The following is a 576,716-nucleotide window of genomic DNA, read 5'->3' as shown; positions in this document are numbered from 1 at the left end:
AAGAAAACATACCGCTCGTGTATCGTACATTATTTTGTGCGAAGATCGTTTATTACATACCTGAAAGAGGAATTTCTAATTAGTTGCAATGAAATCTCCATCTTGGTTTCTGTTCAATGACGGCAAATTTGCAAAACAAAAATATCTATCTTCAACATTGTAGCTTTAAAATGTTTATATACGTCTGTCTTTCCCCCCCCCCCAGTCTATAAATGCGAACTTAAAACAAACGGTAAGGTTATGTAATGATTTATTTTTCATTTTAATATTTTAACAATATTATTTATACTGTATAACATATTGCAGTAATAACATCGACAAGTTTAATTTTGTTTAGATTTCCACATCTCCTTCGTTCAAAGTAGCCGCCATGATGAGTCTGGAATCTTGTTGATTTTTTCACGGCTTCCTTAATGTTACTTGCATCACGAATGCAGTAACTTTAGTGGAGTTGTAGAGTTTACTTAATTTTTGCAAATATTTAAAAACAATAATTAACAGTGCAATTTAGGTGAAACTGCAGTGGTAAGTTTCCAATTTATAATTATTACTATATTGAATGTCTCTAAAAATAATATGTTAAAAGCCTAAAGCAGTAAAATCAATATGTCACTTAAGCGGTAAGAAGAGGGAAATTGTTATGTGTGTTAGGTTGGGAATACTGAATGTGGAATTTTAGACTTTCCGCGGATTGGTTTTGTGCGGAAACCAAGCAAATACGAACGGTCTCGCACAAATGTAATTTGAGATAAGGGTAAGTTGCAAACTGAAGTAGCGACTTACATTTTTTAATGCAGAACGTGAAGCTATCACCGCTAGATGGCAGAATTATCGATGTGCGCACAAGAGAAAGAAAGAAGCAGCACTTCCATAATAGCGGAATTTCTGCATGAGTGTACCAATGGCGACTTGATGCGAGCATTGATGCACGCTTTGTCTCGGGCTGGCAATTATGTCTCAAGACTCATAATCTGTGACTATCCGGCTTAGCATACCGTCCCTTAATCCGAGCAGACGTATGTCTAAGGTCTATCTATTCCTTAATTTGAATTGAATTAAATTTCGGGATGGGGCACTACGACCCAGCACTTTCAAGATCTATTCAACTAACCCTCAGATTAAGCGCATTCCCAAACCCACATCGGCTGACTACACTAAGGTTCGCTGCGTATATAGGTTTCCGACCGGCAACCCTACTCGTCCCTAGGCCAGCCCCCTCCGTGCGTCGCCAGCCGGTGTTCGGGAATGTTATGGAAAGATGACGACATGGAGAAATGTTGACAGAATGAAACTCCGAGAAAACCCCCAAAGAAAAAATCCTAGGCCTGACCGGGACCGCTGAAGGTCTGACCACTATTTTTTTAATTAGTTATTTTACGACACTTTATCAACTGCTGTGGATATCTAGCGTCTGAATGAGAGGAAGGTGATAATACCAGCGAAATGAGTCCGAGGTTCAGTGTCGAAAGTTATCCAGCATTTGCTTTTAATGGGTTGAGGGAAAACCCCGGAAGAAACTTCAACTAGGTAACTTGTCCCAGCAGGATTTGAATCCTTGCCCGCTCGTTTCACGGTCAGATATGCTAACTGTTAAGGCTGGTTCACAATAAACCGGGAACGAAAACGACGAGAACGAGAACGGAAATATTGTTAAAATAAATGTATTTACAGTAAAAGCGAGCATTCACAATTAACGAGAAACTTGTCGGAGGCCGGGAACGGGAATGTGAAAGTTAATAATTGTGAATGCTCCCATTTAAATACATTTATTTTAACAATATTTCCGTTTTCGTTCTCGTTGTCGTTTCCATTCCCGGTTTATCGTGGATCTGCCTTTATTCCACAGCGATGGATACGTAGTAGTTGTATCCATCCTTTATTTATTTATTTATTTATTTATTTATTTATTCATTCATTTATTTATTTATTTATTTATTTATTTATTCATTTATTTATTTATTTATTTATTTATTTATTTATTTATTTATTTATTTATTTATTTATTTATTTATTTATTTATTTTATTGTTAGTAAGTTTGAAATGAATACAAGTTAATAAATTACAATGTAAGATAAACTAGCCCACTCCTGAATGAGTAAGACTCGTGCTCAGGAGGGGATTCCAATACAGACAAAAATAAAATTAAAATTGAGAGTGACTACAGATTAAAAAGTGTTTAATATGTTTAAACCCAAACTATAAATCCAATACAATTTTTTTGTATTAATTTGGAGAGGATTCGTGGTTAAAATAATATTGGAATAAAATTTGCTTAATAATATGGGACCTTGACTCATGCTATGATAAAAAAGCTGCATTGCTTTTACATTTTGGTTCACACAAACGCAGAGAATTCATATTTTTAGTTTTATATTTATGTATATACCTTTCAAAGTTATTAAAATGTCTATGAAAATATTTCAATAAAATAAAATAATACATTTATTGAAAACTTTAAAGTGTTTAAACAACATTTCAGTTGGGTAATCTTTCTGCTCTTTTAAACAAATTTTTAATACTTTTTTCTGTAGTAAAATTAACGGATAAAGGTTGGATTTATAAGTTCCACCCAACCTATGATACCATACATAAATATAGACTGAAATAATGCTAAATAAATAATACGTAAACAGTTAATTGACAAAATATTGCTTAGAACAACAAAGTAACATAATGTTTTACGTAATTTATTACAAATATAATGAATATGATTATTCCATTTTAAATGATTATCAATAATTATACCTAAGTATTTAACCTCATTAACTTCATTAATAACTGAACAATTGCAATTTATATCGGAACAATCAGAATTATGCATTTTAATTTGTAGTATAGATGAAATTGGTTTATTACCTTTATTATTTAAAGAAAATGGGATAGCTATTGTTTTATCTTTATTAATTACAAGTGAATTTAAATCGAACCATATACTGGCTATATTTTCGTATGCAGCCAATTAAATTATAACATGATAAAAACACATAGCTTATATTATGGAAACCATGCTATTTAAAAAAAATGCTAGATTTTCTTAAAATATAACATTACCAAAGAAATAAAAAAAAATTCAGTACACATATTGCACTTTTATTAATACTTTTTAATTCTTTCATGGAACAAGTATTTCTCAGTTCTTTTTTTTTCAGGATCACACGATTCATTTCAAATCCCTGATGCACTAATTTCGCATTGACAGCATGACAACACTGTGCCTTTCTTCTCGTTTCTATTTTATCAGTTCGTCACTTGATTTGCTAATAGTCAGGAACACGTCGAACGAATTAGATTAATGAGCATTTTTGCGCCTTTCATTTGCGAACGCGCCCTGAAAAGTGGCGGGAAGGGTGCGTTCCGGAAATTATTTTGTTACAAAAATAGCTCTGCGTATGTTCATGTACCAAAGCGAGTTTTTTCAGTGGAAAAATCTTACAATTTCGTACGATTATCAGATTCGCACAGCAGCAGTTAATAGCCGAGTATTGTAATCCGTAATTTAGATATGAAATCGTGCCAACTGAGTGATGTTGCAATACCGTCCGATAACAGCTTGTCGAAGCAGGATTAAAAAACAAACTAAAAAACAACAATCAGGTACACTGACGTTCAAAGGTATCTGACAGTACTAATCGATAGTCATCGATAATTTGTTGGTGTAAGTGTGATTCTTTAGTTGGTTGGTTGGTTATTCCACTACGAGGTTATTTAGCGTCGATGAGATTGGTGATAGCGAGATGGTATTTGGCGAGATGAGACCGAATATTCGCCACAGATTACCTGGCATTCACCTTACGGTTGGGGAAAACCTCGGAAAAACCCCACCAGGTAATCAGCCCAAGCGGGGATCGAACCCGCGCCCGAGCGCAACTTCAGACCGGCACGCAAGCGCCTTAACCGACTGAGCCACGCCGGTGGCTGAGTTCTTTAGTAATTACTTTAATGACTAGATGGCGAAGATAATAGTTCAGTGTAGCCAATCGTACGTAAATATACTCACATTATAGAGTTCAATTTTTCCTATAACTCTATCGATTTAAAACAACATTGGGTTTAGCTGGAAACCGATAATATTGTAAATTATAAGAATAATTTATACTTACTTAATATACATAATAATTTTCCCTGACACTTTTTTAGCCGATCGAGTAATGATGCCATCTATTGAGAGCTAGCAGAACTCTTTCAAAGCGTCCACACCTGTGGAGTAACGGTCAGCGCGTCTGGCCGCGAAACCAGGTGGCCCAGGTTCGATTCCCGGTGGGGACAAGTTACCTGGTAGAGGGTTTTTCCCTCAACCCAATATGAGCAAATGCTGGGTAACTTTCGGTGCTGGACACCGGACTCATTTCACCGGCATTATCAAATTCAGACCCTAAATAACCTTAGATGTTGATAAAGCATCGTAAAATAACCTACTCGAAAACTCTTTTAAAGTTTATCAATTTTTTATATTTTGGTTCTGACTTATCCCATAATTGGAATGTTGGTTTACACGATCATAAAATCGTAGGTCAGATATATTTGACACTGACGTTCAAAGATATCTGATCCTAGTAATCGAAAGTGATCGATAAGTTGTTGGTGCAAGTATGGCTTCTTTAGTTATTACCTCTACGAATAGATGACGAAAATGTTACCAATCATACATAAACATAACCCGACATTATAGAATTCAGTTTTTCATACCATCTACTGATTGTAAAACAACGCTGGATTTAGATGGAAATCACTGATATTGTCAATTATGAAAATAATTTATGCTTAATCTACATAATCATTTTCCCCAACACTTTTAACCCCCCTCCCCAATAACGGTGTCACCTAGTGAGAACTAGCGGAACTCTTTCAAAGTTTGTCAATTTTTTATATATTTGGTTCTGACTTATCCCGTCGTTACAAAGTTCACTTACACCAAGGGTGAGAAACTCGTATTGTAAACAGAGCAGTCAGCGTGAGTATGTATCTACTAGAGATGAACAACGATCGAGAAAGCAAGACTAACAGCGCCCGCAAAGCCGACAACCCGCACGACAATGTTGTATTACGTCGAGTCCTTGACGTAAAACAAGGGTTGCCAAACACCACGAAATTGTGACGTAATAGAAATGCAACCCGCACACCACTATCGCAGGGAGAAGGGTGGAGTGGGTATCTCCTCAGGTAATGCAGTGAATAACAGTGCAGAGACGGACTGTGACCAAAAACCAAAAGCAATATAATATTCTTCTACTTATTAACTATACACACTTTTGAATAATTTCGAGGGAAAAATTGTTCCGGGGCCAGGTATCGAACCCGGGACCTTTGGTTTAACGTACCAACGCTCTACCAACTGAGCTACCCGGGAAATCTACCAGACGCCGATCTAATTCTTCCCTCTATATCCACAGACCTCAAAGTGGGCTGACAACCGTCAAGCAACCAACGTTGAGTGCACACTATCTCTGTGTGACTTAAATTGTGGTTTTCTGTTAACGAACAGTGACGTGTATTGTGCAAATCAAGCTTTCAGATATAACTCCCTGTTAAGTTGATTTGAATAATTTCGAGGGAAAAATTGTATACAAACTTTTTTCCATGTTAATTTTTTATCCTCCTATTCATTATTTTTGTATTATTAATAAAATAAAATGAATTTATTTTCTTATATACCATGAAAAGAACGTGTACTTTACATCAGCAGGCTGGTCATGAAGTTATAAATTACACTGCGTACTTCAAAAAAAGTTGAAGTATTTTACTCCGATTAAGACTCAGAAGCCGATACGTTTTATTGTTTATTTATTAATGAAATATTCAAATTACACTACATACGTTGGAAAAAACGTGGAAGTATTTTACACCGATTAACCCTATCCAGCCCAATGATTCCATATGGCATCATACACTTTACCTGCTCTGAGAATGCATGTAAAATGCCAAATGACTCCATATGTTATCATAGCCATATTCTTAGTTATTTTTAAGATAGCTGGCACCCCTGAAATCCCGAAACAAAACACTATCGGGCAGCGTTTCTCCTTCATGTCAAAATATTGTTTTTAATTTTCAATTTAATTTGGGCTGGAAAGGGTTAAGACATAGAGAAAAACGTCGAAGTATTTTACCCCGATTAAGACATAGAAGCCGATACTTTTTATTATTCGATTATTAATGAAATGTTCAACTTACAGGTAAGGGCGTGGTAGTCTTTATATCAAGAAGAATAATGACAACGTACATTGTTCTTTTATAGGTACTTCATTTAAAATTTTACAACAAATTAAGTATCTCATATTTTTGCCATCCGCACAAAATAAATACTTTTCCTCCCATGCTCCTTAAAATTAAGTTTTTACTTATTATCAGTGGAAAAGACATCGAAACATATTATCCTACACACTTGTAACATTACATGTGTACGTCCGCTGCTGATAAATGTCTTTACTTAGGGTACGGTCACACGTCGCTACTTTTGCAGCGCTGCATTACAAAAAACTGCGCAACTCTCGTATTGCGACGTGTGAACAACGGTGCAACCCGAAAAGTAGCGGCTGCCGAACCTGCTGCCCGCTTTTCCATGCTGCGCGCAGCTTAAAAGTAGCGACGTGTGAACAGGGTTCTCAGGGTTGCAGCCGCAGCATTTTTGATATCGGTTTTGTTGAAACTTTTGCTGCAGTTGCAACCAGTGTTACCACCCAAATGTGCCAATGATACTTTTATTGTTTGGATATATTTTAATGTTAAATGTGATGAAAATAAATTGTTTGTAACAGTTATTAAATACACAACACAGTCTGAGCATAAATGCTGACGATATAATTCATTTTTTAAATTTTCCGTAGCGTAGTTCCAAACAGGAGGGTTGCCAACATTGATTACGTGAATATACTGTTGGTTATTATTTAAGTATATAGGCGTTTTTAAAAGCTTTATAGTAAAAATAATGTCAATTTCTGAATACTAGATACGACAGAAAAGAAAATAATAGATAAGTAAGCTTTCGCATGAGTTTCTTAATAATGCGAACATAACCACAAAATGTATATTGAGAAGTCAACACGAAGATGGAAACCTGCAGCATGACTGCGGCTGCAAAAGTAGCGCCTTGTGTGTGAACAGACTCGCAACCTCCAGTTGCAACTTTTGCTGCACTCGGGTTGTGCAGCACGAAAAGTAGCGTGCAGCGCGCTACTTTTGGCTTACGTGTGAACACGACACGCAACTTTTGCAGCTGCAGTACAAAAGTTGCGCTGCAAAAGTAGCGATGTGTGACCGTACCTAAACCTTGACCAAAACTACTTCCGACTTGACAGCTTATAGAGAAGGGGGGAGCAATGTTGTCATGTTGCCCATCTTTCGTGTAAGCCAGCGCGCTGCCGATAGAGTGCAGTAATGAACGGCTGACATGAACACATACATTTCTAACCAATTTGTTGAACACTAGGCATTAAAATTTGTGTACATTATTATTTTTATTAGCCTATAATAATAATAATAATAATAATAATAATAATAATAATAATTAGTAGTAGTAGTAGTAGTACCGGTATTCTTCAATGTAAATACCGTTAGAAAAGCGTCGAAAGGACTGTAAACTGTAAAAACAGTTTTAATTTAATACAAAGCCTCTACTTTTATGAGTGTTGGTATTCTTCAATGTAATATTGTTAGAAAGGCGTTGAAAAAATTGTAAACTGTAAAAATATTTATAATTAAAAATCTGCACGGCCTTTTTCTTTTCAAATATTGGTAACAGTGCTCTTATTAATTTTAACACAAGCAACAGCTCTCATTACGACTTGCGCCAAAGGTAAAAGAGGCCCGCCATTATATTTTCTCCTGCCAAAATACTCTCTTACATAACACACCATCTCTCGCGCTTGACTCTTTAACAGGGCACCTTGTCCAATATTCTTTATTCTCCGCCTGCCTTTCCTTCCTTCCTTCCTTCCTTCCGACATTGCACAAGTCATCTATTTAAAAACTCTAGCAGAAACTAGAAAACACACACTCCACCAATGACAACGAAGATAATAGTGCAATATAATTTAAACACAATAATTATCGATACACTTAAACAATAATACAACTAAACAATATTTTAATTCGCACAAAGCACGCGCTAACCGGCCAACTCAGTCATTCCGGCCACTGTATTCACCACTAGGCCCTGGTATTCACGTGCAACTTGTAAACATAGACAAGGCAACACCGTTCCGTTACCATGGTTACGCGTCTCTTGTGATTGGTTGATTTGAATGGTTGCCATGGTAACATGCTAAAGGCGCCATTTGTCAGGTCGGAAGTTGTTTTGGACAGACCATATACATCGAAGTGATGGCTGTATTGTATTGTATTGTATTGTCTTGTATTGTATTGTATTGTATTGTATTGTATTGTATTGTATTTATTAACATTCCATGGTATTCATACATGCTTACAGCTAGAATATGGAACAAGTCAAAAAACTTAATACTATTATAAAATCTTAATTTATAGTCACAGTCTAGATGAAATATATACAGACGAGATTTACAATATAGTCTACTAGTACAACACATAGTTTTAGTATCAATTTCATGAAGTGTTATTGAATGTCATGAATTCACCTACAGAATAGAAGGCGTGAGAAATTAGGTACTTCTTTAATTTGGCCCTAAATAATTTTATGTTTTGAGTTTCATTTTTTATATCGATAGGGAGGCTATTAAAAATTTTTACTGCCATATAACGCACTCCTTTTTGATAGCACGATAGACTTGCCGATGGAGTATGAAAGTCATTTTTTTGACGTGTATTTATGCTATGAACTGTTGAATTAGTTACAAAGTTTTCACGATTACATGCGAGGAAGACTATTAATGAAAAGATATACTGACAAGCCATGGGCATTATTTGTAGTTTTTTGAAAATAGTTCTACACGATTCCCTAGATTTGGCACCTACTATTATTCTAATTACTCTTTTTTGTAATAGAAATATATTGTTACTATCTGTGGAATTTCCCCAGAATATTATTCCAAAACTTATTACCGAGTGGAAGTATGCAAAGTATATTGTTTTTAAGGTATTGATATTTACTATCTTTTGCATAGATCTAATAGCAAAACAAGCTGAATTTAGTTTGGGGGTAATTTCTTTAATATGATTTTTCCAATTTAACACATTATCGATTTTTAAGCCAAGAAATTTGGTTGTTGTTGTTTCTAATAGGGATCTATTGTTAATTATTGCGCTAGAAATTTGCGACGTTGAATTTGGACAGGATTTAAATTGAATTATGTTAGTTTTGTTACAATTTAATATTAATTTATTGACTGAGAACCAGTCACATATTTTGAAGAGAATTTCCTCTGTTGAAGATCGGAATGTGTAAACGGAGGGTGGGGGTATGATGCCATGGTTACGCTTGAGTGGAGGCAGGGGCATGTGTCGCGACACAGCTTTTGGCGATTACTGACGTAAAGACTGCTTGAATCGCCACAGTGCACAAGAAAGTCAAGCAATCATTGCAGGGACAATTTTGAAATTTAAGATACAACCCCAGAGATTCTGGATCTTAACAGTGATGTTTTTCCGTTGTTCGCAGGAGGAGATTACGAAGCCCTGGAGCCGATAAGCTGGAGAATTGTAAGACAGCCAGCAGATACAGCGGAAGCAATATGTTCCCGCTGTAACGGTGTCACCCACATCCCTGTTAAAATCGTCCACAACATTGATCGTACTACAAACAACCCGGGTCACGGCAAGACTTGTTAATGTGAGCTTTCCTTTCCTATCTTCCTTTTTAAGGAAAAAAATCATCTCCCTCAGTGAGTAAATATTTCTGAAGAGTTCTACTTTGGCTGGACGTAGAATATAACAAATCGTTATATTTACTCATACGTGAAGAAGTATAGATTATTTTCTTTTTGTATATGTCGATTATTTTGTAAATAAAGTCAAATATAATACCGCTTACAATTACATTTCCATCTTCTATCTTTTTCAGTATTATTGATAGACTATACAAAATAAATTCCTAATAAATAAATTATCGCTTAAATAGATACATTATACAGTACATATATTTCTAAGTGTGTGTTGTCATCGATTACGGAAATAAAGATTTTTTGCGTCGACGATACCATTGTTGTGTAACAGTTGTCTGGTTCCTGCACAAACCTGAAGAAAATAAAGTTCTCCCATTATCATTTTATGCAGCAGCATAAGGGTAATATTCATTCATTTGTAAGGAAATTACACAAAGGTGTGTTTACATTATCAAATATTTATTGATATGCAATGGATAATACATGTATTCGTCGTTTTGTTTAAGCGAATATTACTTTCCCGTTATCTAGAAAATATCTTGTGTTCTTTAACAAAATTTACCTACCTGTAATATATTTGATTTTTTAGACAAAATTTACTCTTAAATTCGAAATACAGTACGTATCCTGAACTGAATAGTTTATGTTTTATAACACAAAAGCACAGACAAAAATTTATTATCATTGGAAAAAGTAATTGTATTAATTAAAAACGTATCGAGCAAAATTTTCAAAAAAATTGTACGAGTATTTATACTTTCAGATTTTATTTCAATTACTTTATACTTTGTAAATCAATTGATTGATAGTGTAAACAAACCTTAAATATCAATAAATACAACGACCTTCCTGTCAGATTTACCTCTCAACTAAACTTATACCCGCACAAGAAACACGAAATAACTGCAAGAGATAAATCACACGCTGGAAGAAGATGGCCTCTAGCGCAAAACTTTCAACTGTTGGATTGAATGTCTTACATTTACAAATTTCCAAATCATAATTTGGAAGATACATCCCTCTTGTTGGAGGATATAGGCCTGTCTAATTTTCAGTATACTGTATTTCATTTTATCCCGCGTCATAGCTGCGTGATCCAAGTCGCCATTCCTTGGACAAATAATACGAAATGCGCGGTTATCCGAGTTGTCATGACGAAAGAAATTTTAACATTAAATTTCGGCCAGTGCATGACATCGATACGCCCCCCACCAACATCGTGAAGAATTTAGGGAGCTACAGTGAATAGTGAAATCCGGTTTTGTAAGCCAGCTACAATAGCTGGAAGAGATCATCGTGCTGACAACACGTGACCCACTATATCTATAAGAAAGATGTGGCGCACCCGTTCAGGTGAGATACATATAACCTCGCCAATTTCCTGCACTTTCAGTCGACGAACATTCAACGCCATATCGTGGATTTTTCTACGATTTCTTCACTTGTTGCTGTTACTGGACGTCCACTGCGCTTATCGTCTTCCACTCCCTCGACCATGTTTAAATAGTACCTCCAATTTTTTCACAATCGAGAAGGCTAGAGAGGTTTCCATAGTGCAGCATCCATGTCTGGTTTAATTTCTGTTGGACTCATTCCCTTTTTTACGAAATATTTAATGACAGCAAGAAGCTCGATATTTTCCATTTTTTTTTTAATCTGTTCGGCGTAACAACTTCAAAATTAAACTACACAAAATGTAGCCAACAGAAAATTATGATTTCTCGTGCTTGAACTAATGTAAAATGGTCACTAACAATGGCGGCATTGCTGACACGTTTTCAATACAACCTAATTGTCAGATCACGAACTTTTCAAACGCACCTCCTACATTGTAACTATACTAAACGTAACACATGTTTATACAAACTGCACATCAATCATAAAAATGAATTCATAGTAAATGCATGGCCTTCTTTTCATTTCCGTCCTTTTGAGAATAAATTCGAAGGTATTTACAGAAATCATGATACTGTGAAAGGATGATTTGCATTACACAGGGGAAAAAAAAATCTTCACAACACAAATTCCTATTGGCTGTATGTATGCATATTATAGCGATGTACAGAAGTACACATGATATTTTCATGCAGGGATTCTGCGTTATCATATGATAACGCAGAATCCCGGCATGAAAATATCATGTGTACTTAGGTACATCGCTATAATTTGATATGCGTATATAATCACTTGGTGATTTAAGACGGCGTTCATTCCGTCGGATCCCGGCCACTTAGTCGTAATGAGTGCACCTCTGCACATTAGTGTGTTGGACATTGTGCCACTGTCACACATCTGTGACAGTGCATGAGGGTTGGCCAGTAAAGCAGGGCTGGGCAGCAAGAGCGGATTCTACTCTCTCACGGGGAGCCATATGATTTCTCATCATCCCCTTTCTTCCCCGCCGAACACCGCGCAGCGTTGATACAGTTACGGATGAATATTAAGCGTCCCCGTTTAGAGTCTAGAAGGTGGAGCTTAAACTGAGAGGATTCAATCCAGCATCGGAATTGGAATCCGGTGTGGCTTAGTGGATAGAGCGTCACCACGTGGGGCTGAAAACTCGGGTTGTAATCCCGGTGCCGGAGAGAATTTCTCTCCGCTCCACCGATTCTTCATCATTTTCTTCATTATGGTCATGCATTAACTGCGATGGCAAAGGATCCTCCAAGTGGATTACCTCACCTTTTCTTTCCTGTTTATGGAGCTCGTATGTTACATTAACACCGATAGTAAAGGAGCCGACAGGTGTGTTTCCCTTTCCTGATTATGAAGCTCGTACATTAATTCAGATAGCAAAGGATCCTGTGTGTTTTCCTTATCTTGTCTGTTCTGATTGAGGAGTTAATACATTAACTCCGATAGTAAAAGAGCCTAAAAATGTATTTGGTTTCCTTGCCCTTCCTGATTGAGGAGCCCATACATTAACTCCGATATTAAAGAATTCTACAAATGAGTTTTCCTTTCCTTGTCTTTCCTGATTGAGAAGCCCAAACATTAACTCCGATATTAAAGAATTCTACAAATGAGTTTTCCTTTTGCTTGTCTTTCCCGATTGAGAAGCCCATACATTAACTCCGATATTAAAGAATTCTACAAATGAGTTTTCCTTTCCTTGTCTTTCCCGACTGAGGAGCCCATACATTATCTCTGATATTAAAGAATTCTACAAATGAGTTTTCCTTTCCCTGTCTTTCCCGATTGAGGAGCCCATACATTATCTCTAATATTAAAGAATTCTACAAATGAGTTTTCCTTTCCTTGTCTTTCCCGACTGAGGAGCCCATACGTTATCTCTGATATTAAAGAATTCTACAAATGAGTTTTCCTTTCCTTGTCTTTCCCGATTGAGGAGCCCATACATTATCTCCGATATTAAAGAATTCTACAAATGAGTTTTCCTTTCCTTGTCTTTCCCGATTGAGGAGCCCATACATTATCTCCGATATTAAAGAATTCTACAAATGAGTTTTCCTTTCCTTGTCTTTCCCGACTGAGGAGCCCATACATTATCTCTGATATTAAAGAATTCTACAAATGAGTTTTCCTTTCCTTGTCTTTCCCGATTGAGAAGCCCATTCATTAACTCCGATATTAAAGAATTCTACAAATGAGTTTTCCTTTCCTTGTCTTTCCTGATTGAGGAGCCCATAAATTAACTCCGATATTAAAGAATTCTACAAATGAGTTTTCCTTTCCTTGTCTTCCCGATTGAGAAGCCCATACATTAACTCCGATATTAAAGAATTCTGCAAATGAATTTTCCTTTCCTTGTCTTTCCCGATTGAGAAGCCCATACATTAACTCCGATATTAAAGAATTCTACAAATGAGTTTTCCTTTCCTTGTCTTTCCTGATTGAGGATCCCATACATTAACTCCGATATTAAAGAATTCTACAAATGAGTTTTCCTTTCCTTGTCTTTCCCGATTGAGAAGCCCATACATTAACTCCGATATTAAAGAATTCTACAAATGAGTTTTCCTTTCCTTGTCTTTCCCGATTGAGAAGCCCGTGCATTAACTCCGATATTAAAGAATTCTACAAATGAGTTTTCCTTTCCTTGTCTTTCCTGATTGAGAAGCCCATGCATTAACTCCGATATTAAAGAATTCTACAAATGAGTTTTCCTTTCCTTGTCTTTCCCGACTGAGAAATCCATACATTAACTCCGATATTAAAGAATTCTACAAATGAGTTTTCCTTTCCTTGTCTTTCCCGATTGAGAAGCCCATTCATTTACTCCGATATTAAAGAATTCTACAAATGAGTTTTCCTTTCCTTGTCTTTCCCGATTGAGAAGCCCATACATTAACTCCGATATTAAAGAATTCTACAAATGAGTTTTCCTTTCCTTGTCTTTCCTGATTGAGAAGCCCATACATTAACTCCGATATTAAAGAATTCTACAAATGAGTTTTCCTTTCCTTGTCTTTCCCGATTGAGAAGCCCATACATTAACTCCGATATTAAAGAATTCTACAAATGAGTTTTCCTTTCCTTGTCTTCCCGATTGAGAAGCCCATACATTAACTCCGATATTAAAGAATTCTGCAAATGAATTTTCCTTTCCTTGTCTTTCCCGATTGAGAAGCCCATACATTAACTCCGATATTAAAGAATTCTACAAATGAGTTTTCCTTTCCTTGTCTTTCCTGATTGAGGATCCCATACATTAACTCCGATATTAAAGAATTCTACAAATGAGTTTTCCTTTCCTTGTCTTTCCCGATTGAGAAGCCCATACATTAACTCCGATATTAAAGAATTCTACAAATGAGTTTTCCTTTCCTTGTCTTTCCCGATTGAGAAGCCCGTGCATTAACTCCGATATTAAAGAATTCTACAAATGAGTTTTCCTTTCCTTGTCTTTCCTGATTGAGAAGCCCATGCATTAACTCCGATATTAAAGAATTCTACAAATGAGTTTTCCTTTCCTTGTCTTTCCCGATTGAGAAATCCATACATTAACTCCGATATTAAAGAATTCTACAAATGAGTTTTCCTTTCCTTGTCTTTCCCGATTGAGAAGCCCATTCATTAACTCCGATATTAAAGAATTCTACAAATGAGTTTTCCTTTCCTTGTCTTTCCCGATTGAGAAGCCCATACATTAACTCCGATATTAAAGAATTCTACAAATGAGTTTTCCTTTCCTTGTCTTTCCTGATTGAGAAGCCCATACATTAACTCCGATATTAAAGAATTCTACAAATGAGTTTTCCTTTCCTTGTCTTTCCCGATTGAGAAGCCCATACATTAACTCCGATATTAAAGAATTCTACAAATGAGTTTTCCTTTCCTTGTCTTTCCCGATTGAGAAGCCCATACATTAACTCCGATATTAAAGAATTCTACAAATGAGTTTTCCTTTCCTTGTCTTTCCCGATTGAGGAGCCCATACATTAACTCCGATATTAAAGAATTCTACAAATGAGTTTTCCTTTCCTTGTCTTTCCTGATTGAGGATCCCATACATTAACTCCGATATTAAAGAATTCTACAAATGAGTTTTCCTTTCCTTGTCTTTCCCGATTGAGAAGCCCATACATTAACTCCGATATTAAAGAATTCTACAAATGAGTTTTCCTTTCCTTGTCTTTCCCGATTGAGAAGCCCATGCATTAACTCCGATATTAAAGAATTCTACAAATGAGTTTTCCTTTCCTTGTCTTTCCTGATTGAGAAGCCCATGCATTAACTCCGATATTAAAGAATTCTACAAATGAGTTTTCCTTTCCTTGTCTTTCCCGATTGAGAAATCCATACATTAACTCCGATATTAAAGAATTCTACAAATGAGTTTTCCTTTCCTTGTCTTTCCCGATTGAGAAGCCCATTCATTAACTCCGATATTAAAGAATTCTACAAATGAGTTTTCCTTTCCTTGTCTTTCCCGATTGAGAAGCCCATACATTAACTCCGATATTAAAGAATTCTACAAATGAGTTTTCCTTTCCTTGTCTTTCCTGATTGAGGAGCTCATACATTAACTCCGACAGGTAAGGATTCTACAAATAAATTTTTCTTTCCTTGTCTTTCCTGATTGAGGAGCTCATACATTAACTCCGATATTAAAGAATTCTACAAATGAGTTTTCCTTTCCTTGTCTTTCGTGTTTGAGGAGCTCATACTTTATCTCCGATATTAAAGAATTCTACAAATGAGTTTTCCTTTCCTTGTCTTTCCCGATTGAGAAGCCCATACATTAACTCCGATATTAAAGAATTCTACAAATGAGTTTTCCTTTCCTTGTCTTTCCCGATTGAGAAGCCCGTGCATTAACTCCGATATTAAAGAATTCTACAAATGAGTTTTCCTTTCCTTGTCTTTCCTGATTGAGAAGCCCATGCATTAACTCCGATATTAAAGAATTCTACAAATGAGTTTTCCTTTCCTTGTCTTTCCCGATTGAGAAATCCATACATTAACTCCGATATTAAAGAATTCTACAAATGAGTTTTCCTTTCCTTGTCTTTCCCGATTGAGAAGCCCATTCATTAACTCCGATATTAAAGAATTCTACAAATGAGTTTTCCTTTCCTTGTCTTTCCCGATTGAGAAGCCCATACATTAACTCCGATATTAAAGAATTCTACAAATGAGTTTTCCTTTCCTTGTCTTTCCTGATTGAGAAGCCCATACATTAACTCCGATATTAAAGAATTCTACAAATGAGTTTTCCTTTCCTTGTCTTTCCCGATTGAGAAGCCCATACATTAACTCCGATATTAAAGAATTCTACAAATGAGTTTTCCTTTCCTTGTCTTTCCCGATTGAGAAGCCCATACATTAACTCCGATATTAAAGAATTCTACAAATGAGTTTTCCTTTCCTTGTCTTTCCCGATTGAGGAGCCCATACATTAACTCCGATATTAAAGAATTCTACAAATGAGTTTTCCTTTCCTTGTCTTTCCTGATTGAGGATCCCATACATTAACTCCGATATTAAAGAATTCTACAAATGAGTTTTCCTTTCCTTGTCTTTCCCGATTGAGAAGCCCATACATTAACTCCGATATTAAAGAATTCTACAAATGAGTTTTCCTTTCCTTGTCTTTCCCGATTGAGAAGCCCGTGCATTAACTCCGATATTAAAGAATTCTACAAATGAGTTTTCCTTTCCTTGTCTTTCCTGATTGAGAAGCCCATGCATTAACTCCGATATTAAAGAATTCTACAAATGAGTTTTCCTTTCCTTGTCTTTCCCGATTGAGAAATCCATACATTAACTCCGATATTAAAGAATTCTACAAATGAGTTTTCCTTTCCTTGTCTTTCCCGATTGAGAAGCCCATTCATTAACTCCGATATTAAAGAATTCTACAAATGAGTTTTCCTTTCCTTGTCTTTCCCGATTGAGAAGCCCATACATTAACTCCGATATTAAAGAATTCTACAAATGAGTTTTCCTTTCCTTGTCTTTCCTGATTGAGGAGCTCATACATTAACTCCGACAGGTAAGGATTCTACAAATAAATTTTTCTTTCCTTGTCTTTCCTGATTGAGGAGCTCATACATTAACTCCGATATTAAAGAATTCTACAAATGAGTTTTCCTTTCCTTGTCTTTCGTGTTTGAGGAGCTCATACTTTATCTCCGATATTAAAGAATTCTACAAATGAGTTTTCCTTTCCTTGTCTTTCCTCATTGAGGAGCTCATACATTAACTCCGATAGGTAAGGATCCTACAACTAAATTTTTCTTTCCTTGTCTTTCCGGATTGAGGAGCTCATACTTTAACTCCGATAATAAAGAATTCCACAAATGAGTTTTCCTTTCCTTGTCTTTCCTGATTGAAGAGCTCATACATTAACTCCGAGAGGTAAGGATTCTACAAATAAATATTTCTTTCCTTGTCTTTCCCGTTTGAGGAGCTCATACATTAACTCGTCCACACCTGTGGAGTAACGGTCAGCGCGTCTGCCGCGAAACCAGGTGGCCCGGGTTCGATTCCCGGTTGGTACAAGTTACCTGGTTGAGGTTTTTTCCGGGGTTTTCCCTCAACCCAATATGAGCAAATGCTAGGTAACTTTCGGTGCTGGACCCCGAACTCATTTCACCGGCATTATCACCTTCATCTCATTCAGACGCTAAATAACCTAAGCTGTTGATAAAGCGTCGTAAAATAACCTACTAAAATAAAAAATACATTAACTGCGATAATAAAGAATTCTACAAATGAATTTTCCACTCCTTGTCTTTCCTGATTGAGGGGTCCACACATTAACTCCGAAGACAATATTTAACAAATCCCTTCTCCTTGTCTTGTCTACCCTGATGACAGAGCGAGTACATTAACTCCGATGGTAAGGAATCCAAAACTGGCCATCCTGCTCGAATGTAAAGAATTCAACATATGGGTTTCCGTTTTGTTGTCTGCACTTATAATGGAGCTTGTACGTTAACTACGATGGTAATAAATTCAAAACTGATCTTCCTTCGCTTGCTCCAATGGTAAAGAATCCAGCATATGGATATCCGTTTTATTGTGTACTCTGATGATGGAGCTAGTAGCCTAAGTTAACACCAATGGTAAGGCTTCGAGACTTCGGACCCGATAGAGCAATTCAGTGGGAACTCCGCATCGGCGTACAGATGCCTCAAACTAGGAAGCTGCCTGGAGAGGGGAAGTAGTAGAGCTAACGGAGGGGGCCCACCTAGGCTCCGATACCCAGGTATAGTCATATTATCTGAAAAGTTGACCTCTTGACAATGTATTCAAGATATACCCTCCCTATGCAGCCTTCTCAATTGTTATTAGAACTGAGCTGTACCGTTCTAGTCCACAGTGCACAGCAGTAGGCGGACAGTGGTAGGGGAGAAGTGCTCTATGCGCCTGCGCGAACGAGACAGCTTGCCAGTTTGAGGCATCTGTACTGAGTATAATGTTAAAGCGTACGGTGGGTGGAGGTATACTGTAGAAAGAATGCCAACAAGTACGCAAAGGAAAACGCTCTGGATTTGAAGGTTCTGACGAATAATTTGGTTTTCATACAAACCTATTTTCAAACTGTGTCTGAAACTATTACACGGTTAGAAAAGTCAGAGCAAGAGATGCCGGAAATTAGTTGAGGAAATGACACAGAGGATTAATGAGACACCAAGTACACCGCTTACTGAACGTGTAAAATAGAAATGGAAATCAATTTTATGTAAAAATAACTGATACGGATCACTGTGTAGTATAAACAGCAAATTAGTGGACATAGAGTCACCCGAGAATAAAGGACTGTCTCTTAGAGATTGCAATGATGTTAGGTTTTTTTTCATTTTGCTCCTATCACGTCAAGCGACGTAGAGCTTGAATTAAATAAATCGAAATATCTCCCTTATTATTGATTTTCGTGAAAAATGTTACATTACAAAAGTTTCTTTAAAAATGGTTTCCGATAAGTTCTATGCTATGCAAAATTCTGATAGGACTGATATTTAATGAGATAAATGAGTTTTAAAATATCAATGTGTTTCATTATCGCCACCTAACGGGCTGTAATGAAATTTAAAAAAAATATCTTCGTCTCAAGGGGCCTTGGACAACAAAAAACGGAAGCTATTAATATACAGAGAATGTTTCTGTGTTTCTATGAAGTAATCTCGGAAGCTAATTAACTGATTTATATTATTTCACCTTTGGAAAATGTAGTTTCTCTAAATGGACATAATGTTATAATGTTATTATAGTAACTTCTGAGTGAATCGAGGACAGGTAAGATTAAAATAGCTTATTATGCACAGAAAACTTGATAGGCTATTCTGTATATTCGTTTCCCGTATTTCTTAAAATAATGTTTATGTACCACGTACATCTCAGAGAATTAACGGACAACGAGAGTGTATTGATTTAGTATGCAGTAAGAGTACGTTAGCTTAGCATTCTATTATTTTATAATCCAAATCGTAACTATGCTCAATTGAATCGTGTTAAAATACATGTAAACTATGCAATAAATGCAATGCAAAAAAATTGGGTAATGAGTCAAGCAGATTATGTTACGCTGTTGTAAAAGTTGTTCCTCCTGAGACTCAAGAACCCCCGTAACAAATTAAAAACTTACTTATCGGAGTACATCCGTTGTCAACACACTTTTTAAATAATATAATATAAGAAAGTACATCTTATTTCCAGTGGCATCGTTTGGTGCAAAAGAAATATTTAAAGTTAATTCTACGCCATCATTTAAAGTTCAAGCATAGGCTTATCATTTAATTGGGAATCTTCTTCCAGCTGAGAGTAAGAGCCTTCAGTTCTTACAAGTATATTTCATTTCAGACATTGACCAATTGTCTATTAGGTCTAATATAGTATCAATTTTTTTCACATTTTAGTAGGTTATTTTACGACGCTGTATCAACATTTTAGGTTATTTAACGTCTGAATGAGATGAAGGTGATAATGCCGGAGAAATGATTCCGGGTTCCAGCACCGATAGTTACCCAGCATTTATACATATTGGGTTCAGGGAAAACCCCGGAAAAAAACCTCAACCAGGTAACGTGCCCCGACCGAGATAGTATCAGTCTTAAAAGTAGAGTTGACTGAGTAAGTCCAGGAAGTATTGCATGATAATAACAGTTAAATTCATAGTTTTAAATACAACTTTCAAAATAATTCAGGAGCAAACGACTTACAACATACAAAAAGCTATTATTCGCTATGTATTTACAAAACTTTATTTAGATTTGTCAATATTTAATTCTACGAAGTGCAGCGAAGCGCACGGGTATGGCTATATTAGTCTAGAATAAAAATAAATAAATTCACACACAACTTTTTTTACAATATCCGACTAATAAATTAATTTTCGAACCATAATTCAGTTATAATGATTATAGAGTTATAGGTATTTAAAACTGATGTCACTTTAGTTGCATGAACATAATTTTCGATGTATTGAAAACTTGTTTCAAAGTTACAGTATTCATTACAGCAATTAATGTATTTTCTTAATTAATTTTTAAATACATCTTCTTAAAATTGAGCTGTTGCTAAGTAACGTTAGTATGACATCAGAATCGTGTGTTGCAGTTCACCCTCCTTTCTGACTGTCTGGAATAAATATGTTTTGGTCTTTTATAAGATTACTTTCACTTCCAAAAAGTCATTACATCAGGACTTTTATGTCATGTTCTCATGTTTCCTCATCATCATCATCATCATCATCATCTTCCTAACAACTATTAGGCCAAGTGGCCTGTTACGGTCTCAAACTAGAATTTTCAGTCCATCTCTTCTTTGGACGGCCTAGAGATCTTTTGCCATATGGATGGTAATGAAACAGTGCTTTTGGAATTCTGCATCGATTCATTCGTTCGAGATGACCCTTCCACTGAAGTTGATATTTACTGATGAACTGTATAGTGGGTTCTATTTGAAGTTCTTGCATTATGTCTTCATTTTTTTATGATCCCAGCGAATATATCCAGCTGTTGCTCCCATGAACCTCATCTCACTTGCTGTTATTCTACTGACATCTTTATTCTTCACAGTCCACGCTTCGCTACCATAGCTTAATACTGGCTGTGCTAAGGTTTTATACAAGCCTATTCTTGTGTGTCTTTGTACTAGTGAAGGTTTCATGATTTTATTAATGATCCCCATTGTTTTATTATATTTATATATTTTTTCAGCAATGTCTACTTCATCATAAGATGATAGTGTATAGCCAAGGTATGTGAAGGTATTTACTCTTTCTATTATTTTATTACTCAAACAGATTTTACTTGGTACAGGGAATTTCCCACAAAATGACATGATTTTCGATTTTTCAATATTAATTTCCATGTTATATTTTTCACTGGCCATATTTAAATTGTGTACTGAATATTGTAAATCATCTTCAGTTGATGCCATGAGAACTAAATCATCAGCGAAAGGTAAAGCATCAAGCTGCAAATTTCGATTAAATGGAATAAATCCATGGCGTGTCTGTCGCCAATCTTGAATGATTCCATTTATATAAATATAATAAACAGAAGTGGTGAAAGGCCACAGCCTTGTCGTACTCCACTATAAATGTTTCCTATACTCGTAAAATAGTTCTTTATACATCCGCTGATTTTGAGGAATGCACACTGTTCAAGACTTTTTAAAATCATTGTGGAATCCTGGGAAACGAGAATGCGGATGCTTTAGCAAAAAAGGGCAGCAATGCTACTTACAGACCTGTTACTAAATCTACGTATTACTCTGTGAAGAGGTTTATTAAATCTACATACTTAGACTTAAACAAACAAAATTTGATAACTCAATCCCAAGGGAAAAAATGGAACTCTCTGCATCAAAATCCACAGCTAATTCCCGATTTACCACGAAAATCGTCTGTAGCTGCATTTAGATTGGCAACAGGCCATGATTGTTTGGCCAAACACCTGCATAGAATCGGAATATATCAGTCCCCTAACTGCCCATTGTGCAACTCAAACCAAGAAATGTATTCGGAACACCTCAAAATCTGTGCTTCAGTGGCTGACCATGATAATATGTTTGAAAAATATTGGAGTGCAAGAGGTCAAATGACTTTATTGTCAAACGCCTGGCATTAGAAAACAACAACAATAAAATCATTGTATGTAGTGTTTTCTTGACAGTCCGGGACAAGTACTTAAATACTGATACATTTCCTTCAATTTTTGAACCCATTAACGCAAAATATAAATGATTTGTTTTAGTTAACCGTGCATATTTAACACTGTATAGCTTCGGTCCAGAATAAATCTTGTTCTAAAGTCAACAGCGATGGATGCTCCAAAGCCAATACAATTTGAAGACATCGAGGAAGCCATCGAGGCAATCATCGAGGCAGTCGCCAAGGCTCTAGGAGATCCCACAGCCGTGGAGAGTCTACGAGCAGCCATCGAGAAACTACGAGAGCCCACAGATTGGCTCACAGTTGTCGAGGCCCTGATGTCGTACTTCAACACTGTTACCAGCCAGATGGAGCGGCTGATAGACCGAGAAGTGGGACATGATTCCATGAGAACCAACAGCTACCAGCCCGAGGATCTCGACATGTACATGAGGTCACACAGATGTAGCGGCTCTCGTCGTTTTGGACGCAGGCACAGGAGGGGAGGACGCCGATGGAGCTCTAGTTCCGGACCCAGAAGCAGAAGCGAAAGACGTCGACCTCGCACACCTCATCAAAGTCGCTCCAGAAGTCGCTCTCGCCCCGGGAGGGCTTGTCTGCCAGGAAATGAAAGAAGTGGGGGTCAGCAGCAGAAATGAGTCAGCCAGAGAACAAGTTGTGCTTGGTGTTGGTCTTTTGTGACTGTGCAATTATCACCTATCTCCTTTGTTGGTTTTGAAAAAAGTTAAACATGCTGTACAAAATTTAAGTTATCCAATAAAATCTGATTTTATTTCATCTATCATTTTATTTTATACTTAGTATATTAGATTTGTAGGCCAATATTAGTGAAATTTAAGAATATGAGAATTAAAGAAGTAATCCTGAGTAATTTAAGAAAAAACCAAGGTGACAGTAGAAATGTATATATGCCACATGAAATAGGATAGGATATAAACGCAAGTTACTAGTTCCATTCATAAATAGCCTACACGAAGAAATAAGGGTCATGTTACAAAAATATATATGAAGACAAACTGAAAGTAAATGGAAAGTATTACGTCCTGGAGTTTTGTAAAGATAATTCATTTCATTCACTCATTCATTTTATTCCATAGATCTTACATGAGCAATGAAGCTTTAAGATGTGGAACATGTCAACATTTTACAATATTACAATTACAATTTTTACAATTTTTTATAGTTTTACAATTTAGTAATTTTCTACAATTTTTACAATTTTGTACAATTTTTTTACATTTTGGCGAGATGTAGTGAGATAATGATAATCAGCTTGAATTTGGGATAAATAAAATCACGTCAGGACAACTAAACCTGTAGAGTAATGAACGCGAAAAAATAACGAGACAACAAATACAAGAATGACGGCAGAAAACCACAAACAGCTGGAAGAAAAGGCAGACGAGGAGAAGAAAATTGTGCGAAGTGATGCAAAGGTAAATCAAAGTGCAACGTCAGGAGAAATGAAGAGGATGATGAATAGAAGAGTGTAGGCTATTGCAGACATCTGCAAAACAAATGTTGGACAAAGATGGGACCAGATCAACAATACTTATGGCTTTTAGAGAACCCGAGGTTCATTGCCGCCCTCACATAAGCCCGCCATCAGTCCCTATCTTGAGCAAGATTAATCTAGTCTCTACCATTATATCCTACCTCCCTCAAATCCATTTTTGTATTATCCTTCCATGTAGGGGAGAGTCGGGTAGTATCGGAAATCGGGTAATATCGGACAGTGAGTTTCTTTCATCTACCACACGATGATAGTACCTGATTGACATGGTTACGTTTCTGTGAAGTCGCATAGAGAAACGTAACCATGTCATTCGGGTACTACCATATGGTGGTAGATGAAAGAAACGCACTCTCCGATACTACCCGATGTCCGATACTACCCGACTCTCCCCTAAGTCTCGGCCTCCTCAAAGGTTTTTTTTTTCCCCCCTCTGGCTTCCCAACTAACACTATATGCATTTCTGGATTCACCCATACGTGCTGCCCATCTCAAACGTCTGGATTTAAATTATCCTAATTGTGTGATGTGAATAAAATGCATGTAGTTCTGCGTTATGTAACTTTCTCCATTCTCCTGTTACTTCATCCCTCTTAGCCCCAAATATTTTTCTAAGCACCAACTCTGGTCCTCTCTCAAAGTGAGAGTCCAAGTTTCACAACCACACAGAAGAACCGATAATATAATTATTTTATAAATTCTAACTTTCAGATTTTTTGAGAGATTTCCAACTTTTATATTTCCATTTCGTATAATGTTCTCGTCACGAGACATAATCATATACTTTGTCTTTTCGGGATTTATTTCCTAACCTATGAGATTTCCAATTTTTATATTTCCATTTCGTATAATATTCTCGTCACGAGACATAATCATATACTTTGTCTTTTCGGGATTTATTTCCAAACCTATCTCTTTACTTGCTTCAAGTAAAATTTCCGTATTTTCCCTAATCGTTTGTGAATTTTCTCCTTACATATTCACGTCATCCGCATAGACAAGAAGCTGATGTAACCCGTTCAATTCCAAACCCTCTCTGTTATTCTGGGTTTTCCTAATGGCATACTCTAGAGCAAAGTTAAAAAGTAAAGGTGATGGTGCATCTCCTTGCTTTAGCCCACAGTGAATTGGAAACGCATCTGACAGAATCTGACCTATACGGAATAACTTAGTATCTATGACGTATTAATGAAATGATAAATTACTGATCTATCCAAAACTTATGTTTATTTTATTTTCAAAATTATTAACAAATTAGTCTCCAGGAACTCAAAACTAAAAAAATTACCCAACCAGGTAAAAAAATCAAAGGGGTGAAATGAAGTGATGCTGCCATATTCGTTTCAAGGTATAGAAATCTTTTATCAGAGATAACAAGATGCACTTACATTTTATAAAATATCTTTTATCAAAGAAACTTTTATAAAAGAAAACTCATTACACTATCATATATTTTATAATAAATATTTTATAAAAGATCTTTGTCAAAGAACTTTGATAGTGTAATAGCAGCCATAGCCGATCAGATAGTGGTGTCAAATTCTGTTGTGATATGACCATGGCGAATATAATGGAATAGAATTTCGGGAGGACATTATGACCCAGCACTGCGACCTTACACGATCTATTGCGCTAACCCTCAAGCTAGGCGCATTCCCAAACCCACCCCGGCTGACTACACTAAGGTTCGCTGCATATCTAGGTTTCGAGCTGGTTTCCAATGCTATGAAGTCATGACGAAATGGAGAAATGGTGACGGAATGATGACCGGGACTCGAACCTGGATCGCCTACGTGATAGGCTGGAGCTCTGACCACTCAGCCACTGCAGGACTGGACCATGGCGGATGGAAAATAGCTTGGTTGTTTCAAGATGTCATCGAAATTATGAGAGCTTATCGCTACTTTATCGAGAGATCTAGCTGAGGAGAAAAGAGGAAAACATTGAACAGATAAATTTATAACAAGATCATAAGGAGCAAATACTTTCCATAACCTTTCGTCTCGAGAGCTCATTTGAGGGACTTCTATGTGCCGATAAGTCGCAGGCACGTGAAGGAGTTCAATATTGCCCCGGAGCGAGTAAACATTGAAAGGGGTTTTATGAGATGTCGTACTGGGTTCATATCTCATCTCGAAGTTAAAATGCCGAGAGAGGGGGGGAGTTTATGGCACGAAATGAAACACGACTAACGCTTAAAAGATTTCAAGACGCTATTATTGGACACGGAAGTACATTGTGATCTTAGTAATTCAGTTCAGCTTTATAGACGGGATAAGTACGTGTAATAGTCGAAGTGACTTAACAACTTTAGATTTTCTCGTTGTTTCCTTATCAGTTAACGTTTTCGCTGTCTTCGTCCATTTGAAAGAAATCGTGCTATAGCAGTTTAGTCTGGATTATCTCTCCCTGTTTTATGTCCACTTATCTTGAAACATAATAGGAGTGAATATTTCTGCTTGCCAACATACCAACAGATGTAGAAAAAATAATGAAATGCTGTAAAAATAATGTCCAGAATTATGTGGAAATATCTATTTTCAATATTCTTAATACTGAAAAAGTTGTCTTGTCAGGTAATCTGTCTTTGTGCGAGATCGTGCATATTTGCTTGGTTTCCGCACAAAACCAATCCGCGGAAAGTCTAAAATTCCACATTCAGTATTCCCAACCTAACACACATAACAATTTCCCTCTACTTACCGCTTAAGCGTCATATTCATTTTACTGCTGTAGGCTTTTAACATATTATTTTTAGAGACGTTCAATATAGTAATAATTATAAATTGGAAACTTACCACTGCAATTTCACCTAAATTGCACTGTTAATTATTGTTTTTAAATATTTGCAAAAATTAAGTAAACTCTACAACTCCACTAAAGTTACTGCATTCGTGATGCAAGTAACATTAAGGAAGCCGTGAAAAAATCAACATGATTTCAGACTCATCATAGACTGGGGGTCTACACCTGTGGAGTAACGGTTAGCGCGTCTGCCCGCGAAACCAGGTGGCCCGGGTTCCATTCCCGGTCGGGACAAGTTACCTGGTTCAACTTTTTCCGGGGTTTTCCCTCAACCCAATATGAGCAAATGCTGGGTAACTTTCGGTGCTGGACCCCGGACTCATTTCACTGGCATTATCACCTTCATCTCATTCAGACGCTAAATAACCTAAGATGCTGATAAAGCGTCGTAAAATAACCTTTAAAATCCTTAAAATCCATAGACTGGGAGGGGGGAGAAGACAGACGTATATCACGGCCTGCTGGAGTATAGTAAACACAGAAAACATTTTAAAGCAACAATGTTGAAGATAGATATTTTTGTTTTGCAAATTTGCCGTCATTGAACAGAAACCAAGATGGAGATTTCATTGCAATTAATTAGAAATTCCTCTTTCAGGTATGTAATAAACGATCTTCGCTTTTTCAAACTTTTCCTCGAACATGAAAACTTCAACATACCGCTTTTGTAACGCAAATTTCTATATCCTTTAGTTGTGAGATTATATTTATATGTATTAATTATTTTTTTTAATTAATACTTCTATACTAGAATATATTGTCCTGTTTGTGATTATGTATTCAGTCTTTTTTTATTTTACATATGTATATATATATATATATATAATATTATTTTTTTAAGTTAATACTAATTGTGTATATATATTCAATCTCTTTTTCTTCACTTTATTATTTTTATTATTAATATTATTTTTAAGTTAATATTTGTATACCGGTATGTATTTTTCTGTATGTGATTTGATCCTGGTTGAATGGAAGAGAAGGCCTGATGACCTTAACTCTGCCAGGGAAGATAAAACCTATTATTATTATTTTTTTTTAAGTTAATACTGATTGTGTATATGTATTCAATCTCTCTTTTCTTACTTTATTATTTTTATTATTATTATTATTTTTAAGTTAATATTTGTATACCGGTATGTATTTTTCTGTATGTGATTTGATCCTGGTTGAGTGGAAGAGAAGGCCTGATGGCCTTAACTCTGCCGGGGAAGAAAAAACTAGTATTATTATTATTATTATTATTATTATTATTATTATTATTATTATTTTAAGTTAATACTGATTGTGTATATGTATTCAATCTCTCTTTTTTACTTTATTATTTTTATTATTAATATTATTTTTAAGTTAATATTTGTATACCGGTATGTATTTTTCTGTATGTGATTTGATCCTGGTTGAGTGGAAGTGAAGGCCTGATGGCCTTAACTCTGCCGGAGAAGATAAAAACTATTATTATTATTATTATTATTATTATTATTATTATTATTATTATTATTATTATTTTAAGTTAATACTGATTGTGTATATGTATTCAAACTCTCTTTTTTACTTTATTATTTTTATTATTAATATTATTTTTAAGTTAATATTTGTATACCGGTATGCATTTTTCTGTATGTGATTTGATCCTGGTTGAGTGGAAGAGAAGGCCTGATGGCCTTAACTCTGCCGGGGGAAGATAAAAACTGTTATTATTGTTGTTATTATTATTATTATTATTATTATTATTATTATTATTATTATTATTATTATTATCCGTTCTTACTCCATTCCTTTTTATCTGGTTCTCGTAAACTGTTGAACTGTTTTTATTCATAGCGTACATGTGTCAATATTCTCGGCACCGTAATTCTGGAAATATAATTTTTAAGAGAGCTTTTTATCATAGCATGAGACAAGGTCCCAGATTATTAAACAAATTTTATTCTAATATTATTTTAACCACGAATCCTCTTCAAATTAATAAAAAAATATAAAAAATTTGTATTGGATTTGTAGTTTGGGCTTAAACATATTAAACACTTTTTAATCTGTATTCACATCAATTTTAATTTTATTTTTGTCTGTATTGGAATCCCCTACTGAGCACGAGTCTTACTCATTCAGGAGTGGGTTAGTTTATCTTACATTGTATTAACTTGTATTCATTTCAAACTTACTAGCAATAAAATAAATAAATAAAAATAAAAACTATTCCTTTCTATTTATTTAAAATAACGAATAGGGGTCCTACTTTACGGTGAATACAAATTTTAATTTCGGTATAAAAACTAGCATAGTTTCTGTGTTATTTCACACAAAAAAAAAACACAAATTTGGTGTTTATCTCGAAAAAAAGATTTGGTGTTATATCACTTTTAAGAAATATAACTTTTTGGCTCTCGTCGTGCAGAATGTATTATTATATGAGGCGCTCAGCGCACAAATGGTCCAAATCACAAAATTATATTTCCACTTTACCACCTTGTAACAGTTCAAGACAGTTTTAGTATGTTAGTAAGTACTTAATTTCTTCTAATCTTTATATACGTTCTTGTAATCATGTAATAATTAAATTCCACTCTAGTTTTGATTTTCTCTAGATAAATCAAAACCTTTAGTGAGATTACTATAGACTATTACACTTTTACTACGTCATACTTCTTTTGACCAGTAAAACGAAAGGACGAAAGGACGTCTTTCAACCAATCATGGCTGCTTATCGCACAATTTAATCGTGTCCCTAGCATTTGTTTAATTTTATCGCTTCCCTAGCATTTGTTTGTTTTTATCACTACCCTAGCATTTATTTATTTGTTTGCCAACATTTCAAACTGCATTGGTCTGGACGGTCAAAAAACAGAAAATTACAAACCACCCCAGTCGATGCACAGCAGTTTCAAATATGACTCGCATTGATATTCAAGAACAAGAATTAATAAAGATCACTGGCCATAGCTGTGCATCTTCCCTGAAACCCTATTTACAAATAAATGAAGAGCACCATTCGGAAATCCTAAGTTGAGGAATAAACCATATACATCAACGAGTTCCACTTCTTTTATACATACGTCCAATAAAACATCAACTGAACCACCAACCACTAAAACATTCAAACTTTAAAATTGTACTTTCAATAATAATAAAATTGTTCCTTTTAAAATTATTCATGTTTATTTTTATTTCATCGTCCTTAATTAAAACTTTTCTTGTTTATTTCATCATCCCTAATTAAAACTTTTCTAACACTTCTTTATATTATTTAGGTTATGTTTCTTATAGCTTCTGCTATATGATATTATGGATAGTCACGTATCAGAGATTCTTTAATATTAAGATTTATTGAAAATCATCTGTCAAGTGACGTTGATTACTGGGACCCGGATAATTTAAGTGGAATGCAACTGTTTTAATAAAAATGAAACTGAATCAGCAAAGCCTTCTTGACTAATAACCGTCCACAGAGTTCAATGAAGACTCTATAGTTGGCACAACTGATAACAAGAAAACAGCTAATCATAACACACTACTGCCATGTAGCGTAATATTTGTAATGTTGAGATGGTACAATAATATATTTAAAGACAGTTGTATTTTCGTAAGTCAATTAATATTTTATTGTATTGGAGTACTTCGTTACTTCTAATCTTTATACACTTTCTTCTAATCGTGTAATAGTCAATTAAATCCCACTCGAGTTTTGATTTTCTCTAGATAAATCTAAACCTCTAATGAGATTACTGTAGACTATTACACTCTTACTACGTCATACTACTTTTGACCAATAAAACGGTACGAAAGGACGTATTTCAACCAATCATGGCTGCTTATCGCACAATTGTATCGCCTCCCTAGCATTTGTTTAATTTTATCGCGTCCCTAGCATTTGTTTCTTTGTTTGCCAACATTTGAAACTGCGCTGGTCTGGACGTCAAAATATATATATATATATATATATATATATATATATATATATATATATATATATATATATATATATATATATCATTACAAACCACTCCAGTCGATGCACAGCAGTTTCAAATATGACTCGCATTGGCATTCAAGAACAAGAATTAATAAAAATCACTGATCATACCTATGCATCTTCTGAAATCCTATTTACATATAAACGAAGAGCACCATTCGGAAATCCTGAATAAGTTGAATACACTATGTAGGCCTAAATCAACGAGTTCCACTTCTATTACGCACACGTCCAATATAACATCAATTGAACCACCAACCACATTCAAATTTGAAAATTGTACATTCAATAATTATTCCTTTTCAAATTATTCATGTTTATTTTTTATGTCATCGTCGTTAATTAAAACTTTTCTAACACTTGTGTATATTAGTTAGGTTGTGTTATAGCTTCTGCTATATGATATTATGGATAGTCACGTATCAGAGATTGTTTAATATTAAGATTTATTGAAAATCATCTGTCAAGTGACGTTGATTACTGGGATTCGGATAATTGAAGTGGAATGTTGCATTTTAATAAAAATGAAACTGAATCAACAAAGCCTTCTTGACTAGTAACATTGCCATCGTGTATAATAGATCGAGAACTTCTCGACGAGAAGGCATTGCTCACTACTGCCATCTAGCATGCATCTAGCGTAATATTTGTAATGTTGAGATGGTGCAATAATAAATTTGAAGACAGTTGTATTTTCGTAAGTCAATTAATATTTTATTGTATTGGAGTACTTCGTTACTTCTAATCTTTATATACTTTCTTCTAATCGTGTAATAGTCAATTAAATCCCACTCGAGTTTTGATTTTCTCTAGATAAATCAAAACGTCTAGTGAGATTACTGTTGATAAATCAAAACCTTTAGTGGGATTACTATAGACTATTACACTTTTACTACGTCATACTTCTTTTGACCAGCAAAACGGTACGAAAGGACGTCTTTCAACCAATCATGGCTGCTTATCGTACAATTTAATCGCGTCCCTAGTATTTGTTTAATTTTATCGCTTCCCTAGCATTTGTTTGTTTTTATCACTACCCTAGCATTTGTTTATTTGTTTGCCAACATTTCAAACTGCATTGGTCTGGACGTCAAAAAAAAAACAGAAAATTACAAACCACTCCAGTCGATGCACAGCAATTTCAAATATGACTCACATTGGCATTCAAGAAGAAGAATTAATAAAGATCACTGCCCATAGCTATGCATCTTCCCTGAAACCCTATTTACAAATAAATGAAGAGCACCATTCGGAAATCCTAAGTTGAGGAATAAACCATATACATCAACGAGTTCCACTACTTTTATACATACGTCCAATAAAACATCAACTGAACCACCAACCACTAAAACATTCAAATTTTAAAATTATAGCCTACTTTCAATAATAAAATTATTCCTTTTAAAGTTATTCATGTTTAATTTTTATTTCATCGTCCTTAATTAAAACTTTTCTTGTTTATTTCATGATCCATAATTAAAACTTTTCTAACACTTGTTTATATTATTTAGGTTATGTTATAGCTTCTGCTATATGATATTATGGATAGTCATGTATCAGAGATTGTTTAATACTAAAATTTATTGAAAATCATCTGTCAAGTGACGTTGATTACTGGGATCCAGATAATTGAAGTGGAATACAACTGTTTGAATAAAAATGAAACAATCAACAAAGCCTTCTTGACTAATAACCGTCCACAGAGCTCAATGAAGATTCCATAGTTGACACAACTGATAACAAGAAAACAGCTAATCATAACACACTACTGCCATCTAGCGTAATATTTGTGATGTTGAGATGGTACAATAATACATTAATTGAAGACAGTTGTATTTTCGTAAGTCAATTAATATTTTATTGTATTGGAGTACTTCGCTACTTCTAATCTTTATATACTTTCTTCTAATCGTGTAATAGTCAATTAAATCCCACTCGAGTTTTGAGTTTCTCTACATAAATCTAAACCTCTAATGAGATTACTGCAGATAAAATTCATGGACACGACGTAAAAATTCCTATAAACCAGTCATATGAATAGAATATTGCTTATAGTCACTTTCCTCGACGCTGGATATTTTTTATACCAATTAAAATAACTGTGCACGTTAATTCGCATAATACGTATAGCTAACCTGGTTCCAGTTGATATTCATAGTTTGTTAATTCCCCGACACGCGCGAGTGTCTCCCCCACTCTAATATTGCTCCTTCCTCACTTCTACACACACACACACACACACACCTCTGGTGTAGTACTTGATTTGAACACTTGAAACGTGATCCTTTCTGTCGTAGGGTAATACATGCTTCATATAACAGACACAGGCGTTATCTTTTCTTCTTATTAGTTTCGCGAAAAATATATAACTGGAAGAATTCAAATTAATTTTAAAGCAACTATTTACATTCATGCGTCTGACAGGGAACAAATCGAGCTTCGGCCGACAGTAAAAAGTGAGAAGTGTGTTATATGGGAGTATTTGTAGGGTAAGGTTGCCTAATTCCGTGACATATTTAATAAAGTCTGTATTTATACCAAAACTGTAATACAAATTTTCAAATAACACCTAAATGACGTTATTTGGACCTTTAGCTACAGTTTTTACAACATTCAGTGTCAACAGTTTCACAAGTTTGGTATATAATATATGATTCTTCATTGTTATACAGTACAGGGATCCAGATTCCGTGATAGTGGTTTCCTAATTCCATGAGTGATATCCTAATTCCGTGATACTAAAATAATCCTCATTAACTGCTCAGAAAACAAACGTGTATTTGGAAAAACACTTTAAAGTCATGGTATATTGTTTTAATATGGATTAAGCAAGAAATTACAACATAGAAAAAGGGCCAAAGTGACAAATTTCATAGAAAATACTTGTGTAACTACAGGAATACATATTACATATTAATATATTCAGGGGCGGACGCAGGATTTTTTTCGGGGAGGGATTTGAGGAGATAGTAAAAATGGAGTAATGAGAAATAAGTTTATATATATATATATATATATATATATATATATATATATATATACAAGTTGGCCTGAGTAGCGTAGTCGGTATAGCCTTCTGTGTTCGAAGTTGCGGGTTCTACCCCATCCCAGTTCGATGGCATTTAAGTGTGTTTAAATGCGTCAGGCCTCATATAAGTCGATTTACTGGCATGTAAAAGAAGTACTGAGGGAAAAAATTCCGGCACATCGGCGACGCTGATATAACCTCGGCAATTGCGAGCGTTGTTAAATAAACCTTAATTTTTTAATTCTAACACTTACAGTGACTGCAATACAAAAACATTGACAGAATGACATTTACATAAGAAGGCGACGAGGCTTCTTAGACATTTCATCCAGCAATTCATGAGCTTTTACTTCTACATTATTATGTATATACATCAAGGCCAGTCCATTTAATCTGTCTGCTCCCATCGTGCTCCTCAAGTAAGTCTTCAAACACCGCAATTTTGAGAACGACCGTTCTGGTGTTGCTGTAGTTATAGGCAACGTGCAGAAAAGTTTCAGCGCCTTGCGAGTGCAGGGAAAAATAATTTCATTGCACCTGTTCAAAGATGATATAAAAACAGTAGGTATTAGGCGAAGATTTTTCTGATCAAGGACATTTCTTCTCCACATCTTCAATTCATTGAAGAAAGACTCTGGTGATGCATCAACATCATTGGGCCACTGATTTACTATAGCCTCAACAGCAGTTTCTAAATCTTCATCTGATGCTCGCACTATGTTTTTAGGCAGAAAAGTTTGTATGGACTTTAGGATTCCCTTATGATTTAAAAACCTGTCCTTGAGCTGACTAATGAAATAGTCTAAGAAGAGAAGGAAAATTAAAAGCTTAAAATACTCTTCATGACTCTCTGTCTTGAAGTAAGAACGCTGTGTTTGTCTTCCTGCAGTTCTTGGAATTTAACATTTTAGCAAAGAGAATTTACGTGGAAAACTCTCTAATTTCTATGTACATTCACGAATTAAAATTAATATTATTTTTGTTTCTTGTTTCCTATTTTTCTCAAAATTTCGGGAGGGGATATATCCCCTTAATCCTCTCCCTTGCATCCGCCCCTGAATATATTACAAACAAAATAAACTGAAAGTTAAATTCAATACAAAATTAAATTTGAATAAATTGAATAATAACACAATTATTTACCATAATTTATATTCCTAACAACAGCAGTAATTAAGTTAAATATATGCCCTATTATTTTATTATAATTATAATTGATGTTTTCTATAACATATTTCTATTATTATTTCCACGAACTATTTTCTTCCATACACATTAATTTTCACAATTTAGGGTTGGCATCACTGGTCGAGTGAGCCAGGAAGGAGAAATATGAAAATAAATCCGAAAATGTGAAAGCTCCTGTAGGCGCTTATTCCGTCGGATCCCGGCCAACTAGTCACTCATATCGAGTGCACCTCAGCACATGTATGGACTTCGGTCCTGCGTTCATAGACATCTATGACGTAGTGCAGAGGGCGGCCACTAGAGGGAACCCAAGAGTTGGAGCTTAATCTGAGACGATTCTAACCGGCGTCGGAGTTGTATCCGGTGTGGCTTAGTGGATAAAGCATCAGCACGTAGAGCTGAAAACCCGGATTCAAGTCCCGGCGCCGGAGAGAATTTTTCTCCGTTCCATTACTCTTTCATCGCATGATGACGCACAATATCTGCATGGAAATATCATATGTACTTCGGTACATTAAAATAATATATATGATATGCGTAAATCACTTCGTGATTTAAGACGGCGCTTATTCCGTCGGATCCCGGCCAACTAGTCACTCATATCGAGTGCACCTCAGCACATGTATGGACTTCGGTCCTGCGTTCATAGACATCTATGACGTAATGCAGAGGGCGGCCACTAGAGGGAACCCAAGAGTTGGAGCTTAATCTGAGACGATTCTAACCGGCGTCGGAGTTGTATCCGGTGTGGCTTAGTGGATAAAGCATCAGCACTTAGAGCTGAAAACCCGGGTTCAAATCCCGGCGCCGGAGAGAATTTTTCTCCGTTCCATTACTCTTTCATCCTGTAGTATTGTTATTGTCTCATAATGTTTAAATAACCATACACGTTGATTCAGCTGACTTTAATCTACAGTAACATATCATTTTATAATGCTATATTAATTCTTACCTCAAATAAAAATGTTTCTTCAGGAGCGGTCACAAGAGAAAGAAAAACTTACTGGTCAACCACCTTTCACTGAACAAAAGCTTATGCAGTCGACTGCTTCTATTCAAAAGGCGGGTAGTCAATAGAATTGAAAAGAAGACATCTTTTGGCATCTGTTAAGTATTTCAAAAACTTAAAAGTCAGAGACCACAACTCCATGACAATCAATTGAAATTTTATCATGGGATTAGGTTTATCGCGGAATTAGGCATCTTTACCTACAATACACTGGCGTTCATTAGAAATCCCCTGAAATATTTATAACTTTTTCGAGGATTCCAGGAAACATGGCGGGTCATTATGAAAAATTATCCGAAATATGATTGTATTACATTCAAACTTCATTTTAATAATTACTTTATTTGATACTTATATTTTATTTCATAATACACAAAAATATGTTTGTAATTTTTATCATAGCGTCGATATTTTAACAATTATGTCAAAAAGAAAACACATCAACTAATAATAATAATAATAATAATAATAATAATAATAATAATAATAATAATAATAATAATAATAATAATAATAAAACCGAGCCAAGTGTCTTAAACGGTAGGTTTGAGGCTCGCATTCAGCAGGTCCCGGATTCAAATCCCGTCGCCGGCAAATCTGACTGGGGTTTTTCATGGTTTGCCTTAGTCACAAAGACAAATGCCGGATTGGAAATTTACGTTACCGCCTTAATCATCAATGTTAATGTTATGGTTTATTTAACGACGCTCGCAACTGCAGAGGTTATATCAGCGTCGCCAGTGTGCCGGAATTTTGTCCCGCAGGAGTTCTTTTACATGCCAGTAAATCTACTGACATGAGCCTGTCGCATTTAAGCACACTTAAATGCCATCGACCTGGCCCGGGGTCGAATCCTCAACCTTGGGCATAGAAGGCCAGCGCTATACCAACTCGCCTACAGGCCGACTTAATCATCAATATCATAAACATTAAAACAAAACACAAATAAGTTATATTACACAAGCCATCTATAACACACGAGGCCACCGGCGTAGCTCGGTCGGCTAAGGCGCTTGTCTGCCGATCCAGAGTTGCGCTCGGGCGCAGGTTCAATTCCAGCTTGGGCTGATTACCTGGTTGGGTTTTTTCCGAGGTTTTCCCTAACCGTAAGGCAAATGTCAGGTAATTTATGGCGAATCCTCGGCCTCATCTCGCCAAATATCATTTCACTATCACCAATTTCATCGACGCTATAAATAACCTCGTAGTTGATATAGCGCCGTTAGATAACCAAGTAAAAAAACAACACACGTCATCTCTAAGGATAGTGCTTGGATTCCCAGTTCCCTGTATGTGTCTGTGTGCGACTATTTTCTCTGGTTAGGATTCATTATTTTAAAATACTATTGTACTAATAAACGCGGCCTCTATGATGTGGAAGTTGAACTACAGTGTTGTAATTTTGCACCAGTTGAGTGTAGTAGGGAAATATAGCAAGAAGAATCGTTTGGTGCAAAGATGTCCCACATTGTTGTACAACATTGCACTACTTTACAAATTTTTTCTTAATAAATTTATTATTCCAAAGATCTGAATTTAGAATAAATGTTTAGGACTTAATCATAGTATTGACATATTTTTTTAAGAAACATAGAAACAATTTTTTGTCGAGTTATTCTAAGAAAACCTTAAAATGTGGTGCAAAGTTGTCCACTTTTACGGTATGTCATATCCAGTACGCATGTCTTTGCTACGTCATAACATTACATTTTGTAAATTTATAATAGTATTTTTTAAATATTTTAATGCTAGAATAGCATAAAACATTGTATGTAACACGTGAATAATCTTCATTATAAATACTCATGAAAATTAGCGCGCTCGCTAGTCAATTATGACTAAATGCTCAAGTATAGGCCTATTAAAACTAGTGGCTTGTAAAATGCTGCAAACTAAGTAAATTAGACGTTCAAATAAAAATTTTTCAGATTTATTTTCGATAAAGAATACCAGACATTTTGAAAGTTATTTTCTTCCATAATAATGAAAGATACTCCCTCTGAATGTTTTTTTATGCCAAATACTTTTTCTTGAACCTATCCACATTCAGGTTTTGAGTTTCAACGCGAAAACACAATTAACAATGTCAGAACGATCAGTGGGTTTTTCATGTGGGACTAAATAATAGCTAATTCAGGTCACTGTGAATTGTACGCGAAAGTTAAAAAAATGTCAGGTTTGCTATGCTTTCGAACAATAAACATAGCATCTTGGTATAGGCCTATCTACTGCATGGAGAGCTTGAAATGTAGAGGGTAAAATCATTTCATCCTGTTAAGATATCTTGCTGAAATGATCGGGAGACTACAAAATTTTCTAGGTCTCTTATTTTATCAGTAAGTAATACCTTTTGGTTTTTCCTGTAATTTTTGCGCTCTCTCGAGCCAATACTGAAGAGAATGACGCATATAAATATATACACCACACCGCCATTAAGTATATGAAAAAGACCCAACCCCACTTGATTAATAACTATAAAAATATTTCATTTTTAATAACAATATTATTATCTTACGCAAGTTTTGTAGTTATATACTACATAGTCGCCATTCAATAAATTATAGAACTGAAGATCTACTTTCATATATTCTCTACATCTACTTATATAACCCCAAAAGTTTCACTTTCATATCATCAATATAGCATTAATACGTATAATTAATGAAAAAAATAGTAGCATCATGGCATTAATTATAATAATATTTAATTTCTAATGGTAATAATGTCATCAAACCATCTCAAATTTTGTAGATTTTAATATCCAATACACAGCTGTACTCATAAAATTATACACCGAAGAATCAGACCTGTATATTATTTTTAGTAAGCCTTGAAGTTTTTAATAACCAATTGAATTTGAGCTCTAAATATGTCAGCAATCCTGCAGGTCATGGCCTTCGTGTAATTGCCTCTTGTTTATTGTAGGCTAGTGTGCGTTTTGTTTTATTCTGAAATGATGCAATTAGTTCTCAAAACTTACAAAAGATGGATTTTGGAAAATTAAAATTATGTTGGAAAACTAACGCTTCACTGAAAGTTACTACTTTTTTTTCTGAAAAACTTCGGGTTCTAAGCTTCAAAATGAGGGGTCATTTATTAAAATCCGTTCAGCCGTTTTCCCGTAATTTCCATTACCAGTTCAAATTATATATATATATATATATATATATATATATATATATATATATACTAGTGGCTTGTGCAGCAAATACTGCTGCAAACTAAGTTCATTAGACGTTCAAATAAAAATTTTTCAGATTTATTTTCAATGAAGAATACTTGTCTTTTTGATAGTTATTTGCTTCCATAATAATGAAACATACTCCCTCTGAATGGATTTTTTTAGGCAACGATAGCAGTAGCTATTTCAGGTCATTGTGGATTGTAGGCAGAAGTTAAAAAAATGTCAGGTTTGCTAAGCTTTCGAACAATAGCATTTTGGTATAGCTGCTGCATGTAGAACTTGAAATGTAGAGCGTAAAATCATTTTATCCTACTAAATGATCTTGCTGAAATGATCTGGAGACTACAAAATTTTCTAGGCCTCTTATTTTATCAGTAAGTAATACCTTTTTATCTTTCCTTAGGAACTGTAATTTCTGCGCTCTCTCGAGCCAATACTGAAGACAATGACACATATCAATATCTACACTACACCGCCATTAAGTATATGAAAAAGACCCAAACCCACTGGGTTAATAAGTATAAAAATATTTGATTTTTAATAACAATTTTATTATCTTACTTAAGTTTTGTAGTTATATATAACAGCCACTCGGTAAATTACAGAAATGAAGATCTAAATTAAGATATTCTCTACATTTACTTGCATAACCACAAAACGTTTCACTTTCATGCCATCAATATAGCATCAATATTATGTACAATTAATGAAAAATAGATGTATCATGATATTAACTATAATAATATTTAATTTCTAATGGTAATAATGTCATCAAACCACCTCAAGTTTCGTAGTTTTGAATATCCAATACACAGCTGTACTCAGAAAATTATACACTGCAGAATCAGTTTTTAATAACAAATTGAATTGTGCTCTAAATATGTCGGCAATCCTGCAGGTCATGGCCTTCGTGTAATAGTCTATTGTTTATTGTAGTGTGTGTTTTGTTCTGAAATTCAATCAAATCGGCCGTGATTCGATAAAATTAGTTCTCAAAACTGACAACACATGAATTTTGGAAAATAGGAAAATTATGTAGGAAAATTGACATTGCACTGAAAACTACTACTTTTCCGAAAAACTTTGGATGCCAGGCATGAAAATGAGGGGTCACTCATTAAAATCCGTTCAGCCGTTTTCCCGTAATTTCCATTACCAGTTCAAATTATGCATTTATATGAACAATAAAAACCGTGTCATCGTGTTCATAAAAGCTAGAAAAGCGTTTAATTTCACTTAAGTTAGTAAAAAGAGACGAGGATAAAAATAACACCATAGAAATCCGAGCCCAAATAATAAAATGGTTTACTGTTTAAAAAACATCATTGAGAAATATAAGAATTAGAATGACGAGGAAATGTGATGTTATGTTATTGTTGAAAGTACGATAAGAAACCCTAAAAGCCAATCAACAATAATACGAATAATTTTTTCCAAAGGTATCGAACATATTTTTTTACACGCCTAAATACACTTCAATAACATCGCTGGAGAAGTTCAATACTCTTTGAAAAGTAATCCACACAGCTATTAAAGGCTCCGGAATTGAAATATGAAAAGGGATACTGGATTATATTTTTAAATATGCCTCTTTATTTGACAAACTTAGTCGTATGGTTCACTGAAAAGAAAACAAAGAACACTCAAATATTCCACTAACAAGAAATTGTTATTCTTGTTCACTGGTCTGGAACACATGGACGCCACAGAACTGTATGGGTGGGAAGAATAAAAGGCGATCAAAAGAAACACTCGTCTCATTAAAGTAATGAGTCTGTGAGATCAATAACAAAGTAGGCGTATATTTCATTACAATGGTGATTCAGAATATCAGATATTTTATTACAATATTGATACGTACGGACAAAACCGGAAGAAAGCCATTCTGTCTATAGAACATTCAGGCAGGCCTATTATTCACACAACTCCAGAAGGTATTGGAAAACTCTACCGGTGGCTTTTTAACCGTCAACTATTAGTCTATGGCGAAGTGCATCAACATCGGTTAAAAACGCAGTAATCATAGATTACGAAACGACGGTTAAACAGTAACCGTGGTTAAAATGTAATTTCTGTGCACCATTCATAATCACCGATTACTTAAACATAGTTAGCTGACACTTCATTTAACCAGAGCAAAGTCTATGATGGTACACTGTTTCTACAAAATGACTAAAGGAAAGCATTCATACCACAGCAAAGATAATAGTCAACATCTAAAAACGACTGCGCTCACTCCGTTCTATATCGAAGTGAACATGTCCTACATTTTCGCGTTGCATTTGTTTGCCTTTGGGCTCTGTTATATTTGCGAGTTGCATTTCTTTGTTTTTCATTGCTGTTAGGTGAAAATCGTACAAAATAGAAAATTGAATGCAAAAATGATTATATCCCAATGTGAGGTTAAGTATCGATAGACTTACTTAATAGATTTAAATATATTATATAATAAAGAAGGAATATCCATAAAGGGAAAGGATGCAGAAGATTAGTAGAAATGTGTGTACGACCCAAGATCCCATTTACACCAGGTTACTGTTCATTATCCTAAGATCCATCCATAACCTCTCTTTGTTCAGCCAGTGACAGAGAAAGAGATATTCAAGTATTCCCTCTTAAAATACAGAAAATAACAGTTACATAGAATCTTAACATAAGGAGCTGATCAACAGAAGAAATATGACTGTTTTTGAGTTATTGCAAGTGAGCCATTTGTAGATTTTGATAAACAAAATCCCTCCTGAAATTTTCTGTCACCTAATTCCTCGTAAAGATTCTCTCTTTCCACTAAAGGAACTTCACGCTCACGCTCTATCCATATAATTCAAGTACTGTACAATAATAATCGTCTTCGAAGTAAACATCTGTGGCTCTGGCCGCCATTTTTATTTACTTGCTCTACTAATCACTGGTTATCTCCTTTAACCGCTCGAAAATGGCCGGTTATAGATTACTGTGGTTAACCTTCTATTTAAGTCGTAACCGAGGTCGATCCACTGTAAAAATGCTTAACCAGAGGTTAGATGACAATTTTAACTGGTGGTTACACTAACCGACGTTGATGCACGTGGGCATATACTGTTTTCGCTGTAAGAAAAATCGTAATGTAAACATAAGCACGTTGCTGTCATACCCGTGATTGGCTCCCAGTCGAAACACTCACATGACGCAGGAAAATATAGTTCGTATTGGGAAAACATAATTTTATATTATTTAAAAATAAAACATTGAATTCTAGTTATAACTTCACTAATATGTAAAACGCTATGTAAAAGAAAAGCTGCATTTATATTTTGTTATGTACTATGAACGCGGATGAATACCAACAGTATTACCGAGGTAGTCTGTTCTTGTAACAAGCTGGAGTCACTAGAGCTCGTAGTTGTTCACGTAAGCACGTGGTACTGTTCTGCGTCCTCGGTATGTGTGGTTATTAATCATAAGACTGGAAACCCTTTCAAAAGCCGAGAAAAACAAATTGTCTGAAATGTATATAATAAGTTAAGTGAGTTGAATCCAGCATTATCTATTCAGAGCAAGTCTGTCAGACCGCATGTTCCAGCTAGAAAGGATAACTGACGCTGTTGTGGACAGTCTCGACATAAATCCTGCCGACGATATTCTGAAGACTCCGATTTGGAAAGAATAACTCCTTTGTCCGCAGCGATTAGCCTTATACTTAAGTTTAAAATAATTTAATTACAGTAATTATAAAGTAAATGTTTTCTAAGCAAACGAATGCATACTAGTAGTAGTGAGGTTAGATCAAGAGGAGTAGAAATAGAGTTTTGTTTTTCCATTTTCAGCGCTATCAAATCATTACATATTTTATGCTCGACCATGCCGAAATGTAGTAATTATACACCTGGTAACCGACCTTTAATGCATGTCATTAAAGTACACCTACTCATTAAAGGTCAGGTCTTTCAGCCAATGACGACTCAGGTTACAACTGTTCAGCCAATGACAGGTCAGCTTTCTACCGTTATAAAACCGCAAGTATCGATTATTCTCGGATATGCAATCGAAAGAGAATTAGCGAAAAGTCACGGAGGCTGGAAATCCAATACTGTCGCAGAAGGTTATGTTCTGTTACTATAATAATTAGCGTTAATTGTAAATAATATTCAAATAAATTCAATTTGTCACCTCGTTTTTCAATGTCTAATTTAATTTCAGTGTTATCTCTATATGTTCTTATGGCCTAGCAAGGTTAATGTGAACATCTGTTCCTCGGAAAAAATCAATACTTTCGCGTCTGCGCACATCTCACAACATACGGGACATTGGCCAAGGTCAGATACAAAGAAAATTAATAATATCAAGTTAAAAATATGGTCGAGCATAAAAAGTCGTATGAAACTCGCCTATAATGGTAATTAAGAAGCTCGTATGAAAATTATGAAACTCGCTTGCGCTCGTTTCATAAATATCCATACTCGCTTCTTAATTATCTTCATTATAGGCTCGTTGCATAATGTACTATTAATTGTTGTTGGGGTCAACGTCTCAACTCTCATTATAAAGGAACTCTAGAGTCTAGCTAGACATTACAGTTAATGACGGATTTATTATTTTATGGATCCATTTTATTTTATTTGAGTACATAATGTACCTAGATGTATTAATTATATGTGTTATATTTCCGCTGTGTCGACAGCTAGCTGGTGTGATGTCAGCGCCAACTCTAGGGAGAAAGCAGAATCTCACACTTTAGCTGGCTTGAAGGTCATGGAAATCAGTCCGGCTGCATCAAAGGTACCGACGCGAAGTGTCCATTCTTTATAATCCCTATTCGCTGGCGTCATATTCAGAGATCCTACATTCACGTTTCCTCAAACATATTATGTTTTTCTTTCACGAAAACAAATTTAGCATTGAATTACGAAGTTAAGGAAAACAGTAAGACGTTTCTGCCTCTCTGTTAATGTAGTCATCAAAATGAGTGACATGTATATTGAAAACTAATTAAGCCTGTGTGCTTTAACAACAATTTCGGTTTGTACACAAATTATTTCCCAATACAGAGCACTTTCTTCCCGAAGATAGATGGTAGAAACATTAAATTAGCTTTAAGTTTGTGCTGTAAGAAATTTAAAATCGATTGATTTAAGTGTAGATATTGAATTTCATTAGGACAACATGTCAATTCCCACCGTCCATCTATCCTTCCTATTCCCTCCGTGGCTCAGACATCTATGTGTTTCGGCCTCCCTTGACATCTAGCCTACATCCATCTAATTCTCATTAATTCAACGTCTTCCTTACCAAACCTTTCACTTATTCAGAACCTGCTTTAGAAAAAGGAAATCTTTCACTCTGTAGCGCGCTGAAGTCTGTTTTCCTGTATTAATATATTTTCTGTCTTAAAATAAGCATTTTAAGTTAATTCCTAGCAATTCTAATTACAATTAGGCCATTCTACAGTATTGTATCGATTTTCTTTAATCTTCAATTGCTCAAAGAATTTTCTTTCTAAGTCTACATTCTCTAATACAAGAATCGGGCATTGTTGTTGTTGTGTTGCTTAGTCAACTGTCCGAAGACAGGTTCAAACCTCATAAGTAACACCAATAAGGCATCACTCATGAGGCAACTAGGTCAGGAGATAATGGAGGTAGGGTGACCAGTTCCTTTTCTCATTGCGGTTTTTGTCGTGGTCCTTACCGTGATCCTTGTTGTGGTACTTGTCGTGGTCCATGTAATGATTTTTATCATGGTCCTTATGGTAGTCCTTGTCGTGGTCCTTGTCTTTGTCATGGTCATACACTTGTCATTCCAAAATACTTTTGATTTCTCCATTTGGTAGGTGACTTGTGTGCTACACGGTATTACATTACAAGTATTTTCAGATGTGCGGAAATTTTGATTTAATGCATTTACATGTTTTAATAAACATAAAAACATATTACATTAATTTAAAAAAAAAGTATGCGTATTATTGAAAAAAAAGTAACGGTAGTCTTTAAAATTACGAAAAATCTGGGAACTTCTATGCATAATAAATACTTCTTGTAATGCTATGCATTTTTTTTATGGACACCAAATCAAATTTTCATTACTTAATAAAATGTCTTACTGCGAAAAAATAAAATTCATAATCTTCAAGATAAAATAATTACATTCACGTAAAATCTTACATATAAAATAATTTGAAAGCACATGAATAAACAAGAATGAAACCTATTATGTATGTATACAAAAAATAACGGATCAATAAAAAATAAAACTAAAACTAAGAAAAAATAAGTAAAAATCAAAGGGATTCGTTCATTTAACCAATTTATAAATCATAATACTCAATATGTCCTCTGATTGAGGTTCTGGCTGATATGTACATCTATTATCAGGCAGTACACCTAACTTGATGACATGTGTCAGAGGAAGAACAATTATTTGTATGCATCTGAAATCTGATTAGTGAACTATGTAGCTAATCGGCGATGTATGCATTGGAGGGGAAAAGGAACTGGTCACCCTACCTCCATTATCTCCTGGCCTAGTTGTCTCATGAGTGATGCTTTATTGGTGTCACATATGAGGTTCAAACCTGTCTTCGGACAGTTGGCTAAACAACAACTGCCAAGAGCAAAATACAGGATAATAATCTGTATAAATTTTCAGGTCTTTCAATCTTTAAATTAAGAATTTATAAGGTACGACAAATTAGTGATATTTTTGCGTCTAATTGCGAATTCTACAGGGACATCATTTTATTTTTACTTCAATTTTTATTGTACCTGAGTTTTTTAATGTACTTCACTCATAGTAAACAGTACGTTCCAAAAATATGTTCGCGTTTTCCAGTGACGAAAGAGCTTTCAATATTGAATCATTTTCGCACATGTACTGTCGTCCATTTGCCTACGTCGTATCCCGGTTTCCCCCACCTGCTTCTATTCGCCAGCTGGTGGCTGGGCTGACTTAGCTCTTTTCTGAGAACATTAATTTCTGATAGGAATTGGACGTCTACGCAGTATTATACAACTGTTTAAAATAACTTAAATAAAAGGGCCTCGTTAAGTAATTAACTGTCACGTGATTTCCTCCCTTTCTACGACCCTACGACATAACCACTTGGACGGACAGTAGATAGTATGTCTGAGTAATTTTATCTTTTCGGATCGGGCAGAAGTGAAGATTGAATTTACAGTACGTAAGGTACTCTTTTATAGAGTAGCTACAGAATTATTTCAACATGAGTTACTAGTACGAAGGACGAAACTGGTAATTGGGATTAGGTACAAATATTCTATAGTGCGATAATATGCACATTAGAACTGAAGCCTGTATCGAAATGAACGGCCACCATTTTCAAAAATGTGTTTAAATATCATATTATTATTATTATTTTTCAATTTAACTTCATTCTCTATATTTTAGGCTAATGTGCTGTAGACAGTATAATATACACTGCATAATGAATACATCCACATGGACAGCTCAGTTCGTGAGTAAAAACACTCATTGTTAATACCGTACTGTATTTTGATTAAACAAAATCCTAATGAAAATGATCAAACTCAAAAGCGCGATATTTCCTAGTTTATGTAAATGGATGAACTACTTTTCTTCCCTCCTATACCTAGTAAAGTGATTTCTTTGTATATTACGCCAATATCATCGAACTCCAGTCGTGGAAGGGGGTAGCAAACGGCGTTGATCCAGAGGTATAGCCAAATTAATATTATAAATGTTAGTAAAAATAAAATGATGTCCCTGTATTTACAGAGACTTTTACATAAATTCCAAAAATATGTGCAAGAAGCAAAAACAATAGCAATTCTCTGAGACAGACAAATTGCTAAACTGTCATTTAACGTTCCTACCGAATACAGTTACATGCTCCATGAAAATTTTTTCATGCGATTCAATTCGCGCGAAAAATTGAAATAACTTGCATGGATGACATCGCGAGCTGACGTGTTCATCGTTACTGCAAGGACTCACAACATGAGCAGAGCGTATCATTTAATTGGCCATTGCTTCCCGCTTTCCACTGGTAGGATAGCTCCGGTTTCAGAAGTATAAAATGTTCTATAATCTGTTTTCCTAATATTTGCACGTGCAAATTAAATATAAACAAATGTAATCCCATCGGAGTCGTTTGCAATTTCATTTTATGGTCTGCAATGAACAAGACACATTATGGAAACGTTCCAAGTAAACACATTATCAGGAAAATGCTTAACCTCGATTACGCGATGTTACAAGCAGTCATTTGTTTCTGTTTCTAATTATGTTTGATATCATTGATGACATTAGTACTCTCCACAATGTCGTGAACTCAAGTCAACAGTAGATACCATAAAGTTACGACAGATGTACAGAAACTCTTATTTCAGGGGTCGGAAAAATGTTTCGACTGATGCTTTAGAACTGAAGAATATTCCTACAGTGGCCGCTGTAAGAAAAATCCTAATATAAACAATAGCACATGACTGAAGTGAGGCTTCATTGGCCGCTGTCTGGCGCCATAGATTCTCAGTACATGTTCCTGCCTACTGTTGTACATTCTGCTTCATGTTAAACATTTCTCGTTATTCGTCAAGTAGGCCTAACCTCACTACTATGCATTCGTTTGCTTAGGAAACATTTACTTTATAATTACTGTAATTAAAACTCACATAACTTATTATATACATTTAAGACCATTTGTTTTTCTCCGCTTTTGAGAGGGTTTCTGTTCTTATGTTTAATAACCACACACACCGAGGATGCAGAAGCCATACGTGCTTACGTGAACAACTACGAGCTCAAGTGACGCCAGCTTGTTACAAAAACAGACTACTTCGGTATTACTGTTTGTATTCATCCGCGTTCATAGTATAGTACGTCCGCTCAAATAAGAGCCACTTGGAACGTGTGATTGGACACACTTACCGCAGGGAGCAAGTAGGCACGCGACTCCGAGCAGGTTCCATGTAAACAACGCTGCGTTGCCATCTCTCCCTTCTGAAGACTGAAGTAAACTTTCGTATGCGTCTTGTAAATACAGCAATAAAACACGAACACCTCCTAGTCAGAATCCGTTTAGTCACTATTTAAATCAATTACACAATATTCCAAGCCAGCCTCTAAGGAGCGATATTCACTTTCTTTTGACTTTACATGTTCGATATACTTCACCCAATGCTTTTTATTATTAATGTCATCCATCACATTAACTATTAAATCACGTACTTCTTCAACACATTTGTTTCCCAATTCATTTTCTGACCGGACATTTCTCTTCAGTTCCGACCAAACGAATTCTATGGCATTGAGACAACAATGGTATGGAGGGCAGTCGTAGTACAACATGGCCGTATTTTGATATTAGTTTGTCAATTACATATATCTTTTTCTATGATGGCTACGTTTTTTCTCTTGTAGCAGATGTGAATTTGTTGTTGGGACTGGCGTGAGCAAAGGGATTTATTTTCACGTATAAATGGCATCTATTGTTGATCTAGTGGTAAGTACAGGATTCACAATATGGGAATGTTATGGGGCATTATCCATAATGATGACAGACGTTTCTTCCAGTCGTTTTAGCAAACATTCCTCAAACCATTCTTCAAATATTTTAGAATTCATAGTCCCACGATAATCAGCCGGGACATCTCACATACTTTGGTGGATAACGAATAAAGCTCCTGGAATGAAACCATTTCTTCCCCCCCCCCCCGCATGTGAAATTACCATTCGTTGTCTTTTACCTGAAGAAAAATTGTCATCACAATAACTTGACCCATCTGACCAACGACACTTTACTCCGTCATGAGTATCATACCATGTTTCGTCTAAGTATACTTCTTCATAACCCAGTTGTCGATAATACTCTATATTCCGTAAATACGAAGAACGCCACATCCGTATTCGTAATGATTCCATTCCTGCTGGTTGAGATCCATGAATTTTATATTTCAAACCCATTGAATATAAGAGTTCCATTAAAGTAGTTCTTGATACAGAAACTCATATTGGGTGCCTTGTGTTTTATTACGAATTGCATTGAGAAGTTTATTTGACGTTGGAGCTATTTTATTTTTGATTTATATTATATGGAACACAAAAGCCACAATATACATTTACGATCTTCTGCCTTGTTCTGAGCTAATTGCATTATACTTGCGGACTCGTCTGAAAACGAATACTATATGAATTTGTTCTCGGAGCACCGACTTAGATATGTCAATAGCGCTGGCGTACCAATAACCAGCCGCCTGCTTCAAGACTGAAACACCTGACGCCTCCCGCTCAAGGTAGGTGCAAGTGGCTCTCATTTGAGCGGACGTACTGTACATAACAAAATATAAAAGTAGTTTTTCTTTTACATATCGTTTTACATATGAGTGAAGTTATATGTTTCATTGTATTTAACAACTAGAATTCAATTTTTTATTTTCAAATAATACAAGATGACAGTTTCCAAATACGGACTATATTTTCCTGTGTCGTGTGAGAGTTTCGACTGTGAGCCAATCACGGGTATGACAGCCAGGCGCTTGTGTTTACATAAGGATTTTTCTTACAGAGAAAACAGTATAGACCAGCGGTGACCAAAACTCGAATGGCAATGATTACACGCGAGAGACAGTCTGGGGGAGAGGTACTGTCCATGACATGAAAACTACAACCAGTAATTATTCGTGCACTAACATTGATTTCTTCATCAATCCCACGAATAAAAATAGCAAGCTTTGCTGTATCAGTAATGTCACTATTGTCATCAAGAACCAATAAAAAAAATATACAAAGAAATTTTCTTGCTTTTCTTTTAATATTTCTCAGTGAATACAATGAGAAACTTCCTGAATTCTCTTCTGGATATTTAATCTAGAAATGCGAAGTGTTTCAAAATTAACAACTTTCATTGGACAAATTATTTCAGCCATCTTGATCACTACGCTTTTATAAAACTCTCCTTCGTTGGAAGGCTTAAGAGAACAAGCTATTTCGTTCCCCACCAGATTGCTGGCTTCCTTACATTTATTTATGTCATCTTTCTCTTCATGACGATGATTGAAGGCTGATTTCAGTTCTTGGAGTTTAGTAGCTCACTTCATTACTACACTAGAACGTAATATTCAATCAGTTTCTCTACATTATTATTATTATTATTATTATTATTATTATTATTATTATTATTATTATTATTATTGTGTAAGACTGTTTAATATACACTCTTATTCTTATAATATAAATTGCGGAGTCCCGCAGGGATCTACTTTAGGACCTCTCCTATTTATTATATTCATAGATGATATATGCAAAAGAATAAGTTCTGACTGTTTATTATTTGCAGACGATTTAAAAATTTTTCGTACAATCAAAAGTAGTACTGACTGTCAATCACTTCAATGTGACATTAATTCAGTCGCTAAATGGTCGGAAGACAATGGTATGACAATTAACGTATCCAAAACTAATATAATAACCTTTTCTAGAAAAACTTCTTCACTGAAATTTAATTATTACCTAAATAATGTACTAATTAACAGAACGGATTGCGTAAAAGATTTGGGAATATTCTTTGACGGTAAATTGTATTTTCATAGTCACGTTGATTACATTTACAATCACGCAATCAGAATGCTAGGAATAATACGGTCAATAACTTATTCTTTTTCCACGCCCGATTCTCTTTTAATGCTATACTATACATTGGTGCGATCGAAACTCGAATATGCATCTGTAGTTTGGAACTCGATTACAACTACGGACTCGGTTAAATTAGAAAATATACAAAGAAAATTTATATCCTTATGTTCATTCAGATTTCTGCCCATTAATTCCGGGTATAGTTATGAGAGAAAATGTGAATATTTTAATTGTCAAAATCTATATGCTAGACGCCATGAGCTAGATTATCTGTTCTTATGTAAAGTTCTCAAAGGTGATATATCCTGTGACTCTTTCTTAAAAAATATTACCTTACGTATTCCAACAAAAGATATGAGAGCCCACAAACTTTTCTATATTAGAAATTCGAAATTTCTTTCACCAGTCTCCAGATGCATTAAAAATGCCAACATGCATGGCTGCGAATTCGATCCCTTCAATGTATAGACTTTGTTTGCTCTTGGCAACGATTTATCATTTATGTATTCTTTTAGGCATTATACTCAATTAACATTCTCTCATAGTATTCTTAGTTATCCATTCATCGTCATTATTGTAATTGTAATTATATTTATGTGTAATAATTATTTTTGTTTTATGTTTTTGTTATATTTGTGCTGAACTGTAATTGCCCACTGGCTGTTGTACAGCACATTAAATAAATAAATAAATAAATAAATAAAAATAAATAAAATTATTATTGTTGTTGTTACCACTATTGCTGCTACTGATAAAGGTATTATTATTATTATTATTATTATTATTATTAAATCAATAACTAATAAATAACTGAAATAGTCATCAAAAAATATATACAAATATACAAATAAATTTTCTTGTTTTTTTTTTTTAATATTTCTCAATGAACACAATCCGAAATTTCTTGAATTCTCTTCTGGATATTTAGTCGAGAAATGCGCAGTGTTTCAAAATTAATTAACAACTTTTATTGGACAAATTATTTGAGCCACCTTGATCATTACGCTTTTATAAAACTCTCCTTCGTTGGAAGGCTTAAGAGAACGAGCTATTTCGTTCCCCACCAGATTGCTGGCTTCCTTACATTTATTTATGTCATCTTTCTCTTCATGACGATGATTGAAGGCTGATTTCAGTTCTTGGAGTTTAGTAGCTCACTTCATTACTACGCTAGAACGTAATATTCAATCAGTTTCTCTATATCATTATTATTATTATTATTATTATTATTATTATTAAATCAATAACTAGTAAGTAACTGACAATAGTCATCAAAAAATATATACAAATATACAAAGAAATTTTCTTGCTTTTCTTATAATATTCCTCATGAATACAATCAGAAATTTCCTGAATTCTCTTCTGGATATTTAGTCGAGAAATGCGAAGTGTTTCAAAATTAATTAACAACTTTCATTGGACAAATTATTTCAGCCACCTTGATCATTACGCTTTTATAAAACTCTCCTTCGTTGGAAGGCTTAAGAGAACGAGCTAAATTTCGTTTGCCATTAGATATACCTGGCTTCCTTACATTTATTTATGTCATCTTTCTCTTCATGACGATGATTGAAGGCTGATTTCAGTTCTTCGAGTTTAGTAGCTCACTTCATTACTACACTAGAACGTAATATTCAATCAGTTTCTCTATATTACTATTATTATTATTATTATTATTATTATTATTATTATTATTATTATTCCTACTACTATTGTTACTACTGATAAAGGTATCAGTATTATTATTATTATTATTATTATTATTATTATTATTATTATTATTATTATTATTCCTACTACTATTGTTACTACTGATAAAGGTATCAGTATTATTATTATTATTATTATTATTATTATTATTATTATTATTATTATTATATCAATAACTAGTAAATAACCGATGTCATCAAAAAATTAAAAAAAAAGAAATTAAAATGGAGATATAGCGTAGTAATTATTTCAACATTCAAGCGAAGATGTACTGTAGGCCTATATATTGAGGCACGTAGCCTATATAAGAATTACTGTAACACTTCCTGATTATTAATAATAATAATAATAATAATAATAATAATAATAATAATACAGTAATAACAATACCTGTTATGTCTATGTATTCAGTGTAATGCCCTGTAACGTCGGTTCTATATCTACTACTAATTGAACCGTTGAGCAAAACAACATATTACATTTTCTCCGACAGAACAGCGATTAAATTCCTCTTCCCATTCTGTACGAAACCTTCTGTTCCTGCTCGTAGAGACAGAGGGTTTGTAGAGCGACATGGTACCGACACTGCTTACCTTCAGTACGTGAGCGAGACAGAGAGCAATGTACAGGAAACTCCCCTTACCAGTATGAATGTTTTTGATTACACGATGTAATCACGATACCCACCCAGTTTGGTCACCGCTGGTCTAGACCAAAGTTTCCCAATCTGGCCAGTATCGCTCCCAGAAAGCGTTTTTAGTACAAGGTGGAGCAAAATGTATGTATGGTACATTTACATAATACAACGCTATACAACAACGGCGGTTTTGGAATTGACGTGTTTTTTGTTTAATTAAATCCTATTTAAATTTAAATTATATAGTTATTTAGACTCGGAAGTTTTGAAATGAACGCTCTGTTTGTCTCGATGACACAGCTCATCTGCCCTGGAAGGAATGCGGAGTTGGTAGTAATGGATGGGGTGGATGGAAAGAGAGAAAGTTTGAAAATAGGAATGCAATGTAGCATGCGTTATAGAAACATTGACTGACCAATTCTGCGCCGCATTACAATGGAGTAGCTAATTCTGAATCACTTTCATCTTCATCTCCATCATCACCATCATCATCATCATCATCATCATCATCGCTGTTATCATCATTATGTCAAACCTGTGGAGTAACGGTTAGCGCGTCTGGCCGCGAAACCAGGTGGCCCGGGTTCGAATCCCGGTTGGGGCAGATTACCTGGTTGAGGTTTTTCCGGGTTTTCCCTCAACCCAATATAAGCAAATGCTGGGTGCTGGACTCCGACTCATTTCACCGGCATTATCATCTTCATCTCATTCAGACGCTAAATAACCTAAGATGTTGATACAGCGTCGTAAAATAACCTACTAAAATCATTATCATTATCACTATCGTTTCCGTTAGCCAAAGAAATAATCAGATTATCCACTACTACAGACACTGTATTATGTCAAAATCTATACTGGCTTTCCACTTTTAATGCATGTTGACAATAGTCCTCCCAGTCCTCTTTGGGGCGATCCCGGTTTCTTTCCAAATTTTCTTTTCTAATTTGTTTTATCGTAAATTCAGACAAACCATAGTAATATGTCGCGTGTTTAGTTGCCTGAGCAACTAAATGCGTAAGGCTTCATTATCACACTTTTCTACAGGGACATCATTTTATTTTTACTTCAATTTTTATTGTACCTGGGTTTTGAATGTACTTCACTCCCACCCCTTCTACTAGTAAACTTCCAACCGTTTACGACACAGAGCCGAGGGCGCGTAAGCAGTAAGCAGTAACTATAGTACGTTCCAGAAATATGTTCGCGTTTTCCAGTGACGAAAGAGCTTTCAATATTGAATCATATTTTCGCACAGGTACTGTCGTCCGTTTGCCTACGTCGCATCCCGATTTCCCCCACCTGCTTCTGTTCGCCCCTCTGTAAAGTCTAGTAGCTGGCCTATCTTAGCTCTTTTCTGAAAACATTAATTTCTGTTAGGAATTGGACGTCTACGTAATATTATACAAGTGTTTAAAATAACTGAAATAAAAGGGCCTCGTTAAGTAATTAATTGTCACGTGATCCCCCCCTTTCTACGACCCTGCGACAAAACCACTTGAACGGACAGTAGATAGCATGTCTGAGTAATTTTGTCTTTTCGGATCGGGCAGAAGTGAAGATTGAATTTACAGTACTTAAGGTACTCTTTTATAAAGTAGATACAGAATTACTTCAACATGAGTTACTCGTACGAAGGACGAAACTGGTAATTGGAATTAGGTACAATATTCTATAGTGTGATAATATGCACAAAAGAACTGAAGCCTGTATCGAAATGAACGGCCACCATTTTCAAAAATGTGTTTAAATATCCATATTATGATTATTTTTCAATTTAACTTCATTCTCTAAGCTAATATGCTGTAACAGTACAATATACATTGCATAATTAATACGTCCGAATGGATAGCTCAATTCGTGAGTGTTAATACAGTACTGTATTTTGATTAAACAAAAACCTAATGAAAATTATCAAACTCAAAATTGCGATATTTCCTAGTTTACATAAATGGATGAACTACTTTTCTTCCCTCCTATACCTAATAAAGTGATTTATATTTTACGCCAGTATCATCGAACTCCAGTCGTGGAAGGGGTAGCAAACGGTGTTTCCTGTTTCAATCGTTAATAGAAAGGTATAGCCAGATTAATATTTAAAATGTTAGTAAAAATAAAATGATGTCCCTGTATTACTTTTGCTATTATTTTACGTGCTTGGGAATGAATTGCTTTCTTTTTCTTAGAATGATTAGGCATGATTAGCTACACTTAAGTTAAGTTAATAAATTTAGTTGTTATATACAGATACGCTTACACGAAAGTTATATTGCTACGTCTTAGCGTTAAATATATATTTACTTCAGCAATTCTATTAACTACAGAAAGCAAACGTTCACCTCCATCTTTACGTATAAATGGAGAGAAATGTTTTTTTGAAGAAAATACAAAGGGGATTAAGCAGAGTGTATTCACACCAAAAGTACCGTTAACCAGCCGCTTGCTCCAAAGTTAGCCTCACACCTCTCTAAAGAACACCCCTAACTTCTCCAAGGTTGAGGGCAGATGATCTGTGTCACCGACAGTACAATATTTGTTTGTGTTCTTTTGTCCTGAATTTTGAGCCAATTTGTCCTGTTTATCACTCATTACCATTTTGTAACCCTAGACCCCTAGAACTTTATTATCTATTTATCATTAACATTAATATTACCATATTATAAATATCTCTTCGCTGTTTTGTATGTATGTATGTATCTATTTACACTGCAAGTGGGCAAGCACCCGGTGGCAGTGGTATACACAATATAAACAATACACAATAAAATGATAAACAATACGCAATAAAATTTACAATACACAATACAATGTTATACACAATACAATATGAATACACAATACAATTTAACACAATAATAATAAAACATAAATAAAATACCTAATTTTACAATGCAACCTACATAATTTATGTATAGGCCCTACATAAGTTTCAATAGTCTTTCACTTTACTCTCATCTCACTCACTGTAGTGACACTATGACGCATTTCACTGACACTTTAGGACACATTTCACTGACACTATAGAACACATTTCATTGACGATATAAATTATCACTGATCGGAACTGTTCACTGCACTGTAAAACCATAACTTCACTGATTCACCTCGCTTCACTGATACAACAGTTCAAATAAGTCAAATAATTACACCCTTATGCATACTTATAAACAGTACTACATTTAAATTAAAAATTTCTAGTCTAAGGCCCTCTTACACGCTATTTTTAAATAATTTACAATTCAAACCGAGGAAGTAACTCGTCAGACTAAATAAATACATGTCACCTTAAAAAATTAAATATTAAATGTCACCTTAATTTTAATTTTCACTTTATACACAACTTTTTAAGTTATTCTTGAATCTCCTTAAGGAAGGACAGCCCTCAAAGACCGCTGCAGGTAGGTCATTCCAATCATTTATAGTTCTATTTAAAAATGAGAATTTACCTACATCCGTTTTCTGTTTCCTACATTTGATTTTAAAATCATGATCGTTCCTACCATAGTACGTTGACTTTTCTAACTGAGCCGTTATGTCTACCCATGCTTTCTGACCTAGATGTGCTCTATACAATGATATTATTCTAGTTTTCCTACGTCTGTTTTTCAAAGTTTCCCATTTCAGTTCTTTTATCGTATCGTTTCCATCTTCTCTTTTACCTTTAACAAATTTAGCTGCCCTATACTGGATTCTTGCTAAGGAATTTATCTGATATATTCTACAGAGATCCCAATATGTAGTTCCGTATTCTATTAACGGTCGCACTAACGTTAGATATGCTATTTCCCTCGATTTGGGGCTAGCCTTTTTCAAGATTCTCATAATAAAGTGAAGTGCCCTCCATGCTTTACCCGTAACATTATCAACATGCTCTCCCCAAGAAAGTTATAAACTTGTTTTTAATTAAATGAATAACGAAACACAATGCTAGTTCAAACGTCCACTATAACTCGACGCAATGTTTTCCTATCGCTTTGAGCAACAAGGCTGAAAGTCATTGTGTAACAAACACGCGACGGGTCAGAGTACATGCGGACGTTCATATTTTGATCAAGCTGCGTTGCGACCCGTTTCTACTGGAATTCCATCTACTTACTACAGTGTCTCAAGCTCTGCGATAAACAAAAAGCGAACACAGCTGACTGCAGGCATTCAACAACGAACGGAATGGACACTAAAACACGCAAAAGGTCTCTGAGGAAGGAATTAAACTCTGCCATAAATGCTTTGTCGCACGATGAAGTTCAGAGGCAGTCCAGCATTCTCAAACAAGAGGTAAGAGGCAGCCAGGTGCACGAATACTAAGTCAAGGTCACAGGAAATATAATCGCATTGTGTAGATTTCCGCATCATGTTGCTGTACTGTACACTCTTACAATTTAAACAGAACATACACGCCATACAGTATGTAAAATCGAACAAGTGTGCATTATTAAAACTAAGTTATTGTTATCAGAGTAAACATTATGGCTAAGTGCTATGATTCCTGTGAAAAAAAATCAGTGTCATGTAGATTACATAATTTATCATGTACGTCATACGAGTTTCGCAACAATTTACGTTCCTAACAAATCACAAAATGTCCCCCGCCATGGAGTCGCGGTCTAAAGGCCCATTCACAATGAAAATTAAACATAACCGTAACATAAACATAGAAGTTTGCGCCCAGGCTACTAAATGGGATCATTCACAATGATTCGCATAAACACTGGCATTAACATTACCGTAAGACGTTAACATGAAAGTTTGCAAACTCCAAACTTTCATGCTTATGCTTACGTGATTTTCAAACAGAACACAATCGTGGAGCGCTGAAGTATACGACAGAATATGAGGAAATGGCGTCGTTGTTATGTTTCCATGGTTACCAAGTATGTTTGCTATTATGTTTATGTTCCCATCGTGAATGATGGTATGACTTCTTGATTTTACCGTAACCTTCACATTCTTAAGTTAACGCTTACGTTATGTTTAATTTTCATTGTGACATCCTGCCTAGGACTCGCGTTACGGAATGCGCGCTAGTTCGAGTCCTCATGGGGGAAGAAATTTTCTCATGAAATTTTGGCCAGTGTATGGGACCGGTGCCCACCCAGCATCGTGATGCACTTGGGGAGTACGATAGATAGCGAAATCCGGTTTCGCAAACCAGCTATAAGAGCTGGGGGAATCATCGTGCTAACCACACGATACCTCCATTCTGTTTGGATGATCGTCCACCTCTGCTCCGGCATGTGAACGTGAGGCCAGCAGCCGGATGGTCGGTCTTGGCCCTTCAGGGCTGTAGCGCCATGGATTCACTTTCTTTTTAACAAATCACAAATGATTCATTTTTACAATATAGTTCCTTGGAGTATTCGAGTGTATGGGACCGGTGTCCACCCAGCATCGTGATGAATTTGAGGAGGTACGGGAGGTAGCGAAATCCGGTACGAAAACAGAATAACGGGTGGGGGAGCATCACTATGCTGGTCACATGATCCCCCATTCTGGTTGGATGATCGTTCACCTCTGAGTCTTGTAGACGTGAGGCCAGCAGTCGGCTGGTCGACCATAGCCCTTCAGGGCTGTCGCGTCATGGATTATTATTATTATTATTATTATTATTATTATTATTATTATTATTATTATTATTATTATTATTATGACTATTATTATTATTATTATTATTATTATTATTATTATTATTATTATTATTATTATTATTATTATTATTCAAAAAATAAAATTAACAAATCATGTACTGTGCATCCAAAATAAGATTTTGTTTTCTGATTTGCACACAAAAATGCCGAAAAGTAACCTGTCACAATTTATACTGTTTAAGTAGATGCACATAATACATATTGTATACATTTAAATTGTCATTATACAAGGGGCGCACTCAGTTGAGTGACTTGGTGGCCGGGATTCCATAGTAATATGCACTGTTGCTCGAAGAATCTACGTAAAGATTAATTTTTTTGGCTCTCTAATAACAATTGTTACCATAACAGATATATTCTGTAGGACTAAAAAATTAATATTTATTTCATCTCAGTTTCATTTGATCCTGAAATAACACAAATCAGACGTCAAAGTTGTGTGTGGCAGGATACCTTAGTTTCAATAACCATTTTTTCCTTTTAATTCACAGGTTCTAAATCACCCTAAATACCTGCAAGCAAAATCAGTGTCTATTTATCTAAGTTTTGATAAAGAAATTCAAACTGGAGAAATCTTGGAAGACATATTCAGATCTGGTAAAATTTGCTTCATCCCCAGGTAATATATATAATTTTATACTATAGACTCACTTAAATATATATACAGGGACATCATTTTATTTTTGCTAATATTAACCTGGCTATACCTTTGGATCAACGATTAAGAACCGGAAACACCGTTTGCTAGTCCCTTCCACGACTGGAGTTCGATGATACTGACGTAATGTACAAAAAAATCACTTTACTAGGTATACGAGGGAAGACAAGTAGTTCATCCATTTACGTAAACTAGGAAATATCAAGCTTTTGATTTTGATAATTTTCATTAGGTTTTTGTTTAATCAAAATACAGTACAGTATTAACAATGAGTGTTTTTACAACTGAGCTGTCTATGCGGACGTATTCATTATGCAGTGTATATTAAACTATCTACAACACATTAGCGTACAATATAGAGAATGAAGTTAAATTGGAAAATAATCGTAATATGGATATTTAAACACATTTTTGAAAATAGTGGCCGTTCATTTCGATACAGGCTTCAGTTCTAATGTGCATATTATCGCACTATAGGCTATTGTACGTAATTCCAATTACCAGGTTCGAGTGGAAGAGAAGGCCTTACGGCCTTAACTCTGCCAGCTAAAGTAAATCATTATTATTATTATTATTATTATTATTATTATTATTATTATTATTATTATTATTATTATTATTACTTCGTATCAGTAACTCATGTTGAAATAATTCTGCACCTACTCTATAAAAGAGTATCTTACGTACTGTAAATTCAGTCTTCACTTCTGCCCGATCCGAAAACAAAATTACTCAGACATGCTATCTACTGTCCGTCCAAGTGGTTATGTCGCAGGGTCGTAGAAAGGGACGAAATCACGTGACAGTTAATTACTTAACGAGGCCCTTTTATTTAAGTTATTTTAAACAATTGTATGGGTATAATATTACGTAGACGTCCAATTCCTAACAGAAATTAATGTTCTCAGAAAAGAGTTAAGACAGCCCAGCCACTAGCCTTTGCAGAGAGGCGAATAGAAGCAGGTGGGGGAAACCGGGATGCGACGTAGGCAAAAGGACGACAGTACCTGTGCGAAAATGATTCAATATTGAAAGCTCTTTCGTCACTGGAAAACGCGAACATATTTTTGGAACGTAATGTTTACTATGACCCTAAGGCTACTATGACTGTATATACGGTCTTGGATCTGTGTGGAGGACGGTTCAACTTCATTAGTAGAAGGGGTGGGAGTGAAGTACATTCAAAAACTCAGGTACAATAAAAATTGAAGTAAAAATAAAATATGTCCCTGTATATATATATATATATATATATATATATATATATATATATATATATATATATATATATATAATTTTATACTATAGACTCATTTAAATATATATATATATATATATATATATATAGGCCTATATGGTGTAACAGAAATGCGTGGCAAAACTTCAGGAATAAATTTCTCATACGTAGAGATTTTACTTCAGATGGTTTTGGTTATGCGCTAAAAATGACCGATATTTCCATACTGCTACAGGTAAAACTACTTGCTCTATTTACAGCTTTTTCTCTATACACTTGGCGTAACTAATCTATCTGTACGGTCTCTGTCATAAAAGAAAGGTACAAAAAAATATAAAGTACGACACAGAGCTCTCACAGCAGCACTTACTTCGGTAGTTCACAGCGCGTTACTTGAAAATGTTTACTGCACATGGCTGATTCGACAATGGTATTTTAGTACCTTTACTATGAATGTAAGAAAGGTTGGTCTTATTGCATTCTGCTCAAATTGTTACAACACATAAGTTCACAAAAGGCTACTATTTTATTCAAAATTGTAACGAATCTTAAAGATAAATAAAATAGAGTAAAGGTTGGTAGTATTGAGATACGAGTAATATTGTGATAGTTATTTTTGAGAATTTATTACAATTTTTCTGAGCGAGAGAAGGACCGGTTTTGTGTAGAAACTTATCCACGAACATTCCCTTAATACGTTGACGCATAAAACCGATCTTCCTCTCGCTCAGTAAAATTGTAATACATTCTCAAAAGATCTGTCACAATATTACTCATATCCCAATTTACAAACCTTTACCCTAATATGTTTTGTCTTTAAAACGATAAATGCTATCAAGTCATTGTAAATGAGCAAAGTAACTTTTTCGTAAATAACTACTCAATTTCGTAAATAAATAGCGCTTTACAGCATGCGTTTGAGTATACAGAGCGACTCATATGTATATCCAACTTTTTATTGCACTGTAGTAGCGTAAGTATTGAGGTTAAGTGACCCATTCCACCGCTAAAATGTATAATGTTCCATATTATTTGAAGCACAAATGAAGCTTTAATCTCTATATATTTGAACTGGTAATGGAAATTATGGGAAAACGCCTGAACGGATTTTATTAAATGACCCCTCATTTTCAACCTTGTAACCCAAAGTTTTTCAGAAAAATAGCAGTTTTCAGTGAAATGCCAATTTTTCAAAATAATTTTCCTATTTTCTAAAATCCATCTGTCGTCACTAACTAATTGCATTTCAGAATAAAACAAAACACACACTACAGTAAACAATATTACACGAAGGTCATGATCTGCAAGAATGCTGACATATTTAGGGCTCAAATTAAATTGGTTATTAAAAACTTCAAGACTTAGTAAAAATAATTTACAGTTCTGATTCTGTGGTGTGTAATTTTCTGAGTACAGCTGTGTATTGGATATTAAAACCTACAAAACTTGAAGTGGTTTGATGACATTATTACCATTAGAAATGAAATATTATTATAGTTAATACCATGATGTGACTACTTTTCATTAATTATACATATTAATGCTATATTGGTGATATAAAAATGAAACGTTTTGGGGTTATATAAGTAGACGTAAAGAATATCTTAAATTAGATCTTGATTTCTATCATTTACTGAGTGGCGGCTATATAGTATATACAGTGTATGTTACTGAAAACTATATAACTTACGTAAGATAGTAATATTGTTCTTAAAAATCAAATAGTTTATAGTTATTAATCAAGTGGGGTTGGGTCTTTTTCGTATATTTAATGGCGGTGTGGTGTAGATATTTATATGCGTGATTCTCTTCAGTATTGGCTCGAGAAAGCGCAAAAATTAGGAGTTCCTAAGGAAAGTTCAAAGGTATTACTTACTGATAAATAAAAGGCTTACAAAATTTTGTAGTCTCCCGATCATTTCAGCAAGATCTCTTAGCAGGATAAAATGATTTTACCCTCTACATTTCAAGGTAGTTTACGAAACATGCAGCAGCTATACCAAGATGCCAAGTCTATTGTTCGAAAGCATAGCAAACTTGACACTTTTTTTTTCACTTTCACGTACAATCCGCAATAACCTGAATAGCTATTGATTTACTCCCACATGAAAAACTGACTGATCGTCCTGACATTGTTACTTGCGTTTTCGCGTTCGAACTAAAAAACTGAAGGTGTATAGGTTCAAGAAAAAGTATTCGGCATAAAAAGAAACATTCAGAGGGAGTATGTTTCATTATTATGGAAGCAAATAACTTTCAGAATGTCTTCATTGAAAATAAATCTGAAAAATGTTTATTTGAACGTCTAATGAACTTAGTTTGCAGCATTTGCTGCACAAGCCACTAGTTTTATTTTATTCTTGCGGTCCAAAACAAGTGCATTTAATCAGAAAATTTACTGGAAAATGTTATGTATAAAGAAATAAGAGTAACCATGGCGACAAGACTCTCTGTGTATAATTGTACCGAAGTCCTGCTCAAATGAAGGTGTGACAGTCCCAAATTCTAGTGCAGAGAGTAGTAGTAGTAATAGTAGTAGTAGTAGTAGTAGTAGTAGTAGTAGTAGTAGTAGTAGTAGTAGTAGTAGTAGTAGTAGTAGTAGTAGTAGTAGGGTTTAAGAAGGGCGCGTCAGCTACTATGGCTATTTGCGCCCTTATCTAAAAGTCTTAATATAACAAAGACATAAATAATGTAATAATCAGAGTGCTAAAAGACTAAAAAGCGTTATCACGATAAACCAGACACACAAATGCAGTGTACATAAGGTGATTTCTACAGAATCATAAAAGTGAGCAATTCTGCCACACTAGGTGGTATTCAAAACGAACAAATAAAACAATAATACTAAGGCCACCAGAGATAAATTGTGAATCATACTTTAAAACCATAAAATTTTATAAAATATTCGGATGTATAAAGTCCGAAATGTCAACAATGTAAAATCAAATATAAAACAACAAATGTAACCTCCGGATGTAAAGGATCCGGAGGATAAGTAAAACGGGTCAATAAAGAACTAAATCACCTTATCCAAACCTGTATTCGATAAAAATCTCAGAACTGCATTTGTACAATTAAAATCATTTCCAAGTAGTGCAGAGATGGTGGAGGATGGTGAAGGGAAGAAATGAAACGTTGAATTACAAAACCAATAAGAGACTTCACGCCAACATGATACACTGGTTCTGTTAATCAGAGAAAGGGTGCTTGGCGATCAACAACAGTTATCACAGAGAATGCCAAAGCTGCCGCTTCTGAGTCCTTCTAGAGAAGTCCTACGAAGTCCATTCGTCAGTACCAATGGGAATTTTTTATTGGGTTATTTTACGACGCTGTATCAACATCTAGGTTATTTAGCGTCTGAATGAAATGAAGGTGATAATGCCGGTGAAATGAGTCCGGGGTCCAGCACCGAAAGTTACCCAGCATTTGCTCATATTGGGTTGAGGGAAAACCCCGGGAAAAACCTCAACCAGGTAACTTGCCCCGACCGGGGTTCGAACCCGGGCCACTTGGTTTCGCGGCCAGACGCGCTGACCGTCAACGGGAATCTATGGGTCGCTGCTGCGGTTATCGAAGGAAATGAAATGGCTCTGTCATGTGAGGACTATGATGTGGGATCTTTTTTTCCGTGGGTATGCCTTACAGAAAAGGTGTACGCCAGGAAACTTCGGGGTGTGATTACTTTAGAAGCGGTAATTCTAAGAAAATGTACGGCAAATGCTGGTGCTTACGTTGAATTTTAAGTAATTCTAATGACTGTACTAACGTTTCATTCTTATTTGGTCCTCTCGTGTAATGTAATTTATGTGTAATAAATGGATGAAAAGTTGGATATAAATATGGATCACCCTGTATTTAAAGGACCAATTTCTCATTACATTGCAAAATATTTAGACAAGACGTCTAGATTAAGGGAATCTTATACTGAAATTCTTGCCAAACTGTCTTCTTCCTAGGTTTAGAGCGGGAAGCTCAGAAATGGAGATGATAAAATTATGTTCCTTGGATGATTATGCTAATCTTCCAGTAAACAAATGGAATATAAAACAGCCTCTCGATGATGAAGAAAGGGTCAGTGTATTTGACACAGGTAAGGAAAGACAAAATTGAACACATATATAGGCTACCGGCTCCAATCAATTTCATTCATTCATAGTCTTCTGCCCAAGGGCAGGACTTTCACTGCAAACTCAGCATTCTCCAATCTTTCTTCTTTTCTGCCTTACTCTTAGTTTCTGCATATGATTCACATATCCAAAAAAAATTAAGGAACTGTAATTACGAGGCGCATCCAGAAAGTAAGTTTCCCGATTTTTTTCCCCCTTGAAAGCAAACGTAATTAGCCGTGTCAATTGCGCATGCGTAACAGGTCTATGACGTATCAATCATATGCCAGCCGGACAGGTCCCGCCTGGTGCCAGTAGCGTGGCAGCAGTGGTCCGAAATGGAAGCTTTTATTCCTTCTCCCGCCGCCTGCGAGGTTCGGTCGGTGACAAAGTTCTTTAATGCACAAAGCATTGCGCCAATTGAAATTCATCGGCAGCTCTATCAGGTCTATGGGCCGAACCTACCTCTCTCTCTCTCCCTCCCCCCTCTCCTCCCCCCTCTCTCTCTCTCTCTCAAGAAATTCCTGTCCTCCGGTGAGCGTTTTGGCAACGACGAAGAGCTGAAGACGTCTGTCACACGCTGGTTCCATTCACAGGCGGCAGAGTTCTACGACAGAGGGATACAAAAGTTGATCCCACGATACGACAAGTGTCTCAATTCTGAAAATTCTGTCTGTTGAAAAATAGCTGAAACATTGCTGTACCTGTTGCCAATAAATGTTTTCCTGAAAGTGTGTGTTCTTTTTTTTTTAAATAGGGAAACTTACTTTCTGGATGCGCCTCGTATTTATTAGTTGGGAATTTTGTAAGCAAATAGGCCTACTACTATTAGTTACAAAAATAGTAGGCTACTAGTTAATAGTTTCTTAGGCTAGTTTCAGTTTACATGATATTTTAAGTTAGGTTTCCTCAAACTAGTTTCAGTTTTCGTATGTGATGCTTATTTAAAATTAGATTTGGTTTTCTAATGTTAGCTATGATATGCTTGAGTAAATTTTTTCTTCACGTTCAGTTTTCTAAGTCAGTTTTAATTTCTTTGTTAGTTTTATTTTGCGACTAAATCTATAAGCTACTGAGTTTATGTTTCCTTCGCCTCTGACCATGAACCAATCACACTTCACATCTCTAATTCCCCCGCTATGACGTCATTTACCGCTAGATTTAATCCGTATTACTTCAAGGAATTTCTTAATTTAGACTGCTGATTCGCAATGAAGCTAGCGTTTAAGCGACAATCTATTCTAGCGATAAGTTAATTTAAAATTCCATAATAGAATAATATGAAATTCGGCAAAATAGAGAGAGAGTGGAAGAAATAGTTCTCATACAGAGCCATCTGTTAAACAACAATTTTTTTTTATTTTTCCCGCATTATCACTGTATGAAAGCTGTCTCATTTTATTAGAATAGAAAAACAACGGCTCAAGTCGTTATCCAGATTTTAGATTTCTACCTTTAACACGTGGTTTTAACGTCATTCAAAATAGCCTAATCTCGATTTTTAAAGATTTGAAGTTACAACTTAAATTATACATGACAATTAAAAAATGATATTGGAAAAAGTATCGGCTAAAGTAGCGCTTAGTTTCTCGTACTCCGCTTACACACCTCCAAGTGTTAGAGCGCTCTCCTCAGTCATACCAACATAACTATGGTGACATTACGAAAGTTTCACGCTAGTGTACACTCACGCTATGTCTTGCGTATATGAATCTGGCGACGCATTATTTTGTGTAAGGAGAATGATGCGGACATACTGAACCTTCGAACACTTTGGAAACACATTCAGTGTAAAGTGGCTGTATGTCTGCTTATGACCGGAATTATATAGCGTGTATATCTGAGGCATTCATAGGGGATATCGGGACTTAGTGCCCACTCTGTATTTGGCGTCCGCCAGATAGAGTGATCGGAAACAACTGAATGTGTTCGAACTATGTTCCCGGCGTAGCAAGTCATGCTTGCTGGCAAACGATTTCATACGCAATTGAGTTGATGCTAGTTGTTTAGTCAACTGTCCGAAGACAGGTCTGAACCTCACAAATAATACCAACAAGGCACCACTTATGAGGCGACTAAAGCCAGAAGATAATGGTGTAAGATGGTCAGTTCCTTTCCCCCCTCCATTGCATACATCACCGATTAGCTATATTCGGTGCTAGTTTGACACGTTCATTCCTCTGTGCGTAGAAAAATTAAACAAAAATTAATGTCGACAATTTTGACGTTATTTTGCTTTTATTTTAAAAGACTCTGAAAAACGACGTGATATAGAAAATCTAAATGCAGATTCGAATTCAGGGCACTTCAATTAACTAAAAACAGTCATTTTTGCTCGTGAAGCAGAAAAGTTTTAAAATGTATATCAGTTTAAATGAAACTTAATATAAAGCAATTTAAGAATCATTTGATGCATATAGTAAACAATTTTCTTCACAGGTTTATATCTATGAAAATAAACTTTTCGTGGGCTGAATTCTATGAATTCTGCTTTTTAATTAATATTTTTTATTTATTATTTTTTGGCAAGCATTTGGGTGTACTTTTCTCAGTTACTGTTCGATCCACGACTAAATTTTTATATATAAACATTTCTGATAAATTTAAGCCTAAATTTCGATCAAGTAGCTTAGATACATATTAGTTCAATAAAAAAAAAGTAATAGGGATATCTTGTTCAGGAATCGTTAACTTTTTGTAATAAAAATAACAATTTAAAAATAAAAGACTAACACACATTCGTTTATAATTTTAGCTACATATTGTATAATTAATTCATTTAATGCACGTCAGTTACTGAGAAATGTACACAGAATTCAGCTTCTGAAAAAATATTTGTCCGTAAATAAACCTATGAAAAAATGTATTACTATCTTCCTGAGTTCTGAGACATTTGTTGTTTTAGTTTTGAAGTTCAATATAATTCTACACTTCAAACAAAAGTCACTGACATGAGGAAAAAAGCTGAAAAAAATTCTGCAGGTTAGTTAGGGCACAAATGCAGGTCTATTATACTATACTTCGGGTCTCTGCACATACATCTTATATCATGATTATGCATGAAATATGATATAGTATATTATACTTTTAGGAGGTTATATACATTAAATTATTCTTAAATTGCTTTATATTCTGGTAAAGTTTAATTTAATAATTTTAGTAGTATAATACAAAGATTTAGAGTATTCTAATTGCTTCTCAGTGCCCAAAGCAGTCCTCTAACTACCCAGTGTCTTTAAAGGAATGGTTAAGGAAAGGATTTTCAGATTACATAACATAGGCGGAGAGAGAACCGTTTCCTTGGAGGGGGGGGGGGGGGGCAAAGTAAAACCATAGAATGCCCATATAACGGGGTTATCATTTACCTCCTCCCCCCATTATAGCTTGACCATGGTTCAGTACAGTATATCGGAATATGATCATTTAATGAAGGTATTGGGGGGGGGGGGATGTTTTTTTACAGTGTTACATCCATATCCACGATGTTTCGGACCGAATTGTATAGGGCTTGAACTGTAGATCAACTATAACAATACATTATGCAACGAGCCTATAATGATAGTAATTAAGACGCAAGTATGTTTGTTTATGAAACGAGCGCGAGTTTCATAATTTTCATACGAGCGTCTTAATTACCATTATAGGCAAGTTTCATACGACTTTTTATGCTCGATCATATTTCTAACTTGAAATTATTCAGAAATATTCATTTTATTTGTATCTGACAGAAGAACGGAAGTGACCTTGTTCATAGCTCGAAATTGTGAGATGTGCGCAGACGCGAAAGTATTGATTTTTTCCGAGGAACAATAATGTCATTGACCTTGATGTAATGCAGAGAATGTATAACCTGGAAATTGATTTAGAATTGAAAAACGAGATGACAAATTGAATTTATTTTAATATTATTTACAATTAACGCTAATTATTACAGTAACAGAACATAACCTTCTGCGACAGTATTGGATTTCCAGCCTCCGTGACGTTTCACTCGTCTTTTGATTGCATATCCGAGAATAATCGAAAACCTGAACTTTAATGAATAGGTGTACTTTAATGACATGCATTAAAGGACTGCTACCAGGTGTATGATTACTACATTTCGGCATGGTCGGGCATAAATTTTATTATAATAGGGCATAAAATATCTCTCTCTCTCTTTTTTTTTTCTTTTTTACAGAAACACATATACATCAATAAAACTACATAACACTGCTACATTGCTAACAGAAACTTTTTTATATCAAGCTTTCCTGAATATATCATTTATGAATTGTAAACTCTAATTATTATTTTATTTAATCTCGTCTTTAAGTTTACACATTATACCGGGATCACTTTTCTTTTTTCTGCATTGTTATGCAGTATGTTAATCATATTTCTCCAAGTGGCGGCCTGAACACTTGCAGACTTCTAACACATGGGTACAGGCTGTTACAAAAGAAACATTACAGTGCTGCCATTCCTCAAATGAGGTATAGAAATTCTTATACATTCAAAAATTTAAAATAAATATTATAGTCCAGACACATGATCTCAAGATATTAATTCGTCAATTTAAGCACAGAAACTCAATCATAAACAAAAGCAAAAAAGATATTTTGAATTCAATATTTTCTAACGTTAATAAAAAAAAAATCAGAGTTCAGAGAAGTTTGGGGGACCAGTGCCCTCCCATGCCCCCCCCCCCCATAACTCCGCCTATGTTACACAAGTAATTTGCTTTTTATCTTACTTCAAAAATAATGTAGGCCTACAGAATAAACAATTATGATCCAACCAGCTCTATTCTCCACAGGAAGCCTGGATTTAGTTCTGACTCCCGGCCTGGGGTTCACAAAAGATGGTAAGAGACTTGGACGAGGAAAAGGCTACTACGATGGCTTTCTGGCGAAGTGCTCAAGAGAACTAAAGAAGCGTCCATTCACATTAGGCCTTGCCTTCAAGGAACAAATTGTACCTGATATTCCAACAACTGACACAGACATACATATTGATGAAGTTCTCTATGCAGACGGTTAAGACAAAGTTCTGCTTAAAAAGTATTCTCAGAATTCTGACACTGCAACACTGTGATCTCTCTTACAGAGATCATCAAGTGTAGATAATTCACACATGACTGATTTTAAACTGCATTTCCTTCATGGATAGGAAAACACTGTTCCACAAGTTATCTGTATCCTGTGGGGTGTTCTCTTGTGATCCACTGCAAATTTAAGAATATCATTAATATTTTAAAGTGTGTACTTTCTTCAACTGTATCCTTCTCACCAATTTCAATGCTGTTATTTTAAGATCAATATAGTCACTCATTATTTTGTTATTTCTAAATTGGTCGTAAGATTTTCAATACAAGCTTCTTAATATGCAACTTCAAATATGGCTCGAGATAGAAAAAAAAAGTTCTCATATCTCTGATTAACGTTTTAGATTTTTTAATAAAACAGTTTTTAGAAGCTTAGTAGATGTTAATTACTAAAGATATTTAGTTAAGTAAAAGCTGAAGTAGTTTAATGACTAGAACAGTAGTGGTTTTAAATTTACTAATAAAATTATTTAAAAAAATGTATGTCTTTACTGTTTACTAAAAAGTTTAGTGCCTCATAGTCCCTGGTTTGATCTCCCAGTCTCCCCGTGATGGAATTTATGGTTGACAAAGCAGACATTGCAGATGTTTTTTCTCAGGTTACTCCTTAATATTAATATTAGAGGAGGAAAATTCTCTCCGACACCAGGGATCGAACCCGGGTCCTTGGTTCTATGTACCAAGTGCTCTAACCATTGAGTTATGCCGAAGTTCAATCCATAGCACCGGATCGAATCCTCCTCCTCCACCTCTTCGTAGATTCTGTAGGACCAAATACAGTAAAACCTCCCTAAAACAAAACGCGATTGTTCCAGAATTTTTTTTCAGTTTTCACAGGTTTTCGTTTTACAATGGGTTGAGTTTTGGCAAAGCTAAAAACAGACTACTGCAATATGCTCATTGTAGGAAGAACACAATGAAGAAGTAATTTGAAATAAATATTACTACAGTACATTCAAAATGAATTTTATTTTCATAATTATTAACTTATGTAATTGCATATCTCTCTCTCCCCCTCCCCCTCCCTCCCCCCTCTCTCCCTCCCTCTCTCTCTCTCTCTCTGTCCTAGTTTCTTGGCCCCACATTTCTTTTAAAGTGTATTGCCGCGACTTTTTTTATAAATTCTTCAAAATATAGTTTCTTAAATTTTAATCGTTAAATAACATCTGAAATACTGAGAAGTATACTTAAAGGGCCTTTGTAGAAGAGCAATGTATTCATTTTACATGAAAATCAGTTTATTATAGTCGCGACGCTGTTATTTCCGGCGTGACTCCTCCTCTTTGCTTACGTCTTAGGAAGTCAAGGCTCTATAAAGTCTAGGTAGGTAGTATCGTTCGCCATTTTTTTACTTTCGTTGCCGAGCTACCAGACGAGGGATCTATTTGCCATACCGTTAAACATTATTATGTCGTAGCTCCTATGATAATAAATCAAACGCACTGTAATTCAGAAAATAATTGAGTGGCAAATAACGTCCTCGTGTGCTTTCTGCAAGTGCCAACAAAAGAGCCAAAATGGCGGGCGATTATATATTAAGTATTTATCCAGCCTTAGGAAATGCTTTATATCTTCATCAGCGAATCATAAGACGCACACGTTTAAATGTAGCTGACCTGCAACGTGATTGGCTGCCGGAAATTAGAGCGACAGGATTATAAAACCTGAAATAGAAGCAGGTATTCAAAGTAACACATAATATAGGAAATACAACTAAAAGTATCGTACTTAAAAATAATTCTTAAGAAAGCGCTCATAATTAAAACTCCAACGTTTTGAACTCAAAGTTTACAAAAATTGATTAATATGTAAATATTTCATTACAATTTTACCTCTCAATTTTTTTCCTTTTTAACTAATGGTAGGTACTTGATCATCTGTCATTCACCATATGAAGCCAGTTATGTAGACCAATTTACCGCAGAATCGTTGTCCAGGGTGCACCATAGGAGGCTGGTCTAAGCTACACTGCAGTGAATTACGATTGAAGATTTGTTGGGATGCCATAGGGGAACTGGAGCTTCTGGAGAAAACTGGTGATACCTGGACCACGAGCTTGTCCAAAAAGTCATAAATCAGGGGTATGCTGGGAATCGAACCCAGCTCCACAGGATTATGAGTCTAGCTCTCTAGCCACTGGACCACTGTGGCAGCTCTCTGTGAAAAATTACATAGGAGCTTTCATCATGTTAAAAGTTTCACTCATTAATTTCTCTTAAAACTTTTTCATAATCCATTTAACATTATATGTGGCAGTCTGGCTATGTTTTTCAACTCGATCTGCTGAAAGAAAAACTACTTTTTTTTTTTTTTTTTTAGTTTTAAGATGTTTTTATTAAAAGTACCAGGTCTTTTGGACCCTTGCCTTTCACAAAAATATGATTTTATAAATTGAAATGTAAATAGGTTTTGTTAAAGAAAATTGATTACTAAGGCCCGTAACACACTTGAAGAGTTTTTGCCAGCGAGAAATGTGTTGCGAGAAAATTAAAAAATTGATAACATGGGTTCAAATGCACGTCCACACACTGGAAGAGATTCTCGTTCGAGGCAAAAACCTTGCTCGAGTTTCTCGCTGGAATCGGTAGCTCAGCGAATTTTCTTGACACATTTATCAAAGATGTTTGACATTTATACTCTTTATGACGATTGAATGTAGAAAAAGATATCACAGGTGGCGATGAATTGTATTGTTTTTATTTGAAAATGAGGAAAGATGGCTGATAATAATTGCAGTCAGAAACTTATCGAACTTGTACGATGTCACCTGTAGGCCTATTTATATGATACACGGGATGAAAACTATAAAAACACGAAACTTGAAGAAGAAATTTGGAGACAAATATCAGATTATCTGAAAATAAATAGGGCTATATTTTATTCTGATGAGATTTAATAGTATTGATTAAACATTTGAAATAATGTATCTATATGTCTTAACAGTTTACGTAATTTTAATCAGAACATAGCAAAGAATCTTCTATCATATCATGAATGGCAAAAAAACTGTGGTCCATTGAACCTGAAATAACGCCTAAACGTATCATCATTCAAATCGAAACCAGTGTCCAAAACTCGCCCTTATTTTCGTAAGAAACAATGTGATTTTCAGATATTTCTGGCTGTAATTTTAGGCCTACTTTTTCTTTTCATTAACAAAATATGTTCATGTAACTCCATTTCCTCATCATCTGAATACCCAGATTCAACATAACGTTCGTACGTAATTTGTAAAGTACGACAATATACTTACAGGTTATATATTTAAGTACGACAATATACGTAAATACATAACCTATAATATTTCCCTCAACGAGTCATTACTATAATCAGATAAATGCTTTCTGCATGAAGGCAGTGCATAGATGATCATAGCGAGGTGTGATCTGCGATAGTGAGAACTCGACAAGTGTGTGGAGGAAGGCTCTTCGCCTCTTTCTCGCAACACATTTCTAGCTAGCGAAAACTCTTCAAGTGTGTTACGGGCCTTATACCGTCAAAGACAGAAGTATTCGTTTGAATTTATGTTATGTCTCTTAGTAAAGGGTTGGCATGATGAAGTAGCTTGTTCCTATATGTAGTCTGTAGATCTTGAATATAAGCAACCAGGAAGGGTATATGAAGTTCACTGTAGAGTTTGACATTGTTCGTGAGGTAGTGTGCACCAGTGATTGTTCTGCAGACAGCTCTTTGAATTCCTTCCAGACTCTTCAAGGGCGAGGATGAGCTTGGCCCCATATCTCACAGCAGTAGTGGATGTATGATCTGATGACTGATGTATACAGCAGGACTTTTGCTTTCCTTGAAGTCAGACTTTTGAAAAGTGGATAGAGTGCCATGTATCTTCGAATTGCTTTGTCTCTTATGTTTTGAATGTGATGCCTGTAAGATAAACGTTTGTCTAGAAGTACTCCAAGATATTTAACTGATGTGGTAAAAGGTATTATTTGATTTTGAATACTCAGTTGGTCTATAATCCTGGGAAAACGTTTAGTAAAGACCATCAATTGAGATTTTTCGCCGTTTACTTTTAACCTCCATTTGGTTGACCATTGTGTTAATATATTTAGGGCATTTTGCATGTTGACACAAGCAGCATGAATATCAAAATGTCTGGTAAATATGACAGTGTCATCAGCATAGAGACTATGTAGACAGTCCGGCATTGCAGGCATATCCTGGACATAAATGGAGTAAAGAACAGGTGCAAGAACAGATCCTTGAGGAATGCCTGCATCGATTTTTCTGGAGGTAGAAAGGGCTGCTCCTATTCGAACTTAAAATTTACGATTTTGAAGGTAGTCAGCTAGTAGAAAAACTACAAAACACTGTTCTGCCATTTGGCACATTTTATTTTCATGACTATGATTAGGTCACAATGAGATTGTTTTACATTTTATCACAGATAAGATGTAAGAAGAGCAGAAAATACAATGTCTTGACACACATATGACAAATTATAAATAAAAAATACCACTCTTAAGAAATATGGAATGTAGGCCTATAAATGTAGCCCATTTATATTGGCCTGTTTTGGTGCAGTACTATTAAATCCACTTGATCTGCTCTTCACTTCCACTGATAGACGCCTGTCCACTACGAACAGCTTCCAGTTCCAGGTGGGGTGTAATGGATGCGTACGGTCTGTGTGAGTGAATGGATGTAAGGCTTGGATAATACTGTCTATAGCAGAGATATGAGATGGAGAGCCCCAGCAATGATCCGCACACAACATCTACAACAAAGATTACTACTTGTCATCACTAGAGCCCGGATTTCCATGCACTATCAAATCTTAAAACATGCATGCATTCGTGCACTATCATAATATGACAAACATGCGCAATGAAGCTAAAAACTGTAAAAATATGCTCTATCAAAATTGAGTTCTACTTTATGTTACATATTTATTTTATTTTGTAACAACATACTGCAACTAATTTCTCAAAATTGTCTTCACTTAAGCTCATGTGTTATCTAACACATTCTTGAACACAGGAAATGATCTTTCTATGCCACAAGAAGTGACAAGTGCATACTTAAGCAAGAAATTAGGGACAAAGTGAGGTCGAATTGTAAGTCTCTTGATTTACGCATGACCACTTTATATTACTATTAAGATTTTTTTTTTTCGTTTGACATGTTTCATATTCTAGCTGTGAAGCAATGTACGAATACCATGGAATGTAAATAAATACAATATCATGACCCCATCGAGGATCGAATCCGCGACCTTCCGATTTTGCAGCAGTATGCCTTAATCATGACGCTATTGCACACCCAAAAATACACAAGTATACTTACGTCTTCATTACAACACTTTTCATTAAAATTACTATGAATGTCTTTGTAACAGCACTGAGTGAAAAAGAAATACTACTGTATACCACTTGTTCTCAAATAAAACCAGTAAATTAGTAACGATGATGACGACGACGACGATGATGATGATGATGATGATGATGATGATGATGATGATGATGATGATGATGATGATGATGATGATGATGATGATGATGATGATAGAGGCAATTGCTGCCTCACATTTCAGAATAAAATTCATAAAAATTGTCAGTATCTTTTCTTCATAAAAATTTCAATGGACAAAACATGCTGGCTAAAAAGAGAGACACTCAGAATGAAACAGATGAGGGAACCAACGCAACACAGTGCACAATAATTATTAAAACTTATGTAACTTGCCTTGGGAGTATAAGGGTACAGTACATCAGTTATCCATAGATTTCAAAAAGGCATATGACTCGGTTAAGAGAGAAGTTTTATATGATATTCTTATTGAATTTGGTATTCTGAAGAAACTAGTTCGATTAATTAAAATGTGTCTCAGTGAAACGTACAGCAGAATTCGTATAGGTCAGTTTCTGTCAGATGCTTTTCCAATTCACTGTGGGCTAAAGCAAGGAGATGCACTATCACCTTTACTTTTTAACTTTGCTCTAGAGTATGCCATTAGGAAAGTTCAGGATAACGGAGAGGGTTTGGAATTGAATGGGTTACATCAGCTGCTTGTCTATGCGGATGACGTGAATATGTTAGGAGAAAATCCACAAACGATTAGGGGAAAATACGGGAATTTTACTGGAAGCAAGTAAGAGATAGGTTTGGAAGTAAATCCCGAAAAGACAAAGTATATGATTATGTCTTGTGACCAGAATAGTGTACGAAATGGAAATATAAGAATTGGAAATTTATCTTTTGAAGAGGTGGAGAAGTTAAAATATCTTGGAGCAACAGTAACAAATATAAATGATACTCGGGAGGAAGTTAAACACAGAGTAAATATGGGAAATGCCTGTTATTATTCGGTTGAGAAGCTTTTGTCATCCAGCCTGCTATCAAAAAATCTGAAAGTTAGAATTTATAAAACAGTTATATTACCGGTTGTTCTTTATGGTTGTGAAACTGGGACTCTCACTTTGAGAGAGGAACATAGGCTAAGGGTGTTTGAGAATAAGGTGCTTAGGAAAATATTTGGGGCTAAGAGGGATGACGTTACAGAAGAATGGAGAAAGTTACACAACACAGAACTGCACACATTGTATTCTTCACCTGACATAATTAGGAACATTAAATCCAGACGTTTGAGATGGGCAGGGCATGTAACACGTATGGGCGAATCCAGAAATGCATATAGAGTATTAGTTGGGAGGCCGGAGGGAAAAAGACCTTTAGGGAGGCCGAGACGTAGATGGGAAGATAATATTAAAATGGATTTGAGGGAGGTGGGATACGATGATAGAGAATGGATTAATCTTGCTCAGGATAGGGACCAATGGTGGGCTTATGTGAGGGCAGCAATGAACCTCCGGGTTCCTTAAAAGCCAGTAGGTAAGTAAGTAATGTAACTTGCCTTGCCAGTGATGATGATAGTCACAAGTTCGACTCAGTGCTACAGCCAGTGCTACTGACAGAGGAAGAAGAAATGCACACAACCGCCATGATTTTCCTCTACCCACTGAGTTGAAAATGTGAAGTTTTCCAGCCAGGTAAAATGCTATGAAGCCCATACTCACAAATGAAACTGGAAAAATAAACACTGATTTAGGTAACATCTTGACTGGATATTGGAGAGATTTGTTTTTCTACTGTTCATTTTTTCTCCTCTTTCTCGTTATTTCTAGTGAGCCCATAAAAATAACTACAATAATTGAACCATACAGTTAGGAAAAAAATAGTATGTAAAAGGCGTTGTGACTTACACGACATTGTGCACATAACACGTTTCTTGAAGGTCATTATAACAGTTGTTATATCTGTGCTCAAACATCTTCTCAGATATCATTCTTGAAATAGGGACTACCTGTTTTTTTTTTCACCTCAACTGCAGTCTTGTTCATCAAATGGATATGAATGCAGTGCTATTCAAATGTAAGGCCTATGGTTTCTTTGGAAACAAGTGCTTATCCAATTCAAATATTTATGGTTTCTTTGGTAGCAAGTGTTTATGAGTACAATGAGAGATATGAACACAGTAATAATTCAAATATTTATGAAATAACAATTTATGAGACCAGGTTTAATTGTAAATTTAATGGATTTGAACTACATGTATAAATTATTTTAATGAACTTTTCCCAGTTAACGTTGTGAAAAAATCCAGAAATAAAAGCATGTGAGTAACTCAGGGAATTAAAATCTCATGTATTACAAAATAGAATCTATATTTAATGAATAGGAATGGTAACAATCCTCATATTCTGAACTATTACAAAAACTACGGTAAAACAAAGCAAAGAGGATAAATTTGAACACAAAAACAATCATATAATAAAATTAAAACCATTTGAGATATTATTAAAAATGAAACCGGTTGATATCCAAAAAATGAAAATATTTTCTTCTATTAAAATCTATGGTCCCATGCCATAACAACGTGCTACAAGGCATCATGCCTGGACTTGTGTTATGGAATGAGAACTGGTCCAATTCACATGGGAAAGATATTTTTAATGAAATTTCGGCCAGTGTATGGGACCAGTACCCATCTTCTTCTTCCTCCTGAGGCCGTATAGAACTACAGAAGCACTTAGGCACAAATGACCCATTGTGCGCCCCATAAACTAGAAATCAGAATAGGAGACTGCAGTGGATGCTGGCTTCACGATGTTGTTGGCTGGGACCAGTGTCTACCCAATATCATGATGAATTTTGGGAGCTACTGCAGGTAGTAAAACCATGTAACATCCCCGTAATGCTTGGATTGATTGTTAATATTTGCTGAGGCATGTGGATGTAAAGCCAGCAATCAATGATCGTGAAGCAGAGGATCCAAATTCTATTCCAAATTTCTTTAACAACTTTCATCAAAATCTCACTGACAACCTAATTTAAATATTCAAGATCATGGGAAAAAAATACCGAAATTTGTTATTTATCACATATAAGTTACATTTAAATAGAAAATTTTCAGGTCTCAAATTTATTTCGACTACAAAAGTAAAGATTAAGTTATAAAACATCCTCTGGATATGATGAAATACCAAATAAGTTTTCAAAGCCTATTCTGAAATATATTTTCTTCTTTAACCTATTTACGTATGTAGGCCAAATCTGTCAATGCAATATATGGTATTTTCCCAGAAAGGCTCAAATGCTCAATACTAAAACGAATATACAAAAAGGGAGATAAATCTACTGTTGCTAATTAGAGACTCATAACACTATTAACAATATTTTAAAGAAGTGTTTGAGAAAGTTATGTGCAATAAATTATAGAATTACTTAAAATCAGTTTTAGAGTACCAGTAGTCTGGCATTTAAAGAAAAAATATCCCAAAGAATGCAGCTTTTGGATTGGTGAATGAAGTATAATAGTACATTATGCAACAAGCCTACAATGATAGTAATTAAGAAGCGAGTATGGATGTTTAAGAAACGAGCGCAAGCGAGTTTCATAATTTTCATATGAGCTTCTTAATTACCATTATAGGCGAGTTTCATACGACTTTTTATGCTCGACCATATTTCTAACTTGAAATTATTCATTTTATTTGTCTCTAGCTGACCTTGAGCAATGCCTCGTAAATTGTGAGATGTGCGCTGACGCGAAAGTATTGATTTTTTCCGAAGAACAGATGTCCACATTGACCTTGATAGCCTATAATAACCTACAGAGTAAACTAAATATTAACTTTGATATAACATTGAAATTAAATTAGACATTGAAAAACGAGATGACAAATTGAATTTATTTTAATATTATTTACAATTAACGCTAATTATTATAGTAACAGAACATAACCTTCTGCGACAGTATTGGATTTCCAGCCTCCGTGACTTTTCGCTAATTCTCTTTCGATTGCATATCCGAGAATAATCGATACTTGCGGTTTTATAACGGTACAAAGCTGACTTGTCATTGGCTGAGGTTTTATAACGGTACAAAGCTGACTTGTCATTGGCTGAACACCTGTACTTTAATGACATGCATTAAAGGACTGCTACCAGGTGTATAATTACTACATTTCGGCATGGTCGAGCATAAAATTAAATTCGAAATTACATGATGGAGGAATATTTTGTGTTTTTTCTACAGTATTTGACTATGTAGATTATAATAATTATATTGACTATTCAACTTATGGGATAAATTTGCGATATTGGCCAATAACGTTACAGAACCACCTTAAAATCAACCAATCACAGTTGTGTTTCATGATAAGACGCTTTGTAAGGAAGCTTATCTGATGAGATGCCTTGTACAATACATCAATGTCAATCACAGAAAATCAAGAAATGCCAACAAAATTTAACTTTCAAAATTGCGGTTTTAATAATTGTAACTTCAAGTAATAAATAAATGTCTGTAAAAACCTTTAATGTTTTTATTCTGTTAATGTAACATTTCAGTTTATCTTACTTTTGAGGTTAAGTATTGTTGTTTAGTATTTCCGCTCTGAGTAGTTGGTAACAATATTTAGTATGCCGTGATAGATAGTAATTTGTTTTTGAACTTCATTACAAGGAAACATAATAATGTCTTATTTTTGTGTTTTATAATAATTATTTACATATCGGTAAGTAATTCGGTTTTGCAAATTATTAAATTTTATTCGGTGAATAATTTTATTAAATTGCACTCGTGGTTTCATCTTATTAGCATAATTTCACGAGCCCGACAGCACTCGTGCAATTTACTACAGATAAGCAAAGTAATGTTTCATAGTATTAAGGATGAGGTCTTAGGTTGGTTTATATCTTACTCAACAAACAAACAAAAAGTAGAAATAAATATATCAAATAGTCACAGAATTATCAGTACCGGTACTCACTCAAAATTTAGCAATATTAAACACGGAGTTTCCCTGGGGTCAATTTCATGTTCATTGGTCCATTATTGTTTCTAGCTTTTATTAATGATTTATTCTCAGTCATAAATAGGTCTAATTAATCTCAGATAATCTTAATCTTATTTGTAGATAATACAAGAGTACAATTATCTCAAGTAAACAACATGATCACTTTATAAACACTTATAATACAGTGTTAAATCTAATCTATAAATGGTTTATTGCAAATAAATTAGCACCAAAACCAGTGCAGCCAAATTTAGTATACATAATAGGGCCTACTGCTTAGTTTTCCTTCTTAGATTAAACTGAATGGTGTCAGAGAATGTATAAGCACAAGTTTCTTGGTTTAGAATTGGATAATCACTTGAAATGAAAATACACACAGAATATATTACTCCTAAATTGATCTCTGCCTGTTATGCATTAAGATCCTTATTCTCTGAGAGATAAATACTCTTAAAATGGCATACTCTGCTGACTTTCATTCTATAATCAAATATGACTTAATATTCTGGGCTAACTCATTTGAAGCGAAACATATATTTGTTTTACGAAAGAAAGACCAAAGATTAAAAGAACATCCTGTAAAAAGATTTTTCAGAATTTAGAACTCTTGACCTTACCTTCTGACTATATTCTTTCCCTGATGACATTTTATGTTAAAAATCAAGATTAATCAGAATATTCATAATTTTAATCTCCATCTACTTTCAGTTAGTCTCAGCTGTTATAAAAATGCAGCTCACTGTTTATGTATTACAATTTTCAATGCACTGCCTAATTATCTTAAAGCTTTGAAGGGCCAAGAGAAAAAAATATGGAACAGAATTAACAAAAATCTTCATACTCATACCTTCTACTCAATTGAAGAACTGTTTATGCTTGTAAATTTAATTGAACTGCTAACTTTGAATAGTATAATTAATAATTACATACCAGTATTATATATTTTTGTATAATTTTTTCTTGCCCCCCATCTTAAAGCTACAATCACAGTCTAGTACGTACAGTCGCGAAGCTCAATACGTAGTAAATATGCAAACATTAGATAGTTGCTCACCACTAAGATCGCTAATATCGCCTCATTACAGGCAATGCAAAATAGTACCGTCACAGTCTATTGTTTCTAGCACCCTCAAAACTTAAGCTTCGTGACTGTATATAGTAGATTGTGCTACAATGCTGATGTAAGATCTATGGAATACAATAAATTAAATAAAAATAAAAGTCTTCATTGTTGGATACACACTTTTACCACGGAACCTTCACTAGGCTTCCGACAATGAAGAATATCACTTCGAAACTAGTCACCCAGGTAATTTTCTAATGTTAACACAGTAAAGAAGTTATAAAGTTAATCAGTGAATATGAAAAGGTTTACAGATATGAACATGAATACAGTAGGTACCAATTCAAAATACCATTTGTGCGAGATCGTGCATATTTGCTTGCTTTCCGCACAAAACCAATACGCGGTAAGTGTGAAATACCACATTCAGTATTCCCAACGTAACACACATAACAATTTCCCTATTCTTACCGCTTAAGCGTCATATTCATTTTACTGCTTTAGGCTTTTAACATATTATTTTTAAAGACGTTCAATATAGTAATAATTATAAATTGAAAACTTACCACTGCAATTTCACCTAAATTGCGCTGTTAATTATTGTTTTTAAATATTTGCAAAAATTAAGTAAACTCTACAAAACCACAAAAGTTGCTGCATCTGTAATGCAAGTAACATTAAGGAAGTCGTGAAAAAATCAACAAGATTCCAGACTCATCATAGACTGGGGGGAAAAAAAAGACAGACGTATATCACGGCCTGCTGCAGTATAGTAAACACAGAAAACATTTTATAGGAACAATGTTGAAGATAGATATATTTGTTTTCCAAAGTTGCCGTTATTGAACAGAAACCAAGATGGAGATTTCATTGCAACTAATTAGAAATTCCTCTTTCAGGTATGTAATAAACGATCTTCGCACAAAATAATGTACGATACACGAGCGGTATGTTTGTTTTCATGTTCTCGGAAATTAAAAAAGCTCAACTATGTTTCGCTTTTTCAATCTTTTCCTCGAACATGAAAATGTCAACATACCGCTCTTGTAACACATATTACTAATACGGTTTCTTTGGTAACAAGGTGACGGGTATTTCATTTCACATATACCAAATTTTGGCAGCTTCAATTAAATTTTTCAACATCCTATGAATACATTTTTTTTATATCACTATTCCTGTCGTACATATCAAGTCTGATAGTTTCAATGACTATTCTCCAGCATCTTTTAGGGTAATGTAATCTTTAATAAAACTTATTTTCATTCAGAAGGTATGCCAACAAATCAATTCAGATTAATGGATTAACACAGGCACTTGTTAACCTTTGCATATAAACTGTCCACTTACAAGAAGAATGACCACTGGGAAAACTCTTGCGTCCGTCATTAATGATGGCCTCCTCTCCTGTGCATTTCAATTCTGGGTTTACTTTTCCATCAGGAAAACATCGCCAGAAGAAATCGGGCCTCGGCCGACCTAAGAAGAAAGAACAATTTACGAATGTTCCCTACAACAGAGAATTTCTATATTTACCTCCCAAAAAAATAAAACTACTCATATGCTGATAATTCCTACCATACAAATATTGACATTTTCCGAATTTTTTTTAAGAGAGTCCCCTTCTATGGTCGAATGGTTTCTCCTCTGTCCTTGCACTCAGTTACAGAAGAATCGGACCTAAGTTCATTATTATGTTGTGTTTGCTCTTTGCTATTTAAACACACGTCTTATAATATGTAAAATTAAGCTAAACTTTTTTAAAATTATACAATTATTACTAGAACCCAGATTTTATGTAACATGAAAGTGAAAAGTATGTACTGGTACATAAATAAAGTAAATCCGTGGCGCTACAGCCCACGAAGGGCCAAGACCGACCAGACAGCTGCTGGCCTCACGTCACGTCCACATGCCGAAGCAGAGGTGGACGATCATCCAACCAGAATGGAGGTATCGTGTGATTAGCACGATGATCCCTCCAGTCATTAAGGTTGGTTTTTCGAAACCGGATTTTCGCTACCTATTGTAGCTCCCCAAGTGCATCACAATGCTGGGTGGGCACCGGTCCCATACACTGGCCCAAATTTCATGAGAAAATTTCTCCCCCCATGAGGACTCGAACCAGCGCACATTCCGTAATGCGAGTCCTTGGCAGAATGCCTTAGACCACGATGTGACGGTGTACATAAATATGTAACCAAAATTCGAAAATATGTAGATAAATACATAATAAACAAAAGAATGTGTAATTTAAATATCTAAGCTTTAATGGATTTATTTTACACCGATTCTGAAGTAAGAAAAGAGAGCTTAAATCACTTGATTTTGTGAGACCTATTGATTTTCACATTTCATTCATTGTAATATTTATTGTATTGTTTCTATCTATCCTTACATTAGTGACAAATTCACAAGCATACAAGAAAAAGGAAACAAAACTCTATATCCACAAAATGAAACAAGAAATAAAATGAGCAGGATAAGAATGAATAATTCACTTCCATGAACATTTTATCAGGTAATTCAATATCATTGATTGATTCTTTGAAGGCATTGTTAATAATTAAATGCAATTAGTCGTAAGTAGCAATACAGTATTATTTTATTTTATGCTTTCTCAAATTTTGAGGTTGTCCATAGACAAAGCATACCAGATAATAATAAATTTATATAATGCATTAAATATAATGTTGAGTTAAATAAAATTCAAGTTTACAACGATGAAAAATCCTGAAAAGTTCAATAATTAAGGTAGGCAATAGCACTGTTTTTTTTTAATTTGTAGGGAACCCCTGATAGTGGCAATACCGTAGTTTATTTTAAAATAATGTGTATACAACAATATGACATAAAATACACTGCAATGTTAAATAAAATACATATTATATTTAGTACTATAATTCGAGTAAAGAAGTTTCATGCAGTCAATGGGATTTCGTTAAATTCCTCGTCAGTTTTTATTTTGTTTTATGAAACTAGAGTAAAACATCTTCATTTTGTACTACAAATAAAGTCTGAAAAGAAAACTTAAATATAATGTCTCTTACTCACCAACAATTAATTTCATGACATTAGTAAAAACGCCATTCAGTGAAAGTCCCAGAGAACAACCAAGAGTTGCTTGGCTGACATCTATCTTATCTTTTTGCAGTAGAAACACTAGTAGAATCACAACTGTTGGGGTTACAAATACAAGAGGCTGAAAAAAAGTACCACCATCAGAAAAAAACATGATACAACTTAAAGCACAAATGCACATTATGCCTAGCATGATAACACTAACTAATAGAGAGTTACAGATCAGTAAATAATATTTGGTGTTTCCAACAATGTGTTAAAGATGTAATATCGTCCCTATTTGGAACTGCCTACAGGGTCATATTACTAATAAATGAAAGGACCACCAATTCTTGAATTCTAATTGGCCTTGATGCTATTGAGTACTGACATATTAGAGACAATAAATATTGAACCCAAATTCTATTTCAAAACTTTACCTATCATCACCAAAATTTGAAATCTATTTCACAGAACATACTGTTCTTCAATCAGGAGATTAACCATAAAAGGAATGTGCTTACTATTGCATCATCTATTGGAGCGAAGTAGATTGATAATATTACCGTTATAACGTCAGTTTAAAAAACATGCGCTCTCCTGCATATGTTATTTCCTGTATGGAGGAATTAAAAGACCAGGAGATTAACCGTGATCTAATTTTGTAACTAGGGTAGTATCAATATGTGTATCAATGTTATCGTTTGTGCTTTGAGAGTTACCCAATGGAGATGCGTGTACCCACGTGTGTGACCTTATGACATCTTATGACATCAACATTCATTCACAGCATTACCCTGTTGCGTCTCATTCCCCTGAGACTTTCTCCTGGTTGGAGTACAATACGTATATTAGTTTGTGCTAGTTCACAACTATGAAGAAGTTCGTATTGACCTTTCCTATTGCTTATCGATAAGAATAGAATTTGATGATTTAGTTTTATAATGTGAAAATGTTGCTCCTTCAGTAATTGTGTTGTCAAGATCTGTAACAGACTGAATTTGTTAGGTTTTCTTTTCAACAGGTTGATGCATAAGTTGTTACTGTTGTTTGTGTTTAGTCAACTGTCCGAAGACAGGTTTGAACCTCAAAAGTGTCACGAATAAGGTATCACTTATGAGGCAACTAAGCCAGGAGATAATGGGGTAGGGTGACCCGTTCCTTTCCCCCTTCATTGCATGCATCGCCGACTAGATACATATTACTTTAATCAGACTTCAGATGTATACAAACAGACAATAAGGATTTTTTAAGAAATTTGTTTGGGATTCGTCATTTTAATGTCACAGTTTGTGTTACTGAATACATCCTGAATTTTTCAATTTCTAAGAATGTTAGTGTTAAAGAAAATGGAGTGTCTACTAGAAAAAACCAACATTTCCGACAAATCCTTCCAATTTCAATTGAAGAATAAAGATATCGGAGGCTGCTAGAACCATTTTCTCATTCATGGAGAGAACTCCATTAGGGAAGTATGGCACGAAAATTTTGTTTTTACTTGGTTATTTAACGACACTGTATCAACTACGAGGTTATTTAGCATCGATGGGATTGGTGATCGCGAGATGAGGCCGAGGATTCGCCATAGATTACCTGACATTTGCCTTATGGTTGGGGAAAACTTCAGAAAAAACCCACCAGGTTATAAGCCCAAGCGGGAATCAAACCCACGCCCGAATGCAACTCCGGATCGGTAGGCAAGCGCCTTAGCCGACAGAGCTACGCCGGTAGCGGCACGAAAATGGTTTCCTTGTTTCAAAGAGGGCAATTTTAACATAAATTGTTCTTCACGTTCAGGAAGACCATCCGACTTTAAGATCATTCAAATATTTTAAGTCATTATGATCCACGTCAATCAACTCGGGAATTAGTCAATGTGATAAATTGTGATCAATCCATCATGTTACATTTTCATTCCATTTGCACAGTTAAAAATTTGGATGTATGAGTACCAGTACTGTACATTTTGAGCAAAAACAACCAAAATCAGTATGTTACCATTTGTGCTTCTTTGCTTCTTTGACATCATTTAGCTCGTCAAAAACATCGGTCGTTTTCTACCAGATGATGCCTTTATCTCAACATCATGAACAGAAAGGAATAGCGGAGTACCAGTACTAAAAATAAAAAAACCAACTCCATATGCAAAAGTTGATGTCCATTCACGTAAGCTAATGTTGTGCATATGATTGCCATAGAAGGAGTCATATGCTACGAATTGCTCCCGAGGAATGTAACCATAGACACTGAGATTTGTTGCGAACTCAGTTTGTGGCCACAATTAAAGAAAAACGACCAGGAATACTGCATCAAGTCCACACCTGTGGAGTAACGGTCAGCGCGTTTGGCCGCGAAACTAGGTGGCCCCGGGTTCGATTCCTGGTCGGGGCAAGTTACCTGGTTGAGGTTTTTTTCCGGGGTTTTCCCTGAACCCAAGATGAGCAAATGCTGGGTAACTTTCGGTGCTGGACCCCGGACTCATTTCACCGGCATTATCACCTTCATCTCATTCAGACGCTAAATAACCTAAGCTGTTGACAAAGCGTCGTAAAATAACCTATTAAAATAAAAAAATAAATACTACATCAAGTGATTTTCTACAGCATAATGATCTCCATCTGCATACTGCTAACATTACAAAGGCTGGGAGAACTCACCATGGGATTACTGACATCAGTCTTATAGCTGGCAAAAACCTCGGAAAAGATATAGCCTATTAACTGGCCCAAGCGGGATTTGAATCCGTGTCTGAGCACAGTCATGAATCTCTAACTCCACTCATTAACCGAGACTATGCTGGTGATCTACATTCATCTTCAGATAAAAAAAAAAAAAAGAAAGAGAATGAACAGGAACCGTACTTGTTGAGGTCAATGAATTTAGCCATTTATAACAGCTCCATTATAAATCCTTTTCGTCTTCTCCCTTCTGCATTCCTTTTCATCTGAAGACCGAGATATGGTGACACATCTTCAACATGTGATGTTTTCTGTGTTTCATCACCAATGTAAAAAAGTAAAATATAATTTATTATACTTTTCTTGAATAAGCCATCATTGTATCTACTGCTCTTTAACACGATTTATTCACATTTGCCAATGGAGATACTGACAAAACTTTTGTTCTGCACTGTACATAATGGTCACTTGTCAATTTAATTTTGGCTTCATGCCTAGTAGCAAATCTAAATGTTCTCTCCTTACAAGATTTAAAATGAAAACATCACAGTATCCGTCAGTTTAGAGCAAAGTGCACAATAAGAATCAAAGAATAATAATGTTCGGTTATTTCTTGTCAAAAACACACAATATAAGCTAATGAATGTGTTAAAGCTAATGAATGATTGGTTTAGTACAAATAAACTAGAACTTTATGTTGATGAAACCAATGTAATAATAGTGCTCATTTTTCCTACGATATTAGATTAAATATAATTGATCTCAAAGAATTTATATGCACAAAGTTTCTTGGTTTGAAATTGGACAATCATTTATACTGGAAAACATTTAGAATATATTGCTTCTGTATTGTGTTTTGCCTATTGTGCATTAAGATTTTTATCTTCTATTGGCGATATAAACACCACCCTTAAAATGGTATACTTTACATAGTTTCATCCTAAAATGTAATATGGAACAGTGGCGGTTCCTCAGGGGAGGGAAGGGAGGAACGTCCTCCTCACATTTTTCTTCTTTTGAAAGTAAATACCAAATGAAATATATGCTTTGAAATTCGAGGAAGATCCGATAATTTTTAAGTTCACAGCTATGAGAAAACCTCGCTTGATTGACTTTTTAACGACACGCACTCATGTGCTACCAGAAAACTGTGAGAAGGATGCGAGATTGTTTGTGTGGAGGAAAGTCAATCCATTCCTCCTTTACTGCAGTTAACACACATAGACAACAGCGTGCTAGTGGCCAAAGAAAGAAGCAGAGTTTTAAAGCAAGTAAATGAACGGATAGGGAGGAGATCCTCCTCTGAATCAGCGCATGGGTGGGAAATAGAAACCGACTGGTCTTGCAGCAAGCTCGCTACCTCTGCCATCTAACGATCTTGCATTCAACCAGACTATAATACATCTAGGAGGAGAGACAATAAAAACAGCTTTAACGCAAAGCTATGAAAGACACCATATAATTTTTTTTTTATTATATATCAAAATATATTATTCATTGCACTTTATAAAAGCTACTATTTATGGTTTGAAACTTTCGAGGATATCTGAAAGCTGAAGTTGGATTTATATAAAACAAAGAGGAAGTAGTTCTACATTAGTATCGCAGACTTTTTGGCCCCTGAAATTCACTTCCATTCATTGTCTACTAAACAGGACAATAGCCAAGTTGTCAGTTTTGTACAAATATCTTTGAAATTGAAAGTACTGCAAACTACATTACTTTTAACATAAAAAAATTAATCAGCCACCGGCAGTTTTGAACAATAATGGTAGTATGACTTTACAAGAACTGACATTCTTCAAAAGCATGTGATACTGAACTTGTAAAATGTACATGTGACAACACAGACCACGTGGGTGGGTGCAGTTTTCTCGCTTTCCTAACAGATTATTTCTCATTCTCATTTCCGTAAAACGGTTCCGGTTACGTGTTAGTAGCTGGTCTCTTCCAACACGTGTGATGCTGTGGTGTGCTCGAAAAATGCTGCGAGGTTGTGAATTTCCTTGTAATTGTTAATTTGTGCAATTATTCAACAATGAATGGAAGTAAAAACATAATATATTTTGGACAATTTAGGAAACTCAGTTTATAAAAACAGATTATTGCTATACAAAAGGAAGGAAGGCCAACCCCACACTACCTGGTCTTACATGTATGCATGTAGGCTAATTTGTAGCATGTTTCTCTCAGGAAGGTGTCATTTTGCGCTGTTAACTTCTATCCTCCTCTTAAGAAATATGCAGGAGCCGCCACTGATATGGAATATTATTTTGGGGCAAAATTTCAGACTTTAACTAAAAAAAAAATCTAGGTATTTACACAATAGGCTATACAATATTATATTTTAATCTGACATTGACTTTTCAGTATAACTAAAATAAATTCTGTTAAGTAGATTTTCAGGGTACCCGGTAGTTGGTTTCTTGAAGGTCAGGGAAGGCTATAGTTGGCTACACAATTTGCATAACTGAGTCTGCCAGCTGTGGTAGAAATTTAAACCATCTGAATTTTCAATCTTAATAATTCTTACTAACTAACGAAGTCAGGTGTGCTGTATTTTCATTGGCGTAGCTTTCAGCGTTAGTTTTGTTTAGCAAACATAATAATTTTGTTTACTAAATAATTACCAAAACAGCATATACATAAGTAATATTTATTGTACGATGCCAACAACAACAGACATTGTTTACTTTTCTTAAAAGAAAGGACATATTGAGGAGTCAATGGAAACTGCATTCATTGCTTTAATAAAGAAAATTCTCAATTGGCTTTAAATTAAGGTTACCAGATTTTTTTTTTCTTTTTTCACAATTTCCAGGGACGGGCATCGAAATAAGAAACCACTACTTTTGACATTTCTCTTTGTTTGCTGTTCACTTAAATTGTTTTTACACACTACAAAGAATTAAAGTAGGCCTACCCATTCCACTTACACTAAAATATTCATTGTATTCTTTCTATTTAACTAGTACTTAAACTACTGGTACTTTTCAGAACTGTGAATTTTTTAAGCAGGTCTTCTCTGGATCCCAATTTTGCTCCTAACAGGTAATTCTGAAGTTTGTTAAGATAGCATTCATGACTCGAACAGTTTCTAAACTCGGATTTTTGGGATGTCCACATCATGTTCACTGAGGGGAAGAATCCTTACTTCCAGGAAGGCACAGATAGTTTACTCAACTTCTGAAGTTTGCACAGGGAATCATTTTTCCCAGAGAAAAATTAAAAAACTTCACTTGATTTTCAGCAATGTGTGGCATTTCCTTCATTCTACTTTGTTATTTTGTCTGAACTCACAAATTTCTTCGCAAGAAATTTCGTCAAATAAATCATACTCATCAGATCAAGTTCACCTAGATTTGAACGAATATAATGGACAGTCTCGTCAAATCTTTCTCTTTCTAGAGGAGATCTCAGCAATATGCATTCCATGGCTATCTTATCTTGTGAATGAATTCACCAGGCACTGAGATATTGAACAGCATCTTCATAAAAAATATAATAATCAACACTGAAAATCCAGAAATATTCGGGGACAAAACTTAAATCCAAGATCGACTTTTGTCCGGGACTAAAAGCAAAATTCAGGGACTGCCCCTGGGAAATGGGGACGTCTGGTAACCTTACTTCAAGTGAAAGAAATGTCCACTGCTGTGGAGTAATGGTCAGCAGGTCTGACTATGAAACGAGCAGGCCCGGGTTCAAATCCTGGTTGGGGTTTTTTCCAGGGTTTTTCCCTCAACTAATTGAAACAGAATTGGTGGGTAATTTTCGGCATTGGACTTCGAACTCATTTCGCCCTCATTAATTCACATATCATCATCATCCATACAATAGTCTCGGTTAAGTTCATAGTGCAGCGTGCTGTACTTGAACAAGAGCACAGCCGTTCGGCTACCCAATCATTCACAATAATAGGAGTGGTATGCGCAATAAGCCTCAGGCTGAAGTGTAAGCCTTTGGATCCCTCCTCCGTGCAAGAGAAAAAAAAGTGTAAGAGATATCTATGAACGATAATTTCATCTGTATTACCTTCATCTAGTGCTGCTAGTGGTGAGTCAATGAATAAAACTGGTGGAGGCAAAATCCAATATAAAAAATGATGGGAAATTAAATATGATTGGTTGTATTTCGATCGTACTCAGGGTAGTGCATTTTGTAAACTGTATGAAATGCATTTGCTTCAATAACCTTAGTAAAGCTGCTGGAAGATACATTCAGCTAATTTAATCGGTGAGTAATTATTACTTGTACTACATTTGGGCGATTTATGTAAAAAGGACATTTAACACTGGCTTTATGTGACAATCTTACACAGAAGGCTGTTCATATTCACCATGTTTTACACAAAATATTAACATTTTGAAGTTAATGCCTATATTAACATTTTTAGTGCCTATTTAAAACACATACAAAACAAATGAAACAAATAAACAAATGAAAGCTTTATTTCTTTAATTGATCTAATTTTTCTATGTTCCCTTTTACATAGACTGCCTCTGTTGTTGTTAGGTATGATATGAATTATTATTATTATTATTATTATTATTATTATTATTACACTCGCCTTGGGGGGCCCCTGGGGGAAAAGGTCTCAATTCAACACTGTTTATGGCACAAGTTATGCTGTCTTGACTTTGACATGGGCTGACTTAGACATGGTTTGGTCCATTGTGCGCCCTTATATGCATTGATTGGTCAAGTTCGACAGATGGCGTGGGTGGTATTCGTAAATCCGACGCCGACAGGTGAGCCATCCTGTCTCAGCCCCTGATAGAGCCAGGTCCCATCCGCATGCGAGTAGCCTGATGAGACCAGGACCCTGGAGCTCCAAGCCCCTTACTACATCAGCATCGAAAACCCGTTCTGTCTCTAGGACTTCACCCCAGCCTATTTTTACTATTGCGGATGATAGATGAAATGGGGGGGAGTTGAAGAGTGTTGGTAGAACGACAGAGGGAAATGGAAGTACCTCGAGAAAACCCTCTGTAACGTTTGATTTGTCCACCACAAATTCCGTCACGATCTGGCCAGGAATCGAACTCGGGCCGCCTGGACGGAAAGCCAGCGCTCTAGCACTGTAGCCAAAAAGTGCCGTCAGTTGACATGGTAATATGTTACAGCACTATAATGAAAACTGATTATAATGTTGGTGTAAAAATACATTATTATACGCACCCACAGAATGCTAGTAGGTACATAACTGTCACTTCTTGGATTCTTGTACAGCCAGAGTTCATCTGGCTGGATCTTACGTGTGAAAGGTGTGGCGCCTTCAAGTTCACTGCAACGTAAAATACGAAATACAGTAATACATTAACGGTACACAGTAAAAATATGGTTCTGCAGTGTCAAAAAGTAACACAATTTTCAAACAAATTAAAAATGAAATTCAGTACCAACTTACATGAAGATCAATGCTAGAAGAGCTCGCACTAAAATTTCCACCCATATGCTACCCTCAATGTCACGTACATTTGGCATTATTACTTAAATGAAGTTGACATTATTATGAAACTAGTTTCCGTGCAGGCGTACACAAATTATCTGCCATTAATTAATTCATATTTGTCGACGTAAGCCACTGTTAAAGAACGATAAATCTATGAAATGATTATGTTAAGTTAAAACTTGGCTTTTCTCATTTCGAAGATTAAACCTGTCAAAATGACATTTACACGTATTCTTTTACATCGCCCACATCACTGCAAGCATCGTGTCTTAGTTCTGCCACAAAAAGGTCCAATATGCAGTGTTACCAACGAGTACGTTTGTCACCAAATTCAGCTAGCCAAGTAGATTCACTAAATCAAAAAGCTGACGCAATCAACAATAGTGACAGCCTATTTTTCCAATAAAAGAAGGTGTACATATTTTTAAAACACTTCACTTCTCTCTTCCAGGCCTTATCAGATTTCATGCATAAAAGATCCAGTTGCATCCCTGATCACATTACGGAAAATCACACAAAATATGTGATCAGGGGTTGCATGTACCTGCATTCAGCATGACTGGCTATCAAATTTTGGGGTGACAATCCTTAGGCTCGCCGTCCACTGGAACCGAATTCGGCCGAATAACAACTCGGCCGTTTACGGTCGTACACGGCCGAATGATCCCACAAGAGAATGCATTGGCGCGCGTCCATTACACTCGCCCTATTCGGCCGTTTGCGGCCGAATGACGATTGGATCCAATTCAGATGGGATTTTCCGGTCTCATTCGGCCGAACAGAGCAACACGTGGTCACTGTTTCCATAAATTTCGCCATGAACGCCGAAAAAATAATTAGATCTTGTATATTTTTTTTTTCATTAAACAAGTGAACTAAAACTTTTAAGGCTTAACAAATTATTATTCATGTACTACTTACTTTACTATCACTGACAAACGTTTCTCCGGTAGTACAACTTCTCTGAAATTTGACCATTTTGAGATTGATGGAGGAATTACATTTAAAATATACAGTATTTAATGTATAAACATTCATCCGATAGTAATCGAAAAACATAGCACTATCTTCTAGAAGTTTATTGTGTAGGTGTAGACGATGAAACTTACCCATGGAGAGGCCGGAGGGAAAAAGATCTTTGGGGAGGTTCCTTAAAAGCCATTTGTATATATGTATGCACTTTTTTAGTTGGTTATTTAACGACGTTGTATCAACTACGAGGTTATTTAGCGTCGATGAGATTGGTGATAGCGAGATGATATTTGGCGAGATAAGCCGAGAATTCGCCATAGATTACCGGCATTCAACTTACGGTTGGGGAAAACCTCGGAAAAAGCCCGAACGTAATCAGCCCAAGCGAGGATCGAACCCGCGCTCGAGCGCAACTTCAGACCGGCAGGCAAGCGCCTTAACCGACTGAGCCACGCCGGTAGCTGTATGTATGTATGTATTAAGTATAAGCATGTAGCACGAGGACATAAACTGGTAATTGACGGCCGAAGTGTCGGCTCCAGTGGACGATCGATCGGCTCTTCTGTCGGTTGTCCGGCATTCGGCCGTATACGGCCTAACAAATATTCGGCCGTTCACGGTGCCAGTGGACGGCTAGGCTTAGTCAGAAGTTGAATCAGCGGTTCCAATACAGAATAAGTACACTGAATAACAAAATAACACTTTCGGTGGATATCTTGGTATCCAACAAGCGTTCTAAGACAACTGGAACATGCTGATTCCAAATATGCAAACCATTTGTCTTTATTACTCACCGTTCTTGAGATATACGACATCAACCATTATGTTTAAGAACTCACAGACAGGAATTTCAGTAGAGCATTTATTGCTACACAGAGTAATAATGAACATGGCTTTAGCTAAGAAAATGATGGAAATGTGCCACATGGCACATAATTATAATATTAACATAGTTGAAGGTATAATACACGTGTAAAATACATATGTACATATATATATATATATATATATATATATATATATATATATAATATACTTCATTTGTGCTGAGCATTTGTCATGTCACGCTCAAGCGTCCAGCAGTAGTCAGCCAACATCGCTGCACTCCCACCGACCCTGATAGCGTGACTCCATCACCGAGATGTCTTAATGAAAACGTTCATCATGTTCGTCGCTGATTAAATCTAGGTTCTCGGGGAAGAAATCAAGATGTGAGTCGAGGAGATGCATTTTGAGGGACGTGTTGCAACCTAGCTGTCTGTACGCACTGATGCACAACATTCGCATAGTCAGTCGATTTATTATTTGCAAGGAAATTGTCTACGACTAACTTCAATGCCACCCTTGCATCTCTTTACGTATCATCCAGTAAGTCTTGGAAGTGGCTGTCAGCAATGATCTTCCTTATTTGTGGACCTATGAACACACCTTCTTTCATTTTCTCGTAACTCAACTTCGGAAACTTGTTACACAGGTACCCAAAAGCATCTGAGTCATTGTCTAGTGCCTTCATGAAAGTCTTCGTGAGCTCCAGCTTTATATGAAGCTGTGGCATAATAACTTTGTCATGCTCAACCAACAGCACACGAAGGACGATTTTATTTCCTGTCTGCATTCTATCTCTGACTGGCCAATTTTTCTTTATATAGCGGTTGTTTCTGTCTCTGCTGTCCCACACGCAGATGAATTAGCTGTACTTGGTGTACCCTGTCTGCATTCCCATGAGAATTGTGATAACTTTTAAATCACCACAGATACGCCAATTGTACTTGCGATAGAGTATTTTTTTTAAGAAGTAGAGATATGGTTTCGTACGTCCCTTTCAGGTGCGTAGAATATGCAACCGGTACTGAAGCATTTCTGTTTCCGTTGTGTAATAATACTGCCTTCAAACTTGTCCCATATGAATCTATGAATAGTCGCCATGCTTCAATGCTGTGTTCCACCCAGAGACTTGACATAAAACCTTGAACGTCCGTGGAGTAGCAAATAGTGTCACTCATTGCAAAGAACTTCACAAGTTCTTTGTGTCTGTGCCGAAACTGTGAATTCGTTGTGCAAAGAAATTAAATAGTTTAAGACGTACCGAGCAGTTCAGCTTGACCTTTCGTTAGTGCCAGGTCCCGTATGAGATCGCATGATCCCGTATGAGTGTAACATTATTCATCAAATAAATATCTTCTCCAGGTTGGTAGTAATCAGAGTCTGAGTCGTTGGCAGGAGATGAAAGAGGACATTCTTCTTGCATTTCTTCAGTAACTGTGTGTTCTGCAGATGCTGTTGGTATTGGACAAGTGACGGGATCATATGGAATTGGTTCAGAAACTGAAGAAACATCAGGTTACTTTACAGATGCACGAGTTTTGGAGGAGAAGTGACGTTTGCCAAACAGAAATAACAGTCTGTGATGTGGTTGCTTCATTCACGCCATATCATAGGAACTCCAAATACCAGATGGTTCTTTTCCTTACTTAACCGACCGCGCAAGTTGCATACACAGGTCGAACAGATGAACTGTGGTGCCTACGACTTACTACTATCCACCTTCGAATCAAAGTATAGTTCATATGCTTTCTTCGCAAATGGCGTAAAAGTCTTCCGATGGGATTTGTCTATTACATAGCCGCACACATAGCAAAACACTTCTCGTGAATTTCTACAACCTCTGGATGCCGTAATATCCACCATCCACTGTCATTGTCAATGAAAATAAGTAAAAAAGATACAAATGAAAGTATATTAATGCAACAGAACACAAACGACGAAATTTTCAGCATTGCATTAAGAATAACGAAAAAGACAAAAAAATTCGACTGCGTTCCATGTAAAAATCAAATTTCGTCGGTAATTTCAAAACCTGACGTGATAGAGCAAAACGGGTTTCAGATTTGAAATCAGCATGAAAAACTACATTAGAAACAGTAAACATCACTTCAGATATCTACCACTTGTTTATCAGTGGTATTACTGATTCTGTGGTTCCGTTATATATTGGCGTAAATACGTTTCTGTTCTTAAGTTAATTTAAGGAGATAATATTTATCAAATACAGTCATATCAAGAATGGTGTCGACCTGGTTGGCGAGTTGGTATAACGCTGGCCTTCTATGCCTACGGTTGGGGGTTCGATCCCGGGCCAGGTCGATGGTATTTAAGTGTGCTTAAATGCGATAGGCTCATGTCAGTAGATTTACTGGCATGTAAAAGAACTCCTCCGGGACAAAATTCCGGCACATCCGGCGACGCTGATATAACCTCTGCAGTTGCGAGCGTCGTTAAATAAAATATAACATTTAACATCAAGAATGGTATCCCCCCCCCCCCCCCCACAGCGAAAGTACAGTACGATTATTTAGTCCTGACAGTCGCCGGCGATATGTGTCTGGGTCAGGAGAGTGCATTTAGTTACGCCAAGGGGTGTTTGGGTTATTCACTTGCTTGCCTTCAAAGTAATCGGATGTCATGCGTGCTGTAGAGCAGTATGGTCCCAGTACAATTAAGCTGTACTACATTCCTTTACCGACCGCTCGTCCTTATCTCTACTCCAGAACTCTTTCCACTCATCCTATTACTTCCCCTCTTTCGCGTCACTGAGCTGTCAGGACTAAATAATCAGTCTAATAATTGAGCCTCTTTTTTTTTTTTGTCCTCTCGCTTTGTGAGGAGGAGGGACCCGAAGGCTTACACTGCAGCCTGAGGCTTATTGTGCTTACCACTCTTATTCTTGTGAATGACTGGGTAGCCGAACGGCCGCGCTGCACTGTGAACTTAATCTGGGTTATTGTATGGATGATGATGATGATGATGATGATGATATGTGAATTAATGATGGCGAAATGAGTCCGAGGTCCAATGTCGAAAGTTACCCAGCAATTCTGCTTCAATAAGTTTATTACGTACAATATATTTAACTTTATTTCAATCGGTAATTATGTATGGAATTATAGGGTGGGGTAAGCTCATTTAAATCCAATTTTAATCCACTTCATTTATTACAGAAGAAAATAATTAAAATATGTCTTCATAAACCTATTGATTTTCCATCTCAAAATTTCTTTCTAGACTTTAATGTACTTAACGTAAGACAAATTTATTATATTGTATTAATAAAATTCATACATAAAAATCTAAATAATATTGAATTGTATTCTCATAGTTATGAAACAAAAGGTATGAATTCTCTAAGATTGTTTGAACCAAAATGCAACACTGTTAGTATTTAATCATAGTAGTAATTTAGGCCCAAAAATATATAACAAATTTATATTTAAATATCCTAATCTTGTCAATTCTAATAGTTCTAGTATTAAATTAAAAAAGTTATGTATGGATTTTATAAAAATTGAAAATTTAAATTTATATACTATAATTGCACTGTAGATATAAGACAAATTGTATTGTATAATTATTAATTTCAATTCAGGAATCCGCACCTGAGCACGAGTTCTACTCTTTCAGGGGCGAGCTAAAGTTTTTTTGTATATATTATATGTTACAATTATTAGCAAAATAATAAATAAATAAAAATAAATAAATAAAAATTGGTTGAGGGAAAACCCCGGAAAAAAACCTCCAACCACGATTTGATCCCAGACCTGCTCGTTTCATAGCCAGACGTGCTGATCATTACTCCACAGCGGTGGACTAATTGAGCCTCTTAAGTAAAATAAATTAATTAATAACTCGCCTCTTAGGGACGAACTTCACTCATGGTGACACATTTATTAAACACAGTAGGCCTACTACCAGTACCGGTAGTCTTTAGAGAGGAACTTTTGGGCACTCTGAGGAAGAAAAATCGTGAACTCTCTTCAAAATCAACCTCCGCCAAGATTTAATTTGCAATACTCAACTAATTTAAATTAGGTATTTATGAGTATTTGTGCTATACGAGCTTGGAAAGTGGATCTTCTTAAGATGGTCATAAACAATGTTAGAAAAATTCTCATAGCAATTTCCATGTTGGGGAATGCTGACGAAGTATTCTCATTTTTCTTATAATTGTATAGGTTAGTGAATATAAAGATCTTTATAATCTTGATTTCTTGATTATTTCCAGCATATTATTGCAAAGTTTCATACTCAATTTCTGATATGCAGCGAAGGGGTGACATTCAGATATCAGCTCTGCAGAAATAAAATCTGTTATAAAATTTGCAAGGTTTTCACAATACTTCGAAATTTCTGAACTATCCAACACATCTTTTTTTTCTCTCTCTTGTACAGAGAAGGGACCTGAAGGCTTGCACTGAAGCCTGAGGCTTATTGTGCTTACCACTCCTTTTCTGTGAATGACATAGCCGAACTGCCGTGCTCTTGTACAAGTACAGCATGCTTCACTTTGAACTGAACCCAGGCTATGGTATGGATATGTGAATTAATGATGGCAAAATGAGTCCGAGGTCCAACGCCGAAAGTTACCCAGCAATTCTGCTTCAATTGGTTGAGGGCAAATCCCGGAAAAAAAAAACTCCAACCAGGATTTAAATCTGGGCTCACTTGTTTCACAGACATACTGACCATTACTCCTCCAAAAAAATCCAAACCTTTCAGCTTTACTTCGGAATTCTAAGCTAGAAACCAAAGTATCTATTATTGGAAAAAGTGTATCTAGTCTTAGCTTCCCCCCCCCCCCCCCCAAGCTCTTCATTACTACATTTACTATATCTTTCTCGATAATAGCAGTGTCAAATTGAATGGTAGTCTGTATAGCTCAATTAATGAATTGTATATGCTGTAAATTGTATAGTAGTCTGTATAGCTCAACTGATGAATTGTTTGTGATTATAAATTGAATTAATCTACTTGATATTAATTGCACAAATTTGTATAGCTTAATGAAAGTATGCTTGTAAATTAAATTATTCTGCTTACTTTGTATTGTATATATTTGTATAGTTTTGGCCGATGAATTGTATATGCTTTAAATTGAATAGTAATCTGTATAGCTCTGTTGATAAATTGTTTGTGTTTGTAATTTGAAGTAGTTTGCATGATATATATTTTCAATTTCTGTATATCACAACTGGTTGAATTGTTTATGCCTTAAATTTAATTAACTTACTTGTTTTGTATTATACATATAGCTCAACTTATGAATGATCGTTTGCGTTTGTAAATTTAATAAACTGATTGGCTATGTATTGTATATTTTTAGTAGAGCCATCGATGTAGCTCAGTTGGCAGACTCGCTGGGCTGCTGATCCGGAACTGCGTTTGGGCTTGGGTTGGATCCCCCTTTGGTCTTTGGTTTCTTCCGAGGTTTTCCCCAGCTGTGGGATGAAGCCAATGGTCTATAGCGAGTCCTTGGCATCAACCCCTTTGATTTACCTGGTTGGGTTTTTCCGAGGTTTCCCCAACCAAAAGGCAAATGCCGGGTAACAATTTGGCGAATCCTCGGACCTCACCTCATCTCACTACATCTCGCCAAAATATTGTAAAAAACTGCACAAAATTGTAGAAAATTACTAAATTGTAAAACTGTAAAAATTGTAATTGTAATATTGTAAAATTTTGACTTGTTCCACATCTTAAAGCTTCATTGCTCATGTAAGATCTATGGAATAAAATAAATGAATGAATGAATCGATAATATAATTCTCGGAACTGTATTTATTATTATTATTATTATTATTATTATTATTATTGTCATCATTTTGAGGCTCCTGGCAGCTGCCAGATTCGCCTATGCATTAAAAGGCACTGCATGATACGGTACTATCTCTACATACGATGAAACACTCAGGCTATTTTTTGTTAACAAGCTACAAGCTGCACAATTAAATGCCTATAATCTCCAAACTATATTTGGGGCTAAGAGGGATGAAGTTACAGGAGAATGGAGAAAGTTACACAACACAGAGCTGCACGCATTGTATTCTTCACCTGACATAATTAGAAACATCAAATCCAGACGTTTGAGATGGGCAGGGCATGTAGCACGTATGGGCAAATCTAGAAATGCATATAGAGTGTTAGTTGGGAGGCCAGAGGGAAAAAGACCTTTGGGGAGGCCGAGACATAGATGGGAAGATAATATTAAAATGGATTTGAGCGAGGTGGGATATGATGATAGAGACTGGATTAATCTTGCTCAGGATAGGGACCTATGGTGGGCTTATGTGAGGGCGGCAATGAACCTCCGGGTTCCTTAAAAGCCAATAAGTAAGTAAGTAATCTCCAAACTGTGTCCCAACCTATACGCCAATATAATCTATGAACTAACCGTATCTCCATATGCCCTGGGTCAGAATACAGTCCCTAGTGATTGCATTCAACCTACAACCAGTGACCATACAAATGATAAGAAATGGCGAATGGACAAAATATGAAGTATCCTACAGAGCTCTCTAGTTCACACAGGGATCTTAGGATCTCGTGAACAAATCGACGATATTTATTAGATATAACCGACATTTTTTGTACTTAGTTAAGAAAGGTATAGTTTTCAGAGGGCATAAGGAAGGTTTATTTTTTCTTTGTGTATGTACAGGCGTGAATTTGTCTTTTTATTACATATGGGCATATTCGTATGCTTATTATAAGAACACACCAGTATTTATGAATTAACATATTGTTTCATCTTACTATGCCCCCTCTAAGGACTCATCCCCATCTATGATCATGCGATTTTTCAAAATGCTACTGCAAATTCTGCTAAGACACAAAACGTGATTCCTCATGTGACTGATAAATAGGGAGCGGATTTTAGCATACTTGCATGTTTTATGCCTTAGTTGCAAATCATATGCTGCCATTACATAAATGCATTTCAAGTTATATGTAACCAAAGGTCAAGATTTTAGTGAATATAAATACAGTAGAGCTTGGTTATAACGACATCCAAGGGACCTTGAAAATTATGTTGTTATAAACGAGTGTCGTAGTAACCGAGATTCACATTATCAATCTAGTGAGGTGGAAAATGAAAAATAACAAACTTAATTAGACTTATTTTAGATTTATGTATTGACTTTTAAGCCTACAATGAACATAATAAAATACACGTAGGCCTATAATTATAAATACAGTATTCTGTATTAAAACAGTCTGTTCAGTACTCACCAAACTACTTTACTTAGAAGTCAAGTAATCAGTCATTTTACTCTGTTGTCTTCTACTTGCCCAATACACACTTTCTAGGGCTAAATTAACGTTCTATGTTCATAATTTCAATTGCAATTTCACTGCTCCCTTCCCTAGCTTCATAGAACATGTTCATAATTCTAATGACTTCTAAAGCGTCACTCACTTCTTTTAGTGGCCATACTGCGTTAAAATGCGTGCACTTAGTGAAAACTTCCTGTCGAAACTGATCTAATACCACGATGAAACACATACATAACACACGAACATCAGCTACGCAAACTATCGTATATCCTATGACAATCCTCAATTAATGATTACTCTTAAAATATCTATTTTATCAATCATCATTATAAATTTTAAAATTTTAACATTATTGACAAATTTTAATCATAATTGTATATTTTATTTGTAACATGAGCTATATGTATAAAATATCCGTCCAATTCAATTTCAAAATCCAAAGATTATATCAATAATTATCCTGTATTATGTCATATTTTACATAAAGCTCATGAATCTCATGTATTGCATACATACATTGTTCTTTATTCTTTGTTATTTGCATAATTTATTATTATAGGTCCAGATTATATGTTTTTTGTTATATCTGAAGATGCCCCAAACGGCGAAAACATTCATATATTCTATTAAATAGCAAATAAACATTTGCAAGTTGATATGTCTTAAGATTGAAAATTTATTATATACTTATTTAATAATTCACCAAGCATACTGAAATATAAAAATGAATTGTAAATTGATCTAATACCGCATGAATTCGAGCAAGTTACAATGGGGTGGGGAATCCGCCTGCATTCCAGAAGTCTATGACAGAAGGAAACTGTAAAGAATTTGTCAGGGTCAGATTTCAACAAAATATTTCTTAAAATACTTTGGTTCTTAGAGAATCTTATTCCAAACTGAGGTTGAAAATGACGTTATATGCAAGGTAGACGCATATGCGTTTGTTGTATTAAGCAAGGTAGGAAAGCATATGTCTTATGGGGAATTAGTTGGACCACAGAATATTTGACGTTATAGGCGAGGTGTCGCACAAAACGAGGTCGCTATAACCAAGTTCTACCGTATATGCATATTTAAGGAGTTAATGCATATTTCAGCTTTTAGCACATATAAAAGCATATTTCGTTATTTTTTTAGCAATGCAGTGCTTAAATCAAGATTAAGAATACGGAAAATCGGAAAAATGGAATACAGAAGAAACTCAGACATTGAAACACATTACAGGAGTTATATTGTATTTATTGCAATTTGACAACATGCGGAAAGTCCAAGATAACAGAGGGGGTTTGGAATTGAACGGGTTACATCAGCTGCTTGTATATGCGGATGACGTGAATATGTTAGGAGAAAATCCACAAACGATTAGGGAAAACACGGAAATTTTACTTGAAGCAAGTAAAGCGATAGGTTTGGAAGTAAATCCCGAAAAGACAAAGTATATGATTATGTCTCGTGACGAGAATATTGTACGAAATGGAAATATAAAAATTGGAAATTTATCTTTTGAAGAAGTGGAGAAATTCAAATATCTGGGAGCAACAGTAACAAATATAAATGATACTCAGGAAGAAATTAAACACAGAATAAATATGGGAAATGCCTGTTATTATTCGGTTGAGAAACTTTTATCATCCAGTCTGCTGTCAAAAAATCTGAAAGTTAGAATTTATAAAACAGTTATATTACCGGTTGTTCTTTATGGTTGTGAAACTTGAACTCTCACTTTGAGAAAGGAACATAGGTTAAGGGTGTTTGAGAATAAGGTGCTTAGGAAAATATTTGGGGCTAAGAGGGATGAAGTTACACAACGCAGAACTGCATGCATTGTATTCTTCACCTGACATAATTAGGAACATTAAATCCAGACGTTTGAGATGGGCAGGGCATGTAGCACGTATGGGCGAATCCAGAAATGCATATAGAGTGTTAGTTGGGAGGTGGAGGGAAAAAAACCTTTAGGGAGGCCGAGACGTAGATGGGAAGATAATATTAAAATGGATTTGAGGGAGGTGAGATATGATGATAGAGACTGGATTAATCTTGCTCAGGATAGGGACCAGTGGCGGGCTTATGTGAGGGCGGCAATGAACCTCCGGGTTCCTTAAAAGCCAGTAAGTAAGGAATTTGACAACATACAGACAGTGCACTGTTGTCGGCAAATCATTTTGGCAATCAACAAAGCACTCAATTAAGTACATTGCCGACTCTGTGCAAATTTACAATACTGGGATGTTATGATGGATGAAAGTTGTGATTAAAAGAACAGTTAGGCTATTCAAAACCAGGGGCGTATTTTGCGGGCTACCGGCGGTAGCTCAAGGAAATTACAAAAGAAAATGTTTATAATATAACATAATGTAATAATTTTGTATTATTAGTTTTACCATAGTAATTAAAATTAATTGTTAGATATATTTTGTGTAATAATAGGGTCAGCGGTAGCCCAAACCCTTTAACCAGTATACGCCACTGTTCAAAACAAGAAGCCACCTTATTGTTTACTCCTGACTTGCATAAGATTTTGACACTAGAACACTGCAATATGATTGGAGTAGAAGTTACAGAAAGTGTTCATAGACTTCTTTGCACTCACTAAACTCGAATTTCGCCACCTGTCAACAATGTAGGCACGATAATGCATTTTTTTTTTTTTTACATACCAACATGGCAAATCAGAATATTTCACTTTATTATAGTAACGACTCACAGAAACTTCGACAGTGTGTAGAGTGCATTGTATTTTAGAACAGCTTAGCTGCAAGAAAATTATTAATTTTGAATTAGTTTTATAAACGATGCCTAATGAAAAATGTGCTAGAAGAGTATTGCTTAAGGTACGGTCACAAATCGCTACTTTTGCTGCGCAACTTTTATACTGCAGCTGCAAAAGTTGCATGTCGTGTTCACACGTTGCACCTACTTTTCGTGCTGCACAACCCGAGTGCAGCAAAAGTTGCAACTGGAGGTTGCGAGTCTGTTCACACACAAGGTGCTACTTTTGCAGCCGCAGTCATGCTGCAGGTTTCCATCTCCGTGTTGACTTCTCAATATACATTTTGTGGTTATGTTCGCATTATTAATAAACTCATGCGAAAGCTTCCTTATCTATTATTTGCTTTTCTGTCCTAACTAGTATTCAGAAATTGGCATTATTTTTACTATAAAGTTTTTAAAAACGCCTATATACTTAAATGATAAGCAACAGCATATTCACGTAATCAATGTTGGCAACCCTCCTGTTTGAAACAGAAAATTAAAAAAGTGAATTATATCATCAGCAAATATCCTCAGACTGTGTTGTGCATTTAATAACTGTTACAAATAATTTATTTTCATCACATCTAACATTAAAATATATCCAAACAATAAAAGTATCATTGGCACATTTGGATGGCAACACTGGTCGCAACCGCAGCAAAAGTTTCAACAAAACCGATATCAAAAATCCTGCGGCTGCAACCCTGAGAACCCTGTTCACACGTCGCTACTTTTAAGCTGCGCGCAGCATGGAAAAGTAGCGAGCAGCAGGTTCGGCAGCCGCTACTTTGGGTTGTACCGTTGTTCACACGTCGCAGTACGAGATTTGCGCAGTTTCTTGTACTGCATCGCTGCAAAAGTAGCGACGTGTGACCATACCTTTAAGCAGTGGGTTGAAGGACACGCAACTTTAGCAACTGATAGTGTCTCAATATTCTTATGTATAATACAAAAACCATCAATAGTAAATTGCTAATTTTTTTCTCAATTATAGGAGTGCGTATTTTATTATTTTTAGTCCATATGTCATGATTTATACATGCATGCATATTTTCCCTTTTTAGTGCATATGAATCCGCCCCTATTGATAAAATATAGGAAAAAAGAAATGGTGGATCACTCTGTGCACCACAGTTGTCTTACTTCCCATCTGAATGAAGCCATGCCAATAATTTTTATTCTGCCAGCTGGGTTTGAACTCGATGTTATCTGGGATGCAGAAATACAGCAACCACAAGATACTCAAGACAACTGAGGTGTGAATAAGGTCTTCAAATAAAACAAATAAAGAATATAAACATGTTTTATATAAAACTGATGTTACTACAATAAACTTAAGTTACACATATGAAATATTCCTTAGAAACTACTATAAGTCAACTAAAAAAATAGTATCTCAAAATGAATGCAATTCTACAATAATAATCATAACTAATCTCATTACAAACTGGAACATTGTTGATTATGCTGAAATAAGTATACGAAGTAAAAATAAATTGTACGAGATACAGTATTCGACTAGGTGACTGGACAAAACTGGATACTAGAATACTTTTTCAGCAAAATAATTTTGTTTTAAGTCGGAATGACAAAATTGTCATTTCCAAATGTAATTATGCTGGATATCTTAGTTTGTAATTACAAGAATCAAGTAAATTCTCCTTAAATAGAAATAGATACAGTGTATAATGGAATTTATTTTCTCGAATGCTTCAAAGGATTTTACTGACAATTCTTATATCAACATTTTCCTTTACTATCTCTGGCATTTCGGGAATGAATGATTAATGTGGGTAATGGTATCTCTTTCAGGTGCAAATACCGGTATGTTGTTACTCCTATTCATTGCAATTGTATTTAGTATGAGTCATTTATCTTCTACCAGTCTTCTCCAATATCTTTGAAAAAGTAATGTATAAAAGATTATAACAACATCTAGAAAGATAAGTCCCAGAACAGTTTGGATTTAGGTAAAATAAAGGCACGGAAAATGCAACATTTAGTTTAACTGACAAAATTCTGGAGGCAGTTAATAAAAAATTACAAGTTGGAGGGGTTTTCTGTGATTTATCCAAAGCATGTGACTGTATAAATCATAAAATGCTGCAAGACAAATTAGATTATTATGGAATTCGAGGCGTTGCACACCAATGGTTTCACTCACATCTCACAGATAGGAAATAGAAAGTCGAAATCAATACAACTATGAAATCTACCTCGACATGGGAAACTATTAATAATGGAATTCCTCAAGGATCAATATTAGGTTCCCTACTTTTTCTAGTGTTCATAAATGATGTTGCTCCCCTAATAAAAGATGTAGGTCATCCCATATTATTTGCAGGTGACACAAGTATAGTAATTACAGCCAATAACAATACAATACAATAATCATGTGGCGATTAGAGAGAAATAACTCTGGGAACACTACTGTTGTAACAGTATGGAGGAGTCATGGTGGGTCAGTTCACTGTTATGTTTATTTTTCCAATGGTGGAAGTTGATTGCAATTGAGGACATAAATTCTACTATATATCATTCTGATAAACTATGTAGAAAATAAACTTCACATTCTGTACAATTTGAGAAGTCCTCTAATGGGAAAGTGTGCAGACATGTCGATTCGTAATTTCAGTGGTTCAAAAGCAATGTATGCATTGTGTAGTCGTGACATCAATGTTGTGGTATGACGTACATAAAATAATAATTAATCTGAGACCAGGTAGGAAGATAACAATGACTTTGTTAAGTGCTCAGTGCTAGAAAGCAACAATCTAAGGTAAAGAACATGACAAACCAAATTTCGTGTCAGTCATGTATTTAGTGTAGAAGTTTTTTTTTGATTTTTATATGAATGTTATATCGTGTATTAAATGCCTGGGATGAAATAAATTATTATGGAATAAAGAAAAACAATTCTTAACTAAACATATACAGCAAAACTTGTGCAAGTACAATGTTACCAAATTCTCTAGTTCACAGGAGGAAAAATATGTCTTATTTATAACCATTAAGATAGAGAATTTTTATATTGCACCTTAATTTATCTCTATAAAGAAAAAGAGCAGAGCCTTGAACTTGTAACCTCTCATTTGCTACACAGCCACATTACCCTCGACTGTGGATTTGAGGTAACAGTATATTTGAAACAACGACAAATTACTGGAACTCCGCCGCTGCATAAGATATCCTTTCATGTGTAAACCTAAGCTCTCACGAAATCAACTGAAGTCTTCTGAAGTGGACTTAGCAACCTGTTATTTTTTTTTGTAAGGTGATACAGTGAAACTTCCCAACAGCGGACACCGCCGGGGAAAAATAAAATGTCTGTTATTGAGAAGTGTCCGCTATTTAGAAAATCGTTAGTATAGGCCTATATACAGTACATTAAAATTTCTCATACATATTCAACACTATATTTTACAGTACAGTACAGTAGACAGTGAGATTGTTTACAGTATTCATCCAGAGAGAAATCGTACCAGTAAATGTTTCGTAAATGAAATAAACATCACTAATCTGAGTTTTTCCCAAATTAAACTTTGTGGCCAGCTCACTAACACTTAATTTCTCCTTCTCACTATGCTTTACAATATCCACTTTCTCTTTTAGTGACGAAAGTTTACGTTTTTGACATTTTTAATGTGACTGTTCTTCCGAACACTCAACTTGACAAACTAAGATGTTCACGTACAGTATCACAAATAACAACTGTGCTGCTTACCTTCAATAAAGTACAAGAACGTTCAAATATATGATAATGATTGTTGCAAAGAATTCCGTTTAATTTACAAGCGTCTTTTTCTTCTTTTTTCTTTCACGCTGTCTGTTATTTAGAAGTTTTAATTGTTGTTCGAGATACATTTCAGTGTCTGCGTCCATTATTGAGAATGTCCGCTATTTGGAAGAATTTTATCACAAGGGCCAATATTATTTTGCAGGGGAATTTTAAAATGTCCGCTATTGGGAAGTGTCCGTTAAGGGAAGTTTCACTGTATATGCATATTCCAAAGAAAAGAAAAATTTCACATATACCTTCATGTTCATGAATGAAAATACAGTAGGAACTCGATTATCCGAACCTCAGTTATCCAGATGTGAAGAGCCCATCTCTTCTTTATTTTTTTTTACTACTGTACAGTGATTCAGAACACCTCAAAATCTGTGCTTCGTTGGCTGGTCATGATAATATCTTTGAAAAACATTGGAGTGCAAGAGGTCAAATGACTTTATTGTCAAACGCCTGGCATTAGAAAACAACAACTACCGTACAGTATGTCTGTGTGTTACGTAAGTAGAAAGGAGAGGGAGTGATAGTCGCTTGTTTACTTCTGTGGCAAGTGTCGGCCGGCCTGTACGTTCTCAGTTGTTCTGTTATCGTCTGTTAATGACAGTCACTTTGTTTAGTGTTCTGTGCGTGCGATGTCGAACTCAAAGTGGAGAAGAGTTGTGTTAACAATCAAAGACACATTGAAGATTTTCGATCGTTTAAAGAGAGGCGAATTGGGCCGTTCACTATCAGAAATTTATCCACTGCACATGTATTGCAATAAAGTTTCTGTAGCATTCTGAAATTCTTGGTTATATTGTTTTAAAATTTTGAATTCGATTATCCGGATTTTAGATTACCTGGATGACCCCTGGTTCCAATTAGTCTGGAAATCGAGTTTCTACTGTACATAATTTTACTGATATTTCGTCTCTTTTAGGAATATTAAAACAATGACATTTTATTTTATATTTAATGACAGAGTTTAATTAAGAAATTACTAATTATATACTGCAATAGCAGAGAATAAGACAATATCGTGATGTCTAATTACATTAATTTTTATTTCATATTGGCTCTAGTAATTAAACATACATTAGTCATGGTTGCTCATTTAAAAAAAAATATAGCGGATCTTTTATACTTCATAGTCATTGGTAATGGTATTGAGACTTTGAGAAAGAACACATTTTCAAGAATACAGTATCAGGTAATATAAAAATCTATTGCTTACAATAAATGTCTATGACTATTGTAAAATACAAACTCATTGTTAATTACTTTCGAAATGAACTCAGTTCAACAGCCTGAACATTAGGAAGGAGGTAGAAACTATTTTGAGTGTAACGGTGGGACAGTAGATATGCATCAGCTGTACAGAATAATCCAGTTCACATCTGAACAATACCATATTATGCAATGTTATTAGATAAAGAGAAATAAACTTTTAATTTTACTGTTTAATAAAATTTAGTACAAACGCAAATATGAAATCAATAAACAATTCAGAACTTTTTATATTTAACAGGAGAAAACTACGCCCATAGTCATTTTCACTTCTCTTATACAGTATTTGTTTTCTAAATAGCTATCACTTGTTCATTTGCAAAAAATATTACATAGATAAAATATAATTTAAAAACACTCTTTCTTCATAAGTGAAAAAAAAAAAAAAAATTATAAAGTAAAAATTGCTTACGTATAAAAATATTCACAATTCCTTTCCACTAGAAATCTAATTCAGACAAAATGAATTAGGTTTTGTAATATTTTATGGGAAGACACAGGGATGAATGGGGTACAAATATTAGTGAACAGTTTATTTCCTCAACAATTGAAAGAAAGAAAAATAAAAGCCAATCAATTCTGGGACTGCAAGGCTTTTCGAGGTGCTGATGTCTTCATTGGTTGTTGCCTCTTCTTATGTATTGTATCTTCTGACCGATACCTTTTCGTGCTGGCAACATTAGAGTTTTCTTTATCAACATCCTATATAACAGAGAAGATAATATTCCTTAAAATACTACATTCATCTTGTACTTTTAAACAAATTCTTGGATTGATTTTTTAAATGCACAATAAGAAGTCTGACACTGCCATAATTTCACCACACAAAATAAGTAACATACAACCACCATCACTACCCTATATTATTCTATATCAACATTTTAAAACCATAGAAAGAAATAAAGTAAAAAACTTGTATTTGTTAAACTTCACTAACCTCTTTTGACGATGCAGGCTCACTACGGACAGATATATTGAAGAAAGTTTCAGTTTCACTGGATATGTCTGTAGTAGACAATGATCTCGTAGGATTTTCATCATTATTATCCAGGATTCGTGAACTTCGGTCATTCCTCATGGAGTCAATCTGCAGAACAAATTATATGATGCACAAAAGCACTCAGACTTCAGTAAGATAAAAACAAGAAGCTGAATATATCTTGTTATGAACATTTGCACTTAACAAAATTATTATTCTATAACCCACTGCAGAACATGGTACAGTTAGCCAAACTAATTTGTTCTCGAGACATGAAACACCTTGCACTGATTTGGTTTTGAGATCTCTTAACAAAGTACTGAAATTAAAAGCCATACTATTTTCCAGAAGAACTCACTCCTGAAGACTTCAATTTGAGTCACATCATGTATGTATGTATGTATGTATGTAAAGCCAGGACGAGAAGTTATGGCACCAGCACAAGGGGCGCATTTTAGTTCGTTTACTTGGATTCACCCTCACACTCAACTGGAGGAGTGTTGGGTTAGTTTGTTACTAGCATTCCGAGTGTTCAGATCGTTCTGCTACTACCGCTATTGCTAATACTGAAAACATTGTCCTTCTGAGCACCCTCATTATGGCATTGTCTAAGGTGTGAAATCATAGAGTAGTTCAAAGTCAAGGACATGAAATAGCATAAATTGTATGGAAATTCATGTTAGAAGAGGCTGTAAATGGAATACCAACTCCATTGAAAAGCATGTGTGCAAGAGTACTGGCTGCCACTGGTATTTCAAAGCGACCTTGACAAGAATCAAGAAAGAAGGGAAAAATATTGAGACAGGAACAGCAGATTCTTTCTCCAGTCCAGAAAAATCACAGCTGAAAAAGAAGATTGGTTGCAGCTGTAGACAGTTCTGATGAGGAAGTCATAAGAAGACTCATCTATAATTTCTACGCTATGCATAAGCAGAGGCCGACTCTGCAATCGCTTCTTCCAAGAATGGATATCAGTGTATGATTATGTGAAGAAAGTAGAGAACAATTACATTGAAAGTGAGCACGTGATGGACAGTATTTTGGAGAACATTTCCATAATCTTAGGGACATCTGATTCCAGCACAGATCAGTCATCAGATTCGGACGGAGAATAAGAATATAAAGATGGAATAGCGGGCGTAATTTCATTAGGTACCTTCGGACTCTTGAGTAGGAAAGTGGTGATACTAAGATAAGACGAATGTTTTTAGAAAGAGATGAAACGGATATGCCTGCCGCTCTGAGCTTGAGAACCGTAACCCAAACAACCCCCACTCCTCTACCCTGCTGGCCGGAAATTTAAAACTTTGCGCTTGGTGCCATAACATCTCGTTTCAGCATTATGTATGTATAGGTTTTTCTATTTCTACTATTTGACGTAATGTGTGTAAGAAATATTGCAGAGCAAGAGAGTTAATTGCTTTATTTCCAAGAACTCAGCATTAGTTTAACAACAACAACCACATCATCATTATCATCATCATCTGACATTAAGGTCAATATGTAGCCCTTATTTCTTTGTTTACTTTACTTTTTCTTATTGCAAAACATGACTAACAAATTTTCAGGGTTCTCTGTTGTAATACATATGTCGTCTGTTATCTATGATGTTTTTGGATACTGAAAATGATCATTCAGCATCACATGAGATTACTGGATAAAATTTGAATGTACAAATCGTGAGTCTGTAAGATTCAGGTTCAAGCAAGTCACACTTTCTTGGCAAAATACATTTTTTACTTTGATCACAGTGCTGTATCAGAGTTTTTTGATAGCATCATGTCTAGTTGTATCTTAACAGCTTCACCAATAGATCTCGTGCATGAGAAATGTGTTCTGATAGGAATTCTACTTACTTACTTACTGGCTTTTAAGGAACCCGGACGTTCATTGCCGCCCTCACATAAGCCCGCCATTGGTCCCTATCCTGAGCAAGATTAATCCAGTCTCTACCATCATATCCCACCTCCCTCAAATCCATTTTAATATTATCTTCCCATCTACGTCTCGGCCTCCCCAAAGGTCTTTTTCCCTCCGGCCTCCCAACTAACACTCTATATGCATTTCTGGATTCGCCCATACGTGCTACATGCCCTGCCCATCTCAAGCGTCTGGATTTAATGTTCCTAATTATGTCAGGTGAAGGATACAATGCATGCAGCTCTGCGTTGTGTAACTTTCTCCATTCTCCTGTAACTTCATCCCTTTTAGCCCCAAATATTTTCCTAAGGAACTTATTCTCAAAAACCCTCAATCTCTGTTCCTCTCTCAAAGTGAGGGTCCAAGTTTCACAACCATACAGAACAACCGGTAATATAATTGTTTTATAAATTCTAACTTTCAGATTTTTTGACAGCAGACAAGATGACAAAAGCTTCTCAACCGAATAATAACAGGCATTCCCCATATTTATTCTGCATTTAATTTCCTCCCGAGTGTCATCTATATTTGTTACTGTTGCTCCAAGATATTTGAATTTTTCCACCTCTTCGAAGGATATATCTCCAACTTTTATAGTTCCATTTCGTACAATATTCTGATCACGAGACATAATCATATACTTAGTCTTTTCGGGATTTACGTCCAACCCTATCTCTTTACTTGCTTCAAGTAAATTCTAAGAATTCTACTACTTTCAATAATTAAGGACCTAACATTCTAAATGTGCTAAGTGTCAAAAACAACTTTCTGAGACATTGATGAAAAACACAGTGCGAAATGCATGTTGAGATACCTACAACACCATCTTTTGGCAAACGAATGAGTCACTTACTGCTGAGCTACGACAAAGACAATTTAGTATGATATTCTCATATGGATGTTTCTCCCTTAGATTGAATAAAATAAAATTTGAAAAAACTGGCACTTAGTACATTCAGAATGTTGTCTTCATTTGTGCAGTAGGCATCATGAACAAACACACAAAAACCGCATAAAATATACAACTAAATCACGCACTTGACACTTAAGACTGCTGGCATGCCAACTGAGAATTAGTGAAATAAAGAAACCGTGGGTAGGGATTGTTACAGTCAGGTAGGTAGGAATGTTTGGGAATGCTTCTTGTTGTTCAGTTCAACAGAACAAAAGCAAGGAGTGACTGTTTTGGTTTTTTCACAGCTGCTCTTCATATGCAAGGAATTTCCAGCCACTGAGTACAGTAGACCAAAAAATATTCCGTGCTGACGACCAAACAATCCAGAATCTTGTTTTCTTTTTTTTTTACAATACGTGCAAATTTAGAGAGATGAAGTTACAGGAAAATGGAGAAAGTTACAGAATGCACAGAAATAATAATGCTCCAGAAAAAAATGACGATTAGAGGAATTTCATAAATAGTCAATAATAATAATTAAAGTTTCACTCTACTGTTTTTTTTGTAAATACCGTAACATACAGGGCTTTATTTATTAACCTTGTCCGCTCACACAGTATTTAATGTCTCAGTTGTTAAACATGCTGGCTGCAGCACACTTACATTTCATCTGAATGATACCGTGAACAGATTCAACTGTAGAATCGGGGGAAACAAACAGCCACACCAAATCAGTGAACAACAAAGAAATACAGAAAAAGTAAACATTTGGTGTGGCTTGATGAAAGATCACGTGACTGGCCCTTTCAAGAAGTCACTGTGACTAGGTATAGTTATTTGCGTTACTTGATATTACTCTTTTTATTGAGCACCATTCTCGGACACCTCCTTTTAAGAATGATCCTTACAATTTCATTGTGGAGAGGAAGAGAAACAGAAGAAATGAGGATGGAGAAAAAAGATGGAGAGGTATGTGAGAGAGTGAGGAATGTATGGAGAGAGAGGGGGAAACAAAATTTTTACAAGATGGCTACATAGTTCTTAGATTATCTGTATATATGTGACCCATGCTCAATTTAATTAGATCAGGCTAAAATTAAATATACTAAGGAAAATGTTACAGATAATTTTAATTTGCAGATATTAACACTTTCTTGTAGTTATATTGTATTTCTGGTGGTGTGGAAGAGAAGGCCTGATGGCCTTAACTCCACCAGAATAAATAAATAACACCAGTGACAAAAATGCATTGTAGATAATTAAAAAAAAAAAAATTACACCAAATTTAAGACATGCCTGAAAAGTTACAAACCTTCCTTCATTAAGATATGTTAATTTCTGTTCTTACGGAAATACCAGACTTCAAATCTTTTTATACAGAAGCCACATTGCAATACAAGTATAATTAAAAGTAAGCAACATTTTTACTCACGAATTGCAAAGAGGCATTTTCTTTTAGTGCTAGACTATTTTTTAAGTTTTTAAGCATTATTAAATCAATGTTCTCTTCATTGCACAAATCACAACGTAATGGTCTTGAAACTGTTCATTCTTTACATTCAGCAACCATGCATTAAATAAAATAAAAATCTAGTTTTGTTCAGGAATAAATGACAAACACACAAACTTGAGGAAAAGTTCAGGCATTCACAAGCAGGAATATAATGAACACGAACATTTTTGTTATTACCATTTTAATATTCTCACACAAAATTCCTTCACAATTACAATCATCTTATCTACGCACATTTCAATAAAAGAATTCAGAGTTAATACAGAAAAATACACAAAGATGCCAAGGATCATTCAGGTACATGTACATTGCTACTATTTATTTCAGTATTAAAGAGGGGACTTCCCTTTGTAATGAAGTTGTAAACACACAAAAACAATATTACTGTATACAGTAGAAGCCCAATATAGAGTGGTTCGAACTAATACAGATTTCGATATAACACGTGAACAGTATTCCTCCAAAGGGGAGGGGGAGGGAGGAAAAACGTGATTGGGATTCATGATTCATAGAATTCCTTTAATTGTCTGGGGGGCAAGTTTTTGTACATTTTCAGGTCATTTCGTTTCTTTTGTACAGACTGTAAAATTTTTCCTTTGACAGAAGAGAGGCAATTGTTGATCCATAGGTTTGTAAAATGAGACTTTACTGAAGCAAAAGCACTGGATAGAGATATCACTTGAAGAGGTCTTGGTTGCAAATACATTGCCTGTTTTGCAATATTATAGACTTTCTCGTTTCCAGGTATACCACAATGACTAGGTATCCAATGAAATGTTATTTCCTTTTGGAGTTCTTTTAGTTTACTTAGTTGTTTCTGAATTGGAATAATTCTATGTGCGTATAGGTTTGATACATATTTAATTATATTAAATATAGCCCCCTTGGAGTCAGTAAGTATGCAAATAGATTTTTCAGAAATTTGAGTAACACACTGAAGAGCAGCATCAATAGCTAGCAATTCAGTGTCTAGACTGGAGGAGGATGAACATGGTATGAAATAACTTTCTTGATATTTTGGAATATAATACCCTGCTCCTGATGTCCCATTATTAGGATTTAGAGATCCATCTGTATAAATTTGAAGGTGATCCTTAAATGTGGGTACTCACCTTGTCGTGGTGAGGGGGCTTAAACTTGTTGTTTAAGCTAACAAGTAACAAAGAGGTACCCACATAAGCTGCATTTACACCAACGCAATCCCACTATTTTTTTCACTGCTTCTGATTCATGGAGTCCCTCAGTGTAAAATTCTCCAGAGGTAAAATAGTCCCTCAATCGGATCTCCGGGTAGGGACTGCACTGAGGGATGCCAAGAATCGTACTAAAGTACTTATTTGGAACACCAAAAGTCACACCGTCCTTTAATTGTGTGAAACATACTTAATGATTTGACCATCAAATCCATAATTGCCAGCATTGTGTCTCAACCGCCTTATTTGCATAAACAGTAAGCATAATGACACACATATTCAGATGTTAGATCTAAAGGAGGAAGATGATTTAGCTATTCTGGAAACAGCACATTTGCAATTGATATAGATGCAATACTTTATAGCTACTACATATTGCAATGCCTCTGATTGAGGTTCTGGCTGATATGTACGTCTATTATCAGGCAGTACATCTCACTTCAAGATATATGTCACAGGAAGAACAATAACTGTTTGTATGCATCTGAAGTCTGACTAGTGTAATATATAGCTAGTCAGCAATGTATGCAATGGAGAGGGAAAGGAACTGACCACCCTACCCCATAATCTCCTGGCCTAGTTGTCTCATAAGTGGTGCCTTGTTTGTATTACTTGTGAGGTTCAAACCTGTCTTCGGACAGTTGACTAAACAACAAACAACATATTGCAAAATTGTTTCTTGTTCCTTTTTGCGTTGTCTACACTCCCCCCCCCCTCCACTTTTCTTGACATGTTTTTGTTTTAATGCTTCACCATTTTATTTTCATCATCAAAGCCGTCCAGTGGTATAGTGGCTAGAACGCTGAACTTATAATTCTGTGAACCTGGGTTTGATCCCCGGAATACCTTTGATTTACAACTTGTGTTGGACAAGCCCGTGGTCCTGGCAACAGAGGTTTTCTTTGGAAGTTTTGGTTCCCCTTTGGCATCCCAACAAATCTCTATCATCATCTCATCTAATCGTGGGTTTAACATAGACCAGACTCCTAAGGCGCACCCTGGACAACGACTCTATCGGTAAATTGGTCTACAAAACCGGCTTCATATGGGTGAATGGCAAATAGTCAAATACCCGTAATTAGTGGGGAGGGGGGGGAAATCATTAGTTTTTTTTTTATTGTGATAAGCACTTTTTCACTTTCATAATAAAGTAATACCAAGTCTTGTAGAAGTTATAATTTTCAACCTTCACACATATAAAAAAATATAAAATTATCCTTTCACTTTCTAATTCTGAGTACCCAATCTTTCTTGTGTAAGTGCACTTACATAGCTAATACTTGTACAGCCAACTGCTATCAGCATATGAGTTAATAAATGAATGAAAAGAGAAAGAGAAATGGAGGAGAAACATATAGAAGATACGATCGGCCTGGGTGGTGCAAGTCAGTAGAGTGCTGGCCTTTTGTGCCCGAGGTTGCGGGTTCGATCCCGGCCCAGGTCGATGGCATTTACAGTGTTAGTAGATTTACTGGCATGCAAAAGAACTCCTGCGGAACAAAATTCCTGCACACCAGCAATACTGATATAACCTCGTCAGTTGCGTGTATCGTTAAATAAATCATAATTTAATTTTAATTTATAGAAGATAGCCTACTGAAAATACGTCCTTCCAAGGGAAACTGGGTATGAGAAAATGTGTCTAACCAAGCTGCAAGCCCATTGGTCACTTGTCTCATTTCTATTTTCCCCACTCCATTTGAAGGAACATTTGAGAATTTTGAAAGGGGAAAGCTGAAAATGAACGTAATCTGATACCACATCACGATGGATATTGAAAGCACGAAAGAATAGAGCAGGGCAGGGCAGGATCTCAGACGATGTTACAAGCCTGGGCAGTGAATGGGGAGAAGGGGGCACCATAGACCTTGCAAGAGAAGAGATTCGAAACCTTGTACTGTGTGAGTGACACTCAAGTAAGCTCTCCCTGAAGTACTCAAGGTGACGCGCGAAAACTAAGGCTCCAATTATCTGTAGGCTTTTCAATTTGGAAAATGCCAAAATTTATGATGTGGGTGTGTGTGTGTGTGTGTGTGTGTGTGTGTGTGGGGGGGGGGGGGTATGCAGCAATAAAAGTGATACTACTGCCCCCTACTATCTTACAAAAAGCATGCAGTTTGGAAACTACTATTTATCAGCTGATGCAATAACGAAAGCAATGGTGCTGTCCCTATAATCAATTTTAGGAACTTCCAGTTTACAAAAAGCATATGACTTAAGACGTTGAAAGTTCGTATTGTTTTAACCATCTCACTCTCGAGTATATATGTTTTACGTTAAAAGCACCATTATTAGTGAAATTCTTAATACTAATAACATGGATGAATATAATAGGATGTGAAGTTGCGGTCAGTGCCATCTGACCGAAGGGGGTTCAAATAAGATGATCAGCACCCAACATCATGGGTGGTGAATATTAGAACTACGTGTTGGATAGATTACCCAGAGTTCTCTATTTATCCGTTCGTTCAAGACGAACAGACGATGTTCGAGAAGACAAGATGGCAGCCAGAAACTTGCTAATGAGTGAACATAAAGTGATACTAAGTGTGTGTATAAGCAGTGTATGTTGAGCAGTGATGTTTATGGACGTTGTAAAAATAGTGTTGTTGAATGTATTGTGAAGTAATAGTAATATAATAAATTGAACTATCTAAGTAGTTTTTGCAGACTTTTCCATTGCGCTATACACTAAATACCCAAAGAATACAATCCCAATTATCTAACCTTTTGCTTTATTTTTGTCTCTGTTTGGTTATATTTTAATTGGGTAGTGTAAAATAAATCGTCTCTTTTATCCTCCTATTGGCTCCGATAAGAATTTTCAGTGGAAGATGGTGTGAGAAATAAAAATGTAAATGTTTTATTTTAAATTGAGTTGAGAATACCGATGAGAGTGGGGGAGGCAGGGAAGGAATAGTTTCTGCATAGTTTAACATTTTCGTCACCAGGTGCTCTGCTAAATGCATGGAGTAATTAGTTTTTGTTTTTGCTACTTTGTGTGCTCTCCTTCATCCAACAGATGGCAGCAAGATCAGTTTCTACATTAACGCCTCTATCATGTGTTACGGAAAACTCAGTAAGTTTCGCATCCTATTATATATTCATCCATGCTAATAATTCAGTAAATTAGTCGACATATAACAATTCTACAATACAATTGATTACTAACGTATCTCGAGTTCGGAAGCCACATGCCATTTCTAGTCACTTGTTACTTAATTCTGCAGGAGTGAATATTTGATTCTGAAGTACATGGAATTCTTAATGATTTAAAACCAGTTAAATACACAATAAAGAGTTGACTCTGTAGCAGAATCAATTTTGGCTATTTTCTCAGAAATCTATGATATAATGCTCTATTTTTAGGCTTGTATCTCTGACAACTAACAAACAACTGAAGACAACAACCCTCTTTCCATTGTCCACAGATATACTGACAGCCCAGTTCAAAAGAGAAACAAATCAAAATTTAATATTCTGGAAACCTGCATTTTAAAGTTTTATGTTTCTGTAAAAAAATCAAAGGATCGTTGAAATTATTCCAAATTCTGTTAATGACGTTTTATATATGCCGTAAGTTCCAAATTAGAGTGTTTTAATTGGACTTTTCACAGCAACATGAAGCTTTTAAATTCAGTTTCTCAAAACTTTAAATTTCGAGTTGTTTCCCTGGATTTTTCACAGCAACATGAAGCTTTTAAATTCAGTTTCTCAAAACTTTAAATTTCGAGTTGTTTCCCTTTTGAACTGGGCCATCGATATAGCCTTAATTGTACAGTATATTCGCGTAGTATTGAATGTTGAGTTCATTGTACCTGTGGTGTCTCAAGAAAGAAAAATATATTTTGTGCGAGATCGTGAGTAATTTGCTTGGTTTCCACACAAAACCAATCAGCGGTAAGTCTAAAATTCCACATTCAGTATTCCCAACCTAACACACATAACAATTTCCCTCTTCTTACTGCTTAAGTGACATATTGACTTTACTGCTTTAGGCTTTTAACATACTATTTTTAGAGACATTCAATATAGTAATAATTATAAATTGGAAACTTACCACTGCAATTTCACCTAAATTGCACTGTTAATTATTGTTTTTAAATATTTGCAAAAATTAAGTAAACTCTAAATCATTACATAACCTTACCATTTGTTTTAAGTTCGCATTTATAGACTGGGGGAAAAAAAAAGACAGACGTATATCACGGCCTGCTGGAGTATAGTAAACACAGAAAACATTTTAAAGCAACAATGTTGAATACAGATATTTTTGTTTTGCAAATTTGCCGTCATTGAACAGAAACCAAGATGGAGATTTCATTGCAACTAATTAGAAATTCCTCTTTCAGGCATGTAATAAACGATCTTCGCACAAAATAATGTACGATAAACGAGCGGTATGTTCTCTTTCAATTCTCGGAAATTAAAAAAGTTCAACTACATTTCGCCTTTTCAAACTTTTCCTCGAACATGAAAACTTCAACATACCGCTCTTGTAACGCATATTACTATAGCGAGTGATAAGCTCAAAATAATTACTGTGTAATGAATGGAAAGTTAAAGACAAGTTTGTCGTGACAGCATGGCATCCCAGAACAGTTACTGTACAGGGTGGATGAAAGAAGAACATAAACTGAGAAGTTTCGTCACTATACAGGTCACCTTCCGATTTGCATTTACCATTATTCAGCAAGAATATAGTGGTGAAGTATGTTCCCCCAACAACCACGTTATAATAGGCTTCTACTGTATTTTCAGTCAATTCCAGCTCTAACTTAAAGAACTTCAGTAATTGACTCGTAAATCACAAGGAGCAAAAACAAAAAAAATCTCCAAAAATAAAGAAAAAACTTTTAAAATGATTATGACACTGAGAAGTTTGTGTTCCACTTTAAAAATAATTATATTCACTGGATATAACGAAGAGTCAAAAAGCCATATTCAGCAGGTTTGAAAGAATGCTGTTCATAGTTTTCTCAAACTTCAAAATTATAATAAATTAAAAAATTGGCCCATAACATACACTCACTTCATTGGTTTGCAAAGGTGGTGACACGGCATCATTCATTTCTCGAAACCTTGCCAAGATTCGCTCATGTGGAGATGTTGCTGCTAAAATCCTGGGGTACGAAAACTCCCTTCGTTGAGGAGTATGCCCTGCAAGACAGTAAAGATTCATTACTAACTTGCATCCACAATTTTAATACACTAATAACAGAGACAATAACAGATTTATATACCAGCAATGCAAAATAGTACAGATACAACCTACAAAAGTAACATTACAAATGTTCATTGGTTTTCAAAGCTTCCAGACATGATCAACTATAACAGTTCTGAAATTCTGCTAGTTTGAAGAGTTAAATTCCATTTTTGAGGCTCGGACATGGATAAAACAAATTCCACTTCCTCCATTGTTATGATCAATGCAACTTGCAGTAAAATGGCAACACAACATGCCTGAAAAGATGACTGCACAAACCAAATTATAATTAGAGGCATGAAAATAATGCAATTCCAATAAGCACAATACAAATAAGCATGCTTAAAGTTCCTTCTTTTTTTTTACCAGTTTTCTTTACATTTCATCACAATTTCAACCCTTTGAAGCCAATTTCATTATTGCGAATTAATTATATAAATAGATATTACCAGGATAAATTGTATTTTCAGCAAAATACGAGCAATTTCTAAGAATGAGTGATCTTTTTTTAATTTCAATTTGAATAATTTTTTCTGATTTTGTATTGTTCTTCAGGGCACATCTGGGAATTTCGTTTTTGTGGAGTCTGGCACTGTGAACCGTGCATGCGCAATATTCTTTGCATTTGTCTGCTGGACCCGAAGGTATACTTATACTCTCAGCCACGAACATGAATATTGTTCTCGGACATGGTTGAAGGGAGTCATCAGCTGTTTATAATATTTCGAGTGCTGATTTTTTAATTAAAATAATTGCCGGCTGCCACTGAATTTAAAGACGAACGTTCCTTCAATAGCAAAATATGTCGTCAATATAATTGTGCATTTTTTTTTACAGACTGTTTCTGTTTATTTGGTTGTGTCCTTTTTTGCCAACATAATTGTAACTACAGTTACTTAAATGAACATTGTAACAATGATTAGTGCCCAGTTTCTGGTACACCTCAGTTAACTCTCAGTTACTTAACCGCTCTTATAAATTTAACTGCAATGATAACTTTCACGAGCTTCCGGAAAGTTAAATGTAGCTTTATCAGCACTTGTACTTAGCAGTTGAAGTAACTTGAAGTTCAGTATATGTATCTACTGTCGTCCATAGATGTTTCCACAAGTATTTTGTTAGTGATTTTTTTTTTAAGTTACTTTTATTTACAGAAGTCTTCAGTAGTAATATGGCTGATAGGTAAACAGTGAGCTTGTACTAATAGGCGCAAAGCTTTTTAATTAAAGACTGTGATAAACGATAGCCCAGATCACATATAGATTGCCTTGATGTCTCGATATAATCCACTTAATAACTTCAAAGTAGACTGCTGCCTTTATCTTGATGAAGTCTTCAACAAAAAAGATATAAATCCAGAAGTAGCAAAAGTCATTGCCCTACAAACAATTAATAGAAAATATCCACAAAAGGCCTTGTACATTTACACTGATGGATCTCTCGTGGATCAAAATGAAGGAGCTGGAGCAGGAGCTACTTGTCAATACTTTTCTCTTTATAAAAATATTGGTAAGTACACAACAAATTTTGATGGCGAAGTTGAAGCCATTTATACATCACTTCAAAATGTATTTGTTTGGCTAAACCAGTGCAAAAACATAGTAATCCTGTCTGATTCCAAAGCTGCAATCCAGTTCATCAGCTCAACTACATCCCCTAAAATGGAAAAAGTAAAAGAAATTCATTGCATGGTAAAACAAATTCAAATCCTAAATAAAAAAGTGGTCTTCCAATGGATCCCGGCCCACTGTGGACTGAACGGTAACAAGAAAGCAGATATGTTAGCAAAGAAAGGAACTAAAATCAACTTAAAAACAAATTTCAAGTACCCATATGAATCCATAAAACGAGTCATAATAAAAAGAATAAGTAACAGCGAACAGGCAAAACATCAAAATTCAAAATGGAAAGAATCACTCAAAGATCCAAAACTAATTCCTGATCTACCTCGAAAATCTGCCATGGCCATGTTTAGATTGATTACTAGTCATGACTGCCTCAGTAAACACCTCCATCGTATTGCTTACTGTGCACCAGAGAAGAGGACATGGAGATGGAGCACATGGTTAATTGTGAAACTCTTAGGACATTTGTGGACCTTCCATAAAAATATTGGGAAGCAAGAAGGGTGATGACTTCATTGTTAAATCCAGAGAGCGCACGCACGCACGCACACATACATACACTGCCCGTTCCTATGTTAAAATAGGTTGCACTTCAAAGAGAACAACTGCCAGGATCGCCACCTGTCTGCTGTAAACAAACACGAGATGGCAGTATAGTCGCTAATGCAATTCAAATGGGAGTTATGACGTGACTCCTTATGTAACAACTAAATGGCAGCATAGTAAACCTGACAAAAGTTGTTACTGTCAAAACCTATAATGCAGAGCAATCTGGGTATATATGATCTAGGACGATAGTGTACATGTACACTTCCATCTCAATCGTAATATGATTAAAAAATCAGTAATTGTTGGTATTTGCCACGATCGAGATAAATACTAAAGAGGGCTAGATGTAACTTCAGCTACAAAACTGCAACCGTAGTCAGCTGTGCTGGCTATGACAGCTATTTTTTAGTTGAACAAACGCAATGTACAATTAACATGACACTAAATCTCGAACTTCCATGACAGCACACCGACAGCACTACTGTCTTCACTGAAAATTTCTTGTGCATATTACCTGTAGAAATATCCTTTCGAAGATCTTCAATCAGAAACTTCTCCACATCCTGGTTGCGTTTCTGGAGTTCAGTAACAATGGTTTGACTCCAATCATTTACGTAGGAACATTGAGTTTCCAGATCATCTTGACGCTCACGAACAAATGTACCGAAGTCAGTTCGTTGGTGTTCCAACAGAGCTTCATGGGATTCTGCTGATTCCCTGAGACCACTCATGAGATTCTGAAATGTTACAGTAAGAGTGCAAATAAATTATCAAATCTAACACAGTCCATGAAGTTACAACAATTTCACAATGTCAGATTGATATCATACATTGTCACAGTAAAGGAGTCTTCTTCTTGTGAACCAGTGAACTTGAAATGTTTCTCTCATTTCGCCAATCACCAGTAGCAATGTTGTTAAAAGTCATAAAGAATGAGGAGTGACAGATAAACAATATTTATCTTTTGAAAATGAAATTGCACAAGGCAATACACAATGTGGTATTCTATAATGTATTGTTAGCTCAAAACTTCTCATGTGCGACTTTCATCTTCGCCATGTATCCATTCAAAGTGTATACAATGGACAACAGAGTACTACTTACACTGTTGACCCTATCTACTTAATTTTTACAACAGATTATTATTTCTGCAACATATATGGATCAATATCAAAGGGTTGTTTGGTTCTGAGAGAAGAGAAAAGCTTAACCATTACATTGGTTAAGTTAATCATTGGAATCTGATACATCGTTACAAATTCTTTTAAACATAAGTAATATTGCCTATAGTCTCTATTCCCGTTTTTTCCAGCAATTTACTGGTTTTATTTTATAATATTCTGTGGCATACTGAATACAATATACTAATAGGCTTTTCTTTACAACTTTAGTTTGTGAGAGTGCGAAATAAATACCAGGAAAAGTGTGTTTGAAAAATTATTTTGTTGCAAAAATAGCTCTATGTATACAGGGTGCAAACGATATAAACAAACAAACAAACAAATAAATAAATACATAAATAAATAAATAAATACATAAAATAAATAAAATAAATAAATAAAATAAATTAAATTAAATAAATTAAATAAATAAATCAATAAATAAATAAATCAATCAATAAATCAATAAATAAATCAATCAATAAATAAATCAATAAATAAATAAATAAATAAATCAATAAATAAATAAATAAAAACTGGTGGTAGAGCATAAATAACTGAAGAAAAGAGTCAAATGTTGTTTTTCTGTAAGTGTCATGGTTTTCCCAGGGAAAAAAATGTGTTTTGTGAGTGTAACATTTTTGGAAAAGACAATATACAGGCTACATTGCCCAGTATGTATGCTGAAGCAGTCTGTTACTCTGTTGTGTATTGGTATTGTTGGGTGCAAGGTCATTGGCAATAAACATTTACGTTCAGTCGAAATGTAAACAAATAATTAAACTACTATTAATCTTAAAAACATGGTATCTCCTCCTCCTCCTCCCCCTCCCCCTCCTTATTCAGGCTCTACAACTCTCAGATGAAAGTTTTGGCCTTCTCAACAACTTCCTTCCATTCCTTACGGCTTCCAACTATCTTTGTCCAATTTTCCACCTTCATCAATTTCAAATCATTCAGGACATCATCCTCCCATCTATTTTTTGGTCTACCCTGCTTTCTGTTAACTATTGGTTTCCATTTGTATATTTGTGTGACCAGTCTATTATTCTCCATTCTATTTATATGACCAAACCATCCTAATCTTAGCGATTTTACATGGTATTTTACAAATTAAAAATAAAATTTTAAGATGTACAGTGAACTCTGGATATAGTGAACATTTGGCTATAGTGAACCTAAATCGTTGGTCCCGACCCACATACATTATAAAGTACATTAATATTTCCGTTTATAGTGAACCCTCACTTCATTTATAGTGAACCTAAAACTAGAACTTCCAAGAAAATGTAATTTTAAAATGGCCAAAATGGTAATTTAGGAAACCCTTCCTGCTATAAACTACCAAGAACATGTTCAGAACAAAATCTCAAACCTTCTACTCCTTAAGTGCATTGAAATACAAAGGATTTGTTCAGCTTCCTGGACAGCTTGAAACATGTTAAAGAGAATAGCATACCTAGTGAGGGGTAAAGGAAGGATTAGTTCTGATCCCTTTAAAAGAGGTTATTAGAAGAATAGGAAGAAAAAGTGTTTTCTTTTGTAAAAGGGAGTAGAGTGATGACCAAAGGGTAAATATAAGAAGGATTACAGTATAATGGTCCTCAACCCTTCCACCCACATCTTTGTAAAAGTGAACCCGGGGAAATTCCAAGGCCGAGTACACAGTAGCATTCCTCTAGTGGGAAGAGGTGCGAAATCGATCAGTGCCTACTACCTACATGGCCAGATTAGATTAAAAGTTTCGAACTCTGAACATCAGGATGTCGAAGTGTAAAGTGTTTAAGTTGGAAGATAAAGAGAACATTAGTACTGATATTGAATGCAGTCTGACCCGAACGGGCATTAATATTGTATGTATATTAACGTCAGCAGTATAAAAACAGACACTTCGGTTTTAGTGAACCTCGGATATAGTGAACGAAATATGCTGGTCCGCAGAGGTTCACTATAACTGGAGTTGACTGTAATTAAATTTCACGAGATATTTTGTTCAGTAGACCGATATGTACAGCTTATATAATTTTGGCAATTTGTATCATTTACACCCTGTATATTTACGTATGTAAGGAATAAACTTACCAAAGCAAATACATGTCCACATCTTAAGCTAGAAGAATGTAAGATATTAGCTTGCATAAACAATAATACTGCATTTTTTTTTTATCCAATGCCACCAGGTTGTCTTTTCGACATTTCTGGTCTTCTCTCCTGGCTGTGGCTTAATTGTAACCCACTTCTGAGGTTGGGGCGCCTGGAAGGCGGAGTTACATAACCCCGATGATGTGATGATAATGTAGTGCCAGGGGAGGTCATAATACTGCATATTAAAATTTGGATATTCGTACCTGAGTTTGTTTAAGTTTCCTTTGAAGTTCTCTATTAACACTCTCTGAATACTTTCTTAATTCCTGTTCCGTCCAGCTGTAGTGGTTCCTCCATGCCTTCTCTCCATTTGACACTGCCAAACGGACATCAGTCTCTATTTCTTGTTCAAGTCGCTTTGCTCCAGTCATTAGTTGTTCAGACTGAAAAATAAATTAGGTTCATACAAAGAGATCCATCCCTTTATAATCTGAGAGCAGTTGCAAGATCAGCTCCTCAAATATCTTTCTGAAGGTCTTTTATGACAAAGATTTAATTATGAAAGTGTACAGTAACAGAAAGACGAGCAAATTTCTCACAGCGAAGAAGAAAGAACTTTAAGGCCCGATTTCATAATTCAAGCTTAAGCTAAACGCATGTTTCACAGTGTACAGTAAGAACAATAAACTCTGCATATCGTACTAAGTCCTGAGAGTATAGTGTACTATACCATACTTCATACATGATTATGATATAAGATGTATGTGCAGAGAACAGAAGTATACTATAATATACATGCATTTGTGCCCTAACTGTAACCTGCAGAATTATTTCAGCATTTTTCCTCATTTCAGTGACTTTTTTTTTTAAGTGTACAATTATTGAGGGTTTTTGAGAATAAGGTTCTTAGGAAAATATTTGGGACTAAGAGGGATGAAGTTACAGGAGAATGGAGAAAGTTACACAACACAGAACTGCATGCATTGTATTCTTCACCTGACATAATTAGGAACATTAAATCCAGACGTTTGAGATGGGCAGGGCATGTAGCACGTATGGGCGAATCCAGATATACATATAGAGTGTTAGTTGGGAGGCCAGAGGGGAAAAGACCTTTGGGGAGGCCGAGACGTAGATGGAAAGATAATATTAAAATGGATTTGAGGGAGGTGGGATATGATGATAGGGACTGGATTAATCTTGCTCAGGATACGGACCAATGGCGGGCTTATGTGAGGGCGGCAATGAACCTCCGGGTTCCTTAAAAGCCAGTAAGTAGAATTATACTGAGCTTTAAAAATAAACAACAAATGTCTCAGGACTAAGGAGGTAGATGACTCTTGGTTTAACCTGAGCAGGAGCAAGGTTTAAGTTAAGTTATCATTGTGTGACAAAATGTTTTCCGAAGAAGATATAAACAACGAAGAAAAACAATTTCTTCTACCCCAAATTCAATGAATAAGGAGACCCAAAACATTTAAAACACGTCCGAATCACGATTCTGAATTCTATCACAGTTTTAGGTCAGGCAAACAGTCAGCAAACACGATATTGGATTTGAGACAAAATGATACATGCAACACACAGGTAAGTGGTATCAGTAGCGTGTAAATCGTGTAATTATCACATTTTTAATAAATCATATTTCAAAATTTATAATGAAGCACCTTAGTTATTTTTCAGGAATAATGTCTTCTCAGCACAAATCATGCTTCTTCTGGCATACTGAATTCTTTAGCAATTCCTTCCCAAACCTGATTTTACTTTTGCCACAATATCTTGCCAGACTGCTTGCATTCAACATACCTGTATTTTTAACTGTCTCTAGTGTCCACTGCTGTGGAGTAACAGTTAGCCTGCCTGACGATGAAACAAGCGAGCGTAGGTTCAAATCCTGATTGAGTTTTTTTCCGAGGTTTTTCCTCAACCACTTGAAGCAGAATTGCTAGGTAACATTCGGTGTTGGACCTCGAACTCATTTCGCCTTCATTATCATTATTTCATTAATCATCTTCAATAGTTACAAGTTGACCAGGAGGACAAGGCACACATGGTTCCAGGATTCGCCTACAAGGTGGCATCTATCTGTGGGAGCTGCACATATCCCAGAATGCTGCAGAGGCTTCAATCAGCAGATTACTGATCATGGAATCAACTGCAGCATGTCCCCCTGGTTAAGGCTGCAGCAGATTCATGCACACCAACTGCGATCTGTGAGGCTGCAGAGGAACATCACAGGGAGATTGAGGGGTGTTTCTGTTCACGTGGACTCTGTCAGACTTGGATGCTGTACTGAATCGATAAGATGGCACTAAACTACAGCTGGCCAGTCTCCGGCTCTGACATTTCTCTTGGAAAGAGAAGAGAGAACGAGAGAGAAAGATAATGACCAGCATTGCCAACCTGTGGCGTTTTGAAGTTGTGAAAAGAACCTCGAAATTCCACTGTGAATGAAACTATTCTGCTAAATTTTAACCTTAAAACACTCTGGTTCGGTTTAAAGTAATGTTTTTAATTCTATTGTAATTTGCTGTTACAAGACTTGAGTTCTGATATGCGAAGATTAATTCAATCGCAGTTTGCAATGCTGGGAGAGAGGCGGGCACTAGAGGTTAAAGTTGTCTGCTACAACCAACCAGCTATGAGCGTGTGATGCATTTAGCGCGATGTTGCCACTTCTTTTTCTATGTGAAGCACGTGGCGAACGAGTCGTTAGCTCTTTGTGTTATAGTACAGGTGAAGTAGTTGTGTTGTTTTGTGCTTGAGCAATTTACAGTGCCTGTAAACTTTATTATTGATATAGTAATATGGCCAGTGGTTCGTCAGAATCGAAAAAGAAAAAAACGGCTCTTTTAAGAGCCAAAGTCATGAATTTATATATGCAGATTGCGTGAATATTTTGAGAAGGAGCGAGATAATGGAGAACCTCTTCTCCCTGTTACGAAAGTTGTAGATAACGTTTGAAGGTGGGAAAAACAACCGTTAAATGTGTGGCGTCTTTCCACTTGAGTATTAACAGATTCTAAGGAAAGCAGAGTCTTTCATTTGATACACTTTCATTATAATGGCAATGATATTCCCATAGTCATGTAGTGGTATACTGTAGGCCTATGTATAATTTACATATGTGTTCGTATTAGTTTTTATTCTGTTATAATTATTTAGCTGTGTATATTAACGAAAGATGCGATCTACGTTTGTGTTAAATGATTTACATACGCGTTCGCATTAGCTTTTTTTTTTTTTTATGACCTATGCTAGCTGTGTATATTAACGAAGGATGTGATCTAAGTTATATGTAAAATGATTTATAGGCATGCCTATGCGTTCGAATTAGTTTTTATTCCACGCCACAAAATCGGCCGGTATGCACGTGACAGTTTTCATTCTGTCTATACGTATCGGCAACACTGTCTCCCTCGGTCATGAGAAACGTCAGGGCCGGAGAACGAACGACCGTACTGTAGACAGTGAATCACGTGCTTGATAAGCTGTACTAAGGACTTCAAAATCATCCCAACAAAGGAGGTTGCACAGTCTAAGGCTGCAGTGCTTGCCTAGGGGCCCTCAAATTCTGCTGTCTCTTATAGCTAACTGTGAAACTCAAGAAGCTTAAGCTTAACTTGAAAGAAAGTTTAATAAAGCTATAGTTTAATTTTGAATTGTGAAACCAGGCCTATGTCCTTAAACATGGGAAGATATGAAGTGTTTTCTGTCACTTGCGACAGATAAGAAAATTAACTCACATCCAAACAGTAAATCATACGTACCGTTTCCTTGTACCTGTTGATTCTATCCAGCACCTCCTCTGCTTGTGATTCGTACACAGCTAGTTGCTGGGCTCCTCTCTTCAGTTGCAAGTCAGGAGTAGTTGACGCTTCAAGTGACAAGTGGTCACACTTCTCTCTCGCAAGTGTCAAGCCACTGTTTATCTTATTCTTCTTCTCATTACAATGGTTTCTAAAGTCGCTATGAATGCCCAAAACTCTATCTGCCAAGTTTTTCAACTGTTGCATCTCCGTTACTAGTGACTGCAACATAAAAAATATATGTGGGTGATATTTAAACAATAGGACTGATTACTTACTAAGCACTAAATTTTCCTGTAGAATCCTGCTTCATAAATGATAGACAAAGCTTTAAAATACCGAGGGGAAGACAGAAGGACAATTAGGTTATTCAGAGGTTTTTACTAATTCAATATAAATAATTTGAAATAACACAAATCCCGAACAGTGAATAATAGTTAGTTATGATACAAGTTCGTAAAATGTTCTCTTTTTGGCACGAGTGCAAAGTTTCTGAAACGAGATGAGGGCCAAAAAGATAGCTTTACGAATGTGTATCATACAATATCTTTTATACAACAACACAAATTTACATTAAATAGATATTTCAAGTTGGAGAGGTTATAAGAACAGGGGCATCTAAACTCAGAACCATTAAGAAATAAGTATCCATGAAATTACAATGTTTTTTATTCATGTCATGATTTCATGGAGTCTAAACCAGCCATATAATCAGCAAAACGATCAGAAGAAGTTGAATGCTATATCTTGTTGCAATGAGTAGGTACTACAGATGTAACTTCAGAATAATATGGGCTAAAATGTAAATATTAATGTTAATGCCTATTGTTTGATATATCATTAGAAAAGATAGTGCAGGAAGCAAAAATACAAACAGAGGTACCATCTTTTATAAGTCTGTCCAAATATTAGCCTTTGCGGATGATATTGACATAATAGCGAGGTCAGAAAGAGATCTAATAAAAACCTTCAGAAATCTAAGAGATGCAGCTGGAAATATGGGATTAAAAATTAATGGAAACAAAACAAAATACATGGTAGTCAATAACAAAAATAATAATAAAACTTCTAAATACATTGAGATTGATGATGCCAAATTTGAGACAGTCCAGAGCTTTGTATATCTTGGATCACTAGTTAATAGTAACAATGATATCTCAGAGGAAATAAGTAGAAGAATACAAAGCGCCAATAGGTGTTATTATGGGCTGCAAAAACAAGTTAGATCAAGATTGCTATCTCGTGGCACAAAATGTAGACTATATAAGACCCTATTAAAACCAGTGTTGATCTATGCATCAGAGACATGGCCTCTTAGTGAAAGGGATAAATTTAGATTGGCCGCATTTGAAAGGAAGATACTGCGAAGGATTTTTGGACCTGTAAGGGATGGTGAAACTTGGAGAATAAGATATAATAACGAATTATACCAGCTTTATGAGTCTCCCGATATAATAACATCCATTAAGATTGCTCGTCTGAGATGGGCAGGGCATGTTAAGAGAATGGATGAATGTGAAATACCTAGGAAGGTTATGGAATATGGGATTGCTGAAGGAAGAAGAGTTGGAAGGTCAAAGCTATGATGGATGGACTGTGTTATGGACGACATTAAGAGGCTTGGAGTGAAGAACTGGTGGACGGTGGCTAAAGATTGAGACCGATGGAGAAGAATTCTTAAGGAAGCCGAGGCCTGATCTGGGCTGTAGCGCTATGGATGATGATGATGAATGTTAAATTAGTTACTTATTTGTGTTAGGTGTAATATTTGTTACGAAAGATGGAGGTAATGCATTAATTTCTTATTGAAAAAGTTTGTACATTAAATATTGCATTCTCTTTGGCAGTGCGTAAAATTAATACCAGTGCATAAAGTGATACTTACCTTTTTATGCACTAGTGTTTTAAAGTGGTCATTTTATGCTCTGGTAACAGTGAGTAAAATGCAACTTTATGCACTATCATAGAAAAAAAAAAGTCATATTTTTAGGGTTGCAACTGTCATATTTGGAAGAATCTATTAACAACATAAAATGAAGTTTCGATTAAATGTGTAATATTATCAGAATTACTGAAAGCGTAAGTTGTAAAGATGCAAAGATTAAACTTTAGTTAATTATCGTAATAAAAACTGATTATATAACAGCAAGCTAAGAATGCTGAAAGAGAAACGAAATTAAAATTCAAACCATCCCATACAGCACAAACATGCAGCTTCCCATACAATGATACATGGATTATTATGACATACCAATGACAACTACAGTGCAGAACAGAACACTACAAAATATGTTGTTGTTGTTTTCTAATGCCAGGCGTTTGACAATAAAGTCATTTGACCTCTTGTATTCCAATATTTTTCAAAGATATTATCATGACTAGCCACTGAAGCACAGATTTACACTACAAAATGTATAGCACAAGATAGACACATTAATAAAGAAGGCCAAACAAACACATAACAAACCAATACAAAAACAACATGAGAATACGAGTAAATACGTACTGTAACATTAACATACCTCTTCGAAGTCACTCATAGATTTCTCCATGCCACGGGACGCAGCCTGAGAACTCTCCAATGCTTGCCGTTGCTGCTTCAGGTGCAGCAGGAAAGTGTCTTTCAGTTGTGACAGTGCATCAGACTGTGTGGTGAAACAAGTCTTCACAGAGTCAAGTATCTGCTGCACCTGTGAATAAGAAAAATAACGTCTTAAGTCAATCTATCAATCTAGCATAATCTTCTAAGGCTGGGGACAAAGCTTTTTTTTTGGGTGGGGAGGGGAGGGGCAAAAACGCTTTTTCTACTACTAAAAGCAATCGTGTTTATACTAAAGGCAATTTTTTGCTATGACTGAGGATACTACTGTATCAATCAATCTTCTTAATGTATCCAGCTGTTTGCTGACAATATAAAGTCCACTATAGTCCACTGTAGTCTATTCAGTTGTTGTTTTTCACGAGAAATGAGGGGTATTTTGATCAGTATTCATTATAGATGCCTGTTGCTAGTAGCTAGAGTTGGGGTGTAGTCAATATATCTTTGATGGGCGATCATAAGAGTACAAGTCAAAAAAAACTTATTTTACAGGAGCAAAAAAACTGTTTAACATCGTACATGATTTTGAAGATACTGTTATGTGTATCAGAGAATGCGGCGTTCTACAGCAGGTTTTGACTTGTACTCTTTTTACCAGACATAGATATCGAGCTGATGATGACAAAACTGTACACATCTCAATTTCGCCAAAAATTGACTTGTACTCTTATGATCGCCCATCAAAGATATACCGCAGGGCTGTGTCTTCTGCAACTGGTACTGATGATTTTAATTTACTTCTTTTGTGGTTTATGGATGGACAGTATAGAAGAATGTGTTCCAGATCTTCATCATGATTATTACACCACAGACAAGTAGGATTATCAGAAATGTGAAATCGGTGTAGGTACAATTGAGTGACAATGTGACCTGTTCTGGCTCTTGTTAAAAATGTTTGAACATGTCTGGGCAAGTTTTTGTACATTTCCAGGTCATTTGGTTTCTTTTGTACGGACTGTAAAATTCCAAAATATCAAGAAAGTTATTTCATACCATGATCATCCTCCTCCAGTCTAGACACTGAATTGCTAGCTATTGATGCTGCTCTTCAGTGTGTTTCTCAAATTTCTGAAAAATCTATTTGCATACTTACCGACTCCAAGGGGGCTATATTTAATATAATTAAACATGTACCAAACCTATACGCACATAGAATTATTCCAATTCAGAAACAACTAAGTAAACTAAAAGAACTCCAAAAGGAAATAACATTTCAATGGATACCTAGTCATTGTGGTATACCTGGAAACGAGAAAGTCGATAATATTGCAAAACAGGCAACGTATTTGCAACCAAGACCTCTTCAAGTGATATCTCTATCCAATGCTTTTGCTTCAGTAAAGTCTCATTTTACAAACCTATGGATCAACAATTGGCTCTCTTCTGACAAAGGATACTACTGTGATATTGTTTAAAAAAATCTTACACAGATGAATCCAAAAAGGTTTGCTTTTTGCATCAAGTTCTTAGGATTAATTTCACTAGTAAGAAAAGGGAAATACACTACAAAATTTTCTCTAGGAATTACAATGTGATGGAAAGAAATTTCGAAATTTCACAAGATTATCTTTAGATTTGCACCTGTGAAGCTGGGATCGAACAGATAACACTGCATCTGCTGAACCACTGAGAACTAATTCACTTAACATTACATTTGTGCCATTAATAAAAATTCATACTCATAAATTAAGTATATTATTTCCGCAGAATGATTAAGGCCAACACAAATACATTTTATACTTATTCTCAACTTACCTGTTCAGTAAGAACTAGACTCAGTGCCTGACTTTCAGCCTCCTGAAGCTGAAGCTGGCGATTCAAACTCTGCATTCGAACAAGGAATGTATCAGTAAGGAACATATCTCCGTTGTTCACTTCAGCATCTGACGCTGACCTCACAGTTGCAATGTACTGCTGAACCCATTTTTGGTCATTGAACACCTAAATCACGATTTTGAAACAGTCAGTGCACATTATTATCTCAAACACTTGGCATACGGGAAGGAAATTTTAGAATTAAATGCCTTAAAAAACAACAACAATTACTTTCTTGTTATTACCTGATTTGTTGTTAACTCCTCCAGACCTTGGATTAGCTGAGTTTGACTATCAAGCAATGAAGATATTTCACTGCTGAGTGATGCCAGCTCACCACTTCTTTTCTCTAGACGTTCACCTGTTTTAGAGTAAATGTTGTACAAAGGTAACTGTAATAAATTTTTAATCTAATCAAAGTTATGAAATGTAGCTCAGTTTATACCAGGCCTGCACAAACAGCGCTCAACGAGCACGCGCGCTCCTTTGGAGCGGGCGGGAGAGCGGTGTTTACCACTCGCCGAAACGGAGAGAAAGATACGTCAGAATAACATAGACTTGCTATGGGTAGAGGAGAGGGAAACGACCACTCAGTTATCTAGTGGAGTGCAGTGTGTAGGCCTATTCTCAGTAACTGTTTCACGTTGCTTACCTACTGCTACAGTACAGTATGGAGGAATCTAAAAGACGGAACATAACATTTAACATTTAATGATTTACAGCTCGAACTTATTGATCTTCAATGTGACCTAAGAGCTAAAGATCGTTTGAATAATACTACTAGCCTGGTTGAGTTTTACAAGACTAAACATTAGCAATAATGTCCACGACTACACAGGCTGGCTGTGAAAATGATTGCTATGTTTGGCTCAACATTTATATTTGAAGAGTCCACTGCAAGAATGATGGATGTCATTTGGAATACATTTTGCAGGAGAAGCAATTGAAAATTTGAAATGCTTAGTGCTCAAAGCTTAACTGTGTTTTTCCGATCATTACTGGACAAGGACTATCAGTGTTAATGCCATATAACTCTCTATGTACATTCTATATGTCTTAAGCTAAGAATCGACAGTCTTGGTTCATTTTCGACAAGAAAGTGACATCCATCATTCTTGCAGTGGACTTTTCATTTGTGAGCAACTGTTTTCTATAATCAACTTTAATAAAGGCAGACATCGAACATCTGTAACTGATGTTTCATTATGATCAGTAGGCTACTGTTTCTTTCAGCTGCCAACAGCATAAAACCTTGTTTTGATGTAGTGATAAATAAAAATATAACAAAATGATATTGTACATTTAAGTAGCTACAGAATTTCTATTACTTCTGTAAAATAAATATTTCTTTATTAATTAATAATAGTCCAAGATAGTTATGCAAACACTGAACGGGAATTCATTTCATAAGCACTCATAATAGTACTTCCTTTTGTGTATATTTTGTACGAGATGCACCCTTCTCCAGTCCGCCCTTGTACAGAGCGCAGCTAATATCTGCATTCCGCTCATGAGCTGTGAGCCGGCTCGGAAAGGGCAAACCTTGTGCAGGCCTGGCTTATACTATTACCACTATTCACTAAATCATAGATTCTACACCTGAGATTCTGAGAACACACAATTAGAAAAATAAAATAAATACATACAGTAAGACATCTATTATTCAGCATAATGAAGGTGAGGGGAGAAACGGTTAATCGAAAAAGACGGATAAATCCATTCCATCATTCTAATTCTCCGAAGTAAAACAATGTTCGGGAATGAAGTACCATCTTCTTACTCCAAAAACCTCATGACGGTCTTTGCTGATTTAAGTGCAGTTTATAGTGAAACATGAGATTCTGGTATACTCTCTTCTTCCCCTCCGCTATCGTCATTGTCACTTACATTTGTAGCTTCACATGCAGGGTCAGCAATGATGTCTTCATCACTTTTTACATCATGCCAGTGATTAATGTTTTCTTCATCCACATAAAAAAATAATCAATTTTCTCCACCAAATGTTTAATGTCTTCCATGTAGTCATTCTCTTCAAATATTTTAAATTCGTCTGCAAGTTTCTCATTGTCAAGATTATTCTCTATTCTTTAGAGTTATGTAGTAGCCTTGCACAGGTCTCTTACTAGACCTTTTATATTCAAGCATGCAAATCGAATTTTAGCTAGGTTTCCATATTAATTGGGGGGTGGGGGGGGGGAAGCAATAAGATCGAATAATCCAATGATCGGTAACTGACAGACCGATAATGGAGGTTCTACTGTACATAACTAAATAAATAAGTACATAAAATAAATAAACACTTGATCATAAAGAATGACTTCTTAACTGTGAAGATTTAAAAAAAAATTGTTAGAACCGTAGTATGTTAATTCACTCAATTTCAACAGAATTCCTTTCACTTTATTTCTTTACTTGTGTCTACCTGTTTCCTTAATGTAAACAGAATTTCCTGTATAACCAAGATTTGTTTCTAAAATCTAGTATAAGATTTAATATTCAAAATAACAATAAATATAAATAAAAACAAGAATTCTAAGTTACTTCTAACAGTCTTTACAGGGGATTTAACCCATCATTCTGATGTCAAAACATAGGTACCCTCTGATGGAGGTTTCAGCACCCACAAGGAATTAGTTGCACTTATTTGTCGACAGGGGCAGAGGGACCAGTGGTAAGCTCATTGCCTCAAACGCAACCTAGTGTACAACTAAGGTATTACTAAGTCGCGAGAGAGAAGAATTTGGTCTAGAGGTTCCATTTTAGGCTTGCAGGTCTTTAACGTAATGGAAAACTCCACAAGGGACACATGGCTTAAAGTCACTCCTAGTGGACTTGTGCTCCGGATTTTTACATCCTGAAATCAATCAACCCCAGCTGGACTTGAACCCGCAACCCTTGGGCCTAGAGGAGATAATTTTTCAGTTGGTGCTTATTTTGTTGTTGAAGTTATGTTACATATTAAATACCTTTTCATTAATCCCCAAAACTAACATTTTAATAAACTATTCTCTGATATTAAAAATATCAAAAGATGTACAAAATTTTGGAAACTACACTAACTACGTCATAATGTAAGCCGAAATTTTTACACAATCCGTTCATTAACAATTGAGTGATGCAATTGACTGGCCCAGAATTATAAATTTTTAATATCTAGAAAAACCACAATGATATTATGCTGTTGCACAAGTGACAGTAAAAAAAAATATATATATTTCCTACATTTTATGCAGAAAATTACATTTTGTCAAAATGTACACCATTTTAAAGTATCTCTTTAACATTTCCCTCATATAAAAAAGATAAGCAGGAAAGTAAAAACAAACAGCACACGAAGAAAAACAAAAGAAACGTGTTTCACAACTTACCTAAGTTTGATTGCAGGCCAGAGCAAAACTTTATTAGATCTTGTGTAAATCTGTTCAGACTGTCTTCCATATGAACCACATTCTGAACGAACCTTTGATGAAAGTCTCTGCTAACTTCTATATTAATATCTTCTACAGACCTATGAATATGAACAAATTCAAATAATAACTATAATCAAATTCATAATACAGAGATATCGAAGGGAGTAACCCAGACAAAAATTTATTTATCAATAATTTAAGATTATCAAGCAGTTCTCGCAAATCAGCACAAGAATACAGTATATTCATCTTTAACATCTGATGTACACTCATTATAACTCAATGACCAACAGATTAAAAGAAACAAATTCCGAATTCTCTTACAGGCAATGTTACGAAATAAATAAACTGCAGGAGAACTTCTAAATGGGTCACTGTGGTCCAAAAGGACTAGGAGTTCAATCCAATCTTTTTCCTGTTAATCACTTTTACCTCTAAGCAGCCTTCAATGAGGGCACTAACATTGTTAATTGATAAGAGTTCTATTCAATCAATACTTAACATAAAAACACAATAAAACATGTTATAACAACATTTAAATAGTTTAAAACAGGTTTTTAAACATGTTTAAATGATGTTATAACATGTTTTATTGTGTTTTTATGTTAAGTATTGACTGAATAGAACTCTTTTATCAATTAACATTGAACTTAACGGAACCAATATGCCTTTAAAATTACTAACATTGTTTCTTACCAACATTCCGCCACTGAATTTAGACTTCTGGATATGGAAAATTAATATGAGTGCTCTTGGTTTAAGTTATTAGTGCTGTTTTAAGGAAGACTTTTGAATTTTTTACACATTTGTTACAGAATTCATATTTGTCTGTGACACTGCAATGACTACACGTATTAAATGTGCATTGTTTTATCATTATGAATTTGTTTATTTTTTATTCTATTTGAATTTTGGTTATTAAGGATATGACTGAGGTTTTCTACTAACAAATTAAATCAATGTATTTTCAGTTCACACCCATGACATAGGCTTGTCCAGTGATGTATCTAATAGTGTCATGCTAAAAGTGTTAGATTTTCTCATCAATGTACCTTGAACAAAAATTGGAAAAATCAGCAGTGACTAGAACAATTAAAGTAATGGAAATTCGTGATAACATTATAGCTAAAATGGAGCATTTATCATCGAAACATGAAATTGTTGTTTATTGAATTTCTCAGATGGCCTTATCTCTACCAGGTTAAATAAATAAATAAATAAATAAATAAATAAATAAATAAATACTAAATAGTATACACTGGTACACTTAAAAAACTACAAGTTTTTCATAAATTGTCACTATAACATAAGTTTAAATGGTTCAATGATCGTATTTTTTATAACCATCACAGGTTTGTGGAATGAACGAACAACAGTATCTAAACTTGACTCTATTTTCAACAAAACAATGATATCTATGCAATTCTATTTCGGTAGTGAACATTGCAATAGCACAAAAATGTTGCACAATCTTAAAAATAACTTGAAAATATGACTGCTTCCTGAAACTTCTGGTTTCATTCTGATCATGGTACTTAGTATATATAAGATATTCCATAACTAACTGATCACTCGAAAAATTTGCAATTTTTTAAGATTTTTGACTGTGTTGTACATCTCTTCTAGTAAGAACCTTTCCCGATGCTGTACACAAGATTTGGTTACGTGTTTGCCTGCCAGAAGTCGATCTAGTCACAATGTGTCCACCAGAAAGTGCTATTTCTATTCCATGCATGTTTGCATTGGTATAACAAATTAGCAGCATCCACAGGATGTTCAAACCTTGCTTGATGTTTCCTAACAACTGAATCGGTTCCATAGATCAAATTGCTTGGCCGCCACGATCTCCAGGCTTAACTCTCCTGGATTTCTTTTTATGGAGATTTGTTAAAGATTCGTGTTTGCAGGTAAACCATACACAATCCCAAAATTGATGGAAAAGATTGTGCACATGATACAGATGGTTACAGCTAGAATGCTCTCGAGAGTGCACGAGGAGATGGTCCATCACTTGCATTTATGCAATCTTCAGAGCGGCAGACATGCTGACAACTGTGAGGCACAATTAGTGTAAGTGTAAATTCGTTGCAATTTATCGTAATTTGTGATTTTTTTGACACTAACCCTAAGTTTTAAATGCCAGAGTGGAGACTCCTGGTGGGCAAAGGCGTAACCAAATCAAGTGTATGGCATCGGGAAATGCCCTTACTAGCAAAAATGTACAACACAGCCAAAAATCGTAAAAATTAGTCAATTTTTCGAGTGATCAGTTACTTATGAAAGACTCTGTACTTCATATATTCTGTTAAAACTACCAAATAATGAATTAAGTCTGATCTTTACACAACTTGTTTGAAGTCCATTCTACCTTTTTCTATCAAGTTTGTCATGTAACTTGCTTGCATCAGATGAAGCCATGTCTGCTACTGCAAGAAGAGACTGAGCTTGAGTGTTGAGGGTCTGTTCCGTTACCATATGCTTTTCGATCAGGTGGTCTTTTTCAGTACAAATGTTTATTGTACGATGGAGCTTTACTGAAGTTTCATTCAATTTATCTTTTGTCACTTCAAGTTCATCTGTCGTACATGTCAATTTATGATTACATTCATCCAGTGAAATATTCAGCTGAAGACAAAGGTCCTAAAAAAAACAAAGAAACATTTAAAATAAAAGTGAAGCATTCATACAGATGACATTAAAGTGTAACTGGTACGGAGAGTTGTGTAAGTGTGTATAAAAGGACAAGAGTGGGCGTTAGTGTGTACCATAGGACAAGAGTGGGCGCAAGCATGTATCAAAGGACAAGAGTGCATGTTCAAAGGGCAAGAGTGGGCGCGAGCGTATATCAAAGGACAAGAGTGGGTGTTGCTGTGTATCAAAGGACAAGAGTGGGATGAGCATGTATCAAAGGACAAGAGTGGGCGCGAGCGTATATCAAAGGACAAGAGTGGGTGTTGCTGTGTATCAAAGGACAAGAGTGGGATGAGCATGTATCAAAGGACAAGAGTGGGCGCAAGCAGAACAAGAGTGGGACAGCGTGCATCAAAGGACAAGATTGAGCGCTAGTGTGTATCAAAGGATAAGAATGGGCGCAAGCGTGTATAAAAGGACAACAGTGGAGGCGAGCATGTATCGAAGGACAAGAGTAGACGCGTGCGTGTATCAAAAGACAAGAGTGAACGCAAGTTGAATCAAAGGACAAGAGTGGGCATGTGTGTATCAAAGGATACGAGTGAGCATCAGTGTGTACAAAGGACAAGAGTGAACGCAAGCGTATATCAAAGGACAAGAGTTGATACAAAGAACAAGGACATAAGTATGTATCGAAGAGTCGTGCGAGCGTATGTCAAAAGAGAACACAGGGCACGAGTATGTGTGTGTGTGTGTGTGTGTGTTTGTTTAATCGTGAGCGCAATTGTTTAGTGTTGTAATCGCGCGTGATTTGTGGTGAGCGTGTGAATAATCGAGAGTGAATGGAAGCACGTGCTTGGGGAATTATTGAGTGTGGGAGGAGATGAATACATACACACACCTAAAAAGACACGTGTGTAATTAAAATCTGTGTGTTTAAATATTTATACATGTTTGACAGAACTTTCATCTCAAAGTAATTTAAACAATTTCACCTTTCAAATTATCTATTACTTCAATACTATGTAGGCTACATCAAACACGTGTTTAGTTTCTAATAAAATTATGTGTCCAACGTCTTAGCAATCATTCAGCATTGGACTTGCTACATAATTTACTCAACACAAAACTCTCGGAAAAAATTAGTTACTAGATTAAACTTTAATACGGAGAAATGCGTACACTGTTTTCTTATTTCGTTCAGTTAAGGTAACACAAATGAAAGCAAAGAAGCAGTAAGAGAGGCGAAGTGAGGCGAGGAGGGCATAGAAAAGTCTGGAATATGATGAGGCAAAGCTTCTCACTCAAGGTAAGGCAAGATAAATTATTTAACATCTCTTTAAAATAATGCAAATTACACAATGAGGTAATATTATAATACAAGTCATAAAATGACATAAATATTAAATGAAGCACATTTAAAAAACATTCCCTCATACTCCTCTGTCCAACATAAATTTAAAAGAATCTGTTAGGAATCTAAAAATCCCAATCAGAGTTATGGGAGTAAAAAATTGGGCATGCTACGGATTGATAATGGCGCTAGTCTATACCGGCCATGCAAGCATGTCTGATGCGCCTAATTCTGGGCGGAAGACGAGTTGAATATTTATAATAGTGTTTTATCCACTTTGATTATGTAATGTGGACTTCCACATCACTAATAAAATGTTATAAACACATTCATTACGCAACTAGTTAGGTAATGATACTTCTATTACGCAACTAGTTAGGTAATGATACTATTACCTAACTGGTTGCGTAATGTGAGCCACACATTAAAGTAAGTAAAACGGAATTGATTTTATTCATTATAAACATTAACAATGTGTTTACAATTTGTTATATTAATTCCTGCAGTTGACTGTATAGGCCTATCTTACGCGGGATTTCGAAGATACTAAACATTCAATTGCAGAATTTTCAATATCTGAATCCTCGTTTCAACTCATTTTAACAATGATTGTTCATTTCTCCTAGTACTGCTGTTCTTCTGTTATAAACAAAAACCTGTTGTATTCAAAACTAATAAAACAAACAAACGAATCGCCTCTTGCAGGAAGAAATTATTAATAATAATAATAATAATAATAATAACAACAATAATAAGAAGATATCTTCAAAACTAATAAAAACAATATAATTACTTTTATTAAAAAATTAGGGTGCTATTCAGACATTTTGCAGCACGCGCTACGAGCGTGCTAAACTAGCCCCGGCTATCCACTGGTTACTTGTACAGAATTCAAATCATATCCTATCGCTAACACTGGTTTATGAATACGAAAAACGCTGATCATCCACCGGAAGCCCGCGCTAAGAATGTCTATGAATACGGCCCTTAATATTTTATCAAAGTGGATAAAACGTTGTACGATATACTTATCGTCCTGCACATTACAATACTCTACTGGTTATCAACGTTCCAATTTCGTATTGTAATATGAAACTTTACGATATTCATATCGTAAATGAAAATTATTTATCGACGTTTTTAATTGTAACGGTTGTTAGTGTCGAAATACAACGTGGACGAGAAATAGCAGACAAATTTTGCTGGAGTATTTTATCCACCTCAGTAACCTTGGACCCAATGGTCAGCAAGGTTAACAGCAAGAACACAGAGGACGACAGCAGAAGAGGAACATAATATGGAAACCAACATTGTAGTCACCAGTGAAAGTTCATGGGTACAAACCTCTTTCTTGTCCATCTCCTCTTTCAGAGCCTTCATGTGAGACAGCAACTGACTGATCTCCTGCTCTTGTTGTTCCAGCCGCATGATCATCTGCGTGTAATTCTCTTGAGCTATGTACACCCCATTCTTTTCGCGCGATGCTGCCAGGTCTTTGCGCAGCCGCTCGATTTCAGCAGTATATTCCTGAAACAGAAAGCACGGAGCTACAACAAATTCAAACAAGCTCCTATAATTCTTCTGGTATATGTTAGCACAGGCGGTTAGAAAAAGAAAACTTTTCTCACCAACGACCTGTTTCCACGCCTAATGAAGCACAATGCAAAACCCACATTAAGAGGACGCTTATGTGACTTTAAAACTCTTACAATTTTCACCCAAAATTAATTAATTTCAAACTACATAAACATACATACAATACTATCTATACAAAATTTGGTGCCATTAATGCTAATAGCTTTGAAATTATATTTTTTTTTTTAAATCCACAAACGATTAGGGAAAACACGGGAATTTTACTGGAAGCAAGTAAAGAGATAGGTTTGGAAGTAAATCCCGAAAAGACAAAGATATGATTATGTCTCGTGGCAAGAATATTGTACGAAATGGAAATATAAAAATTGGAAATTTATCTTTTGAAGAGGTGGAGAAGTTCAAATATCTTGGAGCAACAGTAACAAATATAACTGATATTCGAGAGGAAATTAAAAACAGAATAAATATGGGAAATGCCTGTTATTATTCGGCTGAGAAGCTTTTATCATCCAGTCTGTTGTCAAAAAATCTGGAAGTTAGAATTTATAAAACAGTTATATTACCGGTTGTTCTTTACTGTTGTGAAACTTGGACTCTCACTTTGAGAGAGGAACATAGGTTAAGGGTGTTTGAGAATAAGGTGCTTAGGAAAATATTTGGGGCTAAGAGGGATGAAGTTACAGGAGAATGAAGAAAGTTACACAACGCAGAACTGCACGCATTGTATTCTTCACCTGACATAATTAGGAACATTAAATCCAGACGTTTGAGATGGGCAGGGCATGTAGCACGTATGGGCGAATCCAGAAATGCATATAGAGTGTTAGTTGGGAGGCCGGAGGGAAAAAGACCTTTAGGGAGGCCGAGACGTAGATGGGAAGATAATATTAAAATAGATTTGAGGGAGGTGGGATATGATGATAGAGAATGGATTAATCTTGCTCAGGATACGGACCAATGGCGGGCTTATGTGAGGGTGGCAATGAACCTGCGGGTTCCTTAAAAGCCATTTGTAAGTAAGTATCATTTTCAAACCTTCTCTTGTCCAAAAACATACAATAATTAAAGCCCATAAAACACTGGGGTACGCCGCTGATGATAGTTGAGAACTTGAGAAAACATTTTGTAGTGGAATGTAATCAAGAAAGGTAAGATTACGTGCTAAAGAGTAATACGGATATGTATATTAAAATTTACAACTTGGATGATTTTACTGTCTAATTTGATAATTCTTAAATGCCCATTTTAATCAAAATAAACGCCTAAACTTCCGGGCTCTAACTATCACTAATAGCTAAGCACTCTTTCCAAATGCAAATAATTCATCGCACCAATGCATGTACGAAATGTTACAAAAATATGGGTCACGCCATATGCGTAAAAAAGACGTAGTGAAGTCCAGATATCAGTCAAGAAACCAGTGTACATGACGCCGTTGGCAAGCAGTTGTAACACTCCAAATTCTTGGGTGGTTTTACGCACGCATAGAATACCCGGGTGAGGCCGAGATGATAACAGTCATTATAGAATTCGGGCGAAGTTCTATTACATCATCAGGGTGAAGTTACTCTCTATTCATGAAAACCGAGGCCGGGCAAGTAGGGGGCAGGGAAATCACTCAATAGATCTTCCTTAATTCGTTTATTCAATTTTACCAAAGGCTATTCAAATTACACATTTAAAAGCAACGAAATAGAAGACGAAAAAACATCACATTCACTCACACCGAATCGTGTTTTTAAATTCTTCGATTACAGTGTTGCCACTCTTATAGCATGGCCGCTGAAACTGCAATATCACAATGATGAAATACGGATTATATTTACTTACATTGTTTTCTCGTATGTCAAGAGTCTCACTGCCATCAATATTCAATTTGCTATTGCTCTACTTCTATAATTAACATCAAATTTCAATATTTTATGCGTAATACAAAACTAATGAGATCTAAATTCTCACATTAAATACAGCAAAACCTCGTTAATCCGGACCAATTTGGGGGAATAAGTTGACCGGTTTAACGAAATAACCTAAAATAACAGTAGAAAGTGCATTAAAACTCTATTTATTGCAACAAAAAGCGTTTATTGTGGTGTATTTAAAGGGCATAGGCCTAAATACACTATACAGTAAAGTAAAATGTAAAGTAACACATGCACTACATATTTTAAATTTTTGTTTGTGTAATCGATAATAATGTTTGTATAGTTTAATTACTTTAATGCAAACTTCATAGATTTTCTTTATTTTTAATATTCTAGGTGTAATACTGTAATTACTGTAATTCCATAAAAGTAAGTCTTAAAACAAAGTTCGGTTCTTTAATTTTTCCAGACTCGTCGGTTTATTTTCGCCCGTCCGGATTAAGCGAAGTCCGGCTTATCGGAGTCCGGATTAACGAGGTTTTACTGTATGAGATTCTATTTGCTAACTGTCCATTGTTTCTGTTTCATCATTCCATTTTTGTGGAATATTGACCTGCTTTTTTCCACAACTATTTAAATTGAAGAAATGTCTCGGGCTCCGATTTAGTTTTAGTATAAACACTTCTACTCACGGTTGAAGGGCCACTTAATTTTCAATCATCCAGATTTCAATTTCGCAACGTGTCTGGTTTTGTCTTCGTTAACAGAGGTCCAAAGGTTAGCACCGTAGCCTCGAATAGGCTTAATGTGCTATACCAACCACTCCTTTATACAGCGTGTTGCAAAATTATGTGCGAATTTTCATAGGAGGTAGGGAATATTATTGCAAACATTTTTTTGTTAATGAGTGTATGTCCGCTGACATTGCCTTCCGGCGCAAGGGGCGTTTAAAAACAAATAGAAGCGACTGTGACCAGGTTTATTCACAGAAAGTGCTCAAAGTTGCCACCGTCAATAGCGCATGCACGACGACGTCGAAGCATTGACTTCCGTCAAAGATTTCTAGCAGTCACGGCATTTCTTGCGAAGAGGTCCTCATCAAAATCAATGGGAGTCTGATACATGAGGTTCTTCATATATCCCCACTTCATCCACATCCCTTCAAACACTTTTGACGCCGGAAGGAGATGTCAGCGGACATACATTCGATAACAAAAAATGTTTGCTTTGGTGTTCCTTACCTGCCATAAAAATTGTACAGAGTTTTGCAACACTCTGTATGTATAGTGACTCAGATATGTGATGTCAGATGTCGATTCCGGCATAAAGCCTTAAAAAATTAAATCCGTGGCGCGACAGCTCATAAAGGGCCAAAGCCGACAAGCTGGCTCATGCCCACATGCCTCAGCAGAGGTGAACGATCATCCAACCAGAACGGTGGTATCATGTGATAAGCACGATGATCCTCCTCCCCAGTTACCATAGCTGGTTTCCGCAATTGGATTTAGCTACCTAACATAGCTCCCAAAATTCAACACGATGCTGAATGGACACCGGTCCCATACACTGGCCAAAATTTCACGAGAAAATTTCTTCTGCGTGAGAACTCGAACCAGCGCGCATTTCGTTACGTGAGTCCTAGGCCTTAGTACACGACGCTACGGTACAGGACATGAAGGCTTAAGCTGAAGTTAAATCTCACAAAAGATGCCTTCAACTCCCCGGTTCCCCCCACCCGAAAACGTATTAAGGCGATGCGCTGCTGAAAATAGTCGAATTTTTACAAATTTTATCATTTTTGTATTTTCGCGCTAAAAATGTATGGTTTCATGTAAATTTTATCTCAATATCTTAATTATAACTATAATATTATACTGTATAATTTTGGTAAAAGTTGTGTTAATGTATCAGTTACGTGTAACCAAAACTTTAAATTTAATTATCTCAAAGAAGAAATTTCCTACGTTTTCACCGACAAGTAGGTAGGCCTATTCATTTTATTTCTTAGTGGTTAAAACTTTAATAATGAAACTTGAAACTTGTCATACTTATTCATTAATACCTCTGTTGTGAAATGGAGCATTTGATTGACGTATTCAGCATAGTTTTATTGCTAGAGAATTATACGTAAAGCCGTAATTTTTTTATTAATTTTTTAAAAAATGAAGAAATTATATATTTAAAAAAAAATAAACAAATTAGAGTAGTGGATTACTAATGCTTCATTGCACAATATGCAGTGTTACCTAAAAAAAATAGATTAAAAAATATAGCCCAAATATATTTTTTTAGAAATAGGATTTTCACTAAGAAAATTTAAAAAATAATATAATAATAATAATAATAATAATAATAATAATAATGTTCAATCTTCTATAAAGTGTTTATGAGAAAAGATTGAAATTTACAATGTGTGATTATGATATTGATACGCATATTCAGTAGTTTGAATGGAGGTTGCGACATGAGCTCATTTATAGTTCCTTCGCCAGGCGCCAAAACGCTCGTCAATCGTCAACCAATTTTTGACCCCGGTAAGTCTGGAAAGTAGCTCAAACAGCAACATTTCCCCGATCTGGCAACACAGTTCGAGTATCAGATTCTCTAGTTTTCATGGAAGAAAGACAATAAGAGTTGTCGAGTTTCATAACAAAAACATGCTTGCAATAAAGTGCATGTTTCACTGCCGGCCGGCGAAGCTACATCATCTGTATTTCTGGAGTGGGAAACTAGAATAATTTTAATGGTACGACAAATTCCAACCCGTTTAACTGTTACGACTATAAAATGCGTAGACAAATGCTTTTATAGCTTTACTCCATCTGGCGTTCATTAAAACCTCTTAGCGTGTTCCGAAAAAATTAATGGGCATACATCAATTGAAGAAGATATCGCAATTCAGTAGCTATTAAGATTTCTCCCTATGACATAACAATGGCCAAATCTTTGTCTGCAACAGTCCAGCCTGCGGGTCATTTGCTATATAACACGAGATATTTTTGTGGTTCGCCAGAAAATAATTATCACTGAATATAATCGAAAAAAAAAAAACAATAATGCAGACATGTTTCCTCTTTTAATAAATACCTATTATTAATTACATAATAATCATCATCATCATATCCTTCACGTATTATACCCTACAGGATCTCTTACGGTCTCATGCCAGCGCTTGCGTGGTCTTCCCAATTTCCTCTTTCCTCTTGGTACATAAGTAAGAATCTGTTTAGGCCATCGTGTGCGATCCATCCTTTCGACATGTTTTTTCCACTGAAGTCGATATTGTTGAACAAAATTAACTATAGGATCCATTTTGAGTTCCTGCAATATGTCCACATTTTTACGGTGTTCCAGCAAAGAGCATCCCGCTGTTCGTCGCATGAACCTCATTTCAGCTGTCGTCAGCCTTTGCTCATGAGCTTTTCTGATTGTCCATGCCTCGCTACCGTAAGTGAGGACCGGTCAAGCTAGTGTTTTATATACCTTTAGCCTTGTATGTTTCTGAACATGGGAGGATTTGAAGACGGCATTAATGACGCCAGTGATTTTTATAAATTTAGATATTTTGTTCGACATATCTTCATCAGTGATGTAAGAGAGGTTATAACCTAAACAGTTAAAGGAATTAACACGTTCAATTAAATTATTATTTATCATGATCTTACTTGGAATTGGGTTCTCTCCCGAAAATGCCATGACTTTCGTTTTCTCTTTCGAGATTTCCATATTGAAATCTGAGGCGATTATTTGCAAATTATAAATGGCTCTCTGTAAAGCATCCTCTGTTTGAGCGATAATAACCTGATCGTCGGCAAACATTAGTGTATCGAGAACTGTGTTTCTATTAATTTGAATTCCAGCATGATGACTTTGCCTCCAAATGTATAAAATATGGTTCATACATATAATAAACAACAGAGGGGAAAGACCGCACCCTTGTCTAACACCTTGGTTGATGAAGTTCAGCTAGTAGTTCCGCGTTCAGTTCTTATGGCAATTTCATTTTGTTGATATAAATTATAAATGGAGAGAATGATTTGGTTTGGCACATTATCATAGCGTAAAATCTCTAAAAGTTTATTTCTATCAACTCTATCAAAAGTTAATTACATAATCTAGGTAGAAAATAGTACGAAAGAACCAACAGCTATTAGTAGAAGTGCATAATAGTTATTTTCGATACAAGTGTTAAAAATGGCAATTTATTTTGTGAGCAGGAGGAGTGGAACAATCCTGCTCAGAAAATAAAATAATTTTTAACGTGTGTCGTACGCTATTTTTTGTACAGTCGTTCATCCGTGCTGGTAAGCCTATTTAAGACAATCCTCAGACATCTCCACTGCTGTATTTCTCCCTCATTTTAATAGTGAAACTTTATCACATTAAAAGCATGCGGTAGTATAGCTCAGTGGTAGGGCATTATACTGAAGATCGAGAGGTCACCGGTTCAAAACCGGGTGCCCCTTAATTTTTTATAATTACATTTAATTCTCAATTACTTCATATAATAGTTATTGAAGAAAGTTATTTAATTCGTGTATGTTTTTAAAACAAAAACAATTTTTAAAAGTAGGTCTGATATTGCTTGAAATACTTTACTGATAGTTCCCGATTGCTGCCATGCGATATTTGGCGGGAAACAATTGAAATTCAGTGCTTTCTTTTTTGCTTGGTTATTTAGCGACGCCGTATCAACTACTATGTTATTTAGCGTCGATAGGATTGGTGATAACGGGATGATATTTGGCGAGATGAGGCCGAGGTTTCGCCATAGATTACCTCACATCCGATGCCTGAACCAAGAGTTTATAGGGTGGAAGTAATATAACCGTGCAGATCTTACAGCTTGTTCTTTGGATAGACTACAACAAAAATTCTAATAGAATAGGCCTACCATATTAGTCTCAAATAAATAATTTCCTAAAAAAAAAAAAAAAAACACCAATGTTAATACTGTTTTACCGGCAAGTAGCTATTATCCGTACGATTCTGATTTCTACTCTGTCATTAGGAAAAATGATAAGAATACAACAATTTGATTTAGATAAAAGTTACGTGTATACAAGAGTTACTTATGAATTAAACTGTAAAATACTATGAACTATTATTTAAACAATGAAATACAAGAATGTTAATATATTACAAATAATGTTAGATAATAGAAAGAGATTATTTATGAGACAATTTTGAAAATACAGCGCTATCAGGATGCATGTCTAAAGAAAGAAGTTACCATAAGTCAGTGTCCGTTAAGTCAGTATAATTAGAGTGAATTGCTAAGAAGGTTATCCTTTAAGCTATTTTTAAAAAAGTTTATTGTCTTGCAGCCCCTTATACTTTGTGACAAGGAATTCCATTGTTGCGAGGTGGATACTGTAAAAGATAATGAATAACAAAATGTTCTACGAAGAGTTATACTTAGCGTGCCACAGATAAGTGATCTGGTATTTACGTCATAGTTAGAATATAGATAAGAGAAACGAAACGAAAGGTAATTTGGTGTTGAGGTGTGCAGAATTTGAAGACAAAGAGTGTAAAGTTCTACGTTCTTTCAGTCGGAGCCACGAAAGACTTGCGAAGGACGGTGATGTGATCATATCGTCGGATGTTGCACACGTATCTGACGCACATATTCTGGACTCGCTGTAACTTGACTGACAGTTCAGAACTTAGGTCACTTAACAGAACGTCACAATAATAGTGCGGCATTACATTCTCTGCAAAAATGTTGCACTGAAACATGCCTTAACTCCATATTTCATAATCTGGAGAAAGTGCAGTTTGATTCTAGGCGACTCAATTGTGGAATAACGAGGAAAAACGAGAAAACTTGATAAAACTTTCCATAGCTTTGGTTGTGACCACTTCAAATACAACTTCGGCACCGCCAAGATTTGAACTTGGGCCCGTGGTCATCTTAAGCCAGTGCTGTGCCAACTGAGCTACCAAGGCGGCGTGCCTCAACTAAACATATCCCACAGTAGATTCTCCTCTCAATATAATTTGTGTGTTGCCCTTTATGTCTATGATTATCCTTCACCGTTTCATTTCTCAGAAGTTTAATGTACCAAGTTTAAATGACCACATTATTATAATGATCCAGATTTTGATCACCTAAATTAAAAAAGAAAAAGAAGAGGAAAACATGTATATTGTACTGAACACCGTTAAAATTGCCTTAACTTCACAGAAGCTACATTAACTCCAGAAAAGATTCACAACAGTTATCTTATTTTCATATCAGTTTATCTCATCCTTAATGGAATTTTTCTGTATGAATATTAATTCCCGCAACTTTTGATCTAGTTTTGAATATCTTACTGTTCTGTAAGCATGTTTTGAAAACGTGTATTTATACTGTCGTGACTGGTTAATTTGAAAAAAAAAAATGTTTATTCTCCTTTAAATTCCTAATTTAACCAATTCTAAAAACTCACATCTAATATGAATACGAATTTTCGAAGCCAGAAATTTATTGCTTTAGCCTGGAATTATAAAGCCCGAAAGCTTTTCGTCGATATCTGTTACTATTCCAAGAATTCAAATTCAGTGATCGTCGGGTAATGAAACAGAAAAAAAGGCGGGCTGTCCAACGCTATTGTTTACAGGTGTACCTTATCCACCAGTCAATTTAACAAGAGAGTGAATTAGTGGAAATGTGCATTACTGTACAGATCCAGAAACAAAATTTCGGCCACCTGAATTTCGTTGTAGGTGGATGGATGGATGGACGGACGGACGGACGGACGGACGGACAGACAGACAGACAGACAGACAGACAGACAGACAGACAGACAGATAGATAGATAGATAGATAGATAGATAGATAGATAGATAGATAGATCGATGGATGGATGGATAGATATACAGATAGATAGATAGATAGATAGATAGATAGATAGATAGATAGATAGATAGATAGATAGATAGATGGATAGATAGATAGATAGATAGACAGACAGACGGAGGGACGGATGGATCGATAGATAGACGGAGGGACGGATGGATCGATAGATAGACGGAGGGACGGATAGATAGATAGATAGATAGATAGATAGATAGATAGATAGATAGATAGATAGATAGACGGAGGGACGGATGGATAGATAGATAGATAGATAGATAGATAGATAGATAGATAGATAGATAGATAGATAGATAGATAGATAGATAGATAGATAGATAGATAGATAGACAGCGCTATTAAATTGGTGCCACTTTCATCCGGTAGAGTAGTACAGAGCATCCTCTCTATTTGTTTTAATGCTGGAAGAATTAAGTACCAATATTACTGGTAACCAATGACTTGACTGGCCTAACCTTTGTCCTATATTTTTTTTCTATTTTGTCTTGACAGTGACATGGCGTCATTCTGCCTACATGACCAGTGAGTCCCCTTCCTTATGTTTACCCGTTCAAAATCCTCCTCCTATTAAGACAAAAGGGGCTAAACAAGTAATTACTGAGAAATAGAATAAAATCTATTATATTTAACAATTACTTTAAAGAAAAGGTTAAATATATCCAGGGTGTTTCAGAACAACTATTCCTAATTTTCCAATGTGATAGAGGGCATGTAATGAAACATATTTCCGTAAGTGCCCGGAAATGCTTCTGCATCGAGATAATATGACGATACGAAAAAACGATTTCAGAGAATCTCAACGTGAAAAGTAACTGACCACATCTCGAATATGCTATAGCATATGCACATCTGCTAATTCAACATTTGCAAACCGATGCATTTTTAACGATTGGAAATTTATGAACAGACCTAAGAGAATTTTTTCTTACATACAACGAAAACAAATCAAAATCAACTGTTTCCATGGTAACGGAAATAGCTGAAACTATTTATTTTTTAAGTAGGTTATTTTACAACGCTGTATCAACATCTTAGATTATTTAGCGTATGAATGAGATGGTAATAATGCCGGCATTTGCTCATATAGGGTTCAGGAAAAGCCACGGAAAAAACCTCAACCAGGTAACTTGCCCCGACCGGGATTCGAACCCGGGCCATCTGGTTTCGCGGCCAGACGTGCTAACCGTTACTCCACAGGTGTGGACTATAATTTATTGAAGACAGTCTTGGACGATAATAAGGTGAATGAAGAGTTCTGACATTTTATCGGCATGGAAGAATTTTCAGACACGATTAAGACAAAAATGTTTAATTACATGCCCTCTATCACATGTGAAAATTAGGAACAGTCATCTAAAACACCTCGTATAGACATCGTAAATGAAAAGAAAACAGAATTTTTCTGAAGTAAACCATGGATTTCTTAAAATTCTGGACTGAACAACATGTATTTGCGGTTCAGCTAATTACTCATTCTTTGAATGAAATAGCTTTCGTCCTCTCTCGCAGTTGTACTCGAATTATCATGCCATTAACACTCATCAATGGATCATACCGCCTTCTAGAGAATGAACCAGTCGGTACATCTTTTTAAGTAATTAGTTCTAAACTTAGTCCTTTTCAACATGAAGGCTAAACTGTAAACATCACAACAGGATTTACAATCTAGACGGCACGGAAATGAAAGCAGTGTCCTTAACGCTAATGCATTTTCAAGGGTATTCTTATTGTTTATGCATGACGCAAATGATGTCATATCGCCATTATTATTCAGTGAAGTCTGTTCAAGTATTAGGCTAATATCTATATAAGGGAATCTTACTTCCAAAATAGTTTACAAATGTTAAGTTAAATAATAATAATAATAATAATAATAATAATAATAATTATTATTATTATTATTATTACTATATTGTTGTAATTAGGAACTTAAAATCAAGACGTTTGAGATGGGCAGGGCATGTAGCACGTATGGGTGAATCCAGAAATGCATATAGAGTGTTAGTTGGGAGACCGGAGGGAAAAAGACCTTTAGGGAGGCCGAGATGTAGATGGGAGGATAATATTAAAATGGATTTGAGGGAGGTGGGATATGATGATAGAGACTGGATTAATCTTGCACAGGATAGGGACCGATGGCGGGCTTATGTGAGGGCGGCAATGAACCTTCGGGTTCCTTAAAAGCCATTTGTAAGTAAGTAAGTATGTATTATATTGTTGACAGTAGTAACAGTAAAAGCAGAGCATGAACACCATATTTTCTTCTTCTTCTTCTTCTTCCACATCTTACTGCACTCGGAGGCTCTAATTTAGTTCAAGCCATCCATCCCTTCGTCGAGTTTTCCCTTCAATTTGTTTGCGACTATCAAAGAAAGCTTCATATTCATACAATTTTGTGTATGGGGTTATTTCTTTATTATTATTATTATTATTATTATTACTAGCCGTATCCGTGCGCTCCGCTGCATCCGTTAGAAATAAATATAAAGTAATTACATAATTAAAATAGGACATTTGATCCAGGGAACATTCGTGTTTGATAGAAGGATAAATCGTTTAATATGTTACTTAATTTAAATTGCATCCAAATAATTAAAATGCGATCATTTTTGTCCAGAGACACTTATTTGGTGCAATGACAATTCCTTTAACATGTTTCTTAATTTTTATTACATGCAACCATAGCTTAATGAAGATTGCCATCATTTAGATTTAATGTGTATATTTTATTTTACTTGTTATAGGTTTCCATTGAATTATGGTAATAACTTAATTTTAATCCTTGTTTTCTACGTATTCAGTAAATGGCGCTTGGCCCACTATGGTTCTGAACCCTTCAAATAACTTAAATTATATAATATAATATTATATTATATTATATTATATTATATCAGAAGTTACTGTAATAACATTATAGCATTATGTCCATCTAGAGAAACTACACTTTCCAATGGTGAAATAATAATTAATTATACAAATCGGTTAATTTAGCTTCACTTCATACAAACACAGAAACATTCTCTGTAGGCTATCTTTCATAGCTTTCGATTGTTGCTGTCCAAGGCCCCTTATAGACGAAGTCATTTGCTTTTAATTCATTACACGGCCTTAGATGGCAGTTATTTTAATTTTAAAGCTCATTTATCTCATTAAATATCAGTCCTATCAACATTTTTCAAGGAATAAAACTTATCGCAAATTATTTTTAAAGAAACTTTTGTTATGTAACATTTTTCACAAAAATCAATAATAAGCGAGATATTTCGATTTATTTCATTCAGACCCCCTTATAACCCCCCTTTTAAATAAAGTATTTTGAATGCCATATAGCCTAAAATCTAAGTTACAACGAACTTAATTTATATTCCAATTTTCATCGAAATCCGTTCAGCCATTATCGCGTGAAAAGGTAACAAACATACAGACAGACAGACATACAAACAAAAATGTCAAAAAAAGCGATTTTCGGTTTCAGGGTGGTTAATTATATATGTTAGAACCAATTATTTTTGGAAAATCGAAAATTACCGGAAAAATTTCGGCTACAGATTTATTATTAGTACAGATTATTATTATTATTATTATTATTATTATTATTATTATTGACAGCACTAGCAGCAGCATGATCTTCATCTCTTACAAGGATAGCAAGGAGAACTAGGGGCTTCAAGGAGAACAAGACGAATTCAAGAACAAGGTGGAATGTAAGGATAACAAGGAGTAGACAAGAAGACCAAAGAGAATACAATGAGATCAAAAGGAATACAAGGATAAGAAGGGAAATGCAAGGAGAACAAGGAGAAGAAAAGAAGAATATAACGAATAGCCTACAAGGAGAACAAGGGGAGGTTTGTATTATTATGTAACGGTTAATTCCCAAGTTACTCCCGACACCTAATGAAAAGAAAAACATAGTCCTAGGTAAAAAAAAAATTGTAACAAATCCAGAGTATTTCAGAAAACAATTAGGTAAGGGTCATGAGTGAGTAAACTGTTAGATGAAAAGTTCTCTGGAAAGTTCAGTGACTCCTGCTAAACTAGCATAGGGAATTATGCATTTCAGCCAGATGTTAATGATCTAAGCCTTAATAAAACTACGAAGAGACATTATTACGCTACGTCTCGCGTAAACAAAAAATAAAAGCTCAAGTTCGTGCCGACAGTAAATAGGGGTGTCTGTAATCCTAACTTCTTCCGACAAATCAAGACGTGTCCTTGAAGTTGCGAGACAGAAGAGGAAGCCATTGCTGAACTTGCCGAGGAGTGTAGGTTGCCTTGACCTTTCCCCATACGGCAGTGGCCATTACGCCATACAGGCATGCCTCCAGACTGGACAACCCAGTGACCGACCCAGCTTCACAGAGGTACGGAAGAATGTGCCACCAGCTCATCGAATAGAGACGCTGCTTATTTTTTCCTCACACCAGAGCGGACTGCTAGCTGAAACACTAGTTAAATTCACTTTCTACTGTGGAAATTTCGCTTCTATTCTCTGTTCCCGACATGGAGTTTGTGGTGAAAGATGGCAATGTTCCGGCGTGTTATTTCGGATCCCCTCTTTCCTTTACAACAAACACACTATTCTCCCATCATTTAATGCCAATATAATGTAAGCAGAAAATACTGTATACTATTGTATTGTACTTACAGTACGAATGCTCATTATAAAGAATATATTTCCGTAAGGAGTGGACGGAAAAATACGTATTTTTGTAAGGAAAACGATGCCGATCGTAGCATACGTAATGGCTAAGTAGTTTCGAGATCCATGGGAGCTGCGGTCGTGAAATCGAGTCTCGCTTAGGGCAGGAATGATCGCTAGTAAAGTAATCATTTTGTTATTGATGAGTCCGTCAACGCGCTGACCTCATGTCACTGGACACCCACCTTGTGATTCGTCTATTACACTAACCAAGAAAGTTTCTGAATAAAAGAAATGGAGTTAGGCTTCCGAAGACATGTAGGGTGCTATTCGTAGACATTTCGCTAGCCCACGCTAGATTTAGATTTAGATTTATTTATTTATTTAACCTGGTAGAGATAAGGCCGTCAGGCCTTCTCTGCCCCTCTACCAGGGGATTACAACTATAACATGAACAATAAGATTACAATTAATATTAAATTTACAATTACAATTACAATAAAAATTAAAGTACGACAAGAATACCTGATTAATGAAAGCTAGACATTTTATCATAGAAGTTAAGAACAAAGCCAATGGCCACGCTACGAGCGTGCTAAACTAGCCCCGGCTATCGACTGGTTACTTGTACAGGATTCATATCATATCATATCATATCATATATCATATCATATCATAACATATCATATCATATCACATATCATATCATATATCATATCATATCATATATCGTTAACACTGGTTTATGAATACGAAAAACGTTAGTTCGCTGACCATCCAAAGGAAGCCCACGCTAGGAACGTCTATGAATACGGCCCGTTGAATACGGCCCGTAAGCACCAAATACTAAAATTAGTCATACTGTCACGAATAGTGCTAGGATTTTGACGAAGTTGTATCTTTTTTTCTGGTAAGGCAGAAACATAGCTGATTTACTCTTTACATATTTTATGATAAACGGGAGTGTTTTAAGACATATATGCTAGGACTTTATTTATTTTAATTTTTCCTCTTACGAGAATTTTTGCTCTATTCGGTCATTTTTGGAGTATTTTCGTTGAATTTTGTTCACAAATCCTTATTGAAGCCAGTACATTGCTTTTTATTTACTTTAATATTTTCACCACACACACTGTGGCCATTAATAGCCATTATTTTATACAACTTCTTATTCGGATCCCTCTCCCGGCTATACATGCTAGATTGGGACAAGAGATAACACAGCGTTTCTGGGCATATTGACAATGACATAAATGAAATGATGAAGAAAGTTTTAAACAAGAATATAAGATATGCAATGATATACTCCACATCAAAAATTCTGTCTTGTGAACAATTTTCATGGGACGCAAATGAGTAATTTAGTAACCAATAATATCGTGTATTTAAGCATACTCCTATTGTTTCAGCTGATGTACGGGTAAAAAAAGGCATTTTCTTCGTATGGCTCTATTAGCCAACTATCATCAGTATTTCAATTTTGAAAACCTACATACACAAGTTGTTTATTGTATATCTACTGCAAGTGAAAATACAAATTAACGAACACTAGTTAGTGGAAAATACATCGGGTAAAATATTTCATCCACAATTATTTAGGCAAGATTAATGCAAACTAAAATAAATAAATACAATAATATAGTATACTTCAATGTTAGACTAGTACTAGAGTCTAATATTATGACAATTATTAATTATTGGAGATCCTCAGAAAATTAAAGGTTCCTGATAAGACTCTTCAGACAATTGCATCAACCATTTTATAATCTTCACTGAACATCATCAATCATCATCTCTATTCATCTTTATAATATTCAATGTATATTATTTATTTTCAATAAATTTTTATCGTTTTGATAGCCACCACATCTTGTCGCAGAATATTCTTTTTAAAAATTTAATTATGTATTTTTGTAACATTAATTTACATTTTCTTTTTTGTTCATTTGAATTGATAAGGATGCCGATATTTTAAATCCAAGATTTGGACGGCTATCATTTCGATGATATTCTCTCTCTTAGACCAAATATTACACAGTGCAAAACATATTTTCCTAGTATGCCAAATTCACACTATATAAAGTCTACTTTAGGTCCCCTTTTTTTTTTTTTTTTTTTTTTTTTTTTTTTTTTTTTTTTTTTTTTTTTTAGATCATCAAAATCCTAGCCCTAGTCACAAAGAGCTGTTCTCTTAATAAATTCGAGCTTTGGAACAGCTAAGTATCCAAAATGCACGTGTATCAGTAATTTATTGTCGAACAACATCTCTTGTGTGATTTGTCATGGTGAGCACGCGGCCACAGCCAAAGATAAAACAGGAAAAACAAGACAAGGCATACACCCATTCTCTGTAAGAGGGAAAACGTGTTACATGAAATAAATAATACATTGAAGTAGCAAACTTGAATAAGCTTGCAATTATTACGTGAATACAATGGTGTGATTAACGGACCCGCGAACTCGAGTCGTCCTCCCAACGAAGACACTAGCGATGCTGAATTCACCATCTGATTGTGTTTACAGTTTTGAGGCGTGTAGGCTACAATCATACCTTTGTAATCAAACCGCTAGTGATGTCGAACAGCGGTATAACTGTTTATTAAAAAAAAAAACACGATAAATATCTACAACGAAAATAATCGCAATCTTCACAAACCGATAGGTGCCAAGAAATCAAAATTTACAGCATTTACAGATTAATTATAGGTTACAAGTGAAGCTTGTTTTAACAATAAAATATTACAACAAATAAGTATTTAAGGCTATAAACTTCTCACGAAGGAAAAGAATCCCAACAAAATATTCTATCCACTAGCTTACAAATTTAGCGTTGTTGTTAGACCGTGGGTAAATAAGTAGGCCTACATTCGATATTTCGATGCAAAATTTGAACTGTATTCGGGTATTTTTTCACCTGTCTCCATTCAAAAATACAAAATGGCCAGCTTTTATTTGTAATCGACTTGATTTCGTTATAAATCTTTCCTTTTTTTCCTTTCTCCACCTTAAATTACACTTTGCTAAGAGCACAGCACTATATTCTTTTTAATATTCCAAAGTTTTATTATAGCGATCGATGCAATTTGATATTCAATGGTACAAGTAAATGTTATTTTCTACAAAATTTTGAATAAACTTGTTAATTCGCAAAGTAATTGTAATTCATATTCAAAAGTGAACTAACACAGACGGCTACTACGAAAGTAATTGATCAAATCAACTAAGCTTTAATTACAACGTGCGCCAGATCTCATTCTTTTTTGTTCACCAATTTCTTTAATAAGCTATATTGGATTAGAAGGAAATCAGCTGTGCATCTGTCAATTTAGAGCGATCGTCGCCCTTAATTAAGTTCATTTTCGAGAATGTTTACTCACATGCGTATGTAGTACAGAACTCAACGCGCTTTGTGATTGTTTTGAATACAGAATTATTGCTCAAAAATGGCATTTTCCGAATGATATTGAGCTGAATTCCACCATTACACAGTGAATACAAACCCGCTGTACCTTATCATGTGAATGATCCGTGGTATTGAGGGAAGGGATGATTGACGTAATCCGGCTTGTGACGTATGCCACAATTGGGCTGTTTTGCATCCCTGGTCTAGGACATCATACCTTGGACTGGCCTTACGGAATGAGCGATGGTTCGGTCTTCATGGGGAAATAAATTTTCTCATGAAAACATTATGTTTTTTTCATAATTTTTCTCACAAATTTCATGACAAAATTTCGGCCCACCCAGCATCGCAATGAATTCGGGAAGGTTCTGTGAGTAGCGAAATCTGGTTTCGCTAACCAGCTATAACGGCTGGAGAACCATTGTTACCTCTACGGAGGCATGTGGACTAAGTTCGACAGTCTGTTGGTAGGTGATGGCCCTATACTGTATAGGCTGTCGCGTACGAGATTCTTGGACGTCTTCAAAGTGTTCTTGCTGTAGTTGAGTTGAAAGTGATACACCCTGTTCTTGGCGAAGGAGAATATAAAGAGAGAACTTCGTATTGGTTGAATGAAACACGTTTCTAGGAACTCCGTGGTAGGGATTAGTTATGGCATTCCTGGAGCAAAGGAAAGCAAGCCATTGACTTAACGAAGTCGACATGAAAGGTGAGACAGAATAGTAATATTAACCCTGTGAGTGAACTGGAACACAGTCTCGCAGTCTAACTAAATCAATTACTTATGTATGCCATGGAAACACTTATAATTGACCTGGTCCGTGACTCGTGACCGCTGCATCAGGCGGTACAAGTACAACCAGAGTCCTCCAGTGTACAGCACTCTAATTGGTATTATTTCAGTGCTTGTATAGATCATAACACGCTTCTCAAATGGACTTACGTTCAGAAACGCCTTCCACTTCACACAGAAGCCATTTACGAATGCCAGAACCCTTCAGAAATAACTGCAGTCCATTGTGCCACGCACAGAGATCGCATGTGGCCGAGTGGTTTACTTCTCTGCCTTTCATCGTGCCGACCTGGGTTCGATCCCCGTCTGGGTCATAAAGGGATTTGTGGTGGACAAAGCAGACGTGAGGGTTTTTCTCGGGGTTCTCCCGTTTCCTCTATCATCATTCCACCATCACCCTCATTCTGCGAGCTCCCGAAACAGGCCTCAACACAAAAAAGTGGCTGAAAGTTGTACACATTAGTATCTAATAAAAACTATTATTATTATAATTATTAGTGTTATTATTATTATTATTATTATTATTATTAGTATTATTAATGGATTTGAGGGAGGTGGGATATGATGATAGAGAATGGATTGATCTTGCTCAGGATAGGGACCTATGGCGGGCTTATGTAAGGCGGCAATGAACCTTCGGGTTCCTTAAAAGCCAGTAAGTATTATTATTATTACTATGCCACGCATTTCACTATATACTAAAAACTGCTGAACAAGTTTTTAATTCGTTCTAATTTCTATATTTAACAATAAAAGACGTCCTTGATACAGCATGAACTTCAAACTCTATATCCAATAATGAATTACTTCCGATGTAATTTACAAACTGTGGTCAACTATAGTGGTCTTCCGACAGAAGCAACCTTTTCTTCATTCCGTAACATCTGCAAATGTTAAAAATAGGCTGGGAGTAAAATCTTGGATGGGATATGGCTCTGTGGACTCAGGCAGGATGGCCCAGCTGCCAACGTTGGATTCACGAATGCAACCCAGGCCATCCTGTCGCATATATATGGCGCACGAAGGGCCAATGTTAGGATACGTACAAGATGAAGCCTGGTTGATTTCAGAGCTCGTCGATCGTAGCCTAGTTGGTCGCTGGGCAGAAAGTCAGGGTGATCAAAACGAAGCTTGTTTGTATCTGCCAGTCTCTGTAGCTGAACTCACTCCGCTTTTCAAAATTGTCTTTAAAAACAATAATAATGAGTAAAACTGCCAGGATGGACTGCATTGGTCTTCAGATTCTCCTAGATAAAACTTTTTTAAACATTTCTATTGTTCGCGTCATTACTTTATCATGTGGGAGAATTTAAGAAAAAAATGATCGATTGTAATTAAATCATTGTCTTGGTCTAAGTTATTCAAATAAAGATAAATTAATTGTATTAAAACTTGATACTCTCTACATGCATAATTTCCGAATGAAATATAAAAAGTCCTATCATTTAAAAAAAAACGTAGTAAACGCACTGACGGCGTGCCAGAAACCAATTAAGCTGTATTATGGATGTATTTTCGTGAAAGCATTTTAGAAACAATCTTTACAATATTAGCAAATAGGTTCCTTGTATTTGTGGTGTAAGACCATCGCATTTGCCGCAGACATTCACACAGGTTACAGCTGCAAGCATCAAAATTCTTTGACGCTTAGGAATCCATAATGGACTACGTCCACCTCATTTAAGTTGACCAGACCAATTCGATACGCTTTATGTGCTAGTCCTCTTTACGAGCACCCGCATCTTCCAATTAGCCCAAGGGCTTTCAGTTTGGCCTTGCCGCAGCATAGGCTAATTATCTACCTGGACGACTCTTATTAATTCTACGGGAGAAACAACACAGACAGAGCGATCAATTTCATTTAAAATCGATAGTGCCCCTACATTATATGACATCGTAAGAAATAATGATAATGGCTACGAGATTACAGAATAAAATTATAGTCCCATGAACACTTCGTAAGTAATATATGCAAGTGTCAATTCAATGAGAGCTCGAAATTTTACACTTCACACCGATGTTACGATTATCATGATTAGGAACCGGAAGTTCATGCCCTAAAAACTACCAAATATGCATGCAAATATGTCCTTAAAAAGTGCAAAATGTGTCAATAAATTTGCATTAATAAATGAAGAGAAATTATGTTTTCTGTAACGATACGATTGTTAATGATTATGATCGTGCATTACAATATTCCGTTCGTGGTTCCTTTATCTAAAATCCGAGCGTGGTTGAGGTTTTCAATTGAGAAACTGCGTTTATTGTCCCTGAAGATGCATCTTTCACGTCACACGAGACTACTGGAGCGTATTTAAATTATGTTAACTTCCGCAAAGAGATATATATATATATCTTTTGATGTGATGGAGGATTTTTCCTTCGAATATCGCTGAACTGTTTGTATCCAGGATTTTTTTCAATAAATGTTAGTTATGTTTCTTTGCAGTTTTCCCTACTCTGCCAGGAACAGAACTCGGATTAGATTAGTTTAAAAAGTGGCTAGTGACACATGTAAGAGAGTGTCAATACTTTTGGTAAACTGAAAAATTGAGCAGATATAAATGAATCAGACGGACCTAAAAGGAATTAAGTCACTTTTGACAACTTTTCAGGAGAAGCAAAAAATATCCCACTAATAACACAAATATTATATTTTTATGTTATAGAAGACAAAATAATATTTAAAAGTCTTAGTTCCTTCTTCCTCCGTTCGATGCGCATGACATCAGTTGTTCAAATTGTTGCATAACCCAAAACTTCATATTTTGACTTAATTCCTTTTAGCTCCAGCATTTTGGGATGACCAGGAATCGAACCGGTACCTCAGGGTTCATAGAATTTTGCAGAGAATTCTTCTCGAAGTACTCTCGTTTCACTCTTTCATTCTAATACATCTCCAACACCCCGCCTTCTTTTCATTTCATCCATCACCTGTAATACTGGGTGTTCATTTCAAAGTGTGTCATGACATCACTGTTGAGAGTCAGCGATTTGAAGCGAGTTTCAGCTTTTATGTCAGAGAAGTTGCCTATTAATCAAGGCGTTCAATCTGAACTTGAGAACGTGTACGGTATAACTTGAACGTCGTAGCAACAGATGGCGGTCTGTAAAGTCTGTGTACTACCATAACCTCTTTCGAACTGTGTTTTGCACGGGCAAGTCGTCGCACGGTATTTGTTATCATCGATTGCGTACTGCAACATTCTACAATACAAATCAAATGCTCCGTGTCCACGTTGACCGTCGAAGTTAATGTCAACAAATACGGAAGTATTCGTCTTAACCCTCTCCCCATATCCCGACAGTACGAAAAAAACTCACCTCAGTACGTGTTTCCAAACAGTTCACATTCCTGCCACTACCGACGTTACCGTATCGGTAAGTACTCTTCAGAATGAAGGAACGCCGTACTTGCTAGGCAACTTCTCTGGCATATAGGTAATACGACTCTCGGAAATGTAGGGAGATTGAATTTTCTAGGTTCATCGGCTAGACACATGACGGCATACAGCGAGCCATGACACATTTCGAACTGAACACCCAGTAGTTTAAACAGACTAGGGTGAAGTTTTGGGGTAGTACGGGATACCGATGCTGATATATGAAAGGGCTTGGGGCTCCGGGTCTGGGGCTTATCAGGTATTCGACTGAGGATGGAACCTCTCTCTATCAAGGCTGATACAGGATGGCCCACTTATCAGCATCGGAATGCCCCCAGACCACCTATTGAAACTGAACAATCTTCACATATATTGGACGCAGAATGGGTGCAAGGACCCGTCATGGGTCCGGTCTTCGGAAAGTCAAGCCAGATTCTTAGTCAAGCATACCAACCACTACACCAAGCAGGTCACATTCGACAGTATGTACACGTGAAAATATACTGACTGGACTTCGAAAAATAAACTAAAGAAGAAACTCAGCTGAAATTACATAAGACACAAGCTATACGCACTTGGTTCTATGAAAGTGAGTCTTGGTCAATCAAAGAGAGATGACAGACGATTAGAGGGGCCAGAAATGAGATCAATAAACATAAGAGAATGCAGAGTGACGTAATGAGAACTAAAGAAACATAACTAAAATCAGGGGGGAAAAACACCGAAACCATAGTTAAAAGAAGGAATACAAGAGAAAAATTATTTTCCTTTGCGTTATCATAAACATGTAGGCCTACCCATGTTCTCTCATCGGAATTGCATTTGCAGTGTTTCATCTAAACAACTTACTGGAAATTATCGCTATAGTTGCAAGGAACCTCTTTAAGTTGTCTTCGAAACGCAACGAACACCTACGAGTAAATTGAATCTGTTTTCATATCATAATTCAAGTTTTCTAGTTTGTTACATTATTGTGTCATTTCTTGGTTTCAATCATATCCTGTAATTGGTGTCTTTCCGTCTTATTTTGTCACATAATAAAATCGAAAGTATCAAAAGATAATCCTGTGAAATTTAAAAATGTATAACATCAAAATTTCTGGAGAAAATTGTGCAGTGTATTTTCCTTTCCCCTTCTCTCACTATTGAATTTTCCCAAGTCGTTTCTTCTCTGTATCTTCGTATATTTTCTTCAGAGCAGAGCCACAATAGCATTTTTGCATGAGCGTGTTTTTTCGTCGTTACAGCAAACGGCCACCACTATTTAAAGTTTATTTTACTGAATTCAGAGTTGCCAACCTAGATAAATATGTTGAAATATTCCAAATAACTGTTCTAGGGTTGTAATTAAAACTACTCCTGTCATCTACCGACACCTCTGACAAACTTCTTGCTGAGAATCAGCTGTTCATAGTCTAAGGTTCATAGGTACTGCATATTAATATTTTTAAAAATATTATTTTTAAAATATGCAAAAGATATTGTAGAATACATGAAGAGTCCACTGCAAGAATGATGGATGTCACTTTCTTGTCGAAAATGAACCAAGACTGTCAATGCATAGCTTAAGACATATAGAATGTACATAGAGAGTTACATGACATTAACACTGATAGTCTTTGTCCAGTAATGATCGGAAAATAACAGTTAAGCTTTGAGCGCTAAGCATTTCAAACTTTCAATCGCTTCTCCTGCAAAATGTATTCCAAATGACATCCATCATTCTTGCAGTGGACTCTTCACATGTTTGTGAATTGCACTACAAAATCTCGGAAATTGAAAAACTCGCTCTGCTCGTTTTTCAAACCTTTCCTCGATTTTGTAAAAAGCACTCCCTAACCTTGTATCGTAATACACTATTTCTCAGCAGGTACAACTGAGTGACTAAGAGCAGAAATGAGGCATTACAAATTGCTTCTGTTACAAGATTCTTTTAGAACTAAAACTTTCTTGTAACAAGTTACATTTTAATTGAGAAAACACACAAAAAATACAGATATGAAACACGTGTTGAGAGTGTCTCTGCAATAGAAGTACTCTCGACTATTTTAAGTGTATTTCTAACATTCAGCATCTCTCTTTCGTTTTAATCTTCGTTCATGTCTTGAAGGAATTTTATTTAGAAGAAGATTATAATGATCAGGAAAAGAACAAGAAAACTCGTTGCAATGTGTGGAAAGGATCGTGGTAACTTCGGAGACGTTAATATCTCTATGAAGTGCAGATGAACCATGTTGCATCTGCGATTAGTCTTAAAGGGACAGTAATAAAAAAAATTGGTAATATTCAATATTTCTTTCTTAGCAATGAATAATTCTCTAACATAGAAACTTCACATGCTCAACAAACACTACTTCTACAATGTTGTACATTCTTAGAAAAAGGTTTTGTCGCATGGATACTTTATAAGTCTCAGAAAGGACCCAGTGCGTATGATCAGACGAGCGACCTGGTTCACATAAGAACGACTAGTTGAGTTAATAAAATTAGTTTTGTTTCGTTATGTCTGATCATGCGCAATGGCTCATTTCTGGAACTTATAAAGTATCTATGTGACAAAACTTTTTTCTAAGACTGTACACTATTTTCACGATTTCTCTTGAATCTCAAACAGTCCTTTAAGATATCCAAGTGGAATTTTGCAGGCAACTATACAGAATTAACCGTAAGTAATGTCATTAATTTGAGGAAGTTATTCTTTGAGATATTTCAAACAAAAAATGTTAATACAATTTGCTAGCTTTTCCTTCATTTTCGAGAAAAAATTATTTTATATGAAACATTTCATAGCGTATTTTGGCAAAGCTATTGACTTAATTCCCAGTATGCTCAGTCAATTTAAGAGAGCAGTGTATTATAATAAATTATTCAAAGGATTTTCGTTTTGTCCTTTATGTGCAGAAATTTGTTCCGAACAAATGTAACATTTTAAAATTCCTTTGCAGAACGAAACGTTACATTTGTTCGGATCAAATTTTTGCACATGTAAAGGACAAAATTAAAATTTTTTCAGTCATTTATTATCATACTACACTGCTCTCTTACATTGATTGAGTCGACCTGGTTGGCGAGTTGGTATAGCGCTGGCCTTCTATGCCCAAGGTTGCGGGTTCGATCCCGGGCCAGGTCGATGGCACTTAAGTGCGCTTAAATACGACAGGCTCATGTCAGTAGATTTACTGGCATGTAAAAGAACTCCTGCGGGACAAAATTCCGGCACATCCGGCGACGCTGATATAACCTCTGCAGTTGCGAGCGTCGTTAATAAAACATAACATTTTTTTTTTACATTGATTGAGCACATTTGGAAATAAATCAATGGCTTTCTCCAAAACACGCTGTGAAGTGTTTTATATAAAACATTTTTTTTTCTCGAACAGGAAGTAAAAACGAGCAAAATTGTATTAAAGTTTTTTGTTTGAAATGTCTCAAAGAATAACCTTCTGAAATTAATATTACTTAAGGCTCATTCACAATGAAAATTAAACATAACGTAAGCGTTAACTTAACAATATAAACATTACGGTAAAATCAAGAAGTCATACCATCATTCACGAGGGGAACATAAACATAACCACAAACATACTTGATAACCATGGAAACATAATAACGACGCCATTTCCTCATATTCTGTCGTATACTTCAGCGCTCCACGATTGTGTTCTGTTTGCAAATCACGTAAGCATAAGCATGAAAGTTTGGAGTTTGCAAACTTTCATGTTAACGTCTTACGGTAATGTTTATGTTAATGCTTATGTGAATAATTGTGAATGATCCCATTTGGTAGCCTGGGCGCAAACGTCTGTGTTTACATTACGGTTATGTTTAATTTTCATTGTGAATGGGCCTTTACGGTTCAGAGTTTGTAGGTCTATCATGCTTATAAACAAATCTACCTAGAACCATTAGTTTAACATTTATAGTTTTTAATATAATTTTGAAATAATAAAATTTAAAAAAATTGAAATTCAAGCTATATATAAAACTAAATATTTCTACCGAAAATATTTCAAAGATTGTATGTGATATTGTTGATATAATCTAGTATTCAGGAATAACTAGAAAGAAGAATCACTCAGAAATATTGATGTTTGTGGAAATTATCAGGGAAATAGCATTTCAATGCACAAAATGCAGCAGACATTTTGAATTGCTAATTATCCGTAACGGTAATAGTTTTGCTAAATCTGGAAATAACATAAAATTTCAGAAATAGCGTATATTCAATACATAAAATTCCAAGGTTACACGGTTATTCATTGCTGAGAAAAATATGTATATTTAATCCCACTTTCTGTACTCCCAAGCTGTGAAATGGCTGTAAAACCTCAAATTGCTCAACCCACATCCACTAACAAGGAGAGGACACGCTCTGTATATCACAGAATGGAATAAGATTTTGTGACATGAAAGTACAAGACGTACTGTTTAAAGTCATACCTGATATAGGTGGCCAATGACCCCTCGTTTTGGAAATATTGGCTATTGTTTGTGACATACTTCCGTTAGGTGTTCAATAGGGAAGCATTAGCCTGCGGTACAGCATAGCCCATACGGTTGGATGCTGAGTTATTATCCAGGCAACGTGAGTTCGAATCTTAACTGGTTCTATATTTTTTCTTTTAATAATGATTAATATTGTGATCACAGTTATCTATTTACATACCTATATCATATTTCTCAATGTATTGAATGCTTCATCATGTTTTAAACAAATTACTAATTAACTAACATTGTATTGTAAAGGATAAACAATGAAATACTGCTCACGTAGGAAGTAAGATGTGTCACTGGCGTCTGTTCTATTTCTGTAGCAGCTATTCCATTTCATTTCGTACTCAATTCATTATGATAAATGTCATAAAAACACACAAAACATACATATTTCCTGCACCATGCACAGCAAATGAAAGAAGGTTGTCCACAGTCACACACATTTTTCCGCACTTCTGCTGCGAAACAGATATCCTTCACATTCACAAACACTTCTCGTTCGTTTATCAATTTTGATGCATACCACACATATTTCAACATGGCTTTGAATATAGGAACTGACAACTGAAAGTGAATTAAAATAATAATAATAATAATAATAATAATAATAATAATAATAATAATAATAATAATATCAAGCTTTAAAAAATGAGAAGGCATTATGATTCGAACTCGGGTTGTCTGGATGACAACTCAGCATCCAGCCACATGAGCTACGTTGTTACACAGTCTAATGCTTCCCTATTAGGCACCTAACGGAAATATGTCATAAACAATAGCCAATATTTCCAAAACGAGGGGTCATTGGCCACCTATACCAGGTATGACTTTAAACAGTATGTCTTGTACTTTCATGTCACAAAATCTTATTTAATTCGGTGATATACAGAGCGTGTCCTCTCCCTGTAAGACCAAATCGATCTTATAATCGAGAGAAATACTACGTACGTAGCTATATCCATACAAAATAGAAATTTTATCTGCTTAATTCCAATTCTTCGTTTTTAACACTGAATTCTGACTCGAGTTTCTGCATATGCGTCAAGAATAATGATATGCCTATTAGCTTCTAATGAGAAGTACGAAGCTCGCTAATTAGACGTGCTTTACCCGTTTTATGTTTGTACCACGTTGGCTTGAGACGATACCTTGCGTCTTATTCCCACTGCCAGGGGGTTCAGTTACTTTATAATGTCTTATAGACTGTTTCAAAACCCTCTCAACACTAAGGCTGGACATCGAAGTAGACAGTGATTATGATTAAATAATCAGAGGAATGTGAAGTCTTAACATTAATACTCGCCACTTCTATTGGCCAGAACAATGGGGTTATTCTTAACGGGCTGACGCCGCGAATAAAGGATTTTTTTTCCGGAGTGCGGCGGTGGACCGTGTAAAATGAGACAGTTGTGTACTTATTTTATGGCGTTAGCTGTAATGGCGTGGCAATAAAAAACCCATTTTGTTAAACGAAAAGGAATAATGGCGCATGGGTCCCTGTTGCAGCATTTACAGCGGAAGTTGGCACAATTAACAAAAGAACCTTTGTCGACTTTATATCTTGTAAGGGTGCGAAAACTGTTCAGAGTTCAGGTCGGAAGCACTGAGCTGACGATAGTAAAAATTCCTTTGGCGCCATAATCACTACAGCTCGGACGTTTGGCAAAATGCCTTTATGCCTTTTTTACTGAGTGGAAGTAAATCATTATTTGCATAGATATAAATGTGATTTGGAGTAAATCAAAGTGACAGGGTAATTTTTATTTTGCCTTTTTAAGGGGTTTCTTACTAATAAATGCCTTTTTTTGTCATTTTAAAGCAATATTTCTTGTTTATTTGCAATTTTCTAATTAATTGTAATGTAATGTGTATGAAATTTAAATATTTGAAACAATGACTAACTTTACTAACAATAGTAAAATTTATTTCGGTGCTTAATCTGCTAATAATCGTGCTTTAATACTATTGGTGTAATATGAATAATGATCAACAATCCACAGTTACAAAATATAATATTGTCATGTCTTCACGATACCAACAATCAGCTTTATAATTTTAAATTTTAAGTTAGTTCTCATAGAAGTTGTCACGTAGCATTTCCAATTATTTTGCTTTCATATTTTCAAATCTTACTGTTACAATTTTGTGCTACACGTGTTTATTATTGTAAGAGAAAGAAATCTGAGTGAGAAACAGTAGTTATTGTCGGGTGACAGAAGGTATAAGATCGGTTAGCTAGAATGCCTAAATTCAGTAAACCATTGAATAGTAATATGCGTTACAAGAGCGGTATGTTGAAGTTTTCATGTTCGAGGAAAAGTTTGAAAAAGCGAAACGTAGTTGAGCTATTTTAATTTCCGAGAATTGAAAGAAAACATACCGCTCGTGTATCGTACATTATTTTGTGCGAAGATCGTTTATTACATACCTGAAAGAGGAATTTCTAATTAGTTGCAATGAAATCTCCATCTTGGTTTCTGTTCAATGACGGCAAATTTGCAAAACAAAAATATCTGTATTCAACATTGTTGCTTTAAAATGTTTTCTGTGTTAGTATACTCCAGCAGGCCGTGATATACGTCTGTCTTCTTTTTTTTTCCCCCAGTCTATAAATGCGAACTTAAAACAAACGGCTTCCTTAATGTTACATGCATCACGAATGCAGTAACTTAAGTGGAGTTGTAGAGTTTACTTAATTTTTGCAAATATTTAAAAACAATAATTAACAGTGCAATTTAGGTGAAATTGCAGTGGTAAGTTTCCAATTTATAATTATTACTATACTGAATGTCTCTAAAAATAATATGTTAAAAGCCTAAAGCAGTAAAATGAATATGTCACTTAAGTGGTAAGAAGAGGGAAATTGTTATTAGTTAGGTTGGGAATACTGAATGTGGAATTTTAGACTTACCACGGATTGGTTTTGTGCGGAAACCAAGCAAATACGCACGATCTGGCACAAAAGTAAACTTCATGCTTACGTTAGTGAATTTGGTGCCCATGTGTTTTCAACCGATGGAACAATTTTGTTATGTAAGGTTTGTGAAAAGACAATTAATCACGAAAAAAAAAAAAAAAAAAAAAAAAAAGCATTTTATAAGTCATCATGTGTCACCTAGGAAGTAAATATGTGAGTTAAGTTGATATAATTTATATTGCTAAAATATATTATGCCTTTTTAAAATTTACAAAGCCTTTTTCAAAGATTATTGTGCCCGTTTTTTTTAGTTTTTATTGCCTTTTTTTCTGCCTATTTTAACTGTTATAAATGCCTAAACATCCGGGCTCTAATAATAATCACCAATAATGATGACACTAATAATAATAATTAATTTATTATTATTGTTATTATTATTATAATCATCATTATTTTATCATTACTGTGTATCGGCTTTACTAACACGATTGACGTCTTCAGATTTTCAACGACCAAGTCTCTTGGTGCATTCATCGATCCTTGTGAAGTCCTCTTTCTTCAATTATTGCTAAATTGATTCCTTCCCCCCCCCTCCAGGAATTTTTTCATTTTATTTTGTTGCTCCTTCAATTCAGGTACCAGTCTACTGAGAAACACTTTTCGGTAAGCTGTTAACATCCAATCGAGCTTTTTTATTCAGAAATGTACCGATCAAGGCCCGCGCTCTCTTGTCCTCCTATGTCCTGGCTAGGCAACCTTCAGTTTTGGGTGTTACTATCGTGAGGGTGGAATCTATATAGCATTTCTGAAATACCCCGACACCTGGTTTAAAACCCCAAAATCATCGTTACAGTCAAATCACCGTGGGTTTGAATTAGCTAACCACAGAATAGGCTACGTTCCAATCTAACGTAAGGACTAATAGCAGCCGACCCTTGCAAGTACTGAGCTATAGTCTATTACACATGATGCAACCTTCAATACACTACAGAATGTCCGACAAGTTCCGCATCACAGGCTAAATCATAAAATATGTTCAATATGACCCCTTGATTTCCAAACATATCTGGAGGCGAATATTCAAGATAATTACGATGCAGTGCAGTATGTCGACGGTGATTTCACGACACTTTTCCTTAAGAAAATCCCAGAAAACACAATTAAGTGAATTTAGGTGGGACGACCTGGGAGTCTACACTGTGGATCCTTTGCGGCCTATGTAGAGTAGTGGCAAGAAAAACCGGACCAACCCTTGTAGCTGATTTCAGAGCCTTGTTCACTCCAGAGCCCGATAGACTGGTAACTAAGACTTTCGTGGTTCGAATTCTGCCTGGGAAGGAAACTTTTTTTGTTCCTTATTCAAATTTATTCCCAATACTTTTCGATTTCAGCGATATTTTACTACTTAATTATTATTCCCAGAACATGAATTTTACCAGCAATCGAAAAGTACTGGGAATAAATTTGAATAAGGAACAAAATAATGTTTCCTTCCCAGGCAGGATTCGAACCATGAAAGTCTTAGTTACCAGTCTATCGTGCTCTGGAGTGAACAAGGCTCTGAAATCAGCTACAAGGGTCGGTCTGATTTTTTTTGCCACTACTGTACATACGATGACGCCGGAATGGGCCTACTAGGCGAAAGACCAGAACGGTGCATGCAGGATCGTGCTCCACCACATTGGTGCCACGTCTGTGTGGAATTGGCTCGATGGCAACTTCCCTGATCGGTGGATATGACGCAGAAGACCCAGAGAGTGAGCTCTCAGGTAACCTGACATAAATTCACCTGACTTTGCTTTCTGGATTTGTCGTAAAGAAAAGGTATAGGAAGTGAAGTTTCGTGACTTGCAATACCTACGAACGCGGATCGAGGAAGAGTGTCGTGAAATCACTTCAGACATGCTACACCGCGTTGATGTTCGCCTCCAGACACGTTTGGTAATCGTAGGGGGTCATATCGAACATATTTTATGATTTAGCCTATAATGCGGGACTTGTCGGGCACTCTGTAGTTCTGAAAGGTGCGAGAATTATGTCAACAGATGGTTCAAGCACAAAAAATATTCTTCACATACCGCTTCATTCGATGGCAAAAAATATCATTTTAATTTTTTGAAGTACGAAATCCGGGACCCCTCGAGTTCAAAGCAATGTGTGCCGAATATAAATTACAATAGACGGGGAGGAGTTATTAACACAGGAATGAAATGTGGGTCACGGAATAAAAACTTCGCGCACCCTTGCCGCGGGACGTCGTGCAACAATACTCCATCTAGCTTTAATTGGCGGGTCTGCACTGTGAAGTCAACCCGCGTCTCCTCTAGTTCCTTACAATAAATCTCTCCGATTGAAAACAATCGTCGTGCTGACATTTAACGAGCTAACATTTTAGTTTTTGCACGCATAGCATCTTTACTCTGCAGACATGCTTCATCACTTGTTACAAGTTAAAATTAGCTCCCAGCCTATGGAATTATTCTGTAGCTCACTCCCAATGGAAATAAATGGCCTTTATGAGGACATCAAGTGAAGGAGATTTAAAAAGTCCAGACTTCATTTTTTTTCCACTGCCCATAAGTGTTGGAAAAGTATCGGGATGCAACATGTTAAAATAGTAATATGCGTTACAAGAGCGGTATGTTGAAGTTTTCATGTTCGAGGAAAAGTTTGAAAAAGCGAAACGTAGTTGAGCTTTTTTAATTTCCGAGAATTAAAAGAAAACATACCGCTCGTGTATCGTACATTATTTTGTGCGAAGATCGTTTATTACATACCTGAAAAGAGGAATTTCTAATTAGTTGCAATGAAATCTCCATCTTGGTTTCTGTTCAATGACGGCAAATTTGCAGAACAAAAATATTTGTATTCAATATTGTTGCTTTAAAATGTTTTCTGTGTTTACTATACTCCAGCAGGCCGTGATATACGTCTGTCTTCTTTTTCCCCCAGTCTATAAATGCGAACTTAAAACAAACGGCTTCCTTAATGTTACATGCATCACGAATGCAGTAACTTTAGTGGAGTTGTAGAGTTTACTTAATTTTTGCAAATATTTAAAAACAATAATTAACAGTGCAATTTAGGTGAAATTGCAGTGATAAGTTTCCAATTTATAATTATTACTATATTGAACGTCTCTAAAAAATTATATGTTAAAAGCCTAAAGCAGTAAAATCAATATGTCACTTGAGCGGTAAGAAGAGGGAAATTGTTGTGTGTGTTAGGTTGGGAATACTGAATGTGGAATTTTAGACTTACCGCGGATTGGTTTTGTGCGGAAACCAAGCAAATACGCACGATCTCGCACAAATATATTTTACGAACACAAATTTTTCAGCATCAGTTAGGCCTATGCCGAAAAAAAACTGTATGTTAAGAAATATTTTATGAAAATTTTTTCAGCATCAGTTATCGGGTCAAAACCCCTGATAGAACTGATAGTCAGTCCTTGCGGTGAATTCCGGAGAAGTCCGGAGGGCCTAATTAGTCAAATCCACTCTCCTCACCTCCACGCTGGAACCCTCAGGATCTTTTAAGATGCGAAAGAGAGAGTGATGTGCGGAAAGCAATGGGAAGCTACCGCATTTATCTTTCCCAAGAAAAACTGCAAACAATGGAGAAGGATGGAGCGTGTGAAATAGACAGAATAAGAAACGAAGGTGTATTGGGAAAAGTGAGAAGAAATAATGATGCTGAAACTGATCAGAAAGAGAAAGAGGAATTGGCTGGGTAACTGGCTGACAAGAAACTGCCTACTGACGGATGCACTGGAAGGAATGGTGAACGGGAGAAGAGGTCGGGCAGAATAAGATATCAAATAACAGACATTAAGACATACGGATCATACGCGGAGACTAATAGGAACGCAGAAAATAGGAAAGACTGTAGAACGCTGGATTTACAGTGAAAGACCGTGGGCAGAACACTGTGAATGAAGGAATGAGTCATCCCTATGCAGAAAAAAAATTTTTTGGCATGCAGTTTTTTCTTCCTCTTAAATTACCAGAGAAACGTCTTTCGTACTATATTATTCCAAATGGTTATTTAACTTCGTTGTAACAACTACTTGGTTAGCAAGTAGCGATGGTGGTGATAGCGAGGAGATAATTGGCTAGACAAGTCTGAGTGTTTACCATGGGATTATCCGAAATTCGTCTCATAGCTGGGGAAAATCTAGAAAAACTTCAACGAGGCAATTATCCCAAACAAGATTCGTACACACACCCGACCGCAGACTCGGATAAGTAGCAAACGTGCTACCGCCTGAGCTCACGGCGATGGCTCGTACTCTTGTTACCACACATAGATCAAACTTTCCCTGCTTGATATCGGTACTCGAAATGCTGTCTTTCTTTAGTGCCTTTCGTCACTTGAAATTTCTCGAAATTGTCCTACACACATTCATGTTTACAAGGGAACTCTTAATGAACACATATTCAAGCTCATCATTATCTCGATCCAAGTAATTCAAATACAATAATTCGTGTTTGAAAACATTAGCTGTGAATCTAACTGCCACTTATTCCACTACATCGTTTGACCGCTCGAATATGGCCGGTTACAAATTACTAGAGACAGGTAAAATATGACATTCCTGCTAGCTGTATGGGAGCAAGGATTTTCACGATTGACGATATGTAGAACGTAATATTAACGCCAAACTTTTTTTTTTCATATTCCATAACGTTTTGGTAAAATTTTCGTATTTCATTAAAATCTTCATATTTTCTACAATTTTCCTCCCTTCCGTCTATAAGCAAACTGCCACTGAACCGAGTTTTCCAGATACTATAAGGAGACAATAGCGATGTTTCAAGGGAACACTTAAGATAACTCAAGCCACCCATTCCACCAACATTCCAGGATTCCCAAGGGAAAGAAAAATCTCCAAATTCCCGTTTAGAGTCACTGTGCTCGTCAATGAATTCGAGAAGCTCAAACAAATTAAGTGATTATTCATATTTACTCATTCTTTCGAATCCAGTAAAACGTATTTTCAGTGTTGCCATGTCTACTTTCATACCTGTAAATGTTTCAAACGGGTTTCAACCTCCAGTTTTACTATTTAATTTATTTTCTTTTTGCAACTTCTTTGGTTTTTAACGCACAAAACAATATTACCTGACAGAAAGTACAGTTATAATATTTTGCCAGAATATATAGAAAAATTACTTGTGTTGTGCTATAACCAGTGTACAGTCTAGCCAATATACGATTTTTTTTTTTCCTTTTGTTCAATGTAAAAAAATAGAGTTGCCTAATTCTTGCATTATACACACAATCTTGGAGATTGAAAGGAACGATTGGTTACACTGAAACGAATAGGAAACCTACATTACGCTTTGTGATTAAATGCACGGTTAATTAGAAAATTAAGTTTGAAGTTTCCGCAGTTCGGCAACATCGCCGCTAACACGCTCTTCTTGTGATACAGATATATAAGATCAACAACTCGGTGTGTCTCGCTAGATGAGCTGTTCTCTGGCGCTGTGTTGCAACCAAATCGCATCGTGCAGTGGCTTCAAATTAGAGGTTTTTTAAATTAAATTTACACGAAAACCATCCACACTAATGAAATACGCCAGAGGGATGAATTATTACTTATTAGTTTTCCTATCGATATGAACAAAAATCACGATCCTACTCGCATTAGTTACCGAATAAGAGGGTGTTAAACATTTGAAGAAAAAAAAAACTATCAACTTTCCACCAATATGACATAGCTTTTTGTTACATACAGCATGAGCTTTCGCTCTGAAAATCTCCAAGACTATTTCACTTCCACCCTGTATGTGTGCCTGTCTCTAGAGATTACCGCAGTTAACCTCCTGTTTAAATCCTAACAGAGGTTGATACATCGTAAAAATGTTTAACCAGAGGTTAGGCGGCAATTTTAACCGATGGTTCACTAACAGAAATTGATGCACGTGGCCATTGTAATGTAAAAGAAGATATTTCCGAAACTAGGGCGACGAGAATATTGTACGAAATGGAAATATAAAAATTGGAAATTTATCTTTTGAAGAGGTGGAAAAATTCAAATACCTGGGAGCAACAGTAACAAATATAAATGATACTCGGGAGGAAATTAAACACAGAATAAATGTGGGAAATGCGTGTTATTATTCCGGTGAGAAGCTTTTATCATTCAGTCTGCTTTCAAACAATCTAAAAGTTAGAATTTATAAAACAGTTATATTATCGGTTGTTCTTTATGGTTGTGAAACTTGGACTCTCACTTTGAGAAAGGAACATAGGTTAAGGATGTTTGAGAATAAGGTTCTTAGGAAAATATTTGGGGCTAAGGGGGATGAAGTTACAGGAAAATGGAGAAAGTTACACAACACAGAACTGCACGCATTGTATTCTTCACCTGACATAATTAGGAACATTAAATCCAGACGTTTGAGATGGGCAGGGCATGTAGCACGTATGGGCGAATCCAGAAATGCATATAGAGTGTTAGTTGGGAGGCCGGAGGGAAAAAGACCTTTGGGGAGGCCGAGACGTAGATGGGAAGATAATATTAAAATGGATTTGAGGGAGGTGGGATATAATGATAGAGACTGGATTAATCTTGCTCAGGATAGGGATCAATGGCGGGCTTATGTGAGGGCGGCAATGAACCTCCGGGTTCCTTAAAAGCCAGTAAGTAGTAAGGGCCATATTCATAGACATTCTTAGCGCAGGCTTCTAGTGGATGATCAGCGAACTAACGTTTTTCGTATTCATAAACCGGTGTTAGCGATATATGATATGAATCCTTTAGAAGTAATCAGTCGATAGCCGGGGCTACTTTAGCACGCTCGTAGCGCGGGCTAGCGAAATGTCTATGCATAGCACCCTTTAAGAGTCCGAAGTTTAATCATTAGCAACAGTTTCAAGTTGAAATGGCATTATACGCTACTGACAGAAAGATTCGATGACTTAATTTAGTGCATTGAACCACTTTTTATTATTAGTACAGAAGCAGTATTGTTCAATTTAGAGTACGACTTTTTTGCCAGCTGATGTCAGTAAAAACGAGGCCATCGATTGTACTCTACGCATTATGTCAATCTGAATTAATATTTCTCAATTGAAGTGCGCATTACTGAATCAGATATGACATTTTCTACTTGCACATGCGGAGTGCACAAGCCGTAAATATTATAGTGTAGTAAACAACATCATAGCGGAGGATTTAACGTCTTTTCTCTGCAGTGCAGACCTCATCGGGCTGGAGTTTACAGCCGTCTGCTGTCACGCTACATTTCAGTCTAAACGATAGTTATATCCTCGGACTACAATCGCAAGGAAATAAACTAAGAAATGAAATTCAGAGGCACAATTTCAACATCTGTAAACAAATCGCTTCGCCTTGTAATTAGAGAAATGAATGGATAAAGGTCTTCTTGTATTTCTCGTCAAGAATTACAAAATATTCTTCAGTGTAAACTTAAATAAAACAACGTTCTTTGTTCGGTTTTATTTTTCTTTCGCTTTTCAAGATGTATTGGAAAGAATATACTTGCGTAATTTAAGGAAAGAGTTAAATTCTGTCCAAGCAAGAATTCCCAATCGTATATTTGAAAAAAAAAAATCTGTTCACACTCATTTAAACATTTAAATGAAAAGATGAAAAAGAGATCCCACTTTACCACTTCAAAACAGCAAGATGTCACGTTTTCAAGTCGTGCAGCGAATTCAAGACCTCAAAAATAACAAGACGGCATACTGCAGTACAGGAAGAATAACCGTAATTTTTGCAACGTATTGTATAAAAGGCACCATCGAGTCTTCTTTTGAATGCCAGTAAAATAAAAACACGTTTAACTAAAATCTGTTTACATAAGCAATAATGTATTTACACAGAGTCATTTTTAAGCAACAAAACAGCTTGGAAGCAGGCAGCTTATCGTCAACACTATTGAAAAGAAGGTGGGGTTGGACTTTTTCTTCATAGATTAACAGTTCTCATGTATAGCAGTTTCTGTCGACGTTACCTTCGTGTAGCTATATAAATATAACTGGTACGTCTTTAGCAAATTCGAATTTAAACTAAGCAGTTCTTCTGAATTCATGAGGGAATTCTGATGATATTAAATGTCTTGCAGTCTATTTTTCTTTTGTGTCTCAAGATGTCTTGCAGTCTATTTTTCTTTCGTGTCTCAAGATGTATTAGAAAGAATACACTTGCGTAATTTAAGGAAAGAGTTAAATTCTGTCCAAGCAAGAATTCCCAATAGTATACTTGAAAAAAAAAACCTGTTCACACTCATTTAAACATTTAAATAAAAAGATTAAAAAGAGATCCCACTTTACCACTTCAAAACAGCAAGATTCACGTTTTCAAGTCGTGCAGCGAATTCAAGACCTCAAAAATAACAAGACAGCATATTGCGGTACAGGAAGAATAACCGTAATTTTTGCAACGTATTGTATAAAAAGCACCATCTCGAGTCTCCTTTTGAATGCCAGTAAAATAAAAACACGTTTAACTAAAATCTGTTTACATAAGCAATAATGTATTTACACAACGTCATTCTTAAGCAACAAAACAGCTTGGAAGCAGGCAGCTTATCGTCAACACTATTGAAAAGAAGGCAGGGTTGGACTTTTTCTTCAAAGATTAACAGTTCTCAATTATAGTAGTTTCTGGCAACGTTACCTTCGTGTAGCTATATGAACATAACTGGTACGTCTTTAGCAAATTCGAATTTAAACTAAGCAGTTCTTCTGAGTTCATGAGGGAATTCTGATATTAAATGTCTTGCAGTCACTCTAAATCAGCGTTTCTCAAACTTTTTTGAAGTGGGACCACTTTTTAAAGTCAGAACAGTTCCGCGGACCACCTTACTCTTGTGCCCTTCGAAAGCAAATTTATCATTTTTGTAGCATATTTTAATATCAGTATACTTATATTTTACTTTTAAAATAGATTAAGATTCGGCATTTTGGTCCTCTGTTATGAATTCGGATGGTCCCTGGCTGGGATACAGGCGCGGCACCAGATGTGCAGGGAGAAGCTGTCGAGAAACACCTCGTATATAGTGCTTTAAATCCCTCTTTTGTTGCTGAGAGTAGAATGGGAAGTCGACAGACGGGTAGGGTAATAAATTTCATAAAATGTCTGTACTGGGAGAAAAAGTGAAATTCGATTGCCATGTGTCATTTCCAAACTCTGAGATTTTAAGCTACAGTGTGATACGTAATTCGTTCGAATTTTATTTTTTCTTCTGTCTTTTTTGAAGGATCACAAGGGCAGACCTCGAGGACCACAGGTGATCCGCGGACCATAGTTTGAGAAACGCTGCTCTAAATAAAACGGATACAAATCACACGACGTGAGATTTGAGGGACCTTTATTTCGTATAATTTCCCTTCTGTTAGCACTCTAAGGGTCAGTCCCCCCCCCCCATTTTTTCATAGACTTTATTTTAATTAGTCCTGTATATACTTTTTTTTATCAACATCTAAGGTTATTTAGCGTCTGAATGAGATGAAGGCGATGATGCCAGTGAAATGAGTCCGGGGTCCATCATCGAAAGTTACCCAGCATTTTCTCATATTGAGTTGAGGGAAAACCCCGGAAAAACCTCAACAAGGTAACGTGCTCCGACTGGGATTCGAACCCGAGCCACCTGGTTTCGCGGCCAGACGCGCTAACCGTTACTCCACGGATGTGGACCTGTATAGACTACTGTGATTCTATTGTTAATGACGATCTCGAAATTTCTTATGCAGATTCCTCTTCTTGTCTCCAGTGCCTCAGTTTTTAACGTGAAACGATTACGTTCGAGGGTGAAATTCATAAAATGTTACAGCAGTTTCAACATATGAAGTCAGTTGTTCAGCAACGGCAATGAGTTACTCATACTACTCTGACGTCACTTGCTTAGCAATGGATCAGACTCGTTGATTTTGTGTTTGGTAGAGAAATAAAATTCATGCAAAGAATAAGTTAATTTATTTTATCATAGACCCATACTCTACAGCCTCCTACGCTTCAGATGATCTCGTCAGTGTTTCCTTGGATTACTGTAACTTGGTCTTTCCCTTGGCTTGTTTTTTTATTTTAGTAGGTTATTTTACGACGCTTTATCAACAGCTTTGGTTATTTAGCGTCTGAATGAGATGAAGGTGATAATGCCGGTGAAATGAGTCCGGGATCCAACACCGAAAGTTACCCAGCATTTGCTCATATTGGGTTGAGGGAAAACCTCGGAGAAAACCTCAACCAGGTAACTTGTCCCGACCGGGAATCGAACCCGGGTCACCTGGTTTCGCGGCCAGACGTGCTAACCGTTACTCCACAGGCGTGGACCCCTTAACTTGTAATCCATTATCTGCTTAGTAATGCGATCTTCATTCGTTGCCTTGTACGTGTTCAAACCAGGAGCTTCTGTATTCTTCTATTATTATCAAACTGTCGACACTAAGTTATTTTCTAATATTTTTATTTCCCTTCTATCCATTACTGTCACAATAAATTCTTCATTGCCATTTTGTCAAATGAAATTGGTCAAAATTCAAGTGTTATTTAACTTCAATTTCATCTTTTGGCTTTCGTATATCAGTACCCCTAGCTGCAGATGCACCATCAGAGTCTCCGGCCTCGTTTGTACAGACCCAGAAACAAAATCTGGGCCACCTGAATTTTCTAAGTTCCAGTTACAACATATTGCGCATGTTCAGTAAGCACTGTGGACATGAAGCATTTTGCGGCGAACATTCGAAGCGGCTTTTCTTACGACTCGGATCGTTTCTCCGTTTCGTGCGTTAGGCAAGTGATAGTGCTCATGCTAAGCCACTAGATGACAGCATAAGCTAATTTTGCACCGAAAATGGACATCAAGAGTTTCTCCCGCTTGATCTTCATTTTTTTAACATAGCTAATCACAGAAACACTACTGTAAATCTACTTTAAGTATTGTTTTATTAATAACTGTCAATAAAAAAATCAAGCTCCTTACATATTTTATTTTCAGATGTGTGCACTCGTACATGTATAACTTATGCAAATTTAAAAATCATTTTTACACAGCATGCAATACTAGTGAATAAAGAAAAGACTATGCATTTTAAAATATTCCTAAATGACCCCTTTATAACGCTGTAAACATTACATCAAATTGTGGCTGCAACTTTTTGTACATTATGCAGCAAGGTGGCTTTAGCCTCCGTTGAAAAAAAATTATCTCTTTGTAGACAGATCCAATTTAAATTAAATTTGGCATGCTTTTATTGTAAGCAACTACTGCATTAAATTTCAATCTGTTATGCCTAATGCAATTAATTCTGCAACATGTTCCATACATTAATACAAAACAGATAAAGGTAATTTTCTGTGAAATGAAAACTCACAATATCACCGAAATTTGTATCTAATATCTTAGGTACATTATTACTAACCTGAACCTGTAACATTTACAACTTGTGCTTTAGTTAAGTTATAATTTTTTTCAAAATTTTAATTGAATTTTTTTACACGCAGTATTTAGCAGATAAGGTTACGTTCTTCGGTTCACTATAAAAACATATCTAACAACAACCACAAAAAACTGCATGCAATTCCATGCAGTAGTTCCTTATAAAATGGACCTTTTATAAAGAAAAATGCAATTAGCGGGAAACTGAGTATAAAGAATGGGGCAGTCACTTGAAAATGTAAAATTCAATGAGCTATAACTAAAATTATAATGAAGATATCATAATGAAACAACTTATACATGATTTATCAATGTATTGGTGACCTGAATCATAAATTTATATGCCTACATGCATGTTAACGCCACCATAAATATTAGCAGATTTATAATCAATTTTCCATTCTTTCGCGTTTAAGTTCCCTTAAGGCAATCTCACATCCAATTTCTGTTTACAAAGAAATAGGAATCAATTTATATTTGAGTCAGAACAGGATCCCCGAACTTCAGGAATATCGACTTTAAACTCGATCTTACTTACAACCAGGTCAGTGACACTGCGACAAAAACCTCGTATTTACTATGTGCAGAACATATGATTTTATTTACGCTATGTGGTGTGAAGAAAAACGGACAATGCGGTTTAAATTTAAAAAGTCAAAGAACATGAGGAGAAAAAAATCATAGTATACGGTAGATTGAAGAGCATACCATGACATCTGCACAACTTCAAAGAAATATCAACAAGACGTCCACCGAGAACATCTATGTTTAAAATACTGCTACGTGCTGATCGCATCTTATTTCCCCGTTTCTCATCGCTCAGGCGGTTTCCCAACACTCCTTTGATGTGTAACAAACGCAGCTCTATTGCGGAAACGAGCAACTTAGTTTACATGGGAACTTGAAACCACTCTTAACATGCCGCTGTAAATGTACCTCCTTACACACTTGGAGACCTCAATAATAAACAAGGCAAAGGGAGGACGGGAGGAAAAAAAATGTGGCAGGAAACTTGAGAAAATCCCTATAATTGCGTGTAACGTCTATCGGAAATTACGATTGATAAATAAATACAATTTGCTGTAAGATTTCAGTGCGTCTAATGAACGAAATTAAGCTATGAAGAAGTCAATCCTACAATAATAATATATATAATTTATTTCCAAGAAATAGTCTGCCCAGGCATCCTGGGTTGCCAAAAACACAGAATAACACACATATAAGAATAATAACGATTACAGTAAAATAGATGAGTCAAATTGAAATGTGAACTAGGAGCTTAAATTTAAGAAATAATAAATTTGTACATATATTGTAACAATCACACACTAACGGATAGAAAAGGGGGGGGGGGGATTATGATATTCCGTATAAATGATTTTTCAGAATTGCCACAGACCCTTTAATGCTAGAAGTAATTATTTTTGGAATGATGTCATGGATTCCAAATGTTTTGATAGTGTTTACAGTTGATCGTGGAATGGTGCCCCTCGCTCCGATCATTAAACCATGTACTTCCCAGGTGCCTTCCATCTGATATTTTTCTCGACAATACGGAATAGTAGGCTCATAAATTTGTTTCTCTTTGTTGACCTCACATGGTTGGGTCTGGCTCATCTCAAATCTAACAGTTGGGTCCAGTATAAAGCCTTTACTATTAGTCTTGTCTAGAGCCACGATGTCCGCTCTTCTAATTCCGCCGCCTTCAGACGCAACGTAGTGCACCTCTTCATGGACCTCGAAGGATCTTTTTCTAAGGGCTTGTACTATTAGTTTTCGGGTGTTATGATGGCGTGAATTTCTCAGGAGTTCTCCATGCTGACAGGATCCTAGGACGTGTGCTAAGGTTTCAATCTCGTTGCAGTATCTGCAACGGAAATCGTCCAAGGATCTCCCATGAAGACTTCTCACTGGTGCTACGTTAGCATTCATCTTAATTGCGTCCCGCCATTCAGAGGAAGACAGACCCTCCTTAGAAATAATCCATAGACAGGCCTTTTGTTTATAATATTACCGGTTATTATTGCGAAACTTGGACTCACACTTTGAGAGAGGAACAGAGGTTAAGGGTTTTCGAGAATAAGGTGCTTAGAAAAATACTTAGGGTTAAGGGGGATGAAGTTACAAGAAAATAGATAAAATTACACAACGCAGAACTGCACGCATTGTATTCTTCACCTAACATAATTAGGAACATTAAATCCAGACGTTTGAGATGGGCACGGCAAGTAGCACTTATGGGTGAATAAAAAATGCATATATTGTTAGTTGGAAGGCCTGAGAGGAAAAAGACCTTTCGGGAGAACGAAACGTACATAGGAGGATAGTATTAAAATGGAGGTGGGATATGATGCTAGGGACTGGATTAATCTTGCTCAGGATAGGGACCGATGGCGGGGCTTATGTGAGGGCGGCAATGAACCTTCAGGTTCTCTAAAAGCCATTTGTAAGTAATAGAGCAGTCTTTAAATATTAAAGGTTGCCCAGTAGCACACAGCAAACTGTAATTATTAATAAACATAGGAATTAAAATAAGTATTACATAGACATTTTTTATTTAAATTTAATTACTTACTACGCTTTAATGAAATATTAACATTTTATTTTGTAATTGTCTCTGTTTTGTAATAATCATATTGGTTTTGTAATTTTTATGTTCTTTAGTACAAAATAGTTATTTATAGGAATCGCCCCGAACATGAACTTGATCAAACGGGTGTGCGTTACGTCAATAATATGTATTTATTTTGTATTGTATGTAGCAATAAATATTAATGCTAAATACTAAATTTAAACATTACCATTTTACAACATAATTATAACAGATGCGATTGCTTAGTCAGATTGAACATCATGACACCAACAAGGCATCACTCATAAAGCAACTAAGCCAGGAAATAATGGGTAGGATGGGCAGTTCCTTCCCTCCTCCACTACATACACCGCAGAATACTGGGTGTTCATTTCAAAGTGTGTCATGACGTCACTGTTGTGAGTCAGCGATTTGAATCGAGTTTCAGCTTTTATGTCAGAGAAGTTGCCTATTAATCAAGGCGTTCAATCTGAACTTGAGAACGTGTACGGTATAACTTGAACGTTGTAGCAACAGATGGCGGTCTGTAATGTCTGTGTGCTACCATAACCTCTTTCGAACTGTTTTTTTGCGCGGGCAAGTCGTACGCAGGGTATTTGTTATCATCGGTTGCGTACGGCAACATTCCACAATACAAATCAAATGCTCCGTGTCCATGTTGACTGTCGAAGTTAATGTCAAAAAAATACGTAAGTAATCGTCTTAATCCTCTCCACATATCCCGACAGAAAGAAAAAACTCACCTCAATACGTGTTTCCAAAGAGTTCACATTCCTGCCACTACCGGCGTTACCGTACGTATCGGTAAGTACTCTTGAGAATGAACGCCGTACTTGCTAGGCAACTTCTCTGGCGCATAGGTAATACGCCTCTGTGGAAGTGTAGGAAGATTGAATTCTCTAAGCTCAACGACTAGCCACATGACGGCATACAGCGAGCCATGACACACTTTGAACTGAACACGCAGTAGTAACATACGTAGTTCATTAATCAGACTTACGATATATGCAACAATTCGACGGGTCAGAGCAATACTATAGTAACTTGCAGCGCCAATAATGGTAGTTACGATAGTATTGCTCTGAACCGTCGAATGTTTCGTCTGACACGTATAGTCAAGTGAGATGTACGGCCTGATAATAGATGTAACAGCTAGAACTTTACCAGAGGTAAATTCCTTTAGTAGTTTCCAAATTTGGTACTCCTTTCCTCCCCAAAATTGATCCTAAATAGCAGAAATCGTTCACTTTATTTCTTTCTCATTAAATACTAACGGTATTAATCATAAACCGTGTATAATTTTTATACGAGACTCATGCACAGTTGATACAGAAAACGTTACTAATAAACCATGTATAAGCAATGGATGAATAAGCAGCGTGTAGCTCTACATGGAAATTGCTTCGCAGTAGTTATGCACACGAAACACCCGTTTAAGCGTTGTAAAAATTAAAAATTATGTTTTATTTAACGACGCTCGCAACTGCCGAGGTTATATCAGCGTCGCCGGTGTGCCAGAATTTTGTCCCGCAGTAGTTCTTTTCCATGTCAGTAAATCTGCTGACATGAGCCTGTCGCATTTAAGCACACTAAAATGTCATCGACCTGGGTCGGGATCGAACCCGCAACGTCGGGCACAGAAGGCCAGCGCTGTACCGACTACGTCACCCATAAGCGTTGTACACAGAGAAAAAAAATGGCCGCCTTTTAGCTGTTCGTATCGATTGTCATTTTATTATGGCTGCCTTGTAACTACAGAAGAACAAAACAAAGATTACAAAATCATATTGCTGTAGCTGTACTCTTTGATCAAAATACGGCGTGGTAATCAATCACACCAGTTGTACTATCGACGCTTAGCGCGGCATACTAGCGCATATTATCGGATTTTATAGAGAATCTCAGTTATTCTGTTATATTTCTGTTAAATAATGACGAAACTATGACGTAGCCCTGTAACAGTTTTACTGTTATACACGACGTATGTTGTAAGGAATTTACACATTACTTACAAACGAGCTAGTCATTGTGTAAGTATAAAACAGTTAAACGTCTGGATAGAGTTTTTAGTATTTATTTAACCTGGTAGAGATAAGGCCGTCAGGCCTTCTCTGTCCCTCTACCAGGGGATTACAACTATAATATGAACAATAAAATTACAAGTAATATTAAATTTACAATTACAATAAAAATTAAAGTACGACAAGATTACCTGATTAATGAAAGCTAGACATTTTATCATAGAAATTAAGAATAAAGAATTACAAATTAAACCTACAATAACAAAATTATATAGTGATGAAATTACCGGATACTGAAATACTTTGTAATAGATAAGAGAGCTATTTACAAGAAACCATGTCTGAACGAGTCTCAATTACTGACCAAGTGCCTAGTAAGTTTGCGTTTGAATTCATTCGTTTTATTAGTAAGACTGTAAAAGTCTCATATACCTACTTGCAAAAAATGAGTATGTTTCTAAGTACTTATTTCTATTATTATGCGGAAGAACAAGAGGACACAAAACCACGCCCACGCGACCTTAGATGGTGCAGTCACTTGTCAAAACTTGCGCTTTAAACTTATGGTGAAATGGGTCTTTTGTGCCTACCGAATTTACGGAATACCTACATCTTTATTGCCCACTCAAATTACACCATCTCATAAATAAAAGATAAGGGGACTTGCGATGAAAGAGTATCCACGCATCATAATGGTATTATTAAGTTGCGGCTGTAAGAAATGCAGACCAACCAGTTTTAATAATGGCTGCATGTGTATGACGTAATTATGGTGATGGGCATAAAACACATTCAAGTTAACAGCACCACTACAAAGAGGTCAATGTGTGGGAACTGGAATTAAAATTCAAGCTAGTTTAGAAACACTTACATTGTTTTCTATCTCTCTAATCATCAGAAGATTATGTTGTCATGTATTCTTGGTACAGAAATGTTCGGACGTGATAAAAAAAAACTCGTTAACAAAAGCAGCTTTGTTTGAAATTCTGCTGGTCAAGTCCAACAATTCAACAGCAACAACTTCGCATTGCTACACCAAATGAAATATTAACCGCTTACCATCTTATGTGCCTCTATGCAAAGATTTTGACAATTGTGAACTTGTAACTGACAAGGAGAGGACACGCTCTGTATATCACCGAATGGATTAAGTTTGTGTGAGATGAAAGTAAAAGACGTACTGTTTAAAGTCATAACTGGTATGGGTGGCCAATGACCACTCGTTTTGGAAATATTGGCTATTGTTTGTGACGTACTTCCTTTAGATGCTTAATAGGGAAGCATTAGACTGTGTAACAGCGTAGCCTATATGGTTGGATGCTGAGTTGTCATCCAGGCAACCTAAGTTCGAATCTTAACTCTATATTTTTTCTTTTAATATTGATTAATATTGTGATCACAGTAATCTATTTACATATATCATATTTCTCAATGTACTGAACGCTTCATCATGTTTTAAACAAATTATAATTAGCTAACATTGTATTTTAAAGGATAAACAATGAAATATTACTCATGTAGGCAGGTAAGATGTGTCACTGGTGTCTGTTCTGTTTCTGTAGCAGCTATTCCACTTCATTGTGTCCCGATTCATTATGATAAATGTCATAAAAACACACAAAACATACATATTTCCTGCACCATGCACAGCAAATGAAAGAAGGTTGTCCACAGTCACACACATTTTTCCGCACTTCTGCTGCGAAACAGATATCCTTCACATTCACAAACACTTCTCATTCGTTTATTAATTTTGATGCATACCACGCATATTTCAACATGGCTTTGAATATAGGAGCTGACAACTGAAAGTGGATAATAATAATAATAATAATAATAATAATAATAATAATAATAATAATAATAATAATATCAAGCTTTAAAAAATGAGAAGGCATTAGGATTCGAACTCAAGTTGCCTGGATGACAACTCAGCATCCAACCATATGAGCCACGCCGTTACACAATCTAATGTTTTCCTATTAGACACCTAACGGAAGTATGTCACAAACAAAAGCCAATATTTTCAAAACGAGGGGTCATTGGCCACCCGTACCAGGTATGACTTTAAACAATAAGTCTTATTCTTTCATGTCACAAAATCTTGTTTAATTTTGTGATATAGAGAGAGTGTCCTCTCCTTGTGAGTTAATAATTGCGAATGTCTTCAAATGAAAGTAGCGTTGTGTAACAAAAATGCATTATAATGAATACTTCACGCTTCGATTTCAAAGCACAGAAACGTTACTTTCAAACAAGGGGACTTTCTTGTAGTTGTAGTAATAGTATCAGTACAGTTGAATTTGGGCTATAACACCATCGAAGGCACTAAAGAAATGATATAGCGACAATAGTTTATTGGTACAAGAAAAAATACGGTAAATGAAATTCAAATAAGAAACACACTTACAAAATGACGTATTTTCCACCACTATAACTTCATTTGCAATTTTATGTAAGCCTATAGCACTACAAATTTTTTAATACTTTACACCGTTCTCGGCTTTTTATTAGGTACAGTAATCTGAAAAATAAAAATATTGTACTGGATTGTAGAAAATAGTGAAATACAGACTACAATGTACAGATACGGAAATAAAATTTGGAGCTCCCTTATTGTGTAAGTTTCGCTTACAATACACTGTGCATGTGCAGTAAACAAGATGCCCTGCATACATATATGCAATTTGTGGACAGTTTGTACAAAATTGTTGCCTACATACAGGTGGACTCTCATCAAGACCCGCTCCAGATTTTAATTCTGTATCTGAACAGTAATGAAAAATATATACAGTAAAATTCTGAACGTGGGTTGAAGAAATTTGTAATTCTGATTCAGTTTTGTAAGTACCCCATCTGTGTATCATTCTTAATTCTTCCTCAGTCAAACCAAACTCACGGCACACATCAGCTTTATTTTTACGAATCTCGATTAACTTCATCTTTCACACTTAAAACTTACTTCCCCCCCCCCTCCAACCTTGCACCTTGTTCCGTTGTACTGTATTAACACCCGTTTGCAAACTCAGTGTCTGAAGTTACAGTCTGAACCGGAAGTCTGTATCACACTACGGTGCACAACTTGGTCTGCTATTGCTTGTGAAGGGTTGTTGACACGACAGAAAACACTCCATCCTCTTTTCTTAGAATTCCAGTTCTTGGCCCGCAAAATGCTTTTGCCACCGTAACCGAAAAAAATATTAGTCACTAATGATGACATTACCGGCTACCTGGGAATTTCTTTCAACGAAGCCTGTTTAATGTAGGCCAATTCTCTTTCCTTATAATTCCAGTTCTTGGCCCGTCACAGTAACCGAAAACTGTACTGGTCACTAATGAATTATATAACCGAATAGCTAGGAATTCTTCTCAATCGTAGTCCCTGTTTAATGTACGTAGAACAATAATTTTCAATATTGCTAGAGGTCGCTATAAACGAGTTGCTTACGAAAAATGCGCCGCCTAAAAAATTATAAATGACATTTCTTTAATACAAATAAAAACAGTACTTCTTAGTGACTATCGCTATAGCCGAGAACTTGCATTAACCGTGGACACTGTAACCAAGTTCAACTGTAATTTCAACGACGCTTTCAACTGCACAGGTAATTCGGTGTCGAAATTCAACGTGAGCGAGAAATGCCAACAAATTTTTCCTGAGGGCGCTAACGGGTACAGAGTTCCCCAAACTGGAAGTTTTCTTTTTTGTTAAGTTTATTTTTATACGAATCCTATAGGTTCAAAATCCCCTATATCCACTTCCACAAACTGAAGGATTCTGACAGTAACTGTTGCAAATAAAGAGAATTTTCAACCTAACAGTGACTTTTAACAAATCTTTTGCTTTAAATTTAGTGACTTTTTTTTAATTCAAACTATATAAATCATTAGAATTAACTCTCAGCAAGCAATATGTGGGCATAACTCAATTATGAACAAAATGGTCTTTAGGGAGTTTTGAATCCAGAGGATTCATATACACTGCAGCATCTGTGGTCATATCGCATGTGTAGGATCTTTAGGTATATCAGTAGGCTGTTTTTTTTTTTTCTTTTTCACTATATGTAGTTGAGTTCCTGTTTCTATTGTCGTGTGCTATAGGTGGCTTGTGTTCATTTAACTGGTTTAGATTTTGATTAATGTTTATGATAATGGTGATTGAGGTGCTGATGAATCATGTGTGTGAATTTCCAATCCGACATTTGTCTTTGTGACCACTATTGCCAATGTAGCCACTCTGTCGCTAAATCTGGCGACTTTTAACAGTTTCTCGGCCACAATTTATTTTATTTTTTCTATTGGTTAGAGATTTAGCAACTTTTCCAGCACTCATTAGCGACAAAATTAAAACTTTCTTTATTGATAATAAGGAATCTAGCAACTTTCGAACTAGGCCTACTGTTTGGGAATTTCCCGTATACTTCAGTTGGCAGATGTTTGTGACAGAGAAACCCTGAAATCCTCCAGTCAAATTGGCCAGCCACGGGGTTTGAAGCCGGTTTCTCCCGAATGCAAGTCCCAAACGTTACCGTCTCAGCCAACTCGCTCGGTCAAAAATATTTATAGTTGTTAATATATAAGAATTTTATGAAATAATCTGACTGACAAGGAGAGGACACGCTCTGGATATCACCGAATTACATCAGATTTTGTGATATGAAAGTACAAGACACGCTGTTTAAAGTCATACCTGGTATGAGTGGCCAATGACCCCTCGTTTTGGAAATATTGGCTATTGTTTATGACATACTTCTGTTAGGTACCTAATAGGGAAGCATTAGACTGTGTAACGGCGTAGCTCATGTGGTTGGATGCTGAGTTGTCATCCAGGCAACTCGAGTTCGAATCCTAATGCTTTTTAATTTTTTAAAGCTTGATATTATTAGTATTATTATTATTATTATTATTATTATTTTAATTCACTTTCAGTTGTCAGTTCCTATAGTCAAAGCCATGTTGAAATATGCATAGTATGCATCAAAATTAATAAACGAACGAGAAGTGTTTGTGAATGTGAAGGATATCTGTTTCGCAGCAGAAGTGCGGAAAAATGTGTGTGACTGTGGACAACCTTCTTTCATTTGCTGTGCATGGTGCAGGAAATATGTATGTTTTGTGTGTTTTTATGACATCATAATGATTTTTATGTTTTATTTAACGACGCTCGCAACTGCAGAGGTTATATCAGCGTCGCCAGATGTGCCGGAATTTTGTCCCGCAGGACTTCTTTTACATGCCAGTAAATCTACTGACATGAGCCTGTCACATTTAAGCACACTTAAATGTCATCGACCTGGCCCGAGATCGAACCCGGAACCTTGGACATAGAAGGCCAGCGCTATGCCAACTTGCCAACCAGGGCGACGACATCATAATGAATCGGGTACAAAATGAAATGAAATAGCTGCTACAGAAATAGAACAGACACCAGTGACACATCTTACCGTCCTAAGTGAGCAGTATTGCATTGTTTATCCTTTACAATACAATGTTAGTTAATTAGTAATTTGTTTAAAACATGATGAAGCATTCAATACATTGAGAAATATGATATAGGTATGTAAATAGATAACTGTGATCACAATATCAATCATTATTAAAAAGAAAAAAATATAGGACCAGTTAAGATTCGAACTCAGGCTGCCTGGATAACTCAGCATCCAACCACATGGGCTACGCTGTTACACAGTCTAATGCTTCCCTATTGAGCACCTAACGGAAGTATGTCACAAACAATAGCCAATATTTCCAAAACGAGGGGTCATTGGCCACCCATTTCAGGTATGACTTTAAACAGTAGCCTACGTCTTGTACAGAGACATCATTTTATTTTTACTAACATTTTTAATATTAACCTGGCTATACCTTTGGATTAAAGGTTCACAACCGTAAACGCAGTTTGCCACCCCTTCCACGACTGGAGTTCAACGATACTGGCGTAAAATACAAACAGATCACTTTACTAGGTATAAGAGGGAAGAAAAGTAGTTCATCCATTTATGTAAACTAGAAAATATCGCGATTTTGAGTTTGATCATTTTCATTAGGTTTTCGTTTAAACAAAATACAGTACTGTATTAACAATAAGTGTTTTACTCACGAATTGAGCTATACATTCGGACGTATTCATTATGCAGTGTATATTATACTGTCTACAGCACATTAGCGTACAATATAGAGAATGAAGTTAAATTGAAAAATAATCATAATATGGATATTTAAACACATTTTTAAAAATGGTGGCTGTTCATTTCGATACAGACTTCAGTTCTTTTGTGCATATTATCGCACTACAGACTATTGTACCAGTTCCAATTATCAGTTTCGGCATTCGTACTAGTAACTCATGTTGAAATAATTCTGTACGTACTGTAAATTCAATCTTCACTTCTCCCCGATCCGAAAAGATACTGTCCGTCCAAGTGGTTAATAGCAGGGTCGTGGTCGTAGAAAGTGGGGAAATCACGTGACAGTTAATTACTTAACGAGGCCCTTTTATTTAAGTTATTTTAAACAGTTGTATAATATTACATAAACGTCCAATTCCTAACAGAAATTAAGGTTTTCGGAAAAGAGCTAAGACAGCCCAGCCACTAGCCTTTACAGAGAAGCGAGCAGAAGTGGGTGGGGGAAACCGGGATGAGACATAAGCAAACGGATGACAGTACCTGTGCGAAAATATGACTCAATATTGAAAGTTCTTTCGTCACTGGAAAACGCGAATATATTTCTGGAACGTACTATACTCACTAATTCAGTACTGCTTACTATGACCGCATACATGGCCTTGGTTCTGTATGAAGAACGGTTGGAAGTTTACTAGTAGAGGGGCTGGGAGTGAAGTACATTCAAAAACTCAGGTACAATAAAAATTGAAGTAAAAATAAAATGATGTCCCTGTACTTTCATCTCACACAATCTTATTCTATTCGGTGATATACAGAGCGTGTCCTCTCCTTATGAGTTGAACTTGTATCCCAACTCAGCCTTGGTTGAGGTACGTCAGATGATGCCATGTTCTACAGATACGGAGCAGGTAAAACTGAGCACCGTCAACATTTTATTTCGCGGGGTCGGGTCGGGTCGTCGGGTCGGGTCGTACTGGAAATTAACGATTATTTTGTCATTGTTATTTTATTATCCATTACTTAGATGTAATTTGATATAATACAGAGAAGTGGAAATTGCAAGCAAAATCTTAAGTATCCGAGAAAGAACCTGTTCCATACGAGTACTGTACACAACACACACAATGTAACGAACTGGCTCCTTTGTGAGAAGCAGTCTGTTTGACTAATTATTTTGCACTTGCAAAAATGCGCAGTTCTTGGTGGAGGTCAACGGCTTGCCGGATGCATTATGGAACAGGTTAGTTCTGACTATGAATTACCAAATCGAATTTTGGACTCCCAGATACTGGACAGACTAGAAGCGTGACAACGTCCTAACATTTTCAAGAGATAATGGGGTTCACTGTCAAATACAGACTATCTCAAACAAGTATTTCACTTTCTGGTGTGATATGAAAAATCAGATTTAGAAATTTTCGCAGAAAGACATTTTTTCAAAGTCTCTGATGCCGAAACGTTGAGACGACAGATCGTGACATCCCAGTAGCGAGCTCAGATTGAATTGGTACGATATGCTTAAGTATGTGACGTCTTCATAGAATTCATTTTTTCAGCCTCAAGCTGTATAAGTTCCTTTATATAGAGTGGTTTATATAGAACACATTTCTTTCTTTATTTCAAAATGAATGATGCTAGCCACAACTTGTTTTACCTCAAATGTAGAGTATCTTCGGGAGATTACTAACATCTATAGCAAATGTTGAAAATTCTTTATTTATTCGGCTGGAAATTCACCGTAATCACCAGTTTTTAATGTCAAATTAAGCAGGAGTTTTGATTCCCTGTCACGAGATGAGCAGATATTCATTGTTGGCAGCTGTTTTCGACATTTTGTTTGTCACTGAAAATGCAGTACACATTAAATCAACGGCTCTTCCTTGTGAAGCAATACTGGATTACGTATTCAATTACAGTTACTCAAAGGGCATACCAGAGAGAATTTGGTGTTCGTAATCCCCCCCCCCCAAAGAGAAACACAATACTGGGACTGGTAAAGAAATTGGAAACTGGATCTCTAAAATAATAATAATTTTGATGACAATAAATATACAGAATAAAGAATAAACGTCTGCGCATCTCGTGACAGGGAATCAAAACTCCTGCTTAATTTGACGTTAAAAACTGGTCATTAAGTGAATTTCAGGCCGAATAAATAAAGAATTTTCAACATGTTCTATAGATTAGTAATCTCCCAAAGATAGTCTATATTAATTTATGTTTTTGTGTTATATAACACCGAAGTTAAATAATTGTATATCGAAATTCAAGATTTTTATTCACTGCAAAATACGATCCCTAGTTATCAATGCGTGGACGATATCTAATGAACATTTTGTACCATCTACGATCTGTAGTATACCATATAACAAATTCCTCACAAGTTCATACTGTACGTCTCAGCATGCGATTTTTTAAACAAGCGAAATTTCTGTTCTTAATGCATCAAGCACTTTGTGCCGTATGTGAAACTAAATACTCCCAACTTGATCGTGTCATTAAAACAGAAAATGAATGGAACGATATCATTACGTAATATGTCAGGCATATTAACAATATAAACACAAAATTTAAATTTTAAATCTAGAACTGTGCGAGTAAAATAAGAAAAAAATCGAGATCTGCCTACATAAAAAAACTGTTTACGAGTATGATTAGTAACGGAAAACGGTCAATTCTATACGGTACAACAAAAGTTGCTCCAAGTTGCTTCAGTGTGGGTTCGCAATTATTATGTGTGAGTGAGTGGTGTTGTTGACTCGGCAACGGTCATACCTACTGAACCCACCCAAACAACCCACACGTTTAAAACCCGGAGCTGCCTTAGGGACACCCAAGTTTATTTAACAACTGCCAACAACGAGTGCAACTCTCGTAAATCAAACGGCTACAGGTAAGCGGAAGTTTGCTAATAAAAACAAACAAAGTTTCATGGGAGAAATACAACGCTAAACATTCGAAACACAAAATCGTCTACATTCTGTGTTCATTCAACGTCAACACTCGAGCGCTGTAAGTGATCGAGAGGAGAGGAACGTAAATACAAGTGCCAAATAGTTATTTTATATCTAGGCTACAGAATAAGGAGTAGGAGTTCAAGAACGACTTGTCAGCTTAAGAACGAATGCTTTATTACGTCCACAACAGTGTACTTCATAGATTTTCTGTATGCGAGTTTCTTTGATTGACTTACGGCTTTTAAGGAACTCGGAGGTTCATTGCCGCCCTCATATAAGCCCGCCATTGGTTCCTATTCTGTACAAGATTAATCCAATCTCTATAATCATACCCCACATCCCTTAAATCTATTATATTATCTTCCCATCTACATCTCGGCCTCCCCAAAGATCTTTTCCCTCCGCCTCCCAACTAACACATTACAGGTATATGCATTTCTGGATTCTTGATTAACTATGTTGCTAATAAGGCGTGTCATTATGCACACTATTTCACTCATGTGCCAAATCCCCAATGGATTTTTATTTTATTTTAGTAGGTTATTTTACGACGGTTTATCAACATCTTAGGTTATTTAGCGTCTGAATGAGATGAAGGTGATACTGCTGGTGAAATGAGTCCGGGGTCCAGCACCGCAAGTTACCCAGCATTTACTCATATTGGGTTGAGGGAAAACCCCAGAAAAAACCTCAACCAGGTAACTTGCCCCGACCGGGATTCGAACCCGGGTCACCTGTTTCGCGGCAAGACGCGCTGACCGTTATTCCACAGGTGTGGACAAAACCATGAAAAACCACAGGCAGAATGAGTTTCTCAATTTAGAAATCTAGACAATTGGCTGTGAGATGATTAAAAAAATACGGCCCGATCGGCCTTGAAAGCATAATTCGGGGAAGGATGTGTAGCCTATTCTTACCAATGGAGAAGAGGAAAAAGTTCCTCCTCCAGAGATTGGTTGGGGATGAGGCATGTTCGCCACGATTCAGTTGCCGATAACATCGATCCTGCTGGATGCAGGGCTAGCCACAAAATCGAGTCCACCCCCGCCAACCTATCATGGAATTTGGGATTTTAGAGGGATGAAGGGCAGACTCCTAGGTGTGTTTGCAACAGCTCGAATTGTAGTTCAAGACAGGATATCGGGACATTTCTGGCATAAGAAGATATGGAAAAGGCACTAGATGCTTGCCGTTTCACAGGTCGCTACCAATGCTGTATTCCAGGTCGATTGCGTAGAATACCTCGAGGAAAATTAAACAGAGAATGGAAGAGGCGTACCGCATGGAAAACTACGCGGCACGAAGTTCATCTTACACTTGTTTACATGATAAAAAGTGATAGAGTAAACTGTTCATGTCAGAACATCGCAATTTTAATTCTCTGCCGCCTGAAGTCAAGGGCTGCCGAACTTTAATTTCCTTTAAATGTAAATTAGAAAAATATCTTATGATGAGCTGCCAGACCTAACGTGTTGCAAATGTGTTCCACTGTATTTATTTTTATTATTTTTTTTCTTGTTTTATTATCTAAATCGTGTTTATTTATCACTTAATGCCAATATGTATTCCACTGTGTTGTTTTTTATTATTAATCTATTTTATGTACATTTTATTCAATTGTCGGTTTCTGGTTTAATTATGTAAATCCTATTTAATTTTAATCTAATACCAATATGTATACTAATGTGTTTATTTTTATTTCTACTGTGTACTTCTTTTTTTAATTGAATTATTTATCGGCTTTAGTTTTTATGTGATTCGTATTTGATTCTAACAAATTAATATGTATTTCACTATGTTTATTTTTATTTTATGAGGTAAATTTTATGTAATTACCTCTTTTGATCTCATTATGTATCAGTATGTAATTACTTAATTCTGATCTAGTTTATGTTCAACTGTGTAAGCAAGTTTTAATCCTGGTTGAGTGTAAGAGAAGGCCTTACGGCCTTAACTCTGCCAGGTTAAATAAAGTCATTATTATTATTATTATTATTATTATTATTATTATTATTATTATTATAGACGTTTTAATTCAAAACTAGGCAAATGCATGTCATTTGAAGAGTTGCTCAAGAAAAATACTACAACTTTTAATAGCATTCGCAACAAGATAAAAATTTAATTGTAGCAGAATGTATAATACGTATGAGAAAAGCTATGATGTTTGGTCAGAACACGGCAACTCCAAAAATGACCTTTCTTAGCTGAAAGCGCAGCCCTACATAAAAATCAGTTCTCTTTCATTTGGTACAGGCCTAGTCGTAATGTCTCCATCTAATCTTATATTATTTTGTGCGAGATCGTGCGTATTTGCTTGTTTTCCGCACAGAACGAATACGCGGTAAGTGCGAAATACCACATTCAGTATTCCCAACGTAACACACATAACAATTTCCCTCTTCTTACCGCTTAAGCGCGACATTCATTTTACTGCTTTAGGCTTTTAACATATTATTTTTAGAGACGTTTAACATAGTAATAATTATAAATTGAAAACGTACCACTGCAATTTCACATAAATTTCAATGTTAATTATTGTGTTTAAATATTTGCAAAAATTAAGTAAAGTCTACTACTCCACGAAACTTATTGCATTCCTGATACAAGTAACATTAAGGAAGCCGTGAAAAAATCAACAAGATTCCAGATGCCGATGTCATTACTGCGATATGTTATATAAATAATATTGTTAAAATATTAAAATGAAAAATAAATCATTACATAACCTTACCGTTTGTTTTAAGTTCGCATTTATAGACTGGGGGAAAAAGAAGACAGATGTATATCACGGCCTGCTGGAGTATAGTAAACACAGAAAACATTTTATAGCAACAATGTTGAAGAAAGATATTTTGGTGTTCCGAAGTTGCCGTCATTAAACAGAAACCAACATGGAGATTTCATTGCGACTAATTAGAAATTCGTCTTTCAGGTATGTAATAAACGATCTTCGCACAAAATAATGTACGATACACGAGCGGTATGTTTGTTTTCATGTTCTCGGAAATTAAAAAAGCTCAACTACGTTTCGCTTTTTCAATCTTTTCCTCGACCATGAAAACGTCAGCATACCGCTCTTGTAACGTATATTACTATTATTCACGTTTGTATGTAAACTAGAACATTATTATTTGTATAGGAAAAGTGAAAATAAAAAATGCTTAAATCTCAAAACAGGTTTTTTGGAGTTATCATGTTTTAACCAAACACCACAGAAATATGAGTCTTCTTCATGGCGCTTATTCGAGTATTACATACTGTAGGCTAAACTAATGGAGTTTGGTTGGTGGCGATAAAGCAAGAAAAATGGTTAGCACTTCTGAACCACGAAGCAGTGGAATTGCAAGAGTTCCGCGAATGCCATTAATGGCGAATGGGGGTATGTTTCCTTGCCAACACGTATTTAAATGAGAACATCATTTTCGTTTACATTGTGTTTCAATTTGCGATCTGCTAAGTAACTTATGTTTTCACTCAAACTTCCTGGTTCATCGCATCCAAAGTTTACTGAAGTGATTAAGCTTAGTCAAGTAGAGCATCAATTTTGGTCCGAGGTTACTCTGTCAAATACAGCCTAAGCTCCGCGGTTCCTCCACATACAGAATTTAGGTTAAGAATGCATAGTCAAATCACTTCCTTAGATTACGCACTTAAGTGACTTCCTGCATAGTTGAAAAAAATGTTGTGTAACATGTAGTTCGTCACATAATGAGCACATAATATATGTTTATTCAACGTATCGTGCTAAAGATCCCGGGTTCGAATCTCGGCCACTGCAGTAAATTAATTGAAGCCTGTGGTAAAGGACGGAGAACGCCGGTGTAATGGCATCAATGTATCATGACAGGGTTTCAGATGACTGCCGTTGTAATCGTTTTCTATTTTAGAGAGAGGTGAAGAAGTTTTACAATAAAAACTGTATTTAAATATTACCGGTTCTTAATTTCCTCAATTTCACATAAAATTAAAGAATATATTACGCATTCTCATTTGCTGTCCTATACTACATAACATTCATATTAGTATTATGAACCACAAGATGCGTAAATTCTAAGTCCTTAGCAGTAAAGGAATGAAATGCCTATTATGAAAGAATAAAGGTACAACTAATTTATTTCAAAATTATACGGAACACAATTTTTATAGCATAAGTATCTTTTTACTCGGTTATTTAACGACGCTGCATCAACTACGAGGTTATTTAGCGTCGATGGAATTGGTGATAGTGAGACGGTATTTGGCAAGATGAGGCAGAGGATTCGCCACAGATTACCTGACATTTGCCTTACGGTTCAGGAAAACCTCGGAAAAACCCAACCAGGTAGTCAGCCCAAGCGGGAATCGAACCCGCGCCCGAACGCAACTCCGGATCGGCAAGCAAGTGTCTTAGTCGACAGAGCTACGCCGGTGACTATATACCATAAGTAGCTCTTACAATATTTTTTTACTTGGATATTTAACGACGCTGTATCAACTACGAGGTTATTTAGCGTCGATGGGATTGGTGATAACGAGATGGTATTTGGCGAGATGAGGCCGAGGATTCGCCATAGATTACCTGACATTTGCCTTATGGCTGGGAAAACCCCAACCAGGTAATCAGCCCAAGCGGGAATCGAATCCGCGCCCGAACGCAACTCCGAATCGGCAGGCAAGTGCCTTAGTCGACAGAGCTACGCCGGTGGCTATATAGCATAAGTAGCTCTTACAGTATATTTTATTGGTTATTTAACGATACTGTATCCATTACTAGATTAATCGCCTTACAGTTTGGGAAAATATCCGAGATAAAACCCAACAAGGTAATCGGCTAAGGCGCTTGCCTTCCGGTCTGAAGTTACGTTCGGGCGCGGGTTCGATCCCCGCTTGAGCTGATTACCCGGTTGGGTTTTTTCCGAGGTTTTCCCCAACCGTATGTGAATGCAAAGTAATCTATGGCGAATCCTCGACCTCATCTCGCCAAAAATCATCTCGCTATCACCAATCTCATCGACGCTAAATAACCTAGTAGTTGATACAGCGTCGTTAACCAAGATAAAAAATCGGCCCAAGCGGGAATCAAACTAACGCCCGAGAACAGCTCCTGATCAGTAGACAAACTCGTCTACCGCCTGAGATATCGTGCAGAATCGTCTGTTAGAGACACAAGCTCACATTTCATGGCAGAAAAGCGAAAAAAATATGAAATTATTGAAATAGTAATATACGTTACAAGGGCGGTATGTTGAAGTTTTCATGTTCGAGGAAAAGTTTGAAAAAGCGAAACGTAGTTGACCTTTTTTAATTTCCGAGAATTGAAAGAAAACATACCGTCGTGTACCGTACATTATTTTGTGCGAAGATCGTTTATTACATACCTGAAAGAGGAATTTCTAATTAGATGCAATGAAATCTCCATCTTGGTTTCTGTTCAATGACGGCAAATTTGCAAAACAAAAATATCTATCTTCAACATTGTTGCTTTAAAATGTTTTCTGTGTTTACTGTACTCCAACAGGCCGTGATATACGTCTGTCTTTCCCCCCCCCCCCCAGTCTATGAGGAGTCTGGAATCTTGTTGATTTTTTCACGGCTTCCTTAATGTTACTTGCATCACGAATGCAGTAGCTTTAGTGGAGTTGTAGAGTTTACTTAATTTTTGCTAATATTTAAAAACAATATTTAACAGTGCAATTTATAAGTTTCCAATTTATAATTATTACTATACTGAACGTCTCTAAAAATAATATATTAAAAGCCTAAAGCAGTAAAATCAATATGTTACTTAAGCGGTAAGAAGAGGGAAATTGTTATGTGTGTTAGGTTGGGAATACTGAATGTGGAATTTTAGACTTTCCGCGGATTGGTTTTGTGCGGAAACCAAGCAAATACGCATGATCTCGCACAAAAAAACTTTAAGTTTGGCAGAATAACAGCTCTTCCACGGTAACATTAACAGAAGTACCAACCTATGCTACCTAGTTTATGATATACCAGCGAATATTTTACTGCTATGCGGTCTGTACACGTCTCATACAACTTAGCAGAACAAAATCAAGATAAAACAACATTATACTTTAAAACGCTGTGTATATACGCGGTTTTAATGCTGGAGGATGACATGTTCACCCCTGCCGCGAACTCGATTGCCCGCTGCTATGATCGTTATTGCAGAACCACTCTTATAAATGTTACTGGGAACACATGTGCGGAGTTGAGGATGGAGGCGCCAGTATAAACAACCGGGTAAAGGATTTAAGCGACAAGTCGTGTACAAGAACACATGCGTGATGTCACCTCACGTAGCAGACCTGGCAGTCACCTGTCCACCGAACTTGCTGGCCCGTCCCGGCGCGGCCGGCTGAAATTTCCTGTGGGAATGTCGGGTCGTTCTTATTCAGACACGGCATCAATTACTACATGGAAACGAACTTCGGATAACTAATCGTTAACACACACCGTATAAACACATTAATCTGACATGTATATTACATTACTGACCGAAGAATCATAGAGAACTACAAAAAGAAACACACAAATTCTGAGCCATTAAAGGTAATACATATATACCGGCAAACTTAAAACAAAGACTGCTTAGAAAATAAAAAGTTACGTCAACAATTTTAATTGTTTGGACTGCAGAAGAACTTGCAAAGCAGAAATATATTTGAGGGGCTCGCTACCAGAGTGGACCAAGTCCACCAAACAATAATAATAAAAAATAATAATAATAATAATCATCATAATAATAATAATCCGTAGCACTACAGCCCGCGAAGGGCCAAGACCGACCAGCCGGCTGCTAGCCTCACGCCCACATGTCGAAGCAGAGGTGGACGATCATCCAACCAGAATAGAGGTATCGTGTGGTTAGCACGATGATCCCCCTAGCCGTTATAGCTGGCATTCGCAACCGGATTTCGCTACCTATCGTAGCTTCCCAAGTGCATCACGATGCTGGGTGGGCACCGGTCCCATAAATTTCATGAGAAAATTTCATGAGAAAATTTCTTCCCCCATGAGGACTCGAACCAGCGCGCATTCCGTAACACGAGTCCTAGGCAGGATGCCTTAGACCGCGACGCCACGGCGCGGGACACCAAGTCCAGCAGTTGTCAGTTTATGGATTAATACACTCTCGGATAAAGAAAACTTAGATTTATTCATTGCCATAACAAACCAAGACCATAACTCATTTGTTACTCCACAGAGGGGAGCATTTCCTATGGAAAGTGAAGGTTGCTAAGCGTGCACCAGGAACTTTAAGACTCAATTTCTGAAAATTATTCCAGAAGGACTTGGTCCACTCTGGTTGTGAACCCCTCATTTGTCTATTTTGAAGAAAATTAATTTTTGAAAGAATTGTTTGATTCACCTTCAAATTTACAGATACGAGTTATCACTTCTTAGCCATCGATATGAATACAAATGGGTACAATTAAATTAATCGAACTTCCGCTTAACGAAGACCGATTTAAAGATAAACGAAGACAATGCGACAATTTTTTCACAGTTCTGGCGTATTTGCTAACTTCACATCAAATGCCCCTTGTTACAGTGATAAAAGCTATTTTATGAGTATCCTGTTACAGCTATGTGCAGTCTTAGAAAAAAGTTTTGTCGCACAGATACTTTGTAAATCCCAGAAAAGAGACAGTGAGCAAGATCAGGATGTAATAAAATTAGTTTTGTTTCGTTGTATGTTTGGTCATGCGCACTGCCTCCTTTCTGGGACTAATAAAGTATCTGTGCGCCAAAACTTTTTTCTAAGACTGTACATTTGTAATTTATACTATTTATGGGGTTGTTTGCCCGTAAAGTCAGAGGTTATTCCGAATTGAAATTCAATGTGGGCAAGAAATTACCGATAAATTCTGCAGGGAGTCCTGTATTTCGAGCAAGTCAGCGTCGTCGGCTACAGTCAACCAATTTCCACGAGACATGGCATCATCAAGTCAGATGGAATACTAAATGTACATAAAAGTATTCCTCGGCAGGCTGAAACAAAATAAATCAATATTGTTATACGTTTCTATTAGTTCAATTACTTCTGCTTACATTCTGATGGGGACAGATAAAGTTAATTTTTTCCCACCATGTTAATAATGTCAAAATTAGTGCTTATATAAATTTTACGAGGCCGTTTACAGAAAAAAGCACAATTGTATCGAAAGACTTATTGAAACAGATACAGCAATTGTTGCGCTATTTGTCAACACATCCCCCACTGGAACTGAGACATCTGTCATACCATGGGATCAATTTTTGTATCCTTGTGTCGCAGAAGTCAGCCGCCTGGGATAGGAACCAGCGATTGACAGCCGTCTGCACCTCTCTGTCGATCCCATGATATGACGAATGTCTCAATTCCGGTGGGGAATACGTTGAAAAATAGCTCAACAATTGCTGTGTCTGTTCCAATAAATTGTTCCAATGAAATCGTGTTCTCTTTCTGTTAACGGCCCCTAGCGAACTTGTGGCCAACATTTTTATAAGCACTTCTTTTGACATTATTAGAACGGTGAAAGAAAAAAAATTAACTTTTTTATTTGCGCCTATCAGAATATTTGCTTGTTAGCTCTGAAAAATGGTCAAACTGTCTTGGAAAATGTAGCTAGGTATCACCTTCGTCACTAGGTGTTCGTACCGTTTTTCCGCAGTTACCAGTCTGTGCTAATAAGAAAGTAAATAACCTAATCTTTTTCGTAAATAAACAATTTCCATATGCATGCATGACCACGATATTGTAATTCCTTCATCTTTCAGCAAACCATTAACGTTAGTGAACGCTCGTGCAACTCTACATTACTAATATATAACAAATAGTGGAAAGCATCATTAGTTTTCAAATAAAGAAAGAAATGTGTTAATTCTATATAAATCACTCTTTATATACATACTTTTCCCCACTAATACGTAAAGAGGGCCTTGTTCAGTCGCTCATGACAACCTAAACAATGACTTTAATGCAAGAGTGAATAAAATTAGTTTTATCCACTGTTGATATTTTATTTACTCCTACAAATGCATTTAAAATGTAGAACAATTTTATTACTAGAGTAAACACACAATACTAACACTATGAACATAATAGTGCTGAAATTAATGTAACATTTACTAACGTGGACACAACCGCTTTGGCGACATTAGGGACTTCATCTGGGAAGAAAACGTTTTCATTACACGACAGTTTGCTTCCGAAGAACAAAATTTTTAAATGTATTTATTCTGTATCCAACGCGACTGGCATTATTGTCTTCATTACTATTCTTTAAATCATAGCCAACTGTAATATTTAGTTCAACTAGCCATGGACAACGGCTTTGAATGAAACAATAACAAATTAGTCTAATATTTAATTTGTTAAAAATTATTTTCGCCTAAATATTACTTTACATATTAGCAGTGAAAAAAATACTGTATGTAACACGAGACTTGATAAATTTTATTCACTCCTGGAAATTATCTCGAGGCGAAACTTTCCACTCATGAATAAAACCTTACTTAAGTCTTTTGTCACAAATTATTACTATTTTCCATGACTGGTATCTAAACTGTCTTTATTTCATCGTCCTTCGCAACCTAAACAATGGCTTTATTCACAGCACTGAATTAATAGTAATATACGTTACAAGAGCGGTATGTTGATGTTTTCATGGTCGAGGAAAAGATTGAAAAAGCGAAACGTAGTTGAGCTTTTTTATTTTCCGAGAACATGAAAACAAACATACCGCTCGTGTATCGTACATTATTTTGTGCGAAGATCGTTTATTACATACCTGAAAGACGAATTTCTAATTAGTTGCAATGAAATCTCCATGTTGGTTTCTGTTTAATGACGGCAACTTCGGAAAACCAAAATATCTTTCTTCAACATTGTTGCTATAAAATGTTTTCTGTGTTTAATATACTCCAGCAGGCAGTGATATACGTCTGTCTTTTTTTTCCCCCAGTCTATAAATGCAAACTTAAAACAAACGGTAAGGTTATGTAATGATTTATTTTTCATTTTAATATTTTAACAATATTATTTATATAACATATTGCAGTAATAACATCGGCATCTGGAATCTTGTTGATTTTTTCACGGCTTCCTTAATGTTACTTGTATCAGGAATGCAATAAGTCTCGTGGAGTAGTAGACTTTACTTAATTTTTGCAAATATTTAAAAACAATAATTAACATTGCAATTTAGGTGAAATTGCAGTGGTAAGTTTCCAATTTATAATTATTACTATGTTAAACGTCTCTAAAAATAATGTTAAAAGTCTAAAGCAGTAAAATGAATGTGGCGCTTAAGCGGTAAGAAGAGGGAAATTGTTATGTGTGTTACGTTGGGAATACTAAATGTGGTATTTCACACTTACCGCGTATTGGTTCTGTGCGGAAAACAAGCAAATACGCACGATCTCGCACAAACGTTTTTAATTCGCTGCTGTGAATTAAAATCTTTATTTCCATGACAACCGACACATTACCAACCATAAAATCCATACATTCATTAATTTAAAACTTCTTCACAAACAACACATTAGAAAGAAAAGGCGTACAATTTAAAATGAAATTTAGATACCAGTAATGGATAAAATACTGTATAGCACACGAGAGTAAACAGGTTTTATGCGCTAATAGAAATTATCACCCTTGGCTTCGCCTCGGGCGCTAAACTTTCTACTCGCGCATAAAATCAAATTTTACACTCTTACACTGTAAATTAATATTTGCCGTGATAATTTTGCTTTTCCGTAATAATTTCTCTTTTGGCCGTAATGCCGTAATAGCGCTGGCCTTTTGTGCTCTAGATTGCGGGTTGTTGATAAAGTGTGCTTAAATGCGACAGGCTCATGTCAGTAGATTTACTGGCATGTGAAAATACTCCTACGAGACAAAATTTCGGCACACTGGCGACGCTGATATAACCTCGGCAGTTGCATGCGTCGTTAAATAAACCATAATTCAAATTTTAAATAGTTGGCACTTCTGATATTAAAATGGATTTCAGGGAGGTGGGATATGATATAGATTGGATTAATATTGCACAGGATAGGGACCGATGGCAGGCTTATGATGTGAGGGCGGCAATGAACCTCCGGGTTCCATAAAAGTCGTAAGTAAGGCACCTCTGATATAACGATCCTAAAACCTACTAGAAATGCGAACATGATGATGTAATATAATAATAATAATAATAATAATAATAATAATAATAATAATAATAATAACAATAATAATATCCCTATATAAATGCTGGTAATGTTTTTGGCACAATCTGTTTCTCGATTTAGATCCGACGTGTCATGTCGCCTTGAATGCCCCTCTCATAGCACTAGGAAGTGATGCAGTCATTTTTCATGAGCTTCTGATTGATAAATTGATATCTCCAAATCGAAACTGAAGCATGACAAATTAGCTTACGTCATGTTGTGTTCCTTAGCACAGCGAAACAAAACAACACAGTTTAGAAATGAATCTAGAATAGAAACAAATTGGGTCAAAATTACCGATTTAATCCATTGAAGCGAGTATAAAACAAAGTTATGTTTGTAGCACTAAGTGTGCCTCATAGTGACTCTTCTGTAGAAAGTGTCTTCACTGTGTTGTAAGAAAAAAATCAGATAATTCACAGACGAACGTTAAACACATCAGCACTGGAATCATGACACGAATATTTTTTTTGTAATAAAAGTAACAGGTAATGTGTAATTATAATTATATAATACTAGTGGCTTGTGTAGCAAATGCTGCAAACTAAGTTCGTTAGACGTCCAAATAAACATTTTTCAGGTTTATTTTCAATGAAGAAGACATTCTGAAAGTTATTTGTTTCCATAACAATGAAACATACTCCCTCTGAATGGTTTTTTTTATGCTAAATAGTTTTTCTTGAACCTATACACTTCAGTTTTTTAGTTTGAACGCGAAAACGCAAGTAACAATGTCATGTGGGAGTAAAGCAGTAGCTATTTCAGGTCATTGCGGATTGTAGGTGAAAGTTAAAAAAAATGTCAGGTTTGCTATGCTTTCGAACAATATACATAGCATCTTGGTATAGCTGCTGCATGTTTCGTAAACTACCTTGAAATGTAGAAGGTAAAATCATTTTATCCTCCTAAGAGATCTTGCTGAAATGATCGGGAGACTACAAAATCTTGTAGGCCTCTTATTTTATCAGTAAGTAGGTAATATCTTTTGGTCTTTCCTTAGAAGCTCTAATTTTTGCGCTCTCTCGAGCCAATACTGAACAGAATGACGCATATAAATATCTACACCACACCGACATTAAATATATGAAAAAGATCCAACCCCACTTGATTAATAGGCCCTAACTATAAAAATATTTGATTTTTAATAACAATATTATTATCTTACGTACGTTTTATAGTTTTCAGTAACATAAGCTTATACTATATACACTATATAGCCGCCACTCAGTAAATTATAGAAATCAAGATCTAATTTAAGATATTCTCTACATGTACTTATATAACCCCAAAATGTTTCACTTTCATATCATCTATATAGCATTAATATGTATAATTAATGAAAAATAGTCACATCATGGCATTAACTATTACAATATTTCATTTCTAATGGTAATAATGTCATCAAACCACCTCAAATTTTGTGTAGTTTTTAATATCCAATACACAATGTACTCAGAAAATTACACACCACAGAATCAGACCTGTCAATTAATTTTAGCAAGTCTCGAATTTTTTAATAACCAATTTAATTTGAGCTCTAAATATGTCAGCATTCTTGCAGATCATGGCCTTCGTGTAATATTGTTTACTGTAGTGTGTGTTTTGTTTTATTCTAAATGCAGTTAGTGACGACAGATGGATTTTAGAAAATAGGAAAATTATGTTGAAAAATTGACATTTCACTGAAAACTACTATTTTTCTAAAAAACGTTGGGTTCAAAACTTCAAAATTAGGGGTCATTTATTAAAATCCGTTCAGTAGTTTTCCCGTAATTTCCATTACCAGTTCAAATTATATATATAGATAATATAATTTATTTCTGAATTTGCCAGAAGGGACACGCAAACGCATTACGAGAATAATGAGTGATAACCCACTTGAAAGATTGGCACCTTTGTAATATCATGCCAGTTTAATAATCATATTGTTCTTCCCATGTCTTTTTTTTTTTATTTAAATATTTAAAGAACATCAATAAATATGCTGTTGACATTTTACTTTCAAGAATTCGGCACTCTGTCTGCCCTATCCTATTAGAGCTATGAACATGTCACAATTTTGCAAGTAACGTCACATGGTCAGCAAGGCGTCAAGGTCACTGCTCAAGACAATGAATGCAAAGCAAACAAAACAAGGAACATATCGTCGGTTTACAAGCAAAACACATTAAGTCAAAAATATTACTTCTGAGAAAAAGGCATTTTTGTTCTGACAAAACTGAATGCTCAAAATATTATTTTTAGTAAGTTGTTTCTCCTTATGTGTAGCCATTTCATTTTGAAATTCTAAGTTTATACACATTCATTAAGTACACTCTAAGCCTTTTTCTCAGAAGTAATATTTTTAACTTAATGTGTTTTGCTTGTAAACCGACGACATTACGCACCCAGTAACAGGAGTTACTCCCACTTCCTTGCTGGAGAATCGACCATGGAACCGATGAATTTGTAGTCACACCTACAGCTTAAGCCACAGCGAGGACAGATTAATTCTATGCTCTGGTAATACAGGGTGATTCACGAAGACCGTACAATACTATAGGAACTGATTTCTGATATTGTGATAAAAAAAGTTAATAAACGTACTGTCCGTTACTCAGGAGAAGACGAGCGGAAAGAATGTGACCTTCTTGACTATCGCTGCTGATTATTATAAACATCGCTCAGATAAGCATCCCAGTAGCCAGGTTATTACTCGTACAGGGAACATGAGTAACAATGCGTATGGAAATTAAAGCTCAGTTGAACAGGAGACCTAATGTTTCCGCTTATTGCAGTACAAATATTGCTCGTGTTGCCGTACGTTATCTGTTCACATCCCTTCCTCCTCAGTCCGCTCTCGTCTTCTCCTGAGTCACCGACAGTATGTCTTTTTTAAATTTAATAAGTTACACGCATCTGAAAATTGAACATGAAAGTGAGAGTTATGAAAGTATAATTTACATATATAGAAAAATGGTACGGTACGGGATGCATTGTAAATGTGTCGAAGTACATTCACATTATTATTCACCGGAAACATTTGCATTAAAGCTTCTTTTTAAAGTTCTCACCTTTGACAACAATGGACCTAGTCGTCCAAGAGTAAACTGCGCGTGTCGTATACTAGTTACTTACTTACTTACAAATGGGTTTTAAGAAACCCGGAGGTTCATTGCCGCCCTCACTTAAGCCCGCCATCGGTCCCTATCCTGAGCAAAATTAAACCAGTCCCTACCTCATATCCCACCTCCCTCAAATCCATTTTAATATTATCCTCCCATCCACGTCTTGGCCTCCCCAAAGGTCTTTTTCCCTCCTGTCTCCCAACTAACACTATATGCATTTCTGGATTCGCCCATACGTGCTACATGCCCTGTCCATCTCAAACGTCTGGATTTAATGTTCCTAATTATGTCAGGTAAAGAATACAATGCGTGCAGCTCTGCGTTGTGTAACTTTCTCCATTCTACTGTAACTTCATCCCTCTTAGCCCCAAATATTTTCCTAAGAACCTTATTCTCAAACACCCTTAATCTCTTTTCCTCTCTCAAAGTGAGAGTCCAAGTTTCACAACCATACAGAACAACCGGTAATACAACTGTTTTATAAATTCTAACTTTCAGATTTTTTGACAGCAGACTAGATGACAAAAGCTTCTCAACCGAATAATAACAGGCATTTCCCATATTTATTCTGCGTTTAATTTCCTCCCGAGTGTCATTTATATTTGTTACTGTTGCTCCAAGATATTTGAATTTTTCCACCTCTTCGAAGAATAAATCTCTAATTGTTATATTTCCATTTCGTACATTATTTTGGTCACGAGACATAATCATATACTTTGTCTTTTCGGGATTTACTTCCAAATCGATCGCTTTACTTGCTTCCAGTAAAATTTCCGTGTTTTCCCTAATCGTGTCGTATACTAGTAATAAATCAAAATTGTCAACGAAGGATCCAATTCGGAGTTTGTTGTGATTTTTTTTAATAGGTCTACTCTATCCATTGATCCAAGCAGTGTGAGTTATTTACAATACACTATGAGTGCTATTCATAGACATTTCGCTAGCCCGCGCTACGAGCGTGCTAAACTAGCCCCGGCTATCGACTGGTTACTTGTACAGGATTCACATCATATCGCTAACACTGGTTTATGAATACGAAAAACGTTAGTTCGCTGATCATCCACGGGAAGCCCGCACTAAGAATGTCTATGAATACGGCCCTACAATTCTAAACACTGGAGCGAAGTTCACAAGAATCTGTGTTACGGAAACAAAAACCTTGATTATTTCCAAAACTACTCAAAACTGGACACATGTATATATGAATGTTTTTCTTCATAGGTAACAGGAATGAATTCTTAGAATATTGTACGATCTTCATGAATCACCCTGTATATTTACTAACGGAATTTTTAGCAATTATTATGATTATTAAAGCATTCTAACCTTAATTTTATCAATTAACGTCCAATGAACCTTCATACAAAATAAAAAATGCATCACCGAATACTAAATAAATAATTACACCAAATTAAATTAAAATAATTTAAATTCTCAATATAAAACGTAAATTACACAAAACCGAACAAATAAAATTCATAATACATCACGAATTACAAGATTAAATAAAAAATACGGGGCTACAAAAAGTATCTTAGTCCTGCAGAGTATTTACAGCACACTTGGAAATTAGACAATAAACGAAATTATGGGTGCAATAACGGTCTAAATATTATTCAGAGTTTATAAAAACGGCAGTAAATATGATACGACCACAGAAATAAAATTAAAGACAGTCCAAACTATTAACAAAACGGTCTCCTTCTGTAATACGAAAAAGTGAACTATCGAGAAACGGAGCGATGAAAAATCGCGGATTAGAGAACAGTATCAAAACAAATGTACTTAGCACTTCGGAGCCTAAGACAGTAACCCGTTATTAACCGCACGGCGATTATTAAACAAGCCTCATTGTACTGACCGGTTTATAACGACAGCACGCCTATCAATATTTTTTAATTCAAAGTTCGTATTCGTTAAAACAGTATTTGGAAACAGGCCAGATGCGCCCTAAGCTCTTTCGGAATCGGCAATAAGACACCCGTTACCCGTTTGGCAAAAATCCAGATGAACCCGAAAGCTCTCCTGCGAAGTAGAAGATAACCGATACTCGTTTACAAGACGGTGGGAAAGACTCAAATTTTATCGTTGGACGTAAGGGTATGACATTCGAAATTCATCTGACAAACCAGGCTGTTTCCCGACAACACTGATTGCGACAGTGGGATAGATAGAGATCGAAGTAGTTGCTGCAGACAGAAACTGCCTGAAGCATGAATGTTGATGATGAATATCTAGTACCCCGTTCATGTCGTCCACGATGGTCTGGTGGATGCCATGCCTGCCACTAGATCCGAGGATCGCTTGCTCAAATCCAGACGAATGCTATGGACTTCTTCAAAATCCGTGGCATAACTTCCTTCGGGAAGAGTTGCAGGTCCTTACCACACATTTACGACACATGAACGCCTATCGCTGACTGAGAGGTCCGGAAAAATTATGAACAATTTTATTTCATTGGTGAAGTTTCGTGCTTATGTAATAGATCAGCGTTTCTCAAACTATGGTCCGCGGACCACCTGTGGTCCTCGAGGTCTGCCTTTGTGGTCCTTCAAAAAATGCAGAAGAAAAAGTAAAATTCAAACGAATTGCGTATCACTCTATAGCTGAAAATCTCAGTCTGGAAACGACACATTCACTTTTTCTCCCGGTACTGACATTTTATGAAATTTATTACCCTATCCATCTACCGACTTCCCACTCTACTCTCAACAACAAAAAAGGGATTTAAAGCACTATGAATGTGGTATTTCCCTGCACATCTGGCGCCGAGTTTGTAACCCAGCCAGGGACCACCCAAATTCATAACAGACGACATAACCTTTTCATGTATTTATGACTTTCTTAATAGTTTTTCCGACACCCAGTCTGCACATTGAAATGGTTACGTACTGTACGTCGTACACCAATATTACAACTCTGACGAATTTTCATGGGTTCGTGATCACTTTCATTGCGATATTGAAACTAACAGACTTTCATTGAGTGAAAGAGAACAGTTAATTGAACTCTCGAATGAGACCAGACGTAAAATGTAATTCCAAGCAGAAGGTATAGTTAATTTCTGGACCTCATCACAAGTGAAAAGAGAATATAGTGAACTGTACAATGGTGCTTTAGATATTATAATTCAGTTTGCTTCTACGTATCTTGTGAGAAAGGGTTTTCATCACTAACTCTAATAAAAACAAAGTAGGCTACCGAAATCGATTTGATGTATGTGACGATCTCCGACTTGAGCTTAGAAGCATACGTCCAAATAATAGAACTGTGCAAGAATCGGCAGGTTCATCCATTTCATTAATGTGAGTACCAACATTTATTTATTTTTAGTTAATAAGTTAAATATTATCCAAACTCTAATAGCCTTGAATTATTAAAGAAACAAAATGAATTTTCTTCTATTAACATTAGCTTAATTAGTTAATACTAATATAAAATTAATCGAATTTAATTAATTGTAATTAATTCAATTTAATTGATTTTAATTAATTAATTCTATTTTAAAATATAAGTATACTGGTATTAAAATATGCTACAAAAATTATAAATTTGCTTTCGAAGGGAATAAGAGTGACGTGGTCCGCGGAACTGTTCCGACTTAAAAAAGTGGTCCCCACTTCAAAGAAGTTTGAGAAACGCTGTAATAGATGACTGCAGGCCCTATGGGAATGCAGCGGTCTCTAGTGTCGAATAAGGAGAGCAGCCAAAACTGATCTTAGAGTGTCTGTTAATATCCGATGCTAGAAGAGATACCTACTGTACTTATCCAGCTTGAAGTGAGTGATACCTAGAGCTAACCTAATCTGCTTCCAGGTTTTATCTGTCAATCTACTGAGTGGTCCGTAAGTCACTTTACAAAAATGCATTATTATTATTATTATTATTATTATTATTATTATTATAAACAGTTTTAATTTATAAAAATAAAGCCACGCTGTTTGTAGGTGTTCAAACAATGGACTCCTTCATGAAGCATTTATAAGTGAATGTAGAAAACAATGCTCTACAAGGTCAAGATTTTCTTGAGTAGTAATAGCAAAGGATTAGCTATACCTGAACGAGGAAAATCCTCTACCGATTTCTTTTGCAGTCGCTAGATGACAGCATACAAAAATGTATATGAGTTGTCTTCAAAGTGCATTAGGCTGCTCAATCTGTTATATGTGATCAGAGCAAATACTTAAGACCTACCAACGACGAAGAAAGATATTACTCATCTATTACCAATTTAGTTGCAACCGGCTTCGAAAACCTTTTTCAGACATTGTTAGGGCACTTGCACAAATATGACTGAAGGCTACACTATCCCGAAAACATCTACATGAATATGGCTGTATAACAATACATGTGTGCATATTTCTTAACTTGCCGCCTCTGGGTCTTTTTCTTTTACGGAAGAAAGGCTCAAAGGTTAGCACCGCAGACTCTAATGGGCTTTATCTTCTTTCGTAGGGGTGATGAAGTCCGAACGATCGCGCTCTTATAGATAGAAATACTCATATGTTGACGCCATCTGTCGATTCAGTTTTGCACGTCTTTACGCTTCCGATGGAGTCACATCACAGAGCTCTTCATCTTCCCGAAAGTGTACCTCACCTTCTCAGACTGATATCTGTACGCCAATCACCTCAATGTCAACCAGTCGCAAAAATTACATGTTCATAATTCTTGTGTTCGCTTCGTCTGCGATGTCCGTCGCGCTGACCACATTACCCCATCCTTCCAAACTCTAAACTGGCTACGGCTTAACGAACGTAGAAATTTTCATTCTCTTGTTCTCCTTTTCCAAGTCCTTCACGCTTCTACACCTATCTACCTTGCCTCCCGTTTCAGTTACCTGTCATCATATCATAATCTCTTCACACGCACGCAAAATAGCCGCATACTAGCCATACCAACACATAAGACATCATCGTATTCATCATGATACACAATCTCGCTCTCGCGCTTGTGGAATACCCTACCCAGTGACATCAGAGACTGTCGGAATTTAGTAGCGTTCAAAAGCAAGCTTATTAAGCATTTTCTTACTGCGTAGAGTAGGTTTAATAAAAGAAATGTTTCTCTCTTCTTAACTTTTACAATAAACTGTCTAGCTTTTATTAATCAGTTAATCTTTTAGTACTTTGATTTTTATTGTATCTGTAAATTTAATATTAATTGTAAGTATAATTGTAATTGTATTCTTAATATTGTAGTTGTAATCCCCTGGTAGAGGGGAAGAGAAGGCCTGATGACCTTATCTCTACCAGGTTAAATAAATAAATAAAAATAATACAGCACACCGACACCGGCCGGAAAATACAAGAACGACTGCAATATAAGAACAAGGGGAATACAAACACAAAAACAGATATACAAGGAGAACACAAGGAGTACAAGGGACAGGGCAGCATTTTTACGTGATGGACAATTCCCATGTTAACCTACTGAGAAAAAAAGATGTGGTTCTATGTCAAAATAATCAATGATGCCAGTTAACTCGGTACATGGGAAAGGGGAACGTACTTGTCTGATCCGTTACCTCGGGTTATCTCTCAGGATTGAATCAATAGATGTTTTTTTTATTTGGTTATTTTACGACGCTGTAGCAACATCTAGGTTATTTAGCGTCTGAATGATATGAAGGTGATAATGCCAGTGAAATGAGTCCGGGGTCCAACACCGAAAGTTACCCAGCATTTGCTCATATTGGGTTGACTGAAAACCCCTGGAAAAAACGTTTCAATTCCCATGTTAACACTCCCCATCATACCTACTGAGAAAAAAGATGTGGTTCTATGTCAAAATCTTCAATGATGCCAGTTAACTCGGTACACGGGAAATGGGAACGTACTTGTTTGATCCGTTACCTCGGGTTATCTCTCAGGATTGGATCAACAGATATGTTTTTTTTATTTGGTTATTTTACGACGCTGTATCAACATCTAGGTTATTTAGCGTCTGAATGATATGAAGGTGATAATGCCAGTGAAATGAGTCCGGGGTCCAACACCGAAAGTTACCCAGCATTTGCTCATATTGGGTTGAGGGAAAACCCCTGGAAAAAACGTTTCAATTCCCATGTTAACACTCCCCATCATACTACTGAGAAAAAAGATGTGGTTCTATGTCAAAATCTTCAATGATGCCAGTTAACTCGGTACATGGGAAATGGAAACGTACTTGTTTGATCCGTTACCTCGGGTTATCTCTCAGGATTGAATCAATAGATGTTTTTTTTATTTGGTTATTTTACGACGCTGTAGCAACATCTAGGTTATTTAGCGTCTGAATGATATGAAGGTGATAATGCCAGTGACATGAGTCCGGGGTCCAACACCGAAAGTTACCCAGCATTTGCTCATATTGGGTTGAGGGAAAACCCCTGGAAAAAACGTTTCAATTCCCATGTTAACACTCCCCATCATACCTACTGAGAAAAAAGATGTGGTTCTATGTCAAAATCTTCAATGATGCCAGTTAACTCGGTACATGGGAAATGGAAACGTACTTGTTTGATCCGTTACCTCGGGTTATCTCTCAGGATTGGATCAACAGATATGTTTTTTTTATTTGGTTATTTTACGACGCTGTATCAACATCTAGGTTATTTAGCGTCTGAATGATATGAAGGTGATAATGCCAGTGAAATGAGTCCGGGGTCCAACACCGAAAGTTACCCAGCATTTGCTCATATTGGGTTGAGGGAAAACCCCCGGAAAAAACGTTTCAATTCCCATGTTAACACTCCCCATCATACCTACTGAGAAAAAAGATGTGGTTCTATGTCAAAATCTTCAATGATGCCAGTTAACTCGGTACATGGGAAATGGAAACGTACTTGTTTGATCCGTTACCTCGGGTTATCTCTCAGGATTGAATCAATAGATGTTTTTTTTATTTGGTTATTTTACGACGCTGTAGCAACATCTAGGTTATTTAGCGTCTGAATGATATGAAGGTGATAATGCCAGTGACATGAGTCCGGGGTCCAACACCGAAAGTTACCCAGCATTTGCTCATATTGGGTTGAGGGAAAACCCCTGGAAAAAACGTTTCAATTCCCATGTTAACACTCCCCATCATACCTACTGAGAAAAAAGATGTGGTTCTATGTCAAAATCTTCAATGATGCCAGTTAACTCGGTACATGGGAAATGGAAACGTACTTGTTTGATCCGTTACCTCGGGTTATCTCTCAGGATTGGATCAACAGATATGTTTTTTTTATTTGGTTATTTTACGACGCTGTATCAACATCTAGGTTATTTAGCGTCTGAATGATATGAAGGTGATAATGCCAGTGAAATGAGTCCGGGGTCCAACACCGAAAGTTACCCAGCATTTGCTCATATTGGGTTGAGGGAAAACCCCCGGAAAAAACGTTTCAATTCCCATGTTAACACTCCCCATCATACCTACTGAGAAAAAAGATGTGGTTCTATGTCAAAATCTTCAATGATGCCAGTTAACTCGGTACATGGGAAATGGAAACGTACTTGTTTGACCCGTTACCTCGGGTTATCTCTCAGGATTGGATCAACAGATGTTTTTTTTATTTGGTTATTTTACGACGCTGTATCAACATCTAGGTTATTTAGCGTCTGAATGATATGAAGGTGATAATGCCAGTGAAATGAGTCCGGGGTCCAACACCGAAAGTTACCCAGCATTTGCTCATATTGGGTTGAGGGAAAACCCCTGGATGCCCATGTTAACACTCCTCATCATACCTACTGAGAAAAAAGATGTGGTTCTATGTCAAAATCTTCAATGATGCCAGTTAACTCGGTACACGGGAAATGGGAACGTACTTGTTTGATCCGTTACCTCGGGTTATCTGTCAGGATTGGATCAACAGATGTTTTTTTTTATTTGGTTATTTTACGACGCCGTATCAACATCTAGGTTATTTAGCGTCTGAATGATATGAAGGTGATAATGCCAGTGAAATGAGTCCGGGGTCCAACACCGAAAGTTACCCAGCATTTGCTCGTATTGGGTTGAGGGAAAACCCCAGGAAAAAACCTCAACCAGGTAACTTGCCCCGACCGGGATTCGAACACGGGCCACCTGGTTTCGCGGCCAGACGCGCTGACCGTTACTCCACAGGTGTGGACAACAGATGTTTCCCCACTTCTTAAATCTTCTATGGTGCTAGTGTAACTGGGTACGGGGAAAAGGGTACGTACCAAGGGTTATTCCTCAGGATTAAGTCAACAGATACGTCCCCCCCCATTTCTTAATTTACCCCAGTTATGAATCAGGTAAGTAGCTCCAAAACATTGGACGTTTCTGCATTTATGACACGGTGCAAGTCTTAAATCACACGTGCCATAATAACGTCGTGAAGTCGACAAATCTGCAATTAAAAAAAACACGATGCCTCTGACATTACCTTATGGGCAAAATAGTTGAGAGCGAGCACTAGGATTGCCATGACTCCGAAGACTACCGTGGTGACAACCCAGTAAGCAGGACCCATACTAACACTGCCTCCATAGTTCCACCCTCAACACAGCCGTGAGCACCACAGAGCATTAACTCCAATTCACACTCGAATCGTTCTCAAGTACATTGCAATACATGCAATAAATTTCAGATGACAACTTAATTGGTCTAACAAATTCACTCCTATGGTTGGTCTGTCTCAGATGAGAAATCAAGTTTCGCCATCTGACACTTTGTTCAAACAAACACATTCCATTTTAACTGTTCAAAGTGGCAAAGTGCGTGTAAATTTAAGTTATGTATGTGAATAAATTTTCCCGAATTTCTGGAGAGCATCTTAAAATGCATGCCAAGCGTCGCTTTATCGTGAAGTCTTCAAAAGTTCAGCTGCACTACTAAGCTAAAATATAAACATGTGCGATGAAACGGTTACAGAAAAGCTTATCACAAATTCTCAATTGCACTGTTCATTTTATCAAATTTATCAAAATAATTGAACCACTTTACTAACAATTATAATTTAAAACACGTCGGAATCTAACAGTACGTTTGTATACGATACGAATCCAAGCGACACCACGCAAGTTTTATCTCCCGCGGTAGTACAAACACCTTCGTAGGGACAAACAGTCCACAGCATCCGCCTCCGGAGCAGATCTCGCGGCAACTGGCGCTGACCACGCGAAAGCACTCGACTTCTACACACGCCCACATGAACAACTCGCGAGTCCAGGCGCTGTCTTGTATCATTAAAATAAATTTACTGACGCCTACGCCTCATTAACACAGAAGTCTGGAAAGGCAGTCATTAGAATTATTGATGTTTGCAGTCCACGTCATTAAGTCACCTGTCTACACGGCGCACATGTCTTCACCTATTTCAATAGCAAACAAGCACTGCACGATTGTCTTCGCGGCACGCATTGCGATCACATGGCGCTGATAGCAGAGCCTGAGTTAGGAGTGCTGGGGTTCGTGTTCATGGGAAAATACTGAACTGTACTGTTCAAAGTAACACTCGATCTCAGTCCATCTCAGTCGAATTGTTACATTATTATCCTTGTATGTATTTTACTTCCAATTAAAGTGAATCCCGTCATCCTTTTGCTGACAGACAAAGTAATATTTTACTCTAACGTGACTTTCTGATCCAATCTGCAAAATCCTTTCTGATTAGAGGAGGATGGGGTTTTTCTTCCGCTTAGTGCATTGGCCTTTATTTGTGTCAATTCCTCACAAACACATAGTGGACTTTTTAGTCACGTATAATATACAAAATTGTATCTTATCTTAGTAAAAAAAATATATTATGATGTACCGAAGTACAGTTCCCCAAGAAAAGAATGAGACGATTGAATATTCCTAAGTCTCATATGTAAGACTGCGCATAATCGGAGACCAGAGCACTGATACACAAGATAACGAATATTGAATTATTACTTAAATGCAGGCTATTTGGTTTGTTACTAACATCGTTCCGAAATTCAAAAGGAAAACTGAGAGGTAGAACTTAAGACTGGTTCACAATAAACCGGGAACAAAAACGACGAGAACGAGAACGGAAATATTGTTAAAATAAATGTATTTGAATGTGAGCATTCACAATTATAGTCGCGACGCTGTTATTCCCGGCGTGACTCCTCCTCTTTGCTTACGTCTTAGGACGTCAAGGCTCTATAAAGTGTAGGTAGGTAGTATCGTTCGCCATTTTTGTTCTTTCGTTGCCGAGCTACCAGACGAGGGATCTATTTGCCACACCGTTAAACATTATCATGTCGTAGCTCCTATGATAATAACTCAAACGCACTGTAATTCAGCAAATAATTGAGCGGCAAATAACGTCCTCATGTGCTTTCTGCGAACGCCAACGAAAGAGCCAAAATGGCAGGCGATTATATATTAAGTATTTATCCAGCCTTAGGAAATGCTTCACATCTTCATCAGCGAATCACAAGACGCACACGTTTAAATGTAGACGACCTGCAACGTGATTGGCTGCCGGAAATTAGAGCGACGGGACTATAACTATTGTGAATGCTCACATTTAAATACATTTATTTTAACTTCAGTTCCGTTCTCGTTGTCGTTTTTGTTCCCGGTTTATTGTGAACCAGCCTTTAAACTGAGGGGATTCGATCCGGCATCGGAACTGTAATCCGGCGTGGCTTAGTGAATAAAGCGTTAACACATAGAGCTAAAAACCCGAGTTCGGGTCCCGGTGTTGGACAGAATTTTTCTCTGTTCTATCCATTCTTCATCATTACTAAAAAATGTAGCCCCGTTACATGCCATGAAGGCACATGGGGTGCATGGAGTTAGAGCCCCATGCTTTCTTGACCGCGGCACTAGAAGGATGTGATGTGGTGTGGTCGGCACCACACTCCGATCGTCTTTTTACCTCCGGGAAAGACCCAGTACTCAATTTTATAGAAAGCTGAGTGGACCTCGGGGCCGTTCTGGAAGTTCTGAGACGGGAAAATCCCGCCACCACCCGAGATCGAACCCCGGACCTTCCAGTTCGTAGTCAGCTGCTCTACCAACTAAGCTACCCGGCCGGCATCTTATCTTAGTAATGATTGTAATTATTTCCTTTCTTATATATAATATTAGTTAGCCATGATAAAGTGTTTAAAGAAAATTTCTTTGTTGCTAAATTGCTGTCCAACATAAATGAAATATTTGTTTCTAAACAACAAATTACTGTATTTCACGTGTGAAGTAATGAGCTATTTCTGACAGTTGCTAACAGTTTGATAAACAGTACACTATATCACCAGAATGACATAAAAAATCTTTATTGTTGAGTATTATTTCCGTTCATACGGATTTGGACGTGCAAATGTCCTAAGTATGAAACATATTTCACAAGCTTCCACCAAGTAACACGGTTATGTTGTAAGTCATTATAACGGCCATGCATACATTCGCTTTACTCCAGAAACCCTTGAAGAACGTATTTTTTTCTCATGGAACACATTTCCCTTAGCCATCGCATTCACCTAACCTCGTATCATCCGATACCTATTGTATGTTGTATATTAAAGAAGTCCATCTTTATTAACTATTCACCGACAACAATATTAATTGTGGAATTACGAGAGAGAGAGAGAGAGAGAGAGAGAGAGAGAGAGAGAGTGAGTGACTTCCTTTTACCAACTGCAGCAACCTCTATTTGCAAACGTGTTTGAAAATCTACATGAACGTTATGAATGTTGTACAGAAGATAATTGGGAAGTATTTGAACATGTTTTATATCAAAAGACGTCAATGAAGATAAAATGTTGTTTTACAAAGGCATGTTTATGTTCTAGTTTATTTACACTTCACTTAACTGCAGTTTATACGGTAGATTACTAGTTACAAAAGCGAGTCCATTTTCAGTGCCGTTTATTTTGGTGCATACTGTACTTGTCCATCAGAATCTCGAAATACTTTTCCCTCCATTAGCATTTATTCATGAGCTAGCACAGCAGCAGAACGCCTATAGCATCAACTTTCCACGCAGGAGAATAAGAGTTCAAATCCCGAGAAGTTGTAGTTAAATTTGTGATTGACAAAGACGATCAGATTTTTCATGTGGGGTATGTCAATTTTTCCCTACAATTACTTCACTAATCCTCTGCTACAATAACATAGGTGTGATGTAGATCCATCTTCCATAGCGCAGCAAGGACAGAGTGGTCTACAGTTTCAGCGTATTGCGTCTAGACGGGAGCGCTTGAGGTTAATGATCAAGAATGAAGTACCCGTCGCCATAAGAGGATACTATTCGCCAAATCAGGTAAAAAAATAAAGATAACAATCCAGTACCTATGGAGCTAAAGACCTTCATTGTTCCTGCCACAGCTAAGTGCTCTACGTAGTGTCCCGTCATTTCTACAGCGTTCCTTCGCCGCAGAGAAGCACGTGTTCGCTGGAGAATTCCTGGTTGCCCATAAATCTACTGACAGACATTTATGTAATGTCTCATCGATTGGCGTTCAATGTTAAGGGCAGACGGTTGCGAAAGCATACAAAAATTATGGCAAAATACGCAGTAACACTTTTGACAATATCTACCACAAGATTTAAGATAATCATACATAAATTTTACCACTGAATCTTTGAAATAATACTGAACTGAGTGGCTTATATTTGAATTAATTTAGATTATCAATTTGTTCTTTACAATTTGTTTAATTTACTTACTTACTTAATGGCTTTTAAGGAACCCGGAGGTTCATTGCCGCCCTCACGTAAGCCCGCCATTGGTCCCTATCCTGAGCAAAATTAATCCATTCTCTATCATCATATCCCACCTCCCTCAAATCCATTTTAATATTATCTTCCCATCTACGTCTCGGCCTTCCTAAAGGTCTTTTTCCCTCCGGCCTCCCAACTAACACACTATATGCATTTCTGGATTCGCCCATACGTGCTACATGCCCTGCCCATCTCAAACGTCTGGATTTAATGTTCCTAATTATGCCAGGTGAAGAATACAATGCGTGCAGTTCTGTGTTGTGTAACTTTCTCCATTCTCCTGTAACTTCGTCCCTCTTAGCCCCAAATATTTTCCTAAGAATCTTATTCTCAAACACCCGTAGCCTCTGTTCCTCTCTCAAAGTGAGAGTCCAAGTTTCACAACCATACAGAACAACCAGAGAATCAGTCCCATTCCGAGGCTTATTTGAAGGATTCGTGACAAGCTGTTTTTTTACGGTGAAGGGTTGTTAGCCCTTCGGCCAACCCCCAAGCTGGAGGACCACCCCTCATCGGCTGTCCGCGACTGCTTATTCAATATATTCACAGCTACCCTCCATATCTGGAGGCCGTCTCCTCGATCCGCAACCTGAGGACGCGCCATGCCGTGGTGATAGGGACCCACAATACACGGTACAATTTGTTTAATTATTGGAACAAATCGAAAATATACCTAAACATAAGATTAACACAGGTTCATTTTCTTGGTAAACTAATGATGCCATTGGCCCCAAATTTTTACGAGATCTTACATATTGCCTTGTGATAGTGAAACTCAGTTTTTATTTTTATAACTTGAAAATTAAGTTAGTTTCATAATTTTATACATGATGTGAAAATTATATTTACCCAACTATAATTTTTTTAAATATTACAAAACCGATAGATCTTTCTCAAATTAAGTAAAAATTGAGCTGTGAAGAATGAGGTTAAAAAGTTTTGTTAATTAATTCGTCGATATTGCTGAACGCTTGGTTTCACTGCATTATAACTTTAGATTCATCTTCACTTACGTCTTCCCGGCGCTGTGGAGTAACGATTTGTCTGTCTGGCCGTGAAACGAGCGGGCCCGAGTTCAAATCCTAGTTGGGACCAGTTACCTGGTTGAGGTTTTTTCCGGAGTTTTCCCTCAACCCATTAAGAGCAAATGCTGGGTAACTTTCGGCGTTAGATCTCGGACTCATTTCCCTGGCATTATCATAATTTCATTCAGACGCTAGATAACCATATTCATATTTGATTCACATTTTTTATCTTGTTTTTCATACAATTGTTACTGGTGCATCTTTTGCCATAATTTTTGTATGCATTCATAGCCAACTGCCCTTAAAGCGTCAAATGGCGTAAGATGTAAACCTAACAAATAAAAATACGTTCCGTCCTTCACATTTGATATATGAGTATTGTAGCTTCTGATCTAAAACAGAGAACATTTACCCTACTGCACCGTTAAACTTCGTCTAACACAGAGGACACTTTTCTGGATTTTGTTTCTTACAAACATCTTATCTTGGTAAATGATAAAAGGAACTAAATTAAATCTGTATTATGCACAGATACTATCCATTACCACGGTGTTATAAAAGTTCAGGCAAAAAATACAAAGATGAAAGATGATTGAGATCACTAGAAAACAAAATGACAAGTTGCATATGATGAAAACTGTCGGCAGCTCAACACCAGTAACAATTGTATGAAAAACAAGAAAGTTACAGAACATTTGCTCTTAATGGGTTGAGGGAAAACCCCGGAAAAACCCTCAACCAAGTAACTTGTCCCAACAAGGATTTGAACCCGGGCCCGCTCGTTACACGGTCAGACAGTCAAATCGTTACTCCACAGCGATGGACCCACAATCGTTACTAGTACAGCGGATGACAGAATAAGTACAACTGTAAAAGGTTACCTAAAGTGAAAAGAGCGTCGGGAAGACCTAAGTGAAGATGAATCTAAAGTTATAGTGCAGTGAAACCAAGCGTTCAGCACTATCGACGAATTAATTAACAAAACGTTTTAACGTCATTCTTCACAATCGCAGAGCGCATGCAACGTAAGAATTGCCAATCTACGAGACATGAAATAGAGAAGATGGAAATTTAGTAGGCGATAATGTTCTTAATAATTTTATTATGGCAATAATAATAATAATAATAATAATAATAATAATAATAATGGGACAGAAAAATAACATTAAACACGAAAGTTATCAGAGAACGTTTAAATTCCTGCGATTATCGTTTCAATGCAGGACAGCAGAAGTCTGAGCTAATTGCGAGTGACTCGCGCATTATGCACGAAAGTTAGTAGATCTGTAATTTAATTACAAACTGACGACAGACTAAAGGATGGTTCACAATAAACCGGGAACGGAAACAACGAGAACGAATTTTTTTTTAATAAATGTATTTAAATGTGAGTATTCACAATTAACGAGAAACTTTCCGGAGACCGGGAACGGGAAAGGAGAGTTGCCCAAGTTTTAACTTTGCCGTTCTCGTTTCCTATCACAGCCTACTAGATTAATTCTGTTGTCAACAAAAAATTTATTTGGTCGTCGTATATTTTGTAGCAAGGAAGCCTTGACATAATATATTGTCAATTTATTGCTTGTAACTAACGCAGAAATTAAGTAGAACCACTTTCCATATATGCTAAGCGTACTGTATATGTGATCAGACTACAGGCTGGTTCACAATAAACCGGGAACGGAAACGGAAATACTAAAATAAATTTATTTAAATGGGAGCATTCACAAATAACTATTGTGAATGCTCATATTCAAAAACACATATTTTAACATTATTTACGTTCTCGTTTCTGTTTCCGGCTTATTGTGAACCAACCTTACCACGTGAGTTGAATTCTTAAATATTTCGCGTCTTATATTTCGAAGTTGGTTAACCTGTGTTTATGTTGGCTGGCTTGGAGGCCTACTCATAAGAGAATGCCATTGGTCAAGTATACACAAATGATATCAGAATGCGTAATACCGACATTATTGACATACATTTCGATACGCATAGCCGTTTCCGTTCTCGGTTTCTTGTGAATCAAACATCTTCACGTTCGCGTTCGCTTTATGTTCTCGTTTTGGTTCTCGTTCCCGGTTTATTGTGAACCAGCCTTTACAGCAACGACCTGCTTCAGATACGGCTCGTCCCTTGGCCACGCCATAACGTAAGTATGTGAAGGAAAATAATAAATAGTTATTCAGTGCTTTTTTCATATCTGCAATGAAAACATTTAAACTCTCATACGATTCATAAGAAATAAATTGGAAATGTATCAACTTTTTTTTAATGTAAAGAGTATTTCAGTTACATGGCACAACGCATGATAATACCTCCTTGGTATTACTATCATTACAGGACTCCATTGTTTTTTACGACGCTTTATCAACATCTTAGGTTATGTAGCGTCTGAATGGGATGAAGGTGATAATGCCGGTGAAATGAGTAGGGGGTCCAGCACCGATAGTTACCCAGCATTTGCTCATATTGGGTTGAGGGAAAACCCCGGAAAAAACCTCAACCAGATAACTTGTCCCGACCGGGAATCGAACCCGGGCCACCTGGTTTCGAGGCGAGACGCGCTAATCGTTACTCCACAGGTGTGGACACTCCATTGTTAGAAGTAATTTAGGACAATTCTGTAGTTTGTTGCAATGGCTGAAAGATCATTGTACTTCACTTAAAGCAACTGCAGTTATGCCATTGATTAGTTTTCGACTCTGTCATAGCAAAGTTTTGATACCAGGTAAAAGACTTAGTAATATCAAGTACTGGAGAGCGCCAAAAACGATCAACATGTTCCCGTTACCACGGAACTTCAGGTCACGCTCATCGTCCTATCTGCCAACTTGTAAAAATTCTTTTCACGCAGCCACACTGACATCAGCCTGCAAACGCGAAGTTGCACAGAATGTTACGAAATTTCATCATCTGTCGCATAAGCGTGAAATAGTATTTTCCTACTAGAGGAAACATCAAATGTGTGCAACTACTATAAATCCACGAAATAGGCGGAATATTTTGTATACTAAGAAATATTTCTGATATTTTCAGTCAGTACAATTCTTTATTCCTGCTTCATATCCATAATTATATATTACAGAATTTCGTATTTACTTTCGAAAAAATTATGATAAAACATATTTCGTATTTCATCGCGAATTATATCATCGCAAAAATGTCGTATAATTTAGGAAATGTTATGTTGAAACGGAAACAATTTTGGAATGTTATATTTAATAACTACACGTTAGTGTGAGAAATACGTATAATTTTCATCTCAGGATAATTTACTGGAGATTTCGTCGCAGACGTGCAAGTTAATTATGTCCATTACATTGTATAGAGTATCTGACTCGTTCATAAGTTGTTTTATACATCACGCACAACACGACTAGGAATAAACACTTTTCGTCGTTGAAATTCTCTAACTCGCAGCGCTTCTATTTTAGTTTAAATAATGACTGAAATCAGCTCGAATAATAAATATAGACGAGTGGAGTGATTAATATATTGATTCATACGATGCGTTTGAGGAAAGAAACATTCATTTCTAACACGCGGATCTCTCAAGACAGTTCATGGCTCTCAACTAGAGTAGGCCTGGTCCTGGCGATTATAGAACGTTCTAGTTAAAATTACTCAAACGGAAAGTAGTTATGAAACCTCGAATCCTGCCTTCGGTAATCATTCACGTTTCGAATCTCTGAAACTCGTGAAAGTGAAAGATAGCGAAAGAAGAACTGAATGTATGTTCCAAAAAGCAGAATACGTCGACATGGTCCTGTCCAGCTCTATGCGGGTTGTCATCGATCTTCTATGTCGAAGACCATTTAGTACTAGTATGTCATTGCCTGAATTCAACGTTTTTCTTGGTCTACCCAGGTTGTGACGTTCTCATGGTAGTGTCGCTAGGAGTGACATACTCAATATATATTTAAAAAATTAATAAATTGTGTTAAAACTCTACGCTGTCTTTTCTTTAAAGGTACTTTTTATTATGCCCGTTAGTTATTCCTAATGGAGTAAAACAAATTAATCTGAGGAAATGAAGATAACTTACGCATTAAGAAATAATATCGGGACTATAAGAAGAGCAACTGACTCAATAAACACTATTTAATTATAAACCCGACTAGAAGAAGCGTTGGAAAGCCGAAAGAAAATAATTAACAGAGTGACTGCACATGTTTAACATACAGTAAGAAGACATTCACATGGACGCCAATACACACCCCTGATTACGCCTGCGAAACCATTATATTATAATATAATGGTATATTATACCTCTCACATGTCTAGACTGATACTTTAGCTACCTAAACAAAAATAAACGGCTTATATCAGACATCCTGTATAACTTAATAAGAGTCTAATTATTATTACCGTACTATATTTTACCTGGTAGTGTTAACTTCTCTTCCACTCAACCAGGTCTACAATACAAATACATAGGCAGTAGCAGTAGCAGTAGTAGTAGACATTTCACAGAAAATTTCTGAATACACCAAAACAATGGGAATAATTAACACCATTATGAAACCTTCCCTAGTACAAAAGCATACTCGAATTCGCCTTTACAAGACCTTGGCGAGACCTGTACTTTGTTACGGCAGTGATGCATGGACATTGAGGAAGAAAGACGAAAGCAGAATAACGGCCAAAGAAATTAAATTTATGAGATATACAGCGGGATATACGAAATGGGATCACAAACGCAATGAATATGTAATGGAAGAATTACAACTAGAACCTGTAATTAATCACATAAAACATTATCAGAACAACTAGATAAATTATCTGCATCGCATGCATAGAGATAGAATCCCAAAAGTCATGCTCCACTATCGTCCAAACGGGAAGAGATCTCTCGGTCGTCCAAAGAAGCGCTGGATTGAAAATTCAATTCTGAGATCGTAACAGGCCATTTGGCCTAATACTTGAAGGGAAGAAGAAGAAGAAGATAATAATAATAATGTAATAGATACGTTGTAAAAGACTATTAATGAAACTTATATGGTAATTTTGATTAAAGCATTATCTTTATATTTTAAATTGTTTTATTTAACGACGCTCGCAACTGCCGAGGTTGTACTCGTATCAGCGTCGCCGATGTGCAGGAATTTTGTCCCGCAGGAGTTCTTTTACATGTCAGTAAATCTACTGGCATGAACCTGTCGTATTTAAGCACATGCGCCACCCAGGCCGATTTATCTTCATAATTTATTATTACAATCTAGATAGTAAGATAATACCTAAAATGGATATGAAAAAAATACGTACATACAGAAGAAACTTTCACGTGGAACACGTTTTTTTAAGGTCAACTTGAAACTGCTAAGTCATTAACCTTGACAAATGAAATATTATTTTGCACTTAGAGCATTTTCGTCGTTTCCATCGCCAACTCTGCTTTCTCGTTTTTGGCTTTATGACCTTCAATTGTCGTGTCTTTTTGGAGCCACACTTTTCTCTTTTACTCGAATGTTATTCTTGAGGCAATTCTGGACACTATCACGTTTGTCCCAATCTAATCTCACATTACAGATTTGGATATTTAGATATTGTCTCGGGAACATAAATGAACCGAAATATTGAGAAACCCCACATGTCTAGAAAACTAAACTTTTCAGGAGATACAAAAACATCTCGGGTCCTAGATTTGTGCTCAAATTATTTTTTTCTTAACACTTTAGCTAAAAATGAATGTTGATGGGAATATGTGAGGTTTCTCTTCATAACATCATGAGTCTACTGTACATTTTTACAATACGAAATCATATATAACTCAATTTCGTAAAAAAAAATTGACATGTGGGATTTCACAATATTGTGATTCAAATGTCTTCACTCACAAACTCTTTCGCTCTGGTTTACACTGTAATTGTGGTGGTGCAACCCATAGTCACAACTAAAGACTTGTTCCGAAAGTATAAAATCCCACTATGTTAATTCTCTCTGACCTCTGAATTTAGAGAATCCTTAGTAGAAGGGATAGGCTGTTAAAGCCTTTTGTTACACAATTCAATACGTGTTTTCAATTTCAGATCCTACCCTAAAAAGAGCTGACGATTTTTCTCAGTACCAAGAAAAATGTTACGTAATAATCGGAATAATTTCCCTCTTCCGCACAAAATATTTCGGTTAAAAACTTTCTTTTTACGAAAATTTTCTGTAAAATATTGGTAGCCTATACTTTATTATGCCTGCTATTTTCAAATACTTGTTTAATTTAAGACTAATATCTTTTTCTTCCTCATATGAATCAAATTTCCTAAATAATTGAAAGTATTCACTAGTTCTGTTTGGCTAACAATGACTTTTATTTCATAATGGATAGTATGTAGCTAGTCGGCGATGTATGCAATGGAGGGGGACATGATCTGGCCACCCTACCCCGTTATCTCCTGGCTTAGTTGTCTCATAAGTGCTGCCTTGTTGGTATCACTCGTGAGGCTCAGACCTGTCATCGGACAGTTGACTAAACAACAATACTACAGGGTGTATCACGAGGTTTTCCCCCGGTTTATGGAGGTGATTCCTGGTGTTATTTGGAACAAAAAATGTAAATACAGTAATGGGGTGACATTCATAATTAAGGAGTTACAACAGATTTTCGAAACACGTCATGGTGCATGTAGCGCTAGACATGGTTGCGCAGGACTAACGATGTGTGAGGGGAGGACTGTAACGATCAAACAGTAAGCAGTAGATAAGCGAAGCGAGTGGTAGGCAGTGGCGGCTGATTGAGGCAAGTGAGGCCGGGCCTCAGTCACTTGGCTTAACTGAAATCAAATTTTGTTTTTATGTAATGTATTAGTTATTTGAATGAAGCCGCTATAGACGCATTTGAAAACTTTGTGATGTAGAGAGACCTGTTTTGCGGTAAAATTTGTTCCTGAGGCCAGAATCGCTCGTGCCGAGTCTGGCTTGTGATGTATATAGACCTGTTTTGCAGTAAAATTTGTTCATGAGGCCAGGATCGCTCGTGCCGGGTCTGCTTCTGGATTTTCGTTTGTCTTCGCGGGCTTTTGACGTTGCGCTTTAAACGTTGTAACTGAGGCACAATTCGTCTGGCCTGGTCAGGTTTCACTCTTCTCAACCATGGGCCGGCCTCAAGGGTAGAGTGGGGTGGGAATAGGGTGACTTGCCTTCCTAAATAGACCATAAATAACAAACATTCCAGCTCTTTGGCAGGCAGAGACCCACACTATTCTCTCCTCTTATGTCTTAGTTTATGACTTAAGCGAGGGTGTTGTACTATTGTACTTCGTGTAGTGAATCTGGGCCAATGTTATCTATTTCGGGAAAATATAAACAGAAACAAATGCCAGAAATAATGCTGGTGTAGTTAATTGATTGTTAGAGTGTTCTTTTTCGAGAAGAAATAATATTGAAAGAAAGGAAGTTTTAAATAAAGAGAGAGCCGACCGAGATACCTACGACGTCGCTGACAATTTTTCTGCCAGATAATCTTAAAACGCGAGTTTCTATTGCATCCTGGTATGGGCAACATAGATGGTTATGTGGTAATGTGGTGCAAAATAAACTTCTCTGTTGGCCTTGTTTGTTGCTGTCAAAGGAAAAAAAAAATAAAAAGAAAAGAAAGAAAGGGAAATTTCAACACATAATATGGATTGCTTCATCACACTGAAACAATCACTGGAACTCGCAGCATAACAGCTTCTTTGGTGAGTGAAATTATTATTTTTCATTACTAGTAATAATAATAATAATAATAATAATAATAATAATAATGGACTAATAATAATACAGTAATAATGATATTAATAATATAACAACATAATATCATAAATAAACATTTTCTATCGGAGGCACTTAAACTAGTTGCATCTGGCCTCATCGAGGATTTGGATCACCGGCCGCTACTGGTGGTAGGTACTTTCCCATAACAACAAGCACGTTGTTGTTATCTTCTGTGTACATTGCTACACACGCGGTTCACACCCGTGCGAATCTTTGCCTTCAGATGCAGGGAGGAAATTTTGAACATTTGCTTTAAATCCACTCTACATGCAAGAGACTGGTACAAAATGAAACACTTCTTTGTATTCCAACTATGATTTCCATTTTTGTCAATGACATCCTCAAATAAAAAGTTGTTTCTGCTTTTTTCAAATTGCCGTAACTCCTAATTATGAATGTCACCCCATTACTGTATTTACATATTTTTGTTCCAAATAACACCAGGAATCACCTCAATAAACCGGAGGAAAACCTCGTGATACACCCTGTATATTAACAATTATTCATACATATTCACAAAGAAAACCAACCACCTTCCCCTTTAATACAAGATTTATGTTATCGTTATGCAAAAATCTATGGCCTCTATTTATAATGCAAACAATGGTAAAAAAATCTTTGTTGGAGAAAATCCCAAATACAAAATTCATAAAATTTCACAATCTCTTGTTAAACGTACAAAACCATCCAACGGTAATGAAGTTCTACGGGGAACGACTGAAGACTACCACAAAGCTATAGATCTTGCTCTATTTTTCGTCTGCATAAACAACGTAGACTCAGAGCATTGTCTGCTTGCTCTGACACTGTGACTAAAGAACAAGAATGCCGCCAGGAAGTACTAAAACTGCTCTGTGTATCAGGCAACAGTGATTCAGTGAAATGAAATATTCATTTAGGTTAGGTTTCTACTTCAGAGTTCAGGAAAAATTTAATAAAACAGTATTAATTTTACAAGTACCACTCTTAATTTAAGTTACCATTGTGAAAAAGTTACAATGACGAATGAAGATAAAATAATGTACCTGTTCGATACTAAATAACACAAATAAATTCTTGTTCATAACATGTTTATGTCAAAATGTATACTCTCTATACCCAAATCTTACATTTTTAACCATAAAATATTACGAGTAGGTACCTAAATATCTGAACTAAACATCGCACATTAATATTGATGGACATTTGACGAGAGTTATCTTTAAGAAAGTGCTTTACTATAATGTCCATAAATTGGCAAGTACTTGTTTTTAAATTCACGCATACTTCGAATAAATTTAAATAAATTTCAGCCGTAGTATATCATTATGATATGATGAATGAACTCTGTCATAGCCTATATATTCAACGATCTCTCATTTTAGCATAACGGAAAAAAAAGATGTGACTAATCAGAGACACTCCTCCTGGAAAACAGATCCCAAACAAAAGAATGTGCAAGAAAATAAAAAAAAAAAACTTAATTTTTACCACATGTTGTATAGAATTCGTTGACGCGGAAATTTTTTTCACTAAAACTGCGGCTAATATGCGAGTGTGAAGAAACATCTGCAAAGGCGATGGATCCGTTTAATATTCCCGGAACAAAGTTGTGAGAGAATTTGTTACGGACACTCGGACATTAATGGAAAGAGTTTAACCTAAGTCAACACAACAAATCAAATGCTGGCAATCTGGATACCCTCTAAATCGATGCTACAGTTTCATTTACCTCGTGACTATATCAAGATTTATGGCAGATTACGGACCGTACATTCGCAAGAGGAAAAGAAGTGGTCTTTGGATGAACGTGGTACATTCACTTCTCACCCAAACCTAGACCCCTCCCTCCAGTACAAGCTCGAAAACCGGCAGATCTGTGCCATCTTACAGAGTTCACGGCCGTTTGGTCGTCTACAATATTTGGCTACACAATGGCCTCGGGCTGGAAGTTCATTGACAATATGGGCGAGAAGTTTGCAGTTCCAAAGTCGGACTGGATTGTTAACAGGAATAAAGAGAATTCTCAATGCACTCATTCAACTAGGAGTGTGAACACAATCTCAGAAATCCATTGATAAACTGCTCTGTATAAACTGTCCCAAAAGGTAAAGATATCGTAATGAGACGCTATGAAGGAGTAGAGAGTGGGTCCCAGGTTCAATCCCATGAGGTAGCGCGATTTTTCTCGTTGCCAAACTTCTACAAGGATTCTGGAGGCAACTCAGCTTCCTATCAAATTAAGACCGGTGGCCACGTGCATCAACGTCGGTTACTGTATCACCGGGCTAAAATTTCCATCTATCCCCTGGTTAAGTGTTTTTCCGGTGCATCGACCTCTATCCCCTGGTTAAGTGTTTTTCCGGTGCATCGACCTCGGTTAGGACTTAACAACAGGAGGATAATGATAATAATAATAATAATAATAATAATAATAATAATCCGTGGCGCTACAGCCCATGAAGGGCCTAGACCGACCAGCCGGCTGCTGGCCTCACGCCCACATGCCGAAGCAGAGGTGGACGATCATCCAACCAGAATGGAGGTATCGCGTGGTTAGCACGATGATCCCCCCAGCCGTTATAGCTGGTATTCGCTACCTATCGTAGCTCCCCAAGTGCATCACGATGCTGGGTGGGCACCGGTCCCATACACTGGCCGAAATTTCATGAGAAAATTTCTTCCCCCATGAGGACTGGAACCAGCGCGCATTCCGTAACGCGAGTCCTAGGCGGGATATCTTAGTCCGCGACGCCACGGTGCGGGACTACAACAGGAGGATAATCACGGTAATTTCTAACCGGCCAAATTCGAGCGATTAAAGGAGATAACCAGTGATTAGTAGGCCTAGTAAAACAAAATGGCGGCCAAATCCACAGGTGATTATTTGGAAGACGATTATTACTGTACTTCGATTACTTTATTAGGGATGACGGTGAGCGTGGAGTTTCAGTAGTGAAAAGAGAGAATTCTTACAAGGAATTATGTGACAAAAAATTCCACGACGGATTTCTGCCGCAACAAATGGATCACTTGGAATAACTCTATTTCTCCTACTAATTAGCTGCTTACATTACGATTCTACGCATTTGATTTTCAGTATTTTAAGAGAGAACACTCTTTTCCTAGTCGTCGCAAGCTGAACGAAAAGGATAATGCAGTTCCTGATATAATTATTGGAGCTCTGAATTATACACACCTTCCTACTATCCTCTTCACCCTTTTCCTTTACGGATATTTCATCTTTTTATTTTAATATGACATATTTAAACTAGTAATTAAATCTATCAATACTTCAGACAAATAGGTACTTGAAGTGTATTGTAAGTTGTAACATGAACTGCTGCCACGAAGTCAAAAAGAGGATAACAATGCAAAGGAAGCTTTTAATAGAAAAGGGAGCATCTTCTGCGAACCTCTGTAAAAATAACTAAGGAAGAGACTAGTGAAGTGGTTTCTGTGGAGTGTGGCATTGTATGGGCCAGAAACATGATCACTACGATAAGTGAAGAGAAGCGACTAGAAGCATTTTAAATGTGGATATGGAAAAGAATGGAACGTGTGAAATGGACAGACAGAATAAGAAATTAAGTTGTGTTGGAAAGCGTGGGTGAAAAAAGAATGATGCTGAAACTGATCAGAAGGAGGAAAAGAAATTGGCTGGACCACTGGCTGAGAAGAAACTGCCTAATGAAGAATGCACTGGAAGGAATGGTGAACGGGAGAAGAGTTTGGGACAGAAGAAGATTTCAGATGATAAGACGACATTAAGGTATATTAATCATATGCGGAGACAATGAGAAAGACAGAAAATAAGAAAGATTGGGGAAGCTGGGTTTGCAGTAAAAGGCCTGCCTTTAGGCAGAACACTATGAATGAATGAATCAGACACATTGGGATATAATCATTTTCGATTATTTTCTATTTTGTAAGATTTTAACCTAACAACACTGAAAAAAAAAATGCAAACCGGAAATATAAGAGCGCCCAAAGGCAAACACAACACGAAAGTAAAGGATACGTTCGTTACGAAGTAAGCGCAGTCGCTTTTAGACTTTGACTATCATCTTTGCACAGTTATGCTTTCCTTTCGTCCGTGTACCATCACGGACTGTACCCTTATTCAATGAGGTGTCAGCTAACAATGAGTATGTAATCATTGACTGTGAATTAATCAGAGAAATTACATTTTAAAGACTGTTAGGCCTACTTTTAACCGTGGTTTCGTAATCCATGGTTACTACGTTTCTAATCAACACTGATGCACATCGTTACGGATCTTTTTCGAGGATGAATCACACCACCTCATCTTAATGTTGAGGTCACGAACACGTGGGGATTTACCTCCATCCCCTACATTGGTTTAAAAAGTGTCATAAGAACGAAATATTAACACATTCAAGACTAGTGAGAACTTCGTAATAACCTACAGGAAATATTTCACAACTACAATTCCAAACAAGGTTTTCTTGTGGAAGTTTGGACTACACTTTCAAATGGTCCAAGAAATAAAACTGAAAAGGGTGATGCTAATCACAGAATTTGGATATAGGCTACAGTAATTAGAATATAAACATACATTACTCACAACCTCTGCTCTTCATGATCACCGTGTATTCTGTATTTATCATCTGTTTGTATTCTCTATGCAAGAACACAACAAAATTTCGAATTTGTTCAAAATTAAAAATCAATTTGGAAGTCCACCGAGAGAACACTACTACAAACTTTTAACAAGCCTGCGTATATTTCAGAAAGTTTCAAGTCGATACGAATGTAACACCACTTAAGTACTAAGAGAGATTTTCTACTGGAGCAACTCTCATCCGTAATTGTAATCTAATACTAATATGTGTACTAATGTATTTTTATTTTTACTGTGTACATTTTTTATTGAATTATCGGCTTCTGTTTTTATGTGATTCGTATTTGATTCTAACAACATTAATAGGTATTTCAATATGTTTATTTTTATTTTATGAGGTAAATTTTGATCTCATTATGTACCTAAATTGTATCAGTATGTAATTACTTAATTCCGATCCAGTTGTATGTTCAACTATGTAAGCAAGTTTTAATCCTGGTTGAGTGTAAGCTGCCAGGTTAAATAAAGCCATTATTATTATTATTATTATTATTATTATTATTAACTCAACTGTACTTCAACTAAACTATAGTTTACAGCATTCAACTGTACTTCAACTAAACTATAGTTTATAGCAATGCGAACAAAGTTCCCACTCTTTCAGTTGATCAAATAAGGTGTGCCTCTGAATGAGGTTCTGGTTGATATGAATAGATAAGGAATTGAAATTTGGAGCGAGTCTTGATAGGAGTCCACCTGTATGTAGACAATTTCACATGACTGTCCACAAGTAGCATATACATATACAGGGACTCTTGAATAATTTCAAGGGAAAAAATTGTTCCGGGGATGGATATCGATCCCGGGACCTCTGGCTGAACGCATCAGCACTCTACCAACTGAGCTACCCAGGAACTTCACCCGACACCGTCTCAGTTTTTTCCGTTATATCCATACAACTCGAGTGGGCTGAATAATTTCAAAGATATCGATCCTGGGACCTCTGGCTGAACGCACCAGCGCTTTACCAACTGAGCTACCCAGAAACTTCAATTTTTCCCCTTATATCCAAACAACTCGAGTGGGTTCAATAATTTCAAGGGAAAAATTGTTCCGGGGCCGGATATCGATCCCGGGACCTCTGGCTGAACGCACCAGCGCTCTACCAACTGAGCTAACCAGGAACTCCACCCGACACCGTCTCAATTTTTCCCCTTACATCCACACAACTCGAGGGGGCTGACGAGACGCCAGAGACCCACATCGAGTGCACACAAACTCTGTGTGTCTTGGAATTGTGGTTTTCTGTCAACGTACCTACAGTAACGTATATATTATGCAAATCTAGCTTTCAGATAAACCTCCCTGTGAAACAAACTTGAATAATTTCAAGGGAAAAATTGTTCCGGGACCGGGTATCGATCCTGGGACCTCTGGCTGAACGCACCAGCGCTCTACCGACTGAGCTACCCAGGAACTCTACCCGACACCTTGTCATTGCTTCCCTTTATACCCACACAACTCGAGTGGGCTGACGAGACACCAGATACTAACGATCCGCGCTTTAGGAATCAGTTCTATAGGCCATTTTGAGCATAAAATATCATAAATGAACATATGTCCAATTATCATTAGTTTGAAAGTTATTCGTAAAAATCCAAACATCATCATGTGAATCAGGCTATGGAGTATAATTCTCAGTTCTAATCAAAATTACTGCTACTTTCGTAGGATTCAATTAGCTGTAACTTCGTAACGATTGCTAATGGGACCCATGTTCATGTGACATATTATGCTCAAATGGCCTATAGAACTGATTCCTAAAGCGCGGGTTATTAGTCATGAATCACCCTGTATATCTGCACTTTCGATCCAATAGTCTTGGGAGTGGGAAGAAGAACGGCTGAAGCAATAATGAATATTTTAATGTACCACACGTTAAAAAAATCGATAAAATATTTGTTTTTCAATAACATAATGTACCTTACAAATTTCAAAGTCCAATATCAATTGCACTTTTGCGTAAAATACTTGATATTTCGAAGCGAAAATCCATTTTGGCGAAATGGCATTTGAAGATGTTTACTTCTTCCCAGAGAAAATGTCCTGATCTTCAAACACACAATAAGCTTGACCACCTAGTCACACCGGAATTTTAACGTCTTCTGTAATGTAAATCATTTTCTGGGCCTTATTGATCTGTAGTCCCAAAGACAATTCGTCCGCGTCCCGAAACAGCCTGGATGAGTTAAATGATTTAACAGCTACTGGTTCTTAATGTCCTAGAGCTGGTTAATTTAATCAGCAAGAATAAAAAGCAGCATTCAAACATGTTCTACATCATGGCTTTCAACATAACAGAGAGGAACTATTAAATTTCTAACATAATGACGTGCTGCCAACTTGCTCGCCAGAATTCTGCCTTATAAATCCGAACATTATTACAGCATTAGTTGGTACTTTATGTTAATGATTCTTACGGAATTTCATACAAGCGAGGGTAGCAATCTAGGGCAAGTATGTCATACATGGCACGAGAGAAAATGTTCAATGGCACGTGACATATTCAAGCCATGAAACAAAGAGTATACGAGATTATGAAAATGGCATGTAATTAGCATTTCAATAACAATGACAGCACATACATATATATTCATATATGAAGTCTCGCCGTCCTCATTGAATACATTGACTACAAGTAGCCATACTGTAGATATATCTATTAAATTGAGAAATATTCGTTCCGACAACGGGAATCGAACATGGGACCTTCAGCTCTGCGCGCTGAGCGCTCTTTCCATCTGAGCTATGTCGGGACACGACACACTAGTGTGTCACGCATCCCCATGGAGTTTGTCGCGATAATTTGGAATTGAAATAGTAATATGCGTTACAAAAGCGGTATGTTGAACTTTTCATGTTCGAGGAAAAGTTTGAAAAAGCGAAACGTAGTTGAGCTTTTTTAATTTCCGAGAATTTAAAGAAAACATACCGCTCGTGTATCGTACATTATTTTGTGCGAAGATCGTTTATTACATACATAAAAGAGGAATTTCTAATTAGTTGCAATGAAATCTCCATATTGGTTTCTGTTCAATGACGGCAAATTTGCAAAAAAAAAAAAAATATATATATATATATATATATATATATATATATACATCTATCTTCAACATTGTTGCTTTAAAATGTTTTCTGTGTTTACTATACTCCAGCAGGCTGTGATATACGTCTGTCTTCCCCCCCCCCCCAGTCTATAAATACGAACTTAAAACAAACGGTAAGGTTATGTAATGATTTATTTTTCATTTTAATATTTTAACAATATTATTTATATAACATATTGCAGCAATAACATCGGAAAGTTTAATTTTGCCGGTCAAAGTAGCCGCCTTGATGAGACTGGAATCTTGTTGATTTTTTCACGGCTTCCTTAATGTTACTTGCATCACGAATGCAGTAACTTTAGTGGAGTTGTAGAGTTTACTTAATTTTTGCAAATATTTAAAAACAATAATTAACAGTGCAATTTAGGTGAAATTGCAGTGGTAAGTTTCCAATTTATAATTATTACTATATTGAACGTCTCTAAAAATAATATGTTAAAAGCCTAAAGCAGTAAAATCAATATGTCACTTAAGCGGTAAGAAGACGGAAATTGTTATGTGTGTTAGGTTGGGAATACTGAATGTGGAATTTTAGACTTTCCGCGGATTGGTTTTGTGCGGAAACCAAGCAAATACGCACGATCTCGCACAAAATAAATTTTATGTCATACAAAAAGTTTCTTCACAACGCATTTTTTATTTACAACGAAGTCTTTGATATGGTACATTTTATTTTGAGAGACTTTACCAATGAAACGTAAACACCTGCGACAATGCTCAGTTTAATGAATACCTGCAACAATGCTTAGTAATTCGTTTACTCTTCCCACTTAGCATTAAACAGAGTTTAGAATCTTCAGAACATATTGGTCAGTTTCAATATATCTTTACGTGATAGTGCGACTATTATATTAATTAAAAGTGCGTATTTAGATTTTTTCATGGACAAATTTTTAATTCGAAAAAGACAACCTGAATCAAGTTCTGGGTGGGATGACAGCAGTACTAATTCAAATAATGTGAGCGAAAATTCCCTTCAGGGTTCACAAAAACGTACTGCGTTTCGTAAATATAGTGATGAATACTTGCAATATGGTTTCACGTGGCGTGGAGATGAATATGAACAAAATCCTGAGTGTCTTATTTTATATGCAGAAATATTTTGTCAAATCAGTCGATGGTGCCGAATAAACTAAAAGCATATTTAGAACTGCCGTTTTCAACGTTATACTTATGTGAATCAGTATTTTCTAGCATCAAAATAGTAAAATCTAAACAACGGAACAAATTGCTGCATCTTGAAGATGATTTACGTGTTGATCTGTCAACTGTAAGACCACGTATAGAGAAACTCTGTGCAACCCACCAAGCGCAGTCTTCACATTAATTTAAATAGATGAGTTTCCAAAAAAGATAATAAAAATCTTTTATCGGACCAGCATAGATAGGTTGAGATTTTTTACACATACCTTTGTTTTTTTTCTAATGTCACTCACGTTGTTGCTTGTATTTAAGAATTTTCGATTGCGTGTTAACATTCGATCTATCTACAACACTGGATGTCAGACACTACACAGAAGTTATCTGTGAGTTTTTTTCTGGCGGAACACACTGGAACGGCGTTCCGACACAGTTTTGTTGCATTTTTCATCATGGAACCGAAATATGTGTGAATAACTATGTTTTAATATAATTTTTCTTTAAATTTCGCTTAGACCTCGAACATCTTAGTTAAAAACGACAAGATTTCCGTGCAGTGAACAGTAATTTATTATCTCCCCATCCGCTATAAGAATAGAAGAATACTAGGCAAAAAAGATGGATGTCACAGTGCTCTTAAGGGTGATGTCAGTATATAATTCAATAGATTACTACAAAATTTAGTGTTGTTCTTATCAAATCTGGTAAAAAGAATAACTATCGCCATGGATAGTCATCCTTTCCTTACATTTTAATAGGAACAGCAATAAATCTTGCATTAATATACTTAATTAGATCATTATCTCACCCTTAACAACAAAGTGACATTCATCCTTTTTCTCCCGTACCTACTCTTTTTAATTAATATTTAATATTCTATACAGAGTTCCACCACCTTTTTCTCCAGAAGAGAAGTAATGGTAGTTGTTATTATACACTACTTACTTACTGGCTTTTAAGGAACCCGGAGGTTCATTGCCGCCCTCACATAAGCCCGCCATTGGTCCCTATCCTGAGCAAGATTAATCCAGTCTCTATCATCATATCCCACCTCCCTCAAATCCATTTTAATATTATCTTCCCATCTACGTCTCGGCCCCCCCAAAAGTCTTTTTCCCTCCGGCCTCCCAACTAACATTCTATATGCATTTCTGGACTCGCCCATACGTGCTACATGCCCTGCCCATCTCAAACGTCTGGATTTAATGTTCCTAATTATGCCAGGTGAAGAACACAATGCGTGCAGTTCTATGTTGTGTAACTTTCTCCATTCTCCTGTAACTTCATCCCTCTTAGCTCTTATTTTTCTAAGCACCTTATTCTCAAACACCCTTAGCCTATGTTCCTCTCTCAAAGTGAGAGTCCAAGTTTCACAACCATAAAGAACAACCGGTAATATAACTGTTTTATAAATTCTAACTTTCAGATTTTTTGACAACAGACTGGATGATAAAAGCTTCTCTACCGTGTTACTATACATCATTATTATTTTTAATAAAACAAATAAGTGTGTCGCGATATCGTGGGCGTTCAGCAAAATGTGTCGTCAGTCAAAAAAGGTTGGGAACCACTGCCTTAACAGACAATACAGCGTCCCAATTCTCATGATTGTGTGCGTCTGCTCCCGACTCGATCTGGAGCTTGAAAGTACGCCTCAGGCTACTGAAGCACCGAGGGGCGCTACTAACATTCCGAAGGGAGGCGTGCTGCAGATTTTTATCTGCTTTGAGTCGATCCCAAAGAGCGAGCATAAAACACAGTGCAACAAGAATGTAAGACCAATAGCAAATAAACACACGCAAAGACCAGGTCTCGCTGAACGGAAGTAATTTCATTAAGGGGAAATGGATGTTATCGCATTCAAAGTAATGGTAAAAATAGCCTATCTTCAAGTGGTCAGAATTGTAATACTATTTATCACAGCTCTTTCATTTTTAGTGATATATATGCATACACATTAAGCTTTAAAATGAAAGAAGAATGGTTAATCTAGTGTAAATCTTACCCTTAAATTAATTTTCGAATTTAATCATATTTTTTATATAAATTCACTACATACCTGTGATTAGGTACACTCTATTCACTTATCATAGCACACATTGAATTAAAATTTTGGCCACTTACTGCTAATAGATACTAAAACATACCCTACTAAAATTATTAAAATATCTGTAATATTATGGACATACGGCTTATACTAATCTTCAATTCCTTTTTAATTTATTGACGGTGATGATTGCTATAAGCTCTATGCCCATAATATTATAGATACATGAATAATTTTAGTAGGGTATGTTTTAGTATCTATTAGCAGTAAGTGGTCAAATTTTCAATTCAATATGTGCTATAATAAGTGAATAGAATGTACCTAATCACAGACATGTAGTGGATTTATAAAAAAAATTGTGCTTAATTAAAAAAATTAATTTAAGGATAAAGATTTACTCTAGAGTAACCATTCTTTTTCATTTCAAAGCTTAATGTGTATACATATATCACTAAAAAATGAAAGAGCTGTGATAAATAGTATTATATTTATGACTGCTTGAAGAGAGGCTATTTTTACCATTATTTTGCATGCGATAATGACCAACTCCCCTTAAGTAATTCAGCAAATATATAGCCACAACACAAATTCCGATATAACCGGTAATTTTCATGTAGCCTGACAGCCAGGTAACATAGTCTGAGACATGTCTTTAGGGGCGTAAGGGATGAACTGAGTAAAATTTATATTTTCTACAAGTTTTAATTAATATTTGAGGAGAAAAATTCGCTCCGGCGCCGGGGATTGAACCCGGGTCCTTGGTTCTACGTACCAAGCGCTCTGACCACTCAGCTACGCCGAATTCAATCCACAGCACCGGATCGAATTCTCCTCCTTCAATGTTTTCCTTTGTGGCCTGACTCCAAGTTAGGCATATATGTTCAATGTCAACTGTCATTATACTACGAGCGCACTCAGCCGAGTGACTTGTTTGGCCGGGATTCCGCAGTTAAGTGCACAGTAATCTGTACAGACATATGCACTGCAGCTATGAGAATATTATAGACTTATTAATGTCATACAGAGTAATATATGTAATATTGACAATTAATATTTGAGGAGAAAAATTCGCTCCGGCGCCGGGGGTCGAACCCGGGTCCTTCCCCGCCGGAGCGAATTTTTCTCCTCAAATATTAATTGTCAATATTACAGATATTATTCTGTATGACAAATTGATAAATCTATAATATTACAAGTTTTAAGCTAGAATTTTTTTTTTTTATATAACAACATATTTTCATTACTAATGCCCCCAAAATGTCTTAGTATTACTTTAATAGTTTTCGAGTTTCTTTTTTTTATTGTTTGACTCTTTCAAAATGTATCTCCTCTCATAAAAATGTTACAGGTCTGAAAAAAATTGCAGCATCTTTGACATGTATATAATTTAACAGCAGAGTCAAACACCGGCGTAGCTTAGTCGGCTAAGGCGCTTGCCTGCGATCCGGAGTTGCGTTCGGGCGCGGGTTCGATTCACGCTCGGGCTGATAACCTGGTTTTCCCCAACCATAAGGCAAATGTCAGGTAATCTATAGCGAATCCTTGGCCTCATCTCGCTATCACCAATCCCATCGACGCTAAATAACTTCGTAGTTGATACAGCGTCGTTAAGTAAACAAGTAAAAACAGCAGGGTCATACTTTGAATTTTATATGAGTACTTGAAAAAACCCAGTCAGTAAGGAAGTTAATTTTTTTAGGGCCCAGATGACATTTCAGATGGGCATGACATGTAGTACGTATGGGCGAATACAGAAATGCATATAGAGTGTTAGTTGGAAGACCTGAGAAGGGAAAAGATCTTTGGGGAGGCCAAGACGTAGATGGGAGGATATTAAAATGGATTTGAGGGAGGTGGGATATGGTAGGGACTGGATTAATCTTGCTCAAATAGGGACCGATGGCGGGCTTGTGTGAGAGCGGCAATGAACCTCCGGGTTCTCTAAAAGCCATTTATAAGTAAATAAGGGTCCAGATAGTACCGTATATTTTATTTATTTATTTACTTATTTATTTATTTACTTATTTATTTATATTTTGTAAATATTTACTTTAACCTAAAAAAAAGGCGCCGCAGTTTTGTTAATCATACTTTTCAGAATATGCAGTAAATTATAACTTCTTTATTGGAGCCTACAGTATTTGAATGTGAGTAAATGCACTAAAAATAAAAGTGTGAAAAAATGACTTCAAAATGTCGATTCCCCATCACTAAAACCTGTTTGTAATTGTGAAATATAACTAAAGCATAAATTTCGAGGACGATTATGTTGGTAAAAAATTTAGCCAAAATGTAAAAGAAAGATCACCGATTATTTTTTGTAAAAAAATATGGACTTCTTTAATTGAAAAAATGATCAAAATTTCACCCATCTCCTCACTTAAGATAGATATTTCCAAGAAGTCTTAAACGCTCTCTCTCATACCCCATCCCAAACCCATTCTGACCTTATCTTGTGTCTAGACTTCGGATATATTTTAGACTCTAAAAATTTAAAATTAAACTCTAAAAAGCATTTCTAAAATTACCTTTCATCACATCTTACTCAAAATTAATAAATATCTCTTTTACCTACTATTGCTGAGTATTAAATGTCTTATAAGTATACTGTCCTTAAGAAATTCCCTTACACCTAACACCACGACGCTAGACCATTTCTGTGGCTCCAAGACAAAATATGAAGTCATTTCTTCAACTATTTCAGGAGCGAGCATCTACAGTTTGAACGACTGCATAAAATCATAGTAATCATGTTTCATAACAACGGTTTAGAGAGAAAGATAACAGAGATATGCGTGTCATCTTTTGTCACAATAAATATACCATTAGGACGCACAACACATTGAAAAAATCTCATTTTCGGCAAAAACTTTGCCTTGGAACCGCAAATTTAAGAGTACGAACCGACATTATACGAGACATTAGCAAAAACTGGACTCCATGGCACAAGACCACGGCTTGAAATCAGGGCAAAGAGATAATAAAAAGGACATACACCCAGCCACTACGGGTTGGCTATAAATAGGTTATACACTTTTTGGCCGGGAATATAGCCCAAATCCACTGGATTGGTAGCTAGAAACGCCACATTTCGAGACAGCGAAGAATACAAAACACCTTACATGAAATGTGTTCTCTCTCTTTATGAGCAGAAAAGTTGAACTAGACACTAATATTCCGATTTACACGGTCTTAATAGTTGAAAGCGCGACCTGAACCAATCCGCCGATTTTATAGCTGTTGCGGACGACTATAAGCTCAACAGCAACATTACGGATGAAATGGTTTAACTTGCAAAGCCATTCAGTTCGCAAGCACATGTATTACAACGTAAAATGAGGACTAGAACCAATTCTACAGTTCAGAACATCATACACGCACGCACAGACACTATTTTACTGAGACCTTGGATAAGGCCTATTGCTCGTTTCAAGTAGAAAATAATTGAAGTAATTTACGAGCATACAGACTATCTTGTTTTATAAAAATCGACAAAATTTAATAGGTCTCCCAACACTGCAATACAACGTGACCTGCGTACTATTTAAAATAAAGCGGTGCTTTCCAAGACCCACGGATCCGATGCACCGTGAGTGAAATTCTGTTGACGCTTGCGGTATACAAAGTGGATGGTAATCTCTGCACCAAAATGAAACCGGTAATAGATCGTAAGAAGAGATTTCAAAAATCTAAATAAATGTTTCCTCTAACGTTCACCCCTTTAGAGGAAATCGTTATGTTTCTATGAAGCATTTGGCAACATCACGGCTACTGCAATAACTCTACGCAATCACGGCCTGCACTCATTACCTTTCTTTCCCTTTGCTGTTTTTATATATTTTATTTTATTGGGTTATTTTACGACGCTGTATCAACATCTAGGTTATTTAGCGTCTGAATGAAATGAAGGTGATAATGCCGGTGAAATGAGTCCGGGGTCCAGCACCGAAAGTTGCCCAGCATTTGCTCGTATTGGGTTGAGGGAAAACCCCGGAAAAAAACTCAACTAGGTAACTTGCCCCGACCGGGATTCGAGCCCGGGCCACCTGGTTTCGCGGCCAGACGCGCTGACCGTTACTACACAGGTGTGGACCCCTCTGCTGTACTCAGTCGGTAACACACGACGTGCGCTGCGTTGCAAGATTTATTTCAACGATTTTCGCTGTTATTCAATTTAAATTCATGGCTAAACGGTTTAATTTGCAATATATATATATATATATATATATATATATATATATATATATATATATATATATATATATATATTCAAGACATCAACTATTTAGATTATTTTTACCTATCTGTTTGTATAGCAATCAGCCATTTCTCTCGGGCTTAACGGTGCTTCATCGAAGGAAAAGTGTAATCAAAGTTTTGTTATATTTAACATGTAGAATCACCTCTTAAATTTTGGTGCCTCGGTCCCCTTCCACCCTGTATAGCAGCGACTTTATCACAGTGTGATTTTTGAGTTTGGATGATTCTTGGTGATTGTGAATGTTTCTCATCACGAGCCAACAGCTGTTTATATTTGAGCCGTTCAGAGCGAAAGTGGTGTAAGTCAAAATTGGGTAGTGAGGTTTAAAGTAAAAATTCTGTAAAATACAGCGCAAAGTAGCAATTAATATGTCCTTCTTGCTATCCACTGACTACTAATAGTTTAAATGAATTGAATATTAATTGCTACTTTGCGCTGTATTTTACAGAATCTTTACTTTAATCCCCAATATCCATTCTTGACTTACACCACTTCTGCTCTGAACGGCTCATTTATCGCTCTTCTGCGAATTGATAAGTTATACCGGTGTCATGTCTTATATCAACAATACTAACTAGCGCGGCGAGCACACGCTATGAGCTGAGGTTTTTGCGATGTGTGGATGCGTATATTCGCCCAAGAATGTTTACGAATGAATACGTGAATCATTCGTGGAAGAGTATAGCGAGTGCATAGCTTCAGTATTTCAGTATCAAAGAGTTGTCGACGTTAAACTTTGAGTGGGACGAAAATTAATTAAATCCCAGATATGTTGTCCTTCAAGTTAATCTTCTGACTTTCAGTTTTCGTAACTCTGGAGCTATCACATATACGTACTGTACATCAGTCGCCATGGCTACGAACCACATATCGGTCGGAGATGGCGATTTCTACGAGCTGTGATTTTGAAAGTCGTCACAGATATCCCTAACACCTATGTTCTTTCAGTTTAAGAATTGACTACATAATGAACAGTGCCGTGCGCAGCCGGAAGTTGTTTTGAGTGACAATAAATAGCATGACAGAAGCAATGGCTAGTCGTTCGGTAAAAAAAAAAAATCAAACTAGGAAAATCTTTGAAAAGTGGAGAGTGAACCTGATCGATTTAGAAGACATCGTTTCATTATCTGACGGCGGTTGTTAATGAAAGTAACGTTAATTTCATTAATTTATAATTATTAGTTACCGGTACTGTATAATAACCTTCATCTTAAAGCGATGTTAGTTTTATTTGCTCGTGGACCATTAATGATTCAGTTCTCATACCCTGCCATTGGCACTTGAAATAAGTAGTAGTAATCTGTGTTATTGATTCAATCACTGTAATCGCTTGCGGATAAATACAATTTGTTTTGTTGACATCAGAATTAAAAAAGTACTGTGAAGAGATTCTAGTTCTTTCAAACTATAATAATAATAATAATAATAATAATAATAATAATAATAATAATAATAATAATAATAATAATAATCGAGGGACGACAGCCCATAAAGGATCATGACCGACCAGCCGGCTGCTGGTCTCACGCCCACGTGCCGAAGTAGAGGTGGACGATCATCCAACCAGAAAGGAGGTATCGTGTGGATAGTACGATAATCCCCCCAGCCGTTATGGCTGGCTTTCGCAACCGGATTTCGCTACCTATCGTAGCTCCCCAAGTGCACCACGATGCTGGATGGACATTGGTCCCATACAGTGGCCGAAATTTCAGGAGAAAATTTCTTCCCCCATGAGGACTCGAACCAGCGCGCACTCCGTAGCGCAAGTCCTTGACAGGATGCCTTAGACCACGACGTCATGGCGCGGAATTCTCGTTCAAACTACTGTATGTCAACAAAACAAGTGAAAATGTCCCGACCACCGCGAATGCGAATTCTAGATGATGTACCGACAAACCGGATTTCGCTACCTATCGTAGCTCCCCAAGTGCACCACGATGCTGGGTGGACACCGGTCCCATACACTGGCCGAATTTCAGGAGAAAATTTCTTCCCCCATGAGGACTCGAACCAGCGCGCACTCCGTAGCGCGAGTCCTTGACAGGATGCCTTAGACCACGACGTCATGGCGCGGAATTCTAGTTCAAACTACTGTATGTCAACAAAACAAGTGAAAATGTCCCGACTACCGCGAATGCGAATTCTAGATGATGTACCGACAAACCGGATTTCGCTACCTATCGTAGCTTCCCAAGTGCACCACGATGCTGGGTGGACACCGGTCCCATACACTGGCCGAAATGTCAGGAGAAAATTTCTTCCCCCATGAGGACTCGAACCAGCGCGCACTCCGTAGCGCGCGTCCTAGACAGAATGCTTTAGACCACGACGCCACGGCGCGGAATTCTCTTTCAAACTACTGTATGTCAACAAAACAAGTGAAAATGTCCCGTCCACCGCGAATGCGAATATGTACCGACAAACGAGCGATCGGTTCGCATTCGTTGCGCCGTCCAGATCAACCGAATTGAGTCAGCAAACGCTCGTGTTTTGTCCGTTAGTTGTTCGTAAATGTACACCAGCCTTTAACACAGCTCGCAAGCTCTCTGTTGACCATAAACGGAGGTAGTGGAAAACAAGCAGCACTGAATCACTATTTCCAATAAAATATCTACGTATAATTCTAACAACTAACAGCTTTTCTGGATGAAAAATGGTATAGAAGTGCCACTCCTACACAAGATGAAGCAGGGCTCCAAACACAAGGCCACAAGTTATTAACTCGGACCCGTCTGCCTTCCAACTTCACTTTCTCCACCGGACAAGCTACTCGTGTCGCGTAAATTAGAAGAACCGAGTAATTACTGAGGTATGGAGATGTTTACGATTCTCCAAACTATAAACAGGTTTTAAGACGTGTGTCTATTTAATATTTTTCATTTAATAATACACAATAAATTCTGATAATTTAAATATTTGTTTCAAGATATGTATATTAAACCCATGTGTGTTTGTATACAATATGAGAAGGAATAATTTCGAGGGAAAAATTGTTCCGGGGCCAGGTATCGAACAAGGGACCTTGGGTTAAACGTACAAACGCTCTACCAACTGAGCTACCCGGGAACTCTATCAGACAATGATCCAATTTTTCCCTCTATATCCACAGACCTCAAAGTGGGCAGACAACCGTCAAGCAACCAACATTGAGTGCACACTAAATCTGTGTGACTTAAATTGGGGTTTTCTGTTAACGAACAGTGACGTATATTATGCAAATCAAGCTTTCAGTCCCTGTAAAGTTGATTTGAACAATTTTTCCCCCGAAATAATTCAAATCAACTTTACAGGAAGATTTGCAATATGAGTAGACATAACAAGGAACACTACTTGTAGCTTTGCTATATTTCATTTTAAGAAGAAACTCTACATACAAAAGTTATTCGAGGTGAAGGAATACTTTCACGTTTCCAAAAACAAGTTCTTCAATGCAGTGTGCAAAGGAGCGTTTTTTTTTTTTTAATTATGCCATCTATTCATTTTTCCATTTACGGATTTCTCAGGTCTCAAAACGTACAAAATTATAATTTTTGCCATAATTTTATAAACTATTATTCTCCAAGTACTGTCTCAAATTCATGACCCCAATGTAGGTTTACATCAAAAAGACAAATGCTTCAGTACGCATATCAATTTCGCACTATGGAGAATAAGGAGGCCAGGAACTAAATAATCATGGACAAAGCTAATGAACAACAATGGTTCATTCAGGTGATTAAAAACAGTTGATCCGCAGAATTAATGTCTCTTTCTGGATTAATATCATTAAATAATCGCTAACCACATTTTAGGTTCTCTTCCAATCACCATAGCCGATCTTAATCCGGACAGTAATACGAAATAATGAGGGTGAGGGTACGAAATAAAACCAATTTTTCTGCAATTTTTAGTTTTACGACTGAGAAAAAAAAAATCTCTCTCTCTCTCCCTCCCTCTCCCCCCCCTCTCTCTCTCACTACTTTTCTTTTTTACCTCACTATAATTCACATAAATAAACTCCATACCTCGATCCTACTAGATTCGTCTAGCCCCGAAATTTCTCTCTGATCAGAAATAGAGGGGTGATGTCATACTATAGTAAATTAAGTCAAAAAGAAGCAAACTTTAATGACCAATTGAACCAAGAATGCACGTGGTACTACAGTACCAGCTGCATGGATAAAATAGACAGGCTTGTGCTTTCACCACCCAATAACAATATTATAATCAACCTACTGTCAGAGTGACACCTCCCAACACCTCACTGCCCAGACAGAGGTAATCTTGCAGTTTTAGGACTTGCACTGTGTCTGTAATTGCACAGCATTAAGAACGATACTGTACAGTGTACAGGAAATGTCAGCTTCCATTTTCACTCATTTTAAAAATGATTTGTTAGAAAACCACAGATGGTGGCAGGATTTTTCTGGTTGTCAAAAACTGTAACTGCTGTAATATATGTACGTTCATAAACATTAATTAAATATTCACTATTAATCAGTATCATGCATTTTTTTAAGTATTAATTTAATGCAAATCCTTCATTAATACTGTTATGTTGTTAAAAGGTTTTAATCTACTAGTAGTTTAATTTCAATTTAACAAGTATACAAAAATAATAACTTGCTTCCAAAAACAGTATTTGAGCAAGAATGGTTTCAAGATTACATAAAGTCTACAACTATAATTTTGGAGGTCATGGATGAGGAGGAGGAAAGAGGAGGAGCAGGGGGTTGGAAAGAAGTGGTTCGGAAGGATTGTTGATGGAATGAAATTAATGACTGCTATGTGGATTACTGAAACTGATAGGGTGAAAAAGTATGATGATAAGGTGGAAAATTAGTCAAGAAAGATGAAGAAAAGAAAAGTTATATCCTTTGCAATTAACTGCCTTAATTGCAGTACTCCTATTTGGAAACATGTCACGAAAACTGATTAATATGAACATGCACATTGGCACCTACACTGTATCACATCAACACCCTGCATAAGGAAACCTGTAAGCTCAGTTGAATGATAGGTCGATCACTTCCACATCCACATTCATGGGCTCGTGTTGCATGGTGATATCTCATGCGCAACAATTTGATGCTTCTGCCTCTTAGGCTATCTGAGAATTTTACAGCCTCCGGGTATGCTGCTCGTGATATTACTCAGGTGCTGTGTTTCGAATCCCACATGCCCCTGCTTGCATTCTAAGCACAGCTCGTCAACTGGCAATAGTTTCGGCTAGCCCTCTAAATGCAACTCGTAAGTCACCATAGTCTCAGTTTGCTCTTGAATTGCAGCATGTCAGTCACAATAGTCTCGATTTGTTCCCTAAGTGTGCGCCCGTCAGTCATGATGACCTCTGATGCCTCGTAAGTGCAGCTCATCAGTAATGACAGCCTCAGCTTGCCAAGTGCAGCTCGTCAGTCACGATGGCCTCAGCTTGCTAAGTTCAGCTTGTGACCCCTGATGGCCTCAGCTTGATAAGTGCAGTTTGTCACCAAGATGGCCTCAGCTTGCTAAGTGCAGCTCACTCATGATGGCCTCAGGTTGCTAAGTGCAACTCATCACCCATGATGACCTCAGCTTGCAAAGTACAGTTCGTCACTCATGATGGCCTTAGTTTGCTAACTGCAGCTCGTCAGTCATAATGGCCTAAGCTTGCTACGTGCAGCTCGTCACCCATGAGGGCCTCAAATTGCCAAGTGTAACTCGTCAGTCGTGATGGCCTCAGCTTGCTTAGTGCAGCTCGTCACCCATGATGGCCTCAGCTTACTAAGTGCAGCTGCTCACTCATGATGGCCTCAGCTTACCAAGTGCAGCTTGTCACCCATGATGGCCTCAACTTGCCAAGTGCAGCTCGTCACCCATGATGGCCTCAGCTCGTCAGTAACGATGGCCTCAGCTTGCTAAGTGCAGCTCGTCAGTCACAATGGCCTCCGCTTGCTAAGTACAGCTTGACAATCATGATGGCCTCAGCTTGCTAAGTGCAGCTCGTCAGTCGTTATGGCCTCAGCTTCCTAAGTGCAGCTCGTCAGTCACAATGGCCTCAGCTTGCTAAGTGTAGCTCAACAATCATGATGGCCTCAGCTTGCTAAGTGCAGCTCAGTCATTATGGCCTCAGCTTACTAAGTGCAGCTCGTCAGTCGTTATGGCCTCAGCTTCCTAAGTGCAGCTCGTCAGTCAAGATGGTCTCTGCTTGCTAAGTGCAGCTCGTCAGTCACAATGGCCTCAGCTTACTAAGTGCAGCTCGTCAGTCGTTATGGCCTCAGCTTGCTAAGTGCAGCTCGTCAATCATGATGGCCTCAGCTTGCTAATTGCAGCTCGTCAGTCACAATGGTTTCAGCTTGCTAAGTGCAGCTCGTCAATCATGATGGCCTCAGCTTGCTAATTGCAGCTCGTCAGTTACAATGGTTTCAGCTTGCTAAGTGCAGCTCGACAATCATGATGGCCTCAGCTTGCTAAGTGCAGCTCGTCAGTCGTTATGGCCTCAGCTTCGTAAATGCAGCTCGTCAGTCATGATGGTCTCTGCTTGCTAAGTGCAGTTCGTCAGTCACAATGGCCTCTGCCTATTAAGTACAACTCATCGGTCATGATGGCTCCAGCTCACTAAGTGCAGGTCGTCAGTCACGATGGCCTCTGCTTGGCTATGTGCAGCTCATCAGTCACAATGGTCTCTAACTGCAACTCATCAGTCACAATAGTACTTTACGACAGGTTTCTTGAGAGCCTTCGAAATTTTTTTAATCTATAATTTGCCTCTCAGTCCTCTTACCTCAGTCTAAATTTAGATTTTACTGCCAGAACAATTTGCGTTCACTAGCGTGACACTCCAGCTATAAACTGAGGTGCCGACATTAATGCTATGACAAGTTGTTTAATGTGGTGATATCTATCACAATGCAAAGCAACACAGTAACAGGCTAAATGTGAGACAACCGATAGCACCTGTCCATATATAGTTTGATGCACGTGCCTTCCTTTATCCAACAGCATACACATCTCTCTGTGTCTTTCCATTTACGAGCAGCATTTTTAGGTCAGAATCTATTCCCAAGTTACTCCCTGTGAATACCTACTGTGGAGAAAGTCTTATATCTAAGTAGAACTTAATGCTTTTTAGGCAACTATCATATTTCCAGAAATTTGTATGGAAACACAAGTAACAAATAATTTTATTTTTATGAACTGCACACACATATTCATACAATTGTAATAAATCATTGCTGAAACTTTATAAGCACCATCTTCAGTTGAGTGTTTGATTTAAGAGAAATAAAGTAATTATTTTCATAAAATAAAAACATTAATCTTCTTGATCCTACCTTGATGAGAGCCTTCTTAGTGAGTTTCTGATTAATTTCTGGCCTATTTGTGATGTTCTTTGCTCTGTGTGCATAATCTAATGTGCTCAAAGTCTCCTCAATATTGCAAGCTGCAGGAGATATTGTAGCTATGATTGAGGTCTTTGTACGGCCACCAAGAGAATCCTGTAGCAGCCTTGTTAACTTCGACTCCCTTGAAAAAAAAAATATTAATTAGACAAAGTATAGCAACTCTATTCACAAATTTTAAGTTCACAAATTCCATGTCTATGCTTTTAAACTGAATTAACTCACTTGCTATGTATCATATACAGTGAAACCTCTCATTTACGGACATCAAAGGGACGTAACAATCTGTCCGCATCTGGAAGGTGTCCTTTATTGGGAGGGAGGCTCCCCAATGTAACAGTAAATTTATAATAACTTACACATTATGTATTTCTTCAAGCTTTAAATGAAATGTATTACTTTAGTTTAATTCTAAATATAGTATACTCCAGTAAATTCTTTGCAAATTTTAACTACAGTAGATAAGACTGAAAAAGGAAAATACAGTACTATGCCATGCAATTTTATTCTAGGTCTACAGTTCTGCAGTACTGTAATTCACAGTTTTCAACTTAACCTTTACATTCAAGTGCCATGTCTCTCGAAACAGAACTGATTGAAGTGAAGAGAAAAATCCTACTAACCCTATCATGTGTCAAATACAATTTCACGATCGCGGAAACCTCGGACCCATCAGACAAGTTAAATTTTATGACTTTGTTTATCCACCCACTTCCAGGCAACAAGGGGTAGCCAGCTGGGCTAGTGGTAGCCTACGAGATCCTTATTGTCTTCTTTTATGGTAAGGAATTTCTGTACAGTTCTGAAAACTAAATTTTCCATTTTTGTAACACATTAGGTTTTGAAATCCAAGTTCTGTCCGCAGTCAGGAGGTAAAGCAAGCTTTAGGACTGTGAAACAGCTGTCCGTGTCCATGTCTGAGAGTGTCCGTAAACGAGAGTTAAATTCAACATTATTTCTATATTATTTCAGTTGGGACATAAAAATCTGTCCGTTTATGAGGAGTGTCCGTATCTTGGAGGTGTCCGTAAGGAGAGGTTTCACTGTATTATAGTTCAACTGAGTAATCGTTTAGGTTTGTAAATTTAATAATCTGAATGCTATGTACTATATATTTTTAAAAGAGCCACCACTGTAGCTCAGTTGGCAGACTCGCTGGCCTGCTGATTCAGGGCTTGGATTGGATGCCCCTGTTTGGTCTGATTGGTTTATTTCTTCCGAGGTTTTCCCCAGTCGTGGGGCAGATGCCGAGTGGTCTATGGAGAGTCTTCAGCTCACCTCACTTCATCCCCGTTTGGTCTGATTACCTGGTTGGGTTTTTCCGAGGTTTTCCCCAACCATAAGGCAAATGCTAGGTAATCTGTGACGAATCCTCGGCCTCACATCTCACTACATCTCGCCAAAAAATTGTAATGTTGTAAAATTTTTGCTTTTTCCACATCTTAAAGCTTCAATGTTAATATAAGATCTATGGAATACAATAAATGAAATGAAATGAAAAATGAAAAAAAAATGGCGAAATCCTACACTACATTACTGAATGAAAAAGCTGAAGTCACTGAAGCAAAGCAAAATGATAAGCTCTTGAATATAATGACACAGTTCAAATGTAGCAAAATGCAAATTTACAACACACTTAAAAAAGATAAAATAATAAATGAGCGGCTGCAAGGAAACTGTCAAATTGAAAGGAAGCGAAAAATAATCAGGACCAAAACGAAGAAATCAACGAGGTAGTGTGGGAATGGTATACCAATTAGAGATGGTTAAAAAAAACTGGAACAGTTTATTTGAAACTGTTTCATATCGAAACAGTTTCGTGATATATAATTTGTCCCAACTGTTCCAAAGAGTGTTACACTGCTCCAGTGATAACTTCAACGTTCCACATGGTTTCAACAGATAAACAGTTCAGTTTATAAACAGTTTTCCTCTTCTTTGTTGTCTGCAAAGGCCATGTGTAGCGTTATCATTGACCTCCAATCGAAAGTAGATATAATATCCATGTTCCACACGGCCTTCGTGCAACGAATCAAATTCCCTAATAAATTTCCTAATTATTAGCTGTCCATTGATGGAGAATATGTTCATGGTGCCCTGACACAGTGTTAATTATTGATATACCGCGAAAAATATCGGCTAATGTCATTGTTATTAAACTCTCCTAGGGTTATATGCGTTATTTTGGAAAAAACGTAATACGGCGAACGCAAAGCTCCGCCCACGTCCCCTTTCCACTTTTCCCATACAAGCTCACCACACACCCTAGGGGGAAAGAGTGGAAATAGGGGTTTAGAGTGGGGTGACATCTAGTGTAGGAAAGTGGAACAAAAGGAGTAACGACATCTACGAAGCAAAAGAGGAACTTCGTCCTGTCAGTCTCTCTCCCTCTCCTTCTCTGTTCCTTGCTTCATGCCTCTCTCTTTTTTTTTTTTCTTACGACTTCGCAGGAGGGGAGATTCGATCCAAGAAAGTTCGTAACTAAACCTAAACGCACGCTTTTTGTTCATGCTTTAGACCTCTCGGCTACCGAGGCGAGTTGGCGTTAGAAGGGAAAATGAATCTATTTATGTTTAAGGGAACTGCCATAACGTATTGTAGAAGGGGACAATGACCGAATAGCGTGGGTAGAAACTGGTGGGCTTGTGAATGTCGCTTGGTAGGGGTTGACTACGGGGTGGCATAAGTGTTAACGCTTCATTGTGTCCGTGTCCAACTTCGTGTACAGACGTAACCACGTGTAGTGATGATCCGTACCGAAGACGTGTACTCATTACGAGTGTCCAACCTGTGGGAAAAAAAGACTATTGTGTTACTTCGAGGACGTGCAAAGTTAACAGGCGAGTTAATGCATATTGCATTGCGGTTGTGGACAGTTGTCTAATGCGTATTGTCTAATGCATATTACAATGTGGTAGGCAGTGATCCATCGAAGCGGGACATATAGTAGAGAGAGACAGTAGAGAGAGAGAGAGCATGTGAGCGAGGTGCCGAGCGGCGCGGATGGGGATAACTTCCCCTACTGGCATTCGCCGTAATAAGTTTTTGCCGTTATTTTTACTAAAATTGATTCATTTTGAATAGTAGTTATTTACTGTACCCTTAACAGTAACCTACAAAAACTATCTTTCGTTGTCATAATACAATGAACAGGTGATTTAAAGTCGATTCAAGGGCCTTGAAACATGTTCCCGAAGCAGATGAGAGGTTGAAACAGTTGGCACTGATGTTGTAAACATATTCTTATGAAACTGATTCTTTGAAACTGTTATTTTGGAACAGCTCCGTTCATGAAACAGTTACAGTCGAAACTGTTTCTTAAAAAGAACAGTTTATCTCATCTCTAATACCAATGCAAGATCAAAAAACATCCATATATCCAGTTTGATGCTATAAAATATAGTTCTGGAGGGAGCCAGATCTCTTGGAAATGATCAGTTTAAAACATCAATAGAATGACCGGACAGTTTCAAGAAGAGAAATAATATTATGTGGAATGAAGTTTGTGATAAGTCTAAGGAAGTACAGTATAATTTATGTAAGATTTGGGCCATTTTCTAAAATATGGAAATTTGTCCAATTCGCAAAAAATTCAGTCCTTCGCAATTCTGCTTTGAACAAGTTTTACTATACAAGGAAAACGAAGTAGTTAAATTCTGAAATACTGAGTGAATTTTCTTAACTTTCAAACAACCACTAAGAAGTATTTTAAATCATTTCCAATTATCAATTGTAACTACTCACAAGTGGGACCTTTTTTTTTATTTTAGTAGGTTATTTTACGACGCTTTATCAACATCTTTGGTTATTTAGCGTCTGAATGAGATCAAGGTGATAATGCCGGTGAAATGAGTCCGGGATCCAGTACCTAAAGTTGTTGTTTTCTAATGTCAGGCATTTGACAATAAAGTCATTTGACCTCTTGCACTCCAATATTTTTCAAAGATATTGTCATGGTTAGCCACTCATGCACAGATTTTGAGATGGTCTGAATCCATTTCTTGATTTGAGTTGCACAATGGACAGTTAGGAGACTGATATATTCCAATTCTATGCAGATGCTTGGCCAAACAGTCATGGCCTGTTGCCAATCTAAATGCAGTTACAGACGATTTGCGTGGTAAATCGGGAATCAACTGTGGGTTATGATGCAGAGAGTTCCATTTTTTCCCTTGAGATTGTGTTATCAAATTTAGAGTGAAAATTCAAAGTTGTAGCCGATTTAAGTGAACACCATATTTTAATGTTTTGGTGGCTACTTCACTCACACACAACCCCCAGAATGTCTGGAGGACCACACCTGCTGTTGGTCGGCGGGTCCACTGGACCTAGCTGGGAGATCTTGTTGATCACCAGCTTTCCCTCCTTAAGCCACTGGAGGACGATTTTAGTGCCACAGCAGGTCAGCACTAGGAACAGAAATGTAGGAAGGAAAGGGAAATGAACCCCTAGGCCTCGAATGCTCTAATACTGTCGGGGTCGAAGAAAGTAAGAGTTCAGTCAGAGGACTGGGTAAGAAAGGGTAAAGAGAGAATTAGGTATTGAATAGAGGAAAATTATACCAAATTCGGTCATTAACTCATCAAGCTGACCAGTGCTAATTGATGAGTAGCCCCTCCCTTTAGTTCAGCTTATAACATTATGCTTACTAACAGCTGCACCACGGGAAGGTAGGGATGGGACATTGGGTATTTGTCCAGGTTGGTTCCTTAGTCTACAATGGGAAGGATTAATGGCTCTCCCCCCTGTATTCGACAAATACCATTTTGCAGCCGCACCTAAAGTTATCCAGCATTTGCTCATATTGGATTGAGGGAAAACCCCGGAAAAAACCTCAACCAGGTAACTTGCCCTGACTGGGAATCGAATCCAGGCCACCTGGTTTCGCGGCTAGACGCGCTAGCCATTACTCCACAGATGTGGGCCACGTGGGACCACTTGACACATTTCACAAATGACAAATTACACACAAACGTCTTCATTTTCATTTTACACAATTTGCCTAACACAAAAAAATAAAAGAAAAAATGACATAAAAGTTGAGTGTGTTTACTATTGCACGTACCTGTAAGGTATATGAGGTGTTCTCTCCACTAGAGCTGTAATGACACGTCCAAGCGTGAGAAGTGACTGATTAATACTGCCTGCTTCACGGGCTCTCTTATCCATAGCTCCTGACCGACCTATGTTCTCACTTCCAGCCAGGTCAACAAGGTTTAATTTTCCAGTTTTCAGAAGTTCCTCACCTTCCAGTGAATTTTCTTTTATGTGCACAGTAATGGAAAATATTGTGTGTGATCGACTGTTAAAAGATGACAAAATATATCAATTCCTTATCTTGAACATCTTGTATGATACATCAGTAGATACGAAATATAAAACAAGTACCGGTATTTACCTGGATTGTGCATTCATCAAAGTGGTAGCTGTCTGTCTCTTTACAGAACCTTTTTCCATAATCGAATACACTTCATTTTTATTATGGACAGTCACTTCCTCCAGGCCATGCACAATAACGGAACCCTTTTTTGCCACATCTTCATACAGTCTGAAAGATATATACAATTCATTTTTATTAGTAATGGTTACACTTTTCTTTCTTTAGAAATCTCTACTTAATCTAAATGAGTGAAGAAGCAATGGTGAATTATTTAGATGAGGTGTAGATAGGAATTTTTCCATTGCTGTTAATGAAAAACGAAATCACCAACATTTCCAAGACTGCTTCTACTGAGTAAAGAGACAAAACATTACCACAGTTCAAAGAAACCAGTCAGTGGCTGGCCTGTACTTGTTCTCAGGTATTATGGTTATGTTTACCCTCATAATACATCTTGTTTCCTTCAGTTTTCATTATTGTATTGAGTCAAGTATGTGAGTTGTGTCATGAACTCATGAGGTACAGTATAGAAAAACGCATTTTCTGTAAAAAAAAATCTTCATGGAGAAGTGTTCACGACAATTCAGTCAATTTCTCGATTCTACTGTGCCATATACAGACTCGTAAAAAAATTTAATGAGACAGGCTCAGTTCAAAATAAGAAGCTCAAGTGAATAAACAGGTTTTAACAGAGGAAAAATTAGACATTTAACATGTTTTCGATTAGAACAAAGCCCTCGAAAATCTTTGTGAAAGTAGGGATGTTTAGAATCTCCACTCAACACACCCCTCAATTGTTGAAATTACAATTATACAAAACAAATTTCAATAATGGATGTTTTAATCTTATCATAATATTTATTGATGGCTTTATATTATTTTTATACTTAAAAGTTTCTTTCTTTCTGTTCTTATCTATTATGGTACATATTTTCACACATATTATTACCACAAAATTCTAGTGCTCCTTTAAAGAATGCAATTCCCATCAGTACATAGCTTATAGTAATAATACGATGAAAGAGTAATGGAACAGAGAAAAATTCTCTCCGGCACCGGGACTTGAACCTGGGTTTTCAGCTCTACGTGCTGATGCTTTATCCACTAAGCCACACTAGATACCCATCCCTGTGCCAGACAGAATCGTCTCAGTTTAAGTTCCAATTCTTGGGTTCCCTCTAATGGCCGCCCTCTGCACTACGTCATAGATATCTATGAACGTAGGACTAAAGTCCACACATGTACTGAGGTGCACTCGTTATGAGTGACTAGTTGGCCGGGATCTGACAGAATAAGCGCAGTCTTAAATCATGAAGTGATTTTACGCATATCATATATACGCTTTCATCATATGATGACGCAGAATATATGCATGGAAATATCATATGTACTTCGGTATATTAAAATAATATATTATAGTAATAATGTTTTAGGAAAAATACGTTTTGACTGGTTTGTTCTATTTTTGAAGACAAATGACCCTATGTAATATTAGATGAACAATAAATTAAAATATTAACTAATTTATGCATAATAATAATAATAATAATAATAATAATAATAATAATAATAATAATAACAACAATAATAATGTGAATAAAAATCACACTATACCTGATTTTTGCATTATCATTTGTAGGCGACAGTAAATCAATTAGTTCTTCATTGTACAGCTCAAGAAAAGAAACTCTGACTGTGTGTTCAACTTGTTGAATTCTGAGTTCATCAAAGAGATTGCTCAGTGTTCGAGGAATGATGCCAGACAGAGGATCCTGAAAAATTACAAACAAAATTTATACAAGTTTTGAAGAAAAATCAGAACAAAGATCTAATGAGGAGTGCAAAACTGGCAGTACATAGTTCATCTGAAAATCAATTTCTATCACTAGGTTTAACTGAAGTACATGACAGAAATTGACTCTAATCTCGTTCTGAAATTGGATGAGGCTCGTTTCCACATATTTCTAAATTCTCAAATTTGATATGCAGTCCCAAAAACCTGCCACATTCAAACTGCTTCTCCATAATTCGAATTGGGCGTACAGTGCATTTGAGGGGGATAATGAGATTATTTTTTAAAGAAAACTCTTAATATTGGTATGAATGTGACAATTATTTTCTGCCTATTTCTAGTGAGTTTTAGTCATAGAACTACAGCAATTTATTATTACTATTATTATTATCATCATCATCATTATTATTATTATTATTATTATTATTATTATTACTACTACTACTATTACTATTATTACTACTATTACTATTAGCAATTTGAGCAACAAAGTGTACAAATCATCGCATCCTGGAACAAATGGAAAAGTTCCATGAAAACAATGCCTCCAGTGCTCGTAAGGGATTATGAATTTGTTTTAGTTGGTTATTTAACGACGCTGTATCAACTACTCGGTTATTTAGCATCAATGAGATTGGTGATAGCAAGATGGTATTTGGCGAAATAAGGCCACGAATTTGCCATAGATTACCTGACATTCGCCTTATGGGTGAGGAAAACCTCAGAAAAAAAAAAACAACCAGGTAATCAGCCCAAATGAAAATCGAATCCATACCCAAGCACAACTCTGGATTGGCAGGCAAAGCACCTTAGCTGACTGACTTACGCAGGTGGCTAGGGGTAATGAATAGGGCCCGGGACTAAAGACATTAAAGTTAAAAATGACAAATGTTGTTGTTGTTGTTTTCTAATGCCAGGCTTTTGACAATAAAGACATTTGACCTCTTGCACTCCAATATTTTTCAAAGATATTATCATGGTCAGCCACTGAAGCACAGATTTTGAGGTGTTCCGAATCCATTTCTTGGTTTGAGTTGCACAATGGGCAGTTAGGGGACTGATATATTCCAATTCTATGCAGGTGTTTGGCCAAACAATCATGGCCTGTTGCCAATCTAAATGCAGCTACAGACGATTTTCGTGGTAAATCGGGAATTAACTGTGGATTTTGATGCAGAGAGTTCCATTTTTTCCCTTGGGATTGAGTTATCAAATTTTGTTTGTTGAAGTCTAAGTATGTAGATTTAATAAATCTCTTCACAGACTAATACACAGATTTAGTAACAGGTCTGTAAGTAGCAGTGCTGCCCTTCTTTGCTAAAGCATCCGCATTCTCGTTTCCCAGGATTCCACAATGGGATGGTATCCATTGGAAAACAATTCTTTTATTGAGTGATATTAATTGAGAGAGCATTTTAGTTATTTCTGCTCTTTGAGATGAAGGTGTGTGTTTAGAGACGATTGATAGAATAGCTGCTTTGGAGTCTGACAATATAACTGCATTCCTAAATTTATTGATGTGGCATAGAAGATTCCTGAGACATTCACTTATTGCAATGATTTCACCATCAAAACTTGTTGTTCCATATCCAAGAGATCTATAAAGTGAGAAGAGACAGCATGTAACACCTGCACCAGTACCTTGTTCTCTAGAGACAAATGTAGTTACTGTCCAAATTTCACGAGAGGATCCCTGCGAGGGGAGTATGGTCCTTGCGGGGTAAGAGGAGAGAGTAAGCCAGTAACTCAGCGTTCTTGAAGGAGCAGGTGGATGGGGGTGATGTCATTGGCCGGCTGGGACAAACAAGACTCAGTCAATGGTCAGCCGGTTCCGTGTTGGTGGTAGGGTATAAGAGTGGGGAAGAAACTCGCATTTTCCGTGGTTCTTCTCGTGAAATACGGACACTAAATGGATATGGCGTGCATTATTAAACAGGAGGTGTGGATCAAGTTAATAATAAAGAACTGAGTTGCAAAGAGTGGACAATGATCTTGTAAACTGCATAAATGGTGATTAGAAGGATAAAAGACAGTTAACGGTACCAAAGAGAATAACTGAATGGCAAGAGTGGCATCTAAATGGCGTGGGGGGCATGGTTTGGATTTGTAAACTATAGTAAGTAACAATATTGACTTTTAATGCCTATAAATCCGAGTTCTAGTGATGAATAGTTTGTTTCAGTTTCAGCACCACTCTGTTTTTCGTCAGTAACTTTATCTTTAGTAAAATAATACATAAGCTGTTTGCATGGTCACCATAATTGATGGTAGTTTTATTTTATGTAAGCTTAACAATGCTTTGAACTGCAGAGATTCAGCATTAGAATTCCTGGGTTCGACTTCCAGTGCCGGATCGAATTTTTCTCCAATAATACGTATCTACAGGTCTGACTATTATAGTCATTGATTGTTCAATGAAGACAGGGAGATCCTCATATAAGAATACTAGAATTCAATGTTGGCGAGAAATGGTTGACAAATTCTGCCAGGAACTGTTTTAAGGATAGGGTTCTTGGCCAAACTAGCACTGAGTTAGTTCCTCATGCTCTGTTTATTCACCTTCAAAGTGTTTAGAACTTTCTCCTCAGTCATAACAACCTAACTTTGGTGGCATTACGAAAGTTTCACGTTCCAAGCAGGGTGGAAGGGTAAGGCATCTCAGTCCACCACTGTGGAGTAACGGTTAGGAAGTCTGAACATGAAACAAACGGGCCCGGGTTCAAATCCTGGTTGGGGTTTTTTCCAGGGTTTTCCCTCGTATCCACTCATGCTATGCCTTGCAAATACGAATCGATAACAGGTTAGATTAATTTTGGCTTTTGTTATGTCTTGCATATACCAATCTGTGCAGGATTTTCAAGCACTGGGCAAAGGTTGGTTATTTTTTTTATGTTGTATTATTAAGAATAAATTATGTATATTATGAAGATATATTTAGTGAAGTACAAAATGGCTTCCGGAAGGGCAGATCATGCTGTGACGGATATTTTATAATGGAAATTTTGATTGAGAAGCATCGAGAATTTAATGTAGAAACACATTTGGCATTTATTGATTTTATAAAAGCATTTGATAAAGTGAACAGAAGTTTGTTATTCGAAATTTTGACAAAGGATCAGATCCCAAAGCAGATCATATAGCTATAATATTTATAACCTTTATAAATCAAACCTTATTGCAGTAAAAATAAAAGAAAAAAATAACTCATTGGACGGAAATAAACTCAGGAGTCAGACAAGGTTGTGCCTCTCTCCTTTGCTTTTTAACGTTTATATGAATGCCATTGTGAAAGATTTTAGAGAAACAAAACACACGGATATATCATTATTAACAGAAATTTAAAATTAGATGTTGTTGTTGTTTTCTAATGCCAGGCGTTTGACAATAAAGTCATTTGACCTCTTGCACTCCAATATTTTTCAAAGATATTATCACGACTAGCCACTGAAGCACAGATTTTGAGGTGTTTCGAATCCATTTCTTGGTTTGAGTTGCACAATGGGCAGTTAGGGGACTGATATATTCCAATTCTATGCAGGTGTTTGGCCAAACAATCATGGCCTGTTGCCAATCTAAATGCAGCTACAGACGGGAATTAACTGTGGATTTTGATGCAGAGAGTTCCATTTTTTCCCTTGGGATTGAGTTATCAAATTTTGTTTGTTGAAGTCTAAGTATGTAGATTTAATAAATCTCTTCACAGAGTAATACGTACATTTAGTAACAGGTCTGCAAGTAGCAGTGCTGCCCTTCTTTGCTAAAGCATCCGCATTCTCATTTCCCAGGATTCCACAATGGGATGGTATCCATTGGAAAACAATTCTTTTATTGAGTGATATTAATTGAGAGAGCATTTTAGTTATTTCTGCTGTTTGAGATGAAGGTGTGTGTTTAGAGACTATTGATAGAATAGCTGCTTTGAAGTCTGACAATATAACTGCATTCCTAAATTTATGGATGTGGCATAGAAGATTCCTGAGTCACTTATTGCAATGATTTCACCATCGAATTAGATGTAATAACGTTTGCTGATGATCTTGTTTTACTAACAACATCAGAAGATGATTTGCAATGGTCAGTACATAATTTAAATTTAATAGCTCAAAAATATTCATTGGAAATATCGATTAACAAAACAAAAATAATGGCCTTTTGTGGTAAATATCCAATACCAAGCAAAATTTGTTTAAATAACACAATTTTGGAAAGAGTTAATGAGTTTAATTATTTAGGATATAAACTTTCTTTTGTCGAAAATTTGGATTTACCAGAGAAAATTGTAAAATTCAACAAATCAATGGGCATCATTAATAGAGTTTTAAAACCTTCATTAGTACAAAAATCAAGTCGTACTCGTCTTTATCAAATAATAGCTCGACCAGTCTTATGTTATGGGAGTGAAGCGTGGACTACAAAGACAAAAGATGAAAGCAGACTAACAGCTTGCAAGATAAGATTCATGCGCCGAACAGCTGGCTACATTAAATGGGATCGAAAGAAAAATGAAGATATCCTTCAAGAATTTAATGTGTCATCAATACTGGACTACATCTCCAGATATCAGTTAAACTGGAAGGAACACGTCTCAAGAATGGTTTCATCCAGAATCCCTAAGGCAATAATGAAGTATCGTCCAAATGGAAAACGGTCACTTGGTCGATCTATGACAAGATGGCAAGAAAATCGCTTTTTCAGGCCATAACAGTTTTTTTGGGACTAGTACTTGACAGGATGATTATGATGATTATGATGATGATGATGATGATGATGATGTTGCCAGTACTGGTCTCTAATAAGGTAGTGTAATGGCGGATTTTCACTTCCGAAATCACCAGAATGAACTGTACGCTAGTTTCACTGGGTTCTTTCACATGCCACACCAAGGGTGATGTATAAATTGACGAGCAGAAGTTCCGTTGCTAACAAGACACAGGCCTTCTAACAGAAAACTAATCAACTGTTCTCCCTGTTTTTAGCATATAAAACTACAGAGTGAACGAAAAGCTCACATACCCCTTCCTTCAACACAGACTTTAAATGATTTCACTTGCATTATGGATCCAAAATATCTGTATTCTTCAGGTCCATTTGCTCATTTTCCATACCATTTGTGGAGTCACAGCCATAAAGGCACTGCAGACAGCACTCTTCAACTTAGCATTTGACACACATCTTTTGCGGACATCCTGCTTTGATTCTTCAAAAAGAACTGAATCACACGGTGAGATGTAGGCTTTGTGGTGACCATGGCAAAGACAAAGGAAAGTTCTCGGATCCCTAACCAATCCACCTGTTTGACAAAAGCTCAGTAAGGTGCAGTCGCACACTCATGGCAAAATGAGCTGTTGAAGTCATACAATGTCAAATATGCCTTCCTTTTTTTTTTTTTAGTAGGTTATTTTATGACGCTTTATCAACATCTCAGGTTATTTAGCATCTGAATGAGATGAAGGTGATTATGCCGATGAAATGAGTCCAGGGACCAGCACCTAAAGTTACCCAGCAGTTACCCCGGAAAAAATCTCAACCAGATAACTCCCCCCGACTGGGAATCGAACCCGGGCTACCTGGTTTTGCAGCCAGACGCTCTAGCCGTTACTCCACAGGTGTGGACAATATGCCTTCCTTCTGGAGTTCAGGAAACAATATATACAAGTAAGAGGTACGGTTAGGTATACCCGTAACATGCCATGAAGGCACTTGGGGGGCATGGAGGTACAGCCCCATGCTTTCCATAATCTCGGCAACAGAATGAGGTGGTGTGGTCGGCACCACGCTCTGACGGCCTTTTACCCCAGGGAAAGACCCGGTACTCAATTTTATAGGAGGCTGAGTGAACATCGCGGCCATTATGAAAGTTTGGCAACGAGAAAAAATCCTGTCACCACCTGGAATCGAACCCCGGACCTTCCAGTCCGTAGCCAGCTGCTCTACCAACTGAGCTACCTGGCCACCTAATTCTAACCTACAGAGCGAGTCAATTTGCCTATTTTATAATAAAAATAGAAATACCTACAGAAAAAAACTCCTATTGAAAATATTTACCTACCTTTATTGCTTTTGTACAAGAAGAACCATTTTCTTTCTATTATAGAACATCTTAATAACACTTTCAGTAATTCGTTAATGCAATTTTTTTCATATTCTAGAATAATATATATAAGTAAAAGACATTTATATCCAGGAGTATACAAGTCTTAACATAGAACTACTCCAAAATTAAAATACACTTACATTATTCCAAGCAACTGAATCATTATTAGACCTCTCTCCCTCCATTGTGAAGGTCTTCCCTGTGCCTGTCTGCCCATAAGCAAACACTGTACAGTTGTACCCAGCAAGGACTTCTTTTATAATAGGGTGAACAACTGACATATATACATCAATCTGAAAGGAATGACGAAACAGTAAATATTTTTCCTCTATTCAATTAATCAAAGAAGAAAATCAGTACCATAAAGATAATACATAGGCCTACTCTCTCATTCATTTTCACTCACTTTGTAATAATTCTATTTCTTATCATAATGAGAAGGATCTTACTGTAAATAATCCCAAAAGGTATTTGCCTTAAATAGATATACGTAATTAATTCTACACAAACTTACATAGCTACCCATTCTGTATACAGCAAACAGGTTGTGGGTTATCCATGCATCATTCAAGTTTATTTTACTTAATTTTTGTCACGAAATTTTTAATACATGTGACCATTCCCGAAAGTATGCCTATATTTTCAGTATAAGACATATTGAAAACGTGTATTTTCGCGAAATTCTCTACTTTTGCAGATTACAATATTTTTGCTTTCATGCTTCGCATGAGAAAGTAAAAATGTAATTTGATTCAACTGCCCACTTAATATCTTTACATCATTTTGGGAAACACAGATTACGACTTCATATGATTGAACTTTAAATTATTTTAAATTTTTCATAATTATCTTGAAAAACCTGCACAATAAATCAGTGTTGGCCAAAAATTAGCCTATGTTCCTAATACTAACTATGCATAAATTTTTAATGTAAAATACGAAATAAAGAGTTCAAAATTCGGAAATTATGTAGGAATCTTAGGCTAATTAAATTTTTAACGTTTTCTTATGACTGACGTATTGTCAGCCTTTTTACACTCTAAGTACATACTGTTCTACAATCAGGAGATTAACTGTCAAAGGAATGTGCTTACTATTGCGTCATCTATTGGAGCGAAGTAGATAGATAATATTATCATTATAACATCAGTTTAAAAAATATGCGCTCTCCTGCATATGTTACTTCCTGTATGGAGGGATTAAAAGACCAGGAGATTAACCGTGATCTAATTTTGTAACTAGGATAGTATAAGTAAGTGTGTATCAGTGTTATCGTTTGTTTTGAGAGTTAGCCAATGGAGATGCATGTACCCACGTGTGTGACCTTATGACATCAACATTCATTCACAGCATTACCCGGCTGCATCTCATTCCTCTGAGACTTTCTCCTGGTTGGAGTATAATATATACCCTGGACTCCTATTCTGGGAAGATGGCAACCTGTCCGATGCTTACTACATAATTACTAATTACCCAACATTTTTTAAACATTTATTTACAAAAATCTGTCAACACAAGTTATATAAGCAGGAGTTTCAACATTCTAAAATATACTTTAGGTTCTTAATCATCTAGCAGCTTTATCTGCAGTAAAAGCGATACAATACAACACTATACTAACTTGTCTTGAATTTGGTCCAAATACGCGGTCGAATGCAAATGTTCTTGTAGTTCTATCAACAGATCGCTCCTTCACGACGACTTCTCGATTGTTTGCGCACTCAACTACACTCGAAGACTTCATACATATTTCTTGAGAGTTTAAAGGTCTGGAATAACAAAAAAAAAGCACCATGAATACAGATCATAATACAGCCCTCATCATGCAATTATGATCAGAAAAAAAACGTGAAAAAATTGTTATTAGAAGTAATAAAATCTAATCTCTTCACAATACTAGAACCAATGCCTATAACACACACAGAACAGATGGGTGAATAGGTAGGCCTATTCATATCACTGTTTGTGTTTGAAATGCTAGGTAATTCATCACCAACTCTTTTCAATGATTTTTAAAATGAATCGAGTGTGTTTTGATTGCTGAAAAGTAAATTTTGTATCCTCCAAACTTCAATACAATAAAATCTTTTGTTTAAAGCAAAGCTTCCTTAATTTAATGTTCATAGGCAATACATTTAACTTCAATTTGAAATAAAAATTACCCAGGTTAAACATAAAAAGGAATTTATAGTGATAGGCCCATTTGAATCAGTATTGTTTGGGAGACTCGTCCCAACCAATATTCCGAATCTCTTAACTCCATAAATTTTTCATTTTCAAGCAACGAGCATAAAACGTTTTGCAGAAACCAGAGCACAGGTTCTGCATTCCCTGCAATGTGACCTATTCCTAGTTTCTCCTACTTGAATCCCAAAAAAATGAACATTGTTTTTCCTTAAATTCAAATATTTAAACTTTCGTAATTGTGAAGATCCACTCCACTATCGATATTCGAACTTTTTTTTTTCTGAAAACCCACAATTTTTAAGTATCCCCTTTTTCAGAAGAACTTAGGAAAAAAAAATAACCAATGATCTAACCTAACATGACCAGACCTAACCTAAATTTCGACAGGCATCACTGCACCGAAGTATTTAGGTAAGAGATATGTGTTTGTCAAATTGCCTAAGTCAAAATTTAGGTTATAACCTAACCCCTGGTCATCTCGCAGCTCTTTTTTTAAGTTCTTTTGAAAAAGGAAATAAAAATTGAGCGTTTTCAGAAAAAAAATTCGAAAATCGAGGATTGAGTGGGTCTCTCATTGTAAAACAATGCACCTACTACACTTGCTAACATTATACTAACGTTTAGTTATCACGATTTTCAGGCAATTGATTACAACAATCAAACAAAACTAACCGAAATGTTCTCAGTACCACCATTCGGAAGGAGTTACAAAATATCCATTTAGTTGTACTAGAAATCTCAACTAGTTAGCTATAAATTAATTCATGTTAATAATTATGGAGTAGGCCTATGGATAGATCGGCGTCACCTGTGGGACTTACATGACTGCTTCAGGAATACTTTTCGGTTAGTGAACTAGCCTATTTATTATACGACCACTCAAGCATTAGTTTAATAATTTAATTAGGTATATGAGAAACAGCAGATATTTTATTAAATAGGTCTATAATTACAGCAGGTGATACGCGGGATTTCGGAGGAAACTGATGGGAGAATTTGTTATTGAATTGGCTTATGACTAGATGAGTGATAAAATTAGGATGAAACTAGCGCTGAGGTACTTAGTTACGGTGATTTCGGAAGTGAAAAATCGATTAATTTAAAGGGATTTTTTTTTTGTAGAGATACAGTTGATCGTATATGCAAGGCATAATGGCGTGTCCAAGCCTGCCAATCAATAATAAAAGCCTAAACTAACTAAACCTAACCTATCACAAATTCATATACGTGTAGTGTATAAGCAGAGTATGAAGGGAACTACCTCAGAGCTAGTTTAACCTTATTTTACTTGATAGCGAATATTGTGCAACTTCATTTGCTTTATTTTTATAATGCAGCTGTTAATGTATTGGGCAGATATAATGCCAGCGAATAAACTTTCATCTTACCCGTCGTCCGTGGGGACCGTGGATGATAGCTGTAAAAAACAGCTGGGAGGCATAAACAATAGCTAATTTGTTAAGCTACAACAAACGTACTTCTAAGTAGTATTTCTTCACAGAAAGGGGTTATTTATTCAGTAGGCCTATACTTCCCCATAACACAACATTCCTATAGACTTCACAAGTCCCTCTTTACATATGAAAATATTGAAATTAATTATTTTATCCTGGGTGTCTTTCGATGGAAAAAAATCATCAGTTCATGATTGACAATTTCCAACTCACCTTACTCTAACAAAGACCTGTATGTGCTGGTTCTTTTCTTGCTGTTTACTACACATCTTAATTTCCTTATTTTAACTAACCCTCTATATTTTAAAAATTAAAACGTTCACTAAAAGCTAAAATTACAAATTACATCAAAGAGTAAAATAAAATCACACACAGCCGTTACTCGCAAGCATTTCAAACATAAACCAATAATATAATTATATACGATCAACATTTCAACAGCCAATACAAATTCACTCGTCTACAACTGCCGTTTACGATTGGCTACAGTAGTAAATAGCCAGTTAATAGCGAATAAAATGCTAGGCTTATCTCTGACGTCATAGGTGCCTTCACAAATTACGAGTTTATGACTACGAAAATTGGGTGTTTACGACTGTACGATATTGGTTACATCAAAGAACATCATCAACAAAACCAGAGAAAACATACTCCGAGATAGTTTCTCACGTAGCCGCATAGCGCTAGATGAAGAAGCGAAACAAGACCTTATACAAGGCTCTTCGCTTAACCTAAGGCAACCAAAATTTTCAAGAAACATACCTATGGAGGTCTGGGAGAAACATCTAAGTTCAATTTTATTCTACATGCCCAGTCAACGTCATCTTATCACCCCTGGAAGACAGTTATGACGCCGAGGTATTCACGCTCGAAAAAATAGTAGAAACTATCCGAAGCATGTGGACCAGATAACATATTTAACGAACTGAAGGCTGCTCTTCTAGTGCTGAAGAACAATCATCCGCCTTCTGAAGAAGAGTGCAGAGTGCCAGACAGCTGGAAGAAGTCCACAATAAAAATGATGTATAAGGGCAAAAGCCATATAGCGGACCTCATTGCACACAGAGGAAGTGCACCGGAGTGCACATTCTTAAAGACTTTGACAACGCTAGTGTACAACTGTCTCACAAAATTCATAGATGACAAACTTTCAGACTCCCAATTTGATTTCAGGAGAGAGAGATTTACGATCCAAGCAGTCCAATGCCTTCAATAGGACATAGAAGAGGCACGACCTGGAGGGAAATTACATGTCACTTTTATCGACTACTGCAAGGCATTCGACACATCAACAGAAATGTAATACTTGAGAAACTACAGAAGATTACCGGTCCGAGTTACTACATACTCCCACTGATCAAGAACCTGCTAAGCAACAGCTGGATAGAGGTAAGTGATGGTATCGCCAGGTCGTGCCCAATTATGCAAACTATTGTAGTACTGCAAGGTAACCCTCTAAGACCGATGCTTTTCATTATCGCCACAGTGGATATTACAGAAGCAGCAGATTCAGAAAATGTCAAGCTTTTCATGTATGCTGATGACATGGCGCTAACATCAATCTCGGAGACAGATCTACAAATCGCCTTTAACCAGGTGATAAAATGGACAGAAAGAAATGAGCTGAGGCTAAATGAAGATAAGACGTCTCTATGTCCTTCAAAAAAAGGAGGTAAACGGGATACCTTCAGCATCGGAAATAGGCAGCTAACGTCAGTAACCAGTTTTAGATAGCTAGGAGTTACACTGCAGACACCGGGGAAACATATTCACGCTCCACGTAAATGAACGGCTGAACGCTGCTACAAAAGCAGTAAGTCAGTTCCTTCGGCACATCGCAAAGATCGGAGATTTTTTTTAAATTACGAGAATGGAATGGAGATCGGCCGCAATGATGCTGACGCGTGACATGAAGAAAAGGAAAAATCTCCAACTGTGACTTATGCGCAACAATTTTCGCTACGAATTTTTCCATGAAAAATTCCAGACTTTACCGGGTCTTCAACCCGGACCGCCAACGTGACAGGTAAGACTACATTATTGGAACCAACAATTTGTAGGTACGATAACTTTAATATCTACATTAAAATCGAAAGTATTGTACAGTATGGTGTACAATCTGAATCAACACACGTTTTAGCGGGGGTTCCTCAGGGCTCCATTTTGGGTCCTTTACTGTTTATAGTTATGTTAAATGATGTTGGGCAATTTGTAAACTGTAATTCTAAAGTTATTTTGTATGCAGATGATACAACTTTCCTAAATGTTAATAGGTCACTTGATATTCTTACAGAACAAACAGAAAGCACATTACATCAGTGTAAAGTTTGGTTTCATAAAAATGGTTTTTTATCAATGATGAAAAAACACAAATGCTGACATTTACTAAGAAAGATATTAGTGAGGGTAACCAAGAGGATATTAAACTGTTAGGTTTCCTCATAGATAGACATCTATCTTGGAAATCACATATTAGGTATGTATGCATTAAGTTATCTTCTGTAACCTATTTGTTAAAAAAAATTGATGAACATTGTTAGTTTTGAATATATTCGAAATGCATACTTTGTCTTTTCAAAGTGTATTCAGATATGGACTTATTTTGTGGGAAAATTCTAGTGATATTACAGACATTTTATTAATTAAAAATAAAGTTATTAGAATACTGACAGCTTCAAAAATTAGAACACACTGTAGACCTCTGTTCATACAGACAGGTATTCAGACCGTCATAAATCTGTACATATATGATGTTCTAGTGTTTATGAAAGAACATTTGCAAGATTTTAATATGAGAAGTGAGGTACACAATCATACAACGAGGAATAGGCAATTATTAGATTATCCACTTTGTAGACGTGTGACAAAAAAATACTATAAATTGATTGGAATCAAATTATTTAATAAGTTCCCTATAAACATTCAACTTCTTCCTGTTCAAAGTTATAAAACAAAATTGTACAGTTGGTTAATTAAAAACCCACTTTACTCAATAAATGAGTTCTTTGAAATTAACATACATTTTTAAACAATGCAGTTTTAAATGTTATGGTTGTTGTTTCTTAATTTTTTTTAATAATGAGATTTTAAATGAAACCTAGTGGTAAATCAATTTACATTTAAATTTTAATGTATTAATGAACAGAGCAAATGCACTACCTCATGTTGCATTTTTAAAGTTTATTATTAGCCTCCGTTTGTAGTATTCTTAATTAGTTATTAAACATAGAACAATTAGTATTTGATACTGTCTTTTATCTAGTAAATATAGTACTTTTAACTTTATATTATGTAATTTGATAAATATCTACATTGTTTTTATAATTAAATTTTTATTTTGCATATCTATGAAATGTATTGCAGTAAGATTGTAACATTTGACAATGTCTATAGTGAAGTTTTTCATTCAATGACAATAAAAATTATTATTATTATTATTATCATATCCCACCACCCTCAAATCCATTATATTAAAAAAATCACTGTCCACAACTGTAAGTGCTGAAAAATTTTTCTCTTTACGAACATATTCGTAATTGCCGCATTTTAACGCGCAGGAATCTTTTGAGTAGATTCCGCTCCAATGAACAAAGTTCGGTTCGGTCCGATCGCTACATGCCAATCTTGACACGAATATACGCGAGTATTGTCGACGAGAAACCGAGTGAGTTGCAGTCTGACCTTCCAATATAATGGCGGCGACAGTGAGGATATTTTTCAGATTGGGAGGTAAATGTAGAGAAAGATTCTGAGTTAACATTGTGAATGTTCTTGAAATCTGATTCCTGTTCATGATTGATGTGATATAATTCCATACTGATTATTGCCGTCGAAGTGGGGTCTTATTTGTAACATTTTACCACATATGCCGTAGCATTATCTTCCTACCTTCGTACCTACTAATACATTTTTATCATTTATGGTGTATATGTGTATGGTTTTTGTTACATAATGTCATATATTAAAAATCGGTTTTTTCGTACGTAAGTACATGGAGTTAGTCGTCTCAATGATAATGTAAACAGTGATGTGACCTTTGAAGCTAGGGCAAACTACCAAGTATTGGATCTACGTAAAAATTAATTTATTAATTTTTATGGCTCTCTAATATTAATCAAGTATTGAAGTTTTACAGGTTTCTCTTACAGTGATTGTTTAATATAGGTGTCTATACTCATTTGCACAGAAGTGTAAAGTCATTGTTTCATTACATTCCAACTAATTTTTTATTTTTCAGGTCATAAGTTGAATAATGTTCGAACAAATTACACCGCTACACGTCCTAATCTCAAGCTTTCACGTGAAACTAAAGTAATATGTCAAGGATTCACAGGTAAACAAGGAACGTTTCATAGTAAGCAAGCTATTGAGTATGGAACCAAAGTTGTGGGAGGAGTATCGCCGGGAAAAGGAGGAAAAACACATCTCAACTTACCAGTATTTAATACAGTTAAAGAGGTAAGTATGTAAAACCTGTGATCTCCCTGTAATAATTTTCAGGAATAAATTTTTAAATGTATTGAATACGTGACGGTAACATAACTTACGTCGTCCTTATAGTTCCGAATCCTGTTGTACAATATTTCATGTAATTAAAGAACGTAACACTCGCTATTACTAATATTTATTTGTCACTGTACTTGCCACAAACATCATATGTTCTGAAAGTTATCCGTTAAGTTAAGCTATATAATATATCCACCACATTCAGTAATTCGATGGTGTTTGTGTAAAGGAAGACAAATCATAAAAATTAGTTTTGAGTTAAATGAAAGTTAAACTCGCACCCTTACTGCAAATAATTTTCTACACAAAACACGTCAAATGCTAGTATTCTCTTGTTTTTTGTATATCCACTTGTAGAATTTAACTTGTTTATTCCCTAGGGAACAAAACTACATTTGCACAAAAAATGACAACTCTCTTTACCCGAACACCATCGAGTTATAGATTTGAGAAACCATTATATATTATTAATTTGCAAGGCTGACGATAGGTTTATTGCACAGGTGCCAACTAAAAAAAAGAAAGTTAACAGCTAGTGGAAACATGGTTTCACGAGTGAGTACCAATATGTCTGTGAATATACGTCTAATAAACTAACAGACTTGGTATTGTGGCATAATTTTAAACAATATACTACCCCTGGACCGATATCAATGATATTGTACAGTCTTAGAAAATAAGTCCCAGATGGAGGCAGTGCACATGATCAGACACACAACGAAACAAAACTAATTTTATTAGGTACCTCAAATAGTCCTCTTGTGACCCAGATCGCACGTTCTCTGATAATGAGCATTTCCTCCTTTCTGAGACTTACAAAATATCTGTGTGACAACTTTTTTCTAAGACTGTATTGTCCGTCCAAGTGGTTATGTCGCAGGGTCATCGAAACTGGGGAAATCACGTGACATGACATTTACTTGCTTAACTGGGACTTTTCTTTAAAATTATTTTAAACAATTGTGTAATATTAGTAGACGTCCAATTTCTAATAGCAAGTGTTTTCAGAAAATAGCTAAGACTGGCCTAGCCACAAGCCTTTACAGATGACAAGCATAAACAGGTGGGGAAAACTGGGATGCAACATAACCACTCAGACGAACAGTACTATACTATAAAACATTGTGGAACTATTGGAGTTATATAATATAAGAGTGGCATATGTCACCATCACAGATTTACATTTTTACCCAGAAATTTATAGCAGCCTATATTGAAGTTGAAGTTTCAGTTTTGTAATTTACTTACGACATTTCATAGTGATTACGTTCTTACGAGAAAAGTATTCAAGGTCTTGTTTGTTTAGTGTTCAAGAAGCATTTATACAGTTTTAATTTCGTGTTTGAATTTTTTACACTGTCTTTGTACTTGAAGAGATTATTTAATGATTATCAAAATGTATTTTCTTTCAATGCAGGCTAAAGATGCAACAGGAGCAGACGCCACTGTTATCTATGTGCCACCTCCTGGAGCAGCGAAAGCTATTATTGAAGCCATTGAAGCTGAAATGCCATTAATAGTGTGTATTACAGAAGGTGTTCCACAGCATGACATGGTGAAAGTGAAGCAGATGCTGCTACATCAGACCAAATCTCGCCTCGTAGGGCCTAATTGTCCAGGCGTGATTGCTCCTGAGCAGGTATATATTGCATTAACCATACGTATATGTGTTGTTTCTTTATCTCTGATCGAAATGAAGCTGAAGGAGGTATTCCCCAAAAGGCGAACTATAGTTCGAGCTTATGGATAAGACAGAAAAGGTAATTTCAAGAATATTTGAAGAGCTCACACAAAATTACAGGTAAGTTACATATTTTATACATTCATGCTGAAATTATTCGTTGAAGTTGGTTGAACTTCAAGTCAGACATAATAAAGGTACATTTGGCTTTCCTATAGCACGCAACACTAAAATGGTAATTACTTATGCCTACATTAACTACCTCGCATTTTTTAAGTTCTACTGTGTGTGAATCTGACAGGGTAAGTTAGTTTACAAAACATACTGGACTGACAAGTCAATATAAACAAATAAATGATGATAAAAGGAACCTTCATTTGACTGTCTCTTTATTATGAATCATTCAATAAGTGAATACTTATTACTTACTGGCTTGTAAGGAACCCGAAGGTTCATTGCCGCCCTCACATAAGCCCGCCATTGGTCCATATCATGAGCAAGATTAATCCAGTCTCTACCATCATATCCTACCTCCCTCAAATCCATTTTAATACTATCCTCCCATCTACGTCTCGGCCTCCCCAAGGTCTTTCGCCCTCCGGCCTCCCAACTAACACACTATATGCATTTCTGGATTCGCCCATACGTGCTACATGTCCTGCCCATCTAAACGTCTGGATTTTATGGTCCTAATTATGTCAGGTGAAGTATACAATGCGTGCAGCTCTCCTGTAACTTCATCCCTCTTAGTCCCAAATGTTTTCCTAAGAACCTTATTCTCAAACACCCTTAATCTCTGTTCCTCTCTCAAAGTGAGAGTCCAAGTTTTACAACCATACAGAACAACCGGTAATATAACTGTTTTGTAAATTCTAACTTTCAGATTTTTTGACAGAAGACTAGATGACAAAAGCTTCTCAACCGAATAATAACACGCATTTCCCATATTTATTCTGCGTTTAATTTCCTCCCGAGTGTCATTTATTCAATAAGTGAATAGCATGTAAAAACAAACAAGTAGTGGCTAAAGTACTTTCGCCAGATGATGATGATGATGATGCCGGATAAGGCGAAAGTAGGCCTACTTGTAGCCACTACTTGTTTTTACATGCTATTTATTGAATGATCCATAACAAATAAACAAATGAAGGTTCTTTTTATTGTCATTTGTTTGAGGGTAGGGTAGGTTAGGTTAGTTTAGGCTTTTGATATGCTTTGCATATATTAAGCGAAGTGAAATGTGCGTTTCGCGTACATTTTGAAGTGTTAAATAATCACTTTTAGGTTACCTATACTGATAAATTCTTTGCAATTTTTTGCTATTTTCTAATATGTTTTCATATCAACTGACGCACTAGACCTATACGAATTCTTCACATTTCAGACTACCTTCACGTCTGAAAATTAGACCATTTTTCCACTTTTCTTTGTCAAAAGAACTTTCAGTGTCGTGTGCTATGGAAAACTCATTTGCATTGATGTACTATAATAAAATATCAAGCAGAAAGGTAAGTAAATTATCACGCAATAGAATATAAAAAAGATCTGGTCATTTTAGTACATGTATAACATCACATAAACACAAAATAGGCTATAATATTCCAAACACGAAAATGGTGTAGCACTTAGATCATCGTACTTCATAACCTAAATACCATAACATAAACTAGTACAAAATTACAATATACCTACTTACTTACAAATGGCTTTTAAGGAACCCATAGGTTTTACAAATGGCTTTTAAGGAACCCATAGGTTCACTGCTGCCCTCACATAAGCCCCACCATTGGTCCCTATCCTATGCAAGATTAATCCACTCTCTATCATCATATCCCAACCCCCTTAAATCCATTTCAATATTAACATCCCATCTAGGTCTTTCTCCCTCTTGTCTCCCAACTAACACTCTATATGCATTTCTGGATTTGCCCATACGTGCTACATGCCCTGCCCATCTCAGACGTCCTAATTATGTCGGGTGAAGAATACAAAATTACAATATAGCATCTAAAAACCACACTCTCCACGTAAAAAAATACGTTTATCAATATTAAGTAAGTATTAAATTAATATAAAATATGAATATATCAATTTGCCATTGCCCCTGGTATCCTGTCCAATATCAGTCTTAGGAAGCTACAAATATTTTTTCATAAAAACAGTGTTAATTACATTACATTACAATTAGTTGATGTTCCCTCTCTTAAAGGTTACCACATCTTATCATATTGGGTTGACTTTTTCCTGTTGAAGTTAAGCACTGTGGTTTGGTGATACCGTTATTAGTGTTTGATTATGGCTGAGCTGTGGTATTTATGTGAGTGAAAATCTAAAAGATAAGGATTATAAAAGCAATCCCCACATGTAGTAGGAACTAAAAGACATTTTACTGTGCATTCAAATCTGGAACTGGACTTTCATTTTCTGAATTGCACACAAAAGTAAAACATCTGATTTAATTTAAAAATAGTACGGTTTATCCTCTGAAAAGGTGGAAAAATTGAGATACCTTGGAACAACAGTAACAAATATAAATGACACTCGAGAGGAAATTAAACTCAGAACAAATATGGGAAATGCTTGTTATTATTCGATTGAGCTTTTGTCATCCAGTCTACTTTCAAAACAACTGGAAGTTAGAATTTATAAAACAGTTATATTATCGGGAAGCTGAGAGGAATGAAGTCACAGGAGAATGGAGAAAGTTACACAACACAGAACTGCAAGCAATGTATTCTTCACCTAACATAATTGCAAACATTAAATCCAGACGTTTGAGATGGGCAGGGCATGTAGCATGTATGGATGAATCCTGAAATGCATAGTGTTAGTTGGAAGAGGGAGGATAATATTAAAATGAATTTGAGGGAGGTGGGATATGATGCTAGAGACTGGATTAATCTTGCTCAGGATAGGGACCGATGGTGGGCTTATAGTGAAAGCGGCAATGAAGATATAGATTCTTTAAAAGCCATTTAAGTAAGTATGGTTTAAATAAATACATACATAAATGACTTGGTAACTCAGTTGGCAAATTGCTGGTGGACTGTGGACCCGGGTTCAAATCATAAATCAAGGTTCCAGTTTTTTTTTTTTTTTTTTCCTGAAGTTTTCCCATTTATCTCCATCATTCCACCGTCACTCTCCATTTCATCATGATGTAGGTAATATCTACCCAAAATGGTGTAATGTGATGTATTGCGACTGACATATAGATGGCATCAGTGTGAGGTGGTGTAGTACATTGTTACCAGAACATTTAGGGACAGCTTATAATCCTTACAAAATGCTGCCTTGGCCTTAAATTATTAGACAAACTAACAATGTTTTTAACTGTTGATTATCAATAGGAAAGAGTAATTTTTAGTGCAATTTCGGTATTTATATGACTGTTAGTCCTTATAGAGAATTTATAAGTTTTTCAAAGAAAATTAAAAAATCTTACATTTTTAGTAATTAAAGTTGAAAATTAATGAGTGACTAATTGGTGCATGATTCTCAATTGTTGCTGGATGATGTCGGATATATTACTCTTTAAATTTATAAAGTCCAATTATTTGTAAAAAACTTTCTTTGTGAATGTCCTAGCAGTTTCTAAGGCTTGAAGTTTAAAAAAAATGGGGAAATTTTATTATTAGTCAGTTCATCTGTAACTACTAAACAGAGGCAGTTATAGCTATGAGGTCTGCACAGCTGCATCTCCCCTGCCACTGTAATCCCAAGAAACGCAGCCCCATTCTAGTAATTTAAACCAGGGCAGCATTTTATAAGAATTTTAAGGTGTCCGTAAACCTTCTGGCAACACTGTATGCTCTTAGAAGATTAAAGGGCACTCTAATGGGCCTTCATTGGACCTTGAGTCTACATGGCTAAATCGACAGATGGCACCACATAGCTCATTCACGATTTCTACAAATACGGCAGTCATTTGGACTCAAAAACCATTCCTACATAAAGGAGCGGTAAGGCACAATAAGCCCATTTGAGACTGCAGTACTAGCCTTCGGTTATCTCCTCCATACAAAGGGGAAAAAAATGCATGCTATTCATTATGCACAATTTCACATCAGATAGCTATTTGTATATATAGCACAGCTCGCACAGATCTGAAAGCCTGGCTGACGTCATTTGGAAAAGGGGAAAGAACTGAATGAAAAGGATAACAATTGCAGGCTAAATATATAATTGAAAATATTGACCTCTTACTTGAGTCAGAGTCCTCAAGCCCATTTCATCATTACAGTTGGAAATCACCACCATCGTCTAGTACTATTAATTTTTTTTTGTAGTACTATTAAGATTTTGACATGTATCATATTCTAGCTGTAAAGCGATGTATGAATACCATGGAATGTAAATAAATACAATATAATAATATAATACAAAGGCTGATCGAGTCTAAATTAAATCACATAAATTTACTTTGCAATTTTATTTTTTGTACTACTCTACATAGAACAAACTGGCAAATGAAATAATTTCCTTCATATGAGGGAGGAAAATATTTCTGTGAGAAATTAAGTATAGTATACAGGATTATTTCACTTTTTCAGTTCTATTTTAGTCAGAGTTTTGACCTTCGTGGTATCAGTGATGATGACGATGGTGGTGATGGTTATTTTACGATGCTTTATCAACAGCTTAGGTTATTTAGCGTCTGAATGAGATGAAGGTGATAATGCCGGTGAAATGAGTCTGGGGTCCAGCACCGAAAGTTACCCAGCATTTGTTCATCTTGGGTTGAGGGAAAACCCTGGAAAAAACCTCAACCAGGTAACTTGCCCCGACCGGGAATCTAACCTGGGTCACCTGGTTTCGCAGCCAGACGCGCTGACCGTTACTCCACAGGTGTGGACCTGATGATGATGAAATGGGCGGAGTGGCAGAGCTTGAGGACTCTGACTAGCAGCTCAAGTAAGAGGTCAATATTTTCAATTATATGTTTAGCCTGCAATTGTTATCCTTTTCATTCAGTTCTTTCCCCTTTTCCAAATGACGTCAACCAGGCTTTCAGATCTGTGCGAGCTGTACTATATATACGAATAGCTATCTGATGTGAAATTGTGTGTAATTAATAGCATGCATTTTTTTTTCCCTTCGTATTGAGGAGATAACCGAGGACTAGTACTCCAGTCTCAAATGGGCTTATTGTGCCTTACTGCTCTTTTATGTAGGAATGGTTTTTGAGTCCAAATGACTGCCTTATTTGTAGGTATCGTGAATGGGCTATGTGGTGCCATCTGTCGATTTAGCCATGTGGGCTCAAGGTCCAATAAAGTCCCATTAAGTGCTATTTGACCCCCTGAGAGCATACAGTGTTGCCAGAAAGTTTAGGGACACCTTACAATTCTTATAAAATGCTCCCCTGCCTTAAATTACTAGAATGGAGCTGCGTTTCTTGGGATTACAGTGGCAGGGGAGATGTAGCTGTGCAGATCTCATAGCTATAACTGCCTCTGTTTAGTAGTTACAGATGAACTTACTAATAATAAAATTTCCCCATTTTTTTTAAAACTTCCAAGCCTTAGAAACTGCTAGGACATTCACAAAGAAAATTTTTTACAAATTTAAAGAATAATATATCCTACATCATCGAGCAACAGTTGAGAATCATGCACCGATTAGTCACTCATTTATTTTCAACTTTAATTACTAAAAATGTAAGATTTTTTTATTTTGTTTTAAAAACTTATAAATTCTCTATAAGGACTAACAGTCATCATATAAATACCGAAATTGCACTAAAAATTAGTCTTTCCTATTGTTAATCAACAGTTAAAAACATTGTTAGTTTGTCTAATAATTTAAGGCCAGGGCAGCATTTTGTAAGAATTATAAGGTGTCCCTAAACTTTCTGGCAACACTGTACTACACCACCTCACACTGATGCCATCTGTATGTCGATCACAATACATCACACTTCACTATTTTGGATAGATATTACTGATATCATGATGAAATGGTGAGCGACTGTGGAATGATGGAGATAAATGGGAGAACTTCAGGAAAAAACCCTCTAGAACCTTGATTTATGATTTGAACCCGGGTCCACAGTCATCATAAACCAGCAGTTTGCCAACTGAGTTACCAAGTCATTTATTTATGCATTTATTTAAACCATGCTTACTTGATTGGCTTTTAAAGAATCTATATCTTCATTGCCGCTTTCACTATAAGCCCACCATCGGTCCCTATCCTGAGCAAGATTAATCCAGTCTCTAGCATCATATCCCACCTCCCTCAAATTAATTTTAATATTATCCTCTCTCTTTCAATTAACACTATGTATACATGCCCTGTCCATCTCAAACGTTTGGATTTAATGTTCGTAATTATGTTAGGTGAAGAATACATTGCTTGCAGTTCTGTGTTGTGTAACTTTCTCCATTTTCCTGTGACTTCATTCCTCTTGGCCCCAAATATTTTCCTAAGTACTTTATTCTCTAACACCCTTAACCTCTATTCCTCTTTTAAAGTTTCACAACCACACAGAACAACCGATAATATAACTTTTTATAAATTCTAACTTTCAGTTGTTTTGAAAGCAGACTGGATGACAAAAGCTTCTCAACCGAATAATAGCAGATATTTGCCATATTTATTCTGCATTTAATTTCCTCTCGAGTGTAATTTATATTTGTTACTGTTACTGCCAGGTATCTGAATTTTCCACCTTTTCAGAGGATAAACCATACTATTTTTAAATTAAATCAGATGTCTTACTTTTGTGTGCAATTCAGAAAATGAAAGTTCAGTTCCATAATTGAATGCATAGTAAAATAATTTCATATATTATATCTTCTGAATAATAGTTCAAGAAAATAAACTAAAAGTGATATTATTTACAACATGATGAAACGACCAAATTGTTGCAAGTTACAAAGCATGTGTCAACTTCGTGACACACTTCAAGATTTTTACAGGTCACAAAATTTAAGTGTTGTTCTCCAATGTGTTATGTTCTGTAACTTTTTTTCAGAGTCTTCTGATTAAAAGCATGAATATTCTTGTTCCTGCAGACTTTGTCAGTTTTTTTTACATTGCAAAAAAATTACTTCATTCTTATCCTTGCAACTGTTACTGCATTGGCTAACAGAATTTCTGTGTTATGTAGATGCTCTGCTAAACAGTTGTGTTCAATAAATACGTGGAATTTTTCCGATGCAACTTTCTATTCAGTTTATTTCGTTCAACTAATATTTTCTATCTTCTGATGTGATAAGCCTCCTGCAGTTCAGTGTAGAATCTTAATTGTCTTGTTCTGTCCTAAGGACATTATTCTCTTGTCTCTTTTTTGGGATGCATACCAGTATTGTTATTTATTTAGCACCATCAGAAGACACATGTAGCTTGAGTTATGGACGTTAGTAACATTGTATCTTAGCTCACAAAATGTCTCAAAGCTTTACAATAACAAACATAAGAAGACAATAACAGACATAAGAAGCAAAATAAAAATATTAGGGGAGAGCCGGATAGTATCGGACATCGGGTAATATCGGACAGTGCGTTTCTTTCATCTACAACCATATGGCAGTACCTGAATGACATGGTTAAGTTTCTCTATGCGACATCACAGAAACGTAACCATGTCAATCAGGTACTATCATCATGTGGTAGATGAAAGAAACTCACTGTCCGATATTACCCAATGTCCGATACTACCCGACTCTCCCCTAACTAGAATAAATAAGAAAATACATTTCCAGTCAGTTTCTTCACATGTAGGGCTGTATGGAAACGAACTTGCTGATAATCTTGCAAAGAAGGAAACCAAGATCATAAAGAAAAATAACAAGTTGCATTATTTAACCTCACTAAAAAGAATAGTCACAACATCACTGATCGAAAAAGTAAACAGCAACAGACTGAAATAGCATGGGATAAAATGTGGAAAAATATAGAAACATTAAGGATTGAAAATCAGACAAAAAGAAACAAAAAACAAGAAAAGGAGTAGCAGAAACTTTTCGACTCAAAACAAGGTCTAGCAAAACACTTACATTGATTCAAAATTCTGACGACTGCACCTTATGCAGACTACCAAACTTCATAATGGATTCGAACCATCTCAGTCAATGAACCACATTGAATAATGTAAACTAGATATGAACAGCACTGTATTGGGATTTATGCATTTAATGGTGAATGGTTTAAATACCATTCCTGAAAGATATTATTTTTCAGTTTTATCTGGGAGTACATGGATTAAAAATGGTAATTCGTTGGAGGTATTACACATATAATAATACACTTAACGAAGTGAGATGTTGTTATTTTGGAAAAAAAAAAAGAAAAAAAGATAGAGCTTCATAAATTGTAGAGTGTAATTATGAACCCGTATGATTAGAATGTAGTGGAGCTTCGAGTCTCTTTAATTACACAGCTATTCAAAACTGCTACAATTATGAAAGTACTATAATTGAATCATTTATACCCTGATAATAGTAGCAATTCATTCTGAAAATAAAACATAGCTTTGTAACTGCATAAATCATATGCAGTGCTTAAAAGTCGTAGCTGTCCTACTTAAAATCAAATTTTGTAACTGAACAAATCATATACTCTGCTTAAAATTGAACATTCTAACTGCATAATAATATGTTCTGTTTAAATTAAACCTTGTAACTGCATAAAAAATATACTTTGCTTAAAACTAACCTTGTAACTACGTAAATCATATGCTGTGCTTAAAATTAAGTCTTGCAATTTAATAAATTGTATGCTCCACTTAAAATTAAAGCTTTTCACTAAATGATATTCTCTCTTAAAATTAAAAACTTGGAACTGCATAAATTATATGTTATGCTTAAAATTAAACCCAACAATTGCTTAAATCACATGTCTTACTTTTAAACCCATTAAACTTTGTAAAGAATGCATAAATCATATTCCCTGCTTAAAATTAAACCTTGTAATTTCATAAATCATACGTTTTGCTTAAAATTATAAACTTTTTTCTGCATAAACCATATGCTCTGCTTAAAATTAAAACTTGCATTTGCATAAATCATAAGCTCTGCTTAAAATTAAAACTTTGTAACTGCATAAATTATATGTCCTGCTTAAAATTAAACCCCACAATTGCTTAAATCATATGCTTTGCTTAAAATTAAACTTGTTTCTGCATAAGCCATATGCTCTGCTTAAAATTAAACCTTACATTTGCCTAAATCATAAGCTCTGCTTAAAATGAACCTTGTAACTGCATAAATCATATGCTCTACTTAAAATTAACCTTTTAATTGTATAAATCACATTCTCTGCTTAAAATTAAACCTATTAAACTTTGTGAAAATACACAATTCATATGGCCTGCTTAAAATTAAACCTTTATAACTGCATAAACCACATGCTTTGCTTAAAATTAAACATTGTCACTGCATAATTCATATGCTCTGCTTAAAATTAAATATTTTGACAGAAAAATTCAGATCCTTCGCTCAGAATTAAATTTTTTGTGCAGTTTGTGAACAGAAAAGTGTTGCCCTCTTTCTCCATATATAGACGTGGACAAATTATTAACAAAATGGACGATTTTTATGATAATTCTGTTTACAAAATTTGACTTTTCAATTTAGACTACATATGACAATTTTGGATATTTCCATCATTACAGTAGACAGAAATATGCAAAAATGTCAACTGTAGTTTAAATTGAAGAGTCAAGTTTTGTAAAAATATATAATAAAAGTCTTCAATTTTGCTAATAATTTGTAAATTAGCATAATTGTCAACTGCATTGAAGAGTCAGATTTTGTAAAAATATAAAACAAAAATCTTCAGTTTTGCTTATAATTTCGAAATATCCAAAATGTCAACTGTAGTACAAATTGAAGAATCGAATTTTGTAAAAATATACAACAAAAACCTTCAGTTTTGCTAATAATTTGTAAATATGCAAAAATATCAACTGTAGTCCAAATTGAGGAGTTAAATTTTGAAAAATATACAATACAAATCTTCAATTTTGCTAATAATTTGGAAATACACAAAAATGTCAACTGTAGTCTAAATTGAAGAATCATATTTTGTAAAAATATATAATGAAAATCTTAAATTTTGCTAATAATTTGTCCACGTCTGTATGCAGAAAATAATTAACTTCATTAGTTGTTGTATAAGTGTTTGTAGTATCAGATAAGTAATTGTGCCATAGACCAAAAATTAACATTAATGACTGGGGAGGAGGAATTAATTATATTTACTATATTTAATTGTTTGAAAAAATTTAATTAGTTTGGTTTTTGGGTATTTTTATAAATATATTGTTTTTATTACTAGGATATCATTGAACTGCTACACATCATGAAGGCTAGTTGTGGCTAGCAGCTGGTATTGGATATACAGTTCTGTTGTGTGCTGTTAATATGGTTGAGGAAAGGTTTTGGATGCAACCACAAAGATATATATAGGTCTGTTAAGGGAGAGGACACAAAATCTCGTATGTTAAAACTATAGCCCATACTATATGCTCCATACTACAAATCATGTGATCAATTTATAGTGTCACGCACTCTAGTAAACGTGGTATTCGGAAATTGTGTTGGTGGAGCTCCTGTCACTGTTTCCATCGAGGAAATGGATACTTTAGCAATCTACCAATTAGTATAATTGACTATCATCTGCACCATGGTGCTGACTACGCCGTAGCTTACAACCAGAGTTGTTGTTGATTTAGGCTTCAATGGGATGACGACGTTAGGAAACCCCTTAATTGGCAGTTAAAAGTAAGTATTGTTCAAGGCTATAATTCTTCTCAGTTGGAACCACATTCCTTCTTCCATAACCTCAGTGCCAAATGCCTTATTGTAAGTGTGAGTTCAATTGGGTCAGCCCACATGACTAATAGATTGCCCAATTATGCAAGACTGACAAGTGTAGGAATTCCAGAGTGTCTTCAATTTATAATGCAGGAATGTGAGAGACAACAAAGCAACCAAGCTTGTGAATATTGTTACTGACTATGACTTAAGGATTAAAGATTTTCTGTGGAAGTTACTGTTTACTTTTATAAGTTACCCTTGTCCTTAAACATTCATGTAAGTAACAGGGGATATCAAAAGAAAATAACTGAAGATGAACATATTAAAGTATGGGGATGACTGTTACGACTAAAATTTATTGCTTCCTTCTCCACTTACCCTATATTGGACATGTGACAGTATACTGAAAAGCCACGAATATTTAATTTTTTGTAAATAAAATTATCAAATTTATAAAACTCAAGTAGTTCAAATATTGACTTCTTTTTCTGTCAGAGTTATTTAATAATCAGAATTGTCATTTTTTAAATAGTTTTGTTGTATAGAATTTTTTTTAGCAATATATGAACTATGATATAAAAGTGCAAAAATATTTTTGGTATGAACTTGTTCCAAAATAAAATGTCCTTTTTTTGTTTTTATCCTACATGTTGCCAATAAATATAATTATATGAAAGAATATGTTGTTGTGTTCTAATGCCAGGCGTTTAACAATAAAGTCATTTGACCTCTTGCACTCCAATATTTTTCAAAGATATTATCATGGTCAGCCACTGAAGCACAGATTTTGAGATGTTCTGAATCCATTTCTTGGTTCGAGTTGCACAATGGGCAGTTAGGGGACTGATATATTCCCACTCTATGCAGGTGTTTGGCCACACAATCATGGCCTGTTGCCAATCTAAATGCAGCTACAGACGATTTTCGTGGTAAATCGGGAATTAACTGTGGATTATGATGCAGAGAGTTCCATTTTTTCCCTTGAGATTGTGTTATCAAATTTTTTTTGTTGAAGTCTAAGTATGTAGATTTAATAAATCTTTTCACAGAGTAATACGTAGATTTAGTAACAGGTCTGTAAGTAGCAGTGCTGAAAGAATATATGGGAAACTTAATTCCTGAATTTTAGTTATATAATTCTTAACATTTGAGAGATTAAATAAATTCCCCATCTTGTATGGAAGATGACACATGTTAGAGAAGTCTAACATTTGCATTTTTAATATCGTAGTAATGTAAAATAAGTTTTATTATATTAATGTAAAACCTGGCTAGTGAATGAAGCAATGGCAAGCATGATACAAGCATTTATAAATCACGGTCTAATAAAAATATTTAAAATTACTGGCCTAATGTCTTAACTAATTCAGAAATGTAGAAGATGATACAACAAACACCTATACTAAATGAGATAGTAAAACACACTAGTGTACAACACACAGAGTTGAGCTTGGTTTTAGTGACCATGGTTAGTGCAACATATTGGCTACAGTGACAGTCAGTATGAAGTACAGTTTTATCTGTATTAAATTAATGTGATTTAGTACATTATGCAACGAGTCTATAATGGAGTAATTAAGACACGAGGATGTTTATGAAACGAGCGCAAGCGAGTTTCATAATTTTCATATGAGCAAGTTATAGGCAAGTTTCATACGACTTTTTATGCTCGACCATATTTCTAACTTGAAATTATTCATAAGTATTCATGTTATTGTTATGTGAGTGAGTGCAATAGCCTACATCATAAATTGTGAGATGTGCACAGACGCGAAAGTATTGATTTTTTCCGGGAAACGAATGTCGACGACCTTGATATAATCTAGAGAGTAAGATAAACATCAGTCTTGATATAACCTTGAAATTGAATTCAACATGGAAAAACGAGATGACAAATTGAATTTATTTGAATATTATTTAAAATTAACGCTAATTATTATAGTAACAACATAACCTTCTGTGACAGTATTGGATTTCCAGCCTCCATGACGTTTCGAGACTTGTCTTTCGATTGCATATCCGAGAATAATCGAACACCTGAACTTTAATGAATAGGTGTACTTTATTGACATGCATGAAAGGACTGCTACCAGGTGTATAATTACTACATTTCGGCATGGTCGAGCATAAAATTATTTTTACAACACATTTTAATAAGCAACTTGTTTATAGTGGCACTTAGCAACAGTGTAAATTCTCTAAGAATTCAGGTTCTACATACATTACATTAAACCGAGAATGTCATTGTGAGGAATTCGCAGGTAAAAGATTATGTTATTAGTGACATGTTGTTTTCAGTTATTTGAAAAAAACGTTTTATGGACCAAAAACTGGAATTTTAAGAAAAAATAGTGGAGTGTAGGGTAGGTCAAACTCTTTCTTCTGTCATGGCAAAAACCATTTACAAACACTAACAGGTCAAGTTGTGTTCCATATTGTAACTCCAAACATTCAGTTTGCAAGCAGACATTACATACAGGACAATGCAGTAAGGTGCAAAGAAAAGAAAAGTTGATGATGTTAAAAAAAAAAAAAGAGATCGAAAATGGTAGAAAGAAAGCTGAAATATGCCGTGAATTTTACTTGGTTGAAGAAAATGAGAATGATTTATGGACTATGACTGCAGTTTTGCAAAACTGAAGCAGAAAAAAGTATAATTCCTTCAACCTAAGTTGTTAATTTTGAGTATGTATTTTAATTACTGAACATTATAGAATTTACTATGTATTTAATGATTTTTTTACAGTCCAGTACAGTATTTTTTTTCGAATTAAAAAAAACAGCATAAAGTATTTTATAAAGTTTGCTGTAGGCCTATATGAAATTACAAAATAAATTAAAACGACCTATATAAAATACATAATATTGTGAATGTATTTCTTCTTTGAATCGTACATACCGCCTGTATTTATTTTTTGATCATGATACTCGTTTAATGCAACATAATTTGATGACGCTATAACAGAATTCAACTGTATTTCGGAAGTAACGAGATTGTGTTTTAAAAATAGTACGTCAAGGCAACAGAAAACGAGACTGCCCATGAAATATATGGAGCCGTATAATGGAAAAATAAGCGAGCGACATGGGATATAATTGGAATTCTCTTATACTTGTTTGTTAAAATAAGAGTTAGATGGTGGGGAAGTGGTCAGGCACGCTATCATGTTTCTGAACAGGAGATTAAAGATTCTGCTGCTATTATTATTATTGTTGTTGTTAATATCTTTTACATTTACAAAAGGAACAATACCTTAATAACAGTTCAGGTATTTTCTCTTTTCAGTGCAAGATCGGTATTATGCCAGGTCACATTCATCAGCGTGGGGTTGTTGGTGTTGTCTCTAGATCTGGAACATTGACATATGAAGCCGTGCACCAGACAACACAGGTATGAACCATAGTCAGGTGTTTCATTATGTAAGTGATATTTTTTTTTAGGGTAATAATAAAGATTTATTAGATTCGTGACTTTCATGTCATTAGATTGTAGTATAGTTTATCGATATCTTAAAAAAAATTACATAATTATCTGCAAGTTTCATTTACTATAATCCAGAAAGACCAACTAAAGGTACGGTCACACATCGCTACTTTTGCAGTGCTGCAGTACAAAAAACTGCGCAACTCTCGTACTGCGACGTGTGAACAACGGTGCAACCCGAAAAGTAGCGGCTGCCGAACCTGCTGCCCACTACTTTTTCATGCTGCGCGCAGCTTAGAAGTAGCGACATGTGAACAGGGTTCTCAGGGTTGCAGCCGCAACATTTTTGATATCGGTTTTGTTGAGACTTTTGCTGCGGTTGCGGTCAGTGTTGCCACCCAAATGTGCCAATGATACTTTTATTGTTTGGATATATTTTAATGTTAGATATGATGAAAATAAATTATTTGTAACAGTTACTAAATGTACAACACAGTCTGAGCATATTTGCTGACGATATAATTCATTTTTTTTTTATTTTCCGTAGCGTAGTTTCGAACAGGAGGGTTGCCAACATTGATTACGTGAATATGCTGTTGGTTATCATTTAAGTATATAGGCGTTTTAAAAGCTTTATAGTAAAAATAATGCCAATTTCTGAATACTAGTTAGGACAGAAAAGGAAATAATAGATAAGTAAGCTTTCACATGAGTTTCTTATTAATTCGAACATAACCACAAAATGTATATTGAGAAGTCAACATGGAGATGGAAATTTGCAGCATGACTGCGGCTGCAAAAGTAGCGTCTTGTGTGTGAACAGATTCGCAACCTCCAGTTGCAACTTTTGCAGCACTCGGGTTGCACAGCATGAAAAGTAGCATGCAGCATGCTACTTTTGTCTTACGTGTGAACACGACACGCAACTTTTGCAGCTGCAGTACAAAAGTTGCGCAGCAAAAGTAGCGACGTGTGACCGTACCTTAAAGTAATAGGTCATGATTTAATTCATACAAATCCTTTCTTTGTCACATTCTGTGATTGTATGAAATCTGCATTTGAAAGTTTTGCTATGTAAAGTGTTCAGTGAATTTTTATGTATTTCTGTAAAAAAACCTGAAATTGCTATTTAAAAAGTTGAAGTTTTGAGTTTGATTTTAAAAGTAGAAAGATTACTTGTGCTGATTGATTATATATCCATTTTTTCAGGTGGGGTTAGGCCAAACTATGTGTTTTGGAATTGGTGGTGATCCATTTAATGGAACAGACTTTATTGACTGTCTAGAAGTCTTCCTTAAGGATGAGGAAACAAGAGGAATCATCCTAATTGGAGAGATCGGCGGAAGTGCTGAAGAGAAAGCTTCAGAATTTCTGATGAAACATAACACAGTTAGTAAAAGTTTCGAATCATTTATAGCAGTGTTTCTCAAACTATGGTCCTCGAGTTCTGCCCTTGTGGTCCTTCAAAAAAGATAGGAGAAATAAAATTCAAATGAATTGCGTGTCACACTACAGCTGAAAATCTGAGAGTTTGGAAATGACACATGACAATCGCCTTTCACTTTTTTCTCCCAGTACTAATATTTTATGAAATTTCTTACCCTATCCATTTACCTAGTCTACTCTCAGCAACAAAAGAGGGATTTAAAGCACTATGAACGTGGCGTTTCTCGCCAACTTTTCCCTGCAAATCTGGTGCCGCGCCTGTAACCTAGCCAGGGATCACCCGAATTCATAACAGAGGACCAAAGTACCGAACCTTTTCATGTATTGATGACTTTCTTGATAGTTTTGCCGACACCCAGTCTGCACATTGAAATGGGTACGTACAGTATGTCGTACACCAATAATAGAACGTGCCAAATTGCACCTTTACTTGTTGAAAATTGGGCATGTTTCTGCATTAATTTTTTTATTTGTTTTTCTAGATGATGATATAAGAAATTTTAGAATCCGCCTGTTTTAAAATCTGACAGGTTTACTTTTTACATTTGCGTATTTCATCTCTTAAGTGCTGTTTCAATTTTGCGGGTTTCATACACTCATTTGAAAGCACTTCTTAACAAACAACGCACCGAGGTTTTCGTTCCCTTTCATTGCCAGACCAAGTAAATCCAAGTTCCAAATAACTCTTGTCATTTTTACGAACGTATTTTCTCTTTGAATAGCTACCACTAGGACTAGATATTTCTTTAATGGCACTATAATCACTGATATTAATATATTTCTTCACACACAGCTTTTGAACTATTAACACTGCCTGAATGAAGCGTATCGTGTTTCTTTCTTTTCAAAGATCTGGATCGAAGCCAGTTTTCCATTATTTATAATGGGCACTATTTAACACAGACATGGACAACTACTGCGTGTACCACATAAGGATTTCAAACAACTAACTGCTAATAGACAAGCGATGAATCAACAATTCACAGAATTTATTATAAGTTACTTGTGATTGGCTACAAAAAAAATAATTAGAAAAGTATTATAATTAATTAATTCTATTTTACAATATAAGTATACTGGTATCAAAATATGCTACAAAAAATGATAAATTTGCTTTCGAAGGGAACAAGAGTAAAGTGGTCCGCGGAACTGTTCTGACTTAAAAATAGTGGTCCCCAATTCAAGAAAGTTTGAGAAACGCTGATTTATGGAATCTTCATTGTAGATGAGATTTCCTTTTATACTAAAGTGTAATGAAAATTGCTAGAGGTTCTATTATTTTGTGTTCTGCCTCACTGTAATTGCGTACTCCAAGCTGTCATGCCTTAGAATAGCATTATGCACTAAGTGCTGGTTCGGAACTTCATGGGGGAAAAGCATTTTCTCATGAAATTCGGCCATTGTATGGGACTGGTACCCACCTAGCATTATGATGAATTTGAAGAGCTACAGTAAGTAGTGAAATCCAGTTTTGCAAGCCAACTATAACGGCTGAGTAGGGAGGAAGGATCATCATGCTAACTACACATTAACCCCTGTACTGGTTGGATATCGTTCACCTCTACTGATGCATGTGGATGTGAGAAGATAGGCGTTGGCCATGCACGGGCTGTTGTGCAACAGATTTGTTCTTGTTTGTTTCTGTTATTTTATATAAATATATATGGAGCTCCAGGAATAGATATTAAATCTAACAGTCATGAAGAATAAAATACTTGCTCATAGTATAGTTCAATTTGAACGAAATTAAAACTAGGCTGAAAATTCTGTTGCCTTGTATTTTGATAGCTCGCCCACAACAAAGTGGTTTTCTGGAGTCCATTCTGTATGTGAATATGGAAATCAAAGTTTTAGGAGTATTTTCTCAAAGTTCACAAATATATAGTAAAGTGCTTATAAAGACATAAGTCTATCTGTAATTTATAATTGAAATTGAATATGACAGATTTGGTATGCAAGCAGTGGCGTACACAGAATTTTGTCAAGGGGGGGGGGGCATATCATTAAAATTGTTTACATAATTCCATTGCCGCTGTAATTTAAATGTTAGTTCCCATTTTATTTTATTTATTTATTTTATTTTATTTTATTTTTTTTGTTTTCTATATTTCTCTTATATTAATATTGTATTACATAATTTCTGTATAACTGAAATTTTAATTTTATTTCCTATTTTATTTTATTTTATATTATATTCTCTTATAGGCCTATTAATATTATATCTGAACTGTGACCGAACACAAGCGCTGCTCATTCGGTCTCAAATTTTGTTAATACTACTGTATCTCCTTTTTTATATATAAAAAAATTACATTATCGGTATTTTAAATTTTGTGTATTATTATTATTATTATTATTATTATGTTACATAACTATGAATTACACCAACTTTTTAAAGAATCAGATGCTTGCAGAGAAATTAAAGCTATGAGAGTCAGGTGGCTGGGCCATATTTGTAGGAAGGATGAAAATAATCCTTGCAAGAAATTGACTCTCACTATACCTTTTGGCACCAGAAAAGTAGGGAGACCTCAGCTAAGATGGCTGGATGTAGTGGAGAAAGATGTAATAGCAGCACTGTTAGAGGATGGAAAACAAAGGTGTTAGATCGAAGGACATGGAGAAGCATCGTTGGGGCGGTCAAGGCTGGAACCCAGCTGTAGAACCAAGAAGAAGAATTATTATGTTATAGTATATTTATTAATATTAAATATTTACCATATTAAAAATATGAACTGTCAAATACACAAAACATTAAACGAATGTTTCACAATAAAATCAGAACTCAAACTAACAAACGGTTGAATAATACTTTTAAATGAGTTTAAAATCGACAATGCACAATAATTAACATCTGCACTGCAGAAGTGTCAAAATAACCTTTTCAATATGTTTCACAACAAGTTAAATTTCATATTGTGTTGACTTCATTTTATTACAAGGTCAGTACTAGGTGATAGGTCTCTCTATAATAAAGACAGCGTTGATAAAATTTGAACGTGCCACAGCACCAAGCACAGGGATTATATCGTCGTCATTCCAGCAATAACTCCTATGTGACATATTTATCAATTTTCAGATTTTTGCTCTATTAAATAACTTAAATAGCGATGCAGCAAATAATAAAATCTTGTATACGTAATTATATTTCTTTCTTTTGAAAATGTAAGAATTCACAATCTCCTATGTTCCACTGCCACAGAATGAATAAATGTGTTTTTTCTTCCTACTGAAAAATTTTATATTTTGCACATAGGAGTTATTGCAGGAACAATGACGATATTGAAGGAGGAATAGAACTATGCCTTATGTCGAAGTAGATTTTGTTACTCTGACAGTGTAAAATTAGAGAAGGAAAAACGATTATGGATAAAAAATACTCAAATCTAAATATGTGATTTTTTTTTAAATCAAGGGGGGGGGGGTTCAAACCCGGTAACCCCCCTTGTGTACGTCCCTGTATGCATATGTGATTTCAAAACATAATCAGTTAATCACAGTTTAAAATAATTTAAATTAAATTGCTTTACATTCATAGACTCAAAAAGCTAGTTCAAATTCTTTATACTTCCGTACGCATTACAGTAGAACCCCGATTATCCGTCACCCTATTAACCGATTGCTGGATTAAGTCTGTCTTTCTCTCACTTTTTTGCCTCAGAAATATATGAAGTATTGCACATTGTATTAGCACGTTATTTTTTTCTAGAGAGGGTTATTACAAGCCTCTTCGCTTACACAGCATGGTCCACTGTTCGAATTGTCGTACTGTATAACTTCTATATGAAATATTTTCTTTGGCTATCAAATGAACACTCATGTGCTAAGAATCGAAAAAAATTGTAAATAATTCAATGGTTTTCGGAAAGATAAACCTTGGCTCATCTCGCACCAGAATACGAGATTGGAGTGTAGAAAGTACGTAAATCTACAACACAAGAGTCCACACTGTGGAGTAACGGTCAGCGCATCTGGCTGCGAAATCAGGTGGCCCGGGTTCGAATCCCGGTTGGGGCAATTTACCTGGTTGAGGTTTTTTCCGGGGTTTTCCCTCAACCCAATACGAGCAAATGCTGGGTAAATTTCGGTGCTGGACCCCAGACTCATTTCACCGGCATTATCACCTTCATTTCATTCAGACGCTAAATAACCTAATGTTGATACAGCGTCGTAAAATAACCCAATAAAATAAACAACACAAGACCTCTAATACTGATATCTTTCCACAGACAGCCATTACAAGGAGTTTCCTTGCCCCTTAAAAACCCGTCGTTGATAACCAGAGTTAAATTAGTGAACTTCTGATCACTATCTAGCATATTAAACGCAACACCGTCAAAACCACGAAAGGAATTACAAAAGTGTAAATATTATTCACTAAATTTACGAAAATCTTTTATGGTACAGGTTATCCGATTTTTTTTTATTAACTGTTCAGCCCACCCCCTTCATTAACACGGATAATAGGGGTTCTACTGTATATTGTTATCCATAATAAAGTCTTCTGACAAGCATATCTTGTAAAACAATACAATAGTCTGTCAAAGTCAAAAATGCAATCCCCACACCATCACAGAGAGAGAGAGAGTGGGAGTTGGAGTGGGTATCTCCTCAGTGAATAACAGTGCAGAGACGGACTGTGACCGGAAAACAAAAACAATAGACCAGCCTCATGGTGTAGTGGTCAGAGCTTCTGGCTATAATTCATGAGGTCCCGGGTTCGATTCCCGGTTAGAGCACAGGAATTTTTCCTTAAAGGGGATTACTCCATGGTCTGGAATTTAGGTTAAGTTTAGATTTAAGACCTCTCCTGGCACCACATTATCATAATCATCCTATCACATCATCTGGGTAATGTAACTCCGCCTTCCAGGTGCCCCAACCTCAGAAGTGGGTTACAATTAAGCCAATGCCAGGAGAGAAGACCAGAAATGTCAAAAAGACAACCTGGTGGCATTGGATAAAAAAAATATTATAATATTCTTCTACTTATTAGCTACATACACTTCACCCTTGTTAACTTTTTCTTGATATAGTCTTGAAATTATTTGGAAATTAATGTCTTCAGTGCTGTTCGTGAAGAATGCTGATGAGTGATAGTTGCATAAAATTGCTGCTCTTTTATATGACGATAATAATAGAGTAATTATTTCTGTTTTCCAGGGGGATAAAGCCAAACCTGTAGTGTCATTTATTGCTGGATTAACAGCTCCTCCAGGCAGAAGAATGGGTCACGCTGGTGCTATTATCTCGGGTGGCAAGGGTGGAGCACAGGACAAGATTAATGCATTAGAAAAGGTTTGTTATTATGACGAGTGTGGAAATGGTATAATGGGTAGTGATTTCCTTTCCCTTGGGAATTCTGCTCACTAATGTTGAACTTTTCAATAAGAATCTGACCATTTGTTCAGTAACTTCTCATGGGGACCCATCCATGCTGTTAGTGTTCAAACTGCTGGGGACAGTCATCGTAAGTCATAAATTTGACCTACTCTAAGAGTGGCAGCTGAAAGGGGCTCGCCAAGCAGCCTCAAGACCACATTCTAATTGCTATTATAAATTTTAAATAAGAAAGATGAGCAGCAAACCAGGATGGAATTTTACCACTTCCTGCACCATTGTTCTAAGTCATGCTTATTCTGCTATATGCTAGAAATTACTTCTCAGTTTCTTCAGAGATTTACAGGTGGATTGTAACTGATACACAAAAGTGAAATATGTTAAAATCATGAACTGTGAGTATGATACACTCAGAATACAGATTTAGGTTACCCAGCGAATAGGGATTATAAAGAATGGACACTTTACGTCGGTACCTTTGATGTAGCCAGACTGATTTCAATGACCTTCAAGCCAGCTAAAGCGTGAGATTCTGCTTTCTCCCTAGAGTTGGCGCTGACATCACACCAGCTAGCAGTCGACACAGCAGAAATATAACACATATAATTAACACATCTAGGTACATTATGTACTCAAATAAAATAAATTGGACCAATGAAATAATAAATCCGTCGTCATCTGTAATGTCTAGACTCTAGAGTTCCTTTATAATGAGAGTTGAGACGTTGACCCCAACAATTAAAATATGTAATAATTTGATAGCACTGAAAATGGAAAAACAAAACTCTTATGAGGAGTAAAACCATATACCTGTATTATATTATATACAAATATTAAATGAATTTGATACATAATTTTATAATATAATTTATTATATTTGAAATATAATAAATTATTATTATTGCAACTATTTCGTCACTGAGAAATAAGGAAAAGCTGTTAACTTGAATTTATTTGAAGCAAAGCGTTACTGGATTATGCAATAAGGTAGGCGATGTTTGAATCCTCTGTTCTCAATTATTATCTTAGCCTATGCTCGATTACACTAACCTCTAGCACTTGAAAGTAGAACTAAACACTGGCACACAGAGAAACAAAACACAGGAAAATTCGCTCAGTGTCCATTCTTTATAATCCCTATTCGCTGGGTTACCCAAATTCATGGTCACAAAATTAATCCTACCATTTATAGTAAAACCCGTATTATTGTGTTCCATGCAACTAGACCTTGCAACACAATTATACCATATCACATGAAAACAGTGCTGAGCTTTGTTGTCGTGCTCTTCAGCAACCCTACAAAGAAATTCCTCCTCTATGTGCCTAAATATGTAAACATATACTGAACATGAACAATGAACAGAGGCACTTTCCATTGTGGAGATCAGCGTCTATGTCTTAGTCAAAATTCAGTATTGGTTTTGTGCCAGAAGTACCGGTATTGTACGTTCACCGAATCAGTTGTTAATTTACCTAAAATTGTTGGGAAAACTGTAAATATTTTAAAATAAATTAATAATAAATATAATATAATGAATAAATAAGTAAGAAATAATTAGGTAAATTGGTAAGATTTAATATATAAATAAATAAACACCAAAAGCACAAGTCAGTTCGCATGTAACAATAAGGCAACAAATCGCATTACATATGACAGCAGTGTAATACATTTTGCATTAAGTGTTTGTTTCCCTCTTCATCAATAAAGATATTTCCAAACTTACCATTACAACTTCTGACAGTACTCTTCCTCAGTCACTAGGCACTTTTCAATCCTTCTGAACCATGACTGGAAGTGCTCACATCACTTAGAAATAGTGTTGAGCTCCCTCTGATACAGTGCAAAAATCTCTTCTAGGCTTGAAATCCGGTTTCCCTGCAGTCAGTTCTTCACCATAGGGAAAAGGGAGAAGTCACAGGTCGGGACTGTAGGGAGAATGGCTGACTAGCTGCACTTTTTTTTTACTTCTGGGAGACAAAGTGTGATATTGTGAAATAACAGTCTTTTGACCCTGAAGTGGAACTGTTGCCACATGACCACTACTGAAGAAGAAAGTCACCACCATTTCTTTTTCCCAACATTTTGGCCCCTCTGTTGGTTCATCATCTGGGAATTGCAACGATTGTTGCTTTGTTTCTGCATCATATTGATAGATCCATGTTTCATCACCTGTAATGATCTCAGAAAAACAGCGAGACTTCCCACTTCCGTAATTTTTTAGCACTTTGCGGCACTACTCCACATAAATGATCTTTTGATGTCCTTTGAGGCTGTGAGGCACCTAGCATGTTGAAATCTCCTTAACTCTAAAATATTGGTACAATATTTTCTAGACACTTCCCATCCAACCTTAAGGAATGCCTCTAAATCACTATGTAACTTGGAGATCTTCCACTCTTTTCATCCTTAAGGGAAGTTCTACCCCTCTTAAATTCTGCAAACCAACTAAAAATTGTTGTATGCAAAGGCACCAGTCTCCAAAAGTGTGTCTAATTCTTTCAATGCACTGTTCTTAACTTAAACTGATTTCTACAAAATCATTCCAGTTTCTCTGTTAAGGGGGAAGGTACATCATTGACCTGCAAAAATTAGTGAAATTAATTTTTTTTATATCTCAGCTACTATAAAAGCTAAATGAATAAAACTTTTCATGCTTAATATACATACATTACACTTTATAAAACACTTCAGAATTTTAAAATAGGTAATAATTACCTGTAAAAAGAATATCAAATTTGCATATTTTTTTTACAACCGTAAAGCATTTTTTTTTCCAATCATAAGAAAACTTTATTATACAATTATGTACAATACAATTGTGTTTAAAAATTATAAATACTGTGCTATGAAAGCACACAAGAAACATGTGTGGAGGTTGCAGTCCTATGACTGTCCTCTGGCAAAATTTGGAGAAAAAAAAAAATGTTAATCTTCAAACAACAGATATGAGTGTCTTTTACTTTTTAATCTTCTTATTTGGCAAGGCGGTGGAAGTTGTTCTGGGATGGTATTAAGAAGTTCATTTTGATGGTTAACCATTGAGTGATGAAGTCGTATGTAGGTGCTGTGCAGGGTGGATTCAACTGTAGGCACCTTCAAGTCTTTGTGTAGGTTGTCACTGCAGATGTACCAGGGTGCATCCACGATTAGACGAAGGACCTGGTTCTGTATTGTCTGAATTCGTCTGATTTGGGAATTGGATGCAGATCCCCATATATCACAGCCATACATCCATATAGGTCTGATCAATGAGAAATATATGTCTTTTCAAGTGTAGCAGCAGTGGTGATGAACCTTTCAACAGATGTTTAACTTGATATAATTTATGTCGGAGTCTTTTCACTAGGTTGCTTATATGTGTATTCCAAGTCAATTTCCTGTCCAAGTACAGACCTAGGTACCGCACTGACTCAGCATGTGATACTTCTTCACCTTGTAGAGTGATGGATTGATTTTCAGTTTTTTTTTTTTTTTTGTAGGTGAACTGAATAACATTGGATTTGCTAGGGTTCATTTTAACTTTCCATTTGTTACACCATACATCCACTAAATGTAAAAACTGTTGCAATTTATGAGCTGTTGTTAAATTGGCGTCTCTGGGAAAATCAGACACATAAATCAGATAAAGGTAAGGTCCAAGTACACTACCCTGAGGTACACCTGCTTGAATACTTCTGACCTGGGATACTACATTTTCATACTTCACTGAAAATGTTCTGTTGCAGAGATAGGATTGTAGTATTCTAAATAATGTGTCTGAAACTATTGGTTTTAATTTAAACAAGAGTCCCTCATGCCACACTTTATCGAAGGCTGTAAAGCATATACATAATAAAATCTACAGTTAATTAAATACCTGCATTATTCTTTTATAGAAATATTCTATAGACGTACATGAATAACATAGTCTTGAATCTGTTACCTATTCCTTCAGGAAATATTTTTTTTTTCTTAAGACATTCCAGTAAAAGAATCATGCAATATTTAATTGTATATTTTATTGTGTAAAATTTTTACAGTTCTAAAACATTATACAAATTTGATATTTCTACAGGTAATTATTAGCTATTTTAATATTGTAAATAGCGTTTTATAAAGTGTAATGTATGTAGCCTATATTAAGCATGAAAAGCTTTGTTCATTTAGTATTTACATAGTAGCTGAGATATAAAACAAATCAATTTCACTCAATTTTTGCAGACCAATGGGTGGTAGGAAGTGACTAGAAAGTATGTTTACAGAGTAATAGAAGGACAAGCTTTCACATGACATATATTTCTAAACTTTATAACCAATAATTTACTCAGGTCTGCAAGTTTTCTGCACAATCTTCGTACTTATTGTGGAAACATTATCAGTTGAATGTATGCATCTCAGTCTGTTGTCAGTTCCGAAGTGCGTGCAAGGTGCCCCTTTCCTTTGTTTACATCAGGAACTTTTTTTTTTTTTTTTTTTGAAGAAAATAATAATTGTTGGGTAATTGAACTTCTGTTTTTTTTTTTCTAATAATGATATATTCCATTTTTCAGGCCGGAGTAATAGTGACCAAGAGTCCAGCACAGATGGGCACAGAACTTCTAAAAGAGATGAGACGAAAAGGAATAGCCTAAAGAACTGTTACTGCTTTGTTGTTGTGTCACAATTGGTAGTCAGTTTGTATTCAAGAGTCAAGTGATTAATATAACAGGATTGTGAATACTTTTGAGAGTGCAGATACAAAAATTTCTAACAATGGTCACTTGATGTTTTCTAAATTATATTCAAAGAAGTTAACAACAGGTGAAAGGATAAGATCTTGATTGTAGTGTATTTGGTATTTGATGTGTTTTCCTCTTCTCCTAACAGATGTTCTGATATGTGTTCATGTGAAAATGTATGCAGAATATTGTGTTAAATTATATTATATATGTTACGCAATTTATTGAATTGACTTGAATATTTCATCAGACACATGTTCCATTACTATTTCACATCACACTATTTTAAGTTTGGTGGTAACTGAAGAGATCTATCCCAAGAGAAGTTCAGTTCATGTTAAGACGTTTAAAAAAGAATGGGAGAGGAGGGGAGAAGACTGCAATACCTTTTAACTTATATTCAGGAAGACCAGGCTAAAGTAATACAGTAAAACTTCGTTTATACCTTTTTAAGGGGTCTAAAGAAAAAAAAAAAAAGGCATAAGTTAGAAAAACGTATAACTGAAATGATATTTAATAGCATTTAAAGACTTATATGGGGAGAACAAGTTAAGTCAGTTTAGTGAAGTTTTTACAAGAGAAATTTATAACTTCACAATTAAGCCATCTTTGATTTTCTAATACAGAACTCAATTTGTAAGAAATGTCTTGAAGAATGTAAGTTTATTTGTAGAAAATCTTAACTACTTAAGAGCCAAAGCTGGTTGAAATTTCCATGAATTTCAAGGTGGGCCACATCTTAACAATGAACGTGTGTTGTATTTTTGCATTCTTATATATTCACAGCAAACTTAATTTCGAGCAAAATTGATTTAGAACGTATAAATGACGTGTATCTCTAGAGGTTTAAAACACGACCGTAAAAAAAAAAGTATAATCTAAATAAATTAACATGGAAGGTATAGAAATTTTACTGGGATTTCAGAAAAAACATGTGTGAAAACGTATAAAAAGAAGTTTTACTGTATTATCCCAACACAGTAAACTGCTTGTTATTATTTGGGTGAGAAGCTTTTGTCATCCACTCTGGTCTCAAAAAAGCTGAAAGTTAAAATTTATAAAAGTTACATTACTGGTGGTTCTGTATGGTTGTGAGACTTGGATTTTCACTTTGAGAGAGGAACAGAGGGGAAGAGTGTTTGAAAATAAAGGTGCTTAGGAAAATATTTGGGGCTAAGAGGGATGAAGTTACAGGAGAATGGAGAAAGTTACACAATGCAGAACTGCACGCATTGTATTCTTCACCTGATACTTAGGAATATTAAATCCAGATGTTTGAGATCGGCAGGGCATGTAACATATATGGACGAATCCAGAAATGCATATAGAATGTTAATTGGGAGACCAGAGGGGAAAAGACCTTTGGGAGGCCGAGACATAGATGACAGACTGGATTAATCTTGCTCAGGATAGGGATTGGTGATGGGCTTATGTGAGGGCGGCAATGAATCTCCAGGTTCTCTAAAAGTAGGTAAGTAAAACACCATCATCATCTAGTATTACGCAGATAGACTTCTATGGTGCATCAAGGACAGTGCTACAGTATCGAGAACAATTACAGTTAAATGATTGTAAATCAGTACCCTTCATTGGAAGGAAAAAAGTTGAATCTGAACCCTGTGACTTGTGTTGAAAATACAGTTGAGATTAGTGGACAACCTTTGGCGAAAATAATAAAATTCATTGCATATATCAGATGGACAACATGGATTTAGAAAAGGCCACTAAACTATAGACTATCTTTCTCCTTCAACAATTGTTTAAAAAAAAAAAAAAAAAAAGCATATAATTATTAAGAAACTCGTATTATGCTGTTTGTGGATTACGAGAAGGCATTTGATAGGATCATGTCCAAAATTATGGGAAATTATAAAAGATAAGGAATATCCAACTCACAAATTCAGGACAGAAAGGATATCCAACCCATATTGTAAATGCAGAAACACAAAAATCTGAATAGACAAAGGAAATTGTACTGAGGAAATACCAACAACGATAAACAATGGAGATCAACATTAGAGTGGTAACACATGTTTTCATAAAATTGTAGGCCAAATCTGAAGAAATATTATATTAAAATAATTATTACAATGTACATATACAACAGTAGTAATAATATCGGAACAGTAATAATACAGAGTATGTTACAAGTAAAAAGTAAAGTTTGTGTTATAAAATTATTCTTTGGTTATAATACATTGCAGAGCATTTCAAAGAATTCACAACACACAAGCTTTACCCGAGTGATATGTGCATTCAAAACTACATGCTGGACACTGAAGAAGTTCCAGGATAAAGAAAAAATCTTCACTCTTTTATGATAAAAAATCAAACTTTCATCCGTCTATTAATAAGTAATGAGTCAAACAAGTGATTTTAGTTTACATGGTATTATAACTATTCTCTGCAATTACCTCTTCAAATCCATTCAATTGTGAGAGCGTATAAACGTTTACTTTCTATCAGAATATGCTTCTACTTCAGTCTTAGTATGTCATATCCCACTCTATTAATTTCAAGATGAAAGTTTGAAGATACATAGTTGATAAAACGATGGTGTTCGGGTAAAGGGGGTTAAGTCATTTTTGTTTCCCAGGTGAAAAAACAAGATAAATTCTACAAATGGGTAAAAAGAATAAGTTGTAGCTCTTTCGGTATGGTCACTATGTAAGAATGTAAAAGGGTGTCAAACCGAAATGCAATACTGGTTTGGGTAAAGGGATTTATGTCATCTCCTTTTACATGTTACACTGAGGTAAGTAAGGGACATAAGCCAGATTATCTCTTTTTTTTTTACACATTGTATTTCAACTGACTTAAGTTCGTGCGACATAACATTCTTACCAAATAAACTTTTTTTTTCACAATTATATTTTATATTTCTTGTAGAAGAGTTTCAAATATTAAAGAAATATCATTTGAGAGTGTGGGGATTCAATTATTGAAAAACAGGAAATTTCAAACAGAAATGTTCACAATAATATATTCTGATACATGCAGATTACAGAAAGAAGTAACGTGGTGGCAGTGTGCATTAAGAAATTATTCCCATTGACATAGTACGTTCTTGATTCCCAGGATACACACCTACATAGAATGTGATACTGACCATGCTTTAATTGAGAGGAAAAAAGAAACTGCATTTTAGTTTAACACCTACACGATTAGATTCATCTTGTGGAAAAACTCATCCTTTCAAAGTATACCTGATGAATCACACTTCTTGGAGTAGGCTATTCTGATTTGTATAAAAAATGCATTTTGAATTAAGAAAACAATGATGATAGAGAACGGAGTTAAATGGTTGAGATATGCAAAAGGGTCAGCTGTACTAGTCTACAAAAACACCTTGGATGGCTCTGCAGAATGAATTTTTTTTTTTGTGTGTAGAAAAGGTCAAGATCATAATCGACAATTACCTCATCGGTCTTGCAATTGACCAGTTTTGATTCCAATGCAGAAAAATAAGATCTTCTTTCCTTGCTTTGCCACATACATCACTTATTTCACAATATTTACGAGGGACTTCTAACATAACTCCGGATATTTTCCCAAAAACTATTGAAGATAATGATGAAGAAAATGATCAAAATTAAAAGGAGAAAGATTGTCTACAAGACTCAGCAAATATATAAAAATAATCTTTTTATGCCACTTTCTTAACTAAATGTGACATTAAGAGTAGTCTATTGGTTTTCAATCTTCGTTACACACTTTAACATTACTAATTACCAATGATAATGTTAAATGAACAACTTAATAACTTCACTGTGTTAAATAATGAAACAATTTGGTACTTTAATTAGTGATTAGTTTCGGCTGTTTTCAACTTCTATTGAGGTCTTACACTTTCTTCCAGTTTTTTCTTTCTTGCTATCTTGAGAAAGTATGTGGTTAGACACAACATTACCAAATGCAAACACATCCCCACCTCTGCCCACACACTTTCCCACCAAGATACCAAGAAAAAGAAGCCAGAAGAAAACACGTAGTTTGGAAATAGCTGTAAAGTTCTGCCAAAAGTTATCATTAGGTAAAATACTATAATAGTTTCATTATTTAACACAGTGAAGTTATAAAATTTGTTTATTTAGCAAGCTTAACATTATTAGTATTGATATGTTATTAATTTTCATCTTTGTCACTTATTCAGACCTCCTCGTGTGGTAAGAGGTGCATTTTTTGCTATTTTTAAAATAAATAAATTAGATGTCATCAATACATGTCACAATACGGTTATTTCTTTCTCATACATCTACATTATTTTATTAGAAATAATTATTATTTAAAGGTGCAAATGAATATAAGTAATCAGTTTTGTTGGGGGGGAGTTTAAATCGGTAGTTTTTATGTGTTTTCGCTTAAAAATATATCCAGTCTCAAATTACTCGCCAATTTCATGTTTTGTGTGTAAAAACCAAAGTTATACCATCATTTGGTGTGTTTTAACTTTTGTAAAAAATATTCTCTGATTTGTAGTAAGGGTTCGAAGTTTATTTTCATTTATCTCAAAACATTGTTATATGACTTAACCCCCTTTACTCAAACACTTTCTTGAAGTGGCATTACGTATCTTTATTTTTTTCTAGGTTTTATCATTGGCTGGGTAATGTCATATGCTTTCTTCAGTTTCTGAAATAGAAAAAATATGTGGTGATTTTTCCTGCAGCAAAAGTTCATAAAACTTAATATAAGCGCAAATTCATTAATGAAATTTCAAATATTATATACCAACCAGAAGAAAAGCTCTGTGAAGGGATTATTATTCTTGGTGGGATGGGACATGAGGGGGGGGGAGGCTCTATTAGGTCTTATACCTATTATGGGGGAGGAGGAGGGAAAGTGGTATATACGAGATGCCATCAAAAAGAAACGAGACTATGCCTATAAAATTTTGAACACTTAATTTAAATTTGGCCTACATCCCATTCGAAGTAGTCTCTTCCTGTAATGATAAAGAGATCTCACTGCTTCTGGCATGTCAAATGCTCCCTGAAAGTCCTTGTCTCGAACTGCATGAAGCATCTGTTGCAATTCAGCCTGATCTCAGGAGTGGCAAAACACCACCTCTTTAATTTTTGGGAACAGAAAGAAGTCACAAGGGGCTAAATCCGATGAGTATGGAGGATTCCAGATGATGTCATGGTATTTTTGAAGGCAGTGTGTGCAGGAAAGGAGATACTGTTATTGTCTTTTGAGACAACAAACGAATATTTTAGTAGTTAGTTGTTTAGTCAACTCTTTGAAGACATCTACGCCCCACAAGTGACACTAACAAGGCATGACTCATGATGCAACTAGGCCAGGAGATAATGGGTAAGGTGGCCAGTTCCTTTCCTTCTCCATTGCATACATAGCCAATTAGCTACATGTTAGTATTGGTTATGAAAAGTTCGTGTGTGTTACTATTATTTTGCAGTAGTGTAATAATGAATTGCAATCATTGTTCGTTAAAAATACTCCAAATAGTTATTTTATTATTATATCTTCGTAATGTATCCAGTGATTTCCTGACAACACGTGTTTCACTATGAATTTCCTCTTCTTACAAAATAATGGTGGGTAAAAAGCACGATGCTGGTTGTATATTTCAACAGCCACATTCCAAAGATGAGGTGTATTCAGTATATTCTGGAGAGAATTGTTCAAGGTTACAGGGATTGCAGATTTTAGATTAGTTCTATGGATGCTTGTGACAGGATACGTTCCAAATCTTCTTCGTTATTGTTGCACCAGCAACGACTACTAGAGTCAACAAGATTAAAGCGGTGAAGACACTTCTGAGTGATAATATGGCCTGTCCTGGCTCTTGCTAAGAAAGTTTGCATGTGTCTGGGAATGCTGCGGAACATTTGTAAATCATTAGGTTTCTTTTGAATGTTTTGAAGTACTTGGCCTTTATCAGAAGAAAGCCATAATTCGACCCATAAATTTGTTAAACGAGAATTAACTGCAGAATATGCGCTGGTTAAAGGCCCCAATGATGTTGCCTGTTTAGCAATATTATCAACAATCTCATTTCCAGTAATGCCGCAATGACTAGGTATCCATTGGAATACTATTTCTTATTGAAGACTTAGTTTATTTAATATTTTTTTGTATAGAGATTGTAATTTGTGCACCATGATTAAAACTGTAAAGTTGTCTGACAATAAATATCATATCATATATATCATCAAACCCTATCTAACCTACCTACCTCTCAGTAATGTGTGGTAATGATATCACAGTTAACATCATGTGCATATGTTAGCAACATTGTGTACTTGGTTATCATCACAATGGCAAAGCTCAAAGGTACTCTACCTAATTCTTCATTTTAGCGTAACTTGTAAAACAAGCTTAGGTTTTCAAACTTAAAGAGGACATATGTTGTTGTTTTCTAATGCCAGGCGTTTGACCTCTTGCACTCCAATATTTTTCAAAGATATTATCATGACCAGCCACTGAAGCACAGATTCTGAGATGTTCTGAATCCATTTCTTGGTTTGAGTTGCACAATGGACAGTTAGGGGACTGATATATTCCAATTCTATGCAGGTGTTTGGCCAAACAATCATGGCCTGTTGCCAATCTAAATGCAGCTACAGACGATTTTCGTGGTAAATCGGGAATTAACTGTCGATTATGACGCACAGAGTTCCATTTTTTCCCTTGTGATTGTGTTACCAAATTTTGTTTATTAAAGTCTAAGTATGTAGATTTAATAAATCTTCTCACAGAGTAATACGTAGATTTAGTAACAGGTCTGTAAGTAGCAGTGCTGCCCTTCTTTGCTAATGCATCCGCATTCTCGTTTCCCAGGATTCCACAATGGGATGGTATCCATTGGAATACAATTCTTTTATTGAGTGATATTAATTGAGAGAGCATTTTAGTTATTTCTGCTGTTTGAGATGAACGTGTGTGTTTAGAGACTATTGATAGAATAGCTGCTTTGGAGTCTGACAATATAACTGCATTCTTAAATTTATTGATGTGGCATAGAAGATTCCTGAGACTTTCACTTATTGCAACGATTTCTCCATCAAAACTTGTTGTTCCATATCCAAGAGATCTATAAAGTGAGAAGAGACAGCACGTAACACCTGCACTGGCACCTTGTTCTCTGGAGATCAAGGATCCGTCAGTGTATAAATGAAGCCAGTTTTGTGGAGGGTACCTAATATTAATTGTCTCTAAAGACAATTATTGTTTCATTATTTCAGTGAAGAGGACATACGTATAACATAAGAATGTGACGTGTTATGAATTGTTCATTGTTATTTTCGTGTTCACGTGCGAATTAGGTAAGATGAGCATATTTCAATTATGTTATAAAAGAAGTTGAATTTTTTTACCAGTGTAATTAAAATATTTACTGTTCTGTTATTCATGAACAGTGTGTATGAATGGAGGCTGTATCAAACATAAGGTTATAATGTTGAGAATATAAAATAATATGTTTAAAATGAAATTCACTACATTCCGGGGTCCATCACTGTGGAGTAAGAGCATGCCTGACTGAAATGAGCAGGCCCGGATTCAAATCCTGATTGGAACAAGTTGAGGTTTTTTCCGGGGTTTTCCCTCAATCCATTAAGAGCAAATGCTTGGTAACTTTCGGCACTGGACCCTGGACTCCATTCACTGACATTATCATTCAGACGCTAGATAACCTAGCAGTTAATAAACTGTCGTAAAATAACCAATTTAAAAAACCTACACTCTGAATTTAAATTCTATGCAAAGCTCATTCACTAGTAAGTCTAGTTTTGTTTCATATGATGCAACTGTTTACTTACTTCCCAGTTATCCATGTCAAGACACACAATACTCTGAAATGTATTACTGTTATCTTTGCTTCGACGATCTGCAACTGCTTTTGGTGTTGGTGCAATCACAGGCAATTTGTTTTCATCTTGAACAAAAAGAAAAAGCAAAACACTACATAAATGACAGCTTTCTCGGAACTAAAAATCAGTTCAGAACTCTGAAATAATCCAAATGAAATGAAACTTTTTTGTATTTAGAAACTCAATGTACAAAATAGTTAACATCTCTGCTTTAGGCCTTAACAGTAATATCTCTCTATCAATAATACAATAAATTGGGCCAGAGCTGCCATAGTGACAACAAGGTTGCCAGATTCTCTCGTTGGGATTTCATGACAGGCGATGATATTGCATTCCTACTTTAATATGACTACACATTTGAATTAATTCAATTTGTAATACAACTGATTTTGTAGTGTAGGCTTTCACGGCTGGAGTCTATAGATCTAGATTCATTTTTCGGGCTGGGAGAGGCCGTGGTCTGTTGTTTGGTTTTCTACCAGACGTTTCATCTGCAACTGCGGCAGACATCCTCAGTGGAGTGGTATCCAAGGTCGCAAAACTCTTCTCGGCATACCTGAGGCAGAACACAAGAGGAATTGCCGCCTAGGATAGATCGACAAATCGGCAGTGGCAGCACATGCCTATCAAGAGGGCGATCAAAACATACGATTCAAGGACACGGATATCTTGAGCACGATGACACACTTCTTCCCCGTCTACATAGAGAAGCGATCGAAATCTATAAACATGACAACAACTTTAATCGCAAGGAAGAAGGCGTAAAGCTAAACAAATGTTGGTACCTGGTCCTAAACAGAACAGATAAGAAGCCACTACAACAGAAGGGCGGAACCCAGAACAGGAGCAGCGAACAAAGCGGCGCGGATTACAGTGACAACAAGCCTCGGCCCGCTAGTTGCACTACAAATACACCCACACAACCAGCCACAGGATCAGTTACCTCAGATACGCCGAGAAGAGTTTTGTGACCTTGGATACCACTCCACTGAATATGTCTGCTGCAGTTGCAGACGAAACGTCTGGTAGAAAACCAAACAACAGACCACGGCCTCTCAGCCCGGAAAATGAATTTACAACTGATTTTATTCGTTTTATGCATTTCAATTAATTATAGACAGCCTAAACTTTTAATTTTGTTACATTTTTCCTAGATTATGCAATTTCCTTTCAATTATCGATAAAATCTGGAAAAATAATGTCATATTACACCCTGTTCCATTCAGAAGAAATGGATGGTAGTGTTTATATCCTATCTATAATAAATCAACTTCCAAAGAGACTAAAAATAAAGATACTGTATAATGTCTCATACATATTACAGTATAGTATTATCGTTTTTATTTCAATACAATTGGATAGAAGGCGCCAGTGGCACTGACGAGGACATTGAACATAGGTTGGACAGAGTCTTCAAAAATTAAGAAGGAATTTTAAAAACAATTTATAGAAATGAGCAACAATTGTACTTTTTATATTTTTTTTACATTCCAGAACAAATCTAATACAATCCAGGACACGGGACAACCCTGTGTGACAATGTTACAAGTACAAATACAAATGCTATCTTATAGAGTGAAAGTCCATTATAGTGAGACCTAAAGGAACACAACAAAGTTTTTGTTATATCCAAATGTTATGTTTTTACCACCAATTTATTGAACTCCACATGCGGTAACAAACAATTAAACCATTTAAATTTGTTGTATTTTGTTTAAAAGAGTCTGAAATACGAGGCGCATCCAGAAAGTAAGTTTCCCTATTTTTTTTTAAAAAAAAGAACACACACTTTCAGGAAAACATTTATTGGCAACAGGTACAGCAATGTTTCAGCTATTTTTCAACATAGCCACCATCAGAATTGAGACACTTGTCATATCATGGGATCAACTTTTGTATCCCTCTGTCGTAGAACTCTGCCGCCTGTGAATGGAACCAGCGTGTGACAGATGTCTTCAGCTCTTCGTAGTTGCCAAAACGCTCACCGGAGGACAGGAATTTCTTGAGGTGCAAGAAAACGTGAAAATCGCTGGGAGCAAGATCAGGACTGTAGGGTGGATGATCAAACAACTCCCAGCCAAATTCCGTCAAAACAGCTGCTGTGCGCCGAGCCATATGTGGACGAGCATTGTCATGGAGGAGCATAACACCTGCAGTAAGCATTCCACGCCTCTTGTTTTGAATGGCACGTCGCAATTTTCGCAGTGTTTCACAGTAACGGTCAGCGTTCACTGTTTCACCTCTTGGAAGGAAGTCATTGAGCAGAATGCCCTTCCTGTCTCAGAACACCGTGTACATCACTTTCCGTACCGACAGCGTCTGTTGAATTTCGTCCTGACCGGAGATCCACTATGCTGCCAATGCATTGACTGCTGCTTGGTTTCCGGGGTGAAGTGCGAAATCCAAGTCTCATTGCCCGTGACGATCCTGTCGAGGAACTCGTCGCCATCATCGTGATACTGTTGCAGAAATGTCAGTGCTGCTCCTAAACGTTGCATTTTGTGTTTGGGTGTCAGGTTTTTTGGCACCCATTTGGCACGCACTTTTTTGAACAGCAGGTGCTTAGTGACAATCTCATGCAACAAAGATCGCGATATCTGCGGAAAATGGCTGCTCAGCTCCATAATCGTGAAGCGACAGATCTCCATGATGCACTGCCGCACCAGCTCAACACGATCATCATTGATGAGGGACGGTCGCCCACTGCGCTCTTCATCATGGACACTTTGACGACCTTCGGAAAACTGCCTACACCAGCGACGCACCATCTTACTCATAGACCTGACAGAGCTGCCAATGAATTTCAATTGGCGCAATGCTTTGTGCATTAAAGAACTTTATCACCGACCGAACCTTGCAGATGGCAGGAGAAGGAATAAGAGCTTCCATTTCGGACCACTGCTGCCACGCTACTGGCACCAGGCGGGACCTGTCCGGCTGGCATATGATTGATACGTCATAGATCTGTTACGCATGTGCAATTGACACGGCTAATTATGTTTACTTTCAAGGGGAAAAAATCGGGAAATTTATTTTCTGGATGCGCCTCGTATATTAAAAAATCGAATGCATGGTTGATTCTAGATACATCAGGACCTCTGAAGAGAGAGATAATAATAAAATTGATACGTAAACTCGTAGTTTCAATGTACATATTCTTTTAACAAGCCCAAAAAAATTTATCCTGGGAGAATTCCTTTTTCAGTTGACCAGTGGAAACTATTCTGAAACATATTTACCTAGAGTTATGTCAGCATGTCCATCTCTTATCAAGAAGGAAATATGGAAGATATTTTCCACTGATGCAGCAAACGAGTTCGGATTGATAACCAATTCAAAGAAGTTAACAGGCCTGCATTTGTTCCTCTTCCATGCTCCTTGTAAAACCTTTAAAACATGGAGTACAGTTTCTTCAATCCCTTCTTCTTGTTTCTCTGTCTCCTTTACCTGAAATGATATCGTGGAATGCAATAAATTCTAAACATATCAAAATTTTGAACGGTGGCAATGATACATACTTATTTGACATCCATCTCAAATTACAATCATTGGTTATTTAGAGAGGAAACGGAGATAATAAACCTTTAATGGAACGAAAATGGAAGAAAATACTTGAAGTACCTTAGAAAAAGCCCACCCCACAATTAATTGGCATAATTTCATTTGACAAGAAACTGACTGCAAAGTCAATAACTGTGGTCATAACTTGAAAAATAAAAAAGCACATACATAAAACAAAATTCCAATTTGGAGTAGCTAATATTCTTGTGAACAGTATCCAGCTACAGACGATCTGATTATCCCAACCCAACAGTTCAGTCAGACCAAATCAATGTTGCCTACAGATGGTTTAACTTCGTTAGTTCATTTTTGCTTCCTGAACAGAATGCACACATCTTGTCTTCTGTTTTATTGAAAAGCCAAAAAATTTGGATCGTGCTAGTAGCATTGTTAGCTATTAATGCAAGGAGAAAAATAAAAATGTGGGCAAAAAAATAGTCAATGTATAGTTTGACAACTTCAAGTGAAACCCCGTAAAACACGCCAACTTCTGGAATCTCTCTCTTTCTTTCTTCTCTCTCCCTCGCTCCTCGTCATTCAGTCACCAGTCACCACGTAAATATCTGAGAGGGTGTGTGTGGGCATCGCGACCAATAGAAGAACCACTCTCCAGTATTACCACACTAACGAATTCTTCATTTTTGCCTCGACTGTCGGCTAGGAAGGTTCATTATGCTAGCATTGCATGCAAGTAGTCAACCTTTTAATGCTTTTGTTAGCAGGTTTGACAAACTGTGAGTGGACCTGCAAGTACATAGTGCATAGTGCTCTCTCCCTTCCCCCGTGCTTTCTCACTTGCTCCTCCACAAGACAGCCAGCACTCACGTAGTAACTCGGTCAGGGTTTCAGTTCGATTTGTCAATCTATAACAAGAAATATTCAGCCAAACGACATTATTGAAATAATTTAAAAGTGATAACTTTCGTAATTGTTTCAGAATGAGCTACAAAAGTTTCAGTGCATTGTTAAAATAGTGAGTACATTGATATCAAAACAAAATACAGTCATGAGAGAAGCTATTACAACTGGCAGCCACTTTAAGATACTGAGAGATTATGTAGATCTAATATGCAACACTGCAATTTCGCCATAGTTACTATCATAAATAATTCCAGAAACATGTCATACTGTTTAGAAAGTTCTGGAAAACTATGTAAGGTAAAAATATATGTTTTGGAAATATAAACACTTTATTTATAACTGAAATAAATTTCAATTCCAAATTTTTTGACGTGAAACGTCTATGTTCATTGTTTATCATTTCCACTCAAGTCAGTCCCTCTTCTTCAATTTTATTGAATCATACTATCATCTGTTTTATATTCCTCTGTCTTGTATTTTTAAAATGATACACTATGCAGACGATTTACAAATCTATATCCATACAACCCCTGACTCACTCAATGATGCAATACAAAATCTTAACGAGGACCTTGAATCTATATCTGCATGGGCCAGAAAGTTTGGTTTGACTCTCAATGCAAGAAAATCACAAGCAATCCTAGTGGGACATCAACGTCTATTATGCAATATTACTCCTGCCCTTCCAGTCAAGTTAAACGACACAATAATTCCTTTTGCTTCTTGTGTTAAAAACCTTGGAGTTTACTTTGATACGCATTTAAACTGGAATAACCAAGTAACCCATATTACCAAAAAAGTGCTTTCCATACTACATTCCTTAAACGGCATTCGAAAATTCCTTCCGCTATCACTCAAGAAAATACTAGTGGAAACACTAGTAATGCCCCACTTCGATTATTGTGATTTTCTACTGACTGACCTCAATGTCAACCAGTCGCAAAAATTACAACGTGTTCATAATTCTTGTGTTCGCTTCATCTGCGATGTCCGTCGCGCTGACCACATTACCCCATCCTTCCAAACTCTAAACTAGCTACGGCTTAACGAACGTAGAAATTTTCATTCTCTTGTTCTCCTTTTCCAAGTCCTTCACACTTCTACACCTACCTACTTTGTCTCCCGTTTCAGTTACCTGTCATCATATCATAATCTCTTCACATGCATGCAAAATAGCCGCATACTAGCCATACCAACACATAAGACATCATCGTATTCATCATCATACACAATCTCGCTCTCGCGCTTGTGGAATACCCTACCCAGTGACATCAGAGACTGTCGGAATTTAGTAACGTTCAAAAGCAAGCTTATTAAGATTTTCTTACTGCGTAGAGTAGGTTTAATTTTTACTTAATCAATAAAAGAAATGCTTCTCTCTTCTTAACTTTTACAATAAACTGTCTAGCTTTTATTAATCAGTTAATCTTTTAGTACTTTGATTATTATTGTACTTGTAAATTTAATATTAATTGTAATTGTATTCTTAATATTGTAGTTGTAATCCCCTGGTAGAGGGGAAGAGAAGGCCTGATGGCCTTATCTCTACCAGGTTAAATAAATAAATAATTCCTAATTTATTCCTAATACAGTGTTTTGCTATCCACCTCTCCCTAATTCATCCCCTGCTACTCTAACCCATACCTATATTGCCTCACTTCCATTTCTCAACCTTTTTGTCAATTATCATATATCCTTTTCTTTAATTATCTGAATGCTTTTTTTTTATCAACTCTTAAATCTACCTACATTCACTTATTATTTCCGTGATTATTTGTGCACTTTTCTCTTTCTCTATTACCACCATTAACTAATTCACTTCTTTGCCGTTTATTTTCATACATCTAGTGAATTACAGTGATTTTCTAGTTGTCAGGTTGAGTTTTCTTTTGCCAATTTTGTTCCGAATTTCGGTACTGACAAATACTATAACTGGTAGTTATTTTGTAACAGTTATGTTGATAGCATTGTTTGTCTTTGAAGAGACTGCCAACATTTATGAAATGAAAGTTATTAGTGAATGTTATTTGAAATTCGAACGTAAATAATAATACATCTCAATATAAAGGTAAGATATGACAAATAAGTAAATAAGCAAGAACTTCACCTCTGAACACCGACAAGGGAAGAAACATTCCAACGCTGATGCCCTGTCACGACGTCCGTGCCCGGATGGCTGCAAACACTGCCTGAAAGTAGAAGAGCGGGATGGCGCCCACGCAGTCCGAGCAATTGCCGCCCAGCCGAGCCCAGGATGGGATAACGCCACCATAAGGAGGGAGCAGCTGGAGGACCCAAACATTGGACAGCTACTGCGTGATGTGGAGTCCGGCCAGAGACCAGTATGGGCCGATATCGCCAACCGTAGCACAACTTACAAGAGCTACTGGGCCCAGTGGGAATCCTTCACTGTCAAGGACGGTATCCTGAAGAGGATTTGGGAGTCGGCCGATGGAAGGACCCACATAGAACAACTTGTCCTGCCCAGGAGCAAGGTGAAGGAAGTGCTGGAGGAGACTCATGCTGGAGTGACTGGAGGCCACCTGGGAGCCAACAGGACGCTGGACAAGTTAAGGCAGAGGTTCTATTGGTTGCATCAGAGAACCGACACGGAACAATGGTGCCGAAGATGCGACACCTGTGCAGCCAGTCGCGGACCAAGGACCCGCAGCAGGGGAGCCATGCAGCAGTACAACGTGGGAGCTCCTTTTGAGAGGATCGCCATCGACGTTGCTGGACCGTTCCTGGTCACGGATCGCGGGAACCGCTACCTGTTAGTCGCCATGGATTACTTCACAAAATGGCCAGAGGTGTACGCGATTCCCAACCAAGAGGCTTCGACGGTGGCCGACGCGCTGCTTGACAACTTCATCTGCCGATTTAGGGTGCCCCGGGAATTGCATAGCGATCAGGGGCGCAACTTCGAATCCAACCTGATGGGAGAATTGCTCGAGCGTCTGGGGGTGCATAAAACCAGGACCACTCCCCTCCACCCACAGTCCGATGGTATGGTGGAACGCTACATCAAAACCTTGGAAGAGCATCTGCGGAAGGTGGTGTCCAACCATCAACGAGACTGGGATGCCAGAGTCCCACTGTTCCTCTTGGCCTACAGAGCTTCGGTCCACGATACAACAGGGATGACACCGGCAAACATGGTCTTCGGGAGAGAGCTGCGCCTGCCCTGTGATCTGCTGTTTGGCACGCCACCCAGCGCCGACCAGCCAGCGACTGACTATGTGGCAGAACTCACCGAGAAGTTGAATGGAATTCACCAACTGGCCAGAGAGCACCTCAAGATGGCCAGCGACAGGATGAAGGTGCGCTACGACAGATTAGCCAACTCTGCAGGATTCCAGGAGGGCGACCTGGTGTGGCTGTATCGACCTACCAGGACCAAAGGGAAATCACCAAAGCTGCAGCGTGCCTGGGATGGACCATACCGCGTGGTGACCCGGATCAACGACGTGGTGTACCGCATCCAGCGACAACCTCGAGGGAAGATGATGGTGGTGCATCTGGACCGATTAGCAGCCTACCAAGGGACTGCCCGGGACGAGCAGTCCTAAGGAGGGAGCAATGTGACAGCGACGTGAGATTCGAACTCACGACCAGCGTCCCGCAAGAGAGAAGATCGCGCGGAGCACTTAGGATGGCGCGCGGCGGAGAGGGGAAAAGGGCCAACGCGGCGAGAGAGTGGAGCGGGAGTGCGCGCGCATCTGGTGCTGGTAGAGAGGAGAGGGCTCGGGATTTTTCTGGAGTGCCATCTCCAGAGACGCGTGGAGCCTTCGAGGCTACGTCGCTGTTGCTATAAATTATCCGCATCTGCGTCAGCATCCGAAGGCCTGAGTTCGAGTGCAGTGGACCGCAGTTGGAGGGACCTGAGTTCGAGTGCAGTGGACCGCAGTTGGAGGGACCCGAGTTCGAGTACAGTGAACTGTCTCTGAAGGTCTGTGGTTCGAGATACTGTGAACTCGAGTGACTGAGATAGAAGAACTGTGAACTGAGAACTGGTAGTTCTGATTTGTAAATAGTGCTTTGTAAATATTAGTTAAGATTAACAGTACATTGTTGTTACTAATAAAATTCACAATATCTTTGAAAAATATTGGAGTGCAAGAGGTCAAATAATTTATTGCCAAATGCCTGGCATTAGAAAACAACAACTATTTGAATCAATCATGGCTATCATGCAACGTGACATCTGAGTGCCTTAGATGTTGTGTATACAATGGAATGAGTAACAGTAGCAGCAATAACAGCATATAAACCTCTTAGCATGACTGATCCCTCCAATGCTGTGTGCCTTACAAGTTATTCCGTAATTAGCAGCAGAAGACATTGTCAATACAAGCAATTTCGGGTCCACACCTGTGGAGTAACGGTCAGCGCGTATGGCCGCGAAACCAGGTGGCCCGGGTTCGATTCCCGGTCGGGGCAAGTTACCTGGTTGAGGTTTTTTCCGGGGTTTTCCCTCAACCCAATATGAGCAAATGCTGGGTAACTTTTGGTGCTGGACCCCGGACTCATTTCACCGGCATTATCACCTTCATCTCATTCAGACGCTAAATAACCAAAGATGCTGATAAAGCGTCGTAAAATAACCTACTGAAAAAAAAAAAAAAACAAGCAATTTCGGAGGTGGTGGTGGTCATTTCAACAGAAGTGGTCAGTGAAGAAGAAATAATGGAAGCAGTAGTAGGTGATGGAGAAAGAACAGATGATAAGAAGAATAACAAAAACAACAAAACAAGGCAAAGCACTCTTCTTTAGCTATGTTCTCTTTACCAAAAAATTCAATATTACATAAATCAAATCCTTTAAACTTACATTTTCTGGTCGTTTTTTAATTTGAACTTCTTGTTTCTCTCTTGGTTTCCTTGCTTTTTTCTGAGTAGCCACATCTTCGTCATTTAGTTGAAATGTACCAAACATGTACCTATAAGGTGGTGTACGACTGAAGCATTTTGCTGTATGTGAAGCTAACTTCCGCCAATTCTGTCTGTCTGAAGCAGATGTAGCATCTTTATTCAAGAAAGAAATCTGTAAAACAAAATAATTTTTACCATTTATTTCTTAAGTAGCACAATTGTAAGTAAGATAGAGGGCTGTATTAACCAAAATGTTAAAGCCCAGTGTGATCAGACCCCAGCTTACTGAATTGTTTCTCAATATAGGCTATTACACAAGTCTTCTCCAGAATTTAAAGGGAAACAGAATTGGATTTTGGTGAACATTTTTATGCATTTTTTTATTTTTCCAATATGTTATTTAGTTTTCCTTCTTTAAAATGGTATATCACATATGACTAGGGCCTATACCTACTTAAATTGCATCCATTTTAATTTCCAGATTTTCTGAGAAGGATATACAGGTTTAAATTTTAACGCCCATTCTTCATAAATTTACAGATTTTGGGTAGAAATTTATGTGCAGTGGGATGTCGATTATCCAAACTAATTGGGACCAGGTATAGTTCAGATAATGGAACATAAAAATGGCAGAGTATATAAAATACGTATAAAGTTTCTTTATGATAATGTACCATTAGAATATTATACATAATAATAACAATGATATAATACAGTACATACTTTATTGCTTCCCCTTCAATCTGCGACTCCCTTATTCTATGCTGCGATTTGAAATGTTTTTAAACAGCCTGTACTGGTTTTGAAATCAGAGGAGCCATCTAATTTCTTATTTAGCTCTAATGCCTTTTCGCAAAACAATGGATCTGATATTGGATCTCCTTTCGCACGCCTTTGTACAATAATAATAATAATAATAATAATAATAATAATAATAATAATAATAATAATAATAATAATAATCCGTGGCGCTACAGCCCATGAAGGGCCTAGACCGACTAGCCGGCTGCTGGCCTCACGCCCACATGTCGAAGCAGAGGTGGACGATCATCCAACCAGAATGAAGGTATCGTGTGGTTAGCACGATGATCCCCCCAGCCGTTATAGCTCGCATTCGCAACCAGATTTCGCTACCTATCATAGCTCCCCAAGTGCATCACGATGCTGGGTGGGCACCGGTCCCATAGACTGGCCAAAATTTCATGAGAAAATTTCTTCCACCATGAGGACTCGAACCAGCGCGCATTCCGTAACGCGAGTCCTAGACAGAATGCCTTAGACCGCGACGCCATGGAGCGGGACCGCCTTTGTACAAACCACGTGTAAATGGTCTGTTCAAGAATGGAATCATTTGCATTCCTCATAGTTTTTCTTTTCTTCAAACCATCCTCTGAGTCAAGCTTCACTGCAAATTGTAAAATGCTGTCTTTATTTTGTTTTATATCAGAGATAGTGAAATTACCTATGCTATATTCACGTACCAGGGAGGACGCACTTTCTCCCTTTTCTAGACGGTTTAAGATTTTTAATTTTGTATCTATATTAATATTATTATTATTATTATTATTATTATTACATATGATATTTCTGTGCAGGAATTCTGCGTTATTATATGATGAAGGATGGCTAGAACAGAGAAAAATTCTCTCCAGCACCAGGATTCGAACCCAGGTTTTCACCTCTACGTGCTGACGCTTTATCCACTAAGCCACACCAGATTCCAGTTCCGATGCTGGATCGAATCCCCTCATTTTAAGTTCTACCTCTCAGTTTTCCTTTTGGTGGCCTACCCTCATGTAGGTACTGTGTCACAGATTATGTGCCAGTGGAACAATGTCCAACGCACTATGTACAGAGGTGCACTCATTACAAGTGACTAAGTGGCTGGGATCTGACGAGATGAGCGGCATTTTTAATCACTAAGTAATACCTGGGCGCAACAGTAACAAATATAAATGATACTCGGGAGGAAATTAAACACAGAATAAATATGGGAAATGCCTGTTATTACTTGGTTGAGAAGCTTTTATCATCCAGTCTGCTGTCAAAAGTCTGAAAGTTAGAATTTATAAAACAGTTATATTATCAGTTGTTCTTTATGGTTGTGAAGCTTGGACACTCACTTTGAGAGAGGAACATATGTTAAGGGTGTTTGAGAATAAGGTGCTTAGGAAAATATTTGGGGCTAGATGACAAAAGATTCTCAACTGAATAAAAACAGGCATTTTCCATATTTATTCTGCATTGAATTTCCTCCCTAGTGTCATTTATATTAACAAATAAGTACATTACAATTTAATAAAAAATTGTCCAGGATCAATAAACACTACGCAATTTGGAGATCTGAACATGTCAGCAAGCTTTCTATTTGCTCTTGACAAAAAATGGCTGTTCCTGCTGTAGGCAACAATAAAAGACACAGTTCAAAGTGGTATGAAAACTAAAAGATGGTAGTATTTTAACATTTAGTCCACAAAATTATGTTATTAAATACAATGAACAGGAATAAAAGCAGAAGGAAGAACTTAACTTTAAAAATTGAAGTGAATAAAAACTTACTAAACATTCAACGTATACTTCTGGATCAAAAGCACACAGATAGGGATTAATTGCTTCGGCATGACTCTGCAGAACACTGCTGCCGATATTAAAAATTTTAGAATCAACAACAGCTTCGTCTTGATGTTTCACTGAAACAATCATTAGGAACTGTAGCACAAGTCTATGAAAGTTCGACGAGTATTCACTTTTAATGCTGAAGAAACCAGGTGGCAAAGATAAACAAAGTAAGTGTTGGACAGTTTTCTCGGGGTACTCCTCTTTCAGAAATGATTTCACTTACTATCCATGATATCTGCCCTAATAGTGTGGAAAATGAAGGTACAGGGTTTATTAGAAAAAAAAACTGTTTTAATGGACATGTGGAAGTAGTAAATTAGATTGTAGGTAATATTATTTACTATAATTATTTTATTATTAAAAAGGTAAAAGGTAAAGGTATCCCCGTAACATGCCATGAAGGCACTTGGGGGGCATGGAGGTAGAGCCCCATGCTTTCCATGACCTCGGCACTAGAATGAGGTAGTGTAATTATTTTATTATTATTCTTTATAATTAGATAGCAGAAAAATATGAAATTTCGTATTTTACACCATTAATTGAAGACCTCTCGGAAAAAGGATGCAACATCAAAGTAATGAAATATGTGACTTAGGTAGAAAAAGTAACTTCGAAGCATTCATTTAGGCCTGTAACAATAAATGACTGTATCCAATAGCTGAATAAACTTGTATCCTTGATTAGCAAAATGGTTCTGCTAGTAAATATAGTAATAATAATAATAATAATAATAATAATATGTGGCACTACAGCCCATGAAGGGCCCAGACTGACTAGCCAGCTGCTGCCTCATGCTCACATGCCGAAGCAGAGGTGAACGATCATCCAACCAGAATGGAGGTATCGTGTGGTTAGCACGATGATCCCCCCACCCCCAGCCGTTATAGCTGGCTTTCGCAAACGGATTTCGCTACCTATTGTAGCTCCCCAAGTACATCACGATGCTGGATGGACACCGGTCCCATACACTGGCCGAAATTTCATGAGAAAATTTCTTCCCCCATGAGGACTCGAACCAGCACACATTCCGTAACGCGAGTCCTAGGCAGGATGCCTTAGACCACAACGCCACGGCGCGGGACCTAGTAAATACAGACCTAACGAAATATGCTCCTGAAATTATTTTCCTTCCTCCTAAAACGTGTATTATAAATTTGTTTGTTGCACCCTTATTCCACGGAGGTCTACAATTGCAAAATGCTAGGAATCATAATTTTAATGTTCCATCATGAGTAGAATGGAAATAAGGATTTTTTTCCTTCAAATTTCATATTTCGTAAAAATATTCATATTGTGAACAAATCTTCATATTTGTTCATATTTCTTAACGATGGCCTTCCTTTGATGTATTTAAAATCTACTGGAGAGTTTTGGAGACGAGATTAGATTTTCTTAAAGGACCAATAACATGAGTCATATCCAACATCATACTAAGTTCAGGTATCCAATCACAAGTAACCTATTACATTACCAGAGCCAGTGCCAAGTATACTGTACAGACCCAAGTGTTGCCTACTGTGGCAAAATTTGGCTAAACGCAGCTTAACTTTTAGTGATGTAGCTTGTAGCAGAATGGTCGAAGCCGAATATCAAAATGTAGACGAATTGAAATTCGATCAAGTGACCATCTGTGAATACTCATATTCTAATACCTGTACGATGTCCTCAATAAAATTACGAAAACATATATATAAGATAGGTTACAAGCTGAATTCTGAACAATACGACCCTCATTTATAGCAAGAAAAGCATCGCTATTTTCAGTTTTATTGTTCTGCTATGTGAACAGAGCTTATTACATAACTGACAATTTCTGTTTTCATGAATTCGTTGACATCCAACAGGGTCTTTATTAAAGGTAGCCTAACCAACAAAAATAAACCAGCCCTACCCCAATGAATGAAATCTCCAAAACATGCACTTTTCAACTTTAAACCTGCAGCATTAGTGGTCGGTTCTCTTTATTATTCAAGAATAAGGGCCCTCTCTAAACCATCTACTCTTTACAAATTGACACAATGTTTACTAAGTTTTGCACAAGTCGACAATTGGATAGATATGCATGGGGAGAGCTAATCTTTTAAAATGGGAGGGGTTAAGGTTAATTGTTATTTATTTGATTTTATGCCATCTTCTGGCTTTGAGCATTGCTTAATTTTGGTATTTATCCTGAATTTTGGGCTGTTTGTTGCAAAACTCGCTCGTGTTAAGGTTGGCAGCACTAACATTATTTCGCATCGTGTTCCCTGCATTAGGATATGTTAATATTTTTTTCAAGAATTCCCCTCCTCCCACATTTTGCCGAAATTTTCTTCATATTTTTCTGCTTTATAATCTAAAATAAATTTTTTTTTTTTCCTTTTTACCTATCTACAGTTATTAGTAAACCGTAATTTGCTAAGTTAAAATATTTATATTTCTCTATTGTGTTAATATGGTATTACTTGAATGTGTGTAGCATTAAAACCTATGTAATTTTAAACGTCCTTGAGTTTACTTTTCCTTCATTTTGCATTCATTAGGTAGGCTAGTTTCTTCAAAAACGTAAAGTCCAGGTTTCACTGTAGTCTATGTTAAAAGTGAAAGAAGGATAGGCCCAGGAATCAAACTCTACACTGAATAAACATCAGGCCTAAGACTCACCAGCCTTGAGCAGGGTGGTTGCTTCAAACAGGACTTCATTAATTTCATCCACATTTTTAATGCCGGATTGATTCTGTTCATCTGTAAAAAAAAAAAAAATACTATATATCATTTCATTTGGTCATCAAAACACAATCCAGAGGGATTACAAATTAAAAACCTGATAAAAAAAAATAGATCTGTAAAAATATAGACCTACTGTTATCATTACTCAGAGAGAAAGTATATTTTTATTATACACTGAAAGTGATTTAAAAAAAATTGAAAGATCGTTTTCAGTGTATAATAAAAATATCCTTGCCAGCACAGTACAGGCTTACAATGACTGCAGATCTAGATTTGAATCCCGATGATAGCAGTTGTATTTATGGTGAACAAAGCCATGATCTCTGGTGGTTTTTCTCGGTGTTCTCCAGTTCCTATGATTTCACCATTGCTTCACTTCAATATTCATCATCATCATTACAAAAGCACCAACGAAAAGAGTGTTGATATGTTTTATCTCCCTCTGAGGAGGAGGACCTGAAGGCTTGCACCACATTTTAGTATTTAGTATTTATTCATTTAACCTGGTAGAGATAAGGCCTTCAGGCCTTCTCTGCCCCTCTACCAGGGGTTTACAATTATAACATGAACAATAAAATTACAATTAATATTAAATTTACAATTACAATTACAATAAAAATTAAAATACGACAAGAATACCTGATTAATGAAAGCTAGACATTTATCATAGAAGTTAAGAACAAAGAACATTTTTGTATTTACTGAATTACAAATTAAACCTACAATAACAAAATTCTATAGTGATGAAATTACCGGATATTGAAATATTTTGTGATAGATTAAGAGAACTATTTACAAGAAACCATGTCTGAACGAGTCTCAATTACTGACCAAGTGCCTAGTAAGTTTGCGTTTGAATTGAATTTTATTTCGACAGTCCCTGATGCTAGCAGGTAACGAATTCCAGAGTCTTGGCAGGGCTATTGTGAAAGAGGATGAGTATGAGGAAGTGCGATGGGATGGTATTGTTAGTATTGTTTCATGGCGAGAGCGTGTGTTCAGATTGTGGTGGGAAGAAAGGTAAGTGAAGCGAGACGACAGGTACGAAGGAATAGAAGAGTTCAAGATTTCGAAGAGAAGGAGAAGTGAATGTAAATTTCTTTCCTTATCTACTTTAAGCCAACCTATTGCTTCCAGGGATGGAGTAATGTGATCATATTTACGAACACTGCTTACAAAACGTACACACAAATTATGAGCACGTTGAAGTTTCATTTTGTTGTCGCTGGAGAGGTCAGTCAGTAAAATGTCCGCATAGTCGAAATAGGGAAATACAAGCGTCTGCACAAGGGACTTTTTTAAGCAAGAGGGGAGATGAACATTTATCCTTTTTAGCACATGGATAATAGCCATTCTGAGGCTTATTATCAGGGAAAGGATTTATATGTAAATACATATTTACTTATAAAGCTAATATAATTTATATTTTGCATTATCTTTATGTTTCACAATGTGTAGGGTTGAAAAATCCTACTTTTATTTTCCATATTTTTCCATATTTTAGAGTTTAGTACATATTTTCGTTAATTTCCATATATTTTCCATATTTCATATAAAACAGTCCATATTATATTAGGTTTAACAATAAAACAAAACAAAATTCCATTAACTTTTAAAAATACATTTCAACAATAGAGATTTAAACACATGTTCAGTAATCCCTTTAACATCAGAGTTATTTGAAAATTAGCAGTCCTATCAACAATGGGAAAGTAAGTTACAAAACTGTATTAATTTAATTTAAAATTTTTAACAGACTTCAGTTGTGCAGCTCAACAGTTAAATGCCAGTCAGAGTACACATAGGTTCAGTTTTGTAAATCATACTATAAAGACGGTAAATATGCCAAAAGTACGTCATTCAGTCAATTTAAAATCAAAACTAACAAGTTACATTTCAGAATTTAAAGAAGATGGTTTATCAACTGACAATAAAATATTATTTTGTAATTTGTGTCAGTGTGCAGTATCATCTACACAAAAGTTCCTGGTGCAACAACACATTACAACTAGTAAACATCAGGCCAACAAACAACTAAATTCCAAGCAGAGGCAATTGTTTTTAACACAACCAACAACATCGAATGTAAGATCTGAGTTTAACATCGACCTGTGCCGTTCTCTCATCTCTGCTGATATTCCTCTCTACAAACTAAAGAATAAGGTCTTCAGGGAATTCCTTGAAAAATATACTCAACATACAATCCCGGATGAGTCAACACTTAGGAAGACGTATGCTCCATCCATCTACGATGAGACAATACAGAAGATAAGAGATGAAATTAAAGATAGTTCAATTTGGGTTTCCATTGATGAGACTCCCGACAAAGAAGGTAGACTTGTTGGTAATGTAGTTATCGGTTTGTTAAGTGAACAATATTCTGAACGAATTCTTTTACATTGTGATGTTCTAGAAAAGTGCAATAACAAAACTATAGTTAAACTGTTCAACGAAGCTATGGGTATCCTGTGGCCAAAGGGTATTATGTACGATAATGTGTTATTCTTTATTAGCGATGCTGCCCCTTATATGGTCAAAGCTGGACAAGCATTATCTGTTGTATATCCTAAATTGACTCATTTTACTTGTGTGGCGCATGCATTTCATCGTGTGGCAGAAGTGGTCAGAGACAATTTCCCTAAAGTAGATTTGTTGATTTCATCAGTGAAAAAAGTATTTCTCAAAGCTCCCAGTAGAGTTAACGTGTTGAAAGAAATGTACCCTGAAATTCCATTGCCACCAAAGCCAATTTTAACTAGATGGGGTACATGGCTAGAAGCAGTTGAATATTATGCCGAACATATAGACTCTATTAACAATGTTCTCCTTGCATTGGACTCTGAAGATGCAGTCTCAATTGATACTGCGAAAACAGTTACCTGTGACATAAGTGTGAAGAATGACTTAGCTCACATTCAGCATACATTTTCATGCATCATAAAAACGCTCAAAAGTCTCCAAAATAGGCACCTTTCACTATCTGAAAGTTTTGAAATTATAAATAGTACTGTGGAACAACTGAATCGTGGTAGAGGTAAAGTTGCAGATGCAGTAAGAGCTAAGGTGGACACTGTACTTTCAAAAAACCCTGGATATGAAGAACTACAAAAGGTTGTTGCTGTGATGAGTGGTGAATCAACAGTGAAGATTAACTTGGACTTATCCCCAGCAGACATTGTGAAATTGAATTATGTACCAGTTACTTCTTGTGACGTCGAACGCTCTTTTAGTCAGTATAAATCTATCCTCAGAGACAATAGAAGAAGATTCACTTTTCAGCACTTGAAAGAAATGTTTGTAACCTATTGTTATGGTAACAGACAATAAAAATTGTGTTTTGTTGAAACTACATTGGAAGATAAGGTACGTCCATTATATTTTTTGTTTAGTTTGATTAAAATGTACCAATATTTAACGTACATAGTCATTTTTTTATAATTTTAAGTCCATATTTAATTCCATATTTTGGTAAAAATCCATATTTAATTCCATATTTTGGTAAAAATAACTACATATATATTTACATATTTCATATATTTTTAGTCCATATAAATCCGTTCCCTGCTTATTATGCTGACCTCCTTTAAATATGGATGATTGTTTTAAGACCGTAGAACAGCATTCGTGTAAGTATTGTGATTCATTGTTTGGTGTCATCTGTAATATTTCGCTGTTAGAATAATCCTACAATAAATAACAGCACGTGACTGAAATGAAGCTTGATTGGCTGCAGCTTCGTGCCACTGATTCTCAGTATGTGATCCCGCCCACTGCTATAAATTCCATTTCATGTTAAACATTTCCCATTATTCGTCAAAGTAGGAGACTAACTTCATTACTAGACCACAGAACTTCATGCACTAAAAGACCTGAAAATATCCGCTAAAAATATAAATACGTGCAGTAAAAAATACACTTTAGAAGTTTATTTGGTTTCACAATATGATGTGAATGAAATAGTATATTGTGATACAAGCATGGTAAGGAGTGTATTCAGAATCTCAGCGCTAAGCAAACTGATGGCATCACGGTGTTCCGAATTTCACTGATGCTCCACCGGTGTCGCACCGGTGCCATCAGCTTGCAGAGGTGGTGGCAGTCTCCGTCAGCCACCATCAGTGAAAATGATTGGTTCTTGTATAGGGCGGAAATTAGCAGACGAATAACATCATGCACTGTTGTGTCATGGCGGTGTGTTCTGCTGTATTGTTTGTAATGAGCACAACGTAAAAACAATATGTTAATGGCTTATGAGCGAACATGTCAACGGACCAGTTATTACTACCGGTTCAAGAAATAAATTGTTTATGCTCTCTTTTCTTTGAACGAGATGGCAGTACGGAAATTTCGCAAAATTTTGCTAGCGTAGCACAGACAACCACTTACACAGTCGCCAGACAGCCATCGATCCTTCCAGCAGTTTTGTTCCTAATTCGTTGCAGCGTGACGTCATTGTTGTCCACCGGTCCGGTGAGATTCGGAATACGCTGAAGTGCATTATAATAGAATTGAGAAAAAATTAGAGAAGACAAGACGAAGTCGAGAAGCTTTTATCATCTAGTCTGATCTCGAAAAAATCGAATGTTAGAATTTATGAAACAATTATATCAGGGTACCGGTTGTTCTATATGTATGGTTGAGAAAAGTGGACTCTCACTTTGAGGAACAGAGGTTAAGGATGTTCGAGAATAAGATGCTTAGGAAAATATTTGGGGCTAAGTGGGAAGAAATTACACAACGCAGAACTGCTCGCATTGTATTCTTCACCTGACATTATTAGCAACATTAAATCCAGACGTTTGAGATGGGCAGGGCATCTAGCACGCATGGACGAATGCAGAAATGCATATAGTGTTAGTTGGGAGGCCGAAGGGAAAAAGACCTTTGGGGAGGCCAAGGCATAGATGGGAGGATATTAAAATGGATTTGAGGAAGGGGGGATATGACTGTAGAGATTGGATTAATCTTGCTCAGGATAGGGAGCGATGGCGGGCTTATGTGAGAGCGGCAATGAAACTCCTGGTTCCTTAAAAACCATAAGTAAGTAAATAAGTATTCTTTTTATGACTTACATAAGTAACAAGACAACACATCGCAACAAATTTAATTTCGGAATATGTATGATAAGAACTTTGTGTTAAATATTAACGTACCTTGTTAACATGTTTCGACCTATTTTCGATCATCTTCGGAACTGGTCGTTATTGGTCTTGGCGCCTCTTGTTTCCTGTGTGGGTGCGTTCGTAGTGTAGATTCAAAGAGTGTATGTGTTTTGAAATTGAGTTGTGTGTTGAGAATATCGTTGGGGTGTGTTTTCGTGTGTCTATATATTTCATATTAACGATATTCTCAACACACAACTCAATTTCAAAACACATACACCCTTTGACTGTACACTACGAACGCACTCACACAGGAAACAAGAGGCGCCAAAACCAACAACGACCAGTTCCGAAGATGACCGAAAATAGGTCGAAACATGTTAACAAGGTATGTTAATATCTAACATAAGAAAGTTCTTATCATACATATTCCGAAGTGATACAGTGTTAAAAGTTGTGTAATCAAGATGTAAAATTTAATTTAATCCAGAAAAAAAGAAATGGAGCACAAAATTGAAGTGCAAAATTGAAGGGCATGTAATACATATGAGTGAATCCAGAAATTTCTGCATTTATGCATACAGAATGTTAGTTGAAAGACCTGAGGGGAAAAGACCTTTGGGGAGGTTAAGGCGTAGGTGGAGGATAATATTAAAATGGAGTTGTAGGAGGTGGGATATGATGGTAGGGACTGGATTAATCTTGCTCAGGATAGGGACCAATGGCGGACTTCAGTAATGGCAGCAATGAACCTCCCTCCAGGTTCCTTAAAAGCCATTTGTAAGTAAGTATTCACTAATGAGATTGCGACTCAGGAGAGTCATGGAGGAGGACCAGACAGCTTATCAGCCAGGACGGCAGACACAGAACCAATCTACACAATAAGAACTATGGAGAAGAGCATAGTCAAGAAGCAGGACCTCTACCTTTCATTTCTCGATCTGAAAGCCACATTCGATTCCGTTTGAAGGCAGTATGTATGGGAAGCATTGGTGACGAAGAGGGTAGGCCTTACCAACGAGACTACTGAATAATTGTTATTAGAAAAATTCGCTCTGGCACTGGAGATCGAACCGGGTCCTTGGTTCTATGTTGTTGTTGTTGTTTTCTAATGCCAGGCATTTGACAATGAAGTTATTTGACCTCTTGCACTCCAATATTTTTCAAAGATATTATCATGACCAGCCACTGAAGCACAGATTTTGAGATGTTCCGAATCCATTTCTTGGTTTGAGTTGCACAATGGACAGTTAGGGAACTGATATATTCTAATTCTATGCAGGTGTTTGGCCAAACAATCATGGCCTGTTGCCAATCTAAATGCAGCTACAGACGATTTTCGTGGTAAATCCGGAATTAACTGTGGATTTTGATGCAGAGAGTTCCATTTTTTCCCTTGGGATTGTGTTATTAAATTTTGTTTGTTGAAGTCTAAGTATGTAGATTTAATAAATCTTTTCACAGAGTAATACGTAGATTTAGTAACAGGTCTGTAAGTAGTAGTGCTGCCCTTCTTTGCTAAAGCATCCGCATTCTCGTTTCCCAGGATCCACAATGGGATGGTATTCATTGGAATACAATTCTTTTATTGAGTGATATTAATTGAGAGAGCATTTTAGTTATTTCTGCTGTTTGAGATGAAGGTGTGTGTTTAGAGACTATTGATAAAATAGCTGCTTTGGAGTCTGACAATATAACTGCATTCCTAAATTTATTGATGTGGCATAGAAGATTCCTGAGACTTTCCCTTATTGCAATGATTTCACCATCAAAACTTGTTGTTCCATATCCAAGAGATCTATAAAGTGAGAAGAGACAGCACCGGCACCTTGTTCTCTGGAGATCAAGGATCCGTCGGTGTATAAATGAAGCCAGTTTTGTGGAGGGTACCTAATATTAATTGTCTCTAAAGACAATTGTTTCAGTATTTCAGTGTTTACTTCTGATTTCAGTATTTCTTCTGTTAAATTTAGATTATATTCTATATTTAATAGAGTTAAAGGGTTTACCAAGTGCTCTAACCACTGGGCTACGTCGAAGTTCAATCCACAGCACCGGTTCGATCCCCAGCGCCAGAGCGAATTTTTCTCTAATAACAATTATTACCATATCAATTAAATTCTGTAGGACCAAAAATTAATCTTTACGTAGATTCTTCGCCCAACAGCACATATACTGTGGAATCCCGGCTACCTAGTCACTCAGTTGAGTGCACTCGTTGTATAATGGCAGTTGACTTAATATATGTCAACATACATGTCGAACATGGAGTAAGACCACAAAGGGAAAAACACTAGAGGAGGGGGATTCGATCCGGTGCTGTGGATTAAGTTCGGCGTAGCTCAGTGATTAGAGTGCTTTGTACATAGAACCAAGGACCCAGTCCGATCCCCGGCACCGGAGCGAATTTTTCTTCTCTAATAACAATTGTTACCATAACAGATAAATTTATACGACTAAAAATTAATCTTTACGTGGAGACTACTGAATGCTGTGAAGTGTTTTTGAGCAACCTGTGGAAATAGTTGGTGAATTGTCTTGATATTTCTCAACGGAAAAAGGAATCAAACAAGGCAATATTCTCAGTCCTCACTATTTAATATCTTTCTTGATGAAATAACAAAAATATAATTGACGAACCCACAAAACAAAGTTGTAGCCTATGAGGAGACTTCGACCTATCTATATACAAGTACTGCTTTGCGCAGACGATATAATTTTGAAAGAGAACACAGCTGAGAGATTCCAGCAGGCAGTGGTGGAATGCAATGAAGAACTGAAGAAGTAGAGAATGACTGTGAATACAGATAAGAGCAAAGTGTTGTGTGTTTTGAAACAGAACAGACAGGAAGAAGAACTTCGCACAGTATGTGATGGAAAGCCTCTGGAGAAAGTAGAACATTTTAAATAACTCAGTACCATACTAAGTAGTGATGGAAAAATTAAACAAGAGGTGTTAAATAGGACTTAAAAAAGCAGTCTTAGCCTATACAAATCTACTATGCAATCATGCTACCAATCATATTGTACGATAGGGAATATCTCGGGGAGGCTCGCACTACAGGACAAGTATACGAGTAAGATGACTGCCATGAAGATGATTCACATGGATAATAATCTCAACTGGGACATGCAAATCACAGAAACCTGCAGAAAAGTATATTCTATTATTCATGTGCTAAAAAGGATAAATGTTCATCTTCCCTCTTGCTTAAAAAAGTCCCTTGTGCAGACCCTTGTATTTCCCTATTTTGACTATGCTGACATTTTACTGACTGACCTTTCCAGCGACAACAAAATGAAACTTCAACGTGCTCATAATTTGTGTGTACGTTTTGTAAGCAATGTTCGTAAATATGATCATATTACCCCATACCTGGAAGCAATAGGTTGGCTTAAACTAGATAAGAAAAGAAATTTACATTCACTTCTCTTTCTCTTCGAAATCTTGAACTCTTCTATTCCTTCGTACCTGTCGTCTCGCTTCACTTACCTTTCTTCCCACCACAATCTGAACACACGCTCTCGCCATGAAACAATACTAACAATACCATCCCATCGCACCTCTTCATACTCATCCTCTTTCACAATAGCCCTGCCAAGACTCTGGAACTCGCTACCTGCTAGCATCAGGGACTGTCGAAATAAAATTCAATTCAAACGCAAACTTACTAGGCACTTGGTCAGTAATTGAGACTCGTTCAGACATTGTTTCTTGTAAATAGTTCTTTTAATCTACCACAAAATATCTCAATATCCGGTAATTTCATCACTATAGAATTTTGTTATTGTAGGTTTAATTTGTAATTTAGTAAATACAAAAATATTCTTTGTTCTTAACTTCTATGATAAAATGTCTAGCTTTCATTAATCAGGTATTCTTGTCGTACTTTAATTTTTATTGTAATTGTAATTGTAAATTTAATATTAATTGTAATCTTATTGTTCATGTTATAGTTGTAATCCCCTGGTAGAGGGGCAGAGAAGGCCTGACGGCCTTATCTCTACCAGGTTAAATAAATAAATCTAAATAAATAAATGAAGTATGTGAGGCGAACAGTATGAAAAACCAGAAGAGAGAGAATTCGAAACGAAAGAATCCCGAGGAGATTCGACAAAAGAAAACGTCAATTGAAATGGTAAGGTCATGTCAACAGAATGGAAGAAGAGAGGAAACCGAAGTAGGTTATGGAGATGCGAGTACAAGGAAGAACTGGGCGAGAAAGACCTCGCATTAAATGGGAGGATAGGATTGAAAGAATTGGACAAAAACGTAGGAGGACAATGGTGGATATGAAGAGCTTGTGTGTAGATAGATCGGAATGGGAGAAAGGGACAGAAAGAAGCTATCCCGACACTTAAGGGACGTGAAGAAAAAGAAGTAGAATATTGGGTGAAACATGCCGAGTTTGTCCAGATGATTTCGGAAGGGAGAATCCGCTATTACACTTCATCAGTACTGACAACATCACAGCGCTATAAAAATCCATTTTATGCAAGACATAGGCCTACTAACAAAAGCCTAAATGAACCTAATGCAAAACATTGCGTGAGTGGACACTAGCATGAAACTTTCGTAATGTCATCAAAGTTATGTTATCAAGATGACAGTTGAAGGTGTGGAAGCAGAGTACAAGAAATTAGATTAGATTAGATCTTTATTAGCCGAATAGAATTACAAACAAGAAACAAACTCAGCACTAGTTTAGCCGAATATTGCGATCTAGATCATGTTTGTATTATAATTAAATTGATAGTTTTATATTACAACATCATATAAACCATTCCATCAATGAATCCAATTTTCACACTCGCAAAAAAATTCGCTAAAATTTGTCGACAGTCTCCCGTATTTTTATTTTTCAGATGTTGGTCACCCTAAAACCATCACACCCTCGCTGCAGAAACAAACTTATAATAACAATTGTTTTGATATAGCAATATTAAGAAATTGTATGTCTGTCATTTAATGTTACTACCATTGGTGGTGGCATACGTAATTTATACTGTCAATTATAACTTTTTTTTTTAGAATATACTTACAGAGAATACTTGCTTCATTCATAAGATGGTGATATTTTGCTAGTCTTAACACCTTGTTCTCCAGATCTACATGTAGATCATTTTGCTTAGCCATTTTGATAGTTATTACTTGATAATATCACTTAACTGCTCTATTACGATTTACAAAACACTCCCTCACATAATCCGAACAAGACAATACTTTTGCCTTTAACCCTGAAAGGATAAAAACCACTAACAACACATGAAACCGCCAAAACTAGCAAACTCGAGTCAGCGTTACCAACAATGCCAACATCAAAATTTACACGACACTAGATCATAAACAAAAAAACACCAGAAATTAAAAGACTATTAAAACTGGATTGCCAACAATAATTCTAAAATATTCCAACCTAAGTGGTAATGTACCCAGGGAGATGGAATGACAGTTAATTTATACCGATTTGTGTGATTTAACTTTTAAATATATTATACAGTATATCTGTCCGATAATAGATTATTATTAATATACAAGTTTTAAAAGACAATTGCATATATAAATGCAATAAAATGAGACAAATCATCAAAACTAAAACTCTCATCCAGTATAAACTGTGGGGAAGGGATCCTTAATAATTGTGACTGATTATTAAATTGCTCAGTTTAGGCCCCGCAGACTATCCTTGGAGCTTTCTGTAAGTGATTCTGAATAAACATAATTTAGTGTTTTTTTTATAAATCACACAATTAGTGTGAATTATTAAATATTGATTTGAGAGTGAGGTGGGAAATTTTTGTATGCAATTTGTGTTCCTGAAATCCTGAAATGGGCGAGGAGCATTTGTTTTTAACAGCTGCCGTCTGCATGCTTGTAGTTATCTTATATTCGTTGAATTAAATGTACAACTAGGAGTTGTTCACTGTTTATATTAGAATAATGTAAAATTAAATTAAGTATAAGTGTTTGTTTTTATCTGATAATCGTGGTGACAACAAAAGCAACAATGTATTGTAGTGGTTTGCCTAGAGTTGTGTTTAACACACGCCGGAATACTACTATTCTGCAAACCAGAAATTATTTTTTTCTTCCTAAAAGCTGGACTTTTGGTGAAAAGTTTCAAACAGGAATATTCACACTTTATTCGACGTTTATAAGAAATGTGTCAGCATCAAATACAATGGCTCTGCACAATAATTACCTTGGATTAAACTATGGCTCTAAATTTTTTCATACTCGTGCTTCATTATTACGATGTATTAAACGAGGAGTGCAAAAATTTCCTTTGTCTCTGAAAGAACACTCTGTCCACATTGTAAGAGTATGTACTCAACAATGCGAATGTGTCTTGGCACATAGAATTAGAAGAGGTCAGCAAATATTTAGTTTGTATAGTAAACTATGGGATGAAGTAGCGCTGAAAGAACTTATGAAGAAAATGAGACACCAATTGTCAAGAAGAGGAAAAGAGTTCCTTATGGGTGCTGTTGGAGTGTCTTTGTATAATTGGGAAAAGGAGAGAATTACTGATGAAGAAGTATTTGGGTTTGTATTACAATTGTTTTCGTATAAGCTGTAGCTTGTTATATTTTATAGTAATTTTTCGGCGTATCCTGCGCGATACCGTACAGGGGCAGTGATGATTTTTCACCCTCCTTTTTTAAGGGAGACATATAATTAATTATATACAGAGAGGAGCTTTTGTCGTGATCCGGAAATAGGCGGTGTCAGTCCCCACCGAGCTATAGTTTGGTTCTCGCGAGGCGCGCTTGTATCCCCGGCACTGTTACAACTCTTACAATAAAAGTTGTAAAATTTATACTTGCCTTGCTCACATTCGTTGCTTAAAATGTCTCCCGTTCGCTGCAATACATTGTTCACATTTTAAAATGAAATTGTTATTCATTTTCACAAAGATTCTCACTTTTCCGTCCATGACTTGGTTCAGATGTCACAGCACTGAAAAACCTGGATTTTTCTTCAACACAACCCAGTACACTAAATCGCGTAATAAACATAACCGACAGTACTGTAAAACAGGGTGACTCGATACACTGGAGTGAGTTGATATGTTTTGTTTCGTTTCGAAACATCAACCTACAAAACGTATCAAGTCACCCCGTTTTACGGTACCAATATGTCACAATTTGAGGAGTTGTTTAAAAGCTATATTGAAAATATAACTTATATTATTTTAATGTACCGAAGTACATATGATATTTCCATGCAGATATTCTGCGTCATCATACGATGTAAGAGTAATGGAACGGAGAAAAATTCTCTCCGGCGCCGGGATTTGAACCTGGGTTTTCAGCTCTATATGCTGATGCTTTATCCACTAAGCCACACCGGATACCACCCCGGTGTCGGACAGAATCGTCTCAGATTAAGCTCCAACTCTTGGGTACCCTCTAGTGGCCGCCCTCTGCACTACGTCATAGATATCTATGAACATAGGACCGAAGTCCACACATATGCTGAAGTGCACTTGTTATGAGTGACTAGTTGGCCGGGATCCGACGGAATAAGCGCCGTCTTAAATCACGAAGTGATTTACGCATATCATATAACTTATATTATTTTAATGTACCGAAGTACATATGATATTTCCATGCAGATATTCTGCGTCATCATACGATGTAAGAGTAATGGAACGGAGAAAAATTCTTTCCGGTGCCGGGATTTGAACCCTGGTTTTCAGGTCTACGTGCTGATGCTTTATCCACTAAGCCACACCGGATATCACCCCGGCGTCGGACAGAATCGTCTCAGATTAAGCTCCAACTCTTGGGTTCCCTCTAGTGGCCGCCCTCTGCACTACGTCATAGATGTTTATGAACTTAGGACCGAAGTCCACACATGTGCTGAGGTGCACTCGTTATGAGTGACTAGTTGGCCGGGATCCGACGGAATAAGCGCCGTCTTAAATCACGAAGTGATTTACGCATATCATATAACTTATATTATTTTAATGTACCGAAGTATATATGACATTTCCATGCAGATATTCTGCGTCATCATACGATGTAAGAGTAATGGAACGGAAAAAAATTCTGTCCGACGCCAGGGTGGTATCCGGTGTGGCTTATGGATAAAGCATCAGCACGCAGAGCTGAAAACCCGGGTTCAAATCCCGGCGCCGGAGAGAATTTTTCTCCGTTCCATTACTCTTACATCGTATATTGAAAATGTTGAGTGTTGGTAACAACAGATACATAGATAGCAAAGGTGTGATGTAATGTGCCTGTGTTCGCGCGCCCACGTCTTTCACAGGTGCCTAGTTGCTCCTTAGCCAGATAACAGGCCATTGCCTCGGATGTCGATAAATGCTCTGCTCTGTAAAGTCTAGTATTATGGTTTAAAGGAATAATAGCACAAGTGTAAATGACATACATCTAATCCAAAAGAGGACTATTAGGATATTAACTGTTCTCCATCTAGAGCTCACTGTAAACACTTTCAAAAGACATCATCATCATCATCATCATCATCATCATCATCATCTTTTCCCTGTCTTAGGTCTGTTACGGTCAAATTTAGTTGTTTATTCGATCATCCCAAACTTCCTCTCCCTTCTTTACCCTGGCAGTTCAGGGGTCGTGTGGGTATTGTATCATTATCCATTCTCTTTAGGCCTATGTGCCATATTCAATTCAGAGTGTAGTCCTGAATAAATTCCAAATCTCGGCCAATCTTCGATATCGCTCCACACCACACATAGGACTGATGTGATTTAAGTTTCTTTATGGATTAGATGAGAGATAGCTATAAGCTGAGGTATGTGCCAAGGTTAGTGCGTTAGTTAAGGGGATTATTTAAGTAAGTGATATCAGGCCGAGGAATGTGAAAATTAAAGTATGTTTACTCTCCCATGTGTAGTGTGGGGGGTATACCTAAGTTTCATTCAAATATCATATGTCGTATTTCTGCTGTAGTGAGTCGATCCAGATCCGATTTATTTAGAACAATACTTACTTACTTATGGTTTTTAAGGAACCCGGAGGTTCATTACCACTCTCACATAAGCCCGTCATTGCTCCCTATCCTGAGCAAGATTAATCCAATCTTTACAATCATATCTCACCTCCCTCAAATTCATTTTAATATCCTCCCATCTACGCCTCAGCCTCTCCAAAGGTCTTTTTTCCTCCGGTCTCCCAACTAACATTCTTATGCATTTCTGGATTTGCCTATCTCAAACATCTGGATTTAATGTTCCTAATTTTGTCAGGTAAAGAATACAATGCGTGCAGTTCTGTGTTGTGTAACTTTCTCCATTCTCCTGTAACTTCATCCCTCTTAGCCCCAAACATTTTCCTAAGTACCATATTCTCAAACACCCTTAACCTCTGTTCCTCTCTCAAAGTGAGAGTCCAAGTTTCACAACCATATAGAACAACCGGTAATAGACTATAACTGTTTTATAAATTCTAACTTTTAGCTTTTTTGAGAGCAGACTGGATGACAATAGCCTCTCAACCGAATAATAACAGGCATTTCCCAAGTATTTATTCTGTGTTTACTTTTCTCATGAGTGTCATTTATATTTGTTACTGCTGCTCCAAGATATTTGGATTTTTCTACCTCTTCAAAGGATAAATTTCCAATTTTTATATTTCCATTTCGTACTATGTTCTGGTCACGAGACATAATCATATACTTTGTCTTTTTAGGATTTACTTCCAAACCTATCTCTTTACTTGCTTCAAGCAAAATTCCCGTGTTTTCCCCTAATAGTTTGTGGATTTTCTCCTAACATATTCCCGTCATCCACATAGACAAGCGGTTACTGTAACCTGTTCAATTCCAAACCCTCTCTGTTATTCTGGACTTCCCTAATGGCATATTCTAGAGCAAAGTTAAAAAGTAAAGGTGATAGTGCATCTCCTTGCTTTAGCCTGCAGTGAATTGGAAACGCATCTGACAGAAACTGGTCTATACGGACTTTGCTGTAAGTTTCACTGAGACACATTTCAATTAATCGACCTGGTTTCTTGGGAATATTGTATAAAACTTCTCTTTTAACCGAACCATATGCCTTTTTTAAATCTATGAATAACTGATGTACTGTGCCCTCATACTCCCATTTTTTCTTCAAAATCTGTCGAATACAAAAAATCTGATCAATAGTCGATCTATTATGTCTGAAACCACACTGAAGATCCCCAATAATTTCATCTACATATGGAGTTAATCTTCTCAAAAGAATATAATCAGGCTTCAGATGCATACAAACAATTGTTCTTTCTCTGACGCATATCGTAAAGTGGCACGTACTGCCTGATAATAGATGTACAACCTCAATCAGAGGTACTGTAAAGAATGTGAATGCTTTTATTTTAATCCTATATTGTGTAAGAAGAGTGTATAAAATTGTTAGAAGTACAGTATGTTGCTTGACTATACCCTTGAAAATATTGTAGAGCCACCATTGGTCAGTTTTAATTAAAGCTCGTAGATTGCAAGGAGACAATTTTTTTTTTTTTTAAACCTTTCTGAGGAATGCCTGAAGGCTTGCATCGCAACCGGTGGCTTATTAGTATTTATTTATTTAACCGGCAGCTTATTGTGCAGACTTCCTTATTATGGGATGGATGATTGTTGAAGTCTTCAAGATTGCATTCCTATAAGTACGTGATTCATTGCTTGGTGCCATTTTATTGATTCAGCTTTAGCATCCAGGTTTGACAGAGTCTCCCTGTTGATATTCTTCACTCTTCTCAGATCGATGGCATCTGTTCGCAAATCACATAGTACATCCTGCTGTATCCTATATTTACCATGAGGATCATGGCACCATAGATACTATGATTCACCATGGTGCCATCTACACAGCTCTGGTAACTCCCTGGTCTGCTGTAGTCCACTGTAAAATTCCTCTGCAGCTTCCCCAGACATGACATATGTAGGCAAATCACGGTACCACTTCTGCCAGATCTTCTGGTCGACCTAAAATTATTGAAGATGGTAGGTGAAATTGAAATTAATGAAGACAAAATGAGTCCGAGGTTCAGCGTCGAAAGTTACCCAGCAATTTTGCTTCGAGTGGTTGTGAGGGGAAAATCTCGGAAAAAAACCCCGCCAGGTAACTTGTCCCAACCAGCATTTGAACCCATTTCATGGTTGGACACGCTGTTACTCCACACTGGTGAACAAGGAGACAGTTTGGTCTTGTAATAATTCCATTTCTGTGGACGTGGGAAGCAACACAATCATTACCATTGTACAATTCAAACAGCAACATTTTCTTCTTAGGGACCTTTAGGTATAATGGATGGTTTATTTCTTCAGATTTTGTCTTTTACTGAATCTTCAATTTCTTTCTGACGTCTGCTTTCATGAGCTGTTGTACAGTAAATGAAGCAAATATATGCAGGACCAGTAGCGGCTGGTGGTCAAAATAATGAGTGTGCTACAATCTCTATATCAGTCTACTGTATACACTTATATGTATTTATCTTAATTTGAGACTTGCCTAATGACGAAATATGAAGTCCATATGACATTCCTTCCCACTGCAGAACTTGTCAATTACCCTGGAGTTAAACCCCTCCATCTTGGACATCATACTCTTTTCTATTGACAGTATTGCAAGAGCAGTGAGGCGATCCAAGGACATAGTGTTCCTTAAAAACGTTTTTATGCGTTTAAAGAAAGAAAAGCATCTTTCTGGCTCAGCAGTGGTCATTGTTGTTGTAACCGAAATATTTAACAACTTCGTTACTTTACAGAATGGATCCTGTGAATTGTTGGAGACTATGTTATGCATTGTAACAATTGAACAGTTCCATCTACATTTCAGAAGTCGGGTCTTCCGTATAGAACTCCAAGTTGTGTCTTTAACACTCTTTTGTTCAGTACAGTATAGCTGTTGACAGCAACTTCAAGTTCGCGTTCAGGAAAATTATGCGAAATATTGTCAAAAAATTTGCTGTTTAACAATTTTGTTGCATCTAGGTAGGTTAAAGACTGAAACAATAAGTAGTTTCCTGAATTATACTGTCACATATTTCCTTGGCTTCAATTTTCTAGACTGACTGATTCAGGAGGAACCTCAAAAACCAGGTAGATGGCAGCAGCGGTCGGACACTTGAATTACCAAACACATTGTACATAGTTCCGAGTTCTTCCACAAACAAGCATTCTTTCGTTACGCTTTACTTTTGTAATCTCCAAGCTGTGTTGTGCTGAAGCTGACTACAGCACTTCCCCGCATAAAAATAGCCAATCAGAGCAGTGATTTCAGCTTCGCACATGTGCATTAGTTGTCTGCATTCTCATGTAGAGCTTTGAGTAGCACAACGTACCCCCTGAGGCACCGAAGAGCGAAGACTAAACACTCTATAACGCATTGTGAACATAACCACGGGAAATTGTCAAATGGCAGATCAAATACTATGGTATTGCAAATACATTATTTGAGCAAAAATTATCATTGTGCTGTAGCATTGTACCACATAAGGACGGGCCGCCCCTATGCAGGACACATTTTGTGGAGACTGTAGAATTTTAGTTCTAAGGTTTACCTGTCACAAGTTTGAAATTAAACTAACAATTATATTAGTGCATGCTATTTCTAACGTCCTGTGCTAATGTGTTTCAATTTGCTCACAGACATTTAAATGAACTTGAAGTTGTTTACGAGTTGCGAGATTGTACAACAACATGTTCCCAGTGTCGAAGACGTGTGGTAATAGATGCACCTCTGCCTGCTGTCGATTACTGCAAGTGCCCAACACGTTGTCCTGATAAAGGTAAGTGTTACAATAAGAATTTACAATAAAATCTCAGTTATTCGGCTTGGCATAGCAGGAGGAGGCAATTCCCCAGACTTCTCCACTGCTGTATTCCCCCTCATTGTAATACTAAAACTATATCACATTAAAAGCAAACAGTGGTAGAGCTCAGTGGCAAAGCATTCAACTGCAAATCACTCTTTAACACTTGTATTGTAAATAACTATTCCTGTTATTTAATTTTATCATTGAACTAGTTTATTTTCCAGTATTGTTTCTTTTTATTTCAGCTTTTTGTGGATGGAAACCTTTCTTAGAGAGGGAAGACTTGCTGGTTTGGAGAAAGGAAGATGAAGTAAAACAAGGATTGTATGTTTATAAAGGTGAATGCTTTTTTATTTTCTCTGCAAACAAAGTAAAGAAGAAAAATTATTATGATCAGACCCATATTTACTCATGGCCCACATGGGCTCAGGCCCAGGGCAGTAAATTCGTAGGGGTGGAAGAACTTTGGGAAAACAAAAATGAATCGAACTGAAAATAAGTTTTCGGTGTTTTCCTACTTATCAGCTTCCTGCATAAGTTTGTAGGATATGTTAAATTGTTGTTACATGCTGTCTCTTCTCACTTTATAGATCTCTTGGATATGGAACAACAAGTTTTGATGGAGAAATCGTTGCAATAAGTAAAAGTCTCAGGAATCTTCTATTTCACATCAATAAATTTAAGAATGCTGTTATATTGTCAGACTCCAAAGCAGCTATTCTATCAATAGTCTCTAAACACACACCTTCATCTCAAACAGCAGAAATAACTAAAATGCTCTCTCAATTAATATCACTCAATAAAAGAATTGTATTCCAATGGAATCCTGGGAAACGAGAATGCGGATGCTTTAGCATAGAAGGGCAGCACTGCTACTTACAGACCTGTTACTAAATCTACGTATTACTCTGTGAAAAGATTTATTAAATCTACATACTTAGACTTCAACAAACAAAATTTGATAATACAATCTCAAGGGAAAAAATGGAACTCTCTGCATCATAATCCACAGTTAATTCCCAATTTACCACGAAAATCGTCTGTAGCTGCATTTAGATTGGCAACAGGCCATGATTGTTTGGGCAAACACCTGCATAGAATTGGAATATATCAGTCCCCTAACTGTCCGTTGTGCAACTCAAACTAAGAAATGGATTCAGAACACCTCAAAATCTGTGCTTCATTGGCTGACCATGATAATATCTTTGAAAAATATTGGAGTGCAAGAGGTCAAATGACTTTATTGTCAAACGCATGGCATTAGAAAACAATAACATTTTTTTATAGTTTGACTGCTAAATGTCTAAGATTTGCGTAAGTTAGTTGGTGAAGGGTGAAAAATGGTTTTGGGCCCATGAGCATCATAGCACTATTTAAATATGGGGCTGATTATGATGCTGTAAAAATTGAGTTTGGAGATTTTTTGGGAAGTGACATCAGCTTGCTTGACACAAAAATGTGGTTTTGGGCATGCTGTCTGTCTGTTGTCTGTCTGTAACTGTACAGCGATTTTCCATAAACTGGTGGTCTTATTTTCTTCTTATTCACTTTTACAAGTCGATTTACCAAGGAATGATGCAGATAAAAATTTTAGAAATTTTAATCTACGTGAATTATTAAAAAAATTAATGTAATTCGAAGGTAAAGTACCCATAACATGTGGCCTAAATGCATGCATAACTTTTTGTACAGAAAAGTTTTTCCCTACCTGGAGGGAATTTACTCTTCTATCTAGTGGATGTGACACACAAACACAATACAGTCTAGTAAACAGCTCTCTTGCACATATTATTCATAGACTGTGTGCTTTGCTGTACAGAAAACTTTTTCCCTACCTGAAGGGAATTTACTCTCCTATCTAGTGGGTGTGAGACACAGACACAATACAGTCTGGTAAACAGCTCTCTTGCACATATTATTCGTAGACTGTGTGCTTTGCAGCACAAGAAAGCAATAATGTGTACAGGTGGGCAACCAGCTGTTCTGAATGCGTTATCCATAATCTTACTTACTTACTTACTTACAAATGGCTTTTAAGGAACCCGAAGGTTCATTGCCGCCCTCACATAAGCCCACCAGCGGTCCCAATCCTGTGCAAGATTAATCCAGTCTCTATCATCATACCTCACCTCCCTCAAATCCATTTTAATATTATCCTCCCATCTACGTCTCGGCCTCGGCCTCCCTAAAGGTCTTTTTCCCTCCGGTCTCCCAACTTACACTCTATATGCATTTCTGGATTCGCCCATACGTGCTACATGCCCTGCCCATCTCAAACGTCTGGATTTAATGTTCCTAATTATGTCAGGTGAAGAATACAATGCGTGCAGTTCTGTGTTGTGTAACTTTCTCCATTCTTCTGTAACTTCATCCTGCTTAGCCCCAAATATTTTCCTAAGCACTTTATTCTCAAACACCCTTAACCTATGTTCCTCTCTCAGAGTGAGAGTCCAAGTTTCACAGCCATACAGAAGAACCGGTAATATAACTGTTTTATAAATTCTAACTTTCAGATTTTTGGACAGCAGACTGGATGATAAGAGCTTCTCAACCGAATAATAACACGCATTTCCCATATTTATTCTGTGTTTGATTTCCTCCCGAGTGTCATTTATATTTGTTACTGTTGCTCCAAGATATTTTAATTTTTCCACCTCTTCGAAGGATAAATCTCCAATTTTTATATTTCCATTTCGTACAAAATTTTAAGACTTTGATTAATTAATTTCTTCAGACAAAACGCCTCTCACCATGGCGAATAGACTGAGAATTCTCTTCATTTTTCACTTCGTGCTGTCTTCCAACACATCAAACATCATACTGAACTACTTTAATCTTCAATTTTATAATAACTTTTAAATGGTTTTAACTCTACAATTTAGGCACACAGCAAGCGCCTCAACAATTATGTTCAGTTAAAGATCCTCGACTCTATATGTTAATTTTAGTTTTAAGGCCATGGACGCCATTCAACATTTCATGTAAATGCATGCATGGGCAGATTAATTACTAGTGTACAAATGTGTTTTTTAAATTCCCGATTTTGTATATTAATTTCAATTTTAAGGCCATGGACGCCATTCAACATTTCATGTAAATGCATGCATGGGCAGATTAATTACTAGTGTACAAATATGTTTCACCCAGTTCTAATAATTGTTTGTCAGGAAACTCACCTGAGGATGACTTACAAATAAGTCGAAAATATTCGTGATAATTTAACAACTGTACTTTGATGTAACAGAATCTAATTTCTGCCATCTTATAATATGATAAGTGTTTGACTGAAAATATAATACTGATTAATTGATATCATTTCACAAAACTTATCTGAATTCAGCATGACTTTTAAAGTTATTCATAAGTCATACACTTGTTTTTGAACTTAAGTCTTGTGTAGGTATAGTGCAGTCAGTTATTCACAAACTTTTCTTAAGTTCAGATGAATCAAAACAAATACCACTTAGAACAGCAAGTATTTACATAAGATAATTTTGTGGAAACAGAGTTTGGAGACAGAATTTTTTTGTCGTGGGTTGTGGCCACCACGTTCACCAGATCTCAACGCATACGACTTATTTGTGGGGGAATCTGAATCTTTTTTTTTCCTTTGTTATTTATTGATGCTATATCAATTGGTCGGTTATTTAGCGTCGATGGGAGCAGTGATAGCGAGATGGTATTTGGCGAGATGAGGCCGAGGATTTGCCATAGATTACCTGACATTCGCTTTACAGTTGGGGAAAACCTCGGGGGAAAAAACCCAACCAGGTAATCAGCCCAAGCGGGAATCGAACCCATGCCCGAGCGCAAATCCGGATCAGCAGCCAAACACCTTAGCAGACTGAGCTATGCCTGTGGCTGAATCTAAATAAAAAAAGTGTATAATAAAGTATGTGTACTATAGAAGAATTGAAAAAAAAAAGTGTTCGACTGGAAGTTTCCTCTGTTTCTGTAGAGAAACTTGGTCAGTTGATCTTGAGTTTTCTACAACTGTAGCCTACCAGGAAAGTGTGTGAGTGAGAGGAAGTTATTTTCAGTATCCATTACAATTTCGGTAAGCCTCCTTTTTGCACCTAACCTAGTGATTCCCAAAGTGTGCTCTGCTGATCTCCAGGTATCCTCCAACACTTACCAAAGGACTGGAAAATTATCATATTCTCTGTATGTTGCAAATCATTGTGTTCCTACCTGCTAGAGAAAGGAATGATCGATTTCTCTGTTGGTAGAGGAAAAAACTTCTCTGTATTTTACCATACACGCGTTTATTTCTTTACTGGTTAGTGGACAAAGATTTAAGGTGATATTTGTTACCTGCATTAGCAAACATATGTTTAATAATTTGGTTGGGATTAAGGTGAAAGTTGTTGTTTTCCAGGCGTTTGACAGTAAAGTCATTTGACCTCTTACACTTCAACATTTTTCAAAGATATTGTCATGGTCAGCCACTGAAGCACAGATTTTGAGGTGCTCCGAATCCATTTCTTGGTTTGAGTTGCACAATGGACAGTTAGGGGATTAATATATATTCCAATTCTATGCAGGTGTTTGGCCAAACAGTCCTGGCCTGTTGCCAATCTAAATGCAGCTATACTGTAGATGATTTGCATGGTAAATCGGGAATTAACTGTGGTACACCCTGCTTGTAACAGATGAGGATCTGGGGACCGAGTCACAGCGGTATAACTGTTTCATCTAAAATGGAGGAAATGCCATTTACATATGTGCTGGCCTATCACAGCACAACAGCGTCCCTCAGCGGCACATGAGGGAAAGGTCGGTGGATCTAAATAACATCTATTTAGTCCTCCCGGCTAGGTCCGAAGGACCCGTTGACCAACGACAGGTGCGGTCCCCCTTGCATAATGGGGGTTTACATCCGGTGATATAACTGCCACATTGTAAAAACTGGTGCCCAATAAGAAAACAGTTACATGAAAGCCAGCTTCACCAATATGTGTTCTGTGTAACGATCCAGCAGAAATGAATGAAGACCACTTGAAGACCTGTGAAGCATTAAGATCAGAAGAAACTACAGTTCAAAAGTATTGGAAAGCACGACTGCTAATGGCTTCATTGCCAGATGCAAGGCACTAGACAACAACAACAACAACAACATGATGCAGAGAGTTCCATAGGGTGAAAGTTGAAAGCATCCTTTATTTTTATTGTCTGTTATAGCTTGCAGTGAACTTTGGAAATGGAAAATTTGTCACTTTGGAAAAGAAAACGGGTCTATAAAAATGTAATCTTGGATAAGTTCATACATCTTTAGTTGATAGAATGGTTATATTAATTGCATATGTCTGTTTTTTCTAGTTTATGGTGCTTATCATGAAGTTGCTGCAGAGGACTTCCTTAAAGTACAGATTGATACAGAAGTCCGGAAAGTGTGGGACTCCACTGCAATTAATCTAAGGATCGTAGAACAAGACAAAAAGAGCAACAGTGATGTTGTATACTGGGAAATGCAGTGGCCGGTATGTGTGAACTTCTTTTCCTATGTTTGTACTTTGTATGTCAGAATACAGTTGTAAGCAGAGACCGGAAATTTAGGTATTATGAATCATTAAAATGGGTAGACAAAAAGGCATCATAAATAACTAAAATAGGCAGGCAAAACGCATTATAAATAGCTAAAATAAGCAATAAAAGGCAATTACAAAAACCTTGCACTTTCCACAAAGGATTTCGTCAGCAAGAAAAGCTTTACATAAGTCGAATGCAAATTGAGATTTTCGACTCGAAGTTGCAATTACTATTGGAAGCAAAGAAATCTTCTTCCCAGTAGCCTTGGAAAGTGCATTTTTGTGTGGATTAAGTGCTTGGATAAGGATAAGGACTTGCATTCAGAAGGGTGCAGGTTGAGACTTGGAATGGTGACGCTAAAGATGTTGCTTTGCTAATTATACAGTATGAAGTGTTTCGCACTATACAGAACTGTTACTTATTAAGAAGTATGTAACTTCCGCAGCGATTACATCGTGTCTTTAGTAGTATATTACAGTTTTGAAGTTATTTTCAATGATTTTAAGTATGTTTTTCTCCCTTGTGTGATGTGAGAGGATATCGAAGTTTCATCTTTTTTTCTTTTTACTTCGGTTTTTCCTTGTAGCCTTCATATGAGTGTGTATATTCTTCTATAGCCATCCAACGTAAGACCCGCTCTTAACATAAACAAATACTTATTAATCAGCGCACATGTTGGACTAACCCTACTCCAACCTATTGTTACATTGCAGCTTATTGATTTCACATGTATTTTCCTCCTTTATATGTCTCTGTCTCCGATACGGAATACTACATTCCAATAAAAATCTACTACATATATTACACAATATCTCTGTCATTTACACATTTTTACAGTTGCCAATTTATTCGATAAACACAGTATTATTCGCCACCATATTTATTATGTATAGCCATAACTCATAACAAACTTTCGTTTGTCAACAGTAGCTGTGTAGATAGTTTTTATGGACAATTTCACGTATGAGGCATTGTCTATTATTTTAAGAAAAAATTGCGAAATAACAATTTATATACCCCAAAAAAATAAAATAAAGAATTCTTTTTTCTCTTGCACCTCAGAGTACTTTGGTGAGTTTTTACATCAAGGGCGGTTCTTACTTTGGATAGCCTGTAATACTTTGTGATAATGTCTCATACAAAGAATGTTACATTTTCAGCGAATGTTTGCTAATCGAGATTATGTGTTCAATCGACGGTGTTTGATTGACCGGGAAAATAACGTAATTGTGGTCATCAGCAAAGGTACAGAACATCCTGGTGTACCCAATAATCCACAAGCTCACCGTGTTAAGGATTATTGGTCCTTTATGGTAATCAAAGCATACAATAATATTGATGAGGTGAGTGAGTATTGTTTCAATTTGTGTGTTATACTAGTAATAATTTTACACGTTTCACTCCAAAAGTAATTCACCATTATATTATAAAAGTTACATTTTATTGTACAGTATTGATACATTCTTCAAGAAGAAAATGTCATTTTTCCATATAATACCCTTTGTTTTCAAGAATCTTACATCACCCTGAAACCAGGACATGTGTGCTTGGACAGTAAATTCTGAGCCCACACTCCTAAGACTTTGCTCAACATCTTCGTAAATCGTTCCACGAAGAGTGTATATAAGTTTACCAAACAGGTGATAGTTTGATGGTTTCAGATTAGAAATACTCCACCAAGTTTTGTGGTTGCCCGCCTTCTTTTCTGACTGGTATGTCTGGATATTATGCAGCAACAGAACATTTTTTTGCACATGCTTGTTTCCCCAATTTAAATCAGATGGACATATCTTTACAGTGTTGCATTCATCACCCATGTCCATGTCGTTCACATGCTCAACAATCAATAAATTTGAGCGGAACATGACAAATCACGAATATTGGCATTCCTACTCTTAACAGATGTCCTCAGTGACTGTGTTGCAATCAAAAGCATCATTTCCATGTGCTTTCTGTTGTGTTTCCTGTGAATGTTTTCCATTCTCTCTTTCTTGTACACCTGGGTCCCATTCTGCATAAGTATGGTATAATACATTACAAATTACAACTGAAAGTTATTGTAAAGTATGGAGTTGTATCTTTCTGTTCCACAAAATTATTTATCACTCCGTAGGCTACATTATTAGTAAATGCGTACAAGCAATGTCATAATAATGACGACATTGTATACAGGCTGCTTAAATTAGTACCTTAGCCCTATAATAAGTTTATGTTCATCTCCCTTATTTCTAATATCATACGAGGCGCATCCAGAAAGTAAGTTTCCCGATTTTTTCCCCTTGAAAGTAAACGTAATTAGCCATGTCAATTGCGCATGCGTAACAGATCTATGACGTATCAATCATATGCCAACCGGACAGGTCCCGCCTGGTGACAGTAGCTTGGCAGCTGTGGTCCAAAATGGAAGCTCTTATTCCTTCTCCCGCGCCTGCGAGGTTCGGTCGGTGATAAAGTTCTTTAATGCACAAAGCATTGCGCCAATTGAAATCATTGGCAGCTCTATCAGGTCTATGGGCCGAACATCATGAGTAAGCAGATGGTGCTTCGCAGGTGTAGGCAGTTTTCCGAAGGTCGTCAAAGTGTCCATGATGAAGAGCGCAGTGGGCGACCGTCCCTCATCAATGATGATCGCGTTGAGCTGGTGCGGCAGTGCATCATGGAGAGCCGTCGCTTCACGATTACGGAGCTGAGCAGCCATTTTCCGCAGATATCTCGATCCTTGTTGCATGAGATTGTCACTAAGCACCTGCTGTTCAAAAAAGTGTGTGCCAGGTGGGTGCCGAAAAACCTGACACCCGAACACAGAATGCAATGTTTAGGAGCAGCACTGACATTTCTGCAACGGTATCACGATGACGGCGACGAGTTCCTCGACAGGATTGTCACGGGCAATGAGACTTGGATTTCGCACTTCACCCCGGAAACCAAGCAGCAGTCAATGCATTGGTAGCATAGTGGATCTCCGGTCAGGACGAAATTCAAACAGACGCTGTCGGTACGGAAAGTGATGTGCACGGTGTTCTGGGACAGGAAGGGCATTCTGCTCATTGACTGCCTTCCAAGAGGTGAAACAGTGAACGCTGACCATTACTGTGAAACACTGCGAAAATTGCGATGTGCCATTCAAAACAAGAGGCGTGGAATGCTTACTGCATGTGTTGTGCTCCTCCATGACAGTGCTCGTCCACATATGGCTCGACGCACAGCACAGCAGCTGTTTTGACGGAATTTGGCTGGGAGTTGTTTGATCATTCACCCTACAGTCCTGATCTTGCTCCCAGCGATTTTCACGTTTTCTTGCACCTCAAGAAATTCCTGTCCTCCAGTGAGCGTTTTGGCAACGACGAAGAGCTGAAGACGTCTGTCACACGCTGGTTCCATTCACAGGCGGCAGAGTTCTACGACAGAGGGATACAAAAGTTGATTCCACGATAGGACAAGTGTCTCAATTCTGATGGTGGCTATGTTGAAAAATAGCTGAAACATTGCTGTACCTGTTGCCAATAAATGTTTTCCTGAAAGTGTGTGTTCTTTTTTTTTTTTTTTTTTTTTAAATAGGGAAACTTACTTTCTGGATGCGCGTCGTATTTATGGAAGTGTGGCAAAAATTGATGTTACTAAAATATTTTTCTGAACAACTCTGTTACCATATTACCTTGCAGTACTGAGAGTTTATAGTTAGGGTAGTGATTTTTCACAAGAGCAATAAAATGCGAAATGACTGTAAGGACTTGTGCTTTTGTTTTTGTTTTTTTTTGTTGGTTATTTTACGATGTTTTATCAACTGCTGTGGTTATCTAGCATCTGAGGTGTGAACATTAACAACTATTTAAGTTTCTGAATGTTGCAAAGATCCTATTATCTTTTCACTGACAGACATTGTTAAAAACAGAGTAATGAAAACTCAGTTTCATTCGCATAGTATAATTTGTGCCATTTATGTTCCACTGTAATCTCCACCCACTAGGTTCTTTAGGCGTACTAGCTTGACATGCTATAGCAATATTACTTTCCTTTCATAGGTACAGAAAACTGTACAATTGTGCACACAGTATATGAATTAATACTAATACTTTCGTGGAATAGAACAGTGGTAGTTTTACTTGTAATTTGTAAGTATGAAGTAATAAAGTGCAGTTATACACCAACTATCTTCGTGGAACACAGTTCTCATAATTTGTACAAATTATTTTACTTATAGTATTGTTGTTGTTACTATCTAATTTACTTATAATGTATTACATCACACTTCTATGGAATAGGGCCCAGGAGTTCAAAAACAGCACATTTCTTTTGATTGACATCAATAGCAGAAGTCACCTTGAACAAGCGTGTTTCTAATATGAACTTGCGGAAACAAAAAAAACAAATGGACCAACAGGACCAGGATTAGCAAATTCATCAGTTGGTTACATGAATGTATGTATACCACTTACTTACTTACTTACTTACTTACAAATGGCTTTTAAGGAACCCGCAGGTTCATTGTTGCCCCGCCATCGCTCCCCATCCTGTGCAAGATTAATCCAGTCTCCATCATCATAACCCACCTCCCTCAAATCCATTTTAATATTATCCTCCCATCTACATCTCGGCCTTCCCAAAGGTCTTTTTCTCTTCAGTCTCCCTACTAAAACTCTATATGCATTTTTGTATGTATACCACTGCTGTAATAAATTTTTTTTAAGTTAATAATTTTTTGGATTTGTTCTAAAATTGAATATAAGTAGGAACGATGCTTCTGTACATTGTCAGTAGCAGTGCTGTAGAATTGAAGGTGAATTTTTTAGAAAATGTGGTGCATTAGCTTTGGAGTGACTATCATAAATAGAATACATTTCTGTCTAGTATTGCCTTGACATTGACACTACTTCAGTAGCTAAACAAAAAAATGGTTTTATCTCTATAAGGTACGTTTTTCCTAAGTTGTTATGAGGCATAATTAGTCTAACTTTAGTATGCTCTTTTTCAATTTCCAGTGTTTAATTTCTATTTCGTTGATGATAATAATTTAATTGCTTTCTGTCATATTTTTATGCTATTTTCTTTGAATATATATTCCATATTTATGTTTTTAACATCAATTTATGCTTTGTTAATAACAGCTGTTTTCTATTAATGAGAAATGTGAGAATATGTCATATTATAAAATTTCAGTTGCTTAAAGGAATTAAAAATTAATGTTAACACAGTGAATATTTAATGCTCCCTTAATATTGACTCAGAACATTGAAATAGGACGATCTAATGAGCTACTCATAAATCAAGACATTAAAAAGTTTTAATTTAGAACATAATGTAAGCCAATGGAACTGTCCTGGTACATACATATGTCCGTTATGGTGGTAGTTTATTACTTAATTATGTACTGCAATACATGTTTACAGTGCCTGAGAAATAAGATTGTGTTTGACACTTACTGCTGTCTTGTGGTGCAAGAGCACAGTGTTGTCACACCTCCTCTTAATCGCTGTCTGTCTCCAGTGGCGGAACTGGACGTGAAATGCAGGCATCCGATCCAATACAAACTGTGACAATGTTGAGTGCTTGTCCCATATCATCCCTGGGTTACATGATATTCATGAATTATTGTGATTGGGCAAGGCGACACTGAATCTCCAACGTGTGAGATCATTCATGCAGTGGCAATCACAACGTTATTTATTGGGCATTGTACGTGCATAATGTTTAAATATATAAATAAAACAGCTTAAAAAGTTCTTACTCGAAAAAAGGACCAATTGTTTTATTGCTTTCTACTTTACCAATTATGTCAAACGTCTTTAAAAACAAGGTGTGTGGATAAGCTTCAGGGCTTCTACCGTGTTGTCTTGGTGTTGGTGGCTGACGTTTTGACCGCTGTGTTGTGGTCATCTTCAGAGCAGTTGTTGGATAAGGAAATAGTCTGTGAGCTCATATAAATATATATATATATATATATATATAGCAGTCTCGATGGGGGGAATACTTGCAGTGTTAGGTCGTAGGTTCTCCTTCTGGCATCTGATTGGTCCTACGTTGTCCAATCCGGTTGAGGTCTGTATGAAGGGGAGTATTCATATTAAATATTGGCCCTCATAAGATCCGAAAGAGTGACCTTGATACCGTGCCCGATGTCTGGATGAAGGGGGGCGCCGCGTACATGTGGAGACCTGGTTTCTCGTTCCTAAGTATGATCTTATCTTTCCTTATCCAACAACTGCTCTGAAGATGACCACAACACAGCGGTCGAAACATCAGCCACCAACACCAAGACAACGGGGTAGAAGCCCTGAAGCTTATCCACACACCATGTACACCAGCCGCAGAAGCCTACGCAAACACTTATCTTTAAAAACAAGTTTATCTGTACATTTGTTATTAAATCAGTACATAAAAGTAAGGCCTAAACATCATTTTTTAAAACGTCTTAAGTCTCAAAAAGAACTTAAATTTAGAATTTGTGATTACATCAGAAAAAAGCAGCATATGCTGTATATACCAGATCAGCCAAAACTTGAAATTTGCCTCTGAAAACATTAAATATATTATGCGTGCCAGGAAAGATGGTCTCCTTGCCAACAATATTTATGAAATTTATTTTATATATGAACTTCTGCAAAATAACAGTTCACTAAGAAATAGAACATTTATGAGTAAATGTGTTATTTAATGTAGCAGTACCTGAAAGACTGACCGAGAGCATAAATAAATTTATATTTTGCTATGTTACTTCCAAGGATTGTAATACTGAGTCAAAATCATTGAGATGATTAATAATGTAAGATTAATCAGAGACGATTTAATTAAGAATTAACATCGAAATAAAAATTAATAATCAGTTTCTCCTCCTCCTATTATAGTAAGAACTTTTGAAACAAAATTTTATTGTTTCTTGAATGTAAAACTCAAAACACACAAGATATAATGATGATAAATTATATAATATATACCTGGAAGACTGACATTGCTCGGTAAAAGAAAGCTGAGGACATAGAAATTTTTTATTTTGGGTCAGTCTTTTAAACTAACATTTTCCAGTCACTATTTTCTGAATTTCTGAATGCACGGGACTTCATGTTTTCCCATGATTAAGGATACTGTAATCACAACACAGGTACTAACTACCACAGCGAAAAATAACCTTTAAAAGACAGATGACTTAATGTTACTGTAATTGCTGATTATCTGCAACTGTTCATGGGCTACCAGCTATAAATTCAGACAAACAGCCTCCAATCTTAACAATGGAACCCCTAAATAAGCTTTACCAAATTCGAGACATAGCTAAATTGCTTTCCTATACTCATAAACTGTCTATTCACTTCATTTCATCAAAATCTTTAGACATGTTTTCAGGATAAAATTTACAAATGTACAAAAATTGCTCATTTAATAGTATAGAATTTATTTATAAAAATGATAATATACATACTAAGCTTAGTTTAATTTAAATTAATATAGTTTTCATGTTCTAAAATGTCCTTGTTTGCATAAGCTTGGTTTGCAATAGTGTAACTGTGTTTCAGTAACAATTATTGCGAGACATGTCAAGAAATTAAGGTCCAGTTGGCAAATAAAAACGAACTGCAAGAGATTAAAGTAATTTCCTATATTATACATACTTCAATTTTTCCTCATAATGGTTTTTAATTCCCATGCATTTTGTGTATTTTAGTGCCAGCTTTCTTTTTTCTGTATCATTGAAGTTACTTGATATTCCTGCTGTCAATTCTTCAATTGAAAATACTGGGATGCAAGCTCCTGGTTTAAGTGAAATTGCTTGGCGAGAGATCGGTGCTATATTGTGGCTGGTCAGTAATTTCTGCTGCTCTCATGAATTTTTTTACTTGATTATTTAACGACACACTATCAACTACTAGGTTAGTTAGCATTTATGCGAGTGGTGATAGCGAGATGAGGCCGAAGATTCACTGTGAATTACCTGATATTCGCCTCACAGTTAGGGAACATCTCGGAAAAAACCGAACCAGGTAATCAGCCGAAATGTGGATAAAACCCGTGCCCGAGTGCAACTCCGATTTGGCAGGCAAGCGCCTTAGCCGACTGAGTTACGCTGGTAGCCAAACTGAATTAGCTGACTTGTTGAACTTAGAGTGAGAAGTTGTACATTGTCATATAGAAGCACAATCCGAGAGAATAATGATCCATTTCTATTATTCTGAATGGCGCATTTCAGTATTTTAAACAATTAACATTTGGCATCAACACATTTAAGAAAATCAGATAGCAAAGCCTTTATTTTGTTACAGAAAATGTTAGCCATGCTTATTCTGGTAGAATGTGCATGCTTAAGCCTTTTTACTTCCGCGAATGATGGATCGTTGATTTTTGTTTTGATTCAATATTTATGCCTAAAATCCACATTTAATCTCCAGTCACATTATATACGTCTTTTCAGAAATATCCAGCCATTTGGTATCCTAAAAAATCATCAGGAGCTGTGTATGTTGACACAACCATAATGTTTCTACGTAGAATATGTATGAGGAATTCACTAAGATAGAATGAGACTAAAATGTTTGTTTTTTACAAGAGTTATTTTTCATCGATAACTGGATCTTATTCCTCTCTGTCGATAATTTAAAATTGCCTTTGGAAATCTGTTGACATGATTTTTCTGTTGATGATGTGACATTTGACATTGTAATGAATAATAATGTAATTACAAAGAATTGGAGTCATTTGGAAATGAATATCACAGTTAAATACTTTAGAAATAGGCTATATTAAATTAACTTTTTCTCTCTTTATATTGCCCGCATTTATTAAGCACTCTCATTTGTGTACGAATAATATTGATTGTGTGATGTAGCAGCTTGGATGACGTCACCATATTAACAAAGTGTGACCAGATTTCTCGAATGTCAAGCACATAACATTTCACATTGAAAAGAACACTAGTCCGAGCCTTGCAGTTGGTGGAATTGTTTATTCTAGCACTCGTTATAATTCACTTACAAGTGATACAGACACAAGATGCTGAACAGCTGATTAATGAAGTACTTCGAGCTACTGCACATGCGTGATTCTTCCCCCATATCTTTATCAATTGTAATTATGAACTGGACTTTAATTTGCTGACACATTTTGAAACCTTGTTGAGTTTTGCTGTATTATATGTCTAATACATTATACATTTCCCTTTTCCATGTTCCTTGCTTTGTGGTTTGCAGCCTGGTATGGAATTTAGTCTGACATACTTTGATAACCCTGGTGTTACACTGCCCTCCTCAATAGCAGCATGGGTGGCACTGACTGGTAAGTAATACACATTTCGGTTTTTCCTTTTCTTCAGATTTTTATAAATAAAATAGAAAGTTTTATATTTTACTACATGTTCTGTTGGTAGAGCAGCTGGCTACGGACTGGAAGGTCCGGGGTTCGATCCCAGGTGGTGACAGGATTTTTTTCTCGTTGTCAAACTTTCAGAACGGCCCCGAGGTTCACTCAAGCCTCCTATAAAATTGAGTACCGGGTCTTTCCCGGGGGTAAAAGGCGGTCAGAGCGTGGTGCCGACCACACCATCTCATTCTAGTGCCGAGGTCATGGAAAGCATGGGGCTCTACCTCCATGCCCCCCAAGTGCCTTCATGGCATGTTACGGGGATACCTTTACCTTTACCTTTTTTATCTGACACTTTAGTTAGTTATGAATTTATGATTAACAATATACTGGGTATAACTAGATTCTGATAGACCCCAAATATATTTTACAGTTATGCTACAATTTACGTGAAACTTGGGAAGTATTTATGTCATATAAAATACATAAACATTTGCAAGTATTATTAAAATGCCATTTAACCGGAAATTACATTAACTTTCTTATTTCAAATGGAACATTCTGTATTTTTTTTTTTTTTTTTTTTTTTTTGGCTCGTCTTCAAATTCTGAATCTAATGATGTGTATAACATGTCCAGGTTTGAATTGATAGTATTTTGTTTAATAAGGAAACAACAATATCTGCTCTGGAATATTGCGGCACAGTCTAGTATATACAGTCACGAAGCTCGAGTTGTTGTGGGTACTATAGTCCCGTCGCTCTAATTTCCAGCAGCCAATCATGTTGCAGGTCAGCTACATTTAAACGTGTGCGTCTTGTGATTCGCTGATGAAGATGTTAATCATTTCCTAAGACTGGATAAATACTTAATATATAATCGCCCGCCATTTTGGCTCTTTCGTTGGAGTTTGCAGAAAGCACACGAGGACGTTATTTGCCGCTCAATTATTTGCTGAATTACAGTGTGTTTGATTTATTATCATAGGAGCTACGACATGATAATGTTTAACGGTGTGGAAAATAGATCCCTCGTCTGGTAGCTCGGCAACGAAAGAACAAAAATGGCGAACGATACTACCTACCTGGAAGAGCGTCGCGACTATAGGAACAATAGACTGTGTCAGTACTATTTCGCATTGTCTGTGATGAGGTGATAGTAGCGATCCTCATGGCTAGCAACAATCAATGGATGCATATTCCCTATATATTGAGCTTCGTGACTCTATACTAGACTGTGATCGCGGTTAAAAAAAAAAGAATGATTGTTTACATATTTATTTGTTGTTGTGGTGGTGGACAATTATTAAGCAATTAAAATCATTGGTGATGCAAAATATCAGTGGTGATGCTAAGATATAAATATTGGGTAGGCTGAAAAAAGCTGCTTACCTTATATCTTTTTATAGAGTAGATGTTTCTCGGCTTTTATGTCAAAATTTTTTGTGACACATACCTCACAAGAAGGTGATGATCACTCATTTTCACTTCCAAACAGAATACAGGTATAACAATATAACTTATTTGTCTCAGAGCACCCTGTTAGCCAAGGATATTTTTTATACCATGACAATTCAAAATTTATATTCTGTCTTCTCCATCCACTTTTTTAATATGTAAATATGGTATCGATCTCCTATCTTTGTAAGCACATTTTGTTTCATATGTCCAACTTGAAAACTGTTTCTCTTTTAATTCTACAAATAATGATCTCGATGTTCTCTCAGTATGAGCCATTTTACACAAAATTAATATGTAAAACACACACGCATACACTTTTCATTAAACTGACTCAACAACACAGCCCATTCACAGAACACCAATATAGCGCGACATATTATTGTGGTGGAAGGCTAGTCTCATTTCATATGGAGAGTTAGCAAATCAGTACCCCCTCTCTGGTCCTCCCTCAAGCTTGTGAGTCAAGGCCATAGCCATGCTTTTAGAGGCTTCTGCCACAAGCCTTACACAGAACTCTCCATTCTGGAATGACTGTCAACAGTGAACTTAATATGTGGAAGGATCAGAGTGAAACCAAGTGTTACGATACATCGTTATTACGAACTTATAGGCTTATAATAACTCAAAATTTTTTGTGTAGGCTAAGCCTCAAAAGCCTCTTAAGAGCTTCGCCACTGATAAATATTGTTTATTCAACACCAACGACTTACAGAATCGAGTCACAGCAGCAATAGCATTATAACCCCTCAGAAATTGCATGATGTTATGTGGGAGGTAATTAAGAGAGCTAGGTTATGTCAAGATGCTGATGGTGGACATTTTGAAGAACACACGTGAAGTTTTGAGTTATTACTCAGGATTAGTGTGTTGAAATTTCCTTATTCTGTGTAAAGAACTTAAGTTTCTATCAATTTTTCAAAGCCTGTGTTACTTTTAATTATGCTGTTGATTGATCAAAGTATTTATAACGGCTGGGGGGATCATCGTGCTAACCACACGATACCTCCATTCCGGTTGGATGATCGTCCATCTCTGCTTCGGCATGTGGACGTGAGGCCAGCAGCTGGCTGGTTGGTCTTGGCCCTTCATGAGCTGTAGCGCCACAGATTTACTTTACTTATATTAAAATATTTAAATAACTGTTACAAAAGAAAGGGATTGTGTGTGCGTGCGTGCGTGCGCGCGCGCGCGCGCGTGTGTGTGTGTGTGTGTGTGTGTGTGTGTGTGTGTGTGTGTGTGTGTGTGTGTGCGCGCGCGCGCACTTTCTCTTTACCTGCTCCCTCCACACGTTCAGTTCTGTTAAACAGTCTTGTTGTTCACAGGACTTCCAGATTTCCAGAAACGTCTTAGGAAGGCTGCCACAGATTATAGAGACCATAAGATTGGAAAACAGTTCAAACCACATACTGAAGAGTCTGGATCAAAGATTCGAACTGATTCAGGCTCATTTGGCGAAACACATCCGGAACCCCAGTGGAATCCTTCAGATGACGATTTTGGAGGATTTGACATGAAACCAGAAAATGTCCCTGAAGACAGCTCTCCAGAAGTACTTGGTAATGCAAGACCAGAATCAGATGAAAAGGAAAATACTTCAAAAGAGAGTTTTGGAGAAACAGATGTAAAACCTATGGATGCCCCCAGTAAAACACCACCGGAGACATTAAGTGGCACAACTCCAAAATCAGATGAAAATAAGGAGCCTTCAAAAGATAATGTTGGAGAACAAGATGTGAAGCCAAAGAACTCTTCTGCTGAACCCCCATCTGTACAAGACTATCATCCCACGAATTCTAGCACCTCTAGAACTTATTTAAATCCATGGCAATTGTTTGTTTGAAACGTTTAGGGTCCAAATTCAAGTCTCATATTAGAATGGGACAATTTGTTCTTATATAAAAGAAGATAAGGCTTGACTTAACAAAATCAATTGGATTGGTTACCCAGTTACAGTCATTCCCACGGTGCAGTAGTAAGCCTGTGGAAGAGCAATAGGAATGAGTTCATGAAGCAGCGACAGTAGTAACATGGTCTATGAGAAGAAAGTTAGAGAATGTAGCAGATCTGCATTTATTGTCTCGGTTTGTTGTGGAGTTTGCTGTACAAGAAGGATCATCTATATTGATGAATTTCTGGTAAATTCTTACAAGCTTCTGTGAAAAGAATGGTGATGCTATAACAAGCTTTTCACTTACTAGTCCTCGATGTGTGTAGTTAGTGTGTATCTAATTTTATGTGACTCCAGCTTACTGAACGATAGGGAAAATTTTTGATATGCACAATAAATGTTTACTATGAGTAAGATATTATATATTTGGCATCTTTAAAATAAAAAATACTCTCAAGTTGTGTACATCACAGAGCTGTTTTTGAAATGCTGTTATTAGCATTTAGTATTATATACATTTGTGCATTCAAAAATGTGTACCTGAAAATTAATTACAATTGGACACTGTTTTGTTCCTTACTGAATAACAGATGCAGAAATTTTATATGTTGGATTTCTTTTAATATGTATTATGAGAAGTCTATTAATACTATATTGTTATTTATTCTTGGTATTTTATTAAAGAACCCATAATCAGGCTTTATTGTCCTATTTTGACATCAGAATTATCTTTCGAGATGATCATAATATAAAATCAAGCTACAGTTTTCTGCAAAAACTGATCCAACATAATTAGCTGTGGTTTCACTGTAAGTATGAGCTGAAACGTTCACAGTGGTCTACATGGTGCGAAGTTTTTGGGTATTTGCAGCATATCCTAGATGTGATGACATTCAGGTTTCAGAGCTACATGGCAGTTTCATAATCAGGGAAGGTAGGGAGCGAGAAGCCTACTTGTTGAATCTATTACCAAGAGCTATACTTCAGAACTGGATGTCGAGTGACAAGGAGAGAAAATAAGCTAAAAGGCACACGATTTTACGTATTTATAGATTGACAAATCGATCTGAAACCCTGACTGAGTTACTACGTAAGCACTGGCTGTCTTGGGGAGGAGCAAGTGAGAAAGCACGGGGGGGAAGGGAGAGAGTACTATGCACTATGTATTTGCAGGTCCACTCACAGTTTGTCAAACCTGCTAACAAAAGCATTAAAAGGTTGACTAGTTGCCTGCAGTGCTAGCATAATGGAACCTTCCTAGCCGACAGTCCAGGCAAAAATGAAGAATCCGTTATTGTGGTAATACTGGAGAGTGGTTCTTCCATTGGTCGCGATACCCACATGCACCCTCTCAGATATTTACGTGGTGATTGGTGACTGAATGACGAGGAGCGAGGGAGAGAGAAGAAAGAAAGAGAGAGATTCCAGAAGTTGGCGTGTTTTACGGGGTTTTACTTGAAGTTGCCAAACTATACAAGGGTTCTTGAGACTTATCTTAACATTTACGTGAGATCCTATCATAAAGGACACCTATAGAACATCGAGTGAATGCGAGGTGAGTATATATATAGTGGTGAAAAAGGGGTGGGAGCTAGATTCGTAGAAGAAGACTCACCATTGGCTACTTAGTGTGTTTTCATGATAATGCAGCTAATAGAAAGTCGAGCACCATACTCAGTTAAGTGGCCACAGAACCCCGTGAACCACTAAGTCCAGCTCACAAAAAGTGAAACATCATAGGTGGGTGGCCACATAATATGAAGCAACGAGAGTGTGGTCAAGATCTGGATTGGTGGACGCAGAACAGTACAGCCACATGATGTATGGTGAAGACTTGTTTGGGAGATCACTATTTAACCAGTCGACACTTTTTAAGAGCCATGAAATTTTCTGATACAAGAGAAAGAAGGGTATTATATTGAAAACATTAAATAAATATACGGTAGTTTATATATAAGAAAAGTATGTAAGTTACAGTAAAACCTGTAAAGTTGACCACAGTTTTATGAAACCAGCAAATTTTTATTTGCTTATATATAGAATTTATTTTCACCATTCCTTTGTGCTTAGAAGTAGCAGTAGGTCACTACCTGCAAGCTATTGTAAGTGGGCATCCTTTGATCTGTAAGAGAACATGAAAGCTAATTGTGTGGTCTTTAGACGACAAACTTACAGATCATGAAAAAGCGCTAAAAAAGTTTTGAATGTAAATGAGGAGAAAGAAGAATGCAATGATGATAGTAAAATCCCTGCAACAGAAGAAGAAATAGAGGATCCAGTTCCAAAACACAGTGAAGTCCAAAAATGTGTCGACCAATTAAATATTGCAATGCCAATAGAATTATGTTTTGATGAAATTGTTATTCACAGCAAAAGTTTGATTGCCGTAATGCTTGCAATTTCTCCTCTTATAATGTCTCTAAAGCTGCATACACATGTTGACGTAGCTTGTTCAAACATGTCAAAACATATTGACATGTGTTGTATAAAAAACCGAACCCAGCATTTGAATGAGTGTTTACATTGCTTTGATATGCTCTGTTTTTGTGGCGTCTGACACAACACGCCTTCTGATGTGTCAGATCAAGATCCTGGATTTGTCAGACGTATTAAGGCACCAGAAGTGCTGTGTTCATTATCCAGTCGTGTTTCGTGAATATGAACAAGGCGGAGGAGTGTTACATTTTTCCAGCTCTGTTGCAAACATTTCCAGAAGGGCATAGAATTGATCTTTCGAATCCGAAAATGCAATGAGCGTATTCCGAATCTCAGCACTGAGCAATCCAATGGCATCACAGTGTTCCGAATTTCAATGATGACGTCACTGATGCTCCACCGGTGCCATCAGCTTGCAGAGGTGGTGGCAGTCTCCATCAGCTGCCATCAGTGAATCTGATTGGTTCTTGCATAGGGCGGGAATTAGCAGACGAATAACATCATGCACTGTTGTGTCATGGCGGTGTGTTCTGTTGTATTGTTTGTAATGAGCACAACGTAAAAACAATATGTTAATGGCTTATGAGCGAACATGTCAACGGACCAGTTATTACTACTGGTTCAAGAAATAAATTGTTTATGCTCTCTTTTCTTTGAACGAGATGACAGTATGGAAATTTCTCAAAATCTTGCTAGCGTAGCACAGACAACAACTTGTACAGCAGCCATGATAGCCATCGGACCTTCCAGCAGTTTTGTTCCTATTTCGCTGCAGCGTGACATCATTGTTGTCCACCGGTCCGGTGAGATTCGGAATACGCTGAATGAAAATTGCTCTTCATCTGCCAGAAATTGAGGCATCAGGTGATGTGTGATGGAACTCGCCATAAACCAGCTGGTCTACATTTATAGAATACACTCATCATCATCATTATTATTATTATTATTATTATTATTATTATTATTATTATTCTTGTTTCATATTGAGCTGCAATCATGCACATTGCTGCTACATTCTCCTCCTCCTCCTGATTAAGTTCATCCAGTAACATCTCTACCATTCCAACACAATGATGTACACTAATCGCCTGGAATCTGAAAGCATAGCGCGGCCGTTAGAGTCGTCTGTAAAACAGAGAGTGCGCATGCGCGAGCATCTACAATAATACTGCTTCTACCCACCGCGTGACGTCACTCATGCTTGCAGATCCCAGGCGGGAAGTGTATTAGTAGTAAAATCTATTAAACTCTCGCGACACGTCAGAGCAGTGTAAACACCTGAGCCCCAGATGCTGTGTTAACACGTCACATCAGCATGTACATGCGCTTCACCGTTACTCGTATAACACGAGGCGGTAGGCGCTGAGCTTTCGTCCATTTCACCTGCCATTTGCTACGTCTCTGTTATTTCGTATGATGAGACAGTAGGTTTGTTCCAGCAAGCATATTCGGAACGCGTTCCGAACTAATACCGAACTTCTTTCGACGCATACGCAAGTTGTGTACGGTGTCAGAACTAGTTCGGGATTTTACGTTGTTGGAAGTTTCTTGAACACTTCTTTCACTGCCTTCGATGTTTCTTCTCATATTAATATTCATCTTCCGAACTTAATTCATCGTAAAATATATCCCTATCACCTTCTAATCACTCATGATGAACTATTTTTTTTTTTATTTTAACCTACCTAGCCTCAAACTTCGTAACCTCAGATTAAACCATCTGCGCATGCGTCAGCAGTTAAGAATCCCCAGTTTCTGCTCTTAATCGAGAACCAATTTCGGTCCGAACGAGTTCTAAAGCACGTTCGTTGGAACAGGGAGTTCATTATCGGTTCGGAATCAGTTCTAGTCTTGTTGGAACGCACATTGAGCTACTGCGCATGAGCAGACAGTTTAGAATCGATTCTGAACCGTGCTGAAACAAACCTACTTACAAAAGATATGTTCACATGGAGGACACTGTTTTTTGTCTATATCTTTTCGCAGGATTTCTATTGGTTACTTCACCACACGTGTGTGCGAGTGAAGGTTGACCAATCGACAAGTTTACTCTTTCTCCCTGCTGCCATCACACTGGCACGTTTTTCAGTTTAAATGTGCCGGCTATAAAATTATGTTGTCATAGTTGCAAGTATCTTCGTAGTGATTGTGTTTGTTTGCTTCCTCTATTTATAGAAAGAAAAAACAAATTCTGAAAGTTCCCTCCCCTCCAAGCAGGGAGAGGGGTGAAATTGACGTAGAAGTTTACGGTAGCAAGTAGTTTTTTTGTTCTATTTCCAAGTCATGAACTGCGTTATATAATTTCGCGTGTAATGATTTTTGTAACTATTTCGTCTAATGCGTAATGAAAGTGTGTTAAATTCCTTGGAAGATTAACATAAAATTAATTATTTGAAAATAAACAGTAATTGTTTATGTAATTCTATTTTCGACAGCTAAATACTTCGTACAGTTTTGAAAACGGAATACTTCACACCCATATGTGAAATCACCTGGAAATTCCTGCAGTTTGGTTTGTAAACCCCGATTACGCGGTTAGTTTATATCTTTTGCTTCGACATTTTTGCTTCGTGTCTTCTTCAGGAATTTAGGTAAAAATATAGGGGTATTACTATCATTAATCGATTCCTTTATTTTACTATAAATAGTTGTAAGTTTTACGCTGTATAATCTATGCTGAAAAATGATAAATACTGCAAATTCGTCGGTCATTCCGAATGTGTAATTTACTTGCGGCTTAAGTTAGAGCTATGATGTATTTCTTCTCTCTTAAACAGTTTGTTAATATTATGAACATTAAGGACACATTCATCATCGTTTAATGAGGATTGGTAACCTATCAGTCTCTAGTCGCGATGGAAATACTGTATAATTCTTAGAAATTTTTTATTCTATCTTGGAAATGTGGCTTCGAACATGTCTCTAGCTTGTTCAGATAATCAAAATTGACTTCATAATAAAACTTTACTCTTTCATTTCTCGTTAATCGGAAAATCGCTTTACAACAATTTAATTAATGCAGTTATATATTATTGCACTGGTAGAAATGGAATATGAATAATAAGCGGTCGGAAAAAATCGCATTACTTATAATATTTCGATGATCACTTACGTAAATTTTCACATTGTATTAGATACAGTTTAAAAAAAATATGTTTACTTCTACTTTCATGCTTTTTATTTTATAGTTTCTTTCACCAGACGTAGGTTCATTACACGCTTAATAGGCTATGCACTTATCGGGAAAAGTGACAGTGAACCATATGCCTAATTTTGATAATTATTGTATGTTTAATAGGGCCTATAACTATCGCAGTGATATATTTATAAATATATACTTTTTTCTTTTTATATTATTAGAGAAAGTATAACAACCTTAAAAAATTATTTTAATTAAATGGAGTCCGATATTACGTAGGTTATATTTAACTTACTTACCCTAGATAGAAATGAATTAATTTTGTCTAGTTTAATTCAATTAATACAGTGTTTTAAATTATTCTTTGCTATTGTAATTATCGTGAAGTTGTATAACTTAGGACGAAGGCAGAAAGCAAAGTTTTCTGTTTTAAATTATTACCGCACTTGCTTATAGTGTACTGGTTCTCAAAGAGATTTTTTTAACTGTATTTAATGTGCATATGAAATACTAGCAGAGAATATTAGTGATTTTTTCAACAACAGTTTTGAATAATATTGTGGCACATAGCTATCTTCAAGACTAGGGTGACTAGTAATACCATTTGAGATCTTCAGCATTAATTGTGGTCACGTGTGTGAAATTTGTGTTAATTTTGAGTGTCTGCCATATAAATTACGGATTTGTAAATGAGATTACTTCCTCATGGATCATAGACTGTCTGGAATCGAAGTGGAAACATGAAGCCATCATACCGGTCAAAGGTCAGTGACAATATTTCATTCTATCTTAGCAGAATTATTTTTCTATTAGCAAAGTTTTTGTGTTTTTTTCACAGGCTGATATAACTGATAAGATAGGACTCTTGCGTATGCATTTTTTCCCGACAGAGATCAAGCAAATACTGGTAGATTTACGAATCTAGTGCACGGGAAGTTCAGGTGATTTTGGAAGTGAAAATGTCGAATTTATGAGGGAAGTATTTTCGTAACAGGTGTGGCTTTGTCCTGCTGTTCGGCTAGGTCTGATATTTATATTAATACACCCAGTGCAGTAATGAGAATGAATAAATCTCATTCCATATCAAATTTAATGTATGTATACCGTTATATTAAAAATTATTTTAGGACTAGGTCTAATAATTTCCTGGATTTGTTTCCAAAATGTCGAGTTGGGTTGTAATGCGTTCTTAAACAGAGATTTTTCTGATTTTTGGGCTTAAAAAGCACCTCACCAGAAATGGAAGGGATGAAATCGTCGAAACCTCGATTTTGAGGATATTAATAAAAATTTATACATGTTTATTTCTTCATGAACTGTGTGTGTTTTTGTGTAATACAACATAAGTATTAAACTGTAAATTGTTTTAGAGCAAAATATCGATACAAAATATAAAGATACAGGGTTAGTTAAAAGTCCCGCACCACCTAAATAACTTTTGAAGCATGTGGTTCAGTGACATGAAACTTGGTATGTGGGGATAACAATATACTAAGAACTCAATAATGGTATTACCTAGTTTTTTCTACTTCCGGTTTAACCGGAAGTAACTCCAACTCTCTTATTTTAAATGGAACAACCAATATATTTTTTTGTTTTTTAATAAAGCTCATTAAGAGCTAGTCTATCTAGTCCTCTTACATTGGTTCTATTACAGTTTGGTGTTACTGTGACAAAACGAAAATTCCCTATGATAATGTTCCAAGAAACTGCTGAAGGATGCACTGGAAGGAATGGTGAACGGGAGAAAAATTCGGAGCAGAAAAAGATATCAGATGTTGTTTAGACAACTGTCCAAAGACAGGTCTGAACCTCACAAGTGATACCAAGAAGGCACCACTCATGAGACGACTAGGCCAGGAGATAATGGGATAGGGTGGCCAGTTTCTTTCCTCGTCCATTGCATATATCGCCAACTAGCTACATACGAGGCCTGTCTAAAAAGTATCCGACCTTTAGCCAGAAAAAATATTTCAAATACCTGACGGGGTTGGGACCCTAATCCCCTTCAAAGTAGGCCCCTTGTGCTTGCACACACTTAGCCCACCGATCCTTCCACTGCCGGAAACACCTCTGGAAGTCTTCTTTTGGAATGGTGTTCAGCTCCGTCGTCGCATTCCGCATTATCTCTTCTCTACTCTCAAAACGGGATCCTTTCAGTGGTGTCTTCAATTTTGGAAACAACCAGAAGTCGCAAGGAGCCAGGTCTGGAGAGTAGGGAGGTTGGCGAACGGTTGTAATTCCATGTTTGGCCAAGAAAGTGTGGATCAATTGGGATGAATGTGCGGGGGCGTTGTCGTGATGCAAGTGTCAGTTGTTCGCCGTCCACATGTCTGGTCTTTTGCGCCGAACTGCATCACGGAGTCGCTGGAGAACATCGTGATAGTACTCCTTTGTCACCGTTTGTCCTTCCAGTGCGTATTCGTGATGCACAATTCCACGGACATCAAAGAAAACAGTCAGCATCACCTTGATTTTGCTTCACACCTGCCACGCTTTCTTCGGCCTTGGAGACTCAGGATGCTTCCATTGCGACGACTGTCTTTTTGTTTCTGGGTCTTACCCGTACACCCATGATTCATCTCCAGAAACCCAGGATCAGTGTTGGCGGTGTCCAGAAGGCCCTGTGCAACGTCACGACGGAGGTCTTTTTGTTCCGGGGACAACAACTTGGGCACGAATTTCGCAGCCACTCGGTTCATGTTCAAATCATCACGCAAAATTGCATGTGCAGAATCTTTACTCACTCCAACCTCTTCGGCAATCTCCCGCACGGTCAAACGACGATCTGCCATCACCAAATTTCGCACCCTCTCAACAACAGCTGCACTCCGAGCAGTTTGGGGCCTGCCACAACGCTGCTCATGCTCCGCTGATGTGCGGCCATCTTTGAATCGGTTGAACCACTCCTTAATTTGTGTTACACCCATCGCATCTTCCCCAAATACCTGCTGAATCTTACGAATTGTTTGACTTTGAGAAACACCAAGCTTTTGACAAAATTTGATGCAGTATCTTTGCTCAATTCGTTCAGTCATCTTGCGAGAAAACTAAATCCGACAAACACTTAGAACAGCACCTTACTTGGCGACCACCAGCCAGTGACTGGCACAAGCGAATGTGGTGAAAAAATTCAAGCATGCGCATTACGGTTCCTCCTTCCACCATGCACAGTGGCGCCGCCTTAGAATCACTACTTTGCGCGGGAAAATTAAAGGTCGGATATTTTTTAGACAGGCCTCGTATTACACTAGTCAGACAGATGTACACAAACACTTTCTTCCTCTGACACATATCGTCAAGCGAGATGTACTGTTTGATAATAGATGTAAATATCAGCCAGAACCTCAATCAGAGGACATATCGTCATTCCTGCAATAACTCCTATGTGCAAAATATAAAATTTTTCAGTAAAAAGAAAAATCACATTTATTCATTCTATAAGAGTGGTACAAAGGAGATTGTGAATTCTTACATTTTCGAAGGAAAGAAATATAATTACATATAGGAGATTTTATTATTTGCTGTATCATTAAGAAAAAATCTGAAAATCGATAAATATGCAACATAGGAGTTATTGCAGGAACAACGACAATATCAGATGATAGACGACATTAAGATAATTGGAGCATGTGCAGAGATAAAGAAAAAGGCAGAAGGATTGGGGAATGCTGGGTTTGCAGTGAAAGACTTTCCCTGGGGCAGAAAACCGTGAATTAAGAAATCCTACATCTTCAGCTGGTCTGTGTACTTTGGATCCACAGCAAACCTGATTAGGTTTGATATAAATAAAAACAACTTTTAAAATTCTAAAACAATATTTATTTATAATGTCATCTAAATCTTCATTATTCACACAATTAAGAAAAAATAGGACTTTAAAATATCTAATTAAAAACTTGGCAACAGCTAAAATCCACAAATATAATAACTTACAACAAAAGAGTTCATCTCACAGAGTTCCTACGGAACTAAAATAAATCTCATCTGCATTCATCCGACTCCATGCTGTTTCCCACTCTGTTCAATTTATCAGGTCCACATAGCACACAGTCGTATACATATACCATACATATGGCCACCGTCGTGGTTCACCCACACTGATCGAACTCTGTCCACTATCACAGCAAGTGCACTTGGTACAGTGTACTTGGTATTGTTGTGGTCTTCAGAATTGCAGCAGCTATAGGAACCCAAGTAGTCTAGTTCTAACCATAGTCTCATTGCTCTCTACTTCACCGATCCCTACATGCCACAGCTGCTACTAGTGCTGCACCTCGTCCACTTCCATCCTCAGAAAGCATGAGGTCGAACTGCAATCAAAATAGATACATTAGACAGTGTAGGCTACTTCAGAGACAAATGCCTGAAAATGTAGAGGATAAATCAGGCTAAACCAAAACAATTTTCAGAAATGACTCAGAGAATCTATACCAGTACTTTGAGACAGGGAGTAAACTTAACTTATTATATATCCATTGACATCTGATTCTGTTGGGATCATCACTTATATAAGTCATAACTACCGTACATCATCAGAGACGTGAGATTTTGACATTGCAAAATATACCATATAAATGAATGCACTGAAAAGTCATCGCACACTGAATCTTTAATTAATTATCGTATTTGCTCGCGTAATTTGCGCCCCCGCATATTTTGCGCACCCTAATTTTTAAGGGATTATTTTGAACTTTATTTTTGCTCCGTGTATTTTGCGCACACATTTTACATACATATTTTTTTCAGTGTAGTAGGGATTACGTACCTGCTTCAGAAAGAAACCCCAAAGTCCCGCTACTTTAACAATGCTTGTCCTTGGTAGAGACAAGTTACCAGTATAGAAAATTAGTAATTGTATTGTTTTATTTGTATACCGGTAATAATTATTGTTTATAGAATTATTAGTGTATGATTATTATTTGTATAATTTAGGATTATCTACAGTGTTATGCTATAAAATTATAAAAGATGACAAAATTACTGTATTCTTAATCACCATACTGTACTTACCTATACATATACTAATTGAGATAACTCAGAACAGGACCTCTTATTTGAAAAATCCGCATATTTCACGCACCCCAATTTTTCAGTGGCCAAAGTTAATTAAAAAGTGCGCATATTACGCGAGCAAATACGGTAGTACATTTCTCAGCCTATTCATAAAAGTCGCTCAAAATGCCGACAGTCCACTTCAAAGCACAGCTGATAATGCCAGTATAATGACTTGTGAATTCTATCAAACGTAACTTGCATTTTATATTGCGAAGATCATCAAATGAAGCAATAATTCTGACCATCGACACATTTTCCCTATCAAATGGAGTCTTGTACACGAAAGTTTTGATGTGTCTTCACAGAAAAAAATTCATAGGTGTCAAATATAGTCGAAATTCTGGCAAGAGTGTAGGATCTCTTCCATTAATCCAGTTATCACGATATGTTGCATTTAGAAAAATTTGTACCTCACTATTATTATGCGTTGGAGCCTCGTAGCCCTGAATCCTATTCTCTGCTGTACTATACTGTCATTGAGTTTTACAGTGGCATAAATACTTTTACTGATCTAAAGCACAGAAACTAGATGTCAGGGATATAGCCTACCTTCCCTGTCTCATTTGTGTTACATTCCCCGATTCATTTCTGAAAATTGTTCGGTATTATTCTGATTCACCCTATATAATAGCTATGTAATCCATTCCTAACTGGTAAATTCTCGATCTGGTATATTAAAACTTAAATGTTTTGTCATTTATTATTGTCAACTTTATTTAAATCCTAATTTACCAAATGGCAGGATCATGATAACTCTTTAAAAAGCTCATATCAAAGCATCTGTCAAGCTGCACACATAGATCTTTAGAACATAAGCCATATACCTTGGAACATAAGCAAAAAAAAATGCCAATTCTAACTATAAGGTTGCGAAATTAAAGCTCAAATAAAAGATTAGGCCTATCGAAAATTGAATAGCCCCTGCCTTGAGTAGATAGTTCTCATTTAGCTGGCAAAGCACATTCAGTGCACGATTTTACTTCATATCCTATGACAAAGATAGGCACTGACAGAGGATTTCAACTGAACTATAATCTTTAAGTATGTGCTGTTCTTTCTTAATGCTTAAATTTCCAAGTCAGTTTCCATACTCTTACAGTAGCTGTGTGGATATCTACCAGTGTACACAATTTAAGGGAAGGTTTCAACAGAGCTCATTGACAGTTTCCTTGTACGATGTTTTGATAAATAGGCTGAAATGTAATAATTCTTACCCCGTTATTTAAAAAGCAAACCAATTTTTCATGATAAGAATGCACTAATTGTAGCAAACCAATTTTTCATGATGAGAATGCACCAATTGTTTTTATCGTTAAAGAAAATGATTGAATGTTTAAAAATTAATATACAAACAAGAGGCATAATTGTATTATCTTCTATCTGTTGAGGGTATTCTTACCCTATCAAGAGTTTACTCAAACAGCGTAATTTAACTTTATTGACCAGCACTGGGGAAGAAAAACCGTGGGACATTCGTGACTTAAGATTTTTGTTGATGAATTGAAGATAAGCTGTTTTGTTCACTCATTTCTAGCTCTCGGTTTCGAACACTATGACAATGCTGCCTTTCACGAGAGTAATAAAATTTATTATTGAATTTTTATTCATAGTTCAATGAGATATGACTTTAGTAGTAAGATAGAGGCAGAATCTGAATATATCTGTGAGAAGCTTAGTTTTAAAGTATGTTTATTCAATTATTGAAGTTCAAACATTATATGAGCCGTTCAGAGCAAAAGTGGTGTAAGTCAAAAATAGTTTTCTTTTTAGTAGGTTATTTTACGACGCTTTATCAACATCTTAGGTTATTTAGCGTCTGAATGAGATGAAGGTGATAATGCTGGTGAAATGAGTCCGAGGTCCAGCACCGAAAGTTGGGTTGAGGGAAAACCCTGGAAAAAACCTCAACCAGGTAACTTGCCCCGACAGTGAATCGAACCCGGGCCACCTGGTTTCGCTGCCAGACGCGCTGACCATTACTCCACAAGTGTGTGGACTGTCTAAAATTGGTAATGAGATTTAAAGTACAAATTCTGTAAAATACAGCGTAAAGTAGCAGTTAATATGTCCTTCGTGCTGTCCACCGACTACTAATAGTTTAAATAAATTGAATATTAATTGCTACTTTGCGCTGTATTTTACAGAATGTTTACTTTAACCCTCATTACCCATATCTGACTTACACCACTTCTGCTCTGAACGGCTCATATTATTTTACCCATTTAATGTTTTTAAATTCATATTGCTGGTGGTTGAACTCACCTTGATGCCAGGTGTGACAAGTTGTGCAATTTTCTCTGTCATCAGATCATGGAAATGGGGGTGGAATCGGTACACTGATCCGTCAATACCAACTGTTACACTGTCCTTCCCCATCTTGTTAATGAGAGTTGCTACACCAGCTGACACTAGATGAGCGGCACGCTTTGACACACACTCACATATATAACGGACATTGCTGCAGTCTTGGTCTGTTGCATGATTCAAGCCCAGTTCTTCCAACACTTGTCGGCAGTTTATGTAGCTTCCCCTCTTATCACTGTAAAAAGATAAAAACAAATAGTTTAGTCTTAGTTATGCATTATGTTACATGTTTATCACTCAATAAAAGAATTTTATTCCAATGGATACCATCCCATTGTGGAATCCTGGGAAACGAGAACGCGGATGCTTTAGCAAAGAAGGGCAGCACTGCTACTTACAGACCTGTTACTAAATCTACGTATTACTCTGTGAAAAGATTTATTAAATCTACATATTTAGACTTCAACAAACAAAATTTGATAACACAATCTCAAGGGAAAAAATGGAACTCTCTGCATCAAAATCCACAGTTAATTCCCGATTTACCACGAAAATCGTCTGTAGCTGCATTTAGATTGGCAACAGGCCATGATTGTTTGGCCAAACACCTGCATAGAATTGGAATATATCAGTCCCCTAATTGCCCATTGTGCAACTCAAACCAAGAAATGGATTCGGAACACCTCAAAATCTGTGCTTCAGTGGCTGGCCATGATAATATCTTTGAAAAATATTGGAGTGCAAGAGGTCAAATGACTTTATTGTCAAACGCCTGGCATTAGAAAACAACAACAACATGCTTTTGAACACATATATGTTTAAGAAATCTGCCATTCAGCCACATTAAGTGCCCCTTCCTATTAACATCTCATTTCATTTTTGATTAGCTGAGTGGTTGCTTTTTTTACATATTAAGAGGACCCATTCATTAATTTATAACACAGGATCTTTGGCTTAACTTCTCTTCTGAAGAAGCAGTGTAAATAATTTCTGAATGTATGAACATAGACTGTCACGGACACAACTCCAACACCAAGGCATTTTCTCATATAAATTAATACTTTTCATTTTATATTTCCTTACTACGTACATATGAATGTATATTTCACTATTACTTACTGGTCCAACGTGATAATCAGCTCAAACGGGATTTGAACCCATGTCTAAGTCATGCTCATAACCCCGAGAATATGCCAGTATGTCTGATCGATAAAATAATAGTAAATGTAAGTATTGTATAATTATTAATTTCAATTCAGGAATCCGCCCCTGAGCACGAGTTCTACTCTTTCAGGGGCGAGCTAAAGTTTCTCTGTATATTTTATAATTTGTTACAATTATTAGCAAAATTTGTAGAGATATCATTACAAATAATTTATCAGCATATCAATAACAACCTCATAAAATTACTTACAAAAAACACTCCCAAAAATAATATACACTTATGAAAAATAAATAAATAAATAAAAAATTATTTGATTAACAAAATAATAAATAAATAAACATTAGTAACATCAGAATGATTTACTTCGGAATATGTATGATAAGCCTTTCTTGTGTTAATGTAGAATGTAGAATGATTTAATCCTTTCCTAACAAAAGAATGCACTGTTATCAGTATCATTATTATTAATTATCGTCATCATTTTTAAATATAGCGATTTATTAGCAACCATCGGTAAGTCATATGAAAAAGTAATTTATTAGCAACCACTGATAAGTGATTTGCCCTTCATAATTTGATATTATATATTATACGTGACTTACCTTTCAATTTCTGAAACATATTTTGTGAAGAAATTCCCTCTCTTGTAAAGCAAATCTGAGCCTCTTCCGCCAAACAGAAGACCTTGTTTTGTAAACTTTACAAGAATCAGTCTCGCAAGTTCACCCATATACATTCCTGAGATCATTTTCTCATGCCTGAAAAAAAGAAAAAAATGTAGCTTAGAGTTATACACTTGCACAATAATAAAAACGTTAGTTTTCCCATGAAAGTATTCTTTGTAATAACTTCACTAATACATGGCACAAGAAAAATGTAAAAGATGGGAAATATATGCCAGATGCAATAATTGAAGGGTTCAGAACCATAGTGGGCCAAGCTTCATTTACTAAAACCATAGAAAACCAGGGTTAAAATGAAGTTATTACCATAATTCAATGGAAATATATAGCAAGAAATATAAAGTATACACATTAAAACTAGATGACATGTCAATCTTCATTGAACTATGGCATTCACTTAACTTTAACCCTTGCTTTCTCCGTTTTTAATAAATATTGCTTAGCCCACTATGGCTCTGAACCCTTCAATAATTCTTGTACGATAAATCATGTGATAAATTTTTATTAACAGAAAACAAAGGGCAAATTAAAGATACAAAGCCTCTATAATAATGAGAAGAATAGTTCTAGAGTTAACATTATCATCATCATGAACAGTAGTAGAGAAACATTATTAGAATAATTACATGGATTTTACAATCTACTAGAATGCCAATTATTATATACAGACCTATATTAAACCAAATTTTCAAACATAATGAGGTTCAAAAGAAAACAAAACAAAGTAGAACAGCATTTTAATAGTTCCGACTTTGCTGTATGATAGCGAAATTTGGACACTTCGAAAACATAATTATTATATGCAGACCTATACTAAACCAAATTTTCAAACATAATGAGGTTAAAAAGAAAAACAAAACAAAGTAGAACAGCCTTTTAATAGTTCCGACTTTGCTGCATGATAGCGAAATTTGGACACTTCGAAAACATAATTATTATATGCAGACCTATATTAAACCAAATTTTCAAACATAATGAGGTTAAAAAAAAACAAAAAGTAGAACAGCATTTTAATAGTTCCGACTTTGCTGTATGATAGCGAAATTTGGACACTTCGAAAACATAATTTAACGAGATTAAACACTGCAAAAATAAAATAGTTTAGGAAAACAGATACATACACCTTATTAGACCATAAAAGAAGTGAAAAATTTACAGGAATTAGAAATTATTGTAATAAACAATTATTACAAACAAAACTGAAAACCATATATACTATGAATGGAGAAAAATAGAATTCCACTATACATTCTGAATCACAGAGCCAAAGGAAGGAAAAGCAGGAACACCATTAAAAAGCCTTAACTGAAGATTTAATTTCGTTTCCTAAAACAGATCATCTGGTTTAGAAACGTGAAGGATGATCTTAGAATCGTCTGACAAATATAGCTAGCCTACAGTTTTAATTACGTAACTTAATTTTATTATTTCACACATTAATTTGCTTGACACTACCATTATGGGCATGGAAGCTATTGTCTGCATCTTTTTAGTGTTTATAAAATTCTCATTTAAATATGTTGAAATGTATCAATAAAAAATATGAAGGAATTAACATGCAGTAATTAACAATAACAATAAAGTACTTACAACTGTTTTCCGGGGTTTATGGAATACTGATCAATTTCTCGGTCATATTCTGTTCGTACTATATCTAGCCGTCCATCATCTCCAAATGCACCCCACTCTGTATTAATGATGACGTAGGGTTTTGATTTATCACCATCGAACATTTCTGCATTCTCAACTTTCTCAACGTAACAGGCATTGCTTCCAGTTCCTGTATCAATAGACAAAAAAAGAATATTGAATAATGCATAACATTTGATTGTTCTATTTCTGAAATTACCAGTACTTCAAAAGTGACTAGTATTTTATGTGCTTTAATGTGTTTACACTTTCAGACTAAAGGAACTGTATATAGAAATTACAGTGAAAATGTAGACTAACAATGCTGCCCAAATCAGAGGCTGATAGTAATGTTTTAATTTATTGTATTTTAACATTTAGATATTTTCTTATCCAAATCATTTTATTACACAATTTTGCAAGTTTACTATCTTCAAACAAAAGCAGAAAAATGCCATTTATACATAAATCCATTATACAACTAATAAAATTACTTATAATAAACGCACATGCGAGAAAATAGCATACTCTACTAGAAAATACAGTATATGCATGCATATAGTATGAATATAATACAGAGGCTAGTATACATTTGCACACATGCATTATGAGTTTATGACACACATACATACATGGAAAATCAGTGAAAAACAAAGAAAATGTTGTGAACAAGTAACAACTACGTGTCTATAATCTACTGAACATTACTGTAACATGAAGTTCAACATATTATGGACAGAAGTCCCTTCAAAAGAGTACGCATAGAGTAAAGGGTAGAAAAGCCTAATTTGTACAAAAAAAAAAAAAGTTATTGCAGAAAGAAAAATAGTTACATGTGTATTAGATTGAAGAAAACTACAAGCTTTAGTACTAATTCATACACACTACTTGATTTAAGAAAGGAAAGCAAACTCTACTTTTGTTACATTAAAGAACAAACAAACTGTATGCAAGAAAGGTGACCGCAGATAAATTATTTCAGTTCAGTTTTAAATTAGTTTGTGAAAAATTATGTATGCTATAATACGTATTTTGTATTAAAGCTGTGATGAATGGCTTGTTTTACAATATAAATCAATGCACACAAGGAAACATTCTCTTGGGGACAGACAAAAAAAGTTTTTTTTTTTTCACCATGTTAATAATATTAAAACAAGTACTTACACAAATTTTGGCAACTTGAACGCAATTACGAGGGCCGTAAAAGAATAAGTTTCCCTGGGGCCATTTACAGAAAGAAAACACAATTTCATGGAAAGATTTATTGGAACAGATGCAGCAATTGTTGAGCTATTTTTCAACATATTTCCCACCGGAATTGAGACATTTGTCATACTGTGGGATAAACTTTTGTATCTGTGTCGTAGAAATTTACCACCTGGGATCAGAACCAGTGTGTGACAGCCGTCTGCACCTCTCTGTCGATCGCATGGTATGACGAATGTCTCAATTCCAATGGAGAATATGTTGAAAAATAGCTCAATAGTTGTTGCATCTGTTTCAATAATTTTTTTCAATGAAACTGTTTTCTTTCTGTAAATGGCCCCAGGGAAACTTATTTTTATGGCCCTCGTAATTGCACTCGAGTGGCCAAAATTTGTACAAGCACTTGTTTGGACATTATTAACATGGTGGGGGGGGGGGGAAACAATTTTTTTATCTGTTTCCATGAGAATGTTTGCTTCTCAGTTTATGTTAAATCAAATTCGCACTTCTTTCTCACACACTATGATCAAAGCAACACACACCAGTCTTGTATGAAATGCCAAAGTAGCGAGAAAGCACTGATGGAAGGTCACTATTAGAATCGTTAAGGTATACTTGAACTGAAGATGAATAGAGCTTTGCACCCAGCTGTAACAATTACAAAATTTCATTCCTTTATCTGGTTTCAGTATCTTTTTTTTTTTTTTTCCTACAAAGATGGTAAAAGAAGATTAATCTTATAATTCCGATATATTCCATTATACTTCACGGGAAACTAAAGTGTTTTGCATTAGTTTACTGTAGATTTTCAATAATTGCATGGAACGAAGAAATCTTTATTTTGTGTAATTTAATTGCATTTATATAAATCAAGAAAACATTATACAAATTATACATAAATATGAAATAAGGGCGTTTGATTTACAATTCTTTAAAATTTATTTGTTAATTGAAGATGGTTATTATATTAGGATGAAAATATATATTATATATTTTATATTTATTTGGCATTTCAACATAAGACAAACACTTACATATTCCTTTCCAAAAGTAGTAACAATTCTACTGGTACTGGTATATAGCAGACAACTTGATGACTGAGGTTTATACTCACAGTTAAAGTATAAAACATACACACAATGATACGTTAGAAAGACTATTGCATCTAAAAATATTTCATCACAACCATAACAATTCTAAGATTAATCTACAGATAGTGCTATCAACAATAAGTAAACCGTAAGAAATAAGGTATAAATTAGAAGAATATATTCAGTACAGCAAAACTGTAGCACAGTGATGGTAGCATGGCACTTTTGTCTGTTATTTAACGATGCTGTATCAACTGCCGAGGTTGTCGAGTTTTGATGGCATAAGGACAAAATATGTGAATAAAATAAAATATTTTATCCTTATTCGAGACCATCATCTCAATCCAGAGCTACAACTTCAAAGTTAAAGACACGGATTAGAAGTAATTTTAAATATAATACCGGTAGCTGGGAACATTTTTCAATTCAATAACATTAAAGAGGAAATCAATATTAGAATTAAAAATGCAAATCAAACCTATCATGCCATTTCGAATATTGTAAGAAGCAGAATTTTTTTTCCAGGATATCCAAAATATACATTTACAAATTCGTAATACAGCCTGTTTTAAAATATGCATGCGAAACATGGACACTAACCATACAGATGTACAAAAACTACGAATATTGAAAAGGCAAATTTTACAAAAAAAAAATTTTGGAGCCATGAGGAATGGAGAACTAAACAATGTACGTAAACAACCAGACGTAGTAGCAAAATTTAAAGCCAAGCATACTGAATTGGTTGGACATGTCATGAGATCTACAATGGATAGATTGATTAAAGCAGTGACTGAATAAATGCAAGCAGGAAGAAAATCATTAGAACGTCCAAAATTACGGTTCTTTGACAATTTTGAGTGATTTAAAAATGCTCAGAGATGCCAATTAGAAGACTTATTACTTAAACAGACAAAACTGGTGTGACTTTGTCAAGTCAGCAGTGGAAAGTTTCATAGATTTTAATTGCTTTATGATAAATAATAATACATTCAAGCTTAAATGCTAAGAATTGTTCAGAAAAGTAAAAAATTAACTAAAGGAAAGAAACACTGTTGCATTTACACAGAAAAATACCATGACCTGCAATCTTGTTTAATATAATATCACATACAGTGAGATTATTTAAATTGCTAGTGAAGGTGCGACATCTGTTTCAGCAGCTGTCTTTGTTCCCTTCTACCTGTCGCATAAAACAAAAAGCAGAATTTCAGTGCTGTATCGTGTTGCTGTTTACATTTAGACTTATTTATCTCATGCGTATATTTGTTGATTAATAACATGTTAAGTTGGTGTGTGGCATTGGTGTAAGTATTGAGAAAATAGTGTGCTCATCATTATTTGAGAACTTTTTAATACCATACCCATAAATACAAACTGACATAACTGATCTATTTCTTTTTTAACTATTTTAAGTGATATTAATGTAAATTTTCATTTTTAAATACGATTCTGCCACATTACTAACAGTTTTGCAGTGTCTGATAATCTTAAAAGAGGTGTTTAAAACAGAATAAACAGCACTAGATTATGACCTTCTCTGGTCATGTGATTTCTATCTAAAAAGAGGTACAAAAATAATACTTATAGTACTTGCGCAGCAGAGGACTGAAAACTTAACGCAAGAGTAGAAATTACAAAAATTTCTACACAAGAACTTTGAGGGCCAATATAAATTTCTCGAAACAATACCAAGAATGCCTATGTGAAAAGAGGCGGCATTTCGAACAGTGTTAATGATCATAGCAGTGTCTATATTAAGATCATGAAAATGGAGTGAAATTAGCTAATTTAAATATTCTCAGAAAAATATTAGTTTTTGGACGTGAAATTGTTACATACTGGTGCTGCTATCTTTTAGATTTTAAATATAAATGGCTTTATTTATATATTGTTCTTGATGAAAATTTCTTACAGATCTACATATTACTCTGTGAAAAGATTTATTAAATCTACATATTTAGACTTCAACAAACAAAATTTGACAACACAATCTCAAGGGAAAAAATGGAACTCTCTGCATCATAATCCACAGTTAATTCCCGATTTACCACGAAAATCGTCTGTAGCTGCATTTAGATTGGCAACAGGCCATGATTGTTTGGCCAAACACCTGCATAGAATTGGAATATATCAGTCCCCTAACTGCCCATTGTGCAACTCAAAACAAGAAATGGATTCGGAACACCTTAAAATCTGTGCTTCAGTGGCTGGCCATGATAATATCTTTGAAAAATATTGGAGTGCAAGAGGTCAAATGACTACTGTCAAATGCCTGGCATTAGAAAACAACAACACATTAAGATCATTCACGTTTCTTGCATGAATTAGTATTAATAATGAGATAAATGATTCTAACCCACATATTCACTGCAAAATATACTGGTAAGAGAGATGCAGGTTAACTCGAGAACAAACAATGAACCTTCATTAACACTATAAATAATTTCACTGTATTAGAGCCATTATGACTTTACACATTTTACAGTCTTTGTTTTTGTAAGGTTTTCTTACAGTTGATGTTTTCATAATTATAAATTTGAAATTGTTAAGCACTACTAAATATTAAATTATTATTTCTTTCGACTTCTCAGCTAATTTAAATATTCTCAGAAAAATCTTAGTTTTTGGACGTGAAATTGTTACATACTGGTGCTGGTATCTTTTAGATTTTAAATATAAATGGCTTTATTTATATATTGTTCTTGACGAAAATTTCTCCCAGCAATATATATATTAGCTGATTTTCTTCTTTCATAGTATAAAAACATACCACAAACCATCCTTTATAGATTCAGATTAATTTTAAAGCAGTAAGAGTACCTATACAAAACTGAAAATTGATACAACCTGAGTAATCTTTTAGTTCAAACGATTCCGCTCTCTGATAATCTCAACTGTTAGGAGTTCATTATTCATGAAGTATTATAAATTTTTTGTTTCCCAATTTTGAAGGATCTAATTAATTAATTATTTTAATCATTGTTTTATAATTTATTAATAATAGTTATTTAGTAGTGAAATGTTATTTGGCTTCAATAAAAAGATAGAAATATAAATAATAATATACAAATTAAATTCATTTCTTGAAAAACCAACTAAAAATTTTAATTTTTAATGCACCAGGCCTGATTTTCTTAAAACTCTGAAGGGGCAAGAGAAAAAGTTAAGAACAGAATTAACGAAATTCCTACATACTCATACCTTCTACACGACTGATGGATTGTTTATGCTTGTAAATTGAATTAATTTGCTGCTATGTATTGTACACTTTTTTTGTACAACTTTTGACTTATTCCACATCTCACAGCTAATGTAAGATCTATGGAATACAATAAATGAAATGAAAACAAATGGAATGAGCTTGGAACTGTAGGCATACAGTTGATCCAAAGTTAATTTGAAATAGAACTTAAGTACTGGTACGCATTCGTCATTATAAAGTACCAATAAAATTAATGTTTCCAGATCTAAAATCAGATATACAGTCTATTTTACGATAACACATTTCTTTGAGTTTTACACTAGTTCAGTGAAAACTAGTATTTCTGTCTGCCACGTTACCTTTTTATCGCATTATTAACACATAACACAAAACAAAAGAAAACTAAACAAACAGGGAGCATAGAAGAAAGATGCTGGATAGAAAGAGTAATCCACCACCTGAGAAAAGAACAAAAGTGACAGATTAATAAGGAAACAAGTGCATGCTTCAGCAGAGAGTAGTGCGTCTGGCGGTCAGCAATGCAAACTTTGCTATTTGCCACATACCAACAATGAGGCCAATCCTGCAGTTGAAATTCTTCCAGGCACAGGACATTAATGTGCCTGTTGTATCATTGAGAATAGCACAAACATCAATTTGAACATCCTGAAATACAAAATACATTGTGCAATCAATTTTGTGGAAGCACAAAATCAGACTCCTGCAATTGTCAGGTGGCTGTAGGGAGAAAAACTCATTATTAGTGCATGTCTTTGGACGTCTGAATTATATGCCGAATTTTAATAACATTATCTACATCAATATCTTATTACAGATAAACAAACAACTGAAAAAGTTCTACTTAATACAAATTTTGTGCTCCTGTGATATGCAAGTGTAAGAAATTGTAAGTCATGATTAATATATTACATAAATGTTAATTACTGTTAAGTAAATGTTATTTGATACCGGCATTTAAATTTAACTACTGTTATCTATTATTTTTAAGTCTATGATTATGTCGCGTGATCAAAATATTGTACGAAATGGAACTATAAAAGTTGGAGATTTATCCTTCGAAGAGGTGGAAAAATTCAAATATCTTGGAGTAACAGTAACCAATATAAATGACACTCGAGATGAAATTAAACGCAGAATAAATATGGGAAATGCCTGTTAATATTCGGTTGAGAAGCTTTCGTCATCTAGTCTACTGTCAAAAAATCTGAAAGCTAGAATTTACAAAACAGTTATATTACCGGTTGTTCTGTATGGCTGTGAAACTTGGACTCTCACTTTGAGAGAGGAACAGAGATTGAGGGTTTTTGAAAATAAGGTTCTTAGGAAAATATTTGGGGCTAAGAGGGATGAAGTTACAGGAGAATGGAGAAAGTTACACAATGCAGAGCTGCATGCATTGCATCCTTCACCTGACATAATTAGGAACATAAAATCCAGACGTTTGAGATGGGCAGGACATCTAGCACGTATGGGCGAATCCAGAAATGCATATAGAGTGTTAGTTGGGAGGCCGGAGGGAAAAAGACCTTTAGGGAGGCCGAGACGTAGATGGGAAGATAATATTAAAATGGATTTGAGGGAGGTTGGATATGATAGTAGAAACTGGATTAATCTTGCTCAGGATAGGGACCAATGGCGGGCTTATGTGAGGGCAGCAATGAACCTCCGGGTTCCTTAAAAGCCAGTAAGTAAGTAACATTTCCATGACCCGCGCATTTGATTAGTTTCTAGTTTTAGATGAAGCTAGAATATTTAAAATTATACTGTACTTATATGTCCAGAAAAATATACTGTATATGCATGTCTTACTACAGTAGTACATCTGTCTCACGTCCGCAATGTTTTTAATACATACCGGTATAGAAAACAAAAGTCTCATTTTATGAATACCCGATACATGTTCAATTTTGCATTAATTCAGAGGTCCAATATAATTATTAAGCCCCATTTGTTGTTCCCATGCTCATTTTTAATGCTTTTCCTTAACTTACCAACAACTACACCTATTCGGCAAGTCTGTTTTTTGTGAGCACATGACATTAGTGTGCCAACAGCATCATTTAGAATTCCTGCGATTTCAATATTCATTGTGTCCTGTAAAAATATTCAAATATTTTGCCTTATTTTAGAATGAGTTTAATCTTTTAATCACATCTAAGCAGTGCCAATTTAGAGAGTGAAATTCTGATACTTTATCATGTAACTCTCTGTAATTAATTTCATTTTTGTTTTATTTACCGATAAGCTACTATGATATCAATATATAACAAGTTTTTAATTGGCCACCTATGCTTATCTTTTGTACAATTGTGATTCTAATTACATGAATTAGTTTATCGCATTAACGTTTTCGATATCTTATTTTGTATCATCATCAGATGCATATGCGTAATAATAATTAAATTAAAAACCTAGCCAGTTGGTGTGTATGTTGTGAACTTCCATGATATGTTTGTGTGCATGTGATGATTGTTCGTATTTTCTATGGTGGTGCCTTGTGTACTATTGACTAATGACACTAAAACTTTTACATCTAAATATCTAAAATACAATTTAAAATGTAAATTTTAACAAGTGTTTTTAAATTGTATTGTTCTTGGATTATTACACTTATATTTATAATTTTTCGGAGATAATATTTCAGACTTGTAAAATTTATAATAATACATTTTTTTTGTTACTGAATCATGTTAAGGTCAACTAATAATTCTGCCATACATTATTCAAAGCTGATTCACTTGATGTTGAATTGGTATGAAGTAATATTTTCATTGACAATAATGCATTTTTTTGTTAATCATTTTAAGGTCCACTGATAATTCTGCCATACATTTTTCAAAATGGTATTGTACGTTTTCACATTATGATGAACGTAATGACAATAATGTATGCAAATTTTTTCAGAATTTAACAAACATTTTAAACTGTCGGGCTTCAATTTCTAATACACATCATCATCATCATCATCATCATCATCATCATCATCATCATCATCATCATCATCATATTTAGGAACTTTAATGTCCTGTCCTGGGAAACTCAGCAATGCTCTATCTTGACTTTGGATGCTCTAAATCCTGTTTTCCCTTGTCTTTATATGATAATTCAAGTTTTGGAAATCTGTTGTCTATCCTTTCAATGTGTTACAGCCATTGTTGTATTTTTCTGTTTCTTCAATAATGTTTTAAATGCTCCAGCTTTACATTTCATGGACTTCGTTTCTCGTACATTAGTGCTTTTATTTTTTATATTTTGTTGCCTTTCTATTTCCCCACGTTTGCACAGTTTATGTATTAATTGAAGCGTCGGCTGGAACAACGTTATAAGTTACATTTGGTAAAATTTAAGGAGCTGCAAAAATGTGTACGCATACAACGTTGTTTTTATGAGGGTAGCAAACTTGAGAGGACAAATTTCACATATTGCATTGATGGACAGTTGCAAGCCAAGGAGTATAGAAAAGTAACATGACATACAACATTATTACACGGAAACACGCCGAATTAAAATTTTGTAACTTACAACATTGTTCCAGCCGATGCTTCAATTACATTTATATACAGAGACTTTAATATTATTTATCGACATTTTCTATTTCTTTATTTAACATGCACTGACGGGAGCCAAGCTAATTCATTTGGTCAGGTGATTGAATTAGAAAGACGAGTTCAGTCCCTGAGGAGGGCATCTGTGCTGTGATATTAACCACTTACCCATCATTCTAAGCTAAAGAAAGCGTAGACACTCTAGTCCTTTTTGTATCTTTTTGTAACATAGCCTATAAGTGGTGAGCTTTAGCTTTTACTTGAAATGGTTATGGGTAGGAATGATTAATTACACTGCACATTTATGACACATTATAAAGTTTTACACTAGTAGTGTTCAGTATTTAAGTATACCTAATATTTTATTCTGCCCTATAGTAAAGAATTATGAAGATATATATGATTAATATTGCTTAGTGTCTAGGTGATATTAATTCTGGGCAATCACTGAATTAATATTAGTGCACTCAGATTTTTCTAACGTGATGATATATGACTCACCAATTTTTATGTGAAGGGGACGAGAAAAAGGGAGATTTTCAAATATCAAAAAGGTATAGAATTTTTATGGAAAGTCTCTTATAATGACAATATATTCTGTAAACTTACATTTCTTCTAGCCAGAGCATCCTTCAAAAGTTGAACCACATCTTCTCCAACACAGCCACTGCAGTCAAAACCTTTGGTCCATCGCTCTAGTAATCCCTTTGTTAGGCCCCTCTGTGTGAGTGGGAAACTGAAGGTGAAGCCCAAAGGAAGACGTTCATGTCCTACGCTATGTTCCTTCATGAAATTCGCCAAACATTCTGCTATGTGATCAAACAGCTGTAAAAGAATATCAAATTGCTATCATGTCAACAATGTGAATACTACCTATGTAAATAAAAACATGTGTTGTGGATGTTTAAGCACCTATTAATATGCTCAAAATTATTGCGTTCTCTCAAAGAAATACAGGGAACGAAATTCTGCAGTTATGGACATTCTTGTAGTCATATATTCTTGAATAAATAAAATAATTTAAAGAAAATAAATGTTCCTTTCTCAAAACTGGTGAAGAGCTTAACAGAACAAGATATGTTTAAAAATTATACTGTTCTTTTGTTTCTGCTCAAATATTTAACTATTTAAATAATTTGATCAAAATCAATCTTAGTAGATCTACGCCAATAACAATACATATAATAATAATAATAATAATAATAATAATAATAATAATAATAATAATAATAATAATAATAATAATAATTTCTTTCAGTTTCCTACTGATTTCTTACCTGAGTTCCTGAGCCCAACATAATACTTTGTGGTATGGCATAGATCTTCGACTTCATGTCAAAGACATGTTTCTCTCCGAGAGTAATGATTAAAACACGGAAGTTTGTGCCACCAAGATCCAGTGCCAAGAACTTTCCTCGTTCTGAAACAGATCAATATAAAGTCATGAACTTATGAATATCGGTATTCGTATTGTTGTATATAAGCAATGTTTCTAAAGAAGAGTTTTAAAGTTAACTTATAATAATGAATAGAGAGATGTATTTTTTTTCTGTAAATTAAAATAAATACTGTACTTATGATTCACGTGATTTTAAGCATCAAAAAGATCAACTCCTTTTTCAGTTGCTGAACGTAAAAGGATATCTCTGAAGAAGTTACACATTCAAAGTTCATATTTTATTACAAATTTAAAGTTAGTTGATTGTCAAGTCCTGTTTCGGAATTCATCACTCATGGCTTCTGCTTGACCTGACCGTTTGTGAAATAATCTGATCCTTAGATTGATGACACCGAACGAAAAAAAAAAAATTCATACAGTGGCATATCGGACAATTCAGGAATGTCCAAGCAGTCATATTTTACGGCTTTTAGACTAACATGTAGACATACAACGCACAATAATATCAGTTTTAGAAAATAAGAAAAGTTAAACTATAGTCAGTGGAACTTCGATTATCGTCATCTTTAATTATTATCGTAGTTTCTACTAACAGTCTAAATCAGCGGTCATCAGCACAGTTTACCCTCGAGCTAGCATATCTAACCCGCGGATAGACTGCACTATCGTGCATCCGTGGCTGCTAGCGGGTACGCTTTCTGCCTCTCCCTTCTGCACATCTGTGCATATTGCGATACACTTTACCCGTTACCCATTTCAGCAGATGCTGACGAGCACTGGTCTAAATTATGTTCAGCTACATTTCTTCTAAATGACTAACATTCGTGTTTCGTTTCGTAGGCAAACCTCTTGCGACGTGCTAGTTGTTAATTTCAACGTCAAAATCGGTAAACAAACATTCCATCGAAACACGCGATTACGTATTTACCGTATTTTACAGTATTCGGTAAGCTTTTCTGTTAAAGTTCAGTAAGAAATGCAATGGAGTTATTCATTTTTTATTAAACTAAATGAATATGACAGTGTTAACCACTTCCCTTATTATCCCGAGTTAACTCGGGTTGCTAACATGTGTCAAAATTTATTAATCCGAGTTAACTCGTTTGAGTCCCATTGTCTATTTCATAGTGATTTTTTTAAGTATGTAAGAAAATTAGTGATGTACAGTGATTCTGCAATATTAAATGACCTCTTTACGAAAATAAAAAAATGACACTTTTTTCACAAAACTGGTAAAATATATAGTAAGGGAAGAGGTTAAATGATGATAGCATACAGTTGTTCTTGTATTACGTCTACATAATCTTGTTCCAAGTTATAACCTGAAAGAAAAAAAAAATTCTAAGTGGCTAGGTTTTATTCTCTGAACGAATTGACACTATAAAATGGGCTTAAATGTCTCGCTTATCGTTTCGATGATAATTGCAGTTTCGTGAAACGAATCGACGACAATAGAAGTTTTACGGTAATTAAGAAATGCCACAAAATTTGGGATCATTGAAAACAACGTGGACTCTCCCTTGTAGAAAATATCGTGACGCCACTGCTTTCGTAACAGAATAATAGTAAGTATAATAATTAGAAAAAGAAAGTGACTTAACGCAGATAAGAAACTAAGTACCTCTTTGCCAGGGATATGTTTCTCTTACTTTAAATCTAGATTTTTTTCCCTCGCTTCTAAAGAATGAGAAGGATTTTTATTGCCTTAAAATCCATGACTACTGTTAATATGAAGCTACGAACTTCATATCTAATAGAAAGTATAACAACAATGTTATCTCCATCGATGTAGGCAAACGTTAGGCTACGAGAAAGCAAATAAATGCAAGACAAGGACGATTTTTAACATTTTTTTCTACATAAAATACGTGGTAATGAAGAATTAATCAGCATTTCAGTTAGATTAATGTATTTTAAAAGGATGTCACACATATACGTACTCACGCGCGCGTACGCACATACACTAAATTGACACTATAAAATGTATCGACAGAAACAGTATCTACCGGCTTGGAATTTAATTGGAGCAAGTTCTTGAGTTTTGTTTTCGTTGTTATGACAACAGGTAGACTTCATAGAAAGAGAACAAAGGACGAAATGCTCTTAGAATATCATGTGATGATGTTCTTGCCATGCACGTGTTTCTGGATAAGATCCTAGATCTGAAAATATTTTTATTCCAATACATTCCTTGCTCTTATAGGCAATACAGCATTACAAGTTTTGGCAAATAACTAGAGTTTAACAACTTCGACACATTAAAAAAGCTTCACAGAAATTATATATTTATTAAAGCGACCAAAGACAAAGTAACCATTTTGCGGTGTGAGTAGGTAAAGAACCGTTAACAATATAAATGATTTACTTCACATTTAAAGGTATGTTGTTATTAAAAGGTCTATTTTATAGCTTACCAGTGCCATTGGGCAAGTCCTGAACATAAGTCACGAAACATTTCACAATAGAACTTGCGTGCGTATCTTTCCCAAGGCCTTTCTGGACGTCCTCTAGGAGCCGATTCATCATCTCGCTGATCTGGGCATCTGTAAGGAGCAGCTCCTTGCAGTGTTCGCGAATCTGTGAACAAAACAATAAATAATATACTGTTACTATTTATATTACCTACATATTAATTTCTAAAGATACTACAGACATTTACGAGGATATTTAATAAGTTACCTCCTCCATAATGAAGAGGTTCATATAGGTTAACCGTGACTTGACGAAACATTAAGAAATGTACTCTTAATTTAAATATGAATGTCGTCAACAATTCTCCCATTATGGCGGAAGTTTTTTTTCCGGCGACCAAGAGGAAGGTGGTAAATAGGAAAGACGGGATAATGCTGGGTTTGCGGTGAAAGACTTGATTTAGCTAGAAACCTATTACCGTAATGAAGTGAATGGAAGACGTTCTTGCATTATTTTTCGAAAACAATTCTGTGCTATGGTCGACTGATCTCTTCCAAAGTTACAGTTACACTGGATACTATAATATATTCCTTCCTGTTGCTTATCATCAAGCTTCCATCTTACCAAAACGTACACGATTAGTCTACTAAGAGCCGTTTGAAACAACAAAACATTATTATTACTGTATTATAAATTAATAATAATCATAATAATTAAGGGTAAGTACAGTACAATGATAGCACATTTACTTCTTCTGCCAGTAATATCTCGGTCACTCTGTTGTTACTAGCAGCTTCCTGACTACATCGTCTCCTCTCACACTCAGGATAAAGAATACAGATTTGCACACCCCTGATGGAACAAAACATGGATAACGTGGCCGTTTGCTTGCCATCTATCGCATGCGCGTTTTCCTGCCACGAGGCTAGCTCTCTCGTCCTTGCATACGTGGTTAGGTCAAATTTTTACCGTAGCTTAAACTATTAAATAAAACAATTCTTGTTTACATACACTATATATGGGTAACTTTAAGCCTTGTCGACCACGTGATCATAAAATCCTACGTCACCGACCTTAGAAAGTAAAGGTGGTGGTGGTGGTGGTGGTGATGATGATGATGATGATGATGATAGACATAATAAGTAAAATTTATAATCTGTGATTAATAAGAGTCTCTGTAATTGAATCTCGAATGATGTCCCAACTATTCGTTCTATAGATTCGAGTTATGAATGATTGATTGATTGGATTGGATTCATAAAAGATCAGCCTTAGAAAAAAGGAAAATCTTCGAATCTCAGACGTGAAAATGCTTAACAGCATGCGTAGTGATGAATTGAAACATACTATCTCATTTCTGTGTGTAAATAAACCTACATATGGTATAAAAAATCCAGATTGAAAGATTGCAGCTGAATTATATAATTTCTCATTTTGATAACTACCTTCTACCTGTATATTATCTCTGTGGTGCAATTTATGACTACAGTTAGAGCCTACATGAATATGATATTGTACTTTCATTAAGACATACAACGATTTTATTCTAAACCTGAAAAAGAAACTATAACTGAAGTATTCAGTTTTATCTTTCACCATCACCATCAACATCACCATCAAGCAAATTACATGTATACAATCTAAAAAAAAATAAGAACTTCAACTTCAAATATTATCAAGGATTCTCTTCAAATATTACATCATCTCTATTTCAATTAATCAACTTATATTTGTCTTCAACAATTAACTTTCTTTTTTCTTTAATGTATCACATCACATTATTGTACATGTTTATTGTATTCAGGACCCTTGTGGTCACTCAAAATTCTTTGAGCTGATGTCTATAATTTAGAAATTTATTATTATTATGATTAAATTGCGATAAATAACAGTTACAGTCTTACTGTTGCAATATATTCACCAATTTCTAACCGTACCCATTTATTCGAGGTTAGTATTAGACTCGTTGTAGCGTGTAGATTGTAACCATAATTTTAAGTATTGTGGTAAGTTTATACTTAAGCTTCTTAATTATATATAGGCCTTATTTATTGTTTTGCCTGGCAACCCAAATACGATTGTTATTTAGTGATGGAAATTATTCTGTCATAGGTCACGTAATATTAAGTTATCTGTATGAACACAAAAAAAAAAAAAAAATAACCAACTTCGAGAATACTTTGTATCTACCGAATAACAAAAGAAAGCACTAATTTTATTCCAGGAATAACTTATAAGTTCTATTAATAAAAATTTCTGATGGCTCAATTTGGCTCCGATAACTTTCGAGCCATTATTAACTATTATTGCTTTGTGTTTGGTACTTTTAAGGAGGTAAATTGACGCAATATTTTGGGAATCTGTAAGAAATCAATCGGGCGTATTCTCTTCCTGAACCAAGTAGTTCTGAAAATACTGAAATTCGCGCATTAATTGTAGGCCTATGGCTCAACATAAAAGTATCCACAAAAGAACACACAGCATTCATGATGACGCAAACTATTTCAACTCCATCAATAAACATAAAAAAAGACATGTTATGCCAGTGTAATGCAATGCAAAAAATCTTTATTGCACACACCGCAACCCAAGCTGCATAACACAATGTACACAAGTGAACATGAGTTTATCTTGCAAGATACGAGACTACATCCGGTACTCCTGTTGAGCTTTTGTACTGTACAAGTTTCGGGTTTCAAAAGGGAGAAGAATGAGTTTGCTTGAACAATTGCATACTCATTATTCTGACGTCATTCTCACGTGGTGTGTACTTAGCTTTTTACTACAGCACACAAACCTTAGGAATGACGCAAGTACGACTTCGCTATTATCCTTCATCCGCCATTATCAGTAATGTATGGTAGACACGTTCCAACCTCTGTGAAGGTATTCCTCTGAAAGAAACGTATGAATGCTATTGGAAATGAAACGTGTGCTAGTCAAGCGCTAGCATTATCTTCATCTGTCAAGAATATACTTGAGATATGGCCAGATAAATGATTTTAATTCTAAGATTTAATCTTCCCAGAACGAAGTGAAGACTCTCTTAGGTTCTGCAGTAGTGTATAGATTTTAGGCGTTATTAGGCCTTATATTGACATTATTGACTTGGTATATTAACCAATAGGGATCCCATGACACAATGCAGCTGTGGCGTTTCGTGGAAACTACAGTATGGTCATAATCGTAAGTTTAAATCTCATTTAGCAACCCGTATTACTTGTCAGTTGTAAACATTACCTGTTTAAAGTGAAAGTCCAGAGATGTATTGGCTTCAAATCATGGGAAGCTCATTGTCCATATAATGTTAAATTAAATGAGCTCAGGAAGGAATCGTGAAGGAAAAACATAATAAGATTATGTCTAATTTAGTAGCTCTTGTTGGGATACAATGCGTATCGCAAATTAAATAAAACATTTTTAAAAAATAAATAAGTAAAAAATCCACAGATTGCGTCCGATCAAAGCACAGAGACATTACATTAAGTCGATTTGAAATACATAATCGAATTTCTCATAGTAGTTTCCGTGACAATTCCAATGATTTATTAGACGATGGTTCAGCGTCCTACTTGTTTTTCTATGAAGGGAATCGATAGGGGACATTAATATACATATAAATGATTTTATGTCTAATTTGTAATAGTATTAAATGTTCCATTCTATTAGACTATAAGTTCGTTTATTCAAGCATCGAAACAGCCACCACATTACTGATAGAAAATAAATACGAATTAAAAAAATAAGCAATTCATTTTTGTGCTGCATTGAAAGTGGTAAGTCAGAAATAGTGTAATAATTTATTGATATGAAAAATAAAAATTTACTTTCACAAAGGCTTTAAATAATATTTTCCCTATAAATATAGGGTAAACTATATGCGCATACATTTTGAAGAATAAAATATTTTGTAAAAAAACAGGGCAAATGTTTAATCAACTTGAACCAAAACTTTTATACAAAATTACGCTAGCTGTCTGATTTTTTTTCCTCGTTTGTGTAAGACTGCTACTAAGGTTCTACTCAGGCAGCGATAACAATAATATTTGGTTTTTTAAAATAGGTAAACTAGCCTATTAAGTGTTCAATATTCGTGAAATAAAAAATATACACCTAATTATATATTTTGGGTTAACTATAGAATAATTTACAATTTATTTGGATTCTTTTTTCAGACAAGCCTATTATCAAGTAAAATAAACAATATTCAATCATATTACTTATCACTGTTTTGTGGTTTAATAATCAACATGTATTGTTACTAAACCAGAAAACAGTGGTCATATGAATGACCAATTTAATATTGTTTATATTACTTAATTATAGAAAGCATGAAACCTCATGGATTGTTTAAGAAATGACAAAATCCTGTTTTCCAAATTAATACTTTGGATTTCCTCCCCCTCCCATTAAGAAATGAAGTGCTATCTGAAATATCCATCTTTGTATTTTTCTTTCACATACAGTATTAACTCGTATACATATCACTGTTCCGGAGGAACAACGACGTAAGTGCAACATATAATATTTTTCAGGAGAAGCAAAAAAACAGAACCATATCTTCATAGAAATACATGTATAAAAAATAATAAATACCGTATTTGAAAAAAATATATATTATGGCAATCGAAATAAAGCAAATATTGTAATTTTTGATTACCTTTAAATAATACTAGTCAGATAGGGGTGCTTTTAATATTCACTCCAATTTTGTAATTGCGTCATTGTTCTTTCTGAACAGCGATGTATATTGTATACGAAAAAATCCAAGCAACAGTTAAGATTGTACACAAGAATTCTGTAAGATTAATTATCGGAAATAATTAAACTGTCATTACATCACAAATCGATTTTTTTTTTCAGTATTATAATTTATTTCCTCTACTTCATACGAATATTCTACCACCCATGAGAATGTTACAGAAAAAAAATATTTCACCCTCGCAAATCGTTAAAACCTAATGTCAGCTGTAGATGCAACTTTCCCGCCTTCCCCGCCCCTTTCACAGTGTTGTAGAGGTAGGTCAACGAGTCCTGAAATACGGAAACGTGACTGGAAGAGCGCCTGCCCGTCTCCGCAGATCAATACCAGCGGGGCTCCTGAAATCTTGGCTTCGAAACTTCTCAGCTTGTACTTACAATGTTGCTGGTGTTGTTAGTCCTCATACCCATGGTGAATACTGTAAGGTGCTCACTGTATCACAATCTTCGAAATATCCACTGATATACGATCGACCTGACGTGGTGTTGTGCCTCTGACAGACTCACACGAATTGCGAGTCAACTTGCGCAAGCGAGGGCATATAGCGAAGCAGCCACGGCAATGAATGAGGACAACTTATACGGAGTGAGGGGAAGAGAGAGTGAGATGAACGCTTGCCGAGCCCACCACACACCCTTCTAAGAACTGCTCTCTGATTGGCTAATTCGGAAGGCGTGCCTTGACGGTCGTCCAGTAGTGTATTTTCTGACGTAACCCGCGAGTATAATGCCACGCAAGCTATCCTGCTCGGGAAATGTTGCATAACGTGGCATTTCCAAGTAATGATAAAAACGAGAAAAATGTGTAATTTACTAAACGTGTGCATCGTTTAACATTTGCTTCATGGGGTCGACAACATTACTCATTGTTTGTGTTTGTTACTTGCAAGCCTTGAGTGTTGTCGTGTAATACAACACAACGTGCCTTCAACACAGGAATATCCCAGGGATTAAGACGAATTTCCCATAGGAGGGAACGGGAAATGGTCAACACAAACGATATTGCGCCGTATGAGTGAAAACCCTTGCGGTTGCAACGCGGGTTTAATGCATAAATAAAGATGGATCAATAATGTTTGGAAATAGAACAGCATGCAAACTATATGGTTATGGAAGGAAGGGATAGAGGAAAATACCCCAGGAGAGATCACTATTGAGGTAACGTATATTAATTAATAACCCTGAAAAATATAAAGTTAACTAGGCATACCTATATCAATTTTTTTTAGCTGGCGAAACATGCCATTACGGAGTAATTTGGCGTAATATTGTGTGTTTTGTGAAATGCTTCCATCACTTGTAACAACGACGATGATACTACTACTACTACTACTACTACTACTACTAATAATAATAATAATAATAATAATAATAATAATAATAATCGTGGGTAGATAAATCCATGTCGCTATGCCGCCTAAACAATTTTGTGTGGTGCCCTGAATTTTTTTTTGATTGAGTTCAAATGTTCTAAACCTCGATTTCTTTTATGTTGCTACGACTAATACATTGCTTACAAATGGCTTTTAAGGAACCCGGAGATTCATTGCCGCCCTCACATAAGCCCGCCATCGGTCCCTATCCTGAGCAAGATTAATTCAGTCTCTACCATCATATCCCACCTCCATCATATCTATTTTAATATTATCCTCCCATCTACTTCTCGGCATCCCTAAAGGTATTTTCTCCTCAGATCTTCCAACTAACACTATATGCATTTCTGGATTCACCCATACGTGCTACATGCCCTGCCCATCTCAAACGTCTGGATTTAATATTCCTAATTATGTTAGGTGAAGAATACAACGCATGCAGTTCTGCATTGTGTGACTTTCTCTATTATCCTGTAACTTCATCCCTCTTTGTCCCAAATATTTTCCTAAGCACTTTATTCTCGAACACCTTTAACCTCTGTTCCTCTCTCAAAGTGAGAGTCCAAGTTTCACAATTATCCAGAACAACCGGTAATATAACTGTTTTATAAATTCTAACGTTCAGCTTTTTTGAGAGCAGACTGTATGATAAAAGCTTCTCAACCGAATAATAATAGGCAATTCCCATATTTATTCTGCGTTTAATTTCCTCTCGAGTGTCATTTACTCGTATATTTGTTACTATTGCTTCAAGATAACGACTAATACATTAATGTTAACAAGGACGGTCGTAGAAGAATTTCGACAGTTCTTTTTAGATTAACCCGCAACAGTATAGGACTATACGCTATAGCGACTAAAGTATTCAGCTCGCCACAATTATGACGTCCATAATTCCTGGAAGACTTCTTATCGCATCTGGCCACCTGCAACTCCTTACAAATGATTTGTAAATATATCTGGAATCTGCGTATAATTAATTAGCTCCATTTACAACTCACGTCAGATGCTATACTGTATTTTATAGTGACCGTCTCCTGGAGACAGTTGTTTAAAACTGTAAAATTTATTCCGGCCTTGGTAGTGCCGTTCCAAACGAAGAAGCTGATCCTTCTTTCGAGGGAACTGCGGTCAAGTTTTTTTTTTTTTTTTAATTGGTCTAATATCCGACACTTTATAAACAGCTATGGTGAAATGAAAGTGATAATGCCAGAAATGGCTTCAGAGTGCAGCGCCGATAGTTACCCAGCATTTGCTCTTGGTGGGCTCAGGAAAAATCCTCAATCAGGTAACTTGCTCCAACCAGGATTTGAACCCGAATCCACTCGTTTCACAGTCAGAAAGCTATCATACGAACGTGGCATTGCTGATGTTTAAATCACAAGAAATAATGTGTCTCTGTTATTAAGGGGAGGGAGTCGTGGACGTTATAACATGGCAAAGACTGTACCAGTTCTGGAGCAGAGAGACGGAAGAAACCGCCAAAGCCAAGTCCCAGCTAAAAGCTGAATATAAAAGAAGCGCTCAAATCCTAGTCACCATCCTTTGGAGAGAATCTGTCGACTATCTGGGTCAAGCAATTCCAAATGCTTTAAGAAGTGATAGGTATAAGCCTTTCACAGAACATCAATCAGAAAAAATTAAACATGTTAAGAAATGAGTCTAAGAAGATTTTTCTTATTATTTTGTGTAAACTGTTACTGTGTATAACATATCAAGATTTCGCTAGGTAAATCTGCTTCATTTCCCCAAAGACTTTAAAGGAAAATGTTTAATGCATCGCTTCCTCTTAAAAGTTACCTCAGAGTAGACCTACTATTTATTCTGCTATCTAATCTCTTGAAGTGGATTACAAGAAAGACAAGACTGTGAAGCAAACTTTTGAGAACTTAAAGGATATGTCACGAAAAAAAAATGAAAACAGAAATTGAACATTGTCTTTCAAATAATTGATTAAATGGCGATCTTACTCGTGTTAATTATGTAAGCATTTGCGGCTTACAGCTATTTCGGTGCTACTCGACACCATCCTCAGAGCCTACTAGATCTCGGCGCTATCTCAACTTCGCTGCCTGTTGTGTGGGTGCGTTCGTGTGATGAAGAGTTGTGTCAAATAGTGTGTATGTTCTGAAATTGATCTGTGTGTTGAGAATTTGATTAGGGTGTGTTTTAGTGTGTTTGTATATTTCATTTTGTTCTAATGTGTTGAGTTTTTGGTTTTTAGGTTGTATGTGTAGAATTTCCATGTCTGTATTTATGTTATTGTATGTGTGGTTAGCATTAGTTGTGTGTTTACCATATATAGATGTTTTTGTGTCTTCTGGTTATTGCTTTAATGTGTTCTTTGTATGGAGTTTGGAATGATCTGCCTGTCTGTCCAATGTAGAAACTGTCGCAACTATTGCATGTGAGTTTGTATACGCCTGTGTGGTTGTATTTATTTGTTTGTGTTGTTTGTGTGTTGGGATGTCTTTGTAGTGTGTGTTCTGTTCTGTATGCTATGTTGTATTTCTGTTTTCTGAATGAGGATGCGATCTTGTGTGTGTTTTTGTTTTCGTATGTTAGTGTGATGTGTTCTTGTGTTTGTGTGTTTTTGTGTTTGTTGAGTTTTTGTTTTGTCTTCCTTATGATGTTGTCTGTTATGTTTGGGTTGTAACCATTTTCGAGTGCTCTGTATTTGTGTTCACTTCTTCATTGTAGTGTTGTTGGCTCATGGGTAGCCTATGTTGAGTAATCTGTGTACCATTGTCCTGAATGCAGCATGTTTGTGTTGTGTGAGGTGATTATATGTATTGTGCATGTGTGTGGTGGTGGTGGTGGTTGGTTTTCTGTATATTTTGAAGGTGTGTTTGTTGTCAACTTTTGTTATGGTGATGTCTAGGAAATTTATGGATTGAGATTCAGATTAAGATTTAACATGGATTGTCTTTCATATGTGTGTTCGATTTTTGTCTAAGTGAATAGGCTTACTTATGTCTTTATCAAAAGGAATGTGTGAAAAGGAGGCAAGAAAAAAACTGAAGACTTTGCGGCCTTCTTCCGGCCCATCATTATGTTCTTAACTCAGGACTTACAAATCTTACGTCATCTTCTGCGTTAACAAGAACTGACACAGTTTCTAAAGAAAAACTCGCTAGAATGTCTATAATGATGCAGCATTTCACGTAGCCTAGTCTACAATCAACTGTAGATTGTTCTCGACTTTCAAAAGACTGCCCACATTCCTCGAGGTAGAAATAGTAATACAAGAATCAACTGGATATGTGAGTGATTGCACGGGACAGGAAAGTTGTTTGAGTAGACAGTCTTCTTGAAGAATTATTTACATAGATCGACAATATATTCAGGCTTTGTACGTATTCTGTTCGACGTTGAAACCACTAGTAATGAGGTTATGTAATTGAAACACGGTCTATGACGAAGGTAGACGTCTGAATTTCTAAAATAGTTTCTGTAACAAATTTCTTATGAATTATTTATTCCATGTAGCTACAGTACATATTTAAATACGGCAGCAGCATTTTAAAACTGTCAGTCATTACAGTAGTTGGGTTCTTCTTCCCTGGCGATATTACGTTTTAGTAGGCCTACATTTTAGCAGATTTAAAGGACTTTGTGTTTGTTGTGTATTTCAGTGAATTGTTTCACCTTATTAGAAACTGTCGTCTAATTCTTGGTTTGTATATAAAGCTCCATCTTCAACGTTCTGTTTTTATTATTCTTGAAAAATGTTCTTGGCTTTATTGTCAATTTCTTTGTCGTTCTTGTTATCGACAATACAAGTTATTTCCTTTCATCATCATCATCATCATCATCATCATCATCATCATCATCATCATCATCATCCCTGGTCGACTTGGTTGGCGAGTTGGTATAGCGCTGGCCTTCTATGCCAAAGGTTGCGGGTTCGATCCCGGGCCAGGTCGATGGCATTTAAGTGTGCTTAAATGCGACAGGCTCATGTCAGTAGATTTACTGGCATGTGAAAGAACTCCTGCGGGACAAAATTCCAGCACATCCGGCGAAGCTGATATAACCTCTGCAGTTGCGAGCGTCGTTAAATAAAACATAACAACATCATCATCCCTACAGTCTGTTCCCTTCCCAAAGATTCAAAGTTGTTGCTGGCAATGTAGGTTTACTGTTTTGATTCATCCTCTATAAATGGATATACAATTTTGATCTACATTAATGGTTTCCAGTATGTTGCTAATTCCTATTTTTTTATTCCGATATTTTCATTTCTCATATGGTAATTTTAAGGATCTCAATATTGTTTTTTAGAGTTTTTGATACCCAGTTTTCAGCTTCTACATAATATTCATATCTATTAATGTTGCTTCGTATATGCTTGTCTCTTTCAAAATTATGATTTCTGACTGTTGAATTAAAAATTCTGGCGTGTTTTTTTTTTAGGGGGAGAGGAGAATTAATTGTAGCCTACGTCTCATTTTTAACAGTGTGGATAATTTCTCTGTTGTGTCTTCATGCTGGTAATTTAAAGAATTTCTCAACATTTCATATCTGTCGACCTCTGTACCAGTGCCAATAACCAGTAGTTTCGCAAAAACCTGATCACCTTGAAAGCCTGGAGTTGTACTGTAGTGCAACCTTTTCTTGAAGTGTGCCGCGAGAAGCTTGAACGAAAAATGTGGTTTTCTTGTAGACAGCTGCACTCACTTTGAGAATGCAAACGCACCCCTGCGTTCTTAACTTTGGATATGAATCGAACGAAGGCGGGGAGAGAATCTCAGTGAAGTTTAAGAACCCGTAAATCTTAGAACATAAATTTATTTACATAAAACATTGCAATTAATTACAGTTTTCAGTTATCACGTTTTCTTATACAAAATTAATTTTCGAGCTATTTATCATTATTTCGTTATTTCTACATTTTGCATTTCTGTCTTTTTTAAGATTCTCTCTGTCTTTCCTTTTTCTTCCGAAATACAAAAATTGTCAAATTACACAGAACCAAATCGAACCTAGTCGTGAAAGTTACGCAATGTTTCGTATTCATAAAAACTAGTCGGTGTTTATTCAACGACAATGATTGAGGTAGGTGTTTGTTCTAAGCATAGGCTGCAAAAGATTTTGGCGGAAAGAAAAAATAATTATATGGCAACAATGAAGGTCAAGCAAAAGGGAAATCCCCCCTCCTAATATTACACGTCTATGGGAGCGACACTGGATCTACCAATCGCGTGTGCCGGAAATATCGCGCCACCTGCAGGTATTGGTCGCACACAAGACAGCGGTATCCCTGAACCTGATGCCCTCCCTTGCCTGTCTGCAGGTGGGTATCTGCTTACGTCACAAGAACGTGGTTTAATACTGCCACGTCCATAGCCGCGAGTGAGGCACCACATGTAGGTAGTTCAAAACTCACGTGTCGTTGTTGAACAATCTATTTTAACGACGTTCATGGGGCATAGTCGTGACTCAGTTTTAATGGCATGATTTACTCAAAGTGTCACCTGTATCTCAAGCAATAAACAATGTCATAGACCCTATTTCTCAAGCCAGTCATGAATGTCATGATTATTATTACATAACTTTTTTTCGTTATGTATTAATATTATTATATAAGTAAACGAAATTAATATATTATATTTGCGATATTATTATTATTATTATTATTATTATTATTATTATTATTATTATTATTATTAAACATAAGGAATTTAATAAAGAAACTCACTTGGCTTTTATTGATTACAAAAAAAGCTTTCGACCGTGTTGACAGAAATAAGCTCTTTCAAATTTTGGCAGATGATTCAGTCCAAACGCAATTATAAGAACAATTTGCGAATTATATAACCACAATATTATCAAAATTACTATTGGATCAGGACATACCGGATGGAGACCAATAAACTGTGGAGTTCGTCAAGGATGCCCCCTCTCACCACTTTTATTCAATATATACATCAACTCCATCATCAGACATTGGCGACTAACAATTCATGGAAACATCCCGCTCTTCCGAAATTGTACTCTAGATACATTATTATATGCAGACGATCAGGTTCTTTTTGCTACAAATGAAGATGAGCTGCAATACTCAATACATCACCTGAATATAATAGCACAAAATTTCAATATGAAAATTTCCCCAAACAAAACAAAAATTATGGCGTTCCAAGGTAAACAGCCAGTTAGGAGTAAAATTTGCATTGGAACCCATACGTTAGAACACGTAAACTCATTTAAATATTTAGGTTATAATTTGACATATTTACCTGTTACTGATATCTGAAAATATTCAACATTTTAATGGAGCCTTAAGAACCATCAACCAGGTTTTCACAACCACGAAAACCCAAAAACATACCAGGTTAAAAGCATATAAAGTTCTAGCAAGACCTGTCCTCATGTATGGTAGTGAGGCCTGGACTGTCCGAAACTCAGATGTTCATCGCCTAACAACTGCGGAAATGAGATTCCTAAGGAGGACTGCCGGCTACAGCTTGCTTGATCACAAAAGGAATGAACTAATTACAAAAGAATTGAAAATTACACCTATTTATGAACATCTCAACCACTATAGACAAAAATGGCTTAACCATGTCAATAGAATGGACTTTCGTAATGATATGCGTAAATCACTTCGTGATTTAAGACGGCGCTTATTCCGTCGGATCCCGGCCAACTAGTCACTCATAACGAGTGCACCTCAGCACATGTGTGGATTTCAGTCCTACGCTCATAGACATCTAGAGGGAACCCAAGAATTGGAACTTAATCTGAGACGATTCTGTCCGACGCCGGGGTGGGTATCTGGTGTGGCTTAGTGGATAAAGCATCAGCACGTAGAGCTGAAAACCCAGGTTCAAATCCCGGCGCCGGAGAGAATTTTTCTCCGTTCCATTACTTTTTCATCGTATATTAAGGATAATTCTTTGTAATGTATTTACTACTTCGGACAAATTGGTAACATTGGCTTTACCCTTTCGTAACTACTGCTTGAAGCAATGCGACAAAGGATCTTCACAATATCACAATACTAATAATTCCTTCCAGAGTTACAGAACGGAAATTCGTACATATTTAATAAGTATATTCTATCATAAGTACTTTGGTCGATATACTCTGCAGGAAATACCGGTGAATATTGCATCATTTCCGTTTCCTATCTTCTTATTAAAGGATAGCAGATTATAATCTTGAATTATTACAGGTCTATTGTCAGAAATCCACTTATCAGTACCGCTTCGTCAATGTCTTTCAAGCACGTACGTTATCATTTGTTGCATTAAACTAGACGTTCATTCGTCCATTAAAGTCCTCGACTTCAGCTAGTGATTGTTACGAAAGTCCTGTTTCACAATACACCGAAGTTCAGTCTCTCAACTTCTCACAGCAAATGATTAATCAGGGTCAGAATTCAGCGAAGGTTGTTGAAACCGGATGAATGGTACGGCACCAATGCCAAACAAATCATTCATTCCCGTTCTACTTCGAGACGTGAATAACGCATTTCGTGTTACATTTATTATTATGGTGGAGAAATTGATACAGTGCTTTCAGTGGATATGAAATATCCCTGCGGAAATTTGCCCCAACACTGTCTTTGTCGATCAGAGTTCCACTTAAGTCACCAGAATTTGACGGGGATCTCTGGTGTGCACAAACGATGCTCTCTAGTCATTCGCCTGAAGATGCGCCAGACTCATATAGTCTATATGTAAATAATTAATTTTACTCTCTCTGTCTCTCTAGCAATTGCAAAGGAAGCTTTTAACAGAAAAATAAGCATCCTCTGAGGACCACTGGAAAAAAACTAAGAAAGAGACTAGCGAAGTGCTGTGTGCGGATTGTGGGATTGTACGGGGACATTACGACAAAGTGAAGAGAAGCGAATAAAGATATTTGAAATGTTGATATGGAGAAGAATGGAATATGTGAAATGGACAGACAGAATATGAAACGAAGCTGTGCTAGGAAAGGTTGGTGAAGAAAGAATAATCCTGAAACTGATCAGAAAAAGAAAAAAGAAATAGGCAGGGTCACTGGCTGAAAAGAAACTGCCTACTTAAGGATGCATTGGAAGAAATGCTGAACGGGAGAAAAGTTCGGGGCAGAAGAAGATATCGAATAATAATAATAACAATAATAATAATAGACCTAATAATAATAATAATAATAATAATAATAATAGACCTAATACAGTGAAACCTCCTCTTACGGACACCCCCAAGATGCGGACACTCCTCAAATACGGACAGATTTTTATGTCCCAATTGAAATAATATAGAGATAATGATAAATTTAACTCTCGTTTACGGACACTCTCAGACACGGACACGGACAGCTGTTTCACAATTCTAAAGCTTGCTTTACCTACCGACTGCGGACAGAACTTGATTTTCAAGATCTAATGTTTTACAAAAATGGAAAATGGAGAACTGTACAGAAATTCCTTAACATGAAGGTAGACAATAAGGGTCTCGTAGGCTACCACTAGCCCAGCCGGTTACCCCTTGTTAGCTGGAAGCGGGTGGTTGAACAAAGTCATAAAATTTAACCTGTCCAAGGTTTCCGCAATAGTGAAATTGTATTCGACACATGATAGGGTTAGTAGGATTATTCTCTTCACTTCATTTAGTTGTTCTGTTTCGAGAGACATGGCACCTGAATGTAAAGGTTAAATTGAAAGCTGTAAATTACAGTACTGCATAACTGTAGACCTAGAATAAAATTGCATGGCACAATACTGTATTTTCCTTTTTCGGTCTGTTGCAAAGAATTTATTGTAGTATACTGTATTTAGAACTAAACTACAGTAATACATTTCATTTAAAGCGTGAAGGGATACATAATGCATGTTATAAATTTACTGTTAGATTGGGGAGCTTCCCTCCCAATAAAGGACACTTCCCAGATGCGGACAGATTTTTACGTCCCTTCAATGTCCGTAAATGAGAGGTTTCACTGTAATAATAATAATAATAATAATAATAGACATAATAATAATCATCATCATCATCCTTCACGAATTAGGCCTCTGTAGACCTGTTTCGGCCCCATCTAGCAGTCTTCTAAAAGGTCTTCCTGGTCGACGATGTCCTCTAGGTTTATACTGCATCATAATTTTTGGGATTCTTGAATTTTCCATTCTTCTTACATGATCTAGCCAATTGAATTTGTATCTGCTGATTTTTTCTTTTACTGACTCTACTTCTAATTGTTCTAAAATTTCTTCATTCCTTTTTCGGTCTAAAAGAGTATATTCTGCTGTCCTCCTGAAAAATTTCATTTCTTTTGCTTTGATTCTGTTCATGTCTTTCTGTTCATGCAGAGGAAATGCTGCATTACAAGCCTGTCCAGAGGCTAAAAGTGGCAGCCCCACTACTGGACTACCTAACGATAAGGCTAGTAACCTATCTTAGGGAAAATTACATTACTTTCAAGCCTCAAACAAGCAGTATAAGGACAGATCATTTTATGACAATAATAATAATAATAATAATAATAATAATAATAATAATAATAATATATTTATTGCTAGAACAAAGATACATATTTTTTGTATATATTTAAAATCTCTCCAGAAAGAGTACATACTCGTGCACTGGGGGCATTCCACAAAATTTTTACATAAATATTTTATTAATCAGCAGAATAAAGAGTGAAAAATAAAAAGAAAAACACAGATATCACAATAATTGGAACTTTATATTTTCTGTCTAAACAATAATTTTTATTTGACTTTTTATGAGAAGGGTGGAAAATTGTATGTTTGGGAATTTAGCTATTATCTTGTTATAAAGCCTTGGACCGAAGTTGCTACTCTGATTATAAGCTACAGTTGTGATATGTGGTTTACTAAAATCGATTTTTTGGAGTTACGTCTCTTCGTCTGGAAGACGACGTTATATTTATCCAAAGAATGTCGAGTTTTAAGGCAAAAAAGTTGAAACAGAAGCTAATACTGATGGACGAGTAACAGAAAATATATAAAAAAAATATATTAAATGTATCGCATATTATCTCTGTAATAAGAGCTGAAATGAAAAGGCCAGTTATACTCAGTGAATGTTCTCAAACATACAGCAACCTCATCGTTCCTTCCGACCACTTGGACTACGCGTTTGCTAGGTGCAGCCGCGAATACTGCACTGGAATCAAGGTCCACATTGCGTCACGGACTCGACGATGTTTCATCACCTGTCGTGGATCAGCTTCTGCAACCCATGAGGCCATGAACCATGTACCATTAGAAGGTTGGGACGAAGTTGACCTTAGACCGGGGCACTGGTGTTTGAACCCGCGCGGAAATTTTGTAGGAAGTCTTTCGAAATTCTACCTTGATCTTGGATTGCGAATACTGTACTGAAACTCTAATCTGAAATTGTGAAAGTTGGTATTAAACGAGAGAAAAAATGAGCAGAAAAAAAAGAGATAAACGAAACGGAAAAGGTACAAAGAAGAGAAAGAAGAGGACAAATCAGATAAAGAAGAGGACAGGAAGAGAAGAGGAGAAAAAGATGCAAACGGGATGAGCAAAGCAACAGAGAAACGAAACAAGCAAAGGGGCAGAGAAACGAAACGAGCAAACGGTAAAAGGAACGGGCAAACGTACAGAGAAACTGGAAAAGGTACAGAGAAACTGGAAAAGGTACAGACAAATGGGCAAAGATACAGGAAAACGGGCAAAGGGACAGAGAAACCATTAAAGTGAAAGAAAAACAGACAGATAGAAAGTAATCAGGGACTGAAAAAGAAGAAAAAAATAATTAAAAACGTAAATATCGGAATATAACAAGGACACGAAAATGAAGAAATATAAACAGGAAGGATAAATGATGAAATAAGGATGGAGAAAAACCGAAACAAGGAAAGAGAAATAAAAGAAAACAGGAATAAACAAGGAAGGAAAGATAATTACCAATATTGAATTTACATTTCCAGCGAATGACAGCTGCATAAACAAATGGAAGGATATAAAATACATGATGACACGTGTCTTCCATGAGGAAACCAATTATAGTATAAGAAGTAAACAAACAAGTACTAAACTATGAAGTAATGAATGGCATCATCGTTCTGTAAGGTACGGAAGAAATTTAGAAACACTGTTGGGTATTTCCATTTGGTTCATGCGAGTACCGGTGTAAGACCGAGCCTTTCCTGTGAACCAACTCTCCGTGTGATAAAACTCATGACGTGCTCTCGAATAAGGAAAAATGTGGCCAGGGTATACGTGAGTGAAGTCAGTAATTTGAGCTACCGGTACTTAAAAGTTTCATGGTGAGGATTTTTTGTATTGGTTGTACGTCATCCCGGAAACTCTCTCTCTCTCTCTCTCTCTCTCTCTCTCAGTCTTTCATTGCCACCTATAATAATACAAAAGCCATTTTCCCTCCCAATCTCTGGAAACCAATTATTCGTAAATAGCTGGAGGCACACAACTGAAGTATCACGTTCATCGATAGAAAGTTTGCATTTTAAGTGATTAGGAGCCGGGAGTCTGTTAAAAATTAGGGCCAAATATGGGAGATACCGGGAAATACGGGAGAGTTGATAACCCTAGGCACAAGTGACGAACAGTAAGTAATTATGTGCATAAAAACATTTTATTTTCCTCATATCCAATTGAACTCACCCAGAAAAACGCCCAATTAGTTATATAAGACAAAAACATGGCAGAAATTGGAGGAATGAACTATTATTATTCCTGCTTGCATTCATACTTATCCTACAGTGAGAAACAACAAATTCCACAATTTGGGACATCTGACTGACATCTACGGCTGACTACTAGGATCCAGAATACAAAGCAGAGGTTAAATTAAAAATACAATATGATTGCGGAGAGAATACGGAACAATGATAAATTTAAAAATAAAGTACAATTTGATTTCGGAGAAATATGAGATGAAAGTACATTGAAGAGTAATGAAATGAAGTAAAAAAAAATATTACGTATTATTATACAAGTGATTGTGTAAAATGGATAATGAATCTCTCAATACCATTAAACAAATTTTGTTAATGTCCTCATTAGAAAATTTAAGAGAAAGGAGAATGGTTTTGGTTAATTTAAATAAAGTTCCCCTAGCGCTGAAAACAAGTCCTTTCACTTCCCATGTATTAATATTCATTTTGTATCTCTCACTGAAGTGAGGAATACATGGGTTGTAAATAGACTTCTTTTCATCGTTAACGTCACTGGCCTGTTGATCAAAACGGACAGTGGGGTCAAGAATGAGGCTTCTTTGATTCCGGCGATCGATGGCTATAATGCCTGCTCTTCTCTTTGACCCATTCTCAGCCAAGCAGTGCACTTCTTCGTAAACCTCCCACTTTGCCTTCCGAAGAGTGGTTGCGATGGAGCTTCTCACGTTATGGTGGCGATTGTTCCTCAGTAGTTCTCCTTTAGGGCAATAACCCAAAACATGGCCAAGGGTTTCTACTTCGCTGCATCCTGGATGACGACAGTTTTGATCTTGGAAGGAACGATCTGGCACAGATCGTACTGCTGCGATGTTTGTGGACATCTTTTTGGCATTGGTCCACTTTGAGGATGATATACCTCTTCTGTTATTAACAAGAGTTGTTTTTTGGATCTTCATTGTAAGTTACCACTCCTTTGCCTTTTTGTGGAAGACGACACCAATTATTATTAAACGATCTCCGCCGTAACTCAGATCTTAAACTTCGTCCTGTCATCGAATGTGCTTATTCGTTATTGAGAATGTTTAATTGTGAAAGAGCTCTTTACAAAAGGGATGGGCATATTCTCTACCGTAACGTAGCACTGTCTGAATCCGCAGATCACTTTCATAATCTAGTCTGACATATTCATGCGCCTGTTCCTTCACTTTAAAATAGATTCAGGTGTTTCACGGTTTCTTCGAGGCAACAGACGAATTAGACGGGGAAGCACGTCATGGTGAGAGGAGTGCCACTGAGCGAGCAGTGGGAGTAATGCTAAATGATTTTTGGTCGTAACAAGGAAAGTTACACGTGAAGGCTACTTCGTTCTCATGACCTTGCGACAGTATAGTCACTCCACGAATTTGTCAAAGGTCGCTGTTCGCATAAACTGGAGAAGTCTTGACCTTCGGTTTCGAGTTTGTCATTCGCATGGTCAATAGCTCCAACGCGCCAACGCGTCGCAACGGGATGGCGACAACGCACAGGGCGCTTTTGAATGTTTCGAGCATACATTTCCATAACTGGCTCTGCCACAATTAATTGCGCCTTTACTTCATGGACTCTGCGTCTGTCGATGATTATACAAACTCCATCTATCAGTTATTTGAAAAATTGTAATCTTCATTTTTATAGGCATATGGTCCGTTCTTCCAGTTAAACTTGCCTAAGACTCAAACGATAGATAGATAGATAGATAGATAGATAGATAGATAGATAGATAGATAGATAGATAGATAGATAGATAGATAGATGGATGGATGGATGGATGGATGGATGGATGGATGGATGGATGGATGGATGGATGGATGGATGGATGGATGGATGGATGGATGGATGGATGGATGGATGGATGGATGGATGGATGGATAGATAGATAGATAGATAGATAGATAGATAGATAGATAGATAGATAGATAGATAGATAGATAGGGAGGCAGGCAGGCAGGCAGACAGACAGACAGACAGACAGACAGATGGGATCCAGCTCTCAAAATTGAGGTCTTCCTAGCTACTTTCTCATTAATGGATAATTTTTCTAAAAAATATAGTGCTAGCCTGTTGTTCAATACTTTTTCTATATGGGCATTCAATTCACGTCTTAGTAATTTATTTTACTTCGCAAAATATCGTTTAGCCTACAGAGTGAACCGTAACTAATGTCATTAATTTCAGAGGACTATTCTTTGAGATATTTCAAACAAAAATGTTTAATACAATTTTGCTCGTTTTTGATTCCTTTTCGAGAGAAAAATGGTTTCATACGAAACATTTCATACAATGTTTTGGGAAAGCCATACATTCATTCATTTATTCCATAGATCTTAAATGTGCAATGAAGCTTTAAGATGTGGAACAAGTCAAAATTTTACAATATTACATTACAATTTTTACAGTTTTACAATTTAATAATTTTCTACAATTTTTACAATTTTGTGCAATTTTTTACAAAATTTGGTCCGAGGATTCGCCAAAAGATTACCCGGCACTTACCTTTTGGTTGGGGAAAACTTCGGAAAAACCCAACCAGGTAATCAAATCAAAGGGGTTGATGCCGAGGACTCCTAATATGCTCAGTCAATTTAAGAGAGCAATGTATTATGATAATAAATGACTGAAAGAATTTTAGTTTTATCTTTTAAATGTGCAGAAATTTGATACGAACAAATGTAACATTTAAAAATTCCTTTTCAGAACAAAAAGTTACATATGCATATGTCAATAATTTATATTTCATTTATAAAATAAAACTCAATAATAATAATAATAATAATAATAATAATAATAATAATAATAATAATAATAATAATAACATTTAAGCAATAAAACATTCGTAATAATAACAAATGGCAAATTATATAAAAATAAAACAAAGATTTATTCACACAATCATCGACATTGTGTCACGAGAAAAGTATAAGACAAAGAACGAACATCCATTTCCTTGGAATGGAGTTAAATCTGCGCCCACGCCGGGAATCGAACCGTTTGTCTGTGAAACGGATTGAGCCAAAGCGGCGTACCCATATAATGAGTCGAATCAAACTGCACTTTATCCAGAAATATTATTTGTCAGAAAAGACGAAAAACGTGCGCAGTTAGACTTCAAACGGTGTTTTATTACTAAAGTTATGGCAGATAAATTCCAGTTTGATTCCAAATGAGCAGTTTATCACATTCCCTGCAAAATTCTGCACTGAAACATATCTTGATCCTATATTTCATAATTTGGAGAAGGTGCAATTTGATTGTAGACGACTCATATTCAATACAATAATTTTATATTTTTTCCTTTATTCGTCAGTTATTCTTTTCTTTGCTTTTATAACTGTGATTAAAGGTGGCCATGAGTTCATCTTAAATCGTGGTACTCGGAGCAATGTGATCTTCCTCTTGCAAAACTTCTCTCGACAAAAGATTTTTCCCCTCTAATCTAAACCACGTTTCCTTGTTGTGGTTTTTCCCCCAAAGCCGAGAGGAAAACGACAAGAGGAAAAGAATTGTCGAGATCTGTAACGCTGCAGATTAGGAGACTGTGACGTCATGATAGTGTAGCTTATTGCTTCCTTCCAACATTAATATGCATTCAGTATCATTGATGTTCTGAACAATAGCGCGGCGTTAATGAAATTAAAGGATCGAGACTCAGCAACTCCATATCGAGTTAAGGATAAGACGTCATAAGTTAGGGTGACCAGATTTAAAAAAAAAAAACAACAACAAGACACTTATTGAAGTTGAGATGAATCAGTATTTTATCTAAACATTCCTTATTACTTGTGTTTATATAATGTCAGTGAGCAATAAGGTCCAGTTTTATTTATTTTAAAATAATAAATACTACACTGTTTACAATAACTAGGCTATAATAATAATGCAAGTACATAATAGGATAGTATGGATACTTGGCTTAAGTTATTGTTAACGATTGTTTATATTACTAATCTGGATAATTAGGTTAGCTTAACTGTTTAAAAATACTTCAGATTAATTGAACCTTACATTACATCCATGTCACTGTATTCTGAACTTGTTTCACAACAAAATTGTTTGGCTCATACTAACTTTTAACTATTTAACATTCTCCATGAAGATCAACTGTACAATCAGCATCATACAGTATTTCTTTGATGAGTGAATTTGTTCTAGAAGTGTTGACCTTTCCTTCAAGAAACTATAAAAATCCATGCAAGACACATTTTTGAATTGACATTTTGTGATTAACATGGTCTTTATTGAATTCATTACAGTGACTTCTGATGGAAACAGTGTAGAATTAATCAGTGTTTTACGTGGTTATTGAATAAAATAAAGGAAAAAGAATCATTTTAAAAATAATTTAAGGAAACGGGACGCAATTAAAAAAAAAACGGAACATTTGGTGTCCGAGCATACTTTTCTCGGGACAGGGGACAAGAGGCTGAAAAAGGAACAATCCCGTTAAAAACGCGACGTCTGGTCACCCTACCATAGATTTGAGAAAAAAAGGAAAGAAAGTCTAAATTACCAGCCAGAGTACAGGTAGACTGCCCTTTAACTATTTTTTGTTGTCGTTGTTATGGTGTCAGAATCATCAACTACACATATTTTCTAAAACTAGACACATTAAGAGTTCAATGACACAAAAGGAAGGTAAAAAAAATATAATTTCATACATTTATGCATACTCGTATCTTAACTTTACTTCATAAATTTCTTTCGTCTTATTTTATTTCCTCCTTTGATACCGACCTAGAATCAAATGCGGTGTAGAGGAGGGTATAACCAGCGTATAGGGAATTACAAGTATGGACACTTCGCGTCGGTACCTTTGATGTAGCAGGACTGATTGCAATGACCTTCAAACCAGCTTGAGCGTGAGAGTTTGCTTTTTCCCTAGAGTTAGCGCTAACATCACACCAGTTAGCAGTCGACACAGTGGAATATAACAGACATACAATTAATATCTAGGTACATTATGCACTCAAATAAAATAAATTGGACCGATGAAATAATAAATCCGTCATTATCTGTAATGTCAAGACTCTAGAGTTCCTTTATAATGAGATTTGAGACGTTGGTCCCATCATGTATTAAAATATTATGTAATGATTTTATAGCGTTGGAAATGGAGAAACATAACTCCTATGAGGCGTAAAACCGTACGCCTATACATTGTATATCAATATTAAACGAATTTGACACATAATTTTATAATGTATTGTATTATTTTATAATATAATTTATTACGTATAAAACGTACAAATTATTATTATTACAGCTAGTTTATCAGTTTAACACTGAGAAATAAGGAAAAGTTGTTAACTAGAAGTTATTGGAAGCAAAACGTTACTGGATTATGCAATAAGGTAGGCGATGTTTGGATCCTGTGCCTTAACTCTTATATTCAATTATTATCTCAGCGTGTGCTCGATTACACTAACCTCTTACTTACTTACTGGCTTTTAAGGAACCCGGAGGTTCATTGCCGCCCTCACATAAGCCCGCCATTGGTCCCTATCCTGTGCAAGATTAATCCAGTCTCTATAATCATATCCCACCTCCCTCAAATCCATTTTAATATTATCTTCCCATCTACATCTCGGCCTCCCCAAAGGTCTTTTTCCCTCCGGCCTCCCAACTAACAATCTATATGCATTTTTGGATTCGCCCATACGTGCTACATGTCCTGCCCATCTCAAACGTCTGGATTTTATGTTCCTAATTATGTCAGGTGAAGTATACAATGTGTGCAGCTCTGCGTTGTGCAACTTTCTCCATTCTCCTGTAACTTCATCCTTCTTAGCCCCAAATATTTTCCTAAGAACCTTATACTCAAACACCCTTAATCTCTGTTCCTCTCTCAAAGTGAGAGTCCAAGTTTCACAACCATAAAGGACAACCGGTAATATAACTGTTTTATAAAGTCTATTCCCTTTTATTATTATTATTATTATTATTATTATTATTATTATTATTATTATTATTATAAATTATTGTTAGTATTAATTATTGGTATTATTGACTGTATTTTTAATTAATAAGTTTATTATTGTCATTATTGAGTGTAATTAGTTACCACTGCCACCGGATATATACCCATTGCAGTGTGAATAAATACACACATACACATACAACTTTCAGATTTTTTGACAGAAGACTAGACGACAAAAGCTTCTCAACCGAATAATAACACGCATTTCCCATATTTATTCTGGCTTGAAAATGGAACTAAACGCCGGCGCACAGAGAAACAAAACAGGAAAATTCGCTCAGTGTCCATTCTATATCATCCCTATTCGCTGGTATAACCTTTCGGACCAACGTCAGATATAAATTGTGAACTCCCTGATCAAATTATTAGCATAGCACAGAGCCACTGCGGAGACAACACAGGGCATCACAGAACAAGTGAAAAACATGGAGTCTCCTGGTCTGAAGATAAATATCTTCCAATGCTCGCGCCCGAAATCGAACCACTAACTTCTTGGATGAGTATCACGCTGTCCACTAAGCGAAGGGGTGAATTATAAATTATTATTTATCATAAAAACCGTTTTAAGACGCGTAATGGAAACTTATGTATGATATGTCATACAATGAGTTTGCAGTGTTTACAAGTAAAGGCATTTCCGCCAACAGTGATTAACCTGGTAATTTCTTCTGCGGAAGAATCGTACGACCTCTCCAACATGTTATCCTTGCTGCGCAGTGGTTTTGCGTGGACAGAGAGACACGTTTCTAGCCAGAGCTTTTACTCAATTCCAAACTCGTGACTGTAATTTCCATTGACCAAACACTAACCTTGTCGTGATATCTGCTGTTGAATGGTTGTCAACGGTTGTACTGGATGGTCTCTTTTAGCAGTCTTCAAGTACCGTATGTTGTTTTATTTTAAAATCTGGTTAGTGAAGAAAAATGCATGCAGCAATTAATAAAATGCTGTCTTTGTCAGTTCAGTATTGCTTATTAATTATTATACAGGGTCATTCACGAGAAAAGGGCCTTACGTTGAGGAATCATTATCCAAACTTGTTTTGTATCAATCAATACCATAACTATAGAATTGGGACCGTTGCGATACTTTGAAGATTGTGAAGTCGCACAATATTTACAAAGGTTTTTTTTCCTATTTTAAATATAATAATAATAATAATAATAATAATAATAATAATAATAATAATAATAATAATAATAATAATGTGACGAGAATATTGTACGAAATGGAAATATAAAAATTGGAAATTTATCTTTTGAAGAGGTGGAGAGAAGTTCAAATATCTGGGAGCAACAGTAACAAATATAAATGATACTCGGGAGGAAATTAAACACTGAATAAATATGGGAAATGCCTTTTATTATTCGGTTGAGAAACTTTTATCATCCAGTCTGCTGTCAAAAAAACTGAAAGTTAGAATTTATAAAACAGTTATATTACCGGTTGTTCTGTATGGTTGTGAAACTTGGGCTCTCACTTCGAGAGAGGAACATAGGTTAAGGGTGTTTGAGAATAAGGTGCTTAGGAAAATATTTGGGGCTAAGAGGGATGACGTTACAGGAGAATGAAGAAAGTTACACAACACAGAACTGCACGCATTGTATTCTTCATCTGACATAATTAAGAACATTAAATCCAGACGTTTGAGATGGGCAGGGCATGTAGCACGTATGGGCGAATCCAGAAATGCATATAGAGTGTTAGTTGGGAGGCCGGAGGGAAAAAGACCTTTAGGGAGGCCGAGACGTAGATGGGAAGATAATATTAAAATGGGTTTGAGGGAGGTGGGATATGATGATAGAGAATGGATTAATCTTGCTCAGGATAGGGACCAATGGCGGGCTTATGTGAGGGCGGCAATGAACCCCGGGTTCCTTACAAGCCAGTAAGTAAGTAAGTAAATAATAATAATAATAATAATAATAATAATAATAATAATGTTAAACGTGCTGCTATCGCATGACAACGCTGAACAGCGTCATGTGAGAAGACGCGCTACTGTTTTTGTCAGATAAAGGTGCATCGAAGTAAGCTACGGATAGCTTGTCAAGGAGTTGCTACCGCGCTGCAAACTTCAGGAAGCCCCGATCGGAATACGTCTCACTTGCTTGTAAGAGCACCGCCCCTGGCTGTGGTAACCCCGACCCAGTTACCTGGTTTCCTAGCATCACGGTTTCAGAGAATAAGCCTACCTCTCGGTCCTGATGTTTGAGAGATAATGGTTCATTTCCTATCAGGAAGTCTGGCAGGACACAAATCAATTTCTGTTTATTCATATTCGTTTTTTGTGCATTGAGTGTTGGTGAAGTATTTAATCATTCATAGATTTCCGTTTGTAGAATAATAGTCCACCGCTGTAGAGTAACGGTTAGCATCTCTGACCGTGAAATGAGCGGACCCGGGTTCAAATCCTGGTTGGGACAAGTCGCTTGTGGTTTTCCGGGATTTTCCCTCAACCCGTTAAGAGGAAATGCTGGATAACTTTCGTAGCTGGACCCTAGACTCATTTCACCGGCATTATCTCCTTCATCTCACTCAGACGCTAGATAACCATCGCAGTTGACAAAGAGTCGTAAAGTAAATCAAGTAAAAGAGTTTATAAAATATGAAATAGTACATTATGCAACGAGCCTATAATGATAGTAACTAAGAAGCGAGTATGGATGTTTATGAAACGAGCGCAAGCGAGTTTCATATTTTCATACGAGCTTCTTAATTACCATTATAGGCGAGTTTCATACGACTTTTTATGGTCGACCATATTTCTAACTTGAAATTATTCATTTTATTTGTATCTAACTGACCTTGAGCAATACCTCGTAAATTGTGAGATGTGCGCAGACGCGAAAGTATTGATTTTTTCCGAGGAACAGATATCCACATTGACCTTGATAGCCTATAAGAACCTACAGAGTAAACTAAATATTAACTTTGATATAACATTGAAATTAAATTAGACATTGAAAAACGAGATGACAAATTGAATTTATTTGAATATTATTTACAATTAACGCTAATTATTATAGTAACAGAACATAACCTTCTGCGACAGTATTGGATTTCCAGCCTCCGTGACTTTTCGCTAATTCTCTTTCGATTGCATATCCGAGAATAATCGATACTGGCGGTTTTATAACGGTACAAAGCTGACTTGTCATTGGCTGAACACCTGTAAGCTGACTTGTCATTGGCTGAACACCTGTACTTTAATGAGTAGGTGTACTTTAATGACATGCATTAAAGGACTGCTACCAGATGTATAATTACTACATTTCGGCATGGTCGAGCATAAAATAATTTTAATTATAACGTATAGGTATGACCACTGTAATAAATTATATTTTAATCAAAGATCAGATCTCTCCTTCATTGTGAATCGAGAGGTAACATTTTCGGCTACAAATCTGGCGGGTCCGTGTTCGATATTCGACATTTTTTCTCCTCCCCAAGGAAAGAATAATTATTGTCTTTTGTCCTGTGTTATGTTGTTTGAAACGATGATCGTGTGTTATACTGACCATAAACTCTAAAGGCCCATTCACAATGAAAATTAAACATAACCGTAACATAAACACAGAAGTTTGCGCCCAGGCTACCAAATGGGATCATTCACAATGATTCACATAAGCATTGACATAAACATTACCGTAAGACGTTAACATGAAAGTTTGCAAACTCAAAACTTTCATGCTTATGCTTACGTGATTTGCAAACAGAACACAATCGTGGAGCGCTGAAGTATACGACGGAATATGAGGAAATGGCGTCGTTGTTATGTTTCCATGGTTACCAAGTATGTTTGCTGTTATCTTTATGTTCCCATCGTGAATGATGGTATGACTTCTTGATTTTACCGTAACGTTTATATTCTTAAGTTAACGCTTATGTTATGTTTAATTTTCATTGTGAATGAGCCTTAAGTCCTGCTATTTCAGATGTTTAGTATTGGTTTAGAAATACAAGATACCAAATCTTAGAATCATGATGATGATGATGATGATAATAATAATAATAATAATAATAATAATAATAATAATAATAATAATATATAGTCGGTTTACAAGGAAAAGACATTATATAAAAAATGTTACCTCTGAGAAAAAGGCGTTTAAAAGATCTTCATAAAACTGAATTCTCAAAATATTATTTTACCAAGTTGTTTCTTTTTATGTATATTTCATTTTCCAGTTCTAAGTTTACACAAATATACATTATGTACAGATACGGAAATAAAATTTGGAGCTCCCTTATTGTACAAGTTTCGCTTACAACACACTGCGCATGTGTAGTAAACAAGAGTCCCTGTAGGAGAGAGTTGGATAGTGTCGGACATCAGATAATATCGGCCAGTGAGTTTCTTTCATCTACCACCAGATGATAGTACCTGAATGGCATGGTTTCGTTTCTGTGATGTCGCATACAGAAACCTAACTATGTCATTCAGGTTCTATCATCTGGTGGTAGATGAAAGAAACTCACTGTCCGATATTACCCGATGTCCGATACTACCCAACTCTCCCCTATATAAATGCTACTAGTTGACAGTCGTGTGAAATTGTTGCCTACATGCCATCAAGGCTCTCTCCAAATTTTAATTTCGTATCTATACATTATATACACCTTTTTCTCAGAATCATTTTTGACTTAATGTGTTTTATTACTATGATGTACCGAAGTACATATGAATCCTCTAGATTCAAAACCCTCCAAAGACCATTTCGTTCATAATTGATTTATGCCCACATATTGCTTACTAAGAATGAATTCGAATGATTTTTATAGTTTGAATGCAAAAAGTCACTAAATTTAAAGCAAAAAGTTTGTTAAAAGTCACTGTTAGGTTGAAAATTCGGTCTATTTGCCACCAGTTATTGTTAAAATTCTTCAATTTGCGGAAGTGGATATAGGGGATTTTGAATCTATAGGATTAATATGGAGTTTCAGTGCAGTAATTCTGCGTTTTCATATGGTGAAGAATCGGTAGAACGGAGAAAAATTCTCTCCGACACCGGGACTCGGACCCGGGTTTCCAGCTTTATCCAGTAAGCCACTCCGGATTCAAGTTCCGATGCCGGATTGAATTCCTCTCAATTTTTAAGTTCTACCTACTGTGTTTCCCTTTGTTGTTCTACCCTCGTGTACAGTATTATGTGACAGTAGACACAATATCCAACCACAAGTACAAAAGTGCTCTCATTACGAGTGACTGAATGGCCGGGATCCGACGGAACATGGCGCCGTCTTGAATCACAAAGTGATTACTTACGCTTTATCATATTACTATGATGTACTGTACTTCATATATACTTCAGTAGTATCACGTGTGAACGGAGCTCACAATCTTCGAAAGTTTGAGAACCCCTGATGTAGATACTAACGATGGATATTTTATGCAAAGAAATTCCTATGCTTTTAATGTTTGTGTGTATCTTTAAGTCGGAAACAATCAACAATCCAAATACTGAAATCTAGTTTTTCTCTTTTTTGTTGATGTTTACTATTTACATGTTTACAGCAACGGTTTCTTCCCTCGCAGTTGGCAATGAAATCCATCTTGTTATGTAAGAAACTATCTGTAAGAAAGGACTGATAAGTATAAATACGACATCATTTCGTCGTACAAATTATTTTATCAAATCAGAACGATAATTTTTGGCACAAACGCTTTGAAGGTGACATAACCGGAATGTCTCTATGACAATCTTATCCAAGTAGTTAGCATATCAGATACCAGGCAAGGTGATATCGTTCTGGTAAGTTGTAGATCATATCAGAGAAATATCAAGACTGATTAGAAGACATTGTACCCTAATAAAACATCTGCGTTCCATGCGTATCTACAAAGAAAACCACTTTACAGATTGCGTTTGAGGAAAAAAATCAGCCTCTTATTATCAGCTTCGAATGTTAAGTTTAGTCAACGGAAGACGTAACCTACTGAAACATAATACAAAGTAGAAACTCTTAGAGAGGAACCTTGCAAAATTGTTGCTAAAATAAATAAGAAAGCAACTTATTATCGTAGAACAATTATAGGAGAAGAATACAATGAGAGATAAAAATTGATAAGGCTTGCAATGTCAGAGATAAGCTTGTATTATACACATATTTAATATTACGTAATATAACAATGGAGGAGTAACGGAAAAATGAGTATGCTACGAAAAGTAGTGTGCATTCACAAATAACCTGTTTGTCCACCATAAATTTCTTAGGGATCTGGCAGAATGAAATTCAAATTCAGATTCATTTCATGAAATGTCAGATGGATTAAGCTGCACTTGACAGATATTGAACATACTTCATTTTTATTTGTGCTTTCTATTCAGAAATGTATCGTCAATTGTGATTACTTATGACATTTATATTCTGATGTAATCAATGTTACATTATGTTGGCCTGAGTTTATGTTAACATATACTGACATACTTCATTTTTATTTGTGGCTTCTATTCAGAAATGTACTGTTAATTCTGATAATTTATGACACTTATGTTGTGATGTAATCAATGTTACATTATGTTGTTGTCCTTAGTTTATGTTAAATTTTGTTGAGAGATTCCAACCTCTGACATTACATTTTTATGGATCATAAATGGATTTGTATCGTTGACGTGGCTTGCTGTTGTTTCAGAACTGTGAAATAAATAATACCCTACTCGTGGATGGAAGAAGAAATGCATGTAAAATAAATGCCCGTCCATAAAACGTATTTTTACACAGCCATTGCTAAAAATAAAGATCGATTATTATACTGCAGCCTGCAAAAAGTATGAATTCCTGCACGGGAATATATGTACTTCGGTACATTGCAATAAAATAAAATTAAATTAAAATTAAATAAAATAACAATAATAATAATAATAATAATAATAATAATAATAATGATAATAATAATAATAAATAGTGCAAAAAGTACTTTTAACACTAGTGTCAAATTTATTTTAACACCGACTTTCAACTGTTTGCGCCAATTGTCAATTGTTTCCCAACAAAGGTCACACGACAGCAATCACAACTGATCAATAAAGGGATTCAGTGAATGCCAGACCTGCTTTTAAAAATTATTGTTTTTTGGTTAAGATACCTTGGGACTTAGGAACAGATTCAAATGAGCCTAAATCTAATCTATTCATATGATAATGAAAACAAATTAAATAAATTGCTTCAACAACTATTTCATTGGTAACTATATGAAACAATTAAGCATAAAATTTAATTCGGGACATCCAGGTTTGAAATAGAGACCACCGTTTGCTTTTAATGTGACAAAGTTTCACTATTAAAGTGGAAAACAGCAATGAAGAGTTCGGAGGAATTGTCTCTATGCCAGCACGGACGAACGTCTGTTTAAAAAATAATGTACAACACACGTTAGAAATTATTTTATTTTGTTCGTAGGGTTGCCTGCGGACTCGTTTTGCAAACATACCTACTCACAAAATGAAATAGGTAAAATTTTAACTCTCGTATCGTAAATAAATGGCCTATCCCTGTGGGAAAACGGCTAATGGAAGAATGAGAATGAGATTGGAAGAACAAGTGATGTGACTTGCTGTTGATTCCGGAACGGGAAAATAAATGCCCTACCAGTGGATGAGAGACGAAGAATAAATACATACGAAGTAATTTCCCATAAAAGGTAACCTATTTACACCCACCGCCAGATGCATGTAAAATGTCGATAAAATTAGCGAAGAATATCAAGTCTGCACAGCTCTATAGGGTGACAATGAAATAGTTCTGCAAATTTTCAGAGCGAATAGCTCTTGTTGAATGTAACAAAAAAACTGTAAGTTAATATCATATTGGTGGAAAGTCAATAGTTTTTTTTAGAAAAAAAAGCTTTTTCCCAAATTAATATTTGAGGAGAAAAATTCGCCCCGGCGCCGGGGATCAAACCCGGGTCCTTGGTTCTACGTACCAAGCGCTCTGACCACTGAGCTGCTCCGAATTCAATCCACAGTACCGGCCGGACCGAATCCTCCTCCTCCAATGTTTCCCTTTGTGGCCTGACTCCAAGTTAGGCATGTATGTTGACGTATATGTCCAGTGTCAACTGCCATTATATTAGAAGCGCACTCAGTTGAGTGACTTGTATGGCCGGGATTCCGTAGTTACGTGCACAGTAATCTGTACAAATATATGCACTGCAGCTATGAGAATATTATAGATTTATTAAATTGTCCTACAGAATAATATCTGTAATGTTGACAATTAATAATTGAGGAGAAAAATTCACTCCGGCGCCGGGAATCGAACCCGGATCCTTGGTTCTACGTACCAAGCGCTCTGATCACTGAGCTACGCCGAATTCAATCCACAGCACCGGACCGAATCCTCCTTCAATGTTTCCCTTCGTGGCCTGACTCCAAGTTAGGCATATATGTTGACGTATATGTCCAGTGTCAACTGCCATTATATTAGGAGCGCACTCAGTTGAGTGACTTGTATGGCCGGGATTTCGCAGTTACGTGCACAGCAATCTGTACAAATATATGCACTGCAGCTATGAGAATATTATAGATTTATTAAATTGTCCTACAGAATAATATCTGTAATGCTGACAATTAATAATTGAGGAGAAAAATTCGCTCCGGCTCCGGGAATCGAACCCGGATCCTTGGTTCTACGTACCAAGCGCTCTGATCACTGAGCTACGCCGAATTCAATCCACAGTACCGGACCGAATCCTCCTCCAATGTTTCCCTTTGTGGCCTGACTCCAAGTTAGGCATATATGTTGACGTGTATGTCCAATGTCAACTGCCATTTTCTCCTCAAATATTAATTGTCAATATTACAGATATCATTCTGTAGGACAATTTAATAAATCTATAATATTCTCATAGCTGCAGTGCATATGTCTGTACAGATTACTGTGCACGTAATTGCGGAATCCCGGCCATACAAGTCACTCAGCTGAGTGCGCTCCTAATATAATGGCAGTTGACATTGGACATATACGTCAACTTATATGCCTAACTTGGAGTCAGGCCACAAAGGGAAACAATGGAGGAGGATTCGGTCCGGTACTGTGGATTGAACTCGGCGTAGCTCAGTGGTCAGAGCGCTTGGTACGTAGAACCAAGAACCCGGGTTCGATCCCCGGCGCCGGGGCGAATTTTTCTCCTCAAATATTAATTTTCAATATTACAGATATTTTCTGTAGGACAATTGAATAAATCTATAATATTTTTCCCAAATGTTTAACAACCTCTTATTCTGTAACTATTGCGTGATTTTTGTCCATGTGGATAGGAAATCTAATAGAGAATAATTTATCCTTATTGCGTATTTCAATAGCGTGGACGGTTTTCGTGTAAATTTAATTTAAAAAAACTCTTCTTTCAAGCCACTGCACGATACGAGTAAGTGGCAACGTCTTGGTAGAGAGCAGCTCACCTACCGAGACACACCGAGTTCGTTGACCTCTTACATCTGTATCACAAGTAGTGTGTGTTAGCGGCAATGTTGCCGGTCTGCTGAAACTTCAAATTTAATTTTCTAATTAACCGTGCATTTAATCACAAAACGTAATACTGGTTTTCTATTAATTTAAGTGTACCCTATCGTTTCTTTAAATCTGCAAGGTTATTTCATTTCCACCCTGTATATAAATCTCGACTCTAACTTTTTTTAGGAAAAGTACAGAGTAGAAACGCATTATTTATTGCTACACGTGTTAATGTCAGTTATGAAGTTCTTGCATCAAGCAAAAAAATGAATAATCACGTGGAGTTGGAGATACGATTTTCGCTATTCACAGAGGATGATTATCTTTATCTCGCGAGGGCTTGATAGCCGGATCAGTTACACGAATTAATATTAAATGTGGGTTGGATTCTCCCGATATTTTATCTGGAACTGTAAGTGGATTGTACATCTTATGTCTCTTGATATAATGAAGCATTTTTCAGCTCCAGAAGTACGCCTACGCCCAAGGCTCTCACATGACTGATGTCACTGCTATATGGAACGCATCCTTTAACTGGGATAATAAAGTCTGATCGAATTATCTGAGAGGAAAATTAAATGCGTTAGAGACCGGGGAAATACGTATCGCCACTCGTCATAGCATTTTATTTCATAAAGTTCGACTCGTACCCTGTCTAAAGAAGTAACACTTCAAAAAAGTGCAGATTTGATTGGCCGTGATATATATTACTTGGTTATTTAACGATGCTGTATCAACTACGAGGCTATTTAGCGTCGATGGAATTGCTGATAGCGAGATGATATTTGGCGAGGTGAGGCCGAGGATTCGCCATAGATTATCTGACATTCACCTTACGGTTGAGGAAAACCCCTGGAAAAAACCCAACCAGGTAATCAGCCCAAGCGTGAATCGATCTCGCGCCCGAGCGCAACTCCGGATCGGCAGGCAAGTGCCGACTGAGCTACGCCGGTGGCTACCCTGATAAAAAAAATACTACATTTATTACGTACATATATTAAATAATTACTGATCTTTTTGTGTCACAATAATTATGAATGATATTACAAAATATCATCATCATCATCATCATCATCATCATCATCATCATCATCATCTGCCCCTTGTAAAATTTGAATCTGCTGTAAGCTTACTTCCCGTCCTCACTATTGTAGATATTATGAACAAATACTAGACAATTACAAGATCGTCGCTTAAAGCAACATAAAATAAACACATAGACATTAATACGTTTACTTCTTGTGGAAGAGAAATAAAAAAAAAACTACTCGTCTGCTGGATAGATTACTTAAAAACAGTGACAGCTGAACAACAGCGAAGGACATTGTAAAATATATCTACGTTGAAATTTCCTAATTTAGTTGTGTTCTCATAAAGTAAGCAATGGAGACGCTGAAATTTCATTAAAACACTTAAATTCTAATGCACTTCAAGTTTTAACAAAATAGTAAAGAAACCCTCTAGCAACAAAAATGAAACTCTCTCTATTGATAATAAGGAATATAGCAACTTATCGTATCTTGTGTTTCATATTATCACTAATTCCCGCATTTCATCTCCCTTAAGTTGGCAGATCTGATGTTACATGCGCTCTGCGATTGTAAGAAATGACGTAAATTGTTTAGTTCAGCATTTCGCCGATATCACTGGGCACTTGGTCGCACTACATATATTGATGTGTGTAAAAATTTTTCATATATTTATTGTTTGTCCTCTGAAAAAATGATACAATTGGAGCATTTCCCGGTAGAACGTTTAATATCACAGTGACCTTTAGGCAACTTCATCTTTCGAAAACATCGCTTTAGACTATGTTTCATTAAAGCAGATATTCTGACTTGGTTTTGAGTTCTAGAATAGTCTCGTTCTTCTACAGGAGTAGTAGACCACTATTAAAAAACCGTTATTTAATGACATATTCAGAGGATCAGATTAAAGTAAATCGGTCCATGCACTTTGACATCGCTTTACTGGGAAAATATTTTAAAACTTAAATGACATACTTCCTGGCACTAAGTCTAGTACAGATATCGAACTTTTATCGCTTAATGATTTATTGGCGTGCATAAGCTTATTCCCTGTAGCATACGGTTAATACCCTTACTGCAAAGTTTATTGCATTACCTTCAATACTTCATTGACAATCGATTAGTTCTTATCAGTATCAGCAGGAATTTGAAGCCAAAGCTTTTTGAAGTGGTTGAAAGTGTTCTAATATGAAGTTTGATGACGCATGATGCGTTTTTACTTAACTGATACGTTTATAATTCACGTGAAGACTTTACTGCATTTACTTCTAATTGGATTTTGTGCGACTATAAGCGCCATTTTATTTTTAAATATTACTAAATGGCTGATAAACAGGCTTCGAGACTTCGGACCCGATAGAGCAGTTCAGTGGGAAATCCGCATAACGGCGTACTGAGTATAGTGGTAAAGCGTACAGTGGGTTGGGGTACTGTAGAATGAATGACAACAAATACGCAAAGGAAAACGCTCTGGATTTGAAGGTTCTGATGAAATGTTAAATGTTATGTTTTATTTAACGACGCTCGCAAATGCAGAGGTTATATCAGCGTCGCCGGATGTGCCGGAATTTTGTCCCGCAGGAGTTCTTTTACATGCCAGTAAATCTACTGATATGAGCCTGTCGCATTTAAGCACATTTAAATGCCATCGACCTGGCCCGGGATCGAACCCGCAACCTTAGGCATAGAAGGCCAACGCTATACCAACTCGCCAACCAGGTCGACGGTTCTGATGAATAATTTGGTTTTCTCACAAACCTATTTTCAAACTGTGTCTGAAACTATTACACGGTTAGAAAAATCAAGGCAAAAGATGCCGGAAGCTCTCAAATTAGTTGAGGAAATGACGCAGAGAATTAATGAGACACAAGTACACCGGTTACTGAACGTGTAAAGCAGAAGTGGAAATCAATTTTAAGTAAAAATAACGGACATGGAACATTGTGTAATATAAACAGAAAATTAGTGGACAGAGTCACCCGAGAATAAAGGACTGTCTCTTAGAGATTGCAGTGATGTTAGGTTTTTTCGTTTTGCTCGTCTAAGTCATTCGACGTAGAGCGCATGTTTTCACAGTACAAACTGTGTTTGGTAGACAACTGAAAAAGATTTACGTTTGAGACACTGAGAATGTATCTTGTAGTAGGTACATTGCAATTCTGTACTGTAACTGCACTTCCTAAAGACGACCAATAGGATAAATACTGTATGTGTTTCCCCATACTACCGCACTCTATTCTAAATAGCAACGTTGTTACCTCAACACATCTCTACTTTTCACTACCTGCAGCGAGTCAACAACCTATAGTACAAGCACAGTAAACTTATTCTATCGGGTCCAAAGTCTCGAAGCCTGCTGATAAATTTGATATTTTTTGCATATGGAACATTTATTATTATTGTTATTATTATTATTATTATTATTATTATTATTATTATTATTATTATTATTATTAGCTTCCTGAGGCCAGTGAGACTCAATGCTACTGAATTTATGCTTGTTGAGATTATTAACATCACTGGCATGAAGTCCTCGTTAATTAAGGAAAAATGTTTTTTTTCTTTTTTGCTGGGAATAGAACTAATGCTCATTGGATTTGTATCCAATCCCTTTATCACTGAGTCACAGCGAAGGACGCATACTGTGTATAGTATTTATCTCTGACCTTTTCGTCGCTTGTCATCATTATCGAACACAATCAGAGCTTGACACAAACATTATCATATACGCGATAAGAGATTTCCTTCTCGGCATATTTATTTTTTTATATTTCACTATATTCATCGTTTAAAAGTAATTTAATTGAGTTTAGCGTTTTCATAAGCTTAATACCTGAAATGTTGAAACGAGTTTTCTCGCCTCAAGGCTACGTGGTAACTGCCTACTCATCAATTCCCAAAATAGGGGTTAAGTCACACGTCCTGCTCTTACGTAAACTTGTTCAGACTAAACAACTACAGGGTGAAAAGTAATTAAACCGACAAAGTCCGAGAGATTGTCTGGGGCACCAAAACAAACGGTTTTCTCTAATGTCATATTTTCCTCAGAGACTTTATTAAACCGGCGCAAAGCGTATGCGTTCTTCAGTTCATGACGACTCTACAAATTCACATTTTGTTGTAGAACTACGTCTTGACCCAGTGCAGTGCTTTATTAAACAGGTCTGGTGGTTCGAATAATTGCTGCAGCAGGAGAAATAAATAAACGATCATCCTGAAGTGTTTCACCGCGTTAGACAATCCATGTCCCGCCGATGTAACCTTCGTGTACAGGTCAATGGAGGTATTTTTGAACATTTTTTGCAGTGATTTTGGTGTGTAAATGTTTGCATCAGTTATTCATAGATTTCAAAAAGGCATATAACTCGGTTAAGAGAGAAGTTGTATATGATATTCTTATTGAATTTGGTATTCCCAAGAAATTAGTTCGATTAATTAAAATGAGTCTCAATGAAACGTACAGCAGAGTTCGTATAGGCCAGTTTCTGTCAGATGCGTTTCCAATTCACTGTGGGCTAAAGCAAGGAAATGCACTATTACCTTTACTTTTTAACTTTGCTCTAGAGTATGCCATTAGGAAAGTCCAAGATAACAGAGAGGGTTTGGAATTGAACGGGTTACATCAGCTGCTTGTCTATGCGGATGACGTGAATATGTTAGGAGAAAATCCACAAATGATTAGGGAAAACACGGGAATTTTACTGGAAGCAAGTAAAGAGTTAGGTTTGGAAGTAAATTCCGAAAAGACAAAGTATATGATTATGTCTCGTGACGGGAATATTGTACGGAATGGAAATATAAAAATTGGAAATTTATCTTTTGAAGAGGTGGAGAAGTTCAGATATCTTGGAGCAACAGTAACAAATATAAATGATACTAGGGAGGAAGTTAAACACAGAGTAAATATGGAAAATGCCTGTTATTATTCGGTTGAGAAGCTTTTGTCATCCAGCCTGCTGTCAAAAAATCTGAAAGTTAGAATTATAAAACAGTTATATTACCGGTTGTTCTTTATGGTTGTGAAACTGGGACTCTCACTTTGACAGAGGAACATAGGCTAAGGGTGTTTGAGAATAAGGTGCTTAGGAAAATATTTGTGGCTAAGAGGGATGAAGTTACAGGAGAATGGAGTAAGTTACAGAACAAAGAACTGCACACATTGTATTCTTCACCTGACATAATTATGAACATTAAATCCAGACATTTGAGATGGGCAGGGCATGTAGCACGTATGAGCAAATCCAGAAATGCATATAGAGTGTTAGTTGGGAGGCCGGAGGGAAAAAGACCTTTAGGGAGGCAGAGACGTAGATGGGAAGATAATATTAAAATGGATTTGAGGGAGGTGGGATATGATGATAGAGAATGGATTAATCTTGCTCAGGATAGGGACCAATGGCGGGCTTATGTGAGGGCGGCAATGAACCTCCGGGTTCCTTAAAAGCCAGTAAGTAAGTAAGTAAGTAAGTAAGTAAGTAAGTAAGTAAGTAAGTAAGTAAATATTTTATAAGAGACCCAAGCAATAAAGCATGGCAATGGTTTGTGTTACATTAAGATCTGGTGTCCTCGCGAAATAGTCTTTCACAGGTGGACCGCTCGAATGTACCTAATTTCAATTGTATGTGACTGGTAAACGGTTGAAGATAGAAACCCACAGTAACGTTTATATGAAAGGAAAACTCAACAAGTTTCGATATGCACATCACCATATCTCTACGTGAGCTCCAGCTGTCACTGTGACGATATCGAGGCGATGAACGATTTCTTGCTAAGCACATTGGAGCATGTCTTCTGGAATGCTCTCAATAGCCTCTATGATGCGCTCCCGAAGATCACGAAGGTCTCTGACTGGGGTGGCGTGCACTTTATCTTTGACGTAGCCCCAGAGAAAGAAATCGAGCGGTGTTAAATCCGAAGATCTCGGGGGCCAAGCGATCGGTCGTCCCCCTACTAATCCTACGGCCAGGAAACACGTTGTCTAAAGTCGTACGAACGTCATTGAACCAGTGTGGAGGAGCGCCATCTTGCTGGAAAAGGATGTTAGGCTGCAGGTGTTCAATTTGTGGAAAGAAGAACTGCTTCAGCATATCAAGATATGTGGTACCACATACAGTTTTCCCACGAAGCTCTACTTAATGACTTCCGCGGGCTTCGCTCATACGCGGCTTGAACATTTGCAACCATTTCGTCGGATGTTCTACGACCAACACCTTGCTTCTTCAACACCGATCCTGTAGCTAAAAACGTGTCGTGCCACTTCTTAATGATTTTAGCAGTTGGAGCATCACGGTTAAACACTCGCTGATGCTCCCTTTGAACTCTAATAATTGATTTAAACTCCGCATACCACAATACAGTTTGCGCTTTCATCTGCGGTGTCGCCATTTTGATAATCGATACAATCTACGAAAAGAAACCGTGTCTGCGCACCATCTACCGACAGGATTCGAAACTTGTTGAGTTTTCCTTTCATATAAACGTTACCGTAAGAGTCTATCTTCAACCGTTCACCAGTCACATACAATTGAAATCAGGTAGGCATTCGAGCGGTTTACTCTGTATATTAGAGAAAACTGTTTGTTTCGGTACCCCATACAACCTCTCGGAGTTTGTCGGTTTAATTATTTTTCCCTCTGTATACACATCGTAAAGCTATTCTTTCGTGGCGAATATATTTTATTCAGTTTTAGATTCTTAATTTAATTGCAGAAATTTTATTACTATGATGTACCGAAGTACATATGGAGAAATTTTAACTCTATCATAAAATAATAATTATGTTTAACTGCAAAAGATGGCGTACAAAGAAGCTCACTTATGTAGCGCCTTCCATTTACAGTGACATATCATTATGTTATATCACGTTATATCACATATCTTTCTTACTCTTTTCGATATATAGGGCTTTTAAAATTAAGAGCTAAATTTAATTGTCCATATTTTGTTCATTTTCTACACAATCTTACAAATTCTGACACTCACTTATTACGCAAGAAATGGAATTTCTTTCATTACCACAACAGCGAATTTGTTTCTGATTGTTCTGGTGGTCGTCTTATCAGTAGGCACTTTTCTGAAACTTGGCCTGTAAGATCGCCAGATATTAATCTAGCAGATTATTGGTAGTGAAGCTACCTGAAGGGAAGAGTGTTCTTGAGCAGACCTATGACAATTGATGAATTGAAGAACTTATCGTATACAAAACACGAAACTCAGAGCTGATATATACAGAATTTAAGAGATGCTGTTACTTGTACAAGAACAATGTACTCAGACGGAAGACAATTTTTAGATATTTAAGATTCGAAGAATGAAACAGGACGTCCGGTTCGCGTAATTTCAAAACAGATTGCAAAACCGCAGTCGCGACACGTACAAAACCCTCGAAGGAGATGTCCAAGCTCAAGGTTACTGGGATTCAGAACCTGCATGCAACGTCCATATTAGTACAGATTGTATAACCGGATCTAATTGTTGCTGTCGGTGGATTCCATTACGTGTAGAACAGCACAAGTAAATCTCGCGACGACGTACGTGCAGAAGACACATTCTCGTTCTTGTAATTTCTTTGAACTGATTATAAAATTTAATTGTTGGCTCAATGACGAAATATTTTGCAATTCATTTTTAATTTTCAGAGAAGTCTATATTGTATTTTAAAAGTATTTATTTCAGTCACTGACTTCACAGCATATGTTTAAGGTGCTACACCTTTACATTACATATTTTAAAAGACGTATGAACGTTTTCGTTGGTCTACGCCAACATCATCAGATACGAAGTACATTTCAGCAATATCAATGCTCTCTACATAATATCTACAAATACAAAACATATTTAGTGGCATGCAAAATGAGACATATTAAAAACCAACATTGCTGTGATACACATTGACATTCTATATGACTGCCTTGATTGTCACTTACTTAAAATACACGTATAAATTACAAAATATATATATATATATATATATATATATATATATATATATATATATGTAAAGCAATATTTTTTGTAATTTATACGTGCAGTCATATAGAATGTCAATGTGTATCACAGCAATGTTGGTTTTTAATATGTCTCATTTTGCATGCCACTAAATATGTTTTGTATTTGTAGATATTATATAGAGAGCATTGATATTGCTGAAATGTACTTCGTATCTGATGATGTTGGCGTAGACCAACGAAAACGTTCATACGTCTTTTAAAATATGTAATGTAAAGGTGTAGCACCTTAAACATATGCTGTGAAGTCAGTGACTGAAATAAATACTTTTAAAATTCAATGACGAAAGATCTCTTAAAATTTGCTAATTATTAAGAAGACAAGAACCCTTCTAGTCGTTAGCAAAAGGAGAGGCAAGGGAACGCTTGGCGTATCGTTCAAAATATATCACTTACAAAGGAATGTTCCAGATCAGGTGCAAACTAGTCTTCAAAATTTGTAAACGCTACATACTGTGAAAAGGAAGTGACCATCGGCGTCATCTGGGGAGAACGAGCGGGACTCGTGATCTGAGGTCGTGCTCGAGCGTAGGTTCGAATTCCGCTTGGGGTGATTACCTGGGTAGGTTTAATCCTAAATGTTCAGTAACTGTAAGGCGAATGTCAGGTAAGGCATGGCGCTCTATGACAGTATAAAACCCAAACATTTCGGACATTAGGCTATTATTATCATCATCGTCGTAGTAGTAGTGGTAGTAGTAATAGTAGTAATTTATTTATTTATTTTTATTTCTATTTATTAAATTATAATTATTAATGTCAATGTATACTTCATTTTTTTCATGGAGTGCAGTTTCATAGAAAGAACTTTGCCGACAGACTTTCTACTGCCCCCTACTAGTTGGGTGTCATAAATAAATGTCTTCCTTACTGTGACGGAAATCTTGTCTTCTCTTGTTAGTAACCAATCACAACCCTCGTTCAGAAGAATTGACAGGTGCCCGTCAAATCCACGTGGAGGCAGAGTTGCCGCATCTTTTCCGAATTCCAAGAATCCCATCAGTTTCACTGCATAATTTCGAAGGTCACCAGGATTGTGGCAACTGTGCAATGTTGGGACGAGGGGACAAGATGGAATTGTCAGAGGTGTTTGTGTAGGAAGTCATAAATCTGTAAGTGGGTGTTCAAAGGAGCCACCGAACTGCACTCCTTGAAATAAAATAAGGTATACTAGTCAACAGCGGTTGGCAATAACAGTCTAGCACAATTGATAAATAATAATACAACAACAAAAATACAATGATAACAAAATTTTATATAAATAGGTCATATACGAATTTAAAATCTATGCATTGATTTGATAAATTTAAAACTGTCTTAATTAATAGATGAACAAATAAAATAGTAGTAAATGAAAAATTAGACACTAATCAGTGATATTTAATGGTAAATATTAAGAAGTTTAAAGAAGGCTTTATAGTAAAAACCAAATCTATAGGCCTACCATAAATGGATCGAATTCGATGCTGGGCATGTTGGTCTTTTTAATGACATCTGGAGACGTGAAATAGATTTAGAATTCTATTATATAAATAATAGTATATATTATAGAGATGATAATAATAATAATAGTCTATTATCATTAATTTCTTAATCAAAGTCTTCGATATTTATGTATAATGTGCTTGATTATGAGTTACAAAGATTTCATCTTTTGAGATAAAGTTGTCGATTATGAGTTGCGAATGTTCATTTGTTTTTTTTTTTGTTTTGTTTTGTTTTTTTTTTTTAAGATAAAGTTGTAGATTCCAAGTTACGAAAGTTCCAAATTTTGAGTTAAAAGTTGTCTATTCTGAGTGACAGAGGTTCCATTTTTAAATAAAGTTGCCGATTCAGAGTTACAGAGTTTCCATCTTTTGAATTAAAGTTGCCGTCTTGGGGTACGGAGGTTCCATCTTTTGAGAGTTCCCTATCCTGTGTGATCTAGGCTTCACCTTTCGCGCAAAAGCTGCCGATTCTGAGTGAACGAGGTTTCATCTTTTGAGCAGAAGTTGCCGATGCTGAATGATCGAAGCTCAATGTTTTCAGAAATATGCCGGTTCGGAGCTACGGATTTTTCATCGTGCATTATATTGCCGATTAGAAGTTGCGAATGTTCCATCTTTTGAAATGAAGCTCAGATTCTAAGTTACAGATATGTCATTCCTTGCTATAAAGTTGTCGATTCTGAGTCTCAAGGTTCGACATTTTTTTAAACAGTTGCCGATTCTGAGTTACATACAGTTCATCTTTTGAGTTAAATTTGCAGATTTTCAGTAGCGGAAGTTTCATCTTTTGAGATAAAGTTGCCGGTCCTGGGCTGAGGAAGTTTCATCTTTTGGGATAAAGTTGCCGGCCCTGGGTTGAGGAAGTTCATTTTTTGAGATAAAGTTGCCGGTTCTGGGTTGAGGAAGTTTCATCTTTTGAGATAAAGTTGCCGGTCCTGGGTTGAGGAAGTTTCAGCTTTTGAGATAAAGTTTCTGGTCCTGGGTTGAGGAAGTTCATTTTTTGAGATAAAGTTGCCGGTCCTGGGTTGAGGAAGTTTCATCTTTTGAGATAAAGTTGCCGGTCCTGGGTTGAGGAAGTTTCATCTTTTGAGATAAAGTTGCCGGTCCTGGGTTGAGGAAGTTCAATTTTTGAGATAAAGTTGCCGGTTCTGGGTTGAGGAAGTTTCATCTTTTGAGATTAAGTTGCTGGTCCTGGATTGAGAAAGTTTGAGCTTTTGAGATAAAGTTGCCGGTCCTGGGTTGAAGAAGTTTCATCTTTTGAGATAAAGTTGCCGGTCCTGGGTTGAGGAAGTTTCAGCTTTTGAGATAAAGCCGCAGATTGGGAATTACGGAGGTAGGAGGTCCCATCTAAAGATCTTCAGAAACAAAATACAAAATAGTTGATTCTGAGTTACTGAGGTTCTTTATAAGTTACAGAGTTAATGAAGATTGTGTCGTTATGATTAACAAATTGGGCCACGATTCCAGGTTACTAGAGGTTTCAATGTTTGTTGCTATAATGTCTGCAGTGTGATTATATCAACGTTAGACTCCATTATGACCCATATAAATACTAATAGAGAATTGTCACGAATCTGTTGACTATTAGTTTTCAATTCCAACTGTGAAGCTATTCAACAAGCATTTCCTTGGTTAAGTGACTTTTTGTTGCTGTTTCTACGTACACAGTTTATCAATAGCTTTCACAATAGCTTATTTTGTTGGTTTGGCGGTTTTCGTGGTCAACATAAACACGTTTATATGTGGGTTGCTAATGAATATTGTGTTTGGTCTTTTATTGAGCAAGCTTGTTTAACGACTAAACAAATTGTTTCTATTCCGCAAACTCTCTTTTTGTTAAAGCACTTACTACGAACCAATAATCTCAAGAGCTAAAGAAATCAATACTGGGAACTTATTTTTGTACACTCCAACATAAAGGTCGAGTTTGTGGCAGAGTTATCTGTAAACAGTAAGAATATTTGATGGAATATTAATTGTTAGCAAAAAAGTAACGAGGAATTTGAGGAAATTCATATGTTTGCATATAGCATCCAAATAGGATGATTTTTTTTTATAGAAAACTGATAAAATTAAATATTTTTCTTATAAGTTATTTATGTTGTTGAAACCAGTGTGAAATTGCAGTAAAATTACTGCTCACTTCTGGCTAATTTTGCTAGTGAAAACTTAATAATGAAAAATCATTCGTTTTCTGAAAATTTTTGTGTCTCTTCACGTATGTACATATACCCGTAAACTAATTCAGGTTATATTTGAAGTTTAAAACATGTGTAGTTTTGTATTTTCTATTATTTTGTATAGATTATTGCAATTTATCTGTATTTTGCACTATATTAATGTTATTGTGTTTAATGAACACTATTCAATATAAAATATTTTATACAACTAAACTGAACTGCCCTCGTGCACGAGCTTCTACTCTTTCGATCTACAATGCCTAATGCAGTGAAAATCTAATATATTAAATAAATAAAATTTTAAATTTGTAAAAAAAAAAAAAAGGCACTACACTCAATTCTAACCCCATACTGTATATCATATCCAAAAAAAAATCATCTATCGTCGATCAAAGTTATTGGATTACTGATTGAGGCTAGAAGAACCATCACAAAAAGATTCGCGCATTTTTGCAAGCAGTTTGGACTAGGACAATGGATCTATAAAAATTCTAAGAAACCATCTGTACGCATAAATAAAATGACCTCTTTCCTATGGCGATCTGCTCACTTAAGTTGGGTCCTGCAGCTAATGCTGAATAGATGATTGCGATCTCCTGGTAAAAAATAGCTACTTACTGGCTTTTAAGAAACCCGGAGGTTCATTGTCGCCCTCACATAAGCCCGCCATCGGTCCCTATCCTGAGCAACATTAATCCAGTCTCTATCATCATATCCCACCTCCCTCAAATCCATTTTAATATTATCTTCCCATCTACGTCTCGGCCTCCCCAAAGGTCTTTTTCCCTCCGGCCTCCCAACTAACACTCTATATGCATTTCTGGATTCGCCCATACGTGCTACATGCCCTGCCCATCTCAAATGTCTGGATTTAATGTTCATAATTACGTAAGGTGAAGAATACAATGCATGCAGTTCTGTGTTGTGTAGCTTTCTCCATTCTCCTTAACTTCATCCCTCTTCGCCCCAAATATTTTCCTAAGTATCTTATTCTCAAACACCCTTAACCTATGTTCCTCTCTCAAAGTGAGAGTCCAAGTTTCACAACCATAAAGAACAACCGGTAATATAACTGTTTTATAAATTCTAACTTTCAGATTTTTTGACAGCAGACTGGATGATAAAAGCTTCTCAACCGAACAATAACAGTCATTTCCCATATTTATTCTGTGTTTAATGTCCTCCCTAGTATCATTTACATTTGTTACTGTTGCTCCCAGGTATTTGAATTTTTTCACCTTTTCAAAGGATAAATTTCCCATTTTTATATTTCCATTTCGTACAATATTCTCGTCACGAGACATAATCATATACTTTGTCTTTTCGGGATTTACTTCCAAACCTATCTCTTTACTTGCTTCAAGTAAAATTCCCTTATTTTCCCTAATCGTTTGTGGATTTTGTCCTAACATATTCACGTCATCCGCATAGACAAATAGATACTAGTAAGATTTGATGTTTCTTCTGGAATTAATGATGATTTGTTTAATCGTTTTCAATTATGTGTAATTGTGTTATTTCTTTTTTCTTTTCCTTGTTCGTTTTCTCTTTTTTTTCGGTATAATAATTTCGAATAACCTGCGATTTATTAAAAATATACAATTTTATAGTAAGCTTTGTCTTGTAGGCGGCCTCCACTTGGAGAAAGCTGAGTAGATAAAATTTTATTCAAATAAAAATTAAGTAATGTTGCTAGTCTTGACAACTGTGAACACAACAGTAAAGCATGTTCTTACGGGATTTCCCCGCCATCATCTCATCATTTCTAAATTATCATCTCGTTGCCATAGCTTCATGAGGAAGTGTCCGATCTTGTCAGCACAATATTATATCCGTTGGCTTATATTAAGAGCATAAAATATGGTCAGCTGTTGAGCTGACTACAGATTAGGAGAGCGAAAATATGTTTTCCTTCTATTTGTACAATGGACAAGACGTGTAAAAAGAAAACAATAGTTCATTTGAATACGGACTGTAAATTTACACGGAGCATCTAAATGACAATAAGAAAATACTGGGGTATGGCCTTGAGCAAACAGCGTTTGTACGGAAGAACATATTATAACTTGTTCCTCTCTGACAGGTGAACGCCGCATTGATAAGTATGTTTATTTTATCGATACTACCGCTTGATTTCAGATGTTTTCAGAGAAAAGTGTAAACACAGCGAGCGATTACCAGATCGTCAGACACAGTAACACTCATTCGTATAGATTGTAGTACACCTGTAGGGTATATTTGTTCAGCTGAAAAATGTCTAAGCCTTTTATTATTACAAATGGGTTCTATACATATTTAATTGTGAACAATTGAATAGCGTTGTTATGTTAGCATTACCAATGGTCTGAAACCATTCTCTCTTCTTTTCGTTTTGATTTCAATTTTATTCTTTCTGAAAGGGGCATCTATGAAATTTGCAAGTCGCCTGTTTCCACTGTTCCTCCCCCCTTCCAAATTCGATAATTCTATACAGGATGGGTGTCCTTCCGACATTAAAGAAGAGGTAGTGACGTAGATGTTACGTAAATACAAGTCTGTCTGTTGTAAGTAAATACACGTAATGAGCTATGTAACTTCACAAAGGAAGTTATTTTTCGGTATACAATACGCAGTTTATTATTTCAGACGTACGTAAAACAGTTTCATTTCATGACGAGAAGGAAATTAGTAACTCAGACGCACCAATGCTTACTTATGGAATTGAACTGTGGACAATGGGGAAAAGAGAAGAAAATAGAATACAGACTTCGGAAATGAAATTTCTTCCCAAAGTGAAAGGATGTACAAGATTGGATCGCATATGGAACGATAACATATGACGCGAATTTAATATCTAGGGGTGCTATGCATAGACATTTCACTAGCCCGCGCTACGAGCGTGCTAAACTAGCCCCGGCTATCGACTGATTACTTGTGCAGGGTTCATATCATATCATTATCATGTCGCTAAGACTGGTTTATGAATACGAAAAACGTTAGTTCATTGATCATCCACCGGAAGCCCGCGCTAAGAATGTCTATGAATATGACCCTAGGAGATGAATGACAGAATAAATAGTAACTATAGTGCGTTCCATAATATCTGACAGAACAGTAAACATTCCCGGCAGAAGAAGGGAAAAAGATTATCGCTATTGAACCAATAGGAGAGGTCACATCCCGCGCTTACCTTGAAGTTGGACGGTCTGAAGTGTTCTAAACAGGGACGCTTAATATTCATCCATCAATGAATCAACGCTGCGCGGTGTTCGGCGGGGAAGAAAGTGATGAAGAGAAATCATATGGCTCCCCGTGAGAGAGTAGAATCCGCTCTTGCTGCCCAGCCCTGGTTTAAGCCTATATTACAATAATCTTTGATGTAAAATTTTAACTTAAAATATTACTATTTCATAGGTACCGCTCTTAATGCAATGTTTAAGCCCATATTACGATAATCTCTGTAGTAAAATTTTAACTTGAAACACTAGTACACTGTAAAACAGGTACTGCCCTGAATGAAATGCTTAAACCTGTATTACAATAAACTTTGCTGTAAAATTTAACTTCATAAACATTGCTAAACTAAAATATATTGTACTTGTTTAGGAGTAAGGAATCTGTTGTAGAATGAACCTGTAGTACGCTCCATTCTTCTCCATATCTACATTTCAAATGCTTCTAACCGTTTCTCTTCAATTCGTCGTAATGCCCATGTTTCTGCCTCATACAATGCCACACTCCGCACAAAGCACTTCACTAATCTCTTTAGTTCTTTTTCCAGAAGTTGTTCCTTTTTCTATAAAAATCGACCGGAATATTAAGCATTGTAAATCAACGTTTGTTCGATGGGGATAATGGTATTGCTGCCGATAATGATAATGATGCTTCTAGGTGTTTGCTAACATGTTTAAATATTCTATTTACTCTTAATATATACTACGGGTAAAGGAATAGTATAGCGGTTTGCGTGTTTCATTTGTTTCTCGCTAGTCTGTCCGGTTTCCAGAAACAGAATTATTCGATAGTTTATCGTGAAAATTATGGTAACGCGGTGGTCTCTATTATACATTATACGTACAGGCTGTTTCGGTAAAAGCGTACAAAAATTAAAAACATTTTGAGATAGAGAACTTGGAGTCTGCCAAATCAGATTAAGGGGATATGAGCTTAAATATCTCGGGATTGACTCATGTATTCATAGCGACTCTCAATCTGCCTTACAAACCATTGACGATAAATACAACTTCCATTCCATAGCCGTCGAAATTAGATCCCTACTACTTAAATTTGAAGGTCGTATTTGCGCGGCCACACAGGTACTGAAGGAAACGAAAGAGCGGATACATTAGCGAAGCAAGCAGCCTCAACCAACTCAGAATATAAATATTGCACCTGTCCTATTTCATACATTAAGCAGAGGATCAAGCACACAACTACATTCAAGTGGAATACATACTGGAACTCTAGTGTTAAAGGCTCTGTGACCAAGAAATTATTCTTTCCCAATGTACAAGACAGACTGTGTTGCAGTCAGTTCTCAACCGACTTCTTTTTCACTCAATTTATGACCGGCTATGGAAAATTCGGTTCCTACTTTGAAAGATTTAGGAGCAAAAGTGCAGAAGAAACTCTGTGCATATGCAAACCAATCAAACTGTTGAACATTTGGTTTTTCACTGTCCAGTGTTCGAAAGAAAAATACACTTTTTAAGATATCATATCTCGGACTGCAATTTACTTACCATTTACTTACGAAAAAATGTTGTTATAAATAATTCACAGAGTTTATACACCACATTCACGCAAGACTGTAGCTATTAAGTGTATATAAATTAATGATGATATAAAATCCTAATGCACTATCTGAAACAAGGTGTCTCTCTTTGGGACATAATAATAGTAATAACAACAATAACTATGTTCTATTATAGATTTTACTATTGTTCAGTGTTTGATGACAGGTATATAGTTTGTAACCGTAAGTAATTTTGTTTTTATTTCTTTACTATCGCAAACCACCTATATAATAGGTGTTTAATTTGTAACTAAGCCAATTTTGTGCATTATCTTTTTACTACTGCTTAAAATTATGTACAAAATCGCAAATTTATGTAATATTCTTGCAATCTCTCTACACCTGCGATTATAATATCTAATTTTATTTAATTTTGTTTTAACTGAATGTAATTATTGCATAACGTATTTAGTATTGTTTACTGTCTATTAATTAGTGTATTTATATTGTAACTATGACTCATGCCTACTACTACTTCTTTAAAATTGTGTATTATCTCTACATAATGTATTTCAAATGTAACAAACTACAACCCTAATATACCAAAGGTAAAATAGGGTTTCAATATTTGGATAACAATAATAATGAATATCTCTGTTGCTATAACTTATTTTTTTCATAATATCTAGGCCTACATTATTGTTTTACATTTATTTACACTTATTATTTACATTTATTTAAATAATTATTTATACTTATTTACATTTTTAAATTATTTGCCTATCATATACAAATCAGAGTTAACGAATCATAGATGCTCGAAATGATCGCCACCAATATTTAGTATTTGCATTTAATTTACATTTACGAACATTGTTTATATGTACCAATTATATTTAATATTTGCAATTCACTTGCAGACAATCCATCATGTTTTGTTTGTTGACCTATCATTGGCAAGATGGTTCTGTCTATCGTATTTACATTGTCATATCACAAAACATGTTATGCGTCAACGACAGGTCCTTTCATATCATTCGAAGAGTTAATAATAGTACGTATATAATACATTGTTAATCTATACTAATAATAAATCTGTAGCCGAAATTTTTCTGGTAATTTTCGATTTTCCAAAAATAATTGGTCCTACCATATATAATTAACCGCCCTGAAACCGAAAATCGCTCTTTTGAAATTTTTGTTTGTCTGTCTGTCTGTATGTTTGCTACCTTTTCACGTGATAATGGCTGAACCGATTTATATGAAAATTGGAATATAAATTAAGTTAGTTGTAACTTAGAATTTAGACTGTATGGCATTCAAAATATTTTTTTAAAGGGGAGTTATAAGGGGGCTTGAATTAAATAAATCGAAATATCTCCCTTATTATTAATTTTCATGAAAAATATTACATAACAAAAGTTTCTTTGAAAATAATTTCCGATAAGTTTTATTCCATGCAAAAGTTTGATAGGACTGATATTTAATTAAATAAATGAGTTTCAAAATTACAATAACGCCATCTAAGGCAGTGTAATGAAATAAAAAACAAATGACTTCGTCTATAAGGGGCCTTGGACAACAACAATCGAAAGCTATGAAACATAGCCTACAGAGAATGTTTCTGTGCTTGTATGAAGTAATATCGGAAGCTAAATTAACCGATTTGTATAATTAATTATTAATTCACCATTGGAAAGTGTAGTTTCTCTAGATTGACATAATGCCATAATGTTATTACAGTAACTTCTGAGTGAATCGAGGACAGGTAAGATTAAAATAGCTTCTTATGCACAGAAAACTTGATAGGCATTCGTTTCCTGTATTTCCTAAAATAATTTTTATGACCAAATGAGTGATGTCTAGATCAAAATGATCGCATTTTAATTTGTTTAATACAATTTAAATTAAGTAACATAATAAACGATTTATCCTTCTATCAAACACGAATGTTCTCTGGATCAAATGTCCTATTTTAATTATGTAATTACTTTATATTTATTTCTAACAGTTGCAGCGGAGCGTACGGGTACGGCTAGTTACATAATAATTAAACAACTGTAACATTTCATCAGAAGTAGATATTACATTATTTTCATTTCCGTAAAAATAATCTATTAACGTGCTCTTCGGCATTTGAAAAATAAATTAATGCCTTATACTTCACTTTAACATTTAATTTTTGTTCATTTTCTTATTCCTATATACAACACTAAACGTTCTGCACGATCCTGTCGCACTAAATTCATGTAATTATGTGGCGTGCTCATGTACGGCAAGCCAGCTGCGAAATATAACTTTCATAAATGTCAAATCCAGTTCGATTTTCTGAATTTTCCACGAAGCCGCAATCAATAATGCCAGCGTGCGCACAGCCCCTCCACAGTCCACGCCGTACAGCGTAGTTCATGTCCAAGACGAGCATGCATTATAAGATGAAATTTTCTTTTGTGTGCTTTGGGCAATATTACATTTTCATTACCTGAAAGGTCTAAATAAGAAATCGGTGCACTGCTAGCCGAGAAGCTAAAACGTCAGCATTCTGTGCTGCTGAGACCCAGAGATCAAGTTGTGTTCAGCCGAAGTGTATTTGTATCTTTTTAATCGGCTATTTAACAGCGCTGCATTAACTGCGTTATTATTTAGCATCAGTGAAATTTGAGACAGTTGACAAGATGAGCCAGGAATTCGCCGTAAAATTATCGTACAATTACAAAAACAATCTCGGAAAAGAAATCTATTATTATTATTATTATTATTATTATTATTATTATTATTATTATTACTTACTTACTTACTTACTTACTTACTTACTTACTTACTTACTTACTTACTTACTGGCTTTTAAGGAACCCGGAGGTTCATTACCGCCCTCACATAAGCCCGCCACTGGTCCCTATCCTGAGCAAGATTAATCCAGTTTCTATCATCATATCTCACCTCCCTCAAATCCATTTTAATATTATCTTCCCATCTACGTCTCGGCCTCCCTAAAGGTCTTTTTCCCTCCGGCCTCCCAACTAACACTCTATATGCATTTCTGGATTCGCCCATACGAGCTACATACCCTGCCCATCTCAAACGTCTGGATTTAATGTTCCTAATTATGTCAGGTGAAGAATACAATGCGTGCAGTTCTGCGTTGTGTAACTTTCTCCATTCTCCTGTAACTTCATCCCTCTTAGCCCCAAATATTTTCCTAAGCGCCGATAAGGGGTGGTTCTCCAGCTTGGGGGTTGGGCGAAGGGGTAACAACCCATCACCGTAAAAAACAGCTTGTTACGAATCCCTATAAAGTAAAGTAGTAACTTAATTTATGAGCTAATTTAATTCAATCAATTATAATTAATCTGAGATTTGAGATAGCTAGTAAAATGGTGAAAATTAATTTAATATAAGCTTACTAGAACTATGTTACAGGGAGAAAAAAAAATATATAAATCTAAAATATATTTCTATAATGAGAATATTAATGTAATTGCCATTAGAGGTTTTGTAAATCTATTTAGAGAAATTAATGATAATAATATGAATGGACAGATGTTAGTTTCATTATAAGTAATAAATATTAATCAGCAATTAATTTGTTAAGTAAGAATTTATGTAATTTTGACCTAAATGAAGTTATTGTCCAACAACCCCTTACATCACTCGGTAGCGAGTTCCAATTTCTAGCAACTGAAACTGTATAAGATACACTTACATACTTATTTAGATACACTTCTTTATTCTTCTCAAATGTCTTTCGCCGATTGTTCGTAGCAGTCCAATAGCATCTGTCGTACCTTTTCCTTTTCTGTAGCCAAACTGCTCTCCTTCCATCTTGGAATATTCAATATTCGCAAGAGAATCTTCGCCGAGTACGTTATTAGGCTGGTAGTCCAGAACTCCTTACATTTCTTGGCATTAAGCAACGCATATTATGGTCAGCTGAAGAAGTATGTGTTGAAATTCCCCAGGAAATATTTTTCAAATCGCTGAAGCTGTCGATAGACCACACTGTTCTCTCTTACCCTTTTTGTTGTTGTTTTTTTGTTTTCTTTGTTTTCTTTTTTGACAGGAATAAGCAAGACCAACAGAAAAGTTTATTTCGCACTACATTACCAAAAACCCATTTATGTTGCTCACACCAAGATGCGTTTTAAGATTATTTCCGTGATGGCGTACTGTCGGTGACTCAGGAGGAGACGAGAGCGGCCTGAGGAGGAAGGGATGTGAACAGATATCGTACGACAATACGTGCAATATTTGTACTGCAGTAAACAGAAACATTAGATCTCCTGTTCAACTTAGCTTTAATTTCCATACGCATTATTACTCATGTTTCCTGCACGAGTAATAACCTGGCTACTGGGATGCTTATCTGAGCGATGTTTATAATAATCAGCAGCGATAGTCAAGAAGGTCACATTCTTTCCACTCGTCTTCTCCTGAGAACGGACAGTAGGTCCGTCTTAATTTAAGACTTCCCTTGTTTCAATATTATTTTCTCTCGAAAATATATCTAACAATAAATTTATTACAATTATCATCATTATTTCTTGCATCTCTTTTGATTTCTATTTTCCCGAAACACATAACCACACTAGACTGCACGACGATTCACCACTGTTATTCTCACCCCATCCCACCCTTGACACAGGCATTGAAAAAGTCCGGGTTCTGAATGGGAGAAGTGAAGGCTGATGGATGGGTGAGTACCTGCTAGACCACGATGTGTGCCTCAGTTTCAGCTTTACGATTGCAACATCAAAACCCGTGGAAACATACGAAATGCAGAAACCAGGCCACAGGAACAAATTTTACTGCAAGACAGGTCTATAGCCTATACTCGTACATCACCAAGTTTTCTATTTCTGCAACTCTATAATATTAATATGTTGTATACGACTAAAAAAACACAAAATTTTGAGTTTAAAGAAGCAAGTGACTGAGGCACGGGCTCACTTACCTCAGCCAATCAGCCGCCACTGGTGTGTGTGTGTGTGTGTGTGTGTGTATGTATGTATGTATGTAACGTAATGGACTGTAATGTAGGTATGCGTTAATTATGTATATTCAATTTAATTCAATTCAATTCAATTATAGTACATTATGCAACGAGCCTATAATGAAGGTAATTAAGAAGTGAGTATGGATATTTATGAAACGAGCGCAAGCGAGTTTCATAATTTTCATACGAGCTTCTTAATTACCATTATAGGCGAGTTTCATACGACTTTTATGCTCGACCATATTTATAACTTGATATTAATTTTAATTGTATCTGACCTTCAGCAATGTCCCGTATGTTGTGAGATGTGCGCAGACGCGAAAGTATTGATTTTTTCCGAGGAACAGATATCCACATTGACCTTGCTAGGCCATAAGAACCTACAGAGATAACATTGAAATTAAATTAGACATTGAAAAACGAGATGACAAATTGAATTTATTTGAATATTATTTACAATTAACGCTAATTATTATAGTAACAGAACATAACCTTCTGCGACAGTATTGGATTTCCAGCCTCCGTGACTTTTCGCTAATTCTCTTTCGAGTGCATATCCGAGAATAATCGATACTTGCGGTTTTATAACGGTAGAAAGCTGACCTGTCATTGGCTGAACAGTTGTAACCTGAGTCGTCATTGGCTGTAAGACCTGACCTTTAATGAGTAGGTGTACCTTAATGACATGCATTAAAGGTCTGCTACCAGGTGTATAATTACTACGTTTCGGCATGGTCGAGCATAAAATTTATTAAGCTATTAAACATACAGTGATAGGCTTCGTCACAATACAGAAGGGGGAAAAAACATACATTTGAAAACACACATATAATTGAAAACAGTAAAGTTTAATTAGAATGAAAACACAAAACATTTTGAAACTTTGAAATTAATTAAAACACTTCACTCTTAATGTAATAATTGTAACTAAATGTAAATAACATTATTTATTAAAAACAATTTCGTATGAATTTATATTAAGAAACTCGTCTACAGAGTAGAAAGGATTAATTAAAAGCCAATTATAAAATCTAGCTTTGAAACTATTGGTTGGTAACTTATAATATTGACTGGGAAGCTTATTATATAATTTCATCCCCATGACAGAAAAATTTGTACTAGTTTTATGTAATCTACAGTATTATTAATCTGTTCACTATTTCTAATTTCATGATCATGTATATTGGCTATTAATGAGTAATTGTCTATATTTTGTCGAGTGTAAAGGACTAGGTCCTATATATATAAATTTATGACAGTTAATATCTGTGATTGAAAAGAGGTCGACAGTGTTCAAGATAGTTTGACATAGAATTCTAATGGCTTTCTTTTGCAAAATCAAGACACTCCCAGATTTGCTACCATTTCCCCAGAAAATTAAGGCATACCTAATTATCGACATATAGAGGTATGGAGGCTATGGATATATGTGATGTATGCATGTATGTATGAGATGCAATAAATTTTAAAACTGGAGAGTTTAAGGGATCTAAAATGGAGACGGCCATTTATATAAAATTAAATGTAGCTTTATATTTAGTTGCAGGTATGTATGAGTGCACATACCTACGTCAATTACAGGTATTAACATATCTATGTACACTTGTATTTATCTATGCAGGTGTGAATTCCATTAATCTGACTTCTTCGAAATTTGCAAGCATATTAATTTGACGTTGATTTTCTTAGCTAATTCCTATTTCTTTTCCTGGTATGCAATTAGCATGTAAATGGTAAACATCCCCACAAATACGAAGCCAAATATTATGCAAACCATTTCGTCATTACCGCTTTCTTCTTGTGTTCGTAGGAAGGAAATGGATTTTCAGCACTTCGTCAATAGCAAGGCCTCTTAGCACGAGATCCGATAGGTGTTTCCCAACCCAATTAAACAAGAAAGAAGGGTCGGCGCCAGACGCCCACGCATCCTGTTTCCTCGCGTTTATTTCCGAGTGGGTTCAAACGTGACTGTTTACAAACCACCTCACGGATGTTGCTCTCTTTTGACAAAGATTAAACCAGAAATAGCATCCTGAACATAGCAGCTATTTTACAAAAGACGTCAAAACATTAATAAACTTAAATGTAGGTTGTAATGCAGTTAGGGGTTCAAATTAACATTCTTATGTCATTGTTGTATGCATTAAAATGAGCATTTTTCTGTTTATTAGGTCGCATACGAATTATTATCATTAAGAACGATTGGAAGGCGTAAGTAGGTTGTTGAATTTTCAATCCATAATGATGTTTTAATTTGGCCTCTGTTACGTGTACTTTAAGAAATGTTATATTTTATTAGCATATTGAATTTTCAAATTTAGTATTCTGTAATCTGTGGCATCTAAAAATGTTACTTTAACATTTTAGAGTAGGCCTACTCTATTTTAAGTTAAGTGGTTTCAGGCGACTGGAAACCTCATCGAAAGCTTAAATCAAAAAATTATTTATTTTATTTATTTGATTTGCTTACTCGCTTACCTTATTCTTTCACTCGCTCGCTCACTCACTCACTCACTCACTCACTCACTCACTCACTCACTCACTCACCCAAGAAACAAGGACAAAAATAAGGAAAGAAAAGCGAGAGAGGACGAGAAAGAAGAAATGAAAAAATAAGAGAACAAGAAAGAAGGAAAGAAAAACGAAAAAGAAAGAAGAAAAACGAGAGAAGACAAGAAAGAAGGAAAGAAAAACAAGAACAATAAAGTAGAAAAGAAAAACTAGACAGGACAAGAAGGAAGAAAAGTAGAAAGAAGAAAGGACAAGAAAGAAGGAAAGAAATATGACAGGATAAGAATGAAGTAAAGAAAAAATAAGAGAACAAGAAAGAAGGAAAGAAAAACGAAAGAAAACAAGAAAGAAGAAAAACGAGAGAGGTCAAGGAAGATGGAAAGAGAAACGAGGACAAGAAAAAGAAAAAAAACGAGAGGACAAAAAAGAAGAAAAGAAAAACTAGAGAGGACAAGAAAGGAGGAAAGAAAAACGAAAGAGAGAAAGAAAGAAGAAAAACGAGGACAAGAAACAAGGAAAGAGAAACGAGAGAGGACAAAAAAAGAGGAAAAGAATAAACGAAAGAGGACAGGAGAGAAAGAACAAAAAACGAGGGGGCAGGAAAGAAGGAAAGAAGAAATCGAATGAGGACAGGAAAGAAACGAATGAGGACAAGAAAGAAATAAAGCAGAAACGAATGAGGACAAGAAAGAAAGTGGAAACAAGATAGGACAAAAATGAAGCAAACAGAAACGAGAGATGTCAAGAAAGAAAGAAAGAAAAAACGAGAGGACAATAGAAATGAAAGAAGAAACGAGCGAGGACAAGAAGGAAGGAAAAATGAAACGAGGACAAAAAACGAAAAACGAAATGGAAGAGGACAGGAAGAAGGAAAGAAGAAACGAAGGAGGGTAAGAAAGAAGAAAAAATAAACGAGGACAAAAAAGAAGAAATGAAAGAGGACATGAAAGAAGGAAAGAAGAAATGATAGAGGATAAGGAGGAAGGAAAGAAGACACGAATGAGAACAGAAAAGAAAGAAGAAACGAATGAGGACAAGAAATAAATAAAGAAGAAACGAATGAGGAGAAGAAAGAAAGTGGAAACAAGATAAGACAAAAATTAAGTAAAGAAAAATGAGAGATGACAAGAAAGAAAGAAAAAACTAGAGAGCAATGGAAAGGAAAGAAGAAATGAGCGAGGACAATAAGGAAGGGAAAATGAAACGAGAGAGGACATAAAACGAAAAACAAAATGGAAGAGAACAGCAAGAAGGAAAGAAGAAACGAAGGAGGACAAGAAAGAAGGAAAGAGAAACGAGAGAGAACAAGAACAAAGAAAGAAAGAAGAATCGAGCGAGGTCAATAAAGAAGGAAAACGAAACGAGGACAAAAAATGAAGGATGGAATGAAAGAGGACAAGAAAAAAGGAAAGAGAAACGAGGGAGGACAAGCAAGAAGGAAAGAGAAACGAGAGAGGGCAAAAAGAAAGAAAGAAAGAAAGAGAGAAGAATCGAGCAAGGATAATAAAGAAGGAAAACGAAACGAGGACAAAAAACGAAAGAAGAAATGAGGGAGGACAAGAATGAAGGAAAGAGAAACAAGAGAGGACAAAAATAAAGAAAGAAAGAAAGAAGAATCGAGCGAGGACAATAAAGAAGGAAAACGAAACGAGGACAAAAAACGAAAGAAACGAGGGAGGTCAAGAAAGAAGGAAAGAGAAACGAGAGAGGACAAAAAGAAAGAAAGAAGAATCGAGCGAGGACAATATAGAAGAAAAACGAAACGAGGACAAAAAACGAAAGAAGAAATGAAAGGACAAAAAACGAAAGAAGAAATGAAAGAGGACAAGAAAGAAGGAAAGTAGAAACGAGGAAAGACAAGCAAGAATTAAAGTAGGAACAAGCGAGGACAAGGAAGGAAGAAGGAAGGAAAACTAAGAGAAAGGAAAGAGTAGATAGAAGACAGGAACAGTGGAATGAATGAGTAAATTAACAGAAAAGAAATTCAAATGGCAAACAGTAGGAATGACGACAAGCAAGCTAAAAGGCCCGCTATCGAACATTTCGGGCCTGTTGCGTGTGACGCACGTGGCTGCGGTGACAGATAACATGGAACTACTTACTTCATCTCGCGAATCCGTCGTGTGCCTCATGACTGCAGATCGGCGCCCACCACGTCGCGTCGCGCTAAGGTTCTGTCGCAACTGCGTTATGCTATGTGGGTCACCTTCCGTTGGGTTAGGGTGCACCGCGCAAGTGTGCGCCACACCCCCAGCACGTCACACGCTGGCGTGCCTCTCCTCACGTCTCTTGTTGGGCACAATTAAAATTTCACGCCACTAGTAAAACACTATAATCTCAAGATTTCAACAAAAAGAAAACTAAAACAATGGCCTTTCGAGGGAAATATGCAGTTCTTTATAATAGTAATATACGTTACAAGAGCGGTATGTTGACGTTTTCATGTTCGAGGAAAAGACTGAAAAAGCGAAACGTAGTTGAGCTTTTTTAATTTCCGAGAACATGAAAACAAACATACCGCTCGTGTATCGTACATTATTTTGTGCGAAGATCGTTTATTACATACCTGAAAGACGAATTTCTAATTAGTTGCAATGAAATCTCCATGTTAGTTTCTGTTTAATGACGGCAACTTCGGAAAACCAAAATATCTTTCTTCAACATTGTTGCTATAAAATGTTTTCTGTGTTTACTATACTCCAGCAGGCCGTGATATACGTCTGTCTTTTTTTTCCCCCCAGTCTATAAATGCGAACTTAAAACAAACGGTAAGGTTATGTAATGATTTATTATTCATTTTAATATTTTAACAATATTATTTATATAACATATTGCAGTAATAACATCGGCATCTGGAATCTTGTTGATTTTTTCACGGCTTCCTTAATGTTACTTGTATCAGGAATGCAAGAAGTTTCGTGGAGTAGTAGACTTTACTTAATTTTTGCAAATATTTAAAAACAATTAACATTGCAATTTAGGTGAAATTGCAGTGATAAGTTTCCAATTTATAATTATTACTATGTTAAACGTCTCTAAAAATAATATGTTAAAAGCCTAAAGCAGTAAAATGAATGTCGCGCTTAAGCGGTAAGAAGAGGGAAATTGTTATGTGTGTTAGGTTGGGAATACTGAATGTGGTATTTCACACTTACCGCGTATTGGTTCTGTGCGGAAAAGAAGCAAATACGCACGATCTCGCACAAAATAGTTTTAAACGATGAAATTATCGAACAAGTACAGAGTTTTAAATATTCAGGATGGGAATTGGGAAAACGATATAAAAGAAAAAAATTACAAATTTCAAAGCATGTGTGGGACAATTAAAAGAACATTACAAACAAAAACAACAAAAGAAACAAAACTAAAGTTTTATAAAGTAATGGCAGTTCCCATTGTGACATGTGGGTCAGAAAATTGGGCAATGAATAGATCAGACATAAGATTATTAGAAACGTAAGAGATGAAGTTCCTCAGATACGTTGCAGGATGTTCTCTAAACGACCATATTCCTAGTGAAACAATAAGACAAGAACTCAAAATTTTTAATTTAAATGAAAAAATACAAAGTTACAAACAAAAATGGTATGAACATATTTTAAGAATGGATCCCTCTAACCTAACTAAACAAGCATTATTATACCAGCCACAAGGTCACAGAGATGTGGGTCGTCCTAGAAGACGATGGGAAGACGAATTCTGAGAGCGGAACGGGCCTATGGCCTACCATGAAGAAGAAGAAGAAGAAGAAGAAGAAGAGTAAAACACTAGAAGTCGCATACTTATATTTGGAAATAAATCCAAATCTGTTCACTATCCAAGAGTCAATCAAAGAATTTGGTCAAATATGCAGACGTAAACTAATTTATTTATGCAGATGTACACAAAAATTAGCCTACTTGATAGATAAGATTATTCAAAAGTCAAGAAATATTATTTTATCCATAAATAGGCAAGTACCTAAACTGGTTTTTATTTCACCATCCTTAGTAACCTAAACAATGTATTTAATCATAGCAGCGAATTTAGTCTTTATATCCATGACAACCAACACATTATTATGTATTTATTTATTTATTTTTATTTAACTAACTAGCTAGCTCGTACACTCGGGTCCGAGACATTGCTTCTTCTCCATAAACTTGGCGCATGAGTGGCAAAGTCTCAGTAAATGTTTTACCGACTTTAACACAAAATTTAATGTTACCTCTCTGCTCTTTGACGCTCATTTTACCATGGCTTGCGACTACATTAGTCTTCCCCATTCTCATGCGCAGCCGCACTGGGGCTATACGCCTGGAGAGTAGGTCACATGGCACACGGACAAGGCAAAGAAGTTGCCTATAGAGCATGGCGTTGCCACCCGAAGTTCCGGTACTTTCTGACTACTAGTATATGCTCCTGTATTTGTGAATTACTGAACAAAACTCGTATAATAGTGTAGAAAATAAGCAGATATGTATACTTCAAGGTCCCGCGCCGTGGCGTAGTGATCTAAGGCATCCTGCCTAGGACTCGTGTTACGGAAAGCGCGCTTATTCGAGTCCTCATGGGGGAAGAAATTTTCTCATGAAATTTCGGCCAGTGTATGGGACCGGTGTCCACCCAGCATCGTGATGCACTTGGGAAGCTACGATAGGTAGCGAAATCCGGTTGCGAAAACCAACTATAATGGCATACCTCCATTCTGGTTGGATGATCGTCCACCTCTGCTTCGGCATGTGGGCGTGAGGACAGCAGCCGGCTGGTCGGTCTAGGCCCTTCACGGGCTGTAGCCCCACGGATTATTATTATTATTATTATTATTATTATTATTATGTATACTTTAAACTCATAATACCTTATTAAGGCTATGGATCTGTGAAATTTCTAACTTCTACATTTTTACACCAACTAATCTGAAACTTTTACCACTATTTCTTACAATGTGAACATGCAATACACAAATTTTCATGTTAATATTCCAATTAGTTTACTTATAATTAACATCTACTGAATTATAAGTTACAGTAATTGTCTCAATTTTAAAAGTTTACATGATTTTTCTTTAAATTTATATTTTATTTATTCCTGATAGATGTTTTTCATTTTTTTCAATTACTTATTGAGAAAAATAATATTTACGCTTTTAGTTGTTAATTCTGTGGTGTTTGGGTAAAGGAAGATAAGTCATAAAAATGAGTTCGGAGATAAATGAAAATTAAACTTGGAACCCTTATTACAAATAATTTTCTACACAAATAAAACACATCAACCGCTAGTATTCTCTGATTTTTGCACACCCATTTGTATAATTTAATTGTGTTCATCTGGGGAACAAAATTCCACCTGGACAAAAAAATGACTTATACCCCTTTACCCGAACACCACAGAATTTTTCAATTTTTTAAAAACTGATCACATCCTCAACACATGTTGATTTGGATACTTTCAATAGCAGAAGAAAACACATGTGTCAGTTTACTTCACATGCTTTTGTGGACTTCTGCACAAAATTTCAATGAGATTGGAGAAAAACTGCATTCGTTAGAGCATTTTGAATGTTACAAAATGTTGAAAATTGGAAAATCGGGAAAACTAGTATCAAAGTACAGCATGTATGTGATATAAATTATCCATATCCTTTCTTCCTATATAGGTCTACCACACATATTTTTCTCCTATATAACAGCGCGAAATATGCACTGACTGAAAGGTAAATTTAGTTAGAATGAAGAACAAAGTCTGTCAGAATTACAGCTGAGTGTCAGTTTAAATGGCTGCAGCTCCACGCACGCGTTGGTCCCTTTAAATTCGTCCTGAGAGGCTTTAAATTGTCATAGGGCAAAATAAGCTCAGATTTAGAAAACTGAAACATTATTTTTAGGTTATTTTCACCGATCCATAGCCTTAACTACAAATCAGCACGTTAACCACTAGCACTGGACCACTTGTACGTTAACCACTAGCATTGTACCACTTATACTTGTTCGTATAACCCAGTTCGTGCCATTTTACAGTGAGATGGCTCTCCAGTCTTTGACAGCAAGCCAATCAATCATCCATTAAAGTTAACTTCAATTTTGTTCAAATTGTTACCAATTGAAGGGGTTTAGTTTAATTTGGTAGCACACAAAAACATGCATTTTTTGCAAGAGGCACTTATGCATCGCACATATTTAATTTCACAGTTGCTGTATATAATGGAGTGTAGCTCAAGTTCAGACTGTCAGACAGACAAGCTTTAGACATGTTTAGAAATCCGTCACTGACGCAACTCTTGCAGTCTGGGTAGCAACGTGTGAAACACCTCGGAACAAATTTTAGCATATTGCGCCGTAACATTTAGAGGGCAGAACAAAAAGTGTTCGATAAACCTGCGACCTCAATTTCGATGTTGTATCGACGTATCAGCCGGACTTCCATGTCGACAGAACAATGCCCTTTTCTCTACTTCTCGTAGCTTGCTATTAGTATGCGGTGGACTGTCACCGTGATGGGATTATTCTACAGAGTGTTTGTTATCAGTCATGTGTCACTCTTACTCTCCTCTCACGTGTCACATGTGATATATTTCTGTCATTCTCTTTTTCTCAGTTAGGCCTACTTTTTATATTTTTTAATTTCCCTTATTCCAAATATTGTCCCGCACCGTGGCGTCGCGGTCTAAGGCATCCTGCCTAGGACTCGCGTTACGGAATGCGCGCTGGTTCGATTCCTCATGGGGGAAGAAATTTTCTAATGAAATTTCGGACAGTGTATGGGACCGGTGCCCACCCAGCATCGTGATACACTTGGGGAGCTACGATAGGTAGCGAAATTCGCGTTGCGAAAACGGCTGGGAAGATCACCGTGCTAACCACACGATACCTCCATTCGGGTTGGATGATCGTCCACCTCTGCTTCGACATGTGGGCGTGAGGCCAGCAGCCGGCTGGTCGGTCTAGGCTCTTCATTGGCTGTAACGCCACGGATTATTATTATTATTATTATTATTATTATTATTATTATTATTATTATTATTATTATTATTTCAAATATTGCATTAATACAACATTTAAATGACAAATTGTTCACGAAATTATTTCCATCGTCCCTTATCGCGAAAAAGCAGATCTAAGATGCCGTTTCTCCATGTACGGCAGTCCACACCTGTGGAGTAACGGCTAGCGCGTCTGGCCGCGAAACAAGGTAGCCCGGGTTCGATTCCCGGTCGGGGCAAGTTACCTGGTTGAGGTTTTTTCCGAGGTTTGTCCTCAACCCAATTTGAGCAAATGCTGGGTGACTTTAGGTGCTGGACCCTGGACGCATTTCACCGGCATTATCACCTTCATCTCATTCAGACGCTAAATAACCTAAGATGTTGATAAAGCGTCGAAAAATAACCTACTGAAAAAAAAAATCCATGTACGGCGACTTCTGCTCAGAAGAACTGAGGTGCTACGTTAGTCTTCATTTTATTCGCTGATGATTTGGTGCTGGTAGCACCTACAGAAGATGATTTGAAATGATAAATTTATAATCTACGCAACATTTCTGATAAATTATCCTACAATATGTAAATGTTAAGGGATAAAACGAAAATCTTGGCACTTTGTGGTAAATATCCATTCCAATGTAAAATATCTTACAAGGAAACATTCTCATGGAGGCAGATAAAAAAGTTATTTTTTCTTCTTCCACCATGTTAATGATGTCAAAACAAGCGCTTATACAAATTTTGACCCTCTGGCGCAATTATGAGGGCCGTAAAAATAAGTTTTTCTTGGGACCGTTCACAGAAAGAAGACACAATGTCATTGGAAAAATTTATTGGAACAGACACATCAATTGTTGAGATATTTTTCAACATATTTCCCACCGGAATTGAGGCATTTGTCTTACAATGGCATCGACAGAGAGGTGCAACGCTTCATATTGTTGGTTACTTGACAAGTAAGTAATATAGCTATAATCTAGACCTAATTAATACAGTCAGCTGCCGGCAAAACTCAAGCGGAAGCAAACTTGACTCGCGATTCGAGGCTGCGCTCTGGTATGGGTTCGAATCCCGCTTGGAAAGATTACGTAGTATAGTTTTTCCTCTACTGTAAAGCGAATGTTAAGTATTCCCATGAATAATCCTGTGACTCATTTCGCCAAGTAGTATTTCTTGCTAAACTTTCAGGCTGCGGTGTTTTCGGAAAAAAGAAATCAGCTAATACTTTCAAATATTTATATGAATTTTAAATAATGATTTTCGTAAACAGGTTCTGTATTTATATTTTAACTGACTCAATTGTTGTATTTCAATTAATTAAATTGTTGTTAATTAATGCCTGTTATTATTCGGTTGAGAAGCTTTTGTCATCTAGTCTGCTGTCAAAAAATCTGAAAGTCAGAATTTATAAAACAGTTATATTACCGGTTGTTCTGTATGCCTGTGAAACTTGGACTCTCACTTTGAGAGAGGAACAGAGATTGAGGGTTTTTGAGAATAAGGTTCTTAGGAAAATATTTGGGGCTAAGAGGGATGAAGTTACAGGAGAATGGAGAAAGTTACTCAACGCAGAGCTGCACGCATTGTATCCTTCACCTGACATAATTAGGAACATTAAATCCAGACGTTTGAGATGGGCAGGGCATGTAGCACGTATGGGCGAATCCAGAAATGCATATAGAGTGTTAGTTGGGAGGCCAGAGGGGAAAAGACCTTTGGGGAGGCCGAGACGTAGATGGGAGGATAATATTAGAATGGATTTGAGGGAGGTGGGATATGATGGTAGAGACTGGATTAATCTTGCTCAGGATAGGGACCAATGGCGGGCTTATTTGAGGGCGGCAATGAACCTCCGGGTTCCTTAAAATCCAGTAAGTAAGTAAGTAAGTTGTTAATTAATTAAATTACCTATGACTAAACTCCTCTGGAATGCTCTACCCCAACTTACTATTCCTGTATTTTATTTTCAGGGCCTTTGTGGTCACTTACATTTCTGTAAACTGATGTCTGTTTTAGAATAAATAAAAACTAAATAGAAGTTATTTGCATACCATGTGTTCATTTCAAAACTTCCCAGCCTGAATAATTTTATATGTGCAGGAGACATAATTTTGAGGGAAAACACGTCAATTTAGCTTTCGAGGAAGAAGTAGGCCTACAAAACCACTCCTATTGAATTTTTCGGTTGCTTTTAAATTCAGATTGCGCCGGTGTCAGACACATTATTTTAAAGGGGATGAAAAAAAACGGCGTCATACACGCGTATTATTTCCTACAGAAATAACGCTTGAAATGCAGGTATTAACACACACATTGTGTGCAGTTTAAATTGACCTCTTAACCCCATACTTTGCGTCGCAGAAGCGCCATAAATACATAAAAATGATCTCTGCTCCCATAGCATAGGTCAGTCAGGTCAACTGCACCGCGCCTGAGCATAGACACACCCCCACGCGCGGCGGCAAAATAAATAAGTGAACAAAGAGAGAGAGTGAGGGCTTTCCTTCGTTCAATAACAGTCATGGCTGTGACGTAGTTGTGACGTCACGAAAATCAATGGCGGGAGAGGTGAGTGCGTGATACGAGTCAGCTACGCGCACCCGGGTTGGACAACTGTGCCACGTGACGTAAGACGTTGCCACATCTGAGTAGTGGCGCAGAATCACACAGTGGGTTCCGAAATGTTTTACCACCCTCATGACGTCAAAAGGTTTTCGTTGGATGCAGCCTCATAATATGGGGCAGCCGTTGGTCTATGATTAGACTATTCTGAAGGTACTACATTTCGAATAATTTCAAGGAAAAATTGTTCCGGGGCCGGGTATCTATCCCGGGACCCTTCGCTTAGCGCGAGAACGCTCTTCCGATGAGCTACCCCGGAACAATTTGTTCTTGAAATTATTCAAAGCTGCTTTACAGGGAGCTACTACCTTAAATCCAGATTTGCATAGTACTACATTTCGGTTTCCATGAAGATTAGGTTATGAAGAACATATTGAATAGCCTCTATATTAACCGTGTACCGAGATTTGACTTCCCAAATATTGCACAACTATTAAATCGCCTCATAAGTAATATCTGTTTTTTTTAGGTTTGATGTTTTGTAAGATTTTAATGATTTTTTTCTTTAGTTGAGTAATGCAATTTACAGGACGTTATGGTTATTATGGTATATTGTGAGCGTGTGACAGTTGTCAATTGTTGGTAGAAAGAATATAATAATAATAATAATAATAATAATAATAATAATAATAATAATAATAATATGGCCAGAAAATATAACACAATGAAATCGTGAATACACAAAATTCTAGCACTCCCCTGAAAGAGAGTGAGCGCGTGCTATGGGGAGGATTCGATACATAATAAAGTTACATGCATAAATTACAATAAAATAACGTCTAAAAATAATATCTTCTCATAACAAATTGCTTACATATATTTTAAAATCTGAAAGTGTTTTTTTTTTCTAGGCTAAAATCCTCATATTATTGCTTAACATTCGACGGGTCCACACGAGTTCAGAGAAACCAAATTTCCACTATAATGCTAGGACGTTTTGAGATATATAGTACTTTAGGGTACACAGAAACGAAGTACTGTCACTCTATGCTAAGACGTTTTGAGAAATATAGTACTTTAAGTAAAGGTATACAGAAACGAAATTGTCACTATATGCTAAAACTTTTGAGAAATATAGGGCTTTAAGTAAAGGTACACAGAAACGAAATTGTCACTATATGCTAAGACGTTTTGAGAAATATAGTGCTTTAAGGTATACAGAAACGAAATTGTCACTATATGCTAAGACGTTTTGAGAAATATAGTGCTTTAAGGTACACAGAAACGAAATTGTCACTATATGCTAATATGTTTTGAGAAATATAGTGCTTTAAGTAAAGGTACACAGAAACGAAATTGCCACTATATGCTAAGATGTTTTGAGAAATATAGGCCTAGTGCTTTAAGTAAAGGTACACAGAAACGAAATTGTCACTATATGCTAAGACGTTTTGAGAAATATAGGCCTAGTGCTTTAAGTAAAGGTACACAGAAACGAAATTGTCACTATATGCTAAGACGTTTTGATAAATATAGTGCTTTAAGTAAAAAAACGAAATTGTCACTATATGCTAAGACGTTTTGAGAAATATAGTGCTTTAAGTAAAGAAACGAAATTGTCACTATATGCTAAGACGTTTTGAGAAATGCAGTGCTGTAAGTAAAGGTACGCATAAACGAAATTGTCACTATATGCTAAGACTTTTGAGAAATATAGTGCTTTAAGTAAAGGTATACAGAAACGAAATTGTCACTATATTCCAAGACGTTTATGCTAAGACATTTTGAGAAATACAGTGCTTTAAGTAAAGGCATACAGAAACGAATTTGTCACTGTATGCTAAGACGTTTTGAGAAATATAGTGCTTTAAGTAAAGGTATACAGAAACGAAATTGTCACTGTATGCTAAGACATTTTGAGAAATATAGTGCTTTAAGTAAAGGCATACAGAAACGAAATTGTCACTGTATGCTAAGACATTTTGAGAAATATAGTGCTTTAAGTAAAGGCATACAGAAACGAAATTGTCACTATATGCTAAGACGTTTTGAGAAATATAGTGCTTTAAGGTACACAGAAACGAAATTGTCACTATATGCTAAGATTTTTTTTAGAAATACGGCGTTTTAAGGTACACAATATAATTTGGCTAATATAATTACTCGATTTTGGATTTTTAATGTCGTGAAGACTTACGGATATAAGCTTGGAATTATCAGAGAGAGAAGGGCTCGAAACTGAAAGCAACCGCTAATTATTCACGAAACATATACAATCACCTGCAATATTATAATTTTCTAATAATGATAATAATTAATTTTACTGTCGGCCACAAACGCTGATGAATTTTATAAGAATTTCACAGCACATTTACCTTCGTTTGGCAATAGAAATTAAAACATTCGGTTTGTTAGCGACGTTAATTTCACAACTGTTGAATTCTGAGAACTGACATGATGTTGCAGTACTGAAGTCCATAATCATATTTCTCACGACTACACTATATCTAACTTTGCCTCTTACTGTTTCATCAACATTACGAAGGAGATGGATTACACAACATGTTCAAAACTGACAAGTCAGAATTAGATCTCTCGAAATGCATTATCATTGTGGTTTTCCTTCATACCTGGAATGATTTTTCTGATAAAAACGGTTTACCTCAGTTTACAAGGTGTGTTACCAACGGAAATGTTCACAGTAAATTATAGTTAACATCCTAATTGAAATACTTCTTGGTTTTCCTTAATTCCTGGGATAATTTGATCACTTTAGTTACGTTCTCTTTACTCAGTCCTAAATTCTTCCTAATTCACGTTAAATAATGGCTTTATATCAAAGAAGTCATTAAAATGTACTAAAACAAAATTAAATATATCTGTTGGAATGGTTATTGATTTTTACTTATATGTTATCTAGATGTATAATAATTCTCCCTTCAATCTCAAATTCTTTAATAAGGGACCTATTCGAGCGTCAACATCGAGTTTCAAGATGTGGACTAGACAGAATATAAAAAATGCAACGAAGATCACATTGTCAGATGAGCACCATGGGAGAAAGACATTTTGAAAGTATCATTACAACCTATAGGAAACACTACAAAGACAAGCAATTTCAGATTAAATAAGCTGATAATTAATTTACATGCATTATATCAGTTTATGATTACTGATATATTTAACATATAGCCTATACATTTTGATTAACAACTTTTAGTTCTATATCACTTAGGAATTATATTACTTTCATGTGTTAATTTGAACTGATTATAAACCTATACTTACTTACTTACTTTCTGGATTTAAGGAACCCGGAGGTTCATTGCCGCCCTCACATAAGCCCGCCATTGGTCCCTATCCTGAGCAAGATTAATCCATTCTTTGTCATCATATCCCACCTCTCTCAAAGCCATTTTAATATTATCCTCCCATCTACGTCTCGGCCTCCCCAAAGGTCTTTTTCCCTCCGGCCTCCCAACTAATACTCTATACGCATTTCTGGATTCGCCCATACGTGCTACATGCCCTGCCCATCTCAAACGTCTGGATTTAATATTCCTAATTATGTCAGGTGAAGAATACAATGCGTGCGTTCTGTGTTGTGTAACTTTCTCCATTCTCCTGTAACTTCATCCCTCTTAGCCCCATATATTTTCCTAAGCACCTTATTCTCAAACACCCTTAACCTATGTTGCTCTCTCAAAGTGAGAGTCCAAGTTTCACAACCATAAAGAACAACCGGTAATATAACTGTTTTATAAATTCTAAATTTCAGATTTTTTGACAGCAGACTGGATGATAAAAGCTTCTCAACCGAATAATAACAGGCATTTCCCATATTTATTCTGTGTTTAATTTCCTCCCGAGTATCATTTGTATTTGTTACAGTTGCTCCAAGATATTTGAACTTCTCCACCTCTTCAAAAGATAAATTTCCAATTTTTATATTACCAAATCTCAAAACCTTTTTCCTTTGCTGTGATCGTGCCAGAGAATCAGTCCCATTTCGAGGCTTATTTGAAGGATTCGTAAGAAGCTGTTTTTTACGGTGATGGATTGTTAGCCCTTCGTCCAACCCCCAAGCTGGAGGACCACCCCTCATCGGCTGTCCGCGACTGCTTATTCAATATATTCACAGCTACCCTCCATATCTGGAGGCCGTCTTCTTGATCCGCAACCTGAGGACGCGCCATGCCGTGGTGATAGGGACCCACAATACATATAAACGTATATCAACACATAAACAAAATACACCAAAAGCTACACTACACATTAGAAATCGAAAACAACAAATCCATAAACTTCCTATGCATCACAATGACAAAAGTAGATAACAAACACACCTTCAAAATCTACAGGAAATCCACAACAACAATCACACACATACACAAGACATCCAATCACCCAACACAACACTAACATGCTGCATTTCGAGCCATGGTACACAGACTATTCAACATACCAGTGAGCCAACAAGACTAAAAATAAGAAATAAATACCATGAAAGACATAGCACAAGAAAATGATACAAATCCAAAATAATAGTCACCATAATAAAAAGACAAAACATGAGATGACGAGAAAATAATGATAGGTTGAGAAGAGCGCGACATATGTGTAGGGAGTTGGAAGAGGAAACGCTAAGGAAAAACGAAATGATTGAGAAAAGGAGAAAAAGTAAAAAGAGGTGAAGAAAAAAGGAATGGGACGTGGAGATGGAGAAGAGAAAGTATTAAATTGAGAAGAAGAAGGAGTGAGAGACGAGAGAGAAGGTGAAGAAAAATGATATTGAGAAGAATGAGCAAACGAAGAGGTGGGCGTGAAGTGAAAGATGAAAAAAGAAGAGAAATAGGCCTAGATGGAGAACAACAAGACGATAGATGGCTATGAAAAATATCACCTTTAGCTGTCCACGAACATTGCTAATTATAAATGCCATCTCACTTATGCATGATAGTAATTTACATTATTCACACAGAAGTTGTTCCCGCGTTGTCAATTTGCGCAGGATTATTCAATTTACGTCATTTCAAGTGCAAAGTGTTAAACTGGCTCTCTTATTTATTTATTGTATTGCTATTGTTCTAATACTGGTTGAGTGGAAGGGAAAGCTTTATGACCTGAACTCTGCTAGTCGAAATAAATCTACTACTACTACTACTACTACTACTACTACTACTACTGCTGCTACTATTACTACTCTACTACTACCAAATACCTTACTATAATAGTACCGGACAGCTGTATACTAGCAGCATTGGCGTGAGTGCGAAATATCGCGGACCTGACATCTAGCGCAGAGGGATGGAATTATGTCCACATATACAAATATTAACATAGCGAGATTCGGACTATTGTTTAAAACGTGAGTTACTAATGTGGGATTATATATGAAACACTTAAGAAATGGTGAATAATATTTAATGTAAAATTATTATCTTATATCAAAGCTGCATATTATGAGAAATATTGCATACTTCATATTACTTTCCGTAGTTAATTGTTACATATTTTTTCTTTGGTTTACCGAGACAAAATCAATCTGATATTAGGAATGAATTTACAGTAATGTTTTATATACGCATTGCTGGCAACTGCAAAGATAAAATTGATAGTAATCTGATGTTTGTAATAATTAGTAAAGGCATGCGGACAACAATAAAACTTAATTTGCTAAAACCTTAAAATCCAATACATTTTAACTTCTATTCATTTATTAGGTCTAAATAAAAAATCTAATTTTTATTTTTCTATCAACAAAAAAGACGAAGGAATTAGGCCTACTAAAGAATGTTGTTGACTCACGTTTATGAACTGTCGGAAATCGAAAGTACGATTTGGAGCAATTTGTAATGCTGCAATTTTGTAGCAATTATAAACAGCACACAAATACACCCTGACTATTTAACACAGCACTAATTAATAAAACTATTAACTAGCCCAGCAACAATATACATTGCAGTTGATTACAGCTTGTTTCGCGAGTATCTCCACACCGGCAGGTAGGTAGCAGCACCAGCGTCGTTCGCACGCAAAACTGCTAGCTGTCCGGTATTATTATATAGTAAGATATTTGCTACTACTACTACTATTATTATTATTATTATTATTATTATTATTATTATTATTATTATTATTATTATTATTATTATTGCACTATCATGTCAATCACTTTTAGAATTGATTTGTATTTTGTTCCGATGTCATGTATCATTTTTAAGAGATGCCTTACAGAGTTGCGTCACGTAATATGAAGCTTCGTTATAATCGCCTACTCTGTATAAATTGCTGAATTAAACACTGTCGTAATATTCTTTGGAAATCTCTGCAGCCCAGCTTCATAATATATCTTGATCACTGGTGGCACGCTAAAAGCATGTTGCTGTTAAACACAGTCAGTAAACAGTCGAGAACCAGGGACTGAATTAATGAGAGTCATCAGCACAAGGCAGAACTCTGCGGCTGGCAAGATCTTCGTTCTTAGTTCTTTTCTGTGTTCAGATCGTCAAGTGTCATTCAATATTTGTTTATAGCTATATATTATGTAGTCCTGACGGTGTAGGAACTCTGTTTGTTCCAACATCACAGGTCCTTCCATCATTTTCTCTTTTTGTTCTGATCGCGTTTACTTTTCTGGTTGTATAAGTAAGCTATAGAACTAAATATTAGAATATGATGAAGGATGGATAGAACAGAGAAAAATTCTCTCCGGCATCGGGACTCGGACCCGGGTTTTGAGCTCTATGTGCTGACGCTTTATCCACTAAGCCACACCGGATTCCAGTTCCGATGCCGGATCGAATCTCCTCAGTTTAAGTTCTACCTCTCACAAGCAAACATTCTGTTGGTGGCCGATTAAAAAGTTATTTTTTTTTCCATTATGTTAATAATGTCAAAGAAGTGTTCATACAAATTTTGGCCACTCGACCGCAATTACGAGGCCGTCCAGAAAGTGATTTTCCCTCGGGCCGTTTGCAGATAAAAAGCACAATTGCATGGAAAGATTTATTGAAACAGATAAAGCAATTGTTGTGCTATTTGTCAACATATCCCTCACTGGAATAGAGACATTTGTCATACCGTGGGATCATTTTTTGTATCCTTGTGTCGTAGAAGTCAGCCGCGTGGGATTGAAACCAGCCGTCTGCACCTCTCTGTCGATCCCATGATATGACAAATGTCTCAATTCCACTGGAGAATTTATTGAAAAATAGCTCAACAATTTCTGTAAATTTTAAAATAAATAAATTTTTCCAATGAAATCGTGTTTTCTTTCTGTTAACTGCCGCTGGCGAACTCATTTTTTTACGGTCCTCGTAATTGCGGTTGAGTGGCCAAAATCTGTGTAAGCACTTCTTTTGACATTTTAACATGGTGAAAAAAAAACTTTTTAATCTGCTGATGTTTGCTTATCAGTTTTCCCTTTAGTGGCCTACCCTCATATACTGTGTCACGGAGTAGGTGACAGTGGCACAATGTCCAACACACTACGTACTGAGGTGCAGTCATTACGAGCGACTAAGTGGCCGGGATCCGACGGGATGAGCGCCGTCTTGAATCACTAAGAGATTACTTACGTATAACATATTATGTATCGAAGTATATCATGGGGCGAGCTAAAGTTTTTCTGTATATATTATAGTTTATGTTACAATTATTAGCAAAATAATAAATTAATAAATAAATATATGATAATTCAGAATTCCTGCACGGAAATATAAGTACTTCGGTACATCATAATAATAAATATTAGAAGAAACTACGCTATATAAATTAACTTACAGATCTCCTAGTATTTATAGCAATTTTTGGTGCTGTAATATACAAAAATTTAAATTCTAAACATTTCCACTTATTTTATTCATTATCTCTGCTTACGACAGCAGCATCTAGCCACAGTTTAGAGCGAAGAATTAGAAACATGGGATGCGTATCATTCAGAACGTTTAGCGACTTCTCGGAAATAATTGAATCGGTCAGAGCTAAAAGGATCTAAGTCAAAATATGCAGTTTTGGGTTATGCAACAATTTGAACAACGGATGTCATGCGCATCGAACGGTGGAAGAAGGAACTAAGACTTTTAAATATTCTTTTGTCTTCTATAACATGAAAATATATACATTTATGTTATTAGTGGAATGTTTTTTGCTTCTCCTGAAAAGTTGTGAAAAGTGACTTAGTTCCTTTTAGCTCCGACTGATTCAATTCCATTTACTTGATTATTCTGTAGTTCATCTAAGTATGTCTTTAACATCAATAATTAATCTGAAATACCTATGACACAGCTCATTGGAAAGAAGATTACAAGAGAATTAAATATCATTAGATATTTAATTGAGGACAGAGAAACGGCTTTCTTCTTCTGGTAGAGAAGCGTAGAGAATACAGGGTGATTTACAAAGTTCTCCCTCGGTTTATGGAAGTGATTGCTGAGGTTATTTAGAACAAAAAATGTGAATAAGTTAATGGGGTGACATTCATAATTACGGAGTTACAACACATTTTCGAAACGCGTCATACTGAATCGAGCGCTAGGCATGTTTGTTGCATAACTACGTGCACATGCATCTGGAGGTGGATGAAAAAATATCGTGTATCAGGTTAAGGTACAAACACGCGAACAGTTGCTTGAGCGCATTCTGGTTGCCGCGACGACAATAAGGAACAAACGTGTGAAGCTGCGAATTGCTACACGTGCGGTTCACACCCGTGCGGACCGCTGCCTTGAGATTCAGGGAGGAATTTTCGAAAATATGATTTAAATCCACTTGAAATAAAAGAGACTGATACATAAATAATAAATTGTTTGTGTTTTATTTCAGGATTTCACTAACAAAAATGCAAAAAAAAAAAAAATTACCATAAATCCGTAATTATGAATGTGATCCTACTGATTTACTTGCTTTTTTTTTGTTCCAAATAACCTCAGGAATCACCTCCCTAAATCGGGGGGAGAACTTCGTGAACCACCCTGTATTTCCTAGAAATGGTCACGAAGAAATAGCAAAGTTCTATAGCTTTGTGGAAAAGTAAAGAAATATATGATACAGGATCTAGGGCAGTCCGAGCATTTATGCTGAAGGAAGACGGACATTGCTATATATGTAATTAAATATGTGGGGGTGCGTATTTTATTTCTGTAACGACATTGCTGAAAATTGCTCTTTTTAAAACACCAATATTTTCAGTTCAGGTAGTATACTCGTAAATTTTAATTACAGCAATAAATTACTCACTCTGTCATAGGCTACATCAAGCTGTCACACGTAAGCAAGACAACTCCACTCCCTGGCGTAGCTACGTCCTAGTGACAAATAGCTTAAAACTCAGCTGATTTCAGTCATTTTTTTACTTGGTCAGTGAATGTCAGTCTAAAAACACCAGTACATATCACAATTTCTGTAATGAGTTTGCCCTGAACGAAATGATTGACGTAAATAAAATACATAAAAACATTGATCTTCAGATTCTTGAAATTTAATGCTAAAATAGACACAAAGTATTCTATGTAGGCCTATATGAATATTTTAATACCGTCCCTTCCACATTTTTAAAGAAAACGCTCATTGTGTTTATATACATTTATATACAAACGGTCTTACTAATAAAAACTCTATATACAGACGTTTAACTGTCTTATACTTATACAATGAGTAGCTCGTTTATAAGTCGTGTGTAAATCCCTTACTAATAATCACTACATACGTCATGTATAACAGTATAACTGTTACACAGTTACGTCATAGTTTCGTCATTACTTCGTTACGAAAGGTAATAGAATATCTGAGGTTCTCTACTGCATCCGGTAGAGCGCTCTAGTGTGGCGTGTTAAATATCGATAGTACAACTGGCTCTAATCGATTACCACACTACATTTTGGTCAAAGAGTACAAGCTACAGCAATATTATTCTAATAATTCTATGATCTTTGGTTTGTTCTTCTGTGGTTACAAGGTAACCATCATCATAAAATGACAGTCGATACGAACAGCTGTTAGAGGGGCGGCCATTTCTTCCCTATATACAACGCTTAAACAAGGGGTTTCGTGTATACGTGGTACAGTCATTAAGTTCTAATACTGAGCGCATAGTGGCGTTGTGGTGCACTATAGCGCATACGTGGCGCCATGGTATGATACTTTGTCAGTTAGTCTCTCGACCCAACAAGAAACAGTTGAGTCCATGCACTGTAAGCAGAACTACGGTCTTTGTTGTGACGGTGATTTGAATGCGCACGTCGGAACCCGAGATGTCACAGTTTGAGCAACGGGAAACCATCAAGTTCTACCAGAAATTAGGCAAAACTGCTGCCGAAACGTTTCAAATGATGCAGCAAGTTTACGATGAGGACGCAGTGAGTCGCAGTGTTGTGTTTAGGTGGCACCGACGTTTTTTGCAAGGAAGAGACAGTTTGGAAGATGATGTGCGTACTGGTCGGCCACAAACAATTCGAACTGAACGCAAGATCTAAGAAGTTGCAACGTTGGTGCGTGCTAACCGCTCCCAATCGGTAGACGATATCGCAGCAACAGTAGGGGTCAGCCATGGTACTTGCTACAAAATTATGTCTGATGACCTGAACATGTCTCGTGTTACCCAGCACAGTGTGCCACGAATCCTGTCGCAAGACCAACGTGATGATCGCATGACGATTTGTGGTGACCTCATCAGTAGTGCTGACGATGATCCGACGTTTCTCAACCGGATAATAACTGGAGACGATACTTGGTTTTTCCTTTACGATCCGCAACTGAAATGACAATCCGCCACCTGGAAAACGCCGTTATCACCACGACAGAAAAAACCGCGACAAGACAGGTCAAAAGGCAAGGTGATGTTTGAACTGTTTTTTGATTCAAATGGAATTGTTCACATGGAATTCATCCCAGAAGGTGCAACTGTGAACAAAACCCGCTACAAAGAGATCCTTGGCCGTTTACGAGATTCAATTCGCCGTAAGCGACCTGAGCTATGGCGTACAAAGAATTGGCTGTTGCTACATGACAACGCCCCTGCACATCGCTTTGTCCTTGTCCAAGAGGAACTTGCAAGACAACATGTGACAGTTCTTCCACACCCTCCGTACTCACCTGATCTCGCACCATGAGATTTTTTTCTCTTTCCTCGCATGAAAGCAACCCTACGTGGGCGTAGATTTCATTCTTCCGAAGAGGTCATGACTGCCACAAAAGAAGCCATACGGGACCTTCCTGCTAACATCTTTCAACGGTGCTTCCAGCAGCTATACCAACGTTGGCAAACGTGCATAACGGCCAACGGAGACTATTTTGAGGGAGGATCTGGTTCTGTTTAAATGTACGCCGTGTTATGCGGCATCTTGTGATACATCCAGATTCTTGAGGGAGCCTACCCTCCAGGCGTCAAGTCTTAAAACTTAATGACTGTACCACGTATAACTACTGCAAAGCAATTCCCATTCTATAGTTACAGCCTGTTTATACGTCCATAGCTTATTCACGGTTTATTAGTAACGTTTTCTGTCTCAACTCGGCATAAGTCTCGTATAAAAACTATACACGGTTTATTTAGTAATGGTTTTGCTAATAAAAACTCTATATAGACTACAGATATTTAACTGTCTTATACTTATACAATGAGTAGCTCGTTTATAAGTGATGTGTAAATTCCTTACTAATAATCACTACATACGTCGTGTATAATAGTATAACTGTTACACAGCTACGTCATAGTTTCGTCATTACTTCATTACGAAAGATAATAGAATATCTGAGGTTCTCTATTGCATCCGGTGGAGTGCTCGGACGGCCATTTTTTCTTTATATACAACGCTTATACAAGGGTTTTCGTGTATATAACTACTGCAAAGCAATTCCCATTGTATAGTTACAGGCTGTTTATACATCCATTGCTTATGCATGGTTTATTAGTAACGTTTTCTGTCTCAACTCTGCATAAGTCTCGTACAAAAACTATACACGGTTTATTAGTAAGACCATAAAACTGAATATATAGAGCTTACATACATATATATACACACATAACATATGTACATCGTATACCCCATATACAATATACTGTAATAGAAGCCGATTCAAAGTAACGCGCCACCGGCGTGACTCAGTCGGTTAAGGCGCTTGCCTGCCCGTCTGACGTTGCGCTCGGGCGCAGGTTCGAACCAGCTTGGGCTGATTACTTGGCTGGGTTTTTTCCAAGCTTTTCCCCAACCGTAAGGTGAATGCCAGGTAATCTATGTGCGAATCCTCGGCCTCATCTCGCCAAATACCATCTCGCTATCACAAATCTCATCGACGCTAAATAACCTAGTAGTTGATACAACGTCGTCAAATAACCAACTAAAAAAAAAGTAACGCATAATTACAATTAAAATTGAATCAAGGGGATTTAAGACAAAAATCTCAGCTACGTCAACCCTTATATTTAAATGAAATACTTTTATGGAAACAAATTATTTTTCGGTTATTCTTGTGCGAGTTATGACGTCATCAGAAAATTTTTAAATGGCACCAGATAGGTTTTTTAAATCGTCGGAAAAAAGAATTTTTAATGAAATCTTAATTTTTCATTGTTTTATACAAAAGCACTGTGATTATGGTTTTTGTGGTAACAATTTTATTGTTTATATAATCATAATGTTAGTCCCTGTATTACGAAAGAGGTTTTATTGACGAAATAAACATAAAACGAGATATTCTTAACAGAAAATGATATTATGTTTCTGACAAGTCCATGTTCTCTGAATTTCGCTTTTATTATACTCACACTTGACTAAAAAATAGGTGTCCGATTTCAATGAGTTTCGTTAAAAAGTGTGCATAACTATTGTTGTGTAGCCTATGTCTTCTGTCACCAAATCCAATCATCATCTGAATCTAAACTCTTTCATTTTCTATTAAGAATATCTTGTATGAAAGGCCAATTCATCCCCATTACAGGCCATGGAGGCCCACAGGGTGGAGGAAGGTTAAGGCTTCCACCTGTACAGACAGTCGGCATTAATGACAGTAGAGGCATCAGTCCTACGTCCCCGACTCCTTTTTGTTTTTACTAATTTTGGCACCGCAGCCTGAGGCTTATTGTGCCTAGACCCACAACTCTACTGAACACCCGCACACACTGCAGGACTCCCCCGTTTACTGGGTCAGAGTACCCGGAGGCCATTGCGAGACACCACACACACTGGGACAATGGACAGACAACCAGTCTCCGTGAAGAGGTCCGAATTAAATCCCCCTGACTTCACAACTGGGAATCGAACCCGGGCCACCTTGATCAGGAGTCTAGCACGCTACCTCGAGACCAAGGAGGCGGACATCCGACTCCTTTACCCGCAAGGAAATGCCTCTGGTACTCATTTCTGTTAAAAGCTGAGTCAACCCCAGGGCTAGAAGGATTAGACCTTAAACTAATAGGGAAAGTCTATAACCTCATCGGGAATCGACCCTGCGATCTTCCGGCTTGCAGCGTTAAACTTCAACCGCGACGCCCCCCCCCCCAAAAAAAAGAACCAAAAGGATGTTTATGACACTTCAAGGGCTGTAAAGCTGTGAAGTTACTGTTTACAAGCCACTGAGATTTTATTAACGAATAGCATGTCTGTTCCTTATCACTGTACAGTACACTATTTTTTCCACTCCTTAAAAACCCTAAGAAATTTGGCCTGTTACCCTGGTTTATCTTAAGGTGGTATGAAGAGAGCCAGAAGGGAGATGTGGAAATTGAGGTTGTCATCCAGGCGTAGCAATTTTATTATCCAAGAGCTTGTGCGTAAATCCTCTACTGAACTACAGTCTAAACTACATTTCATACAAGTTGAGAGGATGCGAAGGCATTTCTTTCCCCTTCTACTTGCCCTGAGCCCGTCAGTAACAGACCGGTAGCTGTTACCTCTTATACCTGCACCCCCCAAGTTGTACACACAAGAAAATAAAATATTAAATAAAGTACATACGTGGATATAAAATACAATGACACAGATGTTTGACAATTAAATGTTTTAGTATATTTTAGTGTCGTTCTTACAATATTTTCAACTAATAATTAATTAAATTAAGGGATGTTAGTTTGTATTATGAAGTCAGGGGGGAGTGACACAGTGCAGATTGTCTCATTGTATATCCTGTAGAGTAGCAACAAGCGGTGAGGAAAATATTTATCTTCTGCTGTCAGTAGCTTTTTAATGTGTCAGTTGATATAAACAACGATAAAATGAAATACAAACGCTTAGTATAGATTTTCGAAATATAGATTACCGGTAAACATTTTCAATACTAAGAATCTTCACTATGTTCAAAGTCAATTAGTCGAACGTTAGTAAGATAGACAGTAGCACCTTCCCCTTCACGGATGATAAAGAGTGTGAGTAGAGGGGAAAGCCTATCAACCAAACTGAAATGGGGATTAGTATATACAGTCACGTAGCTCAATACGTAGTAAATATGCATCCATAGATAGTTGCTAACCACTAGGATCACTAATATCGCCTCATTACAGACAATGCGAAATAGTACCGGCACAGTCTGTTGTTCCTAGCACACTCACAACTCAAGCTTCGTGACTGTATATACTAGACTGTGACTGAACTACCTCTCTCTCTCTCTCTCTCCCTCTCTCTCTCTTTTAAGGGAGATATATAAAACATTATTAGGAACTATTCTTTTTCAGCAGGTGTGATTGTATTGTAATTAGGCCTATCTATTTGGCACGAGGCCAAATTACAATAAAGATAAACCACCCGAATGCGTCATGCAAATCACCCCGCGTTGTGGGAGGCAGGCTAACGGACGCCTGGCATTGGGATTCCAGTTTTTCAAGGTAACGCAGCGTTTATCTGTGACGGGTGTGTCCGCCCATATCGGAACAGGAATCGCCTATCATTATTCAGATCACAGTTCCTAATACGAGCCTCTCGCGCTTTGTAAGATGTTACCCGCAACAAAAAGGCGTGGGAGGCGAGTTGTTGCGGACTGGAGGTCGTGGCTTCGATTCTCGACAAGGACATCGGAATTTGTTACTTCATTTCCACTTCCACGTCGGTTTCACTGAAGGGAGAGTGAAGGTGTGAACGTTATCTCACATCTCCATCTCGTACACAATAAAGGTCATATTTCACATTTTACTAGTATGAAGAATAATGAGTTTTTCAACCTGTGATCAGAATCAATATCTTATATTTTGGAGATGCTTACTGATTCCATCATAGGATCATGTCTTCGAATATTTAATAATAATGTTTTATTTTCGCTGGCAGAGTTAAGGCCATAAGGCCTTCTCTTCCACTCAACCAGCCTTAATCAATACAATACATATTTAAATTACGAATATTTACACTACACTTAAAAGGTTCTCCAGCAATATTCTTCAGTTAATTTTTAACGACTGGTAGACTACATATTTATTTAAATTTAGATAAATCTATGAAGTAAAGTAGTAACTTAATTTATGAGCTAATTTAATTCAATCAATTATAATTAATTTGAGATTTGAGATAGCTAGGAAAATGATGAAAATTAATTTAATATAAGCTTACTAGAACTATGTTACAGGGAGAAAAAAAAAAAATATATATATAAAAATCTAAAATATATTTCTATAATGAGAATATTAATGTAATTGCCATTAGAGGTTTTGTAAATCTATGTAGAGAAATTAATGATAATAATAAGAATGGACAGATGTTAGTTTCATTATAAGTAATAAATATTAAGCAGCAATTAATTTGTTAAGTAAGAATTTATGTAATTTTGACCTAAATAAAGTTATTGTCCAACAAACCCCTTACATCATTCGGTAGCGAGCTCCAATTTCTAGCAACTGAAACTGTATAGGATGAAGAATATAAAGATGTCTTGTAGTAGGGTATAATGAGTAAATTGTTATGATGAGATCTTGTACTTAGCTGATGATATGCGGATAAAATTTGAAAACGAGAAGCCAAATAGATTGGGGTAGCGGTGCGCAGAATTTGAAATAAGAGAACAAGAGAATGCAGGGCTCGTCGATCGCTTAGCCTTAGCCAAGACAGAGTTTGGAAAGACGGGCAAACATGATCATACTTACGAATATTACAAATATAACGGACGCACGCATTATGCACACGTTGTACCCTGCTGCTCAAATTTGCATTTAGGTTACTTAATATAATATCACAGTAGTCAAAGTGTGGCATCACGAGCGTTTGTACAAGGATTAATTTTAATTTATCAGGAAGAAAGTGCTTCAGTCGCTTTAATGAGTGAATAATAGAAAATATTTTTTTGGAAGTGTGATTCACTTGTTCATTCCATTCCAGGTGACAATCCATATAAATTTTAGTTCCGAACAAGGTAGAAGACACTTCCACACCTTGAGTAACTAAATTCTGATGGTTGTATCAATGTAGGCTACAGTTGTGAAAACGTTGGCAGTAGAGGTATAGGCTATAGACTATAGAAATACAGGTTGGGTTAAAAGTCGCTTTCCCCAAACCTCCTTACATTTAATTTAAATTTTACCACACATTCCTGTACAGACTTTGTTCAAAATGGAGACCCTGTTTCTCGATACACAATTCACTACGTTTAGACACTGATTTACAGATGACAGAACATAACTCACGATTTTCATCGATTTTCACGAATGGCTGTTCGATCATCTGTCGCAACTGATGCAAATCTTGCGGTTTCTGAGCAAAAACATAATTTTTCAGAATACCCCACAGTGACGTCAGGTAGCATGATCTGGTGGCCATTCTGTTGTGCCACAACTGTCAATCCATTCATGGAATTGCTGGTTCAAGAAGTCCCTCACTCCTACACCACGTAAATTTTTCGAACATCCAGAATTACCTTCATCTATCACAAGCGTAAATGAAAAATTAATTAGAAAATTTTCTGTCATTCTGCGTACATTATCTAGCAGCTTTCCAATTAATGTCGACGCTTTCAATTCAATGATACATGATACAAGAAATCTGTACCTACGGTTGTATCCATGGTGCTACATGCCGGTCAGTGTACATAAAGCTATAATTCTTGGTGGAAAGATAATAGATTTCCGTTACACCGTAAATGCATTTTTAATCACTTAATTTTGTACGTTATTATACAAATGAAGCGCTTTTCGAAGAAATATCTTTTTCGGCTTGTTCTTCGTGTTAACTTCTTACCACTCATACGTAGCAATACCCAATAGTTTTACCATAAATGGAAGTCAAATTTCAGGCACAAAGTTTTTTTTTCGGCTAAACCGTTATTCAAATATCAGAATAAGATTTGACTTTTTGCTTACTTACAACCTAAAGATTCTCTTCTTAAAATTAATAGTTATTCCCCTTTCACTCTATATTAAGATTCCTTTGTCGAAGTAATTACTCGTATTTGACTGCGAAATGGTCTTTACAACTTTGCATGACCTGCACGTCCGCAGTTTAAACTCGACATATATTAGATTACTTCATAACTGACCTCACTGCGATTCGTTAAAATGGCGACGATTTTCTCTGACATGCGTCGCGTGCATCACGCAGGATGAAACAAACTTTTATCAACAGTAATCTCACTAGACGTTTTGATTTATCTAGAGAAAATCAAAACTCGAGTGGGATTTAATTGGCTATTACACGATTAGAAGAAAGTATATAAAGATTACAAGTAACGAAGTACTCCAATACATTAAAATATTAATTGACTTACGAAAATACAACTGTCTTCAAATGTATTATTGTACCATCTCAACATTATAAATATTACGCTAGATGCATGCTAGATGGCAGTAGTGTCTTTATACAGACACTGTAATGATTACTATTCAATAAATCTTAATATTAAACAATCTCTGATACGTGACTATCCATAATTTCATATAGCAGAAGTTCTTTTTATCCTGTCAGAGCAGAAGCTATAACATAACCTAACTAATATACACAAGTGTTAGAAAAGTTTTAATTAACGACGATGACATAAAAAATAAACATGAATAATTTTAAAAGGAATAATTATTGAATGTACAATTTTCAAATTTGGATGTGGTTGGTGGTTCAATTGATGTTATATTGGACGTGTGCGTAATAGAAGTGGAACTCGTTGATTTAGGCCTACATGGTGTATTCAACTTATTCAGGATTTCCGAATGGTGCTCTTCATTTATTTGTAAATCGGATTTCAGAAGATGCATAGGTATGATCAGTGATATTTATTAATTCTTGTTCTTGAATGCCAATGCGAGTCATATTTGAAACTGCTGTGCATCGACTGGAGTGGTTTGTAATTTTATATATATTTTTGACGTCCAGACCAGCGCAATTTCAAATGTTGGCAAACAAAGAAACAAATGCTAGGGACGCGATAAAATTAAACAAATGCTAGGGACGCGATAAAATTAAACAAATGCTAGGGACGCGATAAAATTAAACAAATGCTAGGGACGCGATAAAATTGTGCGATAAGCAGCCATGATTGGTTGAAATACGTCCTTTCGTACCGTTTTATTGGTCAAAAGTAGTATGACGTAGTAAGAGTGTAATAGTCAGATTAATCTCAATGCCAATTTGGCAAAAATCTTTGACTGACTGACTTACTGTCTGTCTCTCCTCCTGCCCTTTCTCTAGATTTTACAAATAGACTAACCAAGATTTTGTAAGATATTTCGTGACTAAGTGAAGGAAAAGTGTGCTTTACATACAACTTACAAATGACTATTTTCACTGCACTGTTCAATAATGCTTTCAACTCAAGGAGTTATTTATAGTGAGAATATATAGAGGCGTATATTTCTTTTATTTTGTACGGAGGAGGGGCTTGAAGATGACATTGAAATGCAAACTCCTGCATATAGCGAGAACCAATAGCAGATCGCTGTGACACGAAGTAGTAGTATCACTGTCCCGTACGAAAGAGTGGCGGAGATAGAAAAAGCGAAATTAGTTCCCCGTGGCGTTGCCGCTCGAACACTCTGCTACAGCCCGCATATTTATAATAATTGTACAGAGAGAACGGTTTGAGGGGTAAAATTATTATATTTTTGGGCGTACTTAGAAATTCATTCTCTTCACACCTGGCAAGCTAATGGATTTCAAATAAAATATCTCTGAGCATCAGTTGCCCCTCTTAACAACAATATTGCTGAAGTCCGAACGGTCGTTTTCTTTGTAGGTATCATGACTCGGATATGTTGTGCCGTCTGTCCATTCAGCCATATAGGTTTAAGGTTCTGATGAAGTCCTACTACAGCAGCCCTGGGCATAAGAGGGGAAGTGAAAGGGACGCAGAAACCCCCTCCCATGTCCTTTTCGCTTTCACCGCATTATAAACACACGTAGAGATAGGGCTCTGTGCATCAGTGGTGAATTTTAGGCGATAAGCGAGAGCCGAAAGTTTGTAAAAGCCTGATACAATCCGTCACTGACCTTCCTGTCCGATAATACCGCACCAAAACATAGCTGTCTCAGCCGGGGAAGGTGGAGTGGGGAGTTAAGGGGTGGTTTTTAGTGACTCAATCGAACTAATAGCGCCCAGGCCTGTACTACAGTGTCCTTTCACCTCCTCCCCGCCGAAAGTATATTACGCTCTCTCAGGCTGATGCCATCTGTAAGCCAGTCACAATACATCACGCCCCACTGTTTTTGGTGAATGCTGTTGAAATAATGATCTTCAATATTGAAATGGAGAGTGACGAGGAATGGAGGGAAACTGAAGAACCTCGAGACGAATACTGAGGAACCTTGGTTTGTCTAGCAGAAATAAGACTCCGCTATCACAGGGATTCGAACCCGGGAGCGGCATACAGGCCTATTTAAATTGCATTAGCAGTGCAATGGAAGTTTCTTCTCCAGTAAGCAGAGTAAGGGGCGCCCCGGTTAAGCAAGAAAATGGCCGACTTTCAACGTACATCCTGAACATGATCTTGACGCCCTGTTAATTGAAAAAAGTATGTTAAAAATATCATTTTGATGTGAATTGAATGTCCATCTTTAAGTCTTTGAATTATTCTAGGCTTATAAGAAGTTATAAAATTATTGGTAAAAGAATTAATTTACACATATTATAAATGGCATTCCAGCAACCAGTATTGGTTGTAGACTATTTAAACCGTCTATCCTATAACTTAAATTACCACATTTGATTAGTGTTTAAATGGGAAGCTAGAATCTTCCTGTAGAAGGTTTCTGCGAGTTTAGAAATGAGAGCTCGGACACGAGTAACAGCATCATCTCATTTTATTCCACAACTTTCCAATGAAGCACACTTACATAAGGCAAATATCTGCTGTACTCAATTTAACCATGTCGAATGCATATGCCCTAGATTTTCTTATGCATTTATAACCAACAAACCAAGTCTTAAGCGATGGTATTGCTCTACCCTGACAGTATGAGTACATGACAGTGAAGCTGAAACTGTCTTTCGGGACCAAATGTAGAAAGTAGATTATGATACCTGGGCGAAAATATCACGATACACATATGTTGACGATATTTTAAACAATCAAACCTATTGGGTATAAATGATAGATGAAAATTTTGTAATCATCATCTATCTTAAAGAATCGCTCTGCCCCTCATTTGTAAAAGAATTCTGAATCAACAACAGGTTTCACATTCTGACTGGATCTGTTGATGAAGGCAACAATGTTCCAATGGAATAATAGGTCTATATTTATGACGTGTATTGGGCAAGCTCGTGGTCCAGGTAACACAGGATTTTTTTCGGGAGCTCCGGTTCCCCTGTGGCATCCTAATAAATCTCATCTCATCTCATCTCATCTCATCTCATCTCATCTCATCTCATCTCATCTCATCTCATCTCATCTCATCTCATCTCATCTCATCTCATCTCATCTCATCTCATCACTGTGTAGCATAGACTAGCCTCCTATGGCGCACTCTGACCAATGACTTTCGATAGATAATAATTGATCTACATAACTGGCTTCATATGAACAAATGAGAAAAAGTCAAGTACCCGCCATTAGTTAAATTATACACAGTGGACACAAAAAAGGCACAAAATTAGAAATAATCTATTTTCGGAAATACATAACATTAATGTATAATGAATACACTGTTGGAAAGAGCAAACTTTAAGGATGAGCAGGACTTTTATTATTATATTTTTTTAGGCTAACTTACTTTATAGCCTAAAGGTGAAGCCTAACCGTTTTCTCTCCCTATTACCACAGTCTAGTATAAACAGTCACGAAACTTGAGTTGTGATAGTGCTAGGAACAATAGACTGTGCCGGTACTATTTCGCATTGTCTGTAATGAGGCGATATTAGCGATCCTAGTGGTTAGCAATTGTCTGTGGATGCATATTTACTACGTATTGCGCTTCGTGGCTGTATATACTAGACTGTGCTATTACTACATAATATTATGCTAGTGAATTATACTGATTTTATAGTTGTCAGATTGGATTTTCTTTTGCCAACTTTGTTTCGAATTTCGGTACTGACAAAATATACAACTGTCAGTTATTTTCTAACTGTTATGTTGACAGCGTCGTTTGTCTTTGAAGAAGCTGCCAACTTTCATGAAACGAAAGTTACTAGCAAATGTTATTTGAAACTTTAACGTTATCAATATAATCAAAACTTCTCAACGTAAAGGTAAGATGTGATAAATAAGAAAAAGCAATATTATTATTATTATTATTATTATTATTATTATTATTATTATTATAGCACACAGCATTGTGAATTTACCTGCTTTGGTGATATTTAGTAGCAATTGGCAACATTGAAAAACGGCCGTATTAGCTTTTTAGGACCTAATCTTATGTTTGCTCCACTATAGTGAACTCCGCTGTTATGGGGGAACCTAAAAAAATTAAATCCCAGCAATCGGATCCACTGATACGATGTTTGCTTATTTTGAGAAAATATACATAATAAAATTAATAACTGTTTAATATTGTATATCATGCAGCAGTGCCATGGAGAGACTGAGTAAAACAATGAATCCCTTAACCGGAATTGCTATTCCCTGAGTTTACATTATATGCATTTCAAATACGAAGCTCTTAACGTCGGTCTGTAAGTTGTTTATTTTTGACGCACTAATTACGTACACAAAAGTTTGTTTTTTGTTTGTCCATTGTTCAAGAGATGTATTCAAGAAACTCATGATAAATAATACTTTATGCTCGACCATGCCGAAATGTAGTAATTATACACCTGGTAGCAGCCCTTTAATGGACTTCATTAAAATACACCTATTTATTAAAGTTCAGGTGTTCCACCAATCAGAAAATACCATTCTAGCAATATGAAAGCGCAAGTATCGATTATTCTCGGATATGCAATCGAAAGACAACAATAAATCAATAAATCACCTATATTTGAAATAAAGTCAGTTCTGTTACTATAATAATTAGCGTTAATTGTAAATAATATTCAAATAAATCCAATTTGTCATCTCGTTTTTCAATGTCTAGATCAATGTCGACATCTGTTTCTCGGAAAAAAATCAGTACTTTCGCGTCTGCACACATCTCACAATTTACGAAGTCAGTTCCGCTCCTCAGTCAGATGAGAATAACATGAATACTTATGAATAATTTCAAGTTAGAAATATGGTCGAGCATAAAAAGTCGTATGAAACTTGACTATAATGGTAATTAAGACGCTCGTATGAAAATTATAAAACTCGCTTGCGCTCGTTTCATAAACATACTCGCGTCTTAATTACTACCATTATAGGCTCGTTGAATAATGTGCTATTTTATGTTTCTAATTTGGTAATTAAATATCTAAAAAAAAAAAAAAAGAAAAAACACTGCGCTATCTTTTCGTTGTAGATAAAACTTCACACTTCTTAATATCTGAACTGTGTACAGCAAAAGTGATGATTTAATTTCGCAAAGGTCACTGGATATCTTAATTTTAGGTCGCAATCGAAGGTCATGGAAGCTATCAAGGTCACCTTCAGATTCCACTTCTACCCTTTCTGTCGCCTCATTTCAATTTCCAAATAACAAGTGAAACAGAGTTGTGAATATGCGTGCCTTATAGCATAGAGCACAAATAAGCACTGTTTGCGACAAGAAAACTGCACGATTTTTAATAAGCAGGTGCACAGTGTGAAATTTTACTGCCATGCTTCTAAAGACGCCGAAGAGTTCTTATTTTATGATCAATAATTATATAAATGGTAATATTTCAGCTAGAAGTAGTAATTGTAATAGTAGTAATGACGCTTTCTACTGTAGAGATAATTCAGCGCCGAAATTAAACGTAGGCGAGAAAATGTCGACAAATTTTCACTGATGTTCTCTATCCTCCCGGAGAAATTTTATCGCTCTCGACCAGATCTAAATCCTAGAACCTCAGTTCCAACAGTAATCGTGACAATCGTGATACCAAGTTCGTCTATTTCAGCTAGATACACACACAAATGTCCACTGTAAAGAATCTTTTATCCCATAGAGTCTAGTTGCGTTAAAATGTACAATCTTAATATGAATGTTCAACAGAATCCTTATTCAACTTCATATAAAATACAGAGTCACTCAAAAGGAATAGTGAATGTATTTAGAGATGGCAGTATGGACTATTTAGAGTAAAAACATTCATATGAACACTGTGTTTAATTTTCAATGGGTACAGCTGTTTGAATGTTAGGTATAAGATTTACAAGTGGCAAGACAAAGAGACAACTGATTATTATTATTGATCATGGGTACATTTATTGCTTATTTAAATGATATTTCAAGCTGCTGCCAGGAAGTCAAAATAAGGATAGGAATGGCAAAAGAAAGTTTTAATAGAAAAAGGGGTACTTGTGCGGGTCTCTGGAAAAAGAATTAAGGAAGAGACTGGTGAAGTGCTTTTGTGGAATGTGGCATTATAAGGGACAGAAACATGGACATTACGACGAAGTGAAGACTAGAAGCATATGAAATGTGGATATGGAGAAAAATGGAACGTGTGAAATGGACAGACAGAATAAGAAACGAATCTGTGCTAGAAAGATTGTGTGAAGAAAGAGTAATGCTGAAACTGTTTAGGAAGAGAAAAAGGAATTGGCTGGACCATTTTGTAAGAAGAAACTGCCTATTGAAGTCTGCACTGGAAGGAATAGTGAACGGAAGAAAAGTTCGAGTCAGAAGGTATCAGATGAAAGAGAAAGGCGGAAAATAGGAAAGATTGGAGAGTTCTGGATTTGCAGTGAAAGACAATGAATGAATATATAACAAATTAATAGTTTAATTTGTCCTAATAAAAGTATAGATTCAATGTTGCGTGTAAATAGGCTATAGTTGACGATTCAAATCTGCCTCGGATACGAGTGGTCGTTTGTGTTTTATTTTTAGGGACAAGCCAGCATCTCGAAGTTTCCACCACTAGTAGGCCTTTATTCTGGTCTATATAGTATATAGGAATGATATTGAAGTATAAACTTCGTTTAAACTTCGATAGAGTAATAAAGTATAATTTTTTTTAAAGCGACCAAACATGAGAAAATGATAAGGGATAGAAAAAAGATTTGAAACCATTTCCTAAGCATTCTGTTTGGAATACAAACCAAGAGAGAAGAGGGGATATACCCTAACCCTCTGTCAACCGAGCTGTTCGGGTTGTAGAATGTGGAAGCATAACGATGAGAAAGGCGTGGTGAAGGCGGCCTTGAAACGAGTTAGAGGAAAAGACTCTGATGAACTTTAACTTTTTATAAGCATTTTAGGTACTCAGTAGGATCCTGGCCTAGACATCTAAAATTAAATCGTTGTCAGCCGAATAAGGAGAATACGAACAAACTCCGGGCTGTCTGGAAGAAATATATATAGGCCTACCCCAGGCAGTCTAATCCTAAAACAGAAATAAATAAAAAAGAAAGAAGCAAGAGCACTTTCTGTGAGAGGTTCACCTTCGCTTAGGTTCCGTTACATTGTCTGCATTTATCCAGTTTGTTAAACAGGAATGTCTGCACGGAGGACAGGTTTTAAGTATACTCAGTGGTCCGCAACTCCTTTTCGTTAAACGACTCGCGTTAAGGCTTGTCAACCGCGTCTGTGGCTCGGCGTTAGCATGGTGGTCTTCTATCCAGATGGACCGAATTCGCTGCCAAGCCTGGCACAGATGGAATCTGTGATGGGAAAACCAGACATTACAGAGGGTATTTATTGGGGTACTCCCTTTCCCTCTTTAATTTCACTATCTCCCTCCACCTTCCCCTCATGTAATAGTGATATCCTGAACTAGCACCAACAGATAGCGCACGTGTATTTTGAGGGATGCACTTTGCGAAAGCATTTGTTTTCTGGTATATACACATTGAGGATTTACGTATAGTGCATTAAATACTCTTAAAAACAACTCAAAATGCCAAATTTTTGTTGTTTTCCTATTTGTGAAAACCAGGGAAAGCCTTTTGTCTTCATTCAGGTCCCGAAATATTCTGAATACATGCTTTAAACCTTAAAAAAAAATTAACTAATTAAATTTCGCCTCGAAAGTGCTAGCTATTAAACAAAAATAATTACTTCAAGTAAGGAACTGCTAGTTACAGTTTAATTCTGGAAGAGGGAAAAGAAAAATTAATACAATCACGTGCAACCTCGACAACAAGCTATGTTAGCAAGCTATATTATATTCAATACTTCTAGGAGTCTCCGAAGTTTACGCCTGCAGTAAACTTTCGATTAACTGGGATGTTTATTATCCAGAACGATCCATAATGAAATGGAATAATGTTTTTAATGTGCTGTAGATTAATTATTAAAACCGTGTTTTTACTTCAAATTTTCAAAACCATCCTACATAGTATTCAAAACTTCATGTCCTTAACCTACAAAACGCAGGAATAATCGTAATACTACTGCAATCATATTATATCATCTTATCAAACATTGCATTTTCTGCAATTAGAAAAAAAAAATACGAGGAATTCAATCTCGATAGTCCCTTCCCTATAAAGAAAAACACATTGGTGGCTGCATATCCCGTTTTTAGCGTATGATACAATACTAATGATCAAAGAGGTAATATTCACCTTCGGCAAAGTTCCTATTTTTATTTACTTACTTATTTATTTATTTATTTATTTATTTATTTATTTATTTTATTCGTACACCTCGTTCTCAAAGTTCTCGTTTAGGTTCATGAATATTCAATTTACTCGTATCTATATTCTGCATACTGCAAATTTCCCCATCCATCTCTTAAAGCGAATCGCTCAATATTATAAAAGTTTACGCTATTATTTACGGTAAATTAAATTAAATTATGAGGTTACGAAATACTGAATTATATTAAATTATACTACGTTATACAAAATAATTATAAATATAATTTTGACACGCACAGAAAACCAACAAGCGGGAGGACGCAATCAACTGTAGCATATGACATAATATAGCTCTACAACTAGTTGTGCCGCATGGAACGCTCCTGCCATCTAACGGTAAAACTTCGCATAAGATATCCCTATTTACAATAGTTAAAACTTAGATGAAGTGAGGTCTTGGGGATAGTAAGGACTTCCAATGCTGATATAGGCAAGGCAGAGCTTGGGCCATCGGGCCTTGGATTGTCCAAATGCCAAACTAGTGAGCACAACAAAAAGTAACTTGCATTATTTCGAACAATAATTCAAACATGTTGATACCAAGCTTATCCTAATTAATGCACACCGTGTATTCTCACGACACATGCCCAAACGTAATACGGTACGCAATTTCCTGCCAAATAAAAATATCTAAAACTTCCGGCACTCAACTGTCCTTTCAAAAGTCCTCCCCATGCCTTCTGCACAATTGGGGAATTGTTTATGCTTGCAAATTGAATTATTCTACTTTATACGTATTGTAAAATTTTGTATAGCTCAACTAAAATATGCTTGTAAAATGAATTAATCTATTTACTATGTATTGTATATTTTTGTATAGCTCAATTGATGAATTGTGTATGCTGTAAATTGAATAGTAATCTGCACAGCTCAACTGATGAACTGAAGAGGTGAGAATGATATAGCCCTAAGCCACACAGACAAAATTTTACAGGAGAACGTATTGAAAGTTTAGAGTCCAACGGTATTAGATGCGGTATCATAATTTCTTCGGCGTGTTATGTCATTTGTTGATTAATTTTTATATGTTACTAGTAGCTTCCATGTATGAGAAACAAATTAGGACAAAAAAACATTTTCGTTAAAAGTGTGGCTTTGGATTATTTCATTCTCACCCCTTCAATAATTGTTTATGCTTCTAAATTAAGTAATCCGCAGGATATGTGTTGTCTATTTTTGTATATCTCAACTATTGAATTGTTTATGCTTTAAATTGAATTATTTTACTTGTTATGTAATATTTTTATAGCTCAACTGATGAATAATCGTTTAGATTTGTAAATTTAATCATCTGCTTGCTATTTACGCTACTATATACATTTTATAGAGCCACCAACGTAACTCAGTCGGCAGACTTGCTAGTCTGCAGATCCGGAATTGCGCTCGGGCTTGGGTTAGATTCCCGTTTGGGCTGATTCCCTAGTTGGTTTTTTCCGAGGTTTTCCCTAACCATAAGGCAAATGTCAGGTGATCTTTGGCGAATTCTCGGCCTCACTTCATCTCGCCAACAAATTGTAATCGTGCAAAATCTTGACTTGTTCCACATCTTTAAGCTTCAATGCTATTGTAAGATCTATGGAGTACAATAAATGAAATTAAAATGAAAAATACGATTCTTAAAATAATTCAAGTTTTGTGGTTAAGGGAGCATGTGAACTTTGTCCCTTATATACTTACCTCCAAAAATTAGGGGTTCAGTGACCTTGTAGTTCTAGCGGTAGGAGGAAATAAAATGTTCAAGAGAGAGAGAATTGTGTATCTCAGAGAGAGACTGAGAGAGGGAGGGAGGGAGAATGTCGTTATGTGTGCGAGGTGTTGCCCATCCTGCTGAAAGACAGCATTGTATTCTTCCTCTATCAGAAAATGCCATCAATCATTTTACCAGTGTCAGCCTTTCTGAAGTCATGAGCGGATATTTGGAAAAGATATCTGCATTGTATTTAAAGATTCAGAATACCCGTCCATTGCTGTTTTTTCAGTTCTTTATTTTTCAACATTTTGCTGCCTATAAAATGCTCCTTGCGATGCAATTCTTACCCGAATCAATCGAACAATTCAGAGGATGTCGTACTAAGTACAAAGATTAAGATTTGGTCTGTGTTTAATTCAAATTAGGTTTAGTATAAATTTTAATAGGATAAATTACAATAATAATGGTTTATTTTTCAAAATAATAAACTCGAACGTTGATATTTTCGGATAGCAAAATATACATAGAATATTAGCAAGTTTTGTTTTAATGCAACTGAAATATATTGCTGCAATATTTGAACTTGATGTGTTTAAAATTGTCACATACGAGACTTTTTACTCGACCATACTATAATACGCTCATTGTCATTACATGTCACGTAACTGTATCTTAATGACATACATTAAAGTACTGCTATTCATTATGTTATTGCAATTATAGATTTTCAACTAAGCATATGCGATATTGATTAATATCGTACGCGTAACATCCCGCAAGCCTTGAAAGCACCAATCCAAAATGGCAGGCGCACGTTTTGAAAGTGACATTGCTCGAATTACTCAAATAAACATTAACCCAAATTCAAACATTCAACTGGGAGCCATGCCCCAGATAAATTTCACAAACTGTACAATCAACATGTATTTAAAATAAAATAAATTCGCTCATGTTAATTTTAATATTCTAATAATTTTAGTTCATTTCCTGTTTTTTAATGTGTGTTGCTTTGAGATTAAAATATCCATACCAAGCTCTGCAATAAACCAATTGACTAAATACGGTGTACACGCCTGCCATCTGTTGCACTATTCGGGAACACGCTGAAAAGACACTCACACTCGTGCCATCTGTTGCAATAGCCGAAAACACGCTAAAAATATATGTTCACCATTTCATTATCATTAAAGTAACAAGGTAAGATATTTTTAAAAATTCAAAACTTGGACATTTAATTATTATGGTCGAACAAAAACAGTCGTATGCATCTTGCCTATAATGGTAAATAAGACGCTGGTATGAAAATTATGAAACTCGCTTACGCTCGTTTCATAAACATACTCGCGTCTTAATTACTACCGTTATAGACTCTTTGCATAATGTACTATTTCATATCGAGTAATAAATAAAAGTTAATAAATGCTAATAACTTTGAAACCGATAAACCCATAGAGACGAAATTTTGTATAGTATGTATTCATAAGAGCATAAACTTGTGATAAAAATTTCATAATGATAACTTTAAAATTGTAGAAGTTGGAAAATTCAGTACTAACCCCACTTAAAAAAATCTTCGAAAAGACTCCAAGCCAGCCAATCAACTGAAGCGCCGCGCCGAACGCAATCCCTACCTAAACCATGCCGGTGGTCTTGGCAGTGGCGACTCGTGATATTTTTTTATGCAGGATATGAGATTGACAACTGATGACCAAGACAGAAACTAATAACAATAATAATAATAATAATAATAATAATAATAATAAAATATAATATTAGTAATAATAATAATAATAAAATATAATAATAATAATAATAATAATAATAATAATAATAGAGAATGGAAAATCAATACAAGTAGGCCTATGTTAGTCTTTGACTCACCATTCTGTAACTGGCAATTTATTTGTAGTGAAGTTCGATTCTCCTCCCTTTTTTAGTTGCTAAGATGGCTTCTAAGCCATTGTACTGCCCGATATTTACCGATGCTCCATCGCACGTTTGCGCAATTAATTTCTTGCTACAGTTAAACTCTTCTAAATGATCAAATACAACTTCAGATATTCTTTCGGCTGTCCTGTCATCTCAAAGTCCTGTTAATTATTTTATTTATTATAGCTTATTTTATTTACCTTTTATGTAATTTTGTTTTTTATTCATTTATTTTATTCATTTTATTCATTTTTAATATTATATAATTTCAAATGATTTATTATTTCGTTTATTCTATTCTTTTACAATGACCAATGAACTGCATTTAAGAAGGTTACAAGGGTACTTGAGAAAATTCGTATTGTAGTCTCTTAGAGGGTCTCCATCACCCAGAAATAAGGGTCGTAGTATTACGATACGTGGCCATATCCTCAAACACGGTTAAACTCAAGCCATACTCCTCCCTCTGCACCCTCCCCTGTCCACTAGCTTCACTGCTAGAAAAAACTGTTTGCTGTAAGTTACTTGGATGGTTCCTCGGAAATTAATTCTGAGCTGTGCAGTGGCGACAACTCACGACAGAAAGTGGAAGCCTACAGGAAATTATTACGTCGGGACACACTGAAAATCAAAATCTGTAATTAAAATCTTTTCTGTCCTCAGAGGCACGAAATTAAACTGTAGGATCATCCTCATATCCTTCATGGAGGAATCGTCACTGGGTCTTGGTGCCATCTATTCTCGCTAGAATTTTAACTTGAGGTGCATATTTACCCACGTGTATGTAGAAAATGATACGTGCTCGGTAAACATTATTTTCCTGTAAATTTGCAAGGAGGAAGACCAAGTGCAGATGAAAGGCACACGGCCTTGAAAGCAAGCAGGGGCGCCTACCTCGTCGGTGCATTGAAGAGGCGCTGGTTGCGTTGTGGAGGAGTCGTTGGCCTGTGCCGGAGGGTCGAGATCGAGACTGTTCCCGTAACAGGGACACAGCTTGGTCAGGATGGAATTCTTCTGCCTCATCTTGTTCTTGTTTCCCTGTCAGCAACTACACGGTAACTGGAAGTTCTATCATTATACCTGCCTCTTGTTCAGGCTGCCCCCCGTCCCTCCTTTCTGGCATACAACCATCTTTTGCTTCCCGCCCTCTCACTCTGGCATTCCACACGATAAGGGACCATTCGCTAGGTGTTGTTTATCTACATGCTGTATAACACTATGTTTTTGTTAAGCTTTGTAGCGTTAACATTCATTTTTTAAGTTACTCCCATTTCATAAGAATCCTCTATTACTAGTAAGTAGTGATCAAGTACACTCAAATGTTGCGAAATAGTGATATCTACCGTTGATTGCGAATCTTACGAGTTGCGAAGAGAAAATGTAATGCAAAGTAAATATATACCTATGCCTTCTACATTATCTGTCTTATTCTATACATCTACGTCAACACCCACTCATAGTAATTAACGCAGGAATTACGTCACTGTTCTCTATGTTAACATGTTTGTAAAGTTATCAAAATAGCTCTTTTCTCAAGTTTTTTAATGTAGTCCCGTGCAGGTTCAGCACTTTATTTTTGTTATAGCACCATGAATATATAAACAAAGTCGAAATTTTAAAAATTCCAATAGAATCAAAAGAATGACAATTATAGTAAATGTTAGGGTTGAAAAATGCACTGTGAAAAAGTTTAAGTATTAATTTATACACAATAGTGACAGCAATTTTGTGTGTGTCCATTTCATTTATTGTTCAGAAGGTATGGCATAAATTTAATATATGTAATTTCTTCGAGTCAGTGACATATTATTATAGAATTTGAATTTCTTTGATTGTCCAGAAGGCATGGCGGAAATATATATAATTTTTTCGAGTCAGTGACATGGCATAAAATCTGAATTTCTCTGACTGGTCAAGAGCAGGTATGCAGAGCTGGGCGACAGCTGTGGCAGACGTCACAAGCCGGAATACGTCACTCACCCTTTCTTTAACCCCACGCGTCATTGACATGGAGGGTAGAGGGGATCTGTATTCAGTGTCTAGTGCTAAATGGTTGCGAACCGGTCACGGAGACGCTATTTCACGCCGATGGCCTGTGGAAGAAGAACCAATGCTTTCCCCATGCGTTCACCCTCTCTCTCTCTCTCTCTCTCTCTCTCTCTCTCTCTCTCAGTTCTGCATCACTGATCAAGAGGCATGGCAAAAATGTATGCAAATTCTTAGGGTTAGTGGCATGTTACTGTAGAACTGACATTTCTTTGATTGGCCAAGAAGCATGGTCTGAAGTATGTAATTTCTACGAGTCAGTGGCGTGTTACCATAAATAATAAAAATGCCCATAAGAATAGCGAAACATATACATTTGCGGTCTTACTAATATACCGTGTATAGTTTTTATACGAGACTTATGCAGAGCTGAGACAGAAAACGTTACTAATAAACCGTGAATAAGCTATGGACGTATAAACAGGCTGTAACTATACAATGGGAATTGCTTTGCAATAGTTATATACACGAAACCCCTTGTTTAAACGTTTATATATAAAGAAAAAAATGGCCGCCCCTCTAACAGCTGTTCGTATCGACTGTCATTTTATGATGATGGTTGCCTTGTAATCACAAAAGAACAAACCAAAGAACACAGAATAATTAGAATCAACGAGTTAGCTTCTCTTTCTAACTCGTTGATTAGAATAATATTGCTGTAGCTTGTACTCTTTGACCAAAATATAGTGTAGTAATCGATCAGAGCCAGTTGTACTATCGATACTTAACACGGCACACTAGAGCGCTCTGCCGGATGCAATAAGGAACCTCAGATATTCTATTACCTTTCGTAATGAAGCAATGAAAAAACTATGACGTAGCTGTATAACAGTTATACTGTTATACACGATGTATGTAGTCATTATTATAGTAAGGAATTTACTCACAAATTATTATAAACGAGCTACTCACTGTATAAGACAGTTAAACGTCAGTATATAGAGTTTTTATTAGTAAGACCGATAGAGAAGAAAACAACTTAAAATATTATCACATCACACCAAAAAGTCCATAATTAAACATATTAGAACAATACGAAATATAGAAGCACACAATAACAAACCCACAACATTTATTTAATACACATTATTACAATCCAATACACTTAATTATTTGATCTCATAATGCACGACATACAAACAACCCCCATCACAGTAAGAGCAGCTCACTCCCCATCTCTGACGATAGAAATCGCCGAAAATCAAGACGAGCTGGAGCCACGGTAGTTCGAGAAACACTGATGATGACTCCACACCGGTGTCAAAACGGATCCGTTTGTAATTAAAGTATATTAGATACCTTTTTAAAAAGCATTTTTTAACACTTGTTAGGCCTACTTTTTAATTTCAAGAAAATTTTATATTTTTATGTAAGTGCTAAAGTGAACAACAAAGATAAATAAAATATTATCCCTTTGACGAAGATAAAAGACTAGAAGAGCCTCCAATTCCGTAAGGAACTATTTAAAAAGTATTGCCCTGTTGCATTGGGAAATTATTTTATTTTTAATTTGAAATATACGCCACTGAAAAGGTGTTTGTTTACAACTACAGTTCATGAAGTGGCCGCCATTCAAGTAATTAAAAAACTATAAAAGACAAGAGAGAGCAGAATAATTATCGCCACTAGAGTTGTTAAAACTTTCCCCGAAGAATTTTGTATACACGAACATTCTCTTCCCATAAATTAGAAATCATGGCGCCGAGCATGACTGATGTATTGAATACAAGATGACATTTATTGTATATGAATGGAGCATGTTTGTGTGCCACACCTCATATCTGAATTCAATGGTGCCGATATGCATCTGTCTTGCAATAAGTAATGTCCCCTATCTTCAATTTTGTCGCTACAGGAAAAAAGTGTTCTTAGAAAATGATTGATATAGTATTTTTATCAATCGTTGTTTATCTACATATTTTATTGTACTTTCCTATAAACACTTCCTATGATTAATAAAATTATCGCTCATTACTCGTCTAAACAAACATGAAATAAGCTTCAGTCCACATTCTTTAAAGACAGTGACAACACCTGACGGACTTGAGATTATCATAGCTTAATTTTTATCGTACTGATTAATGGACATTGTATCCAATATTGGACTTGAATAATCCTTTGAATGACTTGTGATGAGATATGCTCAATTTATGCAATATTTTCTAAACATATTACAGTAGAACCTCTATTATCCGTGGTAATGAAGGGGGTAAGCTGAACGGTTAATCGAAAAAATCGGATAATCCGTACCATAGAAGAATTAAGTGTTGAATAATGCAGTTTCGTAATTTTCTCCGTAGTCATGTGTTTTAACACATTAGGTAGTGGATCAGAAGTTTTAAGTATAATAGCTATGTTGGAAAGAGTGGGTGAAGAAAAAATAATGCTGAAACTGATCAGGAAGAGAAAAAGGAATTGGCTGGGTCATTGACTGAGAAGAAACTGCCGACTAAAGGATTCACTCGAAGGAATGGTGAACGGGAGAAGATTTCGGGGCAGAAGAAGATATCAAATAATAGACGGCATTAAGATATATGGATCATATGAGGAGACTAAGAGGAAGGCAGAAAATAGGAAACATTGGAGAATGCTGGGTTTGTAGTAACAGAACACTATGAATGAATGAATGAATGTCAATGACGGGTTTCTAAGGGCCAAGAAAAACTTCCTATGATGGATTTCTGTGGGAAGATAGGAAAACTATAGGTCTCATGTTATAGATTTAATTAATTTATATACTTTATCCTTGTTTTTTATTAAGTATCGCACATTTGTAACTCTAATCTCGTATTTCGATGTGAGATGAACCACAGTTCCCCTTTTCCAAAACCACTCAATTATATACACTTATCTCGATACTTAGCATAACATATTGTATTCTTTTGGCACTTCTGAAAGACGTTTTGCAGAGAAATTAAACAGTTCACTCGAACAGTAGATCATAATGTGTAAGGGCAAAGGCTTGTATTATAATATCACTCTCTATATAAAAAAATACGTACTAATGTATTGTGCAGTACTCAATATTTTTTCTGCAACAAAAAAGGAGAGAATGACAGACGAATAATCCAACAATCGGTTAATAGGGTGACGGATAATCGGGGTTCTACTGTACTTGCATTGTAACGTGCCTTGCAATGTTGACATATCTGTCTGAGGGGAATTTCACCTAAAGATTGCAACATTCGTTACGAGAAAAATGTCGGTTCTTCGTACACGTACTTCGAATTCTTTCCCCACAGTGAAATATGAGGAGGAAACGGAAAAGGGGAATGCAGTAAAGTGTAACAATAAAGCAAGGATAGAGAAACGTAACTTCTTCGTTTCATCACTTGCATGTGCCTCACTTGCAACTAGAGGTCCCCTAAACTTCATGCTTGTGATTACAGGTACTTGTGATTGGAAACGACTTTTATGAAATCGGTGCCAATTTATTAGAGAGAGGCTAGTGCGATAAATGTTGTCCAGCTTCTGTAACTTGCCAATAATAATAATAATAATAATAATAATAATAATAATAATAATAATAATAATAATTATTATTATTATTATATAATGAACACAAAATAACTATGTACGTGGCGAGGGGCTCGATATGGTCGTCAGTCACTGAGATAATGTGAAAACACGAGCCGCTTTGAGCGAGACAATCCCGTTTTCAGATATTCCATCCCGCTATTCCGATAGTTCTTTTTTTTTAGTAGGTTATTTTACGACGCTTTTTCAGCATCTTAGGTTATTTAGCGTCTGAATGAGATGAAGGTGATAATGCCGGTGAAATGAGTCCGGGATCCAGCACCGAAAGTTACCCAGCATTTTCTCATATTGGGTTCAGGGAAAACCCGGAAAAAAACCTCGATCAGGTAACTTGTCTAAACCGGGAATCGAACCCAGGCCACCTGGTTTCGCGGTCAGACGCGCTAATCGTTACTCCACAGGTGTGGACCCGACAGTTCTTGTTGGGACGCATATTAGTTCCGTTTTGTTGGGAAATGCAAAAACGAATTTTTCTGAACATTGTTCCAAAACAGAATGATGTTGAAAACATATATATATATATATATCATTATAAACGTTTCTGAGGATTCGAACATTGATGACAAAGCTATGTTCAATAAATTTAAAGTTTGTCATAATGTATATTGAATCTTAAACAGTTAATGTCTGTATTGTGTTAACATTATTTAAAATAATTAGAGAATTAAATATCTATTTACGATACTGAATGTTTGTGTTTTGTATTATGAATATGTAATTTTACTCTTCTGTTTTTTTAAGTTTGTCTTATGAATCTTAAACAATTAATGTTTGCATTGCGATAACATTATTTTAAAACAATTAAAGAATTAAATATATATTTACGATAGCCTACTAAATGTTTGTATTTTGTATTATGAATATGTAATTCTATTTTTTTTAGGTTTGTCATAAGTATGGTAAATCTTAAACAGTAAATGTCTACGTTGTGTTAACATTATTTTAAAATAATGGATAATGGACCTTGTAAAACATAAGAGTTCAATGAAGCTCAACTCTAAACAGGTAGCAGAAATACACAATAGAACAAGAGAATCGTCCAAGTTAGAACTACAAGGAGTGTCCAGCTTCCCCGATTAAGGAGTGTCCAACATGTAAAAGCACAGAAATTTGTTCGGTTCCAGGAAAATATGTCCAATATAATGAGTTGTCTAAATACAGAGGTTTCACTGTTTTCTATTCTCACTAGAAGAGAGGTAATAATATATTCGTGAATCGCAACCAAAAAGGGACTTTCGAGCAGTCACTGGATGCAAGCCATTAAGATGAACTGTAATACAATACCTGTATGTATTCTCCCTGGTAGAACTCTTGACTCAACCCGTTGCAGAAGATGCGACGAGCAAGAAACGCTTCCTCACGTCTTGGGTTTCTGCCATCATGGATAATTGCTCCGAATCAATAGACATAATACGGTTCGTTCTCTCATCGCAGCTTCAATCCGTCAGAATGCTTCCTATGAGGTTTATGAGGAGGTTGGTTGCATCTCTTCTGATGGCTCTACTAGACGTGCTGATATCAACATAATTGATGTCATTCTTGATCCCACAATCCGTTTCGAGATGCATGAGCAACAGCCATAAGAGGTGTGTCGTGAAAAACAAGTCATATATGAGCCTTGTTGTCAGCATCTCGGAGCGCAACACCACATCACACATTGGACAGTTTTTGGGCTCATGTTCGGTGCCCGTGGCACGATCCCACGAGAAACTTTAAATCACCTTAGACAATTTAAAATTTCTGATGCAACGATTGATGCCATAGGATCTCATGTGTTAAAATCATCCTTAGCTATAATTAATAATCATTTGTACCCAAGAAACTTTTATTGTTGATTTCCTATGTTTTCTTATCATTTATCTTAATTTTTTTTTCCTTCAAATTGTCACATAATTGTTTTTAATGATTATTCTTTATGAACTGATTAGTAGGCCGATCTATCGAACCCTTATTTAGGGCGGCTTTTGTTAATACAAGTAAGTTTAATTAAAATTTCCCCCTTTTAAATTTCTTTATGTTTGTATTAAAATGAATATTTCCATTATAGGACAACTGTTTATGTAATTCATGTGTAGTTAAGAGTCGTTAACAGTAGACAGTTCTTGTCCTATTTCTAAACAAATATTTTCCATTCAAGAAAGAAAGATTTCTTTCAACAAAGCAATAAGCCGTGACAGCAAACGAAACATGATACAATGTGTAAATAAAATATATTAGGTCTATACAATATTAGTATGTGTTATCTTTATTTTGTGATTTATTCATTTATTATTCTATTAATGAAATACAGTAGTCTAAATATCACTGACGGTGCTAGTGAATTCATCGACAAAATTAAAACATCTTTTAATAGCAACCCACAACAGCCCAAGAAAAGCCAAGGCCGAGTAGCCAGTCACGTTCACATGCCTCAGCAGAGGTGAACGATCATCCGACCAGGACGTAGATATCGTATAGTTAGCACGATGATCCCCCCAGCCGTTGCAGCTGGTTTTCGTAATCGGATTCCCTACCTATCGTAGCTCCTCAAATAATCACTATGCTGAGTGGGTACCGGTCCCATACACTGGCAGAAACTTCATGAGAAAATTTCTTCCAACCCGTGCTCATTCCGTAACGCCATAGACCACGCGTTACAGCGTAGGACTCTTGATATTATCTATGAGAATATTACAAAAACCATTAATATTGGTTATTTGACAAGTAATAACATTCATTATTACCTCTGATTGAGGTTCTGGCTGATATGTACATTTATTATCAGATAGTATATCTCACTTGACGTTATATGTCAGAGAAAGAACAATTGTTTGTATACATCTGAAGTCTGATTATTTTTTATAGTGTAATATGTTACTAGTCAGCGGTGTATGCAATGGATACCTTTATCTACCCTACCCCATTATCTCCCGACATAGTTGCATCATGAGCGATACCTTCATGGTGTCATTTACGAGGTTCAAACCTGTCTTCGGGGAAATTGACTATACGACTATAATAAAATTATATTCTTAATATAATAATAATAATAATAATATACCCTAATAATAATCACGACATGCTTCCATTCCAAAGCTGTAACTCTTGATTATTACGTACTTATTTGACGTCATTTGCTTTCTTCCGCGATTGACTTGCATTTATCTGAGAAATATCTCAAAAGAATGAGTTGCATTCCCCTCTGTACTGTGGCAAGGGAGACTGTAACCCATGGAGTACGAAGAGGTAACCACTCGTAAGTGGAAAGCGCCATGAAATCAATTTTAAACATTGATTTTTGTAAATGGAGAAATAGTGTTAGAAGCACTTGCAAATATATAAGTAGCTATTTCTTGTGAATTAGAGCATATGAATACTTAAACCATGCCGTAAACCGATACTCTAGTCGAACATGGGTTCGAATTCTACTTCATATGATTAGCTAGTTAAATTTCATCAATGTTTTTCCAAACTGTAAAGCGAGTGTCAGGTAATCTCATGGCGAATCTTTGTCCTCCTCTCTCCAAAATACCATCTCGTTGTAACTATTTCTAACGACGCTAGGTAAACTCGTAATTGATGCAGCGTCATTAAATAACAGAGTTTTAAGGAGAGGGAGACGAAACGATCGAAATGTAAGTGAAATGTAACATAAATTGATCTACTAGAAAAGTTCCTTAATCCATGAAGTGATTATTATTATTATTATTATTATTATTATTATTATTATTATTATTATTATTATTATTATTATTATTATTCACATATCACTTATTCGAGAAAGTGTGGAAAAGTGCATAAATTCTCCACGATTTCTTCAAGGATGGTGTGTCAGAAAGTACGAAAAACGTGCTCGCTCCAATACCACAACAAATCGCAGTTTTTAATACTATTTGGGTCGAAGCCCATACGAATCCGGAAATGGTCTGACTCATTCAAGGAAACGAAAGGGTAGTTATTGTGCATGTGAGATGTGAGGGACCTTCTGTTGTAGGCCACTTACACGGCCGCGACATTAGTTCACTTCTGCTCAGGGTTGAGGATATTATGCGACGTGAACGAAGTGATCGCGCACGGCGCAAGGTGTCGCCACTTGACTGAAAATCTTCGTACTCCAACTTTTACTCGAGAACTATTCATTTTGCTATAGTTTCTGATTTTTAATACCATGGAATTAATCGTGTACAGCAATTTATGGAAATAAAAAGTGAGAGAACAAATTAGCCTACACGGATTTTTTTTTTCATATGAATATTTCTTTCTTCACAGGTTTCCTCAATCAAAAGATAAATTGGACGGAGTTACGCAATGAGACCAAGCGCCAAAAACCTGTTTCGAGATATTGGCCATTGAAATAAATATTATTTTTATAAAACATTTTATGCAAGAAATATTATAACATTCATACTACTACAAAAAAATAGCACAAATAATACCAAAAAAGGCTAACCGATTTTTAATAAGAGACCAGCAGTTGAATTAATATTTCAAAACAAAATAAATAAATGAATTTTATGCAATAAACGAATTTTTGCTTATAAATAGCAGCAAATTCAAATATCGCATTCTTGATTTTTTTCGAATTAAATTAGCTTGCCATAAACATATTTGTGCAAATATCTCGTTTATTTCAAATTGTCGGATGGTATTATCACAGTCTAGTATATACAGTTACGAAGCTTGAGTTGCGAGGGTGCTAGGAACAATTGACTGCGCCGGTACTATTTCGCATTGTCTGTAATGAGGCGATATTAACGATCCTAGTGGTTAGCAACTATCTAGTATGATATTTACTACGTATTGAGCTTCGTGACTGTATATACTAGCCTGTGCTATTATTGCAAGATACTCCAATTTACGTGCTTCTTTTCTGCAGTTCCTTATTTCATCCTTCCGAATAACTTAGGTGTTTCTTTCCTATTTAGTTTCCTTTTCCTAGACGCATCTAGTGGAGAATATTTTTATGTACTTGTATGTCCTCTCTTCGCATTGTGTCTGCATTCTAAACCGAGTTAAATAGGAAATAAGTTCACGATGGGTATAAAGTAGTGAAGGTAAAGGTAAAAGGTAAAGGTATCCCCGTAACTTGCCATGAAGGCATATGGGGGGCATGGAGGTAGAGCCCCATGCTTTCCATGACCTCGGCACTAGAATGAGGTGGTGTGGTCGGCACCACGCTCTGACCGCCTTTTACCACCGGGAAAGACCCGGTACTCAATTTCATAGGAGGCTGAGTGAACCTCGGGGCCGTTCTGAAAGTTTGGCAACGAGAAAAAATCCTGGTACCACCTGGGATCGAACCCCAGACCTTCCAGTCCGTAGCCAGCTGCTCTACCAACTGAGCTACCCGGCCGCCCCATAAAGTAATGAAGAGGCATAAAAACTATAATATTTAAAGGGCAGGAGGAGAAGCATGAATGTCACGTTTAGGTAGGAAAAGACAATAAAATAGTTTGTGTGAAATTTCAATAATAATAGTGCGTCCGCAAGAAGTGTTTATGTAATAAATGTAATTGTGGTACCGTATGCAAAATTGTGAGGTCCACATTAAAATGAATGTAATTGCTAGCATGAAATTGGGTACATATACAGTACATACACATGCCTGAATAAGACGTCTCCAGACAATTCACACGTCTACTCTTTCACATCAAATTTCATCTCTCGGTGTAATAGGATGAGTTATTTTGGGTGGCCTATTTGCAGGCGACATTTCATCTGTGCTCAAGAACAGAAACAGACTTTTAGGCGATCTATATAGAATAATAATTATGTAGGTAGGTGGTATTAAGATTTTGTTATTTGCTTATTTCATTGCCATAGTCAACAATGCAAGTGCAAGAGAATAGCATTCCTCTTACATCAGAACTCGCAATCATAATTATATTATTCGGATGACGGAAAGTACCGCGGTAAGCCAAGCAAATTGATATGTGTTGAAAGCTGGTTTACAGTGTTGATTTTCCTGTATAGTGAACAGATTATCTGCTGAATAACGCTCAGCACCACGTGACACTCCTGCGAACAAGCGATCCGCCTCCCGCCTCCCGCAATATGATTCATATTCCCGTGAAATTTCAGATTATGATGCATCTCCAACGGAAGGATGCGAAATCGTGTGACCAACTTCATTTAACAATGCAAATACTGTATATACATACAGTCACGAAGCTCAATACGTAGTAAATATGCATCCATAGATAGTTGCTGACCACTAGAATCGCTAATATCGCCTCATTACAGACAATGCGAGATAGTACCGGCCAGTCTATTGTTCCTAGCACTCTCACAACTCAAGCTTCGTGACTGTGTCGCCACTCTAAAGTTTTAGATTAATTTAATCATTTCCATTCAACAGGTCACACGTTTACATTGCTGCCACTCAAAAATATAACACTGACAATTTATCCGTCATTGGGTTGATGATTGGAAGCCGTAGCACCATTCCAAGACAGTTTTTAAATTTCATTAAAAATTTCGTAATTCCAAAGCAAAATTGTTTAGATATCGCCCTTCTTGCCTTGAAAGGTTCTGTTGAAATTTTAAACAACCATTTATATAGTACGACTTTTTTTATCATTTAATTCTTATGCCACATTTACAATCTGTCTAGAATAGACAATAAGTAAATATTATAAAAGAATATGACTTGAGTGGAGATGTTATCCCATGACAACACTCCAAAAGAAAAAAAAAACAATGTTTCAAATAGATGTAGTAAAAATGAAAGGAAGATCAAGAGCACTGGGAATATAGAATGACCAAATTATATAGTCCCTTTATAATTTCTCTCATAATATCGTTACTGAACCTTTGTTACTGTTACATTATTAACACTATTGTGTCAAGATATTTAAATTCGTATAGTATTCTTTGTCATTTAGGCAGTCTGCTATTGCAGAAAGAATGTTCAAATAAATATAGTCAGTTATTTAAAGACGACGTATCAAATAACTAGATCAGTGATTCTTAACAAGGATTCGCGGCCCTCTTGGAGGCCAAAGAGCATTTAATGGGGAGCCGCAAAGAAACGAAGTAGTAGTAGTAGTAGTAGTAGTAGTAGTAGTAGTAGTAGTAGTAGTAGTAGTAGTAGTAGTAATACGTCATCAGGACTACCGGATATCGGAAAGATAGGACAAAAGTTCATGCATACCTCGAATTGTGTAAGCAACGCTGACATCGCTTTCTATTTATTTTTATTTTATTATTATTTATTATTATTATTATTATTATTATTATTATTATTATTATTATTATTATTTATTTATTTATTTTGAGGGGTTAGGTACAGCTTACAGCAGTAAAATTTTGGAAATACTGAACATTTTTTTATTCCATTACTGTATCTTGTACAATAATGAAAATTGGTATGTATAAAACACTGTCCTTCTGCTATATGAAAAACATATTTTTACGATTAAAAAAATGTATTTACATTTTTGTTTTCAAAATTCAGTTCACTGTGCAGTGATGAAGCGTTTCCCACATAACTCAAAAACTATCCAACATTCTGGGATGAAATATTTTGTGTGTATTTATGCATGTTATATCTACAATATGATGCAAGATCACTTCTCTACCTTTGATAGATTGTCTGATAAAAAATAAATTCATTTAAAAAATGGTCAAATATCAATACTTTCTTCTAACACAAAACAAAAAAAAATTATTTATTGAGGAATGTAGTTGAAAGAGCATGATATTGTAAACATGAGATTCAGAAATAAAATAAAAGAGAGAGAACATGAAAAAGTTAACACGATTATGAGTTATGAAGAAAACGCTTCATCACTGCACAGTAAACTGCCACCATTATGGGGGGGGGGGGGAAAGAAAAAAAAAATTAAATCGTAGAAATATTTTTTTATATTGCAGAAAGACAGTGTTTTACACATGCCAATTTTCATTATTGTACATGATACAGTAATGGAGGAAAAAAATATTGAATATTTCCAAAAATTTTACTGCTGTAAGCTATACCTAACCCCTTAATTTCTATTAAGATTTAAACATCTGACTATAAATTATGTGTTAAATAAAAACATAATTAAATTATTTTATTTTAAAATTTATTAGACTGCTATTATTTACAAAGTTTCCCTTCCCCTCTGTGCCTAACGAAGGTAAAAGGTAACATATTTTCGTTAGAACAGAATGAACGAGGAAAGGAGAATTAATCTGTCTGCTTTCCTCTCACTGGTGGTATCAATAATTTAGAACAGCTGTCACGATACGCAGATACGTACGTACACACACGCCCGATCTCTTTCTCTCTGAGTGTTCGATTGTCGTCATCTCAAACTAGACAGTTTAGAATGAATTAAAAAATTTCCTTTCAGTCAGGGGGCCGCACTGATGTAATATGAGGAAAAGAGGGGCCTCATCATTAGGAAAGTTGAAAACAAATTATTTAGCGACGATAGAATTGGTGATAGCGTGATGGTTATGTGACGACATGAGACCGAGGATTCGCCAGGGATTACCTAACATTCAGAAGAAAAAACTCAACCAGGTAATCAGCTCAAACGGGAATGGAACCCACGCCCGGGCGCTGTTCCGCATCAGCAGGCAAACGCGTTATCGCCTGAGCTCCGCCGGTGGCTCTCAAAACGTTTTTGCTTGAGTGACAGCATGAATTCCATTCAAGTCACACGTTTGCGTTGTTGCCATTCCGAACGTTTTTGTCTGAGTGTATCAGTTCAATTCAACAAGCCAACGTTTGCGTTGTTACCACTCCAAACTTATTTTTCTTAAGTAATTGCATCTATTCCATTCACGTTTGCATCGTTGCCACTATAAATGTTTCTGTTTGAATGACTGCATCAATTTCATTCATAGATTTTTAAATGACAATAGAATCCTTAATATGGCTTTCTGAGAGAGGGAAGTAAAGTCGTTGTCCTATGTTGTAGATTTACGGCACATAAAGCAACTCTATGCATGATATTATGACAAGTGTTGGATTGCATGTTTCCACGTATTCACATTTTTTTTAAATATTCTAGTGATATTTAACTTATTTTATTTTTTTGTTTTCATATTTTCCGATAATGGTATATCTATAATATGATAACTTGATCTATACATAATCATAATTTTCCTTACTGTGTGTACCTAAAAATATTGTGTTCATTGTATGCTTTGTACTTCACTATTTTACTACTGTTACTGCTACTGCTACTACTACCACCACCACTACCACTACCACCACTACTACTACATGTCTCATTTATTTTAACTTACTGTTCATATTTTATTATGCATTTTCCTTTCTTTCTATATGTTATATATTATGTGTGATTTCTACTGACTTGTTGTTTACATTATATTATGATTATCTTCTTCAGTTTTGTGTGTAAAATTGTAATGTACTTTACTTTGTAAATTTGTAGTGTTTTTTGTAACGCAGTTTTACTCCTGGTTGAGTGTTAGAGAAGGCCGTATGGCCTTAACTCTGCCAGGTTAAATAAACCATTATTATTATTATTATTATTATTATTATTATTATTATTATTATTATTATTATTATTATTATTATTATAAAGGGCTTCAGGAAAAATGTATCGGCCATTTCTCACCCATCTTCAATTTCGACGCCCAATAACTTTTGGATTGAATGAGTCTTAAATAAAACACTATTATGGAGAAACGATGAACTAGAAAGTAAGTCTATTGTTTGCTTCCTATACGTTATATTTCTTTCTGCGAAAAGGGCTAATCGTAGTAATTCGCATGAGAATTACGTCACTGTTCTCTCTGTTGCATTATTAATATTGTATTATTTAGGTTACGTTTCCAATTTTGTGACGAGCATTGTACGTTTTAGTTCATAGCTGACGCAAAACGTTTTTTGATGTGTGTAGGAAGATGTGTATATTAGCCAGGACCTCAATCAGAGATATTCGTTTCTGTATAGCGTCTTATTTAAAAGGAGATATAAAATAAGGAATAACTAATAAACAACTTATTTTATTTATCTATGTGATTTCCGGCTGTTATGTATAATTTTTGTGACATTGTAGGCCTACTGAATCTCTGACATACTGTGTGTAAATAAACTACTAGATGTACGTACACTTTTCTTCATCACACAGCACCGTGCCAGGTGCATTCATGACAACAAATCTTGATTTATAGCTGCTTTAGTAGTTAATGCATGCACTTTGAAAGCACACGTGCAGGTGTTGAAAAAATCTAATGGTCTTCCTACGTACAACATGAATTGATAATAATGTTGATGATAACAGTATATCGTCCCGCGCCGTGGCGTCGCGGTCTGAGGCATTTTGCCTAGGACTCGCGTTACGGAACGCGCACTGGTTCGAGTCCTCATGGGGGAAGAAATTTTCTCATGAAATTTCGGCAGTGTATGGGACCGGTGCCCACCCAGCATCGTGATGCACTTGGGGAGCTACGCTAGGTAGCGAAATCCGGTTGCGAATACCAACTATAACGGCTGGGGGGATCATCGTGCTAACAACACGATACCTCCATTCTGGTTGGATGATCGTCCACATCTGCTTCGGCATGTGAGTGTGAGCCCAGCAGCCGGCTGGTCGGTCTAGGCCCTTAATGGGCTGTAGCGCCACGGATTATTATTATTATTATTATTATTATTATTATTAAAACAGTATATCTGACTAAACCAACACAATTATTTTAGTGCCTGTGATAAGTCTATAATATGGGATTATCTTAGGAGATGATTTAGAAATTAAATTAAACATTAAACATTAATTTCGTGTTTTCTTTCGCTATGAGTTTAATGATGGTTTCACGCTGCAGCTGCATAGTTCAAGGTGTTATGCTTTGGACTGGCGATATACATACATATATATATATATATATATATATATATATATATATATATATATATATATGGAGTATTACTCGTAACTTCCTAAATTTCAATTTTACAACAAAAAAAAATTATACAAAATCTACTAGAGATAATCCATACAATATGATGCCAGTGTTCGAAAATAAATTAGTTATTCAGGCACACAGGGTGTGACAGTAAATTTTATTTCATTTTAGATGTTAAAATTTACATATTCTGAATCTCCATTAAATTTTACGTATCACTGTGTAGAAATTTTACCCATTCACCCGTTTCACGTCTTTTAAATATTTATTAAACTTGTTTCGTGGGCTTCAAACTTGAGATAAATAAGTATGTAAAATCAAGCACATTTAAAGGGCAAAACTAAAATTCTTTCAGTTATTTATTATCATAATACACTGCTTTCTTAATTGACTAAGCATATTGGGAATTATATCAGTAGCTTTCCCAAAAGACGCTATTAAATGCTTCAAATAGAATAATTTTTATCTCGAGGACAAAACTAAAATTCTTTTAGTTATTTATTATCATAATACACTGCTTTCTTAATTGACTAAGCATATTGGGAATTAAATCAGTAGCTTTCCCAAAAGACGCTATTAAATGCTTCAAATAGAATAATTTTTATCTCGAGGACAAAACTAAAATTCTTTTAGTTATTTATTATCATAATACACTGCTTTCTTAATTGACTAAGCATATTGGGAATTAAATCAGTAGCTTTCCCAAAAGACGCTATTAAATGCTTCAAATAGAATAATTTTTATCTCGAGGACAAAACTAAAATTTTTTTATGCTCCACCATGCCGAAATGTAGTAATTATACACCTGGTAGCAGTCCTTTAATGCATGTCATTAAAGTACACCTATTCATTAAAGTTCAGGTTTTCGATTATTCTCGGATATTCAGTCGAAAGACAACGAGGGAAACGTCACGGAGGCTGGAAATCCAATACTGTCGCAGAAGATTATGTTCTGTTACTATAATAATTAGCGTTAATTGTAAATAATATTCAAATAAATTCAATTTGTCATCTCGTTTTTCAATTCTAAATCAATTTCCAGGTTATATCGAAATTAGTTCATGTTATTCTCTAGATTACATCAAAGTCAATGACATTATTGTTCCTCGGAAAAAATCAATACTTTCGCGTCTGTGCACATCTCACAATTTACGAGCTATGCACAAGGTCACTTCCGATCTTCAGTCAGATACGAATAAAATGAATACTTCTGAATAATTTCAAGTTAGAAATATGGTCGAGAATAAAAAGTCGTATGAAACTTGCTATAATGGTAATTAACACGCTCGTATGAAAATTATGAAACTCGCTTGCGCTCGTTTCATAAACAAACATACTCGCGTTTTAATTACTATCATTAAAGGCTCGTTGCATAATGTACTATTAGTTATTTATTATCATAATATACTGCTTTCTTAATTGACTAAGCATATTGGGAATTAAATCAGTAGCTTTCCCAAAAGTTAACTCCATATGTAGATGAAATTATTGGGGATCATCAGTGTGTTTTTAGGCGTAATAGATCGACTATTGATCAGATTTTTTGTATTCGACAGATATTGGAGAAAAAATGGGAGTATAAGGGTACAGTACATCAGTTGTTCATAGATTTCAAAAAGGCGTATGACTCGGTTAAGAGAGAAGTTTTATATAATATTCTTATTGAATTTGGTATTCCCAAGAAACTAGTTCGATTAATTAAAATGTGTCTTAGTGAAACTTACAGCAGAGTCCTTATAGGCCAGTTTCTATCTGATGCTTTTCCAATTCACTGCGGGCTAAAGCAGGGAGATGCACTATCACATTTACTTTTTAACTTCGCTCTAGAATATGCCATTAGGAAAGTTCAGGATAATAGACAGGGTTTGGAGTTGAATGGGTTACATCAGCTTCTTGTCTATTCGGATGACGTGAATATGCTAGGAGAAAATCCACAAACGATTAGGGAAAACGCGGAAATTCTAGTTGAAGCAAGTAAAGCGATAGGGTTGGAAGTAAATCCCGAAAAAAACTAAGTATATGATTATGTCTCGTGACCAGAATATTGTACGAAATGGAACTATAAAAATTGGAGATTTATCTTTCGAAGAGGTGGAAAAATTCAAATATCTTGGAGCAACAGTAACAAATATAAATGATACTCGGGAGGAAATTAAACGCAGAATAAATATGGGAAATGCCTGTTATTATTCGGTTGAGAAGCTTTTGTCATCTAGTCTTCTGTCAAAAAATCTGAAACTTAGAATTTGTAAAACAGTTATATTACCGGTTGTTCTGTATGGTTGTGAAACTTGGACTCTCATTTTGAGAGAGGAACAGAGATTAAGGGTGTTTGAGAATAAGGTTCTTAGGAAAATATTTGGGGCTAAAAGGGATGAAGTTACAGAGAATGGAGAAAGTTACACAACGCAGAGTTGCACGCATTGTATTCTTCACCTGACATAATTAGGAACATTAAATCCATACGTTTGAGGTGGGCAGGGCATGTAGCACGTATGGGCGAATCCAGAAATGCATATAGCGTGTTAGTTGGGAGGCCGGAAGGGAAAAGACCTTTGGGAAGGCCGAGACGTAGATGGGAAGATAATATTAAAATGGATTTGAGGGAGGTGAGACATGATGGTAGAGACTGGATTAATCTTGCTCAGAATAGGGGCCAATGGCGGCCTTATGTGAGGTCGGCAATGAACCTCCGGGTTCCTTAAAAGCCAGTAAGTAAGTAATATCACTGGAAAGAACATGTTTATAATAGCCGATTTATTAGCTCACCTATAATATACATAATATTATGATCTCGAAAAAGACAAGTAGACAAAAAGACAGACAGAATAATGCAGTATAACTGATGAACTAGCAGTTTGGTAGTTCTTTTACTTAACGTTTAGCCTATTTTTAATTATAGATAATTCTGAGAGATTATGAGATGGTGAATATGAATGTTTTTTTTAAGTGGGTTAAATGAGGGGTAGGACAAACCTAAGTGCTCTGAAGAAACCTACGGATCTAGGGCCAAGCCAATTCGTTGTCTGGGACATGACTTGTACAGCGCTGAAACAACGTTCTAATGTCAATTACTGTGAGTATGCACGTACGTATAATGTGTGTGAATGTCGTCAAGGTGACGCAAGTCGTTCAAGAGGTGCGCGTGAGGCACATACGTAGGCCTACGTACAAAGCTGGTTGTGTGTACGTATATAGCGTCTCTGGAACCTTCCATTCCATATTCATAAGTAATTACATCTGATTAGATACCCTACTCTAACTTCCCTTTAGCATGCTCAAGGAATGTATCCGTAAAGTATATTGATTAATATATCTTTGGAATGGCTCATCGTCACCCGAACGGCTGGAGCGTCGGTTTCCCACGCAAGAACACGAGTTGAAATCCCGATGAGACCAATTTGAAATTTGTAGTGTATAAAAAGAGAGTTGGGGTTTGTTTTCTCGAGATCCTCCCATTTCCCTTCTCGTAATGTCATCATTTCTTCATCCACAATTTTACAAATAATAAATAAATAAATAAATAAATAAATAAAGTCCACACCTGTGGAGTAACGGTCAGCGCGTCTGGCTGCGAAGCCAGGTGGCCCGGGTTCGAATCCCGGTTGGGGAAAGTTACCTGGTTGAGGTTTTTCCGGGGTTTTCCCTCCACCCAATACGAGCAAATGCTGGGTAACTTTCGGTGCTGGACCCCGGACTCATTTCACCGGCATTATCACCTTCATATCATTCAGACGCTAAATAACCTAGATGTTAATATAGCGTCGTAAAATAACCCAAGAAAAAAATAAATAAATAAATAAGTAAATAAATCAATCAATAAATAAATACCGGTAAATAAATAAATAAATAAGTAAATAAACAAATAAGTAAATAAATAAATAGGTAAATAAATAAACAAATAAATAAGTAAATAAATGCATACATAAATAAATAAAATAAATAAATAAACAAAAAATAAATAAAACATAATAAATAAATAAATAAATAAATAAGTCAATAAATGTGTGAAAAAGGTCATACTGCAGCACTTATTGTCCCCTCTGCCTGATTATAATACTTCGATTTATGCTTACGTTTATTTTAGAACCTTCTCAAATGGCTATATGGAATATAGAGTAGAACATTCTACAATATCAGTTTAATGACTCTCATTGTTTCATTTCATATGTTATATTTTCATTGCAATTTACATTTTTTTTACTTCAATTGTTTTATTATTTTCATATATTGTATTTTCAATCCAATTTAAGGGGAGTTAGAGCTACTAATAGGCTATGTTACTCTTGTGTAGGTTCCTAAATGAATGAATATTTTTCACTTAATTACTCCAATACGCTATTTGTAACAATATACAATAGGTAATTTATTATTTTAGATATGAGCATACATTCTGTGAAAACCTCTGGAAAATGGTTAAATATGTTGTGCTTTAATTCCGTCGTACAAAAAATCCATTGAAGAAAACACACAAACGTTTGTTACATTGTGTATGAGTCTACAAGCCGTATTGACATCTTCGCTATCCTGACAAGATCAACAACTGGATTCATAATTGATCCAACTGTAAGGATGGAAACATACGAAAATCAACCGGTTGAGGTACATCAGAAAAAATGCGATATATACAACCGATTATACCATACTATAAGTAAAAATATCATCTAACGTCGATCGAAGTTATTGGATTACTGATTGGTGCTAGAGGGATAATCACAAAAAGATTCGCTCATTTTTGCATCAGTCTGATCTAGAACAAACTCTTGTTACTATAGCAACTCCGTCTGTAGTGAAGGGATCTATAAAAAATCCTAAGAAACTATCTCTACACTTGAATAGACTAATCTCTTTCCTATGGCGATCTGCTCTCTTAAGTTGGGTCCTGCAACTGGTGCTGAATAAACGAATGCGATCACCTGTAGCATGAAGAATTATACTATATTAGGAAGAATTGACTGTTATCAATGATGATTTGTTTAATCGTTTTCAGTTATTTATAATTGTATTATTTTCTTTTTTTCCTTTTCCATTGTTTTATCTTTTCCATTATATTTGTTTACCTTTTATTTTTTTTAAATACTTCTATGGTAGTCTATGTTTGTCTTTTAGGCAGCTCCACTTGGAGGAAGCTGAATGAATAAAGTTTATACAAAATAATAATAAATTATTTTCCTACAGGTTTCCGAAAGATATCAAAACTGTGATTTATACAGTAGTTGCCTTTGGGTATGTTCCTAAGTAGATCGCTATCTTCATCTATCATTCGGATATATCTATAACAATTCAGGTATTAGGTAGTTCAGCAAGTATTCTGTCAGGGCATTCAACCATCCTTAAGGAAAGTTTAAATTTTAGATAACTTTACGTTATCAGCACTTATCAGTGTTAAGGAGGATTAAGTACAGAAGGTGAATTTTCATACAGATATCACTAACCGACGTCAATTCTGCAAAGTGGGCGAGTCTTTCAAGATGTATGATACGTTATCTGGGTATTTCTGCGTGCAATAATGTTGCCATATTGCGTAACTCTGTTGAAAGAAACGTACACAGTTTACATTATTGGCTTATTTACATTTCGAAGCAGGAAGTGGATCTCATTTTCGATATTGGAATCAGTATCTAGGATTCGGAAAAAAGTATCTTCTGAACTAAAAGTTTATTATCTTGAAAAAAAATTACACTACATATTAATAGCATCTGAAACCATGAATTTTGAAAGCCTCTAAGCGAAATTTGCAGATAATAAAATTATTCGCAAATCATACATATAATCTTACTTACTTACAAATGGCTTTTAAGGAACCCAAAGGTTCATTGTCGCCCTAACATAAGTCCGCCATCGGTCCCTATCCTGTGCAAGATTAATCCACTCTCTATCATCATATCCCACCTCCCTCAAATCCATTTTAATATTATCCTCCTATCTACGTCTCGGCCTCCCCAAAGGTCTTTTTCCCTCCGGTCTCCCAACTAACACTCTATATGCATTTCTGGATTCGCCCATACGTGCTACATGCCCTGCTCATCTCAAACGTCTGGATTTAATGTTCCTAATTTTGTCAGGTGAAGAATACAATGCGTGCAGTTCTGCATTCGTACATATGAGCCGTTGAGAGCAGAAGTGGTGTAAGTCAAAAATGGGTAATGAGTAGACTTCGTTGAATTGCCACACGCAGCATGCTATCAGGTTGCCGATGTACGGTAGTATAGAGGAGGTGGGCGGCCGCCCGGTCTCGTAGTATAAGCAGTTCATGTTAAGAGTTGTGACTGATCCAAATAGATAGAGCAGCTACAGCTAATGTATACCTAAGTAAGCACTTGTTTTTGCATTACTGTGGTTGGAATAGTCAAAGCTTAACATATTTTGTTCAGTGCAGACAAGAATTCAATCAAACATACTACAATGAGAGTGTTGCTGTTCCAAATAATTGCCCCTGGAATACCCTTATCTCCGCAGCCAGTCTTGACCCGTTGGGGAACGGGGTTGGATGCTGTTAATTATTATGCACAACATTACGGCAAAATAATGGAGGTAATTGGATAGCACAGACAGTTCCGCTGTTGCTGCTGTAAAATCATTGGCTTCTGAACAGCTATTGGAAGATATTCTGTTCATTGATTCTAATTTTAAAATCGTGTCCAAAAGCATCATCCTGTTAGAATCGCCTAAACTACAACTCTCAGAAGCCCTTAATATAGTGGATAAAGTATCACAAACCGTTATCCAAAATAAAAATTCACTAATTTCAGAAAAAATGAAATGTAAGTTGAGAAACATTATTGCTAAAAATTGTGCCTATTCACAACTTCGTATTATAAATGATGTACTATCGGGTCACGACAAGACATCTGAAGTAGTGACTTTCCGTTCTTCAAATATGTACGTATTACATCGTGTGATGTTGAACGTACATTTTTCCCAAAATAAAAACTGTTTAAGTGACCGTCGGAGGAGGTTACTTTGCAGTCGCTGAAAATGTACGTAACTCTTCACTGCAATGCACATATTCAAGGATGATGTGAGTATCTTACATTAAATTTTAAGAATTAATATATCTCACTATAAAATAATTGTGTATTTACATGTTTAGACATTTCCTACTTCAATGATCATTCATTACAGTTCTTGAATGCAGCATACAGGTTTTATTGTAACCGCAGTATACTGCTCAGTGTTTACATCAGAGGCATACTCAATTCGTTCCACGCCCCCTTCTCATACAGTCTATACCGCGTGCACAGTAAACTTTGCGATTCTTGTGGCAATTCCACGAAGTCTAGTAATGAGGGTTAAAGTAAACATTCTGTAAAATACAGCGTAAAGTAACAATTAATATTGAATTTACTTAAACTATTAGCAGTCAGGGGATAGCAAGAAGGTTATATTAATTGCTACTTTGCGCGGTATTTTACAGAATTTTTACTTTAAACCTCATTACCCAATTTTTATTTACGCCACTTTTGCTCTGAACGGCTCATATAATCTATGAAGAAATTATACAGCTAAAGTGTACAATAAGGTTTCTTTATCCTTTGTACGGAGGAATGGCCCGAAGGAGGCTAGCACTACATCCTCCAATGAACTTATTGTGATTTATCACTCTTCTACTCAGGAATGACTTTTAAGTCCGAACGGTCTCTTCCTTTGTAAATATCGTGATTCAGCTATGTGATGCCATCTGTCGATTTAACGATGTACGATTAGGATTCCGATAAAACCCCCTAGAATGCCCTTCCCTCCCTCCCTCGGAGAGCGTCAGGAAGTCATAATACTGCAATACCACAGTCTACTATATACAGTCGCGAAGCTCAATATGTAGTAAAAATGCAAACATGGGTAGTTGCCCACCACTAGGATCGCTACTATCACCTCATCATCGCAGATATCTCTTCTAGCAGCCGACAAAATATGTTACACTTTCATTGTGTTCTTTTGGAAAAATTAACACCTTCCTTCCATTATTGAAATATTATATGCATAAAGTTAATTTATTATTTTAATGAAGTACAGACGTGGACAAATTATTAGCAAAATTGAACATTTTTATTATATATTTTTACAAAATATGATTCTTCAATTTAGACTATAGTTGACATTTTTGTGTATTTCCAAATTATTAGCAAAATTGAAAATTTGTGTTGCATATTTTTCAAAATTTAACTCCTCAATTTGGACTACATTTGATATTTTTGCATATTTACAAATTATTAGCAAAACTGAAGATTTTTATTGTATATTTTTACAAAATTCGATTCTTCAATTTGGACTAGAGCTGACATTTTGGATATTTCCAAATTATTAGCAAAACTGAAGATTTTTTATTTATATTTTTACAAAATTTGACTCTTCAATGTAGTTGACATTTTTGCTAATTTACAAATTATTAGCAAAATTGAAGATTTTTATTATATATTTTTACAAAACTTGACTCCTCTATTTAAACTACAGTTGACATTTTTGCATATTTCTCTCTACTATAATGATGGAAATATCCAAAATTGTCAACTGTAGTCTAAATTGAAAAGTCAAATTTTGTAAACAAAATATCATAAAAATCGTCAATTTTGTTAATAATTTGTCCACGTCTGTATATTAAATTCCACCATAAACTCGAAGATACCTGCAAGAAATAAGTTAATATAATTTTTGTTTGTGCAAAACGAACTGAAATTTACTATAAATAGCTTCACTCATTCAAGATTATAGCGATAATTAACTATGAAACCAATAAATATTAATTTGCATTTCTCTTTACAACAATAGTAATGGAAATATGAATTAATGGAGTAACTTACGTGTACCGGTACTTGTAGTGTAGGCTTACGTAGTTAACAAAGTGGAATGAGGTTAAGCAATAATAATCACACCAGAATTGGAAATAAAACGTGATCAATAAATTTTATTGTAACAGACTTTTTCTACGTCTCTAGTAAAGCAATAAATAAAAATAACAACAAAATTAACAGCTATAATTAAAAACATATCCTTTGAAGAAAAAGTAGGCCTAAGCAATAATAATCCCACCAGAATTGAAAATAAAACGTGATCAATAAGTTTCATTAAAACAAACTTAATTTTTCTACGTCTTCAGTAAAATAACTCATAAAAATAATAACAAAATTAATAGCTACAATTAAAAATACATCCTCTGAAAAAATAGTAGACCTAACCTTTATTTCTCTGGAAATTTAGCAGCCTAAGTGACAGAACTTTAACCGGTATCTAATGTCCTTTCGGTTAGACTGAAACATTTCATTGTAAATTTAAGGATATAATGTATTCTAACAGTCACAAAGAACTACAAATTAACAGTTTTGTTTCTGCACAGCATTCTTGTGGAAACCCAGGAACCTTTCTGAATCTTTCGGAAATCGGAAAAAAGATAACTCTGGCCTCTTTCTCTTACTGTTGCTACAATTTATAGCACTACAAACGTCTCCTCCTTGTCCCATATTATTATTCCAATTATTATATTTTAGCCATTAACATTTTCATTACAACCAATAACGAACATTTCACAAGCATCAATGTGAAATACGCAATGCGCTAGCACTCGATAGAAATACGACACAGTCCAAAGTCGACCATGGACAGTCTATTGTTTCTAGTTGCTAACTGCTTGGAGCGCTTTACCACGAGATTTGCAAAAAAACACCTGAAGCTTCGCGACTGTATATAGTAGATTGTGGCAATACGCCGCACAGTTTTTGGTGAAAACTATTATTTGTCTTTGTTGGCCACAAATACGACTCCATCATCGGGATTCGAATCCGGGGTGCTGTCATCGTAAGTCAATTCTGTGTCATTTGAGGTATCATGACGGCTAACAAGCAAACATTCTCATGGGGGCAGATTTAAATAATATATTATTTTTTATTCCACCATGTTAATAGTGTCAAAACAAGTGCTTGTACAAATTTTGGCCAGTCGAGCGTAATTACGAAGGCCGTAAAGAAAAATAAGTTTTCCTGGAGCCGTTTAGAGAAAGAAAACATAATTTCATTGGAAAAATTTATTGGAACAGATATAACAACCGTTAAACTATTTTTCAACATATTCCCCACTATTTGCAGCTAAAATTAAAGGGTGAGGGATAACTTGAAGTTCTACTCCTCACTAGATTCTCTATTTGTTGCGCGAACAGTACATGTGTTACTGTAATTTTAGGTGAATGATAACAGTACGGTAACTTAGATTAAGATATTTATCTGTAATAATTCCACGAGTGCAATTTAATAAGATTATTCATCGAATAAAATTAAATAACTTGCAAATCCAAATCACTTACGTAAATGATAATAATTATTATAAAATACAGCAATAAGACATTGTTAAATTTCCTTATAATAAAATAATAAAAAAAAAAACAAACTGCTATCTATCACGGTATACTAAATGCTATTGCCAACTATTCAGAGCGGAAATACGAAACAACAATACTTAACCTCAAAAGTAAAATAAGCTGAAATATGAAACGAGAGATGTACAATGTCGATATCTGACGCCTACTTCGAGTACGAAACAGCTGACCAGAATAAACCAAGGAGGAAAACAAAACGTGAGGCAGATACAAAATACTGCGGACGAAGGATTAGGGAAACAGCCGGAAGTGTCTGAAGTCAGGAGCATAGACAAGACTAATGGAGGAAATGCAAGAGAAGACATGAGAAGAACGAGTGAAGGAACGAAGCGACTACCAGATATTAGTGATTGTGAGGACGGAATAGATAGGGCTTTGGAGAGGTTATTATCGAAGAAGAAGAGTGCTAAAAAGTGAGTGCAAGAAAGTTAGGGGTGGCAATTGTGTAAGAAAAGGAACAGAGAAGACAGTGTTGAGTGTAAGAAGATAGGGTAAGAGTGTAATAAGATAGACTGTCAAACAATGAATACAAGAGAATTAAATTTAAAAAAAAGAAAACATCTGAACAAATGTGAAGTGGAATGAGAGAGAAATTGCAAGTGTAATTAAGTGAATTAGATATTTCGTGTTTTTCAATGTTATGGGTTGGGAGTAGTATCAGGGGTACTATAACTGTAGGAGTATGATAGAAATATATGGAAAGAGATAATAAAATAGGAAATTTAGGAGTGAAGCGAAAAGAAAGAGATAAATATGTAAATAAACAGAGGATAGAAAAAAAAAGTGATATAAGTGTTGTAAAATAGAGTAAACAGAAAAGTCAGAAAGTAATGAGGAGAAAATAGCGGGAAAACAATGATTAAGAGTAGGTAGGATTTGAGGGTAGAGAAGAAAATAAATAAATAACACAAATTATTAAGGAAGGAAGATGCAATATTTAATAGGTGAGAGAGAAATGGAAGGGAGACAGTCTAGGTAGGAGGGAGAGAATAGAAGAGGATAGAGGGGAAAGGACATCTAGCAATTCAGTCATAACAGAACATTAGAAAGTAATCAGGAAATTCTCGGCAAAGAATACATTAATAGAAAAGAGTTATATGTATTAAAGTGATGGTGGATCGAAAAACAGAAATGTGAATTGTAAAGCTGACTGACAAATAAATATCATATCAAATAAATATCATATCATATCAAAATAAGCTGAAATGTTACATTAACAGAATGACGGAACGAAATGCTTGTACAGACAATTATTTATTACTGGAAGATACAGATATTGAAAACGCAATTTTCAAACTTAAATTTTGTTGGCATTTCTTGATTTTCTGTGATTGACACTGAAGTGGACTGGACTGAGCTGTAGGTAGAGGAAGTAGTAGTGGGATGGGTAGGAATTCGTAATATTTCTCTATGATCGATGAATGATGCTGTTTACTTATCTGCAGATGCGGTTTCAGTGATGCTGCATTGGCGTGACCTATCATTTTCATTAATTCTTATTCCTGTATCTCAACCTGAACCATATTTGATACTGCTGTTGATTGGCCAGAATGATTTATATTGTACGAGACGTCTTATCGGATAAGACGCATCCTTACAAAGCGTTTTATCAAAAAAACACAACTGTGATTGGTTGATTTTAAGGCGGTTCTGAAACGTTATTGGCAAATATTACAAATTCATCCTATAAGTTGAATTGCCATTAGAATAATGTATGATAGTTTTACATGCTTCAGATCTGATGTGATAAACGCAAGACAATCTGAAAGTAAGTTTCAATTATAAGTCAACAATGAAATGTTATGGTGTAAACAAACCTGCTTACGAAAAACCACATAGTGACGATTTGTGTTGAGACACATCATACTTCACACTATTTTCTTGGTACCTCCTCGAAATAAATCTGGCTTTAATAATGACAACAATAGACCACTACAGTCTAATATATACAGTCACGAAGCTCAATACGTAGTAAATATGCATCCATTGATAGTTGCTAACCACTAGGATCGCTACTATCGCCTCATTAGAGACAATGCGAAATAGTACCGTCACAGTCTATTGTTCCTAGCAACCTCAACAACTCAAGCTTCGTGACTGTGATACTACTATGTACTATTTCGAACTGATCGTTATTCTGGAATAATTTTCTTCTTAGTATTTAGGTGAAAATAACTCTAAGGGTAGTCCAGAGTATTGGAAAAATGTTGAATTTTCCATCCATTGTTTAACCAGAATTTTCGTGACATTTTCAGTATACAGTTTACAAAGAAGGCTAACATTTCTGGACATTGGTTTACTTTTAAACATTACTTTCTTGACCTCCATCTATTGCCTCGTAAAGTTTTTTTTTTTTTTTTTGTCGAATTTGTCTTCATTCTGTATATCTAAGCTACATTTTGTTTTTTTATATACATATTATTTATCGAGATATTTTCGTACCCCTGCCTGAATTTTACTCATAGGCCATATGCACCAATCTCGTGTAGTAATGACCACCTGTTAAAATTGCCACTTAACTTGTGGTTAAGCATTTTTGCGGTGCAACACCTTGGTTAGGACTAGAGAATCTTAGATCAGGCTTTAGAACCGGTTTATATTTGACCGGTCAAAGAACATTCGGCTTTGTGTCCACTCTGTACTTGTACGGGATTCATATCATATCATATCGCTAACACTGGTTTATGAATACGAAAAACGTAGGTTCGCTGATCATCCACCGGAAGCCCGCGCTAAGAATGTCTATGAATACGGCCCATAAAGTCTTAATTTTAGTCACAGTCTAGTTGAAATGTATACAGAAGAAGTTTACAATATAGTCTACTAGTACAACACAAAGTTTTAATATCAATTTCATGAAGCGTTGTTGAATGTCATGAATTGACCTACAGAATAGAAGGCGTGAGAAATTAGGTACTTCTTTAATTTGGCCCTAAATAATCTTATGTTTCGAGTTTCATTTTTATATCCATAGGGAGGCTATTAAAAATTTTACTGTCATATAACGCACTCCTTTTTGATAGCACGATACACTTGCCAATGAGTATGAAAGTCTTTTTTGACGCGTATTTATACTGTGAACTAGTGAATTAGTTACAAAGTTTTCACGATTACATACGAGGAAGATTATTAATGAAAAAATATACTGACAAGCCATTGACATTATGCAGTTTTTTTTAAATAGTCCTACACGATTCCCTAGATTTGGCACCTACTATTATTCTAATTATTGTGATCACACTCTTCAATTATAGACTAAAATAAACATGATATGTATCCTGCTAATGTTCAGGAAGAATGTCGTAACAAGGATTGCAGTATAGGCCAAGGAGAAGACCTAGACGTTGTTGGAAGATAACCTCTGAGATGAACAGCATGTGATTTACTTTGATGATGATGATGATGATGATGATGACGACGACGACGATAACAGGTTTCATGGAAATCCGAAAATTCTCATTAATTCAAATATCCACCGAAATACACACAATAATTCTATTTATTCACAAATCTGGTAATTACTCTTTGTCAACATAGAATGAGTGATGGAAAATTCGAATTGGGACACTTGCAGAGTGATATTTGGGAGGCGGAAGAGGGAATAATTCGTTATGAAACGAATTGAGAAAAATCAGGAAAATAAAAATATTCTGTCCTGAAATGTAATACACAGTTAATAAAAGTTAACTCTTAAATTGGTAATGTATCCTATAGGATACAACAGGTTAATAGGCTATATGCTATAATTTTAATAGAACAATAGAAAGAGAATTTGGTGAATGTTACTTATGTCCCGCCCACTATAGGAGACATAGGCCAGTTTTACACTAATCCTAAACATTTAGTATAACTTGTTGCTTGTGTAGGCAGTCTTTTACATTAGATTTGCGAAAATTGGTTTATAGCGCAACATTGGCAGTGACAAAAGTGTGAAATATTCGGGTGAAACGAGCGTTGAGCGACTTCCGCCGATTTTGGAATAGACACCGACGCACTTGAACTGCCAACATAGAAAACAAAAAATCACACTCAATCGCTTTCACCTTCATCTTGACGGGATAATAAAAGCCTAAACTAACCTAACCTAAGTGCGTCGGTGTCTATTCCAAAATCGGCGGAAGTCGCTCAACGCTCGTTTAACCAATATTTGTTCAGTGGGCGGTGGATACTCTACATTGACCGAAAATTGGTAGGAAAATTAAAATTTCACAATACTATAATATTGTACAACATATAAAAATATGGACATTGCGATAGTTGTTTTCTTTACGGTCCGACACGGTTTAATAAACTAGTGTGAGAAATGAAGCTTTGCCAAGTTAAGGGTTAAAAATGAAATATTGACTTTTTACAGCAAATTAAGTAAAATCATACTTGAACGTACCTCGTCCGTGGCGCCGACAGTTGGCATGTTTGACGTCTATCTTCTGGCGCTGCACACTGAGCACTATTAGTTCCGCCACGAGAGTTCGACAAGACTTCCCTATACGATAGTTCGGAAATGCTGCACACGCTTCTATACGAGAGCAATGCAAGAGTAAATAAGCAACCAGTTTCATTAAGATTATAGACATCATTTCATCGTGAGTAATATGTATTAAAGTTAAAACATATCTTCATTTCCGCATTACGTATCGTAACAAATCATTAATTTTCAATATTATCTTACTCAGGCTACATAAAAAAATTTGCGTTATACAATTACAGATTCTGTACTTTTGAAGGTGATGATATAGTGATGATAAAAATCTCGATTACTGGTGCCGATGTGGTGGTAACTTGATTATGCTAATGGCAAAGGTTTATGGTAATGGTGAAGATGATGGTAGTGAAGATGATAATGACTATGGTGATGTGTTAACGAAGATGACAACCGTGATTAGTGTTTTTTTACTTGGTTATTTAATGATGCTGTATCAACTACGAGATTATTTAGTGTCGATGGAATTGATGATAGTAATATGATATTTGGCGAGATGAGGTCGAGAATTCGCCATAGGTTACCTGACATTTGCCTTACGGTTGGGAAAAACCTTGGAAAAAGCTCAACCAGGTAATCAGCTCAAGCGGGAATCGAACCCGCGCCCGAACGCAACTTCGGATCAGCAGGCAAGCGCCGGTGTGACGACGATAATAGTGATGAGAAGACTTCGAAATTGAGGTCTCAGTAGGAGAGGTACTTCATTGATATTACTCTGAATAATATAATATTAAAGATAACAAACAATAGATAGTGACTTAATGTTTATCTTTTCGTTACTTTTGAATATTCGATTTAGCTTTATTGTATTGTGCCAGTGAGATGTGATGGTTACAATGTTAGGCCTAATTCGAGTCCTTACGTTTCCTATAGTTACAATGCTGGTCACTGGATCCTAGGTTCGCAGGTTCAAAACTCGGCCGAATGTGATGGGTTTCAAAAGGACAATAAAATATTTAGCATGGTTTTCCCCGAGAGGTAACTAACGCTATGGGTCCCATGTCGTAAATTTACGGCACGTAAAAGAACCCTCTCCGTTATAGAGAGTTCTAGGCAAAATTTGTTATTCATTTCTCTTTCATGTTGAATTTCCACTCTGAATAACCTCTACAGTTGAAAGGTTGTTCAATGGAAATACTATTACTACTACTGCTAATCTCAATTCCGTGTCTGCGAGAATGATAAGTGGTTTACATATGAAGTAGTCGATATTTAACGTTCTTGTAGAAAATTGGCTTTGAAAATAATTCCTCCTCTGGTTGAGTGCAAAAGAAGGCCCTACGGGCTTAACTTTGCCAGAATAAAGAGCTTTATTATTATTATTATTATTATTATTATTATTATTATTTAAGTTTGTATTTGTAATATTGTAGAATATTGTAATATTATTTATTCACGCCAAGTTTACACGGACATAAATTAAAATATTCGTAACTTCAGGACTCGTTTGTTGTTGTTGTTTAGTCAACTGTCCGGAGACAGGTCTGAACCTCACAAATGATACCAAGAAGGCACCACTTGTGAGGCAACTAGGCCAGGAGATAATGGGGTAGGATGGCCAGTTCCCTTTCCCCCCCCCATTGCATACATCGCCTACTAGCTACATATTACTAGTATTCTTTATAAAGTAGAAAGTAAATAAAGAAAATAATAGGCTATTGATGTATCATCACTGCCAAGCTGACAACAATCAATAACTTAGGAATTACACATCTTATCTCTTAAGCCTGCTCAAGGCTATGGTTATTATTACATTTACAATCAGATCTCATGCTTAACTGGGGGAGGTGTGACTATATAAACTCTTGTAACAAAGACAGCAGAGCAGGTTTAGCGTGGCTAAGATTGGGGGCATGGAAGGGTAATAAAATTGTCAACGAAAAAGGGGAGCATCTTTGTCCGCTTTGCAAAGAAAAGGACTCCTGTAAGCATATTTTATTACAGTGTGTCGAATTGGAACATGTATGGAGAAAATATCTACCACCCTCGATGCTAAGTCAGAATAGAAGTTCGTTTGCATGTCTTGACCTCATGGGGAATAGAGAATGGGAACAAAAGATTGGTTTGTTCTTCTTGAAGGCGAGAAAGAGTAGAACTTCAGCTGTTGAAGTTTGTGACGCGAACTGAGGAAGGGATAACAGTATTCACCCAACTGTACACTTTTATGTCTTTTAGGTTAGGATATATTATATAATGGGATTTACTGTGCCGTTTCCATTTTAATATGTGTGTTCTTTTAGAGAGTAGTTGGATGTAATCATAGGTGGGGGAGGGGAACCTACAAAGGAGGACTTCTTTTGGGTACAAAGCACGTACGTTCAGAAGACCAGTGCATTGGATTTTAGAGAAAATTATAATATAAAATCTGTATGTATAATATTTCTCAATAAATCCATCTATATATCTATTATAATCAAGATGCAAGACAAGCAACTCGTCAGTGCGACCAAGCGTTGAGCCGTATCGAATGAGGATAATAATAATTTTATGTATGGTATTCTCTATCTAGGATTCTATCTCCCCCTAGCAGAAATCTTAATTCGCACCCTATTTTACATGTATACGAACAATTATTCTTCCTCTGACAAATATCGTCAAGATATATATATATATATATATATATATATATATATATATATGAAGTTATATAAAATCTTATATTTCTTGACAAATAACTCGCTTCATTTACATATATTTTCCAAATTTTAAAAGTCCTGAATATTTCCATGAACTTCGGCAAAATTTGTAGTGCTGTACTCAGAGTGATTATGTCGCATTCCGGTTTGCCCCACTCGTTTCTGCTAGCCCCTCTGTGAAGACTAGTGACTGATAATTATAACGTGTAATGTTGTATGAAGTGCTAGGTTGTATGGTCACTACATCATATTTTGTGATACTAGTCATACAAAATGTGAAGAGAAAAGATAAGGAATACAACAACAAGGCAGATAACGAATGTAGAGAAAAATATAATGGAAGTTACATATGAAAAAAAAAATTAAAATGATATGGACATGTTAAAAAGATGGAAGATAGAAGAATATCAAAGGGAATCATGCGAATGGAACCAGAAGGAAGGAATAGGAAAGAAAGACTTAATGAAAATTGGATGGACGGAGGAAGAAATTGTAACTGAAAGGACTACAAAATCCAGATACATTGGATAGGGAAAAATGGGAGAAAAAAATTAAATGAGTAGCATGACGCTTTGTTTGGTCGAGGAAAAACTACAGCACTGTAGAAAGTCCTATAACAGAGAGAGAGATTATTTATTATTCAATTAAGATAAAAAAATTCTTATTGCGTAATGTTTTAATAGAGTGTGTAATATTGTATAAAATGCTAGATTGTAATGCTACTACATAATTTGTGATACTAATCATACAAATTGTGATTTTAACGTCAGATAACGAAGACAAATTATGTGAAGATAAATAAAGCTTAGGACGATGTCAGTTTGTTGATTACGAATTTATTGCCACGAAAATCGTTTGTGACTTTGGTATATGTTATACAGAATTAAGTAATTTAATTTCGAATTAAAATGAAGTTAAACATCTTAAATTACGCTCATTGAAAATTTAGGCACAAATCTCGAGGAATAAACAAAAACTAAATTTACTCATCTACGCGTTAATGTATCATGGAGAGTAATGTACAATAAATTTTGAGTAAATTGGCAAGAATAGAGGAGACATTGAACGTTACAAGATATTAAATTTATATAAAATGAATAATGTTCAAGTAGACCACCTCTGTGGTGCAGGGGTCAGTATGCTGTCTCTTATGCAGAGGGCCCGCGTTCGATTCCCGGTCGGGTTGAATTTCCTAGTTGAGGTTTTTTAGGGGTTTCTTTCAACTGTCAGTCAAATGCCACGAAATTCGGGCCACAACATCCCTGAATATCACCGGCCTCATTCGTCACCGAAATCATATTAATTACAAATCAGTAATACGTATACAGTCACCATCTATTTCACAACAATAGAACCAGTCTCAACAATAGACAATAGTACACAGGCCTTCGGATTTCACCAAAAATTTAATTCGCGATATGACAAAAGATGTTAAAGCGAGCATAAATAACAGTGAGAGAAAAAAATGTTCAAGATGAAATACGAGTACTAAATGTGTGGTGAAATTTCATATATTTTCATCAACCTATTTTTGCGAAAATATGTGTAAATTGAACATTTATAAGTCAAGTATTGACTATAACATCGTAATATATCTGTTTTTATATTAAGCCTGAGAAAGGTTATTCCTCCTCTTTCCAAGAAAAGACTGTTAACTGTGTTTAAAAATTTTGCCTACGTTTACGGAAATATGTGGGACTTTTAAAATCTGTAATAATAATATGCGTTACAAGAGCGGTATGTTGAAGTTTTCATGTTCGAGGAAAAGTTTGAAAAAGCAAAACGTAGTTGAGCTTTTTTAATTTCCGAGAATTGAAAGAAAACGTACCGCTCGTGTATCGTACATTATTTTGTGCGAAGATCGTTTATTACATATCTGAAAGAGGAATTTCTAATTAATTGCAATGAAATCTCCATCTTGGTTTCTGTTCAATGACGGCAAATTTGCAAAACAAAAATATCTATCTTCAACATTGTTGCTTTAAATTGTTTTCTGTGTTTACTATACTCCAGCAGGCCGTGATATACGTCTGTCTTTTTTCCCCCCAGTCTATAAATGCGAACTTAAAACAAACGGCTTCCTTAATGTTACATGCATCACGAATGCAGTAAGTTTAGTGGAGTTGTAGAATTTACTTAATTTTTGTAAATATTTAAAAACAATAATTAAGAGTGCAATTCAGGTGAAATTGCAGTGGTAAGTTTCCAATTTATAATTATTACTATATTGAACGTCTCTAAAAATAATATGTTAAAAGCCTAAAGCAGTAAAATCAATATGTCACTTAAGGGGTAAGAAGAGGGAAACTGTTATGTGTGTTAGGTTGGGAATACTGAATGTGGAATTTTAGACTTACCGCGAATTGGTTTTGTGCGGAAACCAAGCAAATACGCACGATCTCGCACAAATTATGTTTAAATTAAACGAGTTATTTGTCAAGAAATGTAAGATATATATAATTTTAAAGGAGTCCTGAAGTTACTAATTTTTTCATTTATATACGTGTAAACTTGGCATATAGATACATATAGAAATAATCGAAGTAAGTTAACAAGGATCGGTAAGTTAACACATTAGTCTGTTTCAAGAGAAACAATTTAATAAACGAAAGGATGTTGGAGTCTAAATAGAGAAGCTTAATTTACCACTGAATTGAACTTTCGTTTAATTCACTTTCCTTACGTCACTCGCACGAACTGTCACAGTTACGACTGACCCGACTTCCTGGCTGAATCTAGGTTAAAATAGGTCGTTACTGCACTGTTGCAGTGTCAAGCGATAAGCAACTTGTTCCGCGAACCAGGTACGAGGAGGCGTGCCACCTATAGCGCGAATTCCGGAACAATCGAGTGCGACGTAAACACGCCTTCCACCAACACTTGAGCACAGGCACAAATCTCCACTACCAGAACTATGTGAGAAAAGTGGCAACCCGCTATTTTTATACTCGAGAACTGTTCAAACATTTTGTAATCCCCGTGTTGATAACCACGAAACAGTTTCGCATCATGACTGGAGATTAATACAGCACGTACGCCGTCTGGATTAAAGGCTTAAAAGTTACGTCGGATTGACTTTAAACGTAGGTGTTTTAAGCAATGGCCTAACATATCTAAATTATATTCGAGACTCTCAAATAGAGACTTAAAAGCATGGTTAGGGTTTACAAAAATGGAAAACATGACATTTTATTCGAACAATAAGGATTTTCCGCAAAAGATTAGGACATGATAACGTGACACGTGACGTCATGCTTATTTTCAATATATATAATTTGAACTGGTAATGGAAATTACGGGAAAACGGCTGAACGGATTTTAATAAATGACCCCTCATTTTGAAGCTTGGAACTCAAGGTTTTCAGAAAAATAGTAGTTTTCAGTGAAATGTCAATTTTTCAACATAATTTTTCTATTTTCCAAAATCCATCTGTCGTCAGTTTTGAGTACTAGCTAATTGCATTTCAGAATAAAACAAAACACACACTACAGTAAACAATATTACACGAAGGCCATGATCTGCAAGGATGCTGACATATTTAGAGCTCAAATTAAATTGGTTATTAAAAACTTTACTTACTAAAAATAATTTACAGGTTCGATTCTGTGGTGTGTAATTTTCTGGGTACAGCTGTGTACTGGATATTAAAACTACAAAACTTGAGGTGGTTTGATGACATTATTACCATTAGAAATGAAATATTATTGTAGTTAATGCCATGATGTGACTATTTTTCATTAATTATACATATTAATGCTATATTGATGATATGAAAGTGAAACGTTTTGAGGTTATATAAGTAGACGTAGAGAATAACTTAAATTAGATTTTGATTTCTATATTTTATTGAGTGGCAGCTGTATAGTATAAGTTACTGAAAGCTATAAAACTTACGTAAGATAATAATATTACTAAAAATCAAATATTTTATAGCTATTAATCAAGTGGAGTTGGATCTTTTTTCATATATTTAATGGCGGTGTGGTGTAGATATTTATATGCGTGGTTCTCTTCAGTATTGGATCGAGAGAGAGTATCTTTCATTATTATGGAAGCAAATAACTTTCAGATTGTCTGGTATTCTTCATTGGAAATAAATCTGAAAAATGTTTATTTGAACGTCTAATGAACTTAGTTTGCAGCATTTGCTGCACAAGCCACTAGTTTTATATAATAAGGTTTATTGTTAGTCTTCGGGTCGATTTCACCAAACTTATTTAACTTTAATGTTTACTTGAAGTCGTTTTAATTGACACTTAAAGGGACAATGCATTTCACCAATACAAATTGGACTTTAAACTCTCATTAAACTACATTTCAAGTTAATTGGTCGATATTTGGTCATTTAATTAATTAATCGTGCATTAACGACAATAATTTTCATCATGGCGAGGACAAAGATAGACTTGATATTAAAAATGATGATTTCTTGCCTAGATAGGTGAGGATGATTTCCGAAAGAGAAGATTATTTTAATACAATGGACGAAAAAGATTAACAAATGCGGTTTAGGGTAAGCAAGACATAAGCATTGTATATTTTGAATAGTACAGAACTGGTAATGACGATTTTCTCAGGATTCTCCACTTCCGTCAACAATACATATTTTATTCCATCAAAAACCTGGCATTCAGCTGGTGTTCGAAGATTGTGTGCAATTTGGTGACTGCTATAGGCATACATCTTACCAAGTCATCCCTGGTAAAGAATTAGAAAATGAAATTACGGAATAAATAAAGCAGTGTACCTAGTAACTTTTAGTCGGTTATTCAGCAACGTTGTGGCTTACTACTTATATGTTATTTAGCTTCCATGGACTTGATAACAGCGAAATGAGGCCAATGAATTATCCGATCTTCGCCTTACAGTTGGGAGAAACCACGAAAAGAAAACCAACCAGATAATATCCCCAAATGGGAATCAAATCCATGCCCGAGCGCAGTTCCGGATCAGCAGGCAAATGCACTTACTGCGTGAATGTAGTTATTAATTTTAAGAGAGAAGAAAGTAAAGAGATAAATGATAAGAAATAAACAACTGAAGAAAGAAAGAATAAAAATTGAACTAGAGAAAGAAAATAAAATATAGAAAAGAAAGAAAACTATAGAAAGAAAGAAAAATATAGGAAAACTGAAGAAAAAAAGTAGAGAAACAAACTAGGAAAACTAAACAAAAGAAGAAAGAAAGAAAGAAAGAAAGGAAGGAAAGTTATTCTAAAGAAAAAAGGAAATTGAAGAAAACTACAGAAATAAAGAGAGGAAGAACGAAAGAAAGAGAAACTAAACTGAGAAGGATGAAAGAAAACCAAAAAAGTAAAGACAGAAGCAAAGAAAGTGAAATACAAAAATTTAGATAAAAGTACAGGGATAATAAAAAGAACAACAAAAGAGTAAAAAATAAGAAATATGAGTACAGAAACAAAGGCAAAGAAAAGAAGAAAATAGAAGAAAAGACAATGAAAGGACAGAAATAAAAGTAATAAAATGGAAATAAGCAAATAAGAATAAAAATGATGGAAGTATCGAGCGAAGGAAAAGAGAGGATAATATTGGAAGAACGAAAAAAAGAGACAAAGTTTAAAGAGAAGTAGGGCTATCTAGGTAAATACAAATAGGCTATGTGGGTAGATTTTTGTGAAAGAGTAAGAAAAATGGTACAAAAAGAACTCTGTCATTTTCGCTCTCATTATGAATTCGTCCAGTACAACTACATAGGTCTTACATGTAATGTAAAAATAAAATTTCAGGGTTTTAGCAACATTACTGATAAATAACTTGAATATACAGAAGTTCACCTTGCGTAAGTTTGGCTAGCATCACGTGTGATCACTCATCCGGAATGGCACATGCTATGGAATCGTCCATTTCTTCCTAAGTATCAATACAATATTACTTCAAATTAGTCACCTTGTGTTGATAACTAATCTATTTGTGTATTTCCCAAGGCCAGAGGAGCGTGTGGAAAAGAATATTTTTCACAAACTTTCCTTCAAGACGGTGGTTTCCATGGTTCCTTCTCCTCTGCAACTTGAGGGCTGGAAAAAGCTTCATTGCTTATTCAGTTTTTTTTTTTTTTTTTTTTTTTGGTTACACAATCTTGTACTGTCGATGCCGCAACACTGAAAATTTTGTGGTCAATTAGAACCTCTACAGTGGCTATGCATTGCATGCTAGACCATTAGCTTGTCGTGCAGGTGGTCCAGGTTCCTATTCCCACTAAGTCTGAGATTTTTCAATGACTATTACACTTTTACTACGTCATACTACTTTTGACCAATAAAACGGTACGAAAGGGCGTCTTTCAACCTATCATGACTGCTTATCCCACAATGTTATTGCTTCCTTAGCATTTGTTTAATTTTATCGCTTCCCTAGCATTTCTTTAATTTTATCGCTTCCCTAGCATTTGTTTGTTTTTATCACTGCTCTAGCATTTGTTTCTTTGTTTGGCAACATTTTAAACTGCAAATTCTTTACAGTAGGCCTATATAAAACATGCTTTGCGATCGTAATTTGTTTCCCGCATAGATAGTCGACTGAAAATGGCGGCTCCGTTCAAACATTTTGGTGAAGGTAACATTAGTGAAATAGAATTTTTGTAAGTCAATTAATATCTCTGTTTTATTGTATTAGCGTACTTTATTTCTTCTATTCTTTATATACTTTCTCCTGTTTTTATCACCTTCCTACCATTTGTTTCTTTGTTTACCAACATTTCAAACTGCAAATTCTTTACAGTACTATAAAACATGCTTTGTGATCGTCGTTTATTTATAGCATAGACAGTCAACTGAAAATGGCGGCTCCTTTCAAACGTTTTGGTGAAGCTAACATTAATGAAATAGGATTTCAACAAGTCAATATTTTTTATGCTGGACCATGCCGAAATGTAGTAATTATACACCTGGTAGCAGTCCTTTAATGCATGTCGTTAAAGTACACCTATTCATTAAAGTTCAGGTTTTCGAGTATTCTCGGATATTCAATTAAAAGACAACGAGGGAAACGTCACAGAGGCTGGAAATCCAATACTGTCGCAGAAGGTTATGTTCTGTTACTATAATAATTAGCGTCAATTGCAAATAATATTCAAATAAATTCAATTTATCATCTCGTTTTTCAATTCTAAATCAATTTCCAGGTTATATCAAAATTAGTTCATGTTATTCTCTAAATTATATCAAGGTCAATGACATTATTGTTCCTCGGAAAAAATCAATACTTTCGCGTCTGCACACATCTCACAATTTACGAGCTTGCACAAGGTCACTTCTGCTCTTCAGTGAGATGCGAATAAAATGAATACTTCTGAATAATTTCAAATTAGAAATATGGTCGAGCATAAAAAGTCGTATGAAACTTGCCTATAATGGTAATTAAGACGCTCGTATGAAAATTATGAAACTCGCTTGCGCTCGTTTCATAAACAAATATACTCGCGTCTTAATTACTGTTATTATAGGCTCGTTGCATAATGTACTATTATTGCATTAGAGTACTTTATTTCTTCTAATCTTTATATACGTCCTTCTAATCGTGTTCGTGTTCCACTCGCAGATTTATAGATAAAATCAAAACCTCTAGTAAGATTACTGTTGAAAAATCAACAGTGTAATCATCAATTGAGAATGGATGTCTACGCGGTCTTCCACCAATGCGCCGGTGACGAAGAGACCCATCGTCTTGAAGGTGCTGATAAAGTCGAGAAAATATTGTGTGGTGAGGGTGATTTCTGTTTTGAAACTGTTGTTAGTACATGTGGAGAGCTCTTCTTCCGTTTCCGCGAGCCTCCCCATAACACATTACCATGTTGACTAACTCAGGAAAAGTGTAGACATCCATTCTCAATTGATCATTAGACTGAACTGAAAGAAAAAGGTATTGAACATTAAATGTAAACAAACAACAACAACCACCCTTCTCGTCTCTTAAGCCTCGTTCACACTTTTCAAGTAGGCTAACTTGAATTCAAGTCACTTGAAAAGACGAACTTGAAAAGTGTGAACTATGTTTCAAGTTAACTTGAAATCAATTAACGGCTTGAATTCAAGTTTCAAGTGAAGTTGGATCCCTTTCTACTTTTTACTTGACTTGAAAGGACATTTTAAAAGTGTGAACGTCACTTGATAACTTGAATTCAAGGAGAAAAGCGCGGGAATTTAAATTAACAGCTGTTTTAAGAGCGTTAAATTAACAGCTGATTGTTTTTCTGTCCTACTGGGAACGTAAACATAATAGGAAACAGCAGTAAGTGAAATAATGACCAAATATTTGAGTTTCTGCAGTTGTATAAAATTCACGAAGGCCTGCGGATTATAGAAACTGCAAAGTTTCGTAATAGAAATGCAAAGGAAGCTGTCAAGGAAGGAAGAGTTCATTGAAGAACTGAACAGCAGAGATTTTAACGTGGCCACAGATGAGATAGCCTATGAAAGACAATAAAAAAACCATTAAACTGTAAATAGAGAAGAAATGAGGAAGATAAGAGAGATTAAGAAGAGAAAAGCGTTGCTTGAAGGGATGACATTTATCGCCGAAACTGGCATAGTTAAATGTGGTTGATAGATTTTTTTTGGGAACTGTAACAGCTTCAAGATAATCGTTTTCAATTATGGTAAATCAGACTTGCTTATATTTTATTACATTTGCGATAATAATTATCAAATCTGCTTGAAGATTTCACTAATTCTATTTGCAATGGCCAATGGTCGTATATTTCTCTTACTAATCTAATTCCTAACCCATACTAAACAACACGTCTTTCATTTCTCCAATATATTTATCATTTCCCTGGCTTGGGGGCTTGCTACTACAGAAATTCCTAATTGCACAACGTCCATCGACGCCATTTTATCCTACTTGAAAAGAAAATAACTTGAATATGTCTGAACTGCGACTTGAATATTTTTATTTATTTTATTGGGTTATTTTACGACGCTGTATCAACATCTAGGTTATTTAGCGTCTGAATGATATGAAGGTGATAATGCCGGTGAAATGAGTCCGGGGTCCAGCACCGAAAGTTACCCAGCATTTGCTCGTATTGGGTTGAGGGAATACCCCGGAAAAAACCTCAACCAGGTAACTTGCCTCGACCGGGATTCGAACCCGGGCCACCTGGTTTCGCGGCCAGACGTGCTGACCGTTACTCCATAGGTGTGGACTGCGACTTGAATTCAGGTTACTTGAAATCACGTGACTTGAATTCAAGTTACTTGAAAAGTATGAACGAGGCTTTACAAACATCTCAACAAACAAACAAGGATGCACACATTCGCATACATTGATATACGCCCGCGCAAAACATTTTCAACGGAAACTTCGAAACAATGCTTCAGAAGACATAGGTTCTTTTAACAAAAAGGGCTCCTTATTGTTAGATCTATCATCCTTCAGAGTTTGTCGCAGAGGTTTTGAATCACCCTGTATATTCCGTATTTAGGCGGAAAAAATCCAGGCATATTCCTCATTGCATAACGCTTTACGAAATTGCGTGAGAATCGTAATGTTGGGGTTGTAACGAAGTAGACTAAAATTACAGTGAGAAATGCACCTCTATAGCCGAATGAATACGCACAATTTTTGTCTTTTGTCTGGGAAATCCTGTTGGATCTCATTTTTCATGTCGGAAAAAAAAATCAATGAAAAATGAGCTGCTTCCTTAAATATGATGGATGATATAATTCCACGTCTCACAAGTATAATTTTGGTTTCGTCACCTCGTGGATTGCAGACTCAGGGTAACAATCAGCCACGGAGCGTGCCTCGTTAATTTCCGTACCGACGCAATGCATTTCTCAGTGCTCCTTCCTGTACTGCGGTTAGGAAACTCGCCGCTGATAGCTCGGTGACGCAACAAGGAGATAACCGACAATGTCATGTGACGCAGTGAAGGTCAAATTCAGCAAAATATTAATCAATCTTAAGTTTTTACCCTCTGAAGATTATTTTCAGGGATTTGTGTTTGCTTTGCACCAAGCTGGCCATATATTTTATCTATTCTCTTCGCTTCGTCTGTGCATAGAATTCAATTGAGTGTAGTATGCACACACTTAAGCAATTATTATCTAGTATTACAAGTGCAATTTCATAATTATACTGAAACCGAGCGAGATGGCTCATGCGTATCGCATGGGACTCGCATTCGGGAGGTCCGTGGTTTGATTCCCGGACCGACTAACCAAACTGGTTTTTTCTGTGGTTTTCCACAGTTACTTAGGCAAATGCTGGGTTGGGATTTTCATTGCCACGGTCCAGCTTCCGTTCCCCTCCCGTGTAGAAAAAGAATTTAGATTTTCATATTCATATCATCCATCTTTTTCATCTCATTCAATAGCCATATTCAGCTCAAGACGCATGTCTTCATCCGCTTACGGGAGGGGGCGTCCTCTCTACAACCGTACCTGAGATCCCAGCCTTCCGCAATATCTCGGCCAGGATTCATTCCTTAAGAGCACTTCCAAAGGCACTTCGACACCTTGGAAAGGCCGTTGGAATGGATCCTGTGCTACTTGGTCACTTTGGCGGTGTGAACTTAGAGCGGGGGAGGGTAGGAGGCCCCCATGCGACCGGTGGGCTGGTACACCTCATCCTCATTCATCCCATACACTTCAGGGTGCACAATAGGCCTCAATATGGCCGACGTGCAAAGGTTCGTCCTAACCCGCCCATAGTCACTGTGACCTAACCTAACCTAATTGTACTGATGTTAATCGACTTCATGTTCTTATTTTGAATGTTAAATAGACAAGCCCCCTCGGATTATGCGTGTTTTACGAAAATCCGTCCGTTTTCTTCTCTTCTTTAACTCGAATAACCAGGCATTTACTGTATGCTATTTGGGATATCTAGATTTCAGGGGCACAACTACCAAGTGGCTAGACTGGCAATTGTCCAGGAGCCCACAAAGTGAAAGGAGTCCACCCTTTATTATTATTATTATTATTATTATTATTATTATTATTACTTTTTACTTGGTTATTTAACGATGCTGTATGAACTACGAAGTTATTTAGCGTCGATGAAATTGGTGATAGCGAGATGGTATTTGGCGAGATGAGGCCGAGGATTCGCCATAGATTACCTGACATTTCCCTTACGGTTGAGGAAAACCTCGGAAAAAACCCAACCAGATAACTAACCCAAGCGGGAATCGAACCCGCGCCCGAGCGCAACTCTGGATCGGCAGGCAAGCGCCTTAACCGACTGAGTACACCGGTGGATTATTATTATTATTACTAAGTAATTATATTTCATATACAGTAAAACCCGGATTATCCGTCACCCTATTAACCGATTGGTGGATTATCCGACTGTCTTTCTCTCTCGCAGAAAAAAATATTTAGTATTGTACATTATATATTAGTATCAATATTTTCTACAGAGTGTTTTTTTACAAACCTTCACCCTTACGCATTATGGCGTACTCTTCTAACTGTTTAACTTCTGTGCAAAATGTCTTCTACAAGCGTTAAAAGAAAACATGTTGTACTACGTAAAAAAGTGCAAGTAATTGAGTAGTTTCGGAAAAGAGAAAATGTGGTCCATCTCACATCACAATACGATAGGAATTACAACTGTAGGCTATTGAAAAACAAAATACAAACTGTATAAAATTTGTACATCTACAACATGAGAACTCTAACATTCCTATCTTTCCACAGACAGTCGTCATAAGGAGCTTTCTTGGCCATTAAAAACCCGTCGTTGAAAACCAGACTTAAGTACAATAAATAATGTTTTAATAACTGACCTATCGAAAAATCGAACAAGAATTGTAAAAAAAATCAGACTTAAATTAGTGAACTTCCGATCCACTACCTAGCGTATTAAAATAAAAGACCATGGAGGAAATTACGAAAATATCATGTACTTAAATTATGAAAACTTTTTATGGTAGGCTACGGATTATCCGATTTTTTCGATTAACCGTTCACTCCACCCCCTTCATTACCACGGATAATAGAGGCTCTACTGTACAGTATTTCTTTTGCTTGTTGTAATACCAGTCTTAAATGTATGTTAAATACATGGCATTCATTTCTGTATACATAATGCATTGATCTCTGACATTTATGACTTGAAATAATAATATGATACAAAATTTAAACGGTATTGATACGTTCGCAGATACGTACAGAAAAGCAGACATTTCTTCAGCATATTCGTGAGGCATTTTAAGTATGCGATCGGCACTTTGTCTTATAAGTGAAAAGTCTCTCTTTTACACTATACCTAGTGAAAAATCAGTTCCTTTCGTCCAGTTTCCGGAAGTCTGTACAGCTTTGATGTTTGTTTCTGATCATTCCTGTTACAACTACCAGTGCGGAGCGTTCATTTTCCACACTTAAAATAATCAAAAGCTATCTGAGAAGTACCATGGTTGGGGGGGGGGGGGAATTACAAGTTTTATCACTTCTATGCATCGAGCAGTTCGTGACTAGGAAGCTTAACTTCTGAGTAATAATAGGTAACTCTGTCGAGGTGAAATCATGAAGAAACTAATTTTAAGTTATGGATAATATTATACGTACCGTACATTTATAAAATTTAAATATTAGATTGATACAAAAGTTCATAGCGTTTTTTCGCTGTGACAAAAGTTTTTATTTGATATGAATAAAAGAAGAAATTAATCAACAGTAATCTCACTAGACGTTTTGATTTATCTAGAGAAAATCAAAACTCGAGTGGGATTTAATTTACTATTACACGATTAGAAGAAAGTATATAAAGATTAGAAGTAACGAAGTACACCAATACAATAAAATATTAATTGACTTACGAAAATACAACTGTCTTCAAATGTATTATTGTACCATCTCAACATTACAAATATTACGCTAGATGCATGCTAGATGGTAGTAGTGAGCATGCCTTCTCGTCGAGAAGTTCTCGATCTATTATACACGATGGCAATGCTACTAGTCAAGAAGGCTTTGTTGATTCAGTTTCATCTTTATTAAAATGCAACATTCCACTTCAATTATCCGAATCCCAGTAATCAACGTCACTTGACAGATGATTTTCAATAAATCTTAATATTAAACAATCTCTGATACGTGACTATCCATAATATCATATAGCAGAGCTATAACATAACCTAACTAATATACACAAGTGTTAGAAAAGTTTTAATTAACGACGATGACATAAAAAATAAACATGAATAATTTTAAAAGGAATAATGATTGAATGTACAATTTTCAAATTTGAATGTGGTTGGTGATTCAATTGATGTTATATTGGACGTGTGCGTAATAGAAGTGGAACTCGTTGATTTAGGCCTACATGGTGTATTCAACTTATTTAGAATTTCTGAATGAATAATTTTAAAAGGAATAATTATTGAATGTACAATTTTCAAATTTGAATGTGGTTGGTGGTTCAATTGATGTTATATTGGACGTGTGCGTAATACAAGTGGAACTCGTTGATTTAGGCCTACATGGTGTATTCAACTTATTCAGGATTTCCGAATGGTGCTCTTCATTTATTTGTAAATCGGATTTCAGAAGATACATAGGTATGATCAGTGATTTTTATTAATTCTTGTTCTTGAATGCCAATGCGAGTCATATTTGAAACTGCTGTGCATCAACTCGAGTGGTTTGTAATTATATATATATATATATATATATATTTTTTTTTTTTGACGTCCAGACCAGCGCAGTTTCAATTGTTGGCAAACAAAGAAACAAATGCTAGGGACGCGATAAAATTGTGCGATAAGCAGCCATGATTGGTTGAAATACGTCCTTTCGTACCGTTTTATTGGTCAAAAGTAGTATGACGTAGTAAGAGTGTAATAGTCAGTAATATATTATTCATCTACATTGTCTATGACTCTCTACAAATGTTGGGATAGTATTTCGATTTTGCGTCTGAACAAATCTGCTGGTTTGGAATTGTCGTCAAGCCAAGTTTGTAAAGCGTCTTCGTTATGAAAGGAATTCCCATGAAGATCGTTGGATAGAGAACGGAAAAAGTGGAAATTTGAGAGCGAAAAATCGAGAGAATATGGGAGATGTGGTATCGTCTCCCAACCAAGCTCTTGGGTAACTGTTTTCGTCATGTTAGCGGGGTGCGGGTGTGCATTAACGTGTTGTATCAGCACTTGATGGAGTATCCCCGGTTGTTTTTCTTCAATTGCGGCTGCAAGGCATCTGAGTTATTGGCGATAGATGTCAGCAGTTATGGATACATTCCTAGGAAGAAATTCTTAGTACACGACGCATTCTTTATCCTACCAGACGGATAGCATTAATTTTCTGTGGATGGACACACTTTTGTACGTTGTGTTGTGTGTTGAAACGACAGAATACCAACAACATCAGACTGAATTAATCGTAAGTTTTTGAGGGTCGTTAGTCTGTACGAAGATAAGTGGATAAATATTATTAAATTTTTTTTTTGCTTCGTCCGTACGCCACTGGTTTTGAAGCATAGTTATTCGTAGCTATAATTGCCCATTGTACTCCTAATCTTTGTTTTAGTGTAAGACTATAAATGTTTATAGCGAGGTGTGACAAATGGTATACTGCGTTCTAGGCTGTGATGTCGTTACGAAGGAAACTGATATACATTCTAGGAACAGCATTGAAGTCAGGATAATAATAATTATTACGACTTACATGTCACGTAGGCCACATTCTGCGAGAATTGCATTTCGACTGAATGTGCTGACATGTTCAGTTTTAAGTTATTTTGCTCTCACAAGAGAAAGAAAGGAGAGAAGATACGGATTCAAGAAAGAAACATAGGAGAGAGATATAGGCCTAATAAGAAAAAGGGGTGAAGGAAGAAAGAAAATAACCTAGAGTAATAAAAATAGGAATAAAAACAAACAATAAAGATAAACAAAAGAAAAAATAAGAAAACAAAGGAAGAAAAGAAGAGACAAAATTAACAATGGGGGAAAAAGGAATAAAGATAGGCTAAGTGAAGAAAGACCGACAGAAAGAAAGGATGGCAAATGAAAGAGAAAGAAAGGTTAAGCAAAGAAACTGAGGGTGTAGGGTGTAAAGAAATGAGGCAAAGAAAGAAACTAATATATAAAGAGTGAAAGTCACTATTTATGTATAGACTTATGCATATTATGCATATATTTCATAATAACAGTAAAAAAATTGACAATAGATCTAAGGTTGCGATAGTCCTTAGGCTTACTTTGTCAATTCATGTTCTACTTTCCTTGTTAATGAAGCACGAATCATTGCGGCGCGCTTCAAAAAAGCGATTCCAGGATCTTATCGGAATATAGCATTCTTGATATTGAATAAGTTGTTTCTGATTTGCTGTTTTATTCCATTTTCTTTCTTTTCTTCTTTGTACAACTTTTTCCCCTTTACAGGATTGATTTTATCCATATTCTATATTTAATTAAAAGTCAGTTATCTGGTGAAGCGTACATAAAATGTGTAAACAAATTGTATTCGGTTTTTGTTACTGAAATGACATGTAGGTTCTTTAAATTCCTATGCCAAAATTATACAAAATATTTATTTACTCCAACTTATCACAGGCTTCTTCTTCTTCTTCTTCTTCTTCTTCTTCTTCTTCACTATCTTCATTCTCTTGCAGGTCTGGTTACAAAATATGGCCAATCTATTGTCGATTTAGTCTTCCTAGTTGGGGAAAACCTCGAAAAACCTAACCAGGTAATCAGCCCAAGCGGGAATTGAACCCGCGCCCGAACGCAAATCCGGATCGGCAGGCAAGCGCATTAGCCGACTGAGCCATACCGTGGCTAGAGTGTGGTTTAACATTAGCAAAGAAAGTTGACGTTTCTCTTATATTGGTAGCCTGACTTTTGTGTCAATATGGATAAAAAATATCGATGGTGTTGTATAGCAACCTCTTATGTCAAAAGAAATGTACAAAATAAGATTTCACTTTATTCCTATAGAAAAAGATTTTTCCGAATCTTCTGAAAACACAGTTTATTCAAGACATGGATAAAAACTACACAAAAAGATATTTAAATAATCTCTTACGTGAGATATTTGTTCTTTATCGATATATATTCAAATGTTTTTTCGCTCTCCTGTAAAATTGAATATTTTAACATACAGGGTTACTGTTCAACACCATCGATATATAGGCCTATGAGCAGTTAAGGTAAATTAATTGAACGTTCATTATCTATTACAAGTGTGTAATTATTTTTTGATATGAATTTTCTAAAGAAATAATTTGCTGGTTAATTTGAATTTTGAGTATTTAGATTTTTTTTCAAATCTCCCTTAGAGTTCGAATTAAAGAGCCTCTGTATTTAGTTATGCCCCTTCCTTAGCATTGCCAGGGAATTCGACTTTTCATTTAATTTAGAACATGAAATATTTGCTGGCGCTTATACCTGTTACTGTTGTCATACTGCAGTCCACCGCATATTCGCACTAGGGTTTTTGGATCGGAATCAACTCAACAGATTCTTCCGAGGAATTTTAGAGTGTGTGAGGCATCGCCGTAATTTGTAGCAGGTTCCAAGTAGCGCGGCCCTCTGTAACTGCCCACTTGTTATCCTGTCGTGTCTAGCCGATATGGGTCAGGGTTCTTCTCTTGGCGTCTCACCTGCCGCTTCTGTCGTTTCTTCCAGAAACGTTACATTTCAAATCTTAGGCCTTGATTACATGTAATACTACTACTACTGCTGCTATTACTACTGCTACCACCACCACTACCACTACAACTACTGTCACTACTTACTTACTTACTTATTTACTGGCTTTTAAGGAACCCGGAGATTCATTGCCGCCCTCACATAAGCCCGCTATTGGTCCCTATCCTGAGCAAGATTAATCCAGTCTCTACCATCATATCCTACCTCCCTCAAATCCATTTTAATATTATCTCCTCATCTACGTCTCGGCCTCCCTAAAGGTATTTTTCCCTCCGGCCTCCCAACTAACACTCTATATGCATTTCTGGATTCGCCCATACGTGCTACATGCCCTGCCCATCTCAAACGTCTGGATTTAATGTTCCTAATTATGTCAGGTGAAGAATACAATGCTGCAGTTCTGTGTTGTGTAACTTTATCCATTCTCCTGTAACTCATCCCTCTTAGCTCCAAATATTTTCCTAAGCACCTTATTCTCAAACACTCTTAACCTATGTTCCTCTCTCAAAGTGAGAGTCCACGTTTCAGAACCATAAAGAACAACCGGTAATATAACTGTTTTATAAATTCTAACTTTCTGGTTTTTTGACAGTAGACTAGATGACAAAAGCTTCTCAACCGAATAATAACAACATTTCCCATATTTATTCTGTGTTTAATTTCCTCCCGAGTATCATTTATATTGTTACTGTTGCTCCAAGATATTTGAACTTCTCCACCTCTTCAAAAGATAAATTTCCAATTTTTATATTTCCATTTCGTACAATATTCTCGTCACGAGACATAATCATATACTTTGTCTTTTCGGGATTTACTTCCAAACCTATCTCTTTACTTGCTTCCAGTAAAATTCCCGTGTTTCCCTAATCGTTTGTGGATTTTCTCCTAACATATTCACGTCATCCGCATAGAAAAGCAGCTGATGTAACCCGTTCAATTCCAAACCCTCTAACTGTCACTACTATCATTATTAATTTATACCAGCAATGCAGAACTGGGCGCCAGTTGTGACATAGGTCACAAACAGGAATACGTCATTCATCCCTTCCTTTAACCTCACGCGTCATTGATAATGTGCCAGCTTTGAAAACATTTGTTTTTATATTCTTCATGTGCCTTCTTAAAAAAAAAATATTACGATATTAACATTGCCGAATTATAGATCAGTGAGATGAAAATAATAATTGTCTGCCCTGTTTAAGACGTTGTTTTCAAGGCTACATTTTTATACTCAATCTGCCAGCATACATAACAGCAGCAATTAGTTTAAATGGCATTGAAAAGTAGATAATGCCTTAAGTCCTTTATGTCTTCCATTTATTGCTAAATAAATTTATCAAGTGTCTGTGACTTAATGTAATGCCTGGGATTATATATATTTAGTGTCACTGCCAACTTATCACGTGCAAGTCTGATGCAGCTACCCAAGCATATTTCATGGAACATTTTTGTGCATGACCTTGGGCAAGCTCATTCCCAAGAACAAAGGTGATGATGTCGTGTTTCTCTGGCAGACATGCCAATTAGTTAGTAACATACTCAGACTGTAGCCTTTGAGACTCGTATTCTGAAAATCCCAGGTTCAAACCCCGGCCAATCATTTTCGCACATGACATTACACAAAAGTTGATCTAAATTGATATTCAGAACGATGTCGGGCGACGAGAAGGAAACTGTTTTCCGTATTATTACTACTACTATAATAATAATAATAATAATAATAATAATAATAATAATAATAATAATAATAGTTTTATTTTCCCTGGCAGAGTTAAGGCCATCAGGCCTTCTCTTCCACTCAACCAGGGTCAAATCACATACAGAAATATACATACCGATATACAGATATTAACTTAAAAATAATAATAAACATAATTAAGTAAAAAAGAGAGATTGAATACATATACACAATCAGTATTAACTTAAAAATAATAATAATAATAATAATAATAATAATAATCATAATCATAATAAATAAATATAATAAAAAAGAGAGATTGAATACATATACACAATCAGTATTAACTTAGAAATAATATTAATAAAAAATAAATATAATAAAAAAGAGAGATTGAATACATATATACAATCAGTATTAACTTAAAATAATAATAATAATAATAATAAATAAATATAATAAAAAAGAGGGATTGAATACATATACACAATCAGTATTAACTTAAAAATAACAATAATAACAAATAAATATAATAAAAAAGAGAGATTGAATACATATACACAATCAGTATTAACTTAAAAAAATAATAATAATAATAAATAAATAAATATAATAAAAAAGACAGATTGAACACATATACACAATCAGTATTAACTTAAAAATAATAATAATAAAAAATAAACATAATAAAAAAAGAGAGATTGAATACATAATCACAAACAGGAAAATACATTCTAGTATACAAGTATTAGCTTAAATTAAAGAATTAATACATATGAATATAATCTCACAACTAAAGAAATAGTACAATTAATATGATCAGCACAGCACGGGTTACATTGAGGCAATGACAATTATCTAGATATTAGTGTTAATGGAAAAACAATGACAGTATAAAATAATAATAATAATAATAATAATAATAATAATAATACCTAAAGAAACTAATTCTGTGCATTTAAAATATGTCTAAGCAACCTAATTTTAAACAACTGAGGACTAAGACTACCCCTGATTTCCAGCGGCAGCGAATTCCATGAGCGGGCCATGGCTATTGGGAAAGAACTTGAGTACAGAGACGTCTGATGACGTGGTATTGATAGCACGATTATGATGTGAAGCTAGGAAAGTAAACCTCAGTGTTGAGGTTATTCAGCGTCGAAATGTTTAATCATTTATTTAAGGACGCTATATCAACAACTAGGTTAGGTTATTTAGCGTCGATGGAATTGGTGATAGCGAGATACATGGGTCATTCAATAATTATTGGCAACAATGTTTGTATGTGGCGCTATCAGCGGTAAATGATGCAAGCTGATAATATTGAGAAAGAAGAGCATCCGATGTGTGTTATCTGTGAGATTGAAGACAATAATATCATTTATAAGATATTTGCAAGTATAGAAAATGGACAAGGAATTACGAACAAAATGGTGGCAATAAACCAGGGAGTGAAACAGGAATGCCCATTGTCACCAGCAATTTTTAATGTATATGAAGGGGACACGGGAAAAACGATCAAGGTCCATCAAAAATCGAAATTGAGTTAATAATGCCATATTATAGTGGAAAAGAAGTACTATCATGTGGTCTAGCTAGTAATAAGAAATCATCGTTCTTGACATTCCACTACGTCAATTTCTATTAAATACACACATAACAAAGTATTAAGTGCTTTAAAATTCGTTTTTCTCGAAACTTTCTAAAATGGACCTTGATCGTTATTCCCGTGTACCATTCATATATAGACGCAGTCATTGAAGAATGGCAAAGTATTTTAACAGAACATATAGTCGGCAAAGAAAGCATAGATACTCTTTTGTTTGCCGATGATCAAGTGATTTTCAATAATTCAGAGGACGGTCTGCAAATAGCAACAAATAAGTTATTAAGAGTTATTAAAGGTTATAATCTTAAAATATCCTTAACGAAAACTAAAGCAATGGGCTTTCTGGGGACTAGGCATCTAAGGACGAAAATAGTAATAGAGGATAAAATAATTGAGCAGGTGAGTAGTTTTAATTATTTGGGTTGCAACGTATCCTGTTGCTCAAATAACGATGTTAACAACAAAATAAATAAATTCCAGAGAATGTGCGGTACAATAAAAAGAACTTTATCCCGGAAACACTAAAAGAGACCCAACTAAAATTCTATAAAGTAATGGCAGTCCCTGTTCTTATGTATGGCAGTGAAAGCTGGGCATTGACTCGATCAGAAAGAAGAAGGATAGAGGCTGCAGAGATGATATTTCTGAGATCAGTGGCAGGATACACTCTATTGGACCAGAAAAGAAGCACAGACATAAGGACGGAGCTGGGAATTTTCGACTTAAACGACAGATTAGCAAGACAAAAGAAAAAACTGGAAAGAACATATATTAAGGATAAATGAAGACAGATTCCCCAAAAAAATACTGAACTACAGACCGGAAGGAAGGAGAAATGTCGGAAGACCCGCAATAGATGGGAGGACACTTTCCAAGAGGAAGGAACAGGCCACCAGGCCTAAACCTTGAAGATGATTTTTTTTTATTTTAGTTGCTTATTTAACGACGCTGTATCAACTACAAGATTATTTAGCGTCGATGAGATTGGTGATAGCGAGATTATATTTGGCGAGATGAGGCCGAGGATTCGCCATAGATTACCTTGTATTCACATTACGGTTTGGGAAAACCTCGGAAAAAACCCAACCAGGTAATCAGCCCAAGCGGGGATCGAACCCGCGCCCGAACGCAACTTCAGATCGGCAGGCAAGCGCCTTAACCGACTGAGCCACGCCGGTGGCTCCTTGAAGACGATGATGATGATGATGATGATGATGATGATGATGATGATGATGATGATGATGATGATGATGATGATAAGATATTTGCAGTGAGTTTCATTTGTAGACTGTTATCTGTAGTACTCTAAAATGTTTAGCAAATAGGAACAAAGATGCTTAATTGAAATTCAGATTGCAAGAGGCAAGAATGCTCGACAATGCCATGCAGCATTACTGGAAGCTTATGGTAGAGAGACTTCACCATATCGTACCGGGGCTAGGTGGGCACATGCATTTCGCAACGGGACGAAAGATGTTCATCAAAAACGTGAAGCTGGAAGACCGCAATCGGCAAGTGATGATGCACATGTGAACGCTGTAAGAGCACTGCTGGAAGAACACCGTTGTTGGACTTGTATTGAACTAGCAAGGGAAGTTGGAATTGCTCCTGGTACGATTCTCCACATACTTAAGAAGAAGTTAAAGATGAGGAAACTCTGCGCTCAGTGGGTTCCACACGATGTTAAAGATGGAAACATGTAGCAGAGAATGGAAACAGTGAGATTGCACTTAAAGCGCTATGGACGTGGAGGCGAGCGTTTCCTTCGACATATAACCACAGTCTACTATAATATACAGTCACGAAGCTTGGGATGATTTTTTGCAAATCTCGCGATAGTTGCTAGCCGCTTGGAGCGCTGTGTAAGGCAGACCATGTAACTCGCTTAGCCCGATCACGAAGAGCGGCGTTTCAACCATATAAATTATCCATGTTGAATCTTTCGTACACTACTTTTAACACTTGAATATAAATAATTGATTAAATGTACACAGTTAACACGAGTAAGATCGCCATTTAATCAATTATTCATACAAATTAGTTGGAATGCATAAAGAGTAACATATGTTTCTCTAAAATGCAGTGTAATTCCATTAATAAAATTTAAAACAATGATTATGAGACACTTCAGACATAATTCACTTGCGAGTTAAGATGTAATATTATTTATGGTGTGAAAATTACGTTGTTTGTATGTGTAATACCTGCCTTTATTTCGATTAAATATTGCGAAATTCTTGTACATTAATTTATGCACGATTCAGTCATTTTCAATTGCACCGCACGGATATTTAGATATGTTGAAATTATAGGTTATGTTTACTGTACCAGTTGCCCCTTTCTGTCTAAATTTAGTGATCTCCAATGCCTTGCCATTCATATGAAAATTATAGCTTAAGTTTACTATATTTAACTTATGTTCCTAAATTCGCAATCATACATTATAATTAAGCATAATCTCATGTATGATACCCCGGACATTCAATTTGTCTGTAGTTTAATTTTACAATTGAGTACTGAATTATTGTATTTATCTACTACTTAAGAGACGAAGTAACACAATTGTACGTACACTAATTTCATAGGAGCGGTATGGTAAATGTTTTGTCTAAAATTAAGGAAGGTATATGTGCTAAATTGAAATCAGAATATAAATTCTTTTTTATTAAACCTCAAAATAGCTTCCATTCTAAACTTGAAATGTTGACGCGAACAGATTATGTTAACATGTAAAATTCTCTTCACATTAAAATAACACAGTTTTGTAATTATTTCTGCATCATATTATGCAACAAGAAGTAAACGGAACTCATGGACACATTACACTAGATAAAGCTTAGCAATGATAAGCAATAAATTTATAATGTAATATTTCACTGAGCTCCATACACTGAAATAGAAAACCCGAACAAACGTTACGTCTAGATCGAAAATGCATTGACTGTGCCGTATTTCGCATTTTTGTGAAAAGCTATGTAAACCGTGAAATGTTCGTTATCGGTTGTAATAAATGTAACTGGCTAAAATACAATAATTTGAATAATAATAATAATAATAATAATAATAATAATAATATGGGACAAGGAGACGTTTGTAGTACTATAAATTGTAAGAAAAAATAGGTTAGAGTTGTCCTTCTTCCGAAAGATCCAGGAAGGTGAGTTTATAGAATATAATATATACTTATTTTATGAAAATAATATATAAACCTTAAGTATTTCATATTTCAATAGTGGAAGAAAGGTGTTAATTTTTTCAAAAGATAAACCTTAAGTATTTCATATTTCAATAGTGGAAGAAAGGTGTTAATTTTTTCAAAAGAACACGATGTCGAAAGTACAATACATTTTATGGTCTGCTAGGGAAATAGTCTGTGATGAGGCGATAGTAGCGATCCTGGTGGTGAGCAACTATCTATGGATGCATATTTCAACTGTCTACGTTTGCATATTTAGTAAGTATGAAGCTTCGTGACTGTATATACTAGACTGTGATATAACTTCAGATGAAACCTGGGTTCTATGCTACCAACCAAAATTGAAGAGAGAATCAAATGAGTGGCGGCACATGATTCCCCACGGCTAAAAAAGGATCGGCAAAAACAGGATCCACTTAAAGTAATGTTCATTGTTGCTTATGGTTTTGACGGTGTCCTTGTCACTCATTCAGTTCCTGCGGGAAATCGTGTGAATGGTACATATTAAGTTACTTTTTGGAACACGATTTACGACCAGCTGTGCGCCGCATACGTCCAAATCTCCTGAATTCTCACCCTATTGTACTACATGATGATGTTCGCTCTCATAATTTACTTCGCAGATGGAATTGGGAAATTCTGGAGCATCCTCTATACTTCCCAGCTATGAGCTCATGTAATTTTGACCTTTTCGCAAAAATGAAATTACCACTTAGAGGAGTTCGCTTTAGAACCAGAGAGGCAATTATAGCAGCAGTAGAGCAGTCTGTTCGAGATTAGTACAACAAGACGCTGTGGATGGCATCCGTCGTCTCCCTGAGGTGTGGAGGCGGGTTCTTCATGTTGGAGGAGATTACTTCTGAGCACTGCAACAATGTGACTGTTCCAAAAATGTTTTCTTTGTCGTTAATTCAAATGTTGCTACCAATTATTGAATGACCCATGTAGTATTTGGCGAGACGAGGCAAGGATACGCCATGAATTACCTAACATTCATATCACAGTTCGAGAAAACCGAGAAAAAAGGACAGCAGTGGCTCATAGGTAAAGTGAGCCGGAAAGTTAGTGGAGTTTTGGAAAATAGGAAAATTATGTAGGAAAACTAACGCTTCATTGAAAGTTACTATTTTTCTGCAAATCCTTGGATGTCAAGCTTCAAAATGACGGGTCATTCATTAAAATTCGTTCAGCCGTTTTTCCGTAATTTCCATTACCAGTTCAAATTATATATATACTAGAGGCTTGTGCAGCAAATGTTGCAAACTAAGTTCGTTAGACGTTCAAATAAACATTTTTCAGATTTATTTTCAATGAAAAATACCAGACACTTTGAAAGTTATTTGCTTCCATAATATGAAACATACTCACTCTGAATGTTTTTTTTATGCCAAATATTTTTTCTTGAACCTATCCACCTTCAGTTTTTGAGTTTCAACGCGAAAACGCAAGTAAAAATGTCAGGACGATCAGTGGGTTTTTCATGTGGGAGTAAAGCATTAGCTATTTCAGGTCATTGTGGATTGTAGGCGAAAGTTAAAAAAAGTCAGGTTTGTTATGCTTTCGAACAATAGACATAGCATCTTGGTATAGCCTAGTTGCTGCATGTAGAGCTTGAAATGTAGAGGGTAAAATCATTTTATTTTGCTAAGAGATCTTGCTGAAATGATCGGGAGACTACACAATTTTCCAGGCCTCTTATTTTATCAGTAAGTAATATCGTCTTTCCTTGGAACTGTAATCTTTGCGCTCTCTCGAGCCAATACTGAATCTACACCACACCGCCATTAAATATATGAAAAAGACCCAACCCAACTTGATTAATAACTATAAAAACATTTGATTTTTAATAACAATATTATTATCTTACGTAAGTTTTGTAGTTTATATATTAACATCATGACATTAACTATAATAATAATAATTAATTTCTAATGGTAATAATGTCATCAAACCATCTCAAGTTTTGTAGATTTTAATATCCAATACACAGCTGTACTCAGAAAATTACACACCGCAGAATTATATTTAATATAAGTCTTGAAGCTTTTAATAACCAATTGAATTTGAAATCTAAAATGTCAGCAATCCTGCAGGTCATGGCCTTCGTGTAATAGCCTATTGTTTATTCTAGTGTGTGTTTTGTTTTGTTTTGAAATGCAATTAGTTCTCAAAACTGACGAAAGATGGATTTTGGAAAATAGGAAAATTATGTAGGAAAACTGAAATTTCACTGAAAACTATTATTTTTCTGAAAGACTTTGGGTTCCAAGCTTCAAAATGAGGGGTCATTTATTAAAATCCGTTCAGCCGTTGTCCCGTAATTTCCATTACCAGTTCAAATTATATATATTAAAATATTAAACTGAGAAATCAATAAATTGCAAATTTAATTTTCCACCATGCAATTATCATTTCAAGTGGGACAAGTTTCATCAAAAAAGCTAAAAAAAAATTCTAACATAGAAATGGTATAAAATTTTAAATTTGTCTTTATCTTGTTTATAAAACGCAAATTTAGTAATTTTAATATGCTAAAATCTACCATCTCCAATGACACGCATGTGGTCGTTTAAATGCGTCAATCACTCGGAATTTCGACGTCCGAATAATGTCTTCGGCCTTAAGACCACTCGCTTCTCTACAAAGTCATTGGACGGCACTATTACATACAGTTTCGAAGTGCTTGTGTTGGCATTGTTTGACATGCAGCGTTGCCTGCTTTGCTATCAATAGTCCTGGCACGGCTCCACGGCTTATGAGTTTGTGAGTTCAAGACTCATTGTTAAAACAAGAGCTTGTCCGAGACGAGCTTGCGGTTCATTCTGTTTTACCTAGACGTTTGTAATTCCCGATGCTTTCACAGGAAAATTACTGAGCCTCGTCCTCTGACACAAACGCCAAGTCATTTGCTTACGCAACATATGTAAACATGAAGGCTTGTTACAAAGGAAAAATCAATTATAAATTATGGTAAGAGAAAAAATGGGAATTAGAAATTAAGCTGTACGTGTAAATTATCTATTTTGAAATCTTACTGTTAAGGTGCGTAAACTATTCAGAGTCGGTAAAATTATAAATAAAGTATTTAACATCCATTACAAACAATGTCTGTCAGAGACGATAAGGTGGTATCGATAACTGCAATTCGCAAAAGCAAAGAGGTATAAGTGCACTTAAGTTATTTGTGAGAAAATGTGGTTGAAAGTACTTAAGGAGTTAGGTACAGCTTACAGCAGTAGAAAATATTAAACATTTTTTTCCTCCATTACTGTATTTTGTACAATCATGAAAATTAGTATGTGTAAAACCCTGTCCTTCTGCTATATGAAAAGAAATATTTTCACGATTTAAAATATATATATATATATATATATATATATATATATATATATATATATATATATATATATTTTTTTTTCAAAATTCATAATAGTGATAATTCACTGTGCAGTGATGAAGCGTTTTCCTCATAACTCATAAACTTATTAACTTTTTCATGTTCTCTCTCTTTTATTTTATTGCTGAAACTCATGTTTACAGTATCATGCTCTTTCAACTACATTCCTTAATATTTTTTTTATTTCGTGTTAGAAGAAAATACTGATATTTGACAATTTTTTAAATGAATTTATTTTTATCACACAATATTATCAATGGTAGAGGAGTGATCTTGCATCATATTGTAGATATGACATACACACAACAAATTTCATCACAGAATGTTGAATAATTTTTTAGTTATGTGGGGAACGCTTCATCACAGCACAGTGAAATTAATTTTGAAAAAAAAAGGTAAATAATTTGCATAATATATACGTCACTGTGTACGTTAACAGAAAACCACAATTCCAAGTTACACAGAGTTTGTGTGCACTCGATGTGGGTCTCTGGCGTTTCGTTCAGCCCAAGCGAGTTGTGTGGATATAAAGGGAAAAGTTGAGACGGTGTCGGGTGGAGTTCCTGGGTAGCTCAGTTGAGAGAGCGCTGGTACGTTCAACCAGAGGTCCCGGAATCGATACCCGGTCCCGGAACAATTTTTCCCTTGAAATTATTCAAATCTGCTTTACAGGAAGCTTCACCTGAAAGACTAGATTTGCATAAGGTAAATAATGTTTTTTTTTAAATCGTAAAAATATAGTTTTTCTTACAGCAGAAGGACAGTGTTTTACACATAAGCCTACTAATTTTCATTATTGTACAAGATACAGTAATGAAGGAAAAAAAAAGTTGAATATTTACAAAATTTTACTGCTGTAAGCTGTACCTTATCCCTTAAGATTTCGTAAATTCCGTAAAATTTTTTATTTCAATTTTAGTATGTGGTGTGGTTAAAAGATGTATCCCTTTGCCACTAAAATTTTAAATGTTTTAGCTTGCCCTAGATGCACTTAACTCGTGTTCTTAGAAATGTCACTTGTACCCCTTTGCTTCTGACCCCTTCACATGATAGGCCTAATTATCTATACTAATAATAAAACTGTAACCTAAGTTTTTCTGGTAATTTTCACTTTTACAAAAATAATTTATTGGTGTTAGAATGTATAATGAACTGTCTTGAGACCGAAAATGGCATTTTTGAAATGTTTGTTTGTATGTCTGTATGTTTGTTACCGTTACATGCGATAATGGCTAACCGATTTCTACGAAAATCGGTGTGTGAAATAAGTTAGGTCTCACTTAGATTTTAAAGTATATGGCTATAATAATACATCTTTAAAACGAGGGTTATAGGCCAGATTTGCATAATATATACGTCATTGTAGGTACGTTAACAGAAAACCACAATTCAAGTCACACAGAGTTTGTGTGCACTCAAATTTGGGTTTCTGGCGCCTTGTCAGTCCATTTGAGTTATGTGCATATAAATGAAAAAAAATTGAGACGGTGTCGGTTGCAGTTCGTGGGTAGCTCAGTCGGTAGAGCGTTCGTGCGCTAAGCGAAAGGTCTCATGATCGATACCCGGCCCCGGAACAATTTTTGTCTTGAAATTATTCAAGTCTCCTTCACAGGGAGCCATACCCGAAAGCCATATTTGCATCATACAAACAATTTTTCTTTCTCTGACACATATCGTCGAGATGTACTGCCTGATAATAGATGTACAGTAGTGGCAAAAAAATCCGGACCGACGGAATAATCAAAGTCCCCGAAATGAGCCACTGGGCATGCCACGCCCGCATTCACAAGATAGCGAGTAATCTATTGAAATTGTTGTAGTTTCGACTGCTGACGTAGCCCTTTTCGAAAGCCATTAGAAAATAAGCTGGCAAAATTTATGTTCTGGTAAAAGTATCGCTGCAATCGAAAAGTATTGGGAATAAATTTGAATAAGAAACAAGAAAACGTTTCCTTTCCAGGCAGGATTCGAACCAAGAAAGTCTTGGTTACCAGTCTATCACGCTCTGGAGTAAACAAGGCTCTGAAATCAGCTACAAGGGTTGGTCCGTTTTTTTTGCCACTATTGTACATATCAGCCAGAACCTCAATCAGAAGACGTAAAATGAATAGCAGTGCCTAAACCTAAAGTGATTACTTACATTTTTTCCCCAGAGAAAATTATGAACTTCCCACCAGTATGGTAATACATTTCTTTGTTACGTACAACATAAGCTATTCGATCTGAAAACTGAATATTGTATGATATTTAATTAGCATTTTCTCTGCTTTCCTTTTTAAGCTGTTCTTAAACAATGCTTTATCAACTGCGAAGTTACTTAACGTCAGTGAATTTAGTGTTAGCGAGATTGTATTTGCGACACGTTTGCCTTGCAGGTGGGGCAAACCTCGTAATAAATGAAATCATTAGTCAGCCCCAGCGGGATTCGAACCGTGCCTTCGGGCACGAGTTCAGTCCACTACCCCTGAACTACTCCAGTGGCTGTCTTTCTCTTTTCAGTTCACTGTAGGAATTCTACATGCAGAATTAACTTACATGAATGATGCCATAACAGTCATTAAAATGTTGTATAAAATCTAACCAACTGACTGTGATATTATTATAGATAGTATGTGTTTATAGTAATAAAATTTACTGCAGCCGCAGGAACAGTTATGTTTCACAGCTGTAGCAACGTCTTCTGAGAGCTGCGGTGAAACAAAGTGGTTTAAATAACACGTAGCCCACCAATTAAAATTCTAACTTGGTGGCATGCAAGGAATGCAATACTTAACAACGCAGAGATTTCAGTAGGGATGTCCAAATAATCTCCTCCTCCTCCCACTCTCCCTTCTATCAGTTTCTACTTGCACAATTTCATTTGGACAGAATATTTTGTGCGTAGAGAGCTCTCTCTAATTGAGAGAGTTAGAGCGAAATTCACAGGCCAGCTGTACTTCTCTTTATCAAGATTTTTGCTTGGCGAACAATGCTTGTTAGATAGCATCCTTTTGAGACCATAGATCAGCATTTTTCAACCTTTTTCAACATGTAGCACACTAAAGAACTAATTTAAAGTTCCGCGGTACTCTCATACAGGGACATCATTTTATTTTTACTTCAATTTTTATTGTACCTGAGTTTTTGAATGTACTACACTTCCACCCCTTCTACTAATTAAGTTCAACCGTCCTCCACACAGATCCAAGACCGCATATACAGTCGTAGTAGCCTTACGGTCATAGTAAACAGTACGTTCCAAAAATATGTTCGCGTTTTCCAGTGACGAAAGATTTTTAAATATTGCATCATTTTCTATTTGCCTACGTCGCATCCCGGTTTCCCCCACCTGCTTCTATTCGCCTCTCTGTAAATGCTAGTGGCTGGGTTGTCTTAACTCTTTTCTGAGAACATTAATTTCTGTTAGGAATTGGACGTCTACGTAATATTATACCCATACAATTGTTTCAAATAACTTAAATAAAAGGGCCTCGTTAAGTAATTAACTGTCACGTGATTTCCTCCCTTTCTACGACGCTGCGACGTAACCACTTGGACGGACAGTAGATAGCATGTCTGAGTAATTTTATCTTTTCGGATCGGACAGAAGTGAAGATTGAATTTACAGTAAGGTCTCTTTTATAGAGTAGGTACAGAATTATTTGAACATGAATTACTGATACGAAGTACGAACCTGGTAATTGCAATTACGTACAATAGTCTATATTGCGATAATATGCACATTAGAACTGAAGCCTGTATCGAAATGAACGGCCACCATTTTAAAAAATGTGTTTAAATATCCATATTATGATTATTTTTCAATTTAACTTCATTCTCTATAATGTACGCTAATGTGCTGTAGACAGTATAATATACACTGCGTAATGAATACGTCCGCATGGAAAGCTCAGTTCGTGAGTAAAAACACTTATTGTTAATACAGTATTGTATTTTGATTAAACAAAAACCTAATGAAAATGATCAAACTCAAAATCACGATATTTCCTAGTTTACGTAAATGGATGAACTACTTTTCTTCCCTCCTATACCTAGTAAAGTGATTTGTTTGTATTTTACCGTCAGTATCATCGAACTCAAGTCGTGGAAGGAGGTAGCAAACGGTGTTTCTGGTTCTTAATCGTTGATCCAAAGGTATAGCCAGGTTAATATTAGAAATGTTAGTAAAAATAAAAATGATGTCCCTGTATAACATAAAGCTGTGGTTCCCAACCAGGGTGCAATTTGAGGGTTTTAACAGGGAATGAGGAATATAAAATACAAATAATTTTTATTGGGTTATTTTACGACGCTGTATCAACATCTGAGGTTATTTAGCGTCTGAATGATATGAAGGTGATAATGCCGGCGAAATGAGTCCGGGGTCCAACACCGAAAGTTACCCAGCATTTGCTCGTATTGGGTTGAAGGAAAACCCCGGAAAAAACCTCAACCAGGTAACTTGCCCCGACCGAGATTCGAACCCGGGCCACCTGGTTTCGCGGCCAGACGCGCTGACCGTTACTCCACAGGTGTGGACTACAAATAAATGAGATAAATGTACTCGCATGTGTATTATTATATAAAATAAAATATTTGAAATTTTATATGCATTGTTTTTAGTCAACATATAGGAGGAATGATAGAATGATGAATGGTGAAAGGGCGCATGGGGCAAAAAAAAGGTTGAGAAGAGAAACAAAATAGACTACACATTATTCACAAATATAACTAAAACACTTTTTTGTATTTTTATTTGGTGTTTATGATAGAAATGTAAAATTTAATCATAACAAATTATTACAATGTAATATTAGTGTAATAAATTTTGGTATTGCGCATGTTTTCTTAATTTGTATTTTAGGAAATATGAAAACATACAGTATCATTACATTCTTTTGTCGAGGTATTTGATATGTGATATTTTTTTTTCCCATAACTATAAGTAAAATACGATATTTTTTAAGGTTGATACGATCTGGCGTCCACACCTGTGGAGTAACGGTTAGCGCGTCTGGCCGCGAAACCAGGTGGCCCAGATTCGATTCCCGGTTGCGGCAAGTTACCTGATTGATGTTTTTTCTAGGGGTTTCCCTCAACCCAAATATGAGCAAATGCTGGGTAACTTTAGGTGCTGGACCCCGGACTCATTTCACCGGCATTGTCACCTTCATCTCATTCAGACGCTAAATAACTTCAAATGTTGATAAAGCGTCGTAAAATAACCTACTAAAATAAAAAGAAATAAAAATACGATCTGGCAGCCTTAGCTGAGCGACAGTCATTCTCTTCTCTTCCTCTCGCACACCTACACTTTGTTTTCTACGTCAAGAGTACCGGTAGACGAGTATCAGGGTAGCATACAGGCCAATTTCGATTTGGATTCTAATCTTCACAACGAGTTTGAATCCCCTTGCGTAAATGACTTTCATGCTCGTGCAACAGTGTTCAAATCGTTCTTATCGGTGGAAGTTTGTGTAAAAGCATCCTAATAAACATTAACAATAATCCGTGGAGCAACAGGCCTAATATAGCCAAGGCCTATCAGCCGATTGCTAACCTAACGTTCCCTTAACTGCAGCAGAGGTGGACGATCATGCGATCAGAGTGATCAACATATTGATCCTGTTCAACCATTAAGTCGTTTTCTAGACCGGATTATGCTACTCATTGTAGCTCCCACTTTTCCGATTATGATGCATCATTTCCAAACATTATCCCAACTTTTACGTCAAAATATTTTGTCATATGAAGACTTGAACCAGCATGCATTCCGTATCACCGACGCAACGCCTCAATACATATTTTTTTTATTTTATTGGGTTACTTTACGACGCTGTATCAACATCTCAGGTTATTTAGTGTCTGAATGAAATGAAGGTGATAATGCCGGTGAAGTGAGTCCAGGATCCAGCACAGAAAGTTACCCAGCATTTGCTCGTATTGGATTGAGGGAAAACCCCGGAAAAAATCTCAACCAGGTAACTTGCCTCAACCGGGATTCGAACCCGGGCCACCTGGTTTCGCGGCCAGACGCGCTGACCGTTACTCCACAGGTGTGGACACGCCTCAGTACCATACGGCAAGACGCAGGACCAAAATGCGTCCTACTGAAGTGTACTTATGTTAGAAACATAGTAACAGCCGACACTAAGAATTTCCCCTGCCCTCTGACCGGTGCAAAGGCGAGGTGGCTTCAAAGACTGAATTTTCCGTAACTTGAAGTTTGTACGATGACGCTGCAGTGACGAGTAACGTGACACTCCCCAACTGACTCTTATCCTTTGCTTCCGTCATAATGCCAGCTGGAGACTTTCCTGGAGGTCAGTTTCCCTTCCTGATATACAGTGTGTCTGAAAATTTTCCTGAATATTTGAGATATCATATTTATTGATTTAGATGCAGGTCTGGCATTATGCTGATCTACAACCGCTCTTAATAATAACGCGATGTAATATTGTTTTAATTTATTTATTGTATCAGAACAGATATTCATTTCTGTTCTTTAAAGTACGTAAATGCAATGTCTTTATTTATGAATATATACGTACATTTATTACTCAACCGAGGCCAGTGGGGTTCTGCAGCCCGGAGCCGTGGCGCTACTGCTCCTGCGTTCGTAATACTGCATCGCGATAGTTCACATTACGCCCGCAGCTCCACTCGCCTTGGTCGAGTAATAATATGTGTCGAATGCTTACTATGCTTTTCATTACACTCGAGGTTCGGAGTTCAAACTCTGTAGAGAACAGTGAAACTTAAAGGTAATAAAATTCATACTATTGATACACATACAAAAGATCGCTTGTGTTATCTTTATACTGTACCAGAGTCCGTGGATATCCAGAGTATCGCAATCCTTTGCGCCGAAAATGCCAACAAATCAGCCATTGTTATTCCAGCGTGCGCTATTTGACGTATACGGTTGTGCAGGGACATCATTTTATTTTTACTGACATTTTCAATATTAACCTGGCTATACTTTTGGAATAACGATTGAGAACCGGAAACACTGTTTGCTACCCCCTTCCACGACCGAAGTTTGACGACACTAGTGTAAAATGCAATACAAATAACTTTACTAGGTAGGCTATAGGAGGGAAGAAAAGTAGTGCATCCATTTACGTAAACTAGGAAATGTTACGATTTTGAGTTTGATCATTTTCGTCGGGTTTTTATTTAATCAAAACACAGTGCAGTACTAACAGTAAGTATTTTACTCACTAACTGAACTATTCAATCGGACGTATTTATAATGCCATGTATACTATACTGTCTATGGCACATTAGCATACAATATTTACAGTGCATTTAAATTTAAAAAATAATCAAAATATGGATATTTAAACAAATTATTGAAAATGGTGGTCATTCATTTCGATACAGGCTTCAAACCTTTTGTGCATATTATCAAAAACGTTTTCAAGCATATCTTCTGAAATTGAATGTATGGTTTCTTGAATGTGATTATTTAATTCTTCTATTGTTGTAGGATGTTTAGCAAACACAACTGTTTCACAGCAACCCCAAAGAAATAATGCAAAGCACTCAAATCAGGCGACATGGGGGAGCCATAATGCTACGCCTGTTGAAATAATTCTGTACCTACTCTATAACAATGTACTCGTACGTTACGTACTGTCAATTTAATCTTCACTTCTGCCCGATTCGCACTGATAAATTTACTCAGATATGCTGTCCGTCCATGTGGTTATGTAGGAGGGTCTTAGAAAGGGGGGAAATCACGTGACAATTCCTTACTTAACGATGCCCTTTTATTTAAATTATTTTAAATAGTTGTATAATATTAGGTAGAAGTCCAATTCCTAACAGCAAATGTTTTCAGAAAAGAGCTAAGATAGCTCAGCCACTAGCCTTTACAGAGGGGCCAGAAGAAACGGGTGGGGGAAACCGGGATGCGACTTAACTAAACGGACGCACAGTACCTGTGCGAAAATATGATTCAATAGTGAATGAATGCTCTTTCTTCACTGAAAAATGTGATCATATTTCTGAAACATACTATACTCACTCACTCTGTACTGTTTATTTTGACCGTAAGACGACTTTGCGGCTTTGGTTGTATGTGGAAGTTTGCTACTAGAAGGAGTGGGAGTGAAGTACATTCAAAAACTCAGGTACAAAAAAAATTGAAGTAAAAATAAAATGATGTCCCTGTATATGGAATGAATATAGCTTATATAGCCTAAATCAGATCAAATATTTTCCATTTTAAGGGCCACGGACACTGGTCTAAATTGACTTTTACTTTAAATGTTCCTATACTAAGCGTGTTGAAGTGGAATAATAATGGCGGCCGATTGCTCTATTCTGGGTATCCTTGGACTGTGGCTTATATTATACTATACTTCGGATCTCTGTACATACATCTTAATATCATTATCGTGTATGAAGTATAATATAATATAATATACTCTCAGAACTCAGGAGATTACACAAGAGGAGTCTGCATATTATATTCATAACCTACGTATAAGAGTTTGTTACATTATTTAAAAATGTAATGTTATTCGATTGTGCTTTGACGTGGGAGCGAAAGAGAGCTACGTTCCGCTCAATAGACATACAGTACTTCAATCTTAGAGCAAATTATATTTATTTATCGTAACTCCATTAGCCTAAATCCTGTAGGCTCATAGATGTTACACGCAATCATAGATTTCAAATCCAAGTTAGAAAATTATCTTATGACGAGTTGCCAAACTAACTTACTATTATGACAAGTGTTGTATTGCATGTTTCCACGTATTCACATTTTTTATGTTCTAGTGATATTTAACTTATTTTTGTTTTCATATTTTCCGAAAATAGTTTATCAATAATATGATAAGTTGAGCTATATATAATCATAATTTTCCTTACTGTGTGTACCTAAAAATATTGTATTCATTGTATGCTTTGTACTGCATTATTTTATTATTATTATTATTATTATTATTATTATTATTATTAATATCAATAATTGTCTTACTTTTTTATACTTTGTATGTCTCATTTATTTTGACCTGCTGTTCACTTTTTATTATGCTTTTTCCTTTCTTTCTCTATGTTATATATTATGTCTGATTTCTACTTACTTATTGTTTACATTTTATTATTATTATTATTATTATTATTATTATTATTATTATCTTATTCAGTTTTGTGTGTAAAATTGTGGTGTACTTTGTAAATTTGTAGTGTTTTTTGTAACACAGTTTTACTCCTGGTTGAGTGTTAGAGAAGGTCGTATGGCCTTAACTCTGCCAGGTTAAATAAATTATTATTATTATTATTATTATTATTATTATTATTATTATTATTATTATTATTATTATTATTTTCTCAAATCCCCTGTCACTTTTTAATTTCACACTTTTTGTGAATAATTTGAAGCTATACAAAATATCTGTATAAAATTCAATCTATAGCTTCTCTAGTAGATTGTAAACGCATGTCCAAAGTTTGATAATAATGTATACATATTTTACGTGCAATCCGAACCACTGTTTTTAAATTCCTTTAAGTAAGTAATGATAATATTATGGAGAATTGATCTATGGATTTGAGTCAGCGTCATTAAACCGAGTCGCACGCGACCGAACTCCCTCGCGATCCAGATCGATCCGGTCCGGCACGGGCTGTCTATCTCTACGCAGCTATTTTTTACTTTCTGTAATCAATGAGCCTCAGGGTCGCCAGAGCACCGACCTTGACACGATTATGCAAACGTCTAAATGAGGAACCTCCCTAATAATTAATAGCAAACGGAAAAGATACGCCACTTCTTTTCCTTCTAATTAGTTACGTACTTTCAGGATGTAGCACTTGGTTCTACTGTGCTGATTTATTACTAGGGAAAGGAAGTTCATGCATTTGCATATTTGTTCTCTATCGTTGTGTGAATATGCTGAAAGATTATCTACATGAATCACAAATTTCTGAATACAATGATATTACTTTTATTGTGCATAAAAGTACATATTTTGCCTTTATTTATAAAAGCATCATATTTTAACATTTATGCAGGGAAACTGCAGTGCATATTATGTATGTTTATTTGTCTTTCCCTCATGTTTAAAAGTGTGTAACCTCGTAAACACGACTAATTTATGTTTATGAATTTTGACGCCCTCATAGGGAGCCTCTCAAGTTAGCAATTGTTATTCCTTTACTGCAATATTTAGCAGACTTCGATAGAACAATATCCAGTTTAACGTCAGTTCCAGAAAATGTAGGAGATAAAGTGAACGAGAAAACAGCAAATATTCTTTCCAAAAACCCTGGCTATTATCAACTTAAAGAAATTCAAGATATTCTCGAAAGAAAACCACCCCAAAAACCAACAAAATGTTCTATAGAACAGCTCACAGCTTTTGTGCAAAACCCTCTTACTTCTTGTGACGTAGAACGAAGTTTTTCGCGCTACAAAGCTATGCTGAGAGACAACAGGCGAAGAATGACAACAGAAAACATACGTCACCGCTTAGTTGTGAACTGTAACAGCACAAATGGAGCATTCAGCAATGAGGCAAGCACTTCAAAATCCATAGACTAAACGTAAGTTACCTATACCTTATTATTCTGTTAAAATAATCTAAGACTGATAATGCATATTTTGTAACATATTTATCTATTTTTACGGCATAACTGCATACATATTCTTCAAGTTTTTAGGGCATGAACTTCCTTTCCCTGTTTATTACGTATTTTACATATTCAAGCCTGACAGTGGTGGAAGTGTCGTTTTAAATCACTGTTCACGGTTGTTCGTCACTTCAAGTCCCATTTGATATTCAGAGGCAGTGGGACATGCACTTGGAGCAACAATAAACGACAATGTCAGGAGAAGTCGAAATATTTGAGGAAAGCTATCCGAGAGTGACTTTCTTCACCGCAAATGTTACAGCGTCTGACCAAGGTTGAACTACTTTGTTCTGTCGTAAGAAATCGTCAGCTGAAGTACGGCTGTCTTTATTCATTCAGTAATCGTCGTTGCCTTTGTCATCATGGCGAATTCAGGAGGAAGAATCGTAAATGTGTCCCCTAACCAAAAATCAATGTCGTTTTGCACATACTTTCCCACTACGCTCTTCACACGTTTTGTAAAAATTCAGTTATTTATAGTGTTGTCATTAATACTCCTATTTACAATTTACTTTCTTGAACTTCCATTCAATAAACAAGCATAATTGAGAATGTTTACTGCTTATTCAAGTAAACAAACAGTTTTCCGCAGTGTACACAAAAGCAGTTTTGTAATCTTATAAAATAAGTTACCTAATTTCATTTATAAATTTTAGGGCTTAATTTAGTATTTCACAAATAACGTTCGGCTTGGAATATCCGCAACAAACAATAGAAATAATCTGCATAGAATAATTTCGAGATCTCGAGACTGGTTGCTCATTTCATATATCTCGTCGACATGGTTGGCAAGTTGGTATAGCGCTGGCCTTCTATGCCCAAAGTTGCGGGTTCGATCCCGGGCCAGGTGCTTAAATGCGACAGGCTCATGTCTGTAGATTTACTGGCATGTAAAAGAACTCCTGCGGAACAAAATTCCGACACATCCGGTGACGCTGATATAACCTCTGCAGTTGCGAGCGTCGTTAAATAAAACATAACATTTTCATGTATCTCTACATATTATGCGTGTATCAAAATTAAAGAAAAAGTATTTTGGATAGTTTTCGAGTTTATCGCCATTTTGTGTTTTTATCTTAAATAAAGGTCTTTTAATTTGTTTACAAAAATTATTATATTTTATGTATATACGTACATCATTCCCTGAAAAATTGAGGCGTATATACTGAATATGAACAAAATCCGCCCAATAGTTCAGTACTTACAAATCGCTGTACACAGAGAGTCTAGTAGTAGTAGTAATAATAATAATAATAATAATAATAATAATAATAATAATAATAATAATAATCCGTGGCACAATAGCCCTTTAAGGGACCAGACCCACCAGTCGGCTGCTGGCCTCACGCCCACATGCCGAAGTAGAGGCGGGCTATCACCCAACCAGAATGAAGGTATCGTGTATTTAGTACGATGACCTGGGGGGGGGGGCAGTTTTAGCTGGCTTTCGTAACCGGATTTTGATAACTATCGTACCTCCTCAATTGCATCACGATGCTGGGTGGGCACCGGTCCCATATACTGGTCGAAATTTCATGAGAAAATTTCTGCCCCCGTGAGGATTGGAACCAACGCACATTCCGTAACGCAAGTCCTGGGAATAGAACCCGTCGCCTTCGGTTTTGGAACGTAGCACCTCAAATCACTACGCTACCTCGTGCCCCAGTTAGTTAAGCAGGTAATTTCTTGTCTCAGAATTCTTTAAACATTTAGAAGCATTGATTTTATATCTCATTGTCTCTGTCGGGTATCCAACCCCGACCCCTTTCCTCAATAACAGCGCAATTGTTACGTTGTCACAAGAATCATTTAAAATTCTCGCTGAAAACCGAATTCGTTTGAAACTTTATAAGTGTAAGATATACACTACTTCTCTTTTGGTTTTGTCACTGATTGTGAGTTGTCCATAACATATAGGCCTACTCCTCTGCACACTACAGTAAGTGAAAAGAATTTGGTGGACAAGCATGCTCTCACAGACCATAGAGCATTCTTATGCACAGTAGAGTTGGGATAAACTGTTCCTTTTAAGAAACAGTTTCGACTGTAACTGTTTCATGAACGAAACTGTTCCAAAATAACAGTTTCATAAGAATATGTTTACAACGTCAGTGCCAAATGTTCCAAGTGTTCCAACTGTTTCAACTTCTCATCTGTTTCGGTAACATGTCTTAGAGCCCTTCAATCGTCTTAGGTCAGCTGTTCAGTGTGACCACGAAAGTCAGTCATTTTTCGTAGGTTAATGTTAAGGAGTACAGTAAATAACTACAATTAAATATGAATCGATTTTAGTAAAAATAACGCATTTAACCCTAGGAGAGTTTAATAACGATAAGACTTTATCGGATAATATTTTTGCGGTATATTAATTAACACGTGTCAGGGTACGATAAACATATTTTCCATCAATGGGCAGCTAATAATTATTACTATCGGATTTATTAGGAAATTTGATTCGTACAAATAAATTGCGCTGTCCTACATACTGCTACACGAAGGCCGTGTGGAAAATCTATATTACAGTATATCTACTTTCGATTGGAGGTTGATGATAGCGCTACACGTGGTCTTTGCAGACAGCAAAGAGGAGGGAAACTGTTTGGAAATTGAATTGTTTATCTCTTGGAACCATGTGGAAAGTATAAGTGATCACTAGAGCAGTGTGTAACACTCTTTGGAACAGTTGGAACAGGTTATTTCTCAATTGTGAAACAGTTAAAAAAACTGTTCCAGCTATTTTTACTCATCTCTAATGGACAGAAGCCTACTTCATTAAACACTGACGGCTTCTGATCTGAGCTACGGAGGTCGCATTTCTAGTTTGTTGCTATGGACAACAACATGCTATCTCACATCTTGCTGCTGCTTGTATCTCATTAAATTAAAAGGTTAATGTGGGGTTTCTTCCTTTCAATTACTGCAGCATAGGGAAGCCAAAGAGTCTATCTGATGTATTGGTCTCTTCCCGAACACGATCCGCTTAGAAGAGAATCACTGTGCCGAGTGTGGTCTCAGTTGCGCAGAATTAATGCTGTTACTACAGAAAGATCCATTTATAATTTTGAGTGTGAGATTCCAGGTATTTGCGACGAAACTTATGAATATACAGGTTGATCCGTTTGGATATGGATGAAATAAAAATACCGTAAAACATTTACTACTGAACTTTATTTGTTGAAACTTTGTGCATACAACACTGAAAGATGGGAGATTCCTCAGAGCTCAACATGACCCCCATTGCGCACCCCGCACAACTCATAACGGTGATGTAATTCAGCCCTTGTCCGTTGTAACATACAAGAGGTGATTTGTTGAAAAGTTTGAGTAATTTTTACTCTCAGATTACCAATGTTCCTGGGTTTCTGTGAATAGACAGACAATGTCTTTAACAAACCCTACACGAAGAAGTCAGGAGGTGTTAGATCTGGGGAGTTTGGGGACCAAGCCAAGAGATAACTGCTTCTCTTACTGGGTACATAATTTTTTATTTTTTTTTAATGCAAAATAAAATTTAAAAAATAAAAGCTATTATTCATAAAATTCTGAAAAAAAAAATTGAAGGTAAAGAAAGCCCTGTTTTAAACTAATACTTCAAATTCCAAGGTCCTAGGTCCAAGGTCCTAGGCAATTCAGTAACATAATGTTATTTCTCATCCGTCCCCCACAAAATTCAATTTTTTAAAAGGATAGGCTATATTATTTTCGAAATATTTCGCATATTGTAATCCGCATTTCGAAAAGTGTATTCAGTTTGAATTGAAAATATGTCATAAATCCTTATTACATATGGTTAATAATTAATAATATTTATATATTTACACATTCTTTTCAGCAGAATTTGTTTCGGATAGTGATTTATTTTAAACAATGGTTCTCTTTCTTAGAAATATGGTAGTCTACCCAGTCAAATCAATAGTGTGTTCACAGAAGAGGAAGGTAGTCTTGGAAACGTTGCTGAAGATTTACTCAAGCATTTATGACATTGAGTTTTGTAAACTTCACACTTTGCTGTTCATACGTAATGAAGTGTCACTCACTCCTTGGTCAAACTTCGATAGGAAAACCTGCCTCTTAATTCCAAGTACAGCATTCCGTTGTTTTGTACTAACTGGTTCGGGTCGACAGAGTCCTTGAGCTAATGATTATATTATCAGGGCTACGTGAAACAGATTTTCTTGAAATACTTCTATATACTTGACTACTGTCATTTTACCATTGCGTTATTATTATTGTTATTGTTATCTCACATTATACGTCTGAGTAGGTTTTATAATTCAAATGGCACATTACATAAAGAATTACAATTAAATTTATTTTCTAGACATCCATTCCTAAAAGTGGATGTTTTATCGCTAGACAAGAGTGTCAAAAATTGACTTACACGGTAGCGTGCGAAATGTATTTTCAACTCTGACTTTCAACTGTTTGAGCTGATTTTAAATTATGTCCCACTAGATGTCACACGTGGCCACAGGCAGCAGTCGCAACCGATCTATAAACCGGTTTAGATAATTGGAGGCCTACTTTTAAAAATGACTATTTTTTTATAATTAAATGCTTCAACAACTATTTTATTAATAACTACATGAAACAATTAAGAATTAAATTTAATTATAAAAAACAGAGGGTACAAAAGTTTGAGTCCGGTACTTATCGAACTGAAGTAGAATTCTCTACTACAAAGCTATACCATCACTTGGTTTAATAAGTTTAATTGATAAAGTTTCTCTATTATAATGAGGGGGAATACAGCAGTGAAGAAGTCAGGGGAATTGTCTTTATATCAGCACGGGCGAACGGTTGTCTAAAAACAAGTGTACGACACATATGTTAAAAAAGATTTAATTTTGTTCATAGGGTTATTTCACTCAGCCTTTGGTCTTGTTTCGCAAACATCCCTACTCAAAAAATGACATATCTTCACAGTCTACTATATACAGTCACGAAGCTTGAGTTTTGAGGGTGCTAGAAACAATAGACTGTGCCGGTACTATTTTGCATTGCCTGTAATGAGCCGATATTAGCGATCCTAGTGGTGAGCAACTATCTAATGTTTGCATATTTTACTACATATTGAGCTTCGTGACTGTATATACTAGACTGTGATATCTTTTAACACTTGTATCTTAAATAAGTTTATTATTCTTTGCACTTTGAAGAACAGTGTGTTGTTGGTGGATTATGTAATGTATACGCTATAAAATATAGCTTAACTAAAGGGAAGTTGCCAGTACTATCTCAAATTGTCGTACCCATACTTTTTCTTTTGTTATTATACGACGAAAGAAAGTATATTGTGTGTATTTATGCATGTCATATCTACAATATGATGCAAGATCACTTCTCTACCTTTAATAGATTGTCTGATAAAAAATAAATTCATTTAAAAAAATGGTCAAATATTAATATTTTCTTCTAACACAAAAAAAAATTATTTATTAAGGAATGTAGTTGAAAGAGCATGATATTGTGAACATGAGTTTCAGCAATAAAATAAAAGAGAGAGAACATGAAAAAGTTAACAAGTTTATGAGTTATGAGGGAAACGCCTCATCACTGCATAGTAAACTGCCACCATTTTGCATTTTGAAAAAAAAAATGTATATATATATATATATATATATATATATATATATACACATATAATTTTTTTAATCGTAAAAATATATATTTTTTTTTTTTCATATAACAGGACAGTCTTTTATACATACTAATTTTCAATATGGTACAAGATACAGTAATGGAGGGAAAAATGTTGAATATTTCCAAACGTTTTACTGCTGTAAACTGTACCTAACCCATTAATATAGTTTAAATTCGCTTTTAACGTTTGCATTTTTCGTGTAATTCTATGATAACTTGTTTTATACATATTAGACACAAATTTTAACGTTAGTTAACAATTAACATTACGTTACCTATTTCTAAATATCGTAACATTTACCGAAGAAGTCTTCTAATAATAATAATGATAATAATAATAATAATAATAATAATAATAATAATAATAATAATAATAATAATTGAGGACCGTTTTTGCAAAACTTGCTAACTGAAAAAAAAAGAACTAAATTTTACAGGAAAGACAAAACACTATAGTAAGCAAGTTTTGCTGTAACTCTCACTTATAGCAGAAAGCAAGTTTTGAAAAAACGATCACACTTTGACACACTACAATGAAGAGAAATAACCCAATTTTACTAAGACGCCTTTAACATCATGTAGAGGCCCGCCTTATGTTAACGAATCCATCAAAATCTCAATTTTGCAAATTTTGCAGTTAACAATTTTTGCAAAAACGGTCTTCAACTAGGTCTGTAAAGAATTCGGTGCATGTTGTCCATGGCGATCCAATTATTACATGCTTGCCATTAGGTCATTACATTAAATTCGAGGTGAGAAACATTTTGCAAAGAAGAAAATAAATATATCTGGCTGATTATCTCCAACTGATATCACCGTTACGTAGGTCCCCCGGTACCATACATTTTGACTAAATGGAATGGGCTAAAGATAATATAAATGGAGCGTATTGCTGAAGTAATATTTGGAAATTGAGGGACACGGAAGGGCTCAATAAGAAATTCTTATCCTCAGTGGTTTAGTTGCCCCAGCCCCAGAACGTACAAAAACGTAAGAAATATGAAAAACGCCTGCTTATAGGCCTACTGGCATAGTGTGTTTCAATAAGTTACCATTGGAGATACAAACTTTACCTTATACAAAATTTAAAGTGAAGGTGAAACAGATTTTAACTGATCAATGTTATTATTCTGTGAAAGAATTCTTAAATTACAAAATATTATGTAATAATACTTGATATGTGAATTATTTTTAAATGTATGTTTAATTTCTAATGTATTTTTATTCTACGACTTGTTGTTATTGTTTAGTCAACTGTCCGAAGAAGGTTTGAACCTCATATGTAACACCAATAAGGCATCACTCGTGAGGCAATTAGCCCAGGAGATATTGGGGTAGGATGGCCAGTTTTAATGTATTTTTAATCTAATTGTGCTTTTAATCTATAATGTATTTTACCAATGTTTTAATGACATACATCCATGTATATTATGATAATGTATTGAATAAACAATCAATCAATCGACCAACTGGAACGCTGTTCCGAAAATAAAAATGTAATCACGTCGAAAACATGAGGATGCTAAAATTGACACCCATATGAGTCCATTTGGCAATTGCTAAATTAATTGATGAGTTGCTATAAATATATATATTTTTTCCAACTAAATCAGTGCTTATCCTACGAAACTGTCCACGTAACAAGTACACATCCAGTCGACACTGGGATCGAATCGGGATCCGCAGGACGATAAGCTGTCACTAAGATAACGTAGAGACCAAGACTAAAAGCAGTAATGGTTACTTCATGTTTAGTGTTATAGATACCGACTTTAACAAAGCGGGGCAACATTTACATTTACTAGCGATATACGAGTCAGTGTTTCGGTCGTAAAATATTTACAGTTCAGCTATGAAGCTGTTGACTAAGAATATGAAGATAGTACTGTAATCGGACAATAGATGGTGGAAGGATTGTGTAAGTTTTCAACATCTACCGGCCAAGTTATGAACTGCCTGCCTGCAATATTTCCGGAATGCAGACTACGATTAAAACAAGAGTTATAAAGACAATAATGCCCATGCTTAATGCTGTACTGCAGTGGCGCCAACTTATATGGGCTCGTGAGGTCGGAGCCCACTCAATAATTTGTCGTGTTATCATTATATTTATGAGATTTAATTATCTTAATTTATACCTCAAGTGTTTGAGGTCGCCCAGTGTTTTCTTAAAGTTGGCGCCACTGCTGTCCTGTACATGTTCGATTGTAAATAATAAAGACGTTATCTGAGTACAGTAAAGACTCGAATCTTTATTATCGAATTAATTAATCTTTGTTCACATTAAATCCGTAATACTGTACAATAAGAGTACGTATTTTAAATTTTGTATGCGCCTTAAAGACATTGAATACAACATATTATTAATGCTTACTTCAATAGTTTATAGCACTGTAACCAGACACTAATTTTAGAATCAGAAATAGTGACAGTTTGTGACGGGGTAGAAGATGAAGTTAATAATAATTATTGCAATCTTGGTAAAATCAGCTGCTTGTCTATGCGAATGATGTGAATATGTGGCATTTTAAAAATTGTCGCCAGACCTTTAAAAGTAGTAGGCGGGACTAAAATATATAGGACAAAATGTTAAACAAATGTATACGGTAATTATTTATGTAAAAAATGTATATTTATTTATTTTTAGCATTTTGGCCAATAATTCAGTCCTAGAGTTATCAATCATCGTACCAGAAATCCAAAATAACATGCCATTCGATAAAATGAACAATGGAATGGAATTTAACTGATGGAGCACGGATGGCCCAGCACTCCGACCTGTTGAGATCTATTGCGCTAACCCTCGATATGGAATGAGTTGTGTGCCACAGATCCCCTACGCGCACTGACCTAACCACATGACTCCCTTAACGACCGGTCCCTACAGCCGACAGAAATCCTGCTTCGGGAACTTCCCCCAAGGCCTCCCTGTCGGTTCGAGGCGAAACTCCTCCCCCCGAATAGGTGCGCCTCGGGTGCACGTTGCACGGAGACCGGTCGAGAGAGCCAGTAGCTTCGTGAGGCCGCCTGTAGAGTGATCTGAAAAACCAGAAACGGGATGATGGGGAAGGAAAGGAAAGGGAGTGGCGAAGATTAGTGAGGTTCCAATCGTCTGATAAAGTTACCTGATATTCATCCATAGGATTGAGGGAAAAACCCCGAAAAAACCTCACCCAGACAACTCGTCCTAACCGGGAATCGAACCTGAGACCGCTGGATTCGGAGTTAGACTCGCTAACCCCTCAGCCACCAACGGTGGACTTATAATGAACGTTAACATAACGACAATGCGAACAGCAGCAGCAATAATAATAATAATAACAATAATAATAATAATAATAATAATAATAATAATAATAATAATACGTAACATTATAACAATGAACTTTAAAAACCGAATAAGTTATTAATACGAATACTTAAAATTAAATGAAACAAATATTCTGTTTAATGAGAAATTTTCTCCTACTCTTACATTTTTATCAATTCGAACACGGCTTAGCAATGCGCTATCTTCTGAGCTACGTTGGTGGCTTTTATGTAGGCCTACGTAAATTAGCAAGACGACAAATACAACACATTTTTCCATTCTGGATGCTAATATGGTTCTGACCGATTACGAAAGGTATCTAATTTTAGTCTATAGTATGACAGTAACAGTATGGTAAGTAATAAAATGTTCAATTATGTTTATATTGGAGTAGTGCTGCAGACCACTAACATTGGGTACTATGACTTTGCTTTCCTAAAATAGAGACACAGATGCGTTAAGGGTCACTTTATCTTATCGACTCTACTAGTCCATCTCCATGGCCAATGCTGAAATCGCAGATATAACTCACATCAATATTTATAAACCAAGGTCTTTGCCATATTTTCTTTAGACTTGTGTCAGAATGATAATCAATCTTACAGAGCAGTCACGTGTCTATATCCTCTTCTGCTTATTCTCATTATATGAAATATGAAGTGGTTTTCAACATAACATCTGCCTATTTGTGTGCAGCGATTTTCCCTTAAATATTAGACGCAAATATTCCACTTTTATTCAGTGGCAGATATTTTACTTCGCTTCATTTATCCAACCGTCTACGAGTCAATTTAAAGGAGTAACCGCCCATCGTTAATGTAACTCAGATTCAATGTCTTTCCTAAAGAACTGACTAATACTTATTTTCAGCTTCTCGGGTGATACTGTTTATTGTTGAGTGTGTGTGTTTTTGTGTTATTCTGAAAAACCATTAGTTTTCAAAATTGACGACAGATGGATATTGGAAAATAGGAAAATTATGTAGGAAAATTGACATTTCACTGAAAACTACTATTTTTCCGCATATTCTTGGATGCCAAGCTTCAAAATGAAGGGTCATCAATTAAAATCCGTTCGCCCGTTTTCACGTAATTTACATTACCAGTTCAAATTAAATTTATAGATAACCCCAATTATCTGCCATCCCATTAAGCGATCGATGGGTTATCTCACTTTTTCTCCAGCGAATTATTTTTGTTCATGTTGGCAGCAATATGAGTACATCTCACAGTAGAGAGTTCAGATGCCGACAACAATACAATGTACAATTCTGTGTTAATAGCTTTATCTTTAGGTGACTGCCACCGAGAACGAGACTTTCACTTATAAGCTATCTATTTTTTAAACAAATTTTCATTTTGTGATTTGTTTTATTTGTCATAAAGACAATGGCTACTAAAACAAAATTATCAATTGAAAGGCTTAGGGCAACATAGTGACAAGCCACATTCAAATTTCACGGGAAAGCAACTCTTAAATTTACAGATTTATCTCAGACAATAGGGCGCTGTGTCAGTAACGTGTTCCCCCTATCCGAGGTCGCTGCTAAAAGTTATTCCAACTTGCGGAATGGTTTTACCCCCTAACGTATACGATGCGAGCATTTTATTTCTTGTAAAACTGACGGCTTTATTCTTTACACAATTTATTTTCATTTTTTTGGACATTGCCGAATTGTTTATTCTATTGAGGTCACTCTGAAGAAGAGTAGTAGCTTCATGACTTTTTATTTCCCTGTATAAGATACAATCACCCGCGAATAAGCGAACCCTCGACATGATGTTAACTGGCAGATCATTTACAAAAGCCAGGAATAGAAAGGGCCCCAAGACACTCCCCTGTGGGTCTCCGGAAGTAATTTCTATTGGGCTCGATAATTCCTCCCCACCCGTACTCTCTGAGAGCGATAAGTTAAAAATTTCTTGATCCACTGGAGTATTCTAAAGTCGACCCCTGTTGGTTGTAGTATAACCAACAATATGTCGTGTGGGACTACATCGAATGCACGTGAAAAGTCAATAATCACTGTATCTACTTGGCTATTTGAATCTATTCAGTCTGCTAAATCCTGACATACAGTTACTAATTGATTCTCACATGAGTAGCCCTCCCGAAATCCATGCTGACAGTTATGTAACCAATTTGAATCATTCCAGTGCTGCCTTAGATAAGCTGAAATCAAGTGTTCCATCTGTTAGCAAACCACAGAGATGAGGCTGACTGGTCTGTAATTTTTTGTCTCTGAGCGAGACCCTGACTTATAAATTGGCACCACTATTGCATCTTTCCAATCTCGCGGGACAATACATTGTTTATTGATATTTCAAATATACGCACTAAATAGGAAATCATGGCTTCCCCTCCCAATTTTAACATGTCTCTGGCGATACCATCAGGTCCTACTGATTTATGAATTTTCAATTTAGAGAGCCTTCTCCTTATGTCCCTTGGCTTGATAGAAAACTGACCCGTTTTTTCCACAGAAGCTAAAGCAGGTATTATTGTCCTAATCCCAAAAACAGTGGCATAATAGGAATTTAGTTTTTCTGCTTTTCGCTGTCCTGTACAATAAATTGATTGAGGTCATTTTTCAGATGGAGGCTCGAATAGTTTTCCTTGCGTCGTCTCTTCACATATTTATAAAATCCCCCCCCCCCACGTGTTTTGTTCACTTGTGAAAAGTTTATTTAGGTAAGTTTCCTGCGTCATCTTTTTCGCATTAAGCAGTTCTTTCGATAGTTGTGTGGATTTTGTTTGTTTTATAACTCTTTCCTTGCGCTGGCTGTAGGATTTCCTTAGTTTTATTTTCGGCTTCCGTATGTATTTATTATAATATTCTGGACCGGGATTGTTTGATAAACGTTTAACCAAGATAAATTTCTGTATTCCTGTTAATATAATCTGCTTGAACTCCACCCAGCATTCTTCTGCACTACTGCCCTTTACTACCCATACTGAGTACTTTTCTCTAAGATAATTTGCCTTCTCTGTCCGCTTTGTTATATTGCAAGATATTCTTTATATGTGTTCCGCTCTACTTGTACTTAGCATTCAATAATAATAATAATAATAATAATAATAATAATAATAATAATAATAATAATAATAATAATAACAATAATAATAATAATAATAATAATAATACACAACATTTAAAATTCCCATAATGGAAAAAGTAAGCAGTTTTAATAATGACCTCTCCCTTGACAAAACTCTGCATACGCCACTGGTGCAAATAATTAAAACATTTACGGTTACCAGAAATTTTAAATACAAAGTCAAGACGGCGGTTTAGGGTGACCAGACGTCCTCTTTTGTCCGGACATGTCCTCCTTTTCAGGCCTTTGTCCGGGGTCCAGGCGGATTTAAAAAAAAATCAAGAAATGTCCTTCTTTTCGTGACTTATATATATCTGATATTTTGAAATTATCTGATTTGACCTTTCTTCAAGTAATTTTTCTGTAGGTGGCAGCAGCATCGACAGAATATACTCTTTGCCAACGATCATAACTCTCTTTGCATACAAAGTAATATTAAATTCACATTTTGTGCAGTCTTTTGATGTATTTTGATAATAATTATAGTTTCTTTGGATTTCATATGAAGTTAACTGTAAAATCATTTTATATTATTAAGTTTTTTCATAAGTATGCTGTAATAAAATAGATATTGACATAATTTTAAGTATAATATAGGCCTAAGCCTAAATCTAAATAGGGTAGATATTTTCTGTCCTCTTTAATAATTAGGCTACAGTTCCCTTGACTTTCCCTATGTAGCTCACTGTAAAAGCATTGTTATTAAGTTTTTCGTGTGATATAGTGTTAAAAGTTGTGTAATCAAGATTTATATTAAGTTTTATCATAATTATTTTTGTAATTTGAAAATACTTTAAAGCAGGGGTCGTCAGCACAGAGCACGCTGGGGCTAGTCTCTCTTACCCGCGGAAAACGCAGTGCACTAGGGTGCACTCCGTAGCTGCTAGCGGGTATGCTCTCTATCTCTCCCTGTTGCACGACAGTACACACGGGACAGCACTTCGTACTCTTTGCACATTTCAGCGAGTGCTGACGACCACTGCTTTAAAGCATGATATAAACCTAAATCTGTACTGTAAATATTTTGTAAAAAAATATATATTGATGTAATTTAAAGTATAATATAGGCCTAAGCCCAAATCTAAGTACATATTTTCTGGCCTTTTTTTTCGAACAATGTCCTCCTTTTTGAAGCTTTATGTCCTCTTTTCTATTGATGTGAATCTGGTCACCCTATGACGGTTGCTTTGTTTTGCCAAATCATTTATCACTATCTGTAACCAAACCCCTTCTTTTCAATGAACTGTAATCATGGAAAACCCGTTCAGACACTCCTTGTTAGTTGAATTCCTCAGATGCAGCCTGTTTCTTGATTCTCTTTTGGGGTGGAGAAAGAGCGATCGTTCGTGGCCTTTGATACTAGTAGCGTTGCCAGGATTGGAGCAACCAAACACATTAGGGTAAATTCGACGATCTCAGATGAACAACGATGGAACAACTGAGCTTAAATTGAATTTGGGAGGAGGGCATTACGATCCAGCATAGTGACCTTTAGAAATCAGTCTATTGCGCTGAGCATCAAGGTAGGCACATTCCCAAACCCACACTGGCTGACTACACTAAGGTTAGTTGCGTACCCAGGTTCTTAAGCAGGTAACGTCACTCATCCATCCCTAAGCCAGCCTCCTCCATGCGTCGCCAGTCAACGTCCGGGGAGGAATGATGACGGAATGGAGAAATGTTAAAAGTTGACGGAATGTTGTAAATGCCTAATATGGGGAAACGAGAGAACCCCGAGAAAAATCTCAACTGCGATCTTGTTCGTCATGAGTGCCACCATTGATTTTTCAATGAAAAATCCCAGGCCTAACCGGGACTCGAACTCGAATCGCCTGTGAAGGTCAGACCTCTCAGACACCGCAGAGGACAAGGACTGCGATTAACTTCTGTTTCTCACTCATAATAATGTTGTTTATTGTATCAGAAACATTTTTACAATCCCTAAGGTAGGGGGGTTTAAAACCGGAATCCCCCTCTCCTAAATATGCTACTGATCGCAAGCAGCCTAAAATATGTAACATTTTGTAGACTGGACGTTTGTAGGCCTAATACTAAAAACCGAGCCGCTATTGTAACGATAAAAATAAACATTTTGTAACAGCGAGGCTCATAAGAGTGCCGTATTACTCAACCAGTGCCAAGAATGAAAAACTGTCGCCAGTATTTCTGGAGCTATTGCTTAGATGGGCGGGAAAACGTGATATGGGCTTACGTAAATATTTTTATATATCTTATTGAAAAATAGTTTGTGAAAAATATCGTTATGCTTTTCTCGGGTTTAAAATTCCCCCCCCCCTCTCTCTATCGCTTACACAAAAAAACACACACAAACAACAAACACACACACACACATAGGTATAATTTTATGTTTTATGCTGTTCAGCATAGTGTGGTGCAAAATTTGTTTTACGTACAGTACGATTATTTAGTCCTGACAGTCCCCGGCGATGTGCGCCTAGGTCAGGCGAGTCCATTTAGTTTCGCCAAGGGGTGTTTGGGTTAGTCTCACGCTTTCCTTCGGAGCGATCGGATTTCATGCGTGCGGTAGAGCGGTATGTTTCTAGTACAATTAAGCTGTAGGTACTACTTTCCTTTACCGACCGCTCCCCCTTATCTCTACTCCGGAACTCTCCCCACTACTCCTATTACATCCCCTCTTTCGCGTCGCTGAGCTGTCAGGACTAAATAATCGGTCTATATATCATATCATATCATAAATATAAAGCAGTCTAATTTTCGAGTTTCAAATGTAGTAATTATTATATCTATAAGTGAAAACATTAACAGGCCACTTAAGGAAACAATGTACGACACAATCGTTCATACTTTGTTATTGTTTATTACGGCTATTATTATGTTAACCCCTTCAGGCCTGTTGTGCATTATAGTGTACATTGTTTTCTTTTTCTTTTTTGGAATGCCTTCGATACTTTTAAATATTTTGAAAAATTCAGTGTGAGAGAAATGGAGAATATTATTTTTGAAACATTTCTATACCTGAATTAAAAATAAAGTTTAAAATTTTGGGGCCCCAGGGGTCAAAATTGTCCCCAAATTTTAATTTTCTGAGAAGACTTGATTTGGGAATTTTGGATCCCCAGAATGATTATGTGACCAGTTTTTCTTTTGTTTTTTTTTTTTATAAATTCAGGTCTGAAGCGGTTAATATCTTATGTATAATTTTTCCCATAAAACAATTTTACTGATGAAGTTTAAAAATGTAGACAGACATTGACGAAGACAAGCGATCCAGTCGAGTCCAAATGATCGAATGGAGTCATTAGGAAATTCGTGCTTTTTTTTTTTCAGAAGTTTTACGTTTAATTTTAATGTTATCTTGTAAGATTGTGTTTTATAATTGATATCAACAGTGCTTCATTATTACAATTTATTTTTTTAACAATATTCATATTCAATTGATTGTTCTTTATCATATAGGCTCTTGTTTTTGTAATCTGTGCTATTTTATTGCTTACATTTTTTATTTAGTCTTCTTCTTTATGCTTATCTACAGTGCGGTTTTGAATTCCCGACCACGAGCTTTTGCTCATACGAGGGTACTTACTTCTTATTGGCTTTTAAGGAACCCGGAGGTTCATTGCCGCCCTCACATAAGCCCGCCATTGATCACTATTCTGAGCAACATTAATCCAGTCTCTACCATCATATCCCACCTCCCTCAAATCCATTTTAATATTATCTTCCCATCTACGTCTCGGCCTCCCCAAAGGTCTTTATCCCGCCGGCCTCCCAACTAACACTCTATATGCATTTCTGGATTCGCCCAAACGTGCTACATGCCCTGCCCATCTCAAACGTCTGGATTTAATGTTCCTAATTATGTCAGGTGAAGAATACAATGCGTGCAGCTCTGCGTTGTGTAACTTTCTCCATTCTCCTGTAACTTTATCCCTCTTAGCCCCAAATATTTTCCTAAGAACCTTATTCTCAAACACCCTTAATCTCTGTTCCTCTCTCAAAGTGAGAGTCCAAGTTTCACAACCATATAGAACAACCGGTAATACAGCTGTTTTGTAAATTCTAACTTTCAGATTTTTTGACAGCAGACTAGATGACAAAAGCTTCTCAACCGAATAATAACACGCATTTCCCATATTTATTCTGCGTTTAATTTCCTCCTGAGTGTCATTTATATTTGTTACTGTTGCTCCAAGATATTTGAATATTTCCACATCTTCGAAGGATAAATCTCCAATTTGTATATTTCCATTTCGTACAATATTCTGGTCACGAGACATAATCATATACTTAGTCATACGATGGTAAATTGTTTAATAAAATGTATCTTGTTAATGCATATAAATAAAATAAAATAATCATTATATTTGCTATTAATTTCCGGATCCTCGTAGTCATCCTTAATTAAGGTCTGACGATTTATTTTGCTTTAAATCTCTCGCACTAAATTTAAATAGACTTTACCCAAATTTATTTTCTTCGTGCAGACATGAATTGATAAAGATATTACGAACCTTTATTTCTATTTTTTCGTTTGAATCAGCGTGGCAGAAACATATCTGTGCACGTGATTAGAATTTGTGCACCAATAACGGGTGGTTTTGTTGAAACAAATCATTTCCAAGCAAATAGTATAGCTGAAATTTCGCAACTATAGAACGGAGTTTGTCATACTTTTATCTATTTTTCGACTTATATATTTAGCGTTACCTTTGCCAAGCTTCGCTCAGCTGGGTGTGAGTATATATTTAAACCGAACAATCTGTTTCAATGCCATTGCATTTTTTATTTAATCTCAAAGTTTAAAGATATGATTTTTACAGTATTAATGTTTTGAGATTTCGTTTTGTTCACTACTATAACAAATATACTTAGTATCTTACGTAGTTTTGGCGTGTTTTATTCTGTAGTTCACAAGTATTTCTTCTTTCCATTTTCGCTGCAACTGTAATTAAACATTGAAACAAAATAAAATCAAACCTTTTGTACTTACCTCCACAAGAATGCCGTCGTCACCCATTCTTGAGCATTTAAACTCGTGCGATTATGAATAACCAAAACTTCACACAACCGCTTGTAGTAGTGCCCGCAACGAATAAGGTCAAAGAGCCATCTTCACGACCGCCATGCCCTCTACTGAACACGTCTCCAACTGCTTCATCGCTTCATTGCGAATTTTGCCGCGCTTTTTCTTCTTTTTTCTTTTTGCGTAAGTAGAGCGCTTTTATTTCCTCCCCTTCTCCCAAGAAAATGTAACAATTCACATGAATTATTATGGATGTTTGTTAAATTAATAGGGTTAGAACATAAGGGAAATATTTTCAGCTTTACGCAAAAAATTAAATTGCTTATTTCAAAATGAATTTCACGAAAGTAACATACAATATATATATATATATATATATATATATATATATATATATATATATAT

At 36.0% G+C, this 576,716-nt stretch overlaps 8 protein-coding genes and 1 non-coding gene across 16 annotated transcripts in view; 5 read left to right on the top strand and 4 right to left on the bottom strand.

The window, feature by feature from the left end:
* The window catches only part of CCAP (Crustacean cardioactive peptide), a 254,063-nt gene extending 244,112 nt beyond the window's left edge, over positions 1-9,951 (top strand). The window contains exon 6 of the mRNA XM_069815672.1: positions 9,573-9,951. Coding sequence (XP_069671773.1) covers positions 9,573-9,602 — 30 coding nt within the window. The 3' untranslated portion in view covers positions 9,603-9,951. The remainder of the gene's footprint in view (positions 1-9,572) is intronic.
* Positions 9,952-57,027: 47,076 nt separating this feature from the next.
* On the top strand, positions 57,028-69,829 carry LOC138692549 (5-formyltetrahydrofolate cyclo-ligase-like). The gene is made up of 4 exons (XM_069815541.1): positions 57,028-57,289; positions 59,151-59,278; positions 64,514-64,647; positions 69,462-69,829. Exons 1-4 carry the CDS (start codon positions 57,182-57,184, stop codon positions 69,683-69,685), a joined length of 594 nt encoding a protein of 197 aa, XP_069671642.1. The 5' UTR covers positions 57,028-57,181; the 3' UTR covers positions 69,686-69,829.
* Positions 69,830-74,075: 4,246 nt separating this feature from the next.
* On the bottom strand, positions 74,076-92,796 carry LOC138692395 (phospholipid phosphatase 5-like). Its single transcript, XM_069815487.1, has 6 exons — positions 92,280-92,796; positions 92,051-92,156; positions 84,186-84,333; positions 82,482-82,610; positions 76,621-76,791; positions 74,076-74,484 (listed from the first exon to the last, which is right to left on the bottom strand). The coding sequence occupies exons 1-6, from the start codon at positions 92,354-92,356 to the stop codon at positions 74,297-74,299; spliced, it is 819 nt and encodes a 272-aa protein (XP_069671588.1). The 5' UTR covers positions 92,357-92,796; the 3' UTR covers positions 74,076-74,296.
* A 16,183-nt stretch (positions 92,797-108,979) lies between these two features.
* LOC138692222 (kinesin-like protein Klp61F) lies at positions 108,980-272,636 on the bottom strand. 2 transcript variants are annotated; one of them, XM_069815389.1, is made up of 19 exons: positions 272,445-272,636; positions 270,212-270,359; positions 268,731-268,883; positions 262,319-262,476; positions 260,723-260,872; positions 260,390-260,626; positions 255,256-255,448; positions 143,309-143,491; positions 140,348-140,619; positions 137,938-138,077; positions 134,815-134,930; positions 134,510-134,695; positions 132,678-132,845; positions 130,117-130,377; positions 126,610-126,789; positions 123,616-123,838; positions 120,748-120,881; positions 110,159-110,308; positions 108,980-109,923 (listed from the first exon to the last, which is right to left on the bottom strand). In XM_069815389.1, exons 1-19 carry the CDS (start codon positions 272,498-272,500, stop codon positions 109,795-109,797), a joined length of 3,237 nt encoding a protein of 1,078 aa, XP_069671490.1. In that variant the 5' UTR covers positions 272,501-272,636; the 3' UTR covers positions 108,980-109,794. The 2 variants fall into 2 exon arrangements, with proteins under 2 accessions (XP_069671490.1, XP_069671575.1); XM_069815474.1 differs by having other exon boundaries at positions 120,754-120,881.
* Positions 272,637-275,825: 3,189 nt separating this feature from the next.
* On the top strand, positions 275,826-304,312 carry Scsalpha1 (Succinyl-coenzyme A synthetase alpha subunit 1). Its single transcript, XM_069815126.1, has 7 exons — positions 275,826-275,960; positions 276,469-276,689; positions 278,155-278,376; positions 292,471-292,575; positions 293,818-293,997; positions 299,218-299,352; positions 303,925-304,312. Exons 1-7 carry the CDS (start codon positions 275,924-275,926, stop codon positions 304,003-304,005), a joined length of 981 nt encoding a protein of 326 aa, XP_069671227.1. The 5' UTR covers positions 275,826-275,923; the 3' UTR covers positions 304,006-304,312.
* A 1,836-nt stretch (positions 304,313-306,148) lies between these two features.
* Nse4 (Non-SMC element 4) lies at positions 306,149-336,970 on the bottom strand. The gene is made up of 7 exons (XM_069815257.1): positions 336,694-336,970; positions 326,483-326,563; positions 323,780-323,910; positions 321,180-321,392; positions 315,167-315,374; positions 311,877-311,992; positions 306,149-308,724 (listed from the first exon to the last, which is right to left on the bottom strand). The coding sequence occupies exons 1-7, from the start codon at positions 336,785-336,787 to the stop codon at positions 308,668-308,670; spliced, it is 900 nt and encodes a 299-aa protein (XP_069671358.1). The 5' UTR covers positions 336,788-336,970; the 3' UTR covers positions 306,149-308,667.
* A 479-nt stretch (positions 336,971-337,449) lies between these two features.
* On the top strand, positions 337,450-363,258 carry LOC138692062 (stAR-related lipid transfer protein 7, mitochondrial-like). The gene is made up of 7 exons (XM_069814989.1): positions 337,450-338,197; positions 344,267-344,406; positions 344,679-344,771; positions 349,753-349,913; positions 351,123-351,305; positions 359,139-359,223; positions 362,029-363,258. Exons 1-7 carry the CDS (start codon positions 337,659-337,661, stop codon positions 362,544-362,546), a joined length of 1,719 nt encoding a protein of 572 aa, XP_069671090.1. The 5' UTR covers positions 337,450-337,658; the 3' UTR covers positions 362,547-363,258.
* An 8,710-nt stretch (positions 363,259-371,968) lies between these two features.
* Hex-A (Hexokinase A) lies at positions 371,969-576,423 on the bottom strand. Of its 7 annotated transcripts, none has more exons than XM_069814661.1 (9): positions 576,279-576,423; positions 391,890-392,052; positions 389,354-389,496; positions 388,686-388,901; positions 386,523-386,625; positions 378,970-379,159; positions 377,299-377,454; positions 375,490-375,766; positions 371,969-372,482 (listed from the first exon to the last, which is right to left on the bottom strand). In XM_069814661.1, the coding sequence occupies exons 1-9, from the start codon at positions 576,303-576,305 to the stop codon at positions 372,405-372,407; spliced, it is 1,353 nt and encodes a 450-aa protein (XP_069670762.1). In that variant the 5' UTR covers positions 576,306-576,423; the 3' UTR covers positions 371,969-372,404. The 7 variants fall into 7 exon arrangements, with proteins under 7 accessions (XP_069670762.1, XP_069670674.1, XP_069670854.1 ...); XM_069814573.1 differs by lacking the exon at positions 576,279-576,423 and adding an exon at positions 519,397-519,528; XM_069814753.1 differs by lacking the exons at positions 386,523-386,625; positions 576,279-576,423 and adding exons at positions 385,077-385,176; positions 519,397-519,528.
* On the top strand, positions 424,706-424,778 carry TRNAT-CGU (transfer RNA threonine (anticodon CGU)). Its single transcript has one exon. It is a non-coding gene; the product is annotated as a tRNA-Thr (tRNA).
* Positions 576,424-576,716: the final 293 nt, after the last annotated feature.

Source organism: Periplaneta americana, chromosome 1, assembly GCF_040183065.1.
Source record: "Periplaneta americana isolate PAMFEO1 chromosome 1, P.americana_PAMFEO1_priV1, whole genome shotgun sequence".
NCBI lineage: Eukaryota > Metazoa > Arthropoda > Insecta > Blattodea > Blattidae > Periplaneta > Periplaneta americana.
The sequence above is the reverse complement of the archived record's forward strand: the minus strand, read 5'-3'. Positions and strand labels throughout refer to the sequence as shown.

Coding starts and splice junctions, on each gene's coding strand:
- Hex-A (XM_069814303.1), bottom strand. CDS start 489,244: ATGAGGCAGAAGAATTCCATCCTGACCAAGCTGTGTCCCTGTTACGGG. Junction 388,902..389,353: donor TGTTGGGCTCAGGAACTCAG/GTAAGAAATCAG, acceptor ATTCTTTTACAG/CTGTTTGATCACATAGCAGA. Junction 379,160..386,522: donor CCGAATAGGTGTAGTTGTTG/GTAAGTTAAGGA, acceptor CTATTGATACAG/GAACTGGAAGCAATGCCTGT.
- LOC138692062 (XM_069814989.1), top strand. CDS start 337,659: ATGTATTGTAGTGGTTTGCCTAGAGTTGTGTTTAACACACGCCGGAAT. Junction 344,407..344,678: donor AACACGTTGTCCTGATAAAG/GTAAGTGTTACA, acceptor TTTTTATTTCAG/CTTTTTGTGGATGGAAACCT. Junction 351,306..359,138: donor CATACAATAATATTGATGAG/GTGAGTGAGTAT, acceptor TGTGGTTTGCAG/CCTGGTATGGAATTTAGTCT.
- LOC138692549 (XM_069815541.1), top strand. CDS start 57,182: ATGGACACTAAAACACGCAAAAGGTCTCTGAGGAAGGAATTAAACTCT. Junction 57,290..59,150: donor CCAGCATTCTCAAACAAGAG/GTAAGAGGCAGC, acceptor TTTAATTCACAG/GTTCTAAATCACCCTAAATA. Junction 59,279..64,513: donor AAAATTTGCTTCATCCCCAG/GTAATATATATA, acceptor TCTTCTTCCTAG/GTTTAGAGCGGGAAGCTCAG.
- LOC138692222 (XM_069815389.1), bottom strand. CDS start 272,500: ATGTGTAGTAAACAGCAAGAAAAGAACCAGCACATACAGGTCTTTGTT. Junction 262,477..268,730: donor ATTCAGTTGCTTGGAATAAT/GTAAGTGTATTT, acceptor GTAATTTTTCAG/GATCCTCTGTCTGGCATCAT. Junction 120,882..123,615: donor TCGAAAGGATATTTCTACAG/GTAATATGCACA, acceptor ACTGTCTTGCAG/GGCATACTCCTCAACGAAGG.
- LOC138692395 (XM_069815487.1), bottom strand. CDS start 92,356: ATGCCAAATGTACGTGACATTGAGGGTAGCATATGGGTGGAAATTTTA. Junction 84,334..92,050: donor TACCTACTAGCATTCTGTGG/GTGCGTATAATA, acceptor ACTTTTTTTCAG/CCTCTTGTATTTGTAACCCC. Junction 74,485..76,620: donor CTATCATCATCACTGGCAAG/GCAAGTTACATT, acceptor TCTTTGTTGTAG/ATGTTGTGTGCGGATCATTG.
- Scsalpha1 (XM_069815126.1), top strand. CDS start 275,924: ATGGCGGCGACAGTGAGGATATTTTTCAGATTGGGAG. Junction 276,690..278,154: donor TATTTAATACAGTTAAAGAG/GTAAGTATGTAA, acceptor CTTTCAATGCAG/GCTAAAGATGCAACAGGAGC. Junction 292,576..293,817: donor CCGTGCACCAGACAACACAG/GTATGAACCATA, acceptor CCATTTTTTCAG/GTGGGGTTAGGCCAAACTAT.
- Nse4 (XM_069815257.1), bottom strand. CDS start 336,787: ATGGCTAAGCAAAATGATCTACATGTAGATCTGGAGAACAAGGTGTTA. Junction 326,564..336,693: donor GAATGAAGCAAGTATTCTCT/GTAAGTATATTC, acceptor TTTTTTTTACAG/ATGAACAGAATCAATCCGGC. Junction 321,393..323,779: donor AAGTATACGTTGAATGTTTA/GTAAGTTTTTAT, acceptor TTTGTTTTACAG/ATTTCTTTCTTGAATAAAGA.